Here is a 576,716-nt window from a genome sequence, read left to right on the forward strand (position 1 = left end):
GTCAGAATGGGAATGGGATGCGGAATTAAAATGTGTGGCCACTGGAAGATCCTGCTTTCTCTGGCGGACAGAGCGTAGGTGTTCAGCAAAGCAGTCTCCCAGTCTGCGTCGGGTCTCGCCAATATATAAAAGGCCACATCGGGAGCACCGGACGCAATATATCATCCCAGCCGACTCACAGGTGAAGTGTTGCCTCACCTGGAAGGACTGTTTGGGGCCCTGAATGGTGGTAAGGTAGGAAGTGTAAGGGCATGTGTAGCACTTGTTCCGCTTACACGGATAGGTGCCAGGAGGGAGATCAGTGGGGAGGGATGGGGGGGACGAATGGACAAGGGAGTCGCGTAGGGAGCGATCCCTGCGGAAAGCAGAGAGAGGGGGGAGGAAAAGATGTGCTTAGTGGTGGTATCCCGTTGGAGGTGGCGGAAGTTACGGAGAATAATATGTTGGACCCGGAGGCTGGTGGGGTGGTAGGTGAGGACCAGGGGAACCCTATTCCTAGTGGGGTGGCGGGAGGATGGAGTGAGAGCAGATGTACGTGAAATGGGGGAGATGCGTTTAAGAGCAGAGTTGATAGTGGAGGAAGGGAAGCCCCCTTCTTTAAAAAAGGAAGACATCTCCCTCGTCCTAGAATGAAAAGCCTCATCCTGAGAGCAGATGCGACAGAGACAGAGGAATTGCGAGAAGGGGATGGCGTTTTTGCAAGAGACAGGGTGAGTAGAGGAATAGTCCAGATAGCTGTGAGAGTCAGTAGGCTTATAGTAGACATCAGTGGATAAGCTGTCTCTAGAGACAGAGACAGAAAGATCTAGAAAGTGGAGGGAGGTGTCGGAAATGGACCAGGTAAACTTGAGGGCAGGGTGAAAGTTGGAGGCAAAGTTAATAAAGTCAACGAGCTCTGCATGCGTGCAGGAAGCAGCACCAATGCAGTTGTCGATGTTTCGAAGGAAAAGTGGGGGACAGATACCAGAACAGGCACGGAACATAGATTGTTCCACAAAGCCAACAAAAAAGGCAGTCATAGCTAGGACCCATATGGGTGCCCATAGCTACACCTTTAGTTTGGAGGAAGTGGGAGGAGCCAAAGGAGAAATTATTAAGAGTAAGGACTAATTCCGCTAGACAGAGCAGAGTGGTGGTAGAGGGGTACCGATTAGGTCTGGAATCCAAAAAGAAGCGTAGAGCTTTGAGACCTTCCTGATGGGGGATGGAAGTACATAGGGACTGGACATCCATGGTGAAAATAAAGTGGTGGGGGCCAGGGAACTTAAAATCATTGAAAAGTTTAAGAGCGTGAGAAGTGTCACAAACATAGGTAGGAAGGGATTGAACAAGGGGGGATAAAACCGTGTTGAGGTATGCAGAAACGAGTTCGGTGGGGAAGGAGCAAGCTGAGACAATAGGTCGGCCAGGACAGGCAGGTTTGTGGATCTTGGGTAGGAGGTAGAAACGGGAAGTGCGATGTGTGGGAACTATAAGGTTGGTAGCAGTGGATGGGAGATCCCCTGAGCGGATAAAGTCGGTGATGGTGTGGGAGACAATGGCCTGGTGCTCCTTAGTGGGGTCACAATCGAGGGGTAAATAAGAGGAGGTATCTGCGAGTTGTCGCTGTGCCTCAGCAAGGTAGAGGTCAGTACGCCAGACTACAACAGCACCCCGCTTATCGGCGGGTTTAATAGTAAGGTTAGGATTAGTGCGGAGGGAGTGGAGAGCAGAGCGTTCCGAAGGAGTGAGGTTGGAATGGGAACAAGGTGTGGTGGAGTCGAGACGGTTGATGTCCCGTCGGCAGTTAGCGATAAAGAGATCCAGAACAGGCAGAAGACCAGAGCGGGGTGTCCATGAAGGAGAGGAGGGTTGAAGACGGGAGAAGGGGTCATCGGTGGGGGTGGAAGAGTCCTTGCAGAAGGAGTAGGCTCGGAGATGGAGACGGCGGAAGAAAAGTTCCCCTCTACTACCACCCTGCTCCGTCTAGCGGAATTAGTCCTTAATAATTTCTCCTTTGGCTCCTCCCACTTCCTCCAAACTGAAGGTGTAGCTATGGGCACCCATACGGGTCCTAGCTATGCCTGTCTTTTTGTTGGCTTTGTGGAACAATCTATGTTCCGTGCCTATTCTGGTATCTGTCCCCACTTTTCCTTCGCTACATCGACGACTGCATTGGCGCTGCTTCCTGCACGCATGCAGAGCTCGTTGACTTTATTAACTTTGCCTCCAACTTTCACCCTGCCCTCAAGTTTACCTGGTCCATTTCCGACACCTCCCTCCACTTTCTAGATCTTTCTGTCTCTGTCTCTGGAGACAGCTTATCCACTGATGTCTACTATAAGCCTACTGACTCTCACAGCTATCTGGACTATTCCTCTTCTCACCCTGTCTCTTGCAAAAACGCCATCCCCTTCTCGCAATTCCTCCGTCTCTGCCGCATTTGCTCTCAGGATGAGGCTTTTCATTCTAGGAGGAGGGAGATGTCTTCCTTTTTTAAAGAAGGGGGCTTCCCTTCCTCCACTATCAACTCTGCTCTTAAACGCATCTCCCCCATTTCATGTACATCTGCTCTCACTCCATCCTCCCGCCACCCCACTAGGAATAGGGTTCCCTGGTCCTCACCTACCACCCCACCAGCCTCTGGGTCCAACATATTATTCTCCGTAACTTCCACCACCTCCAACGGGATCCCACCAAGCACATCTTTCGCTCCCCCCCTCTCTCTGCATTCCGCAGGGATCGCTCCCTACGTGACTCCCTTGTCCATTCGTCCCCCCCATCCCTCCCCACTGATCTCCCTCCTGGCACTTATCCGTGTAAGCGGAACAAGTGCTACACATGCCCTTACACTTCCTCCCTTACCACCATTCAGGGCCCCAAACAGTCCTTCCAGGTGAGGCAACACTTCACCTGTGAGTCGGCTGGGGTAATACAGTGCTCCCGGTGTGGCCTTTTATATATTGGCGAGACCCCACACAGACTGGGAGACCGCTTTGCTGAACACCTACGCTCTGTCCGCCAGAGAAAGCAGGATCTCCCAGTGGCCACACATTTTAATTCCACATCCCATTCCCATTCTGACATGTCTATCTACGGCCTCCTCTACTGTAAAGATGAAGCCACACTCAGGTTGGAGGAACAACACCTTATATTCCGTCTGGGTAGCCTCCAACCTGATGGCATGAACATCGACTTCTCTAGCTTCTGCTAATGCCCCACCTCCCCCTCGTACCCTATCCGTTATTTATTTTTATACACACATTCTTTCTCTCACTCTCCTTTTTCTCCCTCTGTCCCTCTGAATATACCTCTAGCCCATCCTCTGGGTCTCCCCCCCCCCCCGTCTTTCTTCCCGGACCTCCTGTCCCATGATCCTCTCATATCCCCTTTTGCCTATCACCTGTCCAGCTCTTGGCTCCATCCCTTCCCCTCCTGTCTTCTCCTATCATTTTGGATCTCCCCCCTCCCTCCAACTTTCAAATCCCTTACTAACTCTTCCTTCAGTTAGTCCTAACGAAGGGTCTCGGCCTGAAACGTTGACTGTACCTCTTCCTAGAGATGCTTCCTGGCCTGCTGCGTTCACCAGCAACCTTTATGTGTGTTGCTTGAATTTCCAGCATCTGCAGAATTCCTGTTGTTTGGTAATTGTAGGATGACTTGCAGTGGATTGAAAAGCTTGAACATGTAGATATTAAGAAAGGTGATGTGCTGGACCTTTAAGAAAGCATCAAGTTGATAAGTCTCTGGGACCAGATGAGATGTACCCCAGGCTACTGTGGGAGGTGAGGGAGGGGATCGCTGAGCCCCTGGCAATGATCTTTGCATCATCAATGGGGATGGGAGAGGTTCCAGAGGATTTCAGGATTGCAGATGTTGTTCCATTATTCAAGAAAGGGAGTACAGATAGTCCAGGAAAATGTAGACCAGTTAGTCTTACTCAGTGGTTGGTAAGTTGATGGAGCAGATCCTGAGGGGCAGGATTTATGAACATTTGGAGAGGCATAATATGATTAGGAATAGTCAGCATGGCTTCATCAAAGGCAGGTCGTGCCTTATGAGCCTGATTGAATTTTTTGAGGATGTGACTAAACACACTGATGAAGGTAGAGCAATAGTTGTAGTGTATATGGATTTCAGCAAGGCATTTGATAAGGTACCCCATATAAGGTTTATTGAGAAAGTAAAGAGGCATGGGATCCAAGAGGACCTGGCTTTGTGGATCCAGAATTGGTTTGCCCTCTAGAAGGAAAAGAGTGGTTGTCGACAGGTCATATTCTGCATGGAGGTCAGTGACCAGTGGAGTGCCGCAGAGATCTGTTCTGGGACTCCTACTCTTTGTGATTTTTATAAATGATCTGGATGAGGAAGTGGAGAGATGGGTTAGTAAATTTGCTGATGACACAAAGGTTGGGGGTGTTGTGGACAGTGTGGAGGGCTGTCAGAGGTTACAGCGGGACATTGATAGGATGCAAAACTGGGCTGAGAAGTGACAGATGAACTTCAATCCAGATAAGTGTGAGGTGTCTCATTCTGGCAGGTCAAGTATGATGGCAGAAGATAGTATTAATGGTAAGACTCTTGGCAATGTGGAGGATCAGAGGGTTCTTGGGGTCCGAGTCCATAGGACACTCAAAGCTGCTGCACAGGTTGACTCTGTGGTTAAGAAAGCATACGGTGCATTGGCCTTCATCAATCATGGGATTGAGTTTAGGAGCCGAGAGGTAACGTTGCAGCTATATAGGACTGCAGTCAGACCCCACTTGGAGTACTGTGCTCAGTTCTGGTCACCTCACTCCAAGAAGGATGTGCAAACTATAGAAAGGGTGCAGAGGATATTTACAAGGATGTTGCTTGGATTGGAGAGCATGCCTTTTGAGAATAGGTTGAGTGAACTCGGCCTTTTTTCCTTGGAGCGACTGAGGATGAGAGGTGACCTGATAGAGGTGTATAAGATAATGAGAGGCATTGATCATGTGGATAGTCAGAGGCTTTTTCCCAAGGCTGAAGTGTCTAACACGAGAGGACACAGTTTTAAGGTGCTTGGAAGCAGGTACAGAGGAGATGTCAGAGGTAAGTATTTTTACGCAGAGAGTGGTGAGTGCATGGACTGGGCTGCTGGTGGCGGTGGTGGATGCGGATATGATAGGGTCTTTTAAGAGACTCCTGGACAAGTACAGGGAGTTCAGAAAAATAGAGGGCCATGGGTAATCCTAGGTAATTTCTAAGGTAAGGACATGTTCGGTACAGCTTTGTTGGCCAAAAGGCCTGTATTGTGCTGTAGGTTTTCTATGTTTCTAAGAGAGTGTTTAATATTTGATCTGCTATTAGCGAATGAGACAGGTTAAGTGACAGAAGTTAGTGTGTAGGGGAACATTTCACATCTAGTGATCATAATGCCATTAATTTCAAAGTAGATATGCAAAAAGATAGGCCTGGCCCATGGGTTCAGATTCTAAATTGGCAAAAGACCAATTTTGGTGGCATCAGAAAGGATCTGGCAAGTGTGGCTTAAGATAGGTTGCTTTCTGGCAAAGGTGTACTTGGTAAGTGGGAGGCCTTCAATTGTAAAATTATGAGCGTACAAAGCTTGTAGATGGCTGTCAGAATAAAAAGTAAAGATAACAGGTGTAGGGAATCTTGGTCTTCAAGAGAGATTAGAAAAATAAAGGAGATACATAGCAGGTACAGGCAGCTAGGAAAAAATGAGGTGCCAATGGAATATAAGAAATGCAAGAGAACACTTAAGAAGGAAATCAGGAGGGATAGAAAAGGCATGAGGTTGTTCTAGCAGACAAAGTGATGGAGAATCCCAAGGGATCCTGCAGATATGTTAAGAGCAAAAGGATTGCAAGGGCAAAATTGGTCCTCAAAGATGGGGGAGATCTTAGATGAAATTTTTGCATTTGTATGTACTCAGGAGATGGACACAGGGTCTATAGAAGTGAGGCAAAACGGCATCAACTTCACGGTTAGACCATAAGATATAGGTGAAGTAGGCTGTTCGGCTCATCGAGTCTGAGGAGGTGTTTGCTGTCTTAAGGCAAATTAGGGTGGACAAATCCCCAGGGTGTGACAAGGTGTTCCCTCGGACCCTGCGGAAGACAAGTGCAGAAATTGCAGAGGCCCTAGCAGAGATAGTTAAATCATCCTCCGTGACAGGTGAGGTACCAGAGGATTGGAGGATAACCAATGTTACGCTGTTTCAGAAAGGCTCTAAAGTTAAACCAGGAAATTATAGGCCAGTGAGCCTGACATCAGTAGTGGGAACATTATTGTGAGATATTCTAAGGGACTGGATGTATGATTATTTGGATAGACATGTGATTAAGGATAGTCAGCATGGCTTCATGCAATCTTATAGAGCTTTTCAAGGAAATTACCAGGAAAGATGATGAAGGCAAGGCAGTGAATGTTGCTGAAATGGGCTACAATAAGGCATTTGACAAGGATTGGAGGCCTGTGACTTGTAGAGTTTCATGGGGATCAGCGCTGGGTCCGTCTTTTGTCATCTATATCAATGATCTGGATAGTAATGTGGTCAACTGGATCAACGAATATGGTCTTATACAGTGAACGTAGGGTACTGAGAGTGTGGTAGAACAAAGTGATCTGGAACTAAAGATCCATAATTCATTGAAAATGGCATCACACGTAGGCTGGGTCGTAAAGAAAGCTTTTGGCACATTGGCCTTCATAAACCTTATTCTGGCTTATACCATAGGAGCAGAATTAGACTATTTGGTCAATCGAATCAGCTCTGCCATTTCAATATGGCTGATCCATTTTCTCTCTCAGCCCCAATCTCCCCCCTTCTCACCTTCATGCCCCCCTATCAGCCTCTGCGTTAAATATACCCAATGACTTGGCCTCCACTGTGCTTGTGCCAACGATTTCTACAGTTTCACGACTCTCTGGCTAAAGAAGTTCCTCATCTCCGTTGTGATGAGGATCTTGGCCCGAAACGTCGACTAGTTATTCCTCTTCATAGATGCAGCCTGACTCGCTGAGCTCCTCCAGCATTTTACGTGTGTTGCTTCAAGATTTCCAGCATCTGCAAAATATATTGTGTTTATCCTAACTGTCCTGTTCCTTTTTCTTCGGCTTAGTTCCTGTCATTTCCTTTAACATGGAAAAAAAAAGCACCAGTCACGGAGACTGCGGATTCCTCTACATAGACGTTACCTGACCTGTTACTGAAGCAAACCCGGAAGGATTTCTAGGAATCTCTCTGCACATGCGCGACGATTCAATTGATGCACATGCGCACTGCTGAAGCTGGGTGTCCGGTGTGTACATGCGCAGTAGGTTTCGTTCGCTCCTGATGTCAGTTCCCAAAGGCTGCTGGGATAGAAATATTTGACTGCCGTGGAGGGAAGCGTGGGGCTGGGGAGTTGTTGGGTTGGGTTGGAAGAATGGATCAGGCATCCTGCAGCTACATGTACAAAATGAAGATGATCATCTGAACGAACAAAAACTGGAAAGATCATGTCGAACTGGGTGATCCGTTCCCGCACTGGAGGAAGCTTGTGTGTAATTGACTTCAGGAGCAGTCCCTGTGCACCACTCTCTGGTTGAAATGTCAGTCGTCTACCGGTTTGACTTCTGAGCTTTCGCTGAGGGGACTTATTGTACCTTTTAAAGGTAAACCGGAGAATTTTCAAAGTGAAGACTTTTTAAGGATGTCCCAGAAATCTTTAATAGAAGAAGTTTCCCAGTGGAACGAGGAGATATGTATGAAAAAGCTGGAAACAATTCTGCCTGAACTTATCATATCCTTTCATGGTTTCACTTGGTATTATACGTTGGCTGTGTCTAACCATTATCAGGGAAATTGATGAAGGACAAGCAATGGATGTTACCTACATGGACAATAGCAAAGCCTTTGACAAAGTCCCACATGGGAGACTGGTCTAGAAAGTTTAGTCACATGGCAATCAGGTTGAGGTGGATAAATGGAATCAACATTAGCTTAACGGGGGAAGAGATACAAGTTGGTTGCCTCTCTGACTGGAGGCCTGTGATTAGTCGTGTGACAGAGGGATCAGTACATTGTTGTTTGCCATTTATATTAAAGATTTGGATGACAAAGTAAACTGGATCAACAAATTTGTGGATGACACCAAGATTGAGGGTGTAGTGGATAGTGAGGAAGGGTATCGAAGCTTGCAGTGGGATCTGAACCAGCAGGAAAAATGGTAAACGGAATTTAGTTAATGCAGACAAATGTGAGGTGTTGCACTTTGAGTGGACAAAGCCTGGTAAGATTTACACAGTGAACAGCCTGGTAAGACTTGCACAGTGAATAGTAGGGTACTGGGGAGAACAACAGATCAGAGGGATCCGAGAATACAGATCCATAACTTTAAAAGTGGTGTTACAGGTAGATTTATGGTGGATATAATGCACTTGGTACAAGGAACAATAGCACAGACCCTTATCTAAATAGGGAGAGAATTTAAACAACAGACGTGCAGAGGGACTCATGCAAACCCCCCAGAAGCTAATTTCACAGGTTGAGTCTTCTGGCAAAGAAGGCAAGTGTGATGTTGGCATTTATCAAGGGGAATAGAATATAAAAGCAAGGAGATAATGCTGAAGCTTTATAAGACACCAGTCAGGCTGCACTTGGAGTGTTGCCAACAGTTTTGGGCCCCTTATCTCAGATGGATGTATTGTCATTGGAGAGAGTCCAGAGGAGGTTTATGAAGATGATTCCGGAAATGAAGGGATTAACATATGAGGAACATTTGGCCTGTACTTACAGGAATTTAGAAGAATGCAGGGGGATCTCATTGAAACCTACCGAATGTTGAAAGGCCCAGATAGGGCGGATGTGGAGAGGATGCTTCCTCTGGTGGGGGTATCTAGAACTAGCGGGCATAGCCTCAAAACTGAGGGGGTGACCTTTTAGAACAGAAGTAATGAGGAATTTTTTTTAGCCAAAGAGTGGTAAATCTGTGGAATTCTCTGCCACAGCCTGTGGTAGAGGCCATGTGGGTGTATTTAAAGCAGAAGTTGATAGATTCCTTATTGGTTGGGGCATCAAGGGATATGGTGAGAGGACAGCTGTATGGTGTTGAATGGGATCCAGGATTAGCCATGATGAAATGGCAGAGCTGACTCGATAGGCTGAATAGCCTAATTCTGCTCCTATATCTTATGGTCTTACATGGTTGTAAATAAAGCTTTTGGTACATAGGGTTTCATAAATCAAAGTATTGAGTCTAGGAGTTGGGATATTATGCTGAAGTTGTATGAAACTTCACTGAAGCCAGATCTGGAGTACTGTATACAGTTCCAGTCACCTACCTGTGGGAAAGATATCAAGAAGATTGAAAGAGTACAGAGAACACGTTCAAGGATGTTGCTGAGACTAGTTGATCTGAGTTACAGGAATGGTTGAATAGGTTAGGATTTTATTCCCTGCAGCACAGGAGAATGAGGGGAGTTTTGCAGAAGGTATACAAAATTATGAGGTATAGATAAAATAAATGTAAGCCGGCTTTTTCGACTGAGGTTAGGTGAGACCAGAACTAGAGGTCATAGGTTAAGGTGAAATACATAAGGGGAACCTGAGTGGGAACTTCTTCACTTAGGGAGTGGTGCAAGTCTGGAACAAGCTGCCAACAGAAGAGGTGGATGTGGGTTCTACTGCAGCATTTAAGAGAAGTTTGGAATTGTACATGGATGGGAGGGGTGTGGAGGGCTATGGTTCAGGTGCAGGTCAATGGGTTTAGTTAGAAATTCAGTTTAGCATGGACTAGATGGGCCGAAGGACCTGTTTCTGTACTTTAGTGCTCTGTGACTCTATTGCAAACATATTAACAAAACCAGTATAGCAAAACAGTTTTATCTGACAACATGTGTTCTATTATATTGGGTAAGGAATTAACATGTTTAAGGATTATTTTGTCAAAATCACAACCAGAAATCTAGCTTGCTTGAAGATTCTCATAGCATAAATTTGCACAGTAACTAGTATCTGTGATGAAATTTTTAGCAAGAGAGTGAACATTGATAGTTTGTTGCTCTGTGGGAGGGAAGCTGAGGTAGGTCAGTAAGAATAGAGTGATGGATCAATGGACAAGGTAGTATGCAGCTGAAATTTGTCTGGTGAGCTAATGCTTCCAGTCTCTTAAGGCCTACAACTGGCAAGGAGTGTGCAAGTAGAAAAAGATCTGATGTTTTTCAGCAGCAGATCTGAGGGAGGAGTGAGAACAAATGACGCTTTGGAGGTAGAAGATGATAGTCTTTATAATGAAGATATGTGTATTTAGTGACATTGATGCTAACGGCTAGGGAGGAGGAAATTGCCTTGAGAATGGGTTTGGGGATCTGGCTGGACCTGGTCAAGGTGAAAGTCTACTAGTCCAGTTGCACGGTATATATTAAGCTGATCTTCTACAACTATAATTTGTGCCCAGTTATTCTTGGTATGGGAGTGCCTCAGCTATCTCATTCCTGTACATTTTGACTTTGAACAAAGCAAAAAATAATTTCTAGGATTTTACTGTCCAGAATAATCCTCTGAACATTTTAATTCCATCTTGATTGCAGTGGAGTTGAGCTCTGTTCAATTTCAAGTTGATTGGACAAATGCCTTTTTTTATGTAGGCTGGTTAAGATGCAGCAATGAATGCATTAGAGACCATTTATGTGATTATTCTGCTGAATAAGGATAATCCACATCTCACTGAACATCAATATTGGCTTTAAATGATGTAGTTTGTTGTAAGTTCTCAGCTTTCAATAATTTCAATAGTAATATTCTCCTTAACATTACTTACTCCATATACCAATGTAGTGAGAGTGGTAGCAAACAATTGCGTAAGTAGTGGTTAAACACATTAACAGTCTTTGTTTCTTCAATAAAGCACTCTAATTATATGAAGGAACCTAGAAATGGAATAATAATCGACTGTTATTTTCTACTTGTATATTATACGCCTCTAACTGCTTTCACTTTTTCTCTAGCCCAAGAGGCTGTATAATTTTCTTAATATTTTTTCAAATTTGCCTTTACTATGAATGAAAGTTTAATCACACACATGGTTTGTGAATGCGTTCTATATGGATTGGTACTCTGTTAGTGGAATTGGTGGATAAGGTAGAGTTGGTTGCCTGGGAGATTTGGCGACTGAAAGTAAGTAGGGTACTTACTTCTTTCAGTGAATGAACCCGCAACAGAGTTATCTAGAACAGGGAATGCATGCCCAAGATAGCATGCAATACTACCCTTGATTCTTTAAACTCCACCAATAATAAAAAGATACATCATTATCATCTTTACCGGCAAATGAAGCGGTAAACGATTTTTTTGCAACCTGAGGAAGGTGAGATGTTTACTACATGCATAGTTCTCAAAACAATGCAAAACAAGCTGCAGAAAATCGTGAACACGGCGCAGCACATCACACAAACCAATCTGCCGTCCTTGGACTCACTTTACACTGCATGCTGTCAGAGCAGTGCTGCCAAGATAATCAAGGACGTGACCCACCCAGCCAACACACTTTTCGTCCCGCTTCCCTGCGGGAGAAGGCTCAGGAGCTTGAAGACTCATACGGCCAGATTTGGGAACAGCTTCTTTTCAACTGTGATGAGACTGCTGAACGGATCCTGACCCGGATCTGGGCCGTACCCTCCAAATATCCAGACCTGCCTCAGTTTTTTTGCACTACCTTACTTTCCATTTTTTTATTTTCTATTTATGATTTATAATTTGAATTTTTAATATTTACTATTGATTTGTAATTCAGGGAGCGGGAAGCACAGAATCAAATATCGCTGTGATGATTGTACGTTTTAGTATCAATTGTTTGGCGACTATAAAGTATATAAAACACTTGTCGTTAGTGCAGCAACAGAAGTCTCACTGAGGGTAAAGTGTTTATTTTCCTTTATGAATATGCAGCAAAATTTATAATTTCACAGAAACACTTATGTTTTATACTATTTAGAAATGAGGTTATTTTTCAATTGTTAGTTTAAAAGATTGATATTAATTTTTGAACAGATTTTCAAAAATGCTTCATTTATCTGTCTGTTATACTTTTATTGACAATAAAACAATAAATACATGTAAATAAGTAACAGAATCCATTATTTTCCTTAATAAAAAGTCCATAACTATTGTTACAAATTCATTAATCAATGATAATCTCTGATCAAAATTACTACGGCATGTAAAGAAATATTTAGAAGATTATTGCCAATTTGGGCACATTCACAAAATGGTTTGCCATCCATGATCTAGAATCTGATACACATTTTACAAAATGTGCTGATCCTGTGAGAACTTTTTGTAAGAATGATGTGCTCGTGAAAACTTGAATTCCTTCTTTTGGTTATTTGATTTGACAAAAGTCAAATGCATTCAAAGTTGCACAAAGACAGTTATCATTTGTTAAATTAAATTATGTGTTAGTTATTGTGTGGCATATTTGTTTTAAGTTAGGTTTTATCTGGAATGCCCAGATGTTTTGTAGTCCAAAGTTTAAATGTTATTATCAGAGTACATACATGTCACCACATACAACCCTGAAGTTCATTTTCCTGTGGGCAGAGTCAGGAAATCTATAGAATAGTAACTATAACAGGATCAGTGAAAGATCAACTAGAGTGCAGAAGACAACGAACTGCAAATATAAATAAATAGTAATAAATAACAAGAACATGAGATAACAAGGTAGAGTCCTTAAAGTGTGAACAGTGGTTTTGGGAAGATCCCAATAGATGGGCAACTGAGTGTAATTAATCCCTTTGTTCAAGAGCCTGATGATTGAGGGGTAGTAACTGTTCTTGAACCTGGTGCTGCAAGTCCTGAGGCTCTTGTACCTTCTACCTAATGGCAGCAGCGAGAAAAGAGCATGGACTGTGTGGTGCTTCCTTATGACAGCATTCATGTAGATGTGCTCAATGATTAGAAGGGGTTAATGATGGGCTGTGCCAAATTCACTACCTTTTGTAACATTAACAACTCCGTACTTATTACCAAGCAAGTTGTACAACAACTTCTAGGATGGATCTATCTAGTCTTGTTCCTTAAAGTTTTTTCAACATCGGTATCTTATCAGCAGATGTGACATTTAAAATAAATGTGTAAGTGGGAATATTTGGTACATACCTACAAGATAAACTGGAAATAATAGGGACTTGTTCATTCAAGTGGAAATGATTTTTTTTAATGCTGTGAGAAAACAATATAGCACTAAACAACTCCTGACAGTTAAAGTTTTATTTTTGCTAATGTTGAGTCTCATTCCTTCAAATTTAAAAAAAAATTGGGAATTATTTTGACATGTTGGGTATAATCTCTTCCTTAATCCAGTTTTCTTCCTCCTCGTTATCCCTTGTCTCTTAATTCTGTCATTCCACTGTATTATTTTTGTTACATAATTTTAGCATTAAATTAAATGTTCTGACCTATTCCTGTTTAAATTCTTCATGTTATATTTAGTATCCTTTAGTTTGGTTAAAGAGATGTGCTGTTGCAAATAGATATTGGAAATACATAGCGCACATGTGCATGTTGGAGTGCACATCACACACAAACTCTCATGGTCCCAGACACATCCTACACAGTCAAGAAAGTTCACCAACACCTCTACTTTCCGAGGAGGCTGAAGAGAGCTGGACTTTGCACATCCATACTCACGGCATTCTATAGATCAGGGGTCCCCAACCACTGGGCCGTGGACCGGTACCGGGCCACAAAGCATGCGCTACCGGGCTGCGAGGAAACGATATGATTTGGCGATATGAGTCAGCTGCATCTTTCCTCATTCCCTGTCACGCAATGTTGAGCTTCAACGCACGGGAGGTCATTACCCGCGCGTCATCCATGTCAGAGCGGGAAAGAGGTCAACTCCTTGAGCTTGCAAATAACAGTGGGCTGAAAAGTATGTTTGACATAACATCTCTGCCGGCATTCTGGATCAAAGTCAAGGCTAAATATCCTGAGATAGCCACGAAATCACTGAAAACGTTGCTTCCATTTCCAACATATCTCTGCAATGAATGCAACGGAAACTAAATTGCGGAATAGACTGGACATAAGGAACCCCCTTCGAGTATCGCTGTCTCCCATCACCCCTCGATGGGACCGTCTTGTTGCCGGGAAACAAGCCCAGGGCTCCCACTGATTCAGCGATATTGGTGTGTTGCAATGATTTTATATGTTCATACGGGAAAATATGTGCTGTGTGTTTAATATCCAAACGTTACTTAAAATGTTATGATGCTATTGACTTATATAACCATATAACAATTACAGCACGGAAACAGGCCATCTCTGACCTTCTAGTCCGTGCCGAATGCTACTCTCACCTAGTCCCACCGACCTGCACTCAGCCCATAACGGTCCATTCCTTTCCTGTCCATATACCTATCCAATTTTTCTTTAAATGATAATATCGAACCTGCCTATACCACTTCTACAGGAAGTTCGTTCAACACTTACTTCAAGCTCCCCTGTCCTCCCCTGATAATTGACATCACTATATTCATGCGAGGAAAATATGTGCTGTGTGTTTAATATTAAATTCGTTAGATAAACCCTTTTAGAAACGAAATTGAGTGTATTAGCCACATCACCTATATTCCGGTCGAGATTAACCCCACCCCAAACAGAATCGCCAAAACCGATTTGTGGAAAAGAATCGGCAGGAGCACGCCTGCTTACTGGTGCCTGCGCAAGTCTTCATGGTCATTGTAGTCTATTGGGGGTAAACCCAATGTATTTGACTACTACTCTTGTTCCATTGTCAACCCTACCCCCCCCCACCCCCCCCGGGTCAGCCGGTCTGCAAAAATATTGTCAATATTAAACTGGTCCGCAGTGCAAAAAAAAGGTTGGTGACCCCTGCTATAGATGCACAGTAGAGAGTATCCTGACAAGCTGCATCACTGCTTGGTATGGAAACTGCACTGCAATGGACAGGAAGGTTCTACAATGAGTAGTCAAAATTGCCCAATGCACCACTGACACCAGCTACCCTCCAAGAAGGACATATGTATATATAGAAAAAGGCCAGTAACATCATGAAGGATCCCACCCAACCTGCTCAGGGACTGTTTGTCCCACTCCCATCGGGGAGGACGCTACGTCCCATCCACACCAGGACCACTGGACTCAAAAACAGTTACTTTCCCCAAGCAGTAGGACTGATCAACATCTCCACCACTACTTTATTATTTCCTGTCAGTCACTTATGTACAGCCCAGTATCACTTTACGGACATACAATCAATCTATTTATATAAGAAGTCTTATGTATTATATTTATTGTGTTTTTAAAAAATTGTTAGTACATTCCTATATTTCGTATTTGTTTGTGCTGCAGCATATCCAGAGTAACAAGTATTTCATTCTTCTTTTCAGAATACAGAAAATGCTATTAAACAATCTTGACATGTAGAGTACTCTCCTATGAAGTAAAACAGACTCGTAAACTAAGAATCTGTGGTTCTAAGTCATTTTATAATTCTTTAAAGGAACATTGAAGATTCTCACAGAGAAGTTCTTGCCCCACATCACGCTTTCTGAGATAGAACAGACCTTTTCCTCTCATGTATTGCCCAAGGTATGTAAATTTTCAACTTTGCCCTGTATTTTTTGTCCAATTAAATACTACAAACTTGGAAACTTGCCTCTTCCCCGTGTATTCTGTTACTTTTCCAGCTGGGTGGTTGACCTGACCAGCCTGAGACTTGCAAATTGGTGCTGAGAAGCTTCGCTGCTTGCCCCAGCCCATAAACACATCCTTCACAAGCGGTATCTCCACACTGAGCCATGTGCAGTTCATGGCTTACTGAATGCTAAGGGAGGGGAGGGCAGGGATTTGCAGCAGACCTCTCGTGGTGTACCAAGCAGCAATAGGGAGGCAGACAGTTTGTGCCAGTTTTTCATCTCCTGGTGTCCTGGTGCGCTAATGTGGAAGGTAGAAGTTCACACCAGAGTTTGGTACTCATAGTGCAAGCCCACGTAGATATTTGTTTGTTTGTTTATTTATTTATTTATGTGGCGATACAGTACAGAGTAGGCACTTCCATTCCACCACCCCAGCAAGCCCCGTCAAACCCGATTAACACTAACTTAATCATGGGACAATTTACAAAGATCAACTAACCTACCTGGTATATCTTTGGAGAGTGGGAGAAAACTGGAGGACCTGGGGAAAACCCTTGCACTGCACAGTGAGGACGTACAGAGACTCCTTTCAGAATAACACCAGAATTGAACTCCGAACTCCAGAACACCCTGCGTTGTAATAGCATTGCGCTAACCGCTACACTACCGTGGCAACCAACATGACAGCAAAATATGAAAGATGTCAGAAAGCTGATAAACAAAGGGTGCTTGTAACACTCAGCAGACCAGACATTACTTGCAGGGTACAGATCTGTGAGTGTTTGGCCTGGAGGGCCAAGTGTTGAAATGAATCAGCAGGGTGCTAGTGTCATCCTTGCATGGTTTTTGATGTCTTAATAACTCTTTTGCTTTAACAAACCATAAATAATTTCCCAGTTGAAAGCTCAGAGTGGTTTACTTTGTGCTAGGTAATGACATTGTTTGATGAACTTGCAAATGAGTTATTGCAACACATAAGACAGTTGTCCAGTCAGAACACGGGCCTGCAGACAGCACTGCGGAACACTATACAGGTAGGATCTTTCAAGTCTAAACTGTTCTTATTTTATTATTAATCCTCTTCTAATAGTTTAATTTAATACTCAGATTGTAAGTGGCATTGTCACAACACATCAACCATTATCTGACTGTGTTCAACTCAAGGCCTTTGTTTTATTTTCAATTCCTTCTGAATTATCAAATTCAGATAATATATCTGGCATATGTTGTGAATTTTGTTGCTTTGCGGCAGCACTACAGTGCAATATATAATAAAGAAAAACATAAATAACAATAAGAAGTAGATATAAAAAAAGAAAATTAACTTGAGTAAGTAGTGCAAAAAGAGAGGGGGGAATACTGAGGCGTTGTTTGTGGATACTTGTCCATTCAGAAATCTGATGGCGGAGGAGAAATAGCTGCTCCTGAAGGGTTGAGCGTGTGTCTTAAGGCTCTGTACCTCCTCCTTGATGGTAGCGATGAAAAGCAGACATGCCCTGGGTGATGCGGGTCCTTAATGATGGATGACACCTTTAGAAGGTGTCCTGGATGCTAGGAGACTAGTGCCCACGATGGAGCTGGCAGAGTCCACAACATTCTGCAGCTTTCTCCGATCCTGTGCAGTCACCCCTCCATACCGATGGTGATGCAACCAGTTCAGAACAAGCTCTTCAGTGCCTGGTATATCATTCTCTGCAGGTTTTACAAGAACTCTTTTTTTTTTCCAGAACAAAATGACAAAATACGTGTACAATTATAGTAACAGTCAGTAATAGTCAATTGGCAACTAACCTGAATGGACCCAATGATCAATCTGGTTATCCAACCACATGCCTGACAAGATTTGACGATGTGTTGTGTGTATGTTCTGACAAGACATTCAGGCTATGCCAGGGTAATCCAGGTCAAGAAGAATTGCTTAATATTTACCGATTGCATACTTTTTTTGATCAGTGATAGGTGTTTCATTCTCACTTAGATCAATAGCATGGTAGAGACTGTATTGGCAATGATGTTGAAGAAAAAGATTACAAGTACTTTGGCTCAGTGGGCAGTGGCAGGTTAGCTTGTACTTGAGCATATCCTTAATTAATGATCCCACAAATAGTTTGGGCAGCAAGGAGAAGGGAGTTGCTGAGGCTTCCTTCCTGCTACTGAAGATGTATTGAGTTGTATAATTGCAATATAGGACATCTGCTACAGTGGTGAGCATGAGTTTAGCAATACCAGCATCAAATCAGGGTTGCACTATAACATTATGATCTGCCTGCTCTGGATATGCTCTGACTGTTATTTGAAACCACATTTTGAGGCCATACTCGTTTCTTTAGAAGTTATGTGATTGATCAGCATATGTCCATTATCTTCTGCAAACTTGTTTATATGATTTTTGTTACTTTTTATACAGTCCCAGATCGAGATTCTGGAGATTCTGATGAGCTTTGTACATCATATGTGCAAATTTGAGGAAGCTTTAGCTTTGGAAAACATCCATTCACTATCCTTGGCGGTTTTTCATGTCCTCAAGAATATCTTTTGTCACTGCAAGGTGAGGCAGATTTTTAAAAAAATTTCCCTGTTTAATTTTTTAAGTGTTTCACTTACAGTCATGTCCTGATCCTTTTTTAAGAAGGCAATCTTTGGGGTTCTTGTACTGACAGCAGTAACATCCCTGTTGTGTTTCTTTTTGTTTTCCTTTTTTAGAAGGGGGGTTAGAGAGAGGGGATTTTGTTTTACAATAAGTATAGTAATGCAGATGCTGAAGATCTAAATAATATTAAAAGATAGTGGCAAATTTCATCCATCTTTATTGAAAAAATAGCTGTAAAGCAAGGCTTGCACTTGTTTTTATTCTATTTGTGCATGGAATATAAACTTTACTGATATTATCATCCATCCTGTATTCCTTCAAAGTGGAGGTGGCAATTAGGCACATTTGGTACAATGCAAATACATCTTACTCTTTAAAAGGTTGCCTGATTCACTTGTTCCTCAAAGAAACATTCCTCTCCACGTTATGTTTAGTTTCATTCCTTTCTCAGATCAGCATAATTATTTTGCAGAATTAGTAAAAGGGAGACAAAGTTCCTTTGGAGTATTTCTACAGCTGTTCAACGTAACTTGTCAGGTGTGTAAATAACTGACTTCTAAAACAATCCAGACCATAATCAAATCTGAGTTTCTACCAAGCATACTAAATTTGTACTAATAATATGCCAGTAAGTTGATAAACTACTTTCTTGCCCAGAGATAGTTCACTTTGTTGATGATAACTTTTTAAAATCTGTACTTAGGAGAGTGAGACCTTGTACAGTGGTCGATTGCATTTGGTTGCAGACATATTGCAGTCCTTATTTAAGGAGGCATATTCCCTTCAAAAACAGTTCATGGAATTGTTGGATAGGATAGTTCTGGAATTGGCAACGAGCACTACTGAAGATATTGCATCTATGGTGACAGGTCAGTTCAGAATATTCTGTTTTGAGTTTAATGTCTGTTATTTCTGCAAGGTTTCCATAATTTATTCCATAACAACTTATTTTGAAATTCTCCCATTTTCAAGTGGTTCACAGTATTTTGGAAATATGTTCAATCATTTCTAAGATGGACCATGCTCTACATGCTAATACATGGAAGTTTCTTATTAAGTAAGTACAAATTATATTAATGAATATATTTTTGTCTGTTCTTAATTTTCTGTGCTAACAGGAAATTAAAGTTAGTGTATGAAAATAATTATTTTGTCATTCAATTTTAGCACTGTTTCCAGAAATGATTGTATTGATTTAATTTTTGGCTATTTAGACAATTAGTGATTGGGCAGGAAAAAGATGTGGAAGTTATACTGCTGTTAGGATTATGTACTGAGTGGCAGCACAACTGTCCCAGTAGGGGGCTCTATAAAAATAAAATTGTAGCAGCCTTTCATGAAAATTTCAGAAATGCTTTCATTCAGTTGATTATTAGAGAAAATGGTTTTACACCATAGCTGTAAATCAGATTCTGTTTTAATAGTTCGGCATTCTGTTTCAGAATAAGTGTGAAGCACCGGGCATTGCTGGAGAGTAAGCTGCCACATGATGGACTTGTTGCTGGTCTTTGTGAGGATATTCTCTATTCCTTCAACTCATGCTTGCATTTAGCTGAACAAATGAACCAGCCTACAGCAGTGGTAATTATTAATTCCATCTTTTTTTTAAAAAGCTTATATGTGTCCGGTATTTGGCAGAGCATATTATTATCACCACATACCTTAAAGGACAAGTCTTTTAAGATGATTTAGGAAGTGAAAGTGCAAGTGCTATCTTTTGTGTCTTCTGAAATTATGTTCTAATGTGTGTGTGAGTATGTATGTGTATTTACATATATAAACTCAAATTAAAAATTATTTGCTTTTGGGACAGCTTTGCACAAAGCCAATATTATCTCTGTGTGCATACTTCCTAGAGGTGTCAACCTAGGAAATCTTTCTTCTTTCTTCATATTTTTTTCATATTTTGATTAAAACTTCTTTTACCACTGCCATTTTCTAGCAGCCTGTTACGTGTTGTTGTTGTTCGTCCATCGTTGACGTTGATGAGGACCTTGACACCATAATGATGGTGTCGAGACTAGCGCATGATTTGGATTTAAGTGAGGGAGAGTTGCGCAGCGTCAGCCTCACTCTCTCTTCCCAATTCCCATCTGGATCCAGTGGCAAGACAGAGTCCAGACGGCTGGAGATGGGACTAGGCGCAGTGGATGACCAGGACATCTTCTGTGTCTTGTCCTGCTCTACACGTTCCACGACGCTTGCAAACACCGCCTTCTTGACCGTTGGACCTTCCATTGGTCTCGTCCGCTCAATCCGCCCGAGTCTGTCTTCACATGCTGGGATAGACAACTCCCTATCTCACCGAAGGTTTGAGACCCGTCGGCTATCCTCACCTGGTTTAGCCGGCTTGACGAAGCCGTTGCCCGGGGTGTGGCCGCTGTCGCATGCAAACAGCTACGGGGAGCCACAGGTGAGAGCTGAGTGCCAGGTGGGGACCAAAGGTGGACTAACCGCCCTGAAAAGGACGCGACATGTTCCCCCACCAGAGGTGCTACCCCTCCCTGACACCCCATATACCCCTGCTACGTAGATGATCTGGATTTATTGTACTTCCTAACTTTGGACAATGTGTCATTTGTATCCTTTCTGCATATCCCTACACTCTCTGCACATTAATATGCCTATCTAAGAGGTCTTGAGAATGAAGGATCAACTGTATTTGCCATATACATTCACATGTATTAGGAATTTGCTGTGGTGTGCTGGCTTGCCATGCAACAAAAAAACATTTATTCAATTATAAGAGTAAAGAATTATATAAAAAATAAACTGAAAGGTTAAAGTATGGATATGGAATAGAACATACATAAATACCAACATGTATTTACAATGTAAAGAGCATTATAAAGAGAGGTTTAAAAAAGTGATTTCAATGTAGTGCAGTAACTGAGGTAATAGATATCTCAGACATCTTTGCATCTAGCCCATCTCACTTTAAATGCAATACCTCCTGTCTTAGACTGGGGGATAAAAAGAGACCAACTTAGTTTAGTTGAGCATTTATTTACGTACTGTGCAAAAGGCTTAGGCGCATGTAAAAGGCTAGGGTGCTTAAGGCTTTTACACAGTACTGTATTTGTCAAATTGGTGCAGAGAGCGAGTTTGTAAATCTGGCAGGAGCAAAGGAAGTTGGGAGTGGTTAGGGTAGAGTGCCACAGGAGGGATGTGGGACAGGTGGCAGAGAAGGAGTGCCAAGGTTGGGGGGGGGGAGGGAGGTGTTGCACGGTTGCACACCCAGCCCTGTGACACCAAGCAAGGTAATTTGATTCTAAACAATTGGTTTATTGATCATTATAGAATGTCTCTGGTGCATCCCACTCTTTACCCTCTCCCTTCCCCTTTTGCCAACCATGATTCCCCTCTCCCTGTCCCCTTCCCACTCTCAGTCCACAATAGAGACCTATTTCAGAATCAGGTTTATCATCACTCACATGTCATGATCTTTTTTTCTGCGGCAGCAATACAGAGCATTACATCAAAATACTACAATACTGTGCAAAAGTCTTAGGCACTTTGGCTATATATATCTACCCTTTACAAAGTGTGCAGTTCAGCACAACATCATGAACTGAAGGGTGCATTCCTGTGCTGTACTAGGTACTCTTGGAAGGATGTGCTTAAGATTCGGAGGGTGCAGAAACAATTTGCAAAGTTGTTGCTGGGATTGGAGGGCTTGAGTTATAAGAAGAGACTGGTTGGGTTGGGAAGGTGGCTGAGACTGCCTTCGTACAAGTTTATAAAATCATGAAAATTGTAGGTTGGTTGGATGGTAAAAGTCTTTTATTTGCATGTTAGGGAAGTCTAAACCTAGAGGCATTTGTTTCAGGTTAGAGGGGATAGACTTTAAGGGGACCTGAAGACACTTTTTTCCACACAGATAGTGTTGGGTACATGGAACAAGTTGCCAGAGGAAGTGGTAGAAGCAGACACAACTACAATGTTTAAAAGACATTCTGATAGGTACATGGATTGGAAGGGCTTAGAGGAATATGGGCCAGTTAACTGGGGAAGGCACCTAGGTTGGTCTGGATAAATTGGGCCAAAGGACATGTTTCTGTGTTGTACAGCTCTCTGTCTCTGTATCTCATGTTCCCTGAATGTATGCTGTTTTGAAATTTTTATATTGTTTCATTCAGCGCTCCAAGTTTGTTCTTAAAATCTTTACATTCCAAGAAATCAGTTAAAGAATGTTGTGTTGGTAAATTGCTAATGGAATACTCTTTAATTTGAGTTACTGTTCACAGGTTTGTAATAAATAGCCTTAACATTTGATCTGAAAGTATTAAGGTTCATGTATTACTGGACATTTGCTTTTTTCAAGGAAAATGGCAACAGTACCGATTGTAAACTCTTCCAAAAGACAATGAAGCTGTGCCGTTTTTTCACCAATACACTCGTGCACTATGTAAAGGTAACATAACCTATTATTATCAGGTGCTGTAGAATTTTGTGAATATATTGCACCATTGTCACTTCAGAACTTCAAACGTTCATTAGTATTCAAATTTTGAGAAACCTCCCAAGTTTTGGTGGCTTTGCTAGGGGGCTTGACTAATACAACAAGTTTTATCGAAGGGATTCTACACCCGCCATTCTCTCCCATTCCTCTTCATAAAGTCTTTGGTGGCATTGTATTTGAAAGATGCAGGACATTATTGTTGAAGATCATACTGTCTTCATTCACTGCCTTTTGCCAGTAACAAATAATATTTCTTTTACATTGGGTTTAGCTCAGTCTTATGTAAAACAGCACATACCTTTAATAACAAGTCATTTATGATGATATACTGTAACTAGTGCTGTTTGGTATTTTCTGCAATTATGTTCAGATATACAAGTATCTCGCTCAGAAAACTATTAACTAAAAATCACATTTTTATTTAACAGTTTTAATCAACCTTTATGTAAACAAATTGCTTGCATAATAGTTAAGGTAAAATGTATATCATCTGTTCCGTTAAACCAACTTGATAACTCATGTTTTTGATTATATTATGAAAATGGCACAAATCTTAAATTCTGATTTCTGATTTATTCTTAAATTTAGGAATTTAATGATTTCCTTTCAACATCTTGTCGCTTATTACACCACCTTTACCTTCAGCTGTACAGGTAAGACTGCATGTTGAGCAGCAGTAAATCAAAATATGAAAAATTCATTTTATCTAACTTTATAATAATTATAAATTGTGATTTATGTTAATTAGCTAATACAATTGTCTTGCTTCTGAGAATGATTTGTTTGAATATGGAATGGGATAGATTGTTTTTATTTATTTATTCCTTTAGATCATAGAACAACTTAAAACATTACGACATAGAAATAACCCTTCAGCCAATGATGACTGTGCCAAGCACGATAGAAAATTAAAGTCTTCTGCCAGCACATGATCCATACCCCTCATTCCTTGCATATGCATGTGCCTATCTGAAAGCATCTTGAATGCCACTGTTGTATCTGCTTCCCTTGCCTCTGCTGGCTGTGAATTCCAGGCATCTGCCACTCTCTTTTGGGAAAAAAAAATACTTGCCCCTCTTACCTTAAGGGTATGCCTACTTGTCTTCAATATTTCTACTCTGCGATAAAGATTCTGGTTCTGTACCCTATCTAAACCTCTCCCAATTTTATAAACTACTGTCAGGTCTCCTCTCGGCTTCTGATGCTCTGAGAAAATAAGCCACATTTGTCTAATCTCTTTATACTGTTTAGACAGCATTCTGGTAAACTTCTTCTGAACCCTTTGCAAAGCCTCCACATCATTCCTGTGATGGGGTAACCAGATCTGCATGTTATACTCCCAGTGTGGCCTAACCAAAATCTTATATAACTGTAACTTGATCTCCTGACTTTTGTACTCTAGCTCCCTAGCAATGAAGGCAAGTTTGCCAATTGCCTTCTTTATCACTATTTGTGTGGCCACTTATAGGGAAGTATGGATTTGTATCCCAAAATCTTCCTTACATCAGTGCTGTTTAGGGTCATGCCATTAACTGTATGCTTTTCCCTTGCATTTGATCTTTGTTTTCTGTTTTCCTTTTACTGTTGATGTCTGTTGGCAGTGCAGATGCATGATTATTGAATGTAGGAGGGAAATGGAACTGAATCTTCACATTATCTTTCTTTGCATACAGTTGCATTGTGTAAATAATAATAAATGTTGTTATAGTGAACGTTATAACACCAGGAACTCTGGTATTACATTCTGGTGATTCTCTTAGTTTTAAGTTGCCGATACTAGACATCTGAAAGAAAACACAAAAATTTTTCCAGCGACTTTTTGCACATTTTCCAGTAGTAGTTTCATTGAACTAAAATAATCTGGGAACAAACCTTTTTTCCAACACTTGTTTGTGGACTGGAGCTGTGAGAATGCAAGAAAATAACTATTTTAAATGAAAGAAAAGTGAAAATATAAATTGGAGATGTGGTAACTATAGAACCATAGAAACTACAGCACAGAAACAGGCCTTTTGGCCCTTCTTGGCTGTGCCGAACCATTTTCTGCCTAGTCCCACAGACCTGCACACGGACCATATCCCTCCATACACCTCCCATCCATGTATCTGTCCAATTTATTCTTAAATGTTAAAAAAGAACCCGCATTTACCACCTCGTCTGGCAGCTCATTCCATACTCCCACCACTCTCTGTGTGAAGAAGCCCCCCCTAATGTTCCCTTTAAACTTTTCCCCCCTCACCCTTAACCCATGTCCTCTGGTTTTTTTCTCCCCTTGCCTCAGTGGAAAAAGCCTGCTTGCATTCACTCTATCAATAACCATCATAATTTTATATACCTCTATCAAATCTCCCCTCATTCTTCTACACTCCAGTGAATAAAGTCCTAACCTATTCAACCTTTCTCTGTAACTGAGTTTCTCAAGTCTCGGCAACATCCTTGTAAACCTTCTCTGCACTCTTTCAACCTTATTTATAGCCTTCCTGTAATTAATACAACTAATTTGTATTGTAATAATTTAGCTATTTTTTTCTGCAGTAAATTACCTCCAAGTTTATATGCACCTATTTTGCCCAATGGATCTTATGACCAGATTGCCTGCATTGTCCCAGTTGCACTGGATGCTCTTGTCTCGCAGCTGATGTCCTACAGGCCCTTTGTGGAGAGAGTGTTACTAGATAATCTGGGTGAGTCCAAAGAGTTTTGGTCTAGCATGGATTTAATCTCTTTCAAATAAATAGTCTGGGTTAGGCTAAATATTGAGTTGAATCAGCATTTTACAGTTTTCATTTAAACTTGCGAATAGAAATGTATATGATTTGCAAAACAACTTTTCCTTTAATGAAGAGAAGCCTTCATCACAGTTGGAAAACAGGAGCTACTGATGAAAATATTACTGAAACATATCAACAATCTTCGCCTACCAATGAGGATAGGGAAAATGTAATTTTCTGAGATAATACAGATCAGCTATACAGCTTACTTGTATTTTTCAGGATAATTGGTCTTGGCCCTGAGCCCATCAAAATCAGGTTTAATATCACCAGCATGTCGTGAAATTTGGTAACTTTACGGCAGCAGTACAATGAAATACATGATAAATAAATATAGAGGGGGGAAAAACTGAATTACGTTAAGTATATATATGTCTTTTAAATAGTTAAATAAGTAATGCAAAAACAAATAAAAAAGTAGTGAAGTAGTGTTCATAGGTTCAATGTCCATTCAGAAATCAGATGTCAGAGGGGAAGAGGCTGTTCCTGAATTGCTGTGTGTGTGCTTTCAGGCTTCTGTACCTCCTTCCCGATGGTACAGATGATTTCAAACACTATGATTTTAAAAATGTACATAATTGCAAGAGGCATTCAAATTTGAATAATTCTGAAGTCCTTGGTTTATAAAATTAATGGTTCATTTTCACTTTTTGAGTCTTTGTTTAGAGTTTACGGTCATTGGGTTTCCGATTCTGTTGAGTCAAAGGTACCTTAGTATGGATGAGAAGGAGGTAGTGAAAGTCCTGACAGTTGTGCAATAACAGTGGATTCCATCACTTGTGCCATTTGTCTATTGTATTTCATTAATCTATAAATTGAAAACATTTTACTTTGTTGTCACTATGCATTTTGATTGTAGTATGTACTTTAAGTGACACAATTAAAATAATGGGCCAGGTCTTCTGTTAACCTTGTTGTAGGTCTTTGGGCTCAGTCTTCCATAGGTAATCTGCCTTCAGCTGATTTGCATGGCTCAAAGGATAGCACAAAGCCTCTGAGCATGTCTAACGATCTTGGCATCTCTGGATTGCCAGACTAGCAGATGAGGCCTTACCCACAACTATAAAAGTTGTCATTAAGAGTAACTGTTATCTATATGTCAAATTATTTTTAAGAGATTAGAAAAGTGAGAAGTAATTAAAAACAATTACATTTAAATTAATTTTATATTAAATAAAATGGATATTGTCCTTCTGTTTGCCACGTTTCTTCGCTTTTGAGATCAGTGGGTCTACTGCAGTTTCACTATGTCAAGCTGGCACAGGTACTGGGAAAACTGCATAATTTTGTGTTAAAGCTTGTTGAATTTGCTTCAGCCACTTATTATTTTGCTAATGATATTTTGCTAAGTGTGTGCTTTCTTTCATGTTAAGAATCCTGTTCTGAGCTGGTCTTTCCACAATGTTTACTATTGATTAACATCATGGACAAGCTTCCTTCACAGTCTGAGGAAGTTCAAAGCCTCTGGTGTTCTGGTAGCCAGTTTTCAGATGAAAAGCCAAGGTGAGGTCTGCTACTCTACCAATAATAGAAAACAGAACCAAAGCTGGCAGTTTAGTTGTACTAAGAAATGCAGGCAATCATAAAGAGCATCTGCATACCTTTGGATAATGCTTCATTAATACATACATTGAACAACATATTAGCTGTTGTTTAATTTCTTCAGTGGACTGAACATACTTTAACTCAGTGGATGAATGTGTTAATGACATGATATTGCAGGGAATACAGATGATATTGAATTATATATGATGTGCTGGCTATTATATCTTCTGATCTTCAGAACATCTGCTCTGTTTGCTAATATTTAAGATTTGATCCTGAATTGAAGCCATGCTGCTGAACGAAAAACCTATTAACTGTAAAATTGATTGGCCGTTGATTAGTTGGTGACCTCTTCTGAGCTTAGACATTTCCAGTAAAGGAAGGCTACTGACATGCAGTCAACAGTGCTAAATAGAATGATATTGGTGAGCATTTACTTAAAGTCATTAAGGATTACAGCAGGGAAACAGGCCCACTGGCACAACCAAGATGCCAACCTGAGCTTATACATTTGACCTATATCCATCAAACCCTCTCTTATCGATGTACCTGTCTAAACATTGTAATTGTAACAACATCTACCACTTCCCCAGGCAGCTTATTTCTTGTACCCACTTCCTTCTGTGTGGGGGGAAAAAGGTGCCCCTCAAATCCCATTTAAATATTTGCCCTCTCATGTTGGAGAAGGACTGTAGCTATCTACTCTATCTATGCCCCACATGATTTTATATTCCTCCATAAAATCACCTCTCAGCCTCATTTGCTTCAGGGAAAACAGTGCCATCTAATCCAATCCCATCCTATAACAAAAAACCTCAGTCTCCACAAAATCTTTGTGAATCTTGTCTTAATCATACATTTTCTACAGTGTGGCAACCAGAAGTGTACACGATATTCCATCTGAGGTCTAAACAACATTTTATTTTACTGTATCAATGTCCCATCCCCATCTGCTGAAGACAAGTGTGTCAGTACCTCTGTCACCACTTTTGGGGAACTAAGTATTTGTACCTATACGTTGCTCTGTTCAGCAAATACTCCCGATGGCCCTGCCATTTACTGTGTTTGTCCTGCTCGAGCTTAACTTCCCAAAATGTTTAATTAAGTTAGATTGCATCTGCCGTTCCTTTACCCTCAGTTGATTAATATCCCACTATAATGTGAGAAAACACTCCTCACTGTCCACTTACCACCAATTCTGATGTTGTCTGTAAACTTACTAATGATGCCACCTGCATTCTCATCCAAATCTTATTTATGGCAAAGAATGGTGGAACTAGCACTAATCCCTGTGGCGCCCCTCTGGTCACAGGCCTTAAATCTAAAAAGCTCTCTTCCACTACCATACTCTACCTCCTACCAACAAGGTAATTTTGTATTCAGTTGGCTAACTCACCCTGGATTGCAGGTTTGTCAAAGGCCTTGTTAAAGTCCATTTAGACAACATCTACCACCCTGCCCTCACCTGTCCTCTTAGTCACCTTTTCTTAATAATTCATTAAGTTTTGAGATGTGATTTCCCACAAATAAAGTCAGGCTAGTTATCCCTATTCAGTCCTTGTCTTTCTAAATGCAAATTAATCTTGTATCTGAGAATTCCCATGTTTCCACCACTAAGGCTCCATAGTTCCTGACTTGGTTTGCAGCTCTTATTAACTAAAATGCAATGAATAAATTTTCCTTGGGCTTCTAGCCGGGTACAGTTTGTGCAGATCAGAAGTGACCTGGGACTCAGGATGGCTGGCATTTACAGGACTCCCTGTGAATGTGGAGCAGCATATATCGGCCAGACGGGGTGCATGGTGGAAACCTGCATCACGGAGCATAGGAGATGTTTCCGTTTGGGTTACCCAGAGAAAACGATGGTAGCCATCTGCAATGGCCATAGGATTGACTTCGATGGCACAAAACTACTGTGCCACGACAATGGTTTTTGGAACTGCCTGGTGAAGAAAGCTATTGAAATAAAACCAGAGGAAAAGAATTTTAACAAGGACAAAGATCTCGCTGTAAGAAAGAACTGGAATTCGATTGTAAACAAGGTGGGAGGTGGGACAGCGGAATCTGGATTAAATGAGGTTTAACCAATCCAGAGGGATGGACGACAGGGGTATATATACCACCGGACTAGACATGCCTCGGCATCCTCCCTGATGAAGGTGGCAAAGTTTGTTATCGAAATGCCGGTTAAAATTGATACCTGTACCCGTCTGGAAGCCCGAGAAGAGTTTATTAATCATGTACGTCAGGAAAGCACTGGATCCTAAAAGCACAACATTAACTATTCTCCTGTCTTCTCTGCTTGTCCACCTGTGCGATTTATGACTACCAACACCTCTTCTTTCAAAATGCCTGTGTTTCAGGATAATGTTGTTTTCTTCTCAGAACTTATGAACTTTCATGTCCTTCTCCATGATAAATACAAATGAGAAGTATTCAATTAAAATCCTTAACATCTACCATTTTTATTTTAATGGTTAGATTAAAACATGCAAGAATATTGCAAAAGATTTTGAAAATCAATCTTAAAATAATTTGAGCTGAGCTTGAGTTACCATTAAGAGTTTTGTATGAGATTGTTTAAGGTTCTTGTAACTCATTTGTATAATACTGTATGTAATTAAAAATTAAGATACAGCAATAAACATTGGTGTAAAAATCACAAACAGTACTGTGAACCGGTTCTTCAGAGTATAATATAGAACTATAGATCATCTTGTTCTTTCCATATGGCATACCTGTGACATGTAATTTTCATGCAGGAATGGTAGGAAACTGAGCTATCATTAAACTCTGTTTAAACTGCTTTGGTACCCAGGAATTTTGTTAGTTTTGCTGTCTCCTGATCCATATATCTCTCACAGTCAATAGCAACTTGGAGGACATTATTCTCAAACCTTTATATAAAAAAAACAACCTTCACTGAAATAGAAAACCATAGATTGAATTACCACCACTTTGTCTGAATTATGTGTCAGACAACTGTAATTCCAGGACTGTAATTAACCGAATATGAAATGATTTTAGTATTGTACTCTTCTGATATTCTGTGAGAATTACATGACTTTGAGCAATATTAATAACTGTTTTCAGCAGCAATATGCTAACATGACACGTAATGGACAAGGTTAAGGGTTAGAAATGTTCTCTATATTAGAACCTAATCTCTTATCTTTTCCTTTGATTTCAGTCTACCTTTGTTCCATGCATTGTTTCGTAACTTACAGAGGTGTCATGCGGAACTTTCTGTGCCAGTCCTGCTGCCAGGTGTGATGAGTAAGGGGCAGGCTCAACAAAGTGTCAGTTTGTATGAATATGTATGCACTCACTTATGCTCTTTTATCACATCCATTCCGTCGACTTATTTTCCAGAGCTGGTGAGTAAGTTTTTACTTAAAATGCATGTTCCAGTGTTTGAACTGTTTTGAAAAGGAGCTTTCTTTCCTTGCATTTTGCCCCTCCAAAGAAATTGATATTGTCTTCAAAGCCATGAATGAACATGAATGTTCATGTTTAATTGATATATTGCTAATTTATGATGCAGGTACTATATTTTACAAAATTTATCAGAGAGTAGTGATAATTAAAAGTAATACTCGCATCAACATTTCTTTAAAATGTATCTTAAGTATTCACAGTATTTTTCTTGAAGACTCGTACTGAGTTCTGAGACAAATGAAAAATTTCACAGTTTATCGAGTTAAATCACTTTTATTTGTTATAGTTTTTTTTTCTCGTTTCTTGTCCCTGCAAAAAAAATTGTTGTTGATACATTGATATATTGACGAAGTCCCAAACTCTGAAGTCCTCTCCTGTGCTGGACTTCCCTCAATGTTCACACTTTTAAGACAACGCAGACTGCGCTGGCTGGGCCACGTCCGTCGTATGAAGGATGGTAGACTGCCAAAGGACACCCTCTATGGAGAACAGGCAAGAGGAACGTTGGTAGACCCCAGCTTTGCTTCAAGGACCTCTGCAAGCGCGACATGAAAGCCTTAAAAATCAACACAGAGTGCTGAGAGGATACAGCAGATGACCGCAACTAATGGCGAGGTACTCTTCAGCAGCACCTAGAGCAAGGCGAAAGAGTGATCCTGAGTCAGTTTGAGGAGCAGCGAGCTAAACGGAGGGCACAGCGGACAGCAGACAACAATTCCACGACGCCCTACACATGCAGCAGCTGTGGCAGAGCCTGCCGTTCCAAGATCGGCCTCAATAGCCACAGTTGACGCTGCTTGACAAACCAGTGACTACCAGAGGCGCAGTACCCATGGTTGACCACGACCGACGGAGGCCACACAAAGGACAACACTGCACAACATTTGCATGGATGCAATTCAAATCCCAATGGCAGCTGTGAAATTTAATTTCTGTTTAAAAATCCTGAATTAATTTTGTTTTTAAAAGTAAGTTTAATAATGATGATCACAACATTAGTAGATTTTAGTGAACTAGCTGTATTTTTAGGAATGTCTATCAGGAGGGGAAATTCGCCACCCTTGCCTGTTCTGGACCATTGTGACTCCAAATCTTTAGAATTTTAAATGCAGTCTTTCATGTTCTAGTAAGACACTTAGATAGCAGTTCAAGGTACAACTGTCTTTATAATTGTAGTTGAGAAGGTGACTTGCTACCACCATCCTAAAGGCAGCTTGGAATGGGTAACAAAGCTCCTTCTGCCTATAATTCTTACATCCTTAAAAATGAATTAGTAAATATGAATCAATAATCCAGGCAGTACACAATTTATGACAGATTTCCATTCCTGAGAACTGTTTTGAAATTAAACTGTTTGTAAGTCAGAAGTGAACAAAAACTGGGTGTGGGAGTGGATTGCAGAAATAGCTGTGATGAAAGAGCGAGCAGGCACAGGAAGGGTGATTGTCAGCTTTGTTTGGCTCAACAAGTCCCCAATTGTTGTGGCTTGGGAGGTGGTGTAAAAGTGCCCTGTTTCTACCTGGCAATGGCCAGGAAATCCATCCCCATCCGTTCCAATGACCTCCTAAATGCTAGTTCATATGTACTTGCTGTCCATAAATCAAGTGTTCATTACCTGGGAAGGACTGGTAACTTACTGGGACAGATTTTCTACCTATGTGCTTGCACATCTGTCAGGTTTGTCCATTCCTTTGCAGGTGACTTAAACCATTGTAGCTGCAGGCATTAATTATCAGTGATACTCTATCACTTTAATTATCAGTGATATCTCTATCACTCTATCACTTTTGCTAGTGACCAACCTTATGCTGTCCTTGGTCACCAGACCCTCCCCCCACCCAAGTCTGCCCCACTATTCATTATAGATTTGCTGGTTATACTGGCCTCTGCTCCTCTTCGATGCCAGTCCCTCATAACTCTTAATTGCTTGATCATTCATTTGGTTTAAATGTACTTAATTGTTTTAATTTTATGTCATTGTTATATCATTGTAATTGGAAAATTATCTAGTATTCCAGATTTGTTTTGAATGGTTCTTAATTTTTACTGAAGTCATTTTGAGTGTTATCTCTATTTGTCCTAAGAGGTGTCCATGGCATAAAAAAGGTTGGGAACCTGTGGTCTAGGATCACAATTTTTGATGTCACGTAATGCTGAGTCACTTGTCCAAACTGATGTGTAAACATTACACTGGCAATATTTTACTAAAAACATACTTGTCCTGGCACATCTTTCACATTATTCCTGTATTTTAAATGGCATGTTTTATTGCATCATTTTGCTTTGAGAGGGTGCACTTGAACTGAATGTGGGGTATAATATACGTTTACATTTGCGATCATCCATTCATTGACAGATTGCAGACGTGATTTCCAGCTCTATTCCTCAGTACTTTGGTTTAATTGAATGCCTTAATTCACAGCTAACACTATTATCCTTGAATAAAAGAGTTTCATACTCTACAAAATCGAACATGTATTCTAGAATGACATTTTCCTACGTGGAAGGAGGTTGATCTGTTAGAAGTACTTTTGGGGCGTGGGGATAAAAAAAAGCCCCATATACCCTTGGGGTGCAAGCATAAAAGATCTCATGGCACAGTTTAAAGGAAACAAATGTGAGAACTTCCTGACCAATATTCATACCTCAACCAACCTCACAAAAAGGAGTTTGGTCATTATTTTGACTGCTCTCCTTGAGACCCATGTGCCAATTGGTAGTTGCATTAGTTGGAATTATGAGAGTGACTATACTTAAAGTACATTTTTGGACGTAAAGCACATTAGGATACTCTGAGATTGCTATAAATTTCCATTGCTTGAACTTATTTTTAAAACTGAAGTCAGTATACTACTAATTTATTTTTGTTTCAGGAATGCTCTTTATTAGATGGCGTACTTGGTCCTCATATATTAACTGCTTTGTTGGCTTCAGATACTTGGTGCTTTCTTGCACGGTAGGTACTGCAAATGAAATTATAACCAGATTGGTAATTTACACAAATCCTTTCAATCTGCTCCTTTTAACATATTAAAAAAATTCTTCTAGACATACTGTAATAAATTTGAGTTCTCAGAGCATTAAGTGGAGGTTAGATAGTTCCATTTAACTGTCATGGGACATGGAATTTGTTGGAAAAATTAATGAATTGGAGCAGTATTTGTTAGTGGTAGATTCCTAGTCTGTAATATTTTTTCACTTACAGGTATGGAAGTGCTGATCTTTGTGCTCATCACGTCTACCTCGTAGCTGACCTGGTAAGCAAACAAAACCATATTAAGATAGTGTGTGAAGTGATGTGACTTGGTATGCAGTTTGCAAAATGTATTTTACAACTGAGTTGGGATTTTCACTGAATTTCATTCTCATATCTGTAGTAAATGATGCAGTGAGATCTGGACAACCTTCAGACTAAAGCAGACCGCTTTAGTGGAACTCCATCCACCATTCTAAACATTCATTCACTCTATCACTGGTGTCACAGTAGATGCAGTGCATATCATCTACAAAATGCAGCCCAGCAACTTGCTTAGGTTACCACAATAGCACCTTCAAAATCTGGGATCTCCACCACCAAGAAGGACAAGGGCAGCAGATAATACCACCTGCAGGTTGTACCCCCAATTGCACACCTACCAGACTTGGAAAATATCACTGACGCTTCATCCTGGCTTCCCTTCCTAATGACACTTTGCCTATTATTCAGAACCTCCACCAGAAGACCAGCAGCAATTCAGAAGGTGACTCACCAGCTTCTTCTAGAGAGCATTTACGAATGAACAATAAATGCTATACTTGCTAGAAATGCCCAGAACCCAAAAAAAAATCGAACTGCCTCATTTTTTTATTTATTTGATTGAAACATTGAAATGATGAATGGAAAAATAGGGGAATTGCTATTTTATGCATGAAACATTGAAATATTTCAAAATTTGTTTTCATTTCCTTCGAATTTCCTCCACTCCCAAAAGCCATAAATACAGTCAGTAGCCAAAATTTGTTTCTATTTTGATTTTCTGAAATTGCTGCAGTGAAATATATACCTTAAATAAATGAGGGTTTGGTGCTGTTTTGGACTCAAAGGTAGAAGAAGTTGTTTACAATTTTGCTCAGTTAGTAAAAATATTACTTGGGTATAGGGCCTGACTATATTGGGTTTGAATAGGTTGAATGTTAATTATGATAGAATAATGGGGATTGGGCTTGCCATGTCACCTTTATTCAGTACTGTCCAGGTTAGTGATCGGCTTAGTGTTACTGAATCTTTCCACTGTTATTAATCAACATTTTACATTTTATCTTTAAACAGATTAACAGCATGTGTGACATTCTCAAATTTAAGACAATGATTGGATAAAGAAAATTATAAATGCTTCAATCAGATTCAGATTAACTGTAGCCAAGATAGATTTTAATTGTATATATTAGCATACCTTTATTTGGTTGAGATGGTATGAACAATCCATGTGAGTGATCCTCCACTTAGGCTAGTTGGTCTCCTGGTAATTGCCTGGCAATTTAAACCAAATGAGGTTTTGAGATAGCTAACAACAGGAATTCTGCAGATGCTGGAAATTCAAGCAACACACATAAAAGTTGCTGGTGAACGCAGCAGGCCAGGCAGCATCTCTAGGAAGAGGTGCAGTCGACGTTTCAGGCTGAGACCCTTCGCCAGGACTAACTGAAGGAAGAGTGAGTAAGGGATTTGAAAGTTGGAGGAGGAGGGGGAGATCCAAAATGATAGGAGAAGACATGAGGGGGAGGGAGGGAGCCAAGAGCTGGACAGGTGATAGGCAAAAGGGATACGAGAGGATCATGGGACAGGAGGTCCGGGAAGAAAGACAAGGGGGGCGGGGGGACCCAGAGGATGGGCAAGGGGTATATTCAGAGGGACAGAGGGAGAAAAAGGAGAGTGAGAGAAAGAATGTGTGTATAAAAATAAGTAACAGATGGGGTACGAGGGGGAGGTGGGGCATTAGCGGAAGTTAGAGAAGTCGATGTTCATGCCATCAGGTTGGAGGCTACCCAGACAGAATATAAGGTGTTGTTCCTCCAACCTGAGTGTGGCTTCATCTTTACAGTAGAGGAGGCCGTGGATAGACATGTCAGAATGGGAATGGGATGTGGAATTAAACTGTGTGGCCACTGGGAGATCCTGCTTTCTCTGGCAGACAGAGCGTAGGTGTTCAGCAAAGTGGTCTCCCAGTCTGCGTCGGGTCTCGCCAATATATAAAAGGCCACATCGGGAGCACCAGACGCAGTATATCACCCCAGCCGACTCACAGGTGAAGTGTTGCCTCACCTGGAAGGACTGTTTGGGGCCCTGAATGGTGGTAAGGGAGGAAGTGTAAGGGCATGTGTAGCACTTGTTCCGCTTACACGGATAAGTGCCAGGAGGGAGATCAGTGGGGAGGGATGGGGGAGACGAATGGACAAGGGAGTTGCGTAGGGAGCGATCCCTGCGGAAAGCAGGGGGGGGGAGGAAAAGATGTGCTTAGTGGTGGGATCCCGTTGGAGGTGGTGGAAGTTACGGAGAATAATATGTTGGACCCGGAGGCTGGTGGGGTGGTAGGTGAGGACCAGGGGAACCCTATTCCTAGTGGGGTGGCAGGAGGATGGAGTGAGAGCAGATGTACGTGAAATGGGGGAGATGCGTTTAAGAGCAGAGTTGATAAGTGGAGGAAGGGAAGCCCCTTTCTTTAAAAAAGGAAGACATCTCCCTCGTCCTAGAATGAAAAGCCTCATCCTGAGAGCAGATGCGGCGGAGATGGAGGAATTGCGAGAAGGGGATGGCGTTTTTGCAAGAGACAGGGTGAGAAGAGGAATAGTCCAGATAGCTGTGAGATAGCTATATTGCATAAGGGCTAAGAGAGAGGTTTATAAAAACTGAAAGGCACTCACTTAGACACAGTAGTACCCGCTTAAAATATGTCATATCTTCTTCCGAGTGTAGGAATTTAATTCCTATGATTACATTTCTGTCTCTTCCGCTGTTGCCTGACTGTTTTTTCATTTTTATTTTTTCGATTTCCAGCATGTGCGATACTTTACTTTTATACTAGTCACATTAAAGGGCATTCTTTGTTTTAAAAAAGTCCATTTTACAAATTCTGACTACAGCCTGAAATGCTGACAGATTTTCATTTGCACTATTTGTTTGTTTCTCAGGAATTTCCTGAAAACATGTAGATTACAATTTAGTGTCAAACCATTTGGCCAGCCGAGCCACACTGTCATTTACTTGACAAGATTTAAACCAAAAAATCTTGAAGTACAGATTTAAGTAAACAAATCTGTAGAACTACTTTGAGAATATGGTAAATCTTTTGAACAAATATCCCAGAGAAATCATGCAAATACGAAGTGTTAATTGCAGTAAATCACGGCTTAAATTTTCTTCTGAAACAAATATCTTAGGATTCATATGTTTGTTATAGATTAATTGCAGTTGTTTGTAACAATTAACTAACATTATTGTTGATTCATGCAATAATCAAGAGGCAAATAAATTTGAGCTTTTTCACTGGATCAGTCCTGTGAGGAAATAACTACAGTATTTCTTGTCATCCATGTCCACTTTTCAACCAACATCATTCATTGCCTTTGAAATCCATGCTACCCGGTTTCTTTGTATGGAGTCATTTGATGATCTCATCTATGATTAAAGACTTATTGACACACTCTCAGAAATATTGTATACTGTATATGCCATGGAGCCATTCTCATCAAGAGGGGAATTTGAAGTTTTAATGGCTTTCATTAATCAATATTGGATTGCTATTTATGTTTTAGGTTTCAGCCAAGTATTAATTGGTATTGAAAAATTGTATTACTTTTGAAGAGTCCCATTCTGGTTTAGTACATTTTTGATTTATTAATGTTGTATCTTATTTTCAGGTGAAGTCTTGTTGTGGAGATTGTTACCAGCTGTCCCATTTATCTTTACTCCTGCGACGTTTGCTTTTCCTTATGGCAGCAGAGCATCAGGTTAGTCTTTCAGATGTTTTACATAAATAAACTCCAGGAGTTGAGCAAAGGTGACAGTCTTTATTGATTTTTAGTGGCACTTTAAACTGAAAAATAAACATGAGCTTTGAACAGTCATCATACTAACTATGGCAATCCAATACACAGATAAAAATTAGGTAACTATTAAGAGAGAAGGGGTTGCTTTTAGCATCAAGTAAATGTCCTAGCAGAGTATGGTTAATACTGAAAAGATGACTGAATGACCACTCAAAATCCATGTAGATTTCATGGTTTCAGCACTGCAGCATCACCAAGTTTGTACATTTTTATTGTGAGTACAAAAATTGCAATACTGTTCAAATGCTGAATTTGAAATTGTTAATTTTAAGGAGAATGGAAATATCCTACCAAGGTTTGTAACAGTTTTAGCATATGCCAGGATTTTAATTTGGAAATAGTCCAGCAAGAGAAGTGTTGCATTTTAGAATAGAAAAAAAATCTTCACATATCCTAATTGACAAGTTATTTGTAATCAGGGAATAATGATGCAATGTTATTAGCTGCCTTTTCATCCTCTATTATTTAAATTGTTTCCTGGTTATCACACTGGACGTACTTGGCTGAAGTGAATTTGATGTCTCTGCTGCACTGAGATTGCTTGTAGGGGCATCTGACCACTTTGATGTTGTGGTCGTAAGAAAGTTTTCTGTTCTGCTTTATATTCTACAGTATCTTTTGGAATGTGCTGTAACGAAAGAGAGTCACTAAGATAATAAATGAAAGCTGCAGAATTGGCCTCATGATCGGAAATCCAGTTTGGATAATACACATAGAAAAAGAGTAGAAGGGGAGTTGAAGTAAAGCCAGGTTAATTACCCAGTACCATAAATGACTCAGACTATTCTCTCATTACCCATACACCAAAATGTATAGATCCAATGACATTTGACACCTATCACATTGCCTTTTCAGGAGACAGCATTTCATTAATGAAGCTGTGGAAGAGTCCTTCAGTGATGTAGTTTCAGATGGGTCATATACTATTAGATCATTGGAGTCAAAGCAATACACGACAGAGCCAGTCTCTTCAGCCCAATGAGTCCTTGCTGACCACAATGCCCATCCAGCTAGTCCCAAGTTTCCTGCGTTCAGTCCATGCTCCTCCATGTACCTACCCAAGTGCTTCTTAAATAATATTACTGTAATCACCTCAACCACTTCCTCTGGTAGCTCATTCCTTATACTCACCTCCCTGTGTGAAAATATTGGCCCTCATATCCCTTTTAGATCTTTCCCTCTTACCCATATCTGTGCTCCTTAGTTCTGGACTCCCTACCCTGGTGACAAGACTGCTACCATTCACCTTACCTATGCCCTTAATTTTATAAAGCTCTGAAAGTCGCCCCTCATTTTCTTATGTTCCAAGGAATAAAAACCTAGCCTAGCCGACCTCATTCTACAACTTACCTCCTCTAGTCTATGCAACATCCTCAAATCTTTTCTGCACTCTTTTCAAGTTAACCACATCTTTCCTATAACAGTACAACTGAAACAGTCCTCCAAGTGCGGCGTCAACAACTTAGACAACTGCAACACTGTCCAGGCTCCTATACTCATTCCTGTGACAGATGAAGGCCAGCATGCTAAATGTGCTTTTGACCACCCTGCCAACCTTGTGGTACCACTCTCAATGAACTGTGCACTAGTACTCCTAGGTTCTTTTGTTCCTGGTGCCCTCTCATTCATAGTAAAAATCCTGCACTGGTTTGACTTTACAAACTGCTTCATCTCATATCTCCTTGTATTGAAATTCATTTGCTATTCCTCAGCCCTCTTTCCTCACTGATAAAAGCCTCCTGTACAGTAACCTTCACTATCAACACCTCCTAATTTTGTGTCATCTACAAGTATACTTATCAAGCCTTGTGTACTTGCATCCAAATCATTTGTATAAATACTAAAACCAAGGATCCCAACTCCCAACTCCTTTGCCATGCCATACCATTCATCACTGACTTCCATTCTGAAAAGTGACCTTCAGCTACCACCTTTCTGCAACCTCCCTCCAAGCCAGGGTTGAATCCACCAAGTTAGCTTTCTCTGGATTCCATGGGACGTAACCTTCCAGGTCAGCCTACCTTGTTGAAAGCCTTGCTAAAATCCATTACCCTACCCTCATCTACCTTTTTGGTTATTTCAAAAAACAAGGGCCACACAACCCTGAAAGTTCATCAAGCATGGTTTTCAAAGCATAAAGCTGTCCTGACTACTTCCAATCAGACTTTGTGTGGCCCTGGCTATCTTGATTACTGAAGTTGTTTTTGCTGGTTTATCCCATGACTTGCTCCTGCTCAGATTTCCACTCCCCCTGACAACCTACTTTAAACCCTTCTGTGTAGCACTAGCAAATTTCCCTGCAAGGCTGTTGGTCCCCAGCCGACACTGAAATCAAGCAGTGAGGATTAACAGCAAAATAAAACCTTACCTGTGCCTCCTCACCAAAGCCTTTTTAAAGATCCTCTCCCATTCCCAACACTTGGGCCACTTACTCAGCCTCTTCACACGGAAGCTCCTTGAGCTTCAGCTCCGCACTCCTACTCCGGCCTTCTCCTTGACCTTACCTTTTTATTTGTTGTTATTAATTAGCTAATAAGCCATTAACTATTAACTAACAGTTAGCAAACCTTCCTCTTTTAAATTCCTATATACTCGCAAGCAGGTCCCGAGATCAACTTTTAAGCTCTGTCTCTTTTAAGCTTACTACTCTCACTCTGTTGGAGTCCATAAGATGTAGGACCAGAAATAGGCCAACACGAGAAATTCTGCAGATGCTGGAAATTCAAGCAACGCACATCAAAGTTGCTGGTGAATGCAGCAGGCCAGGCAGCATCTCCAGGAAGAGGTACAGTCCCTCTTCCTAGAGATGCTGCCTGGCCTGCTGCGTTCACCAGCAACTTTGATGTATGTTACCAGAAATAGGCCATTTGGCCCTTCGAGTCTGCTCCACCATTTCATCATGGTTGATACTTTTCGCTCTCAACCTCATTCTCCTGCCTTTTTCCCATAACCTTTCATACCCCGACTTATCAAGAATCTGTCACCCTCCATCTTAAATACACCCAGCTCCCTGTGGCAATGAATTCCACGGATTCAGCACCTTCTGGCTAAAGAAATTCATTCTAATCTCCGTTTTAAATAGATGTCCCTCTATTCTAAGGTTGTGCCCTCTGATTCTTGACTCCCCCACTATAGAAAACATCCTCTCCACTTACACTCTGTCTAGACTTTTCAACATTCAATAGGTTTCAGTGAGATCCCCCTTCATTCTTCTAAATTCCTGCGAGTAAGGGTGCAGAGTCATCAGATGTTCCTCATATGATAAGCCGTTCATTACCGGAATCATTTTCGTGAACTTCCCTTGAGCCCTCTCCAATGTCAGCACTTCCTTTCTTAGTTATGGGGCTCAGAATTGCTCACAATATTCACCAGTGAAGCCTCACCAGTCTCTTATAATGTCTCAGCATTCCGCCCTTGTTTTTATATCCTGTTACTCTCTTTTTTTCAAAGTAGTTGTGTTGTGAAATGTGGAGGGTATAATTAGTTTCATCAAAACTGCCATTTGACATCAAGCAATAACTTTGACAGATGTATCAACATAACATTCATATAGCTAAACAGGTTTTGAATAATCTGAATACTAGAAGTGACAGGCAGTAGTTATGATAACAAAAACAAACTGTTGTAACACTCATCAGTTCATAAGATCACCAAGTGCAGGAACAGAGCTGGCATCAAGGATCCTTACCTACACTGAAAAAATAGAGAAAACAAGCATATTAAGATAGATAGAAAGTTAGATACTTTATTAATCCCAAAGGTGTTTACAGTGTTACAATACCATTACAGGAACACAGATCTACAAATATTAGAAAGAAAGAATTAAAAAAATAAGTTACCTCAGTCAAACAGGCGGTGGTCACCACTTCCCCGGCTATAGGTTGGCTCATTATAGAGCCTAATGGCTGAAGGTAATTGTTATAGTGCTCTTTGGAGCAGCACAGTTGTCTTTGTCTGTTACTAAAAGTGCTCCTCTGTTCAGCCAAGGTGGCATGCAGAGGGTGAGAAACATTGTCCAGAATTGCCAGGATTTTCTGTTGGGTCCTTTGTTCTACAGAGATGCAGAGAGGAGGAGAGGTGGAGCTTTTCCAGTATCTGCAGTCTCTTTTGTCACCAGAGGGAATCTCTAGGTTAGGGGTGGACCAAAATTCTCAAGTAACAGTTACTTTAAATCAAAGCACCATTAGAAATATGCAAGGAAAAATAATTGAAACTAAGAGACACCATTACATCTGTGGAGGGAAAGGAAGTCCTGAAGGTTTCAATGTACCCAGAGAGAAGATGGAAGTTCTATTCCTTGAGTTTGCATTGGATTTTTTTTGAACATGTAGGGGACGAAAGAGCGGGGGTGAAGAATTAAAGATTCAGGTGACTGGATTTCTTTAAATGGAAGTGCTCAGCAAACATTGACCCAATTTACATTTGTTTTCTATGGCACTTTCATCTGCAAGAATTATTGCCATCAAAGATTTTAATGGATGAGTAACTGTAGTCCATTTTCTGAATAAAAATATCAATATAAAATTCCTGGATAATGCCAAATCAAAGTACACAGGTGCATGGCTTCATTTATGAATTTATTCTGCTTTGGCTCATGGACTTTTGTGTGAATTTGTCCAGTGAAATATATAGCATGTTGTATTATTGGAAGTTTTTCTATTAGAAGTCAGAATCAGATTTAATATCACTGGCATAAATTTTGAAATCTGTTGTCTTTGCGGCAGCAGTACAATGCAATACATAATAATAAGAGAAAAACTGTATTACAGTTAAGTGTGTGTGTGTGTGTATATGTGTAAAGATATAATGTATGTATTTATTTATATATTTTATATACTACTACTACATTGACTCAGGCTTAGGGGGCCAGCGTCAGGCACGGTGACGGACTCTCCACTTCTCCCTCTCCCTCATCAGTGTGTTCAGTTCATCTACATTAGCCGTGCCGCTGGCTTCTAGGAGTGTGTTGACCATAGTCTTGGGAGGGCACCCAGGGTTCATCCTCCCATGCCTGGGCTCCCGTATGATGACTAGGCTGGCAGGTAGCTCGGGGTGGCGTAGACAGTGCCCCACTAGTTGCAGTCTTCTTGACTCGATTTTAGTGGTGTGCATTGGTAGGTCGTCATAGAGCTTGACGTTCGTCATGTGCTGTTGCCAACTCACGTCAAGAGCCAACTGGAGCATTCGTGTACAGCAACCATCTAGAGACTTTCACGTAGTCTTGGTGAGTGTCCACATCTTGCATCCGTACATGAGAATGGACTCCGACTGCTATGAAGATCCTCTTTTTAAGCCCTCTTGTCAGGTTTGACTTCCAGATTTCCTTCATGTTGTTCATAGCCCCCCATGCCAGCGCCTTCCGTATCTTTATGTCCTTCTCTGAACTGATCATTCTTGACCTGAGGTACTTGAAGTCAAAGACTTTCTTAATGGTATCATTCTTTACGGTCTTGAGACTACCTTCGTTGCAGTTAAACACCATGTACTCTGTCTTTTTAGCGTTTAGGTGAAGTCCAACTTTATTGCACTCAATTTCCACTTTTGTCAGTAGCTGCTGTGCTTCCTCCATCTGGTCAGAGAGCAGGACTATGTCATCTGCAAAATCGAGATCTGTGAGCATAACTGGTCTGACCCTTTTGGTTCGTCCTGGTTTTATGGTAAAACCAAGTTTGTCATGATCTTTGGTAGCTTGACGTTGTTGTTGTTGTTGTTGTTCGTCCATCGTTGACGTCGATGAGGACCTCGACACCATAATGATGGTGTCGAGACTAGCGCGTGATTTGGATTTAAGTGAGGGAGAGTTGTGCAGCGTCAGCCTCACTCTCTCTTCCCAATTCCCATCTGGGTCCAGTGGCAAGACAGAGTCTAGACGGCTGGAGATGGGACTAGGCACAGTGGATGACCAGGACGTCTTCTGTGTCTTGTCCTGCTCGACACGTTCCATGACGCTTGCAGAGACCGCCTTCTTGACCATTGGACCTTCCATTGGTCTCGTCCGCTCAATCCGCCGGAGTCTGTCTTCACATGCTGGGATAGACAACTCCCTATCTCACCGAGGGTTTGAGACCCGTCGGCTACCCTCACCTGGTTTAGCCGGCTTGTCGAAGCTGTTGCTCGGGGTGTGGCCGCTGTCGCATGCAAACAGCTACGGGGAGCCACAGGTGAGAGCTGAGTGCCAGGTGGGGACCAAAGGTGGACTAACCGCCCGGAAAAGGACGCGACATGTTCCCCCACCAGAGGTGCTACCCCTCCCTGACACCCCATATAGCTTGACGTAGAGTGTAATCAAGGACGATTATAAAGACGTAGGGTGCCAGAGTGTCTCCTTGCAGCACACCAGCTAGGAGCTCAAACACTGCTGTTTCTCCATCTGGTGATACAACTTTCGCCATGGTTTTGGTATAGCTGGACACTATTGCTGTCAGTAGACGGTCTGGCACTCTGTAAGCTTTCAGGATCTTCAACATTTTACCTTGGTGAATGAAGTCAAAAGCTTTGCGAAAATCAATGAAAGTAAGCACGGCTGGTATGTTGTTCTTCTTGACTTCCTCAATGATTCTACGGACAGCAAGTATTTGCATTACTGTTGTGCGCTTCTGCCGAAAACCATTCTGATTGAATCTTAGCTTAGGGCCAATGGCGGTGCGAATCGTGTTCAAGATCATCCGATTATATAGCTTTGCTTTATATATAAAAAATAAAAATAAGTAGTGCAAAAATAGAAATAAAAAAGTAGTGAGGTAGTGTGCATGAGTTCAATGTCCATTGGCAGAGGGGAAGAAGCTGTCCCTGAATTGTTGAGTGTATGTCTTCAGACTCCTGTACCTCCTTTCTGATGGTAGCAATGAGAACAGGGCATGTCCTGGGTGTTAGGGGTCCTTAATGATGGATGGTGCCTTTTTGAAGCATTACCCCTTGAAAGTGTTGTGAATAGTATGGAGGCTAGTGCTTATGATGGAGCTAAGTTTACAACTCTTCTGCAGCTCGTTTTGATCCTGTGCAGTAGCTCCCTCCCCGCCCCCCTGCATACTGGACAGCGATGCAGCCAATTAGAATGCTCCACAGTACATCTGTAGAAATTTGTGAGTGTCTTTGGGGATATCCAAAACTCCTCAAGTTCCTAATGAAATATAGCTGCTGTTGTGCCTTCTTTGTAACTGGATCGATATGTTGGGCCCAGGATAGATCCTGAGAGGTATTGACACCCAGGAAATTGAAATTGCTCACTCTTTCCACCGCTGATCCATCTATGAGGACTGGTATATTTTCCCTCGTCTTACCCTTTCTGAGGCTGTATTCTCAAGTAGACATTCAAGGCTGATCAGCACTATTTAAAGAGGAACAAAGACTTCTCCTAGTGTGGCGCGTGACCAAGTGGTTAGGGCGTTGGACTAGCGATCTGAAGGTCATGGCCTTGGCCGAGGCAGCTTGTGTGTCCTTGAGCAAGGCACTTAACCACACAATGCTTCAGTCTACCCAGCTGAGAATGGATACCGGCAAAAATGCTGGGGGTTAACCTCACGATAGACTGGCGTCCTATCCGGGGTGGGGGTGGGGGGGTGGTAGTCTTGTACTTTCAGTTGCTTCATGCCATAGAAACCAACATAAGCACCAGCCTGATGGGCCACAAGGCTTGTGACAGACTTTAATCTTTAAAAAGACTTCTAACTCAAAACCTCCCTTTGCAACTGAATCCTTGACTTTCTGATAAACAGACTCCAATCAGAAAAGATAGATAGCAACACTTCCAGATTATCCTCAACTAGGGCACCCCAAATGGCCTTCTGGCCCTTACTTTACTTCATATGCATTCACAATTGCATGGCTAGGTTTTGCTCTAATTCCATCTACAGGTTTGCAGATGACACCACTGTGGTAGGCTGTATCACAAATAATGATGAGTCAGAGTACAGGAACAAGATAGAGAGCCTTTTGGCATGGTGTCATGACAACAACCTTGAATTGAATCATCTTTATTGTCATTATACATAGGTACAATGAAGCTCATTTGGCTTCCTCTCGGGCAATTAAATAAAGCGGTAGATAAAAACGACAGTAGTAGAAAAACAGTATTAAATAGATAAGTAGCAGAAAATATGTTGCAGCGCACCAGAATATCACAGTACTGCACAAAGTGCCATTAGTGCAAGTATTTGAGTCCTTGTGTGTGCATGTGTGTGCTCACAGTTTCAGTCATTGTTCTGTGGGAGTGGTGTGATGGAGGCCACAGCTCTGGGATAGAAGCTGTTCCTCAGTCTATTTGTTCTGGCTTTTAGACAATAGACAATAGTGCGCATGCGCCAGTCGTGCATGCAGCCTGTTACAGTTGTTCCGTTTAGTTTCTTACTTTTAAACTTTTTAACTTAGGTTATTTGTTGTATTTTTTTTCTCATGGTAACACGTTGAAGCTGCACCCTCTCTAACATGCTGGTGGAGAGAGTTTTACTTGTTTTTTTAGCGCTGGAAATAGTTACATTCAGACACGTCTCGTTAGCGTGGCAGCAGGATGGCCGCATTGTCTATTCCAGGGATCAGCTGGTTGCGCTCATGCCGGCTGGCTTAGTGAATAGAGCAGCGGACATCCCGGCTGAAATCTGGAGGAAAACACACAGAGGATGCAGAGGGGGATCAAAAAGGCGAGGGAAGGGGACTGGATTGAGACAACAGAGGCTTATGGAGAAGAGAAGTTATAAGCCGTGTCTCCCCTCTCTCGTCATGGGAAATGTGAGATCACTGGGGAATAAAATGAATGAATTGACGGCGCTTGTCAGGAGTCAGAGAACATTTCGGGAGAGCAGTATCATGTGTTTTACTGAGGCGTGGCTGCACAAGGACATACCCGATGAAAGCGTTTCCACAGAGGGCTTCCAGACCGTTCGAGCTGACCGGAATTGCACTGAGAGCGGTAAGCGTAAAGGAGAGGGGCTTGAGGTTCTGGTAAACAACAGATGGTGCAATCCTGAGCATATTACAATCAAGGAACGTGTTTGTAGCCCGGATATTGAACTTCTTGCCATATTATTTGCCAAGGGAAATCTCGCATGCAATTGTGGTTGTTGTATACGTCCCTCCCTCTGCCAACCCGACGTCGGCGTGTAACATCATTTACACTGTCATAGCCAGATTACAAACCCAGCACCCGAGTGCCCTCATTACCATCTCGGGTGACTTCAACCATGTTACCATGGTTAGAACACTGCCCAACTTCACGCAGTATGTGAGCTGTACAACCAGAGGGGAGAGGACTCTGGATTTGATGTACGCTAACATTAAGGATGCATACAGCTCCTTTCCCCTCCCCCCTCCCCCCCCCCCCCCCGGGAAGGTCAGATCACAACCTGGTGCATCTAAAACCCTGCTACGTGCCTCTGGTGAAGAGTAAACCTGCAACCTTGAGGACAGTGAGAAAATGGTCGGAGGAGGCTTATGAGGCGCTCCAGGGTTGTTTTGAGGTGACAGACTGGCAGGCACTCTGTGAGCCACATGGAGAGGATACTGATGGGCTCACAGAGTGCATCACTGATTACATCAACTTCTGTGTGGACTGCAATGTTCTGACAAGGACTGTCATTTGTTATTCAAATAACAAGCCATGGGTGACGAAGGATATTAAGGACATCCTGAACGCTAAAAAGAGGGCGTTTAGAGATGGAAATAGGGAGGAGCTGAGGGCAATACAGAGAGACCACTATTTTGGCCACTATTATATCTGGGAGATTGTTTGTGTCTTCCCTAGTGAAGACAGATCCAAAGTACCTGTTCAACTCGTCTGCCATTTCCTTGTTCCCCATAATACATTCACCCGTTTCCGTCTTCAAGAGCCCAATTTTGGTCTTAATTATTTTTTTCCTTTTCACATACCTAAAGAAGCTTTTACTATCCTCCTTTATATTCTTGGCTTGTTTACCTTCGTACCTCATTTTTTCTCCGTGTATTTTTAGTTACCTTCTGTTGCTCTTTAAAAGTTTCCCAGTCCTCCAGCTTCCCACTCGTCTTTGCTATATTATACTTCTCTTTTATTTTTATACTGTCCATTACTTCCCTTGTCAGCCACAGCCTCCCCTTACTCCCCTTAGGATCTTTCTTCCTCTTTGGAATGAACTGATCCTGCACCTTCCGCATTTTTCCCAGAAACACTTGCCATTGCTGTTCCACTGTCATCCCTGCTAGGGTATTGTTCCATTGAACTTTGGCCAGCTCCTCCCTCATAGCACCATAGTTAGTGTCCTGAACCTTCTGCTGGACGGCAGCAGGTCAAACGGAGTGTCCGGGGTGTGTGGAGTCTCTGGTTATTCTGATTGCTTTCCTCCTGAGTCTGCTGGAATAGATGGTGTTCAGTCCTGGGAGCTCCATCCTGACAATTCACTGGGCCGCCTTCACCACGCGATGCAGGTCTTGTTGCTCAGCGGCTGTGCAACTGGCATACCACACTGTGGTCAGGATGGTTTCAATTGTGCTTCTGTAGAAGTTAAGCAACAGGTTTTGTGGGAGTTTGGCCTTGTTCAGATTTCTAAGGAAGAAGAGTCTTTGTTGTGCCTTCTTTACAAGCAGCGAGGTGTTGGTGGTCCATGTCAGCTGTTTTGACAACATAACTCCAAGGAACTTTAGGTTTTCCACACTACCTCTCCATGTATATGGAGGGGGGGGGGTACTTTGTCCTTTGATCTCCTGAAGTTAATGATCATCTCTTTTGTTTTAGAAGTGTTAAGGACCAGGTCGTTGTCCTTACACCACTCCGTCAGATGATCCACCTCAAGCCTGTAGGCTGTTTCATCCTCGTCCGAGATCAGGCCAACCACTGTGGTATCCTCCGCAAATTTAATTACGGAGTTGGAGGTGTAGAGGGGGGTGCAGTCATGTGTGAAGAGTGTATAGAGCATAGGGCTCAGCACACAGCCCTGCGGGGTGCCTATTTTTAAGATGAGGGTGGTGGAGGTGTGCTTACCAATTCTGACTTGCTGTGGTTGGTCTGTGAGAAAGTCCATGACCCATGAGCACAAGGAGGAACCAAGGCCAAGAGTGTTCCGTTTGCTGACCAGTTTTTGGGGGAAGACTGTGTTAAATGCAGAACTGAAGTCCACAAATAACATCCTCACATAAGTGTTCGGTTCCTCTAAGTGAGTCAGAGCAATATGGAGGGCTGTTGTGATTGCATCCTCTGTGGAGCAGTTTGCCCGATAGGCAATCTGGTGTTTGTCCAGATCGAGTGGGATTATAGCCTTAATGTGTGAGAGCACAAGTCTCTCAAAGCACTTCATGGCTATGGGTGTCAGCGCTACAGGGCGATAGTCATTCAGGCACTTCACAGCTGATTTTTTGGGCACTGGGATGATGGTGGAGGTTTTAAGGCGTGATGGAACAACAGCTTGTTGCAGTGATAGGTTAAATATACTTGTAAACACCTCAGCAAGCTGGTCGGCACATGCTTCCAGTACCTGGCCGGGCACTCCGCCTGGGTCAGCTGCCTTACTCGCATTCACTTTCCTCAGGGTGGATCTCACCTGATGTTGCTTAAGGACCAGTGTGGACTTGTCATCAGGTGGGTTGATGAGTGGAGCAGCCTCCTCCCTCTGAGTACCAAAGTGGGCAAAGAACTGGTTTAGGACATCAGGCAGTGTGGTGTCATCATCTGGCAGCAGATTATTGGATTTGTAGTCTGTCAGCGCCTTGATGCCTTTCCACATACTGCGGGGGTTGTTGTTATCAAACTGATTTTCAATGCGCAATTTGTATTTGCGCTTTGCATCCCTGATGCCCCTGCGGAGATTCCCCCGTACTTCACTGTAGGCTTGTTTGTCTCCTGACCTGAAGGCTGCATCGCGCTCCCTGAGTAGTGCCCTCACATTGCTGTTAATCCGTGGCTTCTGATTGGGAAACACCTTAATTGTCTTTTGTGTTATTACATTTTCTGTGCAAAACTTAATATATCTTAGGACTGAACCAGCATATTCCTCCAGGTCTGCTCCCTTTGCAAACAAGCCCCAATCTCTGTTGTCAAGACAGTCCTGTAGCATTGAGGTGGCTTCCTCAGACCACACATGTCTTGATAGTTGGTTTAACTCTGCAGATCTGTGGTCTGTAAGGTGGGGTCAGTGTGAGGGAGGTGTGGTCTGATTGTCCTAGGTGTGCAGATGGAGTCGCTTTGAATGCTCCTTTTCCTCAATGTCATCAAAACAGAAGAGCGGGGTGATGCTAATGCTCCTGTTTACATCAACAGCGCTGAGGCAGTGGTCCCCAACCACCGGGCTGCAAAGCATGTGCTACTGTGCTGCGAGGAAATGATATGATTTGGCGATATGAGTCAGCTGCACCTTTCCTCATTCCCTGTCACGCCCACTGTTGACTAACCCCCTCCCCACCCCCCATCGGCTGGTCTGCGGTGCAAAAAGGTTGGGGACCCCTGTGCTGAGGTCAAGAGGGTCAAGATCTTCAAGCTTGCAGTCAACTCTGCATAGAGACCTTTCTTTGATGTGTTTTGATATGCTTGCTTGACAAAAAAACTACTGGTCTTGTCTCTCAACATTTTAATTGCTTAGTATCCACAACTTTTTTGGAGTTTTTAATCACACATTTCCATCAATTGTTGAGAGGAAAAAGTGACAATTGGTTTCACTCATAAGTGACCCAATTCTGATATTAAGATTATTCTATCTTATTCTGGACTCCACCAGAGAAGTACTGTACTCTTTTTGTCTTTACCCTACATAGTCTTGTAAATATGCAGACATTGCTTAATTGTGATGTTGTTAGGATTAACTGTTCTTTTGATTGGCATCCTGGAAACTCTGCTGTGAGTAGTAGTTATAATGGAGAACAAATGGATTTGTAAAGATATAATGTATGACGCATGGAGGAGGAAATTAAAAAATAATTTTTATATTTTTGTCAAAATGTACATTCAATCTGCAATGTTTCTTCATGTTATTTTCATCTCTTAAATTTGAAATGATGACCCTGTGATGGTGGCTTAATATCCCATGACTATCATCATTTGCAACATCTCAAAGAGCTTGCAGAAGGAAACGTTTGGGCTGTAGTGGAAATGCATTTTCATTTTGAATTATTATCTTCATTTCGCTGCCTACAGGTTATATTTGTGAAAAGGTTTACTCCCAAAGAGGCAAGCAATTTATTGCTATGGCGTCAAGTTGATATTAAAGCTCTGACTCTTGAACTTCAAAAATCTGTTACTTCTGATGTTACCAGGACAGCAACTGACCAATGCAAAAGATGGCAAAATAGCAAACACTCCTTGGGTGAACTGGATCAAGTGGTAAGATGAAATATCCAATTTTTACAGAAGTCTATGAAAAGGGAACAAATTTCATTATTCAGTTATTCATTCTTCAGCTTTTCAAGATCATAGAAACATAGAAAACCTACAGCACAATACAGGCCCTTTGATCCACAATGCTGTGCCAAACATGTACTAACTTTGGAAATTACCTAGGGTTACCCATAGCCCTCTATTTTTCTAAGATCCATGTACCTCTCCAGGAGTCTCTTAAAAGACCCAATCGTATCCGCCTCCACCACCATTGCCAGCAGCCTATTCCACGCACTCACCACTCTCTGCATAACTCTCAACATCTCAACAGTGATCAACTCTCATCATCTTGTACACCTCTATCAGGTCACTTATCTTCTGTCGCTCCAAAGAGAAAAGGCCGAGTTCACTCAACCTATTCTCATAAGGCATGCTCCCCAATCCAGGCAACATCCTTGTAAATCTCCTCTGCAGCCTTTCTATAGTATCCACCTGTACTGAGGTGACCAGAACTGAGCACAGTACTCCAAGTGGGGTCTGACCAGGGTCCTAAATAGCTGTAACATTACCTCTCGGCTCTTGAATTCAATCCCACGGTTGATGAAGGCCAATGCAACCACAGAGTCAACCTGCGCAGCAGCTTTGAGTGTCCTATGGACTCGGACCCCAAGATCCCCCTGATCCTCCACACTGCCAAGAGCATTACCATTAATATTATATTCTACCATCATATTTGACCTACCAAAATGAACCAGCTCACACTTATCTGGGTTGAATTCCATCTGCCACTTCTCAGCCCAGTTTTGCGTCCTATCGATGTCCTGCTCTAATCTCTGACAGCCCTCCACACTATCCACAACACCCCCAACCTTTGTGTCACCAGCAAATTTACTAACCCATCCCTCCACTTCCTCATCCAGGTCATTTATAAAAATCATGAAGAGGAGGGGTCCCAGAACAGATCCCTGAGGCACACCACTGATCACCAATCTCTATGCAGAATATGACCCATCTACAATCCTTCCCTTCCAGCACATTTGGAAAGCGGTGAAATCATCAGACGAAGTCAGCATGGATTTGTGAAAGGAAAATCATGTCTGACAAATCTCATAGAATTTTTTGAGGATATAACTAGTAGTGTGGATAGGGAAGAACCAGTGGATGTGGTATATTTGGGTTTTCAAAAGGCTTTTGACAAGGTCCCACACAGGAGATTAGTGTGTAAACTTAAAGCACACAGTATTGGGGGTGTGGTATTGATGTGGATAGAGAATTGGTTGGCAGACAGGAAGTAAAGAGTGGGAATAAATGGGACCTTTTCAGAATGGCTGGCAGTGACAAGTGGGGTATCGCAAGGCTCAGTGCTGGGACCCCAGTTGTTTACAATATATATTAATGACTTAGGCGAGAGAATTAAATGCAGCATCTCCAAGTTTGCGGATGACACAAAGCTGGGCGGCAGTGTTAGCTGTGAGGAGGATGCTAAGAGGATGCAGGGTGACTTGGATAGGTTAGGTGAGTGGGCAAATTCATGGCAGATGCAATTTAATGTGGATAAATGTGAGGTTATCCACTTTGATGGCAAGAACAGGAAAACATTATTATCTGAATGGTGGCCGATTAGGAAAAGGGGAGGTGCAACGAGACCTGAGTGTTATTGTACACCAGTCATTGAAAGTGGCCATGCAGGTACAGCAGGTGGTGAAAAAGGCAAATGGTATGCTGACACTCATAGCAAGAGGATTCGAGAACAGGAGCAGGGAGGTACTACTGCAGTTGTACAAGGCCTTGGTGAGATCACACCTAGAGTATTGTGTGCAGTTATGGTCCCCTAATCTGAGGAAAGACATTCTTGCCATAGAGGGAGTACAAAGAAGGTTCACCAGATTGATTCCTGGGATGGCAGGACTTTCATATGATGAAAGACTGGATCGGCTAGGCTTATACTCTCTGGAATTTGGAAGATTGACCGGGGGGGGGGGGAATCTTAATGAAACGTATAAGGTTCTAAAGGGATTGGACAGGCTAGATGTAGGAAGATTGTTCCCGATGTTGGGGAAGTCCAGAACGAGGGGTCACAGTTTGAGGATAAAGGGGAAGCCTTTTAGGACCGAGATGAGGAAAAACTTCTTCACACAGAGAGTGCTGAATCTGTCGAATTCTCTGCCGCAGGAAACAGTTGAGGCCAGTTCATTGGCTATATCTAAGAGGGAGTTGGATATGGTCCTTGTGGCTAAAGGGATCAGTGGGCATGGAGAGAAGACAGGTACAGGGTTCTGAGTTGGATGATCAGCTATGATCGTACTGAATGGCGGTGCAAGTGCACATATTTTCTCTGTTTCTATGTTTCTGTGGGCAAGCCAATTGTGGATCCACAAAGCAAGGTCTCCCTGGATCCCATGCTTCCTTACTTTCTCAATAAGCCTTGCATGGGGTACCTTATCAAATGCCTTGCTGAAATCCATATACACTACATCTACCGCTCTACCTTCATCAATGTTTTTAGTCATATCCTCAAAAAATTCAATCAGGCTTGTAAGGCACAACCTGCCTTTGACAAAGCCATGCTGACTATTCCTAATCATATTATGCCTTTCCAAATATTCATAAATCCTGTCTCTCAGGAATCTTCACCATCAACTTACCAATCACTGAAGTAAGACTCACTGGTTTACAATTTCCTGGGCTATCTCTACTCCCTTTCTTGAATAAGGGGACAACATTTTCAAACCTTCCAATCCTCTGGAACCTCTCCTGTCCCCATTGATGATGCAAAGATCGTTGCCAGACGCTCAGCAATCTCCTCCCCCACCTCCCACAGTAGCCTGGGGTATATCTCATCCAGTCCCAGTGACTTATACAACTTGATGCTTTCCAAAAGCTCCAGCACATCCGCTTTCTTAATGTTTAGATGCGCAAGCTTTTCGGTTCGCTGTAAGTCCTCCCTACAATCGCCAAGGTCCTTTTTCGTACTGAATACTGAGGCAAAGTATTCATTAAGTACCTCCGCTATCTCCACTGGTTCCATACACACTTCTCCACTGTTGTACTTATTGGTCCTATTCTCTCATGTTTTATCCTCTTGCTCTTCACATACTTGTAGCTTTGGACTTTTCCTTAATCCTGCTCACCAAAGCTTTCTCATGGCCCCTTCTGGCTCTCCTAATTTCATTCTTGAGCTCCTTCCTGCTAGCCTTATAATCTTCTAGATTGCTATCATTACCTAGCTTTTTGAACCTTTTGTAAGCTTTCTTCTTGCCTAGATTTTCAACAGCCTTTGTACACAATGGTTCCTGTACCCTACCATCCTTTCCCTGTCTCATTGGGATGTACCTATGCAGAACACCACGCAAGTATCCCCTGAACATTTGTCACATTTCTGCCGTACATTTCCCTGAGAACATCTGTTCCCAATTTATGCTTCCAAGTTCCTGCCTGATAGCTTCATATTTCCCCTTACTGCAATGAAACACTTCACTAACTTGTCTCTTCCTGTCCCTCTCCAATGCTATGGTAAAGAAGATAGAGTTGTGATCACTATCTCCAAAATGCTCTCCCACTGGGAGACCTGACACCTGACCAGGTTCATTTCCCAATACCAGATCAAGTACAGCCTCTCCTCTTGTAGGCTTATCTACGTATTGTGTCAGGAAACCTTCCTGAACATACCTAACAAACTCCACCCCATCTCCCAGTAGCAGGATCCCCCAGTGGCCACACATTTTAATTCCACATTCCATTCCCATTCTGATATATCTATCCACGGCCTCCTCTACTGTAAAGATGAATCCACACTCAGGTTGGAGGAACAACACCTTATATTCCATCTGGGTAGCCTTCAACCTGATGGCATGAACATTGACTTCTCTAACTTCCGCTAATGCCCCACCTCTCCCTTGTACCCCATCGGTTATTTATTTATATACACACATCCTTTCTCTCTCTCTCTGCTTTTTCTCCCTCTGTCCCTCTGACTATACCCCTTGCCCATCCTCTGGGTTTTTTCCTCCTCCCCCTTTTCCTTCTCCCTGGGCCTCCTGTCCTGTGATCCTCTCATATCCTTTTTGCCAATCACCTGTCCAGCTCTTGGCTCCATCCCTCCCCCTCCTGTCTTCTCCTATCATTTTGGATCTCCCCCTCCCACTTTCAAATCTCTTACTAGCTCTTCCTTCAGTTAGTCCTGACAAAGGGTCTCGGCCCGAAACGTCAACTGTACCTCTTCCTAGAGATGCTGCCTGGCCTGCTGCGTTCACCAGCAACTTTGATGTGTGTTGCTTGAATTTCCAGCATCTGCAGAATTCCTCGTGTCCACCCCATCTAACCCCCTTGCTCTGGGAGATGCCAACCAATATTGGGGAAATTAAAATCTCCCACCACAACAACCCTGTTATTATTGCATCTTTCCAGAATCTGTCTCCCTATCTGCTCCTGGAAGTCCCTGTCACTATTGGGTGGTCGAGAAAAAATACCCAGTAGAGTTATTGACCTCTTCCTATTCCTAACTTCCACCCACAGAGACTCAGAAGACAATCCCTTCATGACTTCCTCCTTTTCTGCAGCCGTGACACTATCTCTGATCAGCAGTGCCACACGCCATCATGATTATTTTATTTTGACAAAAGAAAGATGAAAGAACATATTGGAGTACTCTCTTGGCAGTCTACCCATTCCATCACATGTTCTCTTGACAGCATCAATTTTGTGCCACACCATCTCCTTTAACCTTCCAAGTTAAAGTCAAAGTAAATTTAGTATGAAAATATGTTTATGTGGGGCTGGCTGGTGGCGCAGTGACATCAGCGCCGGACTCTGGAATGGAGGTTCCCGGGTTCGAACCCAGTTGGAGCCGCTCCCGAGTACACCTTCCATCCATGCCGGGTTGAGTGTCGAGATCGCAACTTGACCTCGTAAAATTTTAAAAAAGGGAAAAATACTCCAAAATGTCTGTGTGAGGAGTGGCGTGCCACACAGTCTCTCTCTCTCTCTCTCTCTCTCTCTCGTTCCGCGCCTTGTAAAGGCATGAAAAAGACATCGTCCCGCCAACATCGCACACGCACACGCCAAAAAAAAAGTATATTTATGTTACCGTTTACCACCCTGTGATCCATTTTCCTGCAGGCACTTACAGGAAAGTAAAGAAATATAATAGAATTTATGAAAAACTACATAAAGATCAACAAACAACCAATGTGCAAAAGAAGACAAATTATGAAAATAAAAATTAAATAATACTGAGAACATGAGTAGTAGAATCTTTGAAAGTGCAATAACATCAGAATTGTGGTGATTGAAGTTGTCCACACCAGTACAGGGGCAATGGTTGTAGGATAATAACAGTTCCAGAACTTAGTGATGTGGGGCTAAAGGCTGCCATACATCCTGCCTGATGATAGTAGTGAGAAGACGGTATGGCCTGGATGGTGGGGATCCTTGATGATTGATGCTACTTTCTCATGTCAGTGTACCCAGTTGTACAGAGGACTTTGCCTGTGATGGACTGGGTTGTATCTATCACTTTCTGTAGCCTTTCCATTCCTGAGATCCCATTTTTACCTTGGGGAAAACGGACTGCTGTGAGAAAGGTAGATAGAGCTTTTGATTATTTTAAATCTTTGTTTTAACTTTTAATCACAATATATATATATTCGTACATTTTTTCACACTCAGAAGTATTCATGATGTGTTAAGGCAACCAGCTGTCATATCCTTTGAGCACAGTCAGCTGATTGAGTTAAAATGGCCTTTACTTCAGAATGCTGTATTTTCTGTTGGGAGGATTGTGTCTTGGAACACATGGAACAGAACAATGTGGACTAGGCAAAAGGGACCAGAGGTCTTGGGGCAAGGTTCTTTTGCTAATTCTCTATTGTGAGTGACGAAGCACAGGGATTACAGTGGGGGGGGGGGGGGCTAAAGGAATCTTATTTGAAATTATCATTTGAGACAAAGTTTGGAATATCCCCCAACTTAAGACCAATGGTAATGAACAATCCATCATCACCCTACATTCCTGCTCTTGTTTCTGTGTTGCATTTTCTTTGTTTCTTTCATTACTAGCATATGATTCTTGGTGTTAAAAATTAATTCATTAAAACCATGCTAAATAATGCCATTAGCATTGCAGCGTCAGAACTCCAGATGCCTGGGTTCAGTCATGTCCATATGGAGTTTGTATGTTCTCCATGTGACTCCTGGGTTTTCCCCAGGTGCTCCAGTTTTTTTTCAATGTACCAAAGTCTTACATAAATCATCTCACTTGTAAAGGATGGCAGTAGAATTAGGGGCAAGAAAGAAAGAGCTGATGGAAATATGGGATAGGTGTTTGCTGGTCAGCATGGCTACTGTGGGCTTAGGGGTCTGTTTCTGTGTTATATGATCATTTGATAGTAATTCTTTAATTAAAACATCACCTTTGAGTGTTCACCTTTGAGAATTCATACCTCACAGGCATTTTTGTTTTTATCAGAATGTTGCCCTTGCTGCTTTGTTGGCTGTGTGTAATGCCAATGGGGAAGGCTTGACTTCAGAGCTACAGCTGGTAGTCACAGAAACTCTGTGCCAGATATGGCCATTCCTCACTGTGGAACAGGTGAGCAAAATAAATAAAATGGTCCTGAGACTCAACCTATAAGCATTGCTATTATACAAACAACAGTGTATTACTTCAATTAAGTGATCAGGACAGTGTAGAAACAATCAGAGCCAAGTACTGTCATCAACCACAGAATTCTACTCCTTTGCTTCAATATGAATCCTTTCCATGATTGAACTAGAGTGTCTTAATGCTTTAATTGTGTTTGCTGCAAATATACTTGCATAACTAAACCTTTGAAAATGCTACAAGTAATCCAAAATACAAGCATTTGTTTTTAATCACCTAGAATAAGTAAAACTTAAACAGATATCCCAATTGTACTTCACAAATCTCATCTGGAACTTTACAGTGAAGTGTATGCCTGCTCCATATCTTCCAGATGACCTTCTGCTCTCTCACTTGCTACTTAATCCACAAATGCTTCTGACACTGCCCTACTGGCCACTCCCAAATATACTGTAGTTTCTGTAGTATCTCCCTGGTCAGAACATTTCAGGAGTCCCTGCAAGACAACTACCTGTCGAGGTGGAATGTGCACCATTTTGTTAGAAGCAACTATTCTAATAGTTTTTCAATGTGTAAGGCAGGACTTTAAAAAATATATTAAATTTAATGAAAAGCATTAAACATGCCCCAGTAATTAAAAACATTAAAGTAAAGTTAAACAGATAAAGCATTTTTTCCCTACACTTCATTAATTTAATTCAAATGAATGGAGATTACCATTCTTATACTAGTCCTCCCTGGCATGAACTGAGGGTCAGGTTAACTTTTCCACCAAATTATCTTTAATCCAGAAAAAGAGGAGGCCATCACATACATATACCACTCAGACATTTTTGACCATGCAGATACTCAAGCCCAAGAGTTCCTAACTTAACAAGTGGCTGATAGCCAGCAGTTCCCTTTGAAACTGCTAGCTATAAGCCAGCTCAATTTGTTTACTATTTTCTGTTTATATACTTAATAGTTTGTTTTCATTTTAATAGTTTTTTTCTGTTGCTCATACAGGTGTTGAGCCAGTGCTGTGTTCAGCAGACAGTTACCCTGCTCCTTTCTCTCACCGCAAGCCTGATTCATGTTTTAGGTGCTACATTGATTGCTCAGGTAATGCTGATTATGGGTGAACTTAACTTCATTGCTAGAAATTTAGAACTTAGTTTGTGCTACTGGCTACATGCAGCTATTGAAGGATGAAGGAGAACATGGAAATTAGGTAGAATGAATTTAAGAGATACTAGGTACTTTGGTTTGTGGGACACAGGACACTAAATATAAACTTTTGAGGTCACTACGAGGATTCTTAATGTAGTTTCAACATGGGCCACAGCATTTTTATTGATGTAGCTTTCTATGAAATTATAAGTAGGGATGATCTTGAGGTCCAGCCATAAATTGATAAGAATATTGGTTATTAGGTGAATACAGAGAAAGAAAATAGCTTTGAAGTGATTCAAATGTGAATGAAGGATGTTCAGTAAGCCTGAATACGCAAGGTATTTGCAAGAACCAAATATCTTTCTTTCGAAGAAGTGTACAGTGTTGATGATAGTGGAAAGACTGAGGAAGTTAATAGGCAGCTTCAAATCATAGTTCCAGTCATGTAGGATATCACTTTTATTTGTGTCTTAGAAACTAATTTTTAAGTTTTGGTCTCAATATGCTTGTATTGGAGAAATTTATGAAAAATGCATGTGCTTCAGAACTTTGAAATGGTGGGAATTCAATTTATTCTTAATAATGGTTTGAAAGAGTTGAACATGTTTTTATTTGGTAATGTAATAAAGTGTTTAGAAGGTGACAGGTCTGTCCAAAGGATAGGGATGATGGAAATTCTGGAAGCTTTATTATCTTTGTGAATTCCTCTGAAGAACTTTCCTCCTTGGAACTTTTACTTCCTTTGATTCAAGTCTCTTGTGTGTGTGTGTGTCTCACTTATCTTTTTGGTAGCCATCTCTTTCTCCTACAACTCCCTTTAGGATTCACCATTTGATCAACTTTTGATGACTCCTCTAAATGTACCCTTCTAAGACAAAATTCACTTTGCTTCTTTCATTTGTGAACACACTGGTTAAGTTTTATTACATTGAAAGTGGTACTTTTGTAATAATGTTTGGAGAGGAGACAAGATTTTCTTGTTTTAAAAATGTTAATGATCTGGGAAGGTAGAAGAAACTGCCTGTAATTGTGGATAGAGTGAGAGTCGGCTAACATGAATTTGTATATATTATGCCTAACATTTTGAAAAGATACAAGTGAGTGTATATAGATGTAGTTTACATAGATTTTTGACTGTTTTTGATAAAGTCCCTCAGGTTCATGGTTTTCAAGACTTTATTTAAGGCCATAAGGCATTGGATCAAAATCAGGTCATTCAGCCCATTGAGTCTGCTCTGCTATTTCATCATGGCTGATCCATTCCCCCCTCAACTCCATTCTGTCCCTCCTCCCCATAACCAATTTAATTGAATTTACTAGTTTGTTGGGCCAATTGGAAATTGTCTGAACAAAAGGAGATAGACTATGGATAAAAGGGCAAATAGTCAAGCTAGCAGAATGTGGCTTATGAAGTCACATAAGAATTCATGTTGAAATCACAACTATGGCAGCTGTTGTTGTTATTATAAGAGATTGGAAAGGCTGAGTCTATACTGACTGGAACATGGGAGGCTGAGGGATGGTCTTATAGCAGTTTAGACAATTGTGTGGTTATAAAGGATGGCTAATAAGTGTTTTTCCAGGGAAGGGGTGTCTGGAACTAGAGGGAACAGATTTAAGTGAGAAGGGATAAAGTTTAAAGAAGGTATAAGGGGTAATTTTTTTCAGAGGGTGTTGGTCATTTGGAACATGTTGTCAACGGTGCTGTGGGGATATATAGCATAGTAACATGGTGCATATTGTTTATGCTGATTATCATGTTGCTCCATAAGGCATAAGAGCAGAATTAGACCTCTTGGCCCATTGAGTTTGCTCCACCATTTCATCATGGCTGATCCACTTCCTTCTCAACTCCATTCTCCTGCCTTCTCCCTGGAACCTTTCACGCTCTGACTTTTCAAGAACCTACAAACCTTGGCCTTAAGTACGCCCATTGACCTGGCCTCTGCTGTCACCTGTGGCAACAAATTCCACAGATTCACCACCCTCTGGCTAAAGAAATTCCTCTTCATCATTGTTCTAAATGAGCATCACTCTGTTCTGAGGCTGTGCCCTTTGGTCCTATATTCTCCCATTATAGGAAACATCTTCTCCACATCCACTCTATCTAGGCCTTTCAACACTCGATAGGCTTCAATAAGATCCCACCTCATTCTTCTAAATTCCAGCAAGTAAAGGCCTATTTAAGAAAGGATTTGCTGACATTTGAGGGTTCAAAGGGCCCAAAACTGTTCAAAACAGACTCTCTATACTACTCCCACTTGCCTGCAATATGCCATATCTCTATGCCTTGCACTTGCAAGTACCAGTGCAAATGTAGCTACTGTTTCTGCCTCCATCTTCTCTGGCAGCTCATTCCAGATACCAACTACTCTTTGTGTAAAAATAATTACTGCTTAGATCCCACTTAAATCTCCTCTCTCACCTTAAGCTCATGCCCTGAGGTTTTGGACACCACTATCATTGGAAACAGACAATGGCTTTTTATCTGTTTGGTGGTATCATGCCACCCCTCAGCCTCCAGGGAATCTAGACCCAGCTCATCCAATTTCTCCTTTTAACTCAAGGTCTTCAAACCCAGCAATATTCTCATGAACATTCTGTAGCTTAATCACATCTTTCATATAGTGTGGTAACCATAACTTAAGCACAATAACCCAAAGTGTGACCTAACCAATATTTGGGTTAGTTGCCCAATGGGTCTGCCCAAATGAAGGACCTAGTTTTATTTTCTGTGGGTGAAGGGTGATGGTGATAAAATTGAGTGTTGGAGATTATTTGGTTCAAAGACTGCAGGGGATCCTTCTGTGATAATGATAAAGAGAATCAAGATAGATAAATATTGGAAATTGTCAACTTGCTGTTTAGCTAGCTGAATAAAAACATTGATCACTGCAAGTCCACAACATTCCATAAGCTCTCCTTTAAAATACAGACTGATGCAATTAGGAAATGATTGTAGTGAATAATTGAAAATGGATGCAACACTTGGTCTTAAGCAGATAGGATTTGTTGGTTTCCTGATCTGTTCTGCAGAAACTGCTGAATGATTTCCTTAATGTAATGATTAATCTTATTTATGCAATAGGTGGTATTATTTCTCAGTTTTCTTCTACCTTTAAATCCTCCTGATCATGTTCGTCTTGCTGCATTGGACTTTCTGGGATCCCTGGGAAAGATTGCTATATCACCAGATGTTCAGGTACTTTCACTTCTACTCTCTCTTCAAAGAAAAAAAAAGCTTATTTTAATAAAATATACTATTCGTCGGTCTTGAAGAAGGGTGTCAGCCCGCAACGTCAATAGACAATAGGTGCAGGAGTAGGCCATTTGATCCTTTAAGCCGGCACCGCCATTCACTGTGATCATTGCTGATCATCCACAATCAGTACCCTGTTCCTGCCTTCTCCCCATATGCCTTGACTCCGCTATCTTTAAGAGCTCTATCTCTCTCTTGAAAGAATCCAGCGAAATGGCCTCCACTGCCTTCTGAGGTAGAGCATTCCACAGATCCACAACCCACTATGTGGAAAAAGTTTTTCCTCAACTCCGTTTTAAATGGTCTATCCCTTATTCTTAAACTGTGGCCTCTGGTTCTGGATTCCCCCAACATCAGGGACATGTTTCCTGCCTCTAGCGTGTCCAATCCCTTAATAATCTTGTATGTTTCAATCAGATCCCCTCTCATCCTTCTAAATTCCAGTGTATACAAGCCCAGTTGCTCCAACCTTTCAACATATGACATTCCTGCCATCCCTGGAATTAAACCAGTGAATCTACGCTGCACTCCCTCCATAGCAAGAATGTCCTTCCTCAAATTTGGAGACCAAAACTGCACACGATACTCCATGTGTGGTCTCACCAGGGCCTTGTACAACTACAGAAGGACCTCTTTGCTCCTATACTCCCCTTGTTATGAAGGCCAACATGCCATTAGCTTTCTTCACTGCCTGCTGTACCTGTATGCTTACTTTCAGTGACTGATGAATAAGGACTCCTAAATCTCGTTGTACTTCCCCTTTTCCTAATTTGACATCATTCAGATAGTAATCTGCCTTCCTGTTCTTGCCACCAAAGTGGATAACCTCACATTTATCCACATTAAACTGCATCTGCCCACTCACCCAACCTGTCCAAGTCACCCTGCGTTCTCATAACATCCTCCTCACATTTCACACTGTCACCCAGCTTTGTGTCATCTGCAAATTTGCTAATGTTATTTTTAATCCCTTCATCTAAATCATTAATGTATATTGTAAATAGCTGTGGTCCCAGCACCGAGCCTTGCAGTACCCCACTAGTCACTAACAGCCATTAAAAAAAGGACCCATTAGTCCCTACTCTTTGTTGCCTGTCTGCCAACCAATTTTCTATCCATGTCAGTACCCTACCCTAAACGTTGACTGTTTACTCTTTTCCATAGATGCTGCCTGGCCTGCTGATTTCTTCCAACATGTTGTATGTGTAATTAAAAGTAATTTGCTTTGTAAATTTTAATGCCATTTTGGTTCCACAGGATGAAAAATGTAATTACTAGAAAATAGATAACCTTTTGTTTCCCAGTTCAAACTTCGGGTATTCTAAGGGCAACTGCAACCAGAACTGGTCTGAGGTGACACCCTGGATGAAAGCTATACCTTTGGGCCAGGTTGTGCTCAGTGTTCTTGAGTTCACTGCCTTCACCATTCCTCCAGCCATATTTCTGTAGCCATGTCAAACCATCCATCCTCCAGCCCTTTGCTGCTCACATCGTCTTGTGAAGCCCAGGTGTCCACAAGCACCAACTGGGCAGATCTTGATTGAACTTGTATAAACTTACTGTGTAGCTTTCTTACAGGAGTTCAGGATTACTGTTTAGCATGAACGAAATACTTGTATCTGGCATATTTTGCAACCTCAGTAGGCCCTTTGGTTCTCCATAGTAAATCAAGATCATTGAGCATTATGGGATTTGTAGTGTCAGTCTGGATTTGAAGTGAAAGTCTAATTGAATAAACCAGTTCTCTCCAGGAAAAGGCTTTTTGTTATGTTCAGATATTAAATAAGAAAGATCTTAGAACAGGTTTTATTTCCATTGCAGGGTATGGTCCTTCCAAAGCTACCTTGTCTCTTTGCTTTCCTTCTGGCTGACCAGTCTTGGCTAATTCTTCAGCAAGCACTTCAAGGATTTACACAATTTGCTGAGGTAACAATTGAGACTAATATAATTAATACTTAATATAGTTATGCAGCCTGACAAGGTAATTTACAAACTTATTAAGAATATAATACACATTTCAGCTTGTATTACGGGGATAATATCAGATTGCTTATCTTAAGTGTATATCACTGTTTTTCCTGCATCTTTGGATTTTTTTTGTATCTTTGAAAAAGTTGAGCAGATTTTCAGTTGAGTAGGTAGGAAACTCACCTATTATTGAATTTATTCTGTCATAATCTAGGAGCCTAGTCATTTTATAAATTACAAAGGTCAATAAATCATTTATTAATTTTATTTGTAAAATGGAAGTACCTGACCAACAGGAATTTAGAAATTTGAACCAATTCCATTGTCCATCTTTGATGTAAGTGAATAAAGATCTTAAAATTATTTCTAATAAACAACAAATTAAATTAGAGGTAACCTAAGATTTGGACCAAAGAGGTCCCTATTGCTTAATAGAGTCAAACTCTTGTCAATCCACAAAACCAATTCTTTCAGAACTTACTGCCTAATTATAAATTAGATAAATATAAACAAATGTATGGTTTATTTTGTAATATTTTGCCATGTTTTTAAACCTTAAGCAATGGTGAAGAATGAGTAACAAGCATTTTTTTCAGGAGACCTGCCATGAGGAAATAGTCCCACAGAGTCTGGAGTCGAGCAGTACAAAGACCAAAGTTGTAAGCTTCTTGAACAAGGTACAATAAATTAGAGTTGATGGTAGAGAAAATGGCCTTATTTTTTAATTTTAAGGTTGCTTCATTAAAAGGTACTTTACTGGGAGAAGCAATAATTTAAATCGGTGATGAGGTACTTCAGTTGATTCAGCACTTACAAGGCCAGCAATTATTGCCCATCTGAGTTGCATTTGAAAGTGACAGTAAGCAATCTTTAAGCTACTGCGGTCTTTATGGTGAAGGTATATGTGTAATACTATCGCAGAAAGGGTTCCAAGATTTAGACCCAGCAGTGTTGAAGGGACAGCTGCTGTAGTTCTAGTTCAGGATGAAGTGTGATCCAAAAGGAAACCTGAAGACTAGTATTTTAATACAGTCGTTTCATGTCACGGCCACACACCACAGCAAATTCCTAATACATGTAAATAGCAAATAAAGTTGAACCTTGTCTTCCTTAGTGGAAGAGGTCATAGGTTTCTTTGAATAGCCTAGGGAAGTAACTACATTCCATATACACCGTAGCCATGTTATGCTATTGGTAAAGTGAATGAATTTTTAGGGTAATCAAAGGGGTGCCAGTCAAGTGGAATTCTTTGTTCTAAACAAAGCAGATTGGCTGTCGGTTCTGTACTCGGTGAATCGCGTGTGCTCACTCTCTCTCACTCATTGGTGAGGGAGAGTTTGCTGGTTCTCGAGTCGGAGAACTTTCTACAATTAGCAACTTGGCAGACTTTACCATCGTAAATCAACAAGCTGTTTAAAGTCTCCCTCTTGCTTTGAAAGGGTGACACCTCTCTGTCCATTTATTGAAGTGGGGAGGGGGAGGGGTGTTGCTTCGCTTTTGCTTGTGCATGGGAGAGGGAGCTTTGGGGTTCTAATGTTTTTACTGTCACTCATTCTTTGGGGCACTTCTGATTTTTTGGATGTCTACGAAGAACATTTTATATATTTCTGATATTAAATGGAATTATTGAATCTATTAAATGCAGTTTAGCTTATTGAGAGTTTTTTTGAGACACAAAATTGCAAATACTGGAACCTGGTGCAACAAGCAAGGTGCTGGAGTAACTCAGCGGGACATGCAGCATCTGTGAGGGAAGAAACTTGATTATCAACATTTCCGGTCAAAATCCTGCATCAGGGCTGAATAGTGCAGAGATTTTGGACATGCACTCATGAAGCATGAATATTTCATCAGGCTCCTGATTGCATGGGTAGAAGGTAGAAGGGCCTAGAGTGTTAAGAGGCAAGTCAATTGTTGCAGGGGACCCTGCTTCTTTCCTGATCTCAATCAGTTGAGAGCCGTGGAACAAGACAACAGACTGACTGCATCTTCAGTGCAATTGCTATTCTAATACAACTACAAGGGAAGCTGCCCAGTAATGTGGAAAATTGCTTGGATAAGGTCAAGCATAAAAACAGGACAAAAACAATCTAGTTAATTAATGTTTGGTGTCACTCAGTTGATTCTCTATCTTGGTTGTAAAGCTAGCTTAAGAAATATGTCAAACATATGTCCATTCTGTTGCTGGTGCCTAATTTTGAACTGGCAGAAATGTCCTGAGCCTATTCACTGCCAAACAATAGCTAAAGCTGTTCCTGATTTTATTATAAAAATAGCAATAATTTTACAGCTTTTGTTCAGGAATTTAGGATCACAGAACTGGCTGTGCTGTAAGCAAATATTGCTTCAGTTCAGATCAGTGATCTCCTAATTTTTGTTTACTAGGTTATCAAGGTTCTTTTGAATATGTATAATAGCCAACTAATGAGTTCATACTTTAAATAAACTAACATTTTTGGAATCTAAGGCAATATTCTAGCCAAGGTTGTAAGGTAGTATTTAGGTTTCAAAGAGCATTGTTAAGTATTGATCCTGTTTTAATTAATTTATACAAAGATTGGGACAAAATGCAAGACCATACACAAAGTAATAGGAGTCAATGCAAGACCATACACAAAGTAATAGGAGTCAAACCAGAGGTAATTTCCTGAATGTCAAGATTGGGTGGTGTATCCTATTATCAGCTCTTGAGAGAAACAAAAAAAAGTACCTGGTCCTAAAAAGGGTACTGCAGCAATAATGTGTTCTTCCCCTGCAGGCAATCACGACAGTTGAGTCCAAGGAACTACGAATGGAGAGGTTGAAACAAGAAAATATTGTTCTAGAGGCACATTTCAATATCCTAAGCCAATGTACCATGAGTGATCCTACTATAGTGCAGGTATAGTTTCAAATCATAAGTCCAAGTTTTGTCTCCCTTTTGACGGTGTTGATTCTGGTCAAGGCTTTGTGTTAAGACCATGTTCAAGTGGTTGAGTGTAGACCTTGATAATGAACATGTTCATAGATGAATCTTTCTCAACAAATTCACTGCATATTTCCAGAGGATTTGCAGATAGGCTTCAGGAGTACAGACCTTGATGTCTTTCAGCTTTTAAATTAAAACTGCTTTTGCTGTCCTTAATAAAATTAATACTATTTGGCACTAAAGAGCACCTGTAATTATCAGTGGTAATTGTATATACATGTATAATAGTAGCTCTATCAGTGACTAATCAGCACAAGTGCTAGGGAATGTTCGTTTCTGGGACTGTGACATAAGTAGATTGAGAATAGTGGAAACAAGCTCAAGGCAAAATCCATTAAAAGATGAGTTAATCGTGTATAGGCAGTGATGACCACAAAATTCAAACTGTAAGATAACATGTTCTACTGCTATCAGAGAGCAACCATAGACTGCTCAGTGTGCAGAGGTTCAAGTGTTCATTCCCAATCTGTAGAAGCAGAGAGAACTGTCACCTACTAAACTACTCCACAACTCTAAAGCTGTTTTTATAACTTTTTCAGCCATCTGCCAAGCGTGCCCGGCAGGAATCATGTAAGGAGGAGCAGTACGAGACAGCCTTGCAAACAGCAGAGAATGCTTTTAAAATATTGCAGACTTTGGTAAAGCAGCAAGTGCCACCAGACTGGGTAACAGTCCGTTTACAAGCCTTGCAAGAAACAATCCTTGCTTTGAATCGCAGGCAAGAACCTGTCTAAAATTTGAATGAATTGTTACATACCTTCACCATAGGAGGAATGTATGCTACAGGCTAGTTTTCTTAATACAAGATAACTTGTGTTTTATTTTGAAACAACTTTGAAAGAGCACAATACTGTCTGTAAATCCTATAGGGTTTAATTGCATAAAAATTAGGTGGAGGAATAATTTGCAGCATACCCACAATACTAATAAACTTACTTATTGTAACAAGATATTTTTGATTTGCCTTTCTACAACAATAATTTGAAGGAAACTAAATCATAGAGCAAAACTCCTCCTTTATGGTCGTATTTGTTTTAAGTTGATAAGTACTGGACAATAGCTTCATCTTTTTCCAGTAATGTAATCAAGACAACCTCCCAGTTACAAAGGGAACAGATAAGTTGGATCATGAATCACAAATGAACTCAATTGCCCAAGTGACTGTTTGATCATGTTGATCAGAAGGTTATATCAGCCACTGACATTAATCTCTAAGAATCACAGCCATTGCTTCTCAGTGTATTCTTTTGGAGGTAAATCAGTGAGGAGATAAAAGGATGCACTATTTCTTCTTATATTCTCACCTTTGGGTAAAAATATTCCATTATTAAAGACATGTAAAACTGAAGAGTGTTGAATATTCTTACTATTATAATGAGTAGAAAACTATCAGTGTTTAGACTGTTAAGTATCTTTTATAAAATGATCTTTAATTGTACAAAAATATACATTTGAACATACTAATTTTTACAAAATCATCTTTTATAACAGCAATTTCAGCCTGGGGTTCAACTTTCTACAATTAGAGAAAGAATCAGTTGACTTTAAACTGAAATTAGTCTAATTTGGTATATTACAAGAGAAGGATCGATACCTCTCCAAATACATGCAAATTACTTCTGCTTTTAACTAATTACTAATTGTGTCCAGTGCCTCAATACATTAAATAAATTCAAAGACCATTTGGTGTGAGAAATTCTGGTTTTGCAAATGATCAGTATTAGACATTAATATCAACAGCCAGGGTACTGAGGATCAATTACATTTAAAGAATCAGATCACCCAGCAAAATATTTCCTACTTTGCTGCTTCATGAAAGTGTTTCATTCAGTGTACTTAGTATATTAACCTTTGGTGTTAACAATCTGGCTCACACGCATATATTTAAATAAGTCAAATGGTATTTTGTCACTACATCCTCAGGCAATGGTTGGCAACATAGCCATGCTGTAACATAAACAGCCTGTGTCATTAGAATGTAATAGAAATGGTTACGTACTTAATGTAGTGCAATCAGGCCAAAGTAATATTGCAAAGTACACAACTGCTGATTCAAACATCAAATAAACAGAAGGATAAGCAAAGTAAGAAATGGAAGCAAAATTACAGTTACTCTTCCCAGTATTTTCAGGAACAGAATTAGGATATCAATATTCACTTTCAATTTTCTACTGAATCAGTTCCCAGCTCTGTATTTGATGGCCATTTTGGTTAGTATTGCCAATAAGCATGAAATTAGTTTCATGTATGATATTTTCATAAATTGTGTGTAGAATTTCAAATTATAAACAGTTGTGTTTAAATAAGTAAATAAATAGTGCTCTATCTTGAGCATTTTGCGTTACAGTTTTAATTCCTTGAACTCAAAACAAGGTCTTTATTCAGTATTTCCCCATTAAGAAATAGTAAAAGTACTCTTTGGTTTTCTGGAAATCTCAACCCAACATTTAAGGCATAAAATGATTCTAATTTTTAGCTCATAGTATCATAGAAGAGGCAAATCTTTTCCCTCCATACTTCTCTCATTATCACTTAGTTTCTTATTAGCATTACTTATGAAATTTGAGCAGTTTTCAGGTTAAGTCCATTCACCTTTATTTGATATCCACCCATCAAGAAGTTTCAATCTAACACAATTTAAAGTTGTACCATAATAATGCAAGGCCAATGTTTTACCTTGTTCCATTAAATTTTGTTATGGGGCCATTACCAGATTACTTCAATTCCCATCTCTTTGGCCCAAGTACAAGATTCCAAAGTTCAGCAACCAGATAGTGAAGGTGGTTGGGTCAAACTTCCATGAAAGCAGGCTTGTATAGCTACTGAAAAAAGAATCCCTTTCTAGTATGCAGTTTTTTTTCTTTGAGAAAGCTAATTGTTAACCTTAATTTCAGTGATCAATTTCTCCTTTCAGTATCCACATTCAGAAAATACACCCAAATCTTCGTTTAGAAGAATTTATTTTCTCAATGTAAATCAACAAAACTAAATAACCACAATTATAAAACAAAATGTAATTAAGATCTCTAATGTCCCTCACCTTTGAAGAGTGTGAAACAGATCAAGCCCTTGATTTAAGTTTTCTATTTGGCATTCAAGTATGTAAAGGGGCCTTAAGTAAACATTTTAAAATATGTGGTTATCTGGCAATGTCCTGAAAAGTAGTGGCCAGAATGACACACTTTTATAGTTATAATTTTGATTCCGGATCATAATACCACAAGATTTGAGTACTATGTTACATCATCAAGGACGACCTACCCCCAGGAATTGAAATTGTGTACAGAACAGATGGCAGACTTTTCAATCTTGCCTATCTCAAGTCCAGAAACAAGATATGCACAAGTTTCCTCATCGAGTTCCAATACGCAGATGACAACAGTGTTGCAGCTCTCTCAGAAAACCACCTACAACCGTGCATACACTAAACTTGGACTTACCATAAATTCCAAGAAGACTCAGATCACCTATCAACCGTCACCAACTGAGACAAATCGGATAGAACCATCAATTCAACTTGGCAAAACTACCTGGAAAACGTGGACCACTTTCCGTATCTTGGAAGTCACCCTCTCCTCCAATGTCGACCTTAATGACGAGATCCAACATAGTCTTAAATGCGCTGGAGCAGCTTTTGGACGTCTCCATACAAGAGTCTTTCATGATCATGACATTCGAACAGACACCAAAATGTTAGTGTAGAAAGCAGTGGTGATCCCAACACTCCTGTATGCATCAGAAACCTGGACAACATACCGACGACATCTGAAGGCACTTGAAAGTTCCATCAACGCTGTCTTCAAAACATCTTAAATATCAGCAACACTCACAACAAGATGGAGGAACTCAGCAGGTCAGGCAGCATCCGTGGAAACAATCAGTCAGCGTTTCAGGCCGGAATGTTGACTGATCGTTTCCACGGATGCTGCCCAACCTGCTGAGTTCCTCGAGCTTGTTGTGAGTGTTGCTTTGACCCCAGCATCTGCAGAATATTTTGTGTTTATCTTAAATATCAGCTGGGAAGATAGAAGAACCAACGAAGATGGAGTGGTCATGTTGTTCGGATGAAAGACGAACGTCTGCCGAAACAAATTTTCTACTCCCAGCTTAAAGGCGGCAAACGTAAAAGAGGCAGACAACAGAAGAGATTCAAAGACATCTTAAAAGCCAACATGAAGAAATGTAACATCGACATCAACAATTGGGAAACCAATGCCAAAGACAGGAAACTCTGCCAAGCCATCATCCGAGAAGGAACAGCAACTTTCGAAGCCAACAGATGTGCAGAATTAGAAGAGAAGAAAACGGAAAGAAATGCAGCAACAACCAAAGCCCGATCTGCCATCTGGAACTACCTGTCCTGAATGCGGAAGAACTTTCAAAGCCAAGATTGGACTCATAAGCCACTTGAGAGCCCATAAGTAGATCAATGGAACGAAGACCATCATGCTCGACCTCGAAGGATAGCCACGATGACAACTATGTTACTGATGTTTATTGGAGGAAGTTTTAACCTTGCTGCAATACTGGGCTTGAAAATTTACCTTTTTTTCTTCCACCTTTTGACTTTCCCTTCTGTACCTTGAGTCTTTAGGTGCTCATGTTGCTACATAAAACTCATTAAATAGGAAATACATTTCAATAAGGGTTACTGTAAATAGTTGCAAGATTTTGCTCCAAGTTAGTCAATACGTTGTTAAGGCTGTTGAAAAGATAGACCTCCAGATTTAGTATCTATCATTAGTGGCTTCATTTTCACACCAACTCTAACCAGTGTGACTTCTGAATCAGATGAACTCCAGGAAACCATTATTCCCATATCAAGTGAGATGAGTTCCAGCTTTAAACTGTATTTAAGGTGAACTGTAAATTCATAACTGTAAGTTGTAATTCTCAGTACTTAACACCAAAATCAGAACTAGACTTTTTTTTTGCATTGGATCAATTGTTTAGAACTTTCCACAGATGGAAATATAGGCCAGACTGAAACCACCAGTGTATCTTTCTTTTCCCCACCCCCCCATATAATATTTGAATAAAACATCTTCACAAGAGTTAACAGACATCTCTAAAATAACTTACAGTAAACACTAACAAGCATACAGCTGATGCTGCTGGGTAGTTCCTCATTGCTCTCTAGGTACTTCAGACTCCATTCTTTATTCCAGCTAGCTATATTGGATATTTACTGCACAGAACAAAAGCCTAGCTGCTTGGCAATGGCCTTAAAAGTGTGGTCAAAGATATTAGAGGGGAAGGAAATTTAAGTATCTAAATAAATCTTTGCTTGGTAAATGTTTTCTACCAAGTATTATCCTCCCAATTCAGATCATCATCCCAGCCTTCGGTTTCCATCTGTAAAAGAATGCACAATAGTTACTATAATCTCTTGCATTGTTCAGGAGAATCTGCTTTACAGGAAAAAGGCTACAAAAATTGAGAAATTTACAAGTGGGGAACAAAAATGGAGGAACAATTAAGCACCACTAGATAATGTATGGTATTACAAAATTAATTATATATTTTATACAGTTGGTACAAAGCTCATTAAATATAAGAAACAATTTATTAATAATGGAATATCAAAAAAGGTCTTGTTGGTTTACTGAGGGTTCTATAGCTCCTTCTGGCAGGCTGCAGTTTCTGCTAGCTCGTGATGTTATAATCAACTGCCATGAGAAATAAAGTTTGTGCATCTCTTACTCTGAATTGCTGTACTTCCTGTCCAGATTCTGAAACCTCCCATTCCATGGGCAGGTCTGACAACTGTTAATGAAGGAAAACATTCATTTTGACCTTATCAAAGGTTTCTCTGAATGTCCAAATAAACCCATATCTGCTGATACTCTCATCTATTCCAGTTACATTCTCAAAAAAAAATCTCCAGTAGGTTGGTTAACATGATTGCATTTCAGAAAAACATGCTAACTTTGTCTAACACTGTTAATTCTTTTCAAGTATTTTTATATTAGATGCTAGCATTTTCTACACTACTTATTTTGGGCTTACTAAACTGCAATTCCATTTTTAAAAATATTTACCACCTCTGAAGGTGCAGGAACTTCAGCATCTGAAGAATTTTGCAATATTACCACTACTGCAACTACATTCCCTGATCAAGTCAATTTCAGTACACCGAGGTGTAGATTACCAGACCCTGGGGATTTATCAGCCCTTAGCCCCAATAATTTTACCAGAACTGTTTATTATTAATAATTATTTCCTTCAGTTTCTCCCATGGTTCCCCAACCTATCTGGAAGGTTTCTTGTGCCCTTCATTGTAGAACAAAATAAAGTGCTCAATTAGAAACAAAAATGGGAGAACAATTATAATTTCATCCTTTATTAACACTCAGGGGCCAACATTTGTTCTTACCTAGGTTCTCCTCTCCACATATTTCCACAAGTGCTTAGTCAGTTTTTATATACCCGCCAAGCTTACTTGCATATTTTTCCCCTCAATCTATCTTTAAACCCAGATATGCAGTACTCATCTAACCTTGAATTATAGAACATAGGAAAGTACAGCACAGTACAGGCCCTTCCAGCCCACAATGTTGTGCCGACCCTCAAACCCTACCTCCCATATAAGCCCCCACCTTAAATTCCTCCATATACCTGTCTAGTAGTCTCTTACACTTCACTAGCGTATCTGCCTCCACCACTGACTCAGGCAGTGCATTCCACGCACCAACCACTCTCTGAGTAAAAAAACCTTCCTCTAATATACCCCTTGAACTTCCCATCCCTTACCTTAAAGCCATGTCCTCTTGTATTGAGCAGTGGTGCCCTGGGGAAGAGGTGCTGGCTATCCACTCTATCTATTCCTCTTATTATCTTGTACACCTCTATCATGTCTCCTCTCATCCTCCTCCTCTCCAAAGAGTAAAGCCCTAGCTCCCTTAATCTCTGATCATAATGCATACTCTCTAAACCAGGCAGCATCCTGGTAAATCTCCTCTGTACCCTTTCCAATACTTCCACATCCTTCCTATAGTGAGGCGAACAGAACTGGACACAGTACTCCAAGTGTGGCCTAACCAGAGTTTTATAGAGCTGCATCATTACATCGCGACTCTTAAACTCTATCCCTCGACTTATGAAAGCTAACACCCCATAAGCTTTCTTAACTACCCTATCCACCTGTGAGGCAACTTTCAGGGATCTGTGGACATGTACCCCCAGATCCCTCTGCTCCTCCACACTGCCATATCCTGCCATTTACTTTGTACTCTGCCTTGGAGTTTATCCTTCCAAAGTGTGCCACCTCACACTTCTCCAGGTTGAACATCATCTGCCACTTCTCAGCCCACTTCTGCATCCTATCAATGTCTCTCTGCAAACTTTGACAATCCTCTCCACTATCTATAACACCACCAACTTTTGTGTCATCTGCAAACTTGCCAACCCACCCTTCTACCCCCACATCCAGGTCGTTAATAAAAATCACGAAAAGTAGAGGTCCCAGAACAGATCCTTGTGGGACACCACTAGTCACAACCCAACAATCCCAATCTACTCCCTCCACCACGACCCTCTGCCTTCTGCAGGCAAGCCAATTCTGAATCCACCTGGCCAAACTTCCCTGGATCCCATGCCTTCTGACTTTCTGAAGAAGCCTACCGTGTGGAACCTTTAATTATGAATTAAAGATTAAACAATTGTAAACAAATTATGAGGCAAAACAATTTTAAGTAATCTCAAAAAATGGAATCAATTTTCCATATCTTCGGAACATGGAAGGCAAGGGCTAAAATATTATGACAAATAAAATCGCGAGCTATTAAGAAATTCACAGTGTAGGCTCAACTCATTGTGCCCATGGCTAAAGTACTATTTGGGCCAATTCTGTTTCCCAAGCCTCAGGCTCTAGGCTGCAGCAGCTCAAATATTAATCCAAAAGCTCTGTGTTGAACGTTTTTTGTCTTCACTACTCTAAGGCTGAGTATCATTCTAAATGGACATTGAACCCATGAACACTATGTCACTTTTTTATATTATTTGTTTTGCACCATTTTTAATTTAACTGTTTAACATACATACTGTAATTGATTTACTTTTTTTCTATATTAACATGTATTGCATTGTACTGCTGCCACTAAGTTAACAAATTTCATGACATATGCTGGTGATGTTAAACCTGATTCTGATTCTTTGGGTGGAAAAAAAACATCTTTATTCTGGCTTCCAATTACTTTCTACATAGTGTTATCACATTCTTCCTGTCATGTGGTGACCAGACTATAGGCAGTACTGTACAGCCAGATTAGCATTTATAACTTTAACATGAAATCCTTGCTTTTACATATTATGCTTTAACCAGAAAAGGTAAGTGTCTCATTGTGGCGTTCTGTAAACATACAGTTGCTTTTGGCTTCTGTGGCAAAGCAACTCAAGATCCCACACTCCAATCTGAATATTCCACAGATGTTCAATCACACCATAATATGTATGAGAACAAACCTACACTTCGTCTCAACTACTACAAAATATTGTATCATCATAAAAAATACTAGCTCTTGCTAGCATACCAGTGGATTTGATAATTGGCAACTCACCTCAACTGTGTCTGTTGCAGCAAACTTTGATGCAAGTGCTAAAGTTTGTGAATTGTCTCTTTCTGTCAACATCTCTGTGCCTCTTGAAGCTACTTCAGTTTCTTTGGCAGAACCAGCCAACTCTGATCCCTGTGTTGGCACTAACAAGCCAGTGGAAGACAATTTAATATCTGGTATCATATCAGCAAAGAGATCTAGTTCAGGGTCTCTCTCTGGCCTTTTCTTGACACTAATGGTGAATTCCTCTCCCAGCTCATCATTCAAAGATGCTTTCTTCATTGTGGTCCTCTGCCTGGAGGGTATCTGTGCAATAGAATTTGTTTTTCTCTTTTCCTCTACCAAAACTTTCTGCTCTTTACAGTTATTCTTCCAACTCTCACCAGGCATTTCTGAATGGATTTTCAGTGCTGAAGAAAGTTTCATGGCCTTGGACTGAGATTTATTCTCAAAAGGAGATAAATTAGATATATGTGGATTAACTGCCTGTTCCTCTGTTATTGCATTAGATTGACCATCTTCAGTTTCAAAGTCATCCCATGGTTTGTCATCAACTGTAATATTCCCAAAACTGTTTCCTGCCAGAATGCAATCTTTTTTAGGCTCAAGCAGTATTTCATTGTTCGGCTTGCTCCAGTCCGGCCAATCTTCTGCACAGTTGTGGGTGTGCATTGAGCTTTGTGCACTATCAACACCCAAAATTTCATTCCCACGAATACCAATAATGGATGTTATGGCTGTTTGTTCTTTATACTGGGCTACAAAGTTCATAAAGAAAGTAAAAATTAAAGTTACTATCAAATATTTGCTTTATAGGCAGGTACGAGGTCAAATGGATAATATAACATGAATGTTCATACCATCAGAATGTTTGGACGGTAAACTGGGAAGAAACTTTAATATCAACATGCTACTTGGGGAATTATTTATTTATACTTAATGCATATCTTTATGAAAATAGCATTCCCACATTTCCTTTATGCCACTTAGCTAGGATTTAGAAAATACATTTACAGTAAATGAAAATCTTAAAGTATATTTCAAAGTTTATAATTTAGAACAAAAGCCATTCTTGTAACTTTTCATTAACAAGCACATATTTTCATTTTAAGTTACTCCTAATGTCTCAATTATGTGTTAACCGATAAATCCCCAATTTAACAAATATTGAATAAAAATGTTAAAACAGAAAAATGATGCTCTCAACCAGGCGACGATCACATCCATTTAAAATATGATAGTTATGGAATCAAGTTACGAGACTACCAGCCAGGACAAGATGGAATGACCCAGGGGTGGCACAATAGTATGGCACATGGAACTGTTACTACATAGCCTAATCCCAATTGTAGGTACACAATTTGCACCACCTCCTTGTGACCACATGGACTCTCCTTCACTTTCCCACCCTCACCCAAATAATTCAAATTATGTCTGTGCAAAAGAACCAGATGATAGGTTTTTAAGGGGGAATAGGTCATAGGCAAAGCAAGACTTGTTAAAATGTCAAAATAGCAGCTGCGGGGGGAATTTAAATACAAGTAATTAAATGCAATCTAAAAAAACTCATCTCAGTGATGCATTTTTGTAACAAGCCACCTGGTTTACAAATACCCTTCAACAGTCCTAACTCAAATTTGGCCTCCAAGAGGTTCCAGACCTACCTTAAGTTGATTTTCAATTGCATCCTTCATTTACAGGCAATTAATGATGGGCAATAAACACTGGCAATGTGTGAACAAATAAATTAATTTGTTTTGTGTCCAATAAACTCATTTTTGCAAAACCATCCAAAAGTTTACCTTGTGTTGTCAATAGCTGAAACTTCACAGGCTGGGAATTTTCAGTGGAGTTTGCTCGGACTTTCTCTCTCCCGCTTGTACACTTCTTCTCCAATTCAGACTTCTTTGAAGATGGTTTGACAGAATTGCTTAAAGCCAGTAGACTAAGATGCTCATTACTGTTGATGACATGTGTAGGGGAACCTTAAACAGAAAAAAAAACAAGATTACATATTTCTCTCCAAGCAAGAATAATTGCATCTCAATTATCACAATAACAGCATAAGCAAATTAACTATTTAAACCATTTAAAATATATCCCAATAAAAACATTCTTATCACTGCAATCTTAATATAATTTAGCAGAAAATGAAAATCAAAAAATGCTGGAAATCTAAAGTAAAAACAGATAATACTGGATACAGCAGGTTAAACAGCGTCTTCAGAAAGAAACAGCTAATGTTTGAGATATAAGCTTCTTTTCCTATCCGAGACCTGATACTATCTACTATACCCTCCATAAATACTGCCTGGTCTGCTGACTGTTTCCAGCCTTTTCCTGTATTTATTGCTATATCAGGGAAATAATTTCGAAGTCTTCAGGTTATATATTGAAACTCTAATATGTAAGGCATGTGTAACCTCAAAACTTGAAAATTATTTTCTTACAAATTAAGAGTTTCAAGGTAGCAGACAGCAATTTTTTTCTACCTCACCTTCAGGGGTTATTTCAGTTGATTTGAAGTTGGGTGTGGCACGTTTGAAGATCTTTGCTCTTTCACCTCCAACTACCACCTCAGCTCCAAGAAGTGGCACCAATACTGCAAGGCTGGAAAGTGTTCCTGATACCAGCGTGTTGCTAGTATCTCTCAGTCCTAGCAATATCTTTAAAAAAAAAATGGATTCCGTACTTTACTATAGCAAGTCAAATTTCAGTTCTTGGTGAAATAAGGTAGTGCATAACAAAAATTCCAGCTTATATTACTTCATTGTAACTGATAATTACTAAAACTGGCCTATTGAAGTCTCCATTATCATTTGTCTAAGGTCAGACTCATCTTTGAACTAGGAATTATAGATTCAAGTCCCACACCAGAGATTGGAGCACAAATTCTGCACCGATTCTCCCATGCAGTACTGAGATAATATAACATTAGTGTTGTCACTTTCCGATGATGCATTAAATACAGGACCCATCTGTTTTTGGCTATTTTGAAAATGGCAGAATCAATTAGGTATTGGGCCACATTTTTCTGCAAGCAATGAATAGCACTAGTTGATAACTAACTGTATTTGCACATGGGGACAAAATACTCTCAGTGGGACAAAGTAGTGCCAGAGCAAGCAATTGTGTATTACTCAAATCAGATTGAAGATGCAGACTCCTGCTGGCACACTGCACATTCCTCACTTCAAACTGACCACATGACCATGCACAGAATTATGGCCCTGAATCAGCAACAACTCACCCACGTTTCCAGAATGAGTGAACTGGGAGGGATAAGTGTAGGACAAGGAAAATAAGAGCTGGGGGAATTTGGAACACCTTGTACAGTTGTTGGATGAGGAAAGTGCAGAGTAGGTTACAGGTGATGATTTGAGCACAGCATTCTGGACTTTAGTGAGCAGACTGCAAGGGTGAACACGTGAGTAGCTGGAGTGACTCAATGCAAAGTGGCTTGAGATTGTTACATCAGGGGAAGGCAGGTTGTCATATAGCAAGAAATTGGTGAGTACTTTCTAACAAATTTGTACTACATTAGCAAAGGCATAGCAGGATATCTCAACTGTGTGACATCCTGTACTGTGTGGGATGTTGGGGGACTGATGACTAAGAATCTTGAAGCTAGGGGTGATGGATGCTCAAGATACAATTTCATAGATTCACAACAAAATTCCAAAGGTTCTTAAGAATGGATGGTAACAAATGTGACATCATTACTTAAGACAGGAAGGAATGTTTAAAAAAACACACAGGGAATTTTCAGTCATTTTTTGGCAGATGAGAAAAGACCAGAATCTGTATTAAATATTGTAATATTAAGACACTGAGAAAACAATATGATTAAGAGTCAACATGCATAGATGAGAGGAAAAATCATATTTGGCAGAAGACATGTGATAGAGTAGATGAGGAGAAACCAGTGGATGTGGTGCAATTGGCTCTCAAGGGAAACAAAAAAACCTCATTCACATAAATATACAGGCATTATACCTGAAGATTCATAAGGACAAGAAATGTCTTTGCAATTATCTAAATATTCTTTACAAAAGAATTTTCATTCATGTTCTACTGTATTAAAAGTGTCATTAAGATGCAGAAGGAAATCTATAATGAGAAAATGCCTAACTGATTAACCAAAAAATGTCACTAATCAAATATCAACTACTTATTTCTTTCCAGTACAAATGAATACTTCCACTTTTACTTACCTGTGGAAGAATAATTTCTTGTAGGTCTTCAAGTGAGAAAAGATCTGCATAAGTGTCTAGGTGAGCCAAGAGCACCATTCGTACATGCTCCTCCCGCACGCTAAAGAGTTTCAACAGAACAGGGATCACATGCTCTCGAAAGGCATTGGGTGACAGGAGGCAACTGAATTCATCACCAGATGCATCTACAGTAATGTAATTCAAGTAATTTATTTGTTGCACAGCTGCACTTTTAAACCAGTCTACATTTTACACTTGACAAAATACACTTTGCCTCCCCAACAATACGATTAGTTTTGATTCAAATCTATGTTCGGTTAGAGGTACGAATATTCTAACATCATTCAGACATTTACCACTCATTTTCCATCACATCTGTAGATCACATCAAACAGATTAACATTACTTAGGTCATCATTACCAGAACTAATACATACAACAAAACAAAATTGTGCTTGGATACATGATATATGATAATTTTTTTTCACCTTGGCGATCCAATATCAGCAACCAGACTTTCCAACTTAAATTTATTACTGCACATACTCCAATTCTCATCTAACATACATGTGGGCCGAAGGGCCTGTATCGTGCTGTAGGTTTTCTGTTTCTATGTACCAACCTCTTACTGACTTCTAAAAGTACACTTATTTCTTAAAGCAATTAATTTCATGCTTTCTGAGAACATACAATTTGACTACACTGGTACATTATTAATATGTTTAAAAAAACAAAGCAGGAAGAAAATATGCAAACGTAGAAAATACACAGTCAAATTAGCAACTGAAAATAAAATTGAACACGTTCTATAGTCAAGTATTAAAAAAGGATTTCTTCTCCATATGTTATTCCATCATAATGTGACCATAATATTGGTCCTTTAAAACACAGTACTGATAAATTTCCACACAAATGCAGATAAAATTAATAAGATTAGCATTAGTGTTTATTTTCTAAATGTAACAATTCATTTATTCACAATACTTAAGGATACCTAAATAAATGCAACATCTAATATGGGCTGTGTGATTATGCAGCTTCACCCCAGAAGATAAGCACTGAACGTACCTGTCTTTGGCCTGAGTAGGTGAGGAAGAAAGCTTTTGATTGCCACTGGTTCTGCAAAGACCAGTGGAGTTAGCAATTGTGGCACCAGACGAGAAGCCATAAGACTTTCAGGCAAGGCCTGGACTCGATCCAACAGAAATCTGTTATGAACAACAAAGAATCATTTTAATTTTAGGTGTCCCTTTCATAATCATTTTATTAAACCAAATGTTTGTCAACACTCTCAGAAAAATGATATATGAAAAATCCAAACGCAGGCAGTGAGAAAGAAGGTAAAAAGCAAAAATACAATCTATGTTCAATTTGTGTTATCAAAATTTCTGTCAATCATGGAGTAAGGATTTTCTAATGTCATGGTTAATTCTGCATGATAATCATATGCAATAAAGAAACACTTGGAGCACTCATGATTTTTTTCTAAGTTAATAGACTCCACACAACCTGTACCTGACCACAGGATGACTTCGTGGAAAAAAAATCCTTTCTAAATTCAAGGCTTGCTCAGATGCCCAGCTTTAAAAATCAAATGAACTCCACCAAACTAACACCACACATCCTGCCCCCAATTTCAGATAAGAAAAAAATATTTCATCAGTGAAACAATTTTGATATTCATCACAAGATATCAATATTCTCACAAATGAAATAGCAACAGGCTATAATTGATTTTTAAAAACTTCCTTGAGGATTGAATGCATCACAGCAGTTTGAAAAGCTCAAACAAATAAATAGAGGGGTAGCTCAAGTGAAGTGGCCAGTGAGTGAGTGGGCCAGTGAACAAGTGGAGCTTTGCGGCTTTGATTCGAAAGGCTTTGAAGAGAAGAGGTGGAGGACAAGCTTGCTCCCAGTTAGGCTTTACAATGCCTCCTGAGACGGTGACGTGCCTCTCATGTGAGATGTGGCAGTCTTGGGGGAACTCCCCTCTCCTGCAGAGTCACATCCGCCAGAAGTGCATGCGGCTGGACGATATGGAAGACCGTGTAAGGAATCTGGAGCAGCAGCTGGTTGACCTTTGACTCATAAGGGAGAACGAGGCAGTCATAGATGAGAGCTACAGGGAGGTAGTCATGCCTAGGATGCCGGAAGCGGGTTGTTGGGTGACAGTCGGCTGGGGGGGGGGGGGGGGGGGAGGCAAAGGTGAGTAGACAGGTAGTGCAGAGCACTCCTGTAGCCATTCCCATGAATAATAAGTATACCGTCCTGGAGCCTGAAGGACACCCGCATAGTTTGTTGCCTCCTGGGTGCCAGGGTCCAGGATGTCTCTGACCGGGTGCACAACATCCTGGTACGAGAGGGAAAGCAACCAGAAGTCGTGATACATGTTGGTACCAACGACATAGGCAGGAAGAGGGAAGAGGTCCTGAAGTGTGAGTTTCGGGAACTAGGCAGAAAGCTGAAGAACAGGACCTCAAGGGTGGTGTTCTCAGGATTGCTGCCAGTGCAATGTGACAGTGATGGTAAGAATTGGAGGAGATGGCAGTTGAATGCGTGGCTGAGGAGTTGGTGCAGGGAGCAGGGTTTTAGGTTTTTGGATCATTGGGATCTCTTCTGGGGAAGGTGGGACCTGTACAGATTGGATGGGTTACACCTGAACTCGAGGGGAAGCAATATCCTTGCAGGTAGGTTTGCTAGCATGGTTCAGGAGGGTTTAAACTAATTTACAAGGGGGATGGGACCCAGAGCGATAGAGCAGTGTTAGAAGTGCATAGAGTAAAGCCAGATCTAACATATAAAGAGGCTTTGAGGAAAGAGAAGCAGAATAAAGGGCGTAAAGGTAGAAGGGCTAAAGTGTGTGTACTTCAATGCAAGAAGCATCAGGAACAAAGGTGATGAACTGAGAGCTTGGATACATACATGGAATTATGATGTAGTGGCCATTACAGAGACTTGGCTGACACCAGGGCAGGAATGGATTCTCAATATTCCTGGATTTCAGTGCTTTAAAAGGGATGGGGGGGGGAGGGGAGGAGGGGTGGCATTACTGGTCAGGGATACTATTACAGCTACAGAAAGGGTGAGTAATGTAGCAGGATCCTCTTTTGCGTCAGTATGGGTGGAAGTCAGGAACAGGAAGGGAGCAATTACTCTATTCGGAGTATTCTATAGGCCTCCTGGTAGCAGCAGAGATACCGAGTAGATTGGGAGGCAGATTTTGGAAAGGTGCAAAAATAAAAGGGTTGTTATCATGGGTGACTTTAACTTCCCTAATATTGATTGGCACCTGATTAGTTCCAATGGTTTAGATGGGGCAGAGTTTGTTAAGTGGGTCCAGGACAGATTCCTGTCACAGTATGTTGACAGGCCGACAAGGGGGAATGCCATACTAGATCTAGTATTAAGTAACCATAAGACAAAGGAGCAGAAGTAGGCCATTTGGCCCATCGAGGCTGCTCTGCCATTTTATCATGAGCTGATCCATTCTTCCATTTAGTCCCACTCCCCCACCTTCTCACCATAACCTTTGATGCCCTGGCAACTCAGATACCTATCAATCTCTGCCTTAAATACATCCAATGACTTGGCCTCCACTGCTGCCCGTGGCAACAAATTCCATAGATTCACCACCCTCTGACTAAAAAAATTTCTTCGCATTTCTGTTCTGAAAGGGCGTCCTTCAATCCTTAAGTCACGCCCTCTCGTACTAGACTCCCCCATCATGGGAAACAACTTTGCCACATCCACTCTGTCCATGCCTTTTAACATTTGAAATGTTTCTATGAGGTCTCCCCTCATTCTTCTAAACTCCAAGGAATACAGTCCAACAGTGGACAAACGTTCCTTATATGTTAACCCTCTCATTCCCGGAATCATTCTAGTGAATCTTCTCTGTACCCTCTCCAACGTCAGCACATCCTTTCTTAAATAAGGAGACCAAAACTGCCCACAGTACTCCAAGTGAGGTCTCACCAGCGCCTTATAGACCCTCAACATCACATCCCTGCTCCTATACTCTATTCCTCTAGAAATGAATGCCAACATTGCATTCGCCTTCTTCACTACTGACTCAACCTGGAGGTTAACTTTAAGGGTATCCTGTACCAGGACTCCCAAGTCCCGTTGCATCTCAGAACTTTGAATTCTTTCCCCATTTAAATAATAGTCTGCCTGTTTATTTTTTCTGCTGTGCATAACCATACACTTTCCAACATTGTACTTCATTTGCCACTTCTCTGCCCATTCTTCCAATCTATCCAAGTCTCTCTGCAGACTCTCCGTTTCCTCAGCACTACCGGCCCCTCCACCTATCTTCGTATCGTCAGCAAACTTAGCCACAAAGCCATCTATTCCATAATCCAAATCGTTGATGTACAATGTAAAAAGAAGCGGCCCCAACACTGATCCCTGTGGAACACTACTGGTAACCGGCAGCCAACCAGAATAGGATCCCTTTATTCCCACTCTCTGTTTCCTGCCAATCAGCCAACGCTCTATCCACGTATGTAACTTTCCCGTAATTCCATGGGCTCTTATCTTGTTAAGTAGCCTCATGTGTGGCACCTTGTCAAAGGCCTTCTGAAAATCCAAATGTACAACATCCGCTGCATCTCCCTTGTCTAGCCTACTGGTAATTTCCTCAAAAAATTGTAATAGGTTTGTCAGGCAGGATTTTCCTTTAAGGAATCCATGCTGAGTTCTGCCTATCTTGTCATATGCTTCCAGGTACTCTGTAACCTCATCCTTGACAATCGACTCAAACAACTTCCCAACCACCGATGTCAAGCTAACAGGTCTATAATTTCCTTTTTGCTTCCTTGTCCCCTTCTTAAATAGCGGAGTGACATTTGCAATCTTCCAGTCTTCCGGAACCATGCCAGAATCTATCGACTTTTGAAAGATCATCGCTAATGCCTCCACAATGCCTCCGCTAATGCCTCCGTAACGAACCAGGTCAGGTCACAGATCTCTCAGTGGGTGAGCATCTGGGGGACAGTGACCACCGTTCCCTGGCCTTTAGCATTATTATGGAAAAGGATAGAATCAGAGAGGACAGGAACATTTTTAATTGGAGAAGGGCAAATTATGAGGCTATAAGGCTAGAACTTGTGGGTGTGAATTGGGATGATGTTTCGGCAGGGAAATGTACTATGGACATGTGGTCGATGTTTAGAGATCTCTCGCAGGATGTTAGGGATAAATTTGTCCCGGTGAGGAAGATAAAGAATGGTAGGGTGAAGGAACCATGGGTGACAAGTGAAGTGGAAAATCTAGTCAGGTGGAAGAAGGCAGCATACATGAGGTTTAGGTTTAGGAAGCAAGGATCAAATGGGTCTATTGAGGAATATAGGGAAGCAAGAAAGGAGCTTAAGAAGGGGCTGAGGAGAGCAAGAAGGGGGCATGAGAAGGCCTTGTCAAGTAGGGTAAAGGAAAACCCCAAGGCATTCTTCAATTATGTGAAGAACAAAAGAATGACAGGAGTGAAGGTAGGACCAATTAGAGATAAAGGTGGGAAGATCTGCCTGGAGGCTGTGGAAGTGATCGAGGTCCTCAATGAATACTTCTCTTTGGTATTCACCAATGAGAGGGAACTTGATGACGGTGAGGACAATATGAGTGAGGTTGATGTTCTGGAGCATGTTGATATTAAGGGAGAGGAGGTGTTGGAGTTGTTAAAATACATTAGGAAGGATAACTCCCTGGGGCCTGACGGAATATTCCCCAGGCTGCTCCACGAGGCAAGGGAAGAGATTGCTGAGCCTCTGGCTAGGATCTTTATGTCCTCGTTGTCCACAGGAATGGTACCAGAGGATTGGAGGGAAGCGAATGTTGTCCCCTTGTTCAAAAAAGGTAGTAGGGATAGTCCGGGTAATTACAGACCAGTGAGCCTTACATCTGTGGTTGGAAAGCTATTGGAAAAGATTCTTAGAGATAGGATCTATGGACATTTAGAGGATCATGGTCTGATCAGGGACAGTCAGCATGGCTTTGTAAAGGGCAGATCATATCTAACAAGCTTGATAGATTTCTTTGAGGAGGTGACCAGGCATATAGATGAGGGTAGTGCAGTGGATGTGACCTACATGGATTTTAGTAAGGCATTTGACAAGGTTCCACACAGTAGGCTTATTCAGAAAGTCAGAAGGCATGGGATCCAGGGAAGTTTGGCCAGGTGGATTCAGAATTGGCTTGCCTGCAGAAAGCAGAGGGTCATGGTGGAGGGAGTACATTCAGATTGGAGGGTTGTGACTAGTGGTGTCCCACAAGGATCGATTCTGGGACCTCTACTTTTCGTGATTTTTATTAACGACCTGGATGTGGGGGTAGAAGGGTGGGTTGGTAAGTTTGCAAACGCTTATAAGGTGTTAGCTTTCATAAGTCGAGGGATAGAGTTTAAGAGCTCTATAAAACTCTGGTTAGGCCACACTTGGAGCACTCTGTCCAGTTCTGGTCGCTTCACTATAGGAAGGATGTGGAAGCATTGGAAAGGGTACAGAGGAGATTTACCAGGATGCCGCCTGGTTTACAGAGTATGCATTATGATCAGAGATAAAGGGAGCTAGGGCTTTACTCTTTGGAGGGGAGACATGATAGAGGTATACAAGATATTACGAGGAATAGATAGAGTGGACAGCCAGTGCCTCTTCCCCAGGGCACCACTGCTCAATACAAGAGGACATGGCTTTAAGGTAAGGGTTGGAAAGTTCAAGGGAGATATCAGAGGAAGGTTTTTTACTCAGAGTGATTGGTGCGTGGAATGCACTGCCTGAGTCAGTGGAGGAGGCAGATACATTAATGAAATTTAAAAGACTACTAGACAGGTATATGGAGGAATTTATGATGGGGGGTTATATGGGAGGCAGGGTTTAAGGGTCGGCACAACATTGTGGGCCGAAGGGCCTGTACTGTGCTGTACTATTCTATGTTCTATGTTCTAAATGCTCTGGCAGTTGTGTTCAGATCATGAATGCTTTGGTTTGCACTTTGGTCAGTGAAGGGTTAGAGCCACTGTTTGAATAGTGCAATTAATTTCAGACTTTTTCGTTAAATCAAGATTCCCACTCCTGCCTGTTGTCTAACAGAACTGCTAAGCAAGAACAGAAATGAGAAATACAGTGGATTCTGGTTAACTAGGACACAGCGGGACCAGTACATTTTGGCCCAATTCATTGCTTAAATGAAATTCAGAAATTACAACACCAATACTACTACAGTACTATAAAAATGTGTTCATCATAGTTATCGACAGTGAAATTCATTCAATGTACACTATGTTCTTTTGATTGACTGTAAATGAACAAAATCGATGCAAACACCTAGGGTCATTTTTTCAGCTATTGTTAAATCTTTTCATGACACAAGTTAGAAACTGTTTGGCAACAGTCTACTGTCCTAATTAACTGAATTAGTGTCAAAAATTCAAGATTCAAAGTACATTTATTATCAAAGTATGAATGCAGTATACAGCCCTGAAATTCGTCTTCCCACAGACAGCCAAAAACAAAGAAAACCATGGAATCCATTTAAAGACAGTCAACAAACCATCTCCCCACGCGCAAAAAAACCCCAAATCCCACAATAGGCAAGAAATAAAAAATGAGCGAAAAACACACAATATAAAACACCAACCCAGAAAGTCCAAGGCACATTCAGTTCAATCTGTGTCGTTCGCTATCTGCAGGCTGCCCTATCAAAATCGCACAAAATAGTAGCAAACAGAAACACATCATAATGTGAACTACAGAATCCAATCCACAAACTGCATCGAGTAAACCTCGCCCAAGACTACAGCATTGTCTTCTGGCAGTAGTGAGCAAGAGGCTGACAGATGGCGCTGAACACCAGCTCACCTCGAAGATTTCAATCTTCCTCAATGCTTTAATCAGCGAAATCAGTAAGAAATGTAATCGATCATCAGCTCGCACCCAGTCTCCAGACTTCTTGAACTCGAAGCTGCACGGTTTGCCTGAAACCTCACCGAATCCCCTCGGAGACAGCAAAGTGCCAGATCACTCAATTGGCCTGAAAAAACACCACCAAAATGTGGGCCCCAGGCTCCAACAGTCGCAGAAAAACATTTGAAAGAAAAAGATGTAAAAGAAGTGAAATTATTTTCGTGAACCATCTGAAGGATGTTGCCCTTGGTTGTGTTGCTCGCAGGCGCCATCTTCTTCCACAATATTCCAAATAAATGAAGGGAACCCCAGCTATTTTCTCAATTAGTTTTTGCTCTTTACAAGTTGCCCCAAATAAGCAGCAGTCTCAATTAACCAATGGCCCAATTAACCAGAATCCACTGTAGTTATTATTTTTAAGTTCAATTCCATTTTCTAACAGTATTCATGACATTAATGGAATACCTACTTGAAAAACTCATTCTTTTCTTCTTCAGTTTTTAGTGTCAAACTTTGTAAGAAATTTACAATTTCCAAGAATTCATTCCTGCTGAATATATGAGGGACAACATTAGCCAAATAATAGAATCACAAATACTAAGTATTAAATATCCAAATTTTTAATTGATAGCATAGAAGAAAGAAGAAACTTTTTTTTTCCATCTGCATTGTCACTTTAAGCTATATTAAGTGCAATTAACTTTGAGTCCAATTTTAAAAGATGGCATCATATTAAATACATCTTATCAAATATAATGGTACTGAAAACAAACTTTCTCCTCATTTTACAAAGTCAAATTAGTGGTGGATTCATTTGCAATAATAATCTAATTTCATTAATTGGTCCATGTTGGTGGACTGATTCGAAAGTGTATTTTGGATATATTCAGTCACACCTCAGATCATAATCATTACAAAGATTTGTCTTAATATGAATAGGAAATTTTCCAATCTACTGGGAGCAACAATCAAGTACAGTATTACTTCAAAGTGATAGAAATCAAAATGTCATTCATTTAGTCATGAGCAGCATGCATATTCCCATTACACATTAAGTTTCCTCCAGTGACATATCTAAATATTGACAGTAGATCAATAATATATTTGTGATGCTGAACAAATGAAAATTGTATTTCCATGAAGCTACTATGTATGGACTTCAATAACACTGGACAACAAAGATTTTGCTTCCTGAATAGTTTTGGATGTATCTTATGGATTTTGAAATTTCACTATCATGCATTATTTATTTGAAATCACCTATATTTGTTATTTTAATTTATAATTCATGTCAATTAAACCGTTGCCCACAATGTAAGCTGAAAAGTTTTCTATTTTGTCCAGGCTTGCCTGGACAGACTTAGGCAGAGTGGATGCTGTGTGGCAGGACAGGTTTTAGAAAGGCTATAAAAGTATCACACACACACCATTCTATGCATTGCCTTTACATATATATCGGTTTGCAATCACATTGATGCACTTGCTCTACGCGCACAGCACACTGTGTATACTTATAAGTATTTTCAGGAGTACTTGCAATAGCAAAATGTCTCGCCAATGTTTCAACAGCTGCAATGCCTTCTGTTATATTTGCGTCATGTATGCACTTAAATCTCTAAGACGGAGCATGACTCCTCTTACTAAGCCTATGAGCTTAACTTTGGGTGTAAAAGTGGCAACCAAGACAAAGCTTGGGCTCCTCATACTTGTTGTGCAACATGTATGGTCAATCTTAGAGCTTGGCACAGAGGTACTCGGATCTCTGTTCGATGCTGATTGTTGTCCTGATGACATGGAGAGAGCAGAAGGATCATGCGACAGCATACTTCTGTCCGACCAGTGTGTCCGGCTTCTCTGCTAAATACAACAAATCCATTGACAACCCCCAATCTCGCTTCAGCCATGAGATCTGTGCCACATGACAACAGTCTTCCAGTACAAAAGCCATCAGAGATATGGAGTCTAGAGGAGGCAGATGACGCTGCCATGATGCATGAACCAGGAATGGAAAACAACACTGATACAGATTTTGAACCCTTTATGTCGAGTGAGCCTCATCTGATAACTGGAGTTAAATGACCTGGTCAGAGACTTGGGTTGTCAAAGGCAAAAGCAGAATTACTGGGTTCAAGAGTGCAAGGATGGAATCAGCTGTCACCAGGCACATAATTTCTGTGAAGAATATCAATATTTGAGACAGTTGTTTCCCAGAATAACTGATGCCAAAATTAAAGAAGACATTCTTGCTGGTCCACAAATCAAACTGGTCATCAATGGCAGTCAACTCAGAGAAATTCCAGTGGGATTGGAGAAAATCGCATGGAAGGCTTTCAAGGATATTGCTGAAAATTTTCTTGGCAACTACAGAGCACCAAACTACGTGCAGCTGGTTGACAACATGCTTCAAGCATACAAAACCATGAAGTGGCAACATGTCACTAAAAATTAATTTCTGCTTTCTCATTTAGACTTCTTCCCTGCAAATCTTGGCGCTATCAGTGACGAGCATGGTGAAAGGTTTCACCAGGACACTGCAGCCAAGGAGAAACAGACTCAGGGCAAATGGAATCCATCAATGCTAGCTGATTATTGTTGGTCACTTAAGCAAGTCGTCTCAGACACTGAGTACAAATGAAAATTATCAACAAAACATTTTTAGCTTGGTTGAAATATTGCAAAGTGTCAGCATCATTATGCAATTAAACACATTATATTCAATAAAGGGTGTATGGGGTGGTTGGATCCTGACTAAATATCAGGAAATGCCAATAATGATTATATAGCTTCTACCACCCAAGACAACCCTACCTTCACGTAGCTCTTAGGTCTGGGTGCACATTGTCTCGCTGAAGGAGCTCTGCCTATGGCAAGTGTTTGGTGCCAGAAAAATAACCAGACCAATGGTGGTGATGTCACCTAAAATCACTGAAGTCTCCAGCAGCAGGGAGATGGATTCCAAGCTTTGGTGGAGGATTGTCTTTGTACAACAACAGCAAAGGCTGGGCGACATCTAGCTTATGATTCCCAATTGGGAACACCAATAGAGGTCAAATGCTCTAGTTAGATGAGCACGCCTAGTCAGTCATGGAAAGAAACAAAAGAAGGAAGCCAGACAACAGCGTGAATGGGGTTAATTCCAATCAACAGAACAACACCTCGCTCAGGAGTAGTCATGTGCTGCAGGTGACACCAGACCATCATCCAGAGACTGTAAGCAATAATGAAAGGCTAAGGGTAGCAACATAGAACATACGTACACTTTACCAGAAAGGAAAGTTGGACAACACATTAAATGAAATGAAAAGGTTGGAAGTTGATATCTTAGGCCTGTCAGAAATTAGATGGACCGACAGTGGCAAATTCACTAAGAATAGTTCTCTGATAATGTACTCTGGAGGTCAACTGCAGAATTGAAAATACACTTGGACTAAGTTGTTAACTGTCCTGTTCTAACACCAGTGGTATCATCAGTTGATCTGCCACCTGTCTTCAGGAGTTTCGGTCCACTTATGATCAAGACTCCCTCGAGGTGGTGGGCCAGCAGTGCTAAAGCACCACCTCCCACTGGTGAGCTTAAAAACTTGGCATCTGCCTCTATCAGAGTTGTTGATCACTTCAGGTCTACTCTTCAGGTGTGTATGCAACTACTGAAGGGTTCGCAAAAGATGGATACACTGTCTGACCATCTGCCCCTCTGGACATACTTGGTCCACACCCACGATGATCCTGTCTCTGCTGCCTCAGCTACAGCCCTGCTGGTTGACTTGATCTCTCTTCTAGTGAAGTCAAGGTCACGCAGCCACTTCTGGAAAGTGAACGCAATAAATCCGTGGCAACCTACTTTGAATGGATAGCATGAGACCTTCCACCCTCTGTCTCTGCACTCTGATCTTAATTCTGCATACTTGGTTAACTTGCGCTCATGGGCTTCATCGATGTTGTCTTCCCAGGGACTGTGAGTTCACCAATAACCACTTCTCTACTGGTGTCAGACCATACGATTATATCTGGGCACAATGTGGTGAAAGCTATTTGCTCCGGGAAACTGCCTTTGCTATCCAGGTCAGCCTTGACACACCAATCATTGGCTGAAGAAAGTATGCTTGATCGTGGGCTTGCGCTGTACACCCTTGACTTGGAGCCTTTTTTCACAAATGATATGCGATGTTCTGTGCAACATGGGGCATGAGTTAAGTTGTGCTGCAGTATTCTCTGCTCAGCTGATGACCACCACTTGTGGGTTGTCCATCCAAGTCCCTGGTGGCCTAGCTGGGTAGCCCCAACCGTCTCCTTGTGCTTCAGTCTAGACTCTGCCTCATCAACTGCTACGTGAGCTGACCACTTCCTGCCTGATCTCACATCCGGCTGGGTGTTCTTGATGACAGGGTCTTTTGAGTCTCGAAGCATCAAGAATGATCTTACCTTGGCTACCTTGACCTCTTCAACAAGGGATTGCACCGGGATGGTAAGCTTTGCCTGGCTACTGTGGATAGCAACATTGGTGAGGCTGCTCGGTACTCCAAGCCACTTCTTCACATACTTGTTATCTTCCGTTCCATTGCCTCAACATGGGACATTGCCACTTCATAGACAGTTAGTGGCCACATTATCTGTGGCATCAGTCCGTACTGCAAGCACCACAACTTCAACTTGCTAGGCAAGCCACACTTGTCAACAGACATCAGACCTCTTCTGATCTGTTCTCCTGTCTCTTGAACCCTCTTGGTGTCTCTCAGCTCCTCTGTGTACCATCGCCCGAGGCTCTTAACTGGTTGGTCCTGAATGGATGGAATCTCCTCTTCACAAAAGGCGAAATGAAAGTCAACCACTTTCCTCTCCTAAGAACAAGGCTCCTTGACTTCTTGGTCTTGAACTTCATTCTTCCCCAGTCCATTACCTCCTCGAGTCTAGATAGTACACTTTCTACTACCTCCTTGCTAGGACCCAAAAGGGTGAGATCGTCCATGAATACTCGTATTGGTGGTAACTCCCCTCCGACATCTGGTCCCACTGATTCTGCAGCCCTCACAATGACTTCCATGGCTAACACAAAAAGGATGAGTGAAATCGCACATCCCCTTGGGATGCCAATATCCAAGCTCTGCCACCTAGTTGTAAACTGCTCAGTGGAAAACCTCATCCGGAAATCATTGTAGTACTGCATAACAAAGTTCCTCACATTAGCAGGAATCCATAGGAATTCCATCGCAAACTCAATCAGGGCATGGGGAACAGAACCATATGCATTTGCAAGATCAAACCAAACTACAGCCAGATTTCTTCTCAACCTTTTCGACTGCTGGATGGTATGCCCTATCATACTAGTATGTTCAAGGCATCCTGGGAAGCCTGGTATTCTTGCCTTCTGCACAGATCTATTTACCAAATCATTCTCTATCACAAATGAAGATATTCTTTCTGCTAGAATGCCAAACATAATCTCCCCCCCTACATTCAGGAATGAAATTGGTCAGAATTGATTCAATGTAGTAGAATTCTCTTCCTTCGGGATGTATACTCCTTCAGCCTTACTCCATGACAAAGGAACAACACCTTGTCTCCACACCACCTTTAACAATCTCCACAAGTATTTCCTCAGCTCCTCACACTTCTTGAACACCTTATATGGCACTCCATTAAGTCCTGGCACTGAACCTGACCTTGCCTTTCTGATGAACCGTTCGACTTCTGCCAGTTTGGGTTCTAACAGATGGAGCTTCACTCCTGGCTTGGTAGGCTTCACAAGCCCTGAAATGTCAAGCAAAGGAGCCTCCTGCTGTTCGTTAGAGTAAGTGCTTGCCAGGTGATCCTCAAGTTCTTGTTGAGAGATGTTAAGCTGCCCGCTCTTACTTTGTTCAAACAATTTCTTTGTGAACTGTTGAGGGTTCTCAAAGAACGACTTTCTTGCCTTCTTTCTCTTTTTACGTTGTGACTCTGCATGACAGAGTGATGCAGGAAATGCTCTCGGAGATCGGTAAGCCCTGGCTTGTCACCCTCACTTGCTACCTTCCACCTCTGTCTCAATGATCTAAGCTCTCTCCTCAACCTACTAGTCTCCTTCTGGCGCCTGCTTGGTGTTTGTGTAGGCTATGCTTTCTTCAACTCAACCAAACCAAACTGGTACTTTCCAACATCGTAAATCATATCACCCATCCCTTCCAACTTTCTCTTTGATGTTCCCACGAGTGTTCTCCAACATCATACTGATATCCTCATCAAACACACGCCAAGCCTTCTCATCAGTCATTGTTGGCCACTTGACCTTCCTCTTCTTCTCTACCTCCTCACCACCGCCATCATGCGAAGAATCTACCTGGGTACTGTGGTCTGAAACCTGACCTGGGTTATCTCTCGCCTGAGCTGGAGTACGATGACTCTCTCCAGAGCGAATCGCTGTGGTTTGTGAATCAGTGGTTGAAAAGATCACATCATCTGTGCTTGGTGAAGTAATTTCATCTTCATCCACTGGGGTGGAATGGCACTTCAATTTTGCTTGGTGGACTCGCAAACCTTTAATGCTGGAAAACGCTCTCCCACACCAACACATTGGACATTCAGAGCCTCTTACCCTAGCTCTTGTTCGTAGTCGTTCCCTGTAATTAACTGTATCTGTCCGATTGGGTCCATCATTCTCCCTCCCTCTTGGAGGACCCTGAGGGTATGTTTCTCCGTGTAAACTAGAAGCTTCAAGGGGTTGGTGCTCTTCTGAGCTGGGGCCCGGACTGCCAATCCTGACACCCCCAGTGCCAGTCTTTCCTGGCTGTCCACTGTCTCTCCACGCTGTCACTGGACTACTTCCAGTTGCCAACCAGACTATTCCTGTTAGTCACTGGTGTCCAGAGCTAAAGAATTGAAAATACATTTGGACTAAGATGTTAACTGTCCTGTGATACCACCAGTGGGATCATCAGTTGATCTGCCACCAGTCTTCAGGAGTCTCGGCCTGCTTATGATTCCTGTAACTATTGACTGTGAAAACTATAGAACAATCAGTCTTATGAGTCACATAATAAAGGTTTTGTTGAAAGTTGTTCTGAGTCGAATTAAAAACAAGTTAAGGCCAGAAACTTCTAAACTGCAATATGGGTTTATTGAGGATAGAGGAACTAGGAACGCAATTTTCACACTACGAATATTTTCAGAAAGGGCAACTGAATATCAAAATGATGTCTTTTTATGTTTTATTGATTTCACTAAAGCATTTGACAAAATGCAACATGAAAAATTATTTCAAATTCTCACTAAACTAAACATTGATGGAAAGGACAAACAACTGCTTCAAAATTTATATTGGAACCAAACGGCAGTGGTAAAAATTGATGATAATATAAGCAGTTGGGCTAAAATTCAAAGAGGAGTTAGACAGGAATGCGTTGCCTCACCGGAATTATTTAATATCTATAGTGAAACGATTCTCAGAGAAATAGAAGACCTAAATGGGATAAATATGCAGACCATACCACCCTAATAGCAAGTGCTGCAGAAGACCTAGAAATCCTCCTAGACAAAGTAATACAAACAAGTGCAGATTTTGGTCTAACCGTCAACTGCAAAAAAACCAAATGCATGGTAACATCAAAACAGCAGGATACTCCCAACTGCCAATTGTACATTGGTAACCAAGAGACTGAACAAAAGATCAGCTTAATTACCTTGGTAGCTTTATATCACAAGATGCTAGAAGTAAAGTAGAAATTAAAAAAAAAGAATTGCCATTGCCAAAACTAACTTTCAAAAAATGAAACCCATTTTTACCAACAGACACACTTCTATGACAAGGTTAGGCTACTAAAACGTTACATCTGGTCAATCTTGCTGTATGCTTCCGAAACATGGACTATAACACCAGAACTCCAAAGAAACTTAGAAGCAACAGGAATATGGTTTCTTAGAAGAATGCTGAAAATATATAGAGATAGGGTAACTAATGAGACAGTACCCCAACCTGCCCATACAAAAAGATCTTTAATGAGAACATTAAATGAGAGGAAACTTAAATTCCTGGGCCATGTCATCAGAAAGGGAGAAATAGTATGCCTGGGAAATGCAGAAGAGGAAGGCAAAGAACAAAATATGTGGACACTGTGAAAGAACTAAAAGATCTAAGTGTGCGAGATATCATTGATGCTGCGTGGGATCGTTCGATGTGGAAAGCCATGATCGCCCAAGCGTGTAATGCGCAAGGCACATGAAGAGAGATATTCAATAAAAGTTAATTTCTTGTTTCTCCAAATTCCTACATGTAGTCTGAAATTAAATTTGTGTTCAGCTTCAAGTGGTGTATCATAACCACAAAATATTTCTGAGGAAGCAAAACTTCTGAAAAAATTTGCTATCCAGTGTAATCATTGTAAGCTTTATGAATTATTTTGACATGGTTTACTTTGTTCTTTTCAAGATAATGCAGTTAAAATACACCATCTGGATTATAATGAACACAATCGTATTTTGCCTTTGTACAACCAATAAATTTATGTGATTTTATTAAAGTTTGCACTATTTGCACATATTCTGCTTTCTTCCCCCCCCTCCCCCCCCCCCGCCGTTGCAAAATGTATGGCAGTAATCCTGACTAATCTACTGGACAAGCACAGTAGACAACTCATATATTTATGAATCAACTTTCCACTTTGATTTTAAATAGTACATGAATTTAACTTATTTTCTAATTATTTTCTGCTTTAATTAACAAATAAATTAAAAGGAGTGCTGTGCAAAAATACTTACCTGAAAAATGCATGAGACAATAAACTACGTAAACACAGCCGTTGCATTGGGTCTGGGTTAAGAAGAGTGGCATTTAAAGTTTCCTGGAATTTTGCTAGCAAATGTTCTGCAACTTGAGAATAAACAAATTAACCCTGAACCATCAGAATTCAGTAATCAGTAATGTCCTGTACTGCAGGGATATTAGTGAGTTATCATAAAGGGATGTTTTGTACTAAAGAACAACAGTACCCAATTCGCAACTCAGGTTTTACATTTTCAGGTCAAGTATATGCTATTCAATAACTTGTTTTAAAATAGCACTAACGTCTTTGGATTTTTGGTGGAAAAACCATTTCAATACTACATGACCTATTTATAATCACGTGCCATCCAATTCTGTAACGTCAGCACGCAATGCCACAATCTATTAATGTTACTTAATACTTATTCTATAACATTAGACTAAACATACTCATATCATCCCTTTCTTGAACTTACATTAGTGGTGACACATCTAACTTTGCAATACTAAATACATTTCAAAAGTACTTCATTTTGGTTCAGACATACAGAAACTGTGAAATTTTCCAGAGAAAATAATGAAGCAATTCTTCATCCAAATCTTTAATGTTCCTTGCACAATTGATCAAGAATTTTCTGTTAAATTATAAATCATTAATGTTCCAGTACAAGTGCCAGTTTATTATTTCAGTATCATCCCCTTGAAAAAGCTAATGTCTTGCCATGTCCACATCACTCTCTTTTGAGTAAAACATTCCTTTCCTTTTCAACCAATAGGGAGACAAATTCTCAAATTCTTTAATCTTTCACAAGTCATAATTCACCTGATACACTGAATCCCCATTTAACAATACTCTGCAGAATACATTTTTTTTATAACACTACTGCTGCTGGAGTCATAACATTTACAGGTAAATATCATAGCATAAAATAAGATATTCACTGTGGCTGTGCGCGGTTATGCATGGCTTCTAGCAATGCATCCTGAATGCTAAGCAAGAAACCCCTGTGTAGAAATGATTTTCTTCAGCCAGACATCCCAATCCTAGCTGAAGGTTTTTTTAAAATCTGGGTGACAAGTTAATGTCCTTTGGGATGCCTTCTCTAAATCAGTTTACCATTTCTTTATCAAGGAAGCCTTTTGATTTCACTGCAAGTTAACCACATTTAATATTTAACTTCCTGACCTATGGTTTCTAGTAAGTTGATCTGAAACCATCTCATGAATGGCACTACACTGGTATTAGAGACTTTTTGTTAAATCACAGCCACTGTCCTGAATATTCTGTACAGTCTACTGAACTTTAGCTCTAGTACGCTAGTACACAGACATTTAGAAAAAAAAAAATGATATACAAAAAATCAATCAAATGCTTGTACTGATCAGTTAACATGTGCTTCCCTGACAGGTAGTTGACAGTAACCACAAACATTGGTCACTGAAATATTAACCTTACCCATATCATTAAGCAAAGGTAGGAGTTTTGCAACCATCATCCCAAATGAGTAAGCATCTCGGGCATGTCCATGCGATTCAGGAAGAATCTGAAAACCTGAGGACTAAATTCGATAAAGTCAGCTTGCAATAGGCCTTATTCTAGGGCTTCTTCATATATTGTCTCTATTGCCAGAAATGACAAGAAGTCAGACCAACATCATTTAAGTACTTCATATAGCAATACGGAATAAATACACCACTTGCCTTTTGTGAAACCCCAAGGAACTAATCCTGAGGAATCTTAGATAACAAACATTTGCAACACTGTGTTGCAGAAAACCAATTGAACGATGACAAAGTAGGTCCCAAGCTGAAAAGTTAATTAGTGTTTCCTATATCAATGCTGCCCAACTTCCCAACATCCAAAATTTTCTGCTTGTGTTTTGTTTTTAACTTTCTGAATCCAGCAAAATAGTGATTAAGTTACTAAACAAGTATCCAGCATCCTAGCTACTGATCGTAATTATACCTTGAATCTAAGTAGAACAGCTACCGAATTTAAACTGAAACTTTAAAGAAAAGTATTGTAATATCTGTGAAAACAACTCCCAAACAAGAAATGCAGGAAGCACTCTTCAATCTGAAACACAAGATGTTTCCCTTTTTACTGATGATGTCTATCCTGCGGAGTGTTCCCAGCATTTTCTGTTTTTAAACCCATCATAATTTTATTCCATACTGTGGACACACCTGTTCCTCTGGAGCTATTCCACTCAAATCTCTCAATGACTTGATACTGGACAGGAACTACAAGAGAAAACAATTTTCTTTTAATCTCAAAAATCAGGAATTACAAAAGAAAACAGATGTTCTTTTAATCTCAAAATCAATAAGAACTTAGAAGAACTGTGCAAATTAGAATTCATTCCACTAGACAAAGATTTTGCATAAGACAAATGGAAATTTTACAAAGCAGAAATTAGGACCAAGAAAAACTCACCTCAGGAGATGCTTGAGAGAAATGACACATTGTCTCCATTCCTCCCAGCTTCCAGTGACCATCCTCACTCACAAACACAGATGAAATACATATATTATTGTGGCTCAGTTTCCCCTGTGATACGAAATAACAAAGCATTTGCATGACATTTTAACTACTGACAGAAATGTTTGTTGCAAAGATCGCTGCAGAAGCTTTTAGTTACTGTGCGTACAATAAATGACAAAAGTTGCATTTATCAGTCTGACATTCATACTTCTATACACCCCTCCAATTCACAAATTGCTGTTTTTGAGCAAATTCAAAATGAAGCAGGACGGGTAATGTGGCAATGAAGAGATTTACACATCAGGCATTATTAAAGCTCTCAAAATCAAAAATCTTAGAAGCAGCAACAACTAAACATCAAAATAGGCAAAACAAAAATGTGGAGCACTAGGTTCACATTTTATAAGTATTTCTGGATCCCTGGTGCTTCAATTGACAAGAAAGGGCACATTGTACAGGGCTGCAGTTAGCTAAAAAAAGCCATGAAAGTAGCACTCATTTAACAAAGAGTAAAGAGCATAGAAAAATCATGGGGTAGCGTACACAGAAAAAAATCTTAGAAAGTAGAATATTGACCAGTATCTACATACTAGCCAGTGGGATGACGAGAATAACCAATCTAGAAGCACAAACTGCAGCAGTAAGTTTGCTGTAATAAACAAATTACTGTCAATATGTCTGTCACTAGGAAGAATCAAAATTACATCATATACACCCAGTGGCCACTTTATTAGTTACCTCCTGTAAGACAATAAGATACAAGAGCAGAATTAGACTATTTGTTCCATTGAGTCTGCTCAGTCATTTCATCATGGCTGATCCAATTTTCCCTTTCAGCTCCAATCTCCTGCCTTCCCCCCATATCCCTTCATGCCATGACCAATCAAGAATCTATCAATCTCTGCCTTAAATATACATAAAGACTTGGCCTCCACAGCTGCCTGTGGCAACAAATTTAACAGATTCACTACCCTCTGGATAAACAAATTCCTCCTCACCTCTGTTCTGAAAAGATCCCCTTCTATTCTGTGGCTGTGTCCTCTGGTCTTAGACGCTCCCAACATCGGAAACATCCTCTCCACATCAGTGCCTTTCACCATTTGGTAGGTTTCAATGAGGTCACCCCTCATTCTTCGGAATTCCAGTGAATACAGGCCCAGAGCCATCAAATGGTCTTCATATGACAAGCCATTTAATCCTGGAATCATTTTCGTGAACCTTCTTTGAACCCTCTCCAGTTTCAGCACATCCTTTCTAAGATAAGGGGCCCAAAACTGCTCACAATACTTCAAGTGAGGCTTCACCAATGCCTTATAAAGTCTAACACTTTAATATTCTAGTCTTTTTGAAATGAATGCTAACATTGCATTTGCCTTCCTCATCACAGACTCAACCTGCAAATTAACCTTTAGGGAATCATGGACATAGACTCCCAAATCTCTTTGTACTTCAGAATTTTGCATTTTCTCGCCAGTTAAAAAATAGTCAACCCTTTCATTTCTTCAAAGTGCATGACTGTACACTTCCCAACACCGTATTCCATCTACCATTTCTTTGCCCATTCTCCTCATCTGTCTAGGTCCTTCTGTAGCCTCTCTATTTCCTGAACACTATCTGCTCCAACTATCTTCATATCACCTGCAAACTTTGCTACAAAGCCATCAATTCCATCATCCAAATCATTAACATATAACATAAACACAGACCCCTGTGGAACACCACTAGTCACCGGCAGCCAACCAGAAAAGGTTATTTCCACTCTTTCCCTCCTGTCAATTAGCCACTGTTGTATTCATGCTAGAATCTTAACTGTAATACCATGGGCTCATAGCTTGCTAAGCAGCCTTATGTGTGGCACCTTGTCAAAGGCCATCTGAAAATCACTTTGATCACTTTTCTTCCCCATTCTGATGTTTGGTCTGCGCAACAACTGAAACTCTTGACCATGTCTGCATGCTCTTATGCACTGAGTTGCTGCCACATGATCGGCTGATTAGACAGTTGCATGGATGAGCATGAGTACCTGATAAAGTGGCCACTGAGTGTACAACGCAAGCCAAGGCCTTCAGAGTTACTTAGGTGGTGAACCACTGGAATTCAAGTGAAGACAATATGTCCAGTTGACTGTTATGATTACAAGCAAACTCCACCATGATCATTGATAACTTTGGAGTGGGTAAAGAAGAGGTTTACCACGATGCTGCCTGGATTAGAGGACATGTGCTTTAAAGAGGTTGGACAATCTTGGGTTGTCTTCACTGGAGTGGCAGAGGCTGAAGGGAGATCTGCTGGAGGTTTATAAGGTTATGAGAGCAAGAGATAGAGAAGAGGAACAGTATCTTTTTCCCAGGGTTGCAATGTCTAATACCTGAGGGCATGCATTTAAGGTGAGATGGGGCAAGTTCAGTGGGGGGCAAGCTTTTTTAACACAGAGAATGGTGCATGTCTAGAATGCACTGCCCAGGGTATTGATAAAGGCAGATACATTAGGGACTTCTAAAGTTCAAAGTAAAATTCATTATCAGAGTACGTACAACCCTGAGATTCTCTTTCCTGTGGTTAAACCTAGCTAGAACAGTAACTGTAAACAGGATCAATGAACAACAAGCTGTGCAAATGCAAATATAAATAAATAGCAATACATAATGACAGCATGAAATAGCAAAATAAAAAGTCCTTAAAGTGAGACTGTCAGTTGTGGGAACACCAGAAATAGAATGAGTGTAGTTACCCACTTTGTTCAAGGTTTTTGATGACATGCTGTATCTCCGCAGACTCCTGAGGAAGTAGAGGTGCTGTTGTGCTTTCTTTACAATTATATTTACGTGATGAGTCCAGGATAGGTCCTCTGGGATAGTGACACCCATGAATTTAAAATTACTGACCCTCTCCACCCCAATACTCCAATGAGTACTAGCTCATTGACCTCTGGTTTCCCTTCCTTAAGTCTACAATCAGTTCCTTGGTCTTATTGACATTGAGTGAGACCTTGCTTGCATTTACCCGAACTAAATCCTCACAATTTTGTATACCTCTATCAAATTTCCCCCTCAGTTCTTCCGTGCTTCTCAGCCACTCAGCCAAATTTAGTCTCCCACCTGTACGCTGACTCATCACCACCTCTGATACGGCCCACAACAGCGGTGTCATCAGCAAACTTGTATATGGTGTTTGGAGTTGTACTTAGCCACACAGTCATGGGTGTAAAGTGATGTTTTAAGAGACATTTAGATAAATATGAGGGAAATGGAAGGATATGGACATTGTGTAGACAGAAGGGATTAGTTTAGTTGGCTATGTGTTTACTAATTTAATTGGTTCAGCACAACATTGTGGGACAAAAGGCACATTCCTGTGCTGTACTGTTCTATGTTCTATTTTTGTAGAAGTTGCTTGATCATGCTTTCCAATGTTACAACTGCTATTAGGGAGCCTATAAACTACTTCTAGTTGTTTTTGTCAGTTGCTTTTACTTGGCTTCACACAAATTGATTCTACATCCTGACCTACATGATTAGTCAACACCACTCTACATTATAATTAATGAAGTTTTCATACAAATATTAATGCATCACCCTTACCAAAAGCAACAACGACTTACAACCAGCCATTCTCATTCTTACCCTGTCATGGAGGAAGATAAGTGCTTGAAGGATGTCGTAAGTTCCAGCACAGATCTCATCTGCAGAGACATCTTCCAGCACCATATGCAGGGGCTGCACTCGCTCAGTAACCAAGTGGATGCCATCAGCTTCAACTGTGCTCGATAAGAACCTCAGCAGGCATGGGTGACGCAAGGTTTTCAGATGCTAAAACAATATATGAAGAAAGGATCATTACTATCTCAAGAACCGTTACTTCAGTTTTCTAGATTAAAAATGCTTTTTTTAAAAAAAAAGCAGACAACTTCCAGGACCATGTGCAAAATCAGAACAAACAGAAAGTTATTAGTTCAGGAACAGGAAATATGTTAAATGAAATCAAGTCAGCTTAGAATTTATTCTCTAATCACAAGGAGGTCATTTGTTCTGCATACCTATTACTTTCAGACCTAATAAATGAACTGGGACAAGTAGCTCCTTGCAAAGATTAAAAAGCGTCATAGAACACTACAGTATAGATAGACCCTTCAGCCCATCTAATCCATGCCAAACTGTTACCCTGTCTAGTCCCATCAACCTGCACCTAGACCATAGCTCTCCATGCCCCTCCCATCCATGCGCTTATCCAAATTTCCCTTAAATGTTGAAATAAGACCTGCATCTAGCACTTCCTCAGGCAGCTCATCTCACACTACCATTTGAGTGAAGAAGTCACCCCTCAGGTCACCTAAACTCAGTGGAAGAAGCCTGCTTGCATTTCCCAGAACTATATCCTCATAATTTTGTATACCTCTATCAAATTTCCCCCTCAATTCTTCTGTGCTTCGGGAATCAAGTCCTAACCTATTCAACCTTTCCCCATGACTCAAGTCCTGGCAACATCCTTGTACATTTTCTCTGTGCCCTTTCAATCTTATTGATATTTTCTGTAGGCAGGTGACTCGCAATACACATAGTACTCTAAATTAGGCCTCAACTTATACAACTTACAATATAATGTCCCAACTCCTAAAATCAAGGAAACCACAAAATCATTCAATATCACCTGTAACTGACTATTTAAATTTTATTCTGGCTTGCAATTTGCAGTTTGTATCAAGTAAAAACAGTAGAAACTTGTAGGGCCCTCATGTCAGTAAAATGGCTAAATGCATTGGAAATACAAATATTAAGAAAGCTGAAGTTTGGAGAAAATTAGTCATGTTGGAACAGCTATGATGAATTCATATGTATACAGCAAGAGAACCTTCCAATACAAATAAAACCATGAAAATGGGAATTACGTTAGTACAATGTTGGATTTCCAACACATCTACCCATGGAATGACAAAGCTGGAATTCACAGTTACTGAGCTCTTTTCAATTAAGTATCAGACGAAGGCTTGATATGTCCAAAGATCAGGAAGATTCATCCCGAAGCATTTTATATTTAAGATATATCTTAATAGTCAAAGTTGATCAATAGTCAGCTGATTCACAGAGTACAGAAACAGGCAATTCAACCCAACGGATCCATGCCAACCAAGGTGCCCATGTAAGCCAATCCCATTTACCAATGTTTGGCCTGCACACTCCTAAACCTTCTCAATCCATGTACCTGCACATCATTCTTTAAAAATTGTTATTGCACCTACTGCAATAACTTACTGCAGTAGCTCATTCCGTAGACATATCATACTCCTAAAAAAAAGTTGCCCCTCAAGTTCCCATTAAAGCTTTTCCCTCTCACCTTAAATTCATGTCCTCTAGTTCTTGATTCCCCAACCCTGCAAAAAAGAACTAGTGTGTCCACCCTGTTTATGCCAGTCATGATGATTTTGCTCATACAGTTCTATAAGATTACCTCTCAGTTTCCTATTCTTTAAAGACAAAACGTCCTAGCCTGCTCAAACTCTCCCTATAAGTTAGTCCCTCAAGTTCTAGCAACATCCTCATAAACCTTTTCTGTACGGTCTCCAGTCTAATAATACATTTCCTAACAGCAGGATGACCAAAACTAACACAATACTTCATGTGCTTCTTCATCAACATCTTGTGCAACTGCAGCATAACCTCTCAACTTCTATAGTCAGTGTCCTGACTGATGAAGGCCAACTTGCCAAAAGCCCTTTTAACGATCTGGTCTAAATGTAATGCAATTTTTAGGGAAATGTGTAATGGAACCAAAGGTCTTTGTTATGCACCACCCTCCTGTATACTGAGAAAACCCTGCCTTAATTTGACTTTCCAAAATGCAACACTCATATGCATCCAAATTATACTCCATTTGCCATTTCTCAGCTTACTTACCCAGCATTTCAAGTGTAATTTTTGCTGACCTTCTTCACTGTCATTGATACATCCTATTTTAGTGTCATTTGCAACCTTCTGACCACACCTTATACATTCTCATCCAAATCACTGACATAGAAAACAAATAAAAATAGCAATAACCCAAGGCCCACCACTAATCACAGGCTTCCAGTCCAAGAAACAACCTTCCACCATCAATCCAACTGAGCCAGCACCCTCTGGATTCCATGCAATCTAACCTTCCAGAGCAGCCCATCATGTGGAACCTTATTAAAGGCTTTAACTGAAGTCCATATAGACCACATCTACTGCTTTGCCCTCATCAACCCTCTTGGTTACCTCACCAAACAAACTCAATAATAAGATATGATTTTGCATGCTCTAAGCTACCTTTAACATACCTGTCTTTCCAGATGCATATATATGTAATTCCTCAGAATCTTCTCCAGTAATTTATGTACCACAGATGTAAGACTTATCGGTCTATACTTTTTGGGCTATTTCTTTGCTCCCCTTCTTAAATAAAGGCACAACATTCACCATCCTCCAGTCTTCTGACAGTTCACCCAAGGATAATGGTGATGTAAATACCTCAGCAAGGTCTCAAGCAGTTTATTCTCTAGCTTCTCACAATGATCTTAGATGATACCCTGGAGATCTAAATATCTTTTCAGATATTCTGCTCCTCCTCAAATGTATTGTAACCTATCCCCAAGACATCCCAATAAATTTTCCGAAGATTCAAACCTTTCACATCTTTCTCCATGGTAAAACAGAAGATATGTTCATTGAGGACTTTGACCAAGCCCTGCAGCTCCACACGTAGGTGAAGTAACTTGGCTAAAACTTTGCTGGTGGCCGCAAGGAGAATTCACAAATTGGAAAAGAGAAAAATGTTTGCAAAAAGTAAGAAAACCAATGAGTTTGAAAGAGTATTATTGTGATGTTTTAATCAATATAGCATAGACAGTTTCCACTTTTGAAACTGAAACAACCATGACGAAAAATAAATCAGGAGCTAGTAAACAAAAGAAATATACTTCCCTGTTAGTATTAGAAGAATTGCAGGAAAACATCTCTCCAACCAGCTATGTTAAGCATTATAAAATTACTACTACAAAACAAAGCTTTCTTATCAGTGATTGACTACTTTAAATTGCTCAACTCAAGGGAAGCCCCATATGGGCCAATATAGCAGGCACCCCAAGCACAGCATGTTGATTGCAACGTCATTCCTAATGGCGCTTTTGCAAGCCAGACCTTTAAAACAAATCAAGATGTCAAGATGGTGTACCTATCTTTCGAACATCGCTTTCTATTAGCCTATGATACCTCAAAAGCATTTTATCTTCAAGAATTACTTCTGGCCTGTTGTCCAGAAAACAAGATGCAAAGAGTAGTGAGCCAAACGATCAGTGAATGAAGATTCATTCAATGAATATGAATGACTGGGATGTAAACATAATCATATTTATTATTACTGTTGTTTTGTGGCAGAAGTACAGCATGAAGACATAAAATTACATAACAAAAATAAATAAATAGTGCAAAAAAAATGAGGCTGTGTGTATTCATGGAGCGGACTAAGCTGTTCCTGAATCATTAGATTAGATTAGATTATGAGGACACGCAGTCCTCTTTTATTGTCATTTAGTAATGCATGCATTAAGAAATGATACAATATTCCTCCGGTGTGCTATCACAGAAGCACAGGACAGACCAAGACTGAACAACTAACAAAACCACATAATTATAACATACAACAGTGCAACAATACCATAACTTGATGAAGAACAGGCCATGGTCACAGTAAAAAAGTTCAAAGTCTCTCGAAAGTCCCACATCTCATGCAGACGGGAGAAAGAAGAAAAACTCTCCCTGCCATGCCCGACCACAGTCCGATTCTGAGTCGTCTGAAAACTTTGAGCCTCCGATCAGCCCTCTGACACTGAGTACCGAGCACCATCTCTGCCGAACGCTTCGACCCCAGCCTCCGTCACCAGCAGCAGGCAAAGCCGGGGATTTTGGGGCCTTCCCTCTGGAGATTCTTGATCGCACAGTAACAGTGGTAGCGAACCGGGCATTTCAGAAGTTTTCTCCAGATGTTCCTCGGCGCTTCTCATGTCTGTCTCCATCAAATCAGAATTGTGTGCGGCATCCTACTTACAAATACGATATCATTTCACCGGAGAGCTGCGCGCGCTGCGTCACGCTGCCATCTTCTCCTCCCACCATTTAAGAGTGGGTCTTCAGGCTCCTGTACCTCCTCTCCAATGGTAGTAATGATAAGAGGGTATGTCCCAGAAGAGTCCTGACTGATGAACACCTAGCAGTAAAACAGACTGATGAATATCTAGCAGTAAAGTGCCGTCCTTCTTACCTACTACGGGAGTTCTCTGGGGTCATTTTGGTAGCAGGTATGATTTGCGGAGGGCTATTTCAACGGCGAAGAGACAATTTCGAACGAGGTTTCAGGCGACATCAGATGCACGGCAACTCTGGCAGGGTCTGCAAGACAATAATTCCTACAAAGCGAAACCCAATAGCATGAATGGCAACGATGCTTCATTACCAGATGAACTCAACGCCTTCTATGCACGCTTTGAAAGGAAGAACACTACAGCTGTGAAGATTCCTGCTGCACCTGATGATCCTGTGATCTACGTCTTAGATGTTAGACTGTACTTAACGAGAGTGAACCCTCGCAAGGCAGAAGGTCCTGATAGAGTACCTAGTAAGGATCTGAAAACCTGTGCCAACCAACTAATGGGAGTATTCAAGGACATTTTCAACCTCTTACTGCTACAGGCGGAAGTTCCTACTTGCTTCAAAAAGGTAACGGTTATACCAGTGCCTAAGAAGAATAATGTGGGCTGCCTTAATGACTGTCGCCCGGTCGCACTCACATCGACAGTGATGAAATGCTTTGAGAGGTTGGTCATGACTAGACTGAACTCCTGCCTCAGCAAGGACCTGGACTCATTGCAATTTGCCTATCACCACAATAGGTCAAAGGCAGACACAATCTCAATGGCTCTCACATGGCTTTAGACCACCTCGACAACATAAACGAATACGTCAGGATGCTGTTCATCAATTATAGCTCAGCATTTAATACCATCATTCCCACAATCCTGATTGAGAAGTTGCAGAACCTGGGCCTCGTTACCTCCCTCTGCAATTGGATCTTCGACTTCCTAACTGGAATCCACAATAGTGTGGATTGGTGATAACATCTCCTCCTCGCCGACGATCAACACTGGCGCATCTCAGGGGTGTGTGCTTAGCCCACTGCTCTAGTCTTTCTATACCCATGACTGTGTGGCTAGGCATAGCTCAAATACCATCTATAAATTTGCTGATGATACAACCATTGTTGGCAGAATCTCAGGTTGTGAAGAGGGGGTGTACAGGAGTGAGATATGCCAACTGGTGCCGCAGCAACAACCTGGCACTCAACATCAGTAAGATGAAAGAGCTGACTGTGGCCTTCAGGAAGGGTAAGACGAAGGAATACATACCAATCCTCACAGAAGGATCAGAAGTGGAGAGAGTGAGCAGCTTCAAGTTCCTGGGTGTCAAGATCTCTGAGGATCTGACCTGGTCCCAACATATCGATGTAGTTATAAAGAAGGCAAGACAGTGGCTATACCTTATTAGGAGTTTGAAGAGATTTGGCATGTCAACAAATACACTCAAAAACTTCTACAGTTGTACCATGGAGAGCATCCTGTCAGGCTGCATCACTGTGTGGTATGGAGGGGTACAGGACCGAAAGAAGCTGCAGAAGGTTGCAAATCTAGTCAGCTCCATCTTGGGTAATAGCCTACAAAGTACCCAGGACATCTTTAGGGAGCAGTGTCTCAGAAAGGCAGTGTCCATTATTAAGGACCCTCCAGCACCCAGGGCATGCCCTTTTCTGTTACCATCAGGTAGGTGGTACAGAAGCCTGAAGGCACACACTCAGCGATTCATCTGCCATCCAATTCCTAAATGGACATTGAATCTTTGGATGCTACCCTTTTTAAAAAAAAATGTAGTATTTCTGTTTGTGCCCTTTTTTAAAATCTATTCAATATACGTAATTGATTTACTTGTTTATTTATTTTTTAATTATATTTATTATTTTTTTCTCTGCTATATTATGTATTGCATTGAACTGCTGCTGCTGTTAACAAAGTTCATGTCATGTGCCAGTGATAATAAACCTGATTCTTCTGAATGGCACTTCCCTGAGGCACCACTTCTTGAAGATATTCTCAGCAGTAAAGGATAGTATCCATGATGGAGATAACCAACTCTATAACCCTCTGTAGCTCCTTGCGTTCTTTTGCATTGTAGCCTCCATACCAGGCTGAGATGCAACCAGCCAGAATGCTCTGCACTGTACATCTAACAGAGCCCTTGGCATGCCTGCTTTGTGACCGCATCAGTGTCTTGGGCCCGGATTACATCTTCTGAGATATTGAACAAAAGTATGGATACTGTGCTGAGGCTCAAAAGATAGGTGGGAGAGTAAGCTGTGAAGAAATGCAACATCCTTTAATAGAATTGATCCAAAACATCAAAAAATTTCCTATTTGATAAACACAGCTTAAACAATCACTATTTTTTATTTGCAATACTTTATATTTAAACATAGGTTTCTGCTAGCTATTCAAATAGGATAGTTTAAAAATGAAATATATTCAGCATTCTCCATATTTCAAATGTAAGAAATTCACCCAAAGTATATTAGCAAATTATTCAAATTTAAATACACACACCATGAATGCTTAAAGAAATATATGGATTAGCTGCTCAATTTATCAAAATATCCATAGCTGAAACACAAAGTAATTAATTGCTTTCCAAACTTTTAAAGGTACATTAAGATGCAACATGGAGCTTCCTGTCAGAGAAGTCAAAATCTAAAGGCAACACCATGTAGGGTAGCATCAATACTATTTTCAAAACCTATTTCCTATTAATTGCCAAGTTCAATGCAATGCAAGGAAATAAGCAATGGCTTGATAAATTACTAGGTTAAGTTTTCTCAATAACTTTACAGTTTTTTTCATTGTACTGGGAAATGTAAAGTTAGATTATAAAGTAAAAGTAGATTATAAAGCTTCAATACAAAGAATTATATTTTTGTGAAATTGGCAGTAAGATACAGAAGGCAAATCTTCACAGCCACGATTCTTTACCTAACTGATCAAACAAAATCTTTTGATAAACGATATAACATTTACTTCAGGAAAGGAACAAAATAATATCACAAACATAGATTTCTACTGCAGGAATAGTGCTGGTAAACAGGACTCCACCCTTTTGGTACAGAAGTGGTGTACAGTTCAAAGTTCAAAGTAAATTTATTATCAAAGTATATACACATTACCATATACAACCCTGAGATTCATTTTCTTGCAGGCATACTCAATAAATCCATAATTCAACAATAACCATAATAGAATCAAATAAAGACCACACTAACTTGGACATTCAACCAGTGTGCAAAAGACAAAAAACTGTGCAAATACAAAAAGAACAAACAAACAAATAAATAATGAGAACATGAGATGAAGAGTCCTTGTATGTGAATCCATAGGTTGTGAGAACATTTCAGTGATGGGGAAAGTGGAGTTGAGTGAAGTTTTCCCCTCTAGTTTAAAAGCCTGATGGTTGAGAGGTAGTAACTGTTCCTGAACCTGGTGGTGTGAGTCCTGAGGCTCTTGTACCTTCTTTCTGATGGCAACAGCAAGAAGGGAGCATGTCCTGGATGGTGGAGGTTCCTGACGCTGGATGCTGCTTTTCTGCAACAATGCTCCAGGCAAATGTGCTCAGTGGTAGGCTTTATCCATGATGGAGTGGGCCAGGATGGATTTTCTGTTTGAAGACATTGGTTGTGATGGAGGGCCAGTCAATATACTCTCCACTACACACCTATATAAGTTTGTCAAAGTTTTAAACGTCATGCCGAAACTTCGTAAATTCTGAAGAAAGCAGAAGTACTGCCGTGCTTTCTTCGTAATTGCACACATGCTGGGCCCAGGACAGGTCTACTGAAATAATAACACTGAGGAATTTAAAGTTGCTGACCCTCTCCACCTCTGATCCTCCAATAAAGACTGGCTCACGGACCTCTGGTTTCCTTCTTGGTCTTGCTGATATTCAGTCAAAGATTGTTGTTATGGAACCACTCAGCCAGATTTTCAATCTCCCTTCCATATGTTGACTCATCACCACTTTTGATGCGGCCTATGACAGTGAAGTCAAGTTCAGCAAACCTGAATATGGTATCTGAGCTGTGCTTAGCCATACAGTCACAAGTGGAAAGCAAGTAGAGCAGAGGGCTAAGCACATAGCCTTGCGGCGCACCTGTGCTGATGGAGATCATGGAGATGTCGCCAATCTGAATTGACTGGGGTCTTCAAGTGAGGAAATCAAGGATCCAATAGCATAAGGAGGTATTGAGGCCAAGGTCTTGGAGTTTATTGTTTAGTTTTGAGGTGATGATAGTAATAAATGTTAAGCTGTTGTCAATAAAGAGTATCCTGATGTATGCACCTTTGCTGTTCAGACGTTCTAGGGTTGAGTGACGAGCCAATGAGATGGCATCTGCTGTGGACCTATTGCTCTGGTCAGCATATTGGAACTGATCCAAATCGCTTCTCAGGCAGGAGTTGATATGCTTCATCACCAACCTCTCAAAACACTGCATCACTGTGGATGTAAGTGCCCCTGGACGACAGTCATTGAGGCAAGTTACCACTTTCTTCTTAAGCACCACTATAATTGAAGTCTGCTTGAATCAATTGGGTACCTCAGATTGCCAAAGCAAGAGGTTAAATATCTCAGTGAACACTTCAGCCGGTTGATCAGCACAGGTTTTTAGTACTTTCAACAAGAAGTACTTGATGGTTATATTGTGAATCAGACTTTCCTCTCCCTACTTAGGAGGAAGGATGAATTGCCCTCATTAAATGGCAAAGTTGCATTATGTTATCTCAGGAGTTAACTAATCCAATGCACTCCTGCCTGGCCTCCTTGGATCTACCACCTGAAAACTCAAACTCAAAGCTCTGTGGCCGTATCATACCAAGTTTCTATATGTTCACTAATTCACAGTACATTTGCTACCAATGAAGTAACAATTAATTCCCAGGTCTCCAACCTTAAACTTTCAACACTCTTTCTCCTTCCACAGAAGCTGACTGATCAGAAAGTTATGAAAACAATTACCTGCAGGTTTTGTTTTGTTTCCATTTGTATTTCTCATTTTCAAATTTGATCTTCCCCCACCTTCAATCAGTCATGATTTTAGTCGTACTTTGACAAGCATGCCTTCAACCTTCGCAAATGTGTCATTAAAATTCTTCACTATTTTCACATGAAGCCACACTTACTTGGGCAATCTGAACTACAGTGCACCCTCAGCCTTCTGGTGTCCACAGGGAATGGTGACCGTAGCAGCAGCTGAATGAGGAAATGCTCAAGCAAAAAAAAAAATTACAGCGCACCACAAACACCATAGTTGTAACTCTCAAGGCTAACAAAAAATAAAATAAATCAAATGAATGACTGCATTCATCACTATATGAAGTGTCAGATCTTTGAAGAGGATGCAATTCAAGCTGCACCTGCCTTGGCGTTGCTCACCTTTGCGGCCTTGTTGACAGTGTCCTCATTACCCCGCTGATAGACGAACACGGATGCCAGCTGTTCTTCGTCCAGCGTCGCTCGGTATACGCTGAGACCACCAGGCAAGGTTACCGGCGGCTCTTCCAGACGGGGGGACCTCGCCACACTGCTCTCCGCTCCCATGGCCGCTGGCCGGAGAGCCAGATAGGCAGCCCGCCACTAGGTCAGGGAATAAGATGCCAGTCTCCCTCTAACCCTTCTCTACCCTAGACACCAAACCACCAACGGCATACATCCGGCTGACCCGGAACCACATGCAGCACTCGGTCGGCGATCAATCCCAGTGCCACAGAGAAGCATGCGCAGTGCAAACTTTGGGTCTTCGGAAGATTTGAGAGTGCTGTTGGTGGGCAGTGGACTGGGCAAGGGCGGACTTCCAGCTCTCTCACGGAGCACCGGTGTCCCAAACTGACTGGTAGTCAAAGATAATGGCTAGTAATGTTTAATGGCGATTGGCAGACCAACATGAGGTGCAGTACCGCCGCCTATTGAGCATAATTCAAGCGTACTAAATACAGTACTTTTCTTCCAGAAAGGTTCACATTTGTGTCACTACAGTCCTACATGGTGCTATGAGGGTGAAAATACCCTGACTAATAGCTAATAACTTCTAGCATTCCATTGTAGGATTTAAAAAAAAACAAAAAAATTAAAGAGAACATTGTCAGCCCTTCTCTGAAGTCTGTATATTATTTACCTCTCCTTGAAAGGCATAATTAATAACCTCTAGGGTTAGGTCTTTAATCTCTAAATGTTTTTTTCTGCAGCCTTTAATATAATTTTTATTTTTTTCAGTCCCACTTTTAGTTTGTGCTGAAGCATTTACCACATCAGCCATGAAAGTAATAAATTTGAATTTATCATCAATCAACAAATGGTTGGTTATAAAATCTTGCACTTTACACACTGACTTTAATCTTTATGTACAGTATTCCGGATAATAATAGGTACTATTGACACAGCCCACTGTGCTTTCTGAAGAGCCTCGGCATTTGATATTGACTTTATTTCTTACATCCTTCACATACATGAGGAGTAAAAATCTTTACGTTACTTCGCCATCTAAATGTGCAATTGTAGTAATTTATATAATAAATAGAATAGTTAATGTAATACAGAGTATACTCAAGTCAGCATGAGTTCATTAGTCTGATGGCCTGGTGGAAGAAGCTGCCCCGGAGCCTGTTGGGAGCCTGGTATACAGTATACCCATTTCCACCCAAACACACTGCACTACCACAGCTTTCTTATGTACAGGACAACCAGCATAAACACTCACCACAATTGTGACATTTTGTCCTAATGCCTTCTCCACAATTACATAATCATGTTCTCCATGACATCTACCACACTGCTTTTTACCCCTACATAGCTGCTACATGGCTGAACTTCTGGTTCTGAAAACATTTCAGGGGGACAGCACATAAACTTGAACCATATAACTCATATAGCCTAAATTATTGGTCAAAGTTCAAGGTAAATGTATTATTAAACTACATATATGTCACCATATACAACCCTGAGATTAGTTTTCCTGTGGACATTCACAGTAAATACAAGAAACAAAATAGATATTAAGAAAGAGGCTGTGCTGGAGCTTTGGAAAAGCATTAAGTTAGATAAGTCACTGAGTCTGGACAAGATACACCCCAGGCTGCTGTGGGAAGTGAGGAAGGAGATTGCTGAGCCTCTGGCAATGATCTTTGCATCATCAATAGTGATAGAAGTACCAGAAGATTGGAGGGTTGGAAATGTTGTTCCCTTGTTCAAGAGAGAGAGTAGAGATAACCCAGGAAATTATAGACTAGTGAGTCTGACTTCACTGGTGGGCAAGTTGTTGAAGATCCTGAGAGGCAGGATCTACGAGCATTTGGAGAGACATAATCTGATTAGGGATAGTCAGCATGGCTTCGTCAAGGGCAGGTCATGCCTTACGAGCCTGGTTGAATTCTTTGAGAATGTAACAAAACACATTGATGATGGTGGAGCAGTGGATGTAGTGCATATGGATTTCAGTAAGGCATTTGATAAGGTTCCTCATGTAAGGCTCATTCAGAAAGTAAGGAGGCATGGGATCCAAAGAGACCTTGCTTTGTGGATCCAGAATTGACTTGCCACTGAAGGCAAAGAATGGTTTTAGATGGGTCATATTCTGCATGGAGGTCAGTGACCAGTGGTGTGCCTCAGGGATCTGTTCTGGGACCCCTCCTCTTTGTGATTTTTTTATAAATGTTCTGGATGAAAAAGTGGAAGTGTGGGTTAGTAAGTTTGCTGATGATACAAAGGTCAGGGGTGTTGTGGATAGTCTGGAGGCTTGTCAGAGGTTACATCGGGGCGTCGATAGGGTGCAGAACTGGGCTGAGAAGTGGCAGGTGGAGTTCAACCCAGATATATGTGAAGTTGTTGATTTTGGTAGGTCAAATTTGAAGACAGAATATAGTATTAATGGTAAGGTTCTTGGTAGTGTGGAGGATCAGAGAGATCTTGGTGTCTGTGTTCACTCAAAGCTGCTGCGCAGGTTGACAGTGTTGTTAAGAAGGCGTATGGTGTGCTAGAACATAGAACATAGAAATCTACAGCACATTACAGACCCTTCGACCCACAATGTCGTGCCAATCATGTAACCCACTCTAGAAACTGCCAAAATTTTCCCTACCGCGTAGCCCTCTATTTTTCTAAGCTCCATCTACCTACCTACGAATCTCTTAGAAGACCCAGTTGTATCTGCCTCCACAAGCATCGCTGGCAGTGCATTCCATGCATCCACCACTCTCTGGGTGAAAGACTTACCTCTGACATCCCCCTTGTACATACTTCTAAGTACCTTAAAACTATGCTCCCTCATGTTAGCTATTTCAGCCCTGGGAAAAAGCCTCTGGCTATCCACACGATGTTGGCATTCATCAACCATGGGATTGTGTTCAAGAGCCGTGAGGGAATGTTACAGCTATATAAGACCTTGGTCAGGCCTCACTTGGAGTACTGTGTTCAGTTCCGGTCACCTCACTACAGGGAGGATGTGGATACTATAAATAGAGTGCAGAGGTGATTTACAAGGAGAGTGTGCCTTATGAGAACAGGTTGAGTGAACTTGGTCTTTTCCCCTTGGAGTGATGGAGGATGAGAGGTAACCCGATAGGGGTGTATAAGATGATGAGAGGCATCGATCGTGTGGATAGCCAGAGACTTTTTTTTCAGGGCTAACACGAGGGAGGTGTTGGGAAGTAGGTACAGAGGGGATGTCGGGGCTAAGTTTTTCACACAGAGTGGAATGCACTGCCAACAATGGTGGTCGAGGCGGTTACAACAGGGTCTTTTAAGAGACTTGTAGATAGGTACATGGAGCTTAGAAAAATAGAGGGCTATGTGGTAGGGAAATTCTAGGCAGCTTCTAGAATAGGTTACATGGTCAGCACAACATTGTGGGCTGAAGGGCCTGTAATGTGCTATGGATTTCTATGTTGTATGTTCTTGAATGAATGAATGAAGGATTGCCCCCAATAGGACAGATTACAACCAAAAGACAACAAACTGCAAAGACAAAACAAGAAAAAACCCAAAAAAGATGAATAAATAAGCAATGAGTACTGAGAAAATGAGTTGCAGAGCTCTACTAATTGCATTACTAAAGCAGAGATGTGTATGCATCTTCATCAACTGTCTTTCAAAGTAATATGAGAACAATTTGTAGCAATTAGGGATACAATTGAAAACATCATAAATAATATGAAAAAAGGAAAAGGGAATGTCCAAAAGGACAATTTCAATCCTTAAGGATGTGGGTGAGTAACGAACATTCAAATAATACATTTGGAATTTAGAGGACGGAGGTTAAATACTATAGGTCTGTAACCTGAGACCAATAAAGAAATAACAAGAAAAAGTACTGTCATTTCTCAGATACATGCCAAGAGTCCTGTTGTACACATTATGGTGTTGGATCTGGTTCTATTCGTCAATAATTGCTTTGTGAAGGTAAGCTTGACAAAGTAATTTTGCACATCTGTTCATTGCACGAGAATACTGCTGACATTTATTTTACAGGACAAGTCAGAGGTATCCTAAATTTGGAAAGATATTAAAATACTCAATATTTGGAATAAAAAATAGTAAAAATCCTACATAATTCAACATAATGACAAAAGTTCTGGTGAAAATCCATCACAATGTTGGAACTTCATATGGAATTATGAAATTTAAGGCACAATAAAAAAGGTTTAAAATCATTCTGAAATACTTCTTTCCTTTATCTAGTAATTTTCTGAACCGTAGGACTTTTGGAAAACTCTTTTTCTTAAATTCCAATGGGAAATTTTGCAAAGAACAGTTAATAAATTAAAATTTTCTGTTAATTTTAAGCATCATTTGAACCATGGCTATAAAAAAAAGTTTAATAACTCTGCTCATGTACAGTTGACAGATAAGTAATCTAACTAAAAAATCTAAAAATGAATCTTGTCAATACACTGTCAATTATAGTAACTTTCTCATTGATGCATAAGTGTTTAATTCTAGGATAGTTCTAAATTTTTAATTTAACAATTAATTTTATAATTTTAATACAGTATATGGAGTTTTTAGAAACTAGAAGTAATGTCAACAAATAACAGGCCAAACATCATTTTCATATTTTTAATTAGCAAAGTAGATTAACTAAAATACACTACATGCAACATGACACAAAATAAAATTTAATGACTCAGCTTCAACTGTGCTTGTATAGAAAGGTCACACTTGCTACCAATGAAAATAAATATTTAGAAATAAAGAAAGATAAACAATCTGAAAATATATTAATGCTGGGTCAGAGTAAATGGATATATATATATAAAATCTAGATTTATCAATTTTGACATTAGTCTTAAGGAGTCAGGCAGGATATAAATAACTGAATGTCTCAGCTGTTCTTCCAAATAACAGGCGATGACATAAAGGATGAATTGCTCTTGAAGTAATTATTAAAAAGAGGCTTATTTACAGGGATAGCTTCTCTATATCAAGGTTATTATCTAACGGTGTGATGCTACATAAAGGCTCCTTGTTAGGATATAGATTGGATGCTGTCATTAGATTTTGAGTTTAAAGAAGGCTTCAACTAAATGAAATGAATGCTGCCTTTTATAATGATTATTAAGACATTAAATAAGAGTAAGTACTTGACATCCATCATGCTATTGACATGTTGAACATCTCAACTTCCTCTGGAGGTTTATTTTACACTTCTGTCAAAGTAACATCAGAAGCTGTACTTGACTAAGGTTAAATACTGCTGCATTTGGAACTCTCTAGAAAAGGCAGTAAAAGCTGCACAAGTGGAGCAAAAAGATGTTTCAGTTCAATACTACATCAGAAATTAGGGATAAATGGAAGTGCACAGTACATTGGAGAAAGAAGAACAATGTAGTGTAATAGTAATAAGTGGAAGATAAGAGGAATTAAACGTTGAAAGTGATGGTGGTGCAATCTAAAAGGGATAGTAGTAGAACAGAGAACAGATATGACAAAAGGAAGTGTAAACTGGAAATACTAATTTGCATTTCAAATGTACAACACTGCAATTCTGTGAGTCCGAAGTCAAAACGGAAAATATTGGAAATATTTAACAGATCTTCTATTGAAAGGACATCACTCAACGACATTAACTCTTTTATTCACTCTTGACTGATGCTACACAAAATTTCTAGCTTTTTATTGTTTGTTTTTGTTTTAAATTTCAGGCAGCACTGTGTTCCCCGTAATCATGTCAGGACCTCTACTAGGGTTGATTGGCTTGTGTCTGCAGGAGGCGACCCTGGGTCTGCGTGGAGCGCAGGGAGAGGATGAGCCGCTGCGAGGTCTCGCGCGCGCGCGTGCGCGCTCCGGCGAACTGGCGACGGGCGCGCGCGGTGCGTTTCCGTTTGTGGGGAGCGAAGTGGAATGTGACAAGCAACAGGTCAGCCTCCCAGACTGCAGGTAACAGCACCTATCACCGGTAAAATCCAGCCGGAGGCCATGCGTGCAACTTGGTGTCATTGTGCGTATGTGCCATTACTGTTTTGATCCAAAAGGGGCGGGGGACGGTGGCGGTGGTGATTGGTGGACCTAAATTTAGTTGTGGCTTTGGTGAGGCCTCGCTTCGGGTTTGTTAACGTTCTTGGCACTATAAATGAAGTGGCGAGCCGGTGATCTTGCACTCGAATGGTAAGCCAGGCCATTGCCAGTGCAGCTGCACCTGACGTTAACGATTATTTATCCGCATGGTTTTGTACCAAAATGTTATTTATGTATTTTGTAAATTTTAACTATGGAATTGTAATGTTGTGAAATTTTATAGTAGCTTGTGGTCTGTCTGAATATCGTTGATGCATTAGAACATGACTCAAACCTTTCTATGACCTTGATCCCTTTTATTCAAATCGGCCTGAAAAAAAACAAGATTTTTATTCGAAATAAAAACGAAATACTCAGTAATTAAAGTAACTTTTATGAAGAGAAGAACAGTTAATGTTTCAGGCAAATGACCTTTCATTGAGAAAAGCATGGACATAGTAAATTTAAAGTTGCTGAAGGTGGGGAGGGGGCGAACATAACAGACAGATCAGTTTATGATGAGGTTCATACTGTGAGAAATTGAGTATCGCTAGGGGTGATTGCTGGCTGAATGAGTGTGGTAAAGATAAGTCTGTGGAGAGAGATATAAACAGGCGATGAATTATATTTAAATTTCCAAAGGGGAAGAATGAAAAATTAACTAGAACAGAATATATGCTAAACTTTGTGGGGGACAATGTACATAAAGTAACTGAAGTTTATCATTCCAAAATGTCCTTTATCAATATTCATTTGTGACAATTCAGTGATGTAAAATAGATGTAAGCTTTGAATTTCCAGTACCTCCCTGCTAAATCTCCACTAACCTTGAGCAAACTTAATTCAAGCTTTCTCAGTGAAGTCAGTGGCCACTTAATTGTTCATTCCTTGAGCAATAGCTAGATACTTTATTGATCCCGAAAGAAATTACAGTGTCACAGTAGCATTACACGTGCACAAATATACAAATATTAGAAGAGAAGTAAGAAAGAATAAAAAATAAGTTACCTCAAACAGTCTAACAGGAGAGGGTTATCAGTTCCCCGGCTATAGGTTGACTCATAATGGAGCCTAATGGCCGAAGGTAAGAATGACCTCATATAGCGCTCTTTGGAGCAGCACAGTTGTCTTGGTCTATTACTAAAGGTACTCCTCTGTTCAGCCAAGGTGGCATGCAGAAGGTGAGAAGCATTGTCCAGAATTGCCAGGACTTTCTAAAGGGTCCTGTATTCTACCACAGCCTCCAGTGTGTCCAGTTTGACTCCTATAAGACAGCCAACCTTTCTAATCAGTTTATTGAGCCTGTTGGTATCACCTGTGTTGATGCCATTGACCCAGCACAGCACTGCATAGAAGATTGTACTGGCAACAATAGACTAGTAGAACATGTGAAGGAGAGGCCTGCATACTCTGAAGGACCTCTGTCTCCTCAGGAAGTTGAGGAGACTCTGGCCCTTCTTGTCCACAGCCTCTGTGTTGGTGCTCCACTCAAGTCTGTCATCTAGGTGCACCCCAGGTACTTGTAGGACCTCACCACATCCATGTCCTCACCATCAATAGTAACAGGGAGCAGTGCAGGCTTAGTCTTCCTAAAGTCCATCACCATCTCCTTTGTCTTACTGATGTTGAGCTGCAGATGATCCAGCTTGCACCATTTGACAAAGTCCTCTACCAAGGCCCTGTATTCATCTTCCCGTCCTCCCTTTATATACCTAGCTATTGCTGAGTCATCAGAGAATTTCTGCAGATGACATGACTCAGTGTTGTATCTAAAGTCCGAGGTATACAGGGTAAACAAGAAGGGAGCCAATACAATCCCCTGTGGGGCCCCAGTGCTACTTATAGCCATGTCTGACACAGCTCAGGTTCAGCAGCCAGATTCAGCTAAAATAACTCAAACTGTTTGTGGCCAGTGTCAGTGTGCAGTTGAAATGACAGTGCTGGTCATTTTGGGACTTCTGTATTGGAGACCTGAACTTCATTGTAGTTACAAAGGCAGAAACTGGCAGCTCTGGGTGGTAGTTCATTTGTTTTGTTTTACTGTGAATGCTAGCAAGAAGATGAATCTCAAGGTCGTATATGGTGACATATATGTACTTTGATAATAAATTTACTTTGAATTTTGAATTGCTAGCTTTTTTCAGCTGTGATTTTGCTGCATTTTGTTTAATCATACTTGCAAGAAAAGTTACAAACTCTGGCAGTAACTGGAACTACCTTATCTTCAAACAGGATGTACAGGTCTCCCCCGCCATCCGAAGGTAGAGTGTTCCTATGAAACGGTTCGTAAGCCAAAATGTCGTAAAGCGAAGAAGCAATTACCATTTATTTATGTGGGAAAATTTTGTGAGCGTTCGCAGACCCAAAAATAACCTACCAAATCATGCCAAATAACACATAAAACCTAAAATAACAGTAACATATCGTAAAAGCGGGAATGATATGATAAATACACAGCCTATATAAGGTAGAAATACTTTTCCACAATCATTACTGCACTGTTCTCCGTAGCGAAAATCTCATGCAAGCACCGTCGGCAGAAAATCTCATGCAAGCACAATTGGCAAAAACACGGTGCAAGTGCTCTCCAGTAACCTTTAAGCTATGAAGCTGCCAAATCATACCAAATATCACGTAAAAATACACAGCCTATATAAAGTAGAAATAATGTATGTACAGTGTAGTATCACTTACAGGAATCGGGACAGCGCCGAGCACACTGATGATGGTGTGTTAGGCTAATTTGTTGCAGGTTGGGTGGTGCAGTGGCCCCTACCCTCTGGGCCACCGACCGATACCAATCCGTGAAGCATGCAGGGGTGCAGCGGTGGCCAGGAGGTACACAGCATATCTTTAAGAAAAAAGCCAAAATAAACATTCTAATTAATTAGGTGCCACCCGGCACGTAATTGTCGGCCCAGATCAGTGCCGATTTCCGATTGCGTCGTCTCTGATCTGGGCCGACAATTACGTGCCAGGTGGCACCTAGTTAATTAGCATGTTTACTTCAGCTTTTTTCTTAAAAATATACTGTGTGCCTCCTGGCTACCGCTGCATTCTCTGCGAATCGGTATCTGCCCATGGCCTGGGGGTTGGGGTGGTGGGACACTGGGGTGTCATCTCGTCATCATCTGTTTCCATTAGGGCAAGCAGGTCATCTTCTATCTCTGCCTGCCTCGATGTCGAAGATCGAGGTTCGTCGTCTGCTATGGCTGATGTGGAAGGCTTGCTTGACTGCTGAGCCTCGTGCATTTTTCTATCACACAGTTCTTTGTAAGAACTCAAACCATCCTGCAAATATCCCCTAAACCTACGTACCCTTTCAAAATTAAAGTCGTACTTTATTATTGCAGCGAAAATCTCATGCAGTTGCTTCACGTTCAGTTCAGTACTGCATTTGGTTTCGCTTGTTATCCTTTTTTCTTCCAATTGCATCAGCTCTTCATCTATCAGATCTTGGTCATGGGATGCCAAAACCTATTCAACATCATGTTCGTCAACTTCCACAAGCCAAACTCATTTTGTCCTTGCTTTGTTCACCACTATCGAAACGCTTAATTATGTCTAGTTTTACGCTAAGTTTCCGATACCATAGAACTCATCTTGCTAACGACTGCTCACAGGCACGTGTTTAAGCAATGCCGGCGAGAATGCAGTTCCGAATTCGGGGGAGAGTGGCTGCGCGGGGCGTGCTGATTTTTTTTCGTAACAGTGAAAACACCTTCTGAAAACGAAAACGGTACTAATGTAGGTCTTTCGTAACAGTGAGGTTTCGTAAAGCAAACGTTGGAAAGGCGGGAGACAGCTGTACTATCTGGTTCCTTCATCAATAAGAAAGCTAATATTTTACATATATAATATCTCATAGTGGATGTGTCATAATTTTCTACTATTAATTTGAGATGACACCAGCTTTTCCCATCATTAACTCTTCCAGAATGCTGGAACTTAATGCCAATCATGATGCAGTCATAATCTCCAATTACCTGCCTTTGCTCACTTACAAAAGTTTCAAGTACATGACAGCTAGAGCTTAAAATTCACAGTCTTTGGATTACTTCTTGCATTGTCTTGTCACTTCCTTTTAGCTGTTTTCTTGCTTCCTTCCAGCACACTTCTCCTACCGCAACAATGAATGAATTTAGTTCAGTTCAGTTCTAATCTTGCTTGTCTTTGCATGGACCCTAAAATCTCTACTTTCCAGTATAGAAATGGCGGAATGCAATTGCCATCATGTAGCACCCGATGCGCTGTCTACCTAAGGAGCACAAGGAGAAGCCAGCAAGTCACTGAAGTGCTGTGGAAGCACAATGTCTGAATGTTTCCTGAGAAAGCTCAATTTAACAGCATGTATATACAGACTGCAGTCTTGTTTGTTCTGAATACCATATTTATAGCACTCCAGTAATCCATTCTGTAACAAATTAATAGGATTGGTGAAGCATTAGCCAGGAGGGAATGGCACTGACTTCTGTTTTTGCTCATTTATGATTCCACTATTACCTTTAATCCCACAGTGGTTGCTTCATTGTAGCGTGTTAATGCCGTTGGCTGGTCCAGACTGCTGCTGGTTGTAATGAGAATCTGCAGTCCATACTGCTAGAGTTTGTTCTTCAGGGCAGCTGCAGCCTCGCAAGAGCTGTTTTATTTTGGATTATGTGGAGCTACGATAATTTAGACAAGTGAAAAATAGTCAGCCACACTTGTGAAGTGGTTTGTGGAATGCTATTTTGACTCACATGCCATTATGTATCCAGCTTCTGACTTGGATTTTCAAGCCATGTTAATTTTTGGTTTTGATATCGTTAGTCAATGGGGATCTCCAAGATGTGAGACAAAGAGATTAGGAGGACATGTATTTGATTAGTGCATGTCATTTAATGGAGTAAATATTACCTGTGACGTTAGTCCAGACTTGAATTCAAGTCTGAATGTCATTCAGGTCTGCTCGCTGCCATGGTTTTAATCATAATTTGTGTCTGGACAAATCAGTCCACTTGCTGGAGCTAAGGGGAAAAATCACTGAATCAATTAAGGTAGCCTAGACTCTAGAAAGCACCCTCTTCATACAGTACTGTGCAAAAATCTGAGGCACCTGAGATTTTTTAATAATTTTTTTTTGTCTTCTGCATTAGTATGTCAGTAGGAAAGAGCAAATTTTAGATTTCCAAACATTAATTTTTCAAAAACCCGCAAGATGACCACAACCTTGTCATAGGGTTTCGAGACTTGCATGGCTCAATGATCTGGAGAGCTACGTTGGCTGGAGTCAGGGTCTTGTGCTTTGACTCTTGGTAGGGTCACCCATGCCAAACAGATCAGTGGGTAGAGGCCAGACTAAGAGGCCTGTCCTCCAGGTTCAGTTCAGCTCAGGGCTAACAACCCTGACTGGTCAAAAAATAAATTGTTACGGAAACAGCAATGAAGAATCCTTCTATACCTGTGTAGGTATTCCTGAGTCTCTAACTGGGATTTACGTGACTGACAGTGGTGAACGCCAAGAGGAAGCTACTGGCATAATGAAGAAAACCCTGAACACCACCAAGATCAAGACCAAAGTCGGTTTCTGGAATGTACAACACCGGCAAGCTAGCACAAATAACTGCAGAAATGCATCATTCCAGCCTGCATGTACTGAGTGTCTATGAAAGCAGATGGACAAATTCTGCAGACTAAAAACAGCAACTAGTGAAACAGTTTTATACTCAGGAAATGAAAATAGTCAGCGTCATGATGGTGTAGCTGTCATTTTGAAGAAAGGCCTTGAGAAGTGGAAACCAATTAACAGTAGGCTGACAACAGGAATTCTGCAGATGCTGGAAATTCAAGCAACACACATAAAAGTTGCTGGTGAACGCAGCAGGCAGCATCTCTAGGAAGAGGTGCAGTCAACGTTTCAGGCCGAGACCCTTCGTCAGGACTAACTGAAGGAAGAGTGAGTAAGGGATTTGAAAGTGAGAGGGGGAGGGGGAGGGGGAGATCCAAAATGATAGGAGAAGACAGGAGGGGGAGGGATGGAGCCAAGAACTGGACAAGTGATAGGCAAAAGGGATACGAGAGGATCATGGGACAGGAGGTCCAGGAAGAAAGACGGGTGGGGGGGACCCAGAGGATGGGCAAAGGGTATATTCAGAGGGACAGGGGGAGAAAAAGGAGAGTGAAAGAAAGAATGTGTGTATAAAAATAAGTAACAGATGGGGTACGAGGGGGAGGTGGGGCATTAGCGGAAGTTAGAGAAGTCGATGTTCATGCCGTCAGGTTGGAGGCTACCCAGACGGAATATAAGGTGTTGTTCCTCCAACCTGAGTGTGGCTTCATCTTTACAGTAGAGGAGGCCGTGGATAGACATGTCAGAATGGGAATGGGATGTGGAATTAAAATGTGTGGCCACTGGGAGATCCTGCTTTCTCTGGCGGACAGAGCGTAGGTGTTCAGTAAAGTGGTCTCCCAGTCTGCGTCGGGTCTCGCCAATATATAAAAGGCCACATCGGGAGCACCGGACGCAGTATATCACCCCAGCCGACTCACAGGTGAAGTGTTGCCTCACCTGGAAGGACTGTTTGGGGGCCCTGAATGGTAGTAAGGGAGGAAGTGTAAGGGCATATGTAGCACTTGTTCCGCTTACATGGATAAGTGCCAGGAGGGAGATCAGTGGGGAGGGATGGGGGGGAACGAATGGACAAGGGAGTCGCGTAGGGAGCGATCCCTGCGGAATGCAGAGAGGCGGGGGAGGGAAAGATGTGCTTAGTGGTGGGATCCCGTTGGAGGTGGCGGAAGTTACGGCGAATAATATGTTGGACCCGGAGGCTGGTGGGGTGGTAGGTGAGGACCAGGGGAACCCTATTCCTAGTGGGGTGGCGGGAGGATGGAGTGGGAGCAGATGTACGTGAAATGGGGGAGATGCGTTTAAGAGCAGAGTTGATAGTGGAGGAAGGGAAGCCCCTTTCTTTAAAAAAGGAAGACATCTCCCTCGTCCTAGAATGAAAAGCCTCATCCTGAGAGCAGATGCGGCGGAGACGGAGGAATTGCGAGAAGGGGATGGCGTTTTTGCAAGAGACAGGGTGAGAAGAGGAATAGTCCAGATAGCTGTGAGAGTCAGTAGGCTTATAGTAGACATCAGTGGATAAGCTGTCTCCAGAGACAGAGACAGAAAGATCTAGAAAGGGGAGGGAGGTGTCGGAAATGGACCAGGTAAACTTGAGGGCAGGGTGAAAGTTGGAGGCAAAGTTAATAAAGTCAACGAGCTCTGCATGCGTGCAGGAAGCAGCACCAATGCAGTTGTCGATGTAGCGAAGGAAAAGTGGGGGACAGATACCAGAATAGGCACGGAACATAGATTGTTCCACAAAAGTGGATGTAGCGAAGGAAAAGTGGGGGACAGATACCAGAATAGGCACGGAACATAGATTGCTCCACAAAAATCGATGTAGCGACAGTAGGCTGAGGAGAGTCACGCTGAAAAGGAAGTCAGTGCTGTGCTCCAACTAACGATAATGACATTGAAGAAAATGATGTCTTCTTTGAACAGCTGCAATCGGAGGTAGAGTCAACAGAACCAGAGTGACTATTTAATGAACAATGATACATGGAGACTATCATTATAGGATGTAAAAGTGAAGAGAGGAGCATATACAGGAAGTGATCACCACCTTGTTGTAGCAATGATGAAACTCAAGCTGAGAAGCACTGCGACCAGAACACATGTACAAAGACGTTTTGATGTTGAAAAGCTCAAGGAAACCAGTGTGAGATCTGCATTCATCATTCACCTTAAGAACAGATTCCAGGCCTTGCAAGACCTTGACGAGGATGTGTCAGTAGACAAGATCGACACAATGTGGGAATTGATTGCCCCAGTCTTCAAGGAGTGCAACGAGGCTTGTCTAGAATACAGAGCTGGAAAGAAGAGCAAAGAATGGAAACATAGGCAGCCTTAGAAGAAAGACAGAAAATTAAGACACTGTTAGATGCAAAGTCAACATGACTTAAGGTGAACCTTTAGCTAGCATACACTGAAGCTAACAAGAAAGTGAAGGCACTTGTAAGAAAGGATAAGCGAGTCTACATGGAAGAACTTGCCAAGGAGGCTGAAGTAGCAGCCAATCGAGGAAATCTGGGAAATGTATACAAGATTTCAAAATTGATAAGCAAAAATTTCCAGGCCAGATCGAATAATCCCATGAGAGATAAGAACAATCTGCTTTTGACAACTAGAAGGAGCAAGAAGCACAATGGACAGTGTATTTCAGAGAATTACTGAATAGACAAATACCATATGAAGAACAAAGCTCCAGGACGTGAGAATTTGAATGCTGAACTGTTCAAAGCTGAACCAAAAGCTGCAACGGCCACTCTGCAACCACTGTTTACCATAAACTGGGACTGGGGACCAGTACCCAAGAACTAGAGAAGGGGAGTTATTGTGAGGATCCCCAAGAAAGGAGTGCTAAGTCAAGACATGAATCAGGCAAGGCTTTGTGATGTCAGTGATACTATTTAACTTGGTAATTGACTGGGCTATGAGGCAAAGAAAGAAAGATAAACAGAGAGGCAGCAGGTGTACTCTATTCTCCACTTTAGAAGACCTTGACTTTGTGGATGGTCTCGTGTTACTATCACATATGTACCAGCACGTGCAAGAGGAAACTCAGTGCCTGTGTACCTTTGGTGGACAGATTGGACTCAGAGTCATCCAGAGAAAGACTTAGACCATGACTCTCAATGTAGAGTCTCCTTCTCCCACCAAGGCATATGACATCAACTTACCCAGAACCAACAAATTCATCAACGTGTGCAGCATCATTTGGCAGGATGGTGGGACCAAGGACAACATCCAGTGCCGACATAGCAAAGCGAGAAACATCTTCAGATCAATGAACAACATATGGAGATCAACCTAGTACAGTGTCCACACCAAGGTGAAGTTGTACCAGAGCTGTGTTCTGGTCACATTCTTGTATGGGTCAGAATGCTGGCACATGACAGAGAACAACCTTGCCAAGCTGTCATCATTCCACACCAAGAACCTTGGGAAAATCCTTTTTTTTTTTTTTTTTTAGAGAATGCATGCCAAAAGGGCAATGTTACGATAGTAATGGGCGGGATTTCAATATGTAGATAGATTGGGAAAATCAGGTTGGTGCTGGATTACAGGAGGGGGAATTTCTAGAGTGCCTGTGAATTGGTTGAGTTCACTGGTGGATTGGCTATTTTGGATTGGGTGTTGTACAATGAACCAGAACTGATTAGCGAGCTTCAGGTAACAGAACTCATGGGAGAAAGTGATCATAATATGATCAAGTTCATCCTGAAATTTGAGAAGGAGAAGCTAAGGTCATATATATCAGTATTATAGTGGAGTAAAGGGAATTACAGAGTCATGAAAGGGGAGTTGGCCAGAATTAATTGGAAAAGAACACAGGCAGGGATGATGGCTGAGCAGCATTGGCTGGAATTTCTGGAAACAATTCAGAAGACACAGGATATTTACATCCCAAAGAGGAAAAGGTATTCTAAGGCAAGATGACATGACCGTGGCTAACAAGAGAAGTCAAAGCCAACATACAAGCCAAAGAGAGGGTATATAATGGAGCAAAAATTAGTGGGAAGTCAGAGGATTGGGAATCGTTCAAAATCCAACAGTGGACAACTAAAATACTCATTAAGGTAAAGATGGAAAATGAAAGTAAGCTAGCCAATAATATTAAAGATGATACAAAAAGTTTCTTGAGATGCATAAAACATAAAAGAGAGGTGACTGCTAGAAAAAAATGCTGGAGATGTAGTAATGGGAGACAAGGAAATGGCAGATGAACTGAATAAGTCTTTGCATCAGTCTTCATTGTGGAAGACACTAGCAGTAAGACGGAACTTCCAGGTGTCAGAGGGTCATAAAATGTGTGAAGTTACCGTGACTAGAAAGAAGGGAAACTAAAAGGTCTGAAGGTAGATAAGTCACCTGGACCAGACGGTGTACACCCCAGCGTTCTGAAATAGATGGCTGAAGAGATTGTAGAGGCATTAGTATTGGCCTTCCAAGAATCAGAAGATTCTGGAATAGTACCAGAAGACTGGAAAATTGCAAATGTCACTCCATTCTTCAAGAAGGGAGAGAGGCAGAAGAAAGGAAACTATGGGCCAGTTAGTCTGACCTCAGTTGTTGGAAAGATGTTGGCATTGATTATTAAGAGTGAGGTTTCAGGGTACTTGGAGGTATATAATAAAATAGGCCATAGTCAGCATGGTTTCCTCAAGGGTAAACCTTGCCTGACAAATCTTTTGGAATCTTTTGAAGAAATAACAAGCAGGATAGACAAAGGAGAATTGGTTGATGTTGTGTACTTGGATTTTTAGAAGGCCTTTGACAAGGTGCCACTCATGAGGCTACTTAACAAGCTACAAGCCCGTGGTATTACATAAGAGATTCTAGCATGGATAAAACAGTGGTTGATTGGCAGGGGGGAAAGAGTGGGAATAAAGAGAGCCTTTTCTGATTGGTTGCCAGTGACTAATGATGTTCCACAGTGGTCCGTGTTGGGACCAATTCTTTTTATGTTATATGTCAATGATTGGATGATGGAATTGATGGTTCAGTTGCAAAGGTTGTAGACTATGAAGATAGGTGGAAGGGCAGGTAGTCTTGAGGAAGTAGAGAGGCTACAGAAGGACTTAGATTGGGAGAATGGGAAAAGAAATGGCAGATGGAAAACGGTATCAGAAAGTGTTTGGTCATGCACTTTGGCTGATGAAGTGAAAGGGTTGACTATTTTCTACATGGAGAGCAAATATTAAAAAAATGGAGGCGCAAAGGTACATGTACAAAGGTACATGTGCATGATTCCCAAAAGGTTAATTTGCAGGTTGAGTCTGTGCTGAGGAAGGCAAATGCAATGTTAGCATTCATTTCAAGAGACCTAGAATATAAAAGCAAGGGTGTAATGTTGAAGCCTCACTTGGAGGATTGTAAGCAGACTTGGGCACCTCATCTTAGAAAGGGTGTGCTGAAACTGGAGAAGGTTCAAAGGAGGTTCACGAAAATGATTCGAGGATTGAATGAATTGTCATAGTAAAAGCATTTGATGGCTCTGGGCCGGTATTCACTAGAATTTAGAAGAATGAGGGTGACTGCATTGAAACTTATCGAATGGTGAAAGGCCTTGTTAGCGTGGATGTGGAGAGGATGTTTCCTGTGGTGTAAGAATCTAAGACCAGAGGACACAGCCTCAGGATAGAGGGGTGTCCTTTTAGAACAGAGATTAACAGGAATTTATTTAGCCAGAAAGTGGTGAATCTGTGAAATTTATTGCCACAGGCAGCTGTGGAGACTAAGTCTCTATGTTTAAGGCAGAGGTTGATAGATTCTTGATTGGTCAGGGCATGAAGTGATACAGGGAGAAGGCGAAGGCAGGAGATTTGAGCTGAGAGGAAAATTGGATCAGCCATGATGAAATGGCAGTGCAGACACGATGGGCCAAATGGCCTAATTCTGTTCCTCTATCTTCCGGTCATATGGTCTTATTTGCTGGCTGAGAAAGATCTCCACCATGCTCTACTCCTCCAGTGTCATCAAGACAACATGTCCACAATCATCATGAGGAAACGTTGGAAATAGATTGGGCGCATGATGAGAAGAGAGGGCATCATCAAGGCAGCACTTCATTGGACCCCTGAAGGGTGGAGGAAACATGGGAGATCAAAGGCAACTTGGCACTGTACTGTAGAGACAAAACTGAGGACCCTGATGCACCTGGGGCACAATAGAGAAAGTGGCCAAGGACAGACAGACAGATGGGGGACCTTCATTGTTGCCCTAAATGCCAGTGGCATAACAGGTAGTAAATATTTTTCAAAAAATGTAACACTGTCATTTTTGTATTTTGTTATAGGAAGTAACATATTAAGTAATAATAAAAACCTGATAACTTTGTAGCTATATCTTTGTCCAGTGCGTGATTAAACAAAGATAATAAACAGGTGCTATTAATCAATGACATAATGAGTTGACTGAACTGAATTGATTGACTAAAACAGAAACAGGTGGTAAAAGGAATAAAATTGGGCAATGGACAACCAAACTAAAAAATGAGGGTTTGATAGATGTGACAATTTAACCTTCAAATCATCAATTCTTGTCCCATAACAAGAGTGAGTATAGCAACAGGACACAAGATGGTCATCCGGCCTCAGCAAGGTCTCTCCCAAGCATAAATTTTACAGTATACAGCAGTTTCAAGATGTGCTGTCCAAGCTCTTCTGAAGAAACACTGTGCAACAGATCAGAGATACAACAAGCTGATGTCCCTTCTAAACTGAAAGACCTCCAGAACTGCTATCAGCTCTGAACTCACAGAAACCACTGGAACCCAAGCACATCCCTCTTTAGTCTGAAGAAGTCTGGTCAGAAGTGGTCTTCATGGAAAAGTTGCTGCAAAAAGCCATTCTTCTGAAGTGGAAACAAAGCCAAGAGTCTCAACTGTGCACAAAAACACAAGGACTGGGGTACTGAATAATGTAAGCAAGTGGTCTGGACTGATGAGTCAAAATTGTAAATTTCTAGCTCAAACAGGAGGTAGTTTGTCTATAGAAGAGCTGGAGAGTGCTACATGATGAGTGTCTGGAGCCAACAGTGAAGCACGGCGAAGGTTCCCTGCAGATTTGGGATTGCATTTCTGCAAATGGAGTTGGTGAACTAGTCAGAATTAATTGAATCCTCAATGCTGAAAAATTCAAGCAGATTCTCATCCATCACACAATACCATCAGGGAGGCATCTGATCAGTCCCAACTTCACTCTGCAGCAGCACAATGACCCCCAAACACATGGCCAAGATCATAAAGAACTACCTTCAGCAAAAAGATGAACAAAGAGATCTGCAATAGATGCTATGGCCTCTACTTCGCCTGGATCTCAGCATCATTGAAGCTATCTGGGATTACCTGGAGAAACAGAAGCAAGTGAGACAGCCCAAGTCTGCAGAATAACTGTGGCAAGTTCTCCAAGATGCTTGGAACAACTTCCCAGCCGATTTTCTGATAAAACTGCACAACAGTGTACCTAAGAGAATTGATGCAGTTTTAAAGGCAGAGGGAGGTTGCTCACATCAAATACTGATTCAATTTAGTGTTTTTTTTTACTGTTTACTGCTCTTTATAGTAATTGTTTTGATATTTAGAAACTTATAACCTCATTATTTTTGAAAGTATCTTTGCTTTACAGAATTTTTTTTTACATGTGCCTAAGTCTTTTGCACAGTACAATAGATGCTCTTGCCACAGTTCAGATAAGGACAAAAACTTTGACCCTTGCAGTGAGCTACCATGGAGAGAAATCTCTAATACGTGCTTTTGGAAAAGACCATAATGCTTTAATACTGAATCACACAGCATATTAACTGGCATAATCAGTATAAGGAAATGAAGCATACAAGATTTTTAAAAAATTAAAATTATGATTTCACTGGGTGCAATATAATAAAACAGTAATGAATCTAAGTTTACTGATGAAAAGTGAGTTAGGAGGAAATGTTTCATTATTTTCTCGCTCATTCATGTAGAAAGTGGTAACATAAACACATGAACAAACATACTTTATGCATGTTGAGTACCCCTTATCCAGAACTGGTGAGGTCTATTATCCAGGAAGTAGCGGAGGGCTTTGAGGCCTTCTTGATGGGGAATGGAGGTGTATAAGGATTGGACATCCATAGTAAAAATGTAGCAGTTGGGACCGGGGAATTGGAAGTTATTGAAGAGGTGGAGGGCATGGGATGTATCCTGGATGTAGGTGGGGAGACACTGAACTATGGGTGACAAAATGGAGTCCAGGTAGGCAGATACAAGTTTGGTGGGACAGGAGCAGGCAGAAACTATGGGTCTACCGGGACATATCTTTGGGAGGAGGTAAAACTGAGCAGTATGGGGTGTGGGAATAATGAGTTTAGCGGCTGAGGGTGGAAGGTCTCCGAAGCTGATAGGGGTGATGATGGTGCGGGAGACAATGGTTTGATGTTTTTTGGTAGGGTCCTGTTCCAGTGGTAAGTAATAGACCTCACTAGTTCCCCACCACCACTACCCTCTTCCGGTTGGCGGAACTGGTTCTCACACTTAATAACTTCTCTTTTGGCTCTTCCCACTTTCTTCAGACTAAGGGTGTAGCTATGGGAACTTGCACAGGACCCAGCTATGCCTGCCTCTTCGTTGGTTATGTGGAACAGTCTGTGCTCCAAACCTATTCTGGTACTGCTCCCCAACTTTTCCTTCGGTACATTGATGACTACGTTGGTGCTGCTTCCTGCACCCATGCTGAGCTCGTCAATTTCATCGACTTTACTTCAAACTTCCACCCAGCCCTCAAGTTCACTTGCTGTATCTCGGACATTTCTCTCCCCTTTCTCGATGTCTTGGTCTCCACCTCTGGAGACAGACTGTCCACTGACATCTTCTACAAGCCCACTGACTCTCATAACTACCTCGACTATACCTCTTCCCACCCTACCACATGCAAAAATGCCATTCCCTATTCCCAGTTCTTCCGTCTCCGCCGCATCTGCTCTGAGGATGAGGCTTTCCATTCCAGGACATCTCAAATGTCCGCTTTCTTTAAGGATCGTGGTTTCCCTTCTACCGTCATCAATGATGCCCTCACCCGCATCTCCTCCATTTCCCGCACTTCGGCCCTCACCCCATCCTCCCGCAACCACAACAGGGACAGAGTTCCCCTTGTCCTTACCTACCATCCCATCAGCCTCCGGATCCAGCACATTATCCTCCACAACTTCCGCCACTTTCAACAGGACCCCACCACTAAGCACATCTTTCCTTCTCCACCCCTCTCCGCTTTCCGCAGGGATCGGTCCCTCCGCGACTCCCTTATCCGCACGTCCATCCCCACTGATCTCCCACCCGGCACTTATCCCTGTAAGTGTAAGTGCTACACCTGTCCCTACACCTCATCTCTTGCAACCATTCAGGGCCCCAAACAGTCCTTCTAGGTGAGACAACACTTCACTTGTGAGTCTGTTGGGGTCATCTATTGCATCCGGTGCTCCCGGTGCAGCCTCCTCTGCATCGGTGAAACCCGACGCAGATTGGGGGACCGCTTCGTCGAACACCTCCACTCCGTCCGCCAAAACAGACAGGATCTCCCGGTAGCCACCCACTTCAACTCTACTTCCCATTCCCGTTCAGATATGTCCATACGTGGCCTCCTCTACTGCCATGATGAGGCTAAACTCATATACCATCTAGGTAGTCTCCAGCCCCTTGGTATGAACATAGAATTCTCCAACTTCCGGTAATTCCCTCCCCCTCCCTTCCTCTATCCCTGTTTCACTCTACTCCCTTCCCCAGCTCCCTCATGGTTCTGCCTCCTTCTTCTACCACCCATTGTTTTCAGGGCTATGATGTCAATGCTCCCCCTCCCCCACCCCTTTGTCTTTCAAATTACTGGTTTTTCAACTGAAGCTACAAGCATTCTTCAAATCCTTCCCCATCTTTCATTCTTCAGTTCTGACGAAGGGTTCTGGCCCGAAACGTCGACTCATCGTTTCTAACTGATGCTGCCCGACCTGTTGAGTTCATCCAGTGTACTGAAAGTGTTGTTTTGATCACAGTATCTGCAGATTATTTTGTGTTTTCAGAAGCTGCACAGGTCTTGCACACTACAGACAGTTCTGAGATGTGACCTCACATATGTAATGAACAAAAGTTAATGAAAACAGAAAAACACTGCATAAAGCAAAAAAAATGAAGATCTCAAATATGTATTGAAAGAGTGGATTCGTCAGTGTCAGTGCCACTTATAACAGTATGTTGATCTTGAAACAAGCAAAGATCTATCACAATGAACTGAAAATTGAAGGTGATTGTGAATTTTCAGCTGGCTGGTTGCAGAAATTTAAGAAAAGGCAGGGCTTTAGGTTTTCAAAGATTTGTGGGGATGAAGCACCTACTGATCATGAAGCAGCAGAGAAATTCATTAATGAGTTTGCCAAGAATGTTGCTGAAGAAAATTTAATATGCTGAACACCTGTATTAGTACATATGTGTGATGAACAAATGTAAGACAGACTGCTAACCGGTAGCATATCAGTTCAGAGTCAAGAATGATGGCACTGCTGAACAGCCACTGACTGTTCAGCTGGGTGGCCGATGTAGTGATAGCTTACCTTTCTGATGGTTCAATGTACTCATTATTGTTTCATGATCAAAGTTATTAAAAATATTATATAAAACTACTGTCAGGGTATATGCAGAAGCTGTGTATGTAATGTAAATGGAATTTGTGTTTAGACTTGGGTCCCATCCCCAAGATATCTTCTAAAGATGCAAATATTCCAAAATCCGAAAAATCCAAAATACTTCTGGCCCCAAACATTTTGGATAAGGGATGCTCAATCTGTATATTAAATAAGTCATATTATGAAAAACCACATTTTTTATATAGATAGTAGCTTTATTTATAGAAATAGCCTCTTTAAGTGAAACAGTTGGTGGCATGCTGCATTTCCTAACATTAGCTGAATCAACTAATATTACATTCAGTACGCTGAGTGGCTGCTTTATTAGGTACAGGAGTGGGACCCAGTATGGTCTTCTGCTGCTGTAGACCATCCACCTGAAGATTTGATGTGTTGTACATTCAGTGGTGCTCACTGCACAACATTGTTGTAACACATGATTATTTAAGTTGCTGTCACCTTCTTGTCATCTTGAACAAATCTGGCCATTCTCTTCTAACCTCTCTCATTAACGAGGTGCTTTCACCCATCAAACTGCCACTCACTGGATGTTTTTTCTTTGTTTTTCGCACCATGCTCTGTAAATTCTAGAAACTGTTGTGCATGAAAATCCCAGGGATCAAACAACCTTGTCTGGCACCAACAATCATTCCACGGTCAAAGTCACTTAGGTTACTTTTCTTTCCCATTCTGATGTTTGGTCTGAACAACTGAACCTCTTGGCCATGCCTGCATACTTTTATGCATTGAGTTGCTGCCACACGATTGGCTGATTAGATATTTGCATTAATGAACAGGTGTACTTAGTAAAGTGGCTACTGAGTGTATGTTACATTCCTCCTTCAATAATGAGAAAACCAGGATCTATAGCTGTGCACCCCCTTGTGTCATTTAGCAAATACTTGGGTAATGGACTTTTCTCTATATCTGGACATATGCCTTTTTTCTTTGATATAGATGCCTTTCTCAATTATCACATTATCTGGCATGTGAAGTTTGTGTAGTATTAGTTGTAGCATATTTGTCACCTCTGTTACAGACGTGTGCCAATCTTCTTTTGGTGGGTCCATTTGTTCTTTTACAAACTTCAAATTTACTTGTTTTGTAAACAGCATCTGGATATTCATCCTTAACTTGCATGACAAATATTATTTACGTTGAAGCAATCCTTATGATTCTGCTGTGACATTTTTCAGAATCAGGTTTATTTTCATTGTCTTTTATGAAGTAAAATTTGTTGTTTTGCAGTAGCAGTACTGTACAAAGATATAAAAATACTACAAAATAAATAGTGAGAAACAAAAGAAATAATGAGGTAGTGTTTATTGGTTCACGGACCGTTCAGAAATCTGATGATGGAGCTGTTCCTGATTTATTCAGGCTCCTGTACCTCTTCCCTGATGGTAGTAATGAGAAAAGGGCATGTCCCAAGAGTGGAAGTTTTTACTGGAGGATACAGCATTCCTGAAGCACAGGGTTGTGCTCAGGATGGAAATGACTGAGTCCACAACACTCTACAGTCTCTTGTGATTCTGTGCAGTGAAGCCTCCATACCAGCTTTGATGCAACCAGTCAGCATGCTCTCCACCATATATCTGCGGAAATTTGCATGGGGCTTTGGTGACATACCAAATCTTCTCAAATTCCTAATGAAGTATAGCTACTGGCATGCCTTCTTCATGATTGGATCAGTGTTAAACCTAGGATAGGTCATCTTTGAGCTATTGATGCCCAGGAACTTGAAGCTGCTGACACTTTCCACCACTGAACTTCAGTGAGGACTGGTATGTGTTCTCTTGGCTTTCCCTTCCTGGAGCCCACAATCAGTTCCTTGGTCTTGCTGACATTGAGTGCAAGGTTGTTGTTGAGACACTACCCAATCAGTTGGCCTGTCTCACTCCTGTATGCCTCCTGTTGCCATTTGAGATTTTAACAACAAATAAGATATCATCTATGAATTTATAAATGGTATTTAAACTGTGATTAGCCACACAGTCATGAGTGTAAAGAGAATAGAGCAGTTGGCTAAGCATGCATCTTTGAAGTACACCTGCGTTGATCGTCAGTGAGGAGGAGATGTTATTTATGATCCACACTGACTGTGATCTCCTGATAAGGAAGTTAAGTAGAATGAGATAAAAAGGCCAGGATTTGAAATTTGTTGATTAGTACTGAGGGGATGATGGTGTTGAATGCTGAGCTGTAATTGATAAACAGCAGCCTGACATATGTTTTGCTGTAGTCCAGGTTCTCCAATGGAGAGCAAATGAGATTGCATCTACTGTAGACCTAATGTGTAGTAGGTGAATTGGAGCAGATGTAGGTCCTTTCTGAGGCGAGTTAATTCTATCCATAACCTCTCAAAGCACTTCATTATGGTTGATATGAGTGCTGCTGGTTAGTATTGAGGAAGCTCACTCTATTCTCCTTGGACATCAGTACAATTGGTGTCCTTTTTGAAGGAGGTGGGAGATTTGGTATGTCACCAAAGATTCAAGCAAATTACTACAGATGTTCTGTGGAGAGCATTCTAACAGGTTTCAATCAGAGTCTGGTAGTAAGGCACTAATGTATAAGTTCAGAAAGAGCTGCAGAGAGCTGTAAATTCAGCTAGCTCTATCATGAGTACTAGCCTCCCCACCATCAAGAACATCTTTAAAAGGTGATGCCTCAAAGAGGTATTAAGAACCCCCTCCCACTCAGGACATGCCCCCTTCTTATTAGTACTATCAGGGAGGAGATACAGGAGTCTGAAGACACACACTCAATGTTTTAGGAGCAGCTTCTTCATCATCAGATTTCTGAATAGTCCATGAACCTATGAACATGAGTATTTTGCTCTCTTGCACTTTTTAATGTATTGTATTGCACTGCACTGCCACTACAAAACAACAAATTTTGTAAGACCATAAGACATAGGAGCACAACTAGGCCATCTGGTCTGTTGGGTCTGCGTCACTATTCTATTATGGCTAATTTATTATCACTCTCAACCCTATTCTCCTCCCTCCTCCCTGTAACCCTTGACACCCTTACTAATCAAGAACCTATCAACCTCTGCTTTAAATATACCCAAATACTTGGCCTCCACTGCTGTATATTGCAATAGATTACACAGATTCATTACCCTTTGGCTACAGAAATTCCTCCTTAACTCTGTTTTAAAGGGATACCCTTGTATACTAAGGCTGTGCCTTCTGTTCCTAGGCTCCGCCACGAAAGGGAACATCACTTCTGTGTCCACTATATCTAGACTTTTCAATATTCAATAGATTTCTATGGGGTGCCCCTCCTTTTTCTAAACTCCATGGAGCACAGGGTCAGAGCCATCAAACGCTTTTCATATCTTCACCTTGGACCCTCTCCAATGCCAGCATATCCTTTCTTAGAAAAGGGGCTGAAACTGTTCACAGTACTCCGTGTGGTCTGCCCAATGCCTTACAAAGCCTCAGCATTACATTCTTGCTTTTATATTCTTGTCCTCTCAAAATGAATGCTTATATTGCATTTGCCTTCCTTACCACCGACTCACTCTGCAAGTTAACCTTTAGGGAATCCTGCACAAGGACACCCAAGACCCTTTGCATCTCTGTTTTCTGAATTTGCTGCCCTTTTTGAAAATAGTCTATGCCTTTATTTCTTCTACCAAAGTGCATGACCATACACTTCTCTACACTGTATTCCATCTGCCACTTCTTTGCCCATTCTCCTAATCTTTCTGAGTCCTTCTGCGAATTCCCTGCTTCCTCAGCACTATCTCCACCTATCTTTGGATTATCCGTAAACTTGGGCACGAAGCCGTCATTGAAACCATTGATATATGACGTGAAAACAAGTGGTCCCAACAAAGACCCTTGCGGAACACCACTAGTCACCAACAGTCAACCAGAAAACCCCCTTTTATTTCCACTCTTGCCTCCTGCCAATCATCCTACTCATTCTGTTCTGTTCAGTCAATTTTATTCATGAACCTCAGAATGCAGCAGTGATAGGTTGAAGATATTGAAAAATCCAACCGGTTAGTAGGCACAGGTTCTCAGTACCTTGCCAGGTATAATGTCAGGCCCGCTATGTATATTATTCCTGCTTCTGTTTTGTGTCAAGTCAAGTTTAGACTGCTGGTTCAATTGCAACAGGAAGGAAGTCTTGATTATTTCCTGTTGCATGACTATTAACTATTGGTAATTCCACAGAGATGAATCTTTCAGCTATTGTTTTTAAGAAAATCTGAACCTCTATTAGTCAATCTTTTACAGTTTTAATTGTTAGAAATGTTTTTCAATTTTCAGGCATCAGAGGAATGTAATACCCTGGTTTAAGACCATGCTTCATTTTATTAATGCAGTTATGCTGTAGGGTATTTTTCTGCAGATTTTCTCAAAATGCATTGTGTTCCTTTAATTACGTTATATGATCAAGTAATTCAGTTGATTGATAAATTTGGCGTTGAATTAGCCAATCGGATTTGTCTTGCAAATAAGATGCCCCACAACACTCTAGAGGTATCAAGTATAACCATTTTCTGGAGAGAGTGCAGGAGTTTTGGAGGAAGAAGAAGAAAGAAGGAAAATAGAAACAGACAACAAACGTAGCAGAAGAACATGAGTTGATTTGGAAGGACAGATACTGGTGTCGGAAAATTCTCATGCAGATCATGGTCTCGCAGTTATTGTGCAGATAAGTTTTAGATAGCTAGTTTTCACACGACCTTGGAGACAGTTCGACGCTTTGTCCTTAGATGTTATGTGGAAATTTATTTATGATTCACTTGGACTGTGTTTTCAGACAGAATTGTTTGGTACAGGTTTCCCCCGCCATCCGAAGGTAGAGCATTCCTATGAAACGGTTCGTAAGCTGGAATGTCGTAAAGCGAAGAAGCAATTACCATTTATTTATATGGGAAAATATTGTGAGCGTTCGCAGACCCAAAAATAACCGACCAAATCATGCCAAATAACACATAAAACATAAAGTAACAGTAACATATATAAAAGCAGGAATGACATGATAAATACACAGCCTATATAAAGTAGAAATACTTTTCCACAATCATTGCTACACTGTTCTCTGTAGTGAAAATCTCGCACAAGCGCCATAGGCAGAAAATCTCACGCAAGTGCTGTTGGCAAATACACTCTCTCCCGTAACCTTTAAGCTATGAAGCTGCCAAATCATACCAAATAACACGTAAAAATACACAGCCTATATAAAGTAGAAATAATGTATGTACAGTGTAGTATCACTTACCGGAATTGGGAGAACAGCACCGAGCACACTGATGGTGTGTTAGGCTGAGTTGTCGCAGGTTGGGGTGGTGCAGTGGCCCCCACCCTCCAGGCCGCCGACCGATATATTGCCGCGAAGCACGCAGGGGTCCAGCGGTAGCCGGGAGGCACACAGCACATCTTTAAGAAAAAAGCCGAAATAAACATGCTAATTGATTAGGTGCTGCCCGGCACATAATTGTCGGCCCAGATCAGTGCCGATTGCATTGCCTCTGATCTGGGCCGACAATTATGTGTCGGGTGGCACCTAATTAATTAGCATGTTTATTTTGGCTTTTTTCCTTAAAGATGTGCTGTGTGTCTCCTGGCTACTGCTGCGTTCTGCACGAATCGGTATCTGTCCGTGGCCTGGGTGTTGGGGTGGTGGGACACTGGGGTGTCATCTCATCGTCTGTTTCCATTAGGGCAGGCAGCTCATCTTCTCCTATGTCTGCCTGCCTCAATGTCGAAGGTCGAGGTTCGTCGTCTGCTGTGGCTGATGTGGAAGGCTTGCTTGACTGCTGAGCCTCGCGCATTTTTCTATCATACAGTTCTTTGTAAGCACTCAAACCATCTTGCAAATATTCCCTAAACCGACGTACCTTTTCAAAATTAAAGTTGTACTTTATTATTGCAGCGAAGATCTCACGCAGTTCCTTCACTTTCAGTTCGCTACTGCATTTGGTTTCGATTGTTATCCTTTCCTCTTCCAATTGCATCAGCTATTCATCTATCAGTTCTTGGTCATGTGATGCCAAAACCTCTTCAACATCTCTTCATCAGCTTCCACAAGCCAAACTCACTTAGTCCTTACTTCGTTCACCACGATCGAAATGCTTAATTATGTCTAGTTTTACACTAAGTGTAACACCCTTATGAGCTCTTTCAGGCCTTTCTGATACCTTAGAACTTATCTTGCAAATGGCTGCTCACAAGCATGTGTTTAAGCAATGCCGGCTAGAATGCCATTCCGAATCCGGGGAGAGCGGCTGCTCAGGGCGTGTGCTGATTTTTTCGCCAGCTTTTTTTTCGTAACAGTGAAAACACCTTCTGAAAGCGAAAACAGGGTACTAATGTAGGTCTTTCGTAACAGTGAGGTTTCGTAAAGCGAACGTTGGAAAAGCGGGGGACACCTGTACCGTGAGTAAATTAAGTGAAGCAAACCAGATTGATTACACAAAAATGAGCTCCAACAGTTATGTGCACACTATAGGCTAATTAGTATATGTGTAGTGGGCTCTTTTCTTTATTATGTTTGTTATGGTTTAAAATATTTTGTCAATACAACTTTAATCTAAACCTATACTGGTATGAGTTAAGTTATCGCTTCCAGGCGAACAGTAAATTTGTATGGGTGTGTTAGTATTTATACAAGTAACAGTCTTACTTTCCCTTAAAGGAAAATTCAAACATTTGTTTTATGTTCATCAGAATCATATTTACTCTAGATGTGTTTATTTATTGGAAATGATCTTTTCATTGTTATTCTCATGCATTGTAGAGTTATGTTACTGTTAATTTGCATTCACAGTACTAGCTAACTCATTATGAGCCTATGGTTAGAGGGTCACAGGAAAAAAATATGTCCAAGTATTTAAGCTTCGTGAGCAATGAGTTATTTTGCAAATATATAGTGCAATGGAACTCTGAACTTAAAATCTTTTTATCAGGTTGTAAATACAGAACAAATTAGAACATTAATGTTATTACAGTACTATGTATTAATTCCTAATAGTTATCGATGGAAGCATTCATCCAGTGTACACTGCTGTTTTTTAATTTATGTAAATGAACAAAATCAGCACAAAAAAATTGACTGCCTTTGATGATTGCATCCTCCAAATCTTCATTTTCATTGTAACATTCAAGATTATTGTTGATACCTTCAAAGTTTTAATAATTCATAACTTGTTGAAGGAGTAAAACCATTTTATTTTCACTCCAGGTCATTCCTGGCATCTCTAAGCTTGAAAGTTTGAAACAGCAGTGAGCAAAACAGTTCTAAATTGCCTTGCTGCTTATTTCGCACCAATTATTAGTGACAAAAATAACTGCTTTTTGAACACAAACACACCGGCTGATACTATTAAAGAAACTTCATTCTAAGCATGGTGTTGTGTCAAACGGACACACAAGTTCACATGACTGATGCTAGTTAAGAACTGTTTGGCAATAGTCACCTGTCCCAATTAAACGGCACAGTGTCCCAAATAAACAAAGGGAATCCCGGCTATTTTCTTGAGTAGTTTTTGTTCTTTAAGAGTTGTCCCAAATAAGTGGCTGCCTTGAGTAACTGATGTCCCAATTAACTGGAATCCACTGTATATAATATTTGCCTAATCAGTTTAGACCCAAGTACTCATGCCAGGCACCATTTAGAATGGTTATTTTTCATTTATTTACTGTTACATACATTCATTTCCTTTACAAATGTGCTAAACTGAAAGGAAAATTGTGAATGTCTCATTCAGTATTGTTGTGTAACACATCATGAAGTATCATGGCCTGTTGGCCTATCAGCAGATAACTAATCTTGTAGAAAAACACTACAAAATTTTGAACAATTCAATTCCACTAAACAGTACATTTGAACACTAAATCATCATCAGAGAAGCCTAAATACTTGCACAAATTATTCTCCTCCAGCTATTTGTACATTGTAAAGTCTTTCTAACATTTTAAAACCCAAATTGTAAATATAATACAAGAGATAAAGTCTGCATCATAATATTGAGTACTACATTTGCTAGATCAGGGGTTCCCAACCTTCTTTATGCCATGGACCCTTATCATTAATTGAAGGGTCCATGGACCCCCGTTTGGAAACCCCTGCGCTAGTTACACGTGTCTTTTTCTACAGTTTGGGTGTTTAGTGTTGTTCATGGGCAAGAGTGGATTGTTATCCTTTTAACAAACAGCTATTTTTAAAATTTGTTTTATCCATACAGCAACCTGCTTGTGGAACTGTTACTCTAATATAGGAGCAATAGCATCAGGACTATTAATGCAATGGGGAACACCAGTAGTGATCGCATGGGAGCAGATCGCCATGGAGGCCACAAGTCTCAGCGTGCTGACAACATGGGAATTTCTCAATCATCAAAGGAGAATGAACGTCATAAGATTATGGTGGATAGCTCTGATGATCCCAACATCTTTCATACGCAAGACTCAAAGGTGCAGTGTGAATTTATACTGCTTGTTTCTAGCTTAATATTTACTCCATTTAAGAACAAATTGTTTGTTAACTATTCTACTGGCAGGATAGTTTCTAAATTTACTGCTGTGTATCACCAAGATTCAGCTTGTGACTTTTTAAAGACCCCCAAACTTGACAAGACCATAAAATCCTATAAAAGATAGTACATCATGGGTGAAATCCTCCCAACCATTGAGCACATTTACATAAAACATTGCCCAAGAAAAGTAGCATTCATCATCAAAGCTCCTCATCACCCACGCCACGCTCTTTTCTCACTGCTACCATCAGGTAGAAGGTAAAAGAGCCTCAGGACTCGCACCACCAGGTTCAAGAACAATTGCTACCCCTCAACTACCAGGCTCTTGAAGAAAAGGGAATGCCTATACTCATTTTAGGACTCTTCATCTTGTTATTTCATACTTGTTATTTTTGTATTTATTATCATTTGCACATTTTTTTACAGTTTACAGATTCTGTTTACAGTTACTGTTCTATAGATTTGCTAAGTATGCCCACAGGAAAAGAATCTCAGGGCTGTATGTGGTGACATGTATGTACTCTGAAAATAAATTTTACTTTGAACTTTGAGGACATAGGAGCAGAATTAGGCAATTCAGCCCTTTGAGTCTGCCCCACCATTCCATCATTCCATGGCTGATTTATTGTTCCTCTGAACCCATTCTCCTGCGTTCTCCGTGTAATCTTTGATGCCCTGACTAAAGAGATATCCCTTTATTCTGAGGATGTGCCCTGTGGTCCTAGACTTGCCCGCTAAAGAAACATCCACTCCATATCTACTCTATCTAGAACTTGATGGTAACACTCTAAATATTCCATTATCCTTTCCACACTGTAAGCATGGAAGGCGGTTTTGCATGTTAGAAGAGGAGACTGGCCCACGTTGATTTTGGCACTTCAGCACCCTTGACATCCTAATACTAATACTTGTAGGGGTGCTGAATAGAGCACTATGTTCATTTGACATCACTTGCACAAAATTCTACTGTATCTCCAAGATGTATGAAATTACCACAGGAAATGGAGGAGTGAGGCATATGTCACTTCTCTGCTTTACCTGTGTTGATAATGGAAAATCGAAGGCATTTATTTTATCTGTGATAGTCCTATTCATGCTTTTGTATCCTTTGCAATCACTTCTTTGTACTGTCCCATCCCCATGTCTCCCGATTAGCTGACATTCCTGATGTCCCCCTCCATTCTGCTAGTCACCAGCCTATCTCTCCTCCGCCCTCTTTATTTATGCTTTCTCAGAACTACCCCTAGCACTCTCTTCTCCTGTGCAATTTACTCTCAAAATCATCCCAATCCTCAAAATATTTTGTGTATATTGCCACGTTAGAGGGAGGTTCTGGAAGAAATTGAGTGTAATGCAATTTTCAACAGACCACTGCATTGGTTGCCATTGGCCTGCCAATCATTATCCATGATGTTTTATTTCTATCTGCCCTCTTCTGGAAACAGAAAAGGCCCCATGGTATTTTTGTTTTTTGTTTGCAGAATATTCTACTGGCATATTTATTTATCCCCTATCCATAACCAGTAAAACTGATTGTTGTTTATGGGTCCTTACCACATGCAAAATATGTTTATTTTCTCCGTTAGATATTTCACAAATACTTAATTGAGATATTTTATGATTGCCCATAGCATTGAGTAAATGCCTTCAGTTAAGACTTAAGTGTTCTCAGGGGTGTGGTAGGATCCTGTTAACTTTTTTTTCCTACTTTCTATAAAGAAATATAAATTTATATAGTGCAATCTTGATGACCTTTATAAAAGCACTATTTTGATTTGGTGCCATATGGATGAGCTGTAAACCAAGGGCCATACACATCAAATAGCTACTAATAAATTCAAAATGGAATTCAATTTTAAACCTGTACCGGAACGCAGAAAATGTTGAACCACCACAAGGAGTCTTGTTGTTCCTTTCCACGCCTTGTGCATTGGGTGGCAACTTTGCCATTTCTTTAGCATTTGTCTGGTTTTTATGAGGCTGAGTTGCTAGCTTGACGCTCAGCCCAGCGCAGATGGAAAGCATGCAAGGAGCCAGCTAGATTCAAACCTGGAACCACTCGCCTTGAAGTCTGGTGTGGGTGCCATGACACCACCGGCAGCATTCACTGGAAATAATTGAAATGAATGGCATGGAAGCATTCCATGGGTCGTTACATAAAACACTGGGGAGAAAGGAACAGAAGAGTATGTTGACAGCATTAGTTGTCAAGAATCCAAGAAGTGCCAAGAATCTGAGTGAACCATGAATGCTGACCCATCCAATTGGAAGTACCCTTTTTAGTGCTGCTTGTTTTGTAGTAGTATTTCTAATTGGCAAAAAAGTCATTTTTCTAATATCCATCTTTCTCAATGATAAGCCTTTGTGCACACATCTAGGTATTGCCTAGAAAGGAGAGTTGAAGTTAGGAACCAAACAGTGTAAATTTGAATTCATGTGTTTTGAATCCAAGATATGCTTCAGTTGGAATTAGATACACATGTGAAGAAGAAAAATAGTGCAGGAGAAAAGGCAAATGCTATAATTGGCTCTGCTACAGGATGTTGCAAGGAATGTTTGTCGGTGGGGGGGGGGTAGTAAATTGGTCTCCTCTGTCAGAATTTCCAATTGTGATTGAGGAAGATTAATATGCCGAGATGGTTGGCTATTTGGGGGGGTTGTGTGTGTGTGTGTTTGTGCTGTATTATGTTCTGCTTGCAGATTATATGCCATCAAATGTTATTATCTTGATTGTATAGGTTTGTTACATACTAAAAGTAATTAGAAAATCTTCCCTCTTAATGACACTAGGGTTCACTTTGATTGTCAATAGTCTATCTTGACTCTCAAAGAACACAATTCAAATCAATACTACAGCATTTGCAATACAGAAATTCTATTATTACAACAATTTACCATTCTGGGAGGACTTGGTGGGACAGGTGCTTTCTGAGGCTCCTGAACCAAGTCGTCAAAATATCAAATTAAACACCAGGCCATGTAAGGACTGAAATGAGAAATTTCTTCACTCAGGGAATGGTGAATCTTTGAGATTCTTTATCCTGAAGGGTTATGGAGGCTTGGATGTTGGTCATGTTCAAAAGTGAGATCAGTAGATTTCCAGACATTAGAGGAAACAGATGATGTAGAGAAAGGGAAGGGAAACAACAGAAAATCATCGGTGATTTTACTGAATGATTGAACAGGCTTGAGGGGCCAGTAAGCTATTCCTGCTCCTGTTATTTAAGTTTTTGTATTCTTGTTATTTGGGTCTGTATCCTTTGGAGCTTAGAAGAACAAGAGAGGTCTTGGATCTTGTATAGGATGGATGTGGAAAGCAAGGTTCCTCCTGTGGGGGGAAAAACACTAGAACTGAGGGTCACTATTTAAAATAAGGCAACACCCATTTAAGACAAGTGTGGGAACATTTTTTTCAAATAGCTAAATGTCTTTGGAATCCTTGCTCAAAGGCTCTGTAGTAGATTTGTATTTGATAAGTAAGAGGATAGAAATGTGGAGTTGAGGTTATAGTCAAATCATCTAGGGTATTATTAAAGCTTGAGGGGTCAAGTTGTCTACTTCTGTTCCTATTTTATGTGTTCTCCAGTTTTACCTTTTCACTTGTGTTTTGATATTTTAGCCTCTCACTGATAAGGAATTTGCACCCTGGCACGCTGATGTGGATGAGTCTGTGAAGTTTTCTCAACAAGCTCGTCCCACTGTCATCCGCTGGAATGGTGGAGGAAAAGAAGTATTCATTTCTGGATCCTTCAACAATTGGCAAGCCAAGATTCCACTTATAAAAAGGTACATGTGTGTAATTTACAAGTAGCTTAAGATCCATTTGGTATTACAAAAGCATACTATCATATTCTACAGAAGGGGATGTTTCCATATCTTTGCATTTCAGTATAATTTTGGTAAGCCAGATTGGCCTTCAGAAAATCTCATATGCTGAGTTTCAATTTTCAGAATACTTTTATTTTATCCTAAAAGAATACACCCTGTTATCTAAGTCTAAAGCTTAAGTCATCCAAAGTCTTCATAGAATCTCTGCTAAAGTATGATACTTAAATAGCCTATTTAGTGTTGAGCTTTAGTAACATTGCTACTTATTCAACTAGTTTCAGCCTTTTTTTTAGGAGTACGTTGGATAATCAAAAATTATTACATAGACTATTGTGCTATCTATATGTGTTTGTTTGTGTGTGTGGGTGCCAAAATATAGCTTTGCAGTGGCATGATGAGTGACAATATTTCCCTTTACCGGCATTTACAGAGTAACATGCATATATTCCTCAATAAATTGCTCGTTGTCATTCTCCAGGACAAATCTAGATTGCTTTTTTTTTAAAATCACTATATCAGCTTCCTACTTCGCATCTTGACACCTGCAATTCTTGTGCCTTCAAAGGGTGTCTCACTAACGATTGTATTTTGAAGCACCTTTGCTTATATTGTTTGCTGTTAAAGTCTATGTGAAATCTTATTTTTGTAAATAATTATTACACTATGATTGACAACAGAAGTAACACAAATTGAGAAAAAGTATAGAAACACCTAGCAATTGTGTTACTTTAAGAATTAATAGCTTTCATTCATGTTGCAGTCAAGGTATCATTTTTACATATAAACCTATAATATAATTGTAACTAAACAAGATAATACTGGAATGTGAGAAATCTAAAACACTTAAAATAGTTGGTTCTATTTAGTATATCAGTCAGAATTGCATGATTTTGTACCCTGGTTCCCAATATCTACTGTGTATTTATTAGTTGAATGCCTTTTTTTCAGCTTATTTGGACCACCTGTACGTTCCTTTGTTATGTTACAACCAAGGGTTCTCAGACTGGTTCAAATAGGTAGAAAGACACAACTTCCAATCAGAACCAGTCAACACATGCCCTGTATTCACATAACTTTCATGTTCCCATGATACTATTGCATTCTCATGGTTTTATTCCCATAGAAGTAATCAAAGCTCCTGCAGCCAGTCCCTGTACACTCAACGCTATGGCGGTGAGACACTTGACAAGCCCAAAGATTAATCCTCTGCAACATATATTCCTTCCTATTGATTAGGAAAAGTTGTTTGATATGTTAAACAAACTTTATTATTTCCAATGTATGCTCCATCATATGTCTGCCTTATTCCTCCACTGGCATACTATTTTAGTTAACTGCAGAGCAATCAATTTTAATTACTAGAAAGTATGGATGTATCTGGAACTTAACATCTCTTATTTAGAATGAATAAACAGCACTTGGAAAAAAGACATTTGGTGTCATTGTGCAGTTGGGTTTGTTATTACTGTCTAAATAATTCAGAATCTGGTTTAATATCACTGGCATATGTCATGAAATTTGTTGTATTATGCAGAAGTACAGTGCAATACATAATAAAATACAATAAATTACAAAAAGAAATTTAAAAAAATTAAGTAGTACAAAAAGAGAAAATATGGTGAGGTAGTATAGTAGTAGAAGAAGAAGAAGAAGAAGAAGAAAGCCCTTATCTCCGAGTGGAGTCATCGGGACGCCGTCACGGCGATGTTTCTTTAGCAGGCTTTCTTATTTTTATGAGGCTGAGTTGCTAGCTCAACACTCAACCCAGCACGGATGGAAAGCGTGCAAAGGAGCCAGCTGGATTCAAACTCAGGAGCCTTCGCTCCAAAGTCCGGCGCTGATGCCATTATGCCACCAGCCGGCCATGGTGAGGTAGTGTTAATGGATTAATTGTCCGTTCAGAAATCTGTTAACGGATGGGAGAGCTGTCCCGAAATGCTGAGTGTGTGTCTTCAGGCTCCTGTACCATGTCCTTGATGGTAGCGATGAGAAGACGGTATGTACTGGGGGAGGAGGGAAGTCCTCAACGATGCATGCAGCCTTCTTCAGCTATCGCTTTTCGAAGATGTCCTTGGTGCTGGGGAGGCTAGTGCCCATAATGGGGCTGACTAAGCTTACAATTTTTCAGCTTTTTCTGATCCTTTTGGGTGGCCCCTCCATACCAGGTGATGATACAACTAGTTAGAATGCTCTGCATGGTACATCTGTAGAAATCGCTGGAGTTTTTGGTAATATACCAAATCTTGTCAAATTCACATTGAAGTGTGGCCGCTATTGTGCCTACTCTATAATTGAATCAATATATTGGACTGAGGATAGATCCTTAAAGATGTTGACACTCAGGAACATGAAGCTGCTCACCCTTTCCACTGCTGAACTTTTGATCGGGACTGGTGTATGTTCCCTCGACTTCCCCTTCCTGAAATCCACAATCACTTCCTTGGTCTTACTGACGTAGAGTGCAAGGTTGTCGTTGCAACACCATTCAACCAGCTGACTTATCTCACTCCTATACCATTGCCATCATTTAAAATTCTGTCAACAATAGTTGTGTCATCAGCAAATTTATAGATTGCACATGAGTTGTGCCTAGCCACACAGTTGCAGGTGAAGAGAGAGTAGAGCAGTAGGTTAAGCACGCATCCTTGAGGTATGCCAGAGTTGATTGTCAGTGAGGAGGAGAAGTTATTTGTGATAACTGACTGTGGACCCCAATAAGGAAGTCAAGGATCCAGTTGCAGAGGGAGGTATAAGGACCCAGGTTTTGGAGTTTGCAAATTAGTACTGAGGGTATGATGGTGTTGAATACTGAGCTGTAATCAATTATCAGCAGCCCGACAGAGGTATTGATATTGTCCAGGTGATCTAAGGTTGAGTGCAAAGCCACTGAGATTGAATTGCTGTAGACCTATTGTGGTGATAGGCAACTGCAGCAGATCCAGGCTCTTGCTTAGGCAAGAGTTAGTTCTGGCTATGACTAACCTCTTAAAGCACTTTATTACTTGTCGTAGAAGCAACTCACCCTGCTCATCTTAGGCATTTGTATAATTATTGCCCTTTTGAAGCAGCTGAGAACCTCTGATTGCAGCAGTGAGAGATTGAAGATGTCATTGAACACTGTCGCCGATTGGTTGGTACAAGTTTTTATCCTCCGCAACTTCTGCCACCTTCAACAGGACCCCACCACTAAGCACATCTTTCCCTCTCCATCCCTCTCCGCTTTCCACAGGGATCGATCCCTCCGCGACTCACTTATCTGCACATCCATCCCCACGGATCTCCCACCCGGCACTTATCCCTGTAAGCGTAAGTGCTACACCTGTTTCTACACCTCCTCTCTTGCCACCATTCAGGGCCCCAAACAGTCCTTCCAGGTGAGGCAACACTTCACTTGTGAATCTGTTGGGGTCATCTATTGTATCCGGTGCTCCCGGTGCGGCCTCCTCTACATCGGTGAAACCTGACGCAGATTGGGGGACTGCTTCGTCGAGCACCTCCACTCCATCCGCCACAACAGACAGGATCTCCCGGTAGCCACCCACTTTAACTCTGCTTCCCATTCCCATTCAGATATGTCCATACATGGCCTCCTCTACTGCCATGATGAGGCTAAACTCAGGTTGGAGGAGCAACACCTTATGTACCATCTAGGTAGTCTCCAGCCCCTTGGTATGAACATAGAATTCTCCAACTTCCGGTAATTCCCTCCCCCTCCCTTCCTCTATCCCTATTTCACATCACCTCCCTCATAGTTCCGCCTCCTTCTACTACTGCGCATTGTTCTCCTGCCAAACACCTCCCTGCTTCTCCTCCCCCACCCCTTTGTCTTTCAAGTTACTGTTTTTTTCAACTACCAGCATTCTTCAAACCCTCCCCAAAGTTCTTCCTTCAGTCCTGACGAAGGGTTTCAGCCCGAAACGTCGACTAATTTTTTCAACTGATGCTGACTGACCTGCTGAGTTCCTCCAGCGCATTGAGTGTTCCTTTGACAACAGCATCTGCAGATCATTTTGTGTTTACAGGATTTTAGTGCCCTAACAAGTACACCATCAGGGACTGATGCCTTCAGAGGGTTCACCCTCCTGAAGGATGTTCTGACATTAGCCTCTGAAACCGAGATCACAAGGTCAACAGATGTTGCAGAGATTTGCACAGGCTTAGTTTTATTCTTCCTTCAAAGCATGCATAAAAGAGATCGAGCACATGGGGACTGAAGCATCACAGCCATTCATGATGTCTGGTTTTTCCTTTAGGAAGTAATGGTCTGTAAACCCTGCCAGAGCTGACAGGTGTCTTGAACTTCTATCAGAATTGTTCTTTCACTCTTAGACTAGCCTTCCATACGTCAAACCTGGACTTCTTGCGTAGTTTTGGATCACCAGGTTTGAATGCCACAGATCTATCCCTCAGCAGCCCATGAAACTCCTGGTTCATCCATGGCTTTTCACTTGGGTTTATCTGGTATGTTCTTGAAGACATCCATGCAGCCACACAGGTCTTGATGAAGTCGGTGACAACTGTGGCACATTCATTAAGATTTGAAGATGAATCCCTGAATGTTGTCCAGTCCACTGATTCAAGGCAATCCTGTAAGTGCTCCTCCACCTCCCTTAACAATACCTTCGTGGGCCTCACCATTGGTGCTGCAGTCCTCAGTCTCTGTTTGTACCCCGGGTGTAGAAGTGCAGCCAGGTAATCAGACATTCCAAGGTATGTGCTTGGGATGATATGGAAAGTGTTCTTGGTGGTGGTATAACTGTGGTGAAGTGTGTTGGCTCCTCTGTTTCAAGAGGTGATATGTTGGTGGTACTTGTTCAGAGACTTCTTCAAGCTGGCTTGTTAAAAATCCCCTGCAATAATCAAAAAGGCATCAGGGTGTACTAGTTTGTGATTGCTAATCAGTGCTGAGCTCCTCCAGTGCCGCCTTGATGTTGGCCAGGGGTGGAATGTACATCACAATCAGGATGAAGCAGAAAGCTTTTTCAGCAGATAAAATGGACGAAACTTGACCTCAAGATATTCCAGGTTGGGTGAGCAGGACTGAGGCAGAGAAGCCACATCTTTGCAGCATAATGAGTTAATCATGAAACATACTCCACCTCCTCTTTGTCTAAGAGATTCAGCTGTTCTCTCTTTACAATGAAGGTGATGCTCTCGGGCTGCAGTGCTGCATTCAAAATGGTGGAATTGAGCCATGTTTCCATAAAGCAAAGTACACAGCAGTTCCTGATTTCCTTCTGGTAGTGCAAACTTGCTCTGAGGTCTTCAGTTTTATTTTCCAGAGACCGTACATTTGTCAGCAGGATAATAGGAAGTCGGGGAGTAAGGGCTCTGTATTTTCAGTTTTATTACTTGCAGACCAGCACACTTTCCTCGTTTTCTTTTTCTTAAAGGAAAACTACACCCACAATGAGAGTCTGCAGTCTGGCGTCCACCAGTTTTAGAGGACCAAGAGATTTTTACATGTCCTAAAATTATGTTTACTGAAGTACCCTTGGCCATGACTGTGGTTTTATCTGTATTCGTCCTAAGCGGGAATATTTGATGATTCCCTTTGGACCTGCATGTAAAGAGTTGCCAATTTCCAGCTTCTTTTTGGTTTAGCACAGCCTCACATAAGGAGTTTTGGTAATAAACCTGCTCTGCATTTCCATATATAGTGTGGATGTAAAACTTGATGAATATTAGACATTCTGAGCCATTTAGCTTCCCAGTAGCTTCTAACTGGATCCTGAATGGACTGAACTGCACAGAGATAGTCAGAAGGGTGTCAGGTACCATTCAGCTAGGTCTTCCAATGTAGGCGAGCAGGACCGAGACAGAAGTCACATATGAGTCAGGACCAACCTATAACAAATTCACAGTGGATCACATTGTTAACACATTTATTATTTTACTTGCAAGGGGAGATATACTTCTAGCCAAGTTTCATCTGGAAATATAGCTCTGTTCTTCTGTTTAAATCAAAATACTTTTATACCTAGTTTTTTTTTTAAACAGTGATTAGATTGCTCCATTCCATAACATTACATTCATTCCTCTGTTATCTTCCTTATTTCGTTCACACATTTGATGTTTTGATGTTTTGAAGTTTCATCCTGTTTTTCTTGTCAAACATCCCCCAGGCCAGAAAACAATTGCCTGTCATCAAAGAAAATAATTTGTTCTCATACAATGCAAACACACTTGTAAGTTTTCTCACCCAAACTAGCAAAGCACCTTAGGATTTCATAGACCCCATTTTATTACATTACAGTTTACAAACGTTACAAATACATAATAAAGTCTTCAGGGTTACAGAGTTTTTTTTCCACAAGAGGGAAAATGAGAAAATTGAAAAGATATTGCAAAAATATGTTAGTTTTGTTTGATCATAAAGTTTTTAATAATACAGTGTAGCCTTTCTAACTTTTAACAGCCACAATGACTTTGTTGCTATCCTTGATCTGCCTGAAGGAGAGCACCAATACAAGTTCTTTGTAGATGGACAGTGGGCTCATGATCCATCAGAGGTATGTGCTCATTTAATTTTTAATACACTTAGATTTTAAAAAATCTATGATATGGTTAGGAGAAAATGAAAATAGAGAAAATATATTGTGTTGTATCTACATTACAAAGTGGGATAATTTCTTGCTAATTACAGAATGATTTCAATAATGACCTTTGCCATTGGGAGGTTAGGTGGGGGAAAGGATTAATAAAGTTTGGGAATGGTAAACTGTATTTGCACTGGTTAACAAATTTATATATTGGGTTTCCTCTGGAATTATTATAAACGGAATGAAGGCCCTGTTAAAAATGTGGGTTACGACCTTTAATTTTACCAAAGAAAAAATGGCTTGAGTCGCTTAGCACTGTAGTGCAAGGATGTTTATTAGGTGCAAAGAATATTAATCTTACAAAAATTAGTGAAAATAGTGAAAAAATTGCCAATATGTACAAAAAGATACCTACAAGAAACACAATAGCTCTGTACTTATTCTTGTCTAATGTGAAGTGGCAGTCCCTATATTTCTCTCTCATACTGAGGGCAATGAACTCCTTTAATTCAGCACTAGGGCATACCATCTTTAATTGCCAACAAAGGTAACTTAAATGAACACATGAATTAGAATATGAAACTCCCCACAATGTCATTACAATCATATTACAAATTAAATGAAATATCAGAATCAGGTTTATTATCAACGGCATGTGTCATGAAATTTGTTAACTTAGCAGTAGCAGTTCAATGCAATACATAGTATAGAAGAAGAATAACTAAATAAGTAAATCAATTACAGCATACATACATTGAATAGATTAAAAATCATGCAAAAAACAGAAATAATATATATTAAGAAAAGTGAGGTAGTGTTCACGGGTTCAATGTCCATTTAGGAATCAGATGGCAGAGGGCAAGAAGCTGTTCCTGAATTGTTGAGTATGTGCCTTCAGGCTTTTCTGTACCTGCTACTTGATGGCAACAGTGAGAAATGGGCATGCTCTGGGTGCTGGAGGTCCTTAATAATGGGCGCTACCTTTCAGAGACGTCGCTTCTTGAAGATGTCCTGTGTACTTTGAAGACTAGTACCCAAGGTGGAGCTGACTAAATTTACAACCCTCTGCAGCTTCTTTCGGTCCTGTGCAGTAGCCCTCCCCCCCACCATAGCAGAGGTGATGCAGCCTGTCAGAATGCTCTACACGGTGTATCTATAGAAGTTTTTGAGTGCATTTGTTGACATATCAAATCTCTTCAAACTCCTAATGAAGTATAGTCACTGTCTTGCCCTCTTTATAACTGCATCGATATGTTGGGACCAGGTTAGGTCCTCGGAGATCTTGACACCCAGGAACTTGAGACTGCTCACTCTTTCCACTTCTGATCCCTCTCTGAGGATTGGTATGTGTTCCTTCGTCTTACTCTTCTTGAAGTCCACAGTCAGCTCTTTCGTCATAACTGATGTTGAGTGCAAGCTTGTTGCTGCGACACCACTTCACTAGTTGGCATATCTCGCATCTATACACCCGCTCATCTCCATCTGAGATTCTACCAACAATGGTTGTATCATCAACAAATTTATAGATGGTATTTGAGCTATGCCTAGCCACACAAAATATGGTGAAGTCACAAGTCGAGGAAGTCGAGGATCCAATTGCAGAGGGAGGTACAGAGACCCAGGTTCTGCAACTTCTCAGTCAGGATTGTGGAAACGATGGTATTAAATGCTGAGCTACATTGATGAACAGCATCCTGACATAGGTGTTTGTGATGTCCAGGTGGTCTAAAGTCGTGTGAAGAGTCATTGAGATTGCATCTGTTGTTGACCTATTGTGGTGATAGGCAAATTGCAATTGATACAGGTCCTTGCTGAGGCAGGAGTTAAGTCTAGTCATGACCAACCTCTCAAAGCATTTCATCACTGTCGATGTGAGTGCTACCGGGCATTAGTCATTAAGACAGCTCACATTATTCTTCTTAGGCACTGGTATAATTGTTGCCATTTTTGAAGCAAGTGAGAACTTTCGCCTGTAGCAGTGAGAGGTTGAAAATGTCTTTGAATTCTCCTGCCAGTTGGTTGGCACAGGTTTTCAGAGCCGTACCAGGTACTCCACCGGGACCTTCTGCCTTGTGAGGGTTCACCCTCTTTAAAGACAGCCTAACATTGGCCTCTTGAAACACAGTCATAGTCATACTTTATTGATCCCGGGAGAAATTGGTTTTCGTTACAGTTGCACCATAAATAATAAATAGTAATAGAACCATAAATAGTAATAGAACCATAAATAGTTAAATAGTAATATGTAAATTATGCCAGTAAATTATGAAATAAGTCCAGTACCAGCCTATTGGCTCAGGGTGTCTGACCCTCCAAGGGAGGAGTTGTAAAGTTTGATGGCCACAGGCAGGAATGACTTCCTATGACGCTCTGTGCTGCACCTCGGAGGAATGAGTCTCTGGCTGAATGAGGAATGAGACTCAGGGTCATCAGGTGCAGCAGGGATTTTCACAGCTGTGGTTATATTCTCCTTTTCAAAGCGGGCATAGAAGTCATTGAGTTCATCTAATAAAGCATCACTGCTATTCGTGCTGTTGGGTTTCACTTTGTAGGAAGTAATGTCTTGCAAACTCTGCCCGAGTTGTCGTACATCCGATGTCGCCTCCAACCTCGTTTAATCTACATTTTTTGATCTATATTAAATACTGTATACAAATAACATTCACATTTACATATCCCCATTACTAAAGAAATGGAATATTCCGCTGTGTATGGCAGGAAAGGCAAAATAAAGCCAACCTTAGCTCGATTTAGCACACAGCGGGCACCACAGAACTGCCGGGAGAGGACAGCATGAAACAGCAGAACGCTCAGCACAATCATACACTTACAGTTAAAGACAAGTAAACGAAATTTATCTAAACTTTGGTGTCTGACTCTGAATGTTTGTGGTAATGCAGGGAGAAACAGTGAGCTACTTATGAGAATGTACTGGGGAAGACATTGAAGTGCATACACTCACCACCATGACAGCACAATGACAAGGCAATGTTCGTGTGTGTGTGTGTGTATGTTCGTGTGTAAAGAGTGTGTTTACTGAGTGCTCTCCATCGCAGATACTTAGGATAAAAGTCTTTACAATAGCATTATGTTAAAGTGGAATATATACAAGTAACATTTGAAAAAGAATTAGCTAAATATTTTGAGATACGAAATATGTAAACATGCAAGGAAGTTGATAGTGTAAGTATGATGGGCTAAATTGGCCTCTTATGTTGATTTTTTTTACTTAAACAATATATAAATTGTCTTGGAAATATGTGGATGAAAACCTTGTACAAATGATATTCAACGGAAAAGTTATAATAAAAGATAATATTTATGAAATGCTTTCAGAACCCCTATGCATGAAAATGTATTTCAATTATAAAACTTAAAAATTGCCTCTCTCTAATTATTTACTTCACAGCCAGTGACAACCAGCCAACTTGGGACAATCAATAATGTTATTCAGGTGAAGAAATCTGATTTTGAGGTGTTTGATGCCCTTAAATTGGATTCACTGGAGTGTTCAGATAACTCAGGTAAGGTGCGTATAGCAGTAGTTAGTATAATTAATCAATATGAAAATCACAAATTGACTTACTAAAAATGTAAAGAAGCATATTTAACTATGGGACAAGGGGGCAAAATTGAACTTAAACCTGCCAGTTAAATTAATATTCATTCTTTTTAATCAAGAGAGAAGTGTATCAATGTAAAGCAATTTATTACCTTGGGTTGTACTAGAGCAAATTTGAATATAGTCATTATTGTTAAGTTTGGTTGGATTCTGATGTTTTCATCCAAGGTTTTTGTAGAATTTGTAAGTAGAGGCACAAAACTTGTTGCTTCACGATCATTTTATTAAGTGTTGATAAAACAAAGGAAAATTGAACAGACAGTGACAGAGGTCTACTAAGCAAAGAGAGAGAGGAACCAAGATGACGACGAGCATAGAACAGCTATTTTTATACCCACAGATAAGGAAAACGCCATTCAAATTTTTAGATAATTGTCAACCAATGAGAAAGCACTTATTCAAATAATGTAGAACAAGGAAGCTTCCAGAGCTTTCTAGAATTATAATTTGTATAACCACTAGACATATTAAACTGTTATATGTATATTAGAAAGGAGCACTGCAAAGAAGTGGAAGAAGCCACCAGAATTGGAAAAACAAGAAATCTATTCAGGAAGATGAGAGAAATCAAAGGAACATTTCATGCAAAAATGAGTATTATAAAAGACAAAGAAGAGAAGGCTCTTATAAAAGCAGAAGACATCAAAAAGAGATGGCAGGAATACACAGAAGAATTGTACAGGAAAGATCCCCCAACAGCAAAGACACCTGCAATGACTCTGATCAATCTAACGCTGGACATTGTGGAAAGTGAAGTTGAATGGACGATAGAAAACATTGCCAACAATAAGGCTGCAGGATGTGACAGGATTCCAGTTGAATAGTTTAAAGCTCTAAAAGGTGATGATGTAAAAGTGTTGCATGCAATTTGCCAACAGATCTGGAAAACCCAACAATGGCTTTTAGACTGGAAAATATCAGTTTATATCTCAATTCCCAAGAGGTGAAATGTAAAGGAATATTCAAATTACCGAACAATTTCACTAATTTCACATGCTAGCAAGGTAATGCTAAAGATCATGCAAGCAAAGCTCTAGCAATGAGAATGAGAACTGGCAAATGTACAAACTGGTTTTAGAAGAGGCAGAGGCACCAGGGACCAGATTGCTAACCTACGTTGGATAATGGAGAAATCGAGGGAATTCCAGAGAAGTATTTATCTATGTTTTATTGACTGCTCTAGAGACTTCGACAAGTGTGGACCATACGAGGAGTGATTGATAAGTTCATGGCCTAAGGTAGAAGGAGTCAATTTTAGAAAACCTAGCACATTTATTTTTCAACATAGTCCCCTCCTACATTTACACACTTCGTTCAGCGGTTGTGGAGCATACGGATCTTGGACCTCCAGAAAGTGTCCACTGCAGGGGTGATTGATAAGTTCTTGGCCTAAGGTAGAAGGAGATGAGCTGTACAGCTCTCATTACATGCACATGCAGGTCAACTCTTTGAGTGATTATGCAGAAAGTTTGAAGTTAATAATTCATCTCCTTCTACCTTAGGCCACGAACTTATCAATCACCCTTCATAATAAACTGTGGCAAATCCTTAAAGAAATAGGGATACCTGGACATCTGATCTGCCATATGAGAAGCTTTATGAAGATCAAGAAGCAACAGTTAGAACTGAACACAGAACAACAAACTGGTTCAAAATTGGGAAAGTAGTATGACGAGGCTGCATACAGTCACGCTACATATTTAATCTATATGCTGAACACGTAACGAGGAATGCTGGTCGAGAGGACTCAAATGTTGGAATCAAAATTTCCAGATGAAATATTAACAACCTCAGATATGCAGATGATACTACTCTAATGGCTGAAAGTGAAAAGGATCTGAGAAAGCTTCTAATCAAAGTGAAAGAAGAAAGTGCAAAAGCTGACTTGTTGTTCAGCATTAAGAAAACCAAGATTATGTTGACCAGCCCTATAAACTCCATGGTAATAAATGGAAGCAGTGATGGATTTTGTCTTCCTCAGTTCAAAGATTTCTATAAATGGTAATTGCAGCCATGAAATTGAACAGTGCTTACTTCTGGGGAAAGCAGCAATGGCAAATTTAGATAAAATACTGAAGAGCAGAGACATAACATCGTCTACGGATATCTGTATAGTCAAGACTATGGTATTTCCAGTTGTGATGTATGGCTGAGAGCTGGACTATTAGTAAGGCTGAATATAAAAAAAAATTGACGCCTTTGAACTTGGATGCTGGAGTTCGTTGGACAGCAAGAAGATCCAACAAGTCAATGCTTGAAGAAATTCAGCCAGACTGCTCACTAGGAAGCTTGATTATGAGACAAAGTCTCAAATATTTTGCCCACATCATGAGAAGACAGGATTCCTTGGAGAAGACTCTCATGTTAGGTAAAACAGAAGGTAAAAGAAGGAGAGGACGTCAGAGGCTATGATGGATAGATAATATTACTCAGACCTTGGGAGATCTTAGAGAGGCAGTTTCCAACAAGAAAGCTTGGTGTGCAGGAGACCATGAAGCCACGAAGAGTCGGACTTGACTTAACTGAACAACAAAAATATTAGGACTTCTTAAAATAAAGCGCAGAATTAATTGTTAATCTGCAAAGAAAATAAGAATTAAAGAGTGTAATCTAAGAATTAATCAGTCAGATCCAACAGTTGGAAAGAACAGCAAAAGCTCTGATTCTCTACTATGCTGTTTTATTCTTCTAGGGTGGTTCGAGGCATGATCTTCCTCTGAGAATTCTAGCTTCCAGCATTTCAATGTTAAGGGTAGTGTGAGACATCGTCAAGTGCAAGTGACTGACTGCACTGACAGATTGGTTTTGACATTTTGAGAGTCCTTGCCCACAGGCTTGCCACTGTTTCATTTTAATATTGTGATTGCTTTTAAACATCAAAAAACATTTAAGTTTACTCAGGAGCTGTTTAAAATAATGAAAGTAAGACTAAGGTGTTTTACAGGCCTTTCAGTCAGCTGATTTCTTCATTCATTCCAATAGGGTCATAGGTACATGAGAACTGGGAAATTTGTGGAAGTGGATCTTGGTCCACATGTGCAATGCAGATGCCCCATAATTTACATTAAAACCATCATTCTGGAATAGCCTCATCAAGGGCATATTTCCTGATATATCTATGTGGATCTCAGCAAAATATTATCCCAATGAGATAATAATTGGACAAGCTATTTTACTGCAATTTAAGAAATAAGCATTGATGAGGAAGCAATGCAAACTTTCCTGCTCTTCTTGAGGGGTAAGTTGTTAAAACATCTCATCAGAAAGACGGTATCTGAACATGCACTTTTCCTCAGTTAGTGCTGAAGTGTCAATAGAGAAACTTGTATTCAAATCACTAAAACGGGACTTGAATCATAGAGATTCATAAAAAGTATGAGTGTTACCATGACTGACATATTATGTATAAAGCATAGCAGCATTTTTGGGCACCCAGTTCATTGAGGTACTACTTCTGAGTTTGAACGGATGCCTGATTTTGAAGTGGCCTGTAGAATACTAAAGTTAAGTCCTTGATTTTAAAGAGGTCTGTGCTGTGGAATGTACTAAAAAATTTAACTGGATGTAAACCAATCAGTTCATGGTGGCTCAAGCTGGGAACCCCGCTGCAAAAAGGACTGATGCCAAGGAAGTCCCTTTAGGAGGAGGTTGTAAGAATATTAGTGAAGAAAAACTGCCTTTAGCTCAACCTTGAATGCCAGTTTCTCTTTCAATATTTAATTGAATAGATGATCTTGACTTTCTGTGATGGGAAGATTGAGGTGAACAGCAAAATGCACCATTTGTGTCAAATCAAAACAGTGAGGATTGTACTGGGTAGCCCTCAAGTGCACCATGCTTCCAGTGACAAAATAACATATCCACAACTCACCAACAGTTTTTCATAAATTCTATTCTATTTCTTTATTTTCCTGCAAAATGCCTGCAAGAAAATGAATATGGCAACATATTCATACTTTGATATTAAATTTACTTTGAATTGAACTAACTTTCATTCTGGGGGAAACAACTTCTTAGAAGGTTTAGACATATTAGAGAGAGATTGTAAAATAGATGAGGGAGTTGCACTGCTGATCAACGGGTATGTGCCAGTGACACTTAGAGAGGACATGCATGGGCTCATTCTGTGAAGCAATGTTGGTAGAACTCACGAATAACAATGGTGCAGTCACTATGATGGGGTTGTACTGTAGATCTCCCAATAGTCAACAGGAGATAAAAGAACAAATATGTAGACAGATTATGGCAAGATGTAACAGCAATACGTTTTTTTATTGGAGATGATTTTAACTTTCCCATTATGGACTGGTACTCTCTTAATGTAAGAGTATTAGATGAAGTAGAATTTGTTAGGTGCATCCAAGAGATCCTTTTTCGACACTGTATGTAGACAGTTCATCTAGGGAGGGGGCCATCCTGAACCCTGTATTGGTAGGTGATCAGAGTTTTAATCAGAGAGCATTTTGGAAATAGTGATCAAAACTGTAAAACTTCAGATAGTTATTGATGAGGAAAAGACTGGACTTCAGGTGCTAAATTGGGATAAATTGCAGAAAGGCTAATTACAACAGTAATAGGTAGGAGCTGGAAAGAATAGTTCAAGTTTAATTGTTATTTAACCATATGTGAATACCCCTGAATACAGCCAAATGAAACAGCATTACTTCGGGCCAAGGTGCAAAGCAGGGTACTGACAGCCACAGATAGTACAAAGCACATACAGCCCATAAAAGATAGCACACATAAGATATCAGTAAAATACAGTCACACAAGAAAAAGCCCAACATGCTGGGCCAAAGGGCCTGTATTGTGCTGCAGGTTTTCTATGTTTCTGTGCTGAGTCCTTGAATGTCGCAGAAATCTGTAGTTGAACACAATACAGCTGGATTTCTGCCAAGCAAACACTGGAGCTTAGCACTGACTCTAGCTTGGATGCCATACCACACTGCCTCCCGTGGAGCGCACCGACTCTTGACACCTCTTTCCTGTGCGGCTGTAAACAGGCGACACTGCGGCTTGATGCCTGGTCCTCACTACTACCAAGGCCATGCAGCTCCCCAGCCATCTGCCCTGCTGTCCACCAATAAATCAGTGAATCAGACTTGCAGCATTCCTCATGAACGATGTCCAACAAGGTCTTGCGATTATAAGAAAAGTGACTAAAACAATCACTCGCTGTTAGAATGCACACCTCCTTTGTGCACCGATGCCTCTCTGATGCAGGCAGCAGCATGATCCACACTGAGTACAGCTCCTTCAGTTTCTCCGCCAATGAGCAACTCGCTGATGGGGTAGACCTGCAGAACTTTGTTCTTTTAAAAATGTAAACACGAGGAATTCTGCAGATGCTGGACAAAGGTCTTGGCCCGAAACGTCAACTATACCTCTTCCTAGAGATGCTGCCTGGCCTGCTGCGTTCACCAGCAACTTTGATGTGTGTTGCTTGAACTTTGTTCTTAATGTCCAGCAGAGTCTTGTGATTGTATAGAATAGATAGGGTGTGAATGTCATTGGATAAGTCCACATCTGTCACCTGAGTCATTTAAAGGCTAGCTGGTCAGTATTCAAGACCAACATGTTCCCATGAGGAAGAAAGACAAGGATGACAGGAGATGTTGGAAATTTGATTAGAAAGAAAAAGGAAACATATGCAAGGTTTAGGAAGCTGAAGTCCAACAGGGGTTCAGGTTTTGGTATTGTAATTTCTGCTTCAATTGATGGTTCACTGTTTCTTATGGATGCTTAACTTTGGTCTGCCAGATTTGAGTCTATCTTGTTTAGCAGAACTTTAATGCCACATGTTACGATGGGGGCTATTCTCAATTTAAGGCATGACATTGGCTCCATAAGAAATCAGAGTCAGGTTTTATTATCACTGTATATGACATGACATTTGTTGTTTTGCTGCGCATTACAGTGCAAAGACATAAAAGCATGACTTTAAATATAAAAATAAATAGTGCTGAAGGAGGAATAATGAGGTAGTATTTATGGACTGTTCAGAAATCTGATAACAGAGGGGAAAAAGCTGTTACTGAATAATTGAGCCTGGATCTTCAGGCTCCTTGTCTCCTCCCCAATGGTGGTAGTGAGAGGAGGGCATCTCCTAGATGGGAAGTGTCCTTAATGATGGATGCTGACTTCCTGAGGCACTGCCTCTTGAAGATGTCCTCTGGTAGGGAAGATTGTGCCCATGGTGGAACCAGCTGAGTATATACTATGCTTTAGTCACTTCTACTCTGAATAAATGCATCTCTCACTGCTTGGTGTTTGAGAATGGGACTAAATAGGTTTATCCCTCATATTGGTTAGCTCACTTCTTGCTGAAACCCTGTTTGGCAGCTGTGATCTTCAGGGTGATCCAGCTTACTCAGTGATGGTGCTGTGAAGCCTTTCTTCTTGATGAACACTGCTGCCCCATACCCAGAGTACCTTATATGTCCTACTACTTTCACCATTACTTCCAATTTTTGTTCAATGTCTAGGGACATTGGTTCATCATTTAAGAAAGGACATTATGCTTTCTTTGCTCATGTTTGATCTGATTGCATAAAATTTTATGGGATGTAGAATCAGTGATGAGATCGCCTAAGTTTACTCCTTTCTGCCTTTATGCCACTGCACTGCTGAATCTATCTAGTTGGTGGGACAGATGTAACTAAGGATTTGCAGAATAGAATTGGATTCATCTGGAATTGAATGCTGGAAATGACCCCTTTTTGATCTGCAGGATCAGTTGTGAGCTTAGTTTCTTAAAAAAAATTCTTGGATTGTTTACATTCTATTGATAGAATATAGTATTTGTTTTAGATTTGTCAAGCTCTCCTCCAGGACCATACCATCAGGAGATGTATGTTTTAAGGCCTGAAGAGCGCTTTAAGGCACCACCAATTTTACCTCCTCATCTGCTCCAAGTCATTCTGAACAAGGATACACACATTTCGGTAAGTTTATTAAAATAAATTTAATTAAAATTGTCATTTTTTGACACTCCAAATTATTGAAATGATCAAAATTCATCTAAAATCTTTATTTTCAATCTTCAAGATCTTTAATGATACACTTAAGATTGAGGCAAGAATTTGTTAGATTTTGTCAGAAGTTCAGATGGAAAAAAGAGCATATAGTTTTTCTCCAAAAAATCTATTTCTAATGAATCACCAAAGGTGGATTTTATCATTAAAAGTAAGTTAAATATATTCTACACTTTACCTGGTTTTGGGGGCCTTGCAGTGTGTATTTTGTCTCCTTAATTCCCTGCAGACAAAAGTACAAAGAGTAGAACTTCTTAAATACTCTGGTTCCCTCAGAACTTCGCTGACTGGAAAATTTTCCAGACTTTTAGATGTTATATTACCAACTCAATAGCAATCAACTTTCAAACGTTACGATTTTTTGTAATCATCTTTTCAGTGAACCAGGTGAGTTTAAAGAGAGCACAAAAGGCACAGGAAAGCTGAAAATGGGGCCCAGTTCAACTTAAAGGAAGTGTGGGAAAAGAGGCTCTCGTGAATTTAACAAGGGTTTGGGAGCCTGTTGAGTTGAAAGGGAACTTGGGAACTTGGAAAATGGGGTCTCATATGCCAGATAGCTGTTTATAGACTTCAGTTCAGCGTTCAACACCATCATACTCCAGAAGCTGTCCTTGCTAGATACTGGACTTCTTAATAGTAAGGCCACAGTCAGTCCACATGGGCAGCAACATCTCTCATCCTATTACTCTGAGCACTGGCACTCCCTAAATATGTGTGCTCAGCCGGCTGCTTTTCACACTGCTGATGTATAATTGTGTCACAGGATCCAGCTCAAACCATGTCATCAAGTTTGACACAACAGTGGTTGGCCTTATCAAAAATGATGACAAGGCGAAGTATACAGAGTAGTGGAGTGGCTGGTGGATTGGTGTGAGAAGCACAGCCTGAATGTGGAGAAGACAAAGGAAATCATTATGGACTTCAGGAAGGTGCAGACAAACCATCCCCCTCTGTGAATACGAGTCCTCCATAGAGAGAGTTAAGTGTACCAAGTTCCTGGGAGTTCATATCACAAATGACCTCACCTGGTCCCTTCTATCATCTCCTTGAACAAGAAGGCACAGCAGTGCCTCCACTTTTTAAGAATATTGAGGCAAGCAAGGCACCCCCCCCCCGCCATCTTAACTGTGTTTTACGGGAGAACCAATGAGAGCGTCCTGAGAAGTTGCATCTCCATATGGTATGGGAGCAGTCAAGCATTGGACCTGAAGTCCCTACAAAGGACTGTCAGAACAGCTGAGAGGATCGTAGGGGTCTGCCTACCATCCACTGGGGACATTTATCAGGAGTGCTGCATGTGCATGTTCCTTAGTATTATTAAGGATCCCACTCATTCATCCAACATTCTCTTTGACTTTCTACCATCAGGCAGGAGACTACAATGCATAAAAGCAAGAACGGTAAGGATGAGGAACAGTTTTATCCCCCAGGCCATTAGGCTTCTGAACTCCCAGACGCATTGTATTCAAAGTGTCACTGGCTAATCTGTTCTGTACCTTTCAATATTTAAATTTAATGCACTTTAGTTTGTTATTTATGTGTGATTCATCTGTAGATTTTATCCTTGCCTTCGTAAGTTATCATGTGTTATCTGTGTATGTGTTTTACACCCTGGTTTGAAGAAATGTTGTCTCATCTCTATATACATTGTATACATAATAAATACACACACACACACACACACACACACACACACACACACACACACACACACAGAGTTAAATAACAGTAAACTTCACTTTACTTGACTTGAACTTGGGGAAATGGGACCATAGTGAGTTTAAAAAGAGCTTGGGAAACATTGCCTGGTGAGCCAAATGCTAAACCATCAGGATATTTGAACACTCAGATTGTGGAGTTTTATTGCTTGTCATAATCAAAGGATGTGAAAGGAGCTAATTTAAATTATTTTTGTGCTATCATGGTAGTTTTTCTCCAACCTTCAGTGTTGCCATTAAATATATTATCCTTTAAGTTGATTGATCAAGCATTGCTTTTGTTATCTATTTCTGTATCCTTTGTTGATAGCTGTCCCAACTTTTGTGTCTACCACAAATTTAGCAACCTTGTATGGTTTCTCGCCTTACTTCCTTTGTCCATGATTGTGTTGCCCTTAAGGCATTTATTTGACTTTGTTGGGTCTATGTTTTAAATGATTTGTTTGTAACTATTTTCTAGTTGAAGTTAAAGGTTGATAATTAAGTTACAGTATAACAAAGGTAAATCCATTGTCTATGGTATATTGCGGCATGTGATGACGTCACCTCCGGTTTCACAGTGTCTTATGTGTAACCTCCAGTTCAGAGAAGGTGTGAAGGTGGGTGCCATGTGTGCAGCATGATCGTGAAGAGCTCCGTGTTTACCCACAAAGAAACATTATAGAAGCAATGCCTTTTCACCATATGATGTTAATGTGGAAGAGTGAACAGTAAACGGTTAACCTTACTACGACTCTGTCTTCATTAGCTCCGGTTTAACTTGGTGTTTAGTCAGAGTTTCAACACACTGCACGAGAACACTATAGTGAAAAGGCATAATCAATTAGATGTTTTGACAAGTGGTACGATGGCTTTGCGATCAAGCATCAAGTGGCTTGCACTCAGCGCCAAGAGCAGTAGGACGTCGACAAGTGTGGCTGACCTCACAAGAGCTAAAGCAGAAGCCGCCAAGGTGCGAGCGTCATACGCTAACCAAGAAGCAAAACTGAAAATGGAAAAGGCTGCCAGAGAAGCGGAAAACCAGTTGGAAAAGGCAAGGATAGATACAGTTAGAAGTGCTGATGCTACAATGAGAAGCTGATGCGGCCGTGGTGGAAGCACAAGTGTTGGAAAACGGTGAAGAAATGCATGTTCTAGACAAAACAGGAGAATCTATGTTGGAAAGGGCCAAACTGGAACGCACCAGCAAATATGTCCAATCTCAAATTGACCTGCAGATTCATTCTCCCATCTCATGTGAAATCACAGGGAAGCTTCATTGCATCGCATCCACCTGGGGAAGACAACTCACAATTGCAACCTTGCCACAAATTCAAGTATGAAAGTGCTGACTACGAATACTTCCCAACACCAAACTTACCAGATCCGGTGAGATCAGAGACAAAGGCCGAAGTCAGAACATCAAATCCCATCATGAACGTACACGCTCAGTCATATGTCCCCCAACATATTCCCCCAGCTAGCACGCCACCTCCAGCAGAACCCTTGGCACAGTATTTAGCGCGACGAGACCTCGTCAATTCAGGACTGTGCCAGTTTGACGATAAGCCTGAAAATTACCGTGCGTGATACTCCTCATTCACCAGTGCCACCGGCGGAGTCCAGCTCACAGCAATCCAAGAGTTGGACCTTATGACTAAATAGCTGGGAATAGAATCAAGTGAACAGGTGAAACACATACGCTCAATGTACGTCAACAACCCCAAGCTAGCCTTACACAAAGCATGGGAGAGACTTCAGAAGTGCTATGCGGCCCCTGAAATTATTGAGAGGGCGCTATTTCAACGCCTGGACAATTTTCCTAGGGTGTCAGCCAAGGACCACACTGAATTACGAGAACTCAGAGATTTACTCATGGAGATTCAAGGTGCTAAGGAAGACGGCTATTTAACTGGCCTTTCGTATTTGGATACTTCACGCGGAGTTGGACCAATTGTGGACAAACTTCCATTTGGGCTGCAGGAAAGATGGGTGTCTATTGGCTCAGAGTACAATGAAGAGAATGGTGGTCAATTCCCTCCCTTTGAATATTTTAGTAGGTTTGTGTGCAAGAAGGCGAAGAGGCGAAGCAACCCTAGCTTCATGAATCAAGGCAGCACCACAACTCACACCAGCCCAGTCAAACCCATTTCGAACAATTTTGTCATCAATAAACCCGTCTCAGTGCATAAAACCGAAGTCTCCACAATCAACGATGACCCTAGCAAGAATTGTCCATTGCACAACAAACCCCATCCCCTCAAAAAATGCAGAATGTTTTGAAACAAACCCTTTGACGAAAGAAAGGCCCTTCTCAAGGAAGAAAGAATATGTTATAAGTGCTGTTCCTCTACCTCCTACCTCGCTAAAGAGTATACGTTCCCCGTAAAGTGCTCGGAATGTAACAGCAGCCCTAATCACGATGGAGCCATGCATCCTGGTCTGTCACCGCAAACTGCCAAGGCTCCTCCACTCCCTCAAGAGGATGCCGGGAAGGGAGAGGATCACTCTGATACAACTATTGTCAGCTCGAGCTGCACAGAAGTTTGCAGTCCAGGTCAGTCGTGCCGTTCATGCTCAGAGATCTGGCTCACTAAGGTATACCCTAAGGGAGCCAGAGACAAGGCCATCAAAGCCTATGTAATTCTGGATGACCAGAGTGACCGCCCACTAGTGAGACCAGAGTTCTTCAAGTTGTTCAGCGTAAAGGGTAATCCATTCCCATACTACCTCAGAACTTGCTCTGGCATCGCAGAAACATGGCAGGAAGGAAGAAGGCTTCCAGCTGGAGTCGCTGGATGGCAAAGTCGTCATCAGTCTCCCTCCACTCTTAGAGTGCAATGAGATCTTAAATAACCGATCCGAATTCTGGCGCCAAGCACAGTGCTACACCAGCCCCATCTCCACCACATTGCCAAGCACATCCCAGAACTGGATCCGGAAGCAGAAATACTCCTGCTACTCGGAAGAGACGTTCTTAGGGTGCACAAAGTCAGGCAGCAGGTCAATGGACCACACAACGCCCCCTTCACCCAACGTCTGGATCTGGGCTGGGTGGTTATAGGAGAGGTGTGCTCTGGCAACGTACACAAACAGACAGTTAACACGCTCAAGACTAACGTGCTAGAGAGTGGCTGCCATTCCATTTCTCAGCCCTCCACAAGTGTTATGTGTATCAAGGAAGCACAACAAAGGCATGAGCATAGTAAAGTAACTGCGAAGACACTGGGACAGTCAGTCTTCGCTCAAACTAAGCATGATAATAAACTTGCTCCATCTGTGGAAAACGCCATCTCCTTAAAAATAATGAACACAAAGGTTTTTGGGGACGAAGCGAACAACTGGGTCGCCCCACTACCATTCAGAGTACTGCGCCAGCGCTTGCCAAACAACGAAGAGCAGGCAGTCAACTGGTTCGCATCTTTACAACGAACCCTGAGAAGGAAACCTGAGACCAGTTACAGAGGTTGTTCTACTTCTACCTATAGACTGATCAAGGGACTAGTTTTATACCATGTTTATAGTGACTTTACAAAGGTCAGACAGGGAGTGTGTTGCCCTTAAGGCATTTATTTGACTTCGTTGGGTCTACGTTTTAAATGATTTGCTTGTAACTATTTTCTAGTTAAAGGTTGATAATTAAGTTACGGTATAACAAAGGTAAATCCATTGTCTATGGTATATCGCGGCATGTGATGACGTCACCTCCGGTTTCGCCGCATCTTATGTGTAACCTCCAGTTCAGAGAAGGTGTGAAGGTGGGTGCCGTGCGTGCAGCATGATCGTGAAGAGCTCCGTGTCTACCCACAAAGAAACATTATAGAAGCAACGCCTTTTCACCATACGATGTTAATGTATGGAAGAGTGAACAGTAAATGGTTAACCTTACTACGACTCTGTCTTCATTGACTCCAGTTTAACTTGGTGTTTAGTCAGAGTTTCAACACACTGCACGAGAACACTATAATGATAATTGCCTTCTATGGTTTAGGCCTATTCCTATTTTAACCATCCAGCATAATTTTCTGTTTCCTGTTGAAGCCAATGTTTATTGTTTGAGCCAATTAGTTTTGTGATGGAGCAATTAGATGTGAAATGTACATACACATGTAGTGCTGAACTTAATACTAGTTCCCAATCTGGCTCAGTAGTTCTTGAGGTGGGGTTAGGGAACTATGTTCTTCATCATTCTCTGAGTTACCATGCATTGTAATTGAATAAAAATGTATGTAGGAGCAAGTCAGCAAGTACATTTCCCTACTTAAATATTGTTGACTGACGATTAGATATATACTTATCTCAATCTGCAATTTAAAAATGTTTTGTCATTTTAGTATATGACACAATGAACATTAAGCATAGCACAGTGCAGGCCCTTTGGACAATGCTGTCATTGTTTTGACTATATTTGTCTCATTGTTAAAAACATGCAACATTTGATTCTTAACTCTAGAACTACTTAAGTAGTCAGTGGTTTTTTAACTCTTAAATGTAATAAGTCCATATTATTTTTTTCAACAGTCCTTCATCCTAGCACAAATCACACCTGGCCAGGGAGTCTTAGGTTTAGATGTAGTCTAAGGTTTGTTAGTCTTAGCTTTTCCTTAGATAAAACCATACAGTATGTCACAATATCTTTAGGATATCTTCGAAGGTTGGTTTGCAGTACTAGAAGGCCACTAATGTTTTTCCTCTTGTTATAAATTACTACTTTCTTTCAGTATTACAACAACAAAAAATGTTCATGCATGTTGCATTGTTTGCACCTCTGTTCTTTATCAGTCATTTTCTGGTTCTCTTATATTTTCTTTCCTACAATTTCATTTTTGTTTATTGCGTCAATATTTGATCTGTGAATGTTTCAAGGCTACTGCCTCACGTTCACCTCCTGCAACAAAGTGTAAAGAAATCATGAACAACTTTATCATGAAGCTTTATTCACTCAACTGAGCTAGCTGCTTTCTATGTTGTACCTTCCTGCCTTCATCTGGAAAGGGTAATTTTTTCCTAATTTCCCTCTTTTCTTATCCTTGAGAATCACCTTCTACAGTTTAGACCTATTCCCATTAAACTGCTGCATAGCTAGCTTAATTTTTGGTTCTCATGAAAGCTGATGTAGTCTCTCCTACAGTAACATTCGCACTCCTTCAAATCTGCTGTCAATATGCTCAATGAAACATCAATGTTTTTGCAGTCGACCCTTTTCTTCAAAATCTTTGAATCCATTGTTGCTTCCCAAATCCTCCTTTATTGTTTCTAGAAGTCCCTTGCCAAAATCTCAATTGATGGTAGATATAACAATTTCAAGAGAAACAATGCCTTCTTGCCCTGAATGGGGTTGTTGACATCATTGAAAATTCTATCTACCATTTTTACTACTGGTGTCCAGATGGATTACACTGACCTGGTTCCATTCCTTGACTATTCAACTGAAGTCAGAAATGGCTGCCCCCAGTTAAGTAATACCATGATTTTAAACATTTATCCCTGTTTCTAAATCTTTGCCTGTTTCTGTGATCCATCAGCCTTAGAGTCTTTGAGTTTCGACACTCCTTCAGTTCTGTTCTTTTGCATAGTTAAACAAAATAATCATACTACCATTAGAGACTTTCACTTCACCTGTCAAAACCTAGATTTTGGCATTCCTTTCCTAAACCTTTATATGCCTCTAATATTCAAATAATCTTTAAAACCTACCACTTTCCAATCATATGTAGTGTGGTGAAAAGTTTTTCTTAAAAGCACTCATGATAAAAACTTCTGTTGCTTTACTACACTTAAAGCTATACAAGCCGCTTTGAGATATAAAAAATTCAATTAGGAATTTTGTAATTTGCTATTGTATGTGCAGTCTTCTGAAATATGTGTAAATCAGTTCCATACTTGGCTTGTTGAAGCAATAAAAATGTCTAACTCACTTCTCCATCTCACTTATCTAGTGTGATCCTGCTTTACTACCTGAACCAAATCATGTGATGCTGAATCACCTATATGCACTTTCTATAAAAGTAAGTTTGCCAACTCCTTAAATATTATTCTGAATGAAATGTGACCTGTGTGGAAATGTGCAATTTCCCCATTTTTTTTTTGTTATCAGCTGGTTGAAATGCATCGCAAGTTATTCACCACTGTGTATGGAGTGCAATATAAAGGGGAGAGATCTTAAGCCATGATACTTAATTATTATAAACTAATAATGAAGGTTAATTATTTTACTAAGGTGATGTTTCTCAAAATATTTTATTGTATTAATAGTATAATCCACTAATGGAAGGTTGTATTGTTTTATAAATCCCACTGGCGTGCACGGTGCCATGCAGCATAGAAGCTTTGAAATATAATTATTAGATCCCCTTATGGATCCAAATGATCCTAGGTCATCTTAGAAATCTGTATCAATCTGGAAGGGATTTCAGTGGCTTGAGTTGCCTTCATCTCTTGAGTACCCAATGACAAGGTGATACATCTGAATAGCTGCAATGCTTAGGGAATGATGAATTTAACTGCAGATTGTGTTGTGCATTTTTTGATGACTAATCTCTCATTTAGGGTATGGGGAGATTCCAGGTATTGGCAAAAGCAAACTTGATCAAAGAGTTCTGTCTTTTGGTATCAAAATTCCAGAGCCTTTGATCACCTTGTCTGTCAAGACCAGGATGACTGCACAAATGGAATCATACAACTTTGGTTTACAACTGTATTCTTGACTTCTGCACATACTCATCATGGTATTTTGTCACCCTCTAAAAAATGTTATCACATGCATACCTCAGTCTGAGATTCAGAGCTGAGTTAAAAGTGGCTATTTTTAGCTTTTTTCTATTTCAACCTCGTGCTTGGAAAAAATAATTGAATTTAAGTACTAACTTTCATGATCTTGGAAACTAAAAATGCTTTACATCCAATGAACCGCTTTTTGTGGTGGGGCACTTGCAGGAAAATGGCATTCAAGATGCTCAGATGTTCCTATAAAAGATAATCAGCAGACTATCTGCTTTCAGATGCTGTGAAGATTGGAACTTGGAGGTAATTTCCTCCCTCTTTTCAAAATAATGCCTTAGAATATTTTGCATCCTCATCTGAAAATGCTGGTTTTAGTTTTACATCTCATCTGAAAGACAGAACCTTAGAGAGTGAGCATTCCTACCACACTGTAAAAAAAAATTGGTCAGTCAAAACTTTTGTGCTGTAATCTGGAGTGGTTTTCTCGCTTGGCAAGAGTGCCACCATGCAAAACATAGATGATTTCTCCAAGCATTTTAGTTTCTTCCCACATCTCAAATATGTGCTGGTTGGTAGATTCATTGGCCACTAAGTTGCCTCTAATATGGTGAGCTGTAGAAGAATCAAAACTGAGTTAATGGCATATCAAACAGAATGTGTTATAGTGAAATAAATGGGAGAATGGGATTGATGGCATTACTTTGAGACTTGATGTACAATTGAACAAGTCCTTCGTGTGGAAAAGAATTGAATATGATTTTACCATCTCTTACAGAAGCATTCTGTTTTTTTCCAGGATATTAATGACTTCTTACTACACTTTCCCTTTCTAGTTCCAGGACTCATAATGCTTTGTAATGATTGTAAGAATGTCTAAAAATATACCACAGCATCACAAACTCACCTGTAGATCTATTAGTCTCCTAAACTACTTGACCTTTGCATTAATATTCCTGCGGGTTTTAATTCTTCCAGAGTCCAAATGAGTAAAATAAACTTAGAATGTTAAGAAATTTTACTAGCTTTTAAAATTTTAATCAATTTACTGTTTCAATGTATTTATAACAAAGCATTATTTACTTTGGTAAATAACGACTAACCTATAAATCATTTTTCACCTTATTTTTCTGTTCTAGGATGGAGTGATGGTTCTCAGTGCTACACATCGGTACAAGAAGAAATATGTTACTACTTTACTGTATAAACCAATCTGATCTGTTATCCCTGTAGCCAGCATGCCAAAATGGTAAATGAATGCCCATGTTAGTTGGCTGTTCAGTGATGGAGCTTCATTAGGATTTTAGCAGTTGTGTTGGTTGCCTTCTACATAATCGCTACAAACACTTTCCCAGATTGAGGTACAAGTTCAATATTGAATTTTATAGCATCAGCAATGAGAATACAGTTTGTTGATATGGATTGGAAATGTGACAAGCATTTGTAAAACAAGAGACAATCTTAGTCATGATGAGCGGTTACACTAGGAAAAGTTTACAGTTGGAGTTTAGATTTTATATTTAAACACCTTTAAATAGCTTATTTAGTATTTATTAAGTATTGCATTTTTCTTGGAGATGTGACCCAACCTATTTTAATAAACCTAATTGTTTTGGATTGAGAGCTCTTAATGTTTTGTAATTCCTGCTTTCAGCAATGTCCCTATTTAATACTGTACACAGATTCTGCTTTGTATCTGTGTGCCTGCTCATTTGTTCTTGATGTACAAATTCGAGTGTTTCCAAATGGGACATGTTATTCATTGTACTAATTTGCAAGACGTGAAGTACTTTAGGTAATAGATCGTAGATGGAAAATATATTTACAATATTGATAATAAACTAAAAAATGCAAACATTTAATGTTCACGATGTTTGACAAAATATTAAAAGTTATGCAGATCTACTTATTTACACACAGCTGAGGCACAAAGTACAAGATTTATTTTGTAGCTAATTAAGGATAATAGTTACAGACTAAGAGGGCAGATTCTTGAAAAATGGGCAGACATGTGGCAACTGAAATTTAACACAGAAGTAATGCATCTTGATAGGAGAGACAATGGAAAACAAATTATACATTTTTAAGAGTGTGAAAGGGCAGATCTGGTTTTGTACATAAATCTTTTAAGATAAAAGAAGCTATGAGAGTTTTTATTAAAAAATGGGTATGGGATACTTGATATTTGTAAAGAAGGCATACACTTGAAATACAAATAAATTATTATGCTAAAGAAACTGGTACAGACTCAGCCATAGAAGGGTGTTCAGTTCTGAGCAGCACTCTTCAGGAATACTGTCATCGCTTTGGGGAGGTATGGAAGGAGTTTATCAATGTTACCAGTGAATGTAACATTAAAATAATGAAAAATCTGGCAGTCACCCAGAGCAGAGAAGATCAGGAAGAGTTTTGAAGTAAATATGTAAAATGGTGAACAGATTTAATAAAGTACAGGAGAATCTGGTTTCCGTGGCAGATAGTTTAGTAGCCATGGAGCATGTATTTAAGGCAATAAAACAAAGTTGAAGTGATGTTAGGAAACAGTTTTTACCAAACAGTTGTGATTGAAGCAGATTCAACCAGAATTTTCAAAAGGGAAATGGATAAATATTGAAGTGAATAAATTGAATGTGTAAGAGGAAGATGGTCAGCACTTTAAGTAATTGGATAGCTCTCTCAAAAAGCAGGCAGGGAGTGATATTCTGAATGGCTTCATAATGTGCAATGTCTGTAATGCAGAAGTGTCATTATTATTTATCAAAGGTTGCTTTCCACTTTTGTGTGATCTGATTTTGAGGTTTGAAAGAAGAGTTAAAGGAATAGATGAGCATCATATCTACAGAATGTTTTTGAATTCTTGAATGAGGAGCATAAGAAATAATTTTCCAAAATTTTTTGGGATAAAATGATTAGATATTGATGGTGTTCTCCACAAATAACAACACAGGTGGTAATTCTAAATTACCTTTGTATAAAGGCTATTTAGAATGCAGATGCTGTTCTAAGATATTTAATGTTAATTTTCATTAACGTTTAAACTAAAGTCTAAATGGACAGATCTGAAAGAACTTGTTTGAATGTTGTAAATTTTGGGATCAGAATTTGATGCTCTTCTTCAGTAACTGAAGATTTTAAGAAGTACTCAGTGACAACCAATACGCAAGTATTTCTATAATTTGCTGGCATATTCTGATAGAACAAATGGAGCACCATGATAGTAAAATACAAAGCAGGATTTTGCATTTGATACTTTATGACACATTATGTCTGAAAAAAAATCATCCTGCATCTATCTCTTTTTTGATAGTAGTTTCCTTATTGCTTTAAAGTAGCATTCCAGGGAACACAAAGAGTAAAAGATTTTCTGAGGCCTGTGTGAATAGTTTGAGTAATTAAGAAGCCTTACGTTGATGATATGCACAATTTTATGATTGGATGCCAGATGTTTTCTCTCTGTTAGTCCCTGCAGTAAAGTTTTTAGGTTTGTGAAAAAGCATGAATATTTAATCTTTTACAGAGACTACTGAAGTGTGAAAATTTTAATGTACCGGTGTATATATATTTGTGTGTGCTGTAAGATCTTAACACAAATAAAATATCACAGCTGACTGAAAAATGGGTATCATAGTGCATTTACCATACCAGCTGATCTCTTCTCTTTTCCCCCAGCATATACACAAAACCAGTGAGCTATATTTATGATGGTGTCCACTATACTCGCAGTTCACGTAAATCTGCAAGGATGTTGCAAATTTTCCCACCTGCTTGAAGGTAGGGGTCAACCTGATAGTCCTGAGACATTGGACATTTGCTGTTATCTTCAGATTCCTGATTTGGGAACATTTCTTTCAGATTGAAAATTGGGCATGGTAAGGAGGGAGATTAGGGCATTACCAACTAGTTCATTAGCATCTGCTATCAGAAAACAACTAGGATCTATAAATAAGGATAGACTAACTAAACGCCTTGCAAATTTTGAACTGATCAGTCAGCCAAAGTGTATTTGTAAAGGTTAGGATTGACAAAGCTAGTTATTTTCTTTTCACAAGGCAACAATAATGGATGTTACTAATATGAACTTTCTAAACAGGAGATGCAGAAGATATTTGGGGTGAGGAAGAAGGTTCATAGATTAGTAAAATAACATAGACAATATGTTGGCTTTTGGAAATATTTAAATGGATAAAAGTTCTGCCACAACTGTACAAAGGTGAGAGAAAATCCCAGTTAAGCAACTGGAGAACTTTGAGGCATTCTGGGCATCACTAAGGAAGTATATAATGAACTTGCAGGATTTTCAAATGGTACCTTAGCCCAGGGTTAAGTGAAAATGTATAAAAAATGCCATATGTTTTTAATATCATCTTTGGAATAAGTCTGCTCTGTCCCACTAATGTTAGATTATTTCAATCTTGGATGCATTTATTGCTACTTTCCCTGTCAGAAGTATAAGTGTTTAAGCCCTTTATTTGAAATTAAATGAATTCTGAGGAGCTTGGTAAATGGTAATACACACAAAATGCTGGAGGAATTCAGCAGGCCAGTCAGCACCTATAGGAAAGAGTAAACAGTCAATATTTTGAGCCGAGACCCTTCATCAGTCATCAATGACTCCCTTAAATGGCAAGGCAGCTAGATAGAGTGCTATAGAAGGCACTTGGGTGCTTGCCTTCATCAGTTGGGATGCTGTATTTAGAATTTAGGAAGTCATATTGCAGCTGCATAAAGCTTTGGTTGGACAACATTTGAGTATTATGTGATTCTGGTTGCCACATTACAAGAAGGGTGGAGATGTAGAAGAATTTCACCGAGATGTTGCTTGGACGAAAGTGTATTAACTGTAAGGAGAAGTTTTCTGTGCAGTGTTTGTCGGAGGTTGAGGACAACCCAGTCAAAGTATATAAAATTACAAGGGGCACAAAAGCGTAGATAGACTATCCCAGGGTGGAAATATTAAGTACTAGAGGATATATGGAGGCTTTAAATTGAGAGGGGGAAATGTTAAAGGAAATTTTCTGTACATGGTGTTTGTAGTAAGTGGCTTTAATTCATTACCAAGGTAAATATTGAAGTAGGTGTAATAGCAACATTTAAAAAGCACTTAGACATATGAATAGCCAACTATTGAGGGACATAATAGGCCGATGGGATTAGTTTCAATTAGCTTTGTAGTCAGCAAATATACTGTGGACTGAGAGATTTGTTCCTATGCTGCACTGATGTACGTTCTATAACAGTCATCAGTGATGGCATGAAGTAAATTAGGGTCAGAGTTGTACAGTATAGGAACTGAGTCTTTGATGTTTTTTATGATCATTGTGCCCATGTATATGAATCCCACTTGGCTGCATTAATTCTATATCCTTACATGCTTTACTCATTCAAATAATTGTCTCAATGTCTCTTAAATGACCTTAATGTTCCTGCCTCCACCACCCCTTCTGGTAACTCACTCCAGTTTCCAATTACTCTTTATATGTAAATAAAACCTCTCAAATCCCCTTTAAACTTTCTTCCTCTCATTCTGAACCTTTGCCCTCTACTTTCAGATTCCCCAGTCATGGGAAACGGCCTCTGGTTATCTACCCTGTCTCTCGTGTTGCTTTTTTGCCTCTTCTGCTCCAGAGAAAACAGATCCAATTTATCTATTCCAGGCAACATATCTAATCTCTCCTTATAACTCAAGCCTTCCAATCCAGGCAACATCGTTGTGAATTCTTTTTTCAGCAGTTAGGCAACCAGAACTGTATGAAATATTCCAAGGCCTACCTGAAGTTTTGTACAACTGTATCGTGACATCCTAACCCTTGTACTCAATATGTCAACCAACAAAATACTGAAGCCTTCTTTAATAACTCATTCTACCTCTGCTCACTTTCAGGGAACTCTTCTACCCTAGATCTCGCTAATCAATAACATTCCCCAGTCCTGGTTCATTGTCCTGCCCTGGTTTAACTTAACCAAATACATCACATCACATGTGTCTTGAGTTAATTTCCCTGCCATTCCTTTCCTATTTCCCAGATGATAAATATCCTTTTGTAATCTTGGAACAACTTTTTCACTGTCCACTATGCCACCAGTTTTGGTTAAATCTACAAACATGCTACATACTATCCTAATCATTAGTGTTAATAGGGTATCGACAGAGGATCCAGCATTGATCCTTGTGGCACATCACTGGTCATAGGCCTTCAATCTGAAAAACAACCATACATTACTGCCCTTTGCCTCCTACCACCAACCTAATTTTATATCTAGTTTATATCAGCCTGGATCTTGTGTGTTCTAACCTTTGGGACCAGCTTACAACTGGGACCTTGTCAATGTCCTTACTAAACTTCTCATGGATAATCTTATTGCCTTAACTTTGTCAACCTTCTAGGTCAATCTTTCTTTTCAAAAAAATTCAACTTTGTGAGAACTGATTTTCCATGCACAAAGCCATGGAGGCACAAGGAGCTGGAAATGGAAAAAATATAGGGATTTGAGGTTAAGTGGGAGGAGCTTACAGGGTTAAGGCTAATTGTATAATCTGAACATAAGAACAATTCAAAATTATCAGTACTTTGCTTCTTAGCTTTATTTACAATACCACTTGATAGTTAACTCGGACAGAGGAATTGCACTGGAATACTTTCTCCCAAGGCCCATTCTCATCTCCCATCAGATATCAGATTTCTTCTTCTTCAGCCCTTTACCTTTCCACCTATCACCTTCCAGCTTGTACTCCTTCCTCTTTACCCACCTTTCTATTATGGCTTCTTTCTCTTTGCTTTCCAGTCCAGACCGCGGCCTGAAACCTCAACTCTTTATTCCTCTTCATAGATACAGCATGACCTGCTGAGTTCCTCCAGCATTTTGTCTGTTACTCAATTCCTTTTTAGTTACCAAATTACAGGAGTGTCAGTTTAGAGGCCCACAAAATCAGTCTAGATAGAATAGAAGTTAAATAGGCATTGAGTATCTCATGTCTTTTATTTTTATTTTTGGACAAAGAAAGCAAACTCTTCTTTCAAATGTTAAACAACTCCATGTTTTTGCAGAATAGCTTTTTTAAGACAATCCAAGAATCGTAATCTTTACTTCTCAGGACTGAACCATACATGCATGCAATAATCCAACATAGAATGGAATATATATATATATATGTACACTAGGAAGAATATGTACACCTGTAGGACAAACACTAAATATTTATCAGTATATACGCTTTATACAGTGTACAACAATGCCATAAAGGTACCTGCTGTATCATATGGTTTTTAGTAACCTCTTATGTTAAATGTTTGCAGGCTACAAACATGCTTCAACACAGGAATCCTCTGGTTTGTACCAAACATCAGGGATCAGTAATTGTCTTTCTTTTCAAACCATAAAAAGAATTCCTACCCTTTACCAAGTGAAATTACTGAATAAAAGGTCACTCTCACTTTTTTAATCCCTGGCTTTTTAAAGTTTCTTTATCGTGTACTGACCATTGCAAAACTAATGAAAAGCAAATGCCACTCAAAGCTTTGGTAATATATTATGAATCTGAGTTCTCATTAAATCAATTATGATAAATATAAGAACTTGATTCAGTGAACAGTTTTCAATTATGAATGCTAATAGGGAAAATGCTTGAGTTCACTGGGGAACATCCTTATTTGCATGTACTTGCTCTAAATGTATATGTAACAGGCAGCAGCAACAATTTTATACAAAATGCAACTCACAGTTACACTATATATTTGCCATCATGCTATATACACAGCTCAGACAAAAAACAATGCTAGTGCTACTAAACTTACCCACTATTTCTAATAAGTGTACAATAGTAAATACAGAGTCACCAGCATTGTCTTACTGTACCGTACTCTCACCCACCATATTGCAATTTTGAATAAAACTCTGAAGTAATGTCATGATGCTAGGCAATGTGTTTTGAGATTTAAAAGTCTGATTTTCATCTTATTCCAGTGTTTAGCAAAAATAATGTTACAGCTTTGGCCTCAATGGCAAATTTATTGCACGTACCCATTATTTGTCTTTGCTCTGTGAACATTCTAATCTGCCCTGAATGTTGTAAGGCTCTGTTTTTTCCAGTTATGGCCAGGATACATCTTTCTGTTATAAATTGCACAATTCAAATAGCAGGACACTGTTCACCAAAGCTATCATTGGACTCAAAACATTTCTGGAAGTGGTGTTTGATTTTTCTTCGTCATAAACATATTTATATTCTTATATACCAACTCAATGTAGCTCTTGACATTTAAAGAGTTTCTTCTTTGGGTGTGGAGACAGCATGATTAAATATAACATGCAATCCCTCACACTGAGCACTTTTTCATATGCATCTTAAACAAGTCTATACAATTGCTAGGGCCATAAACATTAGCATCTTTTGGTAAACATGTTTGACCCAAAATAAATAAGATTTCCTGCTTCAGATTTATACATAAAACAAAAAATCTGTCAACATTCGTTGTTTTATATAGGATCATCAGATTTGGGTTATGCAGAAGAGTTTCCTCTGGATACACAAAAGGTGAAATTTGTTTTCAGATGTTGTCCTAAATTATTTTTGTAGAACAAAATTGAAATATCATTGTTTAGTTTTGTTTTTGAGGTGGAAAGAAAAGTACTGCTTCAGTAGTTTGCAATGATTCCTACTGGAGCCAGGTTGGACCATTTCTTGTAATCTTTCCAGGCAGTGAATTTTGATCCACGCTTCTTGCTTTAGCTTCAGGATAAATTGGATTCATGAAGTTCCAGCCTCTGGGATGGATGTAACCCAGTTTTGAGATTTCTGCTGAAAAAATTAATCAGGTATGAAAACATAATTAACATAAAATGTGGAAAGTAAAGTAAAACATGAAAATGCAAACAGATAAATCAGGGATGTAATGAATATTGTACTGGTATAATGAGTGATTTTGAAAAGACAACTTTCTAAGTTTAACAGTTCAATGTTCTCTTGTAGGGTCTCTACATTTCAAAAATATAACTATACAGAATAGAGGAAAATTGAGTGCTACAGTTTTTAATTAGCTTAAAATAGTAAATACTTGCCAACCAGATGAATAACAATGAATTTTTGTTCCCCTTTGTATAAAATGTAATGCCTAATGATCCAATTGTAAGCATAAGCATTCTTCTGTACAAAAATAGCAATAGTGGCTGTTTGGGCAGTCCGTTAAACCAGATTCAATCATTGCAAACTTAGTATTCAGTCTAGAGAAAGCTTCGGTCTCAAAACAACATCAGCAATTAGAGGCAGCTTGAGCTAGCTCTCAGGTTAAAGAAAGACTAGCCGGAAATGTGTCTATAATTTTGGATGGCTCTTTTTGAGGATATCTATATCTGGTAGAGAGTGCAAAAGAGATTCACTGAAATAATATCTAAAACGAAGAACTTCTGTTAAGAAGCCTATGAAGCTACACTTGTACTCCTTGGAAAAGGAAAATTCCAAGAGAGATTTAAAAAAAGAACTTGTTGTCATATGAGTAATCACTAAACAGATTTAGGAAACTGGCAAAAGCCCCAGGGCTGAGAAGAGAAAATATTTCTTTGTCGTGGTTTTGAGTTGCTAAGATTTGGTGTACATGGAGGGTGGCGTGTAGACTTTTAGAAGGTAGTTGGATAAGTATTTTAAAAAGCTGTGGATTGAGAAGGGAAGTAACCCTAATTGGATTGCTCATAAAGAAGGCATAAGCTAAATGATATTTGGTATTCCTCCCCTAAATTATTTTGCAATCATTCTTCTATTAAGAAAGTGCTTAAAGCCTGTCACCTGTCCTAATGTGCAATGTTAAACTCAGTTTGATAATCTCTTGTGGATAGCTTTGGGATTTGTTACTGCATTGACAGCACTGAAAACTAAGATGTACGATTATCATAGGCAATCTCAGATTTTGAAAAATGTATTTATGATAAGTAAAGAACAATCTTAACTAAAATTTAGTCCTGTAACCTTTAACTCAAATCTATTTTCAGATTATGGATCTACTTTGGTTGCTGTCCAGTGATAACATAAATAATAAATTGCTATTTCACTATTTCTAGGAAGCTTAAATAGCAGAAGAAACATTAACTATTGAGCATAACCAACACAGCAGGAACAAATTAGGAATTTGGTTACTTCAGCCTGCTCTGCTGTTTAACAAGGTCATGACTGATCTGATTGTAAGTTCAACAAATTCCTGCCTGCCTCACAACAATCTTTCCTCTATTATCAACACTCTTATCTACCACTGCTCCTTTGAGGATACTCAACCCTCAGTGCTGGTTGATATTGCATTTCATCATCAATGGAAGACTGCAGTAGAAAGTGAAAATATAAATAGAAATTCAGTCTTTCCAAACCTGGCAAAAGCATTGAATTTGACTGGATCATAAAAAGGTAAGATAATGATGGTCTGTTCTCATGATATGTAGGTTTGAAACTTTAGAGTTTCAGTTTCTCCAATATTAAGTGTGAAATGCGTAGAGGGGATGGAATTTTAAAATTGCACCTAAGAGAGGTTTATGAGTCAGTACATAGATGGTCCTGCTAGAAAAAGGGTAGCAGTGGACTTGATCTTAGGAAGTAAAGATGGATAAGTGATTGGGATGTCAGTGTAAGAGCATTTCTGAGATAGTGACTGCAATTCTAAGTTTCAAAATAATTATTGAAATGCATTATTGAAGTGATCCAGAATCTTAAATCTGGAATTGGGGAAAGGTGATTTTAATATCATAAGATAGGACCTGGCAAAAGTAAACTGGGAGCAGTAGCTTGCAGGTACAACTAATTGAAGACTTATATAACTATAACAGTCAATGTTTGAAGTGAAATTGCTCCCTAAACATGAAAGGCAAGGTCAGCAAGAAAAAGGAACTTTGGATAATGAGAGTTGGCTCAAAAAAAAAAGCATATGGCAAGTATAGAAAATTGAAACTGGAGGAACTCCAACAGGAGCACAAAAAATGTGTATGGATTGAGGGAAGTATTTAGAAAAAGTGGAACAAAGGGACATAAAATATCAGCAATGAAAGGTATTAGGCATGTGACATTTTATTAAGTACAATTAAGGCCCAGCGGATAACTGGGATATCTGCAAGGACCAACAGATACTAAAAGGGCAATCTGGGGCTTCAAACAATACTTCTGATCTCTATTCATAAAGGAGAAAGACATTGTAGTGGAAGAATTCAGGCAGGGGAAATACAGAAGTTCTAGAACCTATTAATAATTACAAGAGGGTATAAGACATAGATACTTATTCATATTTAAGCATGAATGGAAAATAGCTGATCTGATATCTTCATTCAGAAGGACAGAAGGGAAAAGCCTGGTAATTTCAGGCTCATAGATTTATTATCAGTGGTAGGGATATAGATGGAAAATTTTTTGAAGGACAGATTGATCTAGACTTGATAAGATTTGAATTATTCAAAGATAGTCAGCATGTTTTTGTTAGGGGCAGATTCCATGTGATCAATTTGATTTTGCGTTTTGAAGAGGTTACAAATATACTCATGAGGAAAATACAGTTTACTATAATCTGGACTTCAAATTGACATTTGACAAGGTTTCATGTGGGGAAACTGGTCCAAAGGTTTAGACCCCATAGGATCTAAGGTAAAGCTGGGAAAATTGGTTCTAAAATTGTTTTGGTAATGGAGTTTTTAGTAGGAGTAAAGATTCCAAGGGAAGTAGGCGTTTTTAGAGATTGGAAGCCTGTATTCAGTTTGATGCTCACCAATTTGTATAAATTAATTATTTGGATCTGATTATAGGTGGTATGATTAGCAAGTTCACAGATGACATGCAAATCAGTGGAGCATAGATAGTGAAGAAAAAAGTGGGTTACGTTATGGGATGATTTTGATATGCTGATAAATTGAGCAGAGCAGCAGCAGATGCAATTCAGTCTTAATAAGAGATGGACTAACAAGGGTACAACATACATAAAGAATGTTGAGGGACTGAGGGACCTTCAAGTCTAAGAATTCACTAGTGGTAGATAAGGTAGTGAAGAAGGAAGTTGGTTACTTGCCATGATTAGCAGGGGCACAGGATATTACAGTACAATGTCATGGAACTTTGGTTAGGTACAACTTAAATTGACAAACTATAAGAAAGACATGATTGCATTGAAGAGTATACTGGCCTGTAATGTAGTGTTTGAGTGTCAAGGGTAGACTGGTTAGTTTTCCTTGGTGTTGAGAAGGCTGATATGACCCCAAACAAAAGTATAGAAAATTATGAAGGACAGAGATAGGGTAGATTGTAGGAAACTTTTCCCAATACCAGAGATGTCTAAAAATAGAGGGAATAGGTTTGAGCAAAGGAGTAGGAAATTTGTTTTCCACCCAAAGGGTGGTTGGAATCTGGAATACAGTGAGAAGGGTGTTAGAGGCACATACTCTCACAACATTTAGGAAGTATCTAGATGAACTTGCATTGCATCTTGAATGCCAAGACTTCGTAATCTATGAGCCGTGCTGGGTACAGTGATTGCATTGATGGATTGACCAAAGAGGATTCTGTGCTGTTCTATAATTTTAAATGGCTGAACACGCTCTACCATTTTTTTACACTAATATTCAGCAAACACTGTCCTAATATGTCCTTAGGTTTCCACCTATAGCCCAATGATAATATAGCATCTGCGATAGACTGTATGTATATAATAGTGTTTGGTATTCTGGCCGACCTAAAAAAACCTCATGTTTAACCTGTGTCACCCAATTATCTGTTTATAATAATTTCTTGATATTAGCCATAAAGAAAACATTTTATGTTGTTGATAAGCATCTTACATCTTTGTATGGAGGAGCATGAAAACTGTTAGATGTAAATGAGACAGTTGCAGGCAACAGACCTAAAACATGCAACAATTTTACTGGTAGCAGTGTTAGCAGTCAGCAAAGAGACAAAGGCTATCTGATCTCTCATAGCACATGCTAATAATAATACATTATTACCAACCTTTGTTGTCATTTGGGGAGGTTTTAGCATCAGAAATAGTGCAATCATTCATCTGAACGGACTCACAAAAGAGACAAAGGCACATAGGGAAGAGAAGGTCAGAAAGGAGAAACAATAACTTTAAATGCTCATCTATCTCCATCCTGTCTGAGCAAGGACATCACCCCCTTCAATTTCCTATCCTTACAAAAGCTCTTTGTGATTTATGCTGGGGTAATATTCTTTGTAGCCCTTTGATGCTTCACCCAAAGATCTATTCTTAAAATTTGTTAATGCTCAGTTGGAGAGGCCTTTGCACCTCTACATATAGTCAACATATCACTGAATAGCAATGAACAGTGGGTATTCGAATTGAATTCCCTCTTTGTGGTTCAGTGGTTGAGGATATATAGCCCACCATCCTTCAGTGTAGCAGACATCAGAGCAGTGAATGATTTTGATTAAAGAACAATACACTAACACTTGAAAAACACACTAGATCATTTAAATACAGAGCCTCGCAATGGATAACAAGCTCTGAGTCCTTTTTCCATTAGAAATAAAGAAAATGACCTGAGCAAAAACTCTGTAGAGTCACAATTATTAAATAATAATTCCTTCTCCTGCCATTGGCTGTACGTACCTGGCATGCAGTTTAAAGGTGTGAGGTTCAGTTCTTCACTTTAAACTGAAATGTCTTTGTAGCATTCTGATTTTCCTATGATTGGCCCATGTAAGTGAACTGCTCTCATTTTTTTATCATATATTATGGAAGGTAAATGCAGGGTCATTTTGGGGAGGCAAAGCACGACAGGTCAGCGGAAGATGCTACACTTTGCTGATTATCTGGAGTTCTGTGTAACCAGAGTAGATAAGAGTGGTGGCCTTAATGACATTAGTGAACCTGATAAGCTTTAATGGCAACTCAGTGGTCTCGTGGTCATTAATACCAATATTACTAGTTTATAATTTTAAAATTCCCAAATAATTAACAACGGTTAAATTCTATAGTTGGGATTTGAACTCTGCTCTCTGATTCATTAATCTTCCCCTGTTGGTACCTAGTTATAACCACTGTGTCTCCACTGTCACCAGATGGGAATGTACTGCTGCTTCACTTCTGGATGAAAAGAATGCTTCAAAGTTATTAGATTACAATGCACCATTTTGCTAATAATACTCGAGTCTAAGATTTTGCATAGTCTATAAAAGGGTTTGTGCCCTGGCTGATGCTTGGCGAAGTACATCAGTAAAAGTAAACATACTTGTATTTATATGTTAATTATTAATAAATTCACACAGTTTTCAACAAAGCTTACCTCCAAATTACTTCTTGCTTTTTTCAAAACATCATGTGTCCTTGTAACTGAAAAACATAAGTTTTGTTGTTATCAGATGCAGTATTTTCATTGATCTAGCATGTCAGAAAACATTGTAACAAAAAACTTCTGCATATTGTCACCTTCCAGCAGGAATCACTGGTTACAGATCAGGGCAGAGACTGGTTTATATGCAAGGTGGTATACACACTCAAGGTGGTGATTAGAAAAGGAGAAGTATATTTTGCTGTCCTAATTTATATTAGTTTCCTCAGCAAAGAGTGGCAGTCACTTCAGTAGTAAATAAGGCTTCGTCTATATGAGTTAATGTTAAATAGGATAATGCTTTTATAATTTTGAAGGCCTATGCAAGGGTTTAATGAACAATATATGGTGGATGACTTTCAATAAAATTCTTCCTTGGTTGATAATAGTGAAGCACTTTCTGATCCAATGTATTCAGGTCATAAGGCAGCAACTTTACTGAAATTGAGCCCTAGATCCCAGGGTAAAGTAGTGTAAATGAGTGGTGATTGTGTGGTGCTGTGGAAGAGGTGTGCAGTAGTCAGGTTGCTTTGCATAAATGGTATGGAGTTAAAATTCTAGAGAGGTTCCACACATGGAAGTCAGCCTCTGTATAAGAATAGTTGGACCATTAAAGAGTACAGCTAATGATTATGTAAGTTTTGTGGATAGCTAAAGTAGAAGTGATGGGGGTGGGTGGTCAGTAATGAAGAGGAAAGAGCAGGAGGAGTAATGCATATTTCGTGAGAAATTGGAGAACACGAAGGAGATCTTGGTTTAGTGATGGTGAATGTTTAAATAAGTTTATGAAGGTGGGGTTAAGTTTACAGGAAAGTCTGCTGTATCTGAAGGAAGTGTGGCATCGCTTGGTCTCAAAGGAGTATGTAATAGCACCTTACAGATAGATCCAGTCTTCTTCTAATGCATTAGAATACTCATCAATAGTTTTATTTTACAGAAAATGCACAAAAAATAGGCATGGCTTGCCTCCTGAGAATAGATTTGTCACCTGCAATTGATCCCACATTTGTTAAGCTAAAAGTCCAGTGCAATAAGGGGGGTTAAATTTACTGCAATCTTTCTCAATTACACAGTCAATTTAGTATTTCACACAAATTCAAAGAAAGGATTATTTAACATATGTTCACAGTCCAATCTGCCTTAGCAGCAAAGTGGCAAACAGACATACTAACAAGATTAAATAACACTTTTGAATGACAGGCATTCTTTTTCAATTAGGAATCAAAATATGATGTGTTGTTAGGTATTGATTCAACATACGTTGGCTGACAATGAACTGTTCCATTCCTTCTTTCACTTGGTTAGTAGCCTTTAGGCGACTGATTGCATTCTGCAATAGATTTTCTTGCTCTGTTATTTTATTCCTCAGTCTGCAAATCTCTTCCTGATCCTGCAATAACCACAAGATATTTACCCCAGGAATGGAATCTGCATGAATGTTATAATATGCAAATACTTCAACACAAATTGTATGACAGGCTGAATTCTCCTTGTAATTAAAAGAATTGCTTTTAGATGCTATCTTTAAGAGGTCTCATGATATACCAATGCATTTACAACCAATTAAGTACTTCTGAAATGTAGTGGTTACTGTGGTAATTGTAGGAAACAAGACAATTTGCACAAAAAATCCCTTTTAAAAATAATGTGATAATGATCAGTTCATTTGGTTTAGTTATTTTAGTTTGGAACTGATCTGTCAAGGTTTGTGTTGGAACTTTTATGCCCACCAGAAACAGTAGACAGCTTTGACTTGGTATGTAGTTCAAGTTCAAATTTACTGCCATCTGTATATATGCTTAGCCAAACGAAATAACATTCCTCTGGGCCGTGGTGCACCCACAAAACATGTATCACACAAAGCACATAAAACAAAGGATTACCACAAATAAGTTAATACAACCTAATTCAAAGTACATGTAGTGTGCAGCACAGATAAACAGCAATTGTCTTGGTCAGTCACTGTTGCTCTCTTGGGCACTGGGACAATGATGACAGCCTTGAAGCTTGCAGGGACTGTGGACTGTTGCAAAGTGATATGAAAGAAGAATCCCATTGGGAATGTAGCTCTTGCTTAATTCCATACAGATCATCAAGCTATATTTTGTGCTCTGGAGGAGGACCTGTATCAATGTCCTTTTGCCTCAAAAAGTGAGAGTGCCAGCATGGAGCTAACGGTATTTAATGTACATACAAATTGGTCCTTAAAGTTTCTGTTCTGCTTAGGACCTTTCTGGCATCCTGTGAATGATTAACAATGCTTTTTGAGTATGGAACAAATAAATCCTACTGTAAGATAGAAGTATTCCTCCCTGTTTCTCTTGCCACCCATTTTCATTGATATGATTTAATCTTAAGCCTCCTGTATATTGGTGAGACCCAACATAGATTGGAAGACCACTTCGTCAAGCACCTTTGCTCCATCCGCCACAAAAAGCAGGATTTCCTGGTGGCCACCCATTTCAATTCTACTTCCCATTCTGACATGTCAGTCCATGGCCTCTTCTACTGCCATGATGAGGCCACATTCAGGTTGGAGGAGTAACACCTTGTATTCCGTCTGAGTAGCCTCTAACCTGATGATGTGAACATCAATTTCTGGACCTTCTGGTTACTGCCCCCCGCCCCCATCCTCTCCTCCACCATTCCTCATTCTTGTTTCCCTTTCACACCTTCTCTTCTTACTTGCCCATCAGCTTCCTCAGGTGCTCTTCCCGCTTCCCTTTCTTCCATGGTCTTCTGTCCTCTCCTATCAGATTCCCCCTCCCAATTTCCTAGTTTCACCTGTCATCTGCCACCTGTACTACTTCCTCCCCTCCCCCTAATTCTTATTCTGACTTCTTCCCCCTTCCTTTCTAGTCCTGATGAAGGGTCTGGACCTGAAGAGTCGACTGTTTTTCCCATTCACAGATGTTGCCTGAGCTGCTGAGCTCCTCCAGCATATTGTGCATATTGCTCTAGATGTCCAGCACTTGTAGTACCTCTTGTGTCCATGATTTAATCTTGACGATTTTGAATGAGGATCTGAACATGGATCACTTTTGAATTGCCCTCCAACAATCAATTGATCAGGATTAGTGCTTCCGACACGAGTAACATTGATAGATTTAAGTACCAGCGAGTCTCATTACAGGAAGATCATTCAGTAAACGACCACACTTCTGACCATGAGCGGCACTGTTACACTATATAAATCATTGTAACACTGAATTACACTGGAAAAAGGCTGAGACCTTGGGAAGAAATGCAATATCCACTTCAAAGAAGACTACCAGATGTTTTGACCTTAGGATTCATCATTGTTTTGGAGATTAGTCTCTGCTAGAAAGTTGTAACAGAATAGGGGTGCTGCAGTGCTTTATTCAGTTATGATGCTAACATTTGAATGCTGCTCTGAATGATATAGTGTAGTGAAACATTGAGAACAATACAATAATGAAATGACTATTGCAAAAACAAGCTCGATAAATTCCAGAATTTTCCAGAAATGAGCAGTGCTAATATTTTTAACAGTATAATACATCTGAAAATGGAGGATGAAGAACACTGATACACAATTCAGATTAATTATTGTAAATTAGTCTTCTCACCTACTTAAAGGAATGGTCTATTGTGGAATCCCATTTGAGGAAAGGACAAAAAAGAACATTTTTAGAAAGAGGTTACATGCATGATAGAGGAATAAAGCAATCTTCAGTTCCACTGCATAACAACTGTATAACTATAATTGTATAATGTTCATATTAAGCTCGTCTGAGAGACTTACCTTTTGATTTTGTACATCACTGTCTGGATTTGGCAGAGTAGTTCTCCAAAACATTTTTAGCAATGAACACGTTTCATTCAAGATCTGATGCAGTGTATTGGTATTGGAGAAGAGCTGCTTGACTGTCTGATGATCCAAATGCTGCACAGGTAAATTTGCAAATAAAAGATAAAATTTTGAGATTATCTTTCCCTACACACAAAACTCTTGTCCTAATTTACAGCCAGACTTTATATATTTAGAGCTCTTAAAATTAGAAGGAATATTAATAATCAACAACTGAGTTGTATAAACTCATTAGGCATAGATTTGATGTTCTTCTTTCTTTATGGAACCATTGTTCTCTGAGAAGTATCAAATCATCTTCGCCTAAACTTAACTATTTTAGCACACAGCTCAAATGTGCTCAATGCGCAATTATAATGATGACTTAGAAATTCAATGTATTGGATAACAATGTGATAAGCAATTTCTTGTTTTTCCAGTTACCTTGAATCCATCAATTTCCAAAAAGGCAGCATTGACACAGGATTGGACAATAGACTCCATCCTTTGAACCAGCATTCTGCCCTCCATAATCTGTTGCTGGAGGGCATTGTAGTCATCAATGTGCCCAATCACATGAGATCCATTTTTCTTGGCAAAGGAACCATGAGGAAGCTTGTCATCTATTAGGGAACAGGAGATGTGGCTCAAGGAATCACTGAGATAAACATCTAAAATGAAAAAGGTACCAGAGTTTTAATGCACAGTGCATCTCTAACAAAGGAAAACATTGCAAGATAAAGGTAGTTGTACATAGGGGAAGAGATATTAGGAAGGGTTTGGCCAAAATAGGTAGTTTGAGTAGTGTAAAGAAGGTTGATGACTTTAGATGAATTTCAGAACATGGAGCTAAGCAGCTGAAGTCACAATTAGCAATTGTGAAACAGAGGCTAAAAGTGGAGGTGCACATCAGAAAGTGGTGGTAACATCCTTAAGATCACCTCTGCACATCACTCCTCTGCTATTTGCCCTTGCATTGTTTTGCCTTCTGAAATACACTATCTTCTTTATTTGAATTTCCACTTGCTTCCTTTGTGCTCACCCTATTAGTCCACTAATAACTGAATTTTCTTTCCCATTATCAACTACCCTAGCAATTTTGGTATCAATATCAAACTTATTAACTGCAGTCTACATTTAAGTCCAGATTAGAACAGTATAACACAGGAGTAGGATCTTCAGCCCAAAATGTCAGTGTCATCCATTACACCATTTTAAACTGCACATGGTTTTTTTATTCCTCCATTTCCTACCTGTTCATGTGTCGTGTCAAAATGCCTCTTAATTATTGCTGTCATATTTGCTTCCATGGAAGTGCAAGTTATTAACCTTGCTTTAATTCTTTGCTTTCTCTCAACTTGCACAATTATTGCTGTTATACCTGCTTCCAGCACGTCCCCTGGCAGTGGGTTCCAGGGTTAGGTAGCACCTATGGAAGGGAGTAAACAATTGATATTTTGGGCTGAGACCCTCCATCAGAATTGGAAGGGAAGTGGGAAGAAGCCAGAATAAGAAGATGCAGGGAGGGGAAGGAGCAGAAGGTATACTCTCCTTCTTTTCTTTCTTTTTATGTTGTTTATTCATTCCTCTCCATAGGTGCTCTCTGACCTGATTTCCTTCAGCATTTTGTGTTGGTACAATTTCTAGTTGACTTTTGCTAAATCATTAACTTTTGCCCCAGTACACCTCATCTTAGCCCAGTTTAGAAGAGTTACTCCTGCACTATCCTTGTCTTGTTTCCCACAATTATGGTAAATTTAACTGAATTAGGATCGTTGCTTCCATAATGTCCTCACAATGATACCCTTTCCACTCAACCAGATTCATTCCTTAAAACTTTTTCTCTTGTATCCTTATTTGAATGATTTTAAAATCATGGCAACAAATTATTTACCAAATAATCCAAGTAAAGTTAAAATCAGTGGGATAGTTTACAAAGAATGTAGCATCAAAATCTAAAGTGACACACTCACAGCACACATAGATCACTATAAAGTTCTAAGCAGGCAGGACAGGAGTTAAACAGAGGTGAGAGAGAGAGAGAGAGAGACAACAGATACATATATTGGACAAAGACAAAATGCAACAGGTAAACTGATAGTTGATAGGCAAGGTGTCAGGCAAATAACAGACGAGGAAACAGACATGTTAAAGGATATCAGAGGATATAAACTTACCATTCTGCTGTGATGTGTCTTCCACATTAAAATCTACCACAGAGGAAGCTGCCTTGGAGTGCATTTGAAAAGACGAAAACGTACCAGTGTCTCGAACAGGTGGTGAGGGCACACAATCTACACAGTTCACAAACAACACAAAACATCAGAAAACAAGTGAATATATTTTTGTCAGAATAGGATCAGCAATAATATTATTTATTAACTGACATAACAAGAAACCTTAATAATTATTTTAAAACAATGATGCAGATAAAGTATCAGATCATAAGATCTCTAACCATTTTACCTGAGCATCTGACTCCATATTAATTGCTTAAGACCGGAAGGCCAGGTTTTTGATCTTTCTATCCAAGTTTCTCTCTGCCCAGTTGGTATGAGGCAAGCTAAGAGCTCCTCTAGTAATGCTAACCCTAACCTATATTAAGATCAGTAATGTGTTATGAGATATACTGCTATCTCCAATTGAAGGGTGTCAACCCATGGTGACTTGATTGGAATCTCAGAAATAAAAAAAATCATTTAATTAATGTAAATTGTTGCAATCTAGAGTGTCAGAGTTTTTGCAATATTTCCAGGCAATTTCTACTCAGTAGCAGGCTTTTGAATAATAGATCTAAGGGAAAAGATATTATTTACTTAGGATACCTGCATGCCTTAAGATCACACTGATTACAGCTAAGTCAAAGCAATACCATAGCTATAAAGGGAAAGAGATTTTAAATTAAATTAAATTATTTATTTCTGCCTGGTTCCTTGTAGTCACATCTGCTTTCCATGCTCAAAAATAACCTCAGAACATTTCTGGATCAAGGAGGAAGTTTGTTCATTGGCAAAAAGTTTCTACTTCCAACTCTTACATAACAAGCATTAAATTGTTGTGTGAGAGAAGTAATTTAGATCCAAGAATTATAAAAATGATGAACTATGGTAAATTTTGTTCTTTAGATTTACCATTAAAAAATACAACTTGCATTTCTCACCATATGCAAGTAAATTAAGGTTCACAATATGTAACCAGGTGAATTAAAAAGGTGCATTTTTTTGAGATATTCTCCAAGGAAGCCTGGCATTAGGCCTAAAGTTGCTTAGAATGCAATGGTGTTAAGAACACACTAGTATTTTATATTTCTGATTGTTGCTGTGATCTATTGTAAATATAAATGTAAAAAATGATCAGACTAACACCAATTAAAGGGGAAAGATTTGATAAATTTCTTGTCTAAAATTCCCAAAACTTGGTAAACTCCAAGTAAAGTTATTTTTGGAGGGAAATGGAAGGTCTTTCTATCTATCCACTGGCCTCACCCTGGAATAGCTGTTTATTGATCATATGTTCATTGGCTGATGAGGTCAAATGATTGGTATTGAGACTGGCTGGTCGACGTTCATCCATCTGTTCCTTCAGCTGCTTCTGCAGGCAGCCATTGGTGTGAATACTGTGCTCCAGCTGAATCCGAAGGCTTCTGATTTCCATCAGGAAGTCGCTGATGTCAAAGGCGTGGTGCCCACCAGCATGATGTTGAACACCTCCAGAATAAACTGAGAGGGGAAATAGATATATTTTAAAATCATGAATTTACTCTTTATTTATTCCTCTAATTCTTGACCTAGAGCAGGTCACAATACTGTTTATAAAAAGTAAGATCTTGAAATGAAAGGAACAGTATAATACCACATGTCAATATTGTCCATCTGATGTATTAACAGTTGTCACAGGTGCTGGCATTTAAGATTTCAGATATTGTTTCTTCAGCCAGTTTTTAAAACCCATCACTGAAGCAACATTCGTACAGCTACTAAGTAGTGCTGCTGCTGAATGGATAGATACCACAATAATGGTAAGGAGAAGATCAGGCTCTAAACATTACGTGTTGTGCAGGAGGCACAGATACCTTTGAAGCTTCAGCAAGGTGGATCTGGCAGGAGTATCACTGACATCCTTGTAAAGATATTAGCATTGTCTATAAAAGCCCACAGACTGGGGAAGCATTTACAAGACCTGCCTTTGTGCACTGTGGGAAAAGCCTACTATCCTTAAGATGGAGCTTGGGTGATAGCTTTAATGCAGCAGAGGGCAAGAAACTCCAATGGATGGAGGAATAATCTTCAGGTTGGAAAGCTAGGAGTACCATGGTCAAAGGAGTCAAGGTGCACACTGAATTTGAGATTACATCTGTTTTCAGGTAACTGGACAAACAATACAATTTGAGTGTTGGCCCTTTAAAATAGTTTGAAAGGAAGCTGAGTTAAAATCCTGTTGTTGTGTGAGTGAACAGTAATTGTTTTTCATGGCAGTGATGTTGGGGAAAAAATCACAGTAGAAACAAATTTTGCAAATTGCACAACAGTACAAGTTATTTGGGAAAACCACTTAAAAAGATCAGACAAAAGTCAGGAAACAAATTTCCCAAGTGGTGAGACCCAGAAATAGGCAAAATAATACTTCAATCCAGGTTGAGCTGATTTTCACCATTTATCTTTGAGTTATGCAAAGGAATTTCTAGGCCCATTTATTTCTAATACGAATGCTAAATTGCCTTTTTCAAATGGACTATTTTTTCTAAGAATAGTTTTGCTATTTTTTCTCTAACTAAATTGAAATGCTGTAGATTAATATCTATTTTTCACGTATTTGCATTGAATTTTCTATTTCTGTTCTCTCACAGTGCTTTCTTTGTCTCTCATCTGGATTGAATTGCCACTTGCAAGTGTAGCTAAATGCCATAGAGTCATACAGCACTGTAATAGGCCCTTTGGCCCAATTCTTTCATGTTGAGCAAGATCCCCATCTAAACTGGTTCCATCTGTCGCTATTTGATCCATATCCTGCTAAAGTTTCCTATCCATGTTTCATACATCAAATAATGATGTTCTCTCTTAAGAAATTACAGCAGACCATATTTTTCCAACTGCAGTTTAGTTTGTGATTTTCTGTAATACAGGGCTGCATGCATTAAGAAGCACAAGTTGAAAAAAGTATTATTTTCACCAATTCTGTAACAGTAAATTTTATTCCAGATCTCAAAATCATATCCTCTCCCATCCTACCTCAATTTAAAACTGCCTTATTTTCTCTCATTGCCATATTTTTTCTGGTGAAGTTTCTTTGACTTGAAATATTAAGTCTGCTTCTCTTTCCATAGATGCTGTTAACCTGACTCTTCAGAATTAGTTCAAGTGTGTATTTGAAATAGAACTTGTTGAAAAATTATTGTTTCGAAATAGACTGTTTTCAACCTGGCCACTTCACTCAGCATCAGCAAGACCAAGGAATTGATTATAGATTTCAAGAGGGGAAATCAGGAGAACATGCAACATTCATCCTTGAGGTGACAGCGGTGGAAAGGGTGTCAACATCTCCAAGAATCTGTCCTGGGCCCAAAGCATTGATGCAATTATGAAAAAGGCAAGCCAGTGGCTCTATTTCATTAGAAGTTTGAGAAGATTTGGTATGTCACCAAAGACCCTTGCAATTTCTATAAATATATGCTGGAGAATATTCTGACTGGTATCAAAGCTCCAAGGCACAGGATTACAAGAAGGATGTAGATTCACAAACTTCTGTCATGAATGCAACGCTCCCCACCATTGAGGGCATATTCAAGAGGGTAGCAGTCATCAGTAAAGATCCCCATCACCCAGGACATGCCCTCTCCTCGTTATTATTATCAGGGAGGAGGTACAGAAGCTTGAAAACCCACACTCAAAGATGTAGGAACAACTTCTTCCCTTCTGTCTTCATATTTCTGAACAGTCCATGGACCTGTGAACAATACCTCATTATTGCTTTATTTTGTAATTTATAGGAATTTTATGTCTTTGCAATGTAATGCTGCTACAACTCAACAAATTTCATATATTAGATGGTGATAATACACTTGACTGATTTTTTATAAAGAATTAATGATCACTGTGTAATGGGAAGAATGATCAAAATGGAAAGCATTTTACATTTGGTTTAGAGAAGGAGAAACTTGGGTCTGACATTTGTATCTTAAACGCCATTGTACAAAGGTATTAAGCAGAATTGGCTGATGTAACATAGACGAAAAGGCAAGAGCATAGATAAACAGTTACACCCATTGAAGATTATATTTCACAATTTTCCTAAAATTGCATTGCAAAATAGACCGTGAGAAAGCTGATCCATCTGCAGTGAACTGAAGTTAAAGATGGCGTCAGTTGAAAGAAAAGGTTATAAAGAACAGACAACAGCTAAGATTAGACCTGTGAAGATTTTACTGAATGGTGAAACAGAGATCTTCTGCTCCATTCTCTTTATCTCACAATTTATTTTTTTCATAAACATTTATTTGCACCTGTAGTTTCAAAATCTGTGGGCTTCTTGGGACTAAGCTTCATCTGTCATTCAGCAAGGCCTCCATAATACCTCCAGCCAGACTCCAATAGAATGGCTCAGAAAAGGACTCAGAAGAGGATACACCAGCTCATATTTGTAATAGAAGTAAACCATTCAGCCCATTGAATCTACACGGTCTCTCAGAGCAATACCATCAAAACCGTTATCCCATTTATTTCTTCCCCCACCTAACATCACTTAATTTACAATAACCAAATAGCCCATAAACTAGTGCACTGTCACTTTGTCAGTGGAACTGGAGCTTGATAAATTAGTTGCTATAAAGTAGCCTCAGTCTCAACAAGTGGTAGAAGAATCAGAGAAAATTAAGAACATAAGAAAATGCGAGCAAGAGTAGGCCATCTGGTCTGTCGAGCCTGTTCCGCCATTTAATAAGATCATGACTGATCTGACAGTGGATTCATCTCCACCTACCTACCTTTTCCTTATAACCCTGAATTCCCCTACTATGCAAAAATCTATCCAATTTTGTCTTAAATACTGAGGTACTAAATTAATGGGCATGTGAGGGATTGTAGGTTACAGGGGAATAAGTAGGGGAAGGGGATAGATGGGAATGCTCTTAGAGATGGCCAGATGGCACCCTTTTATATCCTAGTCAAACCTAAAAAAAACGCTAGCTTGATTCATAGTATTATGTGAAGTGGATTAAGAACATAAAAGTGAGAGGTGATCTTTTGGTCTCCTCAAGGCTGCACTGCTATTCAGTAAGATCATAGTTCATCTTTTATCCAAGCAGCACTTTTCTCTGCTAATTCAATTTCCCTCAACTCCCTCAGTATCTTAAAAATACATGGACTAACTGCACTTCCATGACCCTCTTAGAGAATTCCAAAGATTCATTACCTTTGCGATAAAGAAATTTCTTTTAATCCTTGTCCCAAATGCCCACTTCCTGTGACTTAAAGTTCTAAATACCCAAGGCAAAGGAAACTTCCTTGCATTTACACTATAACTGCCTTAAGTACTTTGTATGATTCAATCACCTCCCTTATAAAAACTCCAAAAAGTATAGCCCAGATTGACCAACTTCTCATACAAGAAACTTGTCGTTCTAGGAATGAACCTTGTTCACTGCCTTTGTCCTGCAAGTAGAGAGGCAAATCTTAGATACAATCTCCCAGATGAAGACTCACCAAAGGTGCTTAAATATCTCTACAATTGTACTTAAATGCTCTTGCAATAAAGATTAACATAGCTTTTGACTTATTATCAATCTAGTCATTCTGACTAAAAATGTAACATGATCGTGACAGAGATTCTTTCCTGTTTATGTGACATTTGTTGATTTTCAATGGACTGCTAACCTCTGTAGTATCAAAGAATGGTGTAGTGGCCTTCCAGGTGTGAGTTTTGAATGGGTTGTATCCAGCATCTGATATAATTGACAATTCAAGAAAGCCAGTGAACTTTTTCTAATAACTTAGCCATTAAGGGTGATAAAAATACTTTAACTTGTGCACTGGGCTTTTGAGAAAAACATGATTATGGAAGGCATGTCTTCAGTAATGAGATGTGAAAAACTTTGGCAGTTTTCTCTACATTTTACGTTCACTTGTTTCAATGGTTGAAATCCGAGTAGCTGTACTGAATCAGGACTGTATACAATCCAAATATTGTTTTGAGAGCATAATGTACCAGTGAAAATATTCATGGAGTTGATTTAAGTGTGCTTACATCTGTATATGACAGATTGTTTTTATCTTTAAATTTAAGACAAAGTCTTATCCTTACTGTGACAGAGGAGACTGCTCAGCCCAGTTTCATGTTAGTACCCAGGGTGCAATCCCAAGTTTTTCCTTCACCCTCCTCTTATTTTCCTGTAATTTTGTAACCTACTTTCTGCACATACATGGCCATCAACTTCACTACGATTCTTTTTGCCATTAACGAACATTAAAAGGCATTTAGCCTACCATCATGGCTTTGGGATGGGGGAAAAGGCCAAAGAATCCAAAGGGAACCTATGAAGTGATGGAGAAAATATGTAAACTCTATACAAATATTGGTCTTGATAAATTAGTTGGGTGTTTTCCTGTCCTTAGATTTTCAGATATTTCTTTGGTTCAATTTGCGAAATATAATTTTGGACTAGAATACTAACAATGTACTAAAATGGCTTCCCAAAAGAAAATGCTGCTGCTAATAATCACCATAATCCAAATACATTATGTATTCCCAAATTGATCATAATCAAGTACGTTGTACACTAAGAACTTATTAATGTTTGGCAAGACACAAGAATAGATCAGTTTGATTATGCTAATTTTCTATGTGAACATACTAAATAAATGTAGTGGTTACACAGCACAGATACAGAAATATGCATTGGACAGCAGCATGGTGTCCTATCAATACTTCCTACCTGATATTTTATTCCATTGACATCAACAGAGTTAATTATCAGGCAATATGGTAAATAAGTGGCCATAGTCACATGGCCAGATTAATATTATTTGTCAAAATAAACTACTGACATTTAAAAAAAATTGTGTGGAGGAATTCACAATTGTCCACTATAATACTTAGGACAGTATAGGTAGCATTTAAAAAAAAAAGAAAAATTTATTTGATGACATTTAAAATTGATCAGTTCCTACCAGAGAAACTTCTCTTTCTTCCATACATCCTCTCATACACTTTAATTTCTGATTCCAGGGAATGAGTAAGCTGGTGGCTTTCTTTGAGCTGCTGTTGTAACGTGGTCATCTCCTGTAATAGCCTGGGCGGATGGAGAAATCAAACATGTAAGAACAAGGAATACAAACATTAAGTTTCACAGTTTAGAAATTTTTTTGCTTCTCTGCAGTAACACTATTAATAAACCAGTTTATTGGTTTGTATGAAAAGCAAAAAAAGGAATGTTTTCCTTTTGTGTCTAAATCAATTGCAGATTTAGCCTGTGACATCAGGCTCTTTATGTTTCAAAACACTGATGACCTCAAATTGTCAGTGGAGTAAATAACATTAAAATACCAGTTACAGATGCTTTAATTATACACTGTCTTACTACCATTTTGATTTATATGATGTATCCCATCTTGGAATATCATTTTGTGGTGTGTATTAAATCTAAAATGTAACCATTCCCTGCTTTTTTTTTCATCACAGTCAGTAGTGAAAGGCTCCAGTCAAGGCAGTAGAGACTAGAGTATTGATAGGACAATGAAGGGGATTTTGTTCAAAGAATACAAACACCAAACATTCAAGGTAAGAGCAGAAACACAAAAGTAATAAGCCCTGCTTACTGAAATAGAGTAAATGTATGATTGAATAATCATGGCAGGAAACTGTTTACACAGCGATCAAGATTGAGAATTTAATATTCCAAGATAGGCAACTGTTGGAAGAGAAACAAAATGTCGTGCTTTCCCCATCAACATCCTTCAATTTCAACCTTTGAAACCTTAAGTTGCATCTGTATTCTACATACTAATTATTGTCATCTTTGAATTAATTTACTAACAGTATGAATTCTGTATGTTGGGTTTGCATTCACGGTGGACTCAGTCAATTCAATAGAACTGAGAATTTGTTGCAAGAGGATTGACACTCATCACAGTGGATATTAAGTTTATTTTCCCTGGATAAACTGTGGCATCTAACTGCATACATTTGACATATGAATTAGTCAGTCATAAACTGCCACTAAACCAGGTAAAAACAGAAAACAACATCAGTCTCAGCACCTATTATTTTTGGTTTGGCTGTATTGTTGCTCCTCTCTCAGTTGTTGTGCTTTCTGCTGGCTAACCCTGACTTCTATTTGCAACCTCTTGTTCTCTTCCTTCCAGTGATGTAGCTCCGTCTCCAGGAGTTTGTATCTGGCCCTGGTTGTTAAAAGGGTCCCCTTCATTTGTTCCACTTCCTTAATCTGTTCTATAGAGGCAAAATAAAACAAATTTCAGAACAAGTATAATTTTCTTTAGTTGCTAAACTTCAATTTAGTCAATTTTTTAGTTAAAACAAGTATTATTATCATTAAATAAAAATAACTTTTATTGATTGACAATAGGTAGGAACAACATTCCAACAAGCTTCATAAGCCTTAAGAAAAGAAAAATAAAAACAGATAATCTGGAAATATAAGTCTGGCAACATTTGTGGAGAGGGAACCAAGTTAATGCTGAGGGTCAATCTGTTTCTCTTACTATAGATTTTGCCCCATTGCTGAGTATTTCTAGCATTTTCTTTTTTTTAATTTTAGATTTCTAGCTTTTGAAGTTTATGGTTTTGCAACAAGAAAAATATATACCACTCAAAACAAAAACAGATTTGGAGGTGTGAGCAACTGATTGGCAAATATGATAGGCTTTAGAGTGCCGTAAAGGAAAATAATTTTGTTGAAAGCTGTAATAATATATATTATCCTAATATACAGATTAATTTGATAATTCACAAAAACATGGACAATATTGGTTTGATAATTCAAATTATCTGAACAGTGTTCATACTAAGGGATGCTTTAAGCTCTTGAGATGAAGCTGCTCAAGTTCTCAAGCTCCCCTGTAGAACCAGGTACGACAAATCTGAAGTTATCTAGATTCCCGAAGGGCCAGGAGATCAGGCAACAATACTGATTTTTTTTTAACTACAGATTCTGGAAATCTGAAATTAAAACAAGATGCTGGAAACATTTGGCAGGTTAGATGAACCACCTGGCTGGAGTGTTCAAGGACACCTTCAATCTATCACTGCTGTAGTTGGAAAAGGGCATCAATCATACTAGTGCTCATGAAGAGCAAGGTGAGGTGCCTCAATGACTATCGCCCAGCAGCGCTCACATCTACTGTGAAGAAGTGCTTTGAGTGGTTGGTCATGGCCAGAATCATCTGCTGCCTAAGCAAGGACCTAGACCCACTGCTATTTGCCTATTGCCATAATAAGTCACTGGGAGACCATAGTCAGTGTGTATCAGAAATAACACCTCCTCCTTGCTTATAATCTACACTAACACACCTCAAAGATGTGCGCTCAGCCTACTGCTCTACTCTCTCTACAAACACGACTAGCGGCTAGGCACAGCTCAAGCCAAGGATAAATTGAGGGATGAGCAGCTTCAAGTTCCTGAATGTCAACATCCCTGAAGCTCTATCCTGTGTCCAACACATTGATGCAATTACAAAGAAGGCACAACATTAGCTATATTTCATTTGAAGTTTGAGGAGACTTGCTATGTTAGCAAAGACTCTCACAAATTACTACAGATGTACCATGGAAAGCATTGTAACTTGTTTCATCACTGTCTGGTATGGAGGGGACACTGCACAGGATCAGACAAAACTGCAAAAGGTTGTAAATTCAGTCACCTCCATCATGGGCACTAGCCGCCCCAGCATCGTGGACACCTTCAAAAGATGATGTCTCGAAAAAGCAACATCCATCATTAAAGACCCCCATCATCCAAGACATGCCCCCTTCTCATTGCTACCATCAAGGAGGAAGTACAGGAGTCTAAAGACATACACTCAATGTTTTAGGAACAGTTTCTTTCCCTTGACATCAGATTTCTGAAAGGGCCGTGAACCCATGAACACTACCTCACTTTTTATTCCCTTTTTGCACTATTTTTCTTAATTTCCTATTGCAACATATAGTAATTCATGTGTATTGCACTGTCCCGTTGCTGCAAAGAATAAACAAATTTCACAACATACATCAGTGATATTAAATCTGACTCAGATTCTGAAAGTTGCCTGGTCTGAATTATTAACTGTTTCTCTTTCAACAAATGTTTTCAGCATTTTCTGTTCTACTTCCTTAAAATTGCTTGAAGTACAGAAACACAGAATAATCATTAAATTCAATCTAGGAATAAATAGTAGTATGAAAATAGTAGTATGACTGCAAGCCTGGTTGTCTGAAGGGAAAGATTATTAAGAAACCATTGCCCATCACCCAGGCCACATTATTTAGGACGTAAGCTGACCACCACCCTCTCCCTGCTTCATAAAACACCAAACTTGTGTCCTTCATTGATCTGTTAAACTGGGAATCTTGACTCTTTCTTCTTTGAATGCTAAAACCAAGGATGCTTTCCTGGTGTCATGGATTCTTGATTACCTGACTGGCAGACCACGGTATGTGTGCTTGCAACACTGTGTGTCCGACAGAGTGATCAGCAGCACTGGGGCTCCACAGGGGACTGTCTTGTCTCCCTTTCTCTTCACCATTTGCACCTCGGACTTCAACTACTGCACAGAGTCTTGTCATCTTCAGAAGTTTTCTGATGACTCTGCCATAGTTGGATGCATCAGCAAGGGAGATGAAGCTGACTACAGGGCTACGGTAGGAAACTTTGTCACATGGTGTGAGCAGAATTATCTGCAGCTTAATGTGAAAAAGACTAAGGAGCTGGTGGTAGACCTGAGGAGAGCTAGGGTTCCGGTGACCCCTGTTTGCATCCAGGGGGTCAGTGTGGACATGGTGGAGGATTACAAATACCTGGGGATACGAATTGACAATAAACTGGACTGGTCAAAGAACACTGAGGCTGTCTATAAGAAGGGTCAGAGCCGTCTCTATTTCCTGAGGAGATTGAGGTCCTTTAACATCTGCCGGATGATGCTGAGGATGTTCTACGAGTCTGTGGTGGCCAGTGCGATCATGTTTGCTGTTGTGTGCTGGGGCAGCAGGCTGAAGGTAGCAGACACCAACAGAATCAACAAACTCATTTGTAAGGCCAGTGATGTTGTGGGGATGGAACTGGACTCTCTGACGGTGGTGTCTGAAAAGAGGATGCTGTCCAAGTTGCATGCCATCTTGTACAATGTCTCCCATCCACTACATAATGTACTGGTTGGGTACAGGAGTACATTCAGCCAGAGACTCATTCCACCGAGATGCAACACAGAGCGTCATAGGAAGTCATTCCTGCCTGTGGCCATCAAACTTTACAACTCCTCCCTTGGAGGGTCAGACACCCTGAGCCAATAGGCTGGTCCTGGACTTATTTCCTGGCATAATTTACATATTACTATTTAACTATTTATGGTTTTATTACTATTTAATTATTTATGGTGCAACTGTAACGAAAACCAATTTCCCCCGGGATCAATAAAGTATGACTATGACTATGACATAGAAGGTATGTTTTAACTTAGTGAGGGATAACTCTTTTTATAATCAGTAACTCTTCATTTAAAGAAGGTCTTCAGTCTCTGGTCAGGGCGTTACCTTTGGAAACCTGAGTAAGCCGGCCCTGGAGAGTTTGGATCTCATCCCTCAATGTTCGGTTTTCATCCGACAACTGAGTCATTATTTCTAGTCCTTGGATATAGATGTTAGTGGGTGCAACAGCTACAAGAAAACAAAAAGAAATAGGTCAGACATTATAATGTCAAGAGTGTAAAATCTTTATCAAGGATTCCAATTCATCAGCATCTGAAATAAACACTCATTTAAAAATGATTATCAACATATTTAAAGTGAAGAGGACTTAATGCTGTCTTGACCTCTGTCTTCAAGTTTGACATTCCAAAGTGTATCATGTCACACTTTTCTGGATTGAACTCCATTTGCCCCTTCTCAGCCCAGCTCTGCATATATATAAAAGAAGGAAAAGGGGATGAAGGGGGAGACATGTAAGGAATCCCAGAGCCGGGAGTCTGGGTAGTTGGCAAATAAAAATGATGAGTTGGGGGGGTAGGTGGGGAAGAAAGTTCAGGTACAGTGAAAGTTACAGGGATAAGAGTGAAGCTAAATAAGGCCTTAAATATGAAAATGAAATGAAAATTAAAAATTTAAGGGATTGGTAACCAGAAGGTAAAATGCAGATAAAAGGGGATTGGATGACAGATTGACTGCAACCTCATTCAGGATTTTATCAGACTAATGAAATTTGGAAATCTACCTGGAAGACCATAGCAAAGTGGGTTATGAAAAAGAGGCAGAAATAAGTGAAGTAACAAAAGGTGAAGCAGATAAAAATACAAGTTCAGGGATGAACTGAGAACCAGTTACACGCACCCTAGTTTGGCCTAAAGGAGTTGGACAGTGCTTAGAGTCTTGTGGTAGTTTTACTCTTCCCAATATTTCTCTATACGGACCAACAGTTTATCTAAGACTGAAGATTAAACAAAAGACATCCAGTGTGCAAACTAACTTTAACTTCTCCTTTCACTTACTTGTTTTGTTATTCTTGGACAAAATCAATGAACTTATATTCTGGAGGAATCTGAAAATATCAGCATTACAGTTCATGTATTCCAGCTTTCCCTCTCTGTGGTTGCTTTGGTTACAGTTAAAGGGCATGTACACATAACTCTTGTTCAGTTCCCCGCTCTGCTACAGTATATCTCCCATGTTAGTTATACTAATGTGCAAATATTATGTAAAGGATAGATACCTCTTCTCAGAATAGGATAGATTAAAAAAAGGAATCATTGCAACACCCTTCGAGGAGCAGTACTGCTGGATCACATGATATATCCATCCTATCGCTATATTTCAGAATTTCCACTTGACATCATAATCACAGCCAACAGAAGTAAGGTGTCTGGGAGTGTCTTACTGTTTTGTTTGGCTGCAGTAGCCAGGCGCATTTCAAGCTGCTCCCTGAGTTGATCATTTGTGTGGATAGATTCTTCTAGACGCTGACGCATCACACGAATTTCCCGAAAGTGTTCTTCCAATAACTCTGCACCTTCATGAAAAACAGATAAAGTAATCGTAATGAGTATTTGCAATTTTATCAAAAACTTAATTTTAATAATTTGTTTCTTCATATCTTCTGAAGGCTTTGATGTACAAACATTTGTATATTGAGGGACAGTCACCAGTTTCCTGTTCAAAACTGTATTTAATAATTTATTACTTATGACTGTAACAATAATGGACATTTAGGAGAGATGTAAATGGGAGGAGAATACTTAATGAATTCTAGAAAGTCACCTATTTGGAAACAGAAGTGTAGTTATAGCACATGTAGCTATCCAGTAACTTTATACAATGTTGCACCGGTTTACATTGATATAAGATATTAGATTCAGAAGCAAAATAGAAACTTTTTTGCACTCTAGGCCATTCAAAGACTTATTAAGTAGACGGTGGAATAAAATCAATATCAAACCTGATGTTTATAAACTTAAGCTGTAGATATCACTATATATACCAGAAAAATAGAGAATGAAATAGCACTTAAAAGTCATTACCACAAAAGCACTAAGTCAATTTGGCGTAATGTGGCCCTACAAGTTATTAATAAATTATTGTCTTATTTATTACTGTTGGCAAGAGGATTAATATTATGAGTATGGGCTGATAAAATGTCCTTTCTTTATCTTCAAAATGTGATTTGTGATCTTTTGCATTAAACACATAGGTAACATTAATCCAGGATAAAATTCTGCTTTTACTTTAGTTGCAATGTAGCAGGACAATGTGGTAGTTGGGTGTGTTAGGGTTGACAAGGGAAACAGATGAGTAAAGTAATGGAGGAGAGAATTATCCCACATAATTCAGTTTCTCTTACATTATCACTACATTAAAAAAACATGCTGTTTTTATGCCACAGACTTATTATCAGGCTCAGCAAAATCTCCTGTAGACAGTGATTACGAGTACCATTTTTTATTGGTGGTTGAAACAATGGAAGCTAGGGAATTACAAAATGTTCCCTTTGTGTTTTAAGTCTCTTATATTAGAGAAATGAATTGAAGTTCCAATTAGGAATGTTCACCAATTAACATTTCAAACAAAGTAGCTTTTCCAAACCTACAGAGCAGCAAGTGAGAAATAAAACCATAAATCTTCAGTAACACACACAAAATGTTAGAGGAACTCAGCAGGTCAAAATGGGAATGGGAAGTAGAATTGAAATAGAAGGCCACCGGGAGATCCTGCTTTTTGTTTGCAGACTGAGGAAGGTGCTCAGCAAACCAGTCTCCCAATCTACGATGGGTCTCACCAATATACAGAAGGCTACACTGGGAGCACCGAATACAATAGATGACCTCAACAGCTTCTTAGGTGAAGTGTTGCCTCACCTGGAAGGTCCCTGAATGGTGGTAAGGGAGGAGATGTAGGGGCAGGTGTAGCACTTGTTCCACTTGCAAGGATAAGTATACCAGGAGGGAAATCAGTGGGGAGGGATGAATAGACAAAGGAGTCATGTCGGGAGTGATCCCTGCGGAAAGTGGGAAGTGGGGGGGGTGCGGGGAGAGATAGATGTTCTTGGTGCTGGGATCCCATTGAAGATAGTGGAAGTTACGGAGAATTATGTGCTGGAAGCAGAGGCTAGAGGGGTGGTAGGTGAGGTCAAGAGCCATTCTATCTCTGGTGTGGTGGCGGCAGGATGGGGTGAGAGCAGATGTGTGTGAAATGGAAGAGATGAAGGTGAGGGCAGTGTTGATGGTGGAGGAAGGGAAGCCCCTTTCTTTAAAGGAGGAGAACATCTCAGTTGTGGAGGAGGGAAGTCTCTTCAATAAATCTGCAATTCTTTCTCACAGTGGCTGGGGTTTAGGGTTCATGCCACATGAACTACAGTTTAGAAACTGCAATGGTAAAGGTGAGAGAGGACAACTCTGATTACATTGAGATTGCAAATGAAAAACAACATCAAATTGAAGGACATTCATGTATAATTTTAGCAAGTGTTACTTATGAACATTTTTATTATATAAAATATGCTTGCTTCTCACAGCCACATAATTTGAGTTAAAATCAAAGGCAATGCTGTTGAAGTGAGCATGGGTAGGGATTGCCATGATGGAACATACTGTGAACATCAGGAGCTCTGATTAAGGCAGGTCCCAACATTGCTGATAGAATTTGTCATCTCCAGTTCTTCTTTACAAGAGCCAGGCATATTAGAAGGGATAGAACATGGGATTGACTACATGGAAACCCGACCAGGAATATATTTAACAGAACAGTTAGACAAGTTTCACTCAAACACCAGTAGCCTGTCTTGATATGGAACACAATGGTCTTAACCAAAGGAATAATATATTTTGGTATTGCCTTTTTTCACAGAAAGCTGAAAAGGACCACAAAAGGCTGGTATCAGACAACATTAAAAATTACTGAAGATAGATTAACATTCATCTGATTGGTGCTCAACCATTATGCTGGGTACATTAATAATTAGATTTTTGATTAATTATAGCAACCAGTCTATCAATTCTAGAAATGAATCAATTATAGAATGATACAACACAGATAAATGCCACTCATCCCACTGTGTCCATGCAGTCCTGTTCAAGAAAAATCCCCTACATATTCAGTTCTCCTTTGATGCAGTCTATATTGATTGTTCTACAAGACAATGTTAAAATCTTAATAACTTATTGCATATTAATATTTTCCTCTAGTCTCCCCTGGTTCTATTAGCAGTTACTTTAACCAAGGTTTTTAAACGAACAGCCACTGGAAATGTCTGTTTATTTCCTCTATTGAAACTCTTAATGTTTTTAGATTCTTCTAACCATTCTTCTCTTGGCCTTCCCTGCTGAAGGACCACAAACCTTGTTTTTCCAGACTACCCACACAACTTGTCCTACTACCTTAAAATATCTCTGCACAGCTGGACAAGAGGTATGTGAACCAGAGAACCAAAATCATTCATTACTCCAGCATTGCTCATACAAGTACACGCAAACATATCTATCAGAGTCATTTTGTTTTGATTCTGGCTTGTTTCTTTTTTTTCCCCCCTTCCCACAGTGCAGAGAAGCCACTTCCAACATAACCATACAGAGGAATTAATGCAATTTTAAAAAGCAGCAATTGATTCAACTTTGATCCTTAGTACAGATCTTCCTTTGATCATTTTCATGCTGTCAACAGTAATCTTTAAGCATATGTAGCTTCTGATCAATGGCCAGAGCCAAAAATGTTTCTTACCTGCCATGTTTGTCCCTGACTGGTATCCTGATGATCCAGAGGAGACATCTCCAAGTGTATTCATTCTCACTTGTTGATCAGTTGCACCCCAGAGTGCAGTGCTGGCACCATTGGAGGCTATCAGGGTCTGCAGATTATTGGCACCACTCAGCTGCCGCCGAAGTGCATTCTGTGATTGTGATGAAGAGCCACCTTGTTGTACACGTGAAGACATGTCAGGGCTAGATCCAGAAAAGGTCATGTCTACATAGGGGTGGTTATCAGTGGAAGAAATTTCAGTTTTGCAAGGAAAAAAAGAAACAGCAATTACTTAGCTTACATTTAATGAGACACAGAGGACCACTTAAGGGCAAAGACAGTTGGAAACAACCAAGTTGCATTGACGATGCAGAATATGCAGTTTTTCAATATTCAATATTGAAATTATTTGAGGACCCAGTTTATAACTTTGGTGTCAGTACAATAAGGATTAAACAGTAGAAGAGTCAAGGAGAAGGATTTCTATGAAGTTGAGATTCATTCACCTCTTCAAGAAACAGCTTATTTCATTCTAATGTTATAATCATCAATCTTGGTGTGCTCTTCACCCACCTTCATGGGCAGCAATGATGGCCTTTTCACAAATACATTCTGCAAAATCATGCAATACTCTGTAATTAATTACCCATCCTACTGTTGTTCACTTATGCTGAATTGCAGAACATTAACGGATCACTTTCTCAATAGTGTTAAGCTGTTAAGAAATGCCAAAGGCGTTTAGGTAATTTAATTGTGCAAGCAAGCAGCATTGATTAACCAGTTGGTGTTAAAAACATTAGGTTTACAGTATATCATACTGAGCTTTTAGAGTCAAATGGAGCATTCAAAGCATGCAGTGAAGGATAAGAAGGGGTGCATTGCATCTCCAACATTAAAGCATGTTATGTTGAATAGAATCACATCATATAACAATTACAACACGGAAACAGGCCATCTCGGCCCTTCTAGTCCGTGCCGAACTCTTACTCTCACTGAACTCTTAATCACTGTAGATTAAAGAACGCCTTTTTGTGGTTGTACACAATTACTTCATTTTCTGCTACAAGTTAGTACTATTAATATTTAGACCACAGAAGGTTGAAATGACATGTATAGTTCCCTCTTTCACTATACCTAGGATTCTTTGGATTAATAAATCCTCTTTGATCATGCTGCCAATCATGGAATTGGTTTGGAAGCCCTAACAAAATTTAAAATCTATTGCAGACCTTGAAATTTTGACTTAAATTGCCATCTTCATGACAAAGACATTCTGAAAGTAACATTATAGTGACTTCTCAAAGCTGCTCTTATTTTGCCTGTGGCTCTCCACTGAGCCTATGGGTTGATCAATTTACCATGATATTTTTTAGAGGAAGATTTAACCTTCCCTCCTGATTGCTGCAAGTTATGATAATAAGGTTAGGGGACACTGGCTGTTCTGGGTACCTTACTGATATCAGCAGATTTTTGACTCTCAAGGATGCAGTAAAAATGAACATTGCTTATGATGCGTTACACCATATGTAATCCTGTGCATAGGGTGGGTAAAAAGTTGAAGAACACCCTGTTCACGCACACTTCACAAGTATATATCTGTACACTCCGCAATCAATGTCATTAGAAGTTACAAGCACACTGAATACTCTACAACAGTGAGGACAGTGGGATAACAAGGAAGTTTTTATTTTATTTATTTAGTGATATAGCACGGAGTAGGTCCGTCTGCCCCTTCAAGCAATGCCGCCCCAGCAACCCACAACAATTCTAATTCAACCCTAACCTAAACATGGGACAATTTACAATGACCAATTAGCCTATCCGGTACATTGTTGGACTGTGGGGTGGGGAAACCAGAGCACCCGAGAAAAACTCACGTATCCCACAGGGAGGATGTACAGAATCCTTACAGAGGATGCCGAGACTGAATTCTGAATCCAATGCCCCGAGCTGTAATAGTGTCGCATTAACTGCTAAGCTACCAAGGTGCTCAAAGTAGAGGCATCAAAAGTGGCAAAGTCATCAAAGATGTCAAGTAACTAAAGCAGTATGTTGGTTGGAGAGCAAGAAAAGCTTGAGATTAAATACCACGAGCCTGAGGTACAGACTTGAATAGAAAGTGTCTTGAAAATTTGTTGCTAATAACAAGCCCAGCAACCATCAACAGTACAAACTTACAATCCACACTTCCTAGACTGATTACATTGGAAGCCTTGAATAAAAGCAGAACCCTCCACAATTAGTGTATGAAACAAATGGGATTTTTTTTTTTTTACGGTGAATGACCAAAATTGCGGACAAGGTAGAAGCTTTTGAAGTGATCTACATTAAATGGAGAACAATGAGTTTGTTAGTAGGTAAAGGTCTAGATATTTAAAAGTTGACAAACTTCATTGGAAAAAAAAAGTAATAAAGCTCGCAATATTCCAGAATCCCTGAACATTAAGCTGCCAGCTCTGCCTTCTCCCGGCCACTTTTCTGTTATGGCCATGATAACTGAGTCTCTAGAGGCAAGTTATACCCTCAGTTCATCTACTTTACCTGTTAAGCTGTGTACGTGCATTGCAATAGATGCAGTTTAAACTAGTGAACTTATCTGGCCATTTACTGTAAACATGGCTATCCTGATTGCTAGGCTTACATACTTTGGTAGCTGTACATATCCTTCTGTACTCACTGACTTCACTCTCAAGCCCCACCCCCTGCCAATCTAGTTTAAACACTTCCTGCTGACAAGAGCAAATTTCCCCACTAGGATATTGGTCCCCTTCTTGTTCAAGTGCAACCCGCTCCTCTTATACAGCTCACCTGTACACAGAAGAGATTTCAACCATCCAAGCACCTAAATTCTTGTTCCCTGTACCACCTCTTCAGTCATGCGTTCATCTGGTCTATCTTACAGTTCCTAGACTCACTAGCATGTGGCACTGGGAGTGATCCATGGATCACTACCCTTGAGGTCCTGCATTTTAATTTCTTACCTAATTTCCTATAATCATTCTGCAGGTCCTCATCCCTTGTTCTGCCTATGTTGTTTGTACCAAAGTGTACATTATGGCTGTTAGTGAAGTTAAAATCCCCTTCCATGGCAACCCTATTATCCTTACAACTCTGCACATTCTTTGTAGACCAACTGATGACTCACAAGGAGTTGAATTTATATACAAACCTCCCATATAGGGTAAAATCATCGCAAAGAATATTCGGGAATAAGCTGACGCAAAGGTCCAGAACTGCATGCACAATTAGGATGATATATAATTGCAATCACCACAGAGGAGGAAAATCTTCAGTAATATTTACTTGAGGAATTATTCAGAAAACTTCATCAATATAATGGCAAGCATGAAAAAAACAAATATGCCTTTGTGCAGATAGTAATAATTTATGTACATTCACTAACAGATGAAAATTGCCTGCTGCCATTTAAAGAGAATATCAAATCAACCTTGAACTGAAAACACTGAAAAGTCATTGAGCTCTGGAAATTTCTAGATGTGACCTAATATGACACTTGATTTTTACCAGACATTGCACAGTGTTGACTCCACTTCATCAGTTAGTAAAGGGGATTGAATCTTAGTGGTGGGGAAAAGATCAGCTAAAGCACTTTATCTGTGCAAAAGCTTGATCAACAAGTCCTTAAAACATTAAAATACTAACTTTGTATTGCAACTTGGTTTCAATATTTCCAGCAATGGAGTTAAGGTAGTGACTCACCATATCATTGTAAGTCTATTGCCTTTTCAATTACATACACTGGCCGAAAGTGAAAAATGAATTAAGCTTGAACAGTGGCAATGATACTTGGATTTAGAATTTCACCAATTCTAGCTGGGAAGGCCATTCACAGTAGTTATTGATAACAAAGTTGTGTTGGTCTTTCTGGGACCAAAGTCTGCTTGTCCCATGATGAGCATGTTAAGAATAGAAAGGTGGGGCTGTCCTACTGCCTCATTACAACAGTGCCACACAGAGCATTTAAACAATGCGATATGGTGGATGCCTGTTTACAGTATCTGTCTTACTTTAAACAAAATTCATAATGTACTGGCTGAAGCAGATGACTTATCTGGCCCAGGAGTGGAAAATCTAGGTTTATGTAAGAGCTGACTTTTGAGGCAAGGGCATGACAGATATTGTGTGGATGAATAGAACAGACATAGGTCTGAATGAAGAAATTATCCTATTGCAGATACTTTGAACTGTCTACCAAATAGTGATAGAGAAACAATACTGAAGGAACTCCAAAGGAAAATTAATGACAATCTCCATACAGAAAATTTGTCTTTAGTGAATATGAAGGCTTTTTCTGTTGACCTGGTGTTGTCAAAGATAGACAGGACTGGCAAACACATCTCCCAAAGCATGCCTGCAAGTGTGGAAATGGCCTACAACATGATTTTATTGGATCCGTAGAAAGTATTGGGGAAAAAAAAGGATACAATGTCTTATTGTATTTATCAATAGCCATTCAAAGAGCTAATTGATATGGGACCAGGAATCAACACAAAATTCATCATAGAGGAACCTTTGCCACACACCACTTTGAGGAAGTATAATTAGACACTGGTCCTAGTTTAGACGAGCATGAACAATTTATAAAGAACAATGGAATACGATACAATTTAATTTCTCTGTATCACCCATTTTCAAATGGGAATGTGGAAAGGTCCCTTTGAATGTAAAGAAGGCATCAAAGAAATAGGTCATGGAAGGTGACTGAACATTATCAAAAAGCAATGGAATAATATTGCACTCCAGAAAAATACTCATCTGCAGAAATATTAATGGGAACAGAAATTTCAGTATAAGCTTGAATCTCATTCAGCCAAATTTGTAAAGAAAGACAATTGTTATCGAATAAGCTTCGCAACATAAGTTGCATGAAGCAGACTTTGGTGTTCAGCCCGATCTTTGTATCATTTACACCAATTCAGGTGTAAGCTAGCTTTGCACAGACTGGTGACAGAGACTTTGAAGTTAAACATTGTTGAGAATGGAAAATTAATAATAGTTTATGAGGTTTAAAGAAAGCAAAATAAGTTGAATAGGCAGACAAAGCTCATTAATATTTTAGTGCCCCAATTAAACCCCCACCATTCCACATCATGCTGTTTTGCACATGCTCTGTTATATTGGTGATATCCAAGCAGAATCAGGTAAAATTCTCACTTTCTCCCAGCTGTCTTTGTAACATGTGAAGTTCTTGTTGGACCTCGGCCAGAGAAAATGTTGATGGTGTCAGGTAAGCTGGCCCAAAGGGCATGCTTCCAAACTGAGAAGGGAAGTCAGCACAATATGAAGCCTGACAGGCATTAAGACTTGATGGCACACTGCTGGAATACAAACCTAAAGATGGACAGCAGAATCAAAATAGAAATAAAATGAAGTATTTTATAGAAATAAACATACGCTTCAACATAAACACAGTAAATCTGGAGATACTTAACAGCCCTATTCCTACTGCGTATAAGTATGGTCAAATTTGGAATTGGCAAATTTGTGATTTAATTATTTCTGCCGCTTCAAGTCTTGAGGGATCTGACTGTTGCTAAAGTATAATTGGTATATTCTCAGTTCTTTGATGTGTAACTCATTTGCTTGCTCTTGTTTGTGATGAAGGTTGTGAATGTTAATGACTGTTAATTCACCAAATTCCATATGAAATCCTATTATAGCAGGAGTTACTAGAATGGAATGCCTGACTAGATTTTCTCCTCCTTAGCACAAACACTAAGCAAAGACAATAATCTTGGCTTACTCATTATAGACCTTTACCCCTTCCTTTCCCTGATGTGTTTTTGGTTCACTTTGGATGGGTGCACTGGGCTAACTACATTGCAAGTGTCAAAGTGATTTAAGATGGAAAGCAAATCATCTGTTCCTGGATCCATATAGCCCCCTTGAATGTAATAAGTGCATTCAATTCTCTGTCGATCTGCTCTTGAGCATATTCCACGAAGTTGTGAAATATTAGCAAAGTTGAATGTATTGTGTCTGCAATATTAATGATGGGTCTCAAGTGAACACTAATTCAGAGAGGTGAAAATAATCAGAAGCAGTAGAAAGACACAGGCACAATCTAACTGAAGGGAGAGGGATGCCTTGTGCTCTTGGTGTGGCCCACGTAGGATAGAGCCTTTTATTTAATATCTAAGCAGGCTTCACTTCTCTTGTTAAGACCTGCTTCACTGTTCTCCCAAGTTTTATATGATCAGCTGAATATTGCGCAGGTAACAGCAAACAATTTGGCTTACAGTCTATTGTTCATTGTTGGACATAGCCCTCCAACCATAAAGGTCTGGGCACACTGAAAACTGCTAAATGGTTCCAAACATTTAGGCACCACTGTGCTAGATGATGCATAACAACAATGTCTACTTGTCTAGTATCCTTCTCTTTGTGGGAAATACATTAATGCCATAAGTTTCTACAATGCTCCCACTATTATCCGGTATAAATTGAACTCTGTTTACATACTTCCCCTGGTATTTTCATAAACTTTACTTTAGGTTAATAACTTAGAGAGCCTCCACAGAAATGTTTTTCCTTAAGGTATCATTTTCTAATGTCCAGTGTGATAAGGATCGAAACTCAGTGTATGGAACATAACACTGTACCCATTTCCTGTCTTCTGCTTCACACTGCTACTCATGGTATTTGAATGCTTCCAGTCAATATCCTGAGCAAACAAATGGTATCAATTAGTAGCAGTGAGTTAACCCAGCATGATACTAAGTACAGTCAGAATCTGGGAAACTAAATCACTGCCTACATTTAATAGAGGAAAAACAAAACGTCACTCTCAATCTATCTTGTTAGAACCTCCACACTCAATTTAAGATTCCAAATAAAGCACCATGCATCGATCAGTTTCTAACCATACCTTTTTGTGATTTAACAGTGTCACAGGGTTGCTGTGAGGGTGAGATGCTGGCACTGTCCTTTGGTCGATTTTCACATGAAGAAGCGGATGCAAGGGATGAATGTTGGGATGGGTGCTCGCTATGATTTTGATCATCTGACAAAAGTAAATGCTAATGTAATGAGATGTCAAAAAGTCACAAACTTGTACAAATATTTTTCTGGCATGAAACTAAAACAAACTAAAGACAGTGCAAATTCATAAACACCCTGTCCAAAAGCAATGTGAGGTTACTTTTACCAGACAAGCTATAGCAGTTCGAGACAACTCACCATCATCTGGTCAGGATGGTGCCTCCTGATTACCAAATGTGAATGAGCTGTTTCTTGATGTATTTTACTGTGAATCTATTTGCACCAAACTTAAACTGATGCAAAGAGAAACATAATTTCATGGATGTTTTTAAAATATTAAGGGTTTCAATATGGCTTTTCTGGTTGAAAGGAGAGTGACATGGGACCATCAACATAAAATTGTGGCTATGCTACGTTGGTGGGGTAAGAATGGCGATACTTGTGGGCTGCCCCAGCGCAATCCTCGTTTATTTGATTAGATGCAAACAACACATTTCAACGCATGTTTTGATGCTTCCATGTGCACTTGACAAATACAGCCAATCTTTCAAATATAATCATCTCACTCATGGTGTCTCAAGGGACTTTAGTACTAATGAAGTACATCAGATATGTAGTGACTGAATTTAACACAATTGTCAGTTTGCAGAGAACGCTATGATAACGCCCTGAAAATCTGTTTCGGTAACACAAGGAATACTGGGAATAATTTTCCTGTTCTTTTTCGAAGCACCATGAGATCTTTAAAGTCCACCTTACAAAGCAGATAGGGCCCGTGTTAACATCTTAGCCAAGACCAACAACACTCAACTTCTTCAATGCTACACTGAAGTGTCAGCCTAAAATTTTTGTGCTCAAACAAAGTTCCGTCTGGTTTACTGACTGACCCATAGCTAACAAACTCAGGATTGTGAGCAAAGTTACTTGAACATTAAGCTGAAGAGATTGTGGAGGCATTACTAATTATCTTCCAAGAATCACTGGATTCTGGAATGCTCCCAGAAGACTGGAAAATTGCAAATGTCACCCAACATTTCAAGTAGGGAGAGAAACAGAAGAAAGGGAATTATAGGCCAGTTAGTCTGACGTCAGTGGTTGGGAAGATGTTAGAGTCGATTGTTAAGGATGAGTTCTCAGGGTACTTGAAAGCACATGATAAAATAGGCTGTAGTCAGCATGGTTTCCTCAAAGGAAAACCTTGCCTGACCAATCTATTGGAATTCTTTGAAGAAACAACAAGCACGATATACAAAGAAAAATTGATTGATGCTGTGTATTTGGATTTTCAGAAGGCCTTTGACAAGGTGCCTCACATGAGGCTGCTTAACAAGCTACAAGCCCACGATATTACATGAAAGATTCTAGCAGGGATAAAGCAGTGGCTGATTGGCAGGAGGGAAAGAGTGGGAATAAAGGGAGCCTTTTCTACTTGGCTGCCTGTGACTAAAGGTTTTCCACAGGAGTCTGTATTGGGACTGATTCTTTTTACATTATATGTCAATGATTTGGATGATGGAACTGAAGGCTTTGATGCAAAGTTTGTAAACAATATGAAGATAGGTGGAGTGCCTGGTAGCTTTGAAGAAGTAGAGAGGCTACAGGAAGACAGACAGATTAGGAGAATGGGCAAAGAAGTGGCAGGTGGTACAAAGTGTTGGGAATTGTATGGTCATGCACTTTGGTAGAAGAAAAGAAATGGCTGATTATCTTCTAAATGGAGAGAAAATACAAAAAACTGGCGCACAAAGGGAGTTGGGAGTCCTTGTGCAGGATTCCCCAAGATTAATTTGCAGGTTTAGTCTGTAGTGAGAAAGGCGAGTGCGAAGTTAGCATTTATTTAAAGAAGACCAGAATATAAAAGCAAGGATGTGACGTTAAGTATTTATAAAGCACTGCTGAGGCCTCGCTTGGAGTATTGTGAGTTTTGGGCCCTTTCACTTAGAAATGTGCTGAAACTGAAGAAGGTTCAAAGGAGGTTCACGAAAATGATTTCAGGATTGAATGGCTTGTCATATGAAGAGTATTTGATGGCTCTGTGCCTGTATCCACTAGAATTTAGAACGATGAAGGGTGACCTAATTAAAACCTATCAAAAGGTGAAAGGCCTTGATAGAGTGGATGTGGAGAAGATGTTTCCTGTGATGTGAGAGTCTAAGACCAGAGGACACAGCCTCAGAATAGAGGGGCATCATTTTAGAACAGAGATGAGGAGGAATTTATTTAATCAGTGAGTGCTGAATCTATGGAATTCTTGGCTACGGGCAGCTGTGGAAGCCAAGTCTTTATGTATATTTAAGGCAGAGGTTGATAGATTCTTGACTGGTCAGGGCATGAAGGGATCCAGGAAGGAGAGGGGTTGGAATGCAGGAGACTGGGGCTGAGAGGAAAATTGGATTAGCCATGATGAAATGGTGGAGCTGACTTGATGGGCCAACTGGCCTGATTCCAATGCTCTATCTTATAGTATTGGAGCATGGATTGCTTTGTCAAAGGACTACATGAGTCAAGCCCCCATTCCTCCATCCCCAAGCACATACTTCAATAAAATGTTTGATATACCAGGTGTCCCCCCGCTTTTCGAACGCTCGCTTTACGAAAGACCTACATTAGTACCCTGTTTTCGCTGTTACAAAAAAAAAGCACGTGGGGAAAATCCGCGTGCGCCCTGAGCAGCCGCTCTCCGTGGATTCGGAACTGCATTCTAGCCAGCATTGCTTTAACACGTGCCTGTGAGCAGCTGTTTGCAAGATGAGTTCTAAGGTATTGGAAAAGCCTAAAAGAGCTCGTAAGGATGTTACACTTAGCGTAAAACTAGACATAATTAAGCGTTTCGATCATGGTGAACAAAGTAAGTTTGGCTTGTGGAAGCTGACGAACATGATGTTAAAGAGGTTTTGGCATCCCACGACCAAGAACTGATAGATGAAGAGCTGATGCAATTGGAAGAGGAAAGGATAACAATCGAAACCGAATGAGTAATGATAAAGTATGACTTTAATTTTGAAAGGGTACGTCGGTTTAGGGGATATTTGCAGGATGGTTTGAGTCCTTACAAAAACCTGTATGATAGAAAAATGCGCGAGGCTCAGCAGTGAAGCAAGCCTTCCACATCAGCCCCACAGCAGACGACGAACCTCGACCTTCGACATTGAGGCAGGCAGTCTTAGGAGAAGATGAGCTGCCTGCTCTAATGGAAACAGACGACGAGATGACACCCCAGTGTCCCACCACCCCGCGATTTGCGGGGAATGCAGCGGTAGCCGGGAGGCACACAGCACATCTTTAAGAAAAAAGCCGAAATAAACATGCTAATTAATTAGGTGCCGCCCGACATGTAATTAATTAGCATGTTTATTTCGACTTTTTTCTTAAAGATGTGCAGGATGCCTCCCAGCTACCGCTGCACCCCTGCATGCTTCGCGGTTCGGTATCTGTCGGCGGCCTGGAGGGTGGGGGCCACTGCACCACCCAAATTTCGACTCAGTCTAACACATCGTCATCAGTGTGCTCTGCGCTTTCCTGATTCCGGTAAGTGATACTACACTGTACATACATTATTTCTACTTTATATAGGCTGTGTATTTTTACGTGTTATTTGGTATGATTTAGCAGCTTCATAGCTTAAAGGTTACTGGAGAGCGCTTGCGCCCTGTTTTTGCCAACAGCGCTTGCGTGAGATTTTCTGCCAACGGTGCTTGCATGAGATTTTCGCTACGGAGAACAGTGCAGTAATGATTGTGGGAAAGTATTTCTACTTTATATAGGCTGTGTATTTATCATATAATTCCTGCTTTTACGGTATGTTACTGTTATTTTATGTTTTATGTGTTATTTGGCATGATTTGGTAGGTTATTTTTGGGTCTGCGAACGCTCACAAATTTTTCCCATATAAATAAATGGTAATTGCTTCTTCGCTTTACGACATTTTGGCTTACGAACCATTTCATAGGAATGCTCTACCTTCGGATGGCAGGGGAAACCTGTATAACATAATTAGATTAAATGGTCATCATTCTGGGAGTTCTTCAAAGGTGGTATTCTGACTTGGGGCCCCTTTTTCATATTGCATATGGAGTGAATAAAGAAAGAAACAATGGTCTTTGGAAGTACCGCTGTCAATATATTCTAGGTGCTCTTGTGGACTGTAATAACTGGATGAGTGAATAAAACAGTAATATGTATCAGCATACTTCTATTCAATGAACCAGATAAAATGAATTGTGACATTTAAGATTAATGAAGATGATGATGATGTTGCGAGATCACTATTGTGTCATTTTCTCATCCTGTGATATCACAAGGACATTCTGTGATGATTGAAGGACAGAATGAACAATGTATGCAGAATGAGCAATGCACACAGGATATAGTAGCTAGCAAGAATAACATGGTAGCTGAACGAGACCAACTAAGTAACTTCAATAAGTTCTTCAGGCTTGCTCATTGGTTAGTAGAAACTGTTCTTTATAACCTGCTTTGTGACAGAAGTTTTATTCACACAAATGAGGCTAATTTATAAGTTGGTCAAATAGACATCGATATACTTCGCTGAAACAGACACTGCAAAATTATTTGTGAAGTGTGCTTTACCTCATACATCAACAGAATTTGACAAAAACCCAGCATGGTGCTGACTAAAGGACAAATATTACCAAGATATACAGGAAGTTTTCCCAGTCCTGGTATCTTTCACATTCACACGAACTGTCTGAACATGCCCATTCTCTTCCACATTTCTCATCCTTTCTGTCTTTTCGTGGAGTTACCTTCATTAAGGCTAGTTTGCCATTGCACACTAAACCCCAATTGGAAATACTTCACAGAAGACTGCCAAAGACCGTTTCATTTGAGTGAGGCTGGATCCAAATTTGTTCACATGAAAGATATAAGGTATCCAATTAGAGTCAAAGTCATAGAATCATCAGAGAGCAGGGCCTTTGACCCAATAAATCCATGCCAACCAAGATTTGCCCCATGTTTGCCCACATCACTCTAATTCTTTCCATCCATAAGCCTATCTAAGTGTCTTATAAATGCTGCTCATGTATCTGACTCATCCAATTCCTCCACCAACTCATTCCATATACTGACCACCCTCTAGGAGAAAAGAATTTCCCCAAGGTTCCTAGTAAATTTCTCCCCACTCACCCTAAACTTACGTCCTCTAATTCTTCATTTCCCAAATCGAGGAAAAAAGAGGGGTTCTATGCTCCTCATAATTTTATATGCCTCTACGATATCACCCTTGATTCTCCTACACTCCAATAAATAAAGTTCCAGTCCTCTCAACTTCCCTCCTTAACTCAGTCCCTTAATTCCTAGAATCATGTTTGTAAATCTCCTCTGCACCCCCTTCAGATAAATATCATCTTTCTTATAACTCCTATAGCTGATGAAAACTGAACACAACATTCCAAATAGGGCCTCACCAACATCTTGTAAAATTGCAACATTATATCCAACTTCTATACTCAATGCCCTGACTGGTAAGGCAAGTGTGCCAGAAGTGTTTTACCGTTTACCAGTGATAGCAACTTCAGGAAATGATGTTACTTTCCAGAAAGTGTTCTATCTCATTCCACAACTGCAGTATTTTATTAATATTTTAGTTCAATGTTACTGCTAATATTCCTACATAAATATTGCTGCTACAACCAGGACTCCAATTTCATTTTGATATATGTAATTATTCTCCTTTGCTCTTCCTTTGCTTAACTCTAGTGGAGTTTTAAATGTAAGCTTACCTGCAACAGCATGTGCTTCCAGCTCTGTACTCTGCTGATCATCATGTGAGTACTCACTGCTCAAGTCAACTTCGTAACGATAAGCATCCAGGTCATCATTGGTTGACTCTTGCCCATCCGATGTAAATGATGCTCTGTCAGACTGTTCAGAGTCTGAGGGAATATGGCTATTGGATGGAGTGTCTGCCCGGTTCTGCAGTTTGCAGCTCAGGGATTCAATGAGCTCATTTTTCTGCTCGAGCTCTTTATTCAATCTGCGAATAAAGTTAATGCTTCAATTAAATTACCATCTTGTCAGAGATTTTGTAGCCAATATTCTTCATATGATCTATAAACATTAGCTGCTGGTAATTTTTTTTTAACACATAATGAGGGAAGAGCTACCAAAAGCTAAGAGAAGGCTGATGAAATTTAACACAACACGGTAAAAAGTTACATTTTCATACAAAAACAAGGATTTAAATAATACATAGCACAATCAATCTTAAGCTAGTTACAGCAATGGAAAGCGTTGAGGCTAAGTAGGCATTAAGGAAGTAGTAAAAAAATATAGGGACCCGGGGCATTGAGTAAAAGGGCAAGGATGTCACATTAAATATTTATAAAATACTGCTTTGATTGCAACAAGAATATTAAATCCAGTATTGGTCAGCGCTCTTCAATTACACAGCGCAAAGGCTTTAGAAAGTATGCAGACGAGAGGTCCTGGAATGAATACAAGAATGTGGACTCTAGATTGGAGAAACAGGGATTGTTCTTCTTGGAACAGTGGAAGTTGAGCAGAGAGCTGATAGATACATTTAAAACTATGAAGGGTTTACACAGAATAGATGAAAATAATATGCTCCCATCAAGTGGTGTCCATTGCAACAATGAGTAACCGAGGTAGATTCAGTCATAGTATGGAAAAGGAAAAAGTGTGGAGAGCTATGGGGAGATAGTGGGAGAGAGGAACTAGCCGGGTTACTCTTGCATTGGGCCAGCATGAACACAATGGAACAAAGGGCCTCCTCTGTGCTATTACATTTCTGTGATTTATAAACAAAGGGAAAATGACTTTTTATTTACAATTAATTTTAATGCACAGTCAGTCACCTGCCCCATCATGTAAGTACAGGCTTTATAAAACAAGTATTTGAATTAATTTCCCTGAATGATATTTAAATACTATTATTGATTCTGATTCCATTTCCATTTCTAGTAGTCCGCTTGAGATAGAAGTAATCTTCTGTTGCTTACTGTGAATCTGGAACAAGTTAACGCATTCTATTCCTCACGTTTTATCTTTTGGTATATTGTCCGGTCTTTAAGGTATCAGCACAAAAATATAAAGTAATTTTTCATATCAGGAATCTTGCCTCAACTACTTTCAGATAATCATAAACACAGACAAATTCAGAATAAACCTCCAGGAGATCCAATTACATAGAATATTCACACTAAAATAGTAGGCTCTTATCCTGAAGCCATACAATGTAATTTTCAGTATTTTTTTAGGATGTGCAGATACCAATTAACAATGTGTCATTGAATGTATTTAAAGTTCAAAGCAAATTTATTATCAGAGTACACATATGTCACCATATAGAATGCTCATTTTCTTGCGGCATTCACAGTAAATACATAACAGAATCAATGAAAGATTGCAACCAATAGGATGGACAAGGAAATAATGTGCAAAAAACAACCAACTATGCAAATACTTCAATTGAGGCCTCACTGAAGATTTATACGTATCAAAATTACACCCTTGCTCTTATTGACAAGAGAAAATCTACAGATGCTGGAAATCCGAGCAACACACACAAAATGCTGGAGGAATGCAGCAGGCCAGGCAGCATCTATGGAAAAAAGAACAGTCAATGTCTTGGGCCGAGATCCTTTAGGACTGAAAAAAAATGAAAAGGTGGTGTGTTTTGTCTTTAAGTCTCTGAAGCAGTCACTAAAAGAAAAATTCTCAAGTTTGTCTTGTAGGCCTAAAGTTATGCTTAGTTTCTCTTTTACCATGCTAGCAATTTTTATAGTGGTCCTGGTATTTACTGTTGAACAAAACACAAACCTGCAATTAGAAACAATGCACAAGAGCCAATGGAAAAATATATTTCATCAGCAAAAATACAAGAATTTTCTATGTCAATTTGTTAAATAGTTGGAATGGAGAGATGCCAATATATTTGCATCAAGGGAGAAAGGAAGAGGAGAGCCATCCGCAGTACCACTGATGCGGCAGAGAGGGCCTCAATATGGCTGTGGCTCAAAAGAGGGGAGCCATGGAGAAATAAGTAGCTAGCCATCTGGACACAAGCTGGGGTCTGATCAGCCCCGGCTGGGTCAACTGGAGGGGGGGTGTATCATGTTTAAAGACCCGAAACACCCGATGATTCCAGGAACATCACTGAAGATGTGTCCAGAGGCATCAGCAGATGTATGTACACAGCACAAATCCTCCAAATCTGTTGACAGGATAAATAGACCATTATCAATGTCCTCTCCCAAGTGAATATCTCCAGTTTTGAGACCAAAATAACTCCCCTGCCCCACTTTTTAAATCTACTCCTCATCTTTTCTTTTCTCCAGTCCTGCGGATGGGCCTCGGCCCAAAATGTCGACTGTACCCTTTTCCATAGATGCTGCCTGGCCTGCTGAGTTCCTCCAGCATGTGTGTGTCTTCCTTGTTTTTGTTTTGTAGTCCTCTTGAAATGAATGCTAACATCGCATTTGCCTTCCTCACCACAGACTCAACCTGCAAATTAACCTTTAGGGACTCCTGCACAAGGACTCCCAAGTCCCTTTGTGCCTCAGGTTTTTTGTATTTTCTCCCCATTTAGAAAATATTCAACCCTTTCATTTCTTCCATTAAAGTGGATGACCGTACACTTCCCGACACTATATTCCATCCGCCACTTCTTTGCCCTTCTCCTAATCTAAGTCCTTCTGTAGCCTCTCTGATTCCTCAAAACTACCTGCCCCTCCACCTATCTTTGTATTGTCTGCAAAGTTTGCAACAAAGCCATCAATTCCATCTTCCAAATCATTGACATATAACATAAAAAGAATCGGTCCCAACAGTCACCGGCAGCCAACCAGAAAAGATTCCCTTTATTCCCTCTCTTTCCGTTCTGCCAAATAGCCATTGCTCTATCCATGCTAGAATATTTCCTGTAATACCATGGGGTTGTAGCTTTTTAAGCAGCCTCATGTGTGGCACCTTGTCAAAGGCCTTCTGAAAATCCATGTACACCACATCAACAGATTCTCCTTTGTCTATCCTGCTTGGTATTTCTTCAAAGAATTCCAACAGATTTGTCAGACAAGATTTTCCCTTGAGGAAACCATGCTGACTATGGCTACTTTATCATGTGTCTCCAAGTACCCTCATCCTTAATAATCGACTCTAACATCTTCCCAACCACTGAAATCAGACGAACTGGCCTATAGTTTTCTTTATTCTGCTTCTCTCCCTTCTTGAGACTGGAGTGACATTTGCAAATTTCCAGTCTTCTGGAACCATTCCAGAATCTAGTGATTCTTGAAGGATCATTACTAATGCCTCCACAATTTCTTCAGCAACATCTTTCAGAACCCTGGGATGTATGCCACCTAGTCCAGGTGACTTATCTATCTTCAGACCTTTCAGTTTCTCAAGAATCTTCTCCCCAGTTATGGTAACTTCAGGACCTCTGACACCTGGAACTTCCACCATACTGCTAGTGTCTTCCACAGTGAAGACTGATGCATAATAGTTATTCAGTTCGTCCTCCATTTCCTTGTCCCTCATTACTACAACATCATTTTCCGGTGGTCCGATTTCCACTCTTGCCTCTCTTTTACACTTTATGTGTCTGAAGAAACTTTTGGTATCATCTTTAATATTATTTACAGGCTTACTTTTGTATTCCATCTTTACTTTCTTAATTAACTGTTTAGTTGCCTTCTGTTGGTTTTTAAAAGCTTCCCAATCCTCTAACTTCCCACTACTATTTGCTCTATTATATGGCCTCTCTTTGGCTTTTATGTTGGTTTTGACTTCTCTTGTTAGACACAGTTCCATCTTCTTACCTTTAGAATTCTTCTTTCTTCTGGGATGTATAATCCTGTGCCTTTCAAATTGCTTCCAGAAATTCCAGTCATTACTGTTCTGCCATCATCCCTTCCAGTGTTCTTTTTCAATCAATTCTGGCTAACTCCTCTCTCATGCATTTGTAATTCCCTTTACTCCACTGTAATACGGCTGCATCTGACTTCAGCTTCTCCTTCTCAAATTTCAGGGTGAATTTGATTATATTATGATCACTTGCCCCCAAGGGATGTTTTACTTTAAGCTCTCTAATCAACTCTGGTTTATTGCATAATACCCAATCCAGAATAGCTGATCCTCTAATGGGCTCAACTACGAGCTGCTCAATGCCAATTCCTTGGTACTCTAGAAATTCCCCTTCCTGTAATCCAGCACCAACCTGATTTTCCCAATCTACCTGTATATCGAAATCCCTCATGGCTATTGTAACAATGCTCTTTTGGCATGCATTTTCTATCTCCCATTGTAATTTGTAGACCACATCCTTGGTTCCTTAAGTTTGTTATAGCCGAGGGTGGTAATGGGAACAAGCTCCCACTAACTATTAAATGCTCCCGACGGCATGTGCCTCAAATGGCCTCTGACAGCCAAGTCCAGCTCCTGGCTTTCACGTGTGGTTAGCTACTGAACTGGGCAGAACCATTTCTACTGACAAGAGAAGGGGCAAAGGTGGGTTACTGGTGCCTTAAAACCAGTTGTTTCTGGCAGATAGGGCTCATCAGCTGTGGTTGGCAGCTCACATAAGAGTAGAAAAACTCTGATCTCAAATCTCCTCTGTCTTCTGGCTACACCCACTCCTTTGGGAGTAAACCCCAAGGGAGAAAACCGGAGCTGGAATCCTTAAGGCAGTCCTATATTGAGTTCAATGCTGACTGGCAACTCCTGTGACACTGCTGGTACCAAACTGTATCGGTTTCTGCTGTTCCTTTGGGTTCATCAGATGCATGGAGAGAGGGAGCTTGCTACATGGGCACCAGCTTGCTCTCCATATCGTACTGCCCAGGCTCGTGTACCTAGACAGCTAGGACACAATATCCATGGTCAGCTCTGACTGACGGAGGCTTCAGACAAAGAGACATCCTTACTAGTGTTTGGGGGTCTGTATACAACTCCCGTCAGGGTCTTTTTACCCTTGCAGTTTCTTAGCTCTATCCACAATGATTCAACACCTTCCAACCCTATCTCACTTCTTTCTAACGATTTGAATTCATTTTTACAAACATAGCAATGCCATCCCCTCTGCCTACCTGTCTGTTCTTTTGATAATATGTGTACCCTTGGACATTAAGCTCCTGGCCATGATTCAGTGACGCCTACAACATCATACATGGCAATCTGTAACTGTGCTACAAGTTCAACCGAATTATTCTGTATTCAGCTCTGTGCTTTTGAGCCACAGCACCAGATTCAGTGCTAGAGACCCAGTCACCGTGGCTCACCCAGTAGGTTGTTCCCCTCAACAGTATCTGAAGTTGTATACTTATTATTGAGTTATTCCATATTTTGTGCACATTCAAATATAACACCTTCAGCCCTGTAATCACCCTTTTCGATTTCATCCACCTTTTACATTGAAACTCATCCTGTTGACTACAATTTTGCCACATCAACAGCCTCTGTTCACTACAAATTACCTCTGTTTGTAAACCAGTTACCTGATCTTCAGCACTATCACTCTGGTACCCATCCGAAACACCTTCAGTAACTCCAAAAGACTGCAGTAGGGTAAATACTGAAAGGCTTTTATTCGCTGTACAATACGACCTCCACAGTGAGTGTCTGCCCCCGGACTGAGGGGGAGCGGCAAGGTGAAACACCTTTATACAGGACTCTGTGGGAGGAGCCACAGGGGCAGTCAGCAGAGGGGCATGTCCAGTTAACCCAGTTACAACATATATATGGTTTACCACACCATACCCCTGCCAAATCAGTTTAACCCTCCCCAAACAACTCTAGCCAAACTGCCTGCAAGGATATTTGACCCCCTCAGGGTTCAGGTATAACCCATTCCTTCTGTACAGGTCATACCTTCCCCTGAGGAGATCCCAATGATCCATAAATCTGAACCCTGCTCTCTACACCAGTTCCTCAGCTATGCATTCACCTGCCAAATCATCCTGTTCTTACCCTCACTGGGACATGGCACAGGCAACAGTCCAGAGATTACTGCCCTGGAAGTCCTGTTTCTCAGCTTTCTACCTTGCTCCCTAACATCTCTCTTCAGGACGTCCTCACCTTGTCTACCTATGTCATTGGTGCCAATATGTAGCAAGACTTCTGGCTGCCTACCCTCGCCCTTGAGAATGCCGTGGACATGATCTGAGACATCCCTGATCCTGGCACCAGGGAGGCAACATACCATCCGGTTGTCTCTATCGCATCCATAGAACCTTGGCTCTGTTCCTCTGATTAGAGAAGCTCCTATCAACACTGCAGTCCTCTTCACCTCTCTGTGCTTCTGAGCCACAGCACCAGGCTCAGTGTCAGGGACCCAGTCACTGTGGCTCCCCCGGTAGGTTGTCCCCTCTCAATAGTATCTAAAGTTGTATACTTATTATGGAGGGGAATGGCCACTGGGGTGCTCTGCACTGCCTGTGCATTTCCCCTTTTCCTCCTGACAGTCACCCAGTTCCTGTCTCCCGTGATCTGGGGGGGACTACCTCCCTATAGCTCCTGCCTCTCTCTTTCTCATTCTCTTTTTATGCACTGCCTCCTGCTGATTGGTTGCTCCTCAACTCAGAGACACTGCCACGAAGCTCTGCCTTTAAAATCCTGTTGTTCTGGTTGAAAGCGAGCTCTTTTTATACACTCCCTGACATCGATTGTCCAACACTGAATACAACACTTTGCATACACACATTCTGTATTGTTCTATACGTAGAGTGATCTTATAAGCATCAACATTAGACCATAGGACATAGGAGTAGAATTAGGCCATTTAGCCCATCGAATCTGCTCCAGTATTCCATTATGGGTAATCCCAGATCCCACTCAACTCCATACACCTGCCTTCTCACTGTATCCTTTGATGCCCTGTCCAATCAGGAAACAATCAACGTCTGCCTTAAATATACCCACAGACTTGACCTCCACCACAGTCTGTGGCAAAGCTTTCCAAGGATTCACTGCTCCCTGGCTAAAAAAATCCCTCCTTACATCTATTCTAAAAAGTCACCCTTCAATTTTGAGGCTGTGCTCTCTAGTTCTGGATACCCCTACCAGAGGAGACATCTTCTCCACATCCACCTTTTCAACACTTGGTAGGTTTTGATGAGATCCTCGTGCATTCTTCTAAATTTCAGTGAGTACTGGCCCAGAGGAGATTCCAATGATCCATAAATCTGAACCCCATTAAACCAGAAATTCTGCTGACTGGTAAGCTGCCAATCCCATTATTTGCCAGCCTTTGAAGTCTGCTCTTTCTTGGCAAGGCAACTCCCATTTAGTCAGTGTGGTGTAAAGCTTTACTCTGCCAATCTATCCACCTTGGATTGCCTTGATAGCTGTATGGTTCACCTCCCACCCCTTCCCCACCCCGTCAAACTTGTCAGCTGTCAAATCTGTCGTTGACATGGGCTACTGTTCTGGCACAGACTCAATGGATAGATTTCCCAAACTCGGTTGCATGAAATTTGAGGAACCTTTTGCCTTCTTGTTGGACTCCCATGATGAATCCAGTAGCACTATGCAGGTGTCCTGTGACCATCGAACATCTGACAAGAAGGTGAGACATCTATCTGCACACAACAGTCTCAAACTTCCATCTACTGGAACTACCATCTCTATTTACAAAATCCAGCCCAGAGACACATTAACCCATCAATCCTACCGCAGTGACATGTACACACAGAGAAATGCACAGTAATCTGAACAAGTTAAACATATTAACTGAATTCTGTAATATAGTTAATTTCTTTGAACAAGAATTATGGTAGTATTGACTTGAACAAACACTGACTGCATTAACCTGACCTCGACATTCACCAACTAAACTAACAATCTAACAAGTATACAGTGACTGCTACATCCTGTGTACACATGATCTTTATATAGCGACAGTATCAGCTTCTGCGTATACAGTAGATTTATTTGCCTTGCATATACAGTACATTATATTAAACCAATTATATTCACCATTTGAGTAAAGTCATTTATAAAAGAAACAGTTGTACCAATTTGTGCTAAAGAACTCAGTAAAGAATGACTGTACCTGAACCATCCTGGTCCGTACAGACATTGGAGTCATTTCTAGTTACAGGGAGTACTTTAAACCAGTGAAGAGGCTGCATAAATCTAGAATGACTGTATTATGCTATGGTAGCTTGCATGTATTGATCATGATTACTCCATACATAATGAAATTCTAATAATTTCTATACACAATGTATCCTGAAAATGTGAGAAGCAGTACATATAGCCAGGCACAAATCCTTAATACATGAAGCATATCAATAATTGTACATATTAGAGCATTACATTGGAAATATAGAACTCATATTGTGGATATTCAGATGATGTCAATCATGAATACACAGAAGCTCTAACTTATTTATACTGACAATATTGTCAACCTCTATAGAGGCTATATTGTTCTGTATACAGTGAGTTTAGCAAACTGTATATACAATAATGAACATATCACTAAACAGTTGTTTAAACTACATATAGTTTATAATAGCCTAGAGACAGAACTACTTATATTTACGTAGTTTGTATTATATTAATCTTATATTTTATTAATAACCGTGTAAACCTTGTGCCACAGTGTTTCAAATGGTCCCAAGGTATTATAAGAGCAATGAAAAGCAACCCACAAATTTGACAATGATCCTCAGTCCCTAAAAATTATAATAAACTCCAACATTCTTTCTAGCAAACAATGAAGTTTGAAGGCATTTTCATTAATTAGCCAAATCTCACTCTGACAGTGTTATACCTGTTTATACCCTTCTTTCAGCTTCTCATAAGTTAACTCACACTTACATTGCTGCACATTTAGGCTTAGGTATAAGCTCATCGACAATTCCTGAAAATAAAGATTTCTCTAAACTGGGGTCCTTCATTTTTTCATTCATTAAGTTAGACCTAGAGTGAGCTCTTACTTGTCTAGTTCCTCCTTGGAACTTGCAGCCAGGATCTGTTGCTGCTGCATTAAATTTCTCAGCTGCCCATGTAGCAGGCTTCGCTCCTTCTCCATCTGTTTGCGAAGAAAGATCACTTCCCTCTCCAGGTTACGGGCACTGCACAAGGAGAAGGAAAAGAGGGATCCTCGATAGAGAGGGCTGTTCTTTGACAGCATGGAGAGCCACAGAGGAGCCATTTCCCCAGCCAAGAGAACCTAAATGCCACCATCAATGATCAGTGCAGTGAGGACTTCCACTACTTTAAGGAAAGTGCAGGAAATCAAGATCCAGGAAGAAAGAGTAGTAATTAATCAACTGGTTAGCAGCGATCACTGTCACTCATACCTGGGAGCAATAGTGAGAGTGGACCAGGCAATGGTGATAGTTTTACAGAGTAAACTGCACTGATTATGTTCTCCAAGCTCAACTAATTAGCATATGCTTCCCATCCAGCCTTCTCCTGCTGCTCTCTCTTCTCAGCCTGTGTCCAGAATAAACTGCTAGAATATCTTTACTCCTCCCTTCCCAGTAATTTAACGTCAAAGCACGTTGGAACTCTTCCAAGAAAGAGGTTAAAGGGCAACTGTTTTGCCCAATAAAAATTCTGGAACATGTTGAAACACCTTTGCTAATGATCCATAACTAGATCTTTTGTCAAAGAAAATCAACTGAATGAAGACAAAACTTCACAGTTACTAGTTAACAGCTACACTGTCAATTTAATGAAGTACAGATGTACCTCAGAGGGTTAGACTCTCAAAAGACAAAATCCCTGCTCCTCACAGGATAATCCATTCAAGCACAAAAATTATTGAAAATAATTCAATCCTCTGACAATTGTAGTTATTTCCTTGAAGGCAATGATAAAAAAAAATCAAAAGGTCTGCCTCAAACTTAATTACTAGATCCAGTCCCAAGGAAACTCGGGGAAAAATAGAAGTCACTTCAGAGTACGAGTGACAGCAGCACTACTGCCTGCGATAATTGTTGTGAAAGACACCGTTACGTTAGCCACTCATCAGTCTTCAAACCTCTAGTTTGTGTTTGTTTTTAGCTCAAGTTTACTGTTTAGTGGTTGACAGGAAATAAATGGAACTCTACAAAAATAATTCTATACTGTAACTTTTAGTTTCATTCCTCTTTTCCTACAATTATTGTGCAACTGTAATAACAACTAACATATTAACAAAGAAAATGCAGCAACGTGCATTATAATGGCAGAAAGTAATTAGGACCGGAAAGAGAATGGATATTAGGTCACAGAACGAGTGACGAGGGAGGGTGGACAATGAATTTGGTGGAATTGGTGGCAATATGGAAAAAACTGTAAGGTCTAGAAATGATGATGTCAGTCTTATTTGTGGTCATTTGGAGAAGTCATGGCTCATCCATGGCTTCATGCCAGAAGATCATCTCATAATACAGAGAGGGTCACAGGGTCAAATGAGGCAGTGAACTAATGAGATAAGTAAAATCTGCTCGCAGAGGAAAGCTGGTTTTATGGCAGATAGAAGATGAACTTTTTCTGGAGAAATATGACCTGTATTCAGGTTGATTAGAATGGGACCTACCATGGTGCTGGTATGATGGTATGATCTTATAAAGCTGTTTGATTGAAAAGAGGCAGAAGGGAGGTTAGTATAGTTCAGCATATCAAATGCTCTTATAAAACCATAAAAAAAGGAAGAGACAGCTTGAAGAATATAATTTCTGATTTTGAAAAAAACAAGGATGAATAAAATAAAATTGGGAGATTCCAACTGCCCTAATATTAACAGGGGTACAGTCAGTGTAAAAGGTATGGAGGATACAGAATTCCAACTGCTACATACTACGTTTAAGAGAGCTATATATATATATATATATATATATATAAATAATATATGTGAAAGGAATATTAGTGGAAAGCAGCCAATGAGTGAGTGAGCCAGTGAAGGAGTGGAGCTTTGAGGCTTTGTCTCGAGAGATTCTGGCAGTTTTGGCAGTTGGTCTGTGCAATCAAGTCAATCAAGAATTGAATAGCTCAGACTCAGCAGAAAGCAGCTGATTGGGCAATCGAGGTCAGGTGATCAAGCATTTTGAAAGGCTCAAACAGATAAATAGAGGGGTAGTTCAAGTGGAGTGGCCCGTGAGTGAGTGGGCCAATGAAGGAGTGGAGCTTTGCGGCTTTGATTCGAAAGGCTTCAATGAGAAGAGGCAGAAGACAAGCTTGCTCGCAGTTAGTCTTTACAATGTCTCCTGAGACGGTGATGTGCCTTTCATGTGAGATGTGGCAGTCTTGGGGGAATGCCCCTCTCCCACAGAGTCACATCTGCCAGAAGTGCATACCGCAGATGCACTTCTGGAAGACCATGTAAGGAATCTGGAGCAGCAGCTGGATGACCTTCGACTCATAAGGGAGAATGAGGCAGTCATAGATGAGAGCTACAGAGAGTTAGTCACACCTAGACTGTGGGAAGCAGGTCGTTGGGTGACAGTCAGAGGGGGGAAAGCGAAGGTGAGCAGACAGGTAGTGCAGAGCATCCCTGTAGCCATTCCCCTGAATAATAAGTTTACCGTCCTGGATACTGTTGGCGGGGACAATCAACCAGGTGTGAGCCACGGTGGCAGGGCCTCCGGCACTGAGTCTGACCTGGTGGTGCAGAAGGATGGGACGGAGAAGAGAAGAGCTGTCATCATTGGAGACTCTATAGTCAGGGGAGCAGACAGGAGATTTTGTGGACGTGAGAAGGACACTCGCATGGTTTGTTGCCTCCTGGGTGCCAGGGTCCGAGACGTCTCTGACCGGGTGCACAACATCCTGGCACGAGAGGGAAAGCAACCAGAAGTCGTGTTACGTGTTGGGACCAATGACATAGGCAGGAAGAGGGATGAGGTCCTGAAGTGTGAGTTTCGGGAACTAGGCAGAAGGCCGAAGAACAGGACCTCAATGGTGGCGTTCTCAGGATTACTGCCAGTGCTACATGATAGTGATGGTAAGAATTGGAGGAGATGGCAGTTGAATGCATGGCTGAGGAGTTGGTGCAGGGAACAGGGTTTTAGATTTTTGGATCATTGGGATCTCCTCTGGGGAAGGTGGGACCTGTACAAATTGGATGGATTGCACCTGAACTCCAGAGGGAGCAATATCCTTGCAGGTAGGTTTGCGAGCATGGTTCGGCAGGGTTTAAACTAATTTGCAAGGGGGATGGGACCCGGAGCAATAGAGCAGTGAAAGAAGTGCATGGAGTAAAGCCAGATCTAACATATAGAGAGGCTTTGAGGTAAGAGAAGCAGAATAAACAGTGTAAAGGTAGTAAGGCAAAAGGGCTGAAGTGTGTGTACCTCAATGCAAGAAGCATCAGAAACAAAGGTGATGAACTGAGAGCTTGGATACCTACATGGAATTATGATGTAGTAGCCATTACAGAGACTTGGCTAGCACCAGGGCAGGAATGGATTCTCAATATTCCTGGATTTCAGTGCTTTAAAAGGGATGGGGGGGGGGCGGAAGGGGAGGAGGGGTGGCATTACTGGTCAGGGATACTATTACAGCTACAGAAAGGGTGGGTAATGTAGCAGGATCCTCTTTTGAGTCAGTATGGGTGGAAGTCAGGAACAGGAAGGGAGCAGTTACTCTATTGGGGGTATTCCATAGGCCCCCTGGTAGCAGCAGAGATACCGAGGAGCAGATTGGGAGGCAGATTTTGGAAGGGTACAAAGATAACAGGGTTGTTATCATGGGTGACTTTAACTTCCCTAATATTGATTGGCACCTGATTAGTTCCAAGGGTTTAGATGGGGCAGAGTTTGTTAAGTGTGTCCAGGATGGATTCCTGTCACAGTATGTGGACAGGCCGACTAGGGGGAATGCCATACTAGATCTAGTACTTGGTAACAAACCGGGTCAGGTCACAGATCTCTCAGTGGGTGTGCATCTGGGGGACAGTGACCACCGCTCCCTGGCCTTTAGCATTATCATGGAAAAGGATAGAATCAGAGAGGACAGGAAAATTTTTAATTGGGGAAGGGCAAACTATGAGGCTATGAGGCTATAAGGCTAGAACTTGCGGGTGTGAATTGGGATGATGTTTTTAAAGGGAAATGTACTATGGACATGTGGATGATGTTTAGAGATTTCTTACAGGATGTTAGGGATAAATTTGTCCCGATGAGGAAGAGAAAGAATGGTAGGGTGAAGGAACCATGGGTGACAAGTGACGTGGAAAATCTAGTCAGGTGGAAGAAGGCAGCATACATGAGGTTTAGGAAGCAAGGATCAGATGGGTCTATTGAGGAATATAGGGAAGCAAGAAAGGAGCTTAAGAAGGGGCTGAGAAGAGCAAGAAGGAGCAATGAGAGGGCCTTGGTGAGTAGGGTAAAGGAAAACCCCAAGGCATTCTTCAATTATGTGAAGAACAAAAGGATGACAGGAATGAAGGTAGGACTGATTAGAGATAAAGTTGGGAAGATGTGCCTGCTGGCTGTGGAAGTGAGCGAGGTCCTCAATGAATACTTCTCTTCGGTATTCACCAATGAGAGGGAACTTGATGATGGTGAGGACAACAGGAGTGAGGTTGATGTTCTGGAGCATGTTGATATTAAGGGAGAGGAGGTGTTGGAGTTGTTAAAATACATTAGGACAGATAAGTCCCCAGGGCCTGATGAAATATTCCCCAGGCTGCTCCACGAGGTGAGGGAAGAGATTGCTGAGCCTCTGGCTAGGATCTTTATGTCCTTGTTGTCCACGGGAATGGTACCGGAGGATTGGAGGGAGGCGAATGTTGTCCCCTTGTTCAAAGAAGGTAGTAGGGATAGTCCGGGTAATTATAGACCAGTGAGCCTTGCATCTGTGGTGGGAAAGCTGTTGGAAAAGGTTCTTAGAGATAGGATCTATGGGCACTTAGAGAATCATGGTCTGATCAGGGATAGTCAGCATGGCTTCATGAAGGGCAGATCATGTCTAACAAGCCTGATAGAATTCTTTGAGGAGGTGACCAGGCATATAGATGAGGGTAGTGCAGTGGATGTGACCTACATGGATTTTAGTAAGGCATTTGACAAGGTTCCACACAGTAGGCTTATTCAGAAAGTCAGAAGGCATGGGATCCAGGGAAGTTTGGCCAGGTGGATTCAGAATTGGCTTGCCTGCAGAAGGCAGAGGGTCGTGGTGGAGGGAGTAGATTGGGATTGGAGGATTGTGACTAGTGGTGTCCCACAAGGATCTGTTCTGAGACCTCTACTTTTCGTGATTTTTATTAATGACCTGGATGTGGGGGTAGAAGGGTGGGTTGGCAAGTTTGCAGACGACACAAAGACTGGTGGTGTTGCAGATAGTGTAGAGGACTGTCGAAGATTGCAGATAGGATGCAGAAGTGGGCTGAGAAGTGGCAGATGGAGTTCAACCCGGAGAAGTGTGAGGTGGTACACTTTGGAAGGACAAACTCCAAGGCAGAGTACAAAGTAAATGGCAGGATACTTGGTAGTGTGGAGGAGCAGAGGGATCTGGGGGTACATGTCCACAGATCCCTGAAAGTTGCCTCACAGGTAGATAGGGTAGTTAAGAAAGCTTATGGAGTGTTAGCTTTCGTAAGTCGAGGGATAGAGTTTAAGAGTCGCGATGTAATGATGCAGCTCTATAAAACTCTGGTTAGGCCACACTTGGAGTACTGTGTCCAGTTCTGGTCGCCTCACTATAGGAAGGATATGGAAGCATTGGAAAGGGTACGGAGGAGATTTACCAGGATGCTGCCTGGTTTAGAGAGTATGCATTATGATCAGAGATTAAGGGAGCTAGGGCTTTACTCTTTGGAGAGAAGGAGGATTGCAGGAGACATGATAGATGTGTACAAGATAATAAGAGGAATAGATAGAGTGGATAGCCAGCACCTCTTCCCCAGGGCACCACTGCTCAATACAAGAGGACATGGCTTTAAGGTAAGGGATGGGAAGTTCAAGGGGTATATTAGAGGAAGGTTTTTTACTCAGAGAGTGGTTGGTGCGTGGAATGCACTGCCTGAGTCAGTGGTGGAGCCAGATACACTAGTGAAGTGTAAGAGACTACTGGACAGGAGGAATTTAAGGTGGGGGGTTATATGGGAGGCAGGGTTTGAGGGTCAGCACAACATTGTGGGCCGAAGGTCCTGTAATGTGCTGTACTATTCTATGTTCGACTAACATAGTTGAAGAAGTCATTATAAATCAGATAGCTTCAATGTTTCTGTGAAATAGAACAAAGATGATAAAAATGCAAAAAATCTACATGTTAAAATCATTTTTACTAGATTGTTAAGTGATTTAGCAAAAGTGGACGGAAACTGCTACTTGATCTATAACAACAGGAAGAATTTAAGAAAGGGGTTCAGGAAAAATATATTCCTTCAAAGAAGAAAGGTAGATCAGCTAATGTAGAGTTTGGTAAGTGACAATATGCATAGAGAGTAAACAAAAAAAAAAGTATATATCCGGCACCATTAGCTTAACTTTCCAGTGGCTTAGAGGAGTATAAAAAGTGTAGGAGTGAAATTAAAGCAAAAATTAAGAGATTGTATGAAAAATGGCAAGGAAATACAAAGAAATCCAATAATGTTTTGTAACAGCATAAAATGCATAATGAACAAGAGGATAAGGTAACCAGGAAGGAGCACACCCTAACAGGTACCAAAAGGGTAACCTATGTATGAAGGTAGAGGACGTAGGTACAGTTATTCATGATTTTTTTTGTCACTGCTTTTACAAAAAGGATGGGTGAATTAAATGTTGCAGTTAAGGCAAAATACTGAATGGGATAAAGACAGTAATAGAGGGATTATTAAGGGAGAGAGCATCTTTGAGAATAGTTATATAAATAGTCCCAGAGAAATGTATATCAAGTTATTAAAAGAAGTAAAGGAGGAAATTGCAGTTTCTGACTTCAGTGTTTCAATCCTCTCAGGCTCCAGGAATGGTGCCAGAAGATTGGAGGATTGCTAGCCTCATATTGGTGATTAAAAGGGAGAAGACGATAAACCAAGTAATTACAAGGCAATTAAACTTCAATTGTAGAATCCATTCTCTAAGCCTTCATTAAGAAAGCGCAAGATTAAAAGTAGAAGATCACAGACTCCAAGGGAGAGTGGCAAATTGAACCTAAAATAGGCTCAGCGGCAGGAAGCAAAAGATAATGGTTTGTCATACTCTTGTGACTGGAAAGCTATCATCAGTGAAGTTCCATAGTACAGTCACTCCCGTTTTATAATATGTAATAATAATTTAGACACAGTTTGATTTAAAAAAAAATTGGTCAAGATGATACTGGTGCCTAGTGAGGAATACGATTATAGCCAGCTGGGCAGAATCCACCAAAAATTGTGTGAGTTAATTAACACCAACAAAACATAAATACATTGAAATGTGACAAATCAGCAGGATTATGGTATTACCATTCCAAAGTTTCAAAGGACACAAATGAGATTATTTTATCTAACCCAATCACAATCTCCCAATGTTCTCTCAATTCTGGAATATCTCGCAATGCTAAATTACAAATAAATGAGACATGAAGGCATGAAAAGTCCATAATTGACAATACAGTGATTGAAAACAGTGAAAATTTAAAGCTGATCAGTGAATCACCATAGATGTTTAAAGGGCGGATCATGCCAATGAACCTGGCTGAATTTTCTGAAGAGGCAATTAGAGTTGTTGGTAGAGAAGTATTTACCAATTTCAGGTGTTTGATAAAAATCACTCCTAAGTGTGGTAGCTCATGGTGACACTTTCAGAAATGTGGCAAAATTATGATGTGTGTAGGAAATTAGCTGAACAGTCCAGGACAGATGATGGATTTTGGCCAGCTACTGTATTGGCTGGAGGTAGTCACTTCGATCCTACTAAGATCTGTGTAAGAACCCAAAAGGATTCATTGTATTTATTGATTACTTCATTAAAGTTGAAAGCATCCATTAATCGCTGATTAAAGCACTGAGGCAGATTGAGACATCGAGGTGAGTGCGGAAGCAAATGAGAGTTACAGCGCCGACTGCCTGCCTTTGATCTCTGTCGGAGAAGGATCCTATGAGCAGCCAATCGCTGTGTGGTTTGTGGTGGCAGCCATGTAGGCCACTCTGCCTTGTGTGGTGTCCTTCTCTTCTCTTTCGATGAATGATGGTAATCTCATAGGATGGTATCGTGGTTCTGTGTTTATGGTTTGACTATTGCATTTATGGACTGTGGACTTCTCAGACTTATGGTTTTTATATTGTGCTTTTTTTAACTGCCTGTTGCTTTTCTGTTTTGTTGTTTGGGGGTTGATGTTCTGTTGGGTACCGTTAGTTTTTTGTGCGGAAGAGTGGTTGTTTTTTGGGTGTTGATGCTCCTGTTCTGTTTTGTGGGTGGGGGGGGGGGTTGATGATCAGATGTCGTTCATTTTTGTACAAGGAGGTCAGCTTGATGTTTCTCTCTGAATGACTTTCATATTCTTTCTTGTTTTCGTGGCAATTTGGCAAATTTCAAGTTGTATGTGGATGCGTGCTTGGATAATAAATGAAATGAAGTTGATAGGAAACAGAACTACATATCCAGGATGGTGGATGACAAAGATGGGCAGCACTATAAGCAATATATTGAAGAAAAAATAAAATTACAGAGATATCAATAGATTAAGTGATTGGTCAAAACTGTGACAGAAGAATTTCAATACGGACAAAGGTGAGAAGCTAAAGCAGGATAAATGAAAGTACTGTGATCCCACGGTAACACAGTGATCATTTATATGTAAGGCTCTTGAATTCAAGAATCAGCAGTTTTTGACTATACAGTCTTGTTTAGACCACACCTGTCAGTTCCACATTAAGTTCAGTGCGTCAGAATTGAGAAGGATGTGCAGTGCATATTTACTTGAATCATATCTGAACTTCAAATTTTAAATTGCCTCAAGAGATTATAGCAAATCTCTTCAAGATATTAATGAGAACTTGAAAAGATTCTGTGGTTGGATAACAAGCAGTAGAGTATACAGGAATTGGTGCACATTGCAGAGCCTTTGTGCTCCGTTTAAGACCCCGGCTCTTCTCTGTGATTGCTCTGGCAGAGGCTCATTTCCTGCAAATTTCTTCATCTTTTTCTGCAGTTTTTAGAGGGGTCAATTCTGTGGCAGGTAGCATTTCTGCTTTTGCCATCACCAAGGCATCTGTTCACAGGATTATCTTCTTTGCAGAGCTCTGGAAGGTCAAAAGGTCCAAGGATGAATGGAACACCAATAAATTTAATATTACTGGGGACAATACACTGTGCTTTGCCCCACATACACTCACTATTCAGAACAGATTAAGGAGGCTGATTAGGATCATCAGTAGAAGTTAAAAAGCTGACTGGTTTTCCTCATTCTCCTACAAACCTTGGTGATACCGTGTAAGTTGTGGCAAGGATAGCCTGGGGCAGTTATGGTGAAGTGAGACTGCCGGAGACACGACTGCTCACTACAGATAAGATAGGCTGGGGTGACTGTGGCAGTATGTACTGAAGCCAGATGAATAGGGCCTCCATAGTGAGACTTTTCTAGAAAGGTTTTCCTAAAACATAGTGTTTCTTTACACAACAGGGGGAACCGGAGAAAGACAAGGTAGGAGTAACAGAAGGGTGTGAAATACATCCAACAACTAAGGGACAATTGCTTTACTAACTTCAATATACTGTATTATCAGTTGTCAGCTTGAAGTTTTGATTGAGTTTTAACACCTCTATTGTGAATGGTAATTGATCTTGCAAGTAAGGAATTCAAGCATATATGTACAATTTACCAAATGGTCAATATCCGTAATTGATAGGCCAATTCTGTATAAAAATAACAGTTTTCTGTCCTGGCTTCAGAACGGTGTGGGTTCTGATGTTCCCTCTAATTTGTAATGACCAGTGTGTGCAAAAATCTTGTACTGTGCAAATTTTTGCCCAATGGCAACAACATGTGCGAACGAAATAACTTTTTCAATAAAAACAGTATAATTAAGCCAGTGCTAAAATTTGCAGACAAATCATCCCAAACTCCACATTGTCAACACCGTCCTTATCAGAAACTGGAAAAGAAAATGCGACTGTGTACTATTGTGATATATACTTAATGTACTAAATGAAGTAGGGGGTGACAACTTTCTGTACAGCTTAAATTCCTTTGTGCACTAGCAGCTAAAGATGTGTGCATGCACACCTTAGAGGGAACCCTGGGGACAGGGGCCATGCTGGTCTCCATGTGCACAAGTAAAATAAAAATAATGCTCGAGTGGTAAGTGTGTGTGTTCTGAGCCAGGTTATTTTAATTTTCTTATTTTGTTTTATTATCAGTGACAACAATACTGGTCACAACATTAACTGATTGGACCTATTAATCATGTTGGTTCTACAAATGACTGACGATCAACTCTGACGGATTCCTGGCTGATTAGTAAAGACTAAAATCTTTTTTGTCATGTGAAGGTTAAAAGGGCCAACGGAAAGCATTTCACGTGTACATCACAAAAAGATGTCTGCAGCAAATCTTGAGGGAATATATTCCATCATTTCTAACAGAATTGAACACAAGTGACTGGAGTTTTTTTTTTGGTCTGAAAACAAAGTTGGAAAGCCCTACAGTTCAACGCCTGAAGGTACGAATTTCTAGACAGTTTTAGAAGAAGTAATAATGTACTCAGTTCTTAAAAATAGACAACCGAAATTTTCCTTATATAACTGGGATGTTGGGATTAGCCATTACTCATCACTAATGAGATGGGCTATACAAAAACAAATAAAAGTTGCTCTATAATCCATATGTAGAGTAAAAGAGAAAAGAATCAGGACACTGCTCAACTTGCAATGTCCCCCAGGTAATGTAAATGGGTACAGACAGAACGAAGGCACAGAGAACACAAGACTCGTAGGGATGCTAATTGGGGAAAGGCAGGCGAGAGGAGAAAGTCTTATGTTTAGGAGCCTTTTATTTTGGCCATTTCTAAGTACCACTAATTTTATGTCAAAGATCCACTCCCATAGTCCATTGCCCTTTGTGACTATAATGAGTGTGATGTATAAAAAGAAACAGCATTTTGATGCATAAGAATAAAAATGTCAAAATACTTCTGAGTTTAAAAACTGGTAAAATGTAAATAACCATCCATTGCAAACATCATAAGCACAAGCCTTATCATGACTACAATTATTTTCCACATAGAACATTAGTGTTTTTTTATGCAGTTAACAACTGGCTCACATTGAGCATATATGGAGGTTTCAGAAATTAGCTACTGAGCAATTTACTGATTAAAATCCTGTTTCTCTTAATTTATTTCTTAGCATATGGTGCAGTACGTTTCACAAAACGATTGTTCAGGTGGGTAAATGTGCAAACAATTATCATCAAGTTCTGTGAACACAGTTAAGCTAGTCATTCAAGCCTCTTGATGGGAAAAGGCTTAAATTGTGTTTAAATGAGAATTACTCACTGAATATTAGTTATTTAAATTTACTGAAATAGTCAAAGAACTTTTAAAATGTAATTTACATAAATGAGCTGCTAGAAACCAGGCATTCCAATACAGTTAAATCCCACAATGGACCGGTTTGTGACATTCAACTAAAAGATCATAAAACAATAATTTGCCAGCACATCCTTGGTAATCATACCATGGCCCACTGTCATCTCCTGCCAGATTCCCTCTTCTTCATATCATACTTGTCAATGTGGTTCAGACATGGCCCAATAGCAGAGTAAGAGACACTACAGCAGGTCGATAGGTCACAGACTTTAATGCGAACAATATTAAAGGGAAAGAAAACAATAAACGCTCAGCCAAACACTCAAATGGAAAATGAAGCCTACACCACGGCTGAAAAGAACAACTAAGAGTTAAACGAATTCAGATTCAGTTGACTCAAGAGTCCAGTTTCTCAGGCAAGGCAGAATGCAGGCAGCGAAGAGTTTCTGTGTCCAGTCCTGGGTTCAAGTTTTGACAAGTACTACGATGGAGCAAATGGAGTTAAATACTATCACAATGAAATTATAATTAGCTGACACGTGCATATTCAGGAGTGCAATTGCCAAATCTGCTGCGCAGCTGAATCTGTGGTTGTGACACTACTAATGTTATTGTGCACTCAGGAAGCAATACCATTTATAAGCCTTGCAAGGGAAACATACTGTAAACCCATCAAAGGGCCACTGTGGGTTTACTCACATGGTTATTCACAAAGTTGATTTAGATATTGCTCAATTTAGACTCTTTAAATTTCATAAGCTTAAATGACTGGAGGAGACTGCTCACAGCTACAGACACTGCATCAATCAGGAATCAGCTCATTCAGTTGGTTTATGTTTCCTCTGTGACTCACTTGTGGAAATAACAGTGAGTTTAATGCAGAAAAGTTATCCATGGAGCATAATTTTCTGTACTAATCATCTAAATGTGCCTGCCATTGGTTAAATACGTCCTTGTAATTCTTAGGATGAATAATTTTGCAAACAACAATTTACTGAAATAGGATCCAGTAATGACACAGCAAAGGAAAGCAACTGTGACATGAGTGAACAGAACAGGCAATTATGCATCTCCTTGATGAGACATTGCTTTTACTAATCTAATCAAAGGTGTTTGAAATGTGTAAATTAGTTGAATTCAATGTCAACACATATACTGAATGTTAAGTGAAAAGGGAAAATGGAATACAGAGAGAAAGAAACAACAATTAACAAAAATAACATGTGAAGAAGCGAGACTCCAGTGTCAGAAGAATCCTGTAATATTAACCAGGAGGAAGAATTTGGTGCAGGAAGATGTGTTACAATGGTATGATCTACTTCAAAACCTGATGAAAAAATATTAGATTAAATTAGATTATGAGGACACGCAGTCCTCTTTTATTGTCATTTAGTAATGCATACATTAAGAAATGATACAATGTTCCTCCAGAATGATACCACAGAAACACAAGACAAACCAAGACTGAAAAACTGACAAAAAACACATAATTATAACATATACTTACAACAGTGCAAAGCAATACCGTAATTTGATAAAGAACAGACCATGGGCACAGTAAAAAAAAGTCTCAAAGTCTCTCAAAAGTCCCATGATCTCACGCAGACAGTAGAAGGAAGAAAAAAAACTCTCCCTGCCATGAGCTTCTAGTGCTGCAAACTTGCCGATGCAGCACCTTGGAAGCACCCGACCACAGCTGACTTGAGTCCGTCTGAAAACTTCGAGCCTCCGACCAGCTCTCCGACACCGAGCACCATGTCTGCCAAGCGCTTCGACCCCAGCCCCGGCAACAGGCAATAGGCAAAGTCGAGGATTTGGGGCCTTCCCCTCTAGAGATTCTTGATCGCACAGTAGCAGCAGCAGTGAAGCTGGCATTTCAAAAGTTTCTCCAGATGTTCCTCCGTGCTTCTCATGGCTGTCTCCATCAAATCAGGATTGTGCACAGCCCCTACTTCACAAATACAATATCATTTCGGAGTAGCCAGGTGCACTGTGTCGCGCCGCCATCTTCTCCTCCCTTCAATATCCCTATAATACTTCAAATAACTTCCAGCATTATTAATGGAAGCCTGAAATACAGTCAGTGAACAGTCCTGTCTCAGTTAGCACAAGTCCCAAGTGGCACTGGAGAGCATTAAATCAAGAATAAGAAATACCTTACCTGCAGTTTGAAATAGTTACATTGACAACATATCCAACAACAAATTTAATTCAGTGAAAATAATATAAAGGGTCTGCGGTGGAAAGGATTAGCAGCTTCAAGTTCCTGGGTACCACCTATCCATCCTGGGCCCACCACATTGATGTAATCACAAAGAATGCATGGCAGAAGGTATACTTCATTCAGAGTCTGAGATTTGGTATGTCACCAAAAGTTCTTACGAATTTCTACAGATGTCCCATGGAGAGGATTCTAACTGGTGGCATCACCACCTGGTATGGAGACCCCGATGCACAGGATTGAAATAAGCTGTGAAGGGTTATTGACTCAGCTAGCTCCATTAAGTCTCCCCACCATTACAGACAACTTCAAAAGGCATTGACTCAAGAAGGAGGCACCTATCATTAAGGACACTCTCTTCTCATTATACTCAGGGAGAAGGTACAGGAGTCTGAAGACCCACACTGAAAGAACTAGGAACAGCTTCTTCTCCTCTGCCATCAGATTTCCAAATGGTCCATGAACCAATGAACACTAACTCATCATTGCTCTGTCACATTATTTATCACTTTCTATCTATTATAACATTGTGATTATTTTATGTCTCATACGGTATTGCTGCCACAAAACAATAAATTTTATGACAAGTATAATAAACCTGATTCTGAGAAAATTCCAGATATTGGAAGTCTAAAATAAAACTGAACATGCTGGAAACTCTCAGCAGGGTAGACAGCATCTTTGGAAAGAGGTTTCAGGTCGAAGGCCCATTATTGGAATGAGAGTGTCTTAGACCTTAAATATTGTTCTGCTTCTCTTTACACAGAGCTGCCAGACCTGCTAAGTTACCAGCATTTTGTTTTTAACTTAATTCATTTTCTGTCAAAAAGGATGGCATCGTAGAGCTGCAGCTTCACAGCTCCAGTGACCCATGTTCAATTCTGACCTCTGGTGCTGTTTGCTTGGAATTTGCATGTCCTTCCTGTGTTCACACGGACTTATTTATTCAGGGTTCCCTTCCACATCCCAAAGACAGGCAGGTAACTCGGCCATTGTAAATTAAACCTGGTGTATAGGTGAGTTTTAAAATTTGAAGAGTTAATGGAAATGGGGGGGGGGAATGAAAATAGGATTAATGTAGGATTAGTGTAAATGGGTGCTTGATGGTCACTGTAGATTCATTGGTCAAATATTACTCTGACTAAACCAATCAGAAAGGCCAGCCGGTCCATTCCCAACTTGAAAGAAAATTTTCTGACTTTTTACCCCCCCCCCCACCTCACTGGTTGTACTGGTAAAAGTTTATATCACCAAACAGAAATGTCAGAAGTCAACCATTGTGAATAGACCAGCTTGGAGCTTTATAAAGCTGGCAGCTAACCTCTTTTTTCATTACAAAAATAAATGCATTATTTTTAATAATATGCTTGTAATAACCAGCAGATTACCTTAAAGATTTGGAAGTTTTCTAAAGGTTTTATTAAATCTGCTGTTTTAAGTTTAAAGCCACAAACAGCATGCAAAAATGCCCCTTGGCCCAGCTTCTCCATGTCTACCAAGGGGCTTTCCTGAACCAACCCTATTTGCTTGCATTTGGCTCATAGGAAAGGTTTAAAGTGGACTGTGGCAAAAGACTCTGACCATCTACCTTATCTTCAGACTCCTTCACTCCAAGGAAAACAGTCCCAGTTTATGCAGTCTCTCCTTCCAACATAGGTCCTTCAGTCCTGGCGAAACCCCTGTAAATCTTTTCTGCACCACCTTTAGTTTAATCATATCTTTCCTACAGTATAGCAACCATTCTGGGCAGCACGGTAGCGTAGCTGTTAGCACAACACTTTACAGTACAGGCAATCTGTGTTCAGTTCCTGCCCTTGCCTGTAAGGAGTTTGTACATACTCCCCATGACTATGTGCATTTCTTCCGGGTGCTCTGGTTTCCTCCCACAATCCAAAGATGAATCCATAAATTACACCAGTGCCTAAGAAGAATAATGTGGGCTGCCTTAATGAGCACTCACATCGACAGTGATGAAATGCTTTGGGAGGTTGGTCATGACTAGACTGAACTCCTGCCTCAGCAAGGACCTGGACCCATTCCAATTTGCCTATCACCACAATAGGTCAATGGCAGATGCAATCTCAATGGCTCTTCACGCGGCTTCAGACAACCTGGACAACACAAACACTTATGTCAAGATGCTGTTCATTGACTACAGCTTAGCATTCAATACCACCATTTCCACAATCGTGATTGAGAAGTTGCAGAACCTGGGGCTCTGTACCTCCCTCTGCAATTGGATCCTCGACTTCCCAACTGGAAGACCACAGTCTGTGTGGTTTGGAGATAACATATTCTCCTCACTGACGATCAACAGTGGTGCACCTCAGGGGTGTGTGCTTAGCCCACTGCTCTACTCTCTATATACACATGACTGTGTGGCTAGACACAGCTCAAATACCATCTATAAATTTGCTGACGATAGAACCATTGTTGGTAGAATCTCAGGTGGTGACAAGAGGGCGTACAGGAGTGAGGTATGCCAACTAGTGGAGTGGTGCCACAGCAACAACCTGGCACTTAGCGTCAGTAAGACGAAAGAACTGATTGTGGACTTCAGGAAGGGTAAGATGAAGGAACGCACACCAATCCTCATAGAGGGATCAGAAGTGGAGAGAGTGAGCAGCTTCAAGTTCCTGGCTGCCAAGATCTCTGAGAACCTAACCTGGTCCCAACATATCGATGTAGTTATAAAGAAGACAAGACAGCAGCTATACTTTATTAGGAGTTTGAAGAGATTTGGCATGTCAACAAATACACACAAAAACTTCTCTAGTTGTACAGTGGAGAGTATCCTGACAGGCTGCATCACTGTCTGGTATGGAGGGTGCTACTGCACAGGACTGAAAGAAGCTGCAGAAGGTTGTAAATCTAGTCAGCTCCATCTTGGGTACTAGCCTACAAAGTACCCAGGACATCTTTAGGGAGTGGTGTCTCAGAAAGGCAGCGTCTATTATTAAGGACCTCCAGCAACAAGGGCATGCCCTTTTCTCACTGTTACCATCAGGTAGGAGGTACAGGAGCCTGAAGGCACACACTCAGTGATTCAGGAACAGCTTCTTCCCCTCAGCCATCTGATTCCTAAATGGACATTGAATCTTTGGACACTACCTGACTTTTTAAAAAAATATACAGTATTTCTGTTTTTGCACTTTTTAAAAATCTATTCAATATACATAGGAACATAAGAAGTAGGAGCAGGAGTAGGCCATCCGGCCCATCGAGCCTGCCCACTATTCAATAAGATCATGGCTGATTTGTCCATAAACTCAGCTCCATCTACCTGCCTTTTCTCCATAACCCTTAATTCCCTTACTATGTAAAAACCTATCTAACTGTTTCTTAAATATGTTTACTGAGGAAGCCCCAACTGCTTCCCTGGGCAAAGAATTCCATAGATTCACCACTCTCTGGGAAAAAGTTTCTCCTCATCTCCATCCTAAATCTTCTCCCCTGAATCTTGAGGCATTGTCCCCTAGTTCTAGTCTCACCTACCAATGGAAACAACTTTCCTACTTCTATCTTATCTATCCCTTTCAAAATTTTGTATGTTTCGATAAGATCCCCTCTCATTCTTCTGAACTCCAGAGAGTACAGTCCCAGGCGACTCAATCTCTCCTCATAAGTTAACCCCTTCATTCCTGGAATCAATCTGGTGAACCTCCTCTGCACTGCCTCCAAACCCAGTATATCCTTCCTCAAGTATGGAAACCAGAACTGCACACAGTATTCCAGGTGCAGTCTCACCAGTACTCTGTATAGTTGCAGCATGACCTCCCTGCTCTTGAATTCAATCCCTCCAGCAATGAAGGCCCACATTCCATTTGCCTTCTTAATAACCTGTTGTATCTGCAAACCAACTTTTTGCAATTCATGCACAAGCACTCCCAAGTCCCTCTGCACAACAGCATGCTGCAATCTTTCACCATTTAAATAATAATCTGCTCTTATATTATTCCTTCCAAAGTGGATAATTCCACATTTACCAAAGTTGTATTTCATCTGCCAGACCTTGGCCCACTCACTTAACCTATCTATATCCCTCCGCAGACTCTCCACATCCTCTGTATAATCTGCTTTTGCACTCAGTTTAGTGTCATCAGCAAATTTTGCTACGCTACACTCAGTCCCCTCTTCCAAATCATCAATGTAAATGGTAAACAGCTGTGGGCCCAGCACCAACCCCTGCGGCACCCCACTCACTGCCAACCGGAGAAACACCCATTTATACCAACTCTCTGCCTTTTATTGGTTAACCAATCCACTATCCATGCCAATACACTTCCTCCAACTTCATGAATCCGTATCTTATTTATAAGTCTCTTGTGCAGCACCCTATCAAACGCCTTCTGGAAATTCAAGTATATGACATCTACCTGTTCCCCTCTATCCACTGCACTCATTACGTCCTCAAAGAACTCCAGTAAGTTTGTCAAACAGGACCTGCCCTTTCTGAATCCATGCTGCGTCTGTCTAATAGAACCACTCCTTTCTAAACGTCTCGCAATTTCTTCCTTAATGACAGCATTAAGTAGGCATTTTCCCGACTACAGCTGTTAAGCTAACTGGCCTATAGTTGCCCGACTTTTGCCTATATCCTTTTTGAAAAAGTGGTAGTTGATTTACTTGTTTATTTATTTACTTGTTTATTTATTTTTTTAAATTTTATTTATTTTTTTCTCTCTCCGCTAGATTATGTATTGCATTGAACTGCTGCTGCTAAGTTAACAAATTTCACGTCATATGCCGGTGATAATAAACCTGATTCTGAATCATTTGGTAGGTTAATTGGTCATTGTCCCATGACTAGGCTAGGATTAAATCGGGGGATTGCTGGGCGGCATGGCTTGAAGTGCTGGAAGGACCTATTCCAAACTCTATCTCAATAAAAATAATAAATTACTAGAAATGCACAACCTTCTCAAAGTCCAACCCTACGTGCCTGTCATGAGAGGTGGAAATGGGGAAGGCTAGCTAACACTGTGAAGTTGTATAGGCCAGTTCTCTATACAATGGATTACAGAAATATTGATAAACATCAACCATACCATCAACTTTGAACGATGGAGACGGGAGATCATCAATAGCCTATGTTTCACTAGGAGCTAAGGGCCCCAAGTCAAGAAGAAGAAATGCGCACAATACTCCAGGTATGGTACAAGCAACATCATGTGCAGCTGTAACATGGTGTTCCAACTCTTGTACTCAGCGGCCCACCTTTTAAAAAATTTAAATCATTTTCAGGGAACAATCTATTTTTACCCCGAGGTTTCTGTTCTAAAACACTCCCCAGGGCCTTGATTCTTGAGTCCACTACCCAAGAAACTTAAAACAAAATAGAAATGCGTCCAAATGTAAACTTTGGTGGGAAAACGACCGGTTAAAATGACTCCGTCCAAACAATGAAATAGTTATTTCACATTGAGAAGCCAAGGTGTAATGTTTTTGTCCTAGATTAAAATCATGATTTAAATCTTTATACTCGTATTGTTTAATAAAATTATAGACGTATTCTTGGAGAATATTTTTATGTTTTCACCAGAGTTCACATTTGAAGAAATCCTTCCCATGCCACCGAGGTAAAATAATTCAGTCCTCCATTTTCCACTGTACACTTTGAGATGAGCACTTTGCCCTGACATCTTGGTTAAGTCACAGCATTAAGGCAGAGATAACAAGATCCCTTTACAGACTATTTTGTGTTTTAATTTTTAATAGTATAATGATGCATTACTTGTGAGAAAAAGAACTTTGCAGTGGTGGCAGAATTAATGCCTGATTCTGCACTTACCAAATTAGTTTTCATCACAGCCACTTGGGTGAATTTTGCATCTGACCCCAGTCAGTTTTTGGGGAATTCTGAAATTAGTGAACCACAATATAATAGCCATCCTCTGAACTATCTTGTCTCATTATGTTGATAAAGGCCCTCATCAAATAATTAGTAATGAGGGTAAACTCTCTGCATACAAGTACTGGCTGAAATGAGTTACACCCCAAACCAGACTCAAGTCACCTCTCTAAATCTGTGCATAATTTTTGTCTGCTACAGTAAAGGAACATAATGCAAGATCTATGGGGTGTTTATTTCCATCACTCATATGACATGACTGCACCTATACAAGGCGTGGCATCACAGGCAAACTTCACTGGACAATATAGATCATAATGTGTAGTACAGTGTCTGACATCACCATTTATGGCTAAAGGGATCGGGGAGTATGGAGAGAAGGCAGGTATAGGGTTCTGAGTTGGATGATCAGCCATGATCATACTGAATAGCGGTGCAGGCTCGAATGGCTGAATGGCCTACTCCTGCACCTATTTTCTATGTTTCTTTTCCCTTCTTGAAAGTCACCTCACATTCATTTCTTCCCAATCTGCAGTAATGAGTTTAAGGGGTGGAGCACAGTAGCCAGGTTTGGCAGGAACCTGTTATAGTAATTGACGTATCCAGGAAAGGACCACAACTGTGACAAATCCTTTGGTCTTGGAACACCCATCACCACTTAAATTTTCTTAGCACCCTTGTGTAATCCTAGTGCATCAATAGTGTGACCACAGTAAGTGATGCTTGATTTAAAGAATTCACATGTTGTGCTGTACTCTGAGCCCATAATTTTCTAATCTTTTTAACATTGTCTTGATATTTTGGAGATGTTCCTTGTTATTCTTTTCAGAAACAATGACACCATCCAGCTAACACTGAGTGCCTGGGCAGCCTTGCAGCACCTGGTCCATCCCTTTCTGCCAGGGTCCAGGTGCAGATGCTACTCCAACAAATGTGTAGCAATAAAGCCCATTGCAAGTGTCTATGGTGAGAAACACTTTGGACCCTTCTTCCACTTCCATCTGTAGGTAGACTTCAGCTAAGTCCAATTTGCTAAAGTGTATCCGTCCCAAAGGTTTTGAAAGATATCCTCTATACTGGGCAGAGGGTCTACTTTCAGTACAGTGTTAATAGTGCCCTTAAAATCAACAACAAATCCTGACAGACCTATTCTTCTTGGCTACTGGGACCACTGGTGTTGTCCATGGACTCCTTCCAATTTTGGAAAGAATTCTTTCAGCCTCCATGTGATCTAGCCAAATGGCTGCTTTATCACAGATGCGGTAAGGAACTAGACAGGCTTTGCAAAGCTTGTACATGGCAGTTTCATTTAACACTGTTGTACCCTTGATACGTTTGAGGTTTCCAATGCCACCATTGAACTCTACTGTGGCATCATCTGGTACCTTTCTTAATTCGCCTTTAGTGTCTCTTGCAGAGGATGTGGCATGCAAATAGTGATGGATCTTCAATCAAGTTGTAGCTGCCTCAGACAATTATGTCCCCGCAATGCTGGCTCTCCTGTTTTCACCACATACAAGCCCAATGTGGCTTGTCGGTTGTTGTACCAATGTCATTTGTGCTTTTTTTGAAACTGGACTCGACTTTTTATCATTTACTCTGTGCAGTCCATTTATTTTTGTCTGCCTGACGTGCTCTTTGTACGAGTCCTACTTTTTTGCATTTTCCACAAGTTTTGCCTTTAAACTTACATTGGTCAGGTGATGTAAGCCCCTGCTACAACAGTAATACAACAGGTTTGGCCAGGCTGGTTTCTGTCTATACACTGCAATTTTGTTCACGCTCACTTTCATTCCTGACTGCCACCCAATTTTGTCTGTCTGCTGTTTTAATCGCTTTCTTGTAAGATTGCACAAACTAAATGATATGTCAGTGCATCATTAAACCCGTCATTGAACTGAGAATGCTCAATCTCTTCAATTCAGCCATGTACATTAAAATGGACTTCCCTTCTTTTTGATTCCACTAATGAAAGCGAAAGCCTTCTTCAATCAACATGGTTTCAGTTCTAAATCTTCCTCCATTACTTTCACGATATTAGCACAGATCATTTTAGCTGGTTTGGTTAGAGAGTCAAACTTCTAAGCAAACTGCATGCCTTTCCACCCAATGCACTCAGCAAAACTGGCATTCGCTTTTCACTGGCTTTTTCATTTGCTTCAAAATACTGCTCTATCTGCTCAGAATACAATATACAGTTATCACATGTGCAATCAATCGTGTCTACCTTTCCAGCCATTTCTGTTTTTTAAAATTTATTATCATCTGGTACCCATGCATTTCATCCATTTTCTGTCTTTTTTCTAAAACTCTACCTTCTCTGTCCCTTTCTGAAGAAAAAAAACACTGTGCTGCAATTTTTTAAAAACTGGAACATCTCACTGCGCTTTAACAGGTCTCGGGTTTATTTTAAAACTAATTCATTGCTACTGTTATGTTTTGAAACTCAAAAACATAAACCTAATCAAATGAAAAACATGGGAGACCAGGAGATATGTGTCTACTTAGCTTTTACTTTTAGCAAGGCATGCATTTATGATATGGTGGCATAATAATGTATGCTATTTACATATATTGCTTTTACATCTAACCTGTAATGGATTACTTAAACAAAGAATTCTTAATCTAGTTTATTGTCATTTAACTATATACATGTATATATTCTATATAACCATATAATATATAGAAAGGAGACAATATTTCTCTGAACCAGGGTGTAAAGCACAGTAGTACACACAACACACGATAACTTATGAAGGTAAGGATAAAACTTACAGATGAATCACACATAAATAACAAACTAAAGTGCATTAATATTAAATATTGTACAGAACAGATTAAAGACTGGGAGAAGAAACTGTTTCTCATCCTGACTGTTCTTGTTTTTATGCATCGTAGTCTCCTGCCTGATGGTAGAAAGTCAAAGAGGATGTTGGATGGATGGGTGGGATCTTTAATAATACTAAGGGCCCTGCATATGCAGCGCTTCTGATAAATGTCTGATGGACAGTAAGGAGACCCCTATGAACCTCTTAGCTGTTCTCAAAGCCCTTTGTAGCGATTTCTGGTCCAATATTTGACTACTCCCGTACCAGATGGAGATGCAACTTGTCAGGATGCTCTCAATGGTTCTCCTGTAAAATGCAGTTAAGATGGGGGGGGGGTGCGCTGGGGGAACCTTGCTTCTCAATCTTCTTAGGAAGTGGAGGCGCTGCTGTGCCCTCTTGTTCAGGGAGGTGATATTAGGGACCAGGTGAGGTCATCCATGATATGAATTCCCAGGAACTTGGTGCACTTAACTCTCTCTACAGAGGAATCATGTACTTGCAGAGGGGATGGTTTGTCTGCACCTTCCTGAAGTCCACAATGATTTCCTTTGTCTTCTCCATGCTCAGGCTTAGTTTGTTCTTCTCACACCAAACAACCAGCCGTTCCCTTTCCTCTCTATACTCCATCTCGTCATCGTTCTTGATAAGGCCAACCACTGCAGTGTCATCCGTAAACTTGATACACGATTTGAGCTGGATCCAGCGTCACAGTCATGTGTCAGCAGTGGGAATGGCAGCAGGCTGAGTACACAGCCTTGGGGAGCACCAGTGCTCAGTGTAATGGGACTAGAGACATCATTGCCCACACCGACTGACCGTGGCCTTACTGTTAAGAAGTCCAGTATGCAATTGCAGAGGCAGGTGTTGAGACCCAGTTTCCTGAACAGTTTCTGGAGTATGATGGTGTTAAATGCTGAACTGAAGTCCATAACCAGCAGTCTGGCATATGAGACCCCATTTTCCAGGTGGGACAGGACAGAGTGGAGGGCAGAGGTTATTGCATCGTCAGTGGATCGATATGAGCGATAAGTGAACGGGAAATGTGTCCAGTGTAGCCGGGAGAAAGGCTTTAATGTGCTCCATGACCAGCTGCTCAAAGCATTTCATAATGGTTGATGTTAATGCTACTGGATGATAGTCATTTAGGCAGGTTACTGTCGCCCTCTTTGGCATTGGAATGATGGTAGCTGCCTTGAAAACTAAGGAGATAATGGATTGTTCCAGAGAGATGTTGAATATATCTGTCAGTACTTCCGTCAGCTGGGCTACACAGTCTTTCAAACAATACATTTACAATATTACTCAAATATTACTGAAATATTAAATACACAACACCATGACTGACAAGAGAAGTCAAAGACAACAAAAAAGCCAAAGAGAAGGCATAAAGTATTGGAAAAATTAGTCGGAAGATAGAGAATTGGGAAGCTTTAATAACCAGCAGAAAGCAACTAAAAAAAAACCATAAAGAGAGAAAAAATTAAATATGATGTAAGCTAGCCAATAATATAAAAGAGGATACAGAAAGCTTTTTCAGACATATAAAGGGTGAAAGAGAGGATCAGAGTGGGTATCAATCCTTAGTCAGACCCCACTTGGAGTACTGTGTTCAGTTTTGGTCACCTCACTATAGGAAGGATGTGGATACTATAGAGAGAGTGTAAAGAAGATTTACGAGGATGTTGCATGGATTGGAGAGCATGTCTTATGCGAATAGGTTGCGTGAACTTGGTCTTTTCTCCTTGGAGCGATGGAGGATGAGAGGCAACCTGATAGATGTGTATAAGATGATGTGAGGCATTGATCGTGTGGATAGCCTGAGGCTTTTTCCCAGGGCTGAAGTGGCTAACACGAGTGGGCATAGTTTTAAGGTGCTTGGAAGAAGGTACAAAGGGGATGTCAGAGGTAAGATTTTCCACACAGAGAGTGGTGGGTGCGTGAAATGCACTGCCAGTGACGGTGGTGGAGGCGGATACAACAGGGTCTTTTAAGAGACTCTTAGATAGCTACATGGAACTTAGAAAGATAGAGGGCTTTGTGGTTGGGAAATTCCAGGCAGCTTCTAGAATAGGTTACATAGTCAGCACAACATTGTGGGTTGAAGGACCTGTAATGTGCTGTAGATGTCTATGTTCTATGTTCACTGGAAAATGATGCTGCGGAGGTAGTAGTAGGAGACAAAGAAATAGCAGAGGAACTAATTAAGTATTTTGCTTCAGCCTTCACTGCAGAAGACATGAGCAGAATGCCAGAAATGCAAAAGTATCAGGGGGCAGAAATGAGTGTTGTTGCTATTACCAAGGAGGAAGTGCTTGGGAAGCTGCAAAGTCTGAAAGTAGGTAAGCCACCTGAATAAAGATGGACTATACCCCAGGGTTCTGAAGGAGGTAGCTGAAGAGATTGCGGAGGCATGAGTAATGATAATTGAAGAATCACTAGATTCTGGAATGGTTCTGGAGGACTGGAAAATTGCAAGTGTCACTTCACTCTTCAGGAAAGGAGGGAGGCAGGAAAAAACAATTATAGGCCAGTTAGTCCAACTTCAGTGGTTGGAAAGATGTTGGAGTTTATTATTAAGGATGAGGTTTCGGGATACTTGGAGGTCCAGGATAAAATAGGCCAAAGTAAGCATGGGTTTCTAAAGCAGAACAGAGTGTCAATAGATATTGTTTATTTGGATTTTCAGAAGGCCTTTGACAAGATGCCGCACATGAGGCTGAAGATAAAAGCCTATGTTATTATAGGAAAAGTACTAGCATGGATAGAAGACTGGTTGACTTGCAGGGAGTAAAGAGTGGGTATAAATGGGCTTTTTCTGGTTAGCTGCCGGTGACTAGTGGTGTGCCTCAGTGGTCAGTGTTGGAACTGATTCTTTTCATGTCATTGGTCAATGATTTGGATGAATGAATTGATGGCTTTGTGGCCAAGTTTGTGGACAATACAAAAGATAGGTGGAGAGGCAGATAATGTTGAGGAAGAAGGGTTCCTGTGGAAGGATTCTGACAGATTGGAGGATTGGGCAAAGAAGTGGCAGATGGAATATAGTGTAAGGAAGCGCATAGTCATACATGTTGTGGAAGGAATAAAGGCATGGACTATTTTCTAAATGGAGATAAAATTCAAAACTCAAAGATGCAGAGAGACCTGGGAATCCTTGTGCAGATCCCCTAAAAGTTAACTTGCAGGTTGAGTTGGTGGTAAGGTAGGCAAATGCAAAGTTAGCATTCATTTAGAGAGGGCTAGAATATAAAAACAAGGATATAATGCTGAGGCTTTATAAGGCATTGGTCAGACTGCATATGGAATATCCTGAGCAGTTTTGGGTCCCTTATCTAAGAAAAATAAGCTGACATTGGAGCTCCAGAAGAGATTCACAAGAATGATCCAAGAAATGAAATATGAGGAGCATTTGGTGGCTCTGGGCCTAACCTTGCTGGAGTTTAGAAGAATGGAGTGGAGGATCTCATTGAAACCTATTGAATATTGACAGGCCTAGATAGAGTGGATGTGGAGAAGATTTTCCTATGATGGGGGAGTCTAGGATCAAAGTGCATATTCTCAGAATTGAGGGATGTCAATTTAGAACAGACAGGCAAAGTTTTTTTAGCCTCTGAGCGGGGTGATTCTGTAGAATTCACACGTACAGCTGTGCAGGCCAAGTTATTCCATATATTTAAAGCAGAGGCTGATAGGTTCTTGAGTAAACAGGGTGTCAAATGTTACAGGGAGAAGGCAGGAGAATGGGGTTGAGAGGGATAATAGATCAGCCATGTTGGAATGGCGGAACAGGCTCAATGGGCCAAATGGCCTAATTCTGCTCCTATGCCTTATGGTCTTATGGATTTCTATAGTGCTATAAAGGCTCAATAATCAATTCCAGCTGTGTTGTACCATACTGATGTTTACACTGCACTGAAAACTCCTGAAACTAGTGAGACTATTTGCAACATTACTATACAGTATACTGTCCCTTTAACTAAACAGTATGAGCAGCTTTAAATTCAAGTTGCATTCTCTGCCATTAGCACAACACCTGCTCTCCTGATTGGACCAAACCTACTTCAATTATCTCTAAAATATTGATCCTTGTTGGAATTGATTCTACATTTAGGAAAATGCAGACACTGAAGAGGCCAGTTTGCAATCCTTATTACAAGTTATCCTTTTAATGGAGCAAGTGGGACAGCATTATTGTTTTTCATCTTCTTTTCTTTCCTATGTTGAAGCCTTCCACGTGTATGCCTATTTCCACTTGGTTTCAGTCTGGTCCATATTTCTGTTTCTATTATGTCTTCTCCTGGATGCTAGGAGGATTTTTTCATCCTTCAAGCATCCATGTCTATCTAGATGTCTGAGTATTTTTTTCACACACACACACACACACACACACACACACACACACACACACACACGTTGTTGAGTTGGAGCTGAGAGTTCAGGTTATCAAATAAATTTGAATTGTGCGCAGTGATACCTTAAAGTAGAGGGCGAGGAGGAAAGATATAACACATCAGAGAAGCAGCCCAATTTTTTTTATAACTGATAGAAGTGAGAACAATAATTGTGGAAACCTTTAATGCTCAAAGCACAAGCAACTTCAATAAAAACATACGGCACACCTGATGGTAGAGTGAAATATTTTTTAAAGGATATTGAAAATAGTACTTTTCATTTAATGAGATTATTCCTGACCTGGTTTCAACCTCAACTCTGCATTCTTGCTTACCCACAGTATACCTTTATAACCTTTGCCTATCAAATAGCTCTGTCTGTCTATGTTTACCTTAAAAATACACAAAGACAATTCCAGACTGTTCGAATGAGGAAAAGAATTCCAAAGACCTCCAACCATCTGAGAGAGAAAAGAAATCATCTCATCTCTACATTACGTAAACAGCATCTTATTTCAATTAAAAGAAATCAACTCTATGTCTTAGATTCTCCCATAGGAGGAAGCATTCCCATCAAATCCACATTTTCCCTGTCAAGGCCCCTCAGGATCTTATACATTTCAATGAGATCGCCTTTCACTCTTCAAAACTCCAAGCGTATCCTATACAGTCTTACCTCATAAAACAATTATTTCATTCTATGTGCTGGCATTGTAAACCACCTTTGAACTGCTTTCAATACATTAGTGGTATTTCCTATCAATAGTATTGAAACATATTTTCCCCAAGAGGACCCCTCTTTACTTTGGGAATTGCTCTAGCCACATGGATTGATGTACTTCATAAAAAGGAACAGCAGGCAAGTCAGTATTTATATCTGCACACACTATTCTTGCCTCTGTAAAGGAAAATAAATAGCATATGCTGGGAACCTGAAACCTGGACAATTCTTGTGAAGGGTCTTTGACAGGAAATATTAACCTTGTTTCTCATTCAATGGATGCTTTGACATGCACAGCATTTCCTACATTTTCTGTTTTTAATTCTTATCTCAATGCTCTCTCCCTTTTCAAACTTTGAAACCAAATTCTGACTCTAAATACCTGGTTACAGGTTCATTATTTTCACAGTTCAGTGATTTCTGTTGATATCTCCAAAGGTTCTCTCCCTCCCCCTTTCCTCCTCTCTCTGAGATCTGTCAGTTTGGGCGATCTTTCTCCTTACACTTTCTGTATTGTTCTTTTCAAAAAGTCTGTAAGACCAGGTAGAAAAGAACCTGCTCATACTGACTTTCTGGGCAATTGGCAATTAAAACAAAGTGAAACATACTTGGTGTAATAAACACACAGACAGTATCAAACAGTTTCTGGTAAAGCACACAGGAGTGGTTCATATTTATTGCAATGGTACATATTCAGTTTAAATATAAAATATCTTGATACATGTCATCTTGAAAAAGATAACATGATTTATGAACATTTGGACCATGCCACGTCCCTAATATTGACTGCATATGTTCAGTTCTGGAACACAAGACCTGAACACAACATTCTGGATTCAGCCATAGAGTACTAAAGTACAGAAACTGGCTCCTCGGCCCATCTAGTCCATGCTGACCCATTAATCTGCCTAGTCCCATCCAGCCACACCCAGAGCCCTCCACACCCCTTTCATCCATGTACCTATCCAAAATTCTCTTAAATGTTGAAATTGACCTTGCATCCACCACTTACGCAGGCAGCTTGTTCCACAATGTCACCACCCTCTGAGTGAATTAGTTCCCCTCATGTTTCCCCTTTCACCCTTGACCCACGACCTCTGGTTGCAGTCTCATCCAACCTCAGCGGAAAAGCCTACTTGCATTTACCCTAACTATACCCGGCACAATTTTGTAAACCTCTTTCAAATCTCCTCTCATTCTTCTACGTTCTAGGGAATAAAGTCCTAACCTTAACCTTGGCCTATAAATCATGTCCTCATGTCTCGGCAAAATCTTGTAAATTTTCTCTGCACTCTTTCAATCTTACTTACATCTTTCCTATAGGGAGGTGACCAAAACTGCATACAGAGCTCCAACTTAGACCATTGACTTATGAAGGTCAATGTGCCAAAAGATTTCTTTATGACCCTGTCTACCTGTGATATCAAATAGGCTCAATATAATTCAAAGTTCGAAGTTCAAAGTATAAAATAAATTTATTATCAAAGTACATATATATCACCATATACAACTCTGAAATTAATTTCTTGTGGGCATTCCTAGTAAATACAAGAAACAGAATGGTGGGGAGGGCTTTACTTGTGATGGACAGGACCGTATCCACCACGTTTTGTAGGGCTTTCCATTCAAGGGCATTGGTGTTTCCATACCAGTCTGCAGCCAGTCAGTATACTCTCCACCACACATCTATAGAACTTTGCCAAAGTTTTAGATAACACGCCGAATCTTCGCAAACCTCTACGGATGTAGAGGCACTGCCATGCTTTCTTTCTAATGGTACTGATGTGGACCTAGACCAGATCCTCTGAAATTATAGCACCGAGGAATTTAGAGTTGTTGTCCCGTTCCACCGCTGAACCCCCATGAGCACTGGCTCATGGACCTTTGGTTTCCTCCTCCTGAGGTCAATAATCAGCTCCTTGGCCTTGCTGACATTGTAGCAATAATCCCAATTCTTGTACTCAAAACTGTTTGCAGTAAAGGTCAATGTACTATGTGCTTTCCTAATAGCTTGCTGAACCTGCACTTTCTCTTATTTAAAAACATATCCATTCTTTCTATTTTTCTGCAGTAGTTGATGATGTCACATTCAGCCATGTCATTTGACACACTTCTGCCATTTACTCAGCCTCTCTGAATCCCTTTAAAACCTCTCTGCATCCTCTTCACAGTCCATATCGTGGCCGAACTTAGAATCATCAACAAACTTCAACATAATATCCCTCTTCCCCGCATCCAAATAGCTGCTTAGTGCAAAAATGATCCTTTTATCATCAGTCTGTTAACTAATCCTCAGTCCATGCCAGTCTATTACTGAAAATAAGACACACTCTATTTTGTTTAATATTTCTGGAGTTGCACTTCATTGAAAGGGATCTGTAAGTCTAACTACACCATATTAACTAATTTATCCTATACTGTATATTCTGATAGTTACAACCTCAAAATACCCCAAATGATTTGGCAAATGTAATTTCCCACTCATCAGTCCATGGTGGCATTACCCAGGCACAGTTAGAAGAGGGTACAGGGACACAGTGAGTGAAGCTACTGCCTCACAGCTTTGGCCACCAAGGTTCAATCCTGGCCTCGGGTGTAGACTTAATGCTGTCCCTGTGACCAGAGGCTTCCTCCAGGTGCTCCAGCTTTCCCCTAACCCCCAACCCAAAAAACACTGGGTTTGATGGTTAACTGGCCACTGTAACTTGTATTTATACATGTAATAGAATCAGGAATTTGGGGGGGGGGGGGGAGAGAGGTGGTTGAGGTGGGGGGCAGGGGAAGCTTGATGGGAATGTGGGGAAAATAAAAAACAGGATTAGTGTAAAAGGGTGCTTGACGGGTGTAATCCTCTGCCGAATATGGAGATTTATTCAATTATCAGTATCACTACTTAATGGTAAAAAGCCTTTTGCTTCAGACTGCAGTTTTAATTTGAAACCTAATAAATAGAATAAACTTAAACACGAGGAAATCTGCAGATGCTGGAAATTCAAGCAACACACACAAAATGCTGGTGGAATGCAGCAGGCCAGACGGTATCCATAGGAAGAAGCACAGTCGACATTTTGGGCTGAGACCCTTCGTCAGGACTAACTGAAAGAAGAGATAGTAAGAGATTTGAAAGTGGGTTGGGGAGGGGGAGATCCAAAATGATAGGAGAAGACAGGAGGGGGAGGGATGGAGGTAAGAGCTGGAAAATTGGCAAAAGGGATACAGAGCTGGAGAAGGGGGAGGATCATGGGACGGGAGGAGAGGATCATGGGATGGGAGGAGAGGAGCACCAGAGAAAGATGGAGAGCAGGCAAGGAGTTATTGTGAGAGGGACAGAGAGAGAGAAATAAAGGGGGAAATAAATAAATAAATAGATAAACAAGGGATGGGGTAAGAAGGGGATGAGGGGCATTAAGGGAAGTTAGAGAAATCAACGTTCATGCCATCAGGTTGGCGGCTACCCAGACGGAATATAAGGTGTTGTTCCTCCAACCCGAGTGTGGCTTCATCTTTACAGTAGAGGGGGCCATGGATAGACATGTCAGAATGGGAATGGGATGTGGAATTAAAATGTGTGGCCACTGGGAGGTCCTGCTTTCTCTGGTGGACAGAGCGTAGGTGTTCAGCGAAACGGTCTCCCAGTCTGCGTTGGGTCTCACCAATATATAGAAGGCCGCACCAGGAGCACCGGATGCAGTATATCACACCAAAAACTTAAGTCAAGTTTTTGCCAGCCTCAGATGATGTCTTTAAGGACTGCTGATCTGTTTGCTTGGTCATAGATTTGTACAGCACAGAACTGGGTCATTTGTCCATCTCACCAATGCTGAATGTGATGCCTCTACATAATTCCTTTAGCACTGCATCACTCTGCTTCGTTCCTATCCAAGTACCTGTCCAAATGCACTTTAAACATTCCAATTTATCTCCCTTTACCACTTCCTCTGGCAGTTCATTCCATATAATCATCAACTGCTGTGTGAAAAACGTGCCCCTCAGATCACCTTTAAATTTCTCCCCTCTCACCTTAAAAATATATCCTCAAGTTTTAGACTCCCTCACCTGAGGAAAAAAAGACTGATTATTTAACCAGTTTATGTTCCTTACAATTTTATAAACCTTCAGGAGATCATTCACTCAGCCCTCTACATCCCAGTGAGAATAAGCCTCCATTTATAAGTTCTACATTCCAGGTAAAATCCTAATGAATCTCTTCTGTATTCTTTCTAACTGTATCACATCCTTCCCAAAGTGTGGCGACCAGAAATATACACAATACTCCTAATGTGTCCTGACTAATATTTTGTAAAGCTACATTGTGACATCCCACTTCTTATACTCAATGCCTTAGCATTATTCTTATTCACCCCGTGTCACCATTTTCAGAGAGCTATGGACTCACGCTCCAATGTACCTCGGTATATCAACATACCCCAGGCTTTTGCCAGTTACTGTGTATGTCCTTTTAACAACTGACTTCCCAAATCACATCGCCTCACACTTATCTGGATTAAATTCCAGATGTTCCACCCAACCTTCCCACTAATTTATATTCCTCTGTATCTTTTCACAATCTTTGCTATCTGTGATTCCACTTTTGTACCATATTTCATCACCACATTTTGCAGACTGCAGTCATTCACATTTCAAATCTGAAAAGAGGTGCAGTACTGGAATTAGAAGTTCCTTATCAGTGAATTATAGATGTCATAATGATTTCAGTGCATGACCTGTAGCAGCTCTAAAGAAAATGGGCTTGTTGCACTTCTGTTGCAAAATGTACAGTACACTTCTAATCGTACTATTGAGAAATACCAATGAATTCAACGTTTTTGCTTTTGCAAGTCCTTTTACACAGAATGCGTACAGTTTTCTAACAAACCAAAAGAAAAACTCCATATCCAGTGCCTTCTCAAGTTACACATAAATTAAACCTACTTCACTCCAATTTCTTCAAATGATGTTGTCTAAAAATGTTATCACTACACACATTTATTCTGAAATTCCAGCCAGTATTGCACAGATAATTCATGCTTGAGGGTGTTCTCTAGGGCTGAATCCACAGAGGTGTGGATTCCAATGTAAATGTATAAGAGAGACAGTAACTGAGTCCAGTCACTCCAGTGCATCTTAAATTTTTTCCTCCATTTATACTTCCTTTGTTGTTGCATAATCAGGTACAATCACAAACTGGAGTGCACAAAAAGGGTGTCAAGATTATTATCAAGTTTCTTCAGCTGACAATAATTTCTTTACAAATGCAATAAACCTCACATAGCACAGGTTTGTCTTATATTCATCTCCCTGCCAAGATTAACTACAATTGTGCAAAGAGAACCCAGAAGAAATTTAACATCTGAATATTACAATCACAGTATTCATACACTAAAGTCATCAGACCACTTAGTGAGCCTTGCTCATGTCTCTAAGCATCAGTGCCTTACCTGGCAATAAATAGCTCCTGGTCACTTTTGCTATCCAAAGGAACTCCTGCAATGTATGTAAGCAATTACAGCAAAACATTAGTAAATTACTAAATCTATTTCAATGACCAATTAAGCCAAATGTACAGACAAAACATTGTTAGCTGTCACAAATTAAAGAACAAGGATATATCACTTATCCAAAAAAGAAACTCAGTGAAGGCACCTGCCTCTGGGTCTGCAGGTTGTCCATTGTATATTTGTATGCTGTAGCACTTACTTTTTCTTCGCAGTTATTTTGTAAATAATACTATTCTTTGCACTTCTGGTCAGATGCTAATTGCATTTCATTGGCTTTGTATCTGTACTCGGCACAATGACAATAAAGTTGAACCTAATCTAATCTAATATTCTTAGCCCACATTTCAGCCCAAAACTGAAGGAAGTCTGTGATTATGGACCTGTCATATTTTGAATGAGACTGATACACCAAGTTTCTATTCAAGTGGACATGAAAAATCTCAAGAGCTAAGAGTTCCTCCTAATACCTTTACCAACACATATCCTTTAAACAATAACCAAAATACATTACTTGGTTGTTTGTTTTGATGGGTGAGATTCTGCTAGAGTCTACTCAACAATTTTATACTGCTCACTCCGAAATGCCTTGAACTGTCATGAGATCTGAAGAATGCAATCTAATGCAATCACTTCTTTTTCATGATTGCTTTGTTGCTACTTTGGTTGAGATTAGTTAATGTCAGTCTGAATGTGGATAGGAGATTGGGTTTCATTGCAAAATGGCATGACCGTGCAATCTGTTTAATTGTTTAGCCATTGGAATTGCTTGGGACTTGAGTGAAGAGCTCATAGCAATTTTCTGTCCGAATTGGACACGACAAGTATGTAACAGTACATCATATAACGATGCCATTAAAAATGCCAGTTCAAGGAAAATAGAAAAACAACTTACGACCAGCCAGCTTATGAGTGATCCTCTCTGCCAGTTGGCTTCCTTGTGCTAACTGATCTCGGAAGCTCTGTCCCATATAGTAATCAATATCATTTGCTCTTAGCAACTCCTCAAAGGACTTTGTGGTATCGCCTAGGTGTTGTTTCAGAATGTGACAGACACCTCTGCCCTCACGCATCTTCTGACGGAGGTGGGAGAGCTCTCGAGCTTGGATCTGGATCAAACAGTTGTATTTCCTGGAGTGCAAAGCAGAATTGAATATGAGAAAGAGGTAGGGTAAAAGATCGGATGGAAAGTAAGGTACAGACATGATGATGTCCTAAGGTTGTGGAATCAATTCATTTCAAATCTATGCTAATGTTTAGTGCAATACCAAGAAAGTACTGTATTGTAGAGTGTCACAACTTTCAATTGTATCTTAAAACTAAATTTCTGGTCTGAAAGGCATCAAAGATCCATGTTACAAAATTCAAGGCTTGGTTGGGATTTCTTCCAGTATTCTGAATGATCTTCCTCCCTCAAACAATGTCACCAGAAAAAAATATCTGATTATTCAGTTCAATGTAATTACTATAATCTTGTTGACTGTAAAATTACTTCAAAGGTGTCTAAAATTCAGTAATGATGAGGCAAATAATTCCTTTTATTCTTCTATGTGAAAATGAATGGAGACTTCCAAAGATGGCATCATTGTCTCAAATTATATTTATGATGAGACAAGTTCTTAATACGTGGAACAGAATGTAAGGAAAAAGTATCCAGTTTAGGATAATGCATTTAATTAAAGACCTCTCTGGCTTTCCTGTAGTGAAATCACTCTTACATGGAATTCAGAATACAACACAGTGACAACTGAATGAGAATGAAATCCATATGCAAGCAGAATTAGTGGTTCAAAGTTGAAAGTACATTTATTATCGAAGTATGTATACAATATACAACCCTGAGATTCATCTCCTTTCAGGCAGCCACAAAACAAGAACCCAAAAGAACCTATTAAAAAAACAGTGGGATACAAACACTACAAACTCCAATTTTAAATAGTTAAATATTCATTCTATAAAATTAACCAAGGATAACATTTGTCAATTTATATTGCTAGATTTCTACAGCAGACTTAATATTCAATGTGTTAAGGAGAAATCAGTTAGGTTCACACTCAGTACCACCTAAAACCCATTGACCAGAGTGTTGATCTCCAGAGGCAAGGCAAGATGAAGCTCCATAATGATGAAGCCCACTGATCAAAACAGCACCTATAATGGCCTCTTTGACAAGATACTGGACAGCTGCTTAGGTAGAAAGAATTATATTCAACATATGTAACTGCTTTCAAGTGAGGAGCAACATTGTAAGATGAAAGTAAAAACAATAGTAGTTAATAAAAGAATGTTTTGATAATATTTACCCTGACCAGGAAGCAATTTTATCTGATGTATTTTCCATTTTTGCATGCTTTAGCTGTGATTCTAGAGTGGTAACCCTGTGAATGAGCTTCTTTATTTCCATGTTGGACTGTGTCATTGGTGGGTACTGGTCACCTCCATCAGACTGCCAAGTATCTTCATCATCTTCCAGCTCATCAAGCTGCAATGCTTCAAATACATCACCTTGGGCCTGTGCTTTCTCCAGACTGGAGGCATAATCACTGGTCATCGAGAAGGAGCAGATCCGAGACTGCAAGCTGCGGATGACCTTGTCAGATTTAATCAGTTGGGCTTTGAGGTCATTGATATGTTGATGGAGGGTGGCAATTTCATCAGGTTTCCCGTCATTTTCAAAAGTAAGCTCCCTCCTCAGGCAAGACTTGATTGAAAGTGGAAGTGAAAAGACAGGATGGGAGGCTGAGGAGCGTGGTTTCCCTTGGGTAAAGTGTCGCTGGGTCATTTTCTTCATGGAGGATGGGTATGAGTGTTCTTGTAAATCAACTTCACCATACTCTGCATTTGGTAAAGAAAAACAAATTAAATTAATTTCTTTCTTGCATACAGATCATTTCTCTTTGAGATTAGATACAGTTTGTCTCGAGTTTAATTTACTCTTCCTCGAACTGCTGAGTGTTAATAATTCAGCTCTTGGTTATCCCTTATTATTTTACCCATGAAACCTTGGGTCGTGTGTGTGCCTGGATAGCTGTGGGGTTGTCTGAACATAACACACAGCACACCCAAGTTTAATTATGCCCTTTCTCAATTTGTCAGCCACTGAACTCTAATTCATGTAAAAGTATGTTACATCGCCACAAACTTAACCTTGCGCCGCCACATACTGTATGTTGTAACAACCACTGACTTTTCCAGTTTTATTAAAACAGACTGTGCAAAATATTTGATGTATGTGCCAAAAATACACCAGTGTTGGGATCTCAAAAATTGTTATAGTTTATCATTTAATACAAAATTGTGTAAAGAAAAAATGGTCTGACGATGGACCTTCATTGTCATTGAGAGTCATCTTGTGTTCATTTTTATAAGGTACTTACAGGGGCGATGCAACAAAAATAGAGTTTTCCTTACTATTTCACTAAATTCAACAAGTTTATATTGTGGTTGATGAAAGAAATAGGAGTCTATTTGTCATAAACAAGTGAGAAAGAGCAGCATTAAATGAGCCAGTATTCAGCCATTCACAGAAGGTATGTGGATTATTTATTTATTGGTTTCACACTTTGAAATGAACAAATCACTACAGTAGTCTTCAATACGATAGTTTTATTTTCTTTTGTCAGGCCTCAGATGGCATTTATAATTGGGCAAGACATTCACAGTTCTTTGACTTACAATCCTTTACATGGTCACTTCTGTTTATATAATGAGGTAAGCCCAATACTTCCAGTGGGAAGAATGGAAATATAGAGGAAATTTGTTGGCTAAATGCTATCTGAATTCATAGGCTGGCTGGCAAGAAGATCAGTGCCAAAAGGCTCCAAGAAGAGATCTTTGAAAATGCTCAATGGCCATTGATTAAACTGTTAGGTGGACTTCAGACCATGTCTCGTTGGGTTGTTTCAGATAAATTTAATTCAGAATTCAAAATGCACTATTAGACTGATTTAAACTTGTTAATAAAGTATCCAATCTCTCTGAAGCAGGATATTTGCTTGATTTAAGTATCCTGAATCTAGAAATAGCAACAAGTGTGTGTCCACAGCAGAAAAGTATGATGTTCCTTTTTCAGTCCTTTGAGAAAGCTTTCAGTTTCCCCATTCACCACACACCTCAACACGGGCTCTCTCCTAACTGTGTCTTGCTTTCTTCCTAATCTTCTTTTCTGCTGCCTTTGGCAGGCTGTCTATTTTGCCAGTGGATGACTACAAAACAAAATGAAAATCCTGCCCTGGTTACCAGAATATTTGTCTCCTGTGTTTATTGGGAACCTAGGCTATTTTTTCCCTCATCCACACCTCAGTGGCCTCTAAGTGACACCGAGGATATCAAGAAGCTCCATCCAATCAAGCCTGGCTTATTACTTTTAATCCAATTCCTCAAAAGAATGTAACAAGAGCATTTCTTACCTTCATGAAGCATCATGTTAATAAAAAGAAAGCATCTATTCATTAGTCAATTGGATTATGCATTGCAAATTACTCAGAACGTTCTCTGCAGACTGCATTCGTAGACCACATCAGAGTGTTGTATTCAGTGCAGAGTATGGCTATTTGTACTTCTCAGGACTAAAACTTTTTAGCAAAGTTTACAAAATTAATATTTAAAATACCAAATTTTGCAATTTTTAAAATATGCCACAACTGAAATTTTCCCTGTTGTTTGTCTTCTGATAACAGAGGAGCAAGATCATGTCACAAAGGATTGATTGTGGTAGGGATGATGTCGTGGAATGACCCAAGGTTAGATATTACAACTTAAAACATTTATTTGCCATTTCTGCTGAAGTGCTGTTGTTAGATTCCGCAAGATCTCTGAATTCAAGACCTTTCTACACTACTCCACTCTCCTCATCTCCCTGTAAAAATACATCCTGTTAATTCTATTTCTCTTTTCACAGACATTTAACCCACTATAACCTTAACTTGCTTGTCCAAGTAATATTTGTATTTCCTTACATTTGAGGCCAATCAACATAGAATCTATCCCAGCTCTCAAAGCAATCCCATCATTCCCCACATACTTCTCAGATCAACTACACTATAATGGCAAGGCACAACGGATAGAGGGATCTTGGGGTAATGTTCAAGGTGCCTCTGATAGCTATGCAGGTCGATATGCTGGCAAAGAAGGTAAATTGTATGCTTGCCTTTCTTAGATGAGGAATTGAGTTAAAAGTTGAGAAGTAATGTTGCAGCTTTATAAAACTCTGGTTAGGTCACATCTGGAGTATTGATTTATTTCTAGGTCATCCCATTATGAGATAGACGTTGAGGTTTACCATAATGCTTTCTGATTGGGAGGGCAGATGCTATAAGGATAACTTGGGTTGTTTTTTTTTGGAGCAGCGGAGGCTGAGGGCAGATCTGATATACGGTCAAAAGATTAGAACCATAGAACACTACGGCACAGAAAACAGGCCATTCGGCCCTTCTCGTCTGTGCTGAAACATTATTCCGCTAGTCTCATTGACCTACATCCAGTCCATAACCCTCCAGACCTTTCCCATCCATGTACCTATCCAATTTATTCTTAAAACTTAAGAGTGAGTCTGCATTTACCACGTCAGATGGCAGCTCGTTCCACACTCCCACCACTCTCTGAGTGAAGAAGTTCCCCCTAATATTGATTGGCACCTGATTAGTTCCAATGGTTTAGATGGGGCAGAGTTTGTTAAGTGTGTCCAGGACAGATTCTTGTCACAGTATGTTGACAGGCCGACAAGGGGGAATGTCATACTAGATCTAGTATTAGGTAACGAACCGGGTCAGATCACAGATCTCTCGGTGGGTGAGCATCTGGGGGACAGTGACCACTGCTCCCTGCCCTTTAGCATTATCATAGAAAAGGATAGAATCAGAGAGGACAGGAAAATTTTTAAATGGGGAAGGGCAAATTATGAGGTTATAAGGCTAGAACTTGTGGGTGTGAATTGGGATGATGTTTTTGTAGGGAAATGTACTATGGACATGTGGTTGATGTTTAGGGATCTCTTCAAGGATGTTAGGGATAAATTTGTCCCAGTGAGGAAGAGGAAGAATGGTAGGGTGAAGGAACTATGGGTGACAAGTGAGGTGGAAAATCTAGTCAGGTGGAAGATAGCAGCATACATGAGGTTTAGGAAGCAAGGATCAGGTGCGTCTATTGAGGAATATAGGTTTTCAAGAAAGGAGCTTAAGAAGGGGCTGAGGAGAGCAAGAAGGGGGCATGAGAAGGCCTTGGCGAGTAGGGTAAAGGAAAACCCCAAGGCATTCTTCAATTATGCGAAGAACAAAAGGATGACAGGAGTGAAGGTAGGACCAATTAGAGATAAAGGTGGGAAGATGTTCCTGGAGGCTGTGGAAGTTAGCGAGGTCCTCAATGAATACTTCTCTTCGGTGTTCATCAATGAGAGGGAACTTGATGACGGTGAGGACAATATGAGTGAGGTTGATGTTCTGGAGCATGTTGATATTAAGGGAGAGGAGGTGTTGGAGTTGTTAAAATACATTAGGACGGATAAGTCCCCGGGGCCTGACGGAATATTCCCCAGGCTGCTCCACGAGGTGAGGGAAGAGATTGCTGAGCCTCTGGCTAGGATCTTTATGTCCTCGTTGTCCACAGGAATAGTACTGGAGGATTGGAGGAAGGCAAGTGTCGTCCCCTTGTTCAAAAAAAGTACTAAGGATAGTCCAGGTAATTATAGACCAGTGACCCTCACATCTGTGGTGGGAAAGCTGTTGGAAAAGATTCTTAGAGATAGGATCTATGGGCATTCAGAGAATAATGATCTGATCAGGGACAGTCAGCATGGCTTTGTGAAGGGCAGATCATGTCTAACAAGCCTGATAGAGTTCTTTGAGGAGGTAACCAGGCATATAGATGAGGGTAGTGCAGTGGATGTGATCTACATGGATTTTAGTAAGGCATTTGACAAGGTTCCACACGGTAGACTTATTCAGTAAGTCAGAAGGCATGGGATCCAGGGAAATTTGGCCAGGTGGATTCAGAATTGGCTTGCCTGAAGAAAGCAGAGGGTCATGGTGGAGGGAGTACATTCAGATTGAAGGGTTGTGACTAGTGGTGTCCCACAAAGATCGGTTCTGGGACCTCTACTTTTCGTGATTTTTATTAACAACTTGGATGTCGGGGTAGAAGGGTGGGTTGGCAAGTTTGCAGACGACACAAAGGTTGGTGGTGTTTTGGATAGTGTAGAGGATTGTCAAAGATTGCAGAGAGACATTGATAGGATGCAGAAGTGGGCTGAGAAGTGGCAGATGGAGTTCAACCCGGAGAAGTGTGAGGTGGTACACTTTGGAAGGACAAACTCCAAGGCAGAGTACAAAGTAAATGGCAGGATACTTGGTAGTGTGAGGAGCAGAGGGATCTGGGGGTACATGTCCACAGATCCCTGAAAGTTGCCTCATAGGTAGATAGGGTAGTCAAGAAAGCTTATGGGGTGTTAGCTTTCATAAGTCGAGGGACAGAGTTTAAGAGTCGCGAGGTAATGATGCAGCTCTATAAAACTCTGGTTAGGCCACACTTGGAGTACTGTGTCCAGTTCTGGTCGCCTCACTATAGGAAGGAAGCATTGGAAAAGGTACAGAGGAGATTTACCAGGATGCTGCCTGGTTTAGAGAGTATGCATTATGATCAGAGATTATAGGAGCTAGGGCTTTACTCTTTGGAGAGGAGGAGGATGAGAGGAGACATAATAGAGGTATACAAGATATTATGAGGAATAGATAGAGTGGACAGCCAGCGCCTCTTCCCCAGGGCACCACTGCTCAATACAAGAGGACATGGCTTTAAGGTAAGGGGTGGGAAGTTCAAGGGGGATATGAGAGGAAGGTTTTTTTACTCAGAGAGTGGTTGGTGTGTGGAATGCACTGCCTAAGTCAGTGGTGGAGGCAGATACACTAGTGAAATTTAAGAGACTACTATACTATATGGGTATATGGAGGAATTTATGTTAGGGGAGGGGTTATATGGGAGGCAGGATTTAAGGGTTGGCACAACATTGTGGGCCGAAGGGCCTGTACTGTGCTGTACTATCCTATGTTCTATGTTCTAAACCTTTCCCCTTTCACCCTAAAGCCATGTCCTCGCGTAATTATCTCTCCTAATCTGAGTGGAAAGAGCCTATTCACATTTACTGTCTATACCCCTCATAATTTTGTAAACCTCTATCAAATCTCCCTTCATTCTTCTACGCTCCAAGGAATAAAGTCCTAACCTGTTCAATCTTTCCCTGTAACTCAACTCCTGAAGACCCAGCAACATTCTAGTTAATCTTCTCTGCACTCTTTCAATCTTACTATTATGAGATTATGAGAGGTATTGATGGATAACCAGTATCTTTATCCCAGGGTTGAAATGCCCAATACCATTGGGTATGTGTTTAAGGTGAGAGGGGGCAGGTCCAAAGGAGATGTGCAGAAAATGGAATAGTGGGTGGCTGGAATGTGTGTCATGGAGGCAAATACAATAGGGGCTGTTAAGTACATGAACGTGTAAGAAACAGAAGGATATGGACACTGTAAGCTGAAGGGATTGGTTTAGTTGGGCATTTGATTTGCTAACTACATCACCACCTTGGACCTCTGCAAGGAGTATTGGCCGGTCCCCCTGGAGAGCCAGTCCTCGCCCCTCACTGCATTCAGGACCCCTCTAGGCCTCTTTTAGTTCACAGTGATGCCCTTTGGCTTACATGGTGCCCCAGCCACATTCCAGAGGCTTATGGACAGAGTGCTGCAAGGTTGTGAGGAACGTCCTGTGTTATATCTCAGCAGGAAACTTCTGCCCCATGAAACCCGGTACTCCACAATTGAGAAGGAGTGTCTAGCAATCAAGTGAGCGTTGCACAGCCTCAGGTACTACCTTCTTGGGAGGGAGTTTGACCTCCAGACGGACCACAGAGCCCTGACCTGGATCCAGACAATAAAGGACCGGAATGCCAGGGTGACGAGGTGGTACCTGGAACTTCAACCTTTCAGGTTCTGTGTGCGGCACAAAGCAGGCAAGGAGAACATCACAGCGGACTTCCTGTCAAGACTGCCAAGCATTGCCGCTGCAGGAGAGGAGGGTGGTAATGTGACGAAGGCTCGTCACTGATTACGGACGGCAGATGGCGTACTCAGTAAAACACTCATCCGCAGCAGTAATAGTGACTGGGTCTGAACCAGAGCTGCTGCATGGAGCTATCTCATGGAGGCAGCAGAACCTGCACAGCTGTGCTGATGGTGGAGGATACCATCTTTAATTGGATAATTGAGTTAATTAGCTTTTGGTTGGTCTAGGGGGAGGGGCTTAGCAGTTATAAGCTTCAGGTTACCAAGGCTTCGGGGTTAGTTTTCTTTTGTGTTTAGTCTGAGGGTAGCTATAAATATAGTTTTTTTTTCCAGTTTTTGTCTTGTTTTGAGGTAGAAAAAAGCACATCAATCTAGTTTTGTGACTCAAGCCATCTTGTTATTTTTCTTAAACAATTGACCCACAGTTTTTTGTTATAGTCTGGCACAACACTGTGAGCCAAAGGGCCTGTTCCTTTTCTGTATGTTCACATGTAAGGTTCTCCAAACCATAGTGACCCATAATTAGGTTCAGTGGTGGAACACAAGTACCCTGAAATTTCTATGTGACTTCATCTTAAGTATTGGTTTAGTTTTTCTATTAGGAATTCTTAACCTTGCATTTTTCATTCACTGTGGTAAATAAGTTGCAAAGAGTGGCAAGCATGTAGACTGCCTGTCTCCCAGTTATCGGGTAACCAGATAGAACTAGTTGACTGATGTTACAGTCATCTGTTTCAAGAGGCATTCACTCCCCTCAGATTATGTGCTACCTGTCCTGTCAGTCACAAGAAACAGAAGGGAAGCAGCAATCATAAGTGAGAGTAAGAGGAGCTTTAGCCTTGTACGTCTCAAACAGAAATGAAATCCTTTCCATTTTCTGTGAACAGTATCAACGACTGCAGAAAGGATGATGACCCTTTCGAGACCTATAGTAGTGATAAGGGACAGCATAGTTGGGAGGAATAGATATTGTTCTCTGAAGCATGAGTACATGTTGTAAACAACGTGTGGCCTGCCAGGCTTAAGGACATCTCTTCCGGCTGCAGAGGAACTTGGAGCGGAAAGGGAAAGGTCGATCTGTTATCCTTGTGGGAACGCAGAACACAGGTAGGACTAAAAAGAAGGTTCTGCTGAAGAAGTATGAGTGGCTGGGGTCCAAATTAAAAAGCTATCAGAAGTTAGAGTTAGTGATGAGGATAATCATTTAAAGGTATTACTTGAACAATATACAAATTGGCATAGGTCAATAAAATGTAGGAAACTAAACAGAAAAGTCAAGGCAATAGTGCAGGCAGCAAAATGAGAACCAATAACCAGAGTGTGCTAGAAAAGAATAGAATGCATAAATACTAGCATGCTTGTAACTAATGTCATGATGAACCATCAGATCCACAATCTGCTGATGGCCAGATCAGAGGAATTCAGGTCTGGTGACCAAGAAAGATACTAGAGGTCCAGGTATGTTCTCCGAAAGTACCTCCTCACGGGCGAAGTGGCAATTCTGGACTAAACTTGAATCAATGAAGGATGCTCCACAGCCATGGAAGGGTCTGAATGCTATCACCCCTTACAGAGAGAAACTAAGTGACATAGGTGACAACAGGGCTTTGCTTCAGGATGAGCTCAATGCCTTCTATGCTCACTTTGACCATCAAAACATAGAGGAATCTTCACAAACTCCCACAGCCCCTAATGACCCTGTGACTCAGTCTCTGACACCAACGTGAGAGCATCCTTCAGAGGGTGAACCCATGGAAAACTTCCAGCCTAGGTGGGATAACCGGCTGAGTACTAAAGACCTGTGTTAACCAACTGGCTGGAGTGTTTTTAGATATTTTTAACCTCTCACTTCAGCAGTATGAGGTACCCACCTGCTTCAAGCAGGCTTCAGTTATATTAGTGCCCAAGAAGAAAGTGATGACCTGCTTCAATAACTATCATTCAGTGACAATTACATCCACTGTGCTGAAGTGCTTTGAGAGAGTGGTGATGAAACATATCAACTCCTGCCTGAGAAGTGACTTGGATCTGATCCATTTTGCCTACCAGCACAGCAGTTACACAGCAGATGCTATTTCACTGGTTTTTCACTCAACCCTGGAACATCTGGACAGCAAAGATATATACATCAGGATGCCCTTTATTGACTACAGTTTGGCATTCAATACTATCACCTCCTCAGAACAAATCAATAAGCTTCAAGACCTTGGCCTCAATACCTCCTTGTGTAAGTGGATCCTCGATTTTCTCACTTGCAGACCCCAGCTTGGATTGGCAACAAAATCTCCTCTACGATCTCCATCAGCACCACAACACTGTGTGCTTAGCCCCCTGCTCTACTTGCTTTAAATGTATGATTGTGTGGCTAAGCACAGCTCCAACGGCATACTTAAGTTTGCTGATGACATTACTGTTGTAGGTGATGAATCTAATGGGAGATTGAAAATCTGGCCGAGTGGTGCCACAACCACCACCCCTCACTCAATGGCAGCAAGACCAAGGAGCTGATGATTGACTCCAGGAGGAGGAAACTGGAAGTCCATGAGCCAGTCCTTATCAGGGCATCAGAGGTGGAGAGGGTCAGCAACCTTAAATTCCTCGGTGTTATCATTTCTGAGGAACTGTCCTGAGCCCAGCACATTAGTGCAATAACAAAGAAAGTACTGCCGTCCCTTTACTTTCTTAGAAGTTTGTGAAGATTCAGCATGACATCTAAAACTTTGACAATCTTCTATAGGTGTGTGGTGGAGAGTATACTGACTGGCTGCATCACTGCCTGGTGTGGAAACACCAATGCCCTTGAATGGAAAATCCTACAAAATGTAGTGGATACGGCCCAGTCCATCACAGGTAAATCCCTCCCCACTACTGAGCACTTCTACACCAGTATGAGCACACCTACACAGAGCGCTGTCGCAGGAAAGTAGCATCCATCTTCAGGGATCCCTACCACCCAGGTTATGCCCTCTTTTCATTGCTGCCATCAAGAAGGTGGTACAGGAGCCCAAGGACTCACACCACCAGGTTCAGGAACAGTTATTACTTCTCAGCCATCAGGCTCTTGAACCATAGGGCATAACTTCACTTGCCCCATCACTGAACTGTTCCCACAATCTATGGACTCAATTTCAAGGACTCTTCATCTCTGTTATTAATACTTATTATTTATTTATTATTTTTTCTTTTGTATTTGCACAGTATATTGTTTTTTGGTGTTTGTCCACCCTGTTGGGTGCAGTCTGTCATTGATTCTATTATGGTTCTTGTATCTACTGAGTATATCCACTAAAAAACAAATCTCAGGGTTGTATAGGGTGACATATAAGTACTTTGATAAATTCAATTTGATCTTTGAATAGGGGAAAGCATTTAAAAATAGAACTGTGTGTTCTTTATGTGAATGCACATATTTTTAATAGAGTATAACAAGGGTATAAAGATGAGTAAGTAGCTGCAATCTAATAGCCATAACAAATATGATAAGTTTGAAGGAGATGTGTGGGGCAAAAAACAGAGTGGGTGCTTGGAATGCTCTGCCAGGGTTGGTAATGGATCCAAGTATGATGGGGGCATTGGACAGGCACGTGAATATGCAGAGAATTCAGGGATAGGGGATTAGATTACTTAGGCATCTAATTACTAGCTTTCATTAGTTTGGCACAACTATACTGTGCTGTTCTATTTTCCATGATACGTGCTTGCAAAGTGAGCTTAACTTTAGAAGACATAGACAGAATGGAAAAAGAGAAGGAACCTTGATAGTGAAGAATGAAATAAATCCAGTTGGCAGCATATTAATACTAATTTCAAGAGTATTGGAGCACAAATTGTAAATATGTTTTACTGAAACTATCTGCATCCGAAATAACCTGTAGTGCTTTATTCTCCCTATCCAAGGAAGAAGCACAATATAGGTTCAGTAATTGTACAATCTAGTTTCCACTCTTCTAGGTACCACAGTATACAGGAGATAGTTAGGGAGGATGTCCTACTAAGATTCCAGGTCTGCCTTTGTAATGGTGTCTCACTTTGGAACTTCTTAGCATCATACCACATTCACTCAGGTAAAATATAGTCTGTTTCACATAGGTACCCCTGTCTTTACCTGGGCTACTGGCCTCTTCTCTTTCAGCTTCATTTTCACTTCTTCCACAAGTTTCGTAACCAAGGTCTTGCAAGTCCACTTGCACCTGTTTATTGTCCTGCTCCACTGATGATTCCGCTGGGGAAAGTACAGACATTACAGTCAGAGGGAAGAGCGAAACACACTTAGTCAGAGTCAAAATTAGGACACATCATTTCCCCCGAGCACCAAAGTTGAATGTTACTGTAGGTTTTCACATTGGTGCAGTACACTAAATTTCAAATAAACTATAGTAAGGAATAACAAATATTATTCTTCAGTGAACTTCAGATCTCGGTTTTTATTTAGTCAGTTATTTGCAAGAAATGCAGATTAATGCATTTAATATATGCTACCAATATTACTCATGGCATCAACTAAACAGATACTTCGCCATCTGCTTCCACGACCGCCTTCCTTTTCATTTGGATAGTTCATTAATGTGTTTCATTTACTGTAAGAGGCTCCTTATGTGACACTATCAAATGTGTGCTGAGATTCCATATAAATATCATGCTATTATTCAAAATAATAAAAGTCATGTGCACTGATCTTTATAAATACATGCTGATTAGACCTTAAGAGATAGGAGCAGAATTAGGCCATTCGTCTCAAAGAGTTTGCTCCACCATTTCATCATGGCTGATCCATTTTCCCTCTCAGCCCCATTCTCCTGTCTTCTCCCCATAACCTTCCATGCCCTGACTAATCAAGAACCTATCAACATCTGCCTTAAACACACCCAGTGACCTGCCCTCCACAGCTGTCTGTAGCAAAAAACTCCACAGATTTACCACTCTCTGGCTAAAGAAATTCCTCCTCATCTCTGTTCTAAATGGACATTCCTCTATTCTGAGACTCTGCCCTCTGGTCCTAGCCTCACTCACTAAAGGAAACATCCTCCCTACATCTATATTATCTAGGCCTTTAAACATTCAATAGGTTTCAATGAGATTCCCCTCCCACCCTATTCTTCTAAATTCCATCGGGTATAGGCCCAGAGCCATCAAATGCTCCTCATACAATAACCCTTTCATTACTGGAATCATTCTTGTCAACCTCCTCTGAACCCTCTCCAAGGTCAGTACATCTTTTCTTTGATTAGAGGCCCAAAACTGTTCACAATACTCCAAGTGAGACCTCAACAGTGCCTTCTAAAGCCTCAGCATTACATCTTCGCTTTAATATTCTAATCCTCTCAAAATGAATGCTAATGTTGCATTTGCCTTCCTCACCACCAAACTAACCTGCAAGTTAACCTTTACGCAATCCTGCACAAGGACTCTCAAGTCCCTTTGAAACTCTCATTTTTGAATTTTCGGCCTGTTTAGAAAATAGCCTACACTTTTATTCCTTCTGCCAAAGTGCATGACCATACACTTCCCTACACTGTATTCCATCTGCCACTCTTTGCCCATTTTTCCAATCTGTCTAACACAAAATAATCTGCAGATGCTGGGGTCAAAGCAACGCTCACAACTTTCCAATCTGTCTAAGTCCTTCTGCAGTCTCCCTGCTTCCTCAACACTACCTGCCCCTCCACCTATCTTTCATATTGTCCACAAACTTGGCCCCAAAGCCATCAATTTATTCACCCAGATCAGTGACATATAACATGAAAAGCAGTCCCAACACCAACCACTGCGGTACACCATTAGTCACTGAACATGAAACAGAATGCTATGTTTCCCACCTTGGCTTTTGTGGTTTCAAAGATATTTTAAAACTTTGGTTGCTCATGTTTTGTGATAAATCACCTTTTGTTTTTACAATCAAGAATGGATGTTTTAGAATGAGGGAATCAGATGCTAAGGGGGTGTTGTTAGTGTAGTTTCTGTTGAGGAGATAACATGATGAAGGAAAATTTAAATAACAGGAATTCTGCAGATGCTGGAAATTCAAGCCACACACATCAAAGTTGCTGGTGAATGCAGCAGGCCAGGCAGCATCTCTAGGAAGAGGTGCAGTCGACGTTTCGGGCCGAGACCCTTCGTCAGGACTAACTGAAGGAAGAGTGAGTAAGAGATTTGAAAGTGGGAGGGGGAGGGGGAGATCCAAAATGATAGGAGAAGACAGGAGGGGGAGGGATGGAGCCAAGAGCTGGACAGGTGATTGGCAAAGGGGATATGAGAGGATCATGGGACAGGAGGCCCGGGGAGAAAGACAGGGTGGGGGGGAACCCAGAGGATGGGCACGGGGTATAGTCAGAGAGACTCTATCCACAACCTCCTCTACTGTAAAGATGAAGCCACACTCAGGTTGGAGGAACAACACCTTATATTCCGTCTGGGTAGCCTCCAACCTGATGGCATGAACACTGACTTCTCTAACTTCTGCTAATGCCCCACCTCCCCCTTGTACTCCATCCGTTATTTATTTTTATACACACATTCTTTCTCTCACTCTCCTTTTTCTCCCTCTGTCCCTCTGACTATACCCCTTGCCCATCCTCTGGGTTTCCCCCACCCCCTTGTCTTTCTCCCCAGGCCTCTTGTCCCATGATCCTCTCATATCTCCTTTGCCAATCACCTGTCCAGCTCTTGGCTCCATCCCTCCCTCTCCTGGTCTTCTCCTATCATTTTGGATCTCCCCCTCTCCCTCCCACTTTCAAATCTCTTACTAACTCTTCCTTCAGTTAGTCCTGACGAAGGGTCTCGGCCTGAAACATTGACTGTACCTCTTCCTAGAGATGCTGCCTAGCCTGCTGCGTTCACCAGCAACTTTGATGAAGGAAAATTTGTTAGCTTGGCCTCAAAAGTGCTGAGGTGAGGAGTTTGGGATACAACCCACAAGTACCATAATTTTTGGATGTGACCCATAACATGCCCACAAATGGACAGATGAACTAAACACATGAAAGGAGGAAACCAAGATTCATCAGCTTTGGTAGTGTTGAATGTTAGCACTGCATAAGGAGGAAGTGGCATCCTGGATAACCAGAGGGTTGAGAAAGTTCAACTCAGATGGCAGCAAGGACGGATATAAGAGTGGGATACATCAGCTGGTTGAGTCGTGTTGCAACAACCTCACACTAAATATCAGTGAGACTGAAGAATTGATTGTGGATTTCAGGAAGGGCAAGTCGGGAGAGCACACATCAGTCCTCAGTGAGGGTTCTGTGGTGGAAAGGGAAAGCAGCTTCAAGTTCCTGGACATCAGCATCATGGAGGATATATTTTGGGCCCACACATTGACACGATCATGAAGGCAGCATGACAGCAGCTCCATTTCAACAGGACTTTAAGGAGATCTGGTCTGCCACCAAAGACCCTAGTGAATGTCAAGAGATGTACGGTGGAGAACATTCTGACTGGTTACATCACAGGTTGGTAAGGAGGTTCTAATGCACAGAAGCACAGGAGGCTGCAGAGAGTTGAAGATTCAGCCAGCTCCATCATGGGTACAACCCTCCCCAACATCTTCAAGAGGCAGTGCCTCAAGAAGGCAGCACCTGTCATTATGGACCCTCATAGTCATGCTCTTTTCTTATTACTACCATCAGAAAGGAGGTACAAGGGCCTGAAGACCCACACTCAGTATTTTAGCAACAGCTTCTTCCCCTCCACTATCAGATTGCTAAACAGTCTTTGAACACTATCTTGTAATTCCCCTTTTGCTCAATTTGTTTGGCTTAGGAACTTATAGTAATTGCTATTGTAATTCCAGTTTGTCAGGGGTCAGAAGTGTGTGAAGTTGGCATTACTAAGGAGAAGGTTCTTGGGAAACTGAAAGGTCAGAAGGTAGATGTTACCTGGAACAGATGGTGTACACCAAGGGTTCTGATAGAGGTGGCCGAAGAGATTGTGGAGGCATTGGTAATGACCTTTCAAGAATGACTAGATTCTGGAATGGTTCCAGAGGACTGGAAAATTGCAAATGTCACTCCACTCGTCAAGAAGGAAGAGAGGCAGAAGGAAGGTAACTACACACCTGTTAGCCTGACCTCAGTGGCTGGGAAGTTGGAGTCGATTATTAAGGATGAGGTCTCAGGGTACTTGGAGGCACATGATAAAAAAGGCCACAATCAGCATGGTCTCCTCGAGGGAAAATCTTGCCCAACAAATCTGTTGGAATTCTTTGAAGAAATAACATGTAGGATAGACAATCTGTTGACGTGTACTTAGATTTTCAGAAGGCCTTTGGCAAGCTGCCATGTATGAGGCTACTTAACAAGTTAAGAGCCCATGGTATTACAGGAAAGATTCTAGCATTGATAAAGCAGTGGCTGATTGCCAGGAGACAAAGGGAGCCTTTTGTCATTGGCTGTTGGTGACTAGTGGTGTTCCACAGCGGTCTGTTTTGGGACACTTCTTTTTACGTTATATGTCAATGACTTGGATAATGGAATTGATGACTTTGTTGCAAAGTTAGGTGGAGGGGCAGGTGGTTTTGAAGAAGTAAAGAGCTATAGAAGGACTTAAGACAGATTAGAAGAATGGGCAAAGAAGTGGGAGATGGAATACAGTGTCAGGAAGTGTATGGCCATGCACTTTGGTAGAAGAAATAGAATATTTTCTAAAAGGAGAGAAAATACAATAAATTGAGGCACAAAGAGAATTGGGAGTCTTTGTGCAGGAGTCCCTGAAGGTTAATTTGCAGGTGAGGAAGGCACACGCAATGTTCGCAGTCATTTCAAAAGGACTGGAAGATAAAAGCAAGTATGAAATGTGGTTTTGTGATGTTTCCTCTGGTGGAAGAATCTAGGACCAAAGGACACAGGCTCAGAATAGAGAGGTGTCCTTTTAGAAGAGAGATGAGAAGGAATTTCTTTAGACAGAGTGTGGTGAATCTGTGAAGTTTGTTGCCACAGGCAACTGTGGAGTCCAAATCTTTATGTATATTTAAAGCAAAGGTTGACAGATTCTTGATTGGTCAGGGCATGAAGGGATATGGGTAGAAGGCAGGAAACTAGGACTGAGAGGAAAATTGGATCAGCCATGATGAAATAGCAGAGCAGACTCGAAGGGCCAAATGGCCTAATTCTGCTCTTATCTTTATAGTCCTATGATTATGCTTTACATTGTACTGTACTGTACTGCTAAACAAATTTCATGATGTTTGTCAGTGATCCTAAACCTGGTTCAGATTCTGAGCTGGAAGAAAAGTAGTCAGAGAAGTTATGCAAAGTACAAATGTTTTGTTTTGGAGCAGGAAAGCAAACTGCTAAAGGAACTAAGCATCTCAGGCAGCATCTGTGGAGGAAAATGGATAGTCAACACTTCAGATTGAAACACTTCATCAAGGAAGTTGACAGCAATCACTATAAAAAGGAAAACTGAACAAGCATTGAAAATGAATGCATTCCTTCATTAGGCCCAAAGATTCACAAATGCTACAGTGAGATGATACAGGAAAATTTACTTCTTTGTTCCTCTTGCCCCACTCCTTCATTTCCTTCTGAGAAACCACTGGGCCATTATATTAAGGTTGCATATGTTTCTTTAGGCCAGTTTGTAAATACTCAACTTAACAAAACGTCAGTGGAAGATAAATATATTAGTACATTACAGAGGACTTTGTTCAGAGTCTTTACAGGCTGAACATGATACATACTGAGTAGGTCTTTGTACTGCTGCAACTGGTTGTCCTGGGCCTTTACAGTAGCCTCGGTCACTACAAGCTTCTCCTGTAATTCCTTATTCTGTTGTCTGTACTCAGCTAGCTCGCTTTGAAACTGTTTGGATTGTTGTCCAAATTGCCCATGATGCCATGGGCTGATACTTCCAACCTGGATAGTAACACAAAAATCAAAAAGTTAAACAGAAATTGCAGAGAAGTTATTTAAATAACTTTAATAATGACCAGTAAGTATCACATAAGTGTAGGTAAAATACATTGCAGGGTCACAGTAAAATCATTTATCCAATTTTCTTCAATCCCTTTTTGAAGGTTCTAATGATTGCTTTGACATGCTTCAGTACCTAGACCTAGTAATATTGTATCAGTATCACCCCCCCGTATGTGTAATCACAATGACCATTGAGCTGAGCCTGATCCAACAGTTAGCTAATAGCCAGACACATTTAACTGTGATAAGATGGCCTGAAAACATGGCTGCCCTCTCCCAACATCCAAGCCATAAAGCTTAATAGCCAAACTGAACCACCATCGCTGTCAGGGAGATCAGCTAACTCTGCGCAGATTCAGGATAGACTACAAGACCCTGTCTGGTCTGGAAAGCACAGTTCCACACTGAAAGGAGAAGAAATGCATTCACCATATGCAAGGAAAGTAACATTTATATGAGCCATTTGATATTACCCTCTTTAATCACAGCAGATTGAAAATGAGGTGTTAGATAGAAATTAAATAACTTCCACTAATAATGGAGCTCCAGATTCTACTTCATTTCCTCACAGCCTTGTGACTGATGGCCATTTGACACTGGGAATGATCATTAAAGAAAGCTTGTGCTTGATTGGTTTGGGAAGCACAGAAGTTGGCACCTCATAGCCTCAGATATCCAAGGTCGCTGGTTCAGTTCTGGTGTGGGTGCCACCTGTGTGGAGTTGACCTTTCTTTTCTGAGACCATGTGGCTTTCCCTAGCTGCTATAGTTTTTTTCCACATCCCAAAGGTGCTAATAGTTTAAAACACTGTAAATTACTCTTTAATATAGGTTAATGGCAAAAGGAATCAATGGACAAACATGAGAAAGAATAAGCTGCAGGGGTACAGAACAATATGGAGAGAGGAAAGTAACTAATGGGTGTCAGGATATGAAAGTGCCCTCACATATTGGAAGAGTCTGACTGAAAACCAACCGTGTCTATGTCATAGCATAGGAGTTCAAGAAACTTCAGCATACAGAAATTAAAAATCATTCACACGAAACACAAGCTCAAAATATCAATTTTCCATCAAATCTTAATCCTATGGTACAATATTTCACAAGCCATGCATCTTGAATTGAATTGCTTGTGTTGCATATATTACAGAACACTGTGTAGCTTCTAGACAGTAATATCGGTAATACATCAAAAATGCAAATAAATTTAACAGCACCCTAGTCCATCACCCTGCCTCATCTTTGCTGCTACTTATACTAACTTAATTCTCTCTTTCTCAGGTCTGATATAGGGTCCCATAAACCCATCCTGTTTGTACAACTTGCCTGCTGGGCAGATCCCATAACCCCATCATTAACACATACAAAGACCAAGAAGCTTAGTGTGCTGATACCCTTTACACAAATATTCCCTTTGTTCTATATATCCCTTCCCCTGCCTTCAATTCAAAGCTAAATAGCATCTCCTTCTTTCCCTGAAAGAGAATGGTGGCAGAGCTGAAATGTTAACTGTTTCTTTCTAAGTCTGACCTGCTGTTTTTGTGGCATTTTCCATTTTCATTTCAGACTACCAGCATCAACAGATCTTTTTTCCTGATTTTCAAACTCTAACCTTTCTGGCCTCACTCCGCCCTCCCAGCACTAATCACTTCATGCTGGAGAAGACCATTTCTCTAGTAACACTTCATACCACACCATTGGATATGTGACCTGATTTTCACTAACTTCAAAGATGAAGAAGCTCAAATGAAAAAGGAAAATTTGTTGAGACTGTATGCATCATATAAAGAGGATGTTGTTTTCTGTAACTGTGATCTAATCAGAGTAATACAGCACTGAAATAGTCCCTTTGACCTAACTTGTCCATAATAAATAAAATGTCCGCCTAAGCTCGTCCCATTTGCCCATGTTTCTTTCAACCTCTCCTATTCATCTACCTGTCCAAATAGCTTCAAATGTTGTTACACCTGCCTCAACCACTTGTGCAGATTTGGAACAGCTCATTCCACATATGCAACAACCTCTATGTGAAGAAGTTTGCCTCACGCCCCTTTTAAAATTTTCCCTCTCACAAATATATGCCCTAGAGTTTTGATTCCCTCTCCCTGAGAAAAAGACTGTGCATTTACATTATTCTTTTGCCCCTTATGATCTTATTCACCTTTATAAGGTCACCACTCAGTCTCCTCCATTCCTAGGAATAAAGTCCATGTCTGCTCAACCTCTCCTTAAGTTTCAAGCCCGAGTCCTGACAATATTCACATAAATCATTTCTGCACTTTGTCCAGATTAATGGCATTTTTTCTTATAACAAGGTAACAAAAACTAGACACAATAATCTAAGTGTTGCCTCACCAATGTCTTCCACAGCTACCAAAGTCTTGTGCAACTGCACTCTGTTTATCAATTGTTCTTATTTATTTAAACTGGTTCCTGTTTGCCACTCATTTCTCAGTAAAACATATACAGTGTAGAGGTTTAGAGAAAAGATGTCTAAAAAAGTAAAATGCTTACATAAAAAACAAAAGCAACCTCAAGCTTTTCATTATTTTTACCATGAACACAGGCATTGAGTTGAATTAAGCATCTTCCAGTGAACACCAAGTAATCAAAATGAACAATGGCTTGGTAACACACAGATGAAAATTAAAATATTATTAGATGTTATTTTTTAAAAATAACTATAGTGTATTCATACTAACCTGCTGAACAGCATCAGTCAAATATGGGGCCTCTTTATTACTCTGTGATAAGAGAATCCCAAGGTCCAGTGAATAGGGTCTGGCCTGCTTAGTCCTTCTGTCACATTGTTGCATGTCTGCTTTTGAGCATTGCACCCGAGAATGGCTAAGCTCTGATTTTAGTCGCTCAATTTCTTTGGCCATATTTACAATGAGCTCTGGATTGAAACGTTTTTCTCCGGTCTGGGAAGAGTTGAGCTCCAGCTGTTCCTTCAGGAGGCTGATGATGGTTTCTGAGCTCTGTAATTTCACAGTTAACTTTATAATCTCCTCCCTGAGGTCCCAAACATCAAGGCTGACCTTTGCTTCTGTGCTCCACCCCGGCCCTGTCAGATCCGCTTCCACAATTCTCTTCTGCTCAACATTCTCCAAAGTCTGATTTTGTAATGGGCTTCAAGGAATGAATATGAATAAAACTGAATGTCAATATGGGGTATAAAATACATATGTTCAATATTTTATATTTATGTAAAAATAGATTAAAAACTAAGGTTATCAAGAATATTAAAACCCCTTCCTTTGAAAATACTGGTATTTCAGAAAATCAACACTTCCTACATTCAAAGGTTTCCTCAGCATCAGTCTGACAATTCATAAACTATGTTCCTACCTCCTATGCAGTCACTATGCTTGAGAAGGAGCTCGATTTGCTTCCCCCAACACACCATGAAAATTCAAAAATCATTTGGTGGTCAGCTGGACCTTGCTATGAGTTAATATTTGCTCAGTGCACTGAAATGCAATAATGATTCACAGAGACACCCCACAACTTACCACCACCATACTGTGTGCTGAAAAATTGTTTTCAGAAAGCTTCTCCACAATGGCTGAATGATTAGTTGAAAGCACTCACAAATTTCTGTGCTTACCATAAACTACTGTATATCTAGTTTACTTAATTTGATCAGTTGACCTGTTGTTTTTAGATAAGTTACACAACAAACCCCTCCCCCACACCACCTCCTTGTAAAATAATTGGCTCAGGCCAGTTAATTTAATTAAAGAACTAGATGAATCATTAACGTTATTAGTGAGGGAAATGAGAAGCATGCCTGTAACAAAGGAGGAGTTTTGGTTTTGAGTTCTAAGCATCTTATGTATTAATGTTCCATGATATAGAACATTTACTATATTCCCTCAACCGACAATACAATAGTTCACTCAACAATAACCTATGTTTCTCGGTAAATTTAATTAAAAAATGCCAGTGTATATCAATATTACTGCATGTTATTTGGAACAATTTCCAGACTTCCACACGTGTGGATGCTGGCAGCTAACTACACTCTAACTCTGGAAATCTGATGGAGCCCCTCAGGGGCAGGACTTTGCTACTTGATTCCAGATTTACTGAAGCATTCTCTGCCAGGTAAGTGAAGGAACAATTGGCCTGTTCCCCTTGCATTGAATGGAAAGCAACGACTGAAAGAGTCTTCAGAAAATATCCTCAATGTAAACATCAGAGGATTTTTAGTTTAAAAATACACTTGTTAAAATTTTAATTTTGGAAGGGTTTTTCATTTAGATTTTTTGATAAATTTTAATGAGATACTGATGTTTAGAAGTATGTAAAGATGTAAAGAATCTTCTTGGTAATACTACCAGGGCTGAATAAGTAACATCATATAATGCGTGATCCATGTTGGTGAACAAAAAAGAAAAGCAGGGTATTTTTTAATGTTGGAGCTTTGGAAATGTTGGTGTTCAAAGATGTGCTTGGCAGTTTGGATGCAAAGAGGATGTTTCCACTGGCTGAGGTATTGAGAACCAAGGTTTACCATCTCAGAATAAAATACTATGACTAAGAGGAAGTGAAACCCCTTCAGTCAGACATTGACGAACTTTAAAACTCTCTACCTCAGATGGTGATAATGACTGGTATTATATTAATTCAAAAGAGATATCAAAATATATCTGGGAATCAAGAGATATAGTGTAGTGCAGGAAGATGTCACTGAGGTAGAAGATCAGCCATGATCTTGTGAATAATGAATCAGGACTTGATGAGCTACTCCAACTTAATATGTTCTGATAAATTGCTTTAGTGTTTTAGCATCTTTCACATTTTATTCTTTCAACATACAGTGTTACGTGTTTCTAAGTTTTAAAATATTTTTGTATATTTCTGACTACCTCAAACTTTCAGAAGCATTAAGTATGTTTTAGTGGTTAGACTGTCTGGGAGCACAAGTTAGACAGCTATCAAAATCTTTTCTCTTTACTTTGAATGGAGCTTGGTTCAGCTGCCCCAGAGACCCCATCACTGTCCCAAGAAACTTGAAAGTTTCCAAGCTGCTTGTCTGCTGGGAGGATTGTAAAAAGGCAAACCCAGTTTTTTTTCCAAATATCTGAGATGGGCCAACAGTGTTCCCTTCTCACACCAATGAACTGACCGTGAAACGCCTTGAAGAGTCCTGTCAATATGAAAGGTGGTTAATAAATTTCTTCCTTAATGACTACATCATAGTTTTGCAATACATTATCAAACATCATTTAATCTAAGTGCAGGTGCCACCTTTCAAATTGCTAACATGGTCAGCTGGACCTTGCTATGGGTTAATATTGTTCAGTACATTGAAATCAGATAAAAACTGCAGAAAGTACTTGTAATTAACATCCCATTCTAGATCTTCTAACATTTTCTATCATTAATCTCATCTTAAAATTAGCAGTGACTGCTAAACACAATTGTCCTTTTCTGAAAATACAAAATGCTGAAACTCATGCCTCATCAGCTGGCAAGGTCTAATATTGTACCCGGTCAGTCTGCTACCATATGTATTGATCAACTGAGATAGACAAATTTTCGACAGCAGGGTAGTAAAGTGCCACGATAAACAGGGGACAAAGTGAAGCTGAGAATTTGGTAGAGAAGGGAAAGGATCCACACATATACTTGATTTGAAATGTGGTTGAATCTGTGCCCAGCACATTTAATATTCTCAGTCTTATAAATGTTAAGCTAAAACAAATTGACCAAGGCATCTAAATTTAATAAATAAAATACTTACTCCATTTGAGGTACTGATTTCTCAGTCTGTGTCCTCAGCTCCATCTGTTTGTTTTCCATCAGTTTATTTTCCTCAGTCGGACTCTGCATTTCGAGTTTCATCTGCTGGAAATTGTCCAGTGCCTCTGTTCTCATGGCCATTGAATTGTGAAACAAGATGCTGGAGTCAGTTTCTTCAATACAACTTTTAAATCCAGAATCATTTGAGCCTTTCTGTAAAGACTAAAAGATTTAATTGCAATTTGAGACAAATGAAAATGGATGGATCCGAAAAATAAACCTTTTTGTTGTTAACACAAGCAACTCCTTTTCTCCCCTCTGTTGATGAAGATGGATGGCAACAATTCTAATTTTATGTATGTATGCTGCAAAGATGTCACACTACTCCATGGTTAGAGAAAGAAAATTTCCTAAGATTTGTGTTCCTCATCACTACTCAGTTACATTCACTGGAATTCTACAATCGTGAACATTGTATGTTACAACTTGCAGTTCAATTGTGAATCTTTCACAGTCAACTACAATAGGTTGTCAACACTCACCCACACAGAGAAAAGCATATTAATGCAATGCAACAATGGAAATATGCATGTGTGAAATTAATTGCTATGTAGGAAAGGAGGAGAGACAAGAAACATTGGGAAAATACCGAGTGTCATGTGATCAACATTATTTAATCGAGTTCGCACTGTACACCTTCATTAACAATGTAAACAGTGTAAAACAAACTAACATCTATATGAATGCACTAAAAGTATTGAATTAAATACACTAAAAATATTGAGTGCCATGTGATCAACATTACTTAATCATTGAGTTGGCACTGTACAGCATCTTCAAACTTAATTGGCAAAGAATTGCCAATAATGTGAACAATGTAATGTAAAATATAACATAACATCGATATGAATGTATTAAAAGCCTGAATACAAAGACATGGAATTTCAATTTACAATTCTTCACCCAAATTTATTCATGTACTCAGTGACTATGCTGTAGATGCAGAATCAGACTATTCAGCCCCTTGATTCTGCTCCACCATTCGATCATGTCTGATTTATTTTCCTCTCTCAACCCCGTTCTCTGCCTTCTGCCTGCAACCATTGACAACCTTACTGATCAAGAAGCTATCAAACTCCATTTTAAATCACCCAATGACTTAGTCACCTGTGGCAGTGAATTTCGTAGATGTGCAGAAGTGCAATGAATCCCCACGTACGTACAGAGAATGAATCTAAAGTTTTTCATTGATTCTATTGTGTTACTGTGAATATCTAGAAGAAAATGAATCTTGACATACAAAAATGGTGACATACAAGTACCTTGATAATAATTTTATTTTGAACCTTGAACCCTGGCTAAAGAAATTCCTCCTCATCTACATTCTAAAGTGATGTCCTTTTGTTCTGAGGCTGTGTTTTCTGGTTTTAGATACCATATCCATTCTATCCAGTCATTTCAGTATTCAGTAGATTTCAATGACATCCCTTTTCATCCTTTTAAATTCCAGGGCCATCAGATGTTCCCCATACAGTAACTATCTCACCCCTGGGATAATTCTCATACATCTCCTGTACACCCTCAACAATCCCGTCACATCTTTCATTAGATATGGAGCCAAAAACAGCTAACAATACTCCAAATGTTTTCTGACCAACACCTTAAAAAAGCATTATTATCATGCTTTTGTTTTCTAGTCCTCTCAAAATGAATACTAACATTGCATTTGCCTTCCTCAACCCTGACTCAACCTGCAAGTTAACTTAGGAAACACAAAATACTCTGCAGATGCTGGGGTCAAAGCAACACTCACAACACACTGGAGGAACTCAGCAGGTCGGGCAGCATCCGTGGAAACAATTAGTCAACGTTTCAGGCCAGAACCCTAACTTAGGAAATCCTGCATGAGGACTTGCAAGTCCCTTTGCACCTTTGATTTCTGAATTGTCTCCCCAGTTAGAAGAGAATTCTCTACCTGTAGAGAAATAGTCTGTACCTTTTTTTGCTTCTACCAAAATGCTTTACTGTACACTTCCCCACACCTTATTCCAGCTGCCACCTCTTTGCTCAGTCATCCAACCCATTCAAGCCACATGGACAAGAATGGAAGTGATAAGATCTCCACTCTCCATGGGATTCTAATTCATGCTGTCCATTTCCCCAATGGCAGAACACCAAGCCATTTGAATTATAATGAGACACTTCCATTTCTGGGCATACATTATTTCTTTTGCATTGAAAACAACAAATGCTAGACAAACACAACACATCAGGCATATCATCGCTGGAGAAATAATCGGTTTCCAATGTGGCTTTACATCAGAAGCACATTCAATAGCTTATGGTGAAAGATTATTACCTAAACCATTAGCTTTTTCCCTCTCCACAGATGCTGTTTGATCTGCCAAGTATTTCCTGCATTCTTTGATTTTATTTCAGATTCCTGCTGATCTGCATCTGCAGGTTTTTATTCTTTTGAACACTTCACAAATTAGGGCATTAATTAAATGTTCTGCCTCTCTCCAAATTGTACTTAAAACAAATTCCACTGCAGCTTTTGATGTTACCTGCTGGTTGTGCTCCACATTTGTTGGATGCTCATTCAATGAATCTTTAAACTGAGTGCCCTCATCATCCTCAGCTCTCTCACAATGGTACTCTGAAAGAAAGTGAAAAACAGATACTTGTCAAGAACATGTAAAAGGATGCCAATGGCCACTACTCACTTCAAATAATAAATAACAATCACACATCAATAAAATTGTTAATTACTTTTAAAAAATATCTTGATTGCTACCAAGAATACATGCATATTTATTCAATTTTTACAAGGTGTGCTGAAATGGTAGATTTAGCCTTCCCTGGAGATTTAAATAAAAATAATGTTCTGCTCATTTTCCATTTTGCATGCTGTTGATTGAAAACTACCAGCCTACATCCATGAATAACAAACTTCTTCTTGCTGCTTTATTCAGAGGCAAATGATCTGTCAGTTGGGTTAACCATTTCCTGTACATTAACAAGCTCAAGTTGCTATGGTTAAATTGCTGAACCTCTAATACATTCAAAGCAAATGCTCTGAGCAAACGATTCAGGTTAAGCATCAGTGATTGACCACTTCCCACTTTTCCCTTAATTTGTTCATCAAACAGTATATGAATGTGTTTTAAATGCCAATGTGAACCCAAAACATATTTTAAAATAGGGTATTACTCATTAAATAGAGAAATATCAGGTGAATGTACAACAGCAGAAAGATGATAGAAGTTATATTTTTCATGTAGTTTGTTAAAAAGTGAGTAACAGTTGCTGGAGCACAACAATTTCAAATCTATCACTGCACACAATGTCACCCAACAATCTGTGGATGGCAATAAAGCATGGTGGTGATGCTGAGCTTTTAAAGGTTAATGTAACAAGAAAATATTCAGCAAAGCAAAGCAGAGGCATTCTGAAAAACATCAGCACAGCAGTTTCTCACTTTACGATTTTAATTATTTTACCAGAAGTGAGTGCATTTTCACAATTACAACATCACCCACAAAATTACTGCAATTCTAAATGTATGTACCAAGGATTTACAATGTAATTGGGTATAAATGTATTTCTCACCTATTTGCATATTCCTTGGATTATAAAAGGAAATCAATTATCAAAGGTTTTAGTGTTTTTGATACACAGGTTCAGGATTTGTAATTTTATTCAATGTGGACCTGATTTACTCAGGCATAATACCATTGTGGTTAAATTACTGGACTAGTAGAGACCCAAAGAAACCAGTCTAACTCACACCATACTAGCCAAGAAATTTGAGTTTATTAAATAAATTTGTAGTTTAAAGTATTCTGGTATCTGTAACGATGACCACACAAGTTAATCCACTTTTTCTCATTGTGGCATTATTGATTGACTGTTAATTGTCCTTTAATACAGCTAATAAAACCACTTAACTAAACAAAACCACAATACCAGAACATAAGAATTAAAACCCCGACATCTGGCCTTTCCCTAATCTTTCTCAAAACCTGGATGTGCAATAGCCTGACAATCAATATTTTACAGCAAACACTGTGGTATAATCCATAAAATATACTAAATAATTAGTCAACAATTCATAATTAATCTCATGGACTGGCTGTACTACTACCAAGAGAAACAGCGCAGTGGACGTTGGGCAATAGTACCATTTGGAATTTGGTTTCTGATTTGGAAAGATTCATTATCCTCTTCACTGTCCTATTACCATTGGCAATATCTGAATGTACAAATTAATAAAATGATGACAGTAATGGCTTTACAATAGTTGATTTCATTACAAGATCTTTTGTCTCCAAACCTCACTGTTCCAAACATCTGCCTAAGGTCACCTTTCACACATTGGTCTATAATCCACTGCACTATCTTCCCACATGAAGTGTTATCCAACTGCCTTTTTACTTACTGTCATTTGAACAACCTTTTTTTTTAATCCCTTCTCCAATATTTTAAGAACTGATAATGAAAGTAACACATGAACCAAAATAGTACATTTCTATTTTCATGATATTTTTCCCCAGTCTTATTCTGTCGTCCAGGTTTCCGAGAAAGTTGCTCAGATTCATCTCCAATTTCTGTGGATTCCAGGGCAATCCTGGAGAGTTGACAACCTTAACCTTGGCCTGGTTATGCAGGGAATTTAGCCAGATAACAGATGTTCCCTGCACAACTCTGGTTTTAATAAAAGGAAAGAAATTGAAGAGGAAAGGGATTAAAGTTCCAGCTGTAGCAGTTAATATTTTATGTATAACTAGTTGAAGACTTTAAGAGGAGGACAGCTGCTTACTTAAATATATATTTCCAAATATGTTCTCTTTGCATGGTGTCTCCAACTGGGAATGCTGATTATGATACTACTTATGCAGTTTTATTCACTTATTTCTGGGCAGCATTGACAAGATTAGCAATTACTGTCCATCCTTAATTGCTCATTGAGAATATGGTGTTAAAGCATCTACAACTGAATGGTTTGTTAAGTCAACCATGTGGAGTCATAAATTGGACATTATTGAACCCAATCTGGTAGTTTTTGTTAGACTCATTACAAGGTTCAGCTATTGTCCCACCTTCTAATCATTAACTGAATGAATAATCTGGACAGCCAGATTATTAGATTATTTCTATGGTAATTTAACTTTAGTGACTTGCTATCATTCGAATAGTTTGTTTCTCACCATGATGGAGGAGACAGGTTTCTGTCATAACTTACATCTTCTAAATCTGAATAGCAGGATTTTAGTCCCCAACACAAATTAATTTTGAAGTTGAACATGGAATTTACGAGGAATAAGGCGTGTTTTAATTTATGGTGTATAATGATGGTCTCACACAGCATGAAGGACCATTGGGTGACTGGAGAGGTACTGTTCTTTGCAATAATCACACATTAGATTACTGTGCCTCTTGCTCTGAAAGTCCTCCGTTCATGTGCATTGCAATGCTATGCACGACACGTCCACACCACTTAACAATTCAAAGCCACACTTCTTTTAGGATGCCCACAATGCTGGGTCAGATTTCACAAGCAAAATGTAGGCAAATGTACCCCCCCTAATCACCCAATGATCAGATCTCACTATTATTATACCACAAAACTGACAGCAAATTTTGGAACACACATAAAAGTTGCTGGTGAACGCAGCAGGCCAGGCAGCATCTCTAAGAAGAGGTGCAGTCGACGTTTCAGGCCGAGACCCTTCGTCAGGACTAATGCGAGGGTTAGGGTTAGGGGTCTCGGCCTGAAACGTCGCCTGCACCTCTTCTTAGAGATGCTGCCTGGCCTGCTGCGTTCACCAGCAACTTTTATGTGTGTTGCTTGAATTTCCAGCATCTGCAGAATTCCTGTTGTTAGCAAATTTTGGAGATTAACAGAGGAATCAGGAAATTTGTGAGAGTGGTTCCTTGTTCTATCTTTGGTCAGGTTTTTTTTTGCAAACTACTCCAACATAATGCTGCAAGTGAGATTTTAATAGCTACAATTGCAATTCAACAACATCTCTGGACCTATAAATTTTAGATCTGTGGATAAGCATTTCCTCAAGTCTTTCAAAGTTCCAAAGTTGATTTTATTTCTTTAAAATATTTCAGCTTTGATCTTAATCTTGAGTATGAAGCAGATATTATTTTGGATTCTGTAAGGCATTTAAAATCCCTTTTACCACCAGGTTTTCCATTTATGAGAACACACAAGTATTATTAACTGCGCAACTCCCTGATGCCATTGTCATTAAATGCCATAGATCCCCTAGAATCAAGGTCTGATAGCACCAATGTTGAGAAAGAAGTAATCTGCATTACAGAGATCACTAGATCATTCTGCAAAGTTTCTTCTTTTTTTGTTCTGTCACAAAATCCAGGATTTTGCATTGTGGGTCCTGCCAGAAGCACATCAAATGCTCCCTTTGTTATCTGGAAAGAACATACTCACTAACAGCTACTCTTGAACCATCAATTGGGAATGCTAGTCTTTGCAAGCTGTTTAGAGCAAAGGGAGATTGAAATATGTGTAAACTTATTTTACTCAACACTTCGTGTGAGCATTTTCCAGTAGAGACCATTGGAGAATCATCAGCAAACCTAGCCATTTCTTTCCCAGTACCACTGAATTTTCCCACTCCCACCTACATTCATCCAGGTGCATTGAAATTGGCAGCTCTATCAAGAATGATTAGCTAGCAGTAGGAACTAAGAACAGAATCCATGAGTTTCCAGTTTGACACTAAGCAGATGAGCTTTGAGTACCTATTAACTTAATGACATTTCCTCAACCTGGGATCAAATTTCATTTCTGGTGCACATAGATGAAGTTAGTTTGGAAAATACTTTAAGACAATTTTTATTGTGGACAAAATGCATCAGAACAGAGAGACTAGAATTTCTCTATCATCACAATCTGATAGTACATGCAAACAAAGAATGAATCTGCAACAAAAAGAAAACACTTGCTTATTGCACACAATCCAATTTAGCAATTGTCCATCTTTTTCCACATTACATGCCAGTTTAAAATGCTGGTCAACTCAATAATTACTAATGGTCTTCATGCATATCTGGACAACATGCAGAACAAGGAAAGCAAGGCTGGACATTGTTCCATTTACTTCAGCAGAGTAGATACCATTCTCAAATCAGGAGGGTGGTCAGGCCAATTATTTCCCTACTCCTCAGTCTCTCGCAATGTATTCTTTAACAAAATGCCAGCAAGAAAAGAAACCAGGTTGATTTATACTTTGTATATTACATTCTGGAGAACAGAGTGGTCAGGTGCCAACCTCCTTTCACTGACAGCATCACCCACCAAAGGCTCTGATTCCCTTCCAATAAGTAGCTGTAGGCAGGGCACTAAGTATTAATGGGTTAGCACAATCAGCCCTGATTATTTTTGGTCAAAATTCACACTTACAGGCTTCCAGCCAAGGTCAGAAATTACTGGTTGTCCCTTCACTAAATATTCTGGTCAAACCAGAGGTGTTGAGGTAAGATTACCCGAAGTCAATTCTCAGCAAAACAAATCTGAGGCTTTCCTGGTCTGAATAAACACTCAAGTCTTGGCTGAAATCCTATTTAAAATGATCTAAATTAAGTCTATTCACTCCCACAATACTTTTAACTTTGTAACTGATAGCCAACTTCAATGTCTGATTTACATGGAACAAAGGCATATAACATCAGTATGTTAATGTAATAAACCAGCCATTTTTCATTACCATGGACTGAAAAGGTCCTGCATATTTTCATCATTTGTACCAGTTCATTCTTTGTCAAAGCATAAACTTGATTAGATCAATAAAACGTATCTACAACATTACTCTGCCTGTTGCATAGCTGGTAAAAGCAATGAGATCATTTACTGCTAAGACAGTCAAAAGCTCTTTGTGCATTCTTGTTCTGTGTTGGTGACTTTTGCTGAAGTACATGTCCATTAAAAAGGAAGTTTGTGTCTTTACACATTTATGCTTTCCAAAATGTTTAATAACTGTGGCAGCAAAGCCTAAAAAAGCTATACAAAATGGTGACTATTATGGAATTGGAAATAATCAAAAGATTATAATTTCAATTGAAGAGTAAAGCTAACATTTAGAGAGGTTGATTACCCTGTATCAATTACTTTCTGTGAGTCGAAAGCACTAGAACACATAAATGGTGCCAAGTATCTCTCCAAGTCATCAGATAGTATGTCTGTTATAATCTTAACAAAAGTACAAGATTAGACAGCTGGAAATATCTCCCCCAAACTTTTTTTTTTATATATATTGCCCCAGGATGCACATTTCCATTTTTACACTTAATTGTGCAGACTTATAAATTTTGAATGAATATATAAAAAACTTGTATGTATGGAAGGAGGCGGCTCAAATGACCTTAACTCAATCATGCTTTTTAAAATTCTTGATAACATTTAATTATAGCTGGACACAGTTTAAAAGTCCACAATGCATTCAGCATGCACTTAATGGCTTTTGAAGAGATGCAGCTGTGGTTGATGCCTTTGCAATAAAACATAGAGGCATGTCTAAAGCTTCAGAACACATTCTAGGCTCCTATTCTTAAACTTTGAAAATTACAGTGTAATTTATTACTGTTTATTGGATTTTATTTAACAAATTTACAACTTTTCCAGGAACAATCCACTAAGCTTGGCACCAAATAATGACAAATTTGATTGTGGATTATAGCAGTTTTTCTTAGGTTAATAGAAAATGATACAAAATTTAATTGAATTCAGTTTCTTGAAAGTGGCTGCAATACTTTGCTTAAAAGAAATATGAAAATGTTTTCTTAGAATCTCTCTTAAACCCTCAACTTACTTAAAGAAACAAAGTTTATTATCCTGTTCCTAGAAGGATAAAATGTCTGAAAATATTTGAAATGCAATCAAGATCCCTATGCATAAATAGTTCTTTTCAGAAAATGCTTCAACATGCAACTTTGATAAACTGGTCTTCATCACATTTAAGGGTCAATGCCAGAGATCTTACAAGATGACTACAATTTACAAATCCATCATTGAAGTACATGGGAGATCAGAAATAAAAAATGATCTCAAAACGGAAGAGTTAACTTTTAAGTGAGGATTTAAACCTTGTCCCATTACTTGCTTTGAGTAGTTTTCTACTTTGAAAAACCAATCCTGTGAATTCCAATTTTGTATCAGTGGTGGCAATCCCGGTGCTATTTAGTTCGTGTTATGTGAAATACAGCACAGCCAAAACTGGCGTAATAACTGGTGCTTGGAAAGAAAAAAGAAATTATCACAGTAATTGCCAAGTTGAATTTCACAAAAGGGTTACTGTTCAAGAAATATCTGGAGGCATACATGAAGGTGGGATTAACAAGCCCTCTCCTCCTTGGAATTATTGAGATTAATTGTATTCTCAGAATAATTGCTTCAATTATCTAATGATATGCATTGCTTATCAAAGCAGGATACAATTAGAGTGAAGCTCAGGGGAAGTTTTACATACATAGTACTGCAGAATCATCAGTACTGGAATGCAGAAACTGGAAGTTCATATGAACATTCCCAAAACATACTTGTGTAATCTGTTCTTTTTTGTGGAGATAACTTCCACACAGGCCACAGCATTATATTCCACAAAGACAAATAATATTTTCTGTACACATGTAGTTAATAATTCAAAAAAGTTTAAACTTCACAATTAGTAAAAGAAACAGAGAAAGCATTAAGGTAATCCGGTACATGTTTCTGCCAATGAAAACTCTTGAGTAGTCACCAGTTCATCCTGTTTGTGCACATGCCACTGCCCACGCACAGCTCTAATATGACACAACTACTTGTGGTTCTCTGACCACACAACAATCCAACTAAATCAGTACAGAATATCAATAGTTCACTAAAGTGATCTTTCCATCAGAAAATATTCACTATTAAGTAATATTATCCTTTATCATCTGAAATCTCAAATGTAAATTAGTTCAGTGGTACAATTTAGCTGCTACAAGTGAACATTTTGCGTTTAGTCCATTCTTATTTCTTTTGGAATATTTGGGTAGGTGGAAGCAGGTAATTACTGTAGACTACTATTTCTTAAATTGCTTTCTGAGTGATTTTTTAAAAATGAGAGCAACTTTTCCTTTATCAGATTAAAGAGATTTATATCAAAAAACAGGAATTTGCTTCTAACATGCTATGTACTAGAACTTCACGTGTTTAGTTTGCAGGTAAACAGAACGCTCGCCCAGTTCACTTTTCAAAATAACCATATACATTGGCCAATAGTTCCGACATTTCATGAAAATCAGAAAATAAAGCTGGAATTCTGTAAAAACAGAAAATGCAGGAAATACCAAGTGATCAAATTGCAACTGCGGGAAGAGAAATCGAGCTTACATTCCTTTGATCAGAACCAATGAAACAGGTTCTAAACCCTGCCTCTGTGTGTTTATGTTTGGAAATTCAATGCCATGAATTCCATTATCATGATAGTCGTGGCCATACAGCTGTAATAATAGATCAGCCATAGGGTTAGCTTGTCTTCTGACAGTGTGGATGAACTGCTGAGAACTTCCAGCATTTTCTGTTTTTTATCTACTGTATATACATTTGGCATTTTAAAATTATTAATTAACCTGTACAGTCATCTTTCCATTTTTCCCATGCTTGGTATTGTCCAAAGCACAAGAAAAAAATGAACTTTTTTTGCAAGGCTCAAAATTTCAGTAACACAGTAATATTGGAAATTGTGGCCCACGAAATCAACAAGATTATATCTACTTTGAGAAATGTATACCTTAATTTGAAGTGGGATTTCCATTTCAATCGCAATCTACTCTTTAACAATGATCATACGAAACTCTTCATGTTTTACCGTGCCAATTTGAATAAAGAGTAACTTTTTTTGCTTGAAGTCTAGCTCTCTCCGCCCATCACCCACGTACCTATATATCCTGGTTCACCTTTATCACTTCCTCCACTTGGTTCCTCCCTTATCTGATTCACCCATCACCTACCGACCTCCGACTCTACCTTTCTTCCTTCCCTGCCTTTTTCTCCCCCCTTACATTTCCACTCAGCACCTACCCCACCCGGCAATCAACCCCACCACCTCATATTCTTCCACCTATCTATCAGCCTTTTCTCACCCCTCCCTCTCATTTCTATATGCTGACCATCTTCCCTCAGCACTCCGTTCTGATGCAGGATTTTGACTTAATATGTCTATCATCGCTCTGCTTCCACAGATGCTGCTGACCACAGAGTTCTTCCAACAGTTTTTTTTCCACTCCAATTTCTTGCACCTTCCTTTTTATTTGGTACCTGCATAATCAATTTGATACCAACATTGTAGATGATACAAAGGTCGGTGATGTTGTGAATGATGTATATACTGGCAAATAATACAGTGGGATACAGATCAGTTGTAGATATGTGTGGAGAAATAGCAGATGAAGTTTATTCCAGCCAAATGTGAAGTGTACTTTGGCAGGTCAAATACAGAGGCAGTACACTGTTTATGACAAAACCCTTAATAGTGTTGATGAGTAGAAGGATCTTGGGTTCCAAATTCATGTCTCTCTGAAAGTGGCCATTACAGGAGGGATGAGGCTTTGGAGAGGGTACAGAAGAAGTTTACAGGTTTACCAGGATTCTGCCTGCATTAAGGGGCATGAGAGGTTGGACAAACCCGGGGTTGTTTTCTCTGGAGTGGTAGAGGCTGAGAGGAGATCTGGTAGTGATTTAGAAGATATGAGAGGCATAAAGAGTAGGCAAACAGACAGTGTTTTTTTCCCAGAATTGAAATGTCTAGTACCAAAGGGCATTCATTTAAGCTGAGACTGGGTATGTGAGGCACAAGTTTCATTATATAACACAGAGTGGTGAGTACCTGAAATATGCTACTAGCGTAGTGGTTGAGGCAGATACATTCCAGACGTTTAGAGAGGTACATGAATGTGAGGAAAAAGAAGAAATACGGACATTGTGTAGGCAGAAGGAATTAATTTAGTTGGCCATTTGATTATTTATTTGGTTCGGTACAACATTGTGGGCTAAAGGGCTGCTTTGTGTTGTACTATTTTATGTTCTAATATTTCTTTACAAAGTGGCTAACAATCAGTGCCCTTTGTGAAAGGCTAATATGTGGCATCTGCATTCTTTCTTTACATCGGTCCAGCTGTGTGAATACAAGTGCTGTCGTTTATTATTCCTGGAAATCTTGGCATTCAAAGAAATAACAAACAGTCTCCATTGAATAATGGGCCTCTTGATTCAAGAATGGATTCTTACTGTTGCCATGAATTATGGGAGTAGCAGCCCCTATTTGATTTTTCATATAGTGGTTGGAGAAAACGAGAGAAATTAAATACCAGAAAGTAACAGACTACATATACCATCAGAAGATAAAGCAGGATACAAATCATCTTCTTTTGATTAACGGGGTTAGAATGGCTGGATTCCCATACCTGATTGTCATTCAATCACTATGAATGCCACATGAGGAGATTGTGTAGTCGAAAAGCCTGTCAACATTCACTATTAACATATCAATGAGGACTACCTGGGTGAATTTTTGGAAGTTGTAAACATTAGTGGAATCAACCCCTGATAGCTGACACTGGTCAAGAAGTGGAATAAACCAGAATAATTCATCATTTATTTTTGTTTTGGATTCAATGTAAACTAATATATCTCAGGTCATTATTTGCAGAGACATAACATTGTTATTATGCACAAAGTTTTCATTAATTGCTTATAGAGTATCAAAAAGGGTTTTCAATCACCAACACAGATGTCCCTGTAAATATGGAAACTATATCTGTTTAGAAGCATAATAAAAAGACAAAAATGAATTAACCCTCAGATAACAAATTCAGGAAACGTATGAACCATCACATAATATCTGATGAGCAAGGACACTGTAATGTAGAAATGACGAAGATATGAAGGAAACTACCATTTAGAAATGAAAATACTGGTAAACAATAAGCTGGTTATGAATTTCCAGCAATGCTGAGTATATTATTATCATTGATCTAAAATTTCTAAATGGATTGTTCTATTCTCAAAACTGTCAACTGTACAAGTTAGATAATAAACTGGGGATGCTATGCAATTTGAAAATAGTTACGAAGTTTAGAACTTATCCATGCCCAATATCCATCACTGAAACAGCTTCTTAAAGATATTAGCAAACTAATTTGTTTAGAAATTAGTTCAGACTTTTATATACAAAATCTCAAGTCACTTGTGGTCAGGAGTGTGTTTGATTTCTGTGCTTTCCATATGGCAAATTTGCAGCCTTTGGTGGTCAAGATTAATATCCAGCACAAAGTTTCATTCTTTCCTGAATTAGATAGCAAGAAGTGATAAAATAGAGATACTTACTGCCACTGTAACCAAGGGGTATCTTGGAAAAACATTTGGGACCAGTATGGTCCACAATACATACAGCTGATATCATGCTTTTAGAAGTAGTAATATTACTAATAAATGAATATCTACACAAACAGTTCAACCCAATTTAGGAGCAACTTTTAAAAAAATCTTCAATCAAGCTATTAAATATATACATATTAACTATATGTATATGTTATTATAACTTAATTGCAAAATTGCTTATTTACTCCAGACATTCAGTAAGGTCAAATAAATTTGCTTAGCAAATTGATTACTGAATTTTGAGGGACGAAGGGAAAGAAGACAGGTAGGATATGGTGGGAAGGCTTTGCTGGAGGAAAGATGGTTCATGCATTCAAAATGGAAAATGTGCATAGGCAAAATGAGAAAATTGAAATGAAATTTTTATTTCATCAACATAAACAGGGAAAATGCAATAACTTAAAATAGAATGATCTTTTTCTTCTCATGATAACATGTAATACATCCTGAGTCATGAATTCTATATGACAAGGAAAACTATTAACATATATGGTACAATCATGATTTTCTGAATCCAGGTCAGTTAACATTGCACACAATTAGTTAGTAAACAGTAAAACCCCATTGGCATTAAGCAGGCATTTCCTGTTAGCAAGATTTTTCGGCTAACCACAAGCCCATATTCCACTGCACGCTATGTAGTTTGGCTGCGAGACACCTCAGTAGAGCAGGCCACATGCTCTTGCAGACTTGCCAGCCTCCCCATTCCCCCACCTCCAGAATCTGCTGAGATCTCAGGCTCCTTCTCCAGCCTGCCAATCTGCTCCTGGGTTCTCCTGAGGGCCTCTTCCAGATGTCCACGGAGTGCCTGTACAGCCATGAGTTCAGTCTGGAGCATCTTTTCTCTGCTGGTGCTAAGTGGAAATGTGAATTTAGAGACAAAAATGAGCTAAATCAATCTACTGAAGACAGTATCCAATGAACTAACAACAGATGCATATGGTCTACGAGAACCACAGAACATTGCTACAGTGACCATGGTTGAGCACTTCAATTTCCCAAACCACTTACAAGAGATATACCTTTTAACAAAACAGCCTTACAGGCTTAAAGAGTTACCACAGAAACTTATCTGGAGGAAGGAAGTGGATGAAAAGATGGTTTTGAATTTGGAGACATTAAAATAGACTGAACATTAACTAGTGGGCATAGATGAGATTATCAATTAAACAGGACAAATTTTGAGACCCAGCTGTAAGAGATACTGTTTATAGTTAATGAAAATATAAATCAATATCTAGGTTGGAAAATTCAGAGAAAGTATTTTGAACAATAGAAGATGAAAACATCAAGTGGTATCAAATTGAACAAGTAATGATTCATAGTTCCCTTGTATGTATTTATTGCCATACAAGGCTATAACTTTCATCTTGCACAATGATCCAGCCAGTAATATTAATAACTAGATTCCTTGCTGGTGTATGTGCCAGCATTGATGTTAATACAGTGTTATACAACTATTCTCAATCTTCATGTCAAGCAATCTTAATCTTTTGATGTGAATCTGTAAAAAATTATTCCACGCAAATTTCTTCATCCAACAGGCTTACCATTTCATAATTATATTTGAAATAAGTAAGATTACTTAACTTTGGAAAGGAGACAAAATTGTAACGGGGGTCCCTTCTATTCTGATGGCATACATGTTACTAACGAATAACCTTCAATTTTAGTTATTTTAATCATTACACTTTTATAATATCTGGTAAAGTATATAGAAACATATGTGGAAATATCACAGAGAAAACTGATATTCCTTTTAAAAGCGGTGAGCAGTTTGAATCAAATACTAACAAAAGAGAACACATTCTATATACTCACACTGACTTCAAAAATCTACACCAATTCAGGACTTTGTCTTACCTGTCAGTTTGATTATGGAATTTAACGAGGCTAATATAGAGTTGTCTTTCAGCTCGAAGTGCTTCGTTTAGGTGAGACTGCTCCAATAACTGTTCTTCAAGAGCACAGATCAGCTGCCAATAAAAATTGGTAACAGTAAGAAATGAAATACCTTGTTATTTGAGGGAAATGGCCTTTCTGTTCGCTTAGAGACACATAATTTCTCCTGCCATCCCAAATGAAAACATCATCCGCCTTGTCTTTAAATTAAGGTTGGAAAGGGAAATATTTACCTGTTCACTGTCACTACTGAGAAGTCATCACGACAGGTATAGATAATGGAAACTAATGAAAATAATAAGGCTTAGTTATGATTTCTATTCACTGGATATTTGAATAACCTGAGGACATTCAAAGTTGTTGTTGTTCGTCCATCATTGACGTCGATGAGGACCTCGACACCATTATCATGGTGTCGAGACTAGCGCGTCATTTGGATTTAAGTGAGGGAGAGTTGCGCAGCGTCAGCCTCACTCTCTCTTCCCAATTCCCATCTGGTTCCAGTGGCAAGACAGAGTCTAGACGGCTGGAGATGGGACTAGGCGCAGTGGATGACCAGGACGTCTTCTGTGTCTTGTCCTGCTCTACATGTTCCACGAAGCTTGCAGAGACCGCCTTCTTGACTGTTGGAACTTCCATTGGTCTCGTCCGCTCAATCCGCCGGAGTCTGTCTTCACATGCTGGGATAGACAACTCCCTATCTCACCGAGGGTTTGAGACCCGTCGGCTACCCTCACCTGGTTTAGCTGGCTTGTCGAAGCCGTTGCCCGGGGTGTGGCCGCTGTCGCATGCAAACAGCTACGGGGAGCCACAGGTGAGAGCTGAGTGCCAGGTGGGGACCAAAGGTGGACTAACCGCCCTGAAAAGGACGCAACATGTTCCCCCACCAGAGGTGCTACCCTTCCCTGACACCCCATACATTCGAAGTACATGAATGATAATCAATTGGCACAGCTACCAGAAGATATTTAATGCACAGAGTATGCATTAAAAAAGTGAATGATTTCAGTAGAGAAGAAATTGGGGAGTACTTTTAGGAAGAAAAAAAAACAATCAATTCCCATTGGCTCTAAGTAGAACACAATCATTTAATTTGAGCTCATTTTTTGACCTTTTGAAAACTGCAGCTTTCTTAAACACAATTCGATTCATGTTTTCTTTTTTTTTCATTGCTCTAATTTTTTTCAACCTTCTTTCCATATGGTACCATTAATAAACTAGGACAGTAGTCTTATTAATTTATAAATGAATTTTAAATTTACCTGTGTCTTTCTAATAGGATCACAATTTAATGTACTTGTGCTACACAAATCAGTTAGCCCATAGGTCATCCCATCCATCTACTATTTACTGCTTTCAACCTCTTGACTCACTAATGAATTTGATCTGATCAAATTACTACTTAAATAACCTTAAGGGGACTATTATTTACTGCAACAAGGTTTATAAATTGCTGGAGTTCAGCATGCTTAAGCCTAACTTGATTGAAATGTGTAAGTACTAGATTGATGCACGCTTATGAAAAGGAGAAAAATTACACACCTGATCATACTTTTTCCCTACACTTTTCTGTACAGATAATTTCATGGTTGCCACTTGCTCCTTCAATTTCAGGAGCTCTTGTGTAAGCTTTTCCACCTCTGGAGATTCCCTTGGCTGTTCCAGCTGCCTCTGCAGATCCTGTAGTGCAACAAGATCATTAAGAACCAAAACCATTCAGCTGGCAAATCTAAAGCAACACCAATTCTGTTTTTTTTTACATCTGTAATCAATAATGCAATCTTTTTTACATTAATATTTTGTTACTATTATAAAAAGTCACACCTTGCTCTGTTGCTCTAAAATTTCTCATTTACCTGGACTATCATTCAGCAAGATCTTTTGGTTCCACATCCTATTGAACACACAAAACCTTCCTTAACCTTCCTGCACATAGCAGGAACTCCACAGAGCCCACCAATCAGAAAATATAGACTTTTCTTTCAAGCTGATCTTCAAATCACAACAAAACAACCACAACAATTCAACTGCTGATTAAATTAAAACTCACCATAATGTGTTCTTCCTTGTCACGAATGTTGTTTGAGAGTGTTTCAATCTCCACTGCCTGACATTGGAGCTCTCGCTGCTGGTCAAAAAGGGCAGACTGCAGCATTGCCAGTTCAAGCCGAAAAGAGAAAAATATAACCCATATTTAGATACTTAACCTTAGATCAATTACATAATAGAGTCATTCAACAATCTAATGGAGCATCATTTTCAAAATAACTCAAAGCATGTTCCCCAATAACACAGAGAGTCATCAGCAAATTGCCAACACGTATGACTCAATTCAACTTATATGTTATAGTCATAAATCCATGCAGCAGATCCATTCACATCAATGCTGCAAAGAGACAGAATTAAAAAGAGCAGGATAAAAGCCACAATAAATCAAAAATTTATGACTTGAAGTCTAACGAGATTCTGTAAGTCTTGAAAAGGATAAATTATAGCTCCTTATGGTTAATTCAGTCTTGATTTCAATACACCGAAGAACTTAAGAGTTTGATGTGCTTTTCAGGATATGCTAGTCAGGAATTCAGTGATATCTTATGTGACTTTTCCCCCAAAGATCTTTATTCAAGGCTCATCTATTCTATCCAGTTGTTGTTTTAAGGGGTCCTTTTTTCTGCAACTTTACAATTAGTCACTTCCAAGTTTCAAGGAAACAATCAGCTTTATTATCATTGATAATGTCATGAAATTTATTGTTTTGTGGCAGCCTGGAACCTCACTTCCTGAGCTGAATTTCTTTGTTAGTTATCTTAGCTGTCCATTCATCTCAATAACTGTCAGACTTTGCCTTAGTCTTCAACTTGTGTGCTGTGAGTTCCATCTCGCCGATAATTAAAGAAGTTATATTTTCCCCATGTGAACCCCACATTTTCCCCTAAATTTCTTCATGAAACTGACCATCTTTCAGTTACAGTAAAATCAAGTGCTGGCTGAGCACTTTATTACAGAAACTTTGGAGTCTCATCGAATGCTGCCACACATTTTGCCAAATTACTGAATAGCCAGCTCTAGTGGGAGTAGTTCATGATTTCCACAGTCCTTGCATGATAGCACTGAGATTAACTGTAGCTTCCCTCTCCATAACAACAAAAACCTACTTCTCCAACATGTCTCTGCAATGTTTGCATTCCCTTCTCAAATTCCCCTACACTATCACAAACACTCAATGAATATGAGGAAAAAGGAGGTACCTAATAAAGTGATCATTGAGTATAAGCTCACGGCTTTCTTTGCTGTAGCCCATCCACTTCAAGGTTTGATATGTTGTGCATTCAGAGATGCTCTTCTGTTGTAATGCATGGTTATTTGAGTTACTGTTGCCTTCTTGTCAGCTTGAACCAGTTTGACCATTTTCCTCTGACCTCTCTCACAAACAAGGCATTTTTACACACAGAACTCACGCTCACTGGATTTGTTTTTGTTTTCCCATACTATTCTCTCTAAATTCTTGAGACTGTTGTGCATGAAAATCCCAGGAAATCAGCAGATTCTGAGATACTCTAACCACCCTGTCTGGCACCAATAATCATTCTATGGTCAAAGTCACTTAGATCACATTTCTCCCCATTCTGATGTTTGTCTGAACAACAATTGAATCTCCTGACTATGTCAGCATGCTTTTACATGTTAAGTTGCTGCAACATGATTAGCTATTAAGCTATTTGGAGTCACACCAGGTGTACCTAGTATACTGGCTACTGAATGTATACCTCAGTAAACCTGAAACTGTGACCCACTAACTACTGAGTGTATACCTCAGTAAACCTGAAACTGTGACCCACTAATGAAGTGACCCACTAACTACTGAGTGTATACCTCAGTAAACCTGAAACTAAGTGACCCACTAACTATTGAGTGTATACCTCAGTAAACCTGAAACTGTGACCCACTAATGAAATTTTTAAATCACAGATCTGGAGATGACGGTTATATTCAGACTATTCTGTCCTATCCATTAATAGCAGTTTTAAAACTCACCCTGCTCTCTTTCTCTTTTCTTAAGGCAAGCTGAAGTTCCTCTTTCATTAGATCTAGCTCAGTCCGCATGCTGTCTTCATGGTCTGATTCAACCATTGCTTCATCTCCATCCAAGGCTGTCTGCAAACCTTCTGACAGAGTAAAGAATTATTACTGTACACAATTAATCTTCTGAAGCATTACACCTACTTTCTGCATTAGGAAAGTTGTTTTACAGCTGAGTGATACAACATGACACAAGTTCTAGCTGGTTGTATACTGGGAGCTGGAGAAAATTTTAATACTTGTAGTTTCCTCCAGTAATTGTACTCTCACCATGCTAGAAACAATGCCCTTTAGTTCGCCTGATCCGGTATACACTTTTCTCAATGTGCCAACAAGTGCAAGATCTTATAAATCAAATCTCAAAAAAGTCAAGCAGCTCAGATCTTACTTGCATCAGTGAGATAGTTCCCATATTAAAGTTGCTGGTGAACGCAGCAGGCCAGGCAGTATCTCTAGGAAGCGGTACAGTCGACGTTTCTGGCCGAGACCCTTCGTCAGGACTAACTGAAAGAAGAGCTAGTAAGAGATTTGAGGGGGGAGGGGGAGATCCGAAATAATAGGAAAAGACCGGAGGGGGAGGGATGGAGCCAAGAGCTGGACAGTTGATTAGCAAAAGGGGTATGAGAGGATCATGGGACAGGAGGCCTAGGGAGAAAGAAAAGGGGGAGGGGGGAAACCAGAGGATGGGCAAGGGGTATAGCAAGATGGACAGAGGGAGAAAGAGAGAGAGAAAAAGAATGTGTGTACATAAATAAATAACGGATGGGGTACTAGGGGGAGGTGGGGCATTAGCGGAAGTTTGAGAAGTCAATGTTCATGCCATCAGGTTGGAGGCTACCCAGACGGAATATAAGGTGTTGTTCCTCCAACCTGAGTGTCGCTTCATCTTTACAGTAGAGGAGGCCATGGATAGACATATCAGAATGGGAATGGGACATGGAATTAAAATCTGAGGCCACTGGAAGATCCTGCTTACTCCGGTGGACAGAGCGTAGGTGTTCAGTGAAACGATCTCCCAGTCTGCGTCAGGTCTCGCCAATATATAGAAGGCCACATCGGAAGGAGCCTCCGGCTCCAATATATAATTTTCCGTAACTTCCTCCACCTCCAACGGGATCCCACCACTAAGCACATCTTTCCCTCCCCGCCCCTCTCTGCTTTCCACAGGGATCGCTCCCTACGCGACTCCCTTGTCCATTCGTTCCCCCCCCCCATTCCCTCCCCACTGATCTCCCTCCTGGCACTTATCCTTGTAAGCGGAACAAGTGCTACACATGCCCTTACACTTCCTCCCTTACCACCATTCAGGGCCCCAGACAGTCCTTCCGGGTGAGGCGACACTTCACCTGTGAGTCGACAGGGGTGATATACTGCGTCCGGTGCTCCCGATGTGGCCTTCTATATATTGGCGAGACCCGGCGCAGACTGGGAGATCGATTCGCTGAACACCTATGCTCTGTCCGCCAGAGAAAGCAGGATCTTCCAGTGGCCACACATTTTAATCCATGTCCCATTCCCATTCTGATATGTCTATCCACGGTCTCCTCTACTGTAAAGATGAAGCCACACTCAGGTTGGAGGAACAACACCTTATATTCCGTCTGGGTAGCCTTCAACCTGATGGCATGAACATTGACTTCTCTAACTTCCACTAATACTCCACCTCCCCCTCGTACCCCATCCGTTATTTATTTACATACACACATTCTTTTTCTCTCTCTTTTTTTTCTCCCTCTGTCCCTCTCACTATACCCCTTGCCCATCCTCTGGGCTTCTTCCCCCCCCCCTTTTCTTTCTCCCTAGGCCTCTTGTCCCATGATCCTCTCATATCCCTTTTGCCAATCAACTGTCCAGCTCTTGGCTCCATCCCTCCCCCTCCTGTCTTCTCCTATCATTTTGGATCTCCCCCTCTCCCTCCCACTTTCAAATCTCTTACTAGCTCTTCTTTCAGTTAGTCCAGACGAAGGGTCTTGGCCCGAAACATCGACTGTACCTCTTCCTAGAGATGCTGCCTGGCCTGCTGCGTTCACCAGCAACTTTTATGTGTGTTGCTTGATATTCCAGCATCTGCAGATTTCCTTGTGTTTAGTTCCCATATTTCCACTTTTGTCGCTTATGGAAGTCTCACAGGGAACTGTGCTTCATTAATTCCACTACTTTTAATGTAATTTCCATTTCCACAAACTGAATTTTGGACTCAGCTAGAATCTTGGTATGGATTTTCTTTGTATGTTGCTACCAGTCAATACACAAACACAACAAACAAAATCCTGGAAATCTGAGTGAGACTTTTCAGTGAAGATGGTGGCTTAATTTTACATACCTTCCCTTTCATTTGTATTCTGTTGGGCATCAATGGATTCAGAAGCTTCCATCTTCTCAGACTGGGGTGAGAGCTCATTCTTGCTGTGACCATCCTGCACCAATTCCTGAGCAGGTCAAAGAAAAGGCTCAGATCAGGTGGTTTAAAAAATTTGCCATCCCTTGAATAATGGTGTAATGGGGTCTTTTGATTTTTAAAAATTTTGTCCTATATGGATCCACTGACTGATCTTACTTCCAATATAACACCATTTGGGAAGTGTAGTGAGATTTTTGGTGTCATAAACAACATTCATCTTATCATTGTTCAAGATTGTACAGCAGATTCCTACAACAAATATCACATATGGAACAAGCTTAACATGTTTTAACCTAATTAGCCTTTATGGAAGCATCACTAATTTTCAATGGATACTTTTACTTGATTTTTTTTGATTTTACTTGATTTCAGCACCTAATCCAGCCTGCATGACTTTCTGAGTCAGCCTAAATAGTAATTGTTGGTATGTTGCAGCCTCAACCTCACTTAAGAGTATTGTCTCCAGTTATGGCGGTCACTGTACATGAGGGAAGTGAGTGAGCGCAGAAGAAACTGACCAGGATGTCCCCTGTACAGGAGGCTGTAGTTGTGAGGGACTGGATAAGCTGGGTTTATTCTCACAGGAACATTCAAGGTCAAGAGGTGGACCCAGAGGCTTGCAAAGTTACGAGGGGCACAGATGCAATAGGGAGAGTCACAACTTTTCCCCAGGAGAGGGAAGTCCAGAACTAGAGGGCACAGTTTTAAGGTGACAGGGGAGAAATTTAACAGAAATCAAAGGTGCAAGTTTTTCTACATAGAGGGACATGAATATCTGAAACGGAGGCAGTAGAAGAAACTCCAATAGGAAAAGCAGATTGTTATGGGCCTCCTGTGAGGAAACAGAATTAATGTAGATAAGCAACATGATTGGCATGAAGAGGTAGGGTGAAAGGGCCTATTTGTATGCTCTATGTTTGTGTGATTCTATTTTCTCGTATGTGCGGGAATAGTTAGATGTTAAAACCAAACTGAATCCTCTCTTTACCCCCGAGCCATACGTATGCTTCCCACATTTCCACCAAACAGGGATAGTAGATATTGTTGGATTACAAGTAAAATGGGAACAAGGCTTCAATACTTTTTCTTTTGTGAATGAAGATCATCAAAAGAACGTTTTCTAAACTCCCACCAACAGTGCAATGCAAAGCATTAGTGAAACAGACAACACATGACTTTAGGATTGATATTACTAAACAAATTTCCTTAATAGCTCAAGGAATATTTCATTTCTGCTATTTTAATCAATAATTGTATATTATGACAGCAATTGAAAAATGAACTAACTGGATGCAAATATTTCGCAATGAGGGCTTCTATTGTCTGCAATGAGGGACGGCACTGGGGCCAAGGCTCAAACAACAGTAGGAGTACCGCTGGTTTACATTTCATTGAAAAGTTACTGACTCACTCCAACTAACTGAAGTCAATGGGCATGAAGGGGTTAATATTCCAACAGTCGTAGCTCGTTTAGAGGATGTGGCAGTTGGCAAATCTTCCAACCCCTCTGCAAGGTATACCTGTTGGAATAATTTGTTGCAGATAGCCCCTAGGACATCATCCTAGGTTCAACCATCCTTAGCGAAGGACAAGGAAGTACGCCAGATGAAATCCCCCATCTGCTGTTGCCCAACAAGCTATGCAGTATTCTGACTTCAGAATGGATTGTAGTTTCTTCATTGTCACCAGGTACACATTTTGGAAATTCCTAATTAACAGCTGGATTGTAGTTTCTTCATTGTCACCGGGTATACATTATGGAAATCCCTACTTAACAAAATTGTGACAGTTCCGGAATGTGCCTCAACACCATCTTCACAGGCAGATAGATATTGGCCTTGCCCACATCACACACACACAAAAAACTTGTAAAGACTTATTCCTGTAGTTACAGTTAATATGGTTCGTATTGGGTCACTTACCTTATGATGCAGGCATACTCTATGCTTTTAATGGCATAAATTTGTATATTTTATGACTATGAGACATGGAGAAAAGGAATTCTATTAAGCAGGGTTTTCAAATTCAACATGCTGTTGGCCAACATCAAACTTTAAAAACTTACTTCAATTAACCGATTCTTTTCCGTAAGTTGTTCTTTGAGGTGGGCTATTTCCATTGGCAGTTCTGTTGCTGAAGTATTCTGCTTGATTAAATTTGCTATTTCCCGATCCTTCTCCACCAAGTGCTGACGCAATGCTTGAAGTTCATGCTTTTTCTCTGCAAGAGCACGAGTTAACCTCTCTGCTGCACCCTGAATAATTGAAGAGAAGCATACTGGAAATGAAATTTTGTAAAGACAATGGCAAATCAAACTTCACACACATGCCAGCATTCATTGTGCTGAAAGTTTGAGCCCCACATGATTCTACTCAATCTAAACTGACTGCAGTACTGAAGGGCAGCTGCATTGTGTGAGACTCTGCTTGGTGGATCAGGTTAACCTTATTTGCTGGAATGACCTTTCAAAAAAAAAAAAAAAAAAAAAAAAAAAATCCAATGAGGTTGCTTCAACAACACACACAAAATGTTAAAGGTCAGACACAATCAATGGGGGGAAATAAATGGGTGATGTTTTTGGGCCAAGATTCTTCAACAGCACTAGAAAAGAGGCAGAAGCCAGAATAAGGAGGTGGGAGGCGAGGAAAGAGTACATGCTGGGGGGGGGGGGGGGGCGGGGGGGGAGAGGCAAATTGCTGGGACATAACAGCTGGAAGAGGTAAAGGGCTACAGAAGGAACATGATAGGAGAGGACAGTGGAATAAAGCAAAGGAGGTAGGGAACCAAGGGAAGTGATGGACTGACACGAGGGCAGGTCAGAAGAGGCAAGAGAGCCATCAAAATTAGGAAATGCAAACAAAATTGAATGAGGTGAGGGGAAAGAATGAGGAAGACAGTCCTGATTTGTTCCTGAAAAACAATGGAACCCAAGGTAATATGCTAGCTTACTAAATTGTGATGCATGCAAATCAGATGCTACAGATCTTCTGCTGTTAGTGAATTAGCCTCACAGGAATAATGCATCAAAGGTTGTTCATTACCTTCATCTGCTGCTCACGGGAGCTGATAGACTGCAGCAACTGTGTTACTTCTTGCTCATGATCAGCGGCCAGCTTGCTCCTGTCGGCGAACACCTTCTGCAGCATTTGCTCCTTCAGCTGCAGTTGCAGCCTTAGCTGCTCCATCACCTCACTGGGTCCACAGCAAACCTTGTTCACCAACGTTGCAGTCAGGATCTGTCAACAAGATTTTAGACCAAAAGTGTAGCACTGGAGGAAGACCTGCTTAGAGACACAACCCTGAGTGATCCCACCTGTGAGAATCATTCTCAAAAATGTGTACCAATACTCTATACTGTAGCTTGATGGATGTCTGCATTGCCACAAAGGAAAGGTTTCATCTACCTCACTAGCCATAAGTAAGCAAGGTTCAGTGATATTTCATGCACGTTATTTTCACATGTTTATTATCTGGTTGATTTGAAAATAGTCTACTGCATCAAATATGCATAAACATTAATTACCAATCCCAAAGGCCCTCCCCTGAGCTCCATGCTACAAACATCAGTGAGCAGTTGTTATTATCAGATCAGAATCAGATTTAATATTACTGGCGTATGTCATGAAATTTGTCTTTCAGGCAACAGTACCATGCAATAATTAGAGAGAAAAAAACTGAATTACAGTGAGTATATATAAAATAGTTAAATTATAAAAGTGGTGAAAAATATTTTAAAAAGTGAGGTGGTTACTATCCCAAAAGAAATGGTAATGCCAAGAAGCATGTTGAGAGAGGTGAATATTTACAAAAATAGATCATAAGAACTATCTTACTTTATCTATAGACATCAAATGACTGAGGTGATCTATGCAATGTGGGAGATGAAGGTGGTGGTAGTGGAAGAGAACAGTTCTGAACTTCACACTGAAAGGTGGTCTGGTCACTAAAGCCACATGAAGGATCTACTCTCCTATGGATGACAGTGCACAGGAAACCTCTGAAGCATCGACTCCAGTCTTAAGAAAATAGCATTTTTCTAATGTATAATATTTAGGAACATGAAAAGTGTTTGAAATTTGCAAAATTGTACAACCCCTTTTTTGTTTCCTACCGATTTATGAACCTCCATGAACAGGATTTTTGTCAAACTGACTTTTCCTCGGCAAGGCCCTTGCAGATTTCCTACCTCTAACTCCTTATTGTGATCCTGCAGTGCTCTCTGGAGCTGGTTGTTCATGGCATCTTTTTCTTTCAGGGAAAAGCCAAGCTTCTCTTCTACCTCCTGCTTTTGCCATTGCAGGCTTTTGTATGCTGTACCTAGTTGCTCCAACTCCAAGTCTTTCTCTTTCACAAGGCTATCCAGACTCTGAAGATACGAGGGGAGGAGAGTAGGAGAGGAATTAGCAACTCAGTTGAAGGACATACAATTTTTAAATTTCATTATCCATAAACCAATACATATTCTGTAATCAAGAACAAAAACAGGTCTCCACCTACTTAGGGAATTCTTGTTTTTACAAATAATCAAATTTTGAAACAATTTCTTAAAATTATATTGTTAAATGAGCATTGCTCTTATAAGTTCTACTTTTCATCCATCCTCACTTTGTAGTCAAGAGGAAAAATTTACATCCTTTCTACTTCAAACAGATTGCTTTTTTTCCCCTCTCTTTACAAGTTATTTTGAAATGATGAGCAATATCTACATGATCAATCACTTCAAAAGCCATCTTGTGGGATCCAGGATGCTTGATTTAGGATCGAACATCCATTTTCACATGCAGCTGACACATTCTTCCCAAGTGCTCAGTAGGGCAGAAAAATTGTTATTCTAAATTTTAAAGGACTCTCCAAAATCCACTACTTAATACAAAGACCACTCAATTCCATTTCCTTAGCTTAAAATGCAAGTTTTTTAAAAATTCACCAGGACTCAAAACAAATACTTTCAGCATAGCCTCACTGGCAAACACACTTGGCTTTGAGTCAACTGTTTAAGGATTTAAACTTCATTCCAAGGCTTTAGCACAAATCTAGGCTGATATAGTATGTACATATAGCACACTAAGGAAGTACTGCACCAAAGATTCAGAATTTCCAATCAAACATTAAATCATCCTTTACCTCTTGGTAAGTACATCTCAAGAAAATCCACACGGTTGCTCCAAGATAGTGGAATGTTCCATATATGTGCAAAACCTTTTATTTTTCTAAAGACACGATACCCAATTCTCCCAGCCATTTCTTACAACTGATTTAATTACAGTCTTCGACATAGCTTGTTATTTCTGGCTATAAAACTTATTAAATAATTAACACAGCAGAACACTCTAAAACCGTTTTTTTTTAAAGTACTGAAATAGAAGGGTATATTTATGTATGGTTGGGTGCAAGGTTCTTAACACTTTTTTTAAGAAATTTAATCATTTCAGTAAGCAGATAACAAAGCTTCAAATAGTCCTGAAAATATACTACGATACTTAAGTTCAATAAAGGATTGTAATACTGAAGGTAAAACAGGTCAATTCTAGATGAAATAATGCATTGAAATATAATTATAAAAAAGCTATACTTCCTCCAAATACTCTTGTTGCACACATGCTTCTCGCATATGAATATCTGTACATCACAAACCATTCACTTACATTGATAGTTTCTTCATTACTGGAGAAGATGTGACGGAATCGCTCTAGATCCCTTTCTTTTTCACGTACAGTTAGATTCAGTTGTTGGATTTCACTCTCCTTTTCCTCCAAGGAACGAAATTTCTCCTCAAGGGCTCGCTGGAATAAACAGCAGAAATGAGACCGCAGTCCTTAAAGATGCACAAGCTCTCCTAATTCTTGTGAAGTTTTAAAGTTGTATAAACCTTGAACCCTGGGATCTGGACTTTTCTCTCTCCACAGTTGCTGCTTGATGGGTCCCTTCAGAATCTATTTGTATTCTTCTAGTAAATGACTGTGTGGAATCTTGTAGTTTGCCCAAACATTTTGAAACAGGATCAGTTAAAACATTAAAAAAAACCTAACCCACCAATCAAGCTTATTTCCTGCCCCACCAACACAAAACTTAACAATTTTCTCATGAATTTCTCCAACAAACAAAATCAGAGAGGCATTTCATCAAAACTATTCCATTTCCTAGTAATCCTTTCAAACATTGTCTTAACTTCACCGTTAATATGCTTAATGGAACAATCATTTTCTGTTGACACAATTAAAACATGCACAATATGATCATTTCTACAATAAGCTGAAGTGAATAGGAACCAAGACTCAGTGAAGTACCTCTGAAGCTTTATCTCTCTCTTTGATACACTCCCAGAGTTTATCTACCAGTACATCTTTCTCTTGTCCACTTTGCTCCTCATTCTGCTGGCATTCAAAAAGTTCAATATATTGCTGTGAATATACAAAGAGAAATATATGGAACAAATATTGTTTTGTTGCAGTTCTCCTTCATCTTAAGCACCTGGCTGATTTCAAATCCAAGCCACTGTGGAGTAAATCTGTGGTTGGGTAAATGATTTGTGGTAATTGAGTGAACCTGCACTAATCAAAGCCTGACCCAACATGACGTTGCATAGTAAGCTTCAGTATCTCCTTACTAATTTAAAAATCTTATTCAGACCACTAGTAATGGTTCTGGAAACAGAAAATACATCTCTTCTTCTCCAGTTAATCTGCTTCAGGTAAGATTAAATGGCCAAGTGTCACCAATCCCAAGGTTAGAGTTGACCAAAAATTCAGCTGGATTAGTCACTTAAATACTATATAAGAGCAGGTTAGATAGAGGCAGGGTAGCCTGCTTTGAGGGGTTCATTCGACTCAACTATCTCTAAAATACAAGGGAACAGTCACCACCAGCCTGGATGACTGCAGCTTCAACAAAACTGACACCATCCAGGACAAGGCAGCCCACTTGACTTACATCCCACCCATCACCCTCAACATTCACTCCCTCTGCAACCGATACACCGTGGCTACCGCATGTACCATTTACAAAATGTAATGCAGTTACTGGCTTAGGCTACAATACCATCTCCCAAACCCACGAGCTTAAGCATAAAAGAGGATGGTGTTTCAGGAATATGGCACATGTTCCTCCAATTCATCCCAACTTGGAAATATATTGTAGTTCCCTCTTTGTTAATGGGTGTAACCCTGGAATTCTTTATTCAACAGACTTACAAGGGAACTTAACCAGAAGAACTTCAGCTGTTCAATGTGTTGACTCACTACCACCTTTTCAAAGATAACAAATACTAACTTTTCCACAGATGTTCAGATGCTGAAAAATTAACATTTTTTGTGTTTTTGGATGAGTACTTCAATAACAAAATCGGTTTGTTACCCGATTATTAAAACTATTATGCCTATGCTTTATAAGCAGAAAATCACACCTTTTTGGCCTACACTTAGTGAAAGGAATACTTATTCTCTACTTTAATAAATCTGTCAGAAACATCCCAAAACACTACACTTACAATAAATTGCTTCCATTTTTCAACACCTTTTTTTAAAAAAAGGGGTGGTTAGGGGAGAAGGTATTTCCCCAAATAAAATCCACAATGAAGCTGATTTGTGAATTTGGTCTGAATGCAAGAGAACCCCCAAATCACATTTATAAATTTGGATGTATTCTTTTCCAGTCAAACTCAACTAAATATGTCCAGTCATTTAGAATCCCCATCACCATGAAACTTTACCCTCCATTACGTTTTCAATAAGGCATAAAGATGTAAAATAGGGTGAAGATTCAGTGTGGTATTGACCAAATGACAAAACAATTGGCAATTAATAGTGCTCCTATATAAACACAATCTGACTAAAACTGCAGGACCTCCATCAATATACATCTCATTCAGCTACGTGAATATTTAATAGTAGCATGTAGAATGGCAACTCTTTCTACCTGCAGGAAGTGCTCTTTATCATGCAACCTCTCCCTCAGGCAGAGGATGTTCTCCTCTTGGATGTGGATTTCACGCTGATGCTCTCCCTCCAAGGCTCGATAGCCCTGGTCCTTCTCTAGCAGCTCCTGTCGGACCTGCTGCAGTGTGCTGCACAGCTCCTGAAACAAACCATTAAAAAAACACCGTTACCTTGCAACAGAATGATTCCCTGCATCCGCTGCCAAACAAATAGTACCACCTAACTCATTTTATATGATGCAGTATTAACACCTCTACAGTGTAATTGATCTGGAAAAAATTGCAGTAGACTATCTGTATCAGCAACAAATTTTAATGAGTCAGTGTAAGAAATTGGAGAGAACATTGCAAGTTAATAAATTAAGTTTTCAGCTCAAAACTCTAATCTCAAATCCAGCCAAGTCAATGACGTGAAAAGTCTTTTTTTGTTTCCTGCAGACAGTCCAAGTTTTTTTTTGCCACCCATACTTGGCAGAAACAAACAACCTCAGTCAGCCTGAGGCTTTGGCAAAGTTGATGGAAAAAGTTACAGTGGTGAATACAAAGATTCTCTTCTCCAGTTGAGGATGAGGCAGAATACACTTCCCCTATTCGTGAAACTTGTGTACTGCAATTTCTGATCTGGTAATGCTTACTCTTGACCAGGTGCCTTCAATCCAAAATACAGACCTGCTATAACTTGGTGAAAAATGAGACAAAACCAAACCAGGCCTCAAAAGTCTGTGTCACCGTGTTATATGCTAGAAAAAATGCACCCTTGGAAAAACCATGAGCTCATGGCAGTGAACACCCAAGCACTCACTTTATTGTGTTTGACGGCATCCTCCTTCTGCTGATAAAGTTCCTGTACTTCAGTTTCCATCAGTTCTTTCCTCCACTTGATGTCAGCCAATTCATACTCCTTCTGACGAATCAGCCTTGCGTTTCGCTGTAGTTCCAGCTGATTGGAAAAGGAAGTACTTTGCATTTCCAGCAATTCAGCCTGCTGGGTATGTGATGATGTCAACTGTCCATCCTTGCTCTGACAGGATGAGCAACGCTGCAGCCCCGAGCAAAGACGAACACATTTGGAACAAATCGTAATAAGGAAGAGAGAACACACACAAACGTAAAATAGATTTTACATCTTCCACGGGATTTTACATTACTCTTTCTTGTTTCAAAATATTCTGTTGTATTCTTCCCTGAAACTTGCATACTCTCACTCTTCACTTATTCCTTCCACTATCATGTCAAAGAGATCAGACCAATGGCCCTCCATCTCACTTTCTGTTTCCATGAACCTAGGCTCTCTGATAGTGGCCTTTTCATTCAGATTACACCTCAATGCAAATAAAAAAAGTGCTGCACTTTTGGAAATCAATCCTTTGAGATGAGATAATAATGTTCTGATTCTCTCCTTCTAACCCTTTGCAGAAGAATGTAGAAACTAACTATCCTGGACGGCATTATTCTCTGCGCCACATCAAATTAACTGGTCATTTTCTGTTTGTGGGATTTTACTAAGCATTAATTTTGCATTTTAGAACAATACTTGTATGGCAGAAGTATTTAACTGATTGTGAAGCACTCAGAAGTATGCTGTGAAGCATACCAATGTTGTGAGGAAGTTATGCAAGTACAAATTCGTAATTCTTTTCTATATGAAGCCTCATACTTAATAGGATAATCAGAATCCCCGGCAAAAAGCTGAGCTTGAGACTGCGCCAAAAGCTTTAGCACCAGATTTAAAAAGCAATTACAGCCTGTTGAGATATTCTGTGGAGCTTGACATCCTTTGGACTACAAGGCACTTGGCAAGGGCCAATAAAAATAAATTGGGTTTAAGTGGAGTGGCCATTGTGGGAGAGGCCATAGCATCAGTAGGCCAGGGTCAGAGTGGTGAGCTGAGGTTTTGGCTCAAGATGTTTCAGTGAGAAGAGGCTAAGCTCAGGTAAGTTTCTTTCTTTTTTACTGCACAGTTAGAGCAGTGGGAATGACAGTCGGGATGGCAGTGCTCCTCTTGTGTGATGTTGGAAGTCAGGGAGCCCTTCGGTATTCCTGATGACTACACCTGCAAGAAGTGCATCCAGCTGTAGCCTCTTATGGACTCCATAAGGGAGCTGGACCTGGATGACCTTTGGATCATTCGGTAGATGAACGGGTGATTGACAGGAGAAACAGGGAGGTAGTTATATGCAAGGTATAGGACCTAGGTAACAAAAGAGAAAAAGGGACAGTCAGCCAGTGCAGGGTACCCCTGTGGCTGTTCCCTTCAATAACAACTATATTGTTTTGGATAATGTTGGGAACAAATTAGCAGTGGACAGCCGCAGCAGTCAGTACACTGGCACTGAGTCTGGCTCTGACTCAGAAGGGAAGTGGGGAGAAGAAGTGAACAGAGCAGTAGTGGGAAGAGGTGATTCATTGGTTAGGGGAACAGCCAGAGCATTCTGAGAATGAGAATGAGAATGAGATTTCTGGATGGTATGTTGCCTCCCAGGTGCCTGGGTCAGGGACATCTCAGATGGGGTCTATAGCATTCTTAAGGGAGAAGGTAAGCAGCCTGAGGTTATTGTCCACATTGTTAACAATGACATAGGCAAGAAGGGTGATGGGGTCCTGCAAAGTGGGTTCAGGGAATTATGTGCTAAGTGAAAGACAGGACCTCCAAGCTAGTGATCTTAGGATTGACATGTGCTGGTAAGGCTGGAAACAGGAATATAATATAGTTTAACATGTGGCTAAAGAGATGGTGCAATACGGAGGGCTTCAGATTTTTGGATCATTGGACTTTCTTCCAGTGGAGGGGGGACCTGCAGAGACAGAACCGTTTGCACCTAATCCGGAAGGGGACCAATATCCTTTTGGGAAGGTTTAGAAGGCTAGCACTGCTCCAGGGGGTTTAAATTAGTGTTGCGGGGGATGTGAACCAGAGTGCCAGGCAGCTGGTGGAACAGTTGTGGGGAAAGTAGATGTCAAGGCAGGACATGAAAGGTTGAACATGTTGGGACTAATGTTCTGAATTGTACCTATTTCAGTGTAAGGAGCATTGCAGGGAAAGGCAGATGGGCTAGACCATGGATCAACACGTGGAATTATGATATTGTATCCTTTAGTGAGACTTGGTTGCAGGAGGGGCAGAACTGCAACGTAATGTTCCAGTGCAAAATACACAAAATGCAGAGGGACTCAGTAGGTCAGGCAGCATCCACAGAAATGAACAAACAGTCGACATTTCAGGCTGAGACCCTCCTTCGAGCCCTGAGCGAGGGTCTCAACCTGAAATGCTCATTTCCACGGATGCTGTGCGACCTGATTTCCTCTAGCATTCTGTGGGTTGCTCTGGATTTCCAGCATTTGCAGAATTTCTGCTGTCAATGGTCCAATGTTTTAGACATGATAGAATGGGAGGGATTGAAGGGGGAGGGGTGGCATTACTCATCAGGGAAAACGTCTGATAGAGCAGGCACAAGGGCTTGTCTACTGAGGCTATCTGGGTGGAACTGAGGAATAAGAAAGGGAAGACTATGTTAAATCTGATATAGACCCCCACTAACTAGTACCTCCTATTAGTTAGCGGGATTTAGATGAGCAATGTGTTCATGAAAGTTTCCTTAACAAATACAGAGAGGTCCCAGCTAGAAAGAGCACAATACTGGATCTCCTAATAGGGAACAAGACAGGACAGGGCAGGTGACAGAAATGTGTCTAGGGGAACACTTTGGATGTAGTGATCATAATTCTATTGGTTTCAAGATAGATAACATCAGAACTGGTCCCTTGGATTGAGATTCTAAATTGGAGAAAGGACAAGTTTGAGGGCACCAGAAAGGATTCACCAAATATGGATTGGGATAGGTTGCTTTCTGACAAAGGGATGCTTGGTAGGTGAGAGTCCTTGAAAAGCAAAATATTGAAAGTCCAGAGTTTGTATGTTCCTGTTAGAATAATAGGCAATGTTAACAGGTTAAGGGAACATTGGTTTTTGAGGGATATTGAGGTCCTGGTTGAGAAGAATAACAGATACAGGCAGCAGGGGGGAAACAAAGCACTTGAAGAATGTAGTAAATGCCACTTAAGAGGGAAATCAGGAGGGCTAAAAGAAGGCATGAGGTTGCTATAGCAGACAGGGCGAGGGGGAATCTCAAGGACTTCTACAGATATATGAAGAGCAAGAATATATCAAGGAACAAAATTGGTCCACTTGAAAAATCAGTGTGTTCATCTATGCATGGAGCCGAAGGAGGAGGAGGAGATCTTAAATAGATTTTTTTTTGGCATCTATATTTACTGGAGAGATGGACACAGAGTGTACAGAACTGAGGCAAAACAGTAACGAGATCACGGACCATATCTGGATTTCAGAAGAGGTGGTGTTTGCAGTCTTGAGGCAAATTAGAGTGGTTAAGCTCCCACTGCCTGACAAGAAGTCTCTCCTTTCTTTGTGGGAGGCCAGTGCAGGAATTGCAGGGGCCCCTTACAGAGGTAATTACAACAGCCTCAGTGACAAGTGAGGTGCCAGAGGATTAGAGGATAGCTAATATTGTTCCGTTGTTCAAAAAGGGCTCTAAGAATAAAGCAGGAAATTTTATAGGGCCGACTTGAACCAGAGGTCATAAGTTAAGGGTGAAAGGTGAGCTATTTAAGGGGAACTTCTTCACTCAGAGTGCAGTGTGAATGTGGAACAAGCTGCCAGTGGAAGCAGGTTCAATTGCAACACTTAAGAAAAGTTTGGATAGGTACATGGATGGGAGGAGTATTGAGGGCTCGATGGGACTAAGCAGAATAATAGCTCGGCATGGACAAGGTAAGTTGTAGGGTTGATTCCTAGCACCTGCAGATCTCTTGTGGTTACTGTTTCTGTAGTGTTCTATAACTCTAAACCAGGGTTTCTCAAGCAGGCTTCCGTGAGAGATTGTGATTAAGAAAAATAAACATTGCATTTTTCAACTTTGCGCAATGTGCGACGGTAGCACTTGCGGTGGTGGGCAGTGACCAAGCAGCCCCATTAACAATCTCGTTAGAGATCTCTCAGTCCAGTATGGCACTGCGCAGTATGACCGTGTTTATCTGGTTGAATCCATTCTCAGTTTTTGACTAGGAGATAGGAGAGGCTGTTGATAATTGGTGAGCACTTTATTGCACAGAGGGGATGACAGTAGACTGATGAGGAGCATGAGGTGAGTTTTCTGAGCATTGATTGGACTCGCCCAACTTGGGCTGTGACATCAGCCCTTACGACCCAAATTACCTCCCCCCAACTTCCCCCCTCCACGCTTCCCAACTTCTCCTTTTATTAACCTGTGTTTTAAAGACATGTCTGCCAGTCCAATATGGTGATTTTTGAAGAGGAGGTTTCTAAGCCTATGGAAAATTCTGAGAATAGAGGAAGAGTTCTCAACAGGGTGTTTGAGCTGAAAGGTGTATTGCAGGAGTTCTTTCAAGAAAACAGTAGGCCAGATTTTGCTGAGTACGAAGATGAAGAACGGCTGCAGAAACTCACCTACTTAGCAAATATTTTTCATCATATGAACCAGTTAACAAATCTCCACAAGGCCCTGGAGAAAATGTATTGACTTCAAGTTACAAGATTCTTGTATTTAAAAGGAAAATGAATCTTTGGAAAAGGAAAGCTTGAAATGTTTTCACTGCTGCTTGGGCTTGAGAGTGAGGAAGGATATCAGAAAGTCTCATTGAAAACCACCTGGGAGAACTGTCGAACAAAACTAAACAGTATTTTTCCTCCCTTTCAACACAAGTGTATGTCTGGATGAGGGACCCTTTCTCTGAATCTTCTGCTCAGCCTGAGAACTTGACTTTGAGAGAAGAGGAAGAACTTTGTGAGTTGCGGTCTAATCATGCACTCAAGATGAAATTTACTGACCTGACCCTGGATAAGTTTTCAATTTCTGTGAAAGAAGAGTATCCTGCCATTCATAAGAAAACAATGAACATTTTGCTGCAGTTTTCACATGTGCCAGCTAACTTTAATAAGAGCAAGAGCAAGGACAGAAATTGTCTCATTTCAGATGAAGGTGAAATCCATGTGTGCTTATCTCAAGTTCGACTCAGAATTGAGTACCTGTTCAGCAAAAAGCAAGTTAAGGTTTCACATGCTAGGCCTACCTATACTTGAACTGATCATGTCACTTAGTAAGAAAATGCTTTTTTAAAGTCTTGTATAAAATTGCGTGTTAGACTGTATTTTTATTCATATTGCTTTGCTTATGTTCTTCATTAACTCTACTATTCAACATTGTCAATAAATTTTCATGTTATATATGGCATTAATTAAAATCAATTTATAACCTTTAGTTAAATTAAATCTACCGAGCCTACCTTTAGAAAAATTAAATCCCATTTTGGATTAAGCCAGTTATTTATCAGAAATTTATTATGTTTGCCTTATGAGTTTTTAAAAATTTGTGAGAAGGGAAGAAACAGATTAATTTCAAGAAAGGTAAATTAAGCTTAACAACCTGTTGTGTTTTTTTTCCAAGAAAGGTTGGCTAAAAATTCATTCTCTACTCAAAACAGCATTGACAATTATTTTTGGATTATTATATCTGCAACTTACTGATCACACTACATGTACTGTGAGCTGCAGATATAATAATTTTTAAGCAGGGATTCTGAGATCTGAAAATTATTTCAAGGTTCCTCCAGGGCAAAAAGATCAAGAAAGGCTGCTCCAAACAAATAGTTGAAATGACTTAGGATCAGTAGAAATGACATGCTTACTGTACTATCATATACTTCCCTATAAATAAGGACCACTTAAATTGATTATTCAGTCACTGGAAACAAAATTCGCTTTGAATAATTGTGTTATGACCACAAATGACAAAGGCTTTAAGAGCATGCAAGAGGCTGGATATCCTGCAGCAAGTGATTCATCTCCTCACAATCAAAAGCCTTTCCATTATCTACTGGGCACAGAATGGAATTACAAAGAAATATTTTCCTATTGCTGGATGACTAGAGCTCCAGCAATTGATTCATGGCTTGTCTGCTAGTAGTGCTCAGTGGCTACAGCTTTAACCACCTACCACATGCTTAGTAATTATTTCCCAGGCTACCGTAACAACATTTCCAAGCACCAAGAAGAGCAAGGGCAGCACATGGATAGGAATATCAAGATCTACATTATCGTCCAGCTTGGAACTATTCTTTCATTACTGGGTCAAAATACAGCAACTCTTGGGAAATGAAAGTCAAATAAAAAACAACTGCTGATGCTAGAAATGCGTAATAAAAATAGAAAATGCTGGAAAACAATCAAGAACTTAGGGAGTTCTACGCACAAGTTGAAAAAAGGGAGTCAATGGAGAGTGGGGAAGCCGGCTTGGGAAAAGCGCCTCATCTTCTGTCTGAGTACACTGTAGTTTTATAATTGCAAGCACAGTATGTGCTTTCTCTGCTTGAATCAGAATAAACATGTTCTGCTGCATGTCACCCATTTACAATACTGGAGCACTTTTATACTTTCATTCTCTCCATTTGTAGAGCCTGGCCTTCCAGGTATATCTATAGCATTGCATTTTGTAACTGCTATGTTTGTTTTAATTTATCCTCTGTTCCACCCCCCCACCGAAAGTTTTTGCATTTCTTTTATCATACTATCTCTAACTGCCCTCATCAACTTAGTAACTCTATTACTCCATCAACAACTTAGGTCCAACAGCAATGGCCTCACCATATCACAGAGATATTTCTCTTGTCCCTCCCTCACCCTCTCCGTAAACTTTGAACTAACTCCTTGTGTCTATTCCATGTTCTGATAAAGGGTCTCTGACTTGAAACACTGTTTCTCTGTCCATAGATGCCATCATGATCAAGTTTCTCTTCATTAGCACTAAGGGAATACCTTTACCAGAAAGACTGCAGTGGGCTGGAAAGGTCGCTCATCGCCATCGTCCCACTGAAAATTCAGAAAGGCTAACAATTGCTGTCCTTGCTATTGATACCTAGATCTCCAAAATATGAATTTAAAAAAACTTCTATAATACATTAAACTGGGGAATGATGCAGAAATGTAGAGAATGAGCATCAGCAAGAATCAACAGGAAACAAACAAGAAACAGGATCTTGATAATTATACTACCCTACCCCCCCCACACACACTCTAGCTTACAACCAATTGTGCTACATTATTTTTATCTTAGAACTAAGTTACCTGACCTCCTCTACTGATATCAACAAACTTGCATGCCTAACTGACATTAGCTCATTTAGAACTACCACTGACACCAGGTAACTGGAAATTCCCAGTCAGATTAATTAATTCAAGACTTCAAGTGAGGATATTCATTCCAGTCTATGAGACTCAGGAATATATTAAGCAGTGCATTGACCCACTGAACTGTTGTAGCTCTTTTTACATCTACTAAAATTTTTAGAATAGAAAATAAAGTACACTAGTGACAAAATAATTTTGATTTTCAAAGTAGATGGACTATAGGTTATGACATTTAACAGCATAACGAACAGCTCCATGGTTTTCAATTTTTGTGGAAAAAATGAATTTGAATAAAATATAGTGTTCTGTATCTCTACTTTAGCATATTAGTAAAGGGGAGGAAGGGAACGTCGACTCAGACCATGAGAGGCCTGTGTCGGGCATTTTCATGCCTTACAAGGCGCAGATTGGAAGTCTGTGTGGGGCGCCACTCCTCACACAGACTAGAGCAATGTGTGATTAAGTGCCTTGCTCAAGGACACAAACACGTTGCCACAGCTGAGGCTCGAACTAGTGACCTTCAAATCTAGCGAAGGGCTGTGAGAATTAACAAAGATAGTATCAATTATTATCTTGGCTAATTCTTGAATTTGGAATTTGAAAGTCATTTTGGAGCTGATAGGGCACAAGTAGGAATAATAAAAACAAAAATAAGATGTTTCAGTACAATTCAATATTATTATTTATGTTATTATTTTACTTGTTCTCTACCTTCAGATTTTCAAGTTGGCTTCTGTGAAGCATCTCCCTCAGCTTGGCCTGTGTCTCATTCTGGCCATCAATTGCACGATAAAGTTCTTCGATCTGAGAGAAAAACAAAGGTGAGAGATTTGACTTTCAAGATCACAAAAATCACTGGAACTATTTCTACTAATAAAAGCATCCATATAACATAGGCTGTTATTTTTTGTCATTGTCAGGTATAGCTTCCACTGACTAATATTTCTAGCATAAGAATACAACAGTGGCTCCTCCTAGAAGTAGAAAAGGTGGAAAATCTTCTGAAGACATCTGTAATTTTGTTTATGCTTTTATTCCATTTGTTGCTCTTATTAATGAATGGATATTTCTGATTCATCTATTTCTATTAAGCAAAGGGAGCACCGTTCACTATCAGTCAACAATGTTAGATGGATGGATTGGTGATCAAACCTGAAAATAGTTATACTATTATATTGTAGTCACAATTAACAAAGACTGCATTGGCACCTACATTTTACACATTACTTCTTAGTGGCAACATTGCCTGTCAAATGCAAAATTACCAGAGCAGAAAAAGTTAAGTGGACACCTAATAAATGGATAATGATATAGTTGTAGTTTATTTTAACTGGTCAGAGAACACAGATTGAAAATAATTAGCAAACAAGGAGTCAAGTGGGGAGTTACTTTCCAAACTGCACCCAAGGAGGGGTTGTTACAATCTGCAACTATCGGGTGACAGGATGGAGGAAGCAGATTCCATTAGGTATTTTCAAAGAGCATTTTATGTGCACTCGAACCAGAGTAATTTACACTATAATTCCTGTAAATTATTAGATACATCCTTTTGCTTCCGTGGGCGATACTTGCCACCTGTGTCTCTATTTACCTCCTTGTCTTTGTTTTTCAAAGCCTCGTTCAGCCCCAGCTGAGCATGTTCTTGCTTCTGTGCTGCATAACGCATTGCCTTCAATTCACTTTCCATTTCATTTAGATTCGCCTGCAGCATCTGGGAGAATGGAGAAATGGGATTAACCACAAAAAAAGGTACTAGAAAGTTGTTCAAAAACTGTTTGATTATCTGAACTACATAAGCTACTTCTGCTCTTCGCAGGAAGAGGAAATGTTAATGACCTTGCTACTGCCACAAAACATGAAAGATAGTAATGGATTTTTAGAATGAAAAATTTGTACCCACGTGCCACTCACATCATAACATCCATCAGTTATAAGATGTCAGCTCACCTTATTAGCAGATTCCAACTCTTGAATTCTGTCCTGCAATCCACATATTTGGACCTGAGCTTTCTGTAATTCGGCGACACACTGACCAGCTGCTGACTCATACTGGTTCAACTGCTGCTGCTGCTCCTCAATTAGATTCTGGAAAACAAATGATCAAAGATTTAGTTCGTCAAATACCTCAGCACCATACAACAAGGTAAAGCAAAGTGTTCAGTTAGCCCAATTCAATACAAAGTTCTATTTGGTAATAAACGTTTTCACTATTTCACAACAACCACTTTTTTTTATCTCCAGAATAGATTGGTAAATTCAAAAAAACCTGTGCCCAAAACACGGACTTGGATCCAACAATCTAGTTTTTTATCCGGTATGGGCACTAATGATGGGGATAACATCTTAAATATAGCACAGAAATGGGTAGTGTTTTAATTCTTCAAATCTAGCATTAAATACATTAAACTATTGACAGGAAGTCCCATCCTCATGAATCACTGGAACTACTTTGAAATTTGCTCATTTATACATCACTGTGTCACAGACTATGTTTAATGGTGCAGGAAAACACAATGGATCATGGGTCCAAATCAGCCCAAATGGTTTAATGTCACTTGAGGCAATGGAGCTGATCAAACGTGACAGCACATCATCTCAAATTAATATAGCAGACTAGCTGATGAATAAGCGAGCATTAAAAATGTATAAGGTGCTGGGCAATGCAATGTCATTTATGTTAAGGAACATAAAGCATGTGTGGCTTTAACATTACTATCAAGTAATATTAATGTGTAAACAGGGACTGCAAGCCAGATGATTTATCAGACCATAAACACTATCTCACTATTCCTCTCTTGTGTTGTTTATTTTATTATTGTAAATTATAATCCTTTTTGTTTTGCATTGTACTGCCAACACAAAACAGCAAATTTCACCACACCTCAATGACAATAAATCTAATTCTGATTAAATAAAATTATCAGCATTATTTTTAAGCTCACAACAACACAAAATATCCCAACAGCTGAGGTGTTACATGCTATGTTAGTTAGAATGGTGAGGATCAGCGTAATAGACAGAGCTGACCCGTTGCCCACATTCTAACCACTTGCTTCACGATTCATACAGTTACAGTCACAGTGGAAGAACAACCCAAAACAGTATTACCCACAAGAATAGAACGTGGTTTAAACTAAACAATATACACCACTTTTGTAGCAGTGCTGCCGAAAGACCATTGGTTCATTCCAACCACAAATTCAAGTGACCGATAATCCAGAGTCTGAAATTTGACATCACTGGTTCTGCACAGATATCTTCACAAATGTAGCTCAGTGCTGGGACCCCAGTTGTTTACAATATATATTAATGACTTGGATGAGGGAATTAAATGCAGCATCTCCAAGTTTGCGGATGACACGAAGCTGGGTGGCAGTGTTAGCTGTCAGGAGGATGCTAAGAGGATGCAGGGTGACTTGGATAGGTTGGGTGAGTGGGCAAGTTCATGGCAGATGCAATTTAATGTGGATAAATGTGAAGTTATCCACTTTGGTGGCAAAAATAGGAAAACAGATTATTATCTAAATGGTGGCCGATTAGGAAAAGGAGAGGTGCAACGAGACCTGGGTGTCATTATACACCAGTCATTGAAAGTGGGCATGCAGGTACAGCAGGCGGTGAAAAAGGCGAATGGTATGCTGGCATTTATAACGAGAGGATTCGAGTACAGGAGCAGGGAGGTACTACCGCAGTTGTACAAGGCCTTGGTGAGACCACACCTGGAGTATTGTGTGCAGTTTTGGTCCCCTAATCTGAGGAAAGACATCCTTGCCATAGAGGGAGTACAAAGAAGGTTCACCAGATTGATTCCTGGGATGGCAGGACTTTCATATGAAGAAAGACTGGATGAACTGGGCTTGTACTCGTTGGAATTTAGAAGATTGAGGGGGGATCTGATTGAAACGTATAAGATCCTAAAGGGATTGGACAGGCTAGATGCAGGAAGATTATTCCCGATGTTGGGGAAGTCCAGAACGAGGGGCCACAGTTTGAGGATAGAGGGGAAGCCTTTTAGGACCGAGATTAGGAAAAACTTCCTCACACAGAGAGTGGTGAATCTGTGGAATTCTCTGCCACAGGAAACAGTTGAGGCCAGTTCATTGGCTATATTTAAGAGGGAGTTAGATATGGCCCTTGTGGCTACGGGGGTCAGGGGGTGTAGAGAGAAGGCTGGGGCGGGGTTCTGAGTTGGATGATCAGCCATGATCATAATGAATGGCGGTGCAGGCTCGAAGGGCCGAATGGCCTACTCCTGCACCTATTTTCTATGTTTCTAATCTGCTGAACATTCACAATATTTTCTATGGTTGAGGTGTAGAATTTTTCCCCCACAGCTGAGTCCTCTTGAAACATAAAGAGTTCTTCAGCATCAATGACATTTTCAGTAGATAATTTGTAGAGTGAAGGACACAGTAAATGGTGGACTGGGGGTGTCATCAGGATGCGAGTACACAAAAAAAAATACATATCTGTGTGCTCAGCAGGTGAGAACCATAGCCTCAGTGGGCCTTTACTATTGGAATAACAGGAAGATGCCAACCTGTTTGTGAGTACTGGGTTGTTTTCAATCAAGCAGCTTCATATTTCCCTTTCTTGCACACTAAAGAACAGGCAACAAATTAGACTGCGCCAAATCTATTGAATAGACCACCATTAAAAACCCTAATTATTCCTATCCTATTGCAGTTATGTGTGCCAGCATGATATTTATCTCTGTCCTGTAAACAGTAGGTTCAGACTGAAAATTTACAATAGGCTGAAGGGCACCACCAGCAGCAATTGCTTCATAAACGTCACTGCACCAGATACCATTTTAAAATGCAACAAATGATTTGAATTATCTAATACTGAGCTCTGTTCTCATCAATACATTGTTTATCTGACAAAATTTGCACCAGAGGCTTGGTGAAAAGATGTGTAATTATTCAGAGATACAGCTCAGTAACAGGCCCTTCTGGCCCAGCAAGCCTGTACCACCCAATTATGCCCATGTGTAATTAACCTACTAACCCCTACATCCTTGGCATGTGAAAGAAAACTGGAGCACCCGGAGGAAACCCACGCAGTAATGGGGAGAATGTTCACACTCCGTACAGACAGTGGCAGAATTGAACCTGGGTCACTGGCGCTGTTTCAGCGTTACACTAACCACCACGCTACTGTGCTGGCCCTATTGTGAAAAGAGTTATAAACAGAAAGTGTTCAAAAGGTGCACTAGAAGTTGTTAATTTCAGTTTCTACTTACAAAAACCTCATCAGCAACTCTCTCAGATGCAAGAAAGGTTTTGCATTTATATCAATTTTTTTTCTTTCAACCCAACCTCCTGTCCACCCCACTTAACCATCAGTTAATCCACAGGCATTCAGTGCTGATTGGTCAGATTTGGTGTATACTTGGAACTCCTCTCTATTCTGAAGGAGCATTGACTGAAAAAAGGTAAAAGGGATAAAAATATCAGCGTAATAATTTCAAAATCAAATATTCTTGAATGTTATACCATTCGTCTGCCTAGCCTGGGTCCAGCCATGTCATTACAAGCTCCCAAATTATACATTATGCCCTCTAATAAATGGACGTGTGGGAAAATAGGTTAAAAGCAGGTTATTGGAACTAGATTATGTTTAATCTGTTAAGGTGCTCACAGCCTGTCATTTTCTCCTTAAGCAGCAAGTGCAACGGAGACCCTTCTACCAAACAGCAGAAAATGACAACTGTCATTCATCTGTGCTGCGGTTATAAAAGCAGCTTCATTTAGTGTTCTTATCTTTTTCATTTTTATAAATGGCTGGAAATGCCCAACATGTCAAAGAACTTAAAAAAAAACAGCCAGAACTCCCTTGGTGACTTGGACTAACAATACAGGCTGCCGTGTTTTGAACCATATAGCTCTTGGAATTCCACAGATTTGATCTAATTCACTATAGAAATACTTAACATGTCACATGTCCACAGAAATCACCTAACAGTGAATTTGGGTTTTCCCTTGCACGAAATGAGCTTGAACCATCCAAATCCATTTCCAAAAGGGCAAGGTCCTCAAGAAAACTGGCACTAGTGAGCAATAGGCACAGGAAGTTACACCATGCTGTATGGAGGTTTCAGATGGCAGGGGCCAGATTTCCAGCTCAGGCCTCATGAACTTCAGAACTCTTGTTTAGAAAGTCTCCCAGCTGATAGCACCAACTCTACATGCCTTACTGCATTTACACAGAGTAAAAGAAAAATAAATAGCACTGCAGCCAGAGTTCAATTCTCCAGTACCAACATGACTCAAGTACAATTTTGTTTATTTACGGCAAACTATCCTCAGTGGCCACTTCATTAGGTGCCTAATGAAGAGATCACTGAGTGTATGTTCATGGTCTTCTGCTGCTGTAGCCCATCCATTTCAAGGTTCCAAGTGTTGTGCATTCAGAGATGCCCTTCTGCACATCACTGTCGTAATGTGTGGTTATTTGAGTTACTGGCACCTTCTTGTCAACTTGAAACAATCTGACCATTCTCCTCCGACCTCTCTTATTAACAAGATGTTTTTGCCCACAGAACTGCCACTCGCTGAATGTTTTTTTTTGTTTCTCACACCATTCTCTGTAAACTCTAGAGAGTGCTGTGCGTGAAAACCCTTGGAGATCAGCAGTTTCCGAGATACTCAAACCACCCCCCTGGCACTAACAATCATTCCACAGTCAAAGTCACTTAGATCACATTTCCTTCCTATTCTGCCATTTGGTCTGAACAACAACCGAACCTTTTGATGCACTGAGTTGCTGCCACATGATTGGACATTTGCATTAACAAGCAACCTGTGTACCTAATCAAGTGGCTGCAGAGTGTAAATACTGAGCATCAATTATATACAGTATTTTAAACTGTGCCAAATCCTCAGTCACTAGGATTAGAAAACATCCAGGACACTTCATTTGCACAAACGCCTACACTATTATGATGCATTCCCTCCAATATTCTGAGGCTCCACATGAAGTCCAAACACACAAAGGAAGATTGCAATGCAGTGAAACAACTAAAACTACAGTTAGAGATTTTTATAATACTTTGCAAACTTGCTTACACAGTACCATTCTGTGATTTAACTGTGTTGATCTTTCAGTGGATCAACTGTATTGTTTTTTCATGGAAGAAACTTATTACAACAGCACAGAAACAATTTGCCCACAAAATTGGTGCAACTGAACACCCAATTTGTTTCACATTCACAATTGTTTTTGGAGTGGATCTCAGTGGGAAAGATGGAGAGGAGAAAAGCTCAGATTACAGTTATCAAAAATCTGCACGACAATGTTATTGAAAAAAGTTGTCTGCAAGGGTAGGGTCAGCTTCTATTGACTGCTGCAAAATAGTTTACAGAACACTGAGATGAGGGAAAAATCAATCTTAACAGTCATTCTTCAAGTACCTGTGTGCAAATGGGAATATATTCATCAAGCACATCCTGCAGGAGGTCCTCAAGATCTGCCATATCATCAAAGCTCAAATTCATTCTAGGAGTCTCCAAGTATTTACTGATTAATTCATAGCTACCGCTTTGCAGGTGAGATCTGAAAATCCCTTCGCACAAACTACCACTTGATTGAGAGCCCAATGGTGTTGCCCTAACATGAATTGGTAACTTGCTGCCTTTCGGACTTTGCACTGGTCTGTATTCGACATTATTCACTAAACTTAGTACCAAGTCCAGTTTATGGGGGTGCATAGCAGGACTTGGTGCTGGACCATCAGAAAAGTCTGATTTAGGACTTTTGTCATCTTTCACACTTTTTTCTCCTTGTGTCACATCACTACTGGGTGCAGGACAGGATTCTACTGCTGTTCCAAGAGATTCCACAGAAGAAGCTGGTGATATTTTGTCCAGAGAGTCAGCATAGGTGGAAGTCCTAGATTCACTTGGTCCCATAGACATAGTTTCATGAATGACTGGCATTGAGAGTCCCTCCTCAGCAGTTATACTGCCTACCGTAACACTTCCACACTTGGCAGAGAGATCACCAGTCTTTGCCAGCTTCCGAGGGACCCTACAAACTGCCTCATAGTCTGCATCGGTCACACGCAGGGCTGAGCAGCTACGACACTTCCGGGATTTGAAGGTTGTGCTCTCTGAAGTCTGGCAGCTGTGAGTATCTACAGCTTCCTCCCCATGTTCTGTCCATGACTCATACCCAGAGTAGACGAAATCATCCTGCAGTAAAGCATGGTATCGGACATCAGGTAGGTTTGGAATGTCTGCTGCAATGTCCTCTCCCTTGGCGTCGATACTTGGTTCTTCATTGGTTTTACGATAAAGGCTGGCAATGCAGTGTTTGATCCGGTCTTTCTCTACCAGCAACTTCTGCAGACGCTCAATGGAGAGTGCCTCAATCCTTGCAATGACTGTATCAAATCTGTAGATTCGGTCCAACATGAAAGCACACTTGCTGCAGGCAAACTCTGGCTTCCCGTCTCGGGATATCTCTTTGCCCAGTACATGGGATAGAATGACCTGTAGGTTTAGCTTGGAAGCCGTGTGAAAGATCCATCGTCGCTGGTTACCATACAGCTCACGGGCACAAATCCTGCAAACTTCCTTCATTCTGGTGCCCAAAGTAGAGTTGATTACACAGTCAACTAGACAATGAGGTTAAAATTTAAATTGAAAAGTCACAACCTTAGTCTCCACAGCAAGGTTTCACCATTTGTCCATGTTTCTCAATAATAGTTACGAAGTTAACTAGTTTCTATTAACAATAAATTTATCCTTTAGAAGTCTCAAATAATGTCAGGAGGAAATCAACGTACAAATACCGCTTTTTTAGTTTTTCTTTGCAGTTCAATTTGATAAATGGTTTTTCTCCTGGCACCAGTTCAGATAAATCGCAGTGTGGGCGCTATCTGGAACCATCTCCGGGTATATGAAGGCGCCCTCTCACATCCATATAAACATCACGGCTTTGAAATATTTCCATTAAACATAAATACTCTACAATAAAATATTAATTATAAACCAGCTCCTTTTATAAGTTCCTAATACATATTTATATTCTCAGTCAAGCGATTCCTAATAAATAAAATCTAATTCCGGCAAATCGAAAAGCTGTGCTTTGCGCATTTCCACATATTGGTTTTCTCTCCAACCCTCCAGGTATCTGAATGTTGGGAATATTCAGGATTCAGATCAGCTCATGCCATTCCAATCAACGAAGGGAAAAATAAAACGGGGCCGCCAAATGCGCTGTGGTCCGCGTTATTCGGGGGAATCCTCTTGCCCGTAGAGACACTGGAGAAGTTGTGAGAACAGGTCTTCTCTTGCCGCCGTAACTTCGGCCATGTCACAACCCGACGGAGAACAAATCATCACACCATCATACTCCTCGTCTTCACCGCTCCTGGCAGAGATGGAGGCAGAGCAATTGACTATCAGAGCAGAGGCACCGCCCCTCGCGTCTCAACAAAGCGGCCGCCGCCGAGTAACGGAACGGACTGAAAGAGATTGTCCATGCCAAGACTGGATTAAATTACACCCCGTAAAATGAATTTCCTGGGCACAATGTCTTCAAAAGGGGAAACTTCAGCTCGCAACCCTTTAACCCGGCAGTGATGTGGCAACAATGTAGCTGAAACGGACTCAGGGTTTCAGAGATCTGGAACTAACCATGTACTGGCAGGGGAGAATCTGTCTCACTCTTTTCGCTGTAAACTCGACGCAGCGTCATACATTTGTTGCCAAATACAAGGTCTTTAAATATTTCCCGCATCTAATTATCGGTGGTTTCTAACAACGTTAAGAATAAAGAAATCCTCGTTAAGAGAACCAGTCACCTTGTTTGACACCCGTCTGTACCGTGGTACGGCCCTCTTCCCAGCAGCGGCACCACCACGACTAACAATGACCTGGTTGTCGATGCGTTTCACTGGCCGAGCATTGATACAGCACTTTGCCATACCGTTCCTCGAACAGGACCTTACACGCGAAACATAAGTACTCTGTACAGGAATCCGTTACTATATCGCGAATTAAGCCATTCATCCCACAAGATGGCCCAGTAACATTCTAGTTTCGAGTTTCGTTGACATCGGTGGCGTATATTGTAGGAAACCCCCTACACACTGCAAATATTTTAAAAATATAACTGAAAGGCGTTAACAACTGAGAGTAATGCATGGAACGCCAAACCTACATTAAATAATTATACCAGAATAATACTGAGCTAGAATCTGATAGGTACCTTTGGCAGTTACAAATATTATAGTGTACTGAACTGATAAGGCTCAGCAAGAGAAAAATGCATCTAAGCAGCTTTTTCTTGATTCTAACACACATACAGGCTTAGGGTAATTTGTCGTGCCAATTAACTTACCAACCCACATGTGAAAAGAAACCCAAGTGGTCACCTACTCCATACAGGTGGTATCAGAGCAATATTAAGTTGTAATTGGGGCACTGTGGAAAGCTGGAATGGGACAAATCCCTGACCATGCCAACACCTCTGGAGAGATTAAACCACCATGCTCTGCAATAGTTCCACTTGTGATTATTAATGACTTCGTCAAACTTGGATTGTCTGACAAAAGTTGGCTATGGTATAAAAACAAAGAGCATGATGCCAGTCCCATTCGTACCTTTACAGCAGGGATGAGCAAAGGAATGATTTTATTTTGATTTACTACAATTATTTTTACTTTTTTTTAGAGATACAGCACAGTAACAGGCTCAACCAGTCCAGTGAGCCTTTACTGCCCAATTATATCCATATGATCAATTAAACTACTAACCCGTATGTCTTTGGAATGTGGGTAAAAACCACAGCGCCCAGAGGAAACCCTTGCAGTTGTAGGGAAAACGTACAAACTCTTTAGAGACACCGCTGGAGTTGTCGCTGGCACTGTACTGCCATTATACTAACTGCTGCGTTATTGTGCCATGGTGTAATTATTTTAAAATGCCGTTTCCCATTTATCCTGTCCATCCCTCATTAACTTAAACACATCTGTTATATTGACACATATTCCATGCCACTGTAAGACTCTTTTGAAAAGTACTTTCAAATGCCCACTTTTAAAATTTTTTTTTCTCTATTTCTACTAAACATCTTGTGAATCAGCCACTACCCACTCTAAAAACTTAATGTTCTTTCTATTGTGTGGAGTCCAATGCAATGGCAGATGATCAGAACGATCATCTCGCCTGATGGTGCTAATGGGTGTTCAAGGTGAAGAGCTGTTTTAATTGATAGATGTATACTCCATCGTTTAACTACTAAGGAAAGGTAATTTCCTTTCATTAGAAATTTCCTTTGCATTAAATAGCTGATCAGGTTTCAGAAGGGACAAAATATCTGGACCAACAAACCATCTGCTGGAGGAACTCAGTAGGTAGAGCAACGTCTGTTAGCCAAGAGATTGGAGCTGTTTCGGGTCAAAACCCTGTATCAGAGAAAAAAATGTCTGTTTTGATTGAGTGACAGTACCACCAGCAATGTAGCATCTCCTCAGTAGTACACGGGGTGTCAATCTGGATATTTTGCGTTCAAATCTTTTGTGGTGCTTAACCCACGAACTTCTCAATCAGAGATGAATGATGCATCACTGTGATTCAACTGAAAGTGAGATGGGAGTACTTGACAGCTCCTCCTACTGGAATCGTGCTTATTTATTTGAAGGCTTCAAAATAAAGCAATTTAATGACATATCAGTTATCACGTCACTAAAGTGTAAACTAATCCATTGTTAAGAAGAGGAGTGGATACCAGTATGCATCTCTGTTCATTTCAAAAATGGGAGGGGGGGAATTCATCATTAAAATTCTTTTCAAGTATGTTACAAATTAAAGAGAAATGAGAGTGGATATAGGACTGCTAGAAAATGAGGCAGGAGAAATAATAATGGGGGACAAGGAGATGGCTGATGAACTAAATGAGTATTTTGCATCAGTCTTCACTGTGGAAAAACACTAGCAATATGCCTGATGTTGTAATGTGTGAAGGAAGAGAAGTGGGTGCAGTTACCATTACAAGAGAGAACGTGATCAAAAACTGCATTCTAGGGTTCTGAAAGAGGTAGATTATGGTGGCATTAGAAATAATCTTTCAGAAATCAATGGACTCTGGCATGGTGCCAAAGGAGAAAGACAGCAGAAAGGAAATTATAGACCAGTTAGCCTGGCTTCAGTGGTTGGGATGATGTTAAAAGTCAATTGTTAAGGATGAGGTGATGAAGTACTTGGTGACATAGGACAAGATAAGACAAAGTCAGCATGGTTTTCTTCAGGGTACATCCCGCCTGACGAACCTGTTGGAATTCTTTGAGGAGATTACAAGTAGGATAGATAAAGGGGATGCAGTGAATGTTGTATATTTGGACTTTCAGAAGACCTTTGACAAGGTGCCACACATAAGGCTGCTTATCAAGTTAAGAGCCCATGGTATTACAGAAAAGTTACTAACATGGCTAGAGCATTGGCTGATTGGTAGGAGGTAGCGAGTGGGAATAAAAGGATCCTTTTCTGATTGGCTGCCAGTAACTAGTGCTTTTCTGTGGGGTTGGTGTTGGGACCACTTGTTTTTTACACTGTATAAATGATTTAGATGATGGAATAGATGGCCTTCTTGCCAAGTTTGCAGATGATACGAAGATTGGTGGAGGGGCAGGTAGTGTTGAGGAAACAGGTAGGCTGCAGAAGAACTTAAATAAGGAGAATGGGCAAGAAAGTGGCAAAAGAAATACGATGTCAGAAAATGTAGGATCATGTACTTTGGTAGTAGAAATAAATGTGTGGACTATTTTCTAAATAGGGAGAAAATCCAAAAATCTGAGATGCAAAAGGACTTGGGCGTCCTTGTGCAGAACACCCTGAAGGTTAACTTGCAGGTTGAGTCGGTGGTGAGGAAGGCAAATGCCATGTTAGCATTCATTTCAAGAGATCCCAGAATACAAGAGCAAGGATGTGATACTGAGGCTCTATAAGGCACTGGTGAGGCCTCACCTTGAGTATTGTGAACAGTTTTGGGCCCCTCATCTTAGAAAAGATGTGCTGGCATTGTTGAGGGTCCAGAGAAGGTTCACATAGATGATTCCAGGAATGAAAGGGTTATCATACAAGGCAAGTTTGATGGCTCCGTGTCTGTATTCACTGGAATTCAGAAGGATGAAGGGGGATCTCATTGAAATCTTTTGAATGTTGAAAGGCCTAGACAGAGTATATGTGGAAAGGATGTTTCCCATGGTGAGAGAGTCTAGGATAAGAGGGCACACCCTCATCATAGAGGGGCGCCCTTTCAAAACAGATATGTGGAGAAATTTCTTTAGCCAAAGGATGGTGAATAGTGAAATTTGTTGCCACATGTATATATGGAGGCCAGGTTGTTTGGAGTACTTAAGGCAGAGATTGATAGGTTCTTGATTGGACATAGTATCAAAGGTTACGGGGAGAAGGCCAGGATTTGGGGTTGAGGAGTAGAAGAAAAAAGGATCAGCCATTATTGAATGGCAGAGCAGACTTGATGGGCCAGATGGCCTAATTCTGCTCCTATGTCTTATGGTCTTACGGTCTTTATAATGCAGTATGCTTATATTTTAGAGAATGAAAGTAAACTTCCAAGAAGGTGTTGCAAATGGACTTATAGCTATGATCAATATCACCAGGTTCCCAGCCAATATTGCAATAACCCTCAATAGTGCAATACATTCAATAGCATTACCACTGCCGAGTCACCCACTATCAATATCCAGGGGACCAAAAGTTTAAATCGATGACAAAAAATACCATGGCACCTAGCAAAAGTAGATCGGAGGCTGTGAACCTTGAATCAAATACACCCCCCACTTCTAATCCAATTTTATAGGAATACCAGTGAGAATCTCCTGAGCAGTTGCATCACTGTCTGGTACAGGAATTGCAAGGCATCTGACCGCAAGGTCCTACAAAGGATTGCATGAACTGTTGAGAGGATCATCAGGGTCTCTCTTCCATCCATCCAAATTCAGGATCATGGCGCTTAGCATTGTCATGGATCCCTCCCATCTGTCCAACAAGCTCTTTGACCCTGACCATCAGGAAGGAGGTATCACAGCATTAGAACAATGTCTGTTAGGCTGGGACACAGTTTCTTTCTCCAGGCTGTGAGATTACTGAACTCCCTGCCACCACCCAGGTCTTATCACATATGAGGCACCAATAGCGTTATACTGTTTACTTTTAAACGTGTCATAAATACACCCTTTACTCAATGTCAGTCTTCTGGAATATACTTTATTATTCATTAATTTACATTATGTGTTACATTATGTGTTGTGTATGAGGCATATGTACTGTGTTGTGCATCTTGGTCTGGAGGAACATAGTTTGCTTAGTTATTAGGTATACCTGCTTGTTAATGCAAATATTTAATCAGCCAATCATGTGGCAGCATCTCAATGCATAAAGCATGCAGACATGGTCAAGAGGTTCAGTTCTTGTTCAGACCAAACATTAGAATGGGGAAGAAATGTGGTCTAAGTGATTGACTGTGGAATTATTGTTGAGCCAGGTGGGGTAGTTTGAGTTTCTCAGAAACTGCTGATCTTCTGGGATTTTCATGCACAACAATCTCTAGAGTTTACAGAGAATGGTGCAAAAATCATCCAGTAAGTGGTAGTTCTGTGGGCAAAAATGCCTTGTTAATGAGAGAGGTTAGAGGAGAATGGCCAGACAGTTCCAAGCTAACAGTAAGGCGTCAGTAACTCAAATGACCACATGTCACAACAGTGGTTTGCAGAAGAGCATCTCTGAATGCACAACACTTTGAACCTTAAAGTGGATGGGCTACAGCAGCAGAAGACCATGAACATACACTCAATGGCCATTTTATTAGGTACAGGAGGTATCTCATAAAATTGCCACTGAGTACAAGTTCAACAAGGCAGCCTGCCACCACTGTTTCAATGGAATTGAATGATGGGCAATAAAGGAGGAGGGAGGAGAAGATGGCAGTGCGACACAGCGCACGCGGCCATTCCGAATGATATTGTATGTGTTAACTAGGGACTGTGCACAATCCTGATTTGATGGAGACAGCCGTGAGAAGCATGGAGGAACACCTGGAGAAACTTCTGAAATGCCTGCTTCGCTGCTGCTGTTACTGTGCGATCAAGAATCTCCGGAGGGGAAGGCCGCAAATCCTCTGCCTTGCCTATTGCTTGTTGCCGGGGCTGGGGTCGAAGCGCTCGGCAGGGATGGTGCTCAGTGCTCGGTGTTGGAGAGCTGGTCGGAGGCTTGGAGTTTTTGGATGGACTCGGAGTCAGACTGTGGTTGGGTGCTTCCAGGATGCTGCATCGGCAAGTTTGCGGCGCTGGAGGTTCACCATCTGTGTGAGGTGATGGGACTTTCGAGCGACTTTGAGACTTTTTACCGTGCCCATGGTCTGTGCTTTATCAAATTATGGTATTGCTTTGCACTGTTGTAACTATATGTCATAATTATTTGTTTTTGTCAGTTTTTCAGTCAGTTTGTCTTGTGTTTCTGTGATATCATTCTGGAGAAACGTATCATTTCTTAATGCATGCATTACTAAATGACAATATAAGGGGACTGCATGTCCTCATAATCTAATCTAATCTAATCTAAAAAAAGTGGCTTTAGCAAATCCTAAAAGTGGATAAGTAAACACATTATAGTGAGGTGTGAACTATGTGTGAAACTACCGCGGGACAAGAGGAAACAGCTACCACAAAAGTGATACTATAATAGTCACAGTGACTAAATGAAAAATCACAGCTTTGAATTATTTGTTGATGCAAAGTACCAGCGTCAGATCAGGTTTAATATCACTAGCATACGTTGTGAAATTTGTTGTTTTTACAGCAGCAGTACAATGCAATACATAATATGTATTGCAGTGAGGTAAGATTCATGCATTCACTGTCCATTCAGAAATCTGAGGGGAAGAGACTTCCTGAATCATTGAATGTGTGCCTTCAGGCCCCCGTACCTCCTTCCTGATCGTAGCAATGAGAAGATGGTAGCATGTCCTGGGTGATGGGGGTTCTTAATGACAGATGCCACCTTTTTGAGGCATCACTCATTGAAGATGTCCTGGATGCTACGGAGGCTACTGCCCATGATGGAGCTCAATGAGTCCACAACTTTCTGCAGCCTCTTTCGATCATGTGCGGTTGCACCCCACCGCCATACCAGATGGTGGTGCAGCCAGTTAGAATGTCCTGCACGGTACCGCTGTAGAAATTTGTGAGTGTCTTTGACGATATACCAAATCTCCTCAAACTCCTAATGAAATATAGCTGCTGTCATTCCTTCTTTGTAACTGCATTGAAATGTTGAGCCCAGGATAGATCCTCAGAGATGTTGACACCCAGGAACTTGAAATTGTTCACTCTTTCCATTTCTGATTCGTCTATGAGGACTGTTGCGTATTCTCTCATCTTCCTTTTCTGAAGTCCACAATCAGTTCTTTGGACTTACTAATGTCCTGTGCACAGTTGTTGCTGCAACATCACCCAGCTAGCTGATCTACCTCGCTCCTATTCACCTTCTTGTCATCATCTGAAATTCTGCCAACTATAGTTGTGTTGTCAGCAAATTTATAGATGGCATTTGAGCTGTGCCCAGTCACATAGTCATGGGTGTAGACAGAGTTTAGCATTGGACTAAGCACATATCCCTGACGTGCGGCAGTGTTGATGGTCAGTGAGGTGGAGATGTTATTTCCGATCAGCACAGACTGTGATCCTCCAGTGAGGAAGTCAAGGATCTAGTTGCAGAGGGAGGTACAAAGGCCCAGGTTTTGGACTTTTTAAATAGAATTGCAGGAATGATTGTGTTAAACGCTGAGCTGTAATCAATAAACTAAGTATTAATATTGTCCAGGTGATCCAAGGCCACGTAAACAGCCAAAGAAATTGCATCCTGCTGTATGTAGACCTATTGTGGCAATGGGAAAATTGCAGTGGGTCTAGGTCCTTACTGAGCCAGGAGTTAATTCTGGCCATAACCAAGCTCTCTAAGCACTTCATCATTGTAGATGTGAGTGCTACTGGACAATAGTTATTAAGGCAGCTAATCCTTCTCTTCTAGGGCACTGGTATGATCACTTCCCTTTTGAAACAGATGGGAATTTCTGACTATAGTAATGAGAGATTCAAAATGTCCTTAACACAGCTGCCAGTTGGTTGTACAGGTTTTCAGAGCCCTAACAGGTACTCCACTGGGGCCTGTCACCTTGTAAGAATTCATCCTCTTGAAAGACAATCTGACTTCAGTGTCCAAGACAGAGATCACAGGCTCACCAGGCGTTGCAGGGATCCTCATAGCTGTAGTTTTATTTTCCTCTGCTTTCACTACTCTTTCAGTGAAACGATTCAAGATAATAACTCACTGAACAAATATTGTTACTTGTTACAATGTACAAAGGTTAAATCTTTGTACCTTGCTATGACCAACCATCAGAAATGGACTTTTGAACTATTGGAAGGTATTTCTCTTTTTCCATAAGACATAGGAGCAGAATTAGGCCATTTGGCCCATCAAATCTGCTCCACCATTGAATCATGGCTGATCCTTTCTCCCCCTCCTCAACCCCACTTCCTGGCCTTTTCCTCATAATCTTTGATGCCGTGTCCAATCAAGAACCAATCAATCTCTGCCTTAAATAACCCAATGATCTGGCCTCCACAGCTGCCTGTGGTAACAAATTCCACAAATTCACCAGCCTCTGGCTGAAGAAATTTCTCCGCACCTCTGTTTTAAATGGTGCCTCTCTATCCTGAGGCTGTACCCTCTTGTCCTAGACTCCCCCACCATGGGGAACATCCTTTCCACATCTGCTCTGTCTAGGCCTTTCAACATTGGAAAGGTTTCAAAGAGGTCCCCACCCCCATCCTTCTAAATTCCAGCGAGTACAGACCCAGAGCTATCAAACATTCCTTTTATGATAATCCTTTAATCCTCAGAATCATCCTTCTGAACATCCTCTGAACCCTCTCCAATGTCAGCACATCTTTTCTTAAACGAGGAGCCCAAAACTGTTCACAATACTCAAGGTGAGGCCTTACCAGTGCTTTATAAACCCCCAACATCACATCTCTGAAATGAATGCTAACATTGCATTTGCCTTCCTCACCATCAACTCTACCTGCAAGTTAACCTTTAAGGTGTTCTGCACAAGGACTCCCAAGTCCCTTTGCACCTGAGATTTTTTGGATTTTCTTCCCGTTTAGAAAATAGCCTGCACACATTTCTACTACCAAAGTGCATGATCATGCACTTTCCAACATTGAATTTCATTGTCCCACTTTCTTGCCCATTCTCCCAATCTGTCCTTCTGTATCCTACCTGTTTCCTCAGCACTACCTGCCCCTCCACCAATCTTCGTATCATCTGCAAACTTGGCAACAAAGCCACCTGTTCCATCATCTAAATCACTGATATACAGCATAAAAAGAAGCAGTCCAAACACAAAAATGCATCATGATTTTCTATATCTGCTCAGAGAACAACAGCATTTAAGTTAATTTGTTTACCTAAGGAGGTATTCATAATGGGGGCTGGGAAAATGGCAGAGCAATAAAACAAATATTTTAGATGTATCTTCATGGATGAGAGGCATACAGAGTTCTAAAATGTTAGGGAATCAAAAATGTAATGAAGGTCAGGAAAAGAATAGTATTAGTGGGAGCAACAAACAAACTGCTGGAGGAACTCAGTGGGTGGAGCAGCATCTGTGGGAAGAAAACCATTGTTGACATTTAGAGTTGAAACTGCATCAGGACTGATGCAGTGGGAAATAGTGTAATGGCATTGAAAGCTGATAAATTCCTACAGACTAATTTGCATCTCAGAGTATCAGAGCACATAGCTGTGGAAATAGTGGATGCATCGGTTACAGTTTTCCTGAATTCCATAGATTGTTGGGTGGTAAATGCAACTCCCCTGTTTAAACAAGGGAGGGAGCAAGAAAACACAGAAATACAGACTGTGTTAGTTTAACATATGAAATGGTGAACATTCTCGAGGCTGTTAAAAAGGATGAAATTACAGACCAGATGGAAAATATCAAAGTATTTCTGGAAGGAAAACAGAGTTTGGAAAAACTACTGGAGCTTTTAGGAACGTAACATAGAACGGGGGAAATAGTGGATGTGGTTGCTTGGAATTTTTGTGTGCCTTTTAAAAATTAAGGTACGTGGTTTTGGGGGCAAACTATTAGCATGGATTAAAGTTTGTTGACAGACAGAATACAAAGAGGAGAATAAAATATACACAAAATGCCGGAAGAACTCAGCAGGTCAGGCAGCAGTTATGCAGGAGAATAAAAAGTCACTGTTTCAGGGCAAGATCTTTATCAGGACTGAAAAGGGAGGGCGGAAACAAGAATAAGGTGGCGGGGGGTGTGGAGCTTTCTCAGGGCAGCAAGTAATAGCCAGTTAAGTAAGACACTGATCAATGAATGGAGTTTAGCTATTCACACTATATATCAATAACTTGGACAAAAAACAAAATTGAATATTTGAATATATCTGCAGCACCAAACTAGGTGAGATCATGAACTGTGAAATGGATGTAAAGACACTTTCAGGCAACTTAGATAAATTGAGCAATTGGGCAAAAGCACGGGAGATCCAGCATAATTTGATTAAATACTAAGTTAGTCTCTTTGATATTTAAATTGTGTTAGGTTGGTAAGAGATGATTTACAAAGAGATGTGAGTGCCCGTGTATGTACTCTGGTCATTGAAAGCAAAGGAACTGTCAATGCTTTAGGTTAAAAACAATGATCAGGACACAGATGCTGCTCAACCCTGTTGAGTTCCTCCAGCAGATTGCTGCTCCAGATTCCAGCATCTGTCATCTCTTCTGTTGCCATAGAAAGCAAACATGCAAATGCAGACATCAGATAAGAAATACCGTCTAGGTAGTCTCCAGCCCTTTGGTATGTAAACTCAGGTTGGAGGAGCAACACCTCATATACCGTCTAGGTAGTTTCCAGCCCCTTGGTATGAATATAGAATTCTCCAACTTCCAATAATTCCCTCCCCCTCCCTTCCCCTATCCCTATGTCACTCTGCCCCCTCTCCCAGCTGCCTATCACCCCCCACATGGTTCCGCCTCCTTCTACTACCCATTGTGTTTTCCCCTATTCTTTCTTCACCTTCCCTGCCTATCACCTCCCTGCCTCCCCTCCCCTACCCCTTTGACTTTCCGCTTACTGGTTTTTCACCTGGAACCTACCAGCCTTCTCCTCCCACCCTCCTTTATAGGGCCTCTGCCCCTTCCCCCTACAGTCCTGATGAAGGGTTCCGGCCCGAAACGTCGACCGATCTTTTCCACAGATGCTGCCTGACCTGCTGAGTTCCTCCAGTGTGTTGTGAGATAAGAAATCAGATGGTATGTTGGCCTTCATAACAAGAGGACAGAGAACGGGAGCAATTGTACAGGGTCTGTACAAGACATGAAATACTGCAGATGCTGGAATTCCAAAGCAACACAAAATGGCATTAAGAGAGTGCAGTGTAGGGTCATCATTTCTGGAATGACAAGACTGTTTTAGGAGGAAAAATTATGTGGATCAGGAATGTATTCATTAGAGTTTAGGACTGAGGTGAGATCTAATAGGAACTTACAAAATTCTTATGGGGCTAGACAGACTGGATGCAACGGAGACGTTTCTCCTATCTAGGATATCTAAAATGAGTGGACAACATAATTAACACACTTAAGATTGAGGTGAGGAGAAACTTCTTCATTGTTGAGGGCTGTAGAGACTAAGTTGCTGAATATATTTAGGAAGGAGAATGGCAGAATCCTTGACAAAATTGCATGAAGGGGTATGGTAAGAGAGCAGGAATATGGTTTTAAGTTACATAGAAACATAGAAAACCTACAGCACAATACAGGCCCTTTGGCCTACAAAGCTGTGCCGAACATGTCCTTACCTTAGAAATTACCTAGGGTTACCCATAGCCCTCTATTTTTCTAACCTCCATGTACCTATCCAGGAGTCTCTTAAAAGACCCTATCATATATGCCTCCACCACCATTGCCGGCAGCCCATTCCACACACTCATTATTCTCTGTGTAAAAAACTTACCACTTACACCTCCTCTGTACCTAAGCACCTTAAAACTGCGCCCTTTCGTGCTAGCCATTTCAGTCCTGGGAAGAAGTCTCTGACTATCCACACGATCAATGCCTCTCATCATCTTATACACCTCTATCAGGTCACCACTCCTCCTCCAAGGAGAAAAGGCTGAGTTCACCCAACCTATTCTCATAAGGCATGCTCCCCAATCCAGGCAACATCCTTGTAAATCTCCTCTGCACCTTTTCTATGGCTTCCAACTTAAAGGATAAACCATGATTGTGTTGAATCATGGAACAGGCTTGAAGGACTACTTCTACACTAGCTTTCTTTAATAATATCATGTGATAAGTCAAAGCCCTTTTGAAAGTCCAAATGTACCACATCAACTGCTTCATCCTTATCTATTCAGCAAAGGAGGAGCAAGGCATTAAAAAGGAAAAGGAAAGCAGAAAATCAGTATTCATTTCAGATAATGCCAACTAATTTGTAAAACATAATTTCTTTTTCATAATTCAATGTTGTCAGTGCTTAAACAATTGTTACTTTCAAAGGGCCCCATTACCTCTTCCTTACCAACAGATCCTATTATTTTCCCTTTTACTAAGATCACCCAAAGTGCTCCATAGTTTCCAGTTTTCTCTCTCTTTCTGTTCTTAAATAGTGCAATTGAATTTGTCATCTCCTAATCTGTAGGAACTGTTCTGAGATTAATGAAATTTCGAAATATGACAATCACTGCATCCAATACTTCCATTATCACCATCTACAAAACTAAAAGATGCACATTTTCAGATTTGGAAAATGATCCACATTTAGCACTTATTTCTTCTAATATTTATTTTCAATTAATGCTGATTTCTATGAGCTTTTCATCTAATCTAAACCTGCAGTTCACCTCTATTTCCAGATTTTTAGTGTCATGCTTTTTCTTTAAATTTCCCTGCCATTTCCTTTTTTGACAACATAACTTCATTGTATCAGTCTCCAAGACAGAAACATTAACTTTTACTTTTTTTATATTCAAGCTCTTTTTTGGGTTGTTACTCTTCTACACTCATATTCTGCTTTCCTTTATCCCCCTTTGCCAAATTCTAAAATCTTCCCAGTCCTTATACTCACTACTTTTATTTGGTTATCTGAAAAGCTTTTTAATTTGATGATATTATGTTTTATTTATTTTATCAGAACTAGTTTGACCAATTGTAAGTTTACGTCTTAAAGGATGATATATTACTTACGGTCACCACAGTGGTGTAGTGGTTAGCACGATGCTATTACAGCTCAGGGCATTCTGGAGTTCAATTCCAGCACCATTTTGTAAGCAGTCTCTGTACGTCCTCCCTGTGAAATACATGGGTTTTCTCCAAGCGCTCCGGTTTCCTCCCACGATCCAAAGACGTACCAGGTATGTTAATTGATCATTGTAAATTATCCCGTGATTAGGTTAGGGTTAATTGTAGTTTTAGGGTTGCTGGGGCAGTGTAGCTTGAAGGACTGGAAGAGGATGGATAGATGGATAACGTGCTAACCACTTTGCTTCCTTGGCACCTAAATATATACCAGATAGAATTTCATATCTAAATTTAGATAGGCAAGAAATATTTGTAAAGTAATTTTTCAAAAAAATTGTTTTCTTTTTTGTTTAAATAGAATACATGCAGTTCCTTGAACAGTGAAGCATCATTCTCATCAGAAATCACTAACACTGATCAGCACCAAAACCTTTGGAAGTTTCCAATATTAACAACAGTCTTGACCTCAAAAGAACATTACATGTACTTACATTAGATGTCCTTCTCATACACTTTTTCTGTTCAAGCTTCCATTAGGGTGTTTCACAAAAAGAATAGGTAGTATAGTCAGTATACCCTTCTCAGATAAAATACAAAGTCCCAACATGTTATTACGTATTCATATTTTGTGGGAACAAATGAACTTAATATGTGCACATTCAGACATGATGTTTTAGTTTGCCTTATTGTCAGGAAATGTGGAGGAGGTTTGACCCAAATACAGAGCAGTGGAGATGATTCATAGTGAACAATAATAACTTTAATTTAAAAAAACTGCAAAATACAAGCTACGAGGGGCTACAAAACAACACAGAACAGATACGAAACTCACAGGCAACAAGGTAGCTGAAGACTAGGAGCAACTGGCTGAGGCTGGCTGGTCCAATGAGTGAACATGGATTGTGGATGTGAGCTAGGTTTAAATAGACTCCAGGTGATGAACTAGAAACGAGTTAGCTGGGTGGCGACTGGAAGGAGCCTGCCTGTGTAGGCCTGACAGGACCCTCCCAGCACCTGACGGCCCACGAAAATCCAGATGGGTCCAGTGAAACTCCTTGATAAGCAGTGGATCTAACTGGACTGGACCTCTCCATCAGGCCTCACCCTTCCCAGCCAACCAGGTAATGCACAACTCGTTCACAAAGACATGAATCCATGAAACAGTGAACCGTGTACATTGCACCAACGTCCACCATCCTAGGTTGCAGAACTGCCCCCTCAGCTGGGTGGAGTGATCCATGGGCAACAGGTAGGTGTGATCCTGAGGGTTGGTGGCAGCTGGAGATGGTGAGTGACTGGGTTGATGTGATGGGTAATCTTACAGGAACTAATGAACCAGAATGAGAGTTTGTGGGAGTCAGTTCACAGGGACAGATCTCAGGTGGACAGCCAGACATGGTCTCCAGGCTGGAGTAGTCTGGCTGGGAGCCAGTGGCAGGTGGCCTGACAGCAGCAGGCATGGCTGGCAGCTAGGATGGCCCTCTGTGCCCTTTCCCAAGCATTCTGACATCTGCGAACCAGGGTCCTGGCAGACGAGACCAAAGCCATTGGCTCCTTCATGGGTAACAGCAGGAGTTGGTAGCCATGAAGCACCTCAAAGGGTGATGTACCCGTGGCAGAGGAGGTGGGTAAATTGTGGGACAGTTTGACCCAGAGCAGATACTTCTTCCATGTGGAAGGGTTAGAGGTGGGGAAGCATCACAGGAACTTCTGCACTTGCTCATTGGCTCTTTCTGACTGACTGTTAGTCTACAGATGACAGCCAGAGGACAAACTCATTATGATGCAGAGAAGGGAGCAGGAGGCTCACCAGAAACGGAAGATGAATTGTGGGCTCTGGTCTGACACAATGTTCTGGGGAAAGCTGTGGAGGTGAACCACATGTTGAAGAAGCAGGTCTGCCATTTCTGCGGCTGATGAAAGCTTGGGGAGGGCAATACAGTGGGTCACCTTAGAGAATCAGTCCACCATTGTCATGTTCACCATACCCCGATGGAAGATGGCAAACCTGTGATGAAATCCATGGTGATGTGGGACCACTGATGTTGAAGGACCAGCAGGGGCTGCAGAAGCCTAGAGGGCTGCTGGTTGGAGGAATTGGACTGGGCATTTTGAGGGCAGGCAGCCATGAACTGACATAAATCTGCAATCATGGTGGGCCACAAGAACCAGCATCATAGAAAATTCCGAGTCTGTAGTGCGCCCACTGGAGTGCCTCAGAGTGGACAGCTGCCGGCATGTACATGCAGTTGTCAGCTGGAGCAGGCTTGTGCCATAGGGCCTGGCAGCTCAGCTTCTCAAGGTCCCAGATGATCAGGGTGAGGATTTGGGAGGATGGAATGATGGGCTGAGGGTCGATCTCAGTTTCAACTGGGTTGAACTGTCATGACAAGGTATCCACTTTAGTGTGCTTGGAGCTGGGTCAACAGGAGCTGGAGAGGTTGGATTGCTCAAAGAGGGCCCAGCGAGCCTGACATTGGCTGAGTTGGCGGGCCTATTGAATAAATATAGGGGTTCGTTGGTCAGTCCAGATCAGGAAGGGCCTGGTGTCTCCATTAATTAATCTCTCCATTCCTCCAAGGCCCAGTTAATGGCAAGTAGCTTCCTGTCTCCTATTCCATAGTGACACTGTGTAAAGAACATAAGAAATAGGAGTAGGAGTAGGCCAACTTGCCCATCGAGCCTGCTCTGCCACTCAATAAGGTCATGGCTGATCTGGCCATGGACTCATCTCCACATATCTGCCTTTTGCCCATAACCCTTAATTCCCCTACTATGCAAAAATCTATCCAACCTTGTCTTAAACATATTTACTGAGGTAGCCTCCACTGCTTCATCAGGCAGAGAATTCCACAGATTCGCCACCCTCTGGGAAAAGCAGTTCCTCCTCATCTCCATCCTAAACCTACTCCCCTGAATCTTCAGGCTATGTGTAGAAATGAACTTGCGCGAGAAGGCACAAGGGTGTGTCTTCCCACCTGGTCCTCACAGGGAGAGCATAGACCCAGCACCCACGTCAGATGTGTCCACCTCTACCACAAAAGGTCTGGAAGGGTTCAGATGGCAGAGAATGGGATCGGTGGTGAAGCATCTCTTGAGCTTCTTGAATGCATGGTCCACAGTAGCAAACCAGGTTATTCATGAGGTAGTTGATTTAGAGAAGGAGGTGAGAGAAATGGTGATTTGGCAGTGGTTCCTGATGAAATGGCAACAGAAGTTGGAGAAGCCCAAGAAGGGCTGCAGCTGTTTGAGGAATCGTGGTCGGGACCATTCAACAACTGCATGCTATGGGTCCATTGTTATGCTTTGGGAAGAAAGGCTGTAACCCAGGAAGAAAATGAATGAGTTGTGGAACCTGCACTTTTCTAATCTGCAGCACATCTGATTTTCAAGGAAATGCGGAAGGACTGAACAGATGTGACAGACATGGTCTTGAGGGTCCTTGGAGAAGATGAGGATGTCGTTGAGGTAGATGAACACATACCTGTGTAGCATGTCTCAGAGTATCTTGTTAATGAAGGCTTAAAAATGGCTCGACTGTTGGAGAGTCTGAAAGGCATCACCAAGTATTTGTAGTGTTCTGTAGGTGTCATGAACGTTGTCTTCTACTCATCCCCTTGGTGGATGTGAATCAGGTTGTATGTGGTCCGTAGATCCAGTCTGGTGAAGAATATGGACTCCACGGAGTGTTTTAAATGTGTTATCCCATCAAGGGGATAGGGTAGCGGTTCTTAATAGTGATTTTGTTCAGTCCACGCTCGTCGACGCAAGGACAAAGTCTCTCATATTTCATTCTGACAAAGAAGAATCCTGCACTGACTGGGGACTGGAATGGTTGAATGAATCTGTGCTGTAGCGCTTTGGTCATTCATGGCTTGGGTCTCAGGCGGGGAGGGGAGAACAGATGACCATGGGGAGGGGTGGTGCCCAGGAGGAGGTTGATTGCACAGTTGTGTGGTCTATGGGGTGGCAGGGTGCTGGCCTCTCTTGTATTGAAGGCAATGACTAAGTTGTGGTATTTCTGTGGGAGTTTGGTGAGTTTGAAGTTGTCCTCCACCACCACGGATTTACGGGGTGTAGTCAGCTGAAACTGAAGGCAGACGGTTTGTAAGGTGGGTCCCCAACTCAGCAGTGAACTTGATGACCAGGCAAAGTGAGGGTTGTGAATGTAGAGCTAGGGGTAGCCCAAGATGACAAGAGTATGGGGTAAGTTGATAAGGAGGAACTGGATGGACCTGTGGTGCTCTCCGATGTTCAGGTGCACAGGACGTAAGCATGCTCTGACCATTCCAGACCCCCAAGGGACAGCATCAATTGCCGTGATACAGAAGGGGTGAGAGATAGCCTTGGTAAAAGCTGCACAGAGTCCAGTCCAGAAAGCTGCCTATGCACCGGAATACACCAGGATCTCCTGCGAGAGTAGAGTAATTGGGGCGTAGGAGAGGACAGAGCAAGTGAGTTGGGCTACAGTGCTGGAACAATAGGCCAGAGGGAGCTTATTAGATAGAAGGCCCCTCGTTTCTACCTGGTGGTGCTATTTTCCTGATGCAGTGGACATTTGATACATGGGTGATCGGCAGTCTGCATTAAGTACACAAGTTGTTGCTCCACTGATGCTCACACTCTTCGGGTTGGGGGGGGGTTTAAGAGAGTTCTCCCTAACTGAGTAAGTTCTGAGAGGTTGATGATAAGGGGCTGCAGCCTGAAGTAGTTCTGGGAACGGAACTGGGGGATCTGGCTGATGATCTGGAGGGTTGTTCCTTAAGGCGTTTGTCAATTCGGAGGGCCAGAGTGATGAGGCTTTTGAGGTTGGAGACATCTCCCAGGTGAATAGCTCATCTTTCAAGCACTCTGAAAGGCCGTGATGGTAACGGGCCAGCAGTGCTTCCATATTCTAGCCATATTCCACCATGAGGGTCCTGAATTCCACTGCATATGAGCCTGTATGCTGGAGAAGTATCCGATCCACTACCTCCTTTCCACTTCCTGGACGGTCAGAAATCGGGCATTTCTCAGTGGCAAAATCTTCATATTGGTTGCAGATAAGGGTTTTATTGTCCCAGTTAACGGCACCTGTCAGGAAATGTAGAGGAGGCTTGACCCAAGCACAGAGCAGTGGAGAAGATTCAGCGATGAATGATGACTTTAATGACAACCTGCCAAATAACAAGCCACGATGGGCCACAAAACAAGTGAGAACAGATACTTAACACAATAAGGCAACAAAGTAATTGAAGGTTGAGGCTGGCTGTTTCGAAGAGTGAACATGGACAGTGGATGAGAGCAGTGTTTAAATAGGCTGCAGGAGATGAGTGGCTGATGGTTCCTGTAGCTAGGTGGAGACCAGGAGGTGCCTGCCTGTGTAAGTCTGATACTTACCGCACATAAAATTTATGCCTATACTTCAGTGCAATATTGAAGGAGTACCACATTGTCAAAGATGCTAATTTTAGGGAAAGTTATTACACCAAGGACTTCTCTTCATGGCCTGGGCAATATTTACCTTATGACCAACATCTGGTCAATTGAATTCTCTACTCATTTGTCAGTTATTTAAAAGATGTGCATTAGTAACTAATAGTCTGCACAGATACAAACACACATACCCACATCTATGTGGAATGAACAAAGTACATTAAATACAAACGTTTGTATATTTATAATGAATAACTCATGTGATTAAGATGCCATAGGTTCTGAATGATCATTTTTTTCTGAATGTTTACTCTGATTTTATCCTAGACATCATTGCTGGCATTTATGCATGAGACAACTAACTGGTTAGTCTGTTTTCCTTTAATCTTTGTGTAATCTTATTTGAAAAATGTGGTCAAAGCACTGGGAGAATTCCCAAGCACTCTTTGAAATAGTGCAATGAAATCTCTTGCATTCATGTGGAAAAGATCACAAGATGTCTTCTGAAATAAATTATCTATCAATAATGAAACACTCTTCACTGTTTTTCTGAGACATCAGTCTGGAGACTGTGTGCTCAGTAAGTTTCAACTGAAAAGTGAGAAAACTACCACTGAGTTGGCTTTGCATAATTTTTTTATGATTTATTGATAAATAAAGTGAATCCTTTAATTCTCTATTGTTAACAAGTTAATCAAAATTAAACTTATTTTCCTCCTCAAAGTACAGTAAAAGATATAAGCGCTTTGCCATGCCAAGAATTAATTTGATAAAATAATTGCAACTCAGATTCAAAGTACATTTATTATCAAAGTATGCATGCAAAATTACAACCCTGGGATTTGTCTTCCCCACAGACAGCCACACAAAAAAAATAAAACCATGGAACCCGTACAAAAGAAAAACATCAAACCCACTCATCCCACTGCCTTAGAGACTCCAGCTCCGGAGTTTTCCCTCGGGGTTTACTCCCGAAGCCTACCTCATGCTTGGGTATAGTCGCAAGGTAGTGGAGGTTTGAGATCAAAGTTTTCCTTCTCCTAGATTAGCTGCTAACCATGGCTAATGAGCCCCATCTGCCCAAAACAGCTGGCTTTAAGACATCAGTAACCCACCTTTTACCATTTTCCTGTCAGTAGAAACAGTTCCACCAGGCTTAGCAGCTAAGCCACATGTGAAGGCCAGGAGGTGGACTTGGTTGTCAGAGGTTATTTGAAGTGCACATCATGTAATAGGTAGCGGGAGCTTGTCCCCATTACCAACCCACCAACTATAACAACCTTAATTGAAAAATCAGCTTACACAAATGCCAAGGAGATGGCTGGATGATTGAAAATGAGAAAAAAGTGCAGCTACTGGAATTCTGAAATAAAAACAGAAAATACTGGATATACGCCAGGAGATTAGACAGTGGAAAGAGTAACAGAGCTAACACTTCTGACCAAAGGCCTTTCACCAGAATTGTGGAAGTGTGAAAGTGACTTACTTGCAGAGAAGGAGGGGAAAAAGATAGCCAGGGAAGATTTCTGATTGGCTGAGGACAGGGTTTCCCAGGAAATTCCAATATTTATGGAGCCATCTGTTTGAGTTGTTATTGAGGGCAGTTAGAAAGGGAAAGAGGAAACTAACAGAAGGACATGCAAAAATTGTAAAGTACTGCTCAGAGCTGTGGCTGAAATGAAAACAAAAAGACAACAGCGGAAATGCCCAGCACATCAGCAGAGAAAAGCTGTGTTAACCTCACAGATAGATAACCTCACAGCAGAATTAGCCATTCTACTACAAGCAGAAGGAGGAAAAACAAACTCAGCTGGAAAATAAGGTTCTGTTCCACAAGTTTATGTTGGGCCCTGTATTAACAGTTTGGACAGCCACAGACAAGTTGATCAGAGTGGGAGTGGGATGGAGAATTAAAGTCGCATGCAGCTGGAAACTCAGTGTTGCCTGAGCTTACTGTACAGAAGTGCCTGCAAAATTGCCACCAAATCTGCACTCCAGTGCAGAGGAGACCACAGTGTGAACAACGAATATAATTATTTGATTGGAAGATGTGCATGTGAATCACTGCTAAATCTTTCAGGTCTCTGTGTCACTTAGGCTACGTCCACACTAGACCAGATAAATCCGTAACCGAAGCTTTATCTCTTCGTTTTGACCTTCCGTCCATACTGAAACGGCATTTTCCTCCCCCGAAAACAGAGCTTTTCTAAAACACTCTCCAGAGTGTTTAAATCTGAAAATGCTGGTTGGGCGTTGTAGTGTATATGGGGTAACCGAAGGTTTTAAAAAACACTGTCATGACGTGCCGGAACAGATGGTGGCGGCAACGCGGCATTTCATTGTTTTCTTGAGCGCAACCCCCAACACCACAACAACAATATCTGACAATAGATGTGTAACCACCTAATGTAACATTGTATGGAAATACAAGATAACACTGATGCAGACCTGTTTTATACATTTAACAAGGTGCTTTATTAATGTATTGCTTGTGCAAACATTCAATAGATGCAATTGTCACTACTTCCAAAATGTCATTTTTAAGTAGTAGCTTATGTTTGGCATAGACGTGAAAAATGTTAAGGCCAAAAAAGGAAAATTGTAAGTTTCACTTTTACTCAGGTAAAAATAAAATCACTTTTGCCCAGTAACTCATTTTATTGCACATGTTAAATACAACAAAATAATACAGAAAGACATGGCAAAAGTAAAGGCAAACAAATGAGGTAACAGCAAATTTCACTTTTGCCTAGTAACAAGCCTTATTGCATTTAGTTGTAGCTGTCGTCCCTTTCATCAGTGAAGAGACTATGGCTGTAGGAAATGTTTCCAGGGTGATCCCTCTGTGGGAGTGGGGAAGATGTTGGTGAGGCCACCCAGGGGTCTGTGTGTCCATATGTGAAGCTATTGTAGTGGCAGTGAGGCTGGTATTGTGGCAGTGAAAAGTACATGGGGTGGGGGAGAGCCATCATATTCCTCATCATTGCAAATCTCTCTGCAACAGAGTTAGTCAGTTTTTCAATGTTCGTCATCAGCCAGGTCATACTGTCTGTGAACTCTCTGTCGGTTGCCTCCATACACTCTGGTATTTGCTTTTTCAGTTTTAAGTCCTCCTGCGCGAGAGCCAACAGCTGTCCGTCGTTTGGTAATTTCCTTTTAAGTTTTTCTAGTCTGTAACTGGACAAACGTGACCAAGTATATCGTTTCCTCTTTGCTTGTTTTCTGTAGATGTGTCCTGCGCATGCCCAGTAGGAGGAGATTCGCCCAAATACCCGTTTTAATGTGGACGGAGGTATTTTCAAAAACGCCTGGTGTGGACGCCTATCGTTTTTACACGAAACCGGCGTTTTCAAAATTATCCAGTCTAGTGTGGATGTATCCTGAGTTTCCTCTTTCTTGAACTGCCATCAATAATCTATCCACAAGATGGCTTTACTAACATGGAAGAATCTGGGGAAGCCTGGCCTCATCCTATCATAGATATTCATTTTGCCCTAGGTATCCCTACCCCACACTCTCTGCAACCTAGAACTTGTTTCCTCACTTTCCCAGTTCTTATCAAAAGGTTTTGACTTTAAGTATTAAATCTGTTTCTTTTATAGATGCTGCCTAGTGCTTCCAGCTTAATGTGCTTTCATTTCAGAACCTGAATGATCTTGGTTGTTAAAAAAAAGAGTAGATTCAATTAATTTAGTGTCAATAAATTTGCAAATGTTGCATAAATAGGGCAACACCAATGCCAATCAAATCTAGTACCAGCATAAGTACAGGTTGAGCACCCCTTATCCAAAACGCACAGGGCCGGAAGTGTTTCGGATTTCAGATTTTTTCGGATCTTGTAATATATAATGAGATAGCGTAGGATCGCCATCATTTCCAGCTCTAAATTTATGTGCTACCGGTAAGCAGTCATTATCTTGCATTTGTTCATCACACATACGTACTGATGCATGTTAGATTTTCATCAGCGATGACCTTGGCAAACTCATCAATAAATTTTGTGATCAGCAGACGCTTCATCACCATAAATCTTTAAAAATTAATGCCCTGTTTTTTCTTAAATTTCTGCATCCAACCTGCTGAATATTCATGATTACAATTTCAATTTTCAGTTCAATGTGATAGACCTTTGCTTTTTTCATGATCAGCATACCATTAAGTGGCAGATATTCTCTCTGACACTGTCGAAGCCACTCATTCAATACACATTTGAGATCTTCATTTTTCACTTTATGCAGTATTTTTTCTATTTTACATTAACTTCTTTTTATTACAATGTGAGGTCACTTCTCAGACCTGTCTGTGGTGCACACAGACCTGCGCATCACCTGGGAACTTTCCCAGTACCTCGTGGAAATTTCCATTTGTGATGTCCTGTCAATGCTCAAGAAGAATTTGAATTTCAGAGGTTTTTGGATTTTGGAATTTCGGTTGAAGGGTACTCAACCTGAATAGTGAACCTCGTGGCAATGTGGAGAAAATACAGTTTACGTTCATACAGTTCATTAAATAAAGGAATTTACTCCTACCTGCATTTCTTGTTGTGTCCGCAACTTCTCTCTGACCACTTCACTTTGCAATTCCTAGCAACATACAGAAAACCAACGGTTTAATGTCATGCAGGATTAAGCTGATTATAGATTATAGATTCAAGTAGGACAGCATGGAAATGGGGCCCTTGGCCCACTATGTCTATGCTGACCTTCTTGCCCATCTGCAATAATCCCATTTGCCTGCGTTAGGACAACCTTCAAATTGAAAAAAGATCTTGTGTATTCCCGGCATTTATGATGACTAAGCTCTTCTTGGGCTACCAGCTGGGTACAGGTATCGATTTTAACTGACGTTTTGATGTCAAACGCTGCCATCTTCATCAGGAATGATGTCTGGGCATATCTAGTCCGGTGGTATTTATACCCCCATCCCTCCTGATTGGTTAGTCCACATCCAATCAGGTTTCCACTGTTTCACCTTTTTCACAATCGAACTCCAGTTCTTACTTAGAGTGAAACCTTCATCTTTGTTAAAATTCTTTTCCTCTAGTTTTATTTCAATGGCTTCCTTCACCATGCGGTCCCAAAAGCCACTGGTACAACACAGTTTTGTGCAGTCAAAGTCAATCCTATGGCCATTGTGAATGCAATGTTCTGCTACCACTGATTTCTCTGGGTAACCCAAACAGATACACCTCCTGTGCTCCTTGATGCAGGATTCCACTACGTGTCCCATCTGGCCAATTTACACTGCTCTACATTCACAGGGAATCCTGAAAATGCCAGCCAGTAACATTTCGAAATTCAAGGGTAGTCACTTGAGATTGAAGAAAGAATATCCTACAAAGGTCTGAGGAACATTTCACATTGCAAACATAATGCATGATAGCAAGGTAAATTCATTTATTATTGTCATATATACAGAGATGTTAAAATCGTTGTTGTGATATGTCTAGAGTGATAGTGTACTGAGTAGTGCTTGTCGCTCTCACTTTCAGCTTCCCAGCGCTGGCTAGCAGTCTTGCGAAAAAGAGAGCTGAATGTGTCAGTTTCTCCCTGCCAGTATGCAGCCTCTCCAACAGCAAGTCTTATGTGGTGAGACATGCAGAAACTGTGTTCAGCAAGGACCCTTCCACCCCCACCGATGACCCCTTCTCCCATCTTCAACCCTCCTCCTCTTCATGGACACCCCGCTCTGGTCTTCTGCCTGCTCTGGTTCTCTTTATTGCTAACTGCCGACGGGACATCAACTGTCTCGACTTCACCACACCTTGTTCCCATTCCAACCTTACTCCTTCCGAACGCTCTGCTCTCCACTCCCTCTGCACTAATCCTAACCTTATTATTAAAGCCGCCGATAAGGGGGGTGCTGTTGTAGTCTGGCGCGCTGACCTCTACCTTGCCGAGGCACAGCGACAACTCGCGGATACCTCCTCTTATCTACCCCTCGATCATGACCCCACTAAGGAGCACCAGGCCGTTGTCTCCCACACAATCACTGACTTTATCCGCTCAGGGGATCTCCCATCCACTGCTACCAACCTTATAGTTCCCACAACTCGCACTTCCCGTTTCTACCTCCTACCCAAGATCCACAAGCCTGCCTGTCCTGGCAGACCTATTGTCTCACCTTGCTCCTGCCCCACCGAACTCGTTTCTGCATACCTCAATACGGTTTTATCCCCCCTTGTTCAATCCCTTCCAACCTATGTTTGTGACACTTCTCACGCTCTTAAACTTTTCGATGATTTTAAGTTCCCTGGCTCCCACCGCTTTATTTTCACCATCGATGTCCAGTCCCTATATACTTCCATCCCCCATCAGGAAGGTCTCAAAGCTCTCCGCTTCTTTTTGGATTCCAGACCTAATCAGTTCCCCTCTACCACCACTCTGCTCCGTCTAGCGGAATTAGTCCTTACTCTTAATAGTTTCTCCTTTGGCTCCTCCCACTTCCTCCAAACTAAAGGTGTAGCTATGGGCACCCGCATGGGTCCGAGCTAAGCCTGCCTTTTTCTTGGCTTTGTGGAACAATCTATGTTCCGAACCTATTCTGGTATCTGTCCCCCACTTTTCCTTTGCTACATTGACGACTGCATTGGCGCTGCTTCCTGCATGCATGCTGAGCTCGTTGACTTTATTAACTTTGCCTCCAACTTTTACCCTGCCCTCAAGTTTACCTGGTCCATTTCCGACACCTCCCTCCCCCTCCTAGATCTTTCTGTCTCTATCTCTGGAGACAGCTTATCTACTGATGTCTACTATAAGCCTACTGACTCTCACAGCTATCTGGACTATTCCTCTTCTCACCCTGTCTCTTGCAAAAATGCCATCCCCTTCTCACAATTCCTCTGTCTCCGCCGCATCTGCTCTCAGGATGAGGCTTTTCATTCCAGGACCAGGGAGATGTCCTCCTTTTTTAAAGAAAGGGCTTCCCTTCCTCCACCATCAACTCTGCTCTCAAACGCATCTCCCCCATTTCACGCACATCTGATCTCACTCCACCCACTAAGAATAGGGTTCCCCTGGTCCTCACCTTACCACCCCACCAGCCTCCAGGTCCAACATATTATTCTCCGTAACTTCCGCCACCTCCAACAGGATCCCACCATTAAGCACATCTTTCCCTCCCCCTCCCCCGCTTTCCGCAAGGATCGCCCCCTACACGACTCCCTTGTCCATTCGTCCCCCCCCCCCATCCCTCCCCACTGATCTCCCTCCTAGCACTTATCCTTGTAAGAGGAACAAGTGCTACACATGCCCTTACACTTCCTCCCTTACCACCATTCAGGGCCCCAGGCAGTCCTTCCAGGTGAGACGACACTTCACCTGTGAGTCGACTGGGGTGATATACTGTGTCCGGTGCTCCCGATGTGGCCTTCTATATATTGGCGAGACCCGACGCAGACTGGAGCCGAGAGCTGGACACCTACGCTCTGTCCGTCAGAGAAAGCAGGATCTCCCAGTGGCCACACGTTTTAATTCCACATCCCATTCCCATTCTGACATGTCTATCCACGGCCTCCTCTACTGTAAAGATGAAGCCACACTCAGGTTGGAGGAGCAACACCTTACAGTCCATCTGGGTAGCCTCCAGCCTGATGGCATGAACATTGACTTCTCTAACTTCCGCTAATACCCCACCTCCCCCTCATACCCCATCCGTTATTTATATACACACATTCTTTCTCTCACTCTCCTTTTTCTCCCTCTGTCCCTCTGACTATACCCCTTGCCCATCCTCTGGGTTCCCCCCCGCCCCTTTTCCTTCTCCCTGGGCCTCCTGTCCCATGATCCTCTCATGCCCCTTTTGCCAATCACCTGTCCAGTTCTTGGCTCCATCTCTCCCCCTCCTGTCTTCTCCTATCACTTTGGATCTCCCCCTCCCCCTCCCACTTTCTAGCTCTTACTAGCTCTTTCTTCAGTTAGTCCTGACGAAGGGTCTCGGCCTGAAACATCGACTGTACCTCTTCCTAGAGATGCTGCCTGGCCTGCTGCATTCACCAGCAACTTTGATGTGTGTTGCTTGAATTTCCAGCATCTGCAGAATTCCTCGTGTTCACACAGAAACTGAACTTCTTTTGGACTCATGCTGAACTACAGAAGATGGGGAGGAGGTCTGGCCCCTGCACATGTAGCATGTAGGCCCACTGGTGTGTGGATGTGGTGCTGTAACCAGATCCTCAGCTATGGGTAAATAGCCTCACAGCCTTGTGGACAGCCTCGGGAGAGATGAAGGCTACGGGAGTTAAACCCAGACAGTAAATCTAGAGTGGAGCCATTAAGGTGGCTGGATATCATTAAACATCCTTCCGGCAGCTCCTGCAGCCAAACTGGTGCCAAACTGTATAAGCTTTCCTTTGGACTGCACTGGTGAGGCTAACAGAGGGATCTTTGCAAATGCTTTGAGAGTCTGGTCAAGGACTACATCTGAAGCATGCTACCACCCACACTGGACCCCCTACAATTCACCTACTGATACAACCAATCGACAGATGACACAATAGCTACAGCTCTACACAACGTCCTTGCACATCTGGAGAAGAGGGATGCTTAGGTGCGAGGCTTGGACTACAGTTCAACACCAGAACTCCCTCCAGGCTTGTCGCAAAAAACAAAGCAGCTGTTGTGGACTACAGGAGGAACGGAGACAGGCTCACCCCTATTGACATCAGTGGATCTGGGGTTGAGAGGGTGAACAGCTTCAAGTTCCTCGGTATCCACATCACCAAGGACCTCACTTAGTCTATACATACCAGATGTGTGATGAAAAAAGCACAGCGCCTCTTTCACCTCAGAAGGTTGAAGAAGTTATGGAATGAGTCTGGCCCCAAATCCTAAGGACCTTCTACAGGGGCACAATTGAGAGCATCCTAAATGGCTGTATCACTGCCTGGTAGAGAGCTGTACTTCCCTCAATCGCAGGACTCTGCAGAGAGTTGTGTGGACAGCCCAAGCACATCTGTGGATGTGAAGTTCCCACTATTCAGGACATTTGCAGTGATAGGTGCATAAAAAGGGCCCGAAGGATCATTAGGGACCTGAGTCACCCCAACCACAAACTGTTTCAGCTGCTACCATCCAGGAAACATTACTGCAGCATTAAAGCCAGGACCAACAGGCTCCAGGACAGCTTCTTCCACCAGGCCATCGGACTGATTAATTAACGCTGTTGTATTTCTAAGCTATATTGACTGTTCTGTTGTACATCTTACTCTGCATACTATTTATTACAAATTACTGTATTGCACATTCAGACGGAGACATAACGTAAAGATTTTTACTCCTTGTGTATGTGAAGGATGTAAGAAATAAAGTCAATTCAATTGAATTGACAACTGGGCATCTCAGGATCTCCATACCCTCCACCCAGGCTTGTGATGATGATCATCATCTCCCATTGTCCTTCAAGACAGACCAATGCCAACCACCATAAAAAGAGATATATCAGAAAAACTTACCTTGAGTGGGTGCCTTTACTGATGCTCCAGAGATGAGTGTAGGACTAGGGGGATGATGTCTGCCTGTCTGCTATAGACCTGTTTCAGCAGTAGGTGAATTGCAGTGGGTTGAGGCTGCTTGGGAGTCTGGAGTTAATGTGTGTCATATTCAGCCTCCGGAAACACTTTGTGACGGCGGATATGACTACCAAAGCAGTAGTTATTCATGCTTACTATTTTCTTTGCCAAATATCTTCAAATTGTTATTGAAGTCGCAACCCATTAGTTACAACGGTGTATGGAGCCTCTAGAAATATTCAATGGTCACCCTTTAATTTGCATATAAATGGATATAAATCGTTAGATCTCGATTCAACTGGGGATTTTAGAGAGATCCAAAATCTGCCTGAATTGGGATTTGGTGTAAGGGGAATTTCACCTCTAATCCTTTCTTAGACGTTATCCTGTAAAACAAATTATTCTTTTCTTCAAATGAATAGTTTTGCAACTTTTTATTTTTACACCTGGGAGTCATTCTTAATTAAAGTCAATTTAGGTCATCACTTTTATATAAAGTCTCTAAGTTGCAACCAGTGTTGATGTTTTAAAATGCCTTTTATACACTATATCTTAAATATTGTATCCCTGTCTTAGATCCAGACTTCTTACAATCCCCAGCATTCCATCCTCTGAAACGGTGTCCCATGTAAGAAACATTGTGCTATTTGTAGCTGGCATAATTTTCTGTGCTATTAAGAATTCAGGCACTGAGGTCAGAGCTCTCAAGTCATGGACTGTAAGATTATCTGTCAATTAAATTAACCTAGACTGTGAACTCGTTACATCAGTCTGCTTACCAGATTTTTTTGATATTCACTTCTATTCCACAATCTGCTGCTATGAGAAATAAATTATAAAATTTACTCTATGTAAGCAGCAACTAATGAAAATTAGGTGGTGAGAGTACAAGTGTTTAAACTAAAAGTCCAGTTTTCAACAGTAATCATCATATCTGTGATATCAGTTAGACTTGGGCATGTTGATGGAATTATCTCACTGGCTTTTATGTTAGCTGTAAAACAAACACTTACTTCATCTTCATTTCCTTTCTGATATGGACTGTCAATCAGTTCTTCAAAATCTAAATCTTCAATATGATGATCCACCACTTTGTGACTTTCATCACGTAAAAGAGCTATCTGGGTAACTTTGTTCCTTAGTTCTTGGGTCAGCTGATTTATAATTCTGCATGAAAGTAAAAATGTGTTCAGTTTGAAAATACTGAATGAAAATCTAAGTTTATAACGATAGGTTTATACACCCTGAGGGAATCTTGTTGTTTTCTGTGCAGGAATACTGCACTCTTGTGTTGTATTAAATTGACATTAAAATCCTTTGCAGGTCAAAGAAGGAAAATATAGTTGCACTATGAATAGTGGATCCAATAGTCCAAAATATGCAGCACCACAGAGATGCATTATTGATGGGAAGATTTTGTACCAGAATAATAAAATTTCAATAACTCTAAGAAAAACAAGCAACTGTTAATGTTTCAATACTTAACCTTAAAAGCATTGCAATGGACCATTAAGATTACTTAGTCAATATATACAAGAAATAATGGTTTGACTTAAGATTTTCAGGATATTATAAATATTATAGCTGTAGTTAATGATATTGGCTATTTTTTGCTGAGCAGTGTATGATAAAAATATCAGGAATTTATTTGAATCTACTAAAAATAATACTTGAATTTATGTACAGCTTTACCACATTGTTTTTTTTAACATTTAACAAACTGAAATACATCTGAATTACAGTTATTGCTTTTGTGGGGCCAGTTTAATATCTCCTTTAAACTACCAAACTCCTTGAAAATTCCATGAACTGAATAACCATATATTAGTTTTTACACATTTATTTATAAAGATGGAAATATTGTTAATGATTATAGAATAACACCCTGATCTTCTTTAAATAATGCTTTGGATCCTTGAGATTTGCTAGAACATTTAACAACTCAATTCCACCCAGAAAAGTTAGCATTTAATTATTCACTTGTTGTTTCTGTTCATACCTTGTGGTGCATTGGGCAGCATTTTTTTACTGTTTCCTTAGCATTTGTCTGCTTTGTACAAGGCCGAGGTTGCTAGTTTGATGCTCAACCCAGAACGGATAGAAAGTGTGCAAGGGGCCAGTTGTATTCGAACCTGGGACCATTAACCTCCGTGTCCACTGTTGATGCCATTACACTACCAGCCGGTATAATTGTGCACTTAGATCACAATAAAATTTTTGAAAATAATAATCAGAAAGGAAATCCTGAATTATTTTTTCAGAAATAGTCAAATCAAAATCCTTGCAGAGAAACATTAGTAACTGAGGCCCTTTCTCACAATCAATCTTCTCTCTTCAAACCAGTGCTTTTATTTCTAAAACATTATTTCAGTACAGTGGATTCCAGTTAACTGGGACACATCAGGACAAGTATATTTTGGCCCAATTAAGTGGCTACCCCAATTAGCTAAGTTTCATGGAAATATTTAAAAGGGTATAAAAAAGACAAACTACTATTTAACTGAGTAACAAATTAAATATTGAAATGAAATACAGAACAAAATAGAACACTATCACAAAATAGAACACAAAAAATGAATACTATTACAATACCATAAAACTGAGTATTAATTTCTGATAGTTATCGACAGAGGAATTCATCCAGCGTACCTGTCTGCTGCTGCATTCTTTTGATTTGACTGTAAAGGAACAAAATCAGCATAGACACCTAATGTGGATAATGGACTGCCTCCATACAATGCTATCAATGATCGCATACTCCAAATCTTCATTTTCATTGCAACATTCAAGATGATTGTTGATACCTTCAAATTCTTCATAGTTCTTGATTTGTTTTAGTAGTGAAATCGTTTCATATTTACTCATGGCCATTTCAGACATCTCCAAGCCTGAATGCCTGAAACCTCAGTAAGCAAAACAGTTCTGAATTCTTTTACTGCTTATTTCTTGCCAACTATCAGTTTTTGAGCACAAGCATATGCAACTGACGTAATAGAAAAACTGTTCCTTCTAAGGGCAGTGCAGTGTCTAACTGCCACAAAAGTGTATGAACCTGTCACTAGCTAAAAACTGCTAGGCAATAGTCCCCAGCCCCAATTAAATGGCACAGTGTCTGAAATAAATGAAGGGAATCCTAGCTATTTTCTCAATTTGTTTTTGTTCTTTAAGAGTTGTCCCAAATAAGTGGTTGCCCTGATGAACCAATTGCCAATTAACCGAAATCCACTGTACAGGTTTCATGCATTACCTGTCCTTTTCCATTAAAGCCTTTTCATTAGTTTCCCACAATTTTATATTCTCTTGGTTTTCCCAATTGCAATCATTCAGTTTCTTCTCCAATTCAAGAGATCGTAATTTCTCAGTCTGCAAAATAGCAGTCATTTTTTCCACTTCGTTCTTGGCCAATCTGGATTCCTGTTTTGAACAACAGAGATAGCAATTTTAGCTTTCTTTTTTCTATTTTTGAATTTACAAGTATCAGTTATAAATCCATGTTTGCCTCAGTCTGGTAAAATCTTTAATAATTTGGTTGCTACCTTCACAAAAAGATATTGTGATGAATATTTCATTTCCTGGAAAGTGAGTGGCATTTCCTTAAAAGATGGTGTCAACGTGTGCGTGTGCGTGTGTGTCCCAACACAATTCCCTGATTAAACTGTCTACAGTCAAATCAATAGTTTGAAGAAGGTACTGTATATCCAACATAAGCAATTGAAATAAAAGATTGAAGAGTCTTATATTCATGCATATTTTTTTCTCTCGCATCCAAATGGCTCTGTTCAATGGGTATTGCTGAGATGACCTAAAGGCTCTTGTATCTGATACTACTTTCCTGCACTGTAAAATGTGGCCTTTGGAACTGATGCTAAGACTGGAGAATTGGTTGACTGTGGGGTTAGAGAGGGCCAGCTACCTCAATTAAAGGTTTGAGGCTTGTGGGTCAAGTCGGCCGGTAAGGTTAGTGGCTGGAGGAACATGACTGCTATATCGTTGCCAAGAGATGGCTCTAACTAAATGATAGGGATTGTGAAGGTAGTTTGTCAGAAGGATCATCACCAGGAGTTGGTGGCAGAGAAAGGTGTGATAGATGATAGAGAATTCATGCAATATTAGGATCTCACCATCAACTTAGGGTTAGGGATTCGGTGGACTGGAGAATGAGACCATTGGAAAGGGACTGGCAGATTGTGTGTGCTGGGAGCTACAGTAATTGAGAAATCAGATGGTTGGAGGAGGTCAGTGGACCTTTTGTTGGAGTAGCAGATTCAATCCATTGGGGGCCGAAAAACACAAGGCAAGTCCAGAGATTCAAATGTAATTATATACTTGTCTTACAAGTATATTTGCCACACAATTGCAAAGATAAATACAGAATATATCTGTTTAATGGTCAAGCTTTGAGCCTTCATGAATCTAAATGATGGAATTCCATCACTTCATCTCTCTCATTTCCTTTAAGATGGTCCCCTTTAGCCAAACCTTTGATTACCTATCTTAATACTGTCTTGTGTCCATATTTGTCTAATTATACTGTGAAGGATTAGCTTGGGTTGCTTTACTGCTGAATATGTAAATTAAAACAAGTGCTACCATTTTTGACGTATGAAGAGGGGAATGTTGTTGACCAGGTCTATTTATTGTTCACATTATGACACAATGACAACCATGACTTATCTCCACTTCTGCCCTCAGACTGGTCACAGTCTACTTTAGAAATGTAGTAACATTTAACTGTGGACCAAAGCCAAGTATAAAACTAATGGTTTTAATTTCCATGTGAGTTTTGTTTACTTTTTGCTGAGGCAAAATAACAAAGCAGAGTACTGAGACTGCAACCTTTTGACTTGGTGATGATGTTAAACAATCATGATCATAAAAGTACATCTTCTAAAAAGATAGGTGGCTTGGTAATTGGAACTACTTGTGAAAATGAGAGGAATGAAATTAAATCCTATGTGCAGGATTTGATTGATTAACTAAATTTACATTGTGTTCTGATATAATGATCTACTCCAAATAGTTGTAACAATAAAGGAAATCATCAACTGAGGCTGCGATGCTTCCTTTACCTACCTCTTGCAGAAGCTGGATTTTATTGTGCAAGATAGCTTGCACATGCTCAGTCTCCTGCTGCCTCTCTTCATATTTCTGGTGGATGTCAGCCTCATTTTGGTTACTCAGTTCTTCTACTGCTTTCCTGAGAGGCACAGAACAAGAGGAAAATTACCATTTATTCACATATCAAAAAATAATTATAAGTGGACCATCTCATAAAACAATGTTGGAAATAGATAAATGTAATTGCCATTCAGAGCATGTATGTTCCCTGTCTTCCTCCTTATCAGAATTTTTGTAGGAAAGGAACATCAGTATAGCCCATCAATGATTGGTTTGTTATTTAAATTGTTACTATTTTGTTGGGTCAACAAAATTAATATAATGGTCAATTACACTGTTTTAAACCTTGTTCACAAATTTACGCTGTAGCCTCTTTCTGGGATTCCGACTCATTCGGATTCACACTATTCTTAGAGAGCATCCTTAGTACAATGGGAAGTGGAAATTTCCCTTTTTTTCAATGTGCAAATCTATATTTATGTATTAGTCTACAATTTGCATTGCCTTCCCTTCAATTCTGATAAATGCTAATATTAATTATAGACAAGGGAAGATACAGCAACATAGTCACCTTTACAAAGATGCAACAGTTTATATGTTTTTAATATTAGACACAAAGCAGTTATATGTGCTTTATATCAACAAAAGGTGTCTGACTGAAGAATAGTCAAAACACCAGCTATTCTTCAGTGTTTTCTTTTCAGATGACATGCCTCGTGTTCCAGGATAACCACTCTTCAACTGATTTTATTTTATTTTTTTACTTTGTTCTTTTCAAATCTTTTTATTATTATTATCCAAAATTAACAAGCGTACATCAAAGTAAGGAACACTTACAATGTCTCAAGAAAAAAAGCATTAATTTAAAGACTGAAAAAATTTTTGTGATTAAAAAAAACCTACTAAGCAAGAAAAAGTGGGAAAAAACCCCATTAGGTGTTCAACCCTGGAGCCATGTGTCACACAAAAAGCTTCTAAAGGAAAACATCAAACCGCCAGCAAGAAAAAAAAAAGTACCAAAAATTTACAATTAGATCGTGGAGGAAATCTGTCAATTAACTCAAATGGTAACAATGAGCAAATGAACCCCATCTTTTCTCAAAATCAAACATAGGCTCAAAGGTTCAACTAATTTTCTCCAAACTAAGACATAGCATCACTTGAGAGAACCATTGTGACAAAGTGGAAGCTGATGTATCCTTCCACTTCAACAAAATGGCCCTCCTAGCTACCAATGTAACAAATGCAATAACATGTTGGTCAGACACAGAGATACCATGGATATTTTGAGGAATTATTCCAAAAAGCACAGTTAATTTGTTAGGTTGTAAATTAACTTTAAATATTTTAGAAATTGTCGATAAAACTGACTTCCAGAACTGTTTCAGTATAGAACAAGATCAAAACATGTGTGTCAGTGTAGCTGTCTCAGTTTTACATCTATCACAATAACTACCAACATTAGGGAATATTTTAGACAATCTCTCCTTCTTCAAATGGTAACAATATACAATTTTAAAATTAATCAGTGAATGACTAGCACAGATCGAAGAAGAGTTAACCAGCTTCAGAATCTGTGTCCAATCCTCTGTCATAAAAGTCAAATTGAGTTCCTTTTTCCAATCTTGTTTAATCTTAAATAAAGGACGCTTATCCCATTGTAATAGTAAATTATAAATTCTTCTAATGGAACCCTTCATTGAAGGGTTCATATTCATAATAGTATCTAACAGGTCAGCATCCAATATGTAAGGAAAATTACTTAAATATTTTTGTAAGAAATGTCTAACTTGAAGGTATTGTAAAAAGTGTGAGTATGAAAGAGAATATTTATCAGCTAATTGCTTTGCCTAATTTAAGAATGTATTACTGGGCTGTTAATGTGCGATACATGTCCTTTTGGTTATATTGGGTTGACAAGAACGATCGGCCAATTTGGGTAGACTTGGAATTGAAAGCTGTGAAACAGTTTTATTAACCTCATTATTGGGAGCTGCTTTACCTATACAGTTAGCTAAAGTTGCTAATTTAAACTTAAACCCTGTGATTAAGCATTCTTTACAAACTTGGCTCCAGTTCTGCAATTTTTTTAATCTTAAAAAAATTAAACTTTGTAGTTTAATTTATCGAAATTACTTTTTTAAGCCTTCTTCGAGTGACCCAATTTTTTTACTTTGGAAAAATAAAGGTATTAATTCTTTTTTGGATTTATTTAAAGAAGATAGACTGATGTCTTTTGAAAATTAGTTGATAAATATTCTCGTTCAACTGATTTTAACTTCTCCAAGATAAAAAAAAAGGGAGAAATGGAAAGTTACTCTTAGGGAACATGTTGAAGACTGATTTTACATGTGATTATGTGAATTCACTAATGGGCTATAAGGATCAAAAGCAATGCATAGTAGGCCATTAATAATAAGTGGTAGTATCTGAACTGTTCTGTGTTCACAGTCTGCCAACATGAATTGTGGCAGAAATATCAAAAATATTTAAGTAAACTGATTGTGCATTTTTAGAAGATGGACCCAGTGCCTGAAAAACACTTCATGCAGAATTTCCTCCACCACATACACCTCTTTCCATGTTCCAATATGCCTGCACCAATAAGAATGTCATGTTTAGCTGCAAATGCAGTTAGGTCTGTTGACAGGTTCCTGCTGTAGCCTCAATGGAGTTCACAGCTGTCATTAGCTATTAATATGCTGTGATGGGAGCAGAGGAGAGTATGTCCGTGGAGGCAGTACTGAAGTACAAACTCTTAGTCAGTTTCCAACATTCCTTCTGCCCCAGTTACACATGGTTTGTTGATAGATTACATTAGCAATTCAGAATGCTGCAAACAATCTTGAGCTGTTTATGAATGGCCTTTTTCCAATATTCTAGCTGACCTTGCTTCTATCTACAGATGCTCAACGTTGTTGGCAACATTTTAGGGTTAGTCATACATAACTTGTTGAAGCAAAATCTGAAACTGGGCAACACTATGTTGTGTTTTGAAGGTCACACAGGCTTGAACTCATTCACATAACACAACTGTAACAAGTAAATATTTTCAACATATTTTCATCTCAATACAAACTTCAAAACTTTGAAACTTCCACTCCTCAACAGATCTGCCATCTCTGTCAACACAACTACTTGTATCCATTTCCTATCCCAATGTCCCAGTGACAATTGGTCTGGCCCCAAATCGTTGACTCATTATTTCTTTCTGTAGATGTTGTCTGACCTGCTGACAAACTATATAGTCCTTGAATGAATAAAAACTTAAAAACAGATATTTTGTCTGGACAACATGCTAGAAACACGCCACAGATCAGACAGCATCTAGAGAAAGAGAAACAGAGTAAATGTTTCTGATCTGGTTCTCTGACCTTAAAGATTAACCCTTTACTTTTTTTAACATTTAACTGGCCCTCAATCAGTTATAAATATATAAATACATCACAGAAAATTTCCCCCTTTTTTCTGGGTTGTAAGATCATAACTACATCCAATTTGATGCTTACATTTTCTCTATGAACAATGATATTTGTCTCCTTTTCTGTCAACTTTGAGTCCAGTTCAATTGTCTATCTGGTGACTTATCCCTGAGCTTCATTACTTAGGTGTAAAAGTTTTCTTACTGATTTCCTTTCTTACTCTTGACCTTTCCCTTTTACATTTATGTCCTTGAATTTTCACTGTATTAAGCTTACAGTTTGACATATTGCTTGAAAGCATTTTGGTGATATGTTTTTGTCTTCGGAAATTTTGGATACATCTGAAGCCGTGATTGTACAATGAGCTCCTTTTCCGCACCACAAAAGCAAGAACATGCTTCCTACAAAGCCACTATATGAGCCACTTACTGTACTTAATTACATAGTCTTTCCTTCTGTCTTTTGAAATCTCATTGTCCAATTTAAAACTTCAATTCTTCTGGAAGGATTCTGCAATCTTGTGTTCTTGAGTCTTAGAATTCTATGATTTACTTATCCGTTCAAACATTTAACAAAAATCAAGTTGCCACTTTAAATTTGTAGCCATTGTAAATAATTCAATTATTAAAATTAATTATAATATCAAATGAAAGAGAAGCTGACTGCACTTTCACAAACATGAATTTTTAGTAACTTCTGCAAACCAGTTTGATCTCTCTCACTGTATGCACCATTTAATGTAATGCTATTTTGGGGTATGCCTTCATCAAATTTGCATGGACAATCAGTACAGATGTGAATTAACTTTTCTGTGAAGAACCTGACAACATAATTGTCCTTACTTTTTACATTTGCAGCTCTTCACCATTTTGGCTCAGAATTTTCTGGCAGTGGTGCACTGCTTGTTCAAAGATTCCTTAGAGTGCTTCATACTATGCAAGTGGGGCCAAAAACCCTGAAACAGTCTGAGGAAAGTTTAACCTAGCACACAAGTTTGGTGGACAGATTTTCCAGTGCAAACATTATAGAAAGGTAGGAAGTTAGTACTACATTGCTTGAATCCATGAAAAATGAAGAGATGGAGTGTCGACAGCACAATCTCAGGAAATGCCCATTTGGAAGTTCAGCACTTCCATGTCTGCACATGCTTGCATCAAAGGATTAAAATTTGTGGTATGTAGGAAGATGTCAACAGTTTCAAAGAAAATTGCTGGCATTTTAGAGGGAAGTCCAGCCCATTGCTTATTGTTAATTACTTGGAATTTGTGTGGTTGTACATATGTTGAAATTGCACTTACTGCACCATTTACAATCTATAATGTTTTGCGTTCCATTTATCAAGAAATTATATGAAACATTGATCATTCAGTTCCCTGGAAGTATTAAATAACACACAGTAGAAGTTTAACTGACTCCCACATAAGGATAGTCAGATAAAATGCTGATTTCATTAAATTGGCTCACTCCTAATGATCCAGGATTAGAGCAACTTTTCAGCTAACTAAACATTTATTATATTTCGGTTCAGAAGAAATTAGAAAGACAAATATATCGTAATTTAGTGCTGCATGGTTTTCTTCCACTTCCAAGATATAATGGAAATGGAAAGGACATTCAAATTCACCATATGTGTAAATATTTCTCACAGAATTAAAACTTTTAGATCTATTGGTGTTACAGCCATGCAGATGTTCTATATTAGTCATGTGCAGGTCATGGCCAATAAATTTGTCAAGAGAAATGAAAAAACTGGCTAAACAGACTGCAAGATTTTAAGGATTCTTCGTGGACATGCTAAAACATGTCATGAAAAATCAGGAAGTCTTAGTTTAAAGCAATCCTCTGAAATAGGCATATCTTTTTCAGTGTTCACTTTGTAGGTGATTGATGAATTTCAGGACTTCATGTACATAAATATTTTTCGAATTTACATTCTCATTGTTTTCTCAACATAAGTACTGAAAAAAAACACAGACATTGTAGGATAATACTGGAAGTATTCAGAAAATAAATAACTTTGGATCACTTCAGGCAAAAACCATGCCACTAGTAACCTTCTTTTGGTTGCTAGCAGCAGTAAGCATGAGATTGACAAGAAGTTACGAAACCGTTTAAATTAGTTGAAATCTGTGATAAAACTCTATTACAAGAAAACCTTCAGATGCTGGAAATCCAAGCAGCATACACAAAATGCTGGAGGAACTCAGCAGGCCAGGCAGCATCCATGGAAAAGACATTTCAGGCTGAGACCCATCACCAGGACTCTAAAACCCTATTAACTATTTCTGTTTAAGATAAAGCTAAATGATATATGATGACAGTCTATTCTTAAGTAATAGAGATAACACTATTCGATTTGAAAACATTGACTTGCATGTTATGTATTACAGACTTCTGAGTTGTTGATAATTAAGTTCATTTAAAAAAATCCTTAAAATTCCATCTTTACATCAACTGAAACTGCCATAATGACAAGGGCTTAGATGGGGTGAAATTAGTTAAATCTGTCTAGAAAGAGCTAAGAAATTAATGGAAATTGAATGAGGATGTCTTGGAATTATCCATATACAAAAGAGGATGTACTAATCATCTTAAAGCATATTAATATGAATAATTCCTTGAGACCTGACCAAGTGTATCCTGGGACATGTTGGAAAGGTAGGGAAGAAACTGCAGGGGAAGTGGCGTCACCTTTATCCATGGGTGAGGTACCAGAAGACTGAAAGGTAGCAATCGAATGTTGTGCATTTATTTAAAAAGGCTACAAGGACAAACCTGAGCCAGTGAGTCTGAGATCAGTGGTGAAAAGTTACTGGAGGTGATTCTGAGGGACAGGATCTATCTGCCATTGGGAAGGCAAGGGTTAGTTAATATGGCTTTGGGCATGAAAAATTGCTTCTCACAAATTTGATTGAGATATGTGAAGAGGTGACAAGAGAATTAATGAGGGTAGGCTGGTAGATGTCTACATGGACTTTAACAAAGCTTTTGATAAGGTCCTGCATGGTATACTAGTGGGAAGATTAGATCCCATAGGAACCAAGGTTAGCAAGGTTTTCAATTGGATGAAAAATTAGCTTGCTGGAAGGAGTCTAAGGATGATAGTGAAGATGTTTTTTTTTCCAGATTGGAGCCTAGTGACCAGCGGTGTAGCACTGGGATATCTGGTGGGTCCACTGTTGTTTTGTAATCTACATTAACAATCTGGGTGGCAATGTGGTTAACATGGATAGTAAATTTGCAGATGATATCAACTATGTTATAAGGAGAGGTGTGTAGACTGGTACTGTTTTCTCTGGAGTATTGGAAGTTAAAGGGTAACATTATAGAGGTATACAAACTCATGACAATCCTTCTCCAAATTTTGGATGGAGTAGGGGGAGGCTGTGAGCCTGAAGGCCATAGGTTTAAAGTGAGAGGGGGAGGATTTAAAAGGGACCTGAGCAGTGACTTTTTTTTAAAACACAGAGGATGATGGATACATGGAATGCACTGCCTGAGGATGCTATTGAGGCAGGTACAATTACAAAGTTTAAAATACATTTTGATAGAGGTTTGGAAGGATATGGACAAGTGCAGACAAATGGAATTAGCTCAGGTAAACAACTTGGTCAGCATGAACGAGTTGGGCCAAAGAGGCTTGTTTCCAAGCTCTATCACTCTATAACTCTAACAGCTCTTATAAGACTAATCCAAATAACATAACTTGGTTTGGTGTTATACAATACACTTAGGGAACTGCACTTTTCACCTTGGATGAGAAAGTGCATTGGAAAATCACTCATCTCTTTCCTCAATACCACTTACATCTATCACTTACATTCACTTTAGAGTGCCTGAAATTGCAGTTTAGAAATAGCAGATGTACTTTTGACAATACAACACTCAGGGGATGCTACAACTAAGCATGCATGATATTTACATTCTGTCACCACTTGCCTTGAGTGTTGCAGGGGTGGTGCAGAGTCAAAGTCAAAATAAATTTATTATCAAAGTAAATGCATTTTGCCATTCATTACCTTGAGATTAATTTTCTTGTAGGCATTTACAGGAAAATAAAGAAATACAATAGAATTTGCGAAAAACTACACATAAATAAAGACTGACAAACAACCAACGTGCGAAAGAAGATAAATTGTGCACATAAAAAATACTGAGAACGTGAGTTGTAGAGTCGTTGAAAGTGAGTCTGTGGATTGTGGAATCAGTTCAGAGCTGTAGTGAGTGATGATGGATGCTATTTTCTTGTGGCAGTGCTCCATTTAAATGTGCTCAGTGGTGGGGAGGGCTTTGTCTGTGATGGTTTGGACTGTAACCACTTTATTTAAAGTTAATGCCATGTTACAAATTGCATTTTCGTACAAGCTGTCACAGCTCATTACACTGCCACAGGATTACACAGATAAGAAAACCAGAGGTAGATTATCTCTGCAGCTATCCATGATGTGGGGCACCATGGTAGCATAGTGGTTAGAACGACATTATTACAGCTTAGGGCATTGGAGTTCAGAGTTCAATTCCAGCGTCCTACATAAGAAATCTTGTACGTTTTTCCTATGTGTGCATGGGTTTCCTCTGGGTGCTGCAGTATACTCCCACAGTCCAAAAGACGTGCTGGTTAATAGGTTAAATTGTCCTGTGATTAGGCTAGGGTTTGAACAGTGGCTCGGTGTGCAGGAAGGGCCTGTTCCACACTGTATCTCCAAACAAAATAAAATAAATGTGACTAGAATATGTACAGCAGCATGTAATTACAAATGTCCGAGGAGAATCACAATTGACAACAGTAAGTAGTAAATTGTCACACTGAAAAAGTTGAAAATACTCATGGGGAAGAAAACTTCAGAAATTGAAAATCTGAAACAAGGAAATGCTGGGAAGTTTCAGTTGACCAGGTAATATTGATGGAAAGAGAAACAAGTGGCATAAAACTGCAACAAAAAAAAAGCCTCTGCGAATACAAGAAGAAAGCTCAAAATTCAATGTGTCCTAAATTTTAAAGTAATTCATTGAAGCCTTGCTGTGGCAGGACTATTGGAGCTCAGGTTACTTGGTAATCAGCAGGGTGAAGTGGAAAGCAGGTGTGTCAGCCGATGGGAGTTTGTATAATCACCCACAGGAACATTCTGTGCCAGAACCATTTATAGTATCACGTACCCTGTGCAGCTGTGTTACCAGCTGACTCCATGATCAAAAGATGTGAAAGATACTTGTAAAGATGAATAAAGTAGATTGAATTATAAGGCACCAGCAAAGCAAAAATAACACAGGCAAGGACAAAATAATCCCACTTTGTCATGCCTTGGCCATCTAAAGAAAGTGGTATATACATTAGTTAATTCAGAAGTTAAATGAGCAGTACACAATTATCAGTTATTCTCCAGAGGCATTTAGTAAAGCAATGTGGTCTCTACCTGCTTCTATTCTGTTTACCTTGCTGTTTCTTACTGTCCCTTGTGTTTTTTCCTACTTTGTTGCCACTTTCTGTTCTCTTCAATTTCCCTTTTCCCAAATGCCAATTATGCTTTTCCTTCTGTCCCTTTTCTGCCTCCAATTCTTCATGCTTCTACCTCCAACCCATGCTGTTTTATCTCCTAACATTGTCTACATTTCGCTTTCTATTCACTCTCATTTTTATCTGCTTCCCTACCCCACCCCTCACTGAACTCTCACAACAAACCTTGTTTTCTCCCTGCTGCCCTTCCCACAGTCAGCCAATTTGACTAAAGGCACAATAGCGTAGTGGTTAGCATAACTCTTTATAGCAGCAGCAAATGGAAGATTGGGGTTCAATTCCCACCGTACTCTGTAAGGAGTTTGTACGTCCTCCCTGTGACCTTGTGGGATTCTCCCGTGTGCTCCCGTTTCCTCCCACATTCCAAAGGTGTATGGATTAAGGTCAGTAAATTGTGGCCACTTACGACACTTACAGGCTGCCCCAAGCACATCCTTGGAATGTGCTGATTGTTGACATAAAAGATGCATTTCACTGCATGTTTTAATATTTCAATGTGTCGTACATGAGACAAATAAATCTAATCTTTAAATCTCTGGCACTGTCCCAGATTCATTTGGTTCCTTTAAAGACTACTGACAATGGCTGTTTCCGATCACTGTCTTGAAAGTGATGTTTTCCTACATTATTTTCAGGAGGTGGGTATAGCCACACCTCTAAAGGTCAGTCACCCCAGACATAAATGTGCATGTCTTCTGATCAGAGTCAATATTGAGAGAGATTTCAACTCACTAAAAAAGCTCTGTAAAAACTCTGGAGGAATGTCTGTGAGGCATATACCCTGAACATATTCTTTCCTTCCCTTAGAAATAATGAGAATTGCAATGGAACACAGATGTCATATACCGAATACTGACAATATAGTCAAAGGAAGAGGGTTGACTATCTTATCTGCTCATCCCTGACACACCCAGGATGTTGCTAAAAGTAATTAATCAAAAGAGAATAACCAGTATACAGTATTCATAGTGTCACCAGCATGGGGATTATACTTAAATGCATTCTGCTGATTGTCTGTATTTGATCCAGTTGATTTCCCAAGTCAGTCTTCCATTATCCAAAACATTCTTCAAACAGCCCACAGATGGTCTCTATTCTATGACATCTGCAAAAGGCATTCTCTCCAAATGAGTGTGAATCAGAAAAAAGATACAGTTGTCTAACAAAGCAGAAACAGAACTTGGATTTTAACATCATATTCCAATCATTTGGACCTTACATAGTGAACTGTAGGGCACCGAGGAGTATGGCCAAACAAAAGGATCTGGGAATATAGATTGAAAGTGCTATCACAGGTACTGTAGATAGTGTCATAAAGGAAGCTGTTGGCACATTGGCCTTCATAAATCAATGTATTGAGTACGGGAGTTGGAATATTATATTGAAGTTGTATAAGACATTGGTGAGGCCAAATTTGGAGTATTATGTGTAGTTCTGGTCACCACCCTATAGGAAAGGTATTAATAAGATTAAAAAAGCATAAAGAAAGTTTACAAGAATGTTGCTGGGACTTGTGAGTTATAGGGAAGGATAGAATAGGTTAGGACTATATTCCCTGGAGCATTGGAGAATGAGGGGAGATTTGATACAGGCATACAAAATGAGAGGTATGGATCGGTTTCAGCAGGCTTTCTACATTGAGATTGGGTGACATAGAACTAGGGTCATAGTTTAAGGGTCAAAGGTAAAATATTTACAGGGAACCCGAGGGGGATCTTTTTCACTCAGTGGGTGGTGCAAGTGTAGAATGAGCTGCCAGCAGAAGTGGTGGATGCTGGTTCCACTGCAATATTTAAGAGAAGTCTGGATAAGTACATGGATGGTAGGTGTATGGTGGGCAGGTGTGGGTCATTGAGACTAGGCAGAATAACAGTTAGGCATGGACTAGATGGGCCGAAGTACCTGTTACTGAGCTGAGGCACTTTATGACCAGTATAAATCGTCATAATCTTTGTTAGTCTTTCAACAGCTTCAAAACAATTTAGTTCTTAAAGTAGATTTAATCTCAATTAATAAGACTAGATGGATGGATTTTAACTAGACAAGGCAGATCTCAGTGAAAGGCCGATTAAGCCTGAGGGCTAACTGGCATAATGCTGTTTCTATGTTCCTAATCCCAACTCACTGGCATGTCAGTTGACCTCAGTTTATTACAGATGGCCTTAGCACCACTTGCCTTAGGGAAAGGAAATATCAGCCAGGATGCCTGTTCCTTATTGCTATCTAGTGACTGTGGTGGAACGTATCCACTCTGACTTCAGGGAATAAACCCAGATCAGATTTGAATGCTGTTCCTGATGAATGCCTCGCATTCAGGAACAGAAAACAATCACATCTGTTTTTAAGAAAAGAAAGGAGAAAATTAAGGCATTATTAGGAAAAGCTGTATTCCACTTAAAAGGGGAAATCTTAAATCCAAGTTGACGGTGGTACATGGCTCCCTGTATTCTGTAACAAAGAAATAAGACGAGACTGCTGTAAGTATGATAATGGAAGATGAATAGTTTATGAAAATTGTAAAGAAGGTTTTCATTGCACTTTAAGCCTTCTGAAAAAAGTATTAAGACTGTTCTATCATTTGACATTGGTTTTAGTGGGGAAACAGCTGGTTATATCAGGTTGCATTTGCCTGGAATCTGTATAATATAATCTAGCTCTATACTGGACTATATATAGAAACACACATCAGGAGTTCAGAATGGAGTAATTTGCTAGAGGGGATTTATAGTGGCGACAATGTACTGTTCAGTCTTCCTAGTAAAGCAGCTGTTAAGAGAAACAAACACAATTTCAGGGTCCAGTAATATTTATTGGTGATGATAACTGCCTGGCTTTACTTGCATTGGAAATCAAAAACAATCTGCGTCTATCTGCACAATTTGTGTATTAAAAATATTAGGAACTTGCTAAACTAACAGGAATTCCAAATGACTTCAAAAATTGGAATCCTGAACTATGAAAATAAATATTTAACAAATGGGTCTTTGTTGGCATGGCTAAGTGTTATATATGGCAGAAGGTCACAATCTTTGAAATTGTTCAGTGATTCTGGCTGACAAGTGTGACAATTCAGATGAAATGGATACAAACCCCACAAGGATGCAGAAACCTTGGGCCTTAGCCTGGCATTGGAGTTCACAGTGCCCTTATTATGGAGCTGTGCCTTAGCATGCCTACACTGAACATGCTCATTGATGCAAAAGGGTTCAAGATCAAGGACTCTTCATACCAAGAAATTTCACTTGTACTGATTAAAAGAAGGAGTTTTAGATTTTCAGGCTGGTATGTTCCAATGAGGGAGGGAAATTGTGTGAATGGCCCCATTTGTGGTTGTGTGGCCAAGGTAAATGGGTGTGTTCTCATCTGATCTCCCCTTCCCAGTGGATGCCAATCAGGAGTCAAACCCTAAAATGATAGAGAGATATTATTAGAAGTAAGTGCTTTCTTAAACAATATCTGCCTGGTTGAGTTCTGTAACTTAGCTCAAACCAAACACAGAATTTGGACTCTTTCTAAAGTAGAAACAAAAAACTGGTGAAAATACTCAAATGATCAGACAGCATCTGTGGAGATAGATGCAGTATTAGTGTTTCAAGTTGATTGACTTTCATGGCAACAAGGAAAAGACAGAATCAAAACACATTTTCAATTCCAGAGAGATGTGGGGGGAGTGAAAAAAGTAAAAGAGAAGATCTATGGTAGGCTGGAGATCAGGCAGTGGTGGCATTGGGACATGTAAAGGAAGGTGAAAGTACAATGAGGATGAGGTGAATGAAATCTGAACCTTTGAGGGGTAGAGGTTAAAGAACTCTGAAATCCAAGACTGAAATGGCTAATTATCTGAAACTGTTAAACTTCATGTCACATCCTGAAGGCTGTATTGTATCATGTCCAAATATAAGGGCCTGTTCCTTGAACTTGGACCATTATAGGAGGACAAAGTCAGAGAGGTCAAAGTGGAAGTGGAATGAGGAATCAGAGTGACTGGCAACAGGAAGCACACGGTTACCCTTGCAGTCAAAAGGCAGTGTTCTGCAAAAATGATTACACAATTTGCATTTGGTTTTCCTAATGCAGAAGAGATCACATCATAAGCACCAAATGCAGTAAAGAGGAAGAAATACAAGTAAATTGTAGGTTTATCTGGAAGGAACCTTTGGTGCTTGGACAGGATGACAGAAGGTAAAATAGTAGGGGTTGCATCTCTTATAGCTACTGCATATGGTGATGTGCCATGAGAAAGGGAGTAGGTATTGGTGGAGGGAAAAGAGTGGGCTCAGCATGTTATAGAAACAATGCTGGAAGGGCAGGAGATGGTATGCTTGATGCTGGCATCAGTTTGAAGGTGTCACAAATGACTTATCTGTTGAAGGAGCAAACTTGTAATAGAAGAAGAACCATCCTTATTTTCTGGGTGATAGGAATGAGGATGAGTGCAGAAGTTCTGGAAATGGAATAGAAAATAAAATGATGAAACAATGTACAGGGAGGAGGTCAAACACCTAGAGAGCTGGTGCAGGGATAACAATTTGATGCTTAATGTCACCAAAACCAAGGAGATGATCGTCGATTTCAGACGGTCTCAGTCTGAGCACACACCCCTCAGCATCAGCGGCTCCACAGTGGAGAGAGTGGAAAACATCAAGTTCCTTGGGGTGCAGATCTCGGACAATCTCACCTGGTCCAGGAACACCACTGGGATTGTGAAAAGGGCCCAGCAGAGATTACACTTTCTGAGGAAGCTTAAACAAGCATCACTCCCCACTAACATCTTAACTACATTCTACAGAGGCGTGGTTGAGAGTGTGCTGACCTTTTGCATCGCAACCTCGCACTCCAGCTGCAATGTTGTCAACAAAAAAGCCTTGCAGAGGGTGGTTAGGGGAGCAGAGAAGGTTATTGGGATCTCCCTACCTTCTGTCCAAGACCTTTTACAGAGTCGATGCCTCCAGAAGACACGGTACATCATTAAAGACCCCTCACACCCTCTCCATGAACTGTTTGTTCTCTTGCCATCAGGCAAACATTACAGGAGCATCAAAACTAAAACCACAAGGCTTCTAAACAGCTTCCTCCCACAGGCAGTCAGACTGCTAAATAGCTGCTGTACCTGACTCTGCTTTGGACACTTTTAACTTGCACTGGACACTTATAACTTGATTTTAACTGACATGTGGCTGTTGTGTTTTACTATTTATTGTTATGTTTATTATTTAGTGTTGCGTTTGTTATGTTATGCTCCTGAGAAACGTTGTCTCATTCTGCCCTGCAGAGCTGATGTACGGTTAGAATGACAATAAAGTTTTTTGAATCTTTGAATCTTGAAAAATCTTGAATCAGTTGAGAGTCATGTCAACAACAGTGGTGTGAAGTGACAGTTGAGGAGTTAGAAATATATATTGGAAGTGCTGGTATGGAAAATAAAATTGTTGATAAAAAGTATGGTAGACAGAAACTGGAAAAGTGAAATGGAATTCTTACGGAAGGCAAGATTGAAGGAAGTGTAATCAGGTAATGTTGTCTATTAGTAGGTACGTTAGTAGTCAGTATCCTGTGTGCATGTTGGCTGGATTGGACTCAATGGTCTTGAGTTAATTATACATTGTAATCCCTATACTCAATGTTAGCACCTGTTCTGTTGATTAAATGTCATCTCAAACAGCTTAACAGGGGACTCCGCTTAAGGGCAATTAAAGATGGGCAATAAATGCTGACATTATGTGTGTCTGATCTTAAAAAAAGTGAATAAATAGTAAAATGAAATTTAACCTATTAGGTCTTTTATGGACATTGTAAGAATTACATATAGGCAACCGTTAGTCTCATGAGATCAGGGATTTGCACCTTGGAAGGTTTCCAGGGCGCAGGCCTGGGCAAGGTTGTATGGAAAACCAGCAGTTGCCCATGCTACAAGTCTCCCCTCTTCACGCCACTGATGTTGCCCAAGGGAAGGACATTAGGACCCATACAGCCTGGCACTGGTGTCGTCGCAGAGCAATGTGTGGTTAAGTGCCTTGCTCAAGGACACACACGCTGCCTCAGCCAAGGCTCGAGCTAGCGACCTTCAAATCACTAGACAAATGCCTTAACCACTTGGCCACACACCAAGAATCATAGGAGGCCTAGAAATAGCTTTACTTCATTTTATGGTGTTAAAATTACTTTGTGCATCACCCTGATATTTTCAAAAGTCAGATGAAGATTATGATCTTTTATTACAAAATTTTTAGTATAGTGTTGTCAGGGTTAGTCAGGTCGTAAGAATGCACTGTGTCACGTTCAGTTCACTGTTCGACTAATCAACTACAACTTCACACAGCTGTTGACTCCTCTTCTTGCCTTTGTGACCTCAGCAGCCAACTGCTAAGGAGACTCAACACGATAAAAATACCCTTCTAGCAGGTGGGAGGAATATTGTTTGCAGAATGTCTTCTTCTTGGGTAACCCCTCAGGATCAAGAATGCCTTGCTTTCATTCTAGTTTTTCTGTTCTGAGGTGGGAACTGCAGATCTGTCCACAAATGAAGTGGGAGATTGGGAAGTAGTGTGCTCCTTCTACCACTTATGCATGGCTTCATGTTCTCCAGATGGATTGTCTTGAGGTGCTCAGCAGCATCCCAAATTCCCCTTCTTGATGTTGAGTCAGAGATTCCTAGGAGTTGGTGGGGATGTTGCACAGAATTTAATAATTTTCTCTATCTACTCAGTAATTTCTTCTCATCCTAGAGCTCAGGATAAATGCTGCAATGATGGAAGTTGTGACGAATTAGGCCACAGGTTCTGGATAGGTTAGAGATTAACAGTACACAAGATTAAGAGCACACCAAGAGGGCACTGACAAATGGTGACTCTTTGCATGCAGTTCCAATGGGAATAATCAAATATTCCCATTTAGGCCTAGCTGAATTCCACAGTCACAGATATGCATACTTCAGTAATCAGCATTGCTTTAAGACGTTTAAAAAATCTATCAATACTCAAAATCGACGAACCTTGGAAACTAGAAATTAGTCGCAAGTGCAGTTCCCCTTTAAGAAAATAGAAGCGCTGGTCTACATATGATTGAAATGCCAGGGGCTTCAAACTACCTCTGCCCCTCCCCTCCCCACTCCCAACTATCCTACTGGTGAATGTACAGTCTCTGTAAACAAAATTGAAGACCTCCGAGCAAGATTGTTGGACCAGAGAGGCATCAGGGACTGCTATGTACTCTGCTACATGGAAATATGGCTATCACCCACCATTTTAGAAGCAACACAGCAGCCCGATGGCTTCACCATTCTCTGCAAATACAGGTCAGCTCCATCTTTCAATGGTAGAGAAGGTGGAGTGTGCTTTATGATTAACTCATCTTTGTACACAGACATGACAATTGCCTCAGTCCTGCTCACCTGACCTGGAAGATCTAGCGGTCAAATGTCATCCTTTTTATCTGCCAAGGGAGTTTTCTGCTACCATTCTGGTAGCAATGTACATTCCACCCCAGGCCAACATCAGGCAGGCACTAGGGAAGCTGAGTATCATGATCAGCAGTCACAAAACAGTATACCCTGTTGCCTTCCCTATCATTGCAGGTGATTTCAATCAGGCCAGCTTGAAGAAGTCCCTGAACAACTACAACCAACATATCACTTGTGGAACTAGAGGAGCCAACGCACTTGACCACTGATACATCATCATCAAGAGTGCTTACCGTGCTATCCCACATCCACACTTTGAAAAGTCTAATCACCTGGTTGTACTTCTATTCCTAGACTAAAGGCTGCAGCACCAGTTCAGCTGGTAGTGTGGTGTTTCAAAAGCCTTGTACTCAATATCAGTAAGACCAAGGAATTGATTGTGGAACTCAGGAAAGAAACACACACCTGACCTCATCGAGGAATCTGCAATGGAAAGGGGCAGCAGTTTCAAGTTACTATGTTTCAACATCTACCCTGAAGGTCTATCCTGGTCCCAACATATTGACGCAATTACAAAGAAGGCACAACAGCGACTGTATTTCATTATGAGTTTGAGGAGACTTGGTATGTCACCAATGATACTCACAAATTTCTATTGATACACCACGGAGATTGTTGCAACACCATCTGGTATGCAGGTACCACTACATAGGATTGGAAAAAAACTGCAGAAACTCAGTCAGCTATATCATGGGCACTAGCCTCCCAGCATTCTCAAAAGGCGATACTTCAAAAAGGCAGCATCCATCATTAAGGACCCCATCATCCAAGACATGTCCTCTTCTCATTGCTACCATCAAGGAGGAGGCACAGGAGCCTGAAGGCACATACTCAATGTTTCTAATGGCAGCTTCTTCCTCACTGCCATTAGATTTCTGAATGGACAATGAATCCATGACCCCCCACCCCACTTTGGAAGCCTTCATGGTTTATTGTTTTATAACACTGAAACACAGTGGATTTAGTTTGGCTTTTTTGACACTGGTCAACAGACAAATACTCTTTCATGTCAAAATAAAAACCGATCTCTACAAAGTGATTTTAATTAACTACAAATATAAATCACAAAATAATTGATTGCATAAGTATTCACCACCTTTAGTGTGATACACCAAATCAGGACTGGTGCAGCCAATTAATTGTAGAATTCACATAATTAGTTAAATAGAGATCACCATGTGCAGTCAAGGTATTTTAACTGTTTATAATAAAAATACACCTGTATCTGGAAGGTCCAACTGATAGTGAGTTAACATCCTGGCAAAAGCTACACCATGAAGACAAAAGAACACTCTAACCAACTCTGCAAAAAGATTATTGAAAAGCACAAGTCAAGAGATGGATACAAGAGAATTTCCAAGTCACTGAATATCCCTTGGAGTACATTAAGAAATGGAAAGAATATGACACAGCTGTAAATTTGCCTAGAGCAGGCAGTCCTCAAAAACTGAGTGACCGTGCGAGAACGGCACTAGTGAGGAAGGCCACCAACATACCTATGACAGCTCTGGAAGGGTTACAAGCTTCAGTGGCTTAGATGGGAGAGACTGAACATACAACAACTGTTGCCCGGGTGCTTCACCATTCGTAGCTTTATTGGAGAGTGGCAAAAAGAAAACCACTGCTGAAAAAACTCACATGAAACCCTAGCAAGAGTTTACCAGAATGCACTTGGGACACTCTAAAGTCAGCTGGAAGAAGGTTCTATGGTCTGAAGAAACCAAAATTGAGCTTTTTGGCCATCATAACAAATGCTATATTTGGCATAATCCAAACACCACACATCATCAAAAACACACCATCTTTACCGTGAAGCATGGTGGTGGCTGCATCATGCTGTGGGGCTGCTTCACTGCAGCAGGCCCTGGAAGGCTTGTGAAGGTAGAGGGTAAAATGAATGCAGCAAAATACAGAGAAATCCTGGAGGAAAATGATGCAGTGTGCAAGAGAATTGCAACTTGGGAGAACATTTGTTTTCCAGCAAGACAATGACCCCAAGCATAAAGCCAAAGCTACACAGGAATGGTTTAAAAACAACAAGGTTAATGTCCTGGAGTGGCCAAGTCAAAGTCCAGACCTCAATCCAATTGAGAATTTGTGGATGGACTTGAAAAGTGCTGTTCACTCATGATCCCCATGCAATCTGACAGAGCTTGAGCAGTTTTGTAAAGGAGAATGGGGAAAAATTGCAGTGTCCAGATGTGCAAAATGGATAGAGAACTATCCACACAGACTCAAGGCTGTAATTGCTGCGAAAGATGAATCTACTAAATACTTACTTGAAGGGGGTGAACGCTTATGCAATCAATTATTTTGTGTTCTATATTTGTAATTAATTTAGATCACTTTGTAGAGATCTGTTTCCACTTTGACACGAAAGAGTATTTTTGTGTTGATCAGTGTCAAAAAAGTCAAAATAAATCCATTGTGATTCAATGTTGTAAACAATAAAACATGAATATTTCCAAGGGAGGTGAATACTTTTTATAGGAACTATATATTGTAATTTATAGTTTTTAAATTATATATTGCAATATATTGCTACGGCAAAACAACAAATTTCATGACATCTGCCAGTGATATTAAACCTGATTCTGATTCTGAGGAGGCATTCCATACATGGGGCCACAGTGACATTCTGGGTCTGCAGGCAAGCACTACTGCAAGAAAAATACTGTGTGACTGTACTTTATGAATACCTGTAATTTGTGGAAGTCTCCAAGTCAGGAAAGTCCCTTAAACTTTCTGCTTGCTGTTTTAGGCTGAACTAAAAGCATTTGAATGATTTCTTCCCTTAACTGTGAAGTTTAGGTGAGTTTCCTAACGCATGAATGAGTGAAAAGATTCTAAAGTGTGGCAGAAATGGACAGCAGCAGCTGGGAATGATTCTGAGGCCAGGAAGCTGAGTGGGACTGTAAACATGAGCTCCACAAACAATGTAGTCGAGGCATATACATTAGCCTGTATGGAGTTCTCAGTAACAGCACTCTTAAATAGCTTTTGCTTCAGGACAAACAGGTTTAATGAAGGCTGGCTGTCCTGAGAGTAAATGACATGTCATTTTTCAGATCTATCTGTGAAGCTGAAAATCATTCTGCAGAAACTTCTGCATTAGTGTTGATGTCATTGTGAGAGCCTTATGCTGGAAAATAGGAGCCAGCACAAATGAAGTTCCCACTGAAAAGTCTGGGGTGACATTTCCCAGAAAGACACCAAGCTTCCCAGAAATGTTGCAATATTGCTGTATTCCAGTTAAGCTTGCAACATCAAGATTTTTTTTTACAGAGTTTCTAGATAAGGAGTTTCTAGATAAGAATGTTTTATGTTTAGTTCTGATTACTGTTTTAGTTGATGTAAGGTTTACATATAATTTTAGAATGTTCTTTTTTAAATGATTCGGATGTTCTTTTAAACATTTGGAATTCATTGAAATTATTTTTTCAGGTGTTAAGTTCTAATAGCATATGGTTTAGCAAATCCACAGATTAATCTGTTTAGTGAAAGTGTGAATTAATGATGTGAGTATACATTTCAGGCCACCTTGAAGTTAGGATATTACTGCCCTTGGAGACTACAGCGGCAAGCATGAAGAGTGCTTGATGACATCAGAAGTATGTTAAATGGAAAATGGAAGGTTTATTTTCTTTGGACTACTGGAAGTGGAAATTGGGGAAGAGCACGATCCTACTCAGCTGCAATAACCTTGCAGCTGAACAGCGAAGTGTTACTGTTCTTTCAAGGACAGCGCACATTGAGTCATTTTATTGCAGTCCCAAAGTAAACAACTCAGTAATTTAGAACTTAGTTAAACCTAATATGTGAAGGGCCCCTTCAGTAGATCAATCAATAGTCCTGACACCTGTAGATAAAGAAGCAAAAACCTTCAAATGACAAAGACTAGACAGGTGGAAAATTATATAAAAATGTCTTGTAAATAATTATATTTATATGACAGACTATACTAGGAATATTAAAAGTTTAAAAAATGAAGAATAAAATACAGGAAAGAGCATTAAACTCAGTTCTAAGAAGCACACTACATGACAGAACAACCTGACCATAAACATTATTAAACTTGTACTGAAGTTAGTTTTGTCATAGTGTCTTTCTTGTCCCTTATTCATTCTCACAGGCAATGGGAAAAAAAAAGTCAATCATTCAAACAACCAGCAATGATGCTTTATTACAGAAAGTGATAAATATGTAAAGCAGTGGTACTGTGCCTTTCTTCCACACTGACTATCTCTGGAATGTGCTACACTAAAATGCATATTTCTTTTTTCACTTTTACAGTCTTAGCTTACAGGGAAGGGAGGATTGGAGAGAATGATGGGAATATTGGTGATGGCAAAGACAAGATTTATGAGATGATATAAATGCTGTCAGCACTGCCACAGAAATGCTACCCGATCTGATGAGAAATTCCAGAATTTTTTTAAATTTCAGATTTTCAGTAACTACTGTGCACAGCATCTCACAGCTCCAGTATTTTTTTAAATTCTTTCTAATGCACTCACTCAACTCTCGCTATTTACACAACTCCAATAAGACCAATAATGATTTACAAACATTCATCATCTTCTCTCAGATGTCACCAACTGCACTTCTGTCACTTAACTTGGTCTCTACTCTGTCAAAAAATTGTTCTTAGTTCACTTTCCCCAAACCCATTAAACTCAACTACACAGGAATATAGAAGCAGTACAGTGCAGGAGCAGGCTCTTTGGCCTACCACGTCTGTGCCAACTACGATACCAGTTTATACAAATCCTGTCTATCCACACATGGTCCATATCCCTCTACTTTCTGCCACTTCATGAGTTAGTCCAAGTGCCACATAAACACCACGATTATGTTTGCTTCTATGACCTCAACTGGCAAGTTCCAGGCACCTACAACTCACTGTTTACAAAAGAAATTTGCAACTGATCTACCCTATCTATGCCTCTCATAATCTTATAAATTTGTTTCATTTTACCCCCAGTGAAACCAATCTAAGTTTGATAAACTTCTCTCATAGTTAAAACTTGCCACTTCAGACGACGTCTCGTACATCTTCTCCAAAGCCTCCACATCTTTCTAACAGTGTAGCAATTAGAACTGTATATAATACATTAAATGTTAAATGCAGCTGCAACATGACTTTCCAACTTTTATACTCAGCACCCTGAATGATGGAGGCAAGTGTGCCATATGCCTTCTTTATCACCCTATCCCTTGTTACAACTTTCAGGGAGCTCTGACTTTGCAGCCTAATATTCCTCTGTATATCGATGAGAATAAGAGTCCTGCCATTTACTGTATACTTTATTCTTGCATTTGAACTCTCAAAATGCAACACCTCACACTTGTTTGGATTAAACAGAGGGACCTCGAGTTCAAGTACACAGTTCCCTGGAAGTGGTTTTGCATGAAAACAGACAGGCGAAGGCCACCTTTGGCACACTGACCTTCATTAGTCATAGCTCTGAGTATAGAAGTTCAGATGTTATGTTACAGTTGTTCAGGTAGTGGTAGTGACCAAACTAATTTTGTATCAAATTCACTGTGGATTCCATATGACTTAATCCTCTGGACCAGCGTACAATGAGGGTTCTTGTCAAGTACTTTACATAAGTCGATTTAGACAACATCCACTGTCCTACCCTCATCAATCATCTTTGTCACTTCCTCAAATAGCTCAATCTAACTCATGAAATGAGCTCTCATGGACAAAACCATGGTCTGCAACATAAAACATGTTATTTTTCACACTTTGCCAATTCTTTTGAAAGGTCACTGACTTAAAACATTAATTCTGTTTCTTCCTCAATAGATGTCAAGTATCTACATTATTTTAAGTTTAATTTCATATTTGCAGAATCTGCACCCTTTTGAAATGGTGGGAAATTCCAACTTATTAGTATTCAGAGGAACTTGGGTATTCTTGTACATAAAACACTCCAAGTTAATATACATGAACAGCAGGCAGATTAGGGAAGTAACAGTGTGTTCGCCTGTATTGCTTCTGTTATTAAACACAAGCATAAAGATGGAAGCACAAGAAACTGTAGACGTTGGAATCTGAAGCAAAAAACAAACTGCTGGTGGAACTTAGAGGGCCGAGTAGCATCTAGCATTGAATTATCAATGTCTTGTGTCAAGATTCTGCATCAGGACTGAGAGTGAAAAGTGAAGAGGGAAGAGAGAAGACAGCCTGCATCGGGGGGGGGGGGGAATAAAGCCCAATTTGTGAACAGTAGACCAAGGAAGTGATAAGGATAATGAGCAGAAGGGAACCAGGTGGGGAAGGGGGATTGGTGGAGTTGGGAGACAAGATGGCAAGTGAGTGATGGGTTGAAGCAGACAAGGAAGAAAAAAAGCAGATGGAGGTGTAGACTGGAGGGTAACAAGCAGGAATGCAAAAGCTACAAGTACTAGAATCTAATAGGTAAGGGAGGTCATAATGAGAACTGTTAAGGGAGAAGTAGGCAGTTGAAACCAGATGGGGAGGGGAAAGTGGGTGAAATGTGTGGGTAGTGGATGGATGAAACCAGGAGGGGGAGGGAGTCAAAAAAAGATGATGGGTTTAGGAGGCGTTTTGTGGAAGGAAATAGAAATGTGAGGAGCAGTGGTGGATTAGAGGAGGAAGGAGAAAAGAGAGGGAGAGTTACCTGAAATTGGAAACCTCAATGTCCATACAACTGGATTGCAGATTACCCAGGTAAATTCTAGTTTGCAATGGGTTTCAGCTGAGTCTGGCAGTGGAAAAAAGCCTAGAATAGACAGGTTGGTGTGGAAATCGGAAAGGAAGTTGAAAATGACATGTAGGGGCCATGTATCTATTTTCCGTCTGCCTGTATTGTATTTTTTGTTGTGCATTTTTATTATGGGTTATGTTAATTTGTCACATGGGTTTGGTGCGGTAGAAGTAAACAAGTATATTACGTATTCACCCTTTGTGCAGTTAATTTAGTTAGAGAGCAGGTGAGCCAGGGAATGGATTTAATTTTGCTATTACTACGTTAGTTTCATTTGTTTTTATCACTAATTTTGATCGTTGCTCTTTTCTGCTTGTTTTTGCTGGTTTTGTAATAAAGGATCGAATGTACTTCTTTTGACTTGGAACTCAGTTATTTAGAAATGTGTTGCACAGTGTTAATTCCCTCACTCAGTCTCTCAGCAGTTTTGGTTTGTGTTTCAAGCAGCTGTTACAGCATGTAACTGGGATTTTGGGGTGGCCAATGCGGTCAAAGCGCAAAGCTCTACAAACCGGTCACCTGGTTCACACTTGATATTACAAAAGCAGAGGAAGTCACATTGAGAGTACCACAAGCAGTGTATCATGGTGGAGGAAGTGTGCGTGAAATTTTGTGTGGAAGGGTGTGTCCCTGCAAGGTGGGGAAGGAGGAGGTATAGGAATTAAACCTCCTCCAGTCATCCCCTGGTTGAAATATCTAGATCTGGAGTCACAGACTTCTGTATAAGGGATTATTCATTCTGGACTGGGATTAGAAAACATTTTCTTCACCCAGAGAAAAGTGAATCTTTGTAACCCTTTACTGAAGAAGGCTTTGGAGGCTTGATTGAGTATATTCATGGCTAGTTTGATATACTTTTGGTAATTAAGGAGATTGAGGGAACGTGGAATTAATATGGGAACCTAATGGGGTGCTATAAAATCAGAAGTCATTTTACTGAATGGCAGAGCAAACCCAATAGCTAATTACTCTTTTATTTCTTTTGCCCTTATTTCCTAAGTGTTTTGGTTATTTGAAAATTCTCAGCATGTCACTTCATTTGATACCAATCTGGATACCCACTGGGTACACATGTTTAATGGGGTTATTATTGCCCCCTCAGTTTGTCCTTCCGAATCATCTTAAATTTTCTCCTTGAGGGAGACTAAAATAATCCTTGGTATTTACTAGTAGATGTTTCCTTTCATCTCAAACTAAACAGTTTCTTTTTCATGTTGCTCTCTCAATCTCTGCAACATCTACAAACGTAAATAACCCTGGCCGTACTTTGTCTACACTGTTCTCACCCCTTGTGCTGGCCAGCCAGCTTTGCATGTCTGTGAACACTTTTCTAGAGTTAGCTTTATATCACATAATAACTGTTCCCTCAGCCTGGACTCCCAGATTCCACAAATAGTTCAATTTATAACGAGCAAACTCAAATCTACAAAATGGCAATAATACGTTTCACTCCATTAAGAAAATATCAAATGATTCTTTGCTTCTCTTGGGTGAGCATAAGGAACTGCTTCCTAAGTTAATAACCTGGATGATGAAATGGTGGTTTTGTGACCAAATTTGCAGACATTACAAAGAAAGGTGGAAGTGTTGGGGAGCAGGGATTCTGCAGAAGAACTTGGACAAAGAAGGAGCAGATAGAAAACAAAAATTACACGCATAATCATGAACTTTGGTTGAAAGAATAAAGGCATAGTCTAGTTTCTAAATGGAAGAAAATTTCCAAATCAGAGGAGCAAAGGGGCTTGGATAGATGTTAACTTGCAGATTCAGAGGGTAGTAAGGAAAGCAAATGAAATATTAGCATTCATTTTGAGAAAACTAGAATATAAAAGTTAAGATGTAATGATGAGGCTTTCTAAGGTGTTGGGCAGATCACATCTGTGAGATTAAGAGCAGTTTTGGGCTCTGTATCTAAGAAAGGATGTGCTGGCATTGGAGGTAGTCCAGAGAAGGTTAATGAGAATGCTCCTGAGAATGAAATGGTTGATTTATGAGGAGTATTTGATGGCTCTGGGCCTGTATTCATTGGAATGAGAGGGGATCTCACTGAAACCTATTGAATTGAGAGCCTAGAAAGAGTGGATATGGAGAGTATTTTCTAATAGTTGGAAAGTCTAGGACCAGGGGGCACAGCCTCAGAATACAAGGACATCCCTTTAGAACAGAGATGAGGAGCAATTTCTTTCGCCAGAGGGTGGTGAATCTGTGGAGTTCTTTGCCACAGAGTGGTGTGGTTGATAGATTCTTGATTAATACGAGTTTCAAAGTTTAGGGGAGAACACAGGAGAATGGAGTTGATAGGGAAAATAAATCAGCCATGATTGAATGGTGGAGCAGACTCAATGGGCCGAATAGCATAATTCTGTTCCTATGTCTTATGGTCTAAATTGAGTTGAACTGTCTATTTAATCGCTACATCATTACAGCCTCTTTCAAACACTCCCTTTCTCCACCCACTGTCCTCCCTCCCTTCTTTGCTACTTACACTAACTTGCTTTCTCTCTCAGGTCTTATTAAAAGTTCACTGTTTCTCTTTCCATGGATGTTGCCTTACCTGCTGAGATTTTCAATTATTTTCAACTTATATGACAATTTCACTTATGCTGTTCAAAAGTTCACTTGATACTTTTTGAGGTTGTAGCTGGTAAATCTGAATAAATAGTTATGCTAGATAGCAACCAAGCCTTTATTGTACTGCTGGATGGAGAGAGGGAGAGAGGGAGAGAGGGAGAGAGGGAGAGAGGGGGAGAGAGAGAGAGAGAGAGAGAGAGAGAGAGAGAGAGAGAGAGAGAGAGAGAGAGAGAGAGAGAGAGAGAGATGGGGGAAGGGAGAAGAGAGGGGAAGGGGGGAGAAGAGGGGAAGGGGGGAGAAGAGGGGAAGGGGGGAGAAGAGGGTGAGAAGAGGTGGAGAAGAGGTGGTGAAGGGGGAGGAGAGAGGGCGAGGGACCCAAATACACACAAGTAACAAATTGGCCAGTCCTAATACAGAAGGAAAGAGCAGGTTATCTGAAATTGCTGAATTTAATATTGGCTCCTGCAAGCTACAAAGTATAAACTTTCACTCAGTGTCAGCAAGACTAAGGAACTGATTGTGGACTTCAGGAAGAGAAAGTCGGGAGAACACACAAGTCCTCTTTGAGGAGTCAGTGGTGAAAAGGTTGAGCAGCTTCAAGTTCCTGGACGTCAACATCTCAACATTCTGAGCCCAACACATTGATGCAGTCACAAAGAAGCCAAGCCAATGATTCTAATTCACTTGGAGCTTGAGGAGATTTGGTATGTCACCAAAGGCCCTTACAAATTTCTATAGTTGTACAGTGGAGAGCATTCTGACTGGTTGTGTCACAGCCTGGTATGGAGCCTCTAATACACTGGATTGCAAGAAGATGAAGAGGATCATAACTCAGCCAGCTCCATCAGGGGCACAAACCTCCCCACCACAAGGACATCCTCAAGAGATGGTGATTCAAGAAGGTGGCATCCATCATTAAGGACCCTTACCATCTGGGACACACCCTCTTCTCGTTACTACCATCAGAGAGGAGGTACAAGAGTCTGAAGACTCAACTATTTAGGACAGCTTCTTCCCCTTTACCATCAGAGTTTTGGATAGTCCATGAACACTGCTTCGTAACTCCATCTGTCTGCACTGTTATTTACGATTGTAATTCGTAGATTGTTATGTCTTTGCACTGCAATGCTACCGCAAAACAACAAACCTCAGTGGTAATAAATCTGGTTCTGAGACAAAATATGAGGTGTTGTCCCCTGAACTCACGTTGGACCACATTGTAACAGTGCTGGTGGCCACACTCAGAGAGGTCAGAATGGACAGGGCATGATGAATTAAAACAGCAGGCCACCAGAAACTCAATATCACTCCTATGGTCTGAACGTAAGTGTTTTTGCAAAGCACTCACACAATGCATGTTTGGTTTCTCTAATGTACAGAAGGCCACTTTGTGAATATAAAATGCAGTTTTCTTGATGGCAGCAAGTGAATCACTGCCACACCTGGAAAAGCTGTTCCAGTGAAGTTCTTGTAACTTGTGCAATGTATCACAATGTCACAGCTTCAAACCTGTGCCTTCAACATTTATTTCCTCCTGTTAGGGGCAAAGTACAGTGGATTCCAGTTAATTGGGACACATTGGGGCCAGTACATTTTGGTCCAAGTAAGTGACTGCCCCAATTACCTTAAGTATTATGGAAGTAATTAAAAAGATATTTTTAAAAATACCACCATTTTTAATATCTTTAAAATTAATATCATAATTTACTGAGTAGCAAATTATGCATTTAAATAAAATAACTAATTAGAATACTACCAATGTTACTACAGTGCTATAAAAATGTGTATTAGTTCCTAATTAATTATCATCTAGTGTACGCTGTATGGGGTCTCCAGGGAGGGTAGCACCTCTGGTGAAGGGGCTTATCGTGTCCATTCTGGGGCAGTTCACTCACCTTTGGTCCCCGCTGGACATTCAGCTCTCACCTGTGGCTCCAAGTAGTTGTTTGTATGTGATAGTGACCACACCTGGAAAGCCACTTCAAAAGGCAGAATAAACCAGGTGAGGTTAGCTGGTGGGCCTCATACTCTAGTGAAATAGAGGATGTGCCTGTTCTAGCAGCGGACTGGGTAGATGAGATCAACAATGAGATCCAATGGCCAAGAAGGCAGTTCTGCAATATTATGAGAAGAGTGAAGGCATGATAATGCACAGTAGTAGTCATGGTTATCCATTGTAACCAGGGAAGACCCCAGTTTCTGACCACTATTCATACCAATGGACCCAGACTTCAAAGGTTGAGTGAATGGAACTGTCCCAGTGCAACAGCATTTCCACCTTTAAAACTCGTCCGCACAAGTTTCACTGCCATTGTCAGATATGACAGACAACCAACACACTGTCGTGTTCTTTTGATTGACAGTAAATGAGCAAAATCAGTGCAGGCACCTAATGTAGATAATGAGTTGTCTTTATACAATGCTTTTGACAATTGCATCCTCCATTTTCATTGTCCTAACTTGTTAAAATAGTGAAATTGTTCAATTTTCACTTCCAGCTGTTTCTGGCTTCACCAAGCCTGAAAGCTTGAAAACGCAATGAGCAAAGCAATTCTATATGGTCTTAGCGCTTACTTCTTGCCAACTATCAGTGACAAAAATCACTACTTTTTGAACATAAATACATGCAAGTGACTCTATTTAAAAACTGTTCACTCTAAGCATGGTGTAGTGTCTAAGGGCAACACAAGTTCATGCAATTGATGCTAGGTAGAAACTGTTTGGCAACAGTGTCCTGTCCCAGTTAAGTGGCATAGCGTCCCAAATAAACAAAGGGGATCCTGACTATTTTCTTGATTAGTTTTTGTTCTTTAAGAGATGTCCCAAAGAATCAGCTACCCTGATTAACCAATGTCCCAATTAACCAAAATCCACTGAATATTTCTTTTATTGACATTTAACACAGCTAAATAATAGCGAAATCACCAGAATGTATTGTTGCAGACTCAGGCAATGTTTTGTCAACATGGTTCCACAACTTATTGCCAGGAATACAGAATAATATGGTATAATTACAGTATTTGAAACGTCTTTTAAGCAAGTACGCCTGAGCTAAATGAATGATATTTATCTGTGAAAGGAGAAAGCTACGTCTGCCATGTGGTCCACCAATGTTAAATGATACTACATGTTAATATCAGAGTTCAGATTTTATAAACAAAAACACAATCTCAAATTAATTCCCTGCTCCATAATTAACTTGACATCTCCTTTCAATCAACTTTACTTCTAAAAGTAAAATCAACTTGGGGGCTTCAGTCAAGTAATTAGGGAGTAAATGCATAGTCCAGACCAGCAAAAGTTCATTACACAATCTATGCTTTGTTAGCTGATATTAGCTGCAGTGTTGTTATAGTATGTGCGCTGAATTAAAGCACGATCATGTTTGTCAATGGAGTTCATGACACAGAAACCAACCTGGAGTCAGCTGTTTCATGGAGTAGAAAAATTTGGGAGAATACAGTATCTAGTTTTATAATTGTATCAATAACAAAAGCTTATTGATTGACATGAAACATATATTTACTCAAATATTTACTCAATTTACTCCACTTTCATAGGTGAAATTGAAATTGTGTTCACAATTTTGGTCTGCACCTTAAAGGAAAATATATTTTACCTTGGTGCTGATAAAGCAAAGTTCATGACATTGACTGCCAAGATACAGGTTACTTTAAAAGGAAATAATGAAAAGACTGGGTCTTCACTCCCTAGTGCTTTGAGGAATAAGAGTGATTTCATGAGAGGGTGAATGGTGTGAGCAAGTTTTCCCCAGCATGGTAAGTTAGGATGAGGGAGTAAATTTGGAATAAGGGATTGATTGAGCTTAGATGGAATTTCTTCTTTCTGGGAGTTGTGAATCTTTGAAATTCTCAACTAGCTGCTACAGGTATCTTTTTTGGACAAAATTTTCATGGATCAGGCAGGAATCCAGAGTTGAGGCCTAAGAGCATATCAGTTATCTGTTTACTGAATGTGGAAGTAGGCTTTGAAGGCCCATTATACCTCCGCTTATGTTCTGGCCTCTCCCCACAGTAAAAGATATTAGTACAAACCTCAAAGGCATGTGCACCCTTGAATTCCCGGGAATTGTTGACAGGGGTTCAGACCATAGCAGTATCCCTTTCGCCTAAATCCTTAAAAGTTTATTGATTAGAACATTACAAGACACAGTGAAAAAGTATTATGGATAATGAAGATGACTATCTAAAATCTGTATTGATAAGAAGATGCAATAAAAATGAAGTAATATGTTTAATAGGTTCCAGCATAGGAATTATCTGTACTATTCATCTGATTTTGTAACTTAGGCCATAGTTTAAAATATATATTTCTGTAAATCCTCCATCCACATGAGAGAGAAATAATTCTGAACTGTGCTGCACATAATAGTTCCACAAGAGGGTGCAAAAACCATATACATTCAGTATGGTGTCGAAGTTATGAGATGATTTTTTTCCATACAGTTTTTTTTAAAGATGAAACACTGATCGAAACGTGAACTAAACTCCTGATCCTGAGGTGACCTTTAAAAATAAGATAATTTCCACTCAGTAATTTAACCTAGTTCTAAGTAGATAGGCCAGATGAGGGGTGAGTTAGACTTCTTATGATTGATATGCTTATTTGCTGCCTCAGTAAGGTACATTTGAATTTGGTCAGACTCTTGAGCTTGGTGCAGTGTTTCTGTGCATTTGTCATTCAGCTGACCAATGTGCTTTTACACAAAATTCTAAAAAAACTTAAGTTTCAAAGTTAGAACTGGAAACACAGAACGTGAGAAAGCTGACTGAGTTTAAAAGATTAATTTCAACATCAAATACATGATAGTGACAAGGTTTTGCAATTAGCTATTTCCTGACCATTGTCAGACTATGAAGTTTATTATGACAACTAAGGGCAATTATATTGTGACATTTTCAGCAAAAGGCTGCATGAACAAGTGAACTAACAAAATGTTTCTTCAACAAAATTGAACGAAGAATGCTTTCTGACATATGCAGAGCCCAAATGAAAAACCACAGGTTAAAATCTTTTCTTTAATTTCCAAAGAGAGAAATAAACAAATGCAAAGAAAGACAGGATAAAAAGAGAGAGGTAAAATAGTGGGAAAAAATCAATCAGAATCTTTTAAAATAACCTCCAATAATTACAAGCTGAAGAAACAAGAATACAACACTGATAAAAGGAGGTGTCAGTGCCAGAAAAATGTTTTCATTGTATTTAAGATTCACCAGGCTGTGAATTATTCACTGTCACTTAAAAGGACAAGCCTAACATTTTATGGCCTTGTGTGATGGGTAATAAGTGACTAAATATAGTAACAGCCTTCATGCTGAAAGCCTTACAATTTTTCTTACTGCAGAATATAGACCATTATTTCCACAGTAATGAATCGTAAAGAGTGTCAGAACCAGTAATAAGCATTATTACTGTACGTCCAATCCACCAGATGGTGCCAGACATTTTCAAGAACAATATGTCACCTATGTTCGGATATTTCAAAATGTAGATTATAGATCTATCACTCATTATTTATTTGAGTATGATTCCATAGCCCATGAGAGTTCTGAGCATATATACAGCATGCGAATGTTACAGAGTACTAGAAATAGAATTTAAACTTTCTGTCCATTGTTTGTACTTGCTGCCAAACTAAGTTTTCTCAGTATGAAGCCTGGTATGTAATTGAAACTGGTCTCTGCACAATCTTGCTGCACCAGCAAATTAATTCATAAAAATTACAATCTGAGCTTTTCTCCCTTGCCTGAAGTAAAGCTGCAAATATGGTTCTGGAATCTGTGCTTGGAAGGAAGCAAGACGTTTCATGCCAGTTGTGTTTCATCTTGCATTGGTATGAGTCTAGAGCTGTACTCTAGCCTAGTGTTTGGGAAAAGAGAAAAAGACCTGTGACGCAAAATCTAGATACTCATGCATACTCACATGAAGTTTAAAATATGGTGTTTCATAGAAGGAGTTGCGCTCAGCTGGACAACAGTATCCTTAGCTAAATGAACTGGAACTAATATTAAGAATATCTGTCTCAAGCAGGTATCTGCAGTTCAGATGAGTAATAGGACAGCTGAACACTCTTGGAATGAGCAAGCAGATCCATTGCAGTAATATTTAAACAATTGCAGCACCCACTGAATTCCATCATGTAACCAAATGTCAGTTGCACACTGTGTATGGTAAATTCTGACTGGAGGTGAGAAAATCAGGAGATAGCCGTCTTAAAAGAATGCTTCCAAGAGAAATAAAACCCAGATGGATCAGAGTAAGATTTTGATCTCACCAACTAAATGGTTAGTAGAATTCTTCAGAGACATAGATTGAACAAGCCTCCTGCTGCAGTGGAGCCAACCTACAGGACTAATGGAAAAATTTGCACCTATCCTTCTTCCTCTCCCGAAAGAAGCTCACTCCAATCTCAGTCAACAAACCATTGCACACAAATAAGGTCTTCATAGTTTACCATATTGCAAGATAGCAAATGATTGTCAATTAGTTTGCAAAGTAAACAAGAGAACTGGCCTTCCACTTAAACCAGCAAAACAAAGGCCTTTTACCAATTTGTTCCTGCTGCATAACACAACTCTCCAACAACAATGGAAAGCCTCTGGAAAGCATGAGTCACTTTCCCATATCCTGAGAGCTACCTCTGAGTGAAAGCAATGAAATTCATCACCGACATCGGTGCTCCAGCCTAGCTGGTGGCAATTTAAAGAAGAGCATATGCAGATCAATACCTTTAAATCAGCTCAAAGCTTATTGGCTTTTGAGCAGCAGTGATCCCTTCCTCCTGTAAGTTTCTGAGACACTGACTTCCTATTGCAGGCAAAATCACCTCAAACTCTGCCAGATCTACTGGGAGGATAAATGAGCCAATGTCAGCATCCTTTCCAGCATTGAGGCTCCAATTACACTCATCTGGCCCTGACGGATAAGCCATATGATTTACAAGTTTGACAGCAGTCTCCCAAAACAGGCATTCTATTCTAGGCTATTCACAGCAATATATTACCAGGAGAACACAGTAAGCAGGTCAAGGATGTTATCAGAGCCCCCTTGTGTCATAAACACTCAAAATGCAGAAGGGCATTCATAGTGCAATTAAGAAAACAGAGTATAAATGTAGATTGGAGAAAAAAATAGGATGTTAAAATAGGACGTAAGACACAAAATAAATGAAAAGACCAACAAGAGAAATTGTGGATCCCTTTCAAACAGAGACAGGAGAATCTATAAACACAGGAGATTCTGCAGATGCTGGAAATCCACAGCAATGCACACAAAATGCTGGATGAACTCTGCAAGTCAGGTAGCACCAATGGAGAGGAATAAACAGTCAACATCTAGGGCTGACATGCTTCATCAGGACTGCAAATGAATGGGGAAAAGGAGAAACAATATAGCAAAGGAATTAAACAATTAAACAATCCTTTGTGCCTGTCTTAACAGAGGACACAAAGAATTCTGCTTTGGATTCCAGAGAACAAAGGGTCTTGTGATAATGAGAAATTAAAGGAACTAAACATTATTTTTTAAAAAATGCCAGAGAACATGGTGACACTGCACATCATAAATCCCAATGACTCAGTGATTTAGATCCCAAAGTTTTGAAAGAAGTGGCTGTAGATATAGTGAGTACTTTGTTATCATAAGACCATAAGATATAGGAGAAGTAGGCCATTCGGCCCATCGAGTCTGCTCCACCATTCAATCATGGGCTGATCTACTTCTTCCAGTCATCCTCAGTCCCCTGCTTTCACCCCTTACCCTTTAATGCCCTGGCTAATCAAGAACCTATCTATCTCTGCCTTAAATACACCCAATGACTTGGCCTCCACAGCCACTCATGGTAATAAATTCCACAGATTTACCACCCTCTGACTAAAGTAATTTCTCCACATCTCAGTTCTAAAAAGATATCCTTCAATCCTGAAGTCATGCCCTCTTGTCCTAGAACCCACTACCATGGGAAATAATCTTGCCATATCTAATCTGTTCAGGAATACAGCCCAAGAGCTGCCAGTCACTCCTCATATGGTAAGCTATTCATTCCTGGAATCATTCTTGTGAATCTTCTCTGAACCCTCTCCAATGTCAGTATATCCTTTCTAAAATAAGGAGCTCAACTCTGCACACAATACTCCAAGTGTGGTCTCACAAGTGCCTTATAGAGCCACAATATCACATCCCTGCTCTTATATTCTATACCTCTAGAAATGAATGCCAACATTGCATTTGCCTTCTTCACAACTGACTCAACCTGGAGGTTAACTTTTAAGGTAGCTTGCACAAGGACTCCTAAGTCTCTTTGCATCTCTGCATTTTGAATTCTCTCCCCATCTAAATAATAGTATGCCCGCTTATTTCTCCCACCAAAGTGCATGACCATACACTTTCTAACATTGTATTTCATTTGCTACTTCTTTGCCCATTCCCCTAAACTATCTAAGTCTCTCTGCAGGCTCTCTGTTTCCTCATCACTACCAGCTTCTCCACCTATCTTTGTATCATCAGCAAATTTAGCCACAAATCCTTTAATACCGTAGTCCAAATCATTGACATACATCGTAAAAAGCAGCTGTCCCAGCACCAACCGCTGTGGAACTCCACTGGTGACCGGCAGTCAGCCAGAATAGGATCCCTTTATTCCCACTCTCTGTTTTCTGCCGACCAGCCAATGCTCCACCCACGCTAGTAACTTCCCTGTAATTCCATGGGCTTTTATCTTGCTAAGTAGCCTCATATGCGGCACCTTGTCAAAGGCCTTCTGAAAATCCAAGTACACCATGTCTACTGCATCTCCCTTGTCTACCCTGCTTGTAATTTCCTCAAATCATCTTTGGTCCATGATGTCACGCTGAGCTAATTAAGTTAGTAACACCTAATTCCACGTGGTCCACACCCCGCCATCATCTGAATATTCATATGCCGACCTAAGAGTCTTTTAAATGTACCTATCATATCTGCCTCCACTAGCAGCCTTTGCAGCCAGTTCCTAGAGAAATTCCTTTAAGATTCCTCCTGCATACCTTAAACCTATGTCCTTTTCACTTTTATACTCCTACCAAGGCAAAAAGATTCTGATTATGTATCCTGAATATGCCTCTTATAATCTCATATAGCTCTATCAAACACATCTCAGGAAAACAAACCCTACGGATCAAAGTTCTCCCATGATTAATGCCAGGCAACATCCTGTGAACTTTGCTACACTCTCTCCAGCAGAACCACACTCCAGGTGGTTTAACCAGTGTTTTGTAAAATTGCAGCATAACATCCCAACTTTTAAAGTCTGTGCCCTGATCAATGATGGCAAGCATGCCATATATTTTCATCACTACCCTATCTACCTGTGTTGCTATTTCCAAGAAACTATGGACTTGAATTCCAAGGTCCCTCTGTGCATCAACACTCCTTTGCACCTGACCATTTAGTGTATATACCCTACCTGTACATGACTTTCTAAAATGCACCACCATGCATTTGTCATCTGCCAATGCTCCAGCCATCATCATATATCCTGCTGTAGCTTTAGACAATCTTCCTCAATATTTATAACACCAGCAACCTTTGTGTCACCTGCCAACTTACTTTTACACCCAAATTGTTAATATACTGTATAACACAAACAGAGGTCCCAGCACTGATCCTTATGGTACAATACTGATCATAGACTTCCAATTAGAGAACCCCGACCCTAACACTTCTACCCTCTGCCTCCTATCAACAAACCAGTTTTGAATCCAATTAGCCTTGGCTCCCATGTGCATTAACCTTCTGGAGCAGCCTACCATGTGCAATCTTGTTACAAGTCTTGTCTATTGCCTGTCAACATTAATCTTCTTAGTTGCCTCATCAGTCAAATTTTAAGGCAGGATATGTCCTGCAGAAAGCCATACCAAATTTCCTTGATCATTCTTTGCCCTTTCAAATGTATAAAAATCTGATCCCTTAAGATTTTCTCTAATAATTTCCCTATCACTTATGTAAAATTTACTGTAGCAACCAGTTGCCCCATGCAAATAATGGAACAACATTAGCTATCCTCCAGTCTTCTGACATCTTACCTGTGGCTAACAAAGATTTAAAGATCTCCTTTCTTGCTTCCAATAGTAACCTAGACTAGATCTCATCCAGTCTTAGAGCTTTATCAATCTTTATACATCTCATGACATCTAACATTTCCTGCTTCTTTATATTGACTTTCTCCAGATTATCCTCAAACTCACAGATTGCAACAGCTATTCTGAGTGAATCTCCACTCACCCTCCTTTCTCATCTCCACTGTATCTGTTATCAAGATGAGGACTTCCATTCCATTCCTTTTTCAGGAAATGTCCTTCTCCTCACTGTGGTCAATGGAGCTCTTCCCTACATCTCTTCCATTTCCATACCTGCTCTCACCCCACTTTCTCTCAGACAGAACAGGGACAGAGTTCCCTTGGTCCTTACTTTTCACTCTACCAGCCTCCACATCCAGCAAATCATTCTGTGATATTTCCACCAGCTAAAACATGATCTGATCACAGCATGTATTTCCCCACCCACCCCTGACTGCTTTCATAGGGACTACGGTCTGTATGAGTCCTTAGTTCACTCAGCTCTCCCCCTCCCCAGACACTTCCCCCTACAACCATGGGAGGTGTGACATTTGTCTTTGTACCTCCTCCTTCACCACCATCCAAGGACCTAAACAGCCCAGTTGAGGTAGGTATTCACATGTACCTCCTTCAACCTTGTCTACTCTCAATGTGGCACCCTCTTCTATCAGTAAGACCACGCACAGATGAGGCAACCGCAATGCCAAACACTTGTTGTTCTCCATGTCCATCTGGAGCTTCTGGTTGCAACCTATTTTAATTCCCCACCCAACTCCCACACCAGCCTGTCTATCCTTGGCCTTCTTCACTGCTAGGTTGAGGTCAAGTGCAAACTAAAGCAACAGCAGCTCACATTCCGCTCTGATCGTCTCATCTAACCATGCCCTGTCACATATATTCTTCTTTCCAAATCCATTCTCCGCAGCTCCCCTATCACCCAATTTCTTTCCCATCCTCTTCTTATTCCATCTGACAATCACCCACACAGTCCTTCACTCTGAGTCCCCTTCCCCACTGGTACCATTTGCCCACCCAACCTCCGTTTTTTAAATTCACGTTCCTCTCTCACTTTCAACCAGATTCCACCATGTCCAGCCTCGGTTGCTTGCCTCCATCGTCCAATCAACTGCTCCACACCTGGATCTGCCTATTGTTTACCAGCTTTTGGCCCATCCCTTCCCCTCACTGGTTACTACTCTCTCTACAACCATAACTGTGTGGCTAGGCACAGCTCAAACAACATCTATAAATCTGCAAGTGACACAACTGTTGTTGGCAGAATCGCACACGGTAACAAGAAAACGTATCGCAGTGACACAGATCAGTTGGTTGAGTGGTGTCACAACAACAACTTCGCACTTAACATTAGTAAGACCAAAGAATTGACTGTGGACTTCAAGAAGGGAAGTCAAAGGAACACACACCAGTACTTATCGAGGGTTCACCAGTGGAAAGGGAGAACAGTTTCAATTTCTTGGGTGTCAACATCTTTGAAGATCTTTCTCAGGCCCAACATGTTGAAGCAATTACAAAGAAGGCATGTAACCTGCTATAGTTCATTGGAAGGATGACCTGGAACCACGATAACTTTTTTGGTACTTTCAGAGAAATAGAGAAAAGGCAATTATAAAGTGCAATGAAACTATTTATGTGGTACTTCAGAAACCTCACAATCTTTATATGGTTTTCTATCGCTGGGGAAATATATTAGTTTGTTTACTGGTGTGCCCATGACTGAAAATATATTCACCACAGAGAGAAACTTGACAACCATCTTTTCTGCTTCATTCATTACTTATCACTCCAGGAGTTGTAAGTACCATGGGCTGCACTTGCACAACTCGTAGTTACCACATCAGATGTAGATCAAGTTGAATGCTTCTTTTAAGTATTGTGCAAAAAGACATTTTTGGTACTCCCTCAGACATTGTGATTTTATACGGAAGATCCAAACGTAGATTCCATGTAATTACTCCCATATTTACATTATATCACTGTTGAAAGACATTCAAATGTCTACATAGAACAAATCAGAAATGGGATGAATTACTCTCTATTTAAATAAAATGGATCTTCTTGCTATTAATGTAACAAATGCAATCAAACGGCAAGCTGAAAGGGATAAATGACAAGAATCTATCACTGGTAATCCAAAAATTGCAGTAATAGGATGAGGTTGTAAATCAATACGCAGAACTATGGAAATAATATCAAAAATGTCTTTTCAATCCCCTTACTACATTTCAATGGTTTTCCCAAACTATAACATGTTTAAACTTGGAAAAAATTAGGAGTGGTATCAAGCCTTTGGTTAAATTTGAAGAAACTTGGAGGCCACTTATTCAACATTTTCATATGATGTAAGCTGACCTTTTCCGAATCCTTTTCAATAACTTTTTGTTTGTGTATAGAGGAGCGGAGTTAATGACAAATAATGATTTTAACCGATGAAACATGGCAGCCCAGCCTTTGTTTTGTTTTGGTTTTTTTTTGCTTTTTTTTAAAGTGTAGAGGGTCTTTTTCTTTGTATAAAATTTTTTGAATCCTTTTCATGTTCAGTTATTAAGAGATTGGGAGGCTTAAATTACATATGTTACTCAGAGTTTGTGTCTGTATACGTTAACCATTATTAATGTAATCCCGATCTCTTTGTATCATTATCATTGTTATGTTTATCAATTCAAAACTTAATAAAAAAGATTAAGAAAGAAAGAATTACTCTCCACTAGTCTGGATGAGTGCAGATTCAACAATGACAGAAACTAGATAAAGCAACTATTTTAATTAGTGAACCAGTCCTAATATCCCTTTTTTGTTGGCATACAATGGCTGCAGTATGCATCATCTATAAAATTTACTGTAGTTATTTGCCCAGGCAACTCTGACCGTCTCTCCCAACCCCATGGCCATTATTCCTAAGTAGGAAAGGGGCAGTGGGTGCTCGGAAACACCACTAACTGCTGGTTCTCGTCAACTTGCACACTATCTAATCCGGAAATATATTGCTGGCCCTTTCAAGAAGGCAACTCAAAGACAATTGCTGTATGCCGAGATCCTCTACCCACCCACTAATCACTCGGCACTAACCTTCCCACTTGTGAACTTCAAACCTCTTCCCCATCCACAAATCCAACTTCAGCTTCAAATGCACACCTTCTGATTCACCCCAGTCTTCATAATTTACATAGAGTCCATGAACTCCATTAAAAACACAATAATCATCCTTCTCTTCCCCCTGCCAGTCAATAGATTAGTAATGTGACTGCAGGTTCCTCTCCACCATCACCTCTAGGTGAATGGTAAAAAGGAATAATGCCTGTACAGTGGCCTCAGAGTATATAGATGTTTTCAACCACATGATGGTGAGTTACTGGTGTGCCCTGCTTCAACAACCTAATACACCTGATGAGGCACACTAGAATTTCTGGGCACACGGACTCTGAAGGACAGATTTAGATGGTTACTTGGTGCATGGTAACATACTGTAGGTTCATTATTCATATCAATAATAGTATTTAATTTGTATACTATGGAGGATTTTTATTAACAAAGAAAACAATATTGCAATTTGTTCCTCCAGTCTTTCATACGGAGCAGCTAGCCAGTTCCAAACAAATATAACCCTAAAGGACATCATGATAGAATTACTCTTCAGTAACGGCATACTTTATGACAGGCATAATGAATCATGTGCAAACAATATTTGTGACTTACGTGGCTTTCTCAAGTTGCCCTGCTTTTACGTTCAATTCTCGTTTCAGGCTCTCCACTTCAACTTTCAGCTCGATGTTCTGAAAAGTAAATGATTTGATGAGCTTTGGTAATTGAAGAAAGACAAAAGGATTCACATTTATCTTACATCTTTTATGATCTCAAGGTGTCCCAAAGTGCTTCACAATCATGTATGTACTTTCAACATATTAACATTGTAATAATTTTGAAAATTTGGCAGTCAATTTGTCCCAAAAAAGCAGTGATGAATCCCAAGGTTATTTATCATTGGTCATGTTGTTTAAGGGATAAACCTTGGTGAGAAAACTGTGACCGATTATATTTCCAAGACAAAATTAATTCTGACTTGGAGAAGCACATGTTAATTGGAATCAAAACAAAGTGATTGGAAGCAAATCATGCTTGATTGAATTCCTTAATGAAAAAGAAAGATTTCAGGTTGTGCACAGATGTTTTATAGTTTGTGGAAATATGGATTGTTCTCATTGGCGCACAGAAAGTTATGAAGCAAATAAAGATATATGATGTAGTGAGAAACACATTCGTTCACTGGGGTTGTCCAAAGCTGAAAGTTTAAAATAATTGACTCAAGAACCGGAGATAAAATTTCTTCACACTGGAATTGTCAACATCTGAACACACTCCTTGAACAAATAAAAAAGTTAGATACAATAAAACCCTTAAGAAATATACTTAGAAATGCAAAGAAAAACTTGCAGATTTAGGGTAAAACCTGAGGTATGGCCGTAAATTGTACATCTGCTTTAACAAGACACAAGCACAGCAGGTCTTAAGAGTCTTCTTCTATGCAGCAAATGTTGTGATTCAATCTTTGGATAAACACCCACACGATTCTTCAAATAATACTAAAGGATCCAAGAGGGCAAACAACACTTTGGTTTAATCACACTTGAAAGGCAACATCATAGAATATCCAAGTTTTAGTGTTTTGGGGTCTTTTGGGTCTCCTGACTTTAATTTTGGTGCAAGATTCAAGTTTGAAGAAATTGGTTATAGCTCTCCTTGATGTTTTCCTAGTGTTAGAGCGGACAATTGGGAGAAACCCTTAGAAATTTCAAATACAGGCTATCCTCAGGTAATGAAAGGTTCTGTTTTTACAGAGGTACATTAAGTTGATTTTGTCCATGTCAAAATATACAGAAAACTCCATAGTATTGTAATGAATAGCATCATAAGCATATAAAACTGATAAGAAAGAATGGAGATAAGAAAGAGTAAAATAGTTCTGCGATTTGCAGGAACAAATCTATAACAAATCTGTATATAAAATAATATATACAGTATTATATGTAGGATTTTAAAATTTAAAAATACTATGCGAGAGTGTTCTTACATTAGGGTTGTCTATAGGCCAAGCATTCTTAATCTAGGGATGGCCTGTGTGTTCCATCAATTTTATCCTTGCTTTCCCCTCCATATGTTAGGGCTTACACACAATGCATTTTCTAAGTGCTCTTTTGAAGTTAAATTCTTTGTCTCATTTGTTCATTGTTGCTTTAAACATTAAGCTACATAATGTGCTGATCAAAGAAAGCATATCTGAGTATGACTAGAGCATTTTCATCACCCTTATCTTTACATCCAGCCCTCTTGAATTAAGTTGTGGTGCTGGAGGAGTGGGTGGGTGGTGGGGGGAGAGGGTGGCATCAAGTGTTCAAACATCAGTGAAAGTTGGGAACTGAAACAAGCCTTCCATCTCAACAACTGGAAACTTTATCAATAGTCAGGGAAATTTACACTGAAATTAAATAAAGATGATGTTGAGTTTGGCAAATTGTAACTTCCAATATGATAGTAAAAGACAAATTGCTGAAAGAACTTAGCAGGTCAAACAGTATCTGTGGAGGCAAAGGGATGGTTGGCATTTCAGGTCAAGACCTTTTATCAGGAATGAGTGTGTAGAATGAAGATAGCCAGTATATAGAAGTGTGAAGGTGAGAGAGGCTGGAAGGCGATAGGTGGTACCAGGTGAGGCAGGGATGATGTGCAGATGAGCCAGGTGGGCGTGTGGGGGTGCAGGAAAGTGTTGAGATAGATACCATTGCGTGATTGATAAAAACATAAGAAAAAAGTAGGTAGGTGAAGCCCAGGTTGGGGGGGGGGGTAGGAGAGGGGGAAGGGTAAAGACAGAGGCTAGAAGGTGATAGGTGGAACCATAGGTGATAGGTCATCCAAGACCACTACAACCTTGTTGTGGTTTGGAACTTGTGTGCCTCAATGACCTGGAGAGCTATGTTGGCTGGAGTCAGGGCTTTGTGCTTTGGCTCTTGGTAGCGTCACCCATGCCAAACAGGTCAAAGGGTAGAGGCTGGTCCTCCAGGTTCAGGGGTTCAACTCAAGGCCAACAACCCTGACTGGTAAAACAAAATTGTTGTGGAAACAGCAATGGAGAATCCCTCTACATCTGTGTGTGATGGTACTCCTGAGTCTCCGCACAGAACTTGCATGACTGACAATAGTGAAATCCGAGCTAATGACATGATGAAGGAAGCCCTGAACATCACCAGAGATGGAAGACCTTCATCGCTGCCCTAAACACCAGTGGCATTACAAGCAGTAGAGAGAAAGGTGTAGGTGGGATAATGGGCAGATGGAACAGTGGGTGGAGGAGAATGATGAGCCAAGGTAACAAGGGGTGGGACATGATGGAAAGGGTTGATAAAGAGCCTGGAAGCACTAGTGGGAATGGGAATTGGATTACCTGATATTCTAAAACTGGCTGTTCATGTATTTGAGCTTTAGGCTATCTAAGTAGAATATGAGCTGCTGTTCTTCTGGTTAGTATTTGGCCTTACACTGGCAGTAGAGTAGGCCAAGAACAGACAGGTTTGTATGGAAAGGGGAGTTGAAATGACCTGCAAATGAAAGCTCAAGGTAGCCACTAAAGGCAGAATATAGGTGCTCTGCCAAACGGCTATTTATTCTACACATTGTCTCACTTGGTAAAGGAGGCCACAATACAAGCATTGAATGCAGCAGATGGATCACCTGAGGATGATCTGATTGGAGGAAGTGCATGTGAACCTCTACCTCACCTTCAAGAGCTGCTGAGGTCCCTCGATGGTAGGGAGGGAGGATTTGGAACAAGTGTAGCATCTTCTCTATGTTTGAAGAGGACAGTACAAAAGGACAGGGAGAGGTGAGTGGGATGGAAGGGGCAGACTAGGGAATCACAGTGAGAATACTGCAGAACTGACACCCAGTGATAGCATTTACGGAAGATAAACCAAATATTTTTCAGGTTAGTGTAAGTGGTTTGGCAGTACTTTCAACTGTCATTTTCCTTTCCAGGTGCACAAGGATCACACCTCTCCCAAAACAGACGTTCTCATGTCATAGGCCAATGGGTTTTCTGCAGAAATCAGCTTTCAGGAATTTTAGGTGCCTGATATTACTCAACACAAATCCTTTATACTTTGACTGATGTGGAGGATTAAAAGATCTTTTGCAAACCCACTGAAAATTGTCCTTGCCATCCCTGTTTCAATCACTTTATTCATTCACCACCCACATGGACACTCACTGGACTCAATGGCTTTTTAGGGAAACCACTAATTGAATTTATTTGTTAATTAGAATATTTTTTAATCAAGATAAACAGTATATTTAACACTAACCATGTGGGAAAGCTTTATGCCTTTGACATTCAAACCACTGGCTACTGCCCAATAAAGATACTGGGTGGTGTAAACTACCACTCTCCGGTTCCAACTGCTTTTCAGATTAGGACAGCATGCCGCATGTTAACTCTCTATCAAGTAAGTAGAAATAAGGGAGGGTAATGTTCAATATCATTTAAATGCAGAATATAAAATAAATGCATTGCTCTTCAAAGTCAGTTACTTTCAATTCTGGTATCTGTACTTTCTGTTTAAAAATTTTTAATGTTGCTGTTATAATTCCAGCGGCAAAATCAGATTACTGGATAATTCAGTTTTGCATTTAAAAGGTAGAGGTAGACTCTAAATTCAATGAATGCTCCTATGTAACCCCTGAATTTATTAATACCCTCCTTTTTAATTCTTTCTAAAGAGTGACTAGCATTCAGTTACATTTTACAATTAAACCATCATAGGTTGCAGGATTTGACGTTAGCAAAAGCTTCTATATTTAGATTTGTTGTCTCCTCAGCAACAACTCTAAGAATAAACCCAACCTGGGATAAGTAAGATGCAGAACACTCCCATTGGCTGGTAGCTCTCAAGTACTTGAGGCAGATTTTGTGGCAGGTCAGTAATAGATCTGTTACCACATTTGTCATATTTACCATCCACCTAGGGAGTGTGCAACAGGGAATACTCTGTGGAAGAGGGAATACCTCATGCCTAATGATATTCCTTTGATGTTAGCCCCTTTTATAATGTAGAATTCTAGCCACCTAGACTTTTTTTCTTCTCTTTTCCATCTCAGTTTGAAAATCACAGCCTTAAACAGAAATTCGATTTTATTGAAGCCTGCCATGTTTAGCGCCCTACTAAGGTCATCACTGGAGACCTCAGGTACTGTCTATGCAGTTTGTGTCTTCTCTCTGTAACTGTATGGGTCTCCTCAGAGTGCTCTAATTTGTTCCCACACTCCAAACCATGCATTATGCAGTTTAAGTAAAAACTACAGGTTATCTCTTGATTATAGGTTAACGGCAAAAATAAAATCAAAGGGGAACCTTTGATAAAATCAAAAATGGATGTGTGTGAGAGAAAGTAAGTGACAGGTAAATAAGAAGAAAGGTAAAGCTGCATGGATTTACTAGGTTAATTAGCTCCCAGCTCCATGTTATTATAAGTAAAAGACAAGAACTGACACGCATATTGATTAATCCAGACATAAAAACGTTGATAGGCTATCTTACAGTGGAAGGCATAATGTCAATGATCAATGTTGCTCTAACCTGGCATTTTTATCTTTTTGTCAACAGTTTTTTTTTACTGAGAACTGATGTCTCACAAGGATTTTTGTTCCTCCCAAATTCAGGACACTGAGTCCTATCATAGATCAGTAAACTCAGCAAAAACTGGTAATCAGATTTAGAGCTGTTCTCAGTACAACTCAGTACTAAATTAAGGAGTGATCTGCTGACTGAACTGCAGGACTGATTTAAAGATATGTTATGTAAAATGCAGAACTCAAGCTTTAGGTGACTGCAGCAGTGGATTAAGAATACAATTTGACCCCTTTTTGTCACAAGAGTGCAATGTTCAAATGCAAGTAAAAATTATGTCTCAAAATAGCCTTTCAATTCTAACCAAAACCTCCAGAAACACAGCTGACATACAAATTTGCCAACCTGATTTTTCCCAGCTTGGCTGTTGGATCAGAGTAATACTCAAGCATGAATCCAGCTGATAATCAACATGATTCTCCCTTCAAATCTTATTTTTTCATATGTTTACAAGATTCCTTTGTAATTTTGAAGAGAGTTTTAAACAGCAGTCTATCCAAAATAAACTACAATTTTAGACAGTTACTTCTAATTAATCATAATTTGAGCATGCTGCATATGCACCACCCAGAAATCTGCCCAAAGAAGAGGAAGATGGTGATTTGAGAACCCTTTGCCTGAGTGACTACCTGGGCACATTAAAAATTACTGGTAATGGTGTCACACTGCTCATGTAACCTAAATGCCTCTCTGTGCTTGATGAAGATAAACAGGGGCACTGGCAGGGCAGAAAGAAAATATAGAGTTGGGAGATGAGGATGTGGAAAGAGGTTAAAGACTAGTAAGAGAAAAGAACTTGTGTAGGATACACTATTTTTATTCCATCCAGTCAATTTTCTCAAAAGATGCATGCATATTAGTTGCACCGAGGTGCTGGCCTCCAAATATACTCAACCTACCACAGCATTAGCAGACTGTCATAGAGGCACAAAAATCTGCCATCGGCCCACCACAGCTGTGCCAGTCTTCAAGTACATTATACTAATCCACTTCCCTGCTCTTGGCTCGAAGCCTTCTAGACCATAGTGTTTTCTAATGCTCATCTAAATACTTCTTAAATATTTCAACTGCCTTCTGGCTGAAAAATAAATTTTCTCTCAAACCCCTTCTAAGTCTCCTACCCATTAAACCTATACCTTCTGGTCATGACACTCTCTATTTACCCTATCTACTCCCCTCTTAATTCTGTATCCCTCAATTGGGTTGCTATTCCAGGGAAAGCAAATCCAGCCTACCCAGTCTTTCCTCATAGTTGAAATGCTCTACCCTGGTTACCATTCTAGTGAATATCCTTTACACCAGGTGCAATCACATTCTTCTTGTACTGTGGCAATCAAACTGCATGCAGTATTCCAACTATGCCCTACTATATAAGCTTTATATAGTTCCATCACAGTTACTATTACATTCTACACCACAGCAAATGAAGGCAGGTATTCCTTTTAGTATCCTAACTACTTTATCCACCTGCACTACTGGCATCTGGGATTTTGAACATGTACAATGGTTCCACAATGCTTTCTGGGGTTCAATCACCACTGTATATATCTTAGCTTAAATGGTCCTTGGGAATAATGTGGGACCATGATATAATAATATATGAATTTGGCTTGCATGTCTGCTCTTATGGTAACAGTGATTGCACATCAAGAGAGAAGTTAATGCAGAAGTGCCACGCGTAAAATGCTGGAGGAACTCAGCAGGTCAAGCAGCATCCATGGAAAGGAATAAAGTGTCTACGTTTCAGGCTGAGACCCTTTATCAGGACTAGAAAGGAAGTGGGAAGAAGCCAGAATAAGAAGGTGGGGGGATGGTAAAGAGTACAAGCTAGAAGGTGAAAGGCGAAGTTAGGCAACGGGGAAGGTAGGTGATTGGGGGAGTTCTTCCCACATTGCATATTCCCATATCCCAATCTCTTCAAGATTGGCTATTTTAAATTATCACTCAGTGTAGGTTAATAGCAAAAAGAATCAAGGGAGAGTTGATTGGTATGTGTGAAAGAAATAAGTTGCAATGCGACAGGGCAATAGGGAAAAGGTGAATTTGGCCTCATGGAATTGCTGCCCTTGGAGCAGACATGAACCTCATAATTACATAGAAGGAAGGCATTCAGCCTGTAAGTATAAGAAGATAACAGAGGTATCATGCTGCAATAAACTGTTTATGTTTGCTTCCTTTACTTGCAGGCATCCAGAATACAAGTAGAACCTTGGTTTAACTCCTCATTAAAACATTGTGTCAGTGTGTAAATATGGGGCAAATATAGTTCAAACACTCACTGACCTAGCTACCCAAGCATGCCTATACATCACATGTGTTCACATCCATCCTAGAACTCATTCACTTTCCTCTAAAAGTAATGGTGAGGAAGATGGACAAAGTGTTTGTTGTATACCTCATAAAAATGCACCAACTTGGTTTCACAGCATTCAGGGCACAATTTTAAAAAATAAATTGTAATGGACTTTTACCTTCATTTGAAATATTTCTAACAAAATATGAACTGTTTGCTTACAACATCAATAGATGAAATGACAAATTAAAACAATATATCAAAACCAGTTGTGACAATTTTATGACTCCTAATATGACAGTGGATTTACAAGACAGTGTAAATATTGTAGCTTTCCTTCAACACACCTTACCCTCCATCCTCATCACTTAATATATTGCCCTATTGTTAACCCTTTCCTTGTTTAATGTGAAACAATACTTTGCTTCTTTTTACGCTTTCTGCCCAGTCTAGACAGGCAGTGGCAGAAATGGGATGGGGGAAGTATGAGAGAGGGGTCTCAAAAATGATTTTTTTGCAGGAAATTGTATAGCAGGAAAAGCAGAAAACAGAATAGGGTTCTACCCTTATAAGAAAAGTAAATAATTTACCAGGTTCTCTTTATCAGGTTTTCTTCCACAGATGCTTCAGCCTGCTCATGGATGTTAAAATATTGACAGCAATGGATCGAATCCCTAATTTGAACATGCTAGTTATATCCTGCTGGTTTTAGTTGGGTGGTTTTACAGTAGGCTAGGGAGTCTTTTACAGTAGACTAAAATCAATCATGATGAGACCTACAGTTAGTAGCCACAGACATTAATTAGTGCAGCCCATTTTAACTGCTCACCTACTCAATGACATCAAAATCCCTCTGAAATTTCCACAGATTGTAATGAATTTGGTACAATCTGCATCTTAGCAAGTGATTACATGTTTGCCCACTTATATGAAACATGAAAGTTAACTAGCTAGCTGATAAATGATTACACCAACAGCAGTAAACTAATAAGCTGAAAATCTGGTCACCGGACCACTTAAAAATTGGGAAATAGTTGAACTCAACATAAAAATTGATTCTAGGTTTAAAAATCTCTCATAACCATGAAAAGCATCATATTTATAATAAGCCTCTGTCTAATACATTCAGAAAAATAAGATTCCCTATGCTACACTGTAAATAAGGAAGAATAAGTCTGATGTTTTCACTGCTTAATTCTTTTCATCCTTTATGACTTAAAATATATAGAACATGAACTTGGAATTTACTCCTTAAACCTCTCCCTTACTTGTAGTTACGATGCTTCTGAAAATTTACATATTAAGAGCTTTTTTTACTTTGTTAATGACGATCGACAAAATGCTTTTTGAGTAGTTACAGGTCTCTGTTGTTGACCCTCTCTTATTACACATTATTTCTGCAGCTTTTAAAATATATCTTCAATCCTCCATGAATTGGCTCATTTGGTAAATACAGACTTCAGGAAGGGGAAAATCGGAAGAACACGCACCAATCCTCACTGAGGGGTCAGCAGTGGAAAGGGCGAGCAACTTCAAATTCCTGGGTGTAAACACTTCAGGCACATCATATTGATGTATCACAATGAAGGCACACCAGTGGCTTTACTTCATTAGTAGCTTGGGGAGATTCGGTATGTCACCAAAGACTCTAGCAAATTTCTAGATGTACAGATAGACGGCGGAGAGCATTCTGACTGGTTTCATCACTGCCTGGTAGGGAGGCACCAAAGCACAGGGTTGTAAGAGGCTTCATAGGATTGCAGACTCAATCAACTCCATCATGGGCACAACCCTCCCCAACATCGAGGTCATCTTCAAAGGGCGGTTCCTCAAGGCAGGATCACTCAGTAAGGACCCTCACCATCCGGGACATGCCCGCTTCTCATTACTACCATCAGGGAGGAGGTACGGGAGTTCGAACACCTACACTTAACATCTTAGGAATAGCTTCTTCCCCTCCACCATCAGATTTCTCAACGGTACATGACCCATGAACACTACTTCGCTATTCCTCTTTTGCACTTCTTAATATATACTTTAACTTACAATAATTTGTTTTTCCTGCACTATACTATTGCCACAACATAGTACATTTCACAATTAACGTCAGTGACAAAATCAGTGATTCTGATCGAACCAATCAAGAGTTCCTTCCTAAATCCTGACAAAACGCCCTTTTGTCATTAAACAACCACTGAAAGTCCACCTATTTGACCAGATCTTTAAACGTTCCCCCTTGTGTTTGTGGCATTAGCATAGTCCCTTTTCAGTTTGCCTCTGACTGGGTAAATATCTATTTGTTCACCTATTCACTGTCAGTTTCTGTAGACAAGACTATAATTAACCAAAGGTATTTCTATGCTAATGATTGTTAATAACATTATCTAATCAAGTTGTCAAGATGTGCAAATAGAGACTATTTTATTTTCCGAACTGAGATGTTCTTAAAAGGTACTGAGAATTCAAATACAGCAAAATAATGAACATCTGTCAGGAATTAAAATCTTAAATTCTTTCAGGTGTGAATTAAGCTTAATATAAAATTGTATCAGGTGCAGGCTTCCAGGTAACAACACTCTCCTTTTGATTAATGACCAAGAGGAGGTTAAAAAATAACTAAAGCCCCTGCATTGATTCCTGGTTACTTTATGCAAACATTTACCCTAATTCATAAAAAGGTTATTGCAGATAATTGAGGTCATACACTGTATTTTGATAATTGTCTTCAAACTGTAGGGTTGGAATTGCAGTTTGCTGGGGGAGCTAATTACAATTTAAAGCAAATTTATTGTCAAATTTGAACTGTATCATAGCCTGATGTGGGTATACCTTTCAGCATTAATAATTCATTGCTATAACAATGACTCTTAAATCCACAATTTTATTTTTTGCTTTATCTCTCCTAAACTTTCATGTACTACTTTAGGAAGGTGAGCTTCACAAATTTCTCTGTAATCTTCACACTGTATTTGGTCGATACATTGCACATTAATTAGGACTAAATGACCCTGGGTAAAGGTGTGGAGTGTCTTATGTTTTTGTGTTAGAGCAGTTGATATGGGGAAATTAATAAAAGGGTGAACATAAACATGTATCTCTCCAGCACTGCTTGTTCATTTTCCAACATATTAGGTAAGAAATATTGTATTTTTGAGATTTTGCAGAGAATTTATTTTCAATATTTTGTCAAAACAGTATAAGCAGGGAAGTCTCTTACCCTTTTGTAGATATCCTCATTGCTGTCATCATATTTTTGCTGTATTCTCTCCTCCAGGAAATAGATCCGGAGCTTGAGGCTGAAATTTTCTTTCTTCAAGTCATTTAGATGCTGGGAAAGAGTACGATAACCGTTAGACATGGCAGGTGACTCAGCAGGGGGCAAAAGCCCCCCCACCTCACTCAGTGCAGTAACATTTCAAAATCATCTATTAGAGGTAAAACCATTGAATCATCGGCAAAGTTGTAGAGACCAACTTAACACACAGTTAGTGTGCCATCACAGCTCGTGTTCGTGTACGGTAAAGCTGAAAGTCTTTTTTTATCTCAAAGAGGAATGTTAGGAATCTTGAACAGACCAGCATGCTGCATGACAAGTGGCACAAGTGATGTAAATTGATCTCATTGCTAGTGAGAAACCCTACTAGCTTCACAACACCTTATTACTTACATATTGGTGGGTGCCTGCTAGTGTTCTTCTTCAATCTCAACAATGTGCCTCAACAATTGCTGAGCATATTTTAGGATTAAACCATTCCAATAAATAAATATTTAAGTTCAAAGTAAATTTATTATGTTATTATATGTTACTCTGAGATTAATTTTCTTACAGGCACTCATAGTGAACAGAAAGAAACACAATGAACTATCACACATGACAGGGACAGACAAACAGCCAAGTTGCAAATGACATCAAACTGCAAACACAAAAATAAAATAATAAGAATAATAAATAAACAATGAATATCGAGAATACGAGTTGTAGAGTCCATTAAAGTGAGTCCATAGGTCGTGGAATCAGTTCAGTGTTGGGGTGAGTGAAGTTATCCCCACTGGTTCTGACTGTTCCTGAACCTGGTGGTGTGGGTCCTGAGGCTCCTGTGCCTTCTTCCTGATGGCAGCAGCAAGAAGAGCGCATGGCCTGAATGGTGGGAATCCCTGATAATGGATTCTGCTTTCCTGTGACAACGCTCCTTATAAATGTACTCAGTGGTGGGAAGGGCTTTACCCGTGATGGACTGGGCTATATCTACTACTTTTTGTAGACTTTCCTGTACAAGGGATTGGTGTTTCCATACCAGGCAATGATGCATCCAATCAATATATTCCCCAATGCACATCTATAAAAGTCTGTCAAAATTTTAGATAACACGCTCAATCTACACAAACTTCTTAAAATCCTGATTGAGAAGTTACAGAACCTGGGCCTCTGTACCTCCATCTGCAATTGGATCCTCGACTTCCTAACCGGAAGACCACAATCTGTGCGGATTGGTGATAATATCTCCTCCTCGCTGACGATCAATCAAAACTGGTGTACCTCAGGGGTGTGTGCTTAGCCCACTGCTCTACTCTCTCTATACCCATGGCTGTGTGGCTAGGCATAGCTCAAATACATCTATAAATTTGCTGATGATACAACTATTGCTGGTAGAATCTCAGATGGAGACGAGAGGGTGTACAAGAGTGAGATGTGCCAACTAGTGGAGTGGTGTCGCAGCCTTGCACTCAATGTCAGTAAGTTGAAAGCTGATTGTGGGCTCCAGGAAGGGTAAGACGAAGGAACACATACCAACCCTCATAGAGGGATCAGAAGGGGAGGGTGAGCAGTTTCAAGTTCCTGGGTGTCAAAATCTCTGAGGATCTAACCTGGTCCCAACATATCAATGCAGTTATAAAGGAAGGCAAGACAACGACTATACTTCATTAGGAGTTTAAAGAGGTTTGGCATGTCAACAAATACACTCAAAAACTTCGAAAGCTGTACTGTGGAGAGCATTCTGACAGGCTGCATCACTGTTTGGTATGGGGGGGGGGGGCTACTGCACGGGACCGAAAGAAGCTGCAGAGGGTTGTAAATTTAGTTGGCTCCATCTTGGGTACTAACCTACAAAGTACCCAGGACATCTTCAAGGAGCGGTGTCTCAGAAAGGCAGCATCCATTATTAAGGACCTCCAGCACCCAGGGCATGCCCTTTTCTCACTGTTACCATCAGGTAGGAGGTACAGAAGTCTGAAGGCACAAACTCAGCGATTCAGGTACAGCTTCTTCCCCTCTGCCCTTGATTCCTAAATGGACATTGAACCCATGAACACTACTACACTTTTTATATGTATATTATTTCTGTTTTTTGCACAATTTTAATCTATTCCATATACATATACTGTAACTGATTTACTTATTATTTTATTACTTTTTCTCTTCTTCTATATTATGTATTGCATTGAACCGCTGCTGCTAAGTTAACAAATTTCATGACACATGCCAGTGATAATAAATCTGATTCTGATTCTCAAAGTAGAGGTGCTGCCCTCTTTGTAATGGCAGTTACATTCTGGACCCAGGTCAGATCCTCTGAAATAATAACACACTGAAGAATTTAAAGTTGCAGTTTCTCTCCACCTCTGATCCCCTGATGAAGATTGGCTCATGGACTTCCGGTTTCCTCCTCCTGTAGCCAATAATTAGCTCTTTGCTGACATTGAGTGAGAGCTTTTGTTGTGGCACCATTCAGCCAAATGTGCAATCTCCCTCCTATTTGCTGATTTATCACCACCTTTGATTCAGCCAACAACAGTTGTGTTATCAGCAAATTTAAATATGGCATTGGAACTTTACTTGGCCTCAAGTCCATAATAATATATAGTGAGCAGAGCAGGGGAACAAGCACACAACCTTATGGTGCACCTGTGCTGATGGTGTTTGTAGAGGAGATGTTGTTGCCAATCTGAACTAACTGGGGTCTTCAAGAGAGGAAGTTAAAGATCCAATTGCACAAAGAGGTATTGAGAACTAGGTCTTGGAGCTTATTGATTTGTTTTGAGAGTATGATAGTATTGAATGCTTGAGCTGAAGTTGATAAAGAGCATCCTGATATATGCATCTTCACTGTCCAGAGCTGAATGAAGAGCAAGTGAAATGGCATCTGATATTGACCTGTTGTGATGGCTGGCAAATTGGAGCAGATCCAAGTCACTCCTCAGGCAGGAGTGATATGTTGCATCACCAGCACTTCATCGCTGTTGATGTAAGCGCTACTGGAGGACAGTCATTGAGGCATGTTACCATGGTCTTCTTGGGCACTGGTATAATTGAAGTCTACTTCAGGTAGGTGGGAACCTCAGACTGCCGAAGCGAGACGTTAAAGATATCAGTGAACAATCCAGCCGATTAAATAGCACAGGTTCTCAGTACTTGATCAGGTACTCATCTGGGTCAGATGCTTTCAGCGTGTTCGCCCTCCTGAAGGATGCTTTCACATCGGTCTCACAGACTGAAATCACAGGATCATCTGAGACTGTGAGCCTTAGTGAAGGTGCCTGCATGTTTTGACGGTCAAATTGGGCATAAAAGGCATTCAGCTCATCTGAGAGTGAAACCTTATTGTCACCTATGTCACTTTGTAGGAGGTGATGGTATTCAAGCCCCGCCACAGCTATTGAGAAGTGATTTAAATTTGGTCTGGAAATGCCACTTCACAAGTGAGATGGCTTTCTGGAGATCGTAGCTGGACCTCCTGTATTCTGCTTAATCGCCAGACCTGAATGCCACTGACCTAGCCTTCAGCAGATTACAGATTTCTTTGTTTATCTGGGATTTCTGGTTGGGGAACACTCTGAATGATTTTGTGGGGGCATACTCATCTATGACTTTCTTTATAAAGTCCATGACAACCGTGGCATAGTTGTGCAGATCCTCTGATGAGACTTTGAACATGGCCTAGTCTACTGACTCAAAGCAGTCCTATAGCCACTCGTCTGTCTCACACATCCACCTCTTTTTTGTCCTTACCTTTGGAGCCTGTTCTTTAGCCTCTGCGTGTATGCAGGTAGGAGGAGAACAGCTAGATTTCTCAAAATATGGTCTAGGGATCAAATGGTAGGTATTCCTAATTGTAGTACAACTGTAATCAAGTGTGTTGGGACCCCTGGTGCTGCTGGTGATATGTTGATGATAAATGGTATTAGATATGTGGGTTATGACCAAAGAAAAAAACAGCTGGGGTCGCTTAGCACTTTACTGCAAGGGTGTTTATTAGGTATGTCAAAAATCAAAGTTACATAAGAACACAAGAACATAAGAAATAGGAGCAGGAGTAGGCCATCTGGCCCATCGAGCCTGCTCCGCCATTCAATAAGATCATGGTTGATCTGGCCATGGACACATCTCCACCTACTTGCCTTTTTCCCATAACTCTTAATTCCACTACTATGCAAAAATCTATCCAAGCTTGTCTTAAGTATACTTACTGAGGTAGCCGCCACTGCTTCACTGGGCAAAGAATTCCACAGATTCACCACTCTCTGGGAAAAGCAGTTCCTTCTCATCTCCATCCTAAATCTACTCCCCCGAATCTTGAGGCTATGTCCCCTAGTTCTAGTCTCAATTACCAGTGGAAACAACTTTCCTACCTCTATCTTATCTATCCCTTTCATAATTTTATATGATTCTCCTCTTATTCTTCTGAATTCTAGTGAGTACAGTTCCAGGCGACTCAATCTCTCCTCATATTCTAACTCCCTCATCTCTGGAATCAACCTGGTGAACCTCCTCTGCACCGCCTCCAAAGCCAGTATATCCTTCCTCAAGTAAGGAGACCAGAACTGCATGCCAGTACTCCAGGTGTGGTCTCACCAGTACCCTGTACTGTTACAGCATAACCTCCCTGCTCTTAAATTCAATCCCTCTAGCAATGAAGGCCAACATTCTATTTGCCTTCTTGATAGCCTGCTGCACCTGCACAAGCACTCCCAAGTCTGTCTGCACAGCAGCATGCTGCAATTTTTTACCAGTTAAATAATAATCTGCTCTTTAATTTTTCCTTCAAAAGTGGATGACCTCATATTTACCACCATTGTACTCTATCTGCCAGACCCTTGCCCACTCACTTAACCTATCTATGTCTCTCTGCAGACTCTCTGTATCTTCTGCACAATTTGCTTTTCCACTCAATTTAGTGTCATCAGCAAACTTAGATACACTACACTCGGCCCCCCTCTTCCAGATTGTTAATGTATATTGTGAACAGTTGCGGGCGCAGTACCAAAAACAAGTGACAAAAGTTAGTGAAAAGTAAAATGCCAATATTTACAAAATGATATCTACTGGAAAACACAATGATAGCTCTGTACTTATTCTTGTCCACTATGAATTCCTGGTGTTGTGTCTTTGCAACTGCATATCAATTAAAGAGAGAGGGGGAGGGGGAAGACAGTCCATAGCTAGTGCTAAGGGGAGTCATTGTTCTGAAATAAGTAATCCAAACATTACACTTCCTCCCCTTTAGATTAATTTAACATAGGACTGAATATGTACAAAACATTCAATTTCCCTTTCACAAACTATGTTCAAATAAGCATGCTTTCACAATAATAGCCCATAACTAACTTTAACTATACGAAGGATTCAGTCTTTTGGGTGGTGGTCTGTTTCTTTCAGGATAGTGCCTCTGGACCAGTGGAGTAGCATCAGGTTTGGCAGGTGTCTTGTCAACAATAACGTTCTCATCGCGCCTCTGTACCTGTGGATCAGCTTTGGTAGGTGTCTTGTCTAAGGCAACATTCTCGGTTGCTGGTGTCACGTTGCTGTTAGTGACGTGATCATCATTGAGAGGCAAGTCCACTGGCTGTAACGTGTTCATTTTGTTGGATGCAATTGACTCAGGCGTGTTCTTTGGTTGAGCATCCAGTATCTGGTCCACATGGCATTTCCATGTCAGATCTCCAACATCCACTGTGTACATCAGTGGTCCAGTTCTTGTAGGTATCCTACCGGGTGCCCACTTGTCCTCTCAGTAATCATGCACTAGGACTTCCTGTCCAATCTCAAGGTTCCTTGCTGATTCACTTGGCAACTGGCTGAACTGTTTATTCTGCACTTCCCTCCAGAGTTCTGGTTTCAGGAGGTCTATGTGAGATCTCAGATTCCTGCTCATGAACAGCATCGCAGATGTTTGATTTCTTGTCGCATGAGCAGAGTTCTGACACACAAAAAGTAGTTGTCCATCTGGTGCTGTAGAGAATGACCTTCTTGTGCATAGCTTTAATAGACTCCTTGAATGTTTGGATAAATGTCTCATTTGTTGCTGGGTGATGAACAGCTGACTTGAAATGTTTGATGCCATTTTTCTTCATGGTTAGTCTGGACTCCTCTGACGTGTATTGTGGTCCATTGTCATTCACAATTTGTTCAGGCAAGCCATTTCTGGCGAAGATAGTCCTCAGAGTGAAGACAGTCTTTGCTCATGTGATTGACTTCATTGGTATGACATCCAGCCACTTTGAATGAGCATCCACAGCAATCAGAAACATGGAGTCCATGAATAGCCCAGCAAAGTCAATATGTATTCTTTGCCAAGGTGATGACAGGCACTCTCATGGGTGTAATGGTGCCTGTGGGGGTGCCTTTTGAACTTTTTGGCATCCCAACAGCTTTTGGGCAAGTTTTCAATCTGTTTATCTTTTCCTGGCCACCACACGTAGCTCCGTGCGAGACTCTTCATTTTGACTGTACCCACATGTCCTTCATGCCAATTTTCTAACACTCTGGTGCTCAGTTTAGAGTGAACCACAACACAAGATCCACACATCAGGGTTCTTTGCCATATCGACAGTTGGTCTCATCTTACTGAGAACTATGGAAACATAGAGTTACCATGAACTGACCATCCTTGCATGGTGATTTCGTAGACTTTTGACAATGTTGGGTCATTCATTGTTTCTCTTTGTATTTCTGAATTTGTTACCAGCAATTGGTCCGCCAATGCTGTGTGGAACACTTCTGCTGGGTTACAGTCTGAAGACTTCTTCTTCAGTTGGCAACAGTGGAAGACGTGACAAGCCATTAGTGTTGTTGTGTTTTTTGGTACCCTTAAAGTCTATGTCATAAGAGTGGACTCCTAAGAATAGTGCCCAACATTGTAACTGGGTAGCAGACATCACCGGAATTCCCTTCCTGGGATTGAAAATGGACACAAGGGGTTGGTAATTTGTCACTAGCGTAAACTTGTGTCCGTAGAGTTAGTGGTGGAACTTCTTTATTCCCCATACTAGACTAGGGTATCTTAGTCAATCTGTGCAGAGATGTGTTCTGCACTCGTCAGAGATCTTGAAGCAAGCGTAATCGGACATTCAGATGCATCTTTCATGGTGGATGACAAAATGGCCCCAATGCCATAAGGGAATATATCGCACACCAGTCTGATGAGCAGGGATGGGTCATGATAGGTGAGCAGTTCATTGAATGTTATTAGTCCCTTTGTTTCCTTGAATGCTCTTTCACATCTTTCTGAGCATTCCCACTTGGCTCCTGTCTGCAGCAGTGCATTCAATGGATGCAGCACTGTAGCAATGTTTGGGAGGAACCAGTGGTAGTAGTTTACAAGGCCCAAGTATGACATGAATTATGACACATTTTCCAGTTTGGGTGCCTGTAGCACTGCTTCAACCTCTCGTGACTTATGTAAGCCATGCTTGTCAATGACACGTCCACAATATGAAATTTCTCTTTTTTTCTGCTCAGATTATACTCACACAGCCTAGTAGGCACTTTACCAAGGTTCTGGAGGTGCTCTTCATCATTCTTGCCAGTGACAATGATGTCATCAAGACAACATTGTGTTTCTGGGATATCTTGGAGCACTTGGTCCATTGCTCTTTGCTAAATTTCTGGAGCTGATGTGACACCAAAGCTGAGACAATTTTCCTGGAACAGTTCCTTGTGTGTGTTGATTGTGAGTAACTTCCTGCTTAACTCCTCAATCTCCATTTCCAGATAGGCTTGTGACAAGTCAATCTTTGAAAATCTCTCCCTGCCTGCCAAGGATGCAAAAATGTCTTCTATTCCTGGCGGGGAAACTGCATAGTACACAGCACTGGGTTGATGCATGCTTTGAAATCCCCACACATACAAACGGCTCCAGCCTTCTCTTTCTTGATCCCCGGAATAATGGGTGTGGCCCAATTGCTCTACTCAACCTTGGAGAGAATTCCAGATGTCTCCAAGCTCTGAAGTTCAGCATCCATTTTAAGACGTAGTGCATAAGGCAATTGATGTGCTTTATGGAATCTTGATATTGTTGCTTCATTCAATTCAATTCTGGCTTTTATGCCTTTGAGTTTACCAATACACTTATCAAACACTTTCTCATTAGCATTAAGCAGCTGTGACAGTCTCTAGTTCATGCCACCATTTGGGTTGCAGATACCTCTGGATGACACATTGAGAGCTTTGATTGGGTGCCAGTCTAGTTGGATTTTTCTCAACCATTCACATCCGAAAAGTGCTGGCCCTTCACTTTTCAGGAAATAAAACTCTAACTGCTGTGTTTGGCCTCCACATGTCACATTTACTTTTGGTTTGACTTTGGGAGATACTCTTTCGCCTGTGTAAGTCTTTAGCATCACTGAGGTCTTCTCTAATGGTTGTTTTGAAAACTCTGTTGTAGTCAGCCTCTGAAATTATAGACAAAGCTGCCCCTGTGTCCAGTTCCATTTTCAGGTTTACACCAGACACATCCATATGAAATAGCAGAACACTCAACACAATCGCACACTTACAATTAAGTCCAAAGAATAAAAGTAAACTAAACTTTGGTGTCTGACTCTGAATATATGTAGCAATGCAGAGAGAAAACGGTGGGTTAATTATGAGAATATATCAGGGAAGACATTGAAGTGCATACACTGACAGCAGAACAAGGAAATGTTTGTATGTGAATGAATGCGCTTGTGCAAGGACTGCTTACAGAGTGCTCTCCGTCACAAATGGGCAGAGATTTCTTCAAACAAGCCTGATTGAAGCCCCCAACAATGATCTGAAAGACTCTGGGGGTAGGATGTTTCATGTTTGCCAATCATGACACTCAATACCTTGAGTGCTTGCTTAACATTGGCTTTTGGCGGTATGTAAACTGTGGTGAGGATCCTGGAGAACTCTCTTTGCACGTAGAATAGACAGCATTTGATCATTAGGTGTTTCAGGTCAGGAGAACAAGAGTGTGACAAGACTGCTATGTCTGAGCACCATGAAGAGTAAACCATGAAACGCACACCCAGATCTCTTGCCTTTCCCAAAAGTTCTGCATATCGATCCATCCAGTAGTTCGAGAATCCCTCAGGCTGGACCACCATATCCACTGTGCCTTGAGTGAATCACATCCCCGTGAAACACAGAATGCAGCAACCCCTAATAATAATTTATTAATGAACTTTACCTTCACGTCCAACATTTAGTACAGATCCTATTTATAAACAAATGGTTGCTTTACTTCAAATCCATTGTTAAAAAATTATAATTCAGTTAGAATGCTTTTTTAAAAATTAATGTATTTAAACAGACAGTATGTACAACAAATTTTCAAATATATTCAAGTGGAACAAATGGCAACTATTCCCAAATTATAGGATTGAAATTAAAGCTGCTGAATGTAACCACAAATTATATAATTTGCATACAAATGATGACAACACTGGGATACCTTTACTATCATCCATTTATTATTAAATCAATGTTTAGTTCACAAATCCTGTTCCTAATGTTACTTTCTTCCTCTAAACATTCCTGTATTACACCAGGACAATGTACTTCACATATGTATCATATCTATCTGCCAGTTTCATGCTCTATTTTGTTGACATGCTGCATACTGGCGTTAAGAATTAAATCATCCTTGATAAATGTGACAATGCGTCACATGGGAGAATCTAGACCTAGAGAGTCACCCATTTAAAATAAAGATGAAGCAATATATTTTTTCTCCTCAGAACACGCTTAGTATCTTCTTTCTCAAAGGGCAATAGAAGCAGAGCCCTTGAATATTTTAAGACAGAAGTAGGTAGATTACTGATAAGCAGTGGTTAAGGTTTACCAGAACAGGCCGGAATATTATAATCAGATCAACCACAATTCTTCAAATGCAGTACAGGCTTAAAGGGCTGAAGACCCTATTCATAATCCCAATTCATATGCTCATTGAACACATCTTCTGGTAATACTACTGATATGTGCACGGAGATATTGTTGAGTCTGACCTATTAAAGAGATAAATTAATATTTACAAAGATACAGTTGATAACAGGATGCTTCAATGATTTAGTTATTCCTTACATACAACAATCTATATATAAAAGCCAGCAGAGTGCAAATAGCAAGGTGTTGTAGCGACTGGTGTAGGGCAGCACCTCAGCTTTAAGAAACAGGAACAGGTCTTTGCTATTTAGTCTGTAAAGGGAAGTGGAGAAAATCATAAGACCATAAGACATAGGAGCAGAATTAGGACATCTGGCCCATCAAGTCTGCTCCACCATTCAATCATGGTTGATCTTTTTTTTCCTCTCCTCCTCAACCCCAGTTCCCAGTCTTCTCCCTGTAACCTTGATTCCATTGCCAGTCAAGAATTTATCCATCTCTGCCTTAAATACACCCAATAACCTGGCCTCCACAGCTGCATGTGGCAACAAATTCCACAAATGCATCAGCAAGGGAGATGAGGCTGAGTACAGGGCTATGGTAGGAAACTTTGTCACATGGTGTGAGCGGGATCATCTGCAGCTTAATGTGAAAAAGACTAAGGAGCTGGTGGTAGACCTGAGGAGAGCTAAGGTACCGGTGACCCCTGCTTCCATCCAGGGGATCAGTGTGGACATGGTGGAGGATTACAGATACCTGGAGATACGAATTGACAATAAACTGGACTGGTTAAAGAACATTGAGGCTGTCTACAAGAAGGGTCAGAGCCGTCTCTATTTCTTGAGGAGACTGAGGTCCTTTAACAACTGCTGGATGATGCTGAGGATGTTCTACGGGTCTGTGGTGGCCAGTGCGATCATGTTTGCTGTTGTGTGCTGGGGCAACAGGCTGAGGGTAGCAGACACCAACAGAATCAACAAACTCATTCGTAAGGCCAGTGACGTTGTGGGGATGGAACTGGACTCTCTGACGGTGGTGTCTGAAAAGAGGATGCTGTCCAAGTTGCATGCCATCTTGGACAATGTCTCCCATCCACTACATAATGTACTGGGTGGGCACAGGAGTACATTCAGCCAGAGACTCATTCCACCGAGATGCAACACAGAGCGTCATAGGAAGTCATTCCTGCCTGTGGCCATCAAACTTTACAACTCCTCCCTTGGAGGGTCAGACACCCTGAGCCAATAGGCTGGTCCTGGACTTATTTCCTGGCATAATTTACATATTACTATTTAACTATTTATGGTTTTATTACTATTTATTATTTATGGTGCAACTGTAACGAAAACCAATTTCCCCCAGGATCAATAAAGTATGACTATGACTATGAAATTCACCACCCTTTGGCTAAAGAAATTTCTCTGTTTTGAAAGGACGCCCCTCTATCCTGAGGCACTGCCCTCTTGACTTGACTTTCCCACCATGGAAAACATCCTTTCCACATCTACTCTGTCTAGGCCTTTTAACATTTGAAAAGTTTCAATGAGATCCCCCCTCATCCTTCTGAATTCCAGTGAGTACAGACCCAGACTCATCAAATGTTCCTTGCATGATAACCCTTTCATTCCTGGAATCATCTTTGTGAACCTTCTCTGGACCTTCAACAATGCCAGCACATCTTTTCTAAGATGAGGGGCCCAAAACTGTTCACAATACTCAAGGTAAGGCCTCACCAGTGCCTTATAGAGTCTCAGCATCACATCCTTGCTCTTGTATTCTAGGATCTCTTGAAATGAATGCTAACATGGCATTTGCCTTCCTCATCACAGACTCAACCTGCAAGTTAACCTTCAGGGTGTTCTGCACAAGCACTCCCAAGTCCCTCTGAATCTCAGATTCCTGGATTTTCTCCCCGTTTAGAAAATAGTCCACACATTTATTTCTCCTACCAAAGTGCATAACCATGCATTTTCCAACACTGTATTTAATTTGCCACTTTCTTGCCCATTCTCCTAATCTGTCTAAGTCCTTCTGCATCCTACCTGTTTTGTCAACACTACCTGCCCCTCCACCAATCTTCGTATCATCTGCAAAGTTGGCAACAAAGCCACCTATTCCATCATCTAAAACATTTATATACAGCATAAAAAGAAACGGTCCCAACACCGACCCCTGCGGAACACCACGAGTCACTGGCAGCCAACCAGAAAAGAATCTTTTTACTCCCACTTGCTGCCTCCTACCAATCAGCCAATGCTCTAACTTTCCTGTAATACCATGAGCTCTTAACTTGGTAAGCAGCCTCATGTGTGGCACCTTGTCAAAGGTCTTATGAAAATCCAAATATACAACATTCACTGCATCCCTTTAGCTATCCTTCTTGTAATCCCTTCAAAGAATTTCAACAGGTTCGTCAGGTAGGATGTTCCCTGAAGAAAACCATGCTGACTTTGTACTATCTTGTCCTGTGTCACCAAGTACTCCATCACCACATCCTTAACAATTGACTCTAACATCTTCCCAACCACCGTGGTCAGGCTAACTGGTCTATAATTTCTTTTCTGCTGCCTTCCTTCTTTCTTAAAGAGTGGAGTGACATTTGCAATTTTCCAGTCCTCTGGCACTACGCCAGAGTCCAATGATTTTTGAAAGATCATTTCTAATGCCACCAAAATCTCTAACACTACTGTACCTCTTTTAGAACCATAGGATGCAGATCATCTGGTCCGGGTGACTTAGCACCTTTAGGTCTTTCAGCTTTTTGAGCAACTTGTAACAGTATCTGCACCCACTTCTCTTCCTTCACACACTACAACATCAGGCATACTGCACAGTGAAGACTGATGCAAAATACTCATTCATTTCATCAGCCATCTCCTTGTCCCCATTATTATTTCTGCTGCCTCATTTTCTACCGACCTATATCCACTCTCATTTCTCTTTTATTTTTAACGTACTTGAAAAAATGTTTACTATCCACTTTGATATTATTTGCTAGCTTGCTTTCGTATTTCATCTTTTCCCTTCTACTAGTGTTTTTAGTTGCTGTCTGTAGGTGTTTAAAAACTTCCTAATCCTCTAGCTTTCCACTAATTTTTGCTTTGTCATATGCCCTTTCTTTCACTGTTACAATGCCTTTGACTTCCCTTGTCAGCCATTGTTGTACTATTCTATCATTTGATTATTTCTTTATTTTTGGAATACATGTGTCCTGCTCCTTCCTCATTTTTCCCAGAAATACATGTCATTGCTGCTCTGCTGACATCCCTGCCAGCAGCTCCTTCCAATTTAGTTTGGCCAACTCTTCTCTCATACCACTATACTCTCCCTTACTCCAATGAAATACTGCTACATCAGACTTTACTTTCTCTCTATCAAATCTCAAGTTGAACTCAATCATATCGTGATCATTGTCTCCTAAGGGTTCTTTTACCTTAAGCTCCCTAATCACCTCCAGTTCATTACATAGCACCCAATCCAGTATAGCTGATCCCCCAGTTGGCTCAACAACAAACTGCTCTAAAAAGCTATCTCTTGGACATTCAACAAACTCACTCTCTTGAGATCCATTACCAACCTGATTTTCCTAATTGATTTGCATGTTAAATTCTCCCATGACTACCATAACATTGCCCTTTTGACTCATCTTTTCTATTTCCTGTTGTAACCTGTAGTCCACATCCCAGCCACTGTTGGGAGGCCTGTACATAACTGCCACCAACGTCCTTTTACCCTTGCAGTTTCTTAACTCAACCAACAAGGATTTAACATCTTCCGATCCTATGTCACATCTTTCTACTGATTTGACGCCATTCTTTACTAGTCAAGCCACACCACCCCCTCTGCCTACCTTCCTATCCCGCCGATATAATGTGAAACCTTGGACATTCAGCTCCCAACTACAACCATCCTTCAGCCATGATTCAGTGATGGCCACAACATCATTCCTGGCAATCTGTTATATTGCAACAAGATCATCCACCTTATTTCTTATAATACGTGCATTTAGATGCAACACCTTGAGTACTGTATTTGATATCATTTCTGATTCTGCATCCCTAATGATTTGATACTCACCCTGTTGGCTGCAACTAAGTCCCATCACTTGCCCGCCTTTCCTGACAGTCCGACTGCATGCTATCTTTACTTTTTTACCATCTATCCTATCCTGAGTCCTTGGAGACTCCAATATGCCTAGTTATTGGCGAATCATTTCTTTAGGGTACTTAGCCTCTGAAATATATTTAGGAATCCATAAATTATATAACCGGTCAAGCTAATCTTCTGGCAATGGTTAAATCGCTAGATTTTGGTGGAGGGAACTCTGATAAAGTTAATGTTACTGCATATAGAAGGTATGTGTTTCTCAATTGGGCAGTGCCCGAGCAGGCTCGCTAGGGGTCTCTCAGCCCACCGCACAGTACGACCGTATTTATTCGATTTTTGACGTGAGATAGGGGAGGCCGTTGATAATTGGTGAGCACTGTATTATATGTAAGGGAGGACGGTAGGCTAATGAGGAGCATGGTGCGTTTTCCGAACATCATTTTTATATTTTAATAACCCCTGCATTCTATGTACAAGTCTGATGGATCAATGCGGCAATCTTTGAATTACAACCTTTAGAGTCACTTCACTGCACTCGTGCAATAATAGACACAAAAAAGTTCGTCTTTATAATGAAAGCTACTTTATCAGTGAGTTTTACATGGAGTATTGTGTGCAGTTTTGGTCCCCTAATCTGAGGAAAGACATCCTTGCCATAGAGGGAGTACAGAGAAGGTTCACCAGATTGATTCCTGGGATGGCAGGACTTTCATATGAAGAAAGACTGGATGAACTGGGCTTGTACTCGTTGGAATTTAGAAGATTGAGGGGGGATCTGATTGAAATGTATAAGATCCTAAAGGGATTGGACAAGCTAGATGCAGGAAGATTGTTCCCGATGTTGGGGAAGTCCAGAACGAGGGGTCACAGTTTGAGGATAGAGGGGAAGCCTTTTAGGACCGAGATTAGGAAAAACTTCTTCACACAGAGAGTGGTGAATCTGTGGAATTCTCTGCCACAGGAAACAGTTGAGGCCAGTTCATTGGCTATATTTAAGAGGGAGTTAGATATGGCCCTTGTGGCTACGGGGGTCAGGGGGTATGGAGGGAAGGCTGGGGCGGGGTTCTGAGTTGGATGATCAGCCATGATCATAATAAATGGCGGTGCAGGCTCGAAGGGCCGAATGGCCTACTCCTGCACCTATTTTCTATGTTTCTATGGACTGGTGATCTAATTTGTCCTATTCCATTGTGCCTAGTCTATGGCAAACAATTGCAGCAATGGCTCCAGAAAAATTGAAAAGATGCTTACTACAAGTCACAGCCATATGGTGCATAAAAGTGCTGATTATTTTAAATGGGTATTGGAATCTCAAAACAAACAGATTAAAGCTTTTGTTAATAAAGTCACAGTCAGTAAAAAAACTACAGGAGGTTATTTAGTAGCAGAACTTATTACCCAGAAAAGGAAAGGTCACACAGTTGGTGAGAACCTAATAATGTCAGCATGTAAAATTGTATTGGGTAAAATGCTAAGACAAGATGCAGCATGAGAAATTGAAAAGGTTTCACGCTCAGTGATGATGATGGCTGGTTCTTTGCTTATGAAGATCAAGAGGGAAGAAGAGTCTTCATGAGCGACGGCACGATCGTTGGTGACTGTAGAGGCCAATTCTGGATCTGCAGACTCTGGAGCAGTAGGGACACAGGAACAGCTGGGATGCGGACAATTGAGTAGTAGGATCCTTCCTGTGTCTCCTCTTCTCTTCAGTAGTCTGGCAATGGTTTCCTCAAAATTCTTGGCTGCACCGTGGATCAGCATTCTCCAGCAGTCTCTGTCACAAGCCAACCGCTGTCACTCGTCGACCTTGATATTTGCCTGAGAGAGCCGCTGCTTAAGTTGGTCTTTGTATCTCTTACACGGGGCACCATGATCTCTCTTGCCCTGAGAGAGTTCTCCGTAAAGTACTGCTTTCGGTAACCTGGAGTTGTCCATGTGAGACACGTGGCTTGGCCAACAGAGCTGCCTGAGCAGCAAAGTGGCTTCAACGCTTGGAAGCTGAGCCTTCTCCAGGACTTGCTGTTGGAGACACAATCCTGCCAGCTGATTCCCATGAAGGAGTGGGCGCAGTGCTGATGGAAGCATCTGAATAAAGAGATTTGCTTGTGGTACAAGACCCAGGCTTCAAAGCCATATCGCAGTGATGTGGTGACAGCAGCTCTGTACACCTGGATTTTTGTGGACAGACGCAGCTGATGGTTCTTCCATACACGTTTCTGGGGGGTGGGGCTGAGGGCACTGCTAGCTCTGGCGGGTCTATTGTCAACATCCCTTACCACCATAGCATCGTTACAGATTATGCTGCCCAGATAGGTGAACTGCTCAACTGTGGTGAGAGGTTGGTCACTAATGGTGAACCAAGGTGGGTTGTAAATGCCATGAGGGGGCTTCTGATGGAGGATCATTGTTTTCTTTAGACTGACCATTAACCCGAGAGCCCAACAGCCTCGGTGAACTGAGTGACTGCAGCCTGTATAGTGTCCTCTATGTGCGTGAGAAGGTCACAGTTGTGGGCTCGTGCACAGTTCTTGTTCAGGTAAGATGGCGGCCACTCTCAAACAGTATGATAAGTCGACATATTGATGACACGTTACATGATGCTGAAGAGGTTTTGTGTGATAAAACTGAAAAACAACAACTTCTCTATCGAGGTTGATGTGTCAACAGATTTCACCGATAAATATCATGTTGTAGCATTTGTAAGATTTGTAAATGATGGTGAAATTCAAGAAGACTTTTTCTGTTGCAAAGGGCTGCCCAAGACAAGCAAAGGCCAAGATATATTTAATGTTTTGTCTTCATATCTGGAAACAAAAGGCCTGTCTTGGAGGAACTGTGTTGACATCTGTACTGATGGTGCCTCATCAATGGTTGGCTCCATGAGAGGTTCTGTTTCTCTTGTAAAAAAAAAAGAAAATCCTGATGTTGTCACAACACACTGCTTTCTTCACAGAGAGGTGCTGATGCCAAAAACTCTTGGAGATGAAATGAAAAAAGTTCTGGATGATGCTACAAAAATTGTTAACTTTATTAAACAAAGACCAGTTCACTAGAGAACATTTAAAAGATTGTGAAAACCTGGACAAAGAGCACACCAGTCTCCTGATACGTTCAGAAATCCAGTAGCTTTGCAGAGTTTTCAACAGGGTGCTGAAGGGTGAATTGCAGGAATACTTTCAAGAAAATTGTAGGCCAGATTTTGTTGAGTGCTTTGAAGATGAAGAATGACTGCAGAAACTAGTCTACAGACATTAGTCTACTAGTCTACTAGACATTTTTCATCATATAAACCAGTTGAACACATCCCTGCAAGGCCTTGGAGAAAATGTTCTGACTTCAAGTGACAAAATTCTTGGATTTAAAAAGAAACTGAATCTTTGGAAAAATCATGTTGCAAAAGGAAATCTTAAAATGATTCTACCACTGCTTGTGCTTGAGAGTGAGAAAGGGTCAGAAAATCTCGAGTCTTATTGAAAACCACCTTGAAGAACTGCAGAACAAAATTGAACAGCATTTTTCCTCCCTTTCAACGTAAGTGTATAACTGGGTGAAGAACCCTTTCTCTGAATCTACTGCTCAGCCTGAGAATTTGACTTTGAGAGAAGAGGAAAAACTTTGTGAGCTGCTCTCTGATCATGCACTAAAGATAAGATTTACTGACTTGCCCCTGGACACATTCTAGATTTCTGTGAAAGACGAGTATCCTGCCATTCGTAGGAAAGCAATGAACATTTTGCTGCAGTTTTCAACTTCTTACATGTCTGAGCAAGCTTTTTCTTGTTTAACAAGTATCAAGAAGAAGGATAGAAACCAACTCATTTCAATTGAAGGTGAAATCTGTGAGTGATTATCTCAAGTTTGACCCAGAATTGAGTACTTGTGCTGCAAAAACCAGTGGCTTCACATGCTAGGCCTATATTTGAGCCTAATCATGTCACTTAGTAAGAAAATGCTTTTTCAAAGTCTTATATAAAATTGTAGCTTAGGCTATATTTCTATTCATATTGCTTTGGCTCACAGTTTTTAGTGACTCTACTATTCAACATTGTCAATAAATTTTCATGTTGTAAATAGCATTAATTAAAATCAATGTACAACCTTTATTTAAATTAAATCTTCTGAGCCTACCTTTAGAAAAATTAAATCCTATTTTGGCTTAAGGCAGTTACTTAACAGATATTTATTATGTTTACTGTATGGCTTTTTAAAATTTATGAAAGAGAAAGAAAGAGATGAATTTCAAAAAAGGTAAGCTAAGCTTAACTACCTTTTTTCAGGAAGGGTTGGCTAAAAATTCATTCTCTACTCAAAAGAACAATTGACAATTATTTTTGGATTATTATACCCATAACATACTAATCATGTTAACGTGCCCTGGGCTGTAGATATAATAATTTTTACACAGGGGTTTCCTGAGTCCTGAAAATAATTTCAAAGGATTTCTTCTAGGGCAAAAAGGTTGAGAAATGCTGGTTTAGACTCTGTTGGTGGTCAGAGTTATTGTCCGACAGTTACATATTTTCACGTGGATCTTGCGCATTAGGATCCTGAAGAGCTCATGCAGATATGAACTGAGTGAGATGACTGGCTTCCAAGACGACATCAAATCCTTCTGCACAAGGAAAGGACTTGTAGATAGTTTTCTGAACCCCAATGACTTTAGTTTTTAAAAATTTAAACAAAGTATACCTGTTGGAAAGGTTTAAGTTTTCTATCTTGTCCATAACATTGTATCAGTCTTCTGCCTCCAACTTCTACTTCTGTGATGTGCTATAGCTACATCGACAGAGACTGAAGCTCAAGATCCTACTTTCACTAGATCAAAACAAAATACCACCCGAAGAGCCTAAAATACAATTCACCAGGACATGGGTCAGCAGTAAAATATTCCATTTAATACCCCAGAGATATTTAATCATACTATTTGTACCTGTTGTCAGCCAGTACCATTTTTATTCACACACCAAAGTGGTGTTTCAAAAATTGGCAGGATCTCCATGAGTTAAGTCACTCCTGCTAGAGAATCCCTGTGGGAATTCTCGGCAGATATAATATATATCACTTTTTAATACAGTACAAAAACATCTCATTACCCGGGTTTATCCAAGTATTTGTAATGCAATCCAAACATGGAAATACCATTGTGATTACATAATAGAAGAAATTAGAGGAGTAGGTCATCTGGTCCTTGGAGCCTGCCCCACCATCCATCAAGATCATGGGTGATCTTCTTCATCAGTTCCATTTTCCAGCACTGTTGTTATATCCCTTGATATCCAGAAATCTGTCAATCTCTGCTTGGAAGGACTTCAACAACTGAATCTCTAAAGCCCTCCAGGACAAAGAATTCCAAAAGTTCATTGTGCAGAGTAAAGAAATTTTTCTTCAACTTACTCCTGACCAGGCTACCTTTCATTGTCGAATGGTGCTCCTTATATTAGATTCCACCAGCTAGGGCAACATCTGCCTTGTATCTAACCTATCAAACCTTTTTAATAATTTTCTAAAGTTTTGCTGAAATCTCCTTTCATTCTTCTACACACTGGGGAATGCAGTTCTAGTCTAGCCCGTGAAAATCAAAAAAACTGCAGACGCTGAGCATCTGAAAGAAAAATTAAAAAAATGTGGTAATCACTCAACAGGCCAGGCAGCACCTGTGGAAAGAGAAATAGTTAATATTTTAGGTCACAGACCCTATGTCAGAACTCAAGCAGATTTTTTTTTCTGCAGAAGCTGTCTGACTCAAATTCTCTCTGGAACTAGTCTGGTAAATCTTTACTTTAACTATGGCAAATAAATCCTTTCTAAGATATGTTTTTACTATAGTGTGAGTGCTATTCTCAGTGATCCAGATAAAATCTTACTATGGATCAAAACAATTGCAATAATTCCTCCTGTAACCAACCCCTTTCATAAAAGGTTGGCATGTCATTTCCTTCCCAAGTGTAAGTTGACCTTCATTAATTTGTATACAAGCACATCTACATCTAGTTTTGAATATTAATTCTTGTGATTCTTTCACTATTTAAAAAAAACTCGTACCTTTTCTGAGCTGTGATTCAAAATTAATAACATTACATCTTCCATATAATAAGTGTTCTTACACATATGTTCATCTTGCCATATCCCCTTAAAACCTTTTTATATCCCCCCTGTATAGAGTTCCAAAGTTTAGCATTGTCAGCAAATTAGGAAACTATTACATTTGTTCTTAGCTACACAATCATTGATATTTGTCAAACACCACATGGGTGAGAAAGCAGAAAGGAGGTGACACTGTAGAAATGAATCCTGAAAGAAGACAAGCTAAGCTAAATTGTCTTACTGTGCTTTCCCCATACTATGGTTCTTATGTCAAAGACCTTTCCTCTAACTACAAATTCTATAATCACTTTAGACAATTGCTATTCTACAAAAAGAGTATCGTGTATTGTATAGCAAAACAAAGAATGGAGAAAAGAGTAATTAGATCTGAAGGTGAATTGTGAAAGATCAATACAGGAAGTATGAGCTGGATTTTGCTGTTCTTTAGCTGTGGGTTCCATGCAGAACCTGTTGCTTGCCGCAATGTATGGGTCAGGTTATTCCTGCTTTCCAGGTCCACGAATTGTGACACAGATGTCAGGAACAGAAGAGATTCCACAGATGCTGGAAAACCAGAGCAACACACAAAATGTTGAAGGAACTCAGCAGGTCAGGCAGCAACTGGGCATCAGAATCTGGTGCAACAATATCTTGAGCTGAGGGAGTTGATGCACTTTGCTTCATGCCAGGGGAAGCTGATGCATTAGGACAATCCCATCCATTTGAATGGGGTTACTGATCTTGATTGAAAAGGCTCATGCAGGTAAGCGGTTTTGTTATTATTTTGATCTTAATGTTTTCAATTATCCTTAGCACTTAAACATATTTAATTGAATTATAACTTTGAAATTATATGTTTTAAATAACATATACATTTACATAAAAGATGTAAAACAATAACATATTGTGGCGAGCATTTGGTCCATAATGACAGACGAGGAAGCTCTTTAACTCAACTCAAATTTTATTGTGATAGACACAAACAGACCAGGCATCATGATCCGGTGAGTGAACCCAACCAGTCTCACACCAACGGGGGGAGGTGACCATCACACACCCTGGTTACAGTTAGGGTGACCCACAAATACACAAGCAAATAACTGTATAACCCAAGCTAAAATGTAACAATAAATGAACTGGAACTTCCCACAATAATCCCACAAAAGCATTTTAACACAAGGACAGTGAACAGTGCTGGTCATTAGAAATGCAGGGGCAGGCTGACAACTACACCCCCACCCAGAACGTCACAACATACATAAAACACACACACACACACACACACAGTGTGTACTATATATATAAGTAGAAATTCTTCCTAGAAATGCAATGCTCTTTTGCCTAGATCTGTCTGAACATTCTCTTAGAAATGGTATGAAAGGAAAAAACAGACCGTCATGAAGAGAATTAATACAAAGAAAGCTGAAAAGTTATAAGTTAAATTAAATGACTTAAATTTATTTCCATCTGCTAATTATATTCCAAAAAGGTTGAAAAAGGATCTAGTGCTTTCCCGGTGTATATGACGAAAAACTCTTCCTGGGCTTCCAGCCGTACAGGCATTGATTTTAACCGACATTTCATTGACAAACTCTGCTATCTTCATCAGGGATGATGTCTAGGCATGTCTATTCTGGTGGTATGTATACCTTGTTTACAATCAAATTCCAGTTCTTACTTAGAGTGAGACTGTCATCTTTGTTAAAATTCTTTTTCTCTAGTTTTATTTCACTGGCTTCCTTCACCAGGCAGTCCAAAAAGCCATTGGCACAGCACAGCACAGTGTATATCAGCAAGTGGAAACCCACACAAAGGAGCACAGGAGATGTATCCATTTGGGTTACCCAGAGAAATCAATGGTAGCAGAACACTGCATTCGCAATGGCCATAGGATTGATTTCAATGGCACAAAGCTACTGTGTTGTGCCAATGGCTTTTGGGACCACCTGGTGAGGGAAGCCATTGAAATATTAATAGAGGAAAAGAATTTTATCAAAGACTAAGAACACGCTCAAAGTAAGAACTGGAATTCAATTGTAAACAAGGTGGGACAGCAGAAACCTGATTAGATGAGGACTAACCAATCAGGAGGGACGGACAGTGGGGGTATACATATCACCAGACTAGACATGCCATAGGCATCATCCCTGATGAAAATGGCAGAGTTTGTCATTGAAACATCAGCTTAAAACTGAGACCTGAACCTGCTGGAAGCCTGAGAAGAGTTTATTCCTCATACACTGGTTCATCTCAGATACAGCATTAACAGTAGCACTTCATAACTAATCACTGGAAGAGAAAAGCAATCTAATAAAATTTCTTTGTATTTCTTTCTTTTGTGTATCATCTACATGGAATATTATTGTGACAATTGGACAATGTTGAAAATTATAGACCTGCCCCTATCTGGAGCAATGCACAAGATGATGGACAAACTCAGCAGATCAGGCAACATCTATGGAGGAAAATGGACACATAATCTGTCTGTCTGTCTAGGTACCATATCCGATGCGGACGTTGGTGACCATGGTTTTCCATATAGATCTATCCCTCATTCTTGGGATGACTTCCATTTCCTCCATGTGTAGCCACCTGGCCAGGCTTTTGATGTACATAAGCCGAGGTCTTCCTCTAGGCTTGCTCCCCTTGATCTTTCCAGAGAGATGAATTTTTCTAGTTCATCTTTCTGCATGATGTGTCCTAGGAATCTGAGTTGGCTTTTTCACATAATATTTCAGGAAAATTGCTAGTATAGAAATGGGGGGGGGGGGGGGAAGAGAGATGGAGCAAGGCTGTCAGGTGACAGGTGAATCCATGTGAGAGGGAGATGATAGACATCTGGGGGAAGGGAGAGTGAGAATGTAAAAAGCTGAGAGGTGATAGGTGGAAATGATAAACGGCTGAAGAAGATGGAATTTTATTGAAGACAACAGTGGACAATGGAATGAAGAGAAGGAGATGAGAAGAACTGGAAGAAGTAACGTGTGGGTGATGGGCATACGGAGAGGATAGGAAGGGGAAAGGATTGACAGTGCTAGTGCCAGTGGGATAGGGAAAAACAAAGGGGACAGATGGCAGTGGTTATCAATTTAGAGAAATTGATGTTCATGCCATTAGACTCTAGACTTCCCAGGTGGAATGTGAAGGGCTGCTTTTATAATATGCATCTAGCCTCAACCTGGCAGTAGAGGATGCCATGGATAGATAGTGTCAGTGTGAGAATGGGAAGTGAAATTAAAATGGGTAGCTACTGGGAGATCTTGGTCATTGTGGAAGATAGAGCAAAGCTGTTCCATGACCAATCTGCATTGGGTCTCACTCACGTAGAGGTGGTCATACTGGAAGCATTGGATGTAATAAATAGCCGCCCATTTTAATTCCACTTACCACTGCCACATTGACACAGTCTGTCCAGGGCCTCCTTTATTGCCAAGTTGATGCTAGAATGCATGTGAAGGACTGTTTATGGCCCAGAATGGTAGTAAGGGAAGACATGTAGAGGCTGGAGTGACACTTAGTATGGTTGCAGGGATAAGAGCCTAGAGGTAGATTAGTGGGAAGAGATAAATGGACAAGGGAGACATGAAGAGAGTGATTCCTGCAGAAGCTGAGCAGACAGAAGATGCACCTAGTGATGGCATCCTGTTGGAGATGGAGGAAGTTGTAGAGAGAACATAAATAGAGAGCATAAAGTCATAAAATCTGATGCTACTGGGCATGATCTAGTCTTCACAATTTGACTACATTTATAATGAGAAAGTTAAAAAAAAACTCCAGCAGTATAAATGGCAATTAAACTGTGGAGCAGTACTTTCCACTTTAATTTCAAACTGAATATTTGGTAAGTTAAGTTGACAAATGCTGACTGTGGAAAATGGAACATAATAGTCAAAACTATTATTAATAAACATGCATTTTTTAAATGTAATGCAAATACTTCTTCAAAATCTCCATTAACTGAAGCTTTAAAAAGAACCATTTTCATTTTAATTCTACAAAAGGCACAAGGATTGATATCAAAAACATAAGAAAGTCTGCAGATGCTGGAGATCCAAAGCAACACACACAAAATGCTGGAGGAACTCCGCAGGTGAGGCAGCATCTATGGAAATGAATAAACAGTTGATGTTTCGGGCTGAGACCCTTCTTCAGGATTGAAAAGGAAGGAGAAAGATGCCAGCTTACTGGTAGTTTAGATGGCAAGAAATACAACTAAAACATTACTAATAACCCCTTTTCTAAGTAAATTGTGGTCAACTATCACTGCAAACAATGAAAAAGCAAGTGGAGTGAAGATGATTTGAAGGATGCATCATGTGGGTGCATCACAAAGCCGAGGGCAATGTGCTCAAGATGGAGTCACAGACAGAGTTTGTATGACTGTCGCTGTGGAAATGACTGATTTGAAGAGGCGACGATGCGGAAGAGTTTCGATGCTCATCCACCTAATCCAGGGTTGGGTAGGTTTCACTTGTTCTCCCTTGATGTTCATCCCTCTCTCTTGCGGCTATCATCTCCGTGAGATTTTGTCCCACTAGTATGATGAACTGAGATGGCTACTATGAATAGGCTTGGGCCTACTCTGGCTGCTCCAGGGAGAGCACCTAAGAACTCAATCTGGTACTGAATGCTGTTGTTTGCTTCTATTGTTCGCATGATGTGTGTGTGTTTTTTTCCTCTTTTATTGTTTTCTTATTAATTGGGTTTTTCGGGTTTCTTACTTTATGGCTGCCTGCAAGTAAACAAATCTTAAGGTGTATAATTCGTACAATCTTTGATAATAAACGTACTTGAATCTTCAATCTAGTTATGCACCAAAAGGAAAATGTGTGCAGAAATTGGTCCCTGCAGATCACTCTCTCTGCTGCAGACGCAGTGGAATTTCCAAAGCTATTGCAACGTGATACTGATCCCATCATTTGATCCAGTGGTGGTAGTACAGTGAACATGAGCCAAGAGGCATATTCTTAAATTAGCTTGCGTGATAATTAGAGACAGAGACTCAATGGTCAGCACTTGTTCCATCATTCTTTCCAACAAAAGTATATAACTCTTCCTGTTCAAAAGTAAACAGATTTATTTCTGAATACTTTTGGTGCTTTTTATATCAATGGGCCAAGGCCAAAGGTTTGCTCTGTTAACTCATTAAACTTTTGTTAAATCACTATACTGTGATACGGGGATAACTTTTTTGCCACTTTTTAAAAGCAGGTTGCATGTTGGAAATTTAGGTGTGGAGAATGACAAATGCAATTAATGACCTCTTAAGTTTTCCCTCAAAAGTAAAGTAGAAAAAAAATGTGCAATATAAGTGGTTTATCACAGGCTGTAAGTTGTGCATGTTGACCCCTTGTGATTCAAGTCTAAATGCATGCTCCTGACTCATTAATCTCTGCACTGGTTTAGCTGTCATTGAGTTTACCGCATCATATCTCATTGGTTCTTTTCCCTAAATCCTCAGTGACTGGAAATCACGACTCATTTTTCCTTTGACCTCAGGGCAGGCAAGCTCCATTCTTAACCCACGCACATTTCTATTTCTTCTACAAAACAGAGCAGGAGCTGTCAAAAAATTAATCATGGTGACTCTTGGACCTTCAGACAACACGTGCAAAGCAACCAACATATTGAAAAGTCAAATATCAGCTTTTGTTCTTCCTGTCAAGCTTTTCTCATTTTGCCCACGTGATACTCATTGCTGATCGCCATGGCTGAAAGAGTGTTCTGGTTCATGGTAGTCATTGTTAATCAACAAGTTGAAGTCCACTCCCTGCTGAACACAAATTAGTAATAAAATACTTGCACAATATACCAGTGAGGTCACTGGCTCACTAGAACCTGATCTTAAACTTCAGCAAGGCTGAAAGCAGCTGGAGCTAGTCCAGACCCCAAATAACCATGTGAAGACAATTGTGAACATCAGCAAGTTTAATGGCAGAGGAATTTGGAACACAAGTTAATATAATTTTGTGTTATTCAATCTTGTTTCATCGATCCCAATCTTGCACTTCCCATCAAGTTCTCAGATAATCTGTCAGCCAACTCTTGGATAAATCAGATCTTAAAATCTGGCCTGTCTTGAAGCTCATCCACGGGGCAATGCTGCTGCAGGAAGCCAACTGCCAGTTGATTGACAAGGCCCCTTGCAATGCAGACCCTTCCAATCACTAGCAGAACTCACCCTGCAGAATTGGTTTGAGAACCAAATCTCCCCAAACTTATTGATTATCATAGCTATCAAGAAGATTGAACATCTGTATTGAATTCGAGCATGCCTGATACAAGGCATAAAAAGATCAGATACTATAAAGCTATCATGGATGCCAAGGGGCAATACAAGACCAAAATCAAGTCTCAGACCAGCCGCCAGTTGCAACAGGGCTCATGTGCTGTAACAGGCTGCAAAGAGAATTTGGGCAGTGTCACTAACAATAGTGCATTCCTTCCCAATGAGTTTGTCTCATTCTAAGCATATTTTGAACTTGAGAATGGAGCATTAAACTGTACAGGCTTTTCGCCTTGCAATGTTGTCCTAACCTTTTAACCTACTCCAAGTCAAGCTCTTTCCTCTCACGTGGCTCTCGGTTTTTCTTTCATCCACGTGCCAATCTAAGAATCTCTTAAATGTCCTGAATATATCAACATCTATCATTACCCCCTGCAGTGCATTCCATGTACTTGCCACTCTCTGTGTAAAACACCTACCTCTGATATACACCTTACAGTATCCTCCAATCACCTTTAAATTATGCCCTCCTGTATAAGCCATTGCCAGGAATGCCACCACCCACACTTACGCACTTGAACCCATGGTCACCATTGTGGATGTAAGAGCAGTCTTCCAGAAAGTATCAACCTTATATCAGTAAATGATGGCATACAAGCCTTATCTAAATCAACTGGTCTACACAGGTCCATTCTCAGTGCAGGCTAGTGTCAAGCAAGGTAATGTGATGATTCCAACACTGTTCAATCATTCTCACTATAATCCTACATTTCACCTTGGCCGAGTTTCCTGCTGGAGTGCAGTAATTCACAGGGAAAACAGAAAAAAGTTAAACATCGATTCAGTACAGTAGTGTTCATGGCAGCCAGAAGAAACACTGAATGTGCTGGGGAGTCAGAAAGGTAATGCATGGACTCAGTCGTTTGACTTGTATCTGGACAAATGCAAATATCCTGAAAGGCAAACTTTATCATTGAGCTTTAGGGAACGTTGGAAAAATGCAGTGAATTAGAGAAGAGAAAGGTGAGATTGTTGTTAGTAATTGGGACTGAGGCGCAATTTCATGTGCAAGAAGGGAACAAGCCCACGTAGATTGTCATGACAGGGTATCTCCAAGATAAAGCAAACCTATAACATTACAACAGCTGGCCATTCCCACTTCTGTAACATCAGCCTCCACTGCCCCTGCCTTTTTCTAACTGTTCACTTCTCATGCATGTCCTTGTTTCCTCAACATCTGATTATGCTAATGAACTCTAGGCCACCAACCTCTCTAATAGTCTTTGCCAACCTTGTCCAAATTAATGTTTAGTCCTCCTCATCCATTGCTCCAAAATTATTGTTCTACAGTGGATTGTAGTTAATTAATGCTACAAATTTAAAATTTCCATATTTTCAATACCTCTGTGGTCTCATATATCACTATTCTCTACATCTAGGATTTCCATAACCACTCCTCCCCAAAAAAAATCTTTTAAAAAAAATCTATCATCTTGTACATATATGGGTGGAAGATGATGCCAGGAAGCATCAATAGAAGTTTAGAGGAGTTAACATCTTTAGGAAAGGCAATTAGAAACCTTCCAGTGAAAGGGAAATTAAAATATCTGAATATCTGAAATTTACGCTAACTTAACACTGCATTAAGTAGAAATAAGCCACTTGGCCTTTGCAAGGTGACAAGATTTAGACAACTCTGTGGTAGAGAATTTTGATGGAACCACAGCAATGTAGGACATCATGTTTTATTCCAAAAAAACAAACTTATCAGAGAAAAGTAGAGGAAAGTTTTCTACACTACCAACTGTAACACCACACAGAATGCGTTAGAAAAGTTCATGATGAGCAAATGAGCTAATAAATACGGCACATTGAATGGGATGCATTCATGATGTAAGATGAATAACTTTAAAAAAACGTTCTTCAAGGGTGATGCACATTACTCTTCTTTTACAAATGAGTAATTGATTTTTACAAGTTCATTAATATGATTGTCCTGAATAGGAAGTGTTGCCTCATTGCTTCTAGTTTTAGACTAATGTGGATGTGCCAACTTCAGCAAGATTTCATTTACATATGAGCTGAAATCCAAAAATGAAAGAAACAGAGGAAAAAACAGTAAATTAGTAGTAAACAGTAGGCTTATAAAAGAACAAGTTATAAAATGGTTTCTTTGAGCAGCTTTTAAAATGCCATTTCCCACAAGCTGCATGTTCTTTTGGACAGGAAGTGCTTTAAAAGTCTTTTGTTGATATCATTGGACAGTCTGTCTTCAGGTTTACTTGTAAAGAATGTATGGAGGTACAGGAGTGTTTCTACTGCCCATGAAAATGAAGTACATAATTATTAGTGTCAAGTGCTTCTTCTCTGTGTTGTTCAGTCAAGTCTATAATCCAAAGCATTTCTTCTCTTCCATGCAACTGCAGTTCTGTAGAATGGAACTATTTCAGACAGAATACTTTTACAGATGTACTGTGAGTCTTTGGATTTACAAGTTCAAACTTAATTGTCAATCAACCATACAACATGTATACAGCTAAATGAAACAGCGTTCCTTCGAGGCTAAGATGGAAAACACAGTATATACAGTCACACATAGCACATAACATTACGACAGCACATACAATCACAAAAAATCTCTTAAGTCTTATGATTTATAAGTCATAAATTTTATTTATTGTTTGGGCATCATGCAGAAAAGACAGGTGACAAAGGTTCTAATTGAGGGTCTTAAAGGATAAACAATAGCTGCAGAGGTGGGTATTCCAGAGTTTGGTAATGCCTAAACATCTTATGGTCCAGCCATCCTTTTAGATGGAGGGGAAGCGAGGGGGTTAGGGGAAGTGGCAGAAATGGAGAAACACAGAGTTGTCTGAAATAGTTGAGATTGCAGAGACAGAAGGATAAAACCATCCAGAAATTTCAACACAAGAATGAAATCACTTCGATCCTATGTAGAACCTTAGTGAACATGGGGAAAACTTGGGTGAGTTTGAACAACAGATATCTGAATCAGCTAAAGTGAGGAAGTCATAGATCTTCCATGAAAATAGTAAAATAGTGGAGTCTTGAGACAAAAGGAGTAAAGTTGACAAGTTCAGCAGAAAAGGATTAAGGTATAGATGATATTATGGAAGTGAAAAATGTGTATTAGAGATAGAGGGAATATGGGTTGGCAAATAAAACAAGTTGTGAACAAAACAAAGGCAAAGCTTCTGATATGCTAACGTGGTGAAAACCAAATACAAAAGCAATCAATTTCTGCAGAATATTCTGAAATTACTTTTTTTATTGTGTGGGTCTCTTTAACTATTATGACATCTGGATTTCTTATACAGTAATGTAAAGAGAGATGGTTTTTGGCAAGAGTCTGGGAGCTCAGTGTTCACAAGCCTTGAATGCTGTAAAAGCTGTAGAGTTGCAGACAATCATGGCCCAGCTACTTCTGAGTTTTCTGCTGTGGTTAACCACCAAAAATGAAGCAGACTTTAGTAATTAAATTTAGCTCAGAGCACAAAGAAATATTGTCTGTTCAGCAAGTTTCTTCACCTGGGCTGTTTTTACACAGCTCTAGATTTACCTATTGATAAATGTGCACACAAAATCTGAAAATGCTCTAAAAGGAAATCATTACTACGACCACATCTTCAAATGTGTATTGCAAAGAGGCAGGTATGACACGTTATGCATCATTACATCGACATGACCTTTCATCCCAGAGCTAAGCCTTGGAACCTCTTGCCACTGGATCAAGGTCTCATTCTGTTACATATATTGTACTGTTGTGCAATGTTCACCCCACTACAATTCTCCCACAGTCAGCACTTTTCGGAATTGGAGTGGAAGCAAGGCAGCCCCGGCCTGTAACAAAGTGCCCAAGAATAAGATGGAAAAAGCAGATAAAGGCCAGGCAAATAGAACCTTACACTTTAAATATCGATATTTTACAGAGCAAATTATATACACACTGTTATGAAGCAGATGAATAACAAAATCAACTACATATATACAAAATTCTAGAAATTCCTAAGCTAACATATTATCAGCAATAAATTGTGAATGATATATCAATGCACCTATCATTATTTACATTTTACAAATACATTTTACAAATTTACAAATAAACATCCAATCATATTGAAAAATATCGAAAGTATCTTTATAAAAATCTTCCACAAGAGTACAGTGTTTATAATTTCACATTAATTTTAATACATTCTTTGGGGGCTAAGATTACCCTTTGTAGCAAGCAACACTAAGAAGCAATGAATGACAAAATGGTGTCACAGAGGCCCTAAATTTAAAACAAAAATGCTGGAAAAACATGGCGAATGAGGCCACACTTGTGGGAAGAGAAAAAGAGATGATGTTGCAAGTCAAAGACCAGTTCTGACAAAACGTTTCAGGTTGAAGACCCTGACTATTTCTCTCAGATCAGCCTAATCTGCTGAGTATTTCCAGTGTTTTGTTTTTTTTTATATAAAAGATTTCTAACATTAGCAGTTCTTTTGATTTTCACAAAACCCTTACATCCCCTACAACAAATATACATGCTTAAACTCTTGTCTGCACTTGTTAAATTATAAATTGTATTTCTTTTAAAAGAATACATACCTAAGACTCAAAATAGTTTCAATTTATAAATAGGAGTGGCAATAATTTGACTTTCTTTTTTCACTTTCACTATAATCTGCTGCTAAATTACTGCCGGTAGAAATTTGGTAGAACTTTTAAACCTATGAGAATAATTTACTCCAAGTGATGAGGCACAGTGTGTAAGTGTTTTATTTCTTATCATGGCTGAGATGTGTATTATTTCTTCACAGTAAAAATGAAATGCCACCATCCACTGAATGCCAGGATTCTTGTGGAGTCTCCAACAGAGATAGATGAATGTTAGTCTCCTATCTTAGCACATAAGTTTAGATCCTTTGACACTGATATTGCGACCCTGAGTGAGACAGAGTTGGCACAAAACTGACCAGCTCAATAACCATGGGAACCTAACAATGTTTATGTTATCTCCACGGTCACTTCCCCACCATGTCTCCTGTAAACATGCTACTCCCTTTTCTCAGTTCCTTTGACTCCACCACATCTGCTCCCAGCATGCGGCTTTCCTCTCCAGGACGTCAGAGATGTCCTCCTCCTTCAAAACATCTTACTTTCCTTTCTCCACTATTTATGCCACCCTCACCAGCACCCCTTTCATTTCCCAGACATCTGCGCTGGCTTCGTCTTCCCGCCGCCTTATCAGTGATAGAGTTCCTCTTGTCCTTACCTATCACCATATGAGACTCTACATACAACACATCATTCTTTGCAACTTCCAGCATCTCCAAAGCGATCCTACCATCAAGCATTACTTTCTCCCTCTCTCCGCTCTTCCTCAGGGATCACTCCCTCCATGATTCCCTTGTATATTTGTCCATCCCCACTCATCTCCCTTCCAGCACTTATTCCTGCAAGCAACCAAAGTGCCATACCTACCCATTCATTTCTTCCCTCACCTACATTCAGCCCTTCCAGGTGAGGCAACACTTCACCTGTGAATCTGCTGCAGTTGTCTTTTGCCTCCTGTGCTCCCAATGCAGCCTCCTCTACATTGGTGAGATGTCATAAATTGGGGGACCGCTCCATTGAGCACCTCTGCTCCATCCGCCAAAATGTGGAATTCACAGTTGCTAAACATTTTAATTCCAGTCCCCATTCCCATATGTCAGTCCATGACCTCCTCTTGTGCCATGATGAGGATACCCTTAGGGTGGAGGAGCAACACCTTAAATTAAGCCTAGGTAGCCTTCAACCTGATGGCATGAATATCAATTTCTCCTTGAATAAAATTTCCATGAGTAAAATTTCTCTCCCCCTCCACTCTTCTTCTATTCCCCACTTTGGCATTCTACCTGCCTATCACCTCCCCGAGATCCCCCCTTCCTGTTTCCTATGGCCACTCTTGTCTCCTATCAGATTCCTTTCTCTCCAGCCCATTACTTTTTATATGTACCTGGTTTCATCTATCAGAATCAGGTTTATTATCACCAGCATGTGGCATGAAATTTGTTAAGTTAGCAGCAGCAGTTCAATGCAATACATAATGTAGCAAAGAAAAAATATTAATAATAATAAAATAAAAATAGTAATAAATAAACAAGTAAATCAATTACATATATTGAATAGGTTAAAAAAGTACAAAAACAGAAATACTGTATATTAAAATAGTGAGGTAGTGTCCAAAGATTCAATGTCCATTTAGGAATCAGATGACAGAGGGGGAGAAGTTGCTCCTGAATCACTGAGTGTGTGCCTTCAAGCTTCTGGTACCTCCTACCTGATGGTAACAGTGAGAAAAGGGCTCTGGGTGCTGGAGGTCCTTAATAATGGACACTACCTTTCTGAGACACCACTCCCTAATGATGACCTGGGTACTTTGTAGGCTAGTGCCCAAGATGAAGCTGACTAGATTTATAGTCATAGTCATACTTTATTGATCCCAAGGGAAATTGGTTTTCGTTACAGTTGCACCATAAATAATTAAATAGTAATATGTAAATTATGCCAGAAAATAAGTCCAGGACCAGCCTATTGGCTCAGGGTGTCTGACCCTCCAAAGGAGGAGTTGTAAAGTTTGATGGCCACAGGCAGGAATGACTTCCTATGATGCTCAGTGTTGTATCTCGGTGGAATGAGTCTCTGGCTGAATGTACTCCTGTGCCCAACCAGTCCATTATGTAGTAGATGAGAGACATTGTCCAAGATAGCATGCAACTTGGACAGCAACCTTTAGCAACTTCTTTCGGTCCTGTGCAGTAGTCCCTCCATACCAGACAGTGATGCAGCCTGGCAGAATGCTCTCCATGGTACAACTATAGAAGTTTTTGAGTGTATTTGTTGACATGCCATATCTCTTCAAACTCCTAATAAAGTATAGCCGCTGTCTTGCCTTCTTTATAACTACATTGATATTTTGGGACCAGGTTAGATTCTCAGAGATCTTGACACCCAGGAACTTGAAGCTGCTCACTCTCTCCAATTCTGATCCTTCTACAAGGATTGGTACGTGTTCCTTCGTCTTACCCTTCCTGATGTCCACAATCAGCTCTTTTGTCTTACTGAAGTTGAGTGCTAGGTTGTTGCTGCAGCACCACTCCATTAGTTGGCATATCTCACTCCTGTACGCCCTCTCGTCACCACCTGAGATTCTACCAACAATGGTTGTATCATCAGCAAATTCATAGATGGTATTTGAGCTATGTCCTTCCCCTCCCCCCACCTTTTTATTCTGCCATCTTCCACCTTCCTTTCCAATCCTGAAGAAGGGTAAGACATACAAAATACTTGAGGAACTCAGCAGGCCAGGCAGCACCTATGGAAAAAAGTACAGTTGACGTTTTGGGCCAAAACTCTTCGGCAGGACTGAACAAGGGACTCGGCCCAAAATTGCAACTGTTTAATCATTTCCATTAATGCTTCCTGACCTGCTGAGTTCCTCCAGCATTTTGTGTGTGTTGCTATGAATAACAAGTGGGTAGGTTTCTCGTTCTTCTGGAAGAGGAATGCCAACTTGATATGGTGGGTTTCACTACAGAAAATGAACAAGTCAGGCATCTCAACAACTCAAATGCAGGATAAGAAAACATCATATGATCTGATAATTTGCTGAATCCAGAAACAAAGCAGTGAATATGCTGCAAACCTGGAAGCTACATGAAAGGTTAATTTTGGACAATGCCTCACCTGAATTACAGGGAGAGAAAATTGACCTACCTGGGCAGTTTTAATACCAGGATCAATATAGTCCGTGAGTCAGTAGGGTTAGTCGGTACTGTCTGAGGGGGATAATGCTCATAGTGATTTTTGGCAAGGTATACATCTCTAGAGTTAGAAAATATGTGATAGCATTGCACCAGTGGTAGCTTTATTACTTCAAATAAGTAATCACTTTTTGTATATATTCCATATTAACATCAGTACAGCAGAAAATGTTACCCCACCCCCCAAAAGGTAAAAAACCTCATTTGGAGAGATTTTTGGAGTTTTATCAATATCATGATATTTTCCATATTGTTGTATCAAATCAAAACAACCTTAAGCTTTTGTCATAGCATATAGAATTACAGAACAATAATTCAAAGCGGTTCCACACGGCCAATAACCTAGGCCCCATTTAGTTGTAAAATGAACATATTTAATCAAAGACTGCTTTCCATACTTTCATAACCTATTAATAATCATAATAATTTTCCAAGTCTTCTACGTCTTCCACATCTTCATCTGAACTTTCCACACTCTCTGAGGTGGATGCCTGGTTCTCACAGTCTGCCAGTCTACATATGTCAATACACCCGAGGCCATTTGCAACACATGTACATCTTGTGAGTGAACACTTTTTTTGGACAGTTACAGGCTAGTAGATCCAGGACAGCATTGGGTGCTGCCTGGCCTTCCATCCAGTGCACCACCAACTGTTCAGCTTCCTCTTCTCTCTCCATCTTCCACCCTCTGCCAACAGGGCTTGGCACTTGTGGGTCCTTCTCCAAACATCTTCTCCATATACCAGCCTGGTAGTTGGCTCGCTGTGTATGTTTTGTTAAGCAGTCCTTGCATGGTGGGAGTTGATGACTTTCAATTTCACCTTTTTTGGCACAGAAAAGGTGATACCTGAGCTCATTGACCTTGGTGGTTGATGCTTTTGGGGCATACAGGAGACATGTAAATGCCTCCAGTTTGTCCATCAGTTCTGGGGAGAGGTCCCATTCCTGACCCAACTCTAAGAATGTGTCCTGAGTTTTCCTGTTGCTGGTCAGAAGTTTTAGGGCTTGTCTTCCCTTTGTCTGCAAGAGCGCTTACAGTGTCACATCCTGTAAAGCAGCTTTATTTGTCTTTCTCAGCAATCCTTCTGGTATGGACAGGGCCCAGGGCAATGGTCCAAGGGGATGAGAACGGATATCCTCCATATGTACACTGCGCCCTTGTGCCGTCACTATGATGCTTCCAAACAAAGACCTGTCTGCTTTCAAGATGATCGCCCTCCCATTTGATTTCACTTCTCTCTTCTTACGCATATCACTGAATGTTTTCAGCTTGTTGGTTTTCATTGGGTCATGGAATTTCTTTGCTGGTGGGTCTTCCTCTAGTCTCTCATCCTTGAAGGTTGCATAGCATTGCTCACCAATGTCATATGCCTTCATCAGGTTGAAGGCAATGTCTTTGGGGGCTGCCTTTGCCGTAGAGATGCTAATGAGGTCCCGCTTCTCTGCAAATGGGTTGACCCATTCATGTATGAGGCTACCCACTGCTGAAACTGCTTCTTCATCTTTCTGGATTCTTGGCCACTGTAGCTCTGCATGACAAAGTTCTGATTTGTTGTCTTGCACCATCTCCCTTAACTGTCCCAGGAATGCACTGCGGTGCTCAGCTGTTATGTAGTAACGCTTGATAGCTCCAGCATTCAGGCTGAACTGTGATGTGCCTCCAGGAGTCTGTGTGTCTTTGTTCACTGTGGCTTCAATAGCCTGGTCCACAGGGATCTGCTCAAGGGGGTTGCTACTTGACAGCTGCACTGAGAATTGGCCTGTCTTGAAGGCCTCATACACAGAAGGATTCTCCTCTGGGAGGTTCTTCATCTGAGCAAAGTAAGGGGACAGGTACCTGGCATAATTCATCTTATCATAGGCAAAGCACCAAGGTTCATGGTTCTTATAGCATGGAGGTTGCCATGCAAGCTACCACCGCTGCAATGCTATCACATATTTTCTAGCACTATGGGTGTATACCTTGCCAAAAATCACTATAAGAATTATTCCCCCCAGCTGGTACCGGTGGCCCAAATTTGGGGTCCTGGCTCACGGACTAATAAGGACATACTCCCAGCCAGGTGTCATTGGCAAGGAAAGAATAGGGAAAGCTAGCTCCAATGAAGTCCTCCCCTTATAGCATTATCATAACCAGCTTGTTCTTTCATTAGAGTAACAAGCACAAGATTTAAAGGCTGCACTCTTAATCCAGTCAATGAGATAATTAGACTATGTCGTCATCCTAACAAGGACCTGCAAGGATGCACACATCAATCATGCCATGACAGGTGCCAATAATTGTTAGACCCATCACCAGCAAACCAGACCTGCCATTTTCAGAGCTGTACGCATCAACGGAGACAACAGAAATGCTGCGGTAAGATTAACAACGTTGAAAGTCTCAAGGTTCGATTTACAGGGTTCTCCTTTAAGTCTGCCTTTAAGTTTAGCATTATTTAGTTGGTAGGAAGGAATGCCTGGCTTCTCTGACAAAAATCACCACCACTGATTTGTTAGAAAAATGAGCAAATCAAGGCTAATTAACCCAGTTCAAAGTTCAAAGTAAAGTAAATTTATTATCTGAAGCACCTTCAATAACTCCAAAAGACTGAAGTTGGGTAAAATACCGAAAGGCTTTTATTCGCTGTACAACAATACGACCTCCATGCTGAGTGTTTGCCCTTGGACTGAGGGGGAGGGGCAAGGCAGAATCACCTTTATACAGGAATCTGTGGGAGGAGCCACAGGGGCAGTCAGCAGAGGGGCGTGTCCAGTTAATCTAGTTACAACATATATATGGTTTACCACATTCACTCCTTTTTTTAAAAAAGAGTCCCGCGGGGTGAAGTGACTGACAATATTTAAAACAAGTATATTTACAGGTCAAGTCTATCAGGCGGTCAAGTCTGTCGTGATCTATGTAGCACCGGCGACGGCGGTTGTGCTGGCTCCGGCCTGACTTGAGGTGCCAGCACGTTAGGCGTTGGTAATCCCTCGTGCGTGTGTGTCGCACCCAGTATGGGAGTGTCGTGTGGTGTCTATGTAGGGCTTGGAGTGCGCGGTGTCTCGTGGGTACGTATATCGGTGGGTACGGGGTCAATAGTTACCACGGAGCGTTCAGGGTAGGGGCTCGGTGCTCCTGCGAGCGCCAGGTTGCGGATGGAGACCGTGTCCTCCCGCCCATCAGGTAAAACCACATAGGCATACTGGGGGTTCGCATGAAGTAAGTGAACCCTCTCGACCATCGGGGAGTATTTATTGCTCCTCGCATGTTTCCGAAGCAGCACTGGCCCCGGGGACGTCAGCCAAGTTGGTAGGGTGGTTCCAGTGGTCGACTTTCTGGGAAAAGAAAAGAGCCGCTCATGAGGGGTGGCATTGGTGACCGTGCATAACAGGGAGCGGATGGACTGGAGTGCCTCGGGAAGGACCTCCTGCCAGTGGGAGACCGGCAGTCCCTTTGACCTGAGGGCTAAGAGTGTGGCTTTCCATACCGTGCCATCCTCCTTCTCCACCTGTCCACTGCCCTGGGGATTATAGCTCGTGGTCCTACTGGTTGCAATTCCCCTAGCCAGTAGGTATTGGCGCAGCTCGTCACTCATAAACGAGGACCCTCTGTCACTGTGGATATAGCATGGGTATCCGAACAGAGTGAAGAGCTTGCGCAGGGCTTTTATAACTGATGTGGTAGTGGTGTCGGGGCAGGGGATGGCGAAAGGGAACCGCGAGTACTCGTCGATAACGTTAAGAAAGTACACATTGCGGTCGGTGGAGGGAAGGGAGCCCGTAAAGTCAACATTCAGTCGCTCAAAAGGGCGGGTGGCCTTGATGAGTTGTGCCTTTTTGGGTCGATAGAAGTGTGGTTTGCACTCAGCGCAGACTTGGCAGTCCCTGGTCATCATCCTGATCTCCTCAAGCGAGTAAGGTAGGTTCCGGGCTTTCACGAAGTGGAAAAGCCGGGTGACCCCCCCCCAGGTGGCAAAGATCTACATGTAGGGCATATAGCCGGTCCATCTGCGCACTGGCGCATGTTCCCCGGGATAGGGCGTCGGAGGGCTCGTTGAGCTTCCCAGGCCTGTACATGATGTCATAGTTGTAGGTGGAGAGTTCAATTCTCCACCTCAGAATTTTATCGTTTTTGATTTTGCCCCGCTGTTGGTTATTAAACATGAATGTGACTGAGCGCTGGTCAGTTAGCAGGGTGAACCTTTTGCCGGCAAGATAGTGTCTCCAGTGCCTAATAGCTTCCACTATGGCCTGGGCCTCTTTCTCTACCGCAGAGTGCCAAATTTCAGGGCCTTGAAGGGTATGGGAGAAGAACGCCACTGGTCTTCCCGCCTGGTTGAGGGTAGCAGCCAGTGCAATGTCGGAGGTGTCACTCTCTACTTGGAAGGGAGTGGTCTCGACCACCGCATGCATTGCTGCTTTGGCAATGTCCCCTTTTATGCGGTTGAAGGCCGCGCGGGCCTTGGCTGTGAGGGGGAATGTGGTGGACTTGACCAGGGGGCGGACCTTGTCTGCATAGTTAGAGACCCATTGGGCATAATATGAAAAGAAGCCCAGGCACCTTTTGAGGCTCTGAGGGTATTGGGAAGAGGGAGTTCCAACAGGGGGCGCATACGGTCGGGGTCAGGGCCAATGACTCCATTCCCCACGACACACCCAAGGATAGCAAGTTGGGTGGTCCCGAATACACACTTGTCTTTGTTATAGGTGAGGTTGAAAGATTTGGCTGCTTGGAGAAATTTTTGGAGGTGGTTGTTGTGATCCTGCTGGTTGTGACCGCAGATGGTGATGTTATCCAGATATGGGAACGTGGCCTTCAGTTGGCACTGCCCGGTCCATTGCCCTCTGGAAGACAGATACACCATTCGTGACACCGAAGGGGACGCGCAGGAATTGATAAAGGCGGTCCTCCCGGCGGATGGGGAGCTGATGGTAAGCGAATTTTAGGTCTATGGTCGAGTACACCTTGTACTGTGCTATCTGATTGACCATATCCACAATGCGGGGTGGAGGGTACGCGTCAAGCTGCGTGAACCTATTGATGGTCTGGCTGTAGTCCACGACCATCCTATTCTTCTCCCTATTCCGAACAAAGATCACCTGCGCCCTCCAAGGACTTGTGCTTGCCTCAATGACCCCCTCCCTGAGCAGCTGCTGCACCTCCGATTTAATGAAGGCTCTGTCCCCCGCGCTATACCTCCTGCTTTTAGTTGCCACAGGTTTACAGTTGGAGTCAGGTTGGCGAACAGCGGTGGGGGAGGGGTCTTGAGGGTGGAGAGGCTGCAAGTGGCGTTGGTGGTGCGGAAGTTGGCATGGTGTTGGGTGGGATGTGCAGGTCGGTGTGTGTGTGTGGTCAGTAGCGGGGTATGTGACGTATCCCTACAAAACTGGGGATTTACGACAGTAATTGGTGGGAGGGGCCCATCATACTCCATTTTCACGCTTTTCAGGTGGTTCTGGAAGTCGAGCCCCAATAGCACAGGGGCACACAGTTGAGGCATGACCAGTAACGTAAAGTCTTGATATTCTGTGCCCTGCACCACTAGCGTCACTACACAACCCCCCCGGATGTCTGTTGTATGCGACCCGGAAGCCATGGTGACCCTCTGACTTACCGGCCGTATCACAAGTCCGCAATGCTGCACCGTGTCCGGGTGGATAAAACTCTCCGTGCTTCCTGTGTCAAACAGGTAGCTTGACCTGCGCCCCTCCACCAGGATGTCTATCATTGACCTTGCGAGCTGGTGGGGAGCGCTTTGGTCGAGGGTCACGGAAGCCAGGGTTGGGTCGCTGTCTCGGTCCGGCGTGGTGGGGCGCCCTGTGAGCACCCGTTGGTCGTAGGCGGTGGGAGGTGGCGCTGACCAAGATGGCCGCCCCCATGTCTCGCACATGGTGGCGGCGTGCAGGGAAGATGGCGGCCCCCATGTCTCGCACGTGGTGGTGGCGTGCAGGGAAGATGGCGACCCCCATGCTTCGCACGCGGCGCTGCTCAATCCCGCTCGCGGTTTGGACTTACAGGTCTTGGTGAAGTGGCCCTTCTTTCTGCAGCTGGAGCAGGTAGCTTCTCGGGCCGGGCAGCGTTTCCGGGGGTGCTTCTCGACTCCGCAGAAGTAGCACTTCGCAGACTCGCGACTGGCAGCAGCCGAGGTCGATTCACCGGCGGGTTGCGGGGTCTGCAGCGCCCACGAGGCCATCGGGGGATCGCGTGCCTGGAGAGCCTCAGAGTTGTGCAGAGCGGCCTCCAGAGTGTCGGCCAGTTTGATCGCTGAACTTAAGGTAAGATTGGCTTTTTCCAACAGCCACTGGCGCACATACACTGACCTGGTCCCCATGACGAAGGCGTCTCTCACTAGGAGTTCTGCATGCTGCGCCGCCGTCAGCTCCTGGCAATTGCAGGCTCGCACGAGCATCCGTAGGGCCTGGACGAACTCAGCACTTGATTCCCCGGGCCGTTGTTGCCGTGTCGCTAAGCGATGTCGCGCGTAGACGCTGTTTATCGGCCGCAGGTATTGTCCTTTGAGGGCACTCATGGCGCTGTCATAGCTTGGCTGGTCTCTGCTCAGCTAATAGACCCGTGGACTGACCCTGGAGAGTAGAACTCTGTGCTTCGCTACGGGGTCGGTCGCTTTGATCTCCTCTAGGTACGCTTCGAAGCAGGCCAGCCGGAGTTCGAAAGCGTTTCCGGCATCAGGCATTTGCGGATCAAGGTCTAATTTGTCGGGTCTCAGTGCGTATTCCATGCTTTAAAATGTACAGCGAATAAAATTGAAGCACCTTCAATAACTCCAAAAGACTGAGGTTGGGTAAAATACCGAAAGGCTTTTATTTGCTGTACAACAATACGACCTCCATGCTGAGTGTCTGCTCCTGGACTGAGGGGGAGGGGCAAGGCAGAATCACCTTTATACAGTAATCTGTGGGAGCAGCCACAGGGGCAGTCAGCAGAGGGGCGTGTCCAGACAGCTAACCCAGTTACAACATATATATGGTTTACCACATTATCAAAGTACAGATATGTACCTGTGATTCATTTTCTTACAAGCATACTCATTAAATCTATAATAGAATAGTAATCATAACAGAGTCAATGAAAGACCACACGCCAACTTGGGTGTTCAACCAGTGTGCAAAAGACAACAAACTGTGCAAATACAAAGAAAGAGAAATAATAATTATAAATAAATAAGCAATAACAAGTATATAAAATTATGAGGGGGATCGATAGAGTTGACGTGGGTAGGTTTTTTCCTTTGACAGTGGGGGAGGTTCAAACAAGAGGACATGAGTTGAGAGTTAAAGGGAAAAAGTTTAGGGGTAACATGAGGGGGAACTTCTTTACTCAGAGAGTGGTAGCTGTGTGGAATGAGCTTCCGGCAGAAGTGGTTGAGGCAGGTTCGATGTTGTTATTTAAAATTAAATTGGATAGCTATATGGACAGGAAAGGAATGGAGGGTTATGGGCTGAGTGCAGCCAGGTCAGTGGGACTAGGTGAGAGTAAGAGTTTGGCATGGGCTAGAAGAGCCAAGATGGCCTGTTTCCGTGCTGTAATTGTTATATGGTTATAAATATCAAGAACACAAGATGATGAGTCTTTATAAGTGAGTCAATTGGCTGGGGGAACATTTCAATGATGGTGTAAGAGAAGTTGAATGAAGTTATCCCCTTTGCTTCAGAGGTACATTCCATTTGAATAAGTTGTCAAACCTGAATGCAAGTGTTTTGTGCCATTTTGTCAGCTTCCTTCATACACACACACACACACACACATATACACATACATATATATTTCTCTATAGCATTTCATGCAGGAAAAAAAAGTTGTTTCTAAAAGTTTGACTCCTTGGGGAAAATTTCCATCGGAGAGCACAGAAATAGCACACTAGCGTGCCACTTTCTCAATCACAGAATAGTTTAATAAAGTAATCGTGGATGCTATGGTCTCTAGGCTGTACTTTCTCACTCAGAGGTACAGAATTTGGGACCATGCACGACAATGCTAGATAGCGAGTGAGGAGGAGGTGTGGAAATACACCAAATTTAATGGTTTGTTCTGGAAAAACCCAGATGTGAGACCTATCACTATTAAGATCAAGACCATGAGCATAATTGGGTGCTGGTTGTTTTTCCCCTCTCTATCCGAGAAGCATACATACTTTTGGCAAGTTTCAAGTTCATCTGCTTTGAGGATGGAGGTTTTCAAGTTTCTCATCTCTTGGGATATACCAGCTGATACATACAGTTTAGAATGAAATCAGTAACAAAAGAACTCAAGCATATTAAAAGAATACTATAAATGGTTCAGACTGAAGTTATATCCAATATTGGATCTCTTCTGCAAGTAACTCCAAGTATGGTTTGGAAGACCATTAAAATGAAGTGCAACTATCAATGTAGCACAACTTGGAGAATTGTTTTTTTAATGTGAACTCTCTGTTTAAATATGCGGTTTTAAAATACTCTGTTTCCTACAATTGCGTACAATTATTTTTAAAACTGTGAGTCAGCGATTTGAAAGTCTCGATATGTTTTGGAAGATTAAGGACATTGACATTGATGTTATTTATTCAGGGTAACTGTTGAAGCTGTGAAAAGTAGGAACCTCAGAAATAAACTAGTTAAACTGACAGTACATTACTTAAGAATGCCTGGAAGTAACTACTAAATATTTATAAGTTTAGAAAAAAATTGTGAGGAAACTATTTTTGGTAGCCATTATTACTTGATTAATATGGAAGATCACCTGTCAAAAATATGATCTTCATTATCAAATTATTTTCATAATTTATGTTCCTCAGCTTTTACGTCTCTTCCCAGATAAAATTATTTTTCAATGATTTTTACAGCCTTCAGATACTTTCCATGATCACCTATGTATTTAAATATATTTCCAATGCTTCAATTTCTTTTGGAATTTCTTTTTCATTTTTAATTTCTTTCTCATCTGGCCAATCTCGGGTCTATCCTGCACACTAATTATGCTTCATCTTTTTTTTAAATATCTGTCATCCTCACCAGATTTTATCTTACAAAGATCTGCTGCTCACAATGGATTTATTTTTCAGTGGTTACTTTCTGTCTGTTTTCCATTCTTCCATATTAAGGCATTTCTTTTCTCCATAGAGGGTGGATTAAGATTGGACTGTAGCCTAGTTGCCATGGTGTGTACATCATGTGAATAATGTTTTCCATTAAGTAAAACACTTGAATTATATGTAAGTAAACCATCAGTATCTTAAATGTGCAGATTTGTCAGAGCATGGATCATTTAGGAGTCCATGGCTTTGGCTAACAAATCTTCTTGCATGGCAGTCAGCCATAGCCCAAGGCACTCTAATCAGCACCATACTTCCAGTAAATTTTTAACTATTTTTTTGGAACATACGGTTTATTGTGTCCATAGAAGGGTTCTTTTGTAATAATCACAACAAATTCTGTTGTACCAATAGTTTCATATTGAACAAGAGAGCACAATATATTGGAGCAGGAGTATACTAGTCAGCCCCTTGAGTCTACTCCATCATTCTGTAAGATCAAGGCTAATGCAGTCTTGTCCTTAATCTATATCTATTTCTCCCCCTCCCCCAGTCTACTGCAGTTTAAATATCTGCCAGTTACTGTCATATGTGCAATGGTCTCACTTTCACACGTCTCTGGGATACAGAATTCCAGAGTGCTATGTATGGATGATCAGCTCAGATTATGAAAGTATCATTTAGCTTCTCCAGAGTTTAACTTTGAAGATTTTTACAATTAAATCCTAACTGCGAAGTTGAATTTCAAGGCATTCCTTACAAGTTTATATTTTCATATGTGGTGCAAAAAGCATATTTCATGGATAATCAGGAAATATGGTTTATATTATCACTTGCAAAGATGAATTTCTAATTTTCCTTTGAGTTACTGGATTATCCATACTCAGAGGAACAAGTAGTATTTATCATTTCCTCATACAGAATCTGATATTTTGCTTTAGAGGTTGTTGACAATACCACCCACAAACATTAGCTATTCCATTTTCTTTTCATCCTAAAGCTCTGAAATTTAAAAAAATATTAATGTTATAACACGACCTCTGGTGAAATCCTGTGATGATAATTAAATTAATATATATTTTGGGTAAAGCTCTAAAATGTTGTTTCAAATGATCGGCTTTGATGAAGCTGAGCTCTATGAGAGCAAGGTTTGAGGGGCTTGTGAATATTAGCATCAAAGTCTATATTAAAGGGCTAAAACCATGTTTTACAGCTATCATTATTTATTCTGTTATCACTTCTGAACTAATGGGCAGCAATATAGTTAGAAATTGAAACGTGAATTCAGGACATCTGAGTGACTTGTTTCAGGTGCTCTTTGTTCACTAATGTGCTTGTTTGCACAGTGATCATGGAACGTACAGTCAACCAGTTGGGCCAACTATCCCAGGAGTGCCTATACTTTCCACAGCATTTAATTTCTCTCTCACCTTGTATAATGCCAAATACTGGAGCTGGGAAATATGATTTCAGTTTTATTTTCTGTTGACCTAGTAAGTATTTCCAGCATTATCTGCTTTCTCTCTATTTCTGTTTGTTAGGTTTCCCATTTTCTTGCCAGTCTGGAATTCTCCTCAGTAGCAAAAATATTCTGCTGTACAAAATATCTCCAGAATCAAGAGGCCAACCCTGAGCAAGTAGAGCAGAGATACTGAGAAAGTGCAGCATAAAAGGCTTTTGCTGCCAAATACCGGTGGTCTCTGCTATAACGCTCAGATAATTTTATTTTACAACTGCTTAAACCCTTTCCTTTCATGTTAGATATTAGCTTCCATGCCAGTTCTAGCTTGTGGTGAAGAACCTCATAATCTAATCAGTTTCTGACTCTTCTCCCTCTTCTGCTTTACTGACTATTCATTTCTCATTCTTTTTCCTACATCATATTAATGCTGCTGCTGCTGACTCCAGAAAGCCAGATGTTTTCAATAGCCAGTGAATAGCTTAACCATTTGACAGCCCAGAAGTGCCATTTCAAAGAAGGCACATCAGTGCCTCTACTTAGAAGTTTGTGGATTCAGCACATCATCTAAAACTCTGACAGACTTCTATAGAGATACCATGCAGAGTATCCTGTCTGGTTGCATCACAGCCTGGTAGGGAAACACCAATGCCCAAGAACAGAAAAGCCTACAAAAAGTGGAGGCTGCAGCCCAGTCCATCACAGGAAAAGCCCTCTCTACCATCGACACATGAAGAACACTGCCACAGGAAAGCAGCATCCATCATCATGCACCCTCATCACCCAGGCCATGTTCTCTTGCCACTGCCATCGGGAAGGAGGTACAGGAGCCTTAGGTCCCACACCACCAGGTCTGGGACTAGTTATTACCCTTCAACCATCAGGCTCTTGAATCATTGTGGATAACTTCACTCACCTCAACACTGAACTGATTCCACGACCTCTAAATTCACTTTCAGGGATTCTGCAACCCATGTTCTCGGTATTATTTCTTTACTTATTAATTTATTATTATTGTTATTTGTTTTCTTTTTGCGTTTGCACAGTTAATCTTCTTTTGCACATTGGCTGTTTTCCAGTCTTTGTGTGTAAATTTTCATCGATTCTATTGTATTTCTCTGTTCTATTGTGAATGCCTCTAAGGCTATGAATGTCAGGGTAGTACTTAGTGATATATATGTACTTCAATAATATATTTATTTTGAACTTTGAGATAAGCCATTCATTTCTTGCTATTCATGGCTTCACTGCAAACTCTCCCCACTTGTACTTCAAGATTGCAATTGATCTCAGAACATGGCACAGGATGTGATTTAAACAGTCTCTTACATGTTGTATATAAACACGTACCTATCTGTAGAGCTACAGTGCCTATAAGTGCATTATATGGATCTTCGGCTTCCAAAGAGAGACAATGCTCCTCCTCCACTTTGACACTTATTTCCCGTAGTGTCATCATTCTGGTCACAAAAATCCATGCTTAAGGCCGAGATTTGACGAGACAGGAAGGTCTTCGTTTAGCTGTATTAGCAATATCATTACAACACATTCCACTGATACATGTAGTCATGTTATTGTGATATGGAACATACCCACTTACTTTGCACAGAGTAAGCATTTCCAGAAAATGGTACAAATGGTATTTCTGAAATGTAATTCTCAGATTATTTTTAATGAGATTTATAAGGGTTTTTTCCATTATACGTATGGAAAAAGTGAATGGAAAAAAGTAGTAACCATGACAATAAGAAACTAAATGGTGCATACACAAATAAACACACAGGCACATAAACACAGAGAGAGGATACAGACGCAATGAACTAGTGGTAATGCACAAGTTTCCAGACTGTATAGATTCCAGTTATTCAATCCGAGAAGGCACTGGAATAGAGGCTTCCAAACGTTCCTTCAATGTGAATCCACTTCCAGATTTATCAGCTACCAGTTCGTGTTTATATTTTAATCACCAAAAGTCCCATAATTGCCTAATTCAATGTAGCAGTCCCCTTCAATTGCCCAACACATCTACTAAGCATATCTCTGACTAACCCCCCCCCGACCTTCTCTCCAACTTCTTCCACCCATAGTTTTGCAAATGGATCACTGCACAATATTGTCTGCATACTCCTACAGATTTATTGTGTATCCATAACATAGTTTTCAAACCTTGCATTAAGCAAAAACTGTCCTCGAGCTAAGATGAGGCTTTAAAGAAGAGTCTCTTTGTTTTTCATCTTTTCATTCATTTCTGGGATACTGAAATCACTGGGAAGCCCAGCAATTTTTACCCATTTTCAACTCCTTTCAGGAAGGTGGTAGTGAGTTGCTGTCATGAACAAATGCTTTGTCACTTCTCATTGGTGGAAGTTTTGAATGAGACAAACTTGGTTGAAAAATCTACCAGCCAAGAGAATGGACGATACTCCGACCTTGACAGAGGATTAAAATTGGGTCCTGCCTGAGAAGGACTGCTTCAATTATGAGGAGAGGCAATATTGGTTGAGTTTGTTTACCTTGCAGCAAAGGAGGCACAGATGGACCTGGTGGTGGAAGATAAAATTATGACAGACATAGATCGAGAAGATAGACTTTCTTCTGTGGTAGTGGTATGGTATCTAAGATTAGAAAGTATAAGCTTAGGATGAGGGTAAGATGTTTGGAGGAACCTGAGGAAGAACTTTTTCACCCAGAGTTTGGCAGGAATCTGGAAAGCACTGCCTGAGAAGGCAGTGAAGGCAGGAATTCTCACAAAATTTAAGAACCATTGATATAAGCACTTGAATCACCTAAAACATGGAAGCTATGGACCAAATGCTGATAAAATGTCTTGAGTTTAGACGGGTACGCGATGGTTGGCATGATCATGTTGTGTTGAAGAGCCTACTTCTGTGCTGAGTGACCATTCTCAAATCGAACAACATTCTGGAGTTCTGGTACTGACAACATCTGAGAATGAAGATATTACATTTTAAAGTCTCAGTATTCTGTAACATAATAACTTAGTAATTAGAACATAGAACATAGAAGAGTACAGCACCCAATCAAAAACACCCAAACACTTATCCCTCCTACCTACACCATGTCCATATCCCTCCATCTTCCTTACATCCATATGCCTATCCAAACATCTCTTAAAACCTCTAATACATTTGCCTTTATCACCAAACTAGGCAGCACATTCCAGGCATCCACGAATCCACGAGTAAAAAAAAAACTTAACCCTCACATCCCCCTTGAACCTACCCCCTCTCATCTTCAGTACATGCTCTCTGGTATAAGATATTTCAACCCTGGAGTCGGATACTGTCTGTCCACTCTATCTCTGCCTCTCTTAATCTTGTAAACCTCCATCAGATCTCCCCTCAGCCTCTGGTACTCCACAGAAAACAACCCAAGTTTATCCAGCCTCTTGTGATAGCATATGGAAGGGTCTCCCACTGAAAGGTCAGTCCCCTGGCAAGGCTCCTTACCCAACACAAGGTCCAGTATGGCCCCTCCTTTCATTGGACCGTCCACATATTGATTTCAAAAAACTTCCTGGAAACACTTAACAAATTCTGCCCCATCTAAACCCTTTATATTAAGGTCCCAGTTTATATTAGGGAAGTTGAAATCCCCCGTGACAAAAACCCAATTATTTTTACACATTTCCATAATCTGATTATATACTGTTCCTCTATGTTCCGGTGGTTATTAGAGGGTTTGTAGTATAATTCCATCAGTGTGATTGCTGAGTTTCACCCAAATGTATTCAGTGTCTGACCCCTCCATTAGTCTCCTCTGAGTGCGGCTGTGCGATTGACCCTGGTTAGTAGTGAAACTACCCCCCACTCCCCACCACCACATTTTACTCCCTCCTTATCTTTTCTAAATCTTTGAAAACGTGGTACATTAATCACCCATTCCTGTCCCTCTCTCAACCAATTTTCAGTAATGGCTACAACATCACAGTTCCATGTGCTGACTAACTTAAAATTTTAATCATACAATACATAGATTTGAGTCAGCGATGAGGCACTGATATTGATTTATCAACAGCTAAGTGTGAAGCAGACTCTCATCCACATGGTTTATGTATTGTATTGCTTAAAGAGTCATTTTCCAATTTTGTTTCATTTTGCTGCCAAGCTTTGGAAAACCAGGAACTTTGATTTTACAATTATTGCATTTAGTTTCAAATCTTGGGGAAATGTCAATTAAAATTTTGGTAATCTAACATAGTGCAGACACTTGACCTATCAGTTATTATGATGAAGTAACTTCAGGAAGAAAGCAGTAACAACAACAATTAGAAAATTGATTTTGTTTTAAGTTCAAGCTCTGAATTTCATCAGAATTAAAGAATCTGGCCCATGCTTTTGGTCACTTCAAGGAAGATTCAAATATATGATTTTTCTTAAAATGTAAATGAAGTTGAAATAGCTCACTTGTATATGGGTGAAATCCAATCAAAATTAAACTACTTGTATATTCATTTGGAAGAATTTAGCCAAGTACAGAAAATGAAGCTAACGAAGGCACTTGTTTTTGTGGCCACTTTGGGCAGAACAGTGCACAGTTGAGCTCATCAAATAACACAAGCACACATTAAAACTGCATGCCGATTAGTGCAAATTAAACGTCAAAAACATGAACATTATGAAGACAGGCATTTCCTCAACCTGTTTCCTATTGAGAGAAATTAAATCAAAACCATGAATGAAGCTCTTGGGGAATTGACAAAAACACTGGCGGACTTACATTCTTTAATCTGATACTTTTCTGGATTAAATCGTAATCAACGTGGGGGAATTCTTTAAACACAACATAGCATTATGCCTTGATTAAACATGAACAGGCAGTTTTAATTTCTCTCTACCACAAAAATGTCCTTAATCAATTCTGCGTAATGCTATCAATATGAAGTTTCCTCTAGAGAAAGGTAACAGTACACTTCCTATGAGCTCCCTCTTGATTTCCAGGAGGAGTCTGTCTAATGTTAAATCTTGAAATTTGTTTAACTGCATCCCTGTCCTGTCATGCAATACAGATGCAGTTTAAAAAAATCAAGTTTATGCACATTGGCTCAGAAAAAGAAATTGGTTTTGATGAGATGGAAAAAGGAACTCAGCAAAGTTATAGATAAGGGTTGCAATCCCCACATTGGTAGCTTCAGTAGGCAGCACATAATGTTTAAGTTAATGTTGAAACACAAATATTTCCATTTCAGTCATGGCATGAATATCACTATAAATGCCAATACTGAATCACTATGCATTAATTTATTCTGTAAACATGATCCAGTGCACATGGAATAACTCAGTGGGCCAGCCACCATCTTTGGAGAGAAGTGGACAATCAACATTTTGGGTCAAGATCTTTTATCCCAGTCCTGATGAAGGGTCTCGACTGAAACATTAACTGCCCATTTCCCTCCATAGACACCATCTGACTTGCTAAATTGCTCCAGCACTTAGTTCTTCAGTTTTCCAGCATCTGTAATCTCTCTTGGAAATGGACAGATTTTTTTTGTAGTAACCATATATTGTGGGGGGGGGAGGGGGATGGAAATCAAAATTCAATTGGTTTTGTTTACAGTTGCACCATAAATAATAATAGAACCATAAATAGTTAAATAGTAATATGTAAATTATGCCAGTAAATTATGAAATAAGTCCAGGAGCAGCCTGTTGGCTCAGGGTGTCTGACCCTCCAAGGGAGGAGTTGTAAAGTCCTCAGGCAGGAATGACTTCCTATGATGCTCTGTGCTACATCTCGGTGAAATGAGTCTCTGGCTGAATGTACTCCCTGTGCCCACCCAGTACATTATGTAGTGGATGGGAGACATTGACCAAGATGACATGCAACTTAGACAGCATCCTCTTTTCAGTCACCACCGTGAGAGAGTCCAGTTCCATCCCCACAACATCACTGGCCTTACGAATGAGTTTGTTGATTCTGTTGGTGTCTGCTACCCTCAGCCTGCTGCCCCAGCACACAACAGCAAACATGATAGCACTGGTCACCACAGACTCGTACAACATCCTCAGCATCGTCCGGCAGATGTTAAAGGACCTCAGCCTCCTCAGGAAATAGAGACGGCTCTGACCCTTCTTGTAGACAGCCTCAGTGTTCTTTAACCAGTCCAGTTTATTGTCAATTCATATCCCCAGGTATTTGTAATCCTCCACCATGTCCACACTGACCCCCTGGAAGGAAACAGGGGTCACCGGTACCTTAGCTCTCCTCAGGTCTACCACCAGCTCCTTAGTCTTTTTCACATTAAGCTGCAGATAATTCTGCTCACACCATGTGACAAAGTTTCCTACCGTAGCCCTGTACTCAGCCTCATCTCCCTTGCTGATGCATCCAACTATGACAGAGTCATTCAAAAACTTCTGAAGATGACAAGACTCTGTGCAGTAGTTGAAGTCCAAGGTGTAAATGGTGAAGCGAAAGGAAGACAAGACAGTCCCCTGTGGAGCCCCAGTGCTGCTGATCACTCTGTCTGATCACTGTCCTGCTTGACCAAATTTCCATATCAAGTGTTTTGCACAGAAACAAGATACAGTTATTACTTTAAGTATTTCAAATTATCGCTTACATTATTAAAAATTCTAAACAGAACCAATTCATTGCCTCAAATCAACTAGAGGAGCATGATGCAAGGCTAATTGTTGCTCTGAAATGGTGATTTATGTTATTGCTACTTTTTATTGCTGAGGCATTATCTGAGCTATTGCATGGATAAATAAGGAACCACAACAAGTAGATTATGTGAAGTGACCTCCCCATTCATGCTGTGACCGAAATGGAAATTCTAAACCCATGATTTTTAGCAAAATTAATTGAAGAATGTTGTTACTTGGAAGCAAATTAGATGTTTACCAGGATTTATCTTGAGTTCACTTAAATTCTGCACAGGACTGTGAAATGAAAAAGAAAAATCACCAGAGTGGGTCTGAAGTGAGTGGAAATTGTATAAAACGGAACAAAACGACAATCATGTGGCCAGAATGAAAATAAATCAAATTTGTCTCAGTAGTATTGAATTGGGCAATGTTCTGAAGGTTAAGTACTTAGCCCTCTATCATATTTTTAAATCTGTTTTCAGGGTTTAGCCTACTTGCACTTTGAACAACTTTTTTTCACATGTCTAATGTAAAGATTCCCATGCAGAATATCTAAAAGCAAAACACAATGGGTGTTCTGGGATTCCAGATTAAAAATATAAAATGGAAATACACAACTGGCAAAAGACTCCCAGTAATTTAAGATTTTATTTATCATCTCCTTATTTACTCCTTCTCTAGATCTACATTTTTTCATTCACTAATGCCTTTACCAATCTGCGTTACCTGGCCCCACCACCACTTTTGTCAGTCCATGTCTCATACATTATATCCTATCATTGGCTTTTCCCTTTTATTCTTCCTTTTTCCTTGCTTTAAATCTTATTCTATTTTTTTTATTAAAGGTCATAGATCTGACAAGGTCTGTTTCTCTCTCCACAAACTCTTGCCAGACCAGCTGAAAATGTCTATATTTTCTGAATTTCTTCCAAGATAAGAATAATTCTGACGCACTCAGTGCACTCAGACAATATAATGAAAGGAAATCTATTGGATTCTGTTGTTCTATAATGTGATCCTAATGAGAGTTGCTCAATGCAAAGGTGATTAAGTATCTTTCTTGCTAAGTCTGTTTACCAATGAGAGTACAGTATTGAGAGCATTTATTTTCAAATCACATTTTTTTTTCATAAATCTATATTGACTCTTTCTAATTACATTGATATTTTTGGCTGTCTGTCATGGAATATTCTCCACTTCACTGGAGAAGTCCATCTGCAACAACTCTCAAGAAGTTTGACATCAGAGGAAAAAGCAGCTCATTGGCAGTTCAACCACCACTTTGCAAAAAGCCTTGCAGGACTTGTCACTAGTTACTCCAACAGTACCTCTCAACCTGTAATCTACCACAAAGATGGACAAGGGCAGCTGCCACTTTGGAATACTCCTTTAAGCTGCACCCCATTCCTGATTGGGAAACGTACTGCTTGTTCTTCATTGTAGCTAGGTCTAGTACTGAAATTTCCTATCAACAGCACTGTGTATAGCTTCACCAGAAGAGCTGCAATGGTTCAAGACAGTGGTAAAAATCTTCACAACAGTAATTAAGAATGGAAACTGAATTCTGGCCTGGGCAACAATACTCAGACCCTTAAAAAAAAATGAATCATTAAAAAAAATACAGCATGGTGCCAACTTAAAAGAGTGTCCTCAGGCTGGATATCTCTTATAACAACCATGGCAAAGCCCCTTGCCTTTTATTTCTGTAACACCTTAAGGACTGCAGTGTTTTGAAATTATGAGACTGGTTTTCTGCTGAATTCACACAACTCATCCACAAGGAAAACAAAACTGCCACTAGCATCTTTGTTAGCTGGTTCTCTGCTTATACCGCAAAATAGATTTTCTTTATGGTCAGGTTGTTTTATGATAGTTGGGTGGAATAGATATACCTGTTGAAGTTTACAAGAGGGACAGAGGACTTGAATGAAACATCTTAGTTCCTGAGGATTTATGACAGTGATGGTGGAGAGAATATCTCCCCTTGTCAGAGAAACTAGAACAAATGATAATGTTTAGAAATAATAGGTACTCATTTAAGATGGAGAGAAGGTAAAATGTTTTCTCTCAGCATTGTGAATATTTGGAGCACTCTTACTCAAAGGGAGGGAGAAGTACAGTATTTGAACATTTTTAGGGCTGGAGTAAAGTCAGTTATAGTAAACAAGGGGTGAGATCTTACTGGGGTTAAGCAGGAATGCAGAGATGATATAACTGTCTGATCAACATGACTATTGAATGGCTGAGCAGCCTCAAGGGCAATGAGGCCTACTTCTCCTAATTTTAAGATTCAAGACTGTTTATTGTCATTCTTTAGTACATGAGTGTAAAGGAGAACAAAATGATTGCTACTCCAGATCTGATACAGCATAAAAACATAAAGAACACATTCAGAAAAATGCAATAAATATAAAAGCAATCATATAGAACACAATGTGCAAGTAACTGGTGTGTGTGTGTGTATATATGGACTGATTGTCTGTACATAAAGTGATACTAGGTGATGTGTGTGTAGTTGTGGTGGGGTGGTTTAATGAATAGAGGTATTGATCAAAGTTCATAATTCAAAGGAAATTTATTGCCAAAGAACTTACATGTCACCATATACGACCCTCGGTTTCATTTTCTTGTAGGCATTCACAGTAAATACAAAGAAACACAATAGAATCAATGGAAAAACCTCACACGACAAAGATAGAAAAACAACCATCTGTGCAAATACAAAACAACAAAGGAAAAAACATCATAACAAATAAATAAGCAATAAATATCAAGAACACAAGTTGTCGAGTCCTTAAAAGTGAATCCGTAGGTTGTTGAGGCCACACACACCAAAGTTGCTGGTGAACGCAGCAGGCCAGGCAGCATCTCTAGGAAGAGGTACAGTCGACGTTTCAGGCCGAGACCCTTCGTCAGGACTAACTGAAGGAAGAGTTAGTAAGAGATTTGAAAGTGGGAGGAGGAGGGAGAGATCCAAAATGATAGGAGAAGACTGGAGGGGGAGGGATGGAGCCAAGAGCTGGACAGGTGATTGGCAAAGGAGATATGAGAGGATCATGGGACAGGAGGCCCAGGGAGAAAGACAGGGGGGGGGGGGGGGGAGGAACCAGAGGATGGGCAAGAGGTATAGTCAGAGGGACAGAGGGAGAAAAAGGAGAGTGAGAGAAAGAATGTGTGTATAAAAATAAATAACGGATGGGGTACAAAGCAGGATCTCCCAGTGACCACACATTTTAATTCCACATCCCATTCCCATTCTGACATGTCTATCCACGGCCTCCTCCACTGTAAAGATGAAGCCACACTCAGGTTGGAAGAAACAACACCTTATATTCCATCTGGGTAGCCTCCAATCTGATGGCACGAACATTGACTTCTCTAACTTCCGCTAATGCCCCACCTCCCCCTCGTACCCCATCCGTTATTTATGTTTATACACGCATTCTTTCTCTCACTCTCCTTTTTCTCCCTCTGTCCCTCTGAATATACCCCTTGCCCATCCTCTGGGTCCCCCCCCACCTTGTCTTTCTCCCTGGGCCTCCTGTCCCATGATCCTCTCATATCCCCTTTGCCAATCACCTGTCCAGCTCTTAGCTCCATCCCTCCCCCTCCTGTCTTCTCCTATCATTTTGGATCTCCCCCTCCCCCTCTCAAATCTCTTACTAACTCTTCCTTCAGTTAGTCCTGACGAAGGGTCTCAGCCTGAAACGTCGACTGTACCTCTTCCTAGAGATGCCTGCTGCGTTCACCAGCAACTTTGATGTGTGTGGCTTGAATTTCCAGCATCTGCAGAATTCCTGTTGTTTCCGTAGGTTGTTGAATCAGTTTTTGTGTTGGATGAGTGCAGTTATTCCCTCTATTTCAAGAGCCTAATGGTTGAGGGTTAATAACTGATCCTGACCCTGATGGTGTAGGGTTTGAAGCTTCTGTACCTCCTTCCTGATGGCAGCAGTGAAAAGAGAGCATGGCTTGGATAGTAGTGGCTTTACCTGTGATGGACTGGGCTGGATCCACAACTTTTTGTACGTTATTGCACTCAAGGGCATTCGTGTTCCCATACCAGGCCATGATGCAACATCAGGATACTCTCCACTGCGCATCTGAAGTCGTCAGTCAAAATTTCAGATGCCATGCTGAACTGGCGCAATCTTCTCAGAAAGTAGAGGCGCCGTTGTGCATTCTTTGAAATGCACTTGCATGCTGGACACAGGACAGTTCCCCTGAAATAAATTAAAGGAATTTAAAGTTGACCCTCTCTACCTGATACCCTGATAAGGTCTGGCTCATGGACCTCTGGTTTCCTACTCCTACAGCCAATAATCAGCTCTTTTGGTCTTGTTGACACTGTGAGAGTTTGCTGTTGAGGCGCCATTCAGCCAGATTTTCAATCTCTCTCTTATATGCTGATTCGTCACCATCTTTGATTCGGCCCACAGCACTGGTGTCATCAGCAACTTAAATATGGCATTGGAGCTGTGATGAGCCTCACAGTCATAAGTATAAAGTGAGTAGAACAGAGGGCTAAGAACACAGCCTGTGCTGATGGAGATTGTGGAAGAGATGTTGTTACAAATCCAAACTGACTGGGGTCTTCAGGTGAAGAAATCAAAGATCCAGTTCCACAAGGAGATATTGAGGCCTGACTCTTGGAGCTTATTGGTTAGTTTTGAGGAGATGATGGTATTGAATGCAGGATTGTAGTCAATGAAGGGCATCCAGACTTATGCATCTCCACTGCCCAGATGTTCTAGCTTTGATTGAAGAGCCAATGAAATAGCATCTGCTGTTGACCTCTTGTGACAGTAAGCAAATTGAAGCAGATCCAAGTTGCTCCGCAGGCAGGAGTTTATGTGCTTCATCAGCAACCTCTCAATACACTTCATTACTGCGGATGTAAGTGTTACTGGATTCATATGTTTTGTAACTTCAAAATATTAAAATAATTCAAACAAAGACACAGGAGTCCGAAATGTAGGTCTAACTTCCTGTTTACTTTAAGCGAGGCTGCATGTATCGCATCATAGCATGATCACATATGTAATTCATGTATTTATACATATAACCTGTAATGAATTATTTAAATGAACACAAATGTTTAATCAAACAATATATATACACAAGATTACTCAAATATTACTGAAATATTAAATACACAACACTCCTCCCTGTTTAGCTAGCAACTCAATAGATAAAGCATCTCAACCATATACACAGTACACTATATAAAGCAATTACTATACACAGGCATACACAGCATAGTAAATTTTAAATTGTTCCGTTCAGGTCTAAGGATTTAGTCGCTATGGAGGATTACTTACTCCTGTAGGATAACGTTTTTCTTGACAAGGGAGGTCACTCCAGTTGGCAGGTGAGACATGCGGCTCTGAAAATAATCTCAGGTTCTGGGGCCGCCACCTTGGTGGTTATCGGAGTTGATTCTGATAGTCTCAGCCAGCTTCCTTCATCTTCCTTTTTCTTCTTCTAGTTTGTGCATCCTGATCTTGGGAAGGTGCATTTAGTTCTCTGGAGTATTCTTTTATTAATCTTTCCATTGCTCTCTTTACAATCTGATCTCTCTTCTTGGTTTCCTCATCCACAACATCATCTGACAAATCCTCTGTTTTCGTATCTCCATTGACTCCTTTCTTTTTGGTCTTCCATTCATCCAGCTGGGCTTTGATCTTTGTATCTACATTTACAAGCAGCTTTTTGTCTCTCACTTGAAGTTCATGCAATAACCTTACTGTATGCCGAATAGATTCTGGTTTTATATACTCACAAAAGCCAAATGCTTGCAACTTTCCAGAAACTCCTTGAATTCTTTTCCAGCGTAAAACCAAGCCACAGTTCACAAGTAACTGCCTGATGAACTGGAGACAGTTGTGGCATCATCCAGTACCATTCTTAATTCACTTTCATTTGGCTTCATTGCAGGGGATGTGGCATGCAAATGGTGGATGGATGTCAAATTAAGTTGTAGTTGTCTCAGCCAATCATGTCCCAAAATGCTGGTGCTTCTGTTTTTACCACATACAACCTCAATATTGCTGAATTGTTGTACTTCACTGTTATGGACGTCATTCTCACAGGAGTTATCTTTCTCCAGTATAAGTTCTCAGTTAGATATCTGCAGGCTTCAGTTTAGTACCTTTGAAATGCCTCTCAAACTCATTTTGTGGAATGACTGAAACAGTTGAAACAGTGTCTAATTCCATTATTTTCTCATTATCAGATTTTTCATCCATAGCATGCAGGTTAGTGCTCTTTTTGAAATTGCAACTTTTTAATCTTTTTCTCATCTATGTGCGGTCCATTTATTTTTGTCTGCCTGGCATGCTCTTTGTATGTGTCCTACTTTGTTGCATTTTCTGCAAGTTTTGCACTTAAGCCTGTATTGTTCTGCTGTGTGTCAGCCCCTGCCACAACAGTGACACTGTGTGTTTGGCTAGGCCGGTTTCTGTTTAGACACTGCAATTTTGCTCACGCTCATTTTCATTCCATAAGACCATAGGAGCAGAATTAGGCCATCTGGCCCATCGAGTCTGCTCTGCCATTCAATCACGGCTGATCCTTTTTTTTTTATCTCCTGACTGCAACTCAATTGCATTGAGTTCCATTGAAACAGCAATTTCAACTGCTGTTTTAAATGTAAGTTATGCTTCAGTTAGGAGCCATTGTTGAATGCTTTCTTATAAGAGTCCTCAAACTAAACAATCCTTTAGTGTTTCTTTAAGCCCATTACCAAACTGACAGTACTCAATCACTTAATTTCACCTGTGTACACTGAAATGGATTCTCTTTCCTTTTGTTTCTGCTTATGAAACCTAAAACATTCTCCAATCAACAATGGGTTCAGTTCTAAATGTTCCTCCATTACTTTGAATATATCCGCAAAGTTCATTTCTGCTGGTTTGGTTGGAACAGTCAAACTTCGAAGAAAACTGTCTGTCTTTAAACCCAATGGACTCAGCAAAGTTGGTACTCATTTCTTATTGGCTATTTAATTTGCTTCAAAATACTTTTCGATTTGCTCTGTATATAAAAATCCAGTTATATTTTCTGTAATCAAATGTGTTTATCTTTTTGATGTAGCCAGCCATTTCTGCTTTTTTATGATTATCATCTGGTACTCACTCCTTATGAAACCCATGAATTCTTCCATTTCTGCCTTTTTTTAAACTCAACAGTCTTTGCATACGCTGAGCTGTGTTTTTTACTTGACGTTCCTTGCTGCATTTTTTTTTAAGTTCAAATATCTTGCTGTGATTTAACAGGTCAATATCTGTATTGGGTTTGTTGTAAAAATACCTCATCACCAATGTTGTGTTTTCTAACTTCAAAACATTAAACACAAGAAGACACGGGAGTCCGAAATGAGGGTCTAACTTCGTGTTTACTTTAAGTGAGGCATGCACGTATCATGTTGTAGCATGACGACATATGTAATTCACGTATTTATACCTATAACCCATAATTAATTACTTAAACAAAGAACACTTGATAAAACAATGTATATATACAAGATTACTCAAATATTAAATACACAACATGGATGATCGTCATTGAAAGTTGTCACATTTTTTTGGGCACCGATTTAATTGAGGCCTGCTTGAAACAGGTGGGTAGTGCATACTGCCAAAGCGAACATTTAAAAATATCAGTGAACAATCCAGCTAGTTGTATAACACAGGTCTTCAATGCTCAGCCAGGTATCCCATCTGTGCCAGATGCTTCCCATGGGTTCACTCTTCTTTTAAGGGTTCTCTCACATTGGCCTTAGAGACTGAAATCACAAGGTTGTCGGGGGCTCTGGGGGTTTGTGATGGTGCCTCCATGTTTTCTTGTTCAAAGTGAGCCCATCTAGGAATGAAGCATCATTGTCACCTATGTCACTCAGTTTCACTGTGTAAGAGATGACAGCATTTAAGCCCTGTCACAGCTATCAAGCACCCTTCTGTGATTCAGCCTGATGACTTGGGGGAAGTGCCAGTTTTTGAGTCTCGTGGTCCTGGCATGGATGCTGCGTAGCCTCTTCCCTGATGGGAAGGGAACAGACAGCTCATAAATAGAGTGGTGGGATCCTCCATGATATTGTTGGCCTTCGTCTGGCACTTTTCTCTATATACCGAACGAACTTGATGGTGGGTAAACTGGTGCCAGTGAATTTGATTAAACATATGTAGCATTTTATTTGCATCTCATCCTACCACCAGCATCAAAATTGCCTTCGTATTCTCACGTACTGCTGTAATTCTCTGTTCTGTGCCCTCCCTGGGACCTCAATAACAATGTTCATCCTCAGAGAAATTTCCACTACATCTCTAAATAGGCTGAAAGGTTGGGTCTGCTTGTATCTCTGAATTTCTCCAACATGCTTGAAAGACCCAATGCCTGCCATTACTGCTGCTTTGCTTTGACAGCATAATTCTCTCTTTTCTTCAGAAAAGATGACTGTAATCTATTCCAACTAATTATATCCTTTTATTAATGTACAGCTTGTAAGTGACTGCTTCCATAGGCAAATAAACCAACCTACAGCCATAAATCGAACATCCTGTATTGAATATAGCAACTCTTAACTAAACAGGAGTGTCCGGTACAACATAGTATCAATAGTATATGGTCCTTTCTCTTCTTAAAGTACAGTTCATTTTGGAACAATTTTTAATGCAACTGTGCAAAAGACAAGTTAAACAAAATTCTTGGTTACAAACTCCCACTTAAACATACACCCCAATGATCACAGCATAGCTTGTGCTTATTAAAACCAGACACCATATACAATAGGTTTCTCATTCCTTCCCAAATATAGAGCTGAGATCTTACAGCTGTGTCAATTTCCAACATTTCAAATGCATCTCTCCAAATCAGATCACCTCTGTTAACCACAGGGAGTTCAATGGCTATTATGTATTCACCAAGAACAGTGAATGAAGTACAGCCCATGGATGAGGATTCAGAGTTGCATTTCAAGGCTTTGAACTTGGACCAGATTCACTCCATGAAATAGCACACCCCTATATTTCCTAAATGAATAACTAAAATTATTACACCATTCAAGTTACATTTTTACAATCAAAGCAAAATAAACAAAAAAAAATCCAAGTTATATCATTCCTAACATAACCAACTTGAAATATCAGTAATGCATATTAACACGCATAAAATTCTTTGCCAAAACTTAGAATTTTACTTTCCAGTGATATTTTGTTTCTCCTTGCCATATAATTCTTAAGTATGATCTCTGTCAATGATAATTTAGCCAGGTCGACATTATTGCTCTGACTGTGTCAGATGTGTTATGAAATGCCATACTTCATTAGCTGTGACTGACAGCTAGGGCAGAAGGTCTCTTCATAACTGTAAATGAGTGTGAAATTCCTCCCTCCTCTCCCAGCTTTTGTGAGGCAAATATAAGCAGATCCTTACTTTTACAAAAATATAAACTGCAACTTGTTAATTTTGTTTTCAGTACTAGTCTTTGAATTCTATGGATCCTGTTCATTTTGGGAACAACATATAGGTAAGAGCCTTGTGAACTTTTCCCCATGTTTCTAAATACAGTAGAGTTATATTGCAGGATAAAACAAAATTACATCATGAGTTATAAATCAAATGTGTCACTATTCTAATTCATTATTATTTAAAAATACCCTGAAGCATGACTCAGCTGGGCAGAATTACATAATTTAAGTTCACTATGGCCTAGTTTCTGGAACACAGCTGATGGTGGGCACATGGGAACTCCAGAAATTGGCCTTTGCTAATAATTTAAGCAAACACCTTCACAGGCATGATGCTTCACGAGGGGCTGTTTGCTTTATTGCCCATGGCTGATGCCAGAGGTGAGAAAGGTTGAAAGGAAAAGGGTTAATCACAGTTCTCCGGAGCAGTGAGGCCACTCCTCAAATCAAGTAGCAAAATAAACACAATATTTATTTATTATTCTGAAGTATTCCCTTTAAAATCTGACAGAGTTGCAAGTGTTAACAATATTTTATGAAGGGTCATAATGGCATAATACAAACATAATTTGGCATTTTAAGTTGAACTAAGTTTACTCACCATTGTTTCTTACTATATTGGTTCTCCATCTGGATGCCTCGGCATCAGCATAATTCTCACGACTGAGCTCAAAAGCACTACAGCCTTTCCAGTTTATATCACTTCAGCCCGCCCATGTCCCAGAACTTTTTGAGATTTTTGCGCAAACTTTGTACATTCCATTTGATATTCCCCGGGTTGAGCCTTCAGTTGATCAGGTTTAACCTGCAGGTTCTTTTCTAAATCATTTTACTTTTCCTTTCCGAAAACTCCCTTTTGAACCTCTATGACCCTGCTTTTGGTTACCTGCACCTGTATCTTCTTCTCTGGTTTTGATATTTGGTGAAAAAATATAACAATGTGCTTTAGGATCCTTGCAACATAAAGTGGACATATGAAGTCAAGTTTCAGATATTATTGCAACTGTCCAACATAAACTTGGATGACTGGAAAACTTGGAAGGCACAAAATGTCAATATGTCATTGGGAATATTCAGCAGTCATATATAATCACTGTGAAATAGGGTCTTTTTCTGCTACAAAAACAAACAAAACGTCATTAAAAAGTTATACTCTAAAACACTGCCTGATTGTGCTGCTTCAAGGATTTTAAGCCTAGTGAGCAGAAGTTAACTGAAAATAATATTCATCAAAGCTATCAAAATGCATGGTGACATTAATACCAGGTTGCTGATTATGCATGGGTCACCAGAGCTGAAATGAGTTACCAAATGAGTTGATTTCCCAGATGAGTTCAGTCCCAAATGACATGTGCCTTACCAAATCCAAAGTTTCTTTCCTGTTTCACAGTGGATTGCATACGACCATTTCACTAACAGATAAATTGGACATTAGATGTGAATACGAGAATTCTAGACTTTCAGTCTTTCCTAAATGAACATGAAGCAAAAAGCTGTGCCAAAAATTTGGTCCCAACTCGACTCAGTAAAAGTAGTTCATCAATTTACTGTCACCATAAAGCATTTTTCCTTTATGAATGATGCAGCTTTGCCATTCTTAGGTTCACTGAATATGGCTCAAATTTCAAAAGGGAAAAATCAGTGACTATTTTAGATCTGTGGTTTACTACTCATTTGATTTTAAATTAAAACAGATTTATGATTTAGACTTTGAAATTCTGGTCAGATTAATATGGAATAAACACCACTTGTAGAAGGAAGTATTTGATAAAAGTATTCACTCAATTTAACTAAATTGAGAGAACCAATTCTAAATCACCAAACTATTTTATGTGCATTCCTATATTTTGTGTCCTGTCTTTTTCAGAAGGAAGCTTTATTAATATTTCTTTGCCAGAAGAAACTCTACAAAGCACAGCTGATATGTCTTGAATATACATGTATACTTCTGAACCAGGCTAGCTGTTCATTGCAATATGAAAGTAATATTGGCTATATAACGCACTAGCATGTCAGGATATCTGCTTCTTTGGCTCATTAACCATTGGCTGTAAAATGCTAATTTAGCATTTCTAAAACCTTGATTTCTGAACTAATCATCGCACTTTCTTAATGACACAACATATATCCTTGCCTTCAGGATTAATTAATTTATGGTATTTCAGTATGGTTCATATCATTTTGAGATTGTGCTTCCAGTCTGCAGCCTATTTATATCAATCTCTTGCCTCTTTTTTTAAAATCTGCTTTTCTTTCATTCCTGAGTTAATTCTGTTTCTATCACTTGTTCATTAGACTTTCCCTTGAAAATATTTGAGCTGCTGTCAGGCCACAGTGAATAGCTGAGGAAAGAAGTTGGACTGACCAATGAGTCTAACCTTTTCCCTTATAAATCTGAAAGATCATATTACACAATTATTAGAGAAGGAATAAACACTTCATCTATGCTTTACTCAGATTCATTACCCCAAAGTACCAACATTTACAAACAAAACCTCCCACTTGACAAACAGGTATGTAATATAAAAGTGACTGTGAGGGCCGCTCCAAGGATAGTATGCAGCAAATGATAGCATTGTCACCAAAGAAAGGGTTAACTTTCTACTTCTGGAGGTGGGCACAAGCGTGATTAACTTTTCCTTTGACTCTCTGTAACCTTAACAAGCTCAGGAAGCTCCAACAGATTGGTGGAAGAGTTCGCACTGCAGATATATGGAAACATTCTTGCGGTTTTATTCCTTTTATCAATGGACTCCATTGATCAATATAAAAAAGAGCAAACTGCATGGTCCAGAAAGCACAAAGCTTCAAAGAATCATTTTTAAGTGGTCAGAGAATGTCAGGTTCATGGAATAGAACACAGGGTGACAGTTAACTGTGGAGTCTCTGATCATTTACTCCTAATCCCTTGTACTTCCTCCCTAGCCACTCAATTACTTCTCCTTCATTTATCTGATTCCCTTTGGACAGTTCATATTAAATTTGCTTGCACCACCCTATCAACTGAATGAAAGGAATTATCTTTGCCTTGTGTTTCCTTTGTCAATTGCTTTAAATAAAATCTTTTGGCTACTGACCAATCTGCCATGAGAGACACTTTGTATTTATTTATTTTATCAAAATACTTTACGATTTTAAACATCTCTACTGAATCTCCTCTGCCCTTCTATTCCAAGGAGAATAATGTTATTCTGACCTCCCCACACAGTACAAGTCCTACATTTTTAGTACAGTAAACCCATGTTCACCCAGTACAGTATATTCTGTATTTATATCTCCAGAATTATCACAGCAAAATATTCCAATGGCAAAACTTTCCATACCAGTGTTTCTGTGATGAATTCCTTTTTTACCCTAAATGTGGATTCCCCTGAATTATGGTCGACAGGGCAGTCAGTCACAATACCTCTATTTCCCAAACCATTGCTCTCGGTACCTCTCCTCCAAGACAAAACAAGAACAAGACTCCCATTCAGAATACAGTGGATTCTAGTTAATTGGTCCATCAGTTATTCAGGGCAGCCATTTATTTGGGACAACTCTTAAAGAACGAAAGCTGTTTGAGAAAATAGCTGTGATTCCCTTAATTAATTTGGGACAGTATGCCAGGAGACTGTTGTTGAATAGTTTCCAACTAGTGTCTGTTGTGTAAACCTGTGTGGTCATTATACAAAACACCATGCTTACAGAGAATAATTTTTAAATAGCATCATTTGCAAGTGATTGCGTTCAAAATAACAGTGATTTTTGTCACTGATAGTTGGTGAGAAATAAGCACTAAGACTATTTAGAATTGTTTTGCTCACTGCAGTTTCAAGCATTCAAGCTTGGAGATGCTAGAAACAGTGTGTAAATGAAACAATTTCACTACTTCAACAAGTTAGAAACTACAAAGAATTTGAAGGTGTTGACAATCATATTGTACGTAACAATAAAAATGAAGTTTTGGAGGATGCAATCATTGAGAGCACAATATGAAGGCAATCCATTATCTGCAGTAGGTAATTTTGAACTGATTTTGAACATTTACCATCAAAAGAGAGTGAAACCTGTGCAGGAGACTTCTAAAATGGAAGAGCCCTAGCACTGAGAGATTCTACTCTCTCGACCTCGGAAAATCTGGTTCCAGTGACATGTGTAGTCATCACAAACTGGGATCTTCCTTAGTTACAGTGGATAACCCATGATTTCTGTGCCTTATTATGACTTTGCTCTCCTCGAAGGGTTGTAGAACCGCTTTCTTGGCCACTGGATCTTACTGATGATCTCATCAGCCAGTCTGCTGGAGCTGACTTCACATGCTACGACAGGCATGGCCCTACTTCATCGGGATATGAGTCCTGCCAGCTATCCTCATCTGGTTCAGCCCACCTGTTGAAGCAGTATACTGGGGTGTGGCCGTTGTCACATATAAACAGCTAATTGAGGCCACAGTTGAGGGCTGTCTCTCCAGTGGAAACCAAAGGTGAGTGAGCTGCCCCCAGAATGGGCACAGCAAGCCCTTTCACCAAAGATGCTACCCTTCCCTGGACACCCCATACATAGCAGCTTACAAGGGATGAATTTCTCCATCGATAACTAACCGGGACTAATACACAGTTTTACAGTACTATAGTAGCATTGGTAGTGTTCGAATTAGTTTTGTATTTCATTTAAATACATAATTTGTCACTCAGTTAAATGGTGGTTTGTCCTTTTTATATCTTTTTAACTATTTCCATGAATCTTTGACTAAATGGGACAACCACCTAATCGGGCTAAAATGTACTGGTCCCGATGTGTCCTAATTAACTGGAATCCACTGTATTTCAGATTTTTAGCATTTGCACTTTTTTGCTTTGGAATATCAGCAGAGACCACAGGAAGACCTCCCACCTTAGAAGCATACACAAGTACCAGAACAGTAAAAACAAAAATAGTTTTTCAGCTGACATCGCAAAGATTTTAATATTTTCAGGAAATGGCACCAAGTTTCCCTTATTTTATTATATAGATAAAAACGACAATATTCACTAATTTAATCTCAATGTAAGTAGAACACCAATTATTTTGAGAGAAATTGTTCAAATTGCTGTTGCAGCTGGGGTCAACAAATGAAAGAGGCAAAAGGGTTGCAGGGCTGTTAGAACAGACTTTGGCATTGTCCTACAGTGCTAGCTATATAGCCGTGTAATTTGTCTACAAATCTAGATAAAATTGTACAATAAGTTCATGGGCCCATTTGCCGTGGCATACACCCAGTAACAAAAAATTTACTAGAAGGCAAAAGCTGGGCTTCATTTCCACACAACACATATCTGCATAAAGTGTGGGTGCAACCATTTATACAATAAACTAGCTGCTGTGGTTTATTTTTTGAAATGATATGAAAACAAATTTGAGATAGAACATAGAAACTTACAGCACATTACATTCTCTTCGGCCCACAATGTTGTGCCGACCATGTAACCCACTCTAGAGACGGCCTGGAATTTCCCTAGAGCATAGCCCTCTATTTTTCCTAAGCTCCATGTACCTATCAAAGAGCCTATTGTATCCAAATAGATATGAGTGACCGGTCCTTTAAACTGTTAGATCTGCTTAAAGGTTTTTTTTGGAGGGTGACATTATGTTTTGTAACTCCAGAACATGAAACTAATTGAAAGCAAAAACACAGAACCGGGAGATAATGTGTGTACATTTGTTTTTACTTTAAGCAAGACGTGTGCTTATCATGTGGTGGCGTAATGATGTATGCCATTTATGTACTTTTACATATAACCTGCAATACATTATATAAAGAATACTTAATCAAATATATTTACAATATTACTCAATATTACTGCTAAGAGCTGTTTTTAAATACTTCCTTGTAAGATTCCACAAACTAAGTGATCTCTCAAGTGCATCATTAAGCCCATCACAGAACTGACAATGCTCAGACAATCTCTTCAATTCAGCCTTTTGATTCTGCTTATGAAACCTAAAGTGTTCTGCTATCAACAAATGTTCTTGCATTACTTTCTCAATGTCAACAAAGTTCATTTCAACTGGTTTGGTTGGAGCAGTCAAACTACTATGTATGTCATTAAATCCAACGGACTCAACAAAACTGGTACTTATTTCTCATTGGCTATTCCATTTGCTTCAAAATACTGCTCAATTAGCTCAGTATACATATTCCATTTATCTTTTGTGCAATCTAACATATCTATCTTTCCGATGTAGCTAGCCATTTCTGCTCTTTTATTTATTTTTTATCACCTGGTACTCAGTTTATTAACCCGCGAATTCTTCCATTTTCTCCCTTTTTAAAATCTTGATGGTGTCTTCCCTTATGAAGAAAATGTGCTATGCTGTTTTGTTTTTACTCAACCATTTCTTGCTGCGCTTTTTTTAAAAACTCGAACATCTAGGCTGTGCTTCAACAGGTGGGTAGTCATCTCGGGTTCGTTTAAAACTTCCTCTTCACCACTGTAATGTTTTGTAACTCCAAAACATGAAACTAATTGAAAGCAAAAGCACACAGCCAGAAGATAGCTTGTGTACGTCCATTGGCATATAGCAGGGTATATTTATGTATTTTTACATAAAGCCAAAAATGAATAATGTAAACAACAAAGAATACTTAATCAAACAATACATTTACAATATTCAAATATTACTAAAATATTAAATACCAACAGGGAGAGTTTACGCTAATCTATTATATACTTTTGATATGTCAGTTGCTGTTCCCCTCAAAGGTTCATTTTTCCTCTAACCATCTAGTAAAATTACTCTGGGGACAGACCTTAGAACACAATGGTGATGATGTGCAAAAAGCATGGAATAGCATTTGCTATTCTTGACCACAACCATTTATTTCTTTTTCTCCCTCTCCTTCTCTTCCTCTGCCCCCTCCCCTCCTCCTCTCCCTATATCCCTCCCTTTCTTTCACTCTCTCCCTCCGCCCCTCCCCCTCTCCCTATATCCCCCTCCACCCATTTCTCTGCCTCCCTCACACTCTCTCACACTCACACACACAGATATCATTGGATTTTTTTGATTTCATTTAGTTGTGGAATTACACAAAGTGTTTTGATTTAACTCTTTCACAGCTAGAGTATCTGAAAATAACACAAACCGAAAAGAAAAATAAATGAACAGAGAACCAGTGGAACTAGTGCTTAAAGCAAATTAATTGTGATAGCTACCAATGGCTCTACATCAGTCAGCAGCAACCCTAAAATAATTTGTCAAGAAGCCCATTTATATTTATTATCCACGCACACTTTGTACAACTTAAGAACAGCTAAAGAAAGATCGACATTTATTAAGGGCCTTAACACATCTCTCAGAAACGTTCTAAGTGTATCACATTAACTTTTTGATGCACAACACTGCTGTACTTTGGCCAACTTATCATTCATCACCTATTACATAAGAGCGTAATAAATAGGAACAGGAATAGGCCACCCAATCCCTTGACTGTTCTACCAGTCAATAAGACAGGTCTTCTTGGCCTGAAACGTCGACTGTACCTCTTCCTAGAAATGCTGCCTGGCCTGTTGCGTTCACCAGCAACTTTGATGTGTGCTGCCTGACAGTTCTTCTGGTTCTTCATTCATTTCCCCACACCATGTCCTTAACCCCCTTTTCCTTTAGTTTCTGTAAATTGACTGAATTCTGTTGTGAGTGAACACTGCAACTGAGCCTCGACAGCACTCTGGAGTAGAGAGTTCCAAAAGCTTACTACTCTCTGAATGAGGATATTACTTGGCAGCTCAGTCATATATAACCGTATCTTATTTCAAATTATCTCCTTGCTCCTGGACTCATTAGTCAGATGAATCATCCTATTTGTATCTCACCTTTCAAGCCCTTCAATGATTTTCAGTTTCAATGAAATCTCTAGTTTTTCTGAATTTAGGGATCACAGTTCTGTTCTCCTTGTTCTTTCACCATACAGCACACCTGCCATTCCTAGAAATAGTCCAGTGAATATTTACTGCACTCCCTCTATGACAAGTCAATTCTTACTTAGGTAACAAGACCAAAACCGTACATACAAAAATTCTTCAGGTGTAGTCCCATCAAAGCCATGTACTGTACAATTTACTTCTGTACTCAAATCCTCTCATGGAAAGGGCTGAAGGTTACCCTCCTAATCACCTTACTACATGTTGGCCTTGTGTATTAACACCGAGGTCCCTTCAAACATAACACCACACAGTCTCACAATATAAAAAATATTGTTTTTCTGTTTTGTGGACCCTCACATGTTGCACATTATACGCCATCTCCCATATTCTCACCCACTCCCTCAGCATGTCCATATTCCCTTTATATCCCTCTCCAAACTACCAATCTTCCTAATTTAGTGTTGTCAGCAAAGTTAGAAATATGACACCTGGCCCTCAACCAAACTGTTGATATAGATGGTGAATCTATGAGCACACAACTAGTCACAAGCCGCCAACCTTAGAATGACTCATTATTCAGTCTTTGCTTTCTATCTGAAAACCAAATCCATGTTGACTCTGCTTAATCCTATTCTCCTTTTCAAGTACTTCTGCTAATACATCCTACATTAACCATATAACCATATAACAATTACAGCACAGAAACAGGCCATCTCGGCCCTTCTAGTCCGTGCCGAACGCTTACTCTCACCTAGTCCCATCTACCTGCACTCAGCCCATAACCCTCCATTCCTTTCCTGTCCATATACCTATCCAATTTTTTTTTTAATGACAAAATCGAACCTGCCTCTACCACTTCTACTAGAAGCTCATTCCACACAGCTACCACTCTCTGAGTAAAGAAGTTCCCCCTCGTGTTACCCCTAAATTCCCCCTCGTGTTACCCCTAAATCTTTGCACCTTAACTCTCAACTCATGTCCTCTTGTTTGAATCTCCCCTACTCTCAATGGAAAAAGCCTATCCACGTTAACTCTATCTATCCCCCTCATAATTTTAAATACCTCGATCAAGTCCCCCCTCAACCTTCTACGCTCCAAAGAATAAAGACCTAATTTGTTCAACCTTTCTCGGTAACTTAGGTGATGAAACCCAGGTAACATTCTAGTAAATCTCCTCTGTACTCTCTCTATTTTGTTGACATCTTCCCTATAATTCGGTGACCAGAACTGTACACAATACTCCAAATTTGGCCTCACCAATGCCTTGTACAGCTTTAACCTTACATCCCAACTCCTATACTCAATGCTCTGATTTATAAAGGCCAGCACACCAAAAGCTTTCTTCACCACCCTATCCACATGAGATTCCACCTTCAGGGAACTATGCACCATTATTCCTAGGTCCCTCTGTTCTACTGCATTCTTCAATGCCCTACCATTTACCATGTATGTCCTATTTTGATTAGTCCTACCAAAATGTAGCACTTCACATTTTTCAGCATTAAACTCCATCTGCCATCTTTCAGCCCACTCTTCTAACTGGCCCAAATCTCTCTGCAAGCTTTGAAAACCTACTTCATTATCCACACCACCTATCTTAGTATCATCTGCATACTTACTAATCCAATTTACCACTCCATCATCTAGATCATTAATGTATATGACAAACAACATTGAACCCAGTACAGATCCCTGAGGCACACCACTAGTCACCGGCCTCCAACCTGACAAACAGTTATCCACCACTACTCTCTGGCATCTCCCAATATTAATACCTAACGACTGAACCTTCCTAACTAACCTTCCATGTGGAACCTTGTCAAAGGCCTTACTGAAGTCCATATAGACAACATCCACCGCTTTACCCTCATCAATTTTCCTAGTAACCTCTTCAAAAAATTCAATAAGACTTGTCAAACATGACCTTCCACATACAAGTCTATGTTGACTGTTCGTAATCAGACCCTGTCTATCCAGATAATTATACATACCATCTCTAAGAATACTTTCCATTAATTTATCCACCACTGATGTCAAACTTACAGGCCAATAATTGCTAGGTTTACTCTTAGAACCCTTTTTAAATAATGGAACCACATGAGCAATACTCCAATCCTCCAGCATTATCCCCATTTCTAATGACATTTTGAAATATTTCTGTCAGAGCCCCTGTTATTTCTACACCAACTTCCCTCAAGGTCCATGGGAATATCCTGTCAGGACCTGGAGACTTATCCACTTTTATATTCCTTAAAAGCGCTAGTACTTCCTCTTCTTTAATCATCATAGTTTCCATAACTACCCTACTTGTTTCCCTTACCTTACACAATTCAATATCCTTCTCCTTAGTGAATACTGAAGAAAAGAAATTGTTCAAAATCTCCCCCATCTCTTTTGGCTCCGCACATAGCTGTCCACTCTGATTCTCTAAGGGACCAATTTTATCCCTCACTATCCTTTTGCTATTAATACAGCTGTAGAAACCTTTTGGATTTATTTTCACCTTAGTTGCCAAAGCAACCTCATATCTTCTTTTAGCTTTTCTAATTTCTTTCTTAAGATTCTTTTTACCTTCTTTATATTCCTCGAGCACCTCATTTACTCCGTTTCCTATATTTATTGTAGATCTCTCTCTTTTTCCGAGCCAAGTTTCCAATATCCCTTGAAAACCATGGCTCTCTCAAACTTTTAACCTTTCCTTTCAACCTAACAGGAACATAAATATTCCGTACCCTCAAAATTTCACCTTTAAATGACCTCCATTTCTTTATTACATCCGTCCCATAAAACAAATTGTCCCAATCCACTCCTTCTAAATTCTTTTGCACCTCCTCAAAGTTAGCCTTTCTCCAATCAAAAATCTCAACCCCGGGTCCAGTCCTATCCTTCTCCATAATTATATTGAAACTAATGGCATTGTGATCACTGAACCCGAAGTGCTCCCCAACACATACCTCCGTCACCTGACCTATCTCACTCCCTAACAGAAGATCCAACACTGCCCCTTCTCTAGTTGGTACCTCTATGTATTGCTGCAAAAAACTATCCTGCACCCATTTTACAAACTCCAAACCATCCATCCCTTTTACAGAATAGGCTTCCCAGTCTATGTGTGGAAAATTAAAATCTCCCACAATCACAACTTTGTGCTTACTACAAATATCTGCTATCTCCTTACAAATTTACTCCTCCAATTCTCGCTCCCCATTAGGTGGCCTATAATACACCCCTAGAAGTGTTACTACACCTTTCCCATTCCTCAATTCCACCCAAATAGCCTCCCTAGATGAGCCCTCTAATCTATCCTGCCAAAGCACCGCTGTAATATTTTCCCTGACAAGCAATGCACCACCTCCCCCTCTTGCCCCTCTGATTCTATCACACCTGAAGCAACGAAATCCAGGAATATTTAGTTGCCAATCACACCCCTCCTGCAACCATGTTTCACTAATAGCTACAACATCACATTTCCAGGTATCAATCCATGCTCTAAGCTCATCCTCCTTTCTTACAATGCTCCTAGCATTAAAATAGATGCATTTAAGAAACCCTCCACCTCTTACTCTCTGTTTATCCTCAATGGTGCAAACAACTTTATTATTTTTTTCTTCCTTCTCCCCTACATCTTTGGTCTAAGCACTCCCCTTCTCTGTCACCTGCCTATCCTCCCTCACACAGTCTACTAGCTTTCTCTATATGTGAACTAACCTCCTCTCTCCTAGTCTCTTCAATTTGATTCCCACCCCCCAACCATTCTAGTTTAAAGTCTCCCCAGTAGCCTTCGCAAATCTCCCCGCCAGGATATTGGTCTTCTTAGGATTCAAGTGCAACCTGTCCTTTTTGTACAGGTCACACCTGTTCCAAAAGAGGTCCCAATGATCCAGAAACTTGAATCCCTGCCCCCTACTCCAATCTTTCAGCCACTCATTTATCCTCCACCTCACTCCATTCCTACTCTCACTTTTGTGTGGCACAGGCAGTAATCCCGAGATTACTACCTTTGTGGTCCTTCTTCTCAACTCCCTTCCTAACTCCCTATATTCTCCTTTCAGGACCTCTTCCCTTTTCCTACCTATGTCATTGGTACCTATATGTACCACAACCTCTGGCTACTCACCCTCTCACTTCAGGATATCTTGGACGTGATCAGAAACATCCTGGACCCTGGCACCAGGGAGGCAAACTACCATCTGGGTCTCCTGACTGCATCCACAGAATCGCCTATCTGACCCCCTAACTATCAAGTCCCCTATTACTGCTGCCCTCCTCTTCCTTTCCCTACCTTTCTGAGCTACAGGGCAGGACTCTGTGCTGGAGGCACGACCACTGTTGCTTCCCCCAGGTAGGCTGTCCCCCTCAACAGCACTCAAACAGGAGTACTTACTGTCAAGGGGTACAGCCACTTGGGTACTCTCTAGTACCTGACTCTTCCCCTTCCCCCTCCTAACCGTGACCCATTTGTCTGCCTCCCGTGGCCCCAGTGTGACCACCTGCCTGTAACTCCTCTCTATCAACTCCTCACTCTCCCTGACCAGACGAAGTTCATCGAGCTGCAGCTCCAATTCCCTAACACGGTCCCTTAGGAGCTGCAGCTCGCCTAATGAATTTAGAATTTACATTATAAATTCTAGCATTTTCACATCCACTAATGTTAGATTAAGAGGTTAATAGTTCTCTATTTTAACTCCTCCGTCTTTTTTTTAAACTGCGGGGTCACATTTGTTATCCTTCAATCCAGAATGGAATTTAGGAAGATCATAACCACAATAAGTACTCTCTCTCAAGTTACTTCTTTCAAAACATCAGGATGTAGTTCATCAAGTCTTTGGGATTTATTGGCTTTCAAGCTGATAAATCGGTTTCTCTAGTGCTAATATTTCATCAATGCTTCTTTCTACTAATTCCTCATTCTCACTAGATCTTTGATTTTCTCACATATCTGACAAAATTTGTATGCCCTCTTCTGTGAAGACAGATACAATGTAACTGTTTAATTCCTTTACTGTTTCCTTACTTCCCATAATAAATTCTCCCATTTCTGTCCCTAAGGAACCTAGTCTTGCCCTTACTATTCTTTTCTTTTCAATTCGATGATGGAACCTTTTACAATTTGCTTTTGTGGTTCTTGCCAGGGCTGTTCTGAATTTTAATCTAGTCTTTTCTGTATCAATTTCTATGTCTTTCTTTTTCTAAAATACTGCCATTCCTGAGGCTGCTGCTATTTCTAATAATTTGTGAGTCTAATAAATTACGAGTCTCTGGGATTTGATACTATCTGCAACTTCTCTTGTAAGTCACAAAGAAAACACTTTTTATGGTGTGCTTAAAGGAATATATATTTTGTATGTATGCAAGCCTTTCTTCAAATACCAGTCAGTCATTGTCATGATCACATCCTTCAATGGATGCAATGAACCAGCATCTTCAGAATTTCAGAACATTTTATCATTGCTCATCTTTGCAGATCTTTTGATTGTGAGTGTAATGGAAGATATTGCAATGGAAACAATACTGAAATATCTAATGAGAGCAATTTTCATTGATCTTATCGTGTCAGTTTCTATTTATTTGCAGTCTGTTTTCGCACATCCCCAATCATCATACAATGATGAGGTCCTTCAAAAGAAACATTCAATAACATCCTGACATCAGTTCCTTCAGGTACTTTGGATGTTTCTGGGGTGTATTCACATGTTCAAATATTTTGATGTCAGTAATTTCTTTTACCCCGCTATTACATGGACTGTAACATACAAGGAGGAATTTGAATTCAGGACAAAGTCTCAACAAGAAAATCAAACTTGCAGTAAATGAATTCAATGCCACATCAAGATAGGAAGGGTAGGAATGAAAGGTTAGATTAAGACCAAGAGAAATAGAAAGAGTAAATAACGATTTTTCTAAATTTTAATATTTATCACTCCTACAATGATTAAAAATCTGAAGCAGTGAGATTCACTATGTGTGATATTTGTTTACAGACCCATAGAGTACAAATAAGGCCCTTCAGCTCCACTCATCCATGCTGATCAAGGTGTCTTCTTGAGCTAGACTCACTTATCCTCTAAACCTTTCCTGTCACACAACCTGCCCAAATGTCTTTTAAGTGTTCTAACTAAACCACTTCCTCTGGCAGCTTTTTCTATAGACCCACCACTCTGTGTGTAGAAAATCTTGCCCCTCAGGTCACCTTTAAATCTTTCCCCTATCACATAAATCTATGCCCTCTGGTCTTAGAATGCCCTACACTTGGAAATGGGATGGTGGGGTGAAGATATATCTCTACTAAAAAGGGTGTAAAGTGCTCCTTCCCTCTGCTAGCCTGCAGGTCACTCTTGGGCAAGGTGTAGCATCTTCTTAGCCCCCCCCCACTCCTGAACAGGGTCATATGAAGCTACGGGAGCAGGCAGTGGATGGTTATATGAGCAACTGGTGCATATCACAAGTATGTGACCATTGATGCCAGGCAGATAATCTCTGAACAGTACTGGTAATGGTTGAGGTCACCTGTTTTGTAGAAACACTGCCCAGAAGGTGACAATGCAAACCACTTCTATAGACAAACTTGCCAAGAGCAATCACGGTCATTGGAGCAGAATCGCCTATGTCACATAACACGGCACATAAAGATGATGACGACGACCCTCGGAAAAAGACTGACATCCACATTATCTATGCCATTTATGATTTTATAAACCTCTGTCATCCCTTAACCTCATTCACTCCAGAGAAAACAGTCTCTCACCATAACTCAAGACCTCCATTTCCATCCTTTCTACAGCCTCTCTATCATACTCGCATCCTTCCTGTAATATGGCATCCAGAACTGCACACAATATTCTGGGTGTGGTCTCACCAATGTCCAATACTGCTGTAACGTAACATCCCAACTCTTGTTCCCCGTCCCAAAGAAAGCATACCATTCGCCACTTTGCCTACCTGTGTTAGCACTTTTGGAGAGCTATGTACTTTTAACCCTAGGTCTCTCTGTTATACACCACTCCACAGAGCCCCGTCATTTTCTGTGTCACTCCTGCCCTAGTTCAAGTTCCCAAAATATATCACCTTGCACTTTTCCAAGGTAAATTCCAACTACCATTTATTTGGCAACTTTCCCAGTTGACTTCAATCCTGTTTTAGCCTTAGACAACATTCCGCAATGTCCATCACAGCGGCAATTTTGGTGCCATCTGCAGACTTACTGATCATGCCACATACGGTTTCATACCAATTATTTGTATATGCCAAATAACAGTGGACCAAACTCAGAGACCTGCAGCACAACACTGGTCTCAGGCTTCTAACCTGAGAAGCAACTCTTCAGTACCAGCCTCTGACTTCAACCACGAAGCCAAATATGTATCCACTGGTCTGCTCACCTTGGATCTCACATAATTCAACCTCTGGACCAGCCTGTTGTGACTGTGATCAAAGTCACTGAGAGACACAGAAGCTGGTGGTACAGAAGTCTGTATTCATCACAACAAGCAGGCATCATTCTGGAGACACTCAGTGGAGGCTCACAAATTCAAAATAAGACACCTCTGAAGGTGTTTCTAATTAACACAAACATTCTAAGAAACATCTGATGACAAAGTGCCAGGCACCCAAAAGTAATATTGTCAGGGCTGTCTCTGAGCACACAACTCTGCTAAGTACACAAAAACTATCAATTGCCTATACCTATTGTTTGCACCTGTGACCTGTGACTATGTTTGATATGTTAAGTGACAACATCTGTCTGGTCTGCCAGCTTGAACTCAAGTCACAATGGTGCAAACAATTTAGCCATGTTGCCTGGTTTAATACAATCCCATTGCTTTAAATTTCAGCTGTTGCACGTGCAATCTCTTAGTCTGTAGTCTTCAATTTACTGCTTGCAATTTATAATAAGGACTGAAGGCTAATTGCAACTGTTCTGAATTTAATTTACATTTATAATAAGAACTGAAGATTGGTTCCTGTTTGAATTAATATCTGCTCTACCCACATAACTCCAGAATACTTCCTAACACAGTCTACCATGTGGAACCTTGTTAAAAGATTTGCTGAAGTCCATGCAGGCAACATCTACCCTGTTCCTGTCAATTCTCTCGGTCACCTCGTATAAAATCTCAATTACATTTGTGAGAGATGATTTCCCATGAGCAAAGCCATGCTGTGTTCCTGATCAGTCCTTGGCCTCCAGTGGCTGAAAAGTTGACAAGCAGCAATTCTCTCCAATCACAACACTAAAAGAATACATAGATTCAGCATAACATACTAAAATTTGGCAGGTTTATCTGAATAGAGAGCTAAACGAAATATTAGTTTACATGACATTAGCTAATATCTCAGATCAATGCATAAATAGAATCCCTGCTGATATATATTTGTTTTTCAACTGTAGATATAGCTGGAGTTGAAGACAATTATACATATTGAAATTCATCAGAATGTGTAACCTCTATACTCTCATATAGACTGGATATTTTTAAAGTGATACTTTTTATAACTTTTTTATTTTTTATAATATCTAACTTGTAGCGTTAATTAATTCCAGCTTCCTTTCTTTCATTGAGGATTGCAAAGCTGCCAAGGGGTTGGTGAAGGAAGCGAGGGTTGAGATGTGGGACTGGTACTGGAATGCAAAGTCACTAGATCAAGGCTGAGGCAATGTGAGTAAGTGGTCTGAACATAGGATTGGTGACGAGGCCATGATTGCTGAAGTGTGGTTGTCAACGAGGCCTCTGAAATAGAAAGGAGTAGGGGAGAAATTGTTGCAAATATTGAGGGGGGAGGGTTTATAGGGGTATGGCTTTTATTGGAGGAAATAGAAATCAGGTGGTGACAGCAGGACTATCAGCTCCTAAAGGAAGGGGAAAAAATAAATAGCAAAATCATAAAACTTTATCTCTATCAAACTCCAGAGTTTTGGCAGGAAATGTGCTTGGAAATATTTTGCTCAGACTTTGAGCTAGACATGCAGAATAACAATTTAAGTGTACAAGAAAAGCAAATGCTTGACCTGAAATCCCATCTCTGACCCCTGGCACCCTGCCAGTCATTTGCCCAAACACGCGATTTCTATCCCAAATACCAAAACAGTTTATTTATTAATTTAAGCGTTTTCACTTTCCGTCATACACCAGAGGATATGGCAAGTACAACATATGAAAGTAATTAACTTTTAACTTGGGTCTTGATGAGAACACTACAGAGCATAAACTGTGATTACTCATGGGCATTTAATCTACAGACCAAAACTGCTGTACAGCCATTAGAGTAACAGTCATTCTGCTGATGTCTAACACTTTGACACCTGGCCAAGGAGAGCCTTTAAAAATGTTGTCTTAACTACATCTCATATATAAACAAGGTTATGCAAAGTGAACCTAATCGTGCCTGTAGGACAAGCCTCTGTATATTATCATGCAATGATGAAAGAGAGAAGTAAGGCACTCTTGTGACATGATGAGACAGATCAACGACTGTGTTCTTCAGCTGTCAGAAGGTAGTAAAATGTCAAACAATTCAGTCAATAGCAGCGACTTAAGATCCTTTTTCCACAATGGAGCTCAGAACCCAATCCAGAGGTTGGTGAAGGAATTGGGAACTGAGAAAATGGACTGATGCTGAAATGCAGAATCACTAACTTGCTCCTGGAATAATAGAGCATCTGAAGATGAGCTACTGCATTTTATGGTGTACAATAGAGACTCTCCAATACAATGAAAATAAATATTTTTTGATAAGTATATACTGTGAATAAGTAATATCAGAAAAGAAGATGACTTTCTTCCACACTGATTCTGTGGGTTCTGAGTGGCTGATGAGGCCATTGCAGAAGCTGCAGCTCAGTAATCAGTGGGAGAGAAGGTACTTGATGGCATTGGTGGGTGGGCAATTTGGGGCTGCATTCTGCTGCCATCCTGTTGAATAGATTCAAGCTTTTCAATGCCACCTCACATATTCCTGCTAGGGGTTACCATGTGTCACTGGGGATGTTACACCAATATATTAACATATAATTTTATTTTATATGTATATTCATTTACTTATGCATATTTAAATTTTATTTTATATATATATATATAAACTTTAAAAACAAATTTGGCATAGTTTTGAATGAAGAGGAAATTTCCTTGCATGCAAGATAAATTACTGGTTAGCTGCAAAACTAAAATTGAAATACTCTTAAATTCAGTCCAAGGCCAATGCTAAATTAGTTCATTTTAGCTTCCATTTTTAAAAATATAATTCTGCATATGTTTAATGTATATGCTCATACAAGACTGTGCATAAAGGGCTGCTTCCTGCTACAAAGACAGAAAATTATAGAAAAGCCACCTGTGTAAGAAAGTAATGTCTAGTCCTGTTGAATCAGGATCGATGCCTTACAGATGTAAGAATCTCCTTTGTGTTCAATTATTAAGGAGTGAAACCAAGTGCAATTTAAATATTCCATGAAATGGAACATGATGACAGAGAGAAACATAAAGAGATAAAACATGCATAAAAATGAGCTGGATGTAGGGAAGAATTTAATGAAGCAATCTAGCCATATCGTGGGTTCTAAATGAAAAAAATGCATCTTGCCAATTTTAATTATGATTTTGGTGCAGGTTTACTCAGGTATATGACTTACAATTGGAATTACTTCACAGGGGACGTTGGTCTAATGTTGAAAGCAAAGCCAATAAGTTCTGATGAAATTTATGTGCAAGGAAGTGATGGTCATGGGCAGGTTTCGGATCAGCAATGATGCTCCCTGTGGTCAAATGGGCTGTCAGCACACTGGATAGACTCAAAATGTAAGATGGCCTCAAGAGTGAGGCACTGAAGCATTGATGGAGCATATAGAAAGTGCCCCAGCATGAGTCATTGCTTCCAGGAAGTGAAAGAAAAACAGTTTCATTGTATGCATAATCACACTGATATTTAAAATCGGATACAGGTTAACAGAGGTTACAAGTATTAATTAAAAACAGCAGGCCTCACTCAAAAAAGATTGAAACTTGGCAAGTATGCTGATTTTATACTGCTTTTTCCCTAAAAATTAAAGGCTCATAGTCACCCCCTAAAGTGTAATATGTGACCTTTCTCTCCACTGCTACATAAACACATTCACCTTTCTCAGTGAATAATGTTTAAAAGCCATCTTGCATTGTGTTTACCATGGCTCCCATCGTTACTCTTCCTTTGCAAAATCTACATATTAAATGACATAACGAAATGAACTTTATTTTAAAAGTAGTAACTAGTACAAAGAAGTAGTAAGGAGAGAACCAAAAGTCACAGGTGTCTCACCACTTGTTGATGGTGACGAATTTGGCCAAATCCAGGTAACTCTGGACCATAATGGCATTTGTGAATATAAATAAAGCGGAACTATCAACATAAAATTATTGCAGCAACAATCCAAAACTGTGACTAATAACCAGCAACAGCAATAGCAAGAGAACAACTTGGGAGGGAGAGGGTAGAACCACTCAGGGATAAAGAAGGGAACAGGAGAATGTGGGAGGCAGAGAATGTGGGAGGCAGAGAATGTGGGAGAGATACTAAATGAGTACTCTGCATCAGTACTTACCAAGGAGGATGTATGGCGCATTAAGGATAGAGAAATGAGCGTGGAGTGCAATAATGCTCCAAAGCATTTGAGATAAGGGAGCTATTTTAGGTCTCTTAATAAACATTAAAGTGGAAAAATCCCTAGGAGGCCTGATGGGATATACCCCAGATTACTGAGAGAGACAAGACATGAGATTGCTGGGGCCTTTACCAAGATCTTCAAGTCCTCCCTATCCACAGGTTTGGTGATTTGCAGATGTTGTTTCACTATTCAAAGAGGGAAATAGAGATAATCCCAGAAACATTTCCTCTGGAGTGGCAGAGGCTGATTGGAGATCTGACAGAGGTTTATTAGATTATGAGAGGCATAGATAGAGTAGAAAGACTGAATTTTTTTCCAAGGATGAAATGTCTTATACCTGTGGGCATGCATTTAAGGTGAGAAGGAATAATTCCAAAGGAGATGTGAGGAGCAATTTTTTTTTAAACACACAGTGGTGGTTGCCTGGAATGTGCTGTCAGGGGTGGTAATAGAGGCAGAAATATTAAAGACTTTTAACAGATGTTTAGATGAGGGAAATGGAAGAATATGGGTAGGTGTAGGCAGAAGAGATTAGTTTAGTTAACCATTTGAGTACTACTTTAATTGGTTTGGCAACATTGTTCTTCTACTGTACTGTCCTAGCTCCTAGGGAAGATTCTTAGGTACAAGATTAATGAGTATTTGGAAAATCATGGCCAATTTAGGGACAAGTCATGTCTTACTAACTCGATTAAATTTAGAGAGGAAGTGACAAAGGTGATTGTTGAAGGTAGAGCTGTGGATGTTGTCCGTATGGATTTTATTAAGGCGTTTAACAAGGACCCTCATGAAGATTAAGTTGCATGAGAGCCAAGGTGACTTTTGGATTCAGAATTTGCTTGCCCATAGAAGCAGAGGATCGTAAACAATGGGATTTATTCTGGCTGGAGGACTGTGGCTACTGGTGTTCCAAAAGGATCAGTAAAGGGACTTTTGCTGTTTGTGATATTCAGTATATGAAAGATCTGGATGACAATGTAGGTGGTTAAGTTAAGTTCACAAACGTTACAAAAATTGATGGTGTTGCAGAGACTGCCAAAGGATAGAGTGGCTCTAAGATCAGTTGCAGATATATGCAAGAAATGGCAGATGTTTAATCCAGTCAAATATGAAGTGTTGCTCTTTGGGAGATCAAATATAATAGACGGTATACTGTTACTGGAAAAACAGGAGGATCTTGGAGTCCAAATCCATAGTTCCCTGAAAGTGACTGCACAGGTTGACAGGATGGTAAAGAAGGCATACGACATACTTTCCTTTATTAGTCAAGGCACTAAGTTCAAGAATCAGGAAGTTTTGTTGCCACTTTAACAAAAACTCCAGTTAGGTCACACCTGGTGTGTTGTATTCAGTTCTGAATGCCTCATTATAGGAAAGATGTCAAGGCTTTGGAGAGGGCACAGATGAGATTTATCAGGATGCCGACTAGGGCAAGGAGAGATTCAACTAACATGGATTGTTTTCCTTTAACAGTGGAGACTGAGGGAAGATCTGTTAGTAGTTTAAAAGATAGAGTAGATAGCCAGTATCTAAATGTCTAATATGCAAGGCATGGATTTAAGGTGAGATGGGGAAAACTCAGAGGAGCAGATGTGCTGAACAACTTTCAAAACCACTTCACTTTAAAATCCTGCTTTTAAACTTCTGCCCTTGCAATTTCTTCATTATTTCCAAACAACACACATAAAAGTTCATGAAATTCCAGCATCTGCAGATTTTCTCGTGTTTGCGTTCATTATTTCCAATATGAGTTTCTTAGTTTCACCCTCAAAAATTTTGAATGTGTCATTACCTTAACAAATGCCTTTCCCATATCTCTATCAGTACACCTTTCTATTTAAACCTATGTGTACTGTATAAATGACTACTTCAGGTTACTTATTTGGTTTTCTCCTCAATGAGGCAAAGAATTCCTCTACAACTACTCAAGTAAATACAAGTACAGGAATGAGTGTTGGAAATATTTAGTGCAGTAGTGACACTATACTACAGTGTCAACAACTTTCTTATTTCAATCTACATTTCCATCCGCAGTTTCAGGTAGATATTTTTTAAAAAATCATTATTTATTGTTAGTTCATTTGATGCCCTAGCCAAAGATTTATCCCTCAAACAGCAGCTAAATTAAATAATCTTATTTTTTTTTTAAGTAGCTGCTTGATGGACTATGGGGTGTGAACACTGGCCATCATGTTTACTGTATTACAACTTTTACCATATTTCAAAATGTATGTCAAAGTATGTTGCATTGTACAGTGACCTTAAAATGCTCTGTAGAAATTCCAGTTCTTTCTTTTTATGCAATAGATTATTTATTTATTAAGATACAGCACAGAAAAGGCACCTCAGGCCCTTTGAGTAGCTTGGCCCAGCAATCCCCGACTGATGCTAGCCTTATCACAGGACAATTTTTTACAATGACAAATTTACCTACTAACTGTCTTTGGATTGTGGGAGGAAACAATGCACCCAGAGAAATCCCATGTATTGCACGAGGAATACATACAGACTCCTTACAAACAGCATCGGAAATTAACTCTGAACTCTGACACCCAAGCTGTATAGCATCACGATAACTGTTATTCAGCTGTATTAATTCAAATTATATTGACTTATTTTACTTTGATACAGATTTATAATTTTCAAGTGTCTTTATTGTTTATTGTTTATTGTTTGTTGAATAACTCAGGAAGAGGTGAACATTACTACGTATCTCTGTCTTCTTGCAACTTGATTCCACCAAGACAAGACAAAAAGGAAATGGTTTTCAGGTGGTTTCTATGTTGTATTAGTTGTAATATTTCTTTACCATTTGATAAGTAAACAGTGGTAGCTTTTACTGAAAATCTTCTGAATCTTTTTTCTTTGCAATGTAAATTTCTGGTAGGCAAACTAGTGTTTTGGAACCTCTCCTTCCAAATACAAAAACTACAGCCTGCAAATTGAGTTATATTTCAGTGAATCAAATAATATTCCTTAGAGTTTTGTTCGATGGCAAAGTATGTATAAGCCATAATATTCTCTGAATTGGTCAGTTAAGTAAGATACTTGAACACTGGCTTCATTTTTACTTATTAAATCACATTGATTATAACTCATCTACTCAAAATGTAAGCAGTGGTGAAATCTGTATGTAATCATAAAAATGCATCCCAAAAATTGCTTGAAACCAAACACAGACAACAAACAGGTTAATTGTTGCTCAAATACTCAGGTACTGGGCAGCACTGCAAATTCATATACTGCCACAATTGAAGATTAAGTCCAGCATAATCTGTGGAAAGGAATGTTCAATCTCATTTTCCTCCCAGTTCAACTTAATGAAATAACCTCAGTTAACCTGAGATAAAACCAACAAGAATACAAGTCAGGCTTGAACTGTGACTTATGAAGTTGCTTAATAAGTGCTACTATCCTCAAAGAGTAGAAGGTGTGCAATTTTAATTGTAGCAATAATGTTTTATGTGCTGCATGATTCTAGTTGCTCTTCCATTAATACATTGTGAAAATTATGCGACATTGATCTGTTACCACCAAGCAGTAAATGACAAATTTGCTATAAATTGCCATTTTATTCATTTCAATATTATTAACTGATACTTTAATGTGATAGTTCCACTCAAGTCCTTTGCGTTACACTGATGTTTAATTTTACTGAGCAAAAGCTTGAAATGAAATAATTAAATGTTATACAAGGAACTTCAAATGTATTTTAAGTTTAGACTCTTGGTCAAACCTAACAGAACCAATGGAGGTGACTCAGGTCACAGGTATTTCTTGAATTACCTGTGTAGCCACTGCAGATACTTATTCAAAAAGTTCCACAAAGGAGTTACAGGTTTAATAAATTATCACTAATCTTAGCTAGGGTAACTTCAACATTATTTTCATGCCTTATTCCCACATCTCTCACTAGTCTGAGATTCAGAAGAACCCTGCAAATTTCTCAAAAGCTTTAGTACATGAAAGAGCTAAATTTCAGAGTTACTGCCAGCATTTCGTCCAGTGTGGTATCAAAGTGTCCCAGTAAAATTGAAGTCAATATGCAATAAAGGAAAACATTCTAATAGTAATTTTCATACCCCATACAAAAAAAAGAGGACTGTGGCTGTTAAAGGTCAATCATGCCATGCCAAGAGGGCTACTGCAGTAATTACTATGAACGGTATCTCAAGCCCAACCCTTTTCAGTCGCTTTGTCTATTCTCTTCTTTCCATCAGAAATTCAGATGTGAAGATGCTCTTTGATGATTACGTTATGTTAAATTCCAATAACAGCTCTTCAAACCCATAGTAAGCATTCAAGCATGAGCTGATAAACATCAAATAACATTTACATCACAAAAGATACTATTTGATGACCATATCCAATAAGAGCGTGTTTAACTACCCTTTACTGTCATTCAATGATATTATCATCACCATCAATACGGTGAAGGCTAACGTTAAAATGAAGCAAGCTTGAGGAACAGCACCTCATCTTCCCTCCAGCAGCACTACAGCCTTTCAGACAGTACCAACTTCCACAACTTTAGATAATTCACTTCATCTGGAGATATCAAGGGATTATTGTACTATTCTTTTGTATTATCAGTTCAACAACTGAAACTAACTTGTTTTCCTTGCTTTCCCAGACTTGACAAAGAATTTCAGATCTGAAATATTAACCCTATTTCTTCTTTCACTGATGCTACCTGACCTTTTTTTGTAATAAGCATATTACAGTGTCGGCATTCAGTGGGCTGGCAGTTAATTAACAATGTGCTACTGACTTCCATTCTGTGATTGTTTTTACAATTTGTAACAGATTGTAACTTGAAACACTTACAATGTAAATACATTAAAGCTCTAAAATTTTCAAAGTAAAGGTTGTGGTACATTTATTATTTTAAAATTTTATGGATTATATTCATTAATACATAGTTAATTACTAGGTATTTCATAATTATATTAACAGATTCAAAAACTATATTCACATAATTTTATAATTATATTAACATTATACACCATAAAAGAAAATTCTAGCTGCATGGCAACAAAGGTCACATGCGCGGGAACATTTTAGTTACTATGGGGCAGCGCACCCATGCAGCTTAAAGGGAACAGTGGTCAAAAAGCAAGTGTTGAAACTTGCACTCTTGTAAATCACTTGAACTTCACATGACTTACTGTACTCCAGCATGATGTCAGCAGACTATCTCATATGTCTAAACAGCAACTAATAATAACAGAGATCTCTGGCATACAGAGTACAGAGCCATGATGTTCCTGTAAGACTAAAAGGCAAGGATAACAGGTTTAGGGAACCTACGTTTTCACAAGATATTGAGGCTCAGGTTAAGAAAAGGAGGAGGTGCATAGCAGATATTGGCAGATAGGAACAAATAAGGTACTTGAGGAGTATAAGAAATGCAAGAGAACACTTAAGAAGGAAATCAGAAGGGCTAAAAGAAGGCATGGTGAAGGAAAATCCCAAGGCCTTCTACAGATATGTTAAGAGCAAAATGATAGCAAGGGACAAAATTGGTCTTCTGGAAGATCAGAGTGCTAATCTATGTGTGGAGCTGAAAGAGATGAGCGAGATCTTAAATGTTTTATTTTGCATCTGTATTTCCTTGGGAAATGAACACAGACTCTATAGAAGTGAGATAAACAACAATGAGGCTATGGACCCTATACAGATTATAGAGGAGGAGGAGGTGTTTGCTGCCTTGAGGCAAATTAGGCTGGATAAATCCCCTGCGCTTGACAAAGTGTTCCCTCAGACCCTATGGGAGAGGCAAGTGTAGAAATTGCAGGCACCCTAGTAGAGATATTTAAAGCTTTTTTTTAGCCATGGGCGACGCGCTGGAGAATTGGAGGATAGCAAATGGTGTTCCATTGTCCTTTACATGGACTTCAGCAAGGCCTTTGACAAGGTCCCGCATGGGAGGTTGACCAAGAAGGTTCTGTCACTTGGCACTGAGGATGAGGTAGTAAATTGGATCAGACATTGGCTTCGCAGGAGAAGCCGGGGAGTGGAAGTAGATGGTGGCTCCTCTGACTGGAGGCCTGTAACTAGTAATGTGCCACAGGGATCGGTGCTGGGTCCATTGTTAGTTGTCATCTACATCAACAATTTGGATTATAAGGTGGTAAACTGGATTAGTAAATTTGTGGATTACACCAAAATTGGGGGTGTAGTGGACAGTGAGGAAGACTATCAAAGCTTGTAGCTTGAATAAATAGGCTTCAAAATGGTAGATGGAATTTAATGCAGAAAAGTGTGAGGTGTTGCAACTCAGGAGGACCAACCAGGGTAGTTCTCACACGGTGAGCGGCACTGAGTGCGGTAGAACAAAAGGATCTGGGAATACAGATCCATAATTCCTTGAAAGTGGCATCACAGGTTGACAGAGTCATAAACAAAGCTTTTGGGATATTGGCCTTCATGAATCAATTTATTGCATACAGGAGTTGTGATGTAATGTTGAAATTATGTACAACATTGGTGAGGCATAATTTGGAGTATTGTGTGCAATTTTAGTCACCTACCAACAGGAAAGTTGTAAACAAGATTGAAAGAGTGCAGAGAAAATTTACAAGGATGTTGCTGTGTCTTGAGGACCCGAGTTATAGGGAAAGGTTGAATAGGTTAGGACGTTATTCCCAAAAACGTAGAAGATTGAGGGGAGATTTGATAGAGGTATACAAAATTATGAGGGGTATAGATAGAATAAATGCAAGCAGCTTTTCTCCCCAAGATTGGACGAGACTACAACTATAGGTCATGGGTTAAGAGCGAAAGGTGAAATGTTTAATGGGAACAAGATGAGGCACTTCTTAATCCAGAAGGTGGTAAAAGTGTGGAATGAGCTGCCAGAGCAAGTGGTGGATGTGGGTTTGATTTCAACACTTAAGGGAAATCTGGATATATACATGGATGGGAGGGGTATAGAGAGCTATGGGCTGGGGGCAGGTCGATGGGACTAATGACTCAGCATGGACTAGATCGGCCAAAAGGCCCGTTTCTCTGATGTGGTGTTCTATGACTCTCTGACTCTGTGTTCTTACCATTGATCTTCTTTCAGCCCTAAGAGCAGAGTTCTGATCTTTGCTGATGACTGTACCATGTTGTACTTCCATTCATCGGCAGCAAGTGCGAACAAGCTCGGACTGAGATGTCATGATTAAGCTGCCCTAAAAGCAGAGAAAGCTTCATAACCACTCCTTGACATTCAATGGGTTTGCCATCATTAAATCCTCCACCATCAACATCCTAGGAGAGGATGCATCATTGTATGGTCCAAAACTCAAGTAAAAGGAGGCCAAAGACTGCATATTCTGCAGTGAGTAACTCATCAACTGATTCTCCAAAGACTTTGCACACTCAGCAGGCACATATGAAGTCTGTGGAGAATATCCCCAAAGGCCTGGAAGAGTTCAGCTCCAAACATACCCAAGAATTTCTGTATGATTAAAGTCAAAGAGGCCTGCTTATCAACAACCTAATCACCATCCTAAACACTCGCTCGCTCTACCATAGTTCTATTAAACCTGAAGTATGCAAGATCCATTACAGCATCTCACTGAAGGGTCTTCATCAGCTTCTCCCCAACTCTTGATCTTACACCCCAAGATAAAGGTAACAGGCACATGGGAACACCATAATCTCCAAATAAGGCAGACACCTGAACTAATATTTTGAAACAGTCCACCTAATTGTACCGCAAGCAAACTTTAACCACGTGGACTGTGGCAGTTCACGAAGACTGATGGCTAGTATCTTGTCAAGGGTAAGTAGGATGTGTCTATTTCACATTTTCAACACAGAAAGATCAAGATGAACTAGAGCACTTGCTATCAATACCTCTGCAACCTAAGCACCGAACAAGGATAAAGATCTAGCTCAGATTATTAATACATTTGTCCAGTGATTAATATTGCCTTAACACTGATTCAGATGATTAAAACTCCAGCTCCACTCCACAGGTTTTATGTTTATAATTTACACTGAGCATTTCAGTGCTTAGTGAAGGTGCTGAGTTGTCGAAAATTTGTTAAACTGGATTAACTGTAAACAATCCCAAAAACACATTTGGTTTCTAATGTCATAACCAATATTTATGCTTAACTAAAAGCACAATAAGTGATAATTTATGTATTTCCGTAAGACATCGTTTCCAGTTTTACCTATAATATTTGTGATACTGCGAAGTTGTTTCGCTGAATTTGTTGAATGTCTTGAGGTTACAAGCATCTTCCTTCTTTTTCGGCTTTGGGGGATGAAATCCCTTATGTCCCAAATCTACCAGCAGAAATTTAGTAGCTCAGCATTTATTCATAGTCATAGTCAATTACCCTCAGATTCTGTTATCGATCTCATACCACATTGTAGCACTGAAGTTTAAAAAAATGCTTGAGAAGATATCCTGTATCTCAAAGACTATCAGTAAATGAAAAAAAATTAAGCTGAGTCATGCCGCCCTAGGGATGGGTGCCCTAATGAAAGTTGAAGAGGAACATGTCCACTATATTTAAAGCTTGCCTTTTGGTGTTCAAAAGCCACCACTGTAGAGGCAGAGAGTGAATTCAATTACATTTACCCACAGCATTCAGCTTGGTCTTGAATAGAGCATATTGTAAGTTTTAATAGGGTGAAAGTCCAGGATAGCTGAAGAATTCCTTCAGATGTGCTCCAGATGTTTGTCTTGCATTGAAGAATTGCTTGTTCCGCCATGCAGAATTTCCTGTGCTGAATCCCAAAGCAACTCAACAACACTGCAGCATCCTCAACCTCAGGAATTTCAGTCTCTTGGCCAAATACCAGTGGTGCCTTTTGTTTTTGTCATTTTAGCATATGAGGAAACACATGTAGCAGTAATAGTTAAATGAACGCCCATCTTAGGAATGCTCTGACCTGCTATACTCTCCTCTGTTTACAGTAACCAATTTATACAGATTTATTTTCCCAGCTGTTCCCTGATGGCAAACATCTGTGCAGAGTGAAAGCTGTAAATAGCCCTCAGTATTCAGGAGTTAATATCCTAAACCTAACAAAGGTCTACATGCTTCCACATTCCATTCATTAGAAAATACCTCCGCCATTTTATAGTTGAAGAGTTTGTTGGAGCACCTTCTCCACAAAGAATACTATTATTACGAAGTTTAGGAATCAAAACGTATAAAAAATATAATTAAGGACCTGACATTTTAAACATATGCTAGGGTAAGCTCATTGACTGGAAACAAATAAAATAAATGGCAACTTTGATCACAGGCGTCAAAATAAGAAACCTACAAAACTTTCAGAAGAGTTATCGTCAAATTGATTTTATTGCAGATGGTTGAGATAGAGATCAGGTACGAATAAATATGATTTTACTGGCTTTGTTTACAATGAACATTTGAAATATTAAGCATTCAAGATGCTGAGAAGATCACAAGTGATTTAATACATTGGAATTTACACTGTCCATTTATGTAAAATAAAAGGAGAAAATCCTGGAATGCACAGGAAGTCAGGCAGCATTTGTGAAAAGAGAAACAGATTCACCATTTCAGGTCAATGACACTTTGTCAGTCACTGACCTTAAATATTTATCTGTTTCTCTTTCCACAGATGTTGTCTGAATTGTTATTTGCGGACTTTGATTATGGAATCCAGTGACAGACGCAATATACTCAAAATGCTCAGCATTTGTGTTTGGATTGCAAGTTTGCACCAGGCTTGTCCAGACTCAGAAATAATAAGTTCATTCATTTCATTGGAACTCTGGCCTGGATGTTCTTCAGCATTTGTAAAGGTGTGCTAAACAAGGTCCATGATGCACACTAGATTAAGTCCTGCATGCTAAACTCGCTTTTACTATGCAATGTCAGACCAAGCTAAAAAAAACAAGAAGGGTCACATATCTGGTTTGTTGTGGGGATAGCTGGGATCCATGGGGATCAGATGGAGGAGATGAACAAAAGAGGGCATGCAGTCATAAACATGGGCACAGTAGGTGATTTGGAGACTCTAGAAGAGCTGGTACAAGTTTTATTTTGTTCTATTCAGATGTGCCTTACATAGAACGAGTTCTCAGCATTGGAATCCACAGGTTCATGCATGTTCCTTTTAACTATGCTGAAGCTGGTTGCGCAGTTCACAGGAAGGCCTGCCACTGCATTTGTAGCCTTTGCTAGTTGTAGTCTATGTACTTGTCGAAGACGTATTGGGTAGGTTAATTGGTCATTCCATTAAAGCCAGGATCATCAGGCTACGAGACAGCTTCTTTCACCAGCCATCAATTTATCAATACAGATTGATCTGATTGCATTTCACACTGTACATTGTATCTGACTGTCCATACATGTATACAAAACAATTATGTATAAACTCTTAGTGTTTGGGCAATATCCTCCCACATTTCCCTCCCTTATTGCTTGTACATAGCAACAGAGATGCAACATAAAGATTTTTACTCCCTCATTTTGTGAGATGGATGTAAGCAAAAAAAAATTCTAATTCTAATATATTTGGGACTGGGATACACAGAGAAAATTGATAGGAATCACAAATTTCATTCTCTGAACAATAAGCTCCCAGCATTAATTACAGATTAAATTTCTTAGGAAACAGATGACATAGTACAAATCATCACTGCATTACATGACACAATTTTTAGGCCACTGATTCTCTGAAGACACTAATGCCACTTCTTCCACAAACAATCCTCTGTAACATGGATTCCTTCTCAACTTGTTCTCCTGATTAAATAGTTCTAAAAGTATAAGACAAAGCAACAAAATCCAACTTGGATGGCACAGCATATACTCAAAGTATTTCTGAAGTGCTTAGTTAAATCAGTAAAACATTTAAAAATTTTATTTTTATAAATGTCATAACACTAAGATATCTCAGACTGATATCTAAATGCTAAAGAAGACTTGGTTAATGATTTTGATCCTGGCTTAAAGTGCTCAATGCATTTCTTACACTCCCCTAAAGTCTAGTTGACCCTGCTTGTGGTGGACCAGACAACAAACACTTCTTAGGTTGTCACTTGGGGTTAAAAGATTACTTGCCTCTACTCCAGTTCTGTGGTAGCTGAACAGTCCTGTACAGAAAATATTTCTACTGCCATAGGTGGTGTTTGGAAGAGAGATGAATGGGTAGCTGGGAATGGTGGACTTTCCTTCTGCTAATTGTATGCATTCCTGTCATGGTACTTGAAGAGTCTGCTCCTCCATTTTGAGCAGCCACGGGCCAGAAGTTCTCATAAATCGGTGAGTGTTTAATTTAAAAACGCAAACACGAGGAAATCTGTAGATGCTGGAAATTCAAGCAACACACACAAAATGCCGGTGGAATGCAGCAGGCCAGGCAGCATCTATAGGAAGAGGTACAGTCGACATTTCGGGCCGAGACCCTTCATCAGGGCTAACTGAAAGAAGAGATAGTAAGAGATTTGAAAGTGGGAGGGGGAATTTAAAAACACAAACACTTTCCCCCTCCCACTTTCAAATCTCTTACTATCTCTTCTTTCAGTTAGCCCTGACGAAGGGTCTCGGCCCGAAATGTCGACTGTACCTCTTCCTATAGATGCTGCCTGGCCTGCTGCATTCCACCAGCATTTTGTGAGTGTGTAATTTCTTTGCATGGAGACTTTGAGAAGTCCCTGAAGTATTATCTCTGTCCTCCTGGCAATTTTTATCTCCCTGAGGAATTTTGAAGAAGATTGCTTATTTCAGGTATCCGATACTAGGTATGCAGACATTGGAGAATGCACACTGGAACTAGTGGACAAAGCCTTGAAGCTGGGGTTGACGAACTGGGGGAGGTGGCTAGTATTTAATTTGCCTATCTTTCAATTAATTATTTCATTTTGTGGAGAATGTTTTGGTAGTGTTTCCCACTGCTTTGAAGAGTCTATTGTAGGTTATCCGTGACTCCAAATGAATCATATGAGAGCAGTGATTGTTGTTGTTCAGATCATGACTTTATGCAAGATTTGAGGACTCCTCCTTGAATGTCATTTTTTTTAAAGTCAGTGTTGTTCTAGAGACAGTTGGGAACTTTGTTATTAAGAGGTGGTTCCCAAAATAATCTAAATTTTGCATGGTCTCACTGTGCTTCTTTAATATTGCGAGTTGGTGTTGCACTGGTTGGTGAAGGATCAAGGACAACTTTGACTCCAAGTCAATAATGACTTGGAGCTTCATCTCCAAGTCTGCAAATGGTGCCTGTATACTCTAATTCCTCTGCTGACCTTAATTTTGCAGTGGAAATGATAATGCATGAACAGTTTCCCCACTCATCCTGTCCATCAACTTCACTGCGGTTCGAAGTTCATTGGAGGCATATTGCAGGGAGGAAAGTTAGTAAAATTATTTGGAACAGTGGGAAAGTTACCGGAAGGGATTTTGAAAGAATTGATTTACTTGCATTTGGAAAGGATTAAGAATCAGCATGGCATTTTGCATAGGAAATTACATCTCACAAATTTGATTGACAAAAAGAATTGTCGAGTGCATGGTTGGTAGACATTGGATACACAGACTTCAGCAAACCCTTTGCCAAGGTTCACCTTGAGGGCTGGTCTGGAAGTTTAGAGCACACTGGATCCAGGGTAGTCAAGCTAATTGGGTACAAAATTGACATGGTGAATCAGAGGGTAGTGGTGGATGTTTGTTTTTAATGGTGTTCTGCAGGGATCTGTGCTGGGTACCCTTTTGTTTCTCATCTATATTAACAATTCAGATAAAAATGTAGATAGCATTTTGCAAACTACATCAAAATTTGTTGCATAGTGTACAGTGAAGTAGGCTATCTAAGATTAGAGCAGCATCAAGATTAAGTGAGAAATAGGCCAAGGAGTGGAAGATGGAATTTAAATTAGACAAGTGTGATATGTTGCATTTTGAGAAATTAAACCAAAATAAGATTTGCACAGTAAATGGCAGAGGCTGGGACAGTATTATACAACAGAGAGACTGAGTAGTACGAATACAAAGCTTCCTGAAAGTGGCGACAGGGTGGTAAAGATGGCACACTGACACACTGACCTTCAACAGTCCAGGCATTGTGCACAAGAGTTGGGCCACCATGTTCAGCTATAGAAGAAATTGGAGAGACAACTCTTGGACTATTGTGTGCAGTTGTGTTCAATGAATTAACTTGGAAAGAGTGCATAAAAGACAAACAACAATGTTACCAGGACAGGAAGGCTTGAGTTATGAAGAGTCTGGACAACCTGGAGCTTTATTCTCCTGAGTGTAGAGGCTGGGGTGGACGTTATAGAGGCATGTATAACCATGAGGGGCATAGATAAGGTGAATAGTTACAGTCTTCTTCCCATGGTAGGGGAGTTTAAACTAGAGGGCATACGTTTAATGTGAGACAGAAAGGTTCTTCAAGGTGCAAGTTTTTCCACACATGGGATGGTGGATATATGGAACGACCCGCCTGAAAAAATGGTCCAAGTAAGTACGATTCCATTGTTTTAGAGGCACTTGGCCAGGTACATGTATAGGAAAGGTATAGAGGCAAACTGGACCAGCTCAGGTAAGAAGCCTGGTTAGTTTGGATGAGTTGGACCAAAGAGCCCATTTCTGTGCTATTTAATGCTATGATGCTCCATTCCAGTCTGCACCGGAATTGGTCCGTGATGAACCACTGTCTAGGATCACAGCTTGAATGCCATTGGGTAGCAGATGTGAAATGGCAATATGTTTCCAAAAACATGTCCACTTACATTATTGTAGTCTAGTAATTCTCAGAGACCTGTATGAAGTGGTACAGCCATGAAGCATTATGGAAATGAACCCAAACATTACTTCTCCATGTAAGGGGTTTCTTCTTTTATGTTACCGTGTAGGCTAATCAAAATGGCTTCTTTGTTATGTTAACTGCTGAGAAAGTTCTCTTTCTAGCAGCTTGTTTGGGTTATAAAGAGAATTGCATTCATTTGCTAACCAATTGGGATAGATGTTATTCTTTCTTGTGTGTCTGTAAGCTATTGTGTTACGCGGGCTTTGGTGCAGAAGGCGCGATGGGGACAGAGAGAGATGACGTGATGCTGTAAGCTGGCCAATGAGACGGACCCCGAGCTGGAGTCCAAGGCCCAGGGTCTTCTGAGAGGAGAGGAGACGAATACAGACTCATGTGGAGCCTCTGACTGACCATCGTGATTGGTCCCAGGCGGCAGGTCAAGGTGCTCAGAGGGGATCAAATGGTGGAAAGAGGACCCCGTTACTTGAGCTCCAACTGTTGTGCACTTGGTGGTTGAACTTTGATAAGTTTGGCACCTTTTACTCTCCTTTTATATTTTATCTCTATTAATTACATAGTTCCAGTAATATCTATAAAGTGTAATCGCATATGGTATATTGTCTGTTATTTGGCAGGGTGGAGTACATCACACAGCATCCACACAAACTTGATTACCCAGTTTGGCAGGGCCGAAGGCTGCTCCCCCTAGACGACAGCGAGTTGAGTGAGCCTGAGGCTTACCAGGGGGCTACATTTGGGGGCTTTGTCTGAAATTGGATTCAGTAGTGTGCTGTGTGATTGCCCTGTTTAAATCAGTGCTGCTGTGTCTCTGTGGGATTGCGGTTAGTAATGTGTGTCTCTGGGATTGCTGGTTATTACTGCATGCGTGTTGGGTGGGGTCTTTGTTCGAGTTCAGACTAGCGCTGACGAGCTGGTGGTGGGACTGCCAGTGTTTACTGGTGCCTCGGGTGAGGCGGGACCATGGGCTGTCCATACTGATAGGAGAGACAGGAAAGAGTGGTCCGATTCAGAGGTACTGTCTGCGAATAAATGTTCCAGCTATGGCAGGCTCAGCCTGGGTTTTGGGATATTGTCCATCTCTAAAGGGGTGGAGGCATACAAGACGTGGACGGAGCGGATCTCTCAGTTGTTAGATGAGTGGCAGTGCTCGGTTGAGGGAGAGTGACAGGGATTGGTTGAAAGTTTGAGTAGGCAGGCTGTTGACGTTGTCAGAACTGTCAGGTTCAATTACCCCGTAGTGACAGCTGCCAGTTATCTGAAAGCGGGGGAAAATGCGTCTGGTTCGACTGGAAGTAAAATGCAGTGCCTGGGGGGCTTTCCATACCTGTGTCAGGAGATTGAGGAAAAGCTTTCAGTGTATCTTCTCTGGCTAGGAAGGCAGCTAAATTGCTTGCAGTGCCAGGGGGATCATTTCCGAGGATCAGCCCCTCCCTCAGTTGTTCAGCTGATCAGAGAGGTGTTGGGAAATTTAGTGGAGGCCCAGTGGGGGAACGGCTTGGGGTCTCTGGGGGAGCACGTTCCCAGCAATGTACCAAGGAACTTCTGAAAGGAAAAGACCCTATTCCTGAAGGCATAGAGGGACCACGCCCCCGTGTGTCATTACGGATAGATGGAAGCTATGCTAAAGCCATCCTCGACACTGGGGCACAGGTCAAGTTGTTGTACAGTTCGTTTTACAACCGGTGTCTGAAGCATTTACCCTTGACAACATTAAGGGCACTGGAGATTTGGGGTACCGCTGCCAGTGATTATCCAGAAGACAATTATTGGTCAGTGAAACTGGTGTTCTTGGGGGCATTGTCTGTGCACCCAGCGTTTCGAGCTGCTTGTGAGGACGCATGTAGCAGTCTTGGGCCGGTACCGAATTTAAACGAGAGCTGATTGTGGTACGGCCTGGGGGAAGTATCTGAGGGTGAGACCCTCTTAGTAGACGCTCTGAACTACCATGAGGGAGGGGAGTTGACCGCTGAAGACACCTCGGTGAGAGAGAGGTCGCAGTGACTGGACCCTGTAGCCGTGGAAGATGTAGGCAGCGTGTGTGTGGATTATAGGACTCTGAACAGGCGCACTGTCATTGACCAGAGTATGGCCCTGAGGGCCGAAGATGCGATGGTCTGTTTGTATGGTGCGATGTGGTTTAATGTGCTGGATCTGAGGAGTGGATGTTGCCAGATCCCGATCAGTGAGGCCGACAAGGAGAAGACGGCCGTTATAGGCTTCCTAGGATTCTTCCGATCTGAAAAGATGCCACAGTGCATATCTGGAGCCCCTGCAATCTTCCCGCAGGGCATGAGGAAGACCATGGGGGATGTGGAGGTGTTTGAAGTTTTGGCGTATGTGGATGATCACCTAGGGTTTGGATTCGCCTTGGGGGACGATGATGTGAGGCGAGTGCCGGAACCCGGGACAACCACTGAAGACTTGGAGTTCACACTCGTCAAAGTGGAGACGGAGAAACAAAATTCCGAGCCAAAACTGCGGTCACGTACTGATGAATTAATTCAGAGAGACGAAACAATGACTGACTAACGTTCGAAAGGATCAGCAGAAACTCAAGAAATCGATCCAGAACAGATTGGAAGAAGCTGCTAGTGTAACTGCGTCCCAGATGGAGATGGACATGGACATGAAGCGTGGGTCAGATCTGTTGAGACTGGAGTGAGAGTTGGAGGAGTCAGGGGAGAAGCTGACGTCTCGATTGCAGGAGGCTGAAGAGGCTGCAGAGGCAGCCCAGGCTAAGTGCTTCAGTTTGGAGAAAATCAAACAGCAGCTACCGATCGTGGGAATGAGGAAGAATACGGATTCAAAGGATGATGTGCGGGATGTGTGGTACATGCTACCTTTCGCTAACTTCCCCTTGATTGAGGAAGAGACTTGGCCCTTCTTCCAGTGAGTCAGGTGTAGTGGGGAGGGCTAGCTGTGGGCAGCCGGGGTTACAGCAGGACCCGGAAGGAAAAGAAGCAGGGCCCCGGACACGGGACAAGAGCCTCCGAGTTGCAATGGGGGCATGAGTGAGAGATAGAGAGAGGAGTTGGCAAGCAGACCCGAAGTATCCCTAGTGTCCGAGCCTTCAGGGTTTAGGTGAGGGGGTACAGCGGTCTCGGAGGATTAGGAAACTCCCAGATAGGGTAGCCTACGTAGCGCCTGTGGAACAGGGCATAAGGTCTACTGTTTGGGGAGCCATGTGACTGTTTGTACCTGGATTGGGTTTTTGTGTCTGCAGGAAGAGTGGGCGAGTTATTTAGAAGTCATGAGGACATGACTTTATTTGGTGGGGGGAGAGTGTAAGGGGTTTCTTCTTTTATGTTACTGCATAGGCTAATCAAAATGGCTTCTTCGTTTTGTTAACTGCTGAGAAAGTTCTCTCTCTAGCAGCTTGTTTGGGTTATAAAGAGAATTGTATTCATTTGCTAACCAACTGGGATAGATGTTATTCTTTCTTGTGTGTCTGTAAGCTATTGTTTTCGTGGGCTTTGAGGCAGAAGGCGCGATGGAGACAGAGAGAGGTGACGTGATGCTGTAAGCTGGCCAACGGGGCGGACCCCGAGCAGGAGTCTAAGCCCCGGGGTCTTCGGCGAGGAGAGGAGACGAATTCAGACTCATGTGGAGCGTCTGGTCGACCACCGTGGTTGGTCCCAGGCAGCGGGTCAAGGTGGTCGGAGGGGATCAAATGGTGGAAAGAGGACCCCGTTACTTGAGCTCTAACCGTTGTACACGAAGTGGTTGAACTTTGATACGTTTGGCACCTTTTACTCTTTTATATTTTATCTCTATTAATGACATAGTTCCAGTAATATCTATAAATTATAATCATTTAATCGCATATGGTGTATTGTCTGCTATTTGGCAGGGTGAAGTACATCACACAGCATCCACACAAACTTAATTACCCAGTTTGGCGGGGCCGAAGGCTGCTCCCCCTGGACGACAGCGAGTTCAGCGAGCCTGAGGCTTACCAGACTTTATTCTCCTGAGTGTAGAGGCTGGGTGGACATTATAGAGGCATGTATAACCATAAGGGGCATAGATAAGGTGAATAGTTATAGTCTTCTTCACATGGTAGGGGAGTTTAAACTAGAGGGCATACGTTTAACATGAGACAGAAAGGTTTTTCAAGGTGCAAGTTTTTCCACACATGGGATGGTGGATATATGGAACGAGCTGCCTGAGAAAATGGTCAAAGCACGAATGATTCCATTGTTTTAAAGGCATTTGGTCAGGTACATCAGGAGTCTCCAACCTTTTTTGCACTGCGGATCGGTTCAATATTGACAATATTTTTGTGGACTGGCCGACCGGGGGGGGTAGGGTTGCCAACGGACAAGAGTAGCAGTCAAATACATTGTGTTTACCCCGAGAAAGACTTCAACGACCATGAAGCCTTGCGTGGGCACCAGTGCACATGCGTTTACGTGCCGATTTTTTTCCCCTACAAATTGTTTTTGGCCATTCTGTTCGGGGGGGCGGGGGGGGTGTTAATCACAACTGGAATATCGGTAATAAGTGGCTAATACACTCAATTTCCTTTCTAAAAGGGGTTTATCTAACGAATTTAATATTAAACACACAGCGCATATTTTTCTCGCATGAACATAGTGATAAGTCAATTATCAGGGGAGGACAGGGGAGCTTGAAGTAAGTGTTGAACGAACTTCCTGTAGAAGTGGTAGAGGCAGGTTCGATATTATCATTTAAAGAAAAATTGGATGGGTATATGGGCAGGAAAGGAATGGAGGGTTGTGGGTTGAGTGCAGATCGGTGGGGCTAGATGAGAGTAGCGTTCAGAGCGGACTAGAAGGGCAGAGATGGCCTGTTTCCATGCTGTATTTGTTATATGGTTATATAAGTCAATAGCATCATAACATTTTAAGTAACGTTTGGATATTAAACACACGGCACATATTTTCCCCGTATGAACATATAAAATCATTGCAACACACCAATATCGGTGAATCAGTGGGAGCCCTGGGCTTGTTTCCCTGCAACAAGATGGTCCTGTCGAGGGGTGATGGGAGACCGCAATACTCGAAGGGGTTCCTTATGTCCAGTCTATTCCGCAATTTAGTTTTCGTTGCATTCATTGCAGAAAAGTCCACTTCGCAGAGATATTTTGGAAATGGAAGCAATGTTTTCAGTGCTTTCGTGGCTCTCTCAGGATACTTTGATCCAGAATGTCGGCAGAGATGTTATGTCAAACATACTTTTTAGCCCGCCATCATTTGCAAGCTCGGGGAGTTGATCTCCTTCCCGCGCTGACATAGATGACGCGCAGTTAATGACCTCGCACGCGTAATGGCTCAACAGTGCGTGACAGGGAATGAGGAAGGGTTTCCTCGCGGCCTGGTAGCACGTGCTTTGCGGCCCGGTGGTTGGGGACCGCTGAGGTACATGTATAAGAAAGGTACAGAGGCAAATTGGACCAGCTCAGGTAGGAAGCCTGGTTAGTTAGGATGAGATGGGCCAAAGGGCCCATTTCTGTGCTATTTAATGCTATGATGCTTCATTCCAGTCTGCACTGGAATTGGTCTCTGTGGTGAGCCACTGTATAGGATCACAGCTTGAATGTCATTGGGTAGCAGATGTGAAATGGCAATATATTTCCAAAAACATGTCCACTTACATTATTGTTGTCTAGTAATTCTCAGAGACCTGTATGAAGTGGTACAGCTATGAAGCATTATGGAAATGAACCCAAACATTACTTCTCCATCTTGCTGCCCAGCTAAATTCAGAATGCTTTGATTCCTAACAGTGACTCACTAATTTCCAGCTGTCTCCTGCTGGCCCAAATGTAATTTTGATCCATGTCTAAGAACAGAGCAGTTATTTGCTGGAATGTGTTTTAACAATCTGTGGGAGAAAGGAATCAGTCGTTAATGAGAGTTAAATGCAGATATTAAAATGACAACCATAGAAGTCTAATTGTCCATGTTAATATGACTGTATTTAATTTTCCGCAAACTGGCTAGATGTGGAGTCGATTTGTGAAAACAGTAGCACTGCCTGGATTTAAACACCCACACTTTTATTAGTCTTTATTTTCAATTACTGTTATGTTGTCAAGTGCACTTAGAAACACAGATGACCATTAAACATAAACAGCAGGGTGTGATTATTTTACAATCCGTATAAATATATCAAATACAGAAAAGACATTTAAACTGGTCGGAATTAACATGCTACCTCTAGAAAAAGACAAGGTCATGAATTATTGTAACCGGTGATCAATGGGTTGCACTTTTCTGCATTTGACTTTCATCTGAAAGCCTGTGGAACCAAGTCAATTTATTAAGGGTCATACTACTTTCCTATATCTGTCTGGACTGGAATTAAGTTCTGGCATTTTATCAGACATCCTACTACAATGGGTCTTCTCTTAATTCTAGTTCTTTTATCTGATTATCATCTCCTTGCTGTTCTTTTCCAGAGAAACAGCAAGTATTTTCACCAGCAGATCTCTATTATTCTTGTGCTAGGCTGAATAACTTCATTAGTTCAGTACAACAGTCCAGATGAGTAGTTGTTGAGCTTAATTTGTGTATTGCTTACTCCTTCTTTTGAGGATGAAAACATGGTGAGAAGGCAGGAGAATGCAGAGCCTGAGCTAATGCTGTACCTTATCATGTACTTGTAGCATTAAATGCAAGAACTTTAGGGCAAGATGGCCCCAGTGGCCAACAGCAATACCTTGCAGGTTGCTTGCAAAACTACTGGATACTCTTCTTCTGGACTGTGATCAATTACAGCCTGTAATTTCCCATTTATGAATGTATTTTTGGGCTGACTGAATGATCTGCCAATTCTGCCATCTCCTGGGGGATTTGGCAGCTATGGCTGTCACCGGGGATGTATGCTGTGTCGATTCCTAATGGCAGAAATGAACCTGTGGTCGACTCCATTCCTCTGTGCCGATTAAAGCATTGAGCAAGATTAAAATCGATGAGGATGAGAGCAGAATGGCTTTCAGTGCTGTCTGCCTGCACTTGACCAGTCTCCCTCTCACTGCTACTGGCGGAAGACACAACAATCTTGAGTCACATGCTGCAAGGTTCAATCGCCTCAGTGGCTCGTGGCTGTCGCCTCTCAGTTGCAGTTTGATATTTGATGTTCTCAGCGCTGAATGTGCTTTAGTACTTGTGCAATTTGATCAAGGTGCTTTGGTGCGGAAATGGACCTGCAGCCAATGATACGGAGTGAACTGACTGACCTATTGGCTGTAGCTGCGGCCATTGGCTCCTGAACAGGCTTCCCTTGTCTTGGCAGCTTGTGGCAGTGGGCTCACTTTTGGAGACTCTACGGTTTGATGTTTAATGTTCACTTCTTGTTTTTGACGCGATTTGTTCTTTTTTTCATGTGTTTGATGGTCTTGTTATATGGGGTTTTTCTCTAAAGGGGTTTTATGGTGTTTCTCTGTTTTGTGGCTGCCTGTATGAAGACGAATATCAAGGTTGTATACAGTACATACTATGATAACAATATTGAACTTTGAAAGCAATACGCATATCCTAATGGAGACTACTTATATAAACATTTTGTGCCATTTCCATGTGTGACTCCAGAAAGTAAAGATCACCAAGCTATCCCAAATATTTAGACATCATAACTAGGTCTGAACCAGTTATTGTGTCCTTTGCAACAGCAGGTTTGTTTATATTGGAACAGAGAAAGTTGAGGTGTACAAAATTATGAGGGCATAGATAGGATAGTTACAGAAAAACGTATTTCCCTTGGCAGAGGCACTTGTAATTGGAGGCATCGGGGCATAGCTTGGAAGTGTGTGTCTGTGTGTGTGTGTGTGTGTGTGTGTGTCTGTGTGAGCGCGCGGTGGCAATTTAAAAGTAAATTTGCAGAAGATTTTTACACACACACACACACACACACACACACAGGTGGTAGAAATCTGGAACATACTACCTGAGCAAGTGGTAGAAGCAGACACTATAACAACACTCATTAAGTACTTGAATGAGCACTTGAAATTAGATGGTATGGAAGGTTATGGTTCAAATACTTGGACATATGAAGAGTACAGACTGATACAATGCCAGCACGGATGTAGCTGGCTGAAGAGCCCATTTCCATACTTCATGACTCTGACCCTAATCTACAATGTACTTGGAGACTGCATTTTTAAGTAAGAAAAATACATATCCTCAACTTTGTGAAAATTACTTTCTATTTGAGAATTTGGTATCTTTTACTTTACTTTTTATAATTGTTCTATTCGAGCATCATCATGAATTACCCTTTCAAAAAAGGCATTCAAAGCAGGGTGACCAGCACCAAATGCACAGAGAGAACATGGATCTGTAAATGTGAAAGGCAGCCACTACAGAGTGGCATACAAGCCAGCAACAAAGATTAAAAGATTCTGGACATAAAGCAATTGCAGAATGCAGTCTTTACATTGAAATAACCATACTCACATTGGTTAGCAGTTTGCCAAAATCTATTTAAAACTTGCAATAGGTAGATTGAATCTGGAATGGAATGGGCTACTTTTCAAATCCTTAATTCCACAGTAATAAATACACAACCAAGTCTGAAATTTACAAATATGTTAAAAGAAAGCTACACCATATGTTTCAAATTTACCCCACTCCTCTCTCTATAAGGGATTGAGTGGCACAATGGGTTTAGTTACTGCTCTTTCACCTTTAGATTCTGGATACAGGTTCAGCCACAATGATGCAATCAAAGATTTTTCTTTTAGGCTGCAAGGGTTCTAAATGATATGGCTTTAGTATTCTTAACCCAGCTCTCACAAGCAACAACGCTAATCTAAATTCAGCCCCGAAATGGTAACTGTCTGGTAGACAAAGGATAACAGATGTGAGAGATGGAAAATTTGCCAAAGTGATGTGATGCATATTTCAGATTTGAAGCTATGATGGATAATGATGTGCCAAAATGAAAGAAATTTATTTTGTGCATTGGCATGTCATACCTACAACAGTAAACTCAATGTTATACAAATAATAAATGTTTATTGTAATTGTCATCTTAATTTTAATTGATGTTTATAATATATTTTTAACACAAGGCTGCTCCCATTTTAAGTAATTTCCCTTAAAATTATGAACTCATTCAGACTGAGAGGACAATGTAGGGTTTACAGATGTAGCAAGAGTGCAAGGTAAATGTCAATTTGGGGTTCTACTTTTTCTCCTGATTTTATGAGAAACACATTCCCTTCCTCAGTGCCGACCCCAATAACTTGTTTGTGTGAAGCAACAGATGTTAACTGGTCTCTGACCAGACTTTTTTTGATTTGTAGATACTAACTCTTGAATGTGTGCACTGAATTTAATGAAAGCAGAATTTTGGTCTCAGTTTAAATTACCATCCAAAGAAACTTACTGGTATTTTGGCTATACAGATATCAATTTATATTTTACTGAGAAACATCAGTCATATGGTGACACTGCCAACATGGTTGGATGCAGGATTCTGAAACTGGAGACTTCCAGATTTCTGTTTAGCTTTTCAGAGTTTCATATTAGATTGAAAGGGATTAAAGACAGAAACATTGATTCAACCATGTTGTTTTATTCCTACGCATATTTACTAATGATAGTTGTTGCACTTATAGATGTGTTACTGATCATTTGTAACATTCAAACAAAGTATACCATTTTTACACTTAGTTCCTTAAAAATTCACATATAATAAGTTATGTGTTTTTTAAAAAAATACAGATATAACTTCATTTGAAACAAAATCCAACCAGGTAGTCTTTTTAATAGAAAGAAAATTGGAATTAGTTAACAAAAAAAAATGTTTTATTTGAACACCAGTACTTCACAAATGACTAACTCAGCCTCCATAGCAATACCCATACCCCTGCCTCAGCTAACCCACTATTGTTTCCTCAACCCTACCTGTTCAGGACTACACATAAAATGCTGGAGGAACTCAGCAGGCCAGGCAGCATCTATGGAAAAGTGTAGAGTCAATGTTTTGAACCAAGACCCTTTGGCAAGACTGGAGAGAAAAAAGAGAAGGAGTAGATTTAAAAGGTGGGAGGGGGGAGGAGAGAGAGAAAAACACAAGGTGATATGTGAAACCGGGAGGGGGAGGGATGAACTAAAGAGCTGAGAAGTTGATTGATGAAAGGGATACAGGGCTAGAGAAAGGGGGGAGTCTGATAGGAGAGGACAGAAGGCCATGAAAGAAAGAAAAGGGGGAGGGGAGCAGCAGAGGGAAGTGACGGGTAGGAAAGGAAATAGGGTGAGAGAGGGAAAAGTGGATGGGGAATGGTGAAGGGGGCAATCCTCACCTGTACCAAAGGGATGACCTTTTATTCTGAGGCCGTGTCCACTGGTCTAGGCTCTTCCACTTGGAAAAATCCTCTCCTCATCTACTCTATCTAGGCTTTTCAAAATTCAGTAGGTTTCAATGAGATCTCCCCTCATTTTCCTGAACTCCAGTGAGTACAGGACAAGAGCCATTAAACACTCCATTTCATCTTCAGGATCATTCTTGTAAACCTCCTTTGGACCTTTTCCAATGCCAGCACATCCTTCACTAGATATTGGGCCCAAAATTGATCACAATATTCCAAATATAGTCTGACGAATACTTTATAAAGACTCAGCATTACATCCTTGTTCTAAAATTCTAGTCCCCTTGAAGTATCAGTAAATGCATGTCCCCACTTTTTAAGGATAAGGAAATGCATATTCTGCCAAAAGCAGTTGTGAAAGGGATACTTGCATAACCCTAACAGAACTTGTCAAAACAGTCCTGGAAAAACCTTCCCTTTGTATTGCTCAAGTTTGCCAGTTGAGCATAAGAGCTTAAATCTGAAATTACTGGACAACAGGGTTTACACATGCCACCTTTGCAACGGTGTAATCATCAACTTTCTGAGAAATCCTGTGAAAAATATAATCTGAGTTGTGGTCAGAATATTCCATCGATGACGGCTACAAACCAGGCTCAAAATCCTTCAAAATGATTTGAACTTCCTTGGAATGCCACGGTTGCCCCCCACACACATATTTTAGCTAGCTATATATTAGACTACATTGTGTACAAAATAGTAACTTTACCTAATGAGCTCTTCTATGGGTCCAGCAAAAGACTACCAAGCCCTACTATATTTATTTAGTCCATTATTTTTTCACACTCCACCACCCTAACTTTGTTGAACATGTGATAGAATTGTCCAAAATAAGCTTCTTCCATATTTCTAGAAAAATTCTGCCTAAAACTCCATGTCCTGAGATGCCAAAGTAAGAATAGCAGTAACATCAGCTCCATGGCGAATAATTTCATGGACATTTTAAATTCAATGTGTGGATAACGGGAACGCTTCTATTTTGTGCTTGTGGACAAGCAAAGAATCGATAAGATCTATTGCACCAAATCACAAAGTATTATGTTTCAACATAAGAACAAGAGAAATGGATGTAGGCTGTATGTTGAACTTGCACTGGTTTCAGCACTTGCCTGTTTCTGCCTGATCCCCAAACCACAAACCTATAGTCCTAAAGTCTATCTATGAATGTATTAAATTATTTAATATTCACAGTTTCCTGCTGTAAAGAATTATATAAACAAATCACAACTATGAGTGAAAAATGCCTATTAATCTCAAACTTTCAATGGGTAACTCCTTCCACCAAGACTATATCCCTCAGTTTTCCAGTCCTCCACCAAGGAATTATCCTCACAGCATCTAACCTGTCAACCCCCTACCATCTCATATGTTTCATTTGGTCACAACTCATTCTTCTGAATTCCAGAAGGTAGAGGCTCATTCAATTCCATCTTTCCCTTTCAATCTGGGAATAAATCGAGAAAACTTTCTCCATGTTGGCTCCAGGTATATATAAAATGGTACATAGTTCTTCAGGGTGGTCTCAACAAATCTTAGAGCGACTGCAGAAAGGCATTCCTATTTTATATTCTATCCCTCTTGGCAATATTCTATTTGCTATCCAAAGCATTTGCTATGTTTGCATATTGATGCTCTGTTTCTTCAATGAGGATATGCCAATCTTTCTGAACACCAGTGTTTACAAGTCTCACAGAGATAATCTCATATTCTAAACATCAGCCAGTGTGATGCCCTTGCAGACTTTTGCATTCTGCTCACAACTAATTTTCCCTTCTACCCTTGCAGTGTCAGCAGACTCAGCCTCCCCAAGTTGTTAATATGAACCATGAATAATGGAGGCTCCAGCTCAGATCCCTATGGTGCCTCAGTATAGTAATTATGCCTCTCTATCAATAAGGTTTGTCAATGACTCACTACTGACACAGATGAAACTGGAACATCCCTCTCTACAATATCACAAAAAGCAACATAGAGGAAAGTGCAAGTTACAGGCAGATTACAACTCACTAACTGAATCTTTCACAATACTTAACAGCCTCAGAAAAGCATGACTATCAGACCAGAGTGATTGTTTCTATTTCTGTCCATTTCATCAGACACCTTCAGATGAAGGTCGTCAGTTCAGGGCCAATTTGTGCCCAGCTGAATTGTTAGCCCTTGCCCATCCCGAACGTGACTGAAAGTATGGACGTCAATCTTGAGATCCCACTGGTGATATTCCTGTCTGGGCTTGAACCCAGAATTTAGAGGATCTCGCCAGATTTTCACTCCCACTTTAAACTATATTGCAAGATCTTTTTCCCCAATAGATGTTTCTTTGAACTATGTGTATCCAGTTTACAAAAACCTATGATATTCTGTGATTTCAGCAACAGGCAAAGACAGCCTGTATGTTGAGTGACTGAAACGTTCAGCTCTTGAAAACTGCTCAGCTTTTCCCATTATTCACCAGCTGGTTAAATTATTTGACACTGCAGTATTCAAAGAAGGTATGTTGTAATTATTTCACAATAACAGTTCTCTAACATTTGTTGAAGAGTGATTAAACATGCAACTGACCTTTTTATAATTACAAACTTTTGGAAGAGATACTTATTATTTATTTTCACTTTTCCATGTATCATCATTTAAGCTGATTAGAAACACTGCTTTTATCTGAAAAAAGATTTACTCCTTTTCCAAAAATGATTTGATCTGAGTTATATTCTCAGAATTAAAGGACAAGAAGTTAAATGTCTATACAAAGTATGCAACCCCCTTGGAAGTTCTCATGTTTTATTGTTATACAACATTGAATCACAGTGGATTTAATTTGAATTTTTGACACTGATCAACAGAAAAAGACTCTTTGAGTCAAAGTGAAAACAGATTTCTACAAAGAGATCTAAACTAATTACAAATATAAGTATTCACCCCCTTCAAGCCAGTATTTAGTAGATGTGCCTTTGGCAGCAATTATAGCCTGGAGTCTGTTTGGATAGGTCTTTATCAGCTTTGCACATCTGGACAATGCAGTTCTTCCCCATTCTCCTTTACAAAACTGCTCAAGCTCTGTCAGGTCATATGGGGATCATGAGTGAACAGCTCTTTTCAAGTCCAGCCATAAATTCTTAATCAGATTGTGGTCTGGCCTCTGACTTGCCCACTCGAGGAGATCAACTTTGTTGTTTTTAAACCATTCCTGGGTAGCTTTGGCTTTATGTTTGGGGTCACTGCCTTGCTGGAAAACAAATCTTCTCCCAATTCGCAGTTCTCTTGCATACTGCATCAGGTTTTCCTCCAGGATTTCCTTGTATTTTGCTGCACTCATTTTACCCTCTACCTTCACAAGCCTTCCAGGGCCTTTTTGATGATGTGCAGTGTTTGGCTTATGCCAAACATAACATTTAGTCTGATGGCCAAAAAGCTCAATTTTGGTTTCATCAGATCATAGAACCTTCTTCCAGCTGACTTCAGAGTCTCCCACATGCCATCTGGCAAACTCTAGCCGAGATTTCATGCATGCCTTTTTTTTTTAAACAGTGACTTTCTCTTTGCCATTCTCCCATAAAGCTATGACTGGTGAAGTACCCGGGCAACAGTTGTTGCATGTAGTCTCTTCCCATCTCAACCACTGAAGCTTGTAACTCCTCCAGAGCTGTCACAGGTCTCTCCCTCGCTAGTCCGCTTCTTGCGCTGTCTCTCAGTTTTTTGAGGGCGGCCTGCTCCAGGCAGATTTACAGCTGTGCCATATTCTTTCCATTTCTTGATGATTGACTTAACTGTACTCCATATTCAGTGACTTGGAGATTTTCTTGTATCCATCTCTTGACTTGTGCTTTTCAATAACATTTCTGCAGAGTGCTTGGAGAGTTCTTTTGTCTTCATAGTATAGCTTTTACCAGGATACTGACTCACCATCAGTTGGACCTTCCAGATATACGTGCATTTTTACTACAATGAATTGAAACACCTTGACTGCGCACGGTGACCTAATTATGTGAATTCTAAAACCAATTGGCTTCATCAGTGATGATTGGTGTATCATATTAAAGGGCATGAGTACTGATGCAATCAATTATTTTGTATTTTATATTTGTAATTAATTTAGATCACTTTGTAGAGATCTGTTTTCACTTCGACACAAGAGAGTCTTTTTCTGTTGATCAGTGTCAAAAAATCCAAATTAAATCCACTGTGATTCCATGTTGTAAAACAATAAAACATGAAAACTTCTAAGGGGGGTGAATTCTTTTTATAGGCACTGTATGCACTAAGACAATCTGGGGATATTTGTGCTCCACATATTAACACACTAATTGAATTTGTGAGCAGAGCAACCAATATCAGTATTCACCTCTAGAAGTAAAACATCAGATTCTCAAGTTTCTCAAAATGCTCATACCATTAGGTTTTGTGATGGTCAGCTTTATATCCATGAATGTATCTACTTTTATACAGGTAATGAATAAACCAAGCAAGTCAAACTAAACCAAAAGTAGATCACTGGTTTTGTTGTCCCTTTACCCCATTACCTATTTCCCTTCTCTCAGTAATTTTCCATTTTGCTAACACTGATCTGATTCCAGATTCTGGAAAGCTGAGTTTGAAATGACTCAGAATCCATTTCACTCATTTAGATAAAGTTCCACTCAGACCCCTCTCTGAGCCCATCTAATTCTCTCTGACTCCCCTCAAAGTTAAAACCACCCTATATGTGTTTCACATACTTCTCACAGATTCAGAGACAAGAACTGCCTTTGCCTAGGTAATAATTGGACAGAAAATGGTGAATGTCAGTCAAAAGTTGAAAGTAAAAATTTATGGTTAATTATTGGAATCCCATGGCTTGTGTTCTTTTTTTACACAAACAAACTGGGCTCTGTGCTCTGGGGCTGAGCCATGCATCTGCATTATTCTGCTAGCAAAACCCTTACTCAATTGTTTCCAGATGTGTTTGCTATGGTACCAATTACATGAAGGCACCGGCATGGGGCCGTCTCTGCAGGCTGCCAGCAGCCTGCCAAGGAAGTTTTCCATTCACTGCTGCCAGGTTTGAATAACAAAATTCTCCAGATATGAATCTGAGTATCAAATTTTCAGAATAATACCATTAAAGTGACATTTATTTCATTGTAATCCCTTCAGTTTGATTTTTTTTTTATTAAGGTCCAATTCTGGTTAGGCATATTTCACAATTATTCTGAATTAGTCAGAGCCTTTTCATATACCATAGATTAATTCATACATTGTCACGTGGCTTGTAATGGATTTTATTTCAAAGTTTAGCTGAGTTCCTTGTTCAGAATGTAACCACTGTCATATATAGCAGTCTTGCTGTCATTTTCGACTGAAACTCATCACAAACTTGGTTATGTTTTCGTAAGAGATTCAACATAGGAGCTGGGAATCTATTCTCTAGAGAAGATTGAGGAATGACATGACAGGGGCCTTTAAGATTATGAAAACATTTTGATCATCTAAATATCAAGAAATATTTTCACTTATGGGAGACACCATAATTAGAAGCCATAAATATGAGAGTCATTGATTCATCTAAAAGGCAATTTGGGAGAAACAACATTCTCAAAGTATAGGTAGAATGCAAGTAGTGGTTGGGGTGAACAGCTCATGGGAATGAGAAGAAATAGGAATGTTGACCAAGTTAGATGAAGTACACCAGAGAAGGCTTGTGCGAAACATTAACGTTACTAGGATCTGTGGGGCTAAAGGGCCATTTTATGTGTTTCTGCTATATGTATTTTGTAACATTGAAAAGGTACATTATACTCTTTTGTATCACAATTAGCTATTATAGAGCGGACAATCTACAAAAGATAATGGATTTGGCCCAGTACATGACAGGTAAAGCCCTCCCAACTATCGAGCACATCTACATGAAACACTGCCATAAAAAAGCAGCATCCATCATCAAAGATCCTCACCACCCAGGTCATACTGTTTTCTCGCTGTTGCCATCAGGTAGAAGGTACAAGTGACTCAGGACTCACACCACCAGGTTCAAGAACAGTTACCACCCTTCAACCATCAGGCTCTTGAATAAAAGGAGATAGCTACACTCACTTAAGGACACCTATATTGTTTATTTCATGCTCATTATTTATTGTTATTTATTTATATCTGCATTTGCACTATGTTTACAGTTTATAATTCCTGTTGTTTATCATTTACAGTTACTGTTCTATAAATTTGCTAAGTGTGCTCACAGAAAAAGATTCTCAGGGTTGTACGTGGTGACATCTATGTACTCTGATAAGAAATTCTACTTTGAACTTTTAAAATTAATTCACTAGAGCTGAATTTTATTTTATTTTTGTAAAAAAATCCATTGCTTAGGTCTCAAGGTACAGTATACAGTGTTTAGTTAACTTTTGGCAAAGTGTTAGTATGCACTACAGAAGAGAAACTCAACCTGGGGTCCATTCCTAACTACTACTGACCTCTGCTCCAAGGATAAGCATCTCTACTGTCTTCTATAATTAATATACTATTTAATAAACTCAGACATCCCACCCTGCAAAAACTCATTTCAAGGAGGTAGCACCATCAATTTGCAGGAGACTTCCAGGAGAGGTGGGATGTCTGCAATAGAGTAGCTCCTTAGCAGCTGGCCAGCTAGTTTAAATAACGTTAGCTATGCTAATGAACGAATGACACCTGTTAAACTTACCTCAACATGTCTTTTACAGTCTTAACCCACCATGGGCAATAGAAAAGTCACTGTTGCAAACAGCGCAGCGAGCAACACTGTCATTATTTTGACCCCTATTAGGCAGGGGTACACTTTAGTGTAGTCTGGGGTGACATATGTTTTATATTTTTTTGAAACACTCTGCCGTGGCGCGATCTCGCTTGATCTCGCTTGTTCTCTCTCTCTCTCTCTCTCGCTCACGCGCTCTCTCTTGCTTTTCTCTCGCTCACTGTCAAAAAAATTGATTTCCGTGATATTGTATATAACTTGCGGGCATCAGGGAGCCACTATTAATATGCGGAAGACTCCCGGAAGTTCCGGGAGAGGTGGGATGACTGTATACTGTACTTAAAAATTTGTCTCTTTACATAAAGAACTGTAGAACAGAATCATAGCTTGGAGTCAGTGCACTCAAGAGATTAAAAATAAGGGTATGAAGTTGACAGTGCAGATGCTTAGACTGAACAGTGCCATGACTGTAAAATGAATAAATGTACTGTTTTGTATTTCTTGCACAATTTTTTTTTGAATGAAGGTCAGTTTTGAAAATAGAAGAGTAAAGGAAGAATGTTAATAAGAGTCTCTGTAAATATATGTTCCCAACAGAAAAATAGAAAATGGGAGTAGGAGACAGCTGTTTGTTGCTTTGAGCCTGTGCCATCCAATATAATCATAACTGATCTTCTGCCAAGATACTACTTTACTACTCTCCCCATACCATCCTTGATGCTTTTTGAGATAGCTATCTATCTACTTGCCTCCTAAATATATTTAGCAACTTGTCCATCGCAGCCTTCGTGGCGGAGAATTCCACAAGTTCACCTACCCTTTGAGTGAAGACATTTTTTCCTCAAGTCAGTTTGAAATGTCTACCCCCATGTCCTTATACAATGACCCCTTGTTCCAGACCCTTTAATCAAGAGAAATATTCTCTGTACCCAGTTTGAATGTGGTTTTGAATGTTTCAACAACATCACCCCTTTTCTTTAAAGCCCTTGTGAATACAGATCTAGTCAACTCAATCTCTTTTTATTACACAGTCCAGTTGACCCAAAAATCTGTCTGATAACTCTCTACAGTAAGTTCATACTTTCTTAGATAAAGAATCCAAATTGAACACAATGATTGAAATGTAGTCTTGCCAAGACCCCTTGATTATTGTAGAAAAACACTGTTGTTCCTACATTCAAATCCTTTGGTAATCTTTCAACGAAGGCCAACATATGTTTTGCCTGATTAAGCTCTATTTAAATAGTACTCTGCCTTTCTATTTCTCCTGTTGAGGTGGATAGCTTCCCACATGCACTTTATACTGCATCTGTCATGGATTTACCCATTTGCTCAATATATCTAAGTCGTCTTGAGGCTCCTTAATGTCGTTCTTACAAACACAGCCAGCTTTACATCATCAACAAATTTAGAAATATTATAAAATGCTATTGTCTATCATAAAGAAAGTGATACTAGGACAATTCAACAATAGCAATAGCATTAGACAAAGTCAATATTGATTTATAAAAAGGAAATTATGTTCCGTTAACCTAATCATTGTTGTACATTTGGAATAGCTGGGACCTAAGCACTGATCCCTAGAGTAGTCCACTTTTCACTGTCTACCACTCTGAGAATATCCTTGTATTTCTTGCTTATCTGCCAATTTTTAATCCATGTCAATGTATTAACCACAGTCTTACAATTCAGTGGACTTCATCAAAATACTGTGTATTACATGCATGGCTTCTTCCTTACCTGTACATAATTTCCTTACATAAATTAATATTTAGACTAATTCCATTGATGTTTTCTGAATGTATTGTATTTTTATTCCTAGGCAAACCAGTTTGCATTTCCTTGTTTTCTTTCCCTCTTATTTATTAAACAATGGGATTACATTTGCCACCATCTAACAGAACAGCTTTATATTAATAAAAGCATTCAGGAATTCCATAATTTTAAAGTTTACTTGACAGAGATCTAGGCTTATAATGAAGATTCCCTGCGACATTTGGCACGAGACCATGGAGTTCAGTTGAAATGTCAAAGACATTAGAATTGAATTGGCTGGTCCATCTTTAAAATGGTACCTCAACATGCTCATGATGTATTAAGTAAAAGCATCCACTGCATTATAATTTTGCCAGAGAATATTCAAAAATAATTCATGTCCTAAATTTTTGCTTCTGTTATGAATCCTAATTTGGGAATCCTGAAAATCGAATAAAGGAATCTGACTAAATCCAACAATACCAGCAAGCCAAAGAAATTTTCAGGAAAAAAGTGCTAGCAGGGAAAAAAAATCATAAACAAGTACAATTCCCTCTCCCAAAAAAAATTGTAAATCTACACCACACTTACTTCAAGGCCAGTTTATTATTCCAAATATTTTTCTCAAAAGCAGTTTCAAAAGACCCTGCAGAACCTCAGCAAAACTACATTATGTTGGTATTCCAATTTATTTTAATAAAGGTAAATTATTTATTTACTTACTGATACAGCACCCAGTAGGCTCTTCTGTCCCTTTGACCACACCACCCTAGCAACCCCACAACCCAAACTTTATCCTAACCGAATCACAAGACAATTTACAGTGACCAATTAACCTACCCAGTACATCTCTGGACTGTGGGAGAAAACCAGAGCACCCAGGTCAAGTCCACGCATTCCACGGGGAGGACATAGAGAGACTCTTTATAGAATGGCACCGGAATTTGACTCTGGAACGCCCCGAGCTGTAATAGCATTGCACTAATCATTGGTGTACCGTGGCACCCAATTTGGCTTCCTGAGCCTGCTTGCTTACTTTCTGCGTCTACTGTCCAATCTTTGTGCACTCCCCTTCAGAAGTTTACCAGTTCTCAGCATTTAAAACTTATTCAGATTTCCTGTTCTTTGTACTAAACTGCACATCACTTTATTTACCCCCTCACATTATACCCCATCTGGCTTCTTTTTGTCCATTTGCCAAAGCTCTTGGTGTCCCTCTGTGACCCAATGTATCTTCCTCACAGCTCACTCTGCTATCAGCAAATATTACGTTGCCTGTTCATCCAAGTCATTTATTGCAAACTGTGAATAAGCAAATAACTGAGGTATTCTAAGAATTTTCTCAGTAGAAACACATACAGTAGTAATGAACAAAAGGCTGAATGAAAGTGTGAAAGTGTGGAACTGAAATTAATAAATATTGGTTAAAAAAATGTACTGGAGTAAGTTAAGTAACCAAAAGCTAACCAATTCCCCAGTCTAAATTTCTTGGGTTATAAAGGAGGCTTAGTTTCTGAAATGGTACCAGCAGATTAGTAATATATATAAAATTCTAATGAAATTGATGAATAACATATTGGTTAGCCTGATACTAATTTGCGAGAAATGAATGAAATCTGTTATCAAAGAAATGATAGTAAGACATGCAAAAATCAGAATTAGACACGCTAGGGTCAACAAGGTTTATTGAAAGGAAACTGTAATGAAGATTTTAGGATGTGATTGGCATGATAAGGGTGAGGGGTGAGTTAACAACGATATTATACATTTGGATTCTCAAAAGGTACAGAAAGATGAGTGAAAAGTTGCCTTACAAAATGAGGATATATAGAGTAATACATGAGCAAGGATACAGCATAGGTTAAGGGAAAAATACAGTAAGAATCTGACATGTCATTTTCAGATTAGCTTACTGTTTGTAGTGGAGTGCCATAAGGATATATGAGTGCTAGGGTCTCAGCTATTTATACTTTGTATTTTTGGTTTAAGCAGCAAGACCTAATTTTGATCATAAAGATATTAAGTACACAATAGATTGTTAGGATGATGCAAATTGGTATAGGTAAATTTAATGAATAGGCAAGTTCGTGGAGCTTAGGAGGACAATGGCGCCTAACAGGCACTCTTTTGCTTACAATAAAGGAACAGCCTTATTTGATATCTCTTTTTTCCCCTTTCAGGGTTCTTCCTGGAGGTACAAGCTGACTTTGGTTCTTTGCGGAAATGGGACCTGCTCTCAGGGCTTCATGACCGGCCGCATTTTGATATGCCAAGGACACAGCCTAGAAGACTAGCACACCTTCAGGGTGCCAGATTTTCATGGCTCTGCAGACGTGCTGATTTGAGGCCGATGCTGCCACCTGATGTGTCGTGGGAGTACACGGAAGATCGAAAGCAGCAAGCTGACTGCTGGCTGTGTGCCCAGGGACCTGAGTTCTTTGGGCACAGAGCTTGGAAAAAGCGACGCAACAGATCTTTAACACCATAAATCAGCGAATTGTTTTGTTATATCTCCCCTTTTGTTGTGAAACAGGGACACTTCTTTTCCCCTTATTAGGGAGAGAAAGAGAGCCTGTGGTGTGTCAAATACCTGGTGAACGAGTAGTCTTTGGGGTACTGCAAGTCTGTATCTTTATTGATGCTTTGCTGCACACTTGAGTGTCGGTGGGTTTGCTGATGCTTTTTGCTGGGGGGGGGTGTTGCTTTCCTGCTGTTTATGTGTGTGGGGGGGAGGGAGTTGGGGAGGCTTTGGGATTCTGACATTTAAATGTCATTCATTCTTTGGGGCACTCCTCTGTTTTCATGATGTTTGCGAAGAAAAAGAATTTCAGGATGTATATTGTATACATTTCTCTGACATTAAATGTACCTATTTAAGCCTATTGAAATGGTCTGGGAATTGAAAATTATTCAATATAATATGAAGGTAAAAAAGCCAAGTTAAAATGAAGATAGGAAGAAAAATTGTATTTTGCCTTCCACTGCCATAAGGCAACTTGCCTTAACTCCACAGGAGTTTGATGAGACCACATCCGAAATACTCTACTGTTTAGTTCTCCATTATCCAAGGAAAGATTTACTTGTTTGAGGGCAGTCCAGCATAGATTCATTATGTTGTTCCCCATGACGGGATTCTTTCTATACAAGAGTTGAGTAGAAGAGGCCTTTATTTTCTGATGTTTAGATGAATGAGAGGAGAAAATGAAACATAAGTTTCCAGGTAATTTGACAGGGTAGATGCTGGAAGGCTATATCCTTTGCCCGTACAGTCTAAACTTGGGGTATGCAGTCTCAAAAGGGATTGACCATTTAGGAGTGAGTTAAAGAGAAATCTCTTCACTATTAGGCTTGTACATCATCAGAATCTATTACTTATTAACTTGGAAATACACAGTGTATTCGGCACTACGGCTTTGTAACAAAAAGTATTTAAAGTTTCATTCCTAGTAATTTTCTGATTCTGCTGCAATAGGTATTAGCAAACAAAGGATGCACTGAAAATGTGTTTAAAAGTACTTTATTAACTTCATATAGCAAAAGAAACAAGATAATACTCATCCACACTGCACAATATACTGCTGGAGGGAACCACAAATGATCTACAGCCTTTCGAGACTCTCTCTTTTGTGATGTCCTTGTCTCTATCTATAGATTTTAGCACCAATCACAATCAAGCCTAAGAGAAGATTCTCCACTTACACAAAGAAATTGCCCCCATTTAATCTGTCAAGACCCCTTTATATATTTCACAGCCTTCAGCACAGACATACACAACTTAAAAATAATGACAGCAAGTGTGTAATGAGGAAAATATTCATCAACAGCATCTAATCTTAACAAAGTGCATTCAGAATAAAGACAAACCATTGATCAAGTAAGCAGGAAGGCAGGTCATTGCCACAGTCCAAACAGGTACCATTTTGTCTTACAGATTTTAACATGCACAAAGGAAGAGTCAAATTTAACTCTTTCCTTATGTACTGATAGATTTTAGGCTCAATGAGTATGTGGATCAGATAAAACAACAAATCTGTAGAGAATCAGCCATATCATTAGAAGAAAAATTATCTCAAAGCTGATGATATCAGCAACAAAGTACGACACTAAGTGTACAGCATTATCAATTTATTAATAAACACCCAGTACAGATACAGGACAAGGAGCAGAACTAGGATCCACAAAGTTATGTATGCTTATTACATTTATTGACTTCAACTGTTTTTCTTTACTTCAATACTGAATTGCTTGATTCTTGATGCAGTCACTAACTTCAATAGTTGAATGAGAAGCTTTACAATTTCTGTGTTTATCCACAAAAGGGAGAAAGTTTGCTCCAATTTACAGATAGATTTCTGCAACCTGGGTTTTACTTGACCTGGATTTTGCAATCAATTCATTTGGGAGCTGCTTCTAGGAATGAGATGATCACATGCACACAAATGTTTAAGTCCTGGAAGTGCTGACTGCTCTTCATTGACAATTCCTGAATGTACTCTAAGAAGGGACTTATGATAGAGTCCAGCAGCAGAGTATGAAATTGAAACAACTATCCACCACCCACAGAAGCCAAGGAATCTTTTCACGAAACTGATGTCTGGTTGCAGCTGATGAATTCTGACGTGTGGGATTATTAGATAATTTATGGCTTTTTAAAAATATTCATCTGAACAGAAATTAGTTTGTTTTTATTGGATGCAGTTTACTTTTTTATCTTTAAAAAAACTGTCACAATTTTCAGAATGTAATTTTTAATAAGAATTTGTGAATATTTCTCTGTTTCAGAGGCAAATTGTGCCTCACTAATAATTTGGTGAAAGAACAGAGATGGTCCATCAGGGAAAGGTAGTGAATGAGGTAAGCATGAGCTTCCAAAGGCATAATACAGGTCCACAATCCCTTATCCGAAATCCTTGGGGCCAGTTGCATTTTGGAATTTAGAATTTTTCAGATTTCAGACTGCGCCCCCCGCCCCCCCCGACACCAAAAAACACATATGCTCAAGTCCCTTATTTCACCGGTCTTAGTGTGATGGACTTTAGGACCCAGTGCCACACCAAACATACGCCCATCCGTCCGTATACTTTAAATCATCTCTAGATTACTTATAATACCTAATACAATGTAAATGCTATGTTAATAATTGTTATATTGTATTTTTTAGGGAACAATGACTAGAAGAAATTTTATTTCCAACAAAAACATTCAATAAAACAAAAATATACAGCTTCAAATGAACCAAATCAAACACATGGTAAATGACTTATTCGAATAAATGTAGGACGTCACTGTCACTATAAAACTTCGGTAACTTGTCTGTTTATTTAAATCATATACACTGGTGGTTCCGACACTATTTTCTTCAGTAAGACGCCATACAGACACACCTCGATCAAGCTTCTGCAATAACTCCACTTTCTGTGTTATTGATAGAGAAGATTCCTTCTCTTTTTCTCATTGTTACCCATAGAGGTATCTGTAGCTCTTTTTGACATTTTCACAGTGAAATTAAACACTAAGTCAACAGTGAGGCTTGTCATCAAACATTCTGGTGTACTCCTACAGATGTACAGTTGAAACTATCCTGATTGATTTATCATAACCTGGTACGGCAATTCAAATGTGCCGCAATGCTACAAGCTGCAGAAAGTGATAGACTCTGTAGTCTAGGTAGACTATTCCTCTCCACTAGTGGTAGTATTTGCAGCAGGCACTGCCTCAAGAAGGCAACATCCATCATCAAATATTCCCATCATCTGGGCTTTGGCATCTATGGGCTATGTCAAATATTCCCATCACCTGGGCTATGCCATCTATGGGCTATGTCCAATATTCCCATCACCTGGGCTATGCCATCTATGGGCTATGTCAAATATTCCCATCACCTGGGCTATGCCATCTTTTCAAGGGTAGCATCAGGAGGTAGAGAAGCCTAAAGTCCCACAGCACAAGGTTCAAGAACAGATAACTTCCCTTCAACCCTTTGATTCCTGACCCAAATAGCAAAAGCCCAGTCACTAGATTTAAGCAACATTATGATCACATTGACAGTCTTACACTAAAATGTTCAAATTATGCTTTCTTGCAAAAAAAATTTATGATTAATTTGTTTTTCCTGCGAATGCTGCTTATATGATGTAACGTGCCTGTGATGCTGCAAGCTTATTGCACCTGTACATACATGTACTTGTGTATATTTCAATTAACAACTTTGATTTTGAACCTGAACTTGCTATCAATTGCTATACTTCTATCAATTGCTATTTTATTTTAATGCCCTGCTTCACACTCTCTAACCATAGTTTTCTAGATTAGTTTCTGTACTTACAAGTCTCCAGAAGCAACTTTGTAACTAACTTTTTCAGCAACAGTTTTTGGCAATGAGTCCACTTGGTATCATTTGAAGTTCCCTCTGATTCACCTTTTGCTTCCTATTGTCTGATTACTACCATTATCCTGTTCATATTTATAGTTTTCCAGCTATCAGAGACTTTCCCTTTCATTGTACACCACTCCTAACTCCTCTGACTCCATCGCTGCACTTTTTCCTGTCTTAATACTTGCTTATAAATGTAATACAAAAATTCAGACACGAGGAAATCTGCAGATGCTGGAAATTCAAGCAACACACACAAAAAATGCTGGTGAACGCAGCAGGCCAGGGAGCACCTATAGGAAGAGGTATAGTCGATGTTTCGGGCCGGGACCCTTCATCAGGAATAACTATAGATGCTGCCTGGCCTGCTGTGTTCACCAGCATTTTTTTGTGTGTGTTGCTTATAAATGTAATACCTAGCTTCTTGACAGTTCTAACAAAAGAGTTCTGACTCAAAATATTAACCCTTGCAGAGATAATGCCCGAATTATTCCAGCATTTTGCACTTCAATTTATTATAAGTATCTACCTTATTTTGGTTTTGGGAATAGAAGGCAATTTGATCCCAGTACAAATGATGTTGTACATCAATAAAGATAGAAACCAATTGAAACTGAAGGCAGTGTAGTGTACTTTAAAAATTATATATAGCTTTAATTATTCTAAATAATTAAATAAACTGACAAAAACAAAAGTTTTGAACCAAAATCCCAGTAATGTTGTGAAGATGAATTGTAGAAACTAATGTCTCCTTTAATGACTTACGAAGAAATAAATCAATAGATAACAATATGGAGTGGGAGACAGTGTATGTTGGGGAGGAAACACAGCAGCCTGCTAATAGCTTACCCAGGAATCTGTTACCTGACCTGCTCTGCCCTGGCTCTCCTGAGAACAGAATAAACTGTTACTCTAATCAGTGATGAACTCCTTTGTTCTCCCGAGGGAAGCTGCAGATACGGTAAAACATTTCCAGATAATGAGCATTTTAATGACAAAGGGAGTAATGACATAGGAAGTGTATTCATTCAATGGCATAGCAGCAGACAGCAAGAGTCAATTTGCTGCAAAACTCCAAATGAGGTGCCTATCTATTTGTGTGCCATTTATTTACTCTGCTCCAAATTCTGATTTAGAAAATACTATAGGAAAGTATGAAAAAGAAATCCAATGTTTTGCATTAATAACGTAATTTCATACACTGTTTTACATTATACATTTGATATATTTCCACATGCCAATGTGGAAAAATCACGAAAAATCAGATGGGTTTTACTTGAAAAGCAATGGTAAAGTTTTATCTTGGACCCTTCTTGCATAAAGAGATAAAACAGCAGTAATGAAATTAGCATCAGGATCTACCTCCCAGTCAGATCGGCAGCCACCAGTAAAAGTGAAGCCAATCCCCAAACATGAACTTCCACTCTTTAAATTAAAGGAGATTTAGGGCTCAGAGACAAGGTGATCTATTCTCACCAGTCTTCCTCGAATGCTGAAATATAAAATGTTGCCAAATAACAGTCGAGAGCAAAAATTTAAAAAAAAACAAATATTACTGATCATTCCTGTATCTTCTCTTCCCAGGTGCTTCTTCTGTGAAGAGTAACATTAGAAGCAGGAGATCAGTTTGACAGAAGAGCTGTGAAAGAAAGGTTTGAGAAACAATGGCCTGCATCAATGTTTCTTACAATTTCCTGGGACTTGTGCTGAGGTATGTTGAAGGCAACCTAAGCTCCATTGCTTTGCAATCAGGGATCAACTATGCAAATAAATGGAAGTGTTAGAGTGGGAGGCTTTGGCTCAACAGGCTTCAGCAAGAAGAGGCAGTGGCTAAAGGTGATGAAACATTTGTAATCGTTTATTTTGATAGCAGAATTTAGGCTTGAGAAGTTAGATTCAATGTTATAACAAGCTCAGCGAGAAGCCGCTGAGTAAGTGACCCATGTGAGGGCAAAACTCAAAGGTGTCAGAGAGAAGGTACAGGTAAGAACAGGTGAGCTTTTTTTTGTTGCCTGGATATCCTTAGTCCTTAATTCAGTGTAGGCATGATGGTGGTTAAGGCAGAGGAATGCTTCTCCTGTAAGATGTGCAATTACACGATACCTAACAGTTTCCCCGACTTTGGAAAGTCCACCCAACTTCAGCTCCTGCCTGACAAAGTCAAGGAATTGCAGCTACATATACACAGGACCACCCATAGATGAAACTTTTACTGAGGTGGTCACACCCAGGGTACCAGAAACTTGATATTCATACTCAACTTTGATGAGTCCATATATAATTTGAAACTCTTATTAAAAGCTCCATGAAAAACTAGATTAGTTAGCTTGAATTATGAGGAGAAATTGGATAGGCTAGGTCTGTTTTCCCTGAAGCAAAGAAGGCTGAGACATGACTGAATTATATAAAATTATAAGAGGCAAAGAGAGATTAGACAGCCAGATTCTATTTCCCTTCAGGAGGGATACCTAAAACTAGAGGGCATAGGTTTAAGGTGGAGAGTATTAAAAAGCCGAGGGGTAATTATTCTTTTCACAGAACAAGTAATTGGTATCTGGAATGAGCTGCCAGTGGAGGTCATGGAGCAGGAGTCGTAACAACATTGAACCCATCTAGATAAATACTCGAATGAGCAGAACATGGAACTGATGCAAGCAAGTGGGATTAGTATCGATTGGCATAATGGTTGGCATAGAGATTATGGGTCGAAGGGCCTACTTCTATGCTGTACAATTCTATGATGCTATCTTCCTTAGCCAAGATCTTCAGAAATACTTGGAAGCACCAAATGAAGTCCCCTAATTTGGATGCATCTTTTCCATACAATATTTCTACCTTTAGAACATAGACCAGTACAGCACAGGAACAGGCCCTTTGGCTTTCAATGCTGTGCTGAACCAATTAAATTAGTATTCAGATAGCCAACTAAACTAATTTCTTCTGCCTGTGCAATGTAAATATTCCTCCATTTTCCTCACATTCATGTGCCTAAAAGTCCCTAATGTATCTGCCTCTATCACCACCCCCGGCAGCACTTTCCAGGAACCCACCACTCTGTGTATAAAAAAAAAAAAAAAAAAAAAATTGCCCTTCACATCTTCTTTGAAATTGCCCCCTCTCACCTTAGATGCATGTCCTCTGGTATTAGACATTTCAACCCTGGGAAAAAGATACTCCCTGCCTCTCATAATCTTATAAACCTCTATCAGATCTCCCCTTGGAATATGTTCACTCCATCCGCCACGCAAGGTGGGATATCCTAATGGCCATCCATTTCAATTTAATTTCCCTTTCTCATTCCAATGTGTCAGTCCAAGGCCTCTTTTACTACCATGATGAGGTTAAACTCAGATTGGAGAAGTAACACCTCATATTCTGGCTAGGTAGCCTCCAACCTTACGGTATGGTTATTAATTTCTCTTACTTCCCTCCTTTTCTCTTTTTTCATTCCATTTTTTGGTTCCCCTCTCGCCCGTTTTCTTCTCTTCACCCACCTATCAGCATCCACTGTTTTCCATCTTCATTCCCTTTCTTCCATGGTCCACTGTTCTCTCCTATCAGATTCCTTCTTCTTCAGCCATTTACCTCTTCATCCATGCCCTCCCAGGTCTTACTTCATCCCCCTTCCCCCACCTCATCTACCTTCCTCCCCTCACTTAGTCTCACCTATCATCTCTCAGCCAGAGGCGAGATAAACCATGATGGAACATCTGTCGAATATCTATAATCAAATCTGCACATTAAGAATTTATACTCTGACAAGTTTCAGAGCATGTTCAAAGCTGAGCCATCACCTTCAGGGATGACAGAAAATTAGATCTAGATACAGTAGATGCTGGTAAATTGGGCCTTTAGTTATTCAGGGCAGCCACTCGTTTGGGATAACTGTTAAAACAACAAAAAGTCTTTACAAGACTAGTTGAGATTTCCTTCATTTATTATTAGAGTATGAAGACACAAAGTCCTCTTTTATTGTCATTTAGTAATGCATGCATTAAGAAATGATACAATTTTCCTCCGGTGTGATATCACAGAAACACAGGACAGACCAAGACTGAAAAAACTAACAAAACCACATAATTATAACATGTAGTTACAACAGTACAACAATACCATAACTTGATGAAGAAGTCCATGAGCACAGTAAAAGTTCAAAGTCTCTGAAATGTCCCACATCTCACGCAGACGGGAGGAGGAAAAACTCTCCCTGCCATACCCGACCACGGTCCGACTCTGAGTCATCCGAAAACTTCAAGCTCTGATCAGCTCTCTGACACAGAGTACTGAGCGCCATCTCTATCCGAGCGATTCGACCTCCATCTCAGTCGCCAACAGCAGGCAAAGCCGGGGATTTTGAGGCCTTCCCACCGAAAGTTTCCCGACCATGCAGTAACCACAGCAGCGAACTAGCGTTTCAGAAATTTTTCCAGATGTTCCTCTGTGCTTTCATGTCCATCTCCATCAATCAGAATTGTCCACAGCCCCTATTTAACAGATACGATATCATTTTTCACCAGAGGGCTGTGCATGCCCAGCGCGCTGCTTTCTCTCCTCCCGCCATTTGGGACACTATGCTGCTTAAATGGGACAAGAGACTGTTGTTGAACAGTTTCTAATGAGCATTAGTCGTGTGCATTCGTGTGGCCGTTAGACTGTACACCGCGCTTAGATAACAGTTTTAAAAAATAGTGTTAGTCGCGTGTGTTTGTGTTCAAAAAAACAGTGATTTTGTCACTGATAGTTGGCAGGAAATGAACAGTAAGCCAACTCAGAACTGTTTTGCTCACTGTGGTTTCAAGCATTCGGATTGGAGATGCCAGAAATGGCCGTTAAACATTATGGAGCGAACAGTTTTTTAAAAAATAGCGTCATCTGTGTTTGTGTTCAGTTATCCATTTGGGCTGATGGGAGCAACTAAAAAGAGCAGTAATTTTTGATCATTTTGGGTTTTTTTTTATGTTGCAGGAAGGTATTGAAGGCAGTCTATTATCTGCACTAGGTGTTTGCACTGATTTTTCTTCATTTAATCAAAAGAACATGGCAGCGATAAATTCTTCTGTTGATAACTATTAGGAACTAATACAATTTTATTATACTGGAGTAGTATTGGTGGTGTTCCAACTTGTCCATATTTCATCTAAATGTATAATGTGTTACTCAGTTCAAAGCAGTTTGTTTTTGTTAAATCTTTTAACTATTCCCATGAAACTTCAGCTAATTGGGGCAGCCGTTTAATTGGGCCAAGATGCACTGGTCTCGATATGATATGCCCTAATTAATTGGAATCCACTGTAATTGATAAACAATGTTCAGGAACATCAATGATGGGAGCAGAAGCAAACTGATGTTACGGCCTTGGGTCATCTTCTGTCATGAGGGTAGAATTCCCACAATGAAATCATTGCACAGATGTGGACTATGTAGAGAGGCAATATTCTGCACGAACATTCCAACAGTTCTGTGGTTCCTCTCACAAAAACAATTGCACATAATGTAACATTACTGTCACACATTTTGTTTTGACAGTGAATCTCTGTCTTTGAAATTACCTCCTGAACCCCAGCTTCAAAGCCAAAGTAACAGTCAGATTGTCTGTGTAAGCTCTTATTACCCTCTGATTTCCAGCTACCCGCTGAATAATGCTCCCCGTGGTGCATTTGGGCATCAGATTCAGCAAGTAGCTTGTGCCTTATGCAACCACACAAATGAGCTCACGGCTCAACACACAACAGACTGCAATTAGTTACTATTTGAGGTAGAGGAATCAAATGAAAATAAAGAGATGGTAGAGACAGGCAAAGTCTCATCCATTATGATATTTAGAAGCATTTTTGAAACATCTGTTTTTTTTTTGCAGGGAATTATTAGTCATTTTACTAAGGCATTCAGACTTTAAAGGGCAACACCGCCCTAACTATAATAGCTGATGGATCCAAGTCAGCAAACCTTTGGGAAATGGAACTTAACCCTTCAGACTCCCAAAGGAAAAGTCCGTCAAATTTCCTATGAAATACCTTTTATACTACAGAGGTTACAAGTCTAGAATACACTAGATTGTATTGAGATCTATTTCACACCAGCCCTAATTTTCAGTAATATGTGCAAGGGAACTTTGTTCAGATTACAATGGAGAAATCATCACAGCAAAGTAGAATTCTATCTTCATTCATGACACACTTTACAATGAGGTGACTGCAAACCAGCACTCAGCACAAGGAAAATCCTCATAATTAACCAGACTTAATAGATTTCTGCAAAAAGAGAAAAGTATGGTTGACAGATCTCTCTTTATTGTCTATTTTTAAATATCAGCATAGATAAGGGTGGATAAAGGTTACATCTTGGGAGAACAAGTGGAAGCAGAATCAGATTTAATATCACAGGCACAAGTTGTGAAATTTGATGTTTAGTGGCAACGGTGCATTGCAACACACAATAATAAAAACTATAAAATAAAGTATATATTTTAAAAATTACATTAAATAAGCAGTGCAAAAAGAGAAGGAAAAAGTACTAAGGAAGTGTTCATGGGTTCATTGTCCATTCAGAAATCTGATGATGGAGGGGAAAAAAGTGGTTCCTGAAACATCGAAGCAATACACACAAAATGCTGGAGGAACTCAGCAAGCCAAGCAGCATCTATGGAAAAGAGTAAACAGTTGATGTTTCGCGCTGAGACCCTTCATCAGGACTGGGGGGAAAAAAGATGAGAAGTTAGAGCAAGGAGGTTGGAGTGGGGGGGGCGGGGGAGGAAGAAGTACAAGATGGTAGGTGATAGGTGAAAGCAGAAAATGGGGAGGGGTGAAGTAAAGAGCTGGAAAGCTGATGGATGAAAGAGATAAAGGGCTGGAGATGGGGGAAATCTGATAGCGGGAGAGGACAGAAGGCCATAGAAGAAAGGGAGGTAGGAGGGGAAAGCATCAGAGGGAGATGACGGGCAGGTCAGGACATAAAGAGAGAGAGGAAAACGGGAATGGGAATGGTGAAGTGGAGGGGGGGGGCATTACCAGAAATATGAGAAATCAATATTTATGCAATCAGGTTGGAGGGTACCGAGATGGAATACTGTGGCGGTACAGCTGGCCATGGACTGACATGTTGGAATGGGAATGGGAAGTAGAATTGAAATGCACTGACCACATTTTAATATTACATTGTCCAGAGTAATAACCAACAGGACATTGTCAGTCTCCATGTTCTTGAGATGTAGCCATGTTTCTCGTTGACATACAGGATAAAAAGTTTACCTGTATCGGAGATTGCTAATGCAGATGCAGTACACAATACCACCTCCAAAAGTCTGAAATGCTGCAATCGTTCTTCATTAAGAATCACAAAGGTTGTCTGATTAATTCAGCAGATTGTTGAGTGGTTGAGCAATTTCAGCATATGAACTGACCCAGGCTCTGCTGTAGTTGCACAAACCCAGAAATGACCAGAGTTGCTGAACTGTTGTAGGAGGCTTTGCTGACTTAACCACTTTTGTACGATCCTCAGTGATTTCCCTTTTACCTTGGGAAATTTTCTGTCCCAAGTAATTTACTTCCTCTTGTTGCAATTGTGCCTTTTCTAGATTTGCTTAGTGACTTTTGGAGGACACATAATTGACAAATTAAAGCATATCATGTTCCTGCAGGTCTGCAGCTTCGAATGCAATAGTCAAATCAATAGTCCCTAAGATGTTGTCTCAAAGCCATGTGATAGACAGAGGGACCGTTGTGGAGCCCTTGTGGTAGCTTTATCTACTGGTATTGTTTAGTATTAACTGTGAAAGCCTACCACAAGTGACATTCAGGTGCCAATGGTAACGATTATTATCCAATGGCCATATCAATAACTGTAAACCACTTGCACGATGGCTTTGAGTCATTGAAAAGAGTTGACGGATCTGCTACAAGAGGGGCAATACATTGATTAGCAACCTAGCAATCTACTGTCAGTCTCCAGGTACCATTCACTTTCTACAACAGGCCAGACTGGGCTATTCAACAGGTTGTGAGTTTCAACAAGAATCCCTCACTCCTCTAACTGGTTGATAATAGGTAAAAATACCTTTGATAGATGTTCTGTTCACAGGATATTGTTTAGTACAAGGTGACATCTTACCAGAAAATCCAACAGGATTTATTTCCAGCAGGTCACAATCCTTTTTATCTTTCAACCATATGAGTTGAATGGTTGTTCAGATTTGGCCAACCACATGAGATTCCAAATGACTTTATCCTCTACAAACTCGAGTGGAATTTAAAATTAACAAGATACCATTCCAAGAAGAGGTTGCAAGACATCTCCTACCCAGAAATGTATTTCCCATAGGTGAGGACAAAGTTGTACCTCGAATAGTTTGCTTTTCAGTAATGTAACTCTCTGCCCTCCTGCATCATATGTACATTTACGGATATCAGTCAAAACTTTTTTGTACCTTTGGACAATAGATTTGGCAATACATGCTAGCTCAGCTTCTGAATCCAATAAGAATTCAGCACATTCATTAACCAATCAATAAGTTAACACACAAGCTATCTTTTTTTTCTATCATGAAACGCAAAAGTTGCAGGGAAGGGCCTAGTCACTTTTTTTTAAACCAGAACAATGCATTCATTATATCCACTATTGTTTGTTGAAACTGTGCCATTAGACTAGAATCGTCCAAACTTTGCAAAGCAGGGGATTCATCTTGCTGTTGAACTTGTCTCTGTTGTCCATCTTGTTTTCTATGCTAACAACTTTTAGCCCAATGTCCGCCCTTACCACAGAAGTGACACTGTGTTCTAGGGAGTTGGCTTTAGAAATGTGACTCAACCTGAGATTGCTGTGATACATATGGTGAAAATATTGGCTGTTAGCTTACCTGCAGCAGCTGTGCTGTTGATCAACAGGTAACTGGCCCACCAGTAATGATTTTGGTCAATTTCAAAATCTCGTTCCATTTGTTTGGTGGCTTGCACTTGCTCACTGTGTGTAACAGCCTTTTTGCTCCAATTCAGTTTTGTCAGCGTTGCCACTTGGTAACATCTTATTTCAGGCCATCCATAAAAATTGGCCTGAAGGGTCATATGGCAAACATGGCAGAGCCTCATGGTCAGCTCTTTTTATACCCCACAGATTAGAAAAAATTCATTCTAATTTGTAGATAAGAGTCAACTAAACCACTAACCCCTATTCAGATAATGCAATGCCAAGAGAATCTTCCAGAAACATAAAAATATAACCTCTAAGGGGCACTCTGAACAACTGCATATACACTGTGACCACTAGGAAACATACTAAACAGTTACATGTATACAAGTAGTTATACAAAGTACTAGCAGGTAATTTGTTAATGCAAAGAAAATAATAATTAATCCAACTGTGCATAGGTTGCAAAGAGTACACAAAGTAGACAGATTAAGTGGGTGCCAAGAAGATGGCAGATGAAGCATGATGTAGGAATATGCAATGTTTAAAACTGAGTCATAACACCATACAACATGGAAACGTGGCCCTTTGACTGCTGCTCACTGTTGGAAAGGTGAGGGGGAGTTGATGGAAAACCAATCAAATATCCATTTATACTAATCCGATACTAACCCATTTCATTCTCCTCACCTTGCCATCAATTCCACTTCACCTTCTATTCTCCTCAACTTTTCAATCAATGAGCAGCAGGAATTTTACCACCCAGTAGTGCTGAGGCATAAAGTAAACTCAGACAACTGATCATATTCCATGCATCTAAAACTGTACCTTCTCGGAATACAAGGTTCATTTTGACAATGGTCAAATTTCACTTGCACATTGATTAAACATAAACTATCAGCTGCCTCAAAGCTTTGTGAATGATTGTCTGGCATCAAGTCATAACTTCCTCCTATCTTAACAGTCATATTATTGAAAACATCTCTGCTCTTTGTAATTATCTCCATCCCTCCCTGGCCACCATCTGGCCTATTTCATGATATTCAATCTTGAACTGATTATTAAAAAAAATGTATCACCAAGTTAGTTACTGTTATTTCCATAAGCTTCAAATCTCAGCTCCCCACCCCCTTGTATGTAAACCTTTATACCTACCGCATAATGATATCCGACCACCATGCTCAGAGCTTTGCAACTAACCTCTCTACCTTGCATAAACCCAAGATACCTTAAACTCTGCTACAACTATCTTATCTTGCATGTGGTTCTGCTTGTTTACTGATCTATACTGCTGCCAATTCTGTGGTTTATTAAATTCAAATTGCTCATTTCCACCCTTGTGGATCCATGGCCTCAATCCAACCTTTCTCTGACATGCCCTAGAGCCCTACAACACTTCTGATCCATAGCCCCTTGCCTCAGTGTTCATAAATCTCCGAATACCAAGTAATTAGGGAAGTTAACAACGTGTTGGCCTTTAATATGTGAAAAATGAGTATGATAGGCCTCCTGCTCCATTTCTACAGAGATTCAGTAAGACTTCATTTGGATTATTGTGTACCAATCCATTTTCCCTAGCTAAAGATACACCACATTTGGGTGAGGATATGAGAATGATTCCTAGGTGAGTTTGTCAAACGAGGTGCAATCAAGCAGACTTGGCCGATACACTCATGTACATATTTTAAGAACGTGAGGGAATCTCATTGAAACATACAAAAATCCTTAATTGGCTTGATAGGATAGAAATCAAATTGAAGTTTTCCCTGGCCAGTGTATCTAGAACCAGGGATCATAGTCTCAGAGTGGGGGGAAATGGTGCCAGGATGGAGTTGAGAAGAAGAGGATGGTGAATTTTTAGAATCGTCTACTCAAGAAGCCTGTGGAAGTTCAGTCACAGAGTACTTTCTAGTCAGAAATCAAAAGATAATGGGAATCAAGATATATGGCACGAGTGGAATAAAGCTCAGTGGGGAAGAAAATAGCATGGTTTTGTAAACCATAAACTAACCATGATAGGCCAAATGACCTATTTATGCTTACCTTTATGTTCTTACTGTTTTTATTCATCCTCTCTTTGTTAATGTCCACTATCATATAGACCCGAAACAGCATTCTCTTGAAAATCTTCATCTCAACAATTGTGACCACGCTTTTTTTGACTGTCATTCTTAACATCCCTTTTGTGGTTCTACAGATATCCATCCTCTTTGTTAAGGATACCATTGGAAAATTTCACTCATGTAGGTAAATGTGGCTGCTGATAATGCAATTCACTTTTAAACATTTTTTCACTTCCAATGCCTCAAACCTCTAGATAATACCCCAGGCTTGAAATTCTAACTGCAGCACACCTCTGCATTGTGGAGGGATTGATTTCCTAGAAAAATGTTCAAACTGTGATTTCCCGTAACGCAAACTAATGACAAGAATTGACATCATCTGTGTTATTTTGTGTTTTGGTGCCTATTTTGGCACTTTTTCCTCATATAAATTCTGTTAGTACAAATCTAGTTCCATAACTGAATTTTTTTAGTCATGACTGGTGACTTTCATAGGAACAAACTTCCATTACCTTAAAAGCCGTAACACAGGGGGTATAATATATATGCTGAAGGACTACTGCATTGTCAGTGCCATCTTGTTACATCCAATTTTTAAAAGAACAAATTGGCTTTAGGGGGTACTTCGCTGCCCAGGCATCAAATTTTGCAATGCACATCTCAGTCACAAAAAAAAGTTCCAGCAGAGGCAGTACAGCCGAGTCCTTTGTCATAGATATAAAATGTTAATGCAATGTTGGGAGTCACTGCTGCTGTCCTATTGTGAAAATCAACCACCTATTCTATTCATTCAGATGGGGGGGGGGGGGAGGTAAAGAAAGGTCAGGAGTCCTGGTGTCCAACATATATTCCAGGCTACAACCATGCCAGTTTAGGTTGTTTCTATGTCTACATAATAAATATTGGATTTCAATGCAATGTGCTGCATAGAAGTGATTTGAAACATTTCTGCAAATCACAGGATGAAGCTTACATAAAATTAAAAATAAAAACTTATTTTCAATGAATTACCAGTAATCTCAGGATCTGGACAGTGAGCAAACAATTCTGACAGACCTCTCCCAAAGCTAGCCAGTTAGAACCTTCTACTGCTAAATTGTTCACAGTATTTTGAACCAGCCAACCTGATCACGATGTCTAATCAATATCCATTCGGACTCTGGAGGAGTATATAAGCCGGCATTCTTGAGGAGACAACACCCTCCAACTGCGCACTGATGATGGCTTCTCGACTGCAGCCAAAATGTCTGCAAATATTTTGCCAAGCTCAGCGATCAACCAAACTTCCAAACACCCAAATATTAGTTTTATTAATTTCTGCAATGCTAATTGTGATGAAAATGCTGCACATTTCCATGGTTTGTTCCTTTTATATAAATCCCTTCGTTAAAAATTAATTTTAAATAGTCATGCTCAGAATACAAGCTCTATATACATTTTGTCCTGTCACTTGCAAAAAAAACATAGCAGGTGGAATTGCAATATAATTATTTCATTTAGCAAACTGGGGCCTGTGTTAATATTACCACTTAAAAAACCCATGTCATTCCTTAGAATTCCCGTCTTAAAAATATTTGAATTGGGACTGTATGAAGTAGCAGGGTCTTCCCACTGGGTGGCAGTCTTGGACATGTTTGACAAACTGCAAAACTGATCAAACATGGAAAATCTATCAGTTTTATATTAAAATGCACATATTTTATCTTGAAGATCCTCCTCAAAAGCTTAAGGACTTTCCTATCAATGGAAACTCCACCCTAAAAGTGCTTTCAGAATCAATTTAACTCCAACTCAGCTAATACAAAGATTGAACATGTATGAATATCAAAAATAATTCAAGAGCTCTTATAAAGGAAAGAACTTTAAAAATAAAATAATTTTTAAAAATTAAAAACAAAATCTTTAAATCAATCATTTATATATTGAAGGAAATTCTCTTGCACATACACTCAGTCTACAAACGTTACAGCCAACTGCAATCATTGGGCCTCTTGGATTGCTGTTGTGCATTTAATATTTTAACAATATTGTAAATATATAGTTTGATTCAGTATTCTCTATTTAAATAATTCATTATGGGTTATACATAAAAGAATGTGAATGGCATATGTCATTATGCCACCACATCAGAAGTGCATGACTTACTATGGTAAAAACAAAGTAGATACATTTATCCCTGGGCTCCAGTATTTTTTCTTACAATTAGTTTATGGAGTTACAAAACATAAGTGGCAATAAGCAAGTTTTATAATGAACCTGAGATGACTGCTTGTCATTGAAGTGCGTCTTTTTCTTTCCCCCTTCGGAAGGGAAGAGACATTTGAATTTATAAACAAAAAGAGGAAGAAAACATTTGAAATACGCAGGTTCATAAACAGTGATCACAATAATAATAAATAAAATAAAGCAAGCAGAAATAGCTGGCTACAGCAGAAAGACAGATGCATTCAATGGCACAACAGATAAGTGATTTGTGTATACTGAATGAATTGAGCAGTATTTTGAAGCACATGAAATGGCTAATGGAACGCAAGTGCCAGTGTTACTGAGTGTAATAAGTGGAAGACCATACGGTTTCCTTAGAAGTTTGACTGCTCCAACCAAACCAGCCAAAATAAGCTTTGCTGGATTCATGAAAGTACAGGAGGAGCTACATCCAAGTGTGGTCACAATGGAAGCACTGGCTCAAAGCTTTGTTTGGTGACCGAGGACAGATCAACAGTTCGAGCAGCTTGCCATGTACTGTTCTGGATGCCAACATGTCTAGAAGATGCCATGAGAAGTGCCTCTCCATTTCTAGGAAAGGCCAACATTGCCCTGGCAAGGGATTCATGTGGATTTTGCCAGATCATTCATGAGCACAGATTTCTTGGTAGTATTACATACAGCTACAATGTGGCCATATGTGTTCCCAATAACCCCCACTACAGCTCCACACACTGTTAATGTGTTGAGAAGCCTCTTCCCAGGACTGGTGTTCCAGAACAGTTAGTCAGCGGCAATGGATCACGGTTTGTTGCTAAACAGTTTCAGCCATTCCTGAAAATGAATGGAATAAGATATATTACATCTGCCTCACAGCACTGAGTTACAAATGGGTTGGTGGAAAGGTTTGTCCAGAGTCTAAGGAACACACTGTTAGTAACTGGAGAAGGCTGGGATGTTGGAGAAGGAGACGGTCAGGATATCAGAGGAGCCGGTTTGGGTTCAGAGGCCACGTTGCTGCCCACTACTTGAAAGCATCAAAGTTGCGGCAGTATAACCATGGGAAATTATCTCGGTCTTTTCACTTGCGATAGCAAGACTCTGTTGGACAATGATAATATAAGTTGCCGGAAGCCTGTTACCCTTGTCTGGTGGAGGGACAGATGACATGGGAGCTATGTAGCCTCAGCTGAAGTGAGGACTAGGCCTCAAGCCTTGGGCTTCCCTGCTACTGCAGACCAGGCGAGAGACCCAGAAGCATCACGGTATGGTGTCTGCATTCGGCTAGGGCCTGGACTCCCCCGTCAGTGCTTTGTTTGAGTTGTAGAATGACAGGTTGGATTGCATGCATCTGCACACTGCTGGGAGACTGTACCACTGATTACTGGATATTGTATATGGTCCAAGACCCTGAGCGACATGTTTTATTTTCCAAGTGATTCTTTGCTCGCTATTTTGAGTGTTACTCACTAATTTGAAGTTTGTTTCCTATTTTGAATGTTTTGCACCTTGGCCCCAGAGGAATGGTGTCTCAATCAGCTGTATCTACGTATTGTGGAATGATAACTAAAGTTGATTTGATTTGATGTGAATTGTCATCGGAACATACTACACTGACATCAAATCAGAAACTCACCAATTTCCTTCTTACATATCATAATGCAGCACACTCCACAATCAACAACCCCCCAGCTATGCTGTTCCTGGGTTGTACCTTGTGCTCACGCTTGGATCTCTTCAAACCCAATCTCAAAAGGAGTATGCAGGACAAACAGCTGAGAAAAATTGAGGGCTCAGTAATTTATATGTGTATATGTGCTGAGATACATTCAATGTTAAGTTGGAATTTATAGCTAAGCAGGGAGGAGTGTTGTTTATTTAATATTTCAATAATATTTGAATAATATTGAAAATATATTGTTTGAGACCCTAAGACATAGGAGCAGAATTAGGCCATTTGGCCCATTGAGTCTGTTCTGCCATTCAATCATGGCTGAATACTTTTGTCCCCACCTCAGCCCCACTCCCCAGCCTTCTCCCATTAACCTTTAATGCCATGTCCAATCAAGAACCTGTCAATCTCTGCCTTAAATAAACCTAATGACCTGGCCTCCACAGCAATGGTCACAAATTTCACAATTTTGTCACCCTCTGGCTAAAGAAATGTCTCTGCATCTGTTTTAAATGGATGTCCCTCTATCCTGAGGCTGTGCCCTCTTGTCTTAAGACTCCCTCACCATGGGAAACACCCTTTCCACATCTACTCTGTCTAGGCCTTTCAACATTCAAAAGGTTTCAATGAGATCCCTTGTCATCCTTCTAAACTCCAGCGAGTACCGACCCAAAGTTCCTCGTATGATAACCCTTTAAGTTCCGGAATCATTCTTGTGAACCTCCTCTGAACTCTGTCCAATGCCAACTCATATTAAATGAGGAGCCTAAAACTGTTCACAATACTCAAGGTGAGGCTTCACCAGTGCCTTATAAAGCCAGACCATCACATCCCTGCTCTTGTACTCTAAACCTCTCGAAATGAATGCCAACATTGCATTTACCTTCCTCACCACCCAATCAACCTGCAAGTTAACTTTTAGGGTGTCCTGTTCAAGGACTCCCAAGTCCCTTTGTACCTCAGATTTTTTTATTTTCTCCCCATTTAGAAAATAGTCTGCACATTTATTTCTACTACCTAAGTACATGAACATGCGTTTTCCAACATTGTATTTTATTTGCCACTTTTACCTATTCTCCTAATCTGTCTAGGTCCTTTCTGCAGCCTACCTGTTTCCTCAACACTACATGCCCCTCCACCAATCTTGGTAACATCTGCAAACTTGGCAACAAAGCTATCTATTCCATCATCTAAATAATTGATATTCAGCATAAAACCAAGAAGCGGTCCAAATACCAACTCCTATGGAACAGCACTAGTCACAGGCAGCCAACCAGAAAAGGATCCTTTTATTCCCACTCACTGCCTCCTACCAATCAGCCAATGCTCTAACCATGCTGGTGACTTTTCCGTAATACCATGGGCTCTCAATTTTGTAAGCAGTTTCATATGTGGCACCTTGTCAAATGCTTTCTGAATATCTACTGCATCCCCATTATCTATCCAACTTGTAATCACCTCAAAGAATTCCAACAGGTTCATCAGACAAGATTTCCCCTTAAGGAACTTGTCCTTTGTCTATATTAACTTGTGTCACCAAGTACTCCATAACCTCATCCTTAACAATTGACTCCAACCTCTTCCCAACCACTGAGGTCAGGCTAACTGGTCTATAATTACTTTTCTGCTGCCTCCCTCCTTTCTTAAAGAGTGGAATGACATTTACAATTTTCCAGTCCTCTGGCACCATGCCAGAGTCCAATGATTTTTTTGAAAGGTCATTACTAATGCCTCCACAATCTCTACCATTACCTCTTTCAGGACCCTAGGGTGCAGTTCATCTGGTCTGGGTGACTTATGAAGGTCTTCCAGCTTCTTGAGCACCTTCTCCCTTATAGGAGTACCTGCACATACCTCTTCCTTCACACACTACAACATCTGGCACACTGCTAGTGTCTTCCACAGTGAAGAACAATGCAAAATACTTAAGTTCATCTGCCATCTCCTTGTCCCCGTTATTATTTCTCCTGCCTCATTTTCTAGAGGTCCTATATCCAGTCTCATCTATTTTATTTATTTATTTATTTATTTTTACATACTTGGAAGCTTTTACTATCCACTTTGATATTGTTTGCTGGCTTTCATATTTCATCTTTTCCCTCCTATTGATTCTTTTACTTGCTTTTTGTAGGTTTTCTTTTAAAAAAAAAAGCTTCCTAATCCGCTATCTTCCTGCTAATTTTTACTTTGTTGTATGCCCTCTTTTTTTACTTTTACATTAGCTTTAACTTCCCTTGTCAACCACGGTTGTACTATTTTGCCATTTGAGTATTTCTTTGTTTTTGGAAATCATCCATCATGCACTTTCCTCAGAAACTCAAGACACTGCTGCTCTGCTGTCATCCCTGTCAGCATCTCCTTTCAATTTACTTTGGCCAACTCATCTTATACCACTAATTTCTGTTTCTCCACTGAAATACTGCTACATCAGACTTTACTTTCTCCCTGTCAAATTTCAAGTTGAACTCAATCATATTATGATCACTGTCTCCTAATGGTTCTTTTACCTTAAGCTCCCCAGTTGCCTCTGGTTCATTACATAACACCCAATCCAGTACAGCTGATCCCCTACTAGGCTCAATGACAAACTGCTCTAAAAAGCCATCTCGTAGGCATTCAACAAACTCACTCTCTTGAGATCCATTTCCAACCTGATTTTCCCCAATCAATCTGCATGTTGAAATCTCCTGCCTACTGAGCCAAACTTGGTGGAAGTCTGAAATAGAGAGCAAACACACCATTGGGAGTATTCTATACACTTTGGAACAGATCAGAAAGTAGACTATGGAAAGGTACAAAAATAACAGGGTTATTGTCATAGATTACTTCAACGTCCCTAATATTGATTGGCATCTCTTTAGTGCAAAAGGCTTAGATGGAGAAGACTTTGTTTGGTGTCTCCAGGAAAGATTCCTTACAGAATATGAGGATAAACCAGCTAGAAGGAAAAACATACTACATCTAGTGCCAGGCAATGAACCTGGTCAGGTGTTAGATCTCTCAGTGGTTGAGCATTTCAAAGACAGTGACCACACAGTATCTGTTGTCAGGGATAGGAGCAGATGGTATAGGAAAGTATCTAATTGGAGGACGGCAAATTATGATGCTATTCGGCAGGAACTTCGGAGTGTAAACTGGGAACGGATGTATGTGGGGAAAATGCACACACAGAAATGTGGAGGTTATTTAGGGAGCACTTGCATGGATGTCTGGATAGGTTTACTCCATTGAGGAAGGGAAAGGATGGTAGGGTGAAGGAACCATAGTTGACAAGAGAAGCAGAATATCTAGTCAACAGGAAGAAGGAAGTTTATTTAAGGTTGAGGAAACAAGAATCAGATGGGGCTTCAGAAAGTTACAAGATAGCTGAAAGTAGCTTAAGAAGGGAATTAGGGGACATGAGAAGGCTTTGGTGAGTAGGATTAACGAAAACCCCGAAGTGTTCTACACACACACATAAAGAACAGAAGGATGATGAGAGCAAGGCTTGACCAGCCAGGGAGAGAAGAGGAAATATGCTTAGAGATGGAGGAGATTGGTGGCCCTTAATGAATATTTTGCTTCAGTATTCATGAGAGAGAGAGAGAGAGAGAGAGAGAGAGAGAGAGAGAGAGAGAGAGAGAGAGAGAGAGAGAGAGAGACCGAGACCTTGACAAATGTAAAAGTAGATGTAGAACAGATTAATATACTGGGAACATGTCAAGGTTAAGAAAGAGGATGTGCTGGAACTTTTGAAAAAGTTTGGGATAGGTAAGTCCCCAAGATTATTTGTGATATGCCCCAAGTTAATACAGGAAGCGAGAGAAAAGATTGCTATGATTTTGGTGGTAATCGTTGCATCCTCACTGGCCATGGGAATCGTACCAGATGATTGGAGAATGACAAATTTGATACACTTGTTCAAAAAAGGTAACAGGATAATCCTGGGAATTATTGACCAATGAGCCTTATATCAGTGGTGGAAAACTGCTGAAGAAGATTTTTAGAGACAGGAATTATGAGCATTAGTAGGAGCATTGTCCGATTAGGGATAATCATGGCTTTGTGAGGGACAGGTTGTGCTCCATGGGCCTGATTGAATTCTTTGAGGAAGTGGAAAAAAACGATGAAGGTAGAGTGGTGCATATGTATTTTAGTAAGGCTTTTGACAAGGTTCATTCAGAATGTTATGAAGTATATGATCGAGGGGAACCTGGTTGCATGGAACTGAATTGGCTTGTGCACAGAAGGCAGAGAGTGATAATAATGGTGCATATTCTGCCTGAAGGTTAGTGACCAGTGATGTTCCACAGGGATCAGTTCTAGGACCCCTGCTCTTTGTGATTTATATAAATAAATTAGATAAGGAAATGACTTAGTAAGTTTGCTAATGACACAAAAGTTGGCAGTGTTGTGGATAGTGTGGAAGGTTTTCATAGGTTACAATGGTACATGGTTAGGATGCAGAGCTGGGCTGAGAAGTGGCAGATGGAGTTCAATCTGGAAAAGTGTGAAATTATACACTTTGGAAGGTTGAACTTGAAGGCAGGGTACAAGATTAATGGCAGAATTCATTGCAGTGTAGAGGAACAGAGGGATCTTGGGGTCCACCTCCATAAATCCCTCAAAGCCAATAGAGTGGTTAAGAGGGTGCATGGTGTCTTGGCTTTAACTTGTTGGGGGATTGATTTCAAAAGTTGTGAGGTAATTTTGCACTCTATAAAACTCTTGGAGTTTTGTGTTCTGCTCTGGTTGCTTCATTATAGGAAGTGCATGCAAATTTTAGAGAGAATGCAGAGGAGCTTTGCCAGAATGCTGCCTGGATTAGACAACATGCCCTCGGAGGAAAGGTTAAGTGAGCTAGGGAATTTCTCTTTGTACTGACAGAGGATGAGAGGCAACATGATGGAGGTGTGTTATGAGAGGCACAGATAGTATTCAGGCAGCAATTCTCTCCCAAGGCAGCAATGGCCAGTAACAGAGGACATCCATGTAAGGTAAGTGGAGGAAAATGTAAGGGAGGTGTCAGAGGTAATTCCCACCCCCTCCCCCCACACAGCATGGTAGGTGCTGGAAAGCACTGCCAGGGTTGATATACAGGCAAATAGAATATGGACATTTAAATGACTCTTAGATCGGCACATAGTGCTAAAAATATGGAGGATTATGGGCTGTGATGAGGGGAGGGTTAGATTGATGGTGAAAGAGATTTATGTAAGTTGGCACAACATTGTACTGTGCTGGGCCTGCACTGTGCTATACTGTTCTGTGTTCTATGTTCTTCTCACGAGCAGGACCAATTATATCCCATGCTTTTACTTTCTTTTCTACTACTCTGAGCCCAATGTTGGAGAACATTATTTTTGTGTATTTTGAAAGAAAGTAGTTATTAATAGAACTCTCAGCATCTATGTACTTTTGCTCAAATGTTTGGACATCTGTTTTATATAATTCACCATCATTCCAAATTACAACAGTCTTCTGTGTTCAAAGTCCTCAAGTAGGTTCCATTGCCTTTTATTTTCTTTAAGAAAGCATTCACTGTAAGCCTATATAACAAAATATATATGAGAGCCTGAGGACAATTAGAAAACTACACATTTAAAAGGTTGCAGAGTATTTACTGGAGGGAAACAGACCACCAAACCCAACAGCTGTATACTGGCATTCATGCTCCACATACGTCTGTCAACTTCCTTCACCTGACTCAAACATCTTTCTCCTTAACATTCATATCTGAATTTCCCTTAAATGCATCTATACTACTCAGTTTAACCAGTCATTGCTGTAGCAATTTCCACATTCTCACTACTCCCAAATCCCCAGTTTTTTAATTGGTCAGTTTGTTACCTTATCCATTATAGCTACAGTGTGATGACATGCTGTGAGAAGTTTAAAAAAAATAACATGAAGGATTGAGAGAGAAAAGACTCTGAACAACACAGCACAAAAGGAAGTCATTAGTACTATACATCTGTGCCAGTTTCTGAAAAACCAATCTGATTAATAGCACTCCATGCTTGTTTTCTATTACCTTGCAATATTATTTTCCTTTGCTTTTAAAAGAAATTAAAATTTCTACCCTGTTTTTCATACCTTTCCAAAGTCTTCCTTCTCCCTCATCTCTAATTTCCTTGCCTGTAAATATCTGAGGTCTCTGCATTCTGAACCTATAGTTGTCCCAAAATTTAATCACTCTAACTTTGGCTGCCTACCTTCTAATCCCAAGATGCCTAGTTTTAAAATTCCACACATCTTTTTCTTCTTCAAGTTATTTAAAATCTATCCCTTTGACTTAATTTTTGATCATCTAATATTTCTTTGAATGGCCTGACATGAAGCATTTGTCCTTTGATTATTATGTGAAGTGCATAGAAATGTCCTTTGCTATTTTGCTGTATAAACAGAAGATAGGGTTGTTATTATTGTTGTTGAATCTGTGCCAACACCTCTCCAAGCAATGCATACTCTCTCGTAACAACTTGCTGCTTTAAAACAATCCTCCAGCAAAACCCCTTATTCATTCACCATTTAGCAAATTATGCCCTCCGGCTAGCAATATTCTTGCCAGGGCGATGTTTCCCCAGCTGTACTGTACCAATGCTCTATCTTAAATCGTGCTTGAATTTCCTCTGATCCTACAAGAGGAATACCAGGTTCCATCCCTTCACATTACAACATACACTCATGCCTAGTATCATTCTAGTAAATCATTCCCACATGTTCTACTACCATCATTCCTCAGATATAGTTGCACTGTGTTTAAAACAAAAAAAAAGTTACTATGCTGGCACATACAACATTTTTATCATAATTTAAATGCTCTATAATCTACCAATAAGGCATTTACCCTGAGGTTCCACGGTAGATGGACTGGAAACATTAACTTGAATACACAGGTTAAAAAGATCTGTAGATCTGCTTTTCAAGAAACAGTTACATTTGGTAGTCCACCAAAGCACATTTCAAACTTCCAGAATTCTCAACAGTTTCTATCTTTTGTTGTTACTGAATTTAACAGAGATGGCAGTAAATGCACACTGTTCAAACCTTTGAACAAACTATGGTCTCCAGTATGAGAAGGACTACAAATAGCTATCAATTATATGGAACATTCTTTGTGATTTAATTTCCTTTGTGCACTAAACTTTAGTGAATATATTAAATCGCACTTGTTAAACTCTGTGCAGTTTCAATGGATTAATGACAGTTAAATTATTGCCAATGGGAATTTAACAGGAATGTAGTAAGCAAATGATTTCATTACCTTTTTCTGTCAATTTTCACACACTCTCCACACGGTTTATGCCTGACTTCATCTCAGGGCATAGGTTTGCAAACAATATCTAATACATGCCATTATAGGCCCACAAGTTCCTACAGCTATTTCAACATCATCTCCATTCATCCTGCTTCCTGTAAGGACTCCATTACATGTTCTGAGTTTGTTCATCACAGATGTGTTTCCCAATGAGAAGATTTTGCACACTTGTGCTTTTGAGATGTCTTCCCTTTTAACTAACCATGGCCTCCCTTATAACATAATTGACAGGGCTCTCATCATAAGCAAAACTGTCAAAAAAAACGATGTGCAAAATTTTGAAGAACACGAATTGCAAAAAGTCCTTGAAAATGAGCCTGTAGATTGTAGAATCAGTTCAGAGTTGTAGTGAATTAAGTTATCCATACTGGTCCAGGAGCCTGATGGTTGTAGAGAAATAACTGTCCATGAACCTGGTGATGTGGGACCAAAGACTTCTGTAATCCTGCCCAATTGTAGTAGCTTTCTTGAGGCAGCACTCTATGTAAATTTACTTAATGGTAGGGAGGGCTTTGCCTGTGATGGACTGGGCTGTATGCATCACTTTCTGTAGTCTTTTCTGTTCCTGGGCATTCGTGTCTCTATACCAGGCCATACTGTGGATGCTCTCCCCTGTGCATTAGTAGAAATTTGTCAACAGAAATTCCTTTGGAGTTCTATTGACAAATAAACCATTCCTTGAAAGTACCTCTTGTACTTCCTTTGATTGCCGGTCCTGAAGATGGAGTTACCCTTGCCCTCACATTCCACCTCCCTACCTCCTCTGACAATGCATCATCTTCAACAAGATTACAACACCAGCCACATCATTCCCTCTCCTCCCCTTTCAGTTCTGAAATTTTCCAAAGGGACCTGGTTCACTCTTCCATCTCCACCAACCACACAGTTTCTCACAAGATCATCATAGGCCTTCTAGATAATGTAGCAATGTTGCACTCCTTCAGATTTGAAACACTGCATCTTGTGCTAACAATGTGGTCACCTCTATACTGGAAAAGCCGCACATGGATTGGCAATGAACTTATGCTTAGTCCACAATGGTGAGCGCAAGCTTCCATTGTACTTCTGTTCAGACCTCTCTGTTTTTGACCCTTTACATTGTCTGAGTAATGCCAGTACACTTTGGAGGAACAGCATCTCATATTTCACCTTGGATATCGTAGCCCTTGGGATTCAATGTTAAATTACAGCTATCCAGCCTTTCCTAACTGCATCAGAACTGGCCAGTTCTGGCATAAAACCATCCAGTGATGATGATAACTTGAGTTCTTTCTACCCCTCTCTCTCTCTCTCCCCCCCCCCCCACCCCATGGGTATTGTCTGATCTTCTAGGCATCTCTAACATTCCCTTTTGGTTCAGATTTCCAGTAACAGCATCTCATAGTTCAAATATATTCTTTAGTTCCCTTTCTCTCTTAATTTTTCTCTGCCATGTACTAACAATTACACCTCCTGGACAAACTTACCCTTCATCCTATGACAAACATTTTCCTTGTTTTCTCCACCATCTCCCCCAACATGAATCACACTTTTCCAGTTCTGATGAAGAGACACTGACCTAAAAAGTTAATTCTGTTTCTCCCTCCACAGATGCTGACTGACTGGCTCAGTGTTCCCTTTGATTCAGAGTTCCAACAGTAGCAGTTATCTTTCATTTCCATTAAAATTAGCACTGAGAGGAACTGACATCCCTTTGTTGAATTTTAGGAAGGCTCACTATTCTTTTGGAATGTGAGCAAGGAGCACAATTGGGTGAGAAGCAAAGACAGCAGTGAGGGGAGAGAAGGTTTCAGTTAGCAACAATTAGTGAGTCTGTTCTGACAAACGTCTTCAAACTGCAATATCCACAAGTGCTGCCTGACCTGCTGAGTGCTTCCAGCATTTTTCTGTTTAGTTCAGTAAGCAGAGGCCATGGGAATGTAGAGGAAGAGGTGGTTTGCGAAGAACATTGAGGAATGGAGCAGAGTGGGTATTATATCCAATGACAAGTTAAGTAGATTCAAATTATCCATGTTAAACTAGAACCTGGAATTAAAATTATACCCAGAAATACAACCAATTTTCTCAACTTCATTATATAAAATATTAATAGCTTCACTGCACTGTTTAAAGATCTTCACTTATTGGCTAAAAGGAACCTCAAAGTCATTCGGTTCCTAAATGGACATTGAACCCATGAACACTACCTCACTGTTTTAATATATATTATTTCTGTTTTTACACAATTCCTAATCTATTCAATATACATTTACTGTAATTGATTTACTTATTTTTTACTTTTTTTTCTTCTACATTATGTTGCATTGAACTGCTACTGTGAAGTTAACAAATTTCACGACACATACTGGTGATAATAAACCTGATTCTGAAAGTCTGTAGTAGAGATGGTGCATCTCTAAATTCTAGCATGAGTTTCTCTAAAAATGCAAGCTATGGATGAAGTTAGTGAAAGATATACTACTTCTAAAACTTATAAATGAGGGGCTTAGAGCTTTGCAAATGCCAGAATTATCTCTAGGGGTCCCAGTAATAGCATATAACCTATGGACTGCTCTACTCCAATGACCTCGCCTGCTGTTTCTCTAACTATGCACCACTAGTTACCTCACTTTGTTGATTATTTTATTATTCTTTTTCCCCTAATGACCATTGAAATTTTCCTGCTTTCTTAATTACCTATAAAGAACTCCAGAAGAATAATTTTACATTGGAGAAATACAATGAAAACAATGAATAGAATTTTTAAATAAAATTTTAGATATTTATGAAGAAAATCCCTTGCCAACAGAAAACACCAATGACTGCAAGAACTAATAATTTTGTTTCTGAAAGCCCATTTCTTCTGTCAACCCTCTCAGATCAAAGCAGTTTTTACTAATAACACTGGAAGGTGCCAAACTGTATCCAAAGACAATGCAATTCTGCTTATAACAGAGCCACACAGTTCAAAGTAGGTCACATGGATAGTAAGGGCTAAGAGGAGTTATCTTTATGGCACAATGAGATATTCACATCAAACAAGCTAACAACGATGACCTATCTTTCCCTTCCTTTTAGAGAATTAACTAATTCTTATGCAGCAGGAAAACTGTATAAGTCATCCCTTGTACAGACATTTAGAAATACACAAATATATCTCTGAAGAATTCACAAAGCACTACACAGAAATTTGAAGTGCAGAATAGAATTTACTCTCACACAATTTATGTGAAAAAAATCCAAGTAAACACAAATTATTTTCAGCTCCTGTTTGTTGATGCATATGCAAACGATAGGCCTCTTGTAACAGAAAATTATGATATGAACCATTTTCTAGAAATGCAACCAACCAACCCACCAAATACCACCACCCTGCCCCCCCCACACACAAAACAGGGGTCACCTCCAATTACGATATATATGTGGAAATTAAGGATTACAGATGACTGCAATACTTTAACAGACAGTTTTCCTCTCAACAGTCATTTGGGAATTTGTTGTTTTTTTAGCATCTCTTGTTTAGGTGGTCTCTGAATACTTACCACTTCCTGAATTAGAAGTAAAGATTCATGTAATGTATGGCCGTATTTCCATATTCAACAATTAATTTAAAATGCTGCATCTCAGTAGAAAATGGTGACGGATTAATTTAAGGTGAATATCAGGGAGTACTTACTCTCTCACTTAAATAAAAATGAACAATCCAGAATGATTTAAAACAGACTTTGACAACATGTTGAAAGAAATAAACATTTTTTGTAAAAGGATATCAAGCCAGCACAAGAAATGACCTTCCTATATTACTGATAAATGATGGAGATAACCTACCTTTCCAAATTCTCTTAGTGTGTGTGTCTGCAATGGAAGTCCAGTCTCCTTCGTGTTTCTCAGAACAGCTGAGAGGAGAAAGCACAAGGGACTTGTATTTGAAACTGAAATGTTCCATAATTCAAAATATTGAAACATATTATATTATAAAAACCTTGTAAAATTATAAATTATAGAAATAAAATTATAAAATTGTTTTTAAATTATAAAAACATGCTAAAATATGAAACTAAATATTGAAACAATACTAGTGTTACAAGAATCACATGGATGCAAAATGTATATTATTTAAACAGAAATTCTGCAATAACCTGAAATGCTATCTAAAACTAAAACTCTGATGCATGTAAAGTTATGTTAGTACTGAATTACATTCTCACTTTCAACTTACTGCTCAGCAAGGGGTGGAGATAAACTTGCAATTCCACAATGGGAACAAAAAACCAGGGGTTTCTTTTATGGATATCAACATACAGTGCCTATAAAAAGTATTAATTCACCAGGCACCACCGCACCCCCCCCCAGAAGTTTTCATGTTTTATTGCTTTACAACATTGAATCACTGTGAATTTAATTTGGCTTTCTTTTTGACACTGGTCAACAGAAAAAGACTTCCATGTCAAAGTGGAAATGGATCTCTAAAAAGTGATCTAAATTAATTACAAATATAAGACACAAAATAATTGATTGCATAAGTACTCACCCCCTTTAATATGACACACAAAATCATCACCAGTGCAGTCAATTGGTTTTAGAAGTCACATAACTAGTTAAATGGAGATTACCATGTGCAGTCAAGGTATATCAATTGAAAGTAATAAAAGTACATCTGTATCTGGTGAGTTAGTATCCTGGCAAAAACTACACCATGAAGACAAAAGGGCACTCCAAGAATATCCATGAAAAGGTTATTGAAAAGTACAAGTCACAAGATGGATACAAGAAAATTTGCAAGTCACAATGTCGCTTGGAGTCCAGTTAAGTCTATCATCAAGAAATAGAAAAGACGATGGTACAGCTGTATATATGCCTAGAACAGGCCATCCTCAAAAACTGAGTGACCGTGCAAGAAGGGGAATAGTAAGGGAGGCCACCAAGAGATGTATGACAGCTCTGGAGGAGTTACAAGCTTCAGTGGCTGAGACGGGAGAGATTGAGCATACAACTGTTGCCTGGGTGCTTCACCAGTTGCAGCTTTATGGGAGAGTGGAAAAGAGAAAGCCACTGTTGAAAAAAAACTCACATGAAATCTCAGCTAGAGTTTACCAGAAGGCATGTGGGAGACTCTGAAGTCATCTGGAAGAAGGTTCTATGGTCTGATGAAACCAAAATTGAGCTTTTTGGCCATCAGACTAAACACTATGTTTGGTGTAAGCCAAACACCATACATCATCAAAACCACACCATCCCTACCGTGAAGCATGGTGGTGGCTGCATCAGGCCATGAGGATGCTTCACTGGAAGGCTCGTGAAGGTAGAGAGTAAAAGGAATGCAACAAAATAGGGGGCAATCCTGGAGGAAAACTTGATGCAATCTGCAAGAGAACTGCAACTTGGGAGGAGATTTGTTTGCCAGCAAGACAATGACCCAAGCTTAAAGCCAAAGCTAAACGGGAACGGCTTAAAAACAACAGAATTAATGTCTTGGAGTAGCCAAGTTAGAGTCCAGACCTCAATTCAATTGAGAATCTGTGGCTGGACTTGAAAAGGACTGTCCACTCATGATCCCCCATACAATCTGACAGAGCTTGAGCAGTTTCATAAAAAAAAAGGGGGAAAAATTGCAGTGTCCAGATGTGCAAAGCTGGTAAGAGACTCAAGGCTGTAATTGCTGCCAAAGGTGCATCTACTAAGTACTGACTTGAAGGGGGTGAATACGTATGCAATCAATTGTTTTGTGTTTTATATTTCTAATTAATTTAGAATCACTTTGTAGAGATCTGCTTTCACTTTGACACGAAAGAGTATTTTTCTGTTGATCAGTGTCAAAAAAGCCAAATTAAATGCACTGTGATTTAATGTTGTAAAACAAAACATGAAAACTTGCAAGGGAGGTGAATACTTTTCATCAGCACTGTATCACTGTTAGTTCTGTGACACAAACTTGAAAAATCTGCAGATGCTGGAAATCCAAGCAACATACACGAAACGCTGGAGGAACTTAGCAGGCCAGGCAGCATCTATGGAAAAGAGTAAATAGTTGATGTTTCAGGTCAAGACCTCAACTGTTCATTCTTTTCTATAGATGCTGCCTGGCCTGCTGAGCTCCTCCAGCATTGTGTGTGTCGACTGTTAGTTTTGTGTCATGGCTCAGCACTTTATGCTAGTTAGGTGACCTTAGGGGATAGTTTTTTCCCCCCATGGGATGTGGGTAATCCTGAAAAGGCCACTTTTATGATCTACCTCTAGTTGTCGTTAAGGTAGTCAGGCTGAATCGTCCTGTAAAGTGCCAAAATGACATCAATGTTAAACCATATGAAGTGTCTGATAGGCAATGGTGAAAAATAGGGGCTTTGCATGATACAACAGTTTTTATAAGCATAGCACACTTAACAGATTAATTGAGTTCAAATTCATTGGTTTTTTTGATCAGCTTTAAACTGGCAACTTCTAACAAAAGTACCTTTAAAGTCCAATCTGAATAAAACTCGGGAGACCAGCTTCTCATAGTCACAACAGTTTATTGTGCACCATCCTGCAGGAGTTTGAGACCCAGTTGTCGAAGGGAAGGCACGTAAGTACTGCCACCATCTGACAAGTGGGCCCACTTAGTCAGGTTACAGCTGTATATTTATACATATACATAAGCCCCATATATTACTGTTGCAAGATGTTATTAGAACTGGTACGTCCACCAAGTCTGTTGGTGCAAAACTTAATTACTTAGATTAGAAAGTCTGCTAAATCAAGGTTTAATTACAGATGGATGTACTTTCCAGTCCTTATCAGTTATTCCCTTTGCTAGGCCCTGACTTAATTACAGATGGATATTCATTCCTGTCCTTATTGGCAAGTCCTTCTCCAACTCAAACGAGGGTACAACGTACAATGTTATCAAACTCCCAATGTCTCTCTGCAAACCAAGGAGAACTGGTAGCGAGCCTGTCTTAGCTAACTGCTGAAGACAGTTTACTTCACTTCAAAAATTCCTATTCAATCCCAATTATTCTTTTAGCCAGAGGTTACATAGGTTCAAAATGATTTTTTATATCCAGTGCTCGTGACAGAACAATACATACTGAAAAATGTTATATTTATAAAGCAAATTCAATAATCCTGAACAGCACTCTCGCTCTCTCTCCTGCTGCTCCTGAGGGATGATCCTTATAACACACATCAAAGTTTGCTGATGATCCTTGTGTTCGAGTGATCTCTCTTGCCCTCTAAGCTGTCGGCGGATGGTGCTGCGATGGAGCAAGGTTTAATCGAGGTGGACTGTAGTTTTTATGATGTTTCTATTTCTAGTTCTGGTCACTTTTTTTTGTTACGACTGTTGGTCGATATTTGAATCAGGGTGGTCTGAGCACTGAGCATTTGAACACTGAGCTGAATTGAACAGAACTGAAATGTGCCTTTTGATTTTGTATTTTGCTTTTTGGCTTACTTTTTTGTTGCTGTTTACACAATCTTTTTGCGTGCAGGGGGGAGTGGGGCTTGATGTTTGATATTTTTCTTTCAATGGGTTGATTCCATGGTTGTTCTTTGTGTCATGACAGTCTGTTGAGAAGACAAATTTCAGGGTTGTACGCTGCATATGTACTTTGATAATAAATGTACTTCGAATCTTTACAAATGAGTATGGCTTAACAGATTTGTTACATTCCAAAGCAGCATCTAAAACACAGTATATATCTTAGTAGATACAATAACTCAATCATCACATTGATCAGTTTATTACATGTTCATCAAACAGATTACACAAAACAAATAAAATAACAGACATTTCAGAATCCTGCGGTAAGAATTTGTCTTCGGATGGGATCTGTGGACCTTATGTTAGCTGGAGAAAAAGGCCAACATATGCTGCCGACCATATGTTAGTGATATATCTCAATGATTTAGGTGAAAATGTAGATGGGTGGAGGAGAAGATGGCAGCACAACGCAATGCGCGCAGCTCTCCGGTGAAATGATATCGTATTTGTAAGTAGGACACTGTGCACAATTCTGATTTCATGGAGACAGACGTGAGAAGCACAGAGGAACATCTGGAGAAATTTCTGAAGTGCCCGGTTCGCTGCCGCTGCTACTGTACGATCGAGAATCTTCGGAGGGAAGGCCCCAAAATCCCCAGTTTTGCCTGCTGCTGGTGAGCGAGGCTGGGGTCGAAGCGTTCGGCAGAGATGGTGCTCGGTACTTGGTGTCGGAGGGCTGACCAGAGCTCAAAGTTTTCCGACGACTTAGAGTCGGACTGTGGTCGGGCATGGCAGGGAGAGTTTTCTTCCTTCTCCTGTATGCGTGAGATGTGGGACTTTCGAGAGACTTTGGACTTTTTTTTTTACTGTGCCCATGGCCTGTTCTTCATTAAGTTATGGTATTGTTGCACTGTTGTAACTATATGTTATAATTATGTGGTTTTTGTTAGTTTTTCAGTCTTGGTCTGTCCTGTGTTTCTGTGATATCACACCAGAGGAATATTGTATCATTTCTTAATGCATGCATTACTAAATGACAATAAAAGGGGACTGCGTGTCCTCATAATCTAATCTAATCTAATCTGCGTCTTGAGTCACCGATGACCTCGCGTGCGTTCAAGTTCAATAGTGGGTGTGACAGGGAATGAGGAAAGGTGCAGCTGACTCATAACATTTCATATTGCTAAATTGTATCGTTTCCTTGCGGCCCGGTAGCACATGCTTTGTGGCCCGGTGGTTGGGGACCACTGCTCTACACCTCCTTGAAAAGGTGTAATATTTTTACTGACTCATGCTTATCCCTGACCCATGACTATTCAAATTGGAGAAGCAGCATTTGGAGTGGTACTGTTAACCTAAGTCCCTTCACCAGAATATCTCAAAAACCAAGTGTTTATTGAGTGCTCCACTCATTAAGCCCTTCCTTCCCCACAGGCGGTTAAACATTCGCATCATTTGTCAGCTCAGCAGCCAAAGAACTGGAATGGAACAAAGCCATCCTCAAACCCGCAGGACCGCCTAAAAAAGCAACAATGCATCAACATTTCACCATCCATTCAGACAAAATAGCAGTGAGAGGAGTTGGTGGGTGATGGGCAGTAGTATGTGAAGGAAGAGTAAGAAACAGGGTAATCATGGCTGGGGAGAGTTTGTGTGTTTGTAGGAAGAACTGGGTAGATGAGGAGAGGGAAAAGGGACTGAGGGAGAGCAAGTTACACTGAAATTGGAGAATTCACATTTAAGCCCATGGTTTATAGGCAACCCAGGTGGAATATGAGTGCTGTTCCTCAGTTTGTGTTTAGCCTCATAGTCTGGCAGTGTACATTGAGGACTGACAGTTCAGTGTGGAAATGGGGTGGGAAATTAAAATGGCTTGCAAACAAGAGCTCCAGATTGCCATTACCTATGATTTCCAAGTTTGCTTCCATTGCTCGTATTAAAATAGAGAAACAATATTGGCTATTTTCCAATCCTTTGGAACATCACCAGTGCTGAAGTGAAAACAAAGATTGCTGTCAAGGTCCCAGTAATCTCCTCTCGTTTCTCTTGATAACCCGTGATAGATCCCATCAAGCCATAGAAAGTTACCCACCTTAATGTTCTTCAAGAGATCCAAAACCTCCTCTCCTTGGTATCAAACAACAGGAATTCTGCAGATGCTGGAAATTCAAGCAACACACATCAAAGTTGCTGGTGAATGCAGCAGGCCAGGCAGCATCTGTAGGAAGAGGTGCTTGGCCTGCTGCATTCACCAGCAACTTTGATGTGTGCTCCTTGGTATCAACATGCCCTAGAACATCAGCATTGTCCCCCCCCCCCCCCATCCTATTATCCTCCATGCCCTCTTTGGTGAATACTTATGTTAAGTACAGTTTACCCCCTGCTTTTAGTATGTATAAAATGTCTTGGGATTCTCTTTAATCTTACACAACAATGTCATTTCACAACCCCATGTAGCCTTCCTGATTCTCTGTTTAGTTTCTTTCCTGCTTCTTTTGCACTTCTCCAGGTTTCTGTCCTATTCAAGTACCTTAACCTAACATATACTTTTTGTTTTTGACTAAATTTGCAACATCTCTCATCATACATAATTCCCAAATCTTGCCACCTTTGCTTTCCTTCCTTATAGGAACATGTTAGTCCTGAAATCTGACCAACTATCTTTAAATGACTCCCACATCAGATGTTGTCTTTATCATTAACAACTGCTCCCAATCTACTCTCCCCAGCTCCTGCCTTGTAACAGTTTACATTTCACAGGTAATGTTATGTACAATATGAGATGTTAAAATTCAGATGTTCCTGGAGAGCAAAGTTAGTAGGAGAGCTGGATAAGGATATCACATCTTGCCATGATATCATCAGGATCAGGTTAGTGTACAAACCCCATTTCCAGAAAAGTTGGGATATTTTCCAAAATGCAATAAAAACAAAAATCTATGATATGTTAATTCACGTGAATCTTTATTTAACTGACAAAGGTACAAAAAAAAGATTTTCAATAGTTTTACTGACCAACTTAACTGTATTTTGTAAACATACACAAATTTAGAATTTGATGGCTGCAACACACTCAACAAAAGTTAGGACAGAGGCATGTTTACCATTGTGTTACACCACATTTCCTTTTAATAACACTTTATAATCGTTTTGGAACTGAGGATACTCATTGTCGTCGATTTGCAATTGGAAATTTTGTCCATTCTTGCTTGATATAAGACTTCAGCTGCTCAACAGTCTGTGGTCTCCGTTGTCTGATTCTCCTCTTCATGATGCGCCATACATTTTCAATAGGAGATAGATCTGGACTGGCAGCAGGCCAGTCAAACACACGCACTCTGTGTCTACAAAGCCATGCTGTTGTAGCCCGTGAAGAATGTGGTCTGGCATTGTCCTGCTGAAATAAGCATGGACGTCCCAGGAAGAGATGTCGCCTTGATGGCAACATACGTCTCTCTAAAATCCTAATATACACCTCAGAGTCAATGGTACCTTCACATACATGCAACTCACCCATGCTGTGGGCACTGATGCACCCCCATACCATCACAGATGCTGGCTTTTGCACCTTTCGCTGATAACAATCTGGATGGTCGTTTTCATCTTTGGCACGGAGAACTCGATGCCTGTTTTTTCTGAAAACTAGTTGAAATGTGGACTCACCTGACCACAGCACACAGTTCCACAGTCTTTCGGTCCATCTGAGATGAGCTCGGGCCCAGAGAACTCGCTGGCGTTTCTGCATAGAGTTGATGTATGGCTTCCTCCTTGCATAATACAGTTTTAAGTTGCATTTCTGGATGCAGCGATGGACTGTGTTGAGTGACAATGGTTTTCCGAAGTACTCCCGAGCCCAGGTGGCTATAATTGTCACAGTAGCATGACGGTTTCTTAGGCAGTGCCGCCTGAGGGCTCGTAGATCACGCGCATTCAACAGTGGTTTCTGACCTTGCCCTTTATGCACTGAGATGTCTCTGAATTCTCTGAATCTTTTCACAATATCATGTACTGTAGATGTTGAAAGACCCAAATTCTCTGCAATCTTGCATTGAGAAATGTTCCTTTTGAACTGACCAACAATTCTCTCACGAATTTTGGCACAAAGGGGTGAGCCACAACCCATCCTTGCTTGCAAAGACTGAGCCTTTGATGGACGCTACTTTTACACCCAGTCATGATACCTCAGCTGCTACCAATTAGCCTGCACTTTTCAATCTTATTTTAACTCTGTCTCAACTTTTGTTGAGTGTGTTGCAGCCATCAAATTCTAAATTTGTGTATATTTACAAAATACAATTAAGTTGGTCAGTAAAACTATTGAAAATCTTTTCTTTCTACTTTTGTCAGTTAAATAAAGGTTCACGTAAATTAACATATCACAGATTTTTGGTTTTATTGCATTTTGGAAAATATCCCAACTTTTCTGGAAATGGGGTTTGTAGTTATCAAGAGAACAGGAGCTTCCACCATCATTTAATATAATTTGTTCTGGGTTTCTGTTGACATTGGGATTTAAGTACCATATTTGCCTTGAAATAGCAAGTTTCTAATTTTCCAAGCATCTAGTTTAAGTGCTGCTTGTGACAAATCCTACAATGTTGAAAAAGGGAACTTGGACCAAATGCAAGGAGTTCCTCTCATCTAGACTCATGAAAGCAATCATGTAAGCTGGACAAATATGAATGAGAAAAGACTCCTCAAAATATATGCTTTAAAAGCTCCTCTACTCAGCATTGATGTCTGAAAGAGTTTCTAGCATGTCTCAAGGTGTGTGAGATGATGAGAGGAAGAGTTGCAGATGTATATCAAAGTCTTGGAGCAACACGCATTGGCATCACATTCACTAGGAAGTAGGTTGAGAATGCTGAAAATAACTTCAGTTCCGGCTCAACACACACAAAATGCTGGAGGAACTCAGCTGGTCAGACAGCAGTTTTGAACATGAAAAAACAGTCAATGTATCAGGTCAAGACCTTTCATCAGGACTGGAAAGGAAGGGGGGAGATTCCAGTCTAAGAAGGTGGGGGGTGAGGGGAAGGAGACCAATATAGAAGGTGACAGTTGAAGCCAGGTGGGGGGGGGGAGGAGCCAAGGAAGTAGGAAGCTGGGTGCCTCTCCTTCTTCCCTTTCTCCCATAGTCCACTCTCCTCTCCAATCAGATTCCTTCTTTTCCAGTCCTTTACTATTCCCACCTATCACCTCTCAGCTTCTCATTTCATTCCTGCTCTGCCACCCACCTGGCTTCACCCATCATCACCTTCTAGCTTGTCCTCCTTCCCTTTCCCCAATTTCATATTCTGACATCTTCCCCCTTCTTTTCCAGTCCTGATGAAGGGTTTTGGTCCGAAACGTCAACTGTTTGTTAATTTCCACAGCTGCTACGTGACCTGAGTTTCTCTGGCATCTGGTGCGAGTTTTTCTGGATTTCCAGCATCTGCAGTTTATTCATTTTTGGCTGTCATATCTCAGAACAGGAGTTCAAGCTACATCTCACAAATGAAAGGGAAATGTGCCAAACTTGGTGTACTATGTTTTCTTAGCCAAAAAAAACTGGAAATACTCATTAAAAGAAACATCTACTAATGGCACCCATGTTTAATCAAATGAGTTAATTCAAGAACTGGAGTCATAAGATAATTAAACTGTTTAGCAGTCACTTTCATTTCAATATATTGTACGAAGGTCGCCTATTATTACAATGGAACTTCACACGTCACAACTGCTATAATGTGATAATGCAGAAGTAGACAAAATATACTTAACGTGACACAAGACCAAAATTGTGAAAATAATTACCCCTTAAAAAAATCATAGTATGTGGCATGCAAGTTTCAATGCTCAATCTGGTTAATATCAGATATTTATATTTTTTTAATGCATGCACTCTCCAGGGCTCACTAAAATAAGCAATATAAAATATTTGATATCCCCATATGACAAATTTACCAGCTTTATTTAAATTGCAAACATTATAATATTTTATAAACCTATTTTATTAAAATTGTATCAGATTGTACAACTCACAGCTTTATTAAAATATTTTCCTTTCAATAATTTTCCATCTTCCTTTGTGCATGCAAATATACTAGGACAAGCAAAGAGCATTCAACCTGCTCCATCAGGTATAACAATCGTTTAAATTCACTCTCTCTACATTTCTCCATATCTGCCATTACCCTAATTTTTTTAAATAAATACCATTTTAAGATATTTCAACTCTACAATCACTGCCTTTTGAGACATTTATTCTGATTTTACCAAAGATCAGAATCGCTTATTTCTTTTAGATTTGATCATCAGAAGGTAAAGGTCACACACGCCATTAAAGTTCCCACCCTCTGGGCCATGTCATCTTTTCACAGCTACCATCAGGCAGGAAGTACAGAAGCCTGAAGTCCCACACCACCAGATTCAAGAACTTCCCTTCAATCATTCAGTTCCTGAACCAACTAGCAAAATGCTAATCACTACAGCTTATAACACTATGACTATTTTGACTACTTTGCACGGGAGTGGACCATTTTTAAAAAATTCTAATTGTGTTCCTTCTTGTAAAAATTGTTCATAATTTATGCTTACCTCATTTATTTATTGTCAATGTTACTTGTATCATCCTAAGAGCCTGATACAGCTGAAAGTAAGTTTGTCATTACATCTGTGCGTATACTTATTTGTGTACAACATTTGACTCTGAATCATACTGTAGTTCCTGTGGATTCATGCATTTAAACCACACTTTTTCAGGTGACCAACATCCTTTATTTCCTCTTTGCTGTACATGGAATACACTTAGTTCCCAGGTGACATTGTGAGGTAATAGGCCTAAAAAAAACAAGGGCTTTAATATCTCCTTGTTCCCTTTCAAATCATGCGCCAACAAGTTTTGTAAATTTGCAATAGCTCACCACCACTTCCCACATTTAATTAGAGACAGGTGATAAATGCACAGTCTCCAGCAATACCCAAACCCCAAAAATTAGAACTTCAATTTCCCTGTGCTGTCTGGGATTCTCTACACAAAACTGGATGCATGCTGCCAACCAGGACAAGATCAGCATAAACAATGAGGCTGAAGGGGGCAGCTCTGGCCTCTAGATTCAGTTTCTTTGGTTGAGTCTGTGGGGTGAATAGAGGGATACTGCTAAGAAACTTCCAACGGGGCTTCACCAGGACTCTCCGCATAACTGTTGGCAGTGATCAGCAGGCAATTATAATAGGACATTATTCCCTCCATGTCACTGCTGTTCTTGATCTTCCCACAGACAGAGCTGTGTGATTTGCTGCTATGTGTGCAGCATGCAGTGTGCACTGGAACATTATGAAAACAAATTAACTGTTGCATTTTATTTCTTGCAATCAATTATTTTGATATTTTATATATTTGGAGATATACTTGGTTTATCATCAATCTTCCCCACATGATGGTTGATCCTTGCACCGGATACCAATAGATAGTAAGATGTAAGATATTGCACTTTTATTAATAGAGTATATGTTCATGTAATGGGGATCTCTCTCTAACTTTATATGGTTGTACTAAATAATGAGAAATAGAATTGCAGATTTACACCCTGGATGGATTTGTTTCTTATGCGTCCAGTTGATGAGGTTCCAAGCTCAGAACATACAATCGAATATTTAACCTCAGACTGGCAATATTGGCTGACTTTCACTAGTTCAAATAGTTTGTTAAGAGGCAGTATCCCACTGATGAAACCTGACTTAAAACACAAGCTGTATCTACTTACTTGTCACAGGACCTTTGGTAGGTATGCCACTGTCTTCATTGAGGTAGTCCCTGCAATATAAAGAAAGTATTAGTAGCTTTATTGTCCATTCTTTAAGCAGGTGAACTGGGTTTTACTTAAAAATGCATGAACCAATTGGTCTATTGTAAACTCATTAGTGTTCCAGTATAATAAAATTCCATGTCACTTACATTCATTCTACAGTTATCATTCTCTTCTTGCATTATATTCTAAATACCATGCATGTCCTAACAAAGCAGTTTTATCTTCTTACAATGTTGTTCTTGTAAGCTCTTTATGAATCCAGATGAAGGGTCTTCACCCACAACAACCACTGTCCATTTCCCTCCACAGATGCTGCCTGACCAGCTGGGTTCCTCCACCATCTTGTTTTCACCACTTTGAAACCTGTGTTTGTTAACTACTACCCATAGCTGACTGAAGTAAATACATAAAATTATGGAAACATTCAGTAGGTCAAGCTGAATCTGTGATACATAAAAAATAGGCTTTAGATTTCAGATCAAGACTATTCATCAGAATGTAACAATGAGAAAATGTTAGGTTTAAGTTGCAGATCAGGTGAGTGAAAGATAGAGAGAAGAATGGAATATCCTTGATAGGATTAGGCTGGGATTACTATGGTTATTCACTGCCTGGTTGACAGATTAATAAGAGCTGTTAGAGCAAAAACACAAAGAAAGGAACAACATGAGGGCTTTGAATTACAGATCAGAGCTTTTGCAAAGACCCAAAACCGGAAGAATGCTGGAAATGCGCAACAGATCAAGCATAGTTTCACTAACACACATAAAATTCTCTACTTTCTCTTTTGACCAATAACTCTGTGGTTTGAGCAAATACACTCAGTAGCCACTTTATTAGGTACAGAACTACACCTGCTTGTAATGCAGATATCTAATCAGCCAACCATGTGGCTGCAACTCAGTGCATAAAAGCATGCAGACATGGTCAAGAGGTTCAGTTGTTGTTCAGACCAAACATCAGAATGGGGAAGAAAGGTGATCCAAGTGACTCTGGCCGTGAAAGGATTGTTGGTGCCAGATGGGGTGGTATGTGTATTTCAGAAACTGCTGAGCTCCTAGAATTTTCACACACAGAGTCTCTAGAGTTTACAGAGAAACAAAAACCTACCAGTGAGCAGCAGGTCTACACTTGCTAATGAGAGGTCAAGGAGAATGGGTAATCGAAAGAAATTTCACCATGTGAACACACCAATGGAGATATCCAGAAACTGTT

General features: G+C 40.2%; 4 protein-coding genes and 1 long non-coding RNA gene across 28 annotated transcripts; 2 read left to right on the forward strand and 3 right to left on the reverse strand.

The window, feature by feature from the left end:
• The first annotated feature begins 7,344 nt into the window (after positions 1 to 7,344).
• Positions 7,345 to 69,018, forward strand: firrm (fignl1 interacting regulator of recombination and mitosis). Its single transcript, XM_072273932.1, has 24 exons — positions 7,345 to 7,750; positions 10,769 to 10,809; positions 15,477 to 15,565; positions 16,542 to 16,646; positions 18,020 to 18,160; positions 18,906 to 19,071; positions 19,175 to 19,259; positions 19,645 to 19,783; positions 22,527 to 22,616; positions 23,253 to 23,317; positions 25,200 to 25,348; positions 26,809 to 26,938; positions 30,171 to 30,357; positions 33,292 to 33,374; positions 33,624 to 33,675; positions 37,316 to 37,405; positions 50,592 to 50,777; positions 57,238 to 57,360; positions 58,378 to 58,473; positions 61,613 to 61,726; positions 63,605 to 63,709; positions 64,348 to 64,428; positions 66,510 to 66,632; positions 67,259 to 69,018. The coding sequence occupies exons 1-24, from the start codon at positions 7,662 to 7,664 to the stop codon at positions 67,451 to 67,453; spliced, it is 2,724 nt and encodes a 907-aa protein (XP_072130033.1). The 5' UTR covers positions 7,345 to 7,661; the 3' UTR covers positions 67,454 to 69,018.
• LOC140205977 (uncharacterized) lies at positions 30,672 to 39,993 on the reverse strand. Its single transcript, XR_011888033.1, has 4 exons — positions 39,873 to 39,993; positions 34,852 to 34,928; positions 33,622 to 33,672; positions 30,672 to 31,050 (listed from the first exon to the last, which is right to left on the reverse strand). It is a non-coding gene; the product is annotated as an uncharacterized lncRNA (long non-coding RNA).
• A 278-nt stretch (positions 69,019 to 69,296) lies between the features above and the next one.
• Positions 69,297 to 112,413, reverse strand: scyl3 (SCY1-like, kinase-like 3). 4 transcript variants are annotated; one of them, XM_072273936.1, is made up of 13 exons: positions 112,138 to 112,413; positions 102,226 to 102,411; positions 98,555 to 98,668; positions 98,305 to 98,361; positions 97,574 to 97,676; positions 96,114 to 96,219; positions 87,856 to 87,933; positions 80,557 to 80,696; positions 79,489 to 79,673; positions 77,772 to 77,940; positions 77,077 to 77,259; positions 75,278 to 76,032; positions 69,297 to 72,074 (listed from the first exon to the last, which is right to left on the reverse strand). In XM_072273936.1, exons 1-13 carry the CDS (start codon positions 112,300 to 112,302, stop codon positions 72,021 to 72,023), a joined length of 2,295 nt encoding a protein of 764 aa, XP_072130037.1. In that variant the 5' UTR covers positions 112,303 to 112,413; the 3' UTR covers positions 69,297 to 72,020. The 4 variants fall into 4 exon arrangements, with proteins under 4 accessions (XP_072130037.1, XP_072130036.1, XP_072130035.1 ...); XM_072273935.1 differs by having other exon boundaries at positions 87,856 to 87,936; XM_072273934.1 differs by having other exon boundaries at positions 96,114 to 96,225.
• Positions 112,414 to 118,044: 5,631 nt separating this feature from the next.
• On the forward strand, positions 118,045 to 200,294 carry LOC140205980 (5'-AMP-activated protein kinase subunit beta-2-like). 11 transcript variants are annotated; one of them, XR_011888037.1, is made up of 14 exons: positions 118,045 to 118,131; positions 142,698 to 142,926; positions 146,608 to 146,774; positions 153,235 to 153,328; positions 156,768 to 156,882; positions 163,791 to 163,924; positions 171,651 to 171,719; positions 173,571 to 173,792; positions 176,101 to 176,202; positions 181,160 to 181,245; positions 182,482 to 182,818; positions 190,987 to 191,231; positions 195,870 to 199,854; positions 200,219 to 200,294. XR_011888037.1 is itself a non-coding variant. In XM_072273949.1 (8 exons), exons 2-8 carry the CDS (start codon positions 142,759 to 142,761, stop codon positions 173,646 to 173,648), a joined length of 825 nt encoding a protein of 274 aa, XP_072130050.1. In that variant the 5' UTR covers positions 118,045 to 118,131; positions 142,698 to 142,758; the 3' UTR covers positions 173,649 to 176,061. The 11 variants fall into 11 exon arrangements, 1 of the variants encoding a protein (XP_072130050.1); XR_011888039.1 differs by lacking the exon at positions 200,219 to 200,294 and having other exon boundaries at positions 195,870 to 196,132; positions 199,766 to 200,186; XR_011888034.1 differs by lacking the exon at positions 200,219 to 200,294 and having other exon boundaries at positions 195,870 to 200,186.
• Positions 179,396 to 419,281, reverse strand: pde4dip (phosphodiesterase 4D interacting protein). Of its 11 annotated transcripts, XM_072273948.1 has the most exons (46): positions 418,993 to 419,281; positions 408,505 to 408,581; positions 368,927 to 369,050; positions 367,101 to 367,267; positions 364,867 to 365,020; positions 358,875 to 358,928; positions 328,520 to 328,657; positions 328,164 to 328,283; positions 327,284 to 327,376; positions 319,154 to 319,390; positions 318,333 to 318,491; positions 316,706 to 316,819; positions 316,064 to 316,201; positions 314,605 to 314,784; positions 313,460 to 313,654; positions 312,484 to 312,672; positions 310,341 to 310,446; positions 307,973 to 308,103; positions 305,988 to 306,083; positions 305,480 to 305,617; positions 303,899 to 304,011; positions 302,750 to 302,889; positions 291,168 to 291,259; positions 288,602 to 288,822; positions 285,552 to 285,981; positions 282,616 to 282,790; positions 277,045 to 277,161; positions 266,193 to 266,724; positions 264,785 to 265,020; positions 263,833 to 263,878; positions 221,717 to 221,970; positions 215,859 to 215,993; positions 214,145 to 214,321; positions 208,952 to 209,194; positions 205,620 to 205,751; positions 204,284 to 204,406; positions 200,797 to 200,986; positions 199,708 to 199,829; positions 194,032 to 194,265; positions 192,724 to 192,840; positions 190,991 to 191,217; positions 190,502 to 190,642; positions 187,996 to 188,125; positions 186,691 to 186,737; positions 185,393 to 185,453; positions 179,396 to 181,228 (listed from the first exon to the last, which is right to left on the reverse strand). In XM_072273948.1, exons 1-46 carry the CDS (start codon positions 419,131 to 419,133, stop codon positions 181,086 to 181,088), a joined length of 7,329 nt encoding a protein of 2,442 aa, XP_072130049.1. In that variant the 5' UTR covers positions 419,134 to 419,281; the 3' UTR covers positions 179,396 to 181,085. The 11 variants fall into 11 exon arrangements, with proteins under 11 accessions (XP_072130049.1, XP_072130040.1, XP_072130042.1 ...); XM_072273939.1 differs by lacking the exons at positions 358,875 to 358,928; positions 364,867 to 365,020; positions 367,101 to 367,267; ... (1 more) ...; positions 408,505 to 408,581; positions 418,993 to 419,281 and adding an exon at positions 333,988 to 336,196 and having other exon boundaries at positions 307,973 to 308,100; XM_072273941.1 differs by lacking the exons at positions 358,875 to 358,928; positions 364,867 to 365,020; positions 367,101 to 367,267; ... (1 more) ...; positions 408,505 to 408,581; positions 418,993 to 419,281 and adding an exon at positions 333,988 to 336,196 and having other exon boundaries at positions 179,396 to 181,225; positions 185,393 to 185,444.
• Positions 419,282 to 576,716: the final 157,435 nt, after the last annotated feature.

Source organism: Mobula birostris, chromosome 12, assembly GCF_030028105.1.
Source record: "Mobula birostris isolate sMobBir1 chromosome 12, sMobBir1.hap1, whole genome shotgun sequence".
Classification (NCBI taxonomy): domain Eukaryota; kingdom Metazoa; phylum Chordata; class Chondrichthyes; order Myliobatiformes; family Myliobatidae; genus Mobula; species Mobula birostris.

Excerpts from the sequence above, each read along its gene's own strand:
- firrm (XM_072273932.1), top strand. The coding sequence starts at position 7,662 with ATGTCCCAGAAATCTTTAATAGAAGAAGTTTCCCAGTGGAACGAGGAG. Across the intron at positions 18,161-18,905 it reads ATATCTTTTGTCACTGCAAG|GAGAGTGAGACCTTGTACAG; the intron begins GTGAGGCAGATT and ends ATCTGTACTTAG. Across the intron at positions 50,778-57,237 it reads TGGGTGAACTGGATCAAGTG|AATGTTGCCCTTGCTGCTTT; the intron begins GTAAGATGAAAT and ends TGTTTTTATCAG.
- scyl3 (XM_072273933.1), bottom strand. The coding sequence starts at position 112,302 with ATGGGAGCGGAGAGCAGTGTGGCGAGGTCCCCCCGTCTGGAAGAGCCG. Across the intron at positions 102,412-112,137 it reads CTGTCAACAAGGCCGCAAAG|CATCTGAAAACCTTGCGTCA; the intron begins GTGAGCAACGCC and ends ATATTGTTTTAG. Across the intron at positions 80,697-87,855 it reads GAAAAGAATGAGTTTTTCAA|ATTTCTGTTGGATCGAGTCC; the intron begins GTAGGTATTCCA and ends TGTTCATAACAG.
- LOC140205980 (XM_072273949.1), top strand. The coding sequence starts at position 142,759 with ATGGGGAACACCAGTAGTGATCGCATGGGAGCAGATCGCCATGGAGGC. Across the intron at positions 142,927-146,607 it reads TTCATACGCAAGACTCAAAG|CCTCTCACTGATAAGGAATT; the intron begins GTGCAGTGTGAA and ends TTGATATTTTAG. Across the intron at positions 153,329-156,767 it reads GGGCTCATGATCCATCAGAG|CCAGTGACAACCAGCCAACT; the intron begins GTATGTGCTCAT and ends TTTACTTCACAG.
- pde4dip (XM_072273937.1), bottom strand. The coding sequence starts at position 335,157 with ATGAAGGAAGTTTGCAGGATTTGTGCCCGTGAGCTGTATGGTAACCAG. Across the intron at positions 312,673-313,459 it reads CCCGTGAGCAGCAGATGAAG|GGTGCAGCAGAGAGGTTAAC; the intron begins GTAATGAACAAC and ends TCAATTATTCAG. Across the intron at positions 310,447-312,483 it reads AAAAGAATCGGTTAATTGAA|GAATTGGTGCAGGATGGTCA; the intron begins GTAAGTTTTTAA and ends TGACCTGCTCAG.